The sequence below is a fragment of the Carcharodon carcharias genome, chromosome 9 (assembly GCF_017639515.1).
Source record: "Carcharodon carcharias isolate sCarCar2 chromosome 9, sCarCar2.pri, whole genome shotgun sequence".
NCBI lineage: Eukaryota > Metazoa > Chordata > Chondrichthyes > Lamniformes > Lamnidae > Carcharodon > Carcharodon carcharias.
The window spans coordinates 37,515,350-38,051,103 of NC_054475.1; the positions used below are offsets into that span (position 1 = coordinate 37,515,350).

At 42.4% G+C, this 535,754-nt stretch overlaps 1 protein-coding gene across 2 annotated transcripts; it reads right to left on the bottom strand.

Annotated features, from left to right (window-relative positions):
- Window positions 1-73,027: 73,027 nt before the first annotated feature.
- LOC121281732 (leucine-rich repeat-containing G-protein coupled receptor 6) lies at window positions 73,028-338,456 on the bottom strand. Of its 2 annotated transcripts, XM_041194643.1 has the most exons (18): window positions 338,173-338,456; window positions 244,974-245,045; window positions 198,710-198,781; window positions 185,381-185,452; window positions 134,368-134,583; window positions 125,432-125,503; window positions 102,705-102,773; window positions 101,440-101,511; window positions 99,711-99,782; window positions 98,006-98,074; window positions 97,719-97,790; window positions 90,246-90,311; window positions 89,188-89,259; window positions 85,771-85,842; window positions 81,327-81,452; window positions 79,043-79,203; window positions 76,192-76,272; window positions 73,028-75,255 (listed from the first exon to the last, which is right to left on the bottom strand). In XM_041194643.1, the coding sequence occupies exons 1-18, from the start codon at window positions 338,358-338,360 to the stop codon at window positions 73,997-73,999; spliced, it is 2,883 nt and encodes a 960-aa protein (XP_041050577.1). In that variant the 5' UTR covers window positions 338,361-338,456; the 3' UTR covers window positions 73,028-73,996. The 2 variants fall into 2 exon arrangements, with proteins under 2 accessions (XP_041050577.1, XP_041050578.1); XM_041194644.1 differs by lacking the exons at window positions 244,974-245,045; window positions 338,173-338,456 and adding an exon at window positions 205,122-205,226.
- Window positions 338,457-535,754: the final 197,298 nt, after the last annotated feature.

The following is a 535,754-nucleotide window of genomic DNA, read 5'->3' on the forward strand; positions in this document are numbered from 1 at the left end:
CCAGCAAGTGGCTTGGTTATTGGTGGTATCTACTTTGCATTTTCACGGCCATCTGGGGTTTTTATGCAAAATTGTGATACCTAGGCAGCAAAACAAATATAATTAGTGTAGTGGAATGTTGCATCATGCCAAATCACTTGCCTTACACTTGATGCGTTTCCAACCTTGGACAAGCTATCAAGGAGAGGTATTGAGCAGAATTCAAATAATTCCTTCCAGAACGGCTAGCTAAATATGGTTTACAATTACCATTACTACGGTGATAGGATGGCGATAATTTGTCATTGTCCATGCCTTTGGTGCAGAGATCGAAGTATTAGGGATATTGAAAATGAAGATTTTGATTAATAGCTGCTGAACAGAATACTACAATAATAATATCATAAACCATGAGAGCACCCAAAACTTGTAATACAATTTGATATCTCTGACCTTCTAGAAAGGTTTAAAAAGTTAATGTGAAATATACCTTGTGTAGGAGTTCAGTGCTATACATTTTTCTATTGGGAAATGTGTTGATAATTTTCTATTTTATTAGCTATATAAAGATGAATTGTGATGAAAATAAATATGATGTGATGGCCAAACAGAAAATGAGGTGAAATTTCAACACTTGAATAGCCTGACTATTGTGTTTTTCATATGCTTTACGATGTTTTAGATGCATATTTAGTTTATGTTCTCGCAGTCATTTAACACAATATTGATGTGACTTCCAATTTCCACAGACAGTCCAACTCATTGTCCAATTAAACAGATTGGCCAAATGCTTTGCAGTTTTAGATGCAATAACAGTTGGTGAATAAAAGTAAGGGTGGCAGTTAATCAGCTGAACCTATTCTATCAGTCAAATTGAGTTTGTAGTCTGGTAACATTAATATTAGTCAAAATAGGGGTGCAGTCTGATTAAATGTGAACAGGATCTACCTTAGCAACAGATGTTTCCTGTTTTTAAAATGTTTATTATTCAATTAAATTGTTCATGTCTTGCATGGCCCCTCTGATCTGTGGACTCTTGGCATGGTTCTTGGTTATTGGTATGCACGACCTATCTTTCCTTGGACAGACTGTAGTTGAACTCTGGGACTTTCTTAAAACAGGCTCATTAGTTATACATCTAAACAGGTTATAGAGTAGGTATGTGCCATGGAGAGATGTTAATGTATGTAATGTTATTGCAAATTATTTTTAAATTGGACTTGTAGTGGAGTCTGTGACTATGTGTGTGACTATGTGTGTGTCTATGTGTGTCTATGTCTGTGATTATGCATGTGGCTTAATTGGATTAAAACCAGCTATTCTGGGTGCTTTGATGTATGGTAGTTTGAGATGTTAATTAGATAAACATGAGTTAGATAGAAGGTAAAGAATACATTTGCAATTGTTAAATAAACCATTCAAAAAATGGGTAAAATCTTGCACCTAGCTGGAAGACACCAAGCAATGTGTTTATATTACTAATAAAATTAGTAATGAAAGGATTATTGTTAGGAGAGGTAACATTTAAAAAACCTAGTAATACAATGGAAAATTTACATTCTAAGGGAAAGCTAGGTATAAACTGAGAAGAGTTTGTGTGTGTGAGTCAGAGGCATTCAAGATCTAACCAGTTTGTAAACCTAGGACTGTATCTGCAAAGGAACCAAATTGAAAGGAACCTCATTTTGAATTCATAAGGTCAGAGGTGCTTTGCCTGGTGTCTGTTTAAAGTCTATGGTCGCGCTGGGTGGGCTCGACGGGAGCGGATGGGGGCTGTCGCTGAGCACTGCCTGTGCAGGCAGGGGGAGGAGGGAGAGTCAGGTCCAGCACTCTTTCGTGCGCAAGTGCACAAAAGAGCACTTCAATCTCCCTGAGGCATGGGGCTGCCTCAGGGAGATTGAAGTACTTTTGAAAAAAGTAAATTAATGCAATAAAAAATTAATGAAACATATTCCCTCATGTGACTGTGTCACATGAGATGGGACATGTTTTTATTTTCCAGAAAAAAACTTTTTATTTAATTCATAAAAGCTTTAGGAAACCTCATCCTGCTCGTGGTTGAGGTTTCCTAAAAATCGTAAAGGCCGCTTGGCCTTTTCGCCTGCCCGCCAACTGTAATGCTGGATGGACAGCATAAACTTGAAATTAATTATTTTGTTAATAGCCTTAATAGGCCTATTAATTATTGGCAGGCACGCAGCCAACTCCAGCGCGTGTCCGCCGAGCCAAACATTGGGAGGCAGAATGATGACATTGGGATGCACTCCTGACACCATCATGTGTCATTTCATGTGCCAGCATGTCGGGCCTGCCCCTGCATGCCAACTGAAAAATCCTGTCCAAGGGTTATTGTTGCCTTGGTGAAGATTACCTTGAAGTGATTAATTTGGGGATTTATTTAAAAGTTATTATGGCAGTAATTTGTAGACATGTGTATGTGTTTAATTAGTTGTTAAATTAATAAATGTTTAATTTAGTTTTATATAAAATATCTCTGAGGCTTGGTGGTTTTATTTCTGAATTTAGAGCTGCATCTCAAACATACCAATTGAAAATATAGGTTATGACAGTTGTTCAAGTTTCACTCTGGGATTTAAACAACTCAGCCTTTACCTACTGCTGAATCATAACGGTGTGTTGGTCCTGAGCACGGTCTGTGATACATCATCATCCACGTCATATATTCGCATATCCATTCTGTCAACCTTTACACTACACCTCCCCCAAGTATGCTACCTACTTTTTAACAGTAATATGAAACTATGTCTTTAACTATTACATTTCTGTAACTTGCTATTTACAACTACAGGCTCTACCTAACTCCAACTCCTACTCTTCACCCTCCCCAAGTCAGAGTCCTGATGGATTCAGTCTCCCACAGCATCCTTGGCCTTCCAGAAGATGTCTTGGAAACATGAGGGCTTTCTTCCTCTCTGTGAATTACATCATAATTGGCAAATTTGGACAGCAACTTTATGGCATTGCTGATTAGCGGAGTCTAGGTTTCAGGACTACTGAACTGCAAGGACAATGAGCCTTCTGCAATGAAAACTGACCCAAGAGAGAAGACTGAAGAGCATCAACCTTTGGACTTTCTTCAAGTAGAAGAGAAGAAATTAGGACTCTCCGAGGAATGTGTTTTTCCCTCAAAGCACGCAGGGAAAAACTTTTAGAAGATGAATGATCTTCAGCCATAATAAAGACTCTCACAGCTGTGCACTCACTGTTGCATCAAAGATAGAAAAGGCATTGAAGACCTGAGATTCTGATGAATCTGGGTGGTGAAGTTAAAAACAACAAAATTCCAGTAAGCTTTTTAGGAAAAGAAGAAATGATTTCCCGACAGCATTTCGGAAAGAATGTCTACTTTCCGTGGGTAGTGGTAAGAGAAGCCGCACTTTGGTCTGTGTGAGGCTGCTCCATCTTGGGCAATGGGAAGAATTGTTTGGGATATGGAGAGAAGACAGCACAACTTTCTGCAATGGGATGAATTATTACAACAAAATAAAGGCGAATTTCCTGTAGATGAATAACTCAGAGGCAGGTTTTCTGTGCAGGGTTGTAAAGCTTTGGAAGTTCTGAATATTCTGCCTCAGCTTCTGAGCTCTGATATACAGCTCTAGAAGGAAGATTTTCAGCAGGGACCGAAGTATGGCTTCAATTGACTTTCACCCCTGGAAATAGGTGCTACTATCTCTTTGACAGTGTGATTCCCTATGGATTCAAACATGGATTCAGATAAGGCCTTCTCTCTGGAAGACTCTTCATGGTTCACCAGTGATAGACTAGGTATTACATTGGTAGGTTCAGTGGAATAAATATCTGAGCGCTGCTCAACCTTTAGAAACACAGCTAACTCCTCAAAAAAGGCATCAGAGACTTCATATAGCGCGTCTGCCGATTGGAATGACTGACCAATCTCTTGGACCTCATCCTCCAACAAATCACTCAGTGCTGCAATGGCTTTTTCTTCATTAAGGAATGAGCTAGCTCAGGTCCAGCAGGTCTTCATGCAGATAGCTACCATCTGCTGCAGTGCCTTCTGTATCTGCCACCTCTGCCTTTGCTTCATGAAGAACTGAGAGATTCATAACCTCAATGTCCACATGTGGTCTAGTGGATGGTGTCTCTGTGATAGAAAGGAAGTTGCTGCGATTGAATAAAAACCCTCAGCTTCTGCAGGATGAAGTTATACTGGTTCTAAATAAAAGTTGAAGGCTGTTCCATGAAAGACATTGAGTTATTGAAGTGCTGGTCGTCATCTGTTTTTTCCAGAATTCCTAGAAGTACGCCAACATCTCCACTCAATAAGGATGATTGTAGACAACATAAAGAGAATCAACAATCTATTTCCCTTTATAATGAAGAGGAGCAATTATCCTGCCTTTGAGTGGAAGGTTTGTGCGACCTAGGCCTAACAATTTGATGTCTGATGGATGAAGGGGTATTGGCTGAAGCCAATCTAGATAATCTGCTAGTATGTTAATGTCAGCTCCAGTGTCAATTTTAAAAGTAGTATCGAAACCTTTAACTTGCACAGTAGCTGACCAATAGCCTTGATTAAGACCATTAAGTTCGCCCAGAAACTATAATTTCATCTTTGTCTTGGTTTCCAATTTATTGGATGGACTATGTCTCAGAAATATTTTCTTGTCTTCTATCTCGATTGAAGTTGTTGGATTTGGAAAAATGCGTGAAATGTCCAGCCTTCCCACACTGGAAGCATTCCATGCCCCTGTGGGTAGTCCTGGCATCTATGTTGGTTCTTTGATCTGCAACATTGACATCTCAAGATGGCTACTGCTTTCAGCCAGTTGGCAGACTTTCGTGTGGGTTGGGCTTCCGCCTGTGGGCCTACCCAGTCAATGGAGTCATGTGAAGCCTTGGAGTCATGTGGAATTATAGCCCAGTTTATTTCACTAAGCTCGGTCTGCCTCCCATCCTAGATCTCTTTGTCTAAAGTAAGGTCATCACTGGTCTCGGAAAGCCGGAGAGTTTTTACTCCTGGATGCTCATGACAATGCGACGATGGATTAGCTCATCCTTTAGCCTCCTATATTCACAAGAGCTAACTCGGCAATATAGGTCAGTGAGAAATAATTCAGCTGGTTCCCCAGATAATTGGGACCTTTGGTTAAAAAGTGCTCACTCTAATACTAAGGGCGGGTTTTCTAGCCCGATATTGGTGGGCATCGTCGCAGGCAAATTTGGTGAGCCGTTAAAAACCAACAGCTCTCTGTGTTTTCCTATCCCACCTGCTTTGATGCCCATCAGTGTCAGGGCCGGAAAATCCCGGCCTAAGTATCACTTCAGGTGAAGGCCTTGAGAACGGTGTCAAAGCCGGCAGTGGACTCCTCCACTCTACCTCAGGAGAATGTTGTCTGCTACTGGAGCTACAGCATGAAGAAAGGAACTGACTTGATGCCTTTGCTCCTTTGCATGAAGGCCTGATGCTGTTTGATATTGAAAGAAATGATGTTCATAATTCTCTTGTGGGCCCTCAAGACAGTCAAATGATCGGGGTAGGGCAGGGACTGCTCACTGTGTATGGTCATTGTTAACTCTTTCCTGTATGCCTCCTCCTTCCATTGTGTTGTAAGTATGAGCTGCTATCATGTTTTTCTTCACTCGCTTTTTGCTGTTCTGACTGATGTCAGTGGTACGTCATCATTTATGTCATGTTGCCCATTCTGTTAACCCTTACACTATACGTTTGAAGGAATTAAAAATAAAGCGGAACACCTTTTAACACAACCGATGCCTAAGATATTCCTACCTTCATGATGTCAGATTGGTCAAGTTTCATCTTTCTCCATCTGCCCCATAACCTGACACTCACACCTTGTTCTGAATTAATGAGAGTGAATGCAGGCAGGAGGATGGGGCTGACAGAGATGGACAAAGTAGGGGAAGGCAAGATGCAGTCAATGTTACAGCCAATCATTATTTCACTGATTCCTCTCAGATTGCTTGCAGCAGTGTTCCTGAGATGCTGCTTTAATTCTGGGAGATTCCAAGACAATCTGAGAGGCTGGCAAATCTATAAAGGTTGGTAACAATTTAGATGCCTTTGATTCACCACAGGAACTTAACTCATTTTTTGCCTTCTGGCTGATGACACTGATTTTTAATTGTCCCACCCATTTAAATTTGAATTGAGCAAGACTTTTCTGTTCTAACATTTGGTTCATCCCTAGACTCATCTGAAGTTGTACCTGAATTTTTGAATAAGTATGCAAATGCAGCTAGGCTGGAAAACTGAGTCAAATGTAAATTGCAGATGCAGTTAGGTCTTAAGCAGTGCAAACCAAATTATAACTGACTTTCACCTGGAAATGAAGTATGACCAGCACATTATTGTAATTTTTGTGTTTGAATGAGAGCTGAAGGGGGACTGGTTAGCTCAGTTGCTTAGATGGTCAGTGTCTGGTTCAAAATAACACCAGCAGTTCAGGTTCAATTCCTGCTCTAGCTGAGGTAGACTTGGGACCTGCCTCTGAGAGTGACAGGCAATAGCAAACCATCATAGACAAAAATTGCCAAGGAAACAACTCAGGATGAACCATCAGCAGATAATAGGCTACCTTCAGGCAGAGCACACATGATGATGATGTAAGCTGACAATATATATTTTTTAAAATAGAAAGCTCATGAAGCCCAGAATTCTTTGCATTTGTTAGCACCTGAGAGTTAAGCTCATTTGTTACTTGTACAAGATTAATGGAACTTTAATGAACCTGATCTCAGCCAGTTATAATGCCGCTGGCATCTTTGGGCCAGACAAAGGGCAGGTCAGCCGGGGCTCTGCTGACTGCTGAGAAAAGTGTGAGTGTTTGCGCATGTGTGCGTGCATGTACAATAGATAAAGACAGTGTGAGCTCTATTGGGATGTACCTTGCAACTGAATTTTACACACAAACTGTTTTCTTCTTCATATCCAGCCAGTCACTAGTGTGAGGTATGCAAATGTTGCTGGCACTCCCAGGAAAGAGAGTAAATATGCTCAGGAGAAGAAAACAAGAAAAGGGGGAAATTTGAAAATAAAGAGAAAAATGGAGATTGAAATAAACAGTAGAAAAATATCTGGAACTTTCTTCGGTGGACATTATAGTTAGTTTCAAACTTTGTTCATGATTGCATTCTGCAAAATGGTTTCCAACAACTGTTCCTCAGTGTTGTTTGTGTAGGAAGCATGGGTCATGTGTTAATCAGGCACAAATACCCCAATGTTTTCTTCAAGCTAACAGAACTTTTCAAGCTCAATTTCATGCCAACACAGCATGTTATACATCATTATAATCAGCTCAGTCACATCCACAATTATACACATGTGAGCTGCAATGTCTAAATCTGAAATGAAAATATTGGCAGTAAACTGAGGTGAACATACTTTTTTGGCACAAATCTAAATAAAGTCCAATTGGTATGACACAATTCTGGACCTGGAGAACATTGTATTAATGAAATGACCTATAATTTTCCATACATTGAAATTAGCCTTCAAAAGATAGGTTCATGTTTTTGAAATGGATGCCAATTACTTTACATAAGATGATGACAGTCCAAATGAATGTAACATAATCCATTATATATATCCAATGAAATCATGTCATATCACCTTGTATTAAAATATCTATTTTGTGTCCCATCCAACTTTGCAATGCTCAACCCTTAAGGCGCAATTAAAGTTATTTTAGCTGTGGAGTTAGCATATCTGATTGAGTTACAGTATTTTCATTTGAAACAAGAATCAGCAGAAGTAAAATTCATGATACATTTAATTTCAAAGATTAAACTAGAATTTTCTTTGAATAAACAATAGTACAATTGATACCTCTGCTTTCATCCAAATAGGAATCCTATAGTTTATACCATGTTTGATCTGAAAGAACTTTCCTCTAAATATTTGAAACTGTGGAGGTTTAGGAAACAGAACACATTCAAATAACAAGATAGCTTTGAATGGGGAAGACCTTTTGGCCTATCAACTCATTCACTGAAAAAATAAATTATTGTCATTCCTTCACAGTATTCAATATTTCTTAAATGATTCCCAATTTCTTTGCCTTCATGTCTGTCTTAGAATCCATTCCATGTGTTACTCATTCTTTGTGTAAAGAACCTCCTGAAATCAGTCCAAATTTGCCTTTCACTAGTTTGAATTCATAATTGTTTGTCAAATGCTCATGGTTTAATCTGAAACAGTACCTGATTTCTATACTGTTTCCTATGTTACGTGTTACATATCCTTCATCAAGTCTTCATTTAGTCAACTCCTCTCAAGTTTTTAGACACTGGAGGTCAGTTTCTGGGACACTAGCTTTTTCCTACATGCCTCTGAGGCTATAATAAGTCCTTGGTCTATCACTGACCAAAATTGGGCCTACATTCCACTGTATCATTTTAAACATATATAATATATCCCATGCAAATATTCTTATACAGTTCAACATTTTATTTGTTTTGATTATTTATAGTGTTTGAATAAATTGGGCAATAAGTTTACTGATATCCATAGATCTCATTTATCTTCATCTTTAGTTATTTTGAAATAATTCAAAAATGTTTACAACTCCAATTTTTATGATTTCATTCAATGCCTTTGTGATTTCAACATATTTTATTTGACTCATTCTGTAGGTTTCTCACTGCCTCCTCCTCATTTTGGTACTATCTGCAAACTAGATCATTTTGTATTTGGCTTTTGAATCCAAGTTGTTGGGAACAATAGGGACCCAATGCCATCGTATGACTTTTGAAAGTCTAGGTACACCACATCATAGGGTTGCCCACAATACATGTGAGATGTCACTTGACCAAAAAGTGTAAACAATGTTGATCAGGCAATTCCCTTCTGAAACCATGTTGGTTGTTGTTTTCTGGGCTATTATTATATAGCAAATTCTCAAGTATACTCAGATAATCAATTTTCACTATTTTACCCTGTATTGATGTGGAACTGATTAGCCATTGTTGACTGGGCTTGTTTTACCGGCTTTTTAGAAAATGTGTACTATATTCACTTATTTATCACTCTAAGGGAGTTCCTTTGTGTTTACTCTTTGATATTAACTGTTGGCACCTCACAAATCTCATAATTTGTTTCTGTTAGTAAAGAAAAAATTTGCATTTATATTGTGCCTTTAACGTCCTCAGGGAATCTCCAAGTTCGTACCTTTCGGATCTTGGATGTGTTTATTCTCCAATATTTTCACTAGTTTGAAACTCCACTTCATTCAAGCTTGTCAATCTATTTAGACTGTCATTAATTATGGAAGGCACGCTGTCTAGTGTTATGACCATAGCTGGTGTTAATTGTTGTGCAAAACAAATCCCAGAGGGAAACTTGGCTTATGGGCCATACACTTTTTTTTTGTATTTTGAAAATGAGAAGATGACGTATCGATCTCAGCAGTAGGAGGTCCAGTAACACTTCTGGGATTTAAAAATTTAAAAGTAAAATTTTATTCACAGGAATGAAAGAAAACTTAAGCACACAAGATTACAGTTACACAATTAAGGTTAGTCTTACAAAATAAGACTTGACCTATGGAACGCAAAAGACTTGGCCTATGGAACTCCTTCCAGATGCAAACAAGTTTCTTTATGCCCCTGACTTCCCTTTGATATTCAAACAAACTCTCAGTTTAACTAAAAATGCAAATGTTAGATCTAATCTATTTACTTGTACCTAAAACTTAACACCTTCCTTTAACCCTACCAGACAATTTGATTCCTATTAATCTCTGCCCAGCTTAATTAAATCATACATGTACACACACACACACACACACTCAGCCTTCTTTATAGAATAACACAATATTCCCCAAAATATTTTTTTAAAAATTCATTCTCACACTATTGAATACAATAGAAAACAATTGCTCAGTATATTAGCTATATTATTAGCATCCTCAGTTTTGGCCCACAGCATTCTTCTTCGTTCTTCGTTCTTCATTCTTCGTTCTTCGTTCGTCTCTTCATTCATTTCTGCCCTCTGTTAGCAGGGCCAATTTGCTGGCAATTAGTAAAATGGCAGTCACAATGAGCACTCCAATTAATACATCTGGGAACCATAACGTACTTTACAGTTGAATGCCAAAACCTGCTAAATTCCTCTTTTTAATGCCACATACCACATCTTGTAGGAAATCATGCTTTAAATGTTGTCATTGGTGACACCCTGCCTCTGCCTGATGCTATGTTTCACTTCTTTAAAATTGTGACAAATAAATACAAATGCTCACTGTCCTTCAGGAGTTTATCGATGTGAGCAGCGCTTTCTGATAGGTAACGCCATTATGATCAAATTTCTGAGAGGTTGACCAAACAATGGCCTGTCCTACAGAGATACTTTGAGAACACTACTGAATAAGAGACCATAATCAGGAATATCCAAATTGCTTTGCGGTTGCTGATTTTCTGTGGATTTTTTTAATACCAGAATCTGACCCTCTTTTATATTCAATTTGCTGTTCCAACAAGCATGACTCTTGTTTAGAAATTCCTTGTAGAGATTAATGTAGTCTTCAATCCATTCAATCTCTGAGAAATGGAATAAATTGACATGAGGAGACCAACACACATCTTATAATATCTATTTGATGGGGAGCAGCTTGAAAGGTTATTGTTTGCACTTCACCAAACATTGAAAGAACTGCTCTGACAAAGGTTATCAACCTGAAATCCTAATCCTAATCCTGTTTCCTCTTTCCAAAGATGCTGCATGGTGTGCTAAAGGTATCCAGCATTTTCTCTTAATTTCAGGTATCCAGCATTGAAAGCTTTTTGTTTAATTAAAAAGAAAACATCATTTCTAGCTCTGTGCCTTTGATGAAGAAGTTCTGTGCTGGAACTTATCAATAACCTTGTAAAAAAATGCCTCTTGAAGAATTTTGGATGAAAATGTAGAAACTTCACACCAGAGAAACAGATTGTTTCTATTTTTCTTTGCTTCTGTAGTTACCTAATACCAGAGAACTCTTGGTTGGTTGGAAGATAACTTCTAACTACCTAAAAAGAAAGTTTCTTGGGTTTCTTGTCTAGTAATTCAGATGCATTCATTTTTGGGTACATAAGGGATACAGTTTATGAAACCTATGTCTGAATGTTGTGACCCAAGCTGGGTCTGAAAAGTTTGACATAATTTGCGTTCAACCATGTTCATTTTTACTCCTTTGATATTAATTGTACTCTTAAGCGATCAATTACCTATTATTTAACATCAATTGCACTCAAAAGCAAACATTTTGATATCATTTAACATTACAAGTACCATAACAGATATCAATGTCATCAATTGCCCCAAACTACAAACATTTGTAATTAGCAACATCACTTAAGCGTTCAGACACCAAAAATGACCATAGAGTCCATTTTCCATATTTCTGAATTTTGATAGCTTCAAACTCCATAAAACTGAACTAACTTTAGAAAAAGCAAACCCTGTTTTGATGGGGTACTTTTATGTTTCTCTTTATAACTCTGCCCCCTGCCATGCCCAGCACACTCCCCCACCCCGCTCCTGTGGATTGCAATCGAGGGCAGGATTTTCTGGTCCAGCCAGCCGCGGGGCTGTAAAGTACTGGCAGGAAGGCCTTTCAGTCCTTTGCATTTACCGTGCTAAGTGTAAAAATCCAAACCAGAATAAACACCCATTCCCTACCCCCAACATTGAAGCAGTTCTCTTCCCCCTCCTCCACCCCAACTCTCTCTCTCACCCCCTTTGCCCCCTCACTCCCTCCCCACTTTGGCAACCCCTCAACCCTTCTCCCCCTTCATCTGCCTCTCACCCCTTCCTCCCCACTTGGTCCACCCCTCACCCCCTCCCCTGTCACCCATCCCAGCTCAGGCTTCATTTCTGTGAAGTGGTAAAAGCGGACAGTAACAGGTAACCTGGTGAGGCACTGTTGAACATTGACGTTGTGGTTTTGCTGGCCAGGAAGAGGAGTATTGTCAGCTGGGTGGGATATGGGTGCGGTAACTAACCATGAGGAGAGACCCATGGCAGTGAAGTATATGATCGGTAACCAGGGGAGAAGAGTTAAAAAGAAAAAACTGCGGATGCTGGAAATCCAAAACAAAAATAGAATTACCTGGAAAAGCTCAGCAGGTCTGGCAGCCTCGGTGGAGAAGAAAAGAGTTGACGTTTCGAGTCCTCATGACCCTTCAACAGAACTGAGTAATATTAGGAGAGGGGTGAAATATAAGCTGGTTTAAGGTGGGGGGGGGGGTGTGGTTGTAGGGACAAGCAAGCAGTGATAGGAGCAGGTAATCAAAAGATGTCACGGACAAAAGAACAAAGAGGTGTTGAAGGTGGTGATATTATCTAAACGAATGTGCTTATTAAGAATGGATAGCAGGACACACAAGGTACAGCTCTAATGGGGGTGGGGTGGAAAGACTAACAGGGCATAAAAGATATAGATTTAAAAATAATGGAAATAGGTGGGAAAAGAAAAAAAATCTATATAAATTATTGGAAAAAACAAAAGGAAGGGCGAAGAAACGGAAAGGGGGTGGGGATGGAGGAGGGAGTTCAACATCTAAAGTTGTTGAATTCAATATTCAGTCCAGAAGGTTGTAAAGTGCCTAGTTGGAAGATGAGGTACAGTTCCTCCAGTTTGCGTTGAGCTTCACTGGAACAATGCAGCAAGCCAAGGACAGACATGTAGGCAAGAGAGCAGGATGGAGTGTTAAAATGGCTGAAGAGCTAAGTGGCCATGGGGAGTTATTGATGGCTGTGTTGAGGAGCTCAGTAATTAGGTGGGGGAGATTGGTGGTGGTGTGGTGAAGGACTGGCATATTCTTCTAATTTGTAATTGGTAGGAGCACTCCTGTTCTGCCCAGTATAGGGACATTCCTGCTGTTTAATGTCATGTTGTGCTATGAGAATTCAGTACTTGATGATTGAAGCACCAGAGCAATCGAAGATTGGGTAAAGTTCATGCAAATATTTCCAGACTCTAAAGAAACCTATGAATGTTCCCTATGTGTGCTCCTGATACTTTGGGACCACTTTATCAAATAGGACAGCCAGGATTGTCTGTGTGCTTCCTATCCACTTAGGATCTTTAGGCCACTGTTTTTGGCTAATATTAATGTTAGAGAATAGAAAAGCAAATCTGATCTCAAATCATATTGGTATTGGCTCTCCTGCCTACCTGAATTGAGCATGGACACAAATAAAAGTCAATTTATTTGAAAACGGCATGCTGAATTGTGTAAAACTGAGTTATTTAAATGTTGGTGTATAATGCTTAATACATCAAAATGGAATTACTTTGTCAACAATTTTAACTATTTTCAAATAAATGAGCTAACATCCCATTAAAATATTTGACAAGGCAGTTAAGCTAATAGTCAAAGGATTTTATTGTGAGGTTTTCAACAAGGGTACTATGAAATGCTACCAGTCTGGTGACAAAAAATAAAATGTTATTGGAAGTGCATGAGTTACGCATGCACCAGAATTGGTTATAAATTGCTTCTTGTTTTTGTTCTATTTGCTAAAATTATAATATTAACATTACTGAGTTGCTAACTTTGCTTTTTTGAAGGCCTAAGATTCACACTGGGTTTTTACAATAGGGCTGGTAGCTAAAAGTATTGTCTTAGGTCATTGTACAGATTGAATATTGGCCATTAAATGTCAATATTTTCACTGAGTTAACTACAGGAGGTATGAGAGAAAGCCAAATACCTTCTGTATTCACTGTCTCTGCCATATTCTAAATATCAAATATGAAGGCAGAGACTGGAAAAGTTGGCTCCTTAGAACCCATAGTTTTGAAGCTGTGGGCACTATTTTGGTGCTAAATTCCATGCGTACACCTCTAGCATGGCCCATGTCAGGTGCCATTTTGGTGAGGTTGTTAGCTCAGATTTTAGGAGTATATGCCAGAAGTATGCAGAGTAGGCAGATCTGGGAGGTGGGGGGACGTGGGTATAGTGACAATGTCACTGGGCCAGTAACCCAGAAGCCTAGGCTAATGTGCTGGGGACAACTGTTCAAATCCCATCATGGGAGCTGGTGGCATTTAAATTCAATTAATAAATCTGGAATTGAAAGCGAGGGAGGAATTTCTTGTGCCTGTTGGCGTCGGGCATGATCAGTGGCATGAGCGGACAATATGGCATGATCGGTTTCACAACAGTGTGAAACCAGTTCACGGTTGTCTGCTTAGCCTGCTGATGGTTGGGAACGTCATTGTAATACATAAGCATATAATTATCAGGCCAGCCGCTGGAATTGTCCCCCTACCCCTGCTAGATCGCCTGTCCACATTTGTGAGAAAGCACGCCGACGTGTTTCACAATAGCACATAGAAGGCGTGCACTTGGCAGCCTACATTTTGAGGGGAATTCGGAGGTGAGCACACAGTAATATTGTGCAGCACTCGCCAGGGTTGCCTGTTGGACTTCAAAGCTTGAGGGGCATTGGAGGGTCAGAGTTAAGGGCAGATCAGCCGATGAGGCAACCTGTCGGGGGGGCAAGGGCAGCCCAGCCATTGAATATAGCACGCAAGCATTCAGGGTGGAGGATAGGGTGGGTGAGGGAAATGGCCATGCCTTCGGGAAACCTATCTAAAGTGACCATTCCTCTGAAACTGAGACAGTCAAGAGCAGCCACATTGATATGATTGGAGTCGGGTCTCTAGCTTACCTGCCACTCAAGCAATGCAGAGTCTTAAAAGTGCCACCAAGTGCTCCAAAGCTTTTTACCCACCAACACCCACCACCCCCCCAGCAAAGACTTCAAAGTTATGAAGATTTTAGTGGACTGCAGAACAGTTGATGACTGCACACGTTGTACAATCTCCTTGCTAAAATTTGCCATGGAGCAGTCGCTGCTGGAGGTGCTCACAGACCCTTGCAATGTCATCATCCCAGTTTGGATCAGTGTCCCCCATGGTTCAAGCAAACAGTGCAGCCTTGCAGCACGGGTTAGGAGAATGCCTGTGCCTGAGCTGAGAGCACAGCATGCAGTCCAATGGACAAAACTGCAACCAATCGATCGGGTGAACTGGGGTGGAGGTGGTGGGGTTTCAGGCAACCATGCAGCGTACTAATCTCTATCCATCCAAGGGATGGCCAGCACTCTCTGGGATGCGTTAAGAGGCTGTCACACTTAACCAGGACAGGTTCTTAGTGCATCCATGCTCACCACGTGTCTCTCTCTTTCATCCTGCAGGAGGAGTACATCTGGATCATGGATCCTGGTGAGTGCCTGATGGCCTGCAGAACGTGAAGACGATGGAGGAGAGAGCGACTGAGGCTCCTGGCTGCAAGAGGCAGGAGCAGGAATCTCATGAAGAAGGGGCGGCTGGGGTTCCTGCACAAGCCGACCAAGGGCCAGAGTGAGCCATCATAGGCTGTCACCTAGTGACACCCAGGGTTTATAGACGCCATTATTCCTGCAGATGACCGAGAACCAGTGTCGCCGAAAACTGCACATGTCTAGAAAACTGGTCAGTCACATCTGCCAGCTACTGCAGCATTTGGCGCCACGGGGACATGGAGGGCATCCACTGCCAGTGGTCATGAAAATGACCTCAGGCTCAATTTCTATGCCAGCAGCTCCTTTCAGAGGTCCACATGTGACCTCTGTGGGATCACTCAAGCCTCCACCCACAAATGCATCCATGAGGTCACGGATGCCATCATTGCAAGGGCACACAACTTTGTACATTTCGCCTGGGACCAGGGCAGCCAGGATGCAAAAGTGATTGGGTTCACCCAGATCTCAGGTTTCCCACAGGTGCAGGGTACGACTGACTGCACTCACTTGGCACTCAGATCTGCATCGCAACACACAGTGGATGACATCAACCACAAGGGCTTCCATTTCTGAATGTTCAGCTGGTGTACGACCACCAGAAATACATGCTGCAGCTGTGCGCAGTTTTCAGGGAGTGTGCACAACATCTACATCCTCAGTCGGTCACAGATCCCTGGAGTCTTCCAGGGTCCACAGAACCTGCAGGGATGGCTCCTTGGGGACAAGGGCTACCCACAGAGGATGTGGCTGATGACAGCTGTGTGGCAGCCTCAGTCTGCAGCAGAGCGACAGTAGAATGAGGCTCATTCTGCAACTCGCAACTTGGTGGAGCAGACCATCAGGATGCTGAAAATGAGGTTCTGGTACCTGGACTGGTCTGGTAGAGCCCTGCAATACCGTCTGTAGAGGGTGTCATGTATCATCGTCATCTGCTGCACCTTTTACAACCTGGAGCTGCAACGGGGAGAGGAGCTGGCTGAGGAGGAGATGAAGGAGCTGCACATCTCCTCCAATGAGGGGGATGCCGATGGGGATGAGAGTGAGGAGGTCCTCAGAGGCGATGATAAAGGGGATGAGGCCCTTGCACAAGCTAGACGAGGCAGGCACGCTGGGGAGGCCCTCATAGCTGCCAGATTTTTGGAGGTTGATGACAACACGAAGTGAGGTGACCCCATAGTTCCTCACATCACATCTGCACCAATACCCTCTGTGAGAATGCTGCTGTCATGGAGACGCAGTGGAGGCCCTAATAGCTGCTCAATTGCAGGAGGATGATGATGACATGCTGTGAGGACACTCCATAAATCTTCACATAGCCTCTGAGAATGCCTGACTCCTTTCTGGCCGAGGGCAGATCACTTACGGTCTGTGATCACGGTCATATCACAGAGATGCAGCCATGAACCTTTATGAAACTCTGATCCTTTGTCCACCTTCAGCACTTGAGCCCTTCAAGAGCTGGAGCACAGCATCAGTGGTCACAGATGCTGAGGAGATGGAGATGGGGGCCAGCCCCACCTTAAAGGCACTGAAAGCACACAGAGAGAATGAGATAACTCTGTGGCACCTGCACACTACATTCTGGCATCAATGACATGCACCGTTGAGGTGCAGTCATCAGTAATGTCTCCAGGGAGTGGGGAACCAGACCAACACTTTGGTCTGAAGGCTGCACAAAGCACAGGGAAGAGGCCCTGGACTGAGATACCTGCCTTTATCTTGTGCAGAAAGGTTCCACATCTGAGTGACATGAACACTGCTCATCAGAACAAGGAGCCATAGACAGGGAGACATTCTTAGGAGTTTATTGACTATAGTGAACAGTATGGACAAGTGATTAACACCCGTGCCCAGGCTGTGTGACTAACTCTCCTTAACTTTCCTAACCCTGCCGCTACATCTTGGTGATCTCACAGCGGAGGTGGAGACAGCCTGCTGACTGCGACGCCCTGTCTGTGATGACTTTGGCGAGTGTCCTCTGGAGGCCCGAGACTTGGAGGGCCCCAGCCTGCTTTTGGGGTCCTGCTGTGTGGCAGTGGCACCCTCCTCGGCCTGTGGAGCTAGAGCTGCTGAGGGAAGTTGGATGGGCTGGACACTCTCGTATTAAGCTAGTTGAATAGGCCTGGAGTGTCCACCTGCTGATCCTCCTCCCTATGGGTGCCTGGGTACCCCAGGCTGAATCCTTGTGGAGGAGGGATAGCTGGAGTGAGATTGTGCTGCCCAGCATCCCTCTCATGAACACACAGTTGGAGGCCAGCTATGACATCAGCGATGGAGCGGAGCCCGCGGAACCTGTGCAGCAGTGCCGGAGCAAAGTCCTCAGCCAGGGCCTCCAGGGAGGCCGCCATCCTACCAGTGTTAAACTCAGTGTGTTGCAATGCCAGCGCTATCACCTCAGACTGAAGACGACAGACTCCTCCATCGTGCTTTGCAATCTGAGGAATGCAGCGGACATCCTTTCCTGATGTTCCTGAGCTTGCTTTTCCAGCTCCAGCAACTGTGACATGACCCAGTCCAGAGGCTCGTCATCTGGCTTGGACACAGCAAAGTTCTGGCCTCCAGCAGCCCTCTGAATGCCAGACACTTGGGGAGTCCCTGCTGCCGTCTGCTGTGGATCAGACGTTGTGAAGTGCTCACCAGATTGTGATCCCAGGGCTATTCTGAAGCTGGGTCCCACCAAGGTGTGTGTCTCTGTGCTGGTGGAGGGTGTGGGTGAGTGCTGTGATGGGACTTCAGGGTGGGTGCCTCCAGGTTCCTCTTTAGAGGTTTCTTTGGGGCTTGATTGGAGGCCCTGGGTCATGGACTCCATCGGCTGTTTGGCACATGTGCCTATGAAAGCAAGGGGAGATAATTAGCATATGGCAGTGGCCTGTGAAACAGGACACATCACTCACAGCATGGTTGGCTGATGGATGTTACACTGCTGTATCCTCACTTGGTAGAGCAGCGCCAACCTCACCGTCAGTACAGGACCAATCCAGTTCCTTGCCGGCCAGCTGGATGGCTCTGTTTTCAAAGTCCACGAGGACCTTGACTTCGGGCATTCTGGTACTGGTCTGTGACCTTTCACTTTTGTTGTGTGCCAGCTTGCCCAGCATGAATATAGATCGAGAGAGTGTAAGCAGGACGCCTGCCAGGCCAGATGATAAGTATGCCTGACCTGTGTGGGTGGTGTGTGGTCCTGCGGATGTGATGAGGGCAATGAAGGTGTGTGTGAGAAAGTGAATGATGATTCCCCTTGAACCGACAGAGAGAGAGGGCCCTGTGGATGTATGGTAGATTTGTGATTGTGTGAGTTGAGAGTGATGAGAAGAGTGGCTTACCCCAATGGAACGGAGGAGATCATTCATCCTCTTGCGGCACTGGGTGGCTGTCCTCTTCTGAAGGGCGTTGGCGCTGACCACTGCTAGCACCACCTCCCAAGCCAGGTTAGTGCTGTTGCTGCCGATCCTGCAACCACGGTGGGGGTAGTGTATATCCCGGCAATTCTCCATGGCACTCAAAAGGCACTCAAGGGAAGCATCATTGATCCTGGGTGCCGTAGTCTTCTTCAGTTTCAGGGCCATGTCTTCCATGCAGCAGTGGTGGTCTGGAAGCACTGAGCTGAGTGCTTGTGGCTAGACTTCAAATATGGTGCCTGGCGTGGTGCAGTGGCAGGATGATGGTGGGTGGGCGAATGAGAGCCTTCTTGCCATGGAAACGGTTTGTTTCCTGGGAGTGTATTAATAATGTGGCGGGTTTGGGACAATACGGCATGAAAAGCTGCCATTGCGGTCAACGGGTGAAATGTCATTTTATCCACTCGCTACCACACTTAGTGCAAATCTGGGAAAATTCTGCCCCTATTCTCAGTAACGGTGGCCACGTAACCATTGTTGATTGTTGTAAAAATGCCCTTTAGGGGAGGAAATCTGCCATCCTTACCTGGCCTGGCCTACATGTGATTCCAGATCCATAGAGGTGTGGTTGATTCTTAACAGCCCTCTGAAATGGTGTGGCAAGCCACTTGGTTCAAGGGCAATTAGGGGTGGGCAATGAATGCTGGCCTTGCAAGTGATGCCCACATCCCATGAAAGAATAAACAAAAATGTCAGTCAGCATGTAAGCGGCTTAATGGCTTTGCTGCCACTTTCAACTTTGCTGTCCCAGCTAACACCTTCCCTGACACACGCAGAGCTGAACTTACAATGTGCAGCAGGAGGAACCTCCCACCCACCCACGCATTGCAATTTAAAGAGATCATCAATTACTTTCACCTTAGTTGCTGATTGATTTCTAATAGTTCTCCCTGATTGGCAAAGTGCTGCGAATATTCTGCTTTCCACTGAAAGTCGACAAGGAGTGGTGTTGCATCTGGAGAGGCACTTAGTTTTTGGCTTCAAATGTTCTAATGAGACAATTTGCTCCCAAGCTGGGTGCTATTTGCCTGCGACATGAAAGGGACATTGAACAAAGGCAACACAGAAGAAGACAAGCTGCTCACAGAGGGAAGAAGAGGAGGGAGGAGAGCTCTAAGTAGGGATCTTATCCCCCAGGACTTCGGGGGGCCTTACTCTCACACAAACCTAAGCAGAAAGAGTGTGCGCATCATAGAATAGAGGTGCTCATTGGAATCTGCCACCTTCTACAGGCAGACTTGCAGCCTCATGGCTGGGCATGGATGACATTGACAGAAGATAAATGCAGCCATGAAGTGGGATCTTTCCAGGATGGAACAGATATCATCACTAACAGTTTGTCACCTGCTGCTGCGTAAAGGAGGTCACTTGTACTCTTTTTACCAGAAGAAGGGAATACATTGTGTTTTCTCTAACCAGAGAACCATGTGGGCTTTGCCAGGATAACAGGCTTCCCCCTGGTGCAGAATGCCATCGACGACATTCATGGTACACATATGGAGATGTGCCCCAAAGGGTTTCACTCCCTGGATGTGCAGCTGGTGTGCAGCTAAGCTCAGCAGAGCACACAAGTGAATGCCCAATATCCTAACAACAATCTCAATAACTGTACGCTGAGGCAGCCTTCTGTTCCCTCAGTATTTGAGCCACCATTTCAAATCAGAGGGTGGCTGCTGGGCAACAAACTATTAGCTGACCACCTGACTCATTACTCCAGTGGGCAACATGGCCGCATGCGATCAACATACATAGAATGAGAGCCAAGGTGCCATCAGACACATCATCAAGCAGCCAATTAGGTGCTCACAGCCTGGAGTACACTGGAAGAGCATTGCAGTGCTCACTGCAGCGTGTACTGTACCCTACATAAGCTTGCTATCATGAGGCCACAACTCTTGTCCCAGAGATACTACAAGCAGCTGAGGAAGGGCAGGAAGAAAGGAGGAAACTAACAACACATCCCCTTTTGGACACGGCTCTCTGTGATTGTCTCATCCAACTAAGGAACCAATGAACACAACCCCCAATCCCCATTCTACTCAGTCACACGCAATGGGCAGAATTTTCTGACTCTGCCCGAGTGATGGGACTATTTTCAGGTCAGGAACCTGATTTTCTAGTGGGTGGGCTTTGGTGAGACTCTTTCCTAGAGCAGCGACATTATCATTCCACCTTCTGGCTTCCTAACCAATTAAGGAGGGCAGGTAGGACTATGAATCCATTCTGTCAAAGGAAGGAGTTTTATTTTAAAGGTGCCAAGGCTTAACAAGGGCACCCCATCCTGTCCTCAAGGGTAGGCTGGCATTGACAGCAATGGCTACCTTCTTTCACTATCTTCTCAGTGTCTGTCTGCAAGGCCTCCTGGCTAAAGGAGGGACAAAACTGGCAGCTTAACTGGCAGGTTATAGAGTCTTCAGACATGATAGAGTAGGAGATAAAAAATGAGGGGGTGTAGCACAAATGGTTAAAGAATCAATTCCAGTTGAGAGAAGGGATGATATACTAAATGGGTCAACAAACAAGGCTTTATGGATTGAGCTCAGAAATAAAAAAGGGGCAATCACACTACTGGGATATACTACAGACCCCCAAATAGTGCAAGGGAGATAGAAGAACAAATATGCAAGCAAATTTCTGCTTGTAAGAACAAGAGGGCAATAATAGTAGGAGAATTCAACTATCCTAATATCAACTGGGATTCAAACAATATAAGGGGCACGGAAGGAAAAAAATTCATGCAGTGTGTCCAGGAAAATTTTTTCAACCAATTAGTGACAAACCCAATGAGAGGAGATGCAATCCTAGACCTAGTCTTGGGGAACAAAAAGGGCAACTGGGTGAAGTGACAGTTGGCGACCATATCGGGGACAGTGATCACAATTCAGTTAGATTTAGCATTACCCTGGAAAAGGACAGAGATAAAGCAGGAGTAAAATTCTTGAACTGGGGGAAGGCAAATTTTGCTGAAATGAGAAGGGACTTGGCTGAGGTGGACTGGACAGCACTGCTGGAGGATAAAACAATGGAAAACCAGTGGGAAGCACTAAAAAGTGAGATCCTAATTGTACAAAGTAGACATGTCCCCTACAAAAATAAGAGTGGTACTGCCAAATCTAGACCCTCCCTAGTTGTCTAGAGGAATACAGGAGTAGATCAAACAGAAAAAGAAAGCCTACGATAGGCACAAAGAACTGCAAATAGCCTAGACAAACACAGGAAGTGCAGGGATGGAGTAAAAAAGGAAATAGGGAAATCAAAGAGAGGGCATGAAAAAAGATCAGCAAGTAAAGTTAAAGATAACCCAAAGATGTTTTACCAATACATTAATGCTAAAACGTTAGTTAAGGAAAAAATGGGACCTATCAGAGATGAAGATGGAAACTTGTGTGTAGATGCAGAGGCTGTGGGAAGGGTTTTGAGTGAATATTTTGTCTCCATGTTTACAAAAGAAAGGGAAGATGTAGATATAGTAGTCCAGGAGGAACACTGAGAGTTATTGGACGGGATAGTCATAAAGAGAGAGGAAGTACTCGAAGAGTTGAAATCCTTGAAAGTTGATAAGTCACCAGGGCCAGATAGATTATTTCCGAGGCTGCTGAAGGAAGTCAGGGAGGAGATAGCAGATGCTCTGATGATGCTTTTCCAATCTTCACTAGATACGGGGAGGTACCGGAGGACTGGAGAAATGCAAACATAGTTCCATTGTTTAAATAGGGGGATCAAAGGAAATGCTAAACAATAATAGGCCAGTTAGTCTTACATCGGTGGTGAGCAAATTAGTAGAATCAATCCTGAGAGATAGGATTAACTGTTATGTAGAAAGGCATGGACTAGTCAGAGATGGTCAGCATGGATTTGTTAAAGGAAGGTCTTGCCTCACAAATTTGATTGAATTCTTTGAGGAAGTGACAAGAAGGGTTGATGAAGATAATGCAGTGGATGTTGTATGCATGTATTTTAGCAAGGCATTTGACAAGGTCCCACGTGGCAGATTGGTCAGGAAAGTAAAAGCCAATGGAATTCAGGGTAATGTGGCAAAGTGGACACAAGATTGGCTTTGTAACAGGAAACAAAGAGTAATGGTCGATGGATGCCCTTGAGGATGGAAAGTTGTCTCAAGTGGTGTTCCACAGGGCTCGGTGTTGGGACCCGTGCTGTTTGTATTATATATTAATGATTTGGACGTGAGGCATGATTGGGAAATTTGCAGATGACACAAAGATTGGCTGAGTAGTGGATAGTGTAGAGGATAGCCATAATCTCCAAAACGATATAGATGGGTTGGTGGAGTGGGCAGTAAAGTGGCAGATGGATTTTAACATAGAGAAGTGTGAGGTCATACAATTAGGGAGATAAAACAGTTACAGGGATTACAAAATAAATGGGAATATACTAAGAGGGGTAGATGAAGTGAGAGATCTTGGCGTACAAGTACACAGATCCCTGAATGCAGCAGTTCAAATCAACAAGGTGGTAAAGAAGGCAAATGGAATGCTCTCCTTCATTTGCAGAGGTATAGAATATAAAAGTAACGATATAATGTTGGAATTGTATAAAACACTGGTGAGGCCACAACTGGAGTATTGTGTGCAGTTCTGGTCACCACATTACAGGAAGGACGTAATAGCTCTGGAGAGAGTGCAGAGGAGGTTTACAAGAACGTTGCCAGGGTTAGAAAAGTGTAGCTATGAGGAGAGATTGGATAGGTTGGGATAATTTTCCTTGGAACAAAGAAGGCTGAGAGGTGACTTAATTGAGGTGTACAAAATTATGAGGGGAATAGATAGAGTGAACAGAATAAAATTGTTTCCCTTGGTGGAGAATTCTAGAACCAGGGGACATAGATTCAAGATAAGTGGTAGAAGGGGAAGGGGGGTCATGAGGAAGAACTTTTTTATGCAGGGGGTAGTGGGTGTTTGGAATTTGCTGCCCAAGTTGGTGGTAGAGGCAGAAACTCTAAAATTTTTTTTAAAAATACCTGGATCTGCACCTTAAGTGCTGTAAGCTGCAGGTCTATGGGCTGGGTGCAGGAAGGTGGGATTAGAAAGGGCACCTGGGTGTCCTTGGGCTGGCATGGACAAGATGGGCTGAATGGCCTCCTTCTGTGCTGTAACTTTTCTATGGTACTATGGTTCCATGGGTAAAGGACCTTGCTCCTCCTGTCCGCCTCCTGCACCAGGACCCCCAATTGCTGCATCAGAGAACCTTGGCACAGGCTTTCTGCCCTTTTGCACCATTTTCATTCTTTTTCCTGCTCAGCCTTTCTTCCACAGTCATCTCAAATACCTGCTCCTGCCAAAATGCATCTTTCCTTTAAGAGTTGCAGACATGGTTTTAAATGGTGTTAATCTTGCACAAACTGGGCCCCTGCTGAGGTATGCAGCTACTCAAGAGCACATTTAGTGCTGGGTTGCACACAGCTACCATTTAAATTACCACGCAGCACTAAGTTTGTGTGCTGTCTACATAATGAAGGGGTGGTGGTCAATCATGCATTGTGATCCCTGTGCCTGCATTTGGGCCTTATCCAAATTTTCCTCACCAAATTCCTGACACCAAAGTACTTGCGGCTAAGTTGCCAAGTCTATTAACTTTTCACAAAAACAAATGCTTTTAGTGGCTTGGTCATCTATATCAGATGTAAGATCTGCATTCCAAATGATCTTTCTTATGGAGAACTTGCAATGGGCTTATCCAATTGCAGTTCAAAGGGCATTTTGAAGAAGGACTAAAATTTTTAACCACGCTGCTGCAAGCTGGGTAGCTGTGACTAACAGGCCAACTGGAGATCTTTGCATTGTCAGTGAGCCACAGGAGCTGAAGAAATATGGCTGAGAGAGTGGAAAGAGAAGGGATCAAAGGCGCGCCAGCCTTCAAGAGTTAACGATGTTGAGACCCACTCAGTATTATCTGTCCCTTTTAATTAGGCCCATGCCATTTGTGGGAAGGGCTGCAACTCGGGAATTAAGCTCTTCAGCCATTCAAATGTTGCAGCATAGTGAAGATGAGAACACAATAATGCTGATAAAGAGGATGTTGTCGAATCAAGAGATTCTAGTGCATCCTTGAACAGTTATGTTTTTGATGCCTAAATCATTGAAGTTTTATTTTTTCATTATTTTGTGCACAAGCCATACCTTATAATTAGAGCATGAGTTCTGTGTTGACACTGATGATGCAGCATGGAAAACATCTACTTTAATTGCCTCCAATTAACTGTGACTTCCTGACACAACATTTTCCAGATTCTATTTGTGAATATTGAGAATTCCTTGAAATAAAAAGGCATAACAACAAATAAAACTAGTACCACACACAGCCTGGACAGTCAATGAACCATGTGCGACCAGGGTCATTTACTTAGTTTTCGTTTGGGGAATAGACCACACAAAAATAAAATTCCTTTGGAAAATACTTTCCCGTTGTGATATGTCTGAGATGTAGGTCATCACATGAAGGATGACCGTAGGAAGCCCATTGGCATTGGCTTTAACCTAATCAATTTGTAATACTTTGTATAATTTTCACTCATATTTATGCAGCTGGTTTGCAAAAGAGTAACATGTCAATTTAAGGAAGAAAAAATATTTGAATACCGTATTCTTCCCCTTAGCATCAATGCAGTAGCTGACATTTTAGAATCCATACTCCTTAAACAAGTGTCCAATATTTGAATGTTATGTTATAGACAGGGGAAGAGAGATAAACTGAAAGCCCCATTTACTTTTCCATTCTGTCCGTAATCAATGTGGTTTAATTTTTATAAGGCTGATGTGTTTTCCAAAAAATCCCCACTCCCCCGCCATTTGTTTGCAGTCAATCTGAAAGTCACCAACAGCAGACTTTCATGAATTTAAACAAGGAGTGTTATTTATTCACAGACTCACTCCAGAAAGGTCTATTGCTATCACACAACGCATGCCCAAGAAAGATACAATTAAAGACAGTAGTGCACTTATGAAAATATTAAAACCAAACAGAATAGTTAGCAGTTTATGTATCTATGAGAGTTCAGTGAAGGAGGGAACTTTTCCCACTCTACAATTGAAGATCCAGTATGTTCAGGTGGCTGGGTACAAACCCAGATTAGCTGTGGGGTTCCTTCGAAGTAAAGACTGTTCAGCAGGGTGTGTAGGCCTTGATGGCTGTTGTAACCAGAGGTTCAATTTCTTACAGGTGAACTTGGAGCTGTTCGAAACAGGCCTGAGGAAACTTTTAAAAGACTTTAAGCCTCACACATCTGGCAAAGGAAAGATGACACAGCTTTTCTTTTCAGCTGTGATGTTGTTGCTGGTGTTCAGCGGACTGCCCAGTCTCTCTCCCAGTTTTTGGACAAAAGGATTTCAAAATCAGAGGGTAGTTTCAATCATATGATGAATGGCCATTGATACACGATGGAGTGGAGAACGAGTTTCAGTCATGTGGTCAAAAGCAATTGATATACAATAGAAGGTAGGTGGTGGTCTTCAGCCCTTCATTGTGAATATTCAGTATGGATAGCTCTCCTTTGTTACATGGCAGGTCCAGGTTCAGAGAGTCTGGGAGTTTACTGTCCATGTGTTTTTGAGTAAGCCTTGACAATAGCAGGTGTGAAATTCCATAGAAGAGTGTGGTTTAGGTATGTCCATTCATGGGAGACCCCTGGCCAGTATAACCCAATTTGGAACTTTCCAGAAAGCTTGCTAGGTTGTTGAAGTTGCGGATGCCAGGTGACCTTTCGGCAGGTCATCAGGGTCCATTTTAAAAGGAATACAGTTTTTAAACATATGAGTTCAGAAACAAGGAGCAGGAGTAGGCCATTCAGCCCCTCAAGCCTGCTCTGCTATTTAATAAGATCATGGCTGATCTGATAGTAACCTCAAATCTGCATCCTGCCTACCACCGATAACTAATCACCCCCTTGCTTACCAAGAGACCATCTGCCTCTGCCTTAAAAACATTTAAAGGCTCTGCTTCCACCGTCTTTTCAGAAAGCAAGTTCCAAAGACTCACAACCCTCTGAGGGAAAAAAATTGCCTCACCTCCGTTTTAAATGGGCGACCCCTTATTTTTAAACAGTAACCCCTAGTCTTGGATTCTCCCAAAAGAGGACACATTGTCTCCGCATCCACCCTATCTAGACCCCTCAGGGTCTTCCCTGTTTCAATCACCTCTTACTCTTCTAAACTCCAGTGGATACAAGCCTAGCCTGTCCATTCCAGGTATTAGTCTGGTAAACCTTCTCTGAACTGCTTCTAACACAATTACATTACTCCTTAAATAAGGTGACCAATACTGTACACAGTACTCCAGATGTGGTCTCACTAGTGCTCTGTATTATTGAAGCATACCCTTCCTACTTTTGTATCCAATTTTCCTCAGGATAAATGATAACATTCTATTGGCTTTCCTAATTACTTGCTGTACCTGCATACTAGCCTTTTGCGATTCATGCACTAAGATACCAGTTCTGCTACATCTCAGAGCTCTGCAATCTCTCATCATTTAGATAATATGCTTCTCTTTATTCTTCCTGCCAAAATGGGCTATTTCACAATTTCCCACATTAAACTCCATCTGCCAGATCTTTGCCCACTCGTTTTAACCATCTATATCTTTTTGTAGCCTCCTTATGTCCTCTTCGCAACTTACTTCCCTACCTATCTTTGTGTATTCAGCAAATTTGGCAAACATCTCATCCATCCCTTCATCCAAGTCACTTATATAAATTGTAAACAGTTGATGTCCCAGCACTGATCCCTGTGGCACACCACTCATTACATCTTGTCAACTTGAGAAAGACCCATTTATGCCTACTCTCTGCTTCCTGTTAGCCAGCCAATCTTCTAACCATGCCAATATGTTACAACCTATACCATGAGCTTTTATTTTCCACAATAACCTTTGATATGGCACTTTATCAAATTCCTTCTGGAAATATAAGTACAGTGCATTCACAGGTTCCCCTTTATCCACAGCAAATGTTACTTCCTTAAAAAACTCCAATAAGTTGGTTAAATATGATTTCCTTTTCACAAGACCATGTTGACTCTGCCTGATTACCTTGAACTTATCCAAATGCCCTGCTATCACTTCTTTAATAATAGCTTCTAATATTTCCCTGTGACAGATGTTAAGCTAACTGGCCTGTAGTTTCCCGCTTTCTGTCTCCTTCCTTTTTTGGATAGTAGAGTTACATTTGCTATTTCCCAATCTAATGGGACCTTCCTAGAATCTATGGAGTTGTGGAAAATTAAAACTGATGCATCCACTATCTCACTAGCCACTTATTTTAAGATCCTAGGATGAAGTGCAACAGGATCCGAGCACTTATCAGCCTGCATCTCCAACAATTTACTAAGTACCACTTCTCTGGTGATTGTAATTTTCCTGAGTTCTCCCCTTTCTTCTATTTCCTGATTTATAGCTGCTTCTGGGATGTTACTTGTATCCTCTATAGTGAAGACTGATGTAAAATACCTGTTCAATTCATCTGCCATTTCCTTGTTTTCCATTATCATGTTGCCTAGCAACAGGGAGCCCACAGAAACAGAGAAACAGAGAGTAGTTTGAGTTCAGTTGATGATTATGCGCTAAGGTGAAGTGAGCAGTATAAGTCTCTTGAGCTGGACATACTAGCAGATGGCTGAGGAAAATATGTCCAAGAATCTTAGATGAGTTACTCTAAAGTTAAAGTAACAGTGAATGTTTAGTGAGCTCTGGATCTCAAGGGAGATACCAAGTTGTCAGCAGTCTACTGGGAGTGTAACTGCAGGAAGCAGGTCCTAAAGGAAATGCCCAAAGATCTCAAGAGGACCTTTGAGTTAACTCAAAGGACAAGGACAGGAATCTGGAACAAGATCCTGCTGAGTGAAATTAAAGTAAGGAACAGAGGTAAAGTCTCTGAATTAAAGAGAGAAAACTGCAGGGAGCAGAATCAAGGCAAAGTGGGCTTTTGAGAAGCCAGAAGATCCGATGAGATGGCCAAAGCTTGATGACTCCTTAGTACATATCTATGAAGAGCGGTGTTCTGTTGGCATGGCTGAGTATCTGAGGGTGTGTGTGTGGAAGGTGAAGCTTGAATGCATATGGCGATCCAGGGAAAAGAACATCAGAAGGAGAGGTTGAAACATTGGAGGTGGATCCTTGAGGAAGATGACCAAGTGAAAGTGTTGTTTGGGGGAAGAGTCCAAAGCGAGTTCTTTAAGCATTGAGATCTGAAACCCTCGGGAGAAAGACAGAGTTCCGTGAGTCCGGTTGATCCATAGAGTGACGAGCATCTGGGAGAGTTGATGAGAGATCCATAGCATCTGCTCTGGGTGGCATCTGTCACTTGATCTTGGAGTGTGGTGTATCTGACCATGGGCCGCCTATTGGTTTATGTGGACTGTATACGTACTGTGAACATTACAGTATAAGATAGGTTTTATTGTAACTTGTGTTGTTCTTATTAATCTGTATATATCTGTAAATGTATGGTGGTGGGTGAACCATAGGAAAGTTACAGTACAGAAAGAGGTCATTCAGCCCATCATGTCTGTGCTGGCCAAAGAGAGAAAAAAGACACTAGCCGCTCATTTTAATCCCAGCACCAGTCTTGCAGGTTACAGCACTTCATTGCAGGTCCAGGGACCTTTAAAATGAGTTGAGTGTTTCAGCCTCAAACAGCAACTTAGGCAGTGAATTCAAGACACCCACCATGCTCTGGGTGAAAAAGGTTTTCCTCATGTCCTCTCTAAACCTTTACCTTAAATCTATGCCCCCCTGGTAATTGATCCCTCAGCTAGGAGAAAATAGGTCTTTCCTGTCTACCCTATCTAGGCCCTTCATAATTTTGTACACCTTTATTAGGTTACCCCTTAGCCTCCTCTGTTCTAAGGAAAATAACTCTATCCTATCCAATCTCTCCTCATAGCTGCAATTTTCAAGCTCCAGCAACACTCTTATAAATCTCCTCTGCACTGTCTCCTAGCAATTATGTCATTCCTGCAATGTGGTGACCAGAGCTGCACAGAAAGCTCCAGCTGTGGCCTAACCAGCATTTTATATAGTTCAATCATTAAATCCCTGCTTTTGTATTCACCCAGTAAAGGAAAGCAGTCCATATGGTTACTTGACCATCTTGTCCACCTGTCCTGCTACCGTAAAGACCTGGGGACATGAGTTCCAATACCTCTTACTTCCTCAACCTCTCTCAATAACTTCCTGTATATTGAGTATTCCCTAGCTTTGTTTTCCCTCCCTAAATGCATTACCTCACACTTTTCTGGATTGAATTCCATTTGCCATGTCTTCACCCACTCAACCAAACCATTTATATAATTCTGGAGTTGACAGCTTATCCTCTTCCCCATTAACTATGTGGCAAATTTTTGTATCATCCGCAAATTTCCCAATCATGCCTCCCATATTTAAGTCTAAATCATTAATATATATGACAAACAGCAAGAGCCCCAACACTAAGTCCTGTGGAACACCACTGGAAACCATTTTCCATTCGCAAAATCATCCATTGAACATTATCCTTTGCTTCCTGTCACTGAGCCAAGTTTGGATCCAGCCTGCCGCATTCCCCTTATATCTCATGGGATCTCACTTTCCTGACCAGTCTGCTATGTGGGACCTTGTCAAGTGCCTTACTGAAGTCCATGTAGACAACATCCATTGCACTACCCTCATCAATCCTCCTTGTCACTTTCTCAAAAAATTCTACAAAATTAGTAAAATACAATCTTCCCCAACAAAATCATGCTGACTATCCCTGATCAATCTATGCTTTTCTAAGTGACAGTTTATCCTGTCTCTCAGAATTGTTACCAATAGTTTTTCCACCACTGAAGTCAGACTGACCAGTCTAAAATTTTCTGACCTTTTAAAAATAATGGTACAATGCTTGCAGACCTCCATCTGGGACCTCACCTGAATAATAATTTAGGGTGGGATTATCTTGCCACGCCTAATGTTGAGATTGTCCGGACGCACTGGAAATCAATAGGCTTTTGGCTGGCCTATCGCATCCCCTGCAGTGATCCTGTCACAGCGGGGCTGAAAAACCCAGCCTTGGAAAAGGAATAGTCCATTCAATCCCTCGAGCCTGTTGCTGCATCAAGCCTTAATCCATTAAAAAAGCAAAGTATAGCTATTACAGACCAAAGACCAGAATTTGTTAATAAAATTTAAGTCATTGTCAATAAATGTAATGAATGCTCTTCTAACAAGAGTATCAGGATGCATTACAGGAAAAGGTAGCACATTGGTCGGCATCTCTTATGAGATGATTGGAGGGCCTGTATAGCAGTGTATCTACTACATCAATAATATTGGTGCTTGGCCCTTAACAATACTAAGGATTTTGTAAAATTAATGTTGCAGTTTTCATACATAAATTTTTTTTTTGCAGATTTGACACCTTTCAATTAGTCAGTATCAAGCACTCTCTGGTCAGATACAGCATGTGTTCCTATATTATCATAGTGATTACATTTAATTGGCTGTAACACTTTAGGATGTCCTAAAGTTGTGAAAGGCACAATGTACATGCATTTTTTTTTCAAATGCAGTGTAAAGTTTCCTTGCTTTCATCCCATGCTTTAATGCCAACCTCAGAAAAGCTGTGGTTGTTATTTTACTTGTGTGAATTTTCTTTTTCCCACATTAGTCACCCCTATGAACACATGGGCCAGGATTTTTAGCTCAGTGTGCAGGAGCATGCCCAACATGCCTGAGCGTGAAATGGTGTGTGCTAATTTAGGTGAGCATCCTGATGTCATCGTGCACTCGCGTGATATTTTGGTCGGCGGGCGTGTGCGAGAATTGGCAGCACGCTTGCCAACAATTAAGGCTCTTCGCCAGCTAATTAAGTAGAATTTTTCACTGTCCATCCAACCTTACAGTTGGTGGGAGGGTGGGCAAATAGACCAGGCAGCCTTTTCAATTTTTGCAAAACCTCATTCACAGGTGGGATGAGGTTTCCAACAGTGAATAAAAAAAATTTTTAAAAAATTTTAAACTAATTTTTAACATACCCCTCTTCGTGTCACTGAGTTATAAGTGGGGCTATGTTTATATTATTTGTGAAATCTTCATGTTTCATTTTAAAAATCTTCAGCTCGCTGAGGCAGCTCTGTGCCTGTGGGGAGCTTTCCTTGAGTGCACCCCCCGCGCATGCGCAAACTTCAGCGCTTGCGCTCCGCCCGCCCCCACCCCGGCAGCGCTGAGGCTCTCAGTGCGCGTTTCACGCTGGCCGGCCGTTAATTGGGCAGCCAGCATGAAATCGTGGTCAGGGCGCGATCTCACGGGGTGGCAGGCTGTTTCGTGGCCGTTCCTGGGCTCGTCCACCCATTGAAGGGGAAATCCTACCCATGAAATGAAATTCCCAGTTTTCGGTCAATTTATGCCAAATTGTGGGTAATTTTATGTTTTGAAGTAGAAACTGCATTGGAGTGTGCATTTTATTTACATTGAGGCCTTGTAAAGGGATTAATTTTCTCTGTAAGCGCACACACGCTACTGAAAACCTTTTGTCAGTTATTTAAAATAAATAGGTTAAAGCAAAATTTGTTGAAAAAGCAAAATAATCTTATGAAAACAATTTAAGCAGAGCACTGCCAAAAATAATCCACCACCTAAATCTGCCTATTTGCTCAAAGTATGTATAATTTGCTTTCATTATTCCATTATTTTTGCTGTACTTACATCTTAACACTGGCTAATGAACAGACCTGTTAGAATACGCACAAAATCCTAACATGTTGCTACATAAATATGTGCCAGGTAGGAGTAGGTGCCGCCACAGAAAGAAAATCATTGAACTTAGCTCTTTGTTGCTTAGCCAAGGGCAAACTCCTGATCTCATTAAGCCTTGATCCAAACATGAACAAAAGAGCTCAACTCAAGGGGTGAGGTGAGACCGCCTGCCCTTGACATCAAGACAGGGTGGCATGAAGGAGCCCAGTTTTGCTGGAGTCAATGGGAATCGAGGGAAACTTTCCTCTGGTTGGAGTCATACCTAGTACAAGGGAAGATGGTTGTGGTTGTTGGAGGTTAGTTTAGGCTCAGTTCCAGGACATCACTGCAGGAGTAATGTGCTCGGCCCAAACATCTTTCGTTGCTTTATCAATGACCTTCCTTCCATCATAAGATCAGAAGTGGGGATGCTCACTGAAGAATGCAGAATGTTCAGCATCATTTACGATTCCTCAGGTACTGAAACAGTCCATGTTAATATGCAGCAAGACCTGGACAATGTTGTTATGATCCAGCTGTTGTTGTTGCTGGACAAGTCAGGTCCCTGGGTGAAAACTGGCTTGACAGATTCTAATTTTCATTTTTTGTTTAGAAACGTAGAGGCTACTGAAGAGATTCACAGAATCTGCTGATGTACTTTTAACAAAAGAGAAAAACATTTATTAAACCCAAAAAAGATGAACTTTATTACACTACTCCTGGTTGGTACCAATGACTTAGGTAGGAAAGGGGTTGAAGTCCTGAAAACAGACTTTGGGGAGCCAGGAAGGAGATTGAAAAGCAGGACCTCTAAAGCAGTAATCTCAGGAGTAGTCCCAGTCCCACGTGCAAACAAGTATCGAAATAGGAGAATTGAGCAAATTGAGAGTTGAGGGCATCAGACTTCTGAGGTTTCAGGGGAAGCCGGACGGTTTATATCTGAATAGGACTCGGACAAATACCCTTGAAGGGACATTTGCTAGTGCTGTGGGAGGGTTGTTTAAACTAGGTTGGCAGGGGAATGGGAACCTGAGGGAAAATTCAGAACATGGAATGGGAGATGGAGAATTATGAGTGACTCTGAAAGACAGAAGCAGCAGAGGTTAAAAAGTGTATAGCACAGGAATTTGGCAGTGTTAAAAAGTATGTATGTAAAAGCAAGGAGCATAGTAAAAAAAGCTGATGAGCTGAGGGGCACGGTTAGACACATGGCATATGATGTCATCTCTATAACAGAAACTTGGCTTCAGCAGGGGCAAAAATGGCAACTCAACATCCCAGGATATAGAGTTTTCAGGCAGGATAGGAAGGGGGATAAAAAAGGTGAGGGTGTAGCATTATTGGTTAAAGAATCAATTACAGCTATGAGGAGGGATGATATACTAAATGAAGCATCAAATGAGGCCATATGGGCTGAGCTCAGAAATAAAAAAGGGGCAGCCACACTGCTAGGAGTGCACTATAGACCCCCAAATAGTGGAAGTGAGTTAGAAGATCAAATATGTAGACAACTTTCTGAGTGCAAAAACAATTTGGCAATAATTGTTGGGGACTTCAACTGGGATATGAACAGTGTGAAGGGTACAGAGGGTGCAAAATTCTTGAACTGCATTCAAGTGAACTTTTTTAGCAAGCACGTAGCAAGCTCAATGAGAAGGGGCACAATTCTAGATTTAGTCTTAGGAAATGAAGCTGGGCAAGTGGATGAAGTAGCAGTGGGGGAACATTTTAGAGATAGTGACCATAATATAGTTAGCTTTAGCATCAAATGGAACAGGACAAAGGTAGAACAGGAGTAAACTTTTAAATTTGGGAAGACAAATTTTACAAAGCTGAGAGATGAGCTGACGAGAGTGGACAGGATACAACTATTAGAAGAAAAAATCTGTGTAAAATCAGTAGGAGGTATTCAAAGGTGAGATTCTATGGGCACAGTGTAGACATGTCCCCACAAAGAAAAAGGGTGGTACTGCCTATTCTAGAGTCCCCTGTTTATCCAGGAGCATACAGGCCAAGATAAAGCAGAAAAAGAAAGCTTATGAGGGTCACAAAATACTTAATACAGTAGAAAGTACAGGGGTGAATTAAAATTGGAAATGAGGAAAACAAAAGAGAATATGAAAAAATATTGCAAGGTAAAATTAAAGAAAATCCTAAGGTGTTTTACCAGCACATTAAGAGCAAGAGAATAACTAAGGAAAAGGTCAGGCCTATCAGGGATGTATATGGTAACTTGTGAGTCGATACAGAAGATGTGGGCAGGGTTCTCAATCAGTACTTTATCTCTGTCTTCACTAAAGAGAAGGATGATGCAGACATTCTAGTTAAAGAGGAGAAGTGTGAAATATCAGATACAATAAGCATAATGAGAAAGGAAGTACTGAAGGGACAGGCATCCTTGAAGGTGGATAACTCAACAGAGCCGGATGGATTATATTCCAGGCTGTTGAAGGAAGCCAGGGATGAAATAACAGATGCCCTGAGGATCATTTTCCAATCTTCACTAGATACAGGTGAGGTCCTAGAGAATTGGAGGTCTGCGAACAATGTACCATTATTTAAAAGGGTGCATAGGCAGCATGGTTTTGTTAAGGGAAGATCGTGTCTTACTAGCTTAATAGAATTTTTTGAGTAAGTAACAAGGAGGATTGATGAAGTTAGTGCAGTGGATGTTGTTTACATGGACTTCAGTAAGGTATTTGATAAGGTCCCACATGGCAGACAGGTCAGAAAAGTGAGATCCCATGGGATATAGTGAGAAGGCAGCAGGTTGGATCCAAAATTGGCTCAGTGACAGGAAACAAAGGGTAATGGTTGATGGAGGTTTTTGTGAATGGAAAGCAGTTTCCAGTGGTGTTTCACAGGTCTCAGTGTTGGGGCTCTTGCTGTTTGTTGTATATATTAATGATTTAGACTTAAATGTGGGAGCTATGATTGGGAAATGTGCAGATGGCACAAAAATTGGCCGTGTAGTTGACAGCGAAGAGGATAAGCTGTCGAATCCAGAATAATATAAATGGTTTGATTGAGTGGGTGAAGTGGCAAATGGAATTCAATCCAGGAAAGTGTGAGATAATGCATTTGGAGAGGGAAAATAAAGCAAGGGAATACTCAATAACTGGGAAGTTATTGAGAGGGGTTGAGGTAGTGAGAGACCTTGGGGTGCATGTCCACAGGTCCTTGAAGGTGGCAGGACAGGTGGACAAGAAAGCATATGGAATGCTTTCCTTTATTGGGCAAGGTTTTGAATACAAAAGCAGGGATGTAATGATGGAACTGTATAAAACACTGTTAGACCACAGCTGGAATTTTGTGTACAGTTCTGGTCACCACAATACAGGGAGAACATAATTGCCCTGGAGAGAGTGCAGAGGAGATTTACAAGAGTGTTGCCAGGACTTTAAAATTGCAGTTATGTGGAGAGATTGGATAGGCTAGGGTTGTTTTCCTTAGAACAGAGGAGGCTAAAGGGTAACCTAATTGAGGTGTACAAAATTATGAGGGCCTAGATAAGGTAGGCAGGAAAGACTTGTTCCCCTTTGCTGAGGGGTCAATTACCAGGGTGCATAGATTTAAGATGATTGGTAGAAGGATTAGAGGGGACATGAGGAAAACCTTTTTCATCCGGAGTGGGGTGGGCATCTGGAATTCACTGCCAAAGTTGTTGGTTGAAGCTAAAACTTTCAACTTGTTTAAAAGGTATCTGGATCTGCAACTGAAGTGCAGTAACCGGCAAGGCTATAGACCAGATGCTGGAAAATGGGATTAAAATGGACGGCTAGTTGTTTTTTTTACTTTTTGGCCGGTACAGACATAGTGGGCTGAATGGCCTCTTTCTGCACCGTAACTTTTTATGGCTCTATGGTTCTAAGTTCCTGTGAAACGAATGCATCAAAATCAAGTTTGCAGGTGGAACTGATTTTGCTTATTCTCTTTCTGTGTGATCAGAATTGTTCAGCATTAACAAATACAAACTGGCAAATTGGGAATCATTTGCAATGAAGCCTTCATACTTTTCACTCCCATTTCAGCAGAAAAAGAAATGAACAGTTCTTTGATCTGGCTTTGGAGTGAGCAAAGTTTAGTCAAAATGGTGGTGGAAGTGAAGTTGGTCAAGGATAGCCGAGGAAGACTGGTTCAGCTATCAGTTATATCGTGGTTAACAGTGGGATGCCCTCTCCAAAGAATCTTCCTTCCCAAATGTGCCACTGCTCCTTTCAGTGCTGAGTTTAAACTTTGACCCCTTTCCTTTCCTTCACAAAAATCCTAGATCCTACCATCTACAATTGAACTCTTGAGTGAAATATTAGCTGGCAATACTTTTAGCAAATATGTAGCTTGAGTGCAAAACAGAAAACAAGGTTTTTTTTCAATAAAATTATCAACAGTAGGAATTTTATCCACTTACTTCCCCTTAAACAAAACCGCAACAGTTCCACAAATCTGCCTAGTAGAGCAAGCATTTTGTTTTCTTGCAAAGTTAATTTGCTGTGATCCCTACAGTCAGCAGAGTTGGAAGCTTCCATCTGGTTCAAACCCATGTCCCAGAAGTAACAAAAAATTCAGGCATCAATCCATTCATAGCACACAGCACCTTTCGTATACATGTTATTTATATTTTCTATAGATTTTGCAGAAGCAATGGTCCATGTTATATTCAAAAGCTACTGATGAGCTGAGAAACCTGGAACATTGCCATCAAACTGAATGTTCTGAGATTGTTTTTTTTTAACCTAGAATAATCTCTGATTGCAGAGACTGGATTGATAAAGATCTCTAATTGCTTGAATCAAAATCTTCCTGCCACTAAACCTATGGTCAAGCTAAATTATATACGTACATTTGGACACAGCAGTTGAATAATTACATCAAGCAAAAGTGATGTTTTTGTACTTTAAGAAGGCTTAAGAAGGAAATCCTAACACTCAGTTCCAGACATAAATTTGAAGTCAACGACTACAAGTTGGATCAAGTCACAGGCTTTAACATTGTTTTGTAGAGATCTAATGTTGAGAGTTTTGCGGTATTCTATCCTTAGGAGCTTGGTTTCCTTTGTGGTTTCTTTTCATACAGTTAACATGCCTTCAAGGCAAAACCAATCAAGAAAGAGACAAATAAAACCTCCAGACTTTTATCTGAAAATTACCCACAACTTCACTTGCCAACATTTACAAAAATGAAGAAACATTTTTTTTAATTAACTTCAGTATGCATTGCAAATTAAGCTTTCACACTTTCTTTCTCATGCAAATACCTTTATGTCTGATTCATGTTTTGGTTATTTATAATGAGTGAAATAAAAATGCCTTACAATTTCTTGTGAAGTAAATCTTAGATTCAGTTCATAACATCTTTTCACAATGATCCTTGTAGAATGGCACCTTCCCTTGCAGTGATAAAAACAAAAAACTGCGGATGCTGGAAATCCAAAACAAAAACAGAATTACCTGGAAAAACTCAGCAGGTCTGGCAGCATCGGTGGAGAAGAAAAGAGTTGACGTTTTGAGTCCTCATGACCCTTCAACAGAACTGGGTGAATATAGGCAGTGAATCCCTTGCAGTCGTCAGTTCAGATCATAATCCTTTCTTTGGAGTAAGGCTGAGCTTTTTGTGAATTTGGTAAGCTCTTGTCCTTTCAGGGACTGCAGCAAAGTGAGACTGAACCCAGGTATAGCCACCATCCTCACCTGTTATAAGGTATACTGTTATAACTGTCCTAAATTTCTCTTTCATTGAAAGACAGGAGACTGCCTCTATTGTCACCATAACCAACAACTTATTGTTAGCACGGGTATGTGCAAGTTTGAAACATATTCGTTCTGTGAATACACTTTCATTACCAGGTCATTGATTATGGAGCAAAATGTGTTGACAGTTGAAGGCAGCAACCTTTATCAGAAATGAATGCAAATGATGGCATATAATCATATTGTAGAGCACTATATGAGCATGGATAAAGGATTGGTTAGCTAACAGGAAGCAGAGAGTGGGAAGAAATTGGTCTTTTTTGGGTTGGCAAGCTGCAACAAGTGGAGTGACACAAGGATCAGTTCTAGGGCCTCAACTAGTTACAATCTAGGTCACTGATTTGGATGAATGGACCAAATGTAATGTAGCTAAATTTGTTTATGACACCAAGATAGGTAGGAAAGTAAATTGTCAAGAGGAGGTAGAGAGTCTGCAAAGGGATATAGACAGGTTAGATGAGTAGGAAAAAAAAATGGCAGATGGATTATAATGTGGGAAAATGTGAACTTGTCCACTTTGGCAGGAAGAATAGAAAAGCAGCATATTATTTAAATGGAGAGAGATTGCAGAACTCAGTGATACAGAGGGATCTGGGTGTCCTGGTACCTGAGTCACCAAAAGTTAGTATGCAGATACAACAAGTGATAAGGAAGGCAAATGGAACGTGGCATTTATAGCAAGGTAAAAGGGAAATAAAAGTAGGGAGGCTTTACTGCAGCTGTAAAGAGCATTGGTGAGACCACATCTGGAATACCGTGTACAGTTTTGGTCTCCTTATTTGAAAAAAGAATTGTGTTAGAAGCAGTTCAGGGAAGGTTCACTCAACTCATTCCTGGAATGAGGGACTTATCTCATGAAGAATGATTGAACAGATTGGGCTTATACCCATTGGAGTTTAGAAGAACGAGAGTTGATTTTATTGAAACATATAATAATCTGAGGGGATTTAAAATGGTAGATACTGGGAGGATGTTTCCATTTGTGGGACAAACTAGAGCCAGGGGACTCACTTTAAGAATAAGAGGTCTACCATTTAACACGGAGATGAGGAGAACTTCGTTTTCTCAAAGGGTCGTTAGTATGTAGAATCCACTTCCCCAGAAAGCAGTGGAGGGAGGGTCATTGAATTTATTCAAGGCAGAGTTAGACAGCTTTTTGATAGATAAGGGAGTCAAGGGTTATGGGGGACAGATGGTAAAGTGGAGTTGAGACCACAACCAGATCAGCCACGATCTTATTGAATGGTGGAACAGACTAGAAGGCCTGAATAGCCTACTCTTGCTCCTATGTTCCTATGTTCCATGTAGGTAATCAACATTCATTCAAAATTTATCATGTTTGCAATCCCAAAGGTCGCCAAGAAGAGTTCGCAGTATTAACATGCTAACAGCTGCCCCGCACCAATTTAACTTTCCTTAGCTGTGTGTCGCATAATGTCACTTCCGTTGTCAAAATGAGAAGTTAACAACTTCTGAAACATAACTTCAGACTATAGGTTCTGTCGGCTGTTAATGCATCATGTTCATATGGATACTGGCACACATCCCCAGGGTACTGTCTAACCCAGACTTGGAATATAACTTCCAGACACCTCCCTTCCCAAATTTGCAACAAACAAAATTGTGACTGGATTTGGGGGTCATCGGGATTACTGGAATAAAATGCCTCTAGTACATTAACAGAACAGAAGTCTTTCCTGTTAAGCAAGCTGTGCCTTTTCAAAGCAGGTGTGTAGTGTCCTTTGGCCATTGCTGGCAGACGTTTACCCACAGTCACTGTGGTGAGGATTTGAAAGGTGTTTGAGGGTTAGTGTAGTGTTTTCCTTCATTACCACTGGAATTGTTCTTTATTGAACATCCACTTTGGCAAACAGTGGCAGTGAAAACAAGTACCATTTTCCTTTTAATTAACATATAGAATTACAGATTGAGTGTATAATATGGCAAAGTGATTTATTCACACATGCATCCAGGGTATAGCGTATGAAAGTCTAAAATTAACGTATGCAATCTTAGATGCTGAATGCTTAATAAAGTCAAAAGATATTACCATCTGCTTTTTTAATGAATGGGTTGATCTATTCATAATAAACCAACTAATAACTCAGTTAAAATTATAGACAGAGGGAATATTCAAATATATTTAGTGGTTTGGCACTAATGCTATAAACAGTAATTGCTGTCTTAATTGTTGAAATAATGTGAGCTTCAGAAACTGAATCCATGAAGCAAACAATACTTTGAATATGCTCTTATCCATCAAGTGTTCAGAATCATATGTCAACTCTTGGTTGGAACACAAGGGGGTGCAATGTACCACACCAAAAATCAATGGCACTATTTGTTTCTACAAAGTACATCTATTTCCCCCTAAGACAGTGGTGCAAATTGCACTTATTTTTGAATCTGTAGACATTAATAAGTATGGCAATAGAATGGATAAAATAAGGACAAAAGACAGATGGCTAAGAAAAATTGTCAGGTTATTATATCGATAGTGGGAACTGTTAATTGTTGAAAATTAGGTTGTAATTTTGGCTTTTTTGGGAAACATTCATAAGCATTTTGGGGACAATTTCTTGTTAGGAAGAAGCAAAAGATTTGCTACATTTGATTACACTGGAGAGTACAGAGGAAATTTGAGGATGTTCCCTGACTGGAAATTGTAGCTATGAGGAAAGATTGGATACAATGTGATTATTGTCTTTGGAACAGATGAGGCTGAGGGGAAATTTGAATTGAGGTGCACAAATTATGAAGGACCTAGTGGAAGAAGAGCACGTTTCCCTTTGCAAAGAGGCCTATCACCAGACGACATAGATTTAACGTAAAGGTTGAAAGGTTAGAAGGGAGTTGAGGAGAAATCTTTTCACTCAGATGGGGGTCTGGAACTCACAGCCTGAATGGATGGTAGAGGTCCTCATCACATTTAAAAAATACTTGAATATGCACTTGAAGTAAATTATAAGACTGGACCAAGAACTGGAAAGTGGGGCTAAACTGAAGGACCCTGAGCTGTAAGAATACACAATAGCTAAACCTCAAAATCACACACACAGGTCAACTGTACAGTCACTAAAGGGTTAACTGTAACACGGAGAGGTGAGCTAAACACTGGTTATTGAGACACTAACAGAGCCATTATCGTGGACAATGGCATGGGGCAACTGCCATTACATAGCAAAATTAGTTCCTGCCAGGGATGAAAGGAACATTTACGCCTCAGTCAACCTTGGAGCCAGCTAGTTCCCACCATGGGGAGGGGATAACGTTGTTTTCTGTTGTGTAAACAGTTGGAGAACTGACTATGTCCGTAGAGCCCTGCCAAGGCCAGGGCATGGAATAAACCAAGATAAAGAGGTGCTAAGCCCCAGGTGACTCAACGGAATGGTAACAGGATCTTAGTCTGTGACAGCATGATATGAATCATCATAAAGGAGGGTGACATCGAAAGCGGACACTGCGGTCAGGACAGTCAGGAGAAGGATGGAGACCGGTCATCTCCAGATCCAAGCCTACAATTAACACCAGTCATGACCAGCTGAGTGGGTGATTGTAAGTTTCAACCAAATCGTAGAGCTGTTGGTGCTGTGAGGTATTTTATCAATTTCAGTCAGCCTGTATCAAGGTTTATACCGTTATTGTTAATTCTAGTTAAATCACAGAGATGTTTGTATTGGGGGAATTTTGTGAGTTCAATAAACAAATGAACCCTGTGTAGTGTGCATTTTGTTCTCGTAATTCCTGGAGTCCAAGAACTATTGTAAGAGAGAATGGGAATGGGGGTTGGGGAGGAGGGGTGGGGGGGTTGGGGGTGTCTAAATTGCGTAACTATGGTTTACGGAGGCAGCTGCCAAACAGCAAATGCATCCAGTCTTGTCCAATTATCATTAGCCAGGAGTAGGAAATATGGCGGTGCAGATTTGACCTGGAGCAGGCCTAAGCTTTGCAGAGTTGCTTGGATAGTTAGGGTACCTTTTTGAAGAGGTGAAGTTCACTTTGGATATGGCCCTGGGTCACCTTTTAGGGGAGGTCAAGTGCCCTTTGGGAGAGGTCCTGGGTCCCGGAGCCAGGAGAATTCCTGGGTCTGCAAGCCCTGCCTTTAAAAATGGCCACCTGCAGTTCTGATTGTCGGGCCCTCAGAACAAGTGTGAAGGTTGCTGGTGGTGGAGACAGGCTAGGTGGAAGGGCTGCCTCTGTACTCTAGCACTTTGTTGAATGAAATAAAGAGTGAAATGAAAAACATTGCCCAGCCCTCACCCCCCCACCCACACTCCATGGCCCCTCATAAACCCAATGCCTACCCATGCCCCTCCACCCACACCCTCATGGTTCTTCATACGCCCTATGCCCCTCACATCCCATGGCCCTTTATAGCCTCATGCCAATTTAGTGCCAAAACATGCCAACCCATGCTCTCCACCCTTTACCCCCTGCATGCCAACTCACCTAATATCCTTTGATAGTGCTTTAACAGTTCTTTGACAGCTTTGACAATGCTTTTGACAGTTCCAATAGGTTTATGCACTTTTTACACACAACCATATATACTTATAACAATTCCAAAGGGTGCCTTACCTCTCTAAAAGTGTACCTTACCTCTCCCAAAGGTATCCTGGAACTTTATCCAAAGGGTTACCTTACCATTTGTTAATTCAACCTCCTCGGCTGGTCACAACAAGGTTAATTTAAATAGGATCCCTTCCCTCGTTAATACCTTTTCCTAGTCCAAATGTATTTATGTTTTAAAAGGAGCCAATTTAACCAGGCTGTCTTGAGTCAAAGAAAGAGTGAGTTTACTAAATATGAAGAAAAATAATAATCATGCAACACAACTACACACAGATTAGAAATGAGAAATTGAATCCAAAAATAAAAGTTAAAAAGATATACAAATCAGTCCTTTGGCTTGTCCGTGAAGAGTAGATGGTGAAATGTTGCAGCTGTTAAGTTGGTGTCATTCCAGTAGTGCTGACTTTGGCACTACTGGTTTTGAGATTCTTGGTTCTGCAGGATTGCTGAAAGGAGTTGTTCTGTTTCCTTTTTGACTGTGGCTTTGCTGACTTGTGACTTGTTTCCAGTAAGCAAGAGTTGTTTTTAGCTGCGAACGCAGGGATGCGCGGTTGGTAATCTTTAGCTGTGACCTTCGCAGCACACACACACCAGAACAGAACACCAGACTAGCATACAGAACTAGGGTTGCAGATGGCTTTTTTTAAAACCTCCCTCCTTGTGTATTCCTGGAAGGGAAAAAATAAACATGTCTTTCGCCCAGGTCTGTTTTCTGTTCAACTCAGTTCATGTTTACAGTCTGGGATATAGCTCAACAGCAGGTGGTTTTGGCTGAGATTGTAATCATTTTCCATTATCTCCGCAGCCACAGGAGATTTCAATTCAGTTTCTATTGCACCTTTTCCTTTGAAATACTTCAGTCACCTTTTAGGTGCGACATTCCGTTCTCTCTGAACTAGCAGGTCAAGTAATCTATTTAGGAATTTTCCAGCAATACCTTACAGTCTCAGCCAGTTTTTGCTTGTATGCCCTTTTAAAAAAAAAAAATCGGATGTCTTACTTAAAAGTTCAATATGTCCATAAGTAATTTGGGAATAGGATCCATGGTCTTGGTGCTCTCCAAAGGAGTATCCAAACGAATCCAACAAGTTCAGAATTCCTCTTACCGGTTGTAATCTGCACACTCCAGGTTTCACGCTCCTGACCTTCCAAAACTCCAATTCAGTGGAAAACAAAAACAGAATTACCTGGAAAAACTCAGCAGGTCTGGCAGCATTGGTGGAGAAGAAAAGAGTTGATGTTTCAAGTCCTCATGACCCTTCATGAGGACTCAAAACGTCAACTCTTTTCTTCTCCGCTGATGCTGCCAGACCTGCTGAGTTTTTCCAGGTAAGTCTGTTTTTGTTTTGGATTTCCAGCATCAGCAGTTTTTTGTTTTTATCCCAATTCAGTGGAGGCACTGATTTAAATGGCCAGCTGCCTCTGTAAACCGTGCATCTGTGAACCTTGGCCAACTCCAGTCTCGCTCCTGCAAATATAGGAAGTGCCATGTTCAGGGGCGGGACTTAGGATTTCTGGGATCATCTGCTGTTTTCATCACGACAGACACTCTCCGTCGTGCTGAAAATCTGGGCCTTATTTTACCTCATCTCAGCATGGGCCCTGAGGTCTGCCCATGGTGGACACTGGTGAGTTGGCATAGTAGATGTAGGGACAATGGGTGGTGGGTGGGGGGATAGGTTGGCCTGAGTTGGCACAAAGTTGGTATAGGGGCTATAAAGGGCCATGGGGGGTGGTTGATGGAGGGCTATAAAGGGACATGGGGATGGTTGGAGGGGCATAAGTTAGCATGGAATGTATGAGGGTGGTGTGGATGGAGGGCATGAGGTGAAATGAGTTGGCATGGATAGGGCATGGGGATTGTATGTGAAGGGTGAGGGCTGGCGAGCCAATTTTTGTTTTCTTGCTTTACAAAAAATCTTGAACAAAATGCGGGAGCACTGAGGCTGGCCCTCTGCCCAGCCCACTGTCTCACCCGGCAGCCCCATGCTGTTTCTGGGGTCACCTGCCACAACTTCCAGAAAACCCCGGAACAAAAACTTGAAATGCCTAGACGCTTTCTCCTGGGTCATGTTTATGGAGCTGGGATATGTCTCGACTCTGCACTCCCAACCCAGGAGCGAAAATTCAGGCTTTTGTATCTGACATTTCCGGCATAGAAACTCAATGGTGCACGCCTGTTTTTCAGACACTGAGCATGACACCCAAGCTTTGCTTAGATGGACAGGGAGCATGGGCTCATTACGAGCTGGAAGACTGCCTCCTGCTATATTGGTGCAAACACAAAAATTGGCTTCTGGAGTCTGCCCTTTGCATATGCAGATATGGGACCAACGTTTGTTTCAAATCCTCTGTCCAACATTGGGTTGCCCTGTATGCAAGTGAATGCTGTCAGGAAAGCCTCTCAATGCAGCCTAACCAGCAGCCCTTAAAGTGACTGCTATAGGTTGCAAATAATTGGCAATTTTGCTAAAAACACTTAACCAGAGTGTGCTCTTCTCAATTCCGCATTAGAACTTTTGCCACTGTTTGGCACTGCTCACCTCCCTCTCTTCTCCTCGCTGCTCCTTCCCCAGATCCCTCCCCACCAGATCACCCCCCTGTCCTCTTTTAAAGACCCACCTGTTTCAGCAGCCTTAAATTCCAGATGTTTTCACTGTCAATCTGTTCAGGGATTCCCAGCAAATGTCTGCAGCTTATCAGTCTGATTTCAATGAGGCCTCAGGTCCAAGATTGGGCCTTGGGCCTGGGATCTACCTGGTCCAGTGCAGGCCAGTATTAATGGATTTCTAGGACCTATTTTCAGCACAACTAGCAAGAGTTAAAACGTTAGGCTGGATAGTTACAAAATAAAACTTTTTTGTGGTCAATGGTTTATGGTTTGTTCCACCACATGTAATTGCCCTGATTAATAAAATTTACTTTGGTTGACCTTAAAAACACATCAGAACTTAGGGAAGGAAGCCATAAATGCATGGTTGTTATCAGTGCCCTGCCTAAATTTGTAAGAATCTCCCACAGGAATATTAATTTCTTTGAGCATCTGTGCCAACTAATATGTAGCTCAACCACTATCACCTAATGCTGATAAGCTGATATGCTTTGTGTACATAGGTGCACACACTTCAAACCCTGCCAGAAATTAGTGTAAAATGGGAAACCAGAGGACATAGGTGACTAACGTAGGAAACGGAACTGACGCATTTTAGGATATGGTTCCACAGCGTTTGTATTCTTTTGATGCTTCACCTAAGTGACTTACCATTCACACCTCAGTCAACCAAGTTGTGCCAGCACAATATTTGGTTGCAGATAGCTTTAAGGGCCCCAACTGATCCTCCTCCCCCGAAGGTGGCAATTTTCTTGGGATTTCTTCCAAATTGGCCTCTGTAACTTCAGCGGAAAATTATTGGACATTAGTTTACACATTGATCTGGAGGTTTCCACCAATCATCGACAGACCTCTGATGAAATGACTACGCATTTTTTTTTGGCCTAGAGCAGTGAGGACAATTGTAGCTCTTCTACAGTCGACCCCAATTCAGATTAGTTTACTCATCAGAGTGAAAAGAATAAAGGCAGATTCCACAGCGATAAAAACAAAAAACTGCGCATGCTGGAAATCCAAAACTAAAACAAAATTACCTGGAAAAACTCAGCAGGTCTGGCAGCATCGGTGGAGAAGAAAAGAGTTGACATTTCGAGTCCTCATGACCCTTCCACAAAACCGAGTGAATATAAAGAGAGGGGTGAAATATAAGCTGGTTTAAGGTGTGGGGGTGGGGGGGTGGCGGTGTGTGGTGGTGGGGATGGGGTGGGGCGGGGGGAGAGAAGTGGAGGTGGGGGTGGTGTGGTTGTAGGGACAAGCAAGCAGTGATAGGAGCAGATCATCAAAAGATGTCACAGACAAAAGAACAAAAGAACACAGAGGTGTTGAAGGTGGTGATATTATCTAAACAAATGGGCTAATTAAGAATGGATGGTAGGGCACTCAAGGTACAGGTCTAGTGGGGGTGGGGTGGAAAGACTAGCAGGGCATAAAAGATTTAAAAATAATGAAATAGGTGGGAAAAGAAAAAAATATCTATATAAATTATTGGAAAAAACAAAAGGAAGGGGAAGAAACAGAAAGGGGGTGGGGGTGGAGGAGGGAGTTCAAGATCTAAAGTTGTTGAATTCAATATTCAGTCCGGAAGGCTGTAAAGTGCCTAGTTGGAAGATGAGGTGCTTTTCCTCCAGTTTGCGTTGGACTTCACTGGAACAATGCAGCAAGCCAAGGACAGACATGTGGGCAAGAGAGCAGGGTGGAGTGTTAAAATGGCAAGCGACAAGGGGGGTTTGGGTCATTCTTGTGGACAGACCGCAGGTGTTCTGCAAAGCGGTCGCCCACTTTACATTTGGTCTCTCCAATGTTGAGGAGACCACATTGGGAGCAACGAATGCAGTAGACTAAGTTGGGGGAAATGCAAGTGAAATGCACTTGAAAGGAATGTTTGGGCCCTTGGACGGTGAGGAGAGAGGAAGTGAAGGGGCAGGTGTTGCATCTTTTGCATGGGCATGGGGAGGTGCCATAGGTTGGGGTTGAGGAGTAGGGGGTGATGGAGGAGTGGACCAGGGTGTCCCAGAGGGAACAATCCCTATGGAATGCCGTCGGGGGGGGTGAAGGGAAGATGCGTTTGGTGGTGGCATCATGCTGGAGTTGGCGGAAATGGCGGAGGATGATCCTTTGAATGCAGAGGCTGGTGGGGTGATAAGTGAGGACAAGGGGGACCCTATCATGTTTCTGGGAGGGAGGAGAAGGCGTGAGGGCGGATGCACGGGAGATGGGCCGGACACGGTTGAGGGCCCTGTCAACGACCGTGGGTGGAAAACCTCGGTTAAGGAAGAAGGAGGACATGTCAGAGGAACTGTCTTTGAAGGTAGCATCATCAGAACAGATGCGACGAAGGCAAAGGAACTGAGAGAATGGGATGGAGTTCTTACAGGAAGCGGGGTGTGAGGAGCTGTAGTCGAGGTAGCTGTGGGAGTCGGTAGGCTTGTAATGGATATTGGTGGACAGTCTATCACAGTGATTGAGACAGAGAGGTCAAGGAAGGGAAGGGAAGTGACAAAGATGGACCATGTGAAAATGATGGAGGGGGTGGAAATTGGAAGCAAAATTAATAAATTTTTTTCCAAGTCCCGACAAGAGCATGAAGCAGCATCGAAGTAATCATCGATGTACCGGAGAAAGAGTTGTGGAAGGGGGCTGGAGTAGGACTGGAACAAAGAGTGTTCCACATACCCCATAAAGAGACAGGCATAGCTGGGGCCCATGCGGGTACCCATAGCCACACCTTTTATTTGGAGGAAGTGAGAGGAGTTAAAGGAGAAATTGTTCAGTGTGAGAACAAGTTCAGTCAGACGGAGGAGAGTAGTGGTGGATGGGGATTGTTCGGGCCTCTGTTCGAGGAAGAAGCTAAGGGTCCTCAGACCATCCTGGTGGGGGATGGAGGTGTAGAGGGATTGGACGTCCATGGTGAAGAGGAAGCGGTTGGGGCCAGGGAATTGGAAATTGTTGATGTGACGTAAGGTGTCAGAGGAATCACGGACGTAGGTGGGAAGGGACTGGACAAGGGGAGAGAGAAGGGAGTCAAGATAACGAGAAATGAGTTCTGTGGGGCAGGAACAGGCTGACACGATCAGTCTACCGGGACAGTCCTGTTTGTGGATTTTGGGTAGGAGGTAGAAGCGGGCCGTCCAAGGTTAGGCGACTATCAGGTTGGAAGCTGTGGGAGGAAGATCTCCAGAGGAGATGAGGTCAGTAACAGTCCTGGAAACAATGGCTTGATGTTCAGTGGTGGGGTCATGGTCCAGAGAGAGGTAGGAGGAAGTGTCTGCGAGTTGACGTTCAGCCTCCGCGAGGTAGAGGTCAGTGCGCCAGACAACAACAGCACCACCCTTGTCAGCGGGTTTGATGACAATGTTGGGGTTGGACCTGAGAGAACGGAGTGCAGTAAGTTCAGAGAGAGACAGATTAGAATGGGTGAGAGGAGCAAAGAAATTGAGATGACTAATGTCACGCTGACAGTTCTCAATGAAAAGGTCAAGAGAAGGTAAGAATCCAGAGAGTGGGATCCAGGTGGAGGGAGAATAGTGGAGGTGGGTAAAAGGATCCATTGAACGGGGAGAGGACTCCTGCCCAAAGCAGTGAGCATGGAGAAGAAGACAGCGGAAGAAGAGTTCAGCATCGTGCAGAGCCCAAAATCCATTGAGACGAGGGCGTAAGGGTATGAAACTAGGTCCTTTGCTGAGCACTGAACGTTCAGCTTTGGAGAGGGGAAGGTCAGGGGGTATAGTGAATACATGGCCGGGGCAGGGATTTGAAGATGGGGTGGGCCGGAGGGACAGACAGGGGTGGAGGGTCCTAGATGGGTGTTGGTGTCGATGAGTTGTTGTTGCAAAGGTCGATATAATTTAATCTTATTCCAGGAGGTGCATTCACTGCCAGTACTATCACGGAGCAGCCAGAGCATAGCTTCTGTCCATATCAGATAACGTACAGGCTGGAGCACGCTGAAGGCCATAACATACTGAGGGCTCAAAATAAGGGAATAAATGAGAATAATTTTCATGCCTATTACACCCCATGTGTGGTAGTTCCTAGATATTATGGATTTAACACTATGCGGAGAACAATTGCCCCGGGTCTTCACTCAGCTTTTGCATCAAACATACATTTTCAAAGAAACTGGAACATAAGACTATAAGAAAGAGGATCAGCAGTAGAAGTAGGCCATTTATTTTAAGGAAGAGTGCAGGATGCACCTTCCTGAAACAGGCAGGGCTTCTTGAAATAAAAGACAGACTTGCATTTATATAATGCCGTTCACAACATCAGGATGTCCCACTGTACTTTCAGAGCCAGCGAAATACTTTTGAAGTGTAATCACTGTTGTAATGTAGGGAACATTGCAGAAAGCTGGCTCTCACAAACGGCAACCTGATAATGACCCCATATTGTATCTCTCAGTGATGTTAATTGAGGGATAAACATTGGCCAGGGAGCAACTCCGCTTCACTTCGAAATGTTTCAGTGGGATCTTTTGCATCCACCAGGCAGGGTCTTAGTTTAATGTCTTAGCCAGGAGTCTCTCAGTATTGCAGTGGAATGTCAACCTAGATTTTTATACTTAAGTCTCTGGAGTGGGATTTGAATTCATAAACGTCTGAATCTAAGGTGAGAGTGCTACCAGATGACCCACAGCTGACACTTTACTAAGCGACTAAATTGTGGGTAATGATATCCCGGCTGCATTTTCCCAACATCTGTGTGTGTTGGATGCTCAGTGTAAGTATACTCAGCACAAATAGGTGCCAGAATTGCACAGGACTGGAGGCTCATACAGAAATGTATTTAAAGATTGCAGAAGGTTTCAGCAATGGCTCAACTCTCACCTCTGGATCACAAAGTTCTAGGTTCAAATTCCACTCCAAGTATGAGCACAAAAATCAAGGTTGACACTCCAATGCAGTAGTGAGAGGGTATTGCACTGTTGTGGGGTGGGGTGGGGTGGGGTGGGGGGGTGCTTTTTTTGGATGTGATGTTAAAGCTGCCTGTTTGGTGGATGTAAAAGATCTCACAGCTCTATTTTGAAGGAAAGCAGGGAAGATATTCCTGGTGTCTTGTCCAATATTTATCCCTCATTCCACATTACAAGCACGGATGATTTGGTCATTATCACATTGTTGTTTGTGGAAATTGGCTGTGCATAAATTAGCTGCTGAGTTTCTGAAATTACAATAGTGGATTTTTTTTGTTATTTTTTTTCCACTGACTCTAGGCTTTTGAAGAGTCTGTATCCTGATTGTTCAGTGGGTTATTATTTCCTCCATTTGTATCAAAACTGCCATCAGTATCTTGTGTTAAGAAGGGACATACTTGCATTGGAAACAGTCAGAAAAGCTTGACTAGGCTGATAACTGGGATGAGGGATTGTCTTATGAGGAAAGGTTAATCAGACTGGGCCTATATTCATTGGAGTTTAGCAGGATGAGAGGTGATCTTATTGAAACATAAAATATTCTGAATAGGTTGGTGCTGAAAGGATCCTCCTTCATTGGGGAATCTAGAGCTAGGGGGCACAGTTTCAAAATAAGGGTCTTCCTATTTAGGAATGAGATGAGGAGAAATTTATGAACATATGAAAATACAAAATAGGAGCAGAAGTAGGCCATTCAGCCCCTCAAGCTTGCTCTGCCATTTATTAAGATCATGGCTGATCTATTTGTGTTTTGAGTTCCACATTCCCAACTACCCCCAATAATCTTTGATCCCTGTGCCTTACAAGGATCTAGCTACCTCTGCCTTAAAATATTCAGTGACCCTGCTTCCACTGTCTTCTGAGGCAGAGAGTTCTAAAGTTGCACAATGCTCTGAGAGAACAAATTTCTCCTCATCTCAGTCCTAAAAGGGCGACCCCTAATTTTAAACAGTGCTCTCTAGCCCTGGACTCACCTACACATCCACCTTGTCAATATCATTCAGGATCTTCTCTCGTCTGAATTGCCCCCAATACATTTACATCCTTCCTTAAATAAGGAGACCAAAACTGCACACAGTGTTCAAGATGTGGTCTCATCAATACCCTTTATATCTGAAGCATAACATCCTTAATTTTGTGTTCAATTCCTCTCATAATAAGGGATAGCATTCAATTAGCCTTCATCATTACTTACTGAACCTGCATACTAAATGTTTGTGACTCATGCACTAGAACACCTAGATCCCTCTGCACCTTGGAATTCTGCAGTTGTTCTTTGTTTAAATAATACTCTGATCTTTTATTCTTCCTGCCAAAGTGAACGACTTCACATTTTCCCAGGTTATAATCCATCTGCCACGTTTTTGCCCACTCACTCAACCTATCCATATTCATCTGCAACCTCCTTATATTCTCTTCACAACATACTTTCCTACCTATCTTTGTGCCTGCTGCAGATTTAGCTACCATGCCTTCATTGCCCCCATCTAAGTCATTGCTATAAATTGTAATAAGTTGAGGCCCCAGCACAGACCTCTGTGGTACTCCACACTGTCAAACAGAAAAAGACCATTAATGCATACTCTGTTTTCTGCCAGCTAGCCACTCTTCTATCCATGCTAATATGTCATCCCCTACACCATGAGCTTTTATTTTCTGCAATAACCTTTAGATGTGGCACCTTATGAAATGTCTTCTAGAAATCCAGGTGCAGCATATCTACCAGCTCCCCTTCATCCACAACTCATGTTACTTATTCCTTCAAAGAACTCCGATAAATTGATTAAACATGATTTCCCTTTCACAAAACCATGCTGGCTCTTCCCGATTACCTCGGGTTCCTCTAAGTGCCCAGCTATAGCCTTGTTAATGATTGATTCTAACACCTTCCCCACAACAGATGCTCACCTAACTTGCTTATAGTTTCCTGTTTTCTGCCTCCCCTCCTTCTTGAATAGAGAGGTTACATTTGCTACTTTCCAGTCTCATCGATCCTTTCCAGGTTTTGGAAAATTCACCCCAACGCATCTACTACCTCATTAGCCACATCTTTTAAGACTCTCGAAAAAAGTCCATCAGGACCTGAAAACTTGTCTGCCCGCAGCTCCATCAGCTTGTTCAGTACCGCTTCCCTGGTGACTGTAATTTCACCAAGTTCCCCTCTCTTCCACTTCCTGATTTATAGCTATTGCCGGAATGTTTTTTTGTATCCTCCATAGTGAAGACAGAAGCAAAATATTTGTTCATTTCATCCGTCATTTCCTTATTTCCTTCTCTCAGAGTGTCATGAGTGTTTGGAATTCTCTTCCACAGTGGGCAGTGGAGGCTGGTCATTGAACATATTTGAGGCTGAGTTAGACAGATGTTTACTTGACAAGGGAGTCAAGGGATATGAGGGGCAGACAGGAAAACAAAATTTATCAGATCAGCCATGATCTTATTGAATGGTGGAGGAGGCTCGAGGGGCTGAATGGCCTACTTCTGTTTCTATTTCTTGCATTCATAGATCCACCCACTGGTATGGATGCCCTCACATTTGAAAACACTTTTTTTGGTCAGGCAATCAGTGCAATCCAAGGTTATGACAGCAGATCCCATGGCACAAGTGTGAAATGTGAATTTGTGCTGAATTATGTTGCATGGTTCTTTAGAGCAATCCAATTACAGTATACCATGTTTAATGTCAAACTGCAGGAAACAAGCAACGTCAATATGATTAACAGATAATGTACTCTGATTGATAAAAACCCACCAATCATATGTGTACCCATTGTTGCAACAACATTAGGGAGATGTCTTCATGGGCTCTGGTTCATCAATAGTCCAGTGCTGTGCCATTCTCCTCCTAATATACAGGATAACATGAAAGAGATCTGGTCAGATGTGGCCTGAAGCCTGCTCTCAAATCTTGCCAGGCATCTAACAATGCTCACCTATGAGGATGGTGTTAGGGCAAACAAAACCATCTTCCTCATTATCACTTCAGTTCATGTAACATTATTTTTATTAATTGAACATGAAGGGATCAAGACCTGCTCCAATACATGACAGTAGACTCATTCCTGGACATATGGTGAATTGACTTTTAACCTCTAGAAAGAAAGCCAGCAAACTGCTTGCCTGGGAGGTTCTGTGAGAGGAGCAGTCTACATTAACAACTAGTTGTTGCTGGCTTGTGGTCTGCGTAAATCAGGAGGCCTGGAGGCAGCCCAGCTGTCACTCAGGTAAACTGCTGAGTGACGATTCAGGAGAGCTTCGCAAAGCAGACGGGGGTCAGCAGCCAAAATTTTTCCTACCCCCACAAAGATAAATTTTACATTTATTGGGCAGGGCTTCTACTAGGTGTCCACCAGGTCTTCCTGAGTCAAGTGTCTGTGATTGATAGATCTATAAATTTGCTTTGAGGTCCGAAGGACATCATTGAACCTTGCATGTGCTCATATGGCTCCCACCTGTTACAAGTGGCTGACTCAACTTCCCAAAAAGACAATGGAGTTAAAATTGCTGCGCCGATGTAAAAGAATTATAACTGTACCACATGGCTACCTCATTACTACCACTCCTCAACCCTCTGCTTTTCCTGTATTGCCTTGCTGCTTGTCTGACTTCCAGACTTCGGAATGAGCAGCAACTTTCTCCAATTAGACAATTGGGATGACTGAAGCCATTGTTTGGTCCCCAGCACAAACTCCATTGCCTAATTACCAACTCTGTCCCACTCCCCGACCACTCTCTAACTCTAAACCAGGATGATTAGAGCTTTGGTATCCTATTTGACTGTGAGATGAGCTTCTAACCGCATTTCGCTCCATCGCCCTGATTCACCCCTGCCTCAACTTATGTCGCCAGTCGGGAAATCCACCTGCCTATAACTGACTTCTACCGGAATAACAGGTCAGAACTGGTTTTAACCTAATTAACTGGAGATTATGGGCGGAATGCACTAAGTGTGGTAGCGGGCAGGTAAAACAACATTTGACCTGTCGGCTGCAATGATAGGTTTTCACGCCATATCATCCCAAACCCGTCACATTTTTTATGCGTTCCTGGGAAACACACTCACTCACTCACCCGCCACACTGTCACCTCACCGCTTCATCAAGTCAGACGCCATATTTAAAGTCCAACCATGTGTACATATCTCAGTGCTTCCAGCCCACAACTACTGCAGGGAAGATATCCATGAAAGACAAAAGACTGCAGCCCCCAGGTTTATTGAAGTATCGCTGGAATGCCTCTTGGACACTATGGAGGCCTGCCATGATGTCCTCTACCACGCTCTGGCAGCAGGATGGGCAGAAGCATGACCAACCAGGCTTGGGTGGCAGTGGCAGTGGTGATCAGTGCCAATGTTGCACAGAAGAGGTCGCAGAATGATCTCATCCATGCAGCCAAGGTATGGCAACCAACTCATCACTCTAAACTCACACACTCAAGCCCATCACACATTCACTGGTATCTCACTCTCTGCCAGCTCGAGGAACATCACCACCCATTCTCACATGCATACCCTCACATTTCCATCTGACCACATCTCCTCTGGAGACTGTCTCCTCAGCCCTCACCATCTTGAGGCCACTTGCACAGAATAACATGTGCCCTCGCACACATCCTGGGATATCCTCCTTCCCCAGTACAGCCCTCGTCCTGAAGCATCTTCCCTTGCCTGAGGCCACTTCTCCCACTTCCCCAAGCAATTCTGGCGGGCAGCCCTAATAATGATATGCTGATGTATTACATTGAGGCTGCCGACATCCGATGGCGGAGAACATGGCTCGTCATTGGTGGATAAAGTGGACGATTGTGAACTGTTTTCACGCTGTCGTAAGACTGATTGCGCCGTATTGTCTGCTGCGCCACCGAACACACCTGACATTGGCAGGCATGGAAAATCCTGGCCTATAACTGGGCACCAGCTTATATCCCTGGTTGTGCAGTTGGAACATTGGAATCTTACTGGAACCAGTTGACTTGCTCACTGGTTTAACTTTATGCAACTGAAATAACTGCAATGGAAATCTTATGTGATTCCACTTGTCCAGTTGACTTCAGCTGCAAACATTTGAATGTTATTGGGACAAGTTGGCTTCTGCTGGAACAAGTTGACAGAGAAACTGGAACCAGTTGCCATGTAGCTGCTTCAATGATTCTTTGAACTGGAAACTACCAGTTAAAGCTAAATGGATTGACTTAAAAGACAGCCTGAGTAGGGCAAAAAGGCATTGAAAAGGCATTGGTGTGTCGGTACACATTTTCACATCAAGCTTGCAACGTAAATGAGACCAGTCCTGAAGCTCCCTGGAGCAAATGCAGCAGCAATGTGACCCACAGAAAGAGACATAGAACAATGCTGGAGGAGCCCCTTCCCACTACACCCTGATTGGGCAGCTTTAGCACAAAAATCGCTTTCTGATTGGCCAGTGTGTCGATCTGCAGTGTGTGTCCCAGTCCCTGCAGTGTTGCACTCTGGGTGAAGGAGGGAAAATTTGTTTATTTGAACTTCCTCAGTGAGGATCGGGTGAGGATTTGACAGTTTCATTGGAGATATGTCTGAGGCTATGGAGCTGGTTTAGTATCACTTCTTTAAACATTCAGATAACACCTTTGCTCTTTTTTCATAGATAGATCTCTTTTTTCAATTAATTCTTCAACGCCTGCCAGAGTTTGCCTTAATTAAATTCTAGATCAACAGTGCATCTTTCAAATTATACAGCATCACATTAGCAACATAAATCCCTGTATGGTGTGATAGATCCCCATCAAACAGCGGCGGAATACAAGAGGTAGAGTTCACAGCTCATCCTCATGCAGCTAACTGTTTATCCTCCTTAGATTTTCACTCAATACTTTAGCAGAGAGGTCTAGGGGGACTAGGGGGAGTAATTGGTAGAAGGGAGATAGGAAGAACATTTTTCACCCACAGGGTTGTGGGGATCTGGAGCTCTCTGCCTGCAAGGGTAGTACTGGCAGAAACCCTCAACTAATTTACAAGTTGTCTGGTTGTGCATCTCAAGCACTGTAACCTGCAGGGCTACAGCCAAATGCTGGAAAGTGGGATTAGGCTAGGCATGTTGGGCCACAAGTGGCCTTTTCCTGTGCCGTAAACTTCCAGTGATTCTCACAGGTAGATTTTAAAGATATAAGGAAACTTTCTTTTCATTAAAATGGGTGGGCAGATTTGTGAATCTTGGAAACCATTTGCCTGATATAATGCCCCAAATGACTAGACAGGTAAATCTAAAATGTGCCGTGTAATGCTATGAAATTGTTCTTAATCCATAGATACCTGTGAAGAGTTCAGACAGAAGATAGAGTGGCATTTGGTTCAGGGTGCCCAAGATTGTGAACAGCAGTCTCTAGGGCAACAGTAGTGGTGACAATATACCCACATTGGACGAAGGGAGATGCAGCCAGGGTAAATATCTTCTCATTGATTTCCATTGTGAATGGTTTATGAGATCTCAGATTAAAGCTAAATGATTTCAAAAATATCTTCTCTCTGGGAGAATTAAGAAGTCTGCCTTCAAGAGAGGCTTGAGAACAACAATGGTATAGAGACTGGCTGCAAGGAAGATTTGATAGCCTCACAGTCCAAGAAAAAGCAGCTACAGGGGGAAACTGTGGAACTGCTAAAAATAGGTGAGATACTACTGTTAATTTAATGTTCCACAGTACATCTCTTTCTGTGACTAACACAGCTCTGTCAAGTCAGAAACAGATGATAGAATGAATTGGATTTGTACAAAGGCCTCAGAAAGAGTCAGAAATCCCCATATGTAGAGCACGAAGAGGCTAGTGAGGAGTTGCACATTGCAATTGATGGCAAGGTAATGATCCTGAGAATAATTTTCAAAACATTTGATAATCAATGTTGGTTTCAGCAAGCAGTGACAGATCATTATGATGGTAGGTGCAGTGTTAAACTTGCTTCACTAATAATCACTAATAATTTGTCATTCGTTGAGAATGAACTGTTGAATAACCTCACGTAAAGTCTGGAGTTAATCTATTTTACATGGAGATACTGAGTATGTCCCTGATTTTACTTACAGGTAAAACTGCCAGGTAGTATTGAGATACCAGAGGGAATGTGGAATAAGGCACACAGCCAAAGGACAGATTTACCATTTGTCAAGACTTTGGCTGTTGGCATCTGTGGGTCTGATGAACTAGCAGGCTGTTTTATTGCAGGCAACATAGAGAATGCAATTTTTTGCAGCAGGAGGTTGGCTTGGAGATCTTTTGTCACTTGTTTAGGAAGTCCCCAACTAATTTCAAGCTTAAACCTTTTCTCTTACTTAACGGCATATTTCACCCACCACCTCCAGACCCAGGAGAGGAGGATTTCAAGAAAGATATATCTCTGAGAATAGGAGACAAAATATCCAGTGCAGCATTCAACATTTAAATGTAAATGCTTAAGTTCAGTATTTTGGTTAACTAGTGCAAGTTAACGTTTCTGCACTTTAAGTGTATTTATTTTTTTGTTCTTGCACTGCTTATTTAGTTTTTGTATCATGTGTTTTGTGTTTTTATACTTTACAATAAAATTTCAAACTTAGTGTAGTCCAGTCAAGTTTTATTTCACTACTGCACACACATACACATTATTGGTAGTTATTTTCATTTATATGAATGGGGTGAATTAATTTTATAGATTTTTCCTTTTGCATGTTTTGAATACTTAGCTGCAGGGTCACTAGCTGTTCCATATTTTAAGGGATTGTTCATTGACTGTTTGTCCCATAAAGGGCTCTTTGTGTCTTGTTTTTCTAGAACAACCTGTGGAGAATAATCCTGGGATTCCGCAGAGTGAGTATGAGTGATTCAAGTGGCACTGGAATTGAGTGAGTCGGCCAGCAGAAGGCAAGTTGTAGCCCTGCCCCTAGTCTCAATTAAAAGAACCCCCAACACTCTCAATGCCCCCGCCATCCATACTTACCCAACAACACGCCAGATCCTACTCAATCCCATGGTCAGAGTGTTCCTTTAAAAGAGTTGATCAACCAGGGCCAGTAAATTTCACTAGGCTAACTGGACACAACTAGAACCAGCTGGATGACTGGAGTGGAAAAAATTAAACTGGGAGCAGCTCAGCTGGCCAACATGGAGCAACTCAATTGACCAACAGGGAGCTGGTCAACTGGCTAACTGGGGGCTGGTCGACTGGGAATAGCTCAGCTGGCTGACAGGGAGTAGCTCTACTGGGACCAGTTTCAATTCCCATTTAAATCTGGACCCACTGACAACTGGTTTTTCCATGGGCCAGTCTCCCATCTTCCACCCCTCCATAAATTTGAACTCACCCAAAATGCCGCTGCCCGTATTCTGACACCAAATCCCGTCCGCCATCACCCCTGTGCTAACTGACCAAATTGGCTCCAGGCCTTGAATTCGGAATTCAAAAATTCTTGTTTTAAAATCCTTCCATGGACTTGCTCCCTTCATTTCTCTAACCTCCTCCAGCTCTACAACCCTCCAGGATGTTTGTGTCCTCCAATTCTACCTTTTGAGCATCCACAATTTTCATTGCTTCATTGTCGGTGGATGTGCTTTCAGCTGCCTAGGCCCTAAGTTCTGGAATTTGGCTCTTAAGCTTTAATGCCTCTTTAACATCTCTTTCCTCCTTTAAGCCACTCCTTAAAACTTACCTCTCTGGCTAGGTTTTTGATCATCTATCTTTTGAGTTCAGTGACAGGTTTTTTTTTGATAACACTCCTGTGAAGCACCAAGGGCCATGTTACTATGTGCAAGTTGTTGTTGTTAACTCCCCTTTCACCGATTTGTACTGAGTGGAGAGTGATAGGATTCACATTGAGGTTTCTCTTCCCTTTATTTTTGTCTCCACCTCTGCAGCCTTGGTAAAGCCCAACAGGTTGAGATGTTTTTTGAAACCCTTCAAATGCTATAAAATGTGTTGGTTGCAAACTTGGACAGGGTCCAAAAATGGATATGGGGACCTTGATGCCCATACCCATTGCTTCCAATGTAAGCTACACACAAATTTTCTGCTGCCTGCTAATGTTAACGATTGTAGCATGCCGTCAACATTAAGTGTACTGTTGAGTGCTAAATGCATGGTTAAACCTAGTGCTTTAATTCAAACTGAAGCTCTTAAAGGGGAAGTAGACTGTGGCTGGTGCAGATGCTGGAAATCATTCTAAAAGTGATTTTTGAAGCAGAGAACACTGAAAAATGACACAGAATGGTTGAAAATGGACCCCAACATTTTCCAAAGCTGCACTAGAGGCTTTGGTGTCTAAACTGGAGAAGACAAAAGATGTCATCTATTCACATGGGCTGGAAGGCCTTCCAGACAAACTTTGCAAAGACAGTGCGACCAGATAGAAGTTATGGCTGTTGTAATATGCCTTTAAGGGATAGCAGCATGAAATCACTAGAAGGGAAGTGTGCCAAGCAATCCAGTCTTAGTTTCACTTTTGCCTTTGAGCAGAGCACATACAAACAACTCTGCTGCTGATGTCTTTAAACTTTCTACATATGTATAAATGCTGCCATTTGTCTAGTCTAAATGAATGAATCCACAATGTGTTTACACAATCCCTTATATCATTATGACAACACGACATGGTACTCAGCAGTGGTCACACAGCCTGGCAGCAAGATCAAGCACAGGTACAATATGGAGATCAGCCTTAGATCGTGCTACATGGCATGAGATGACCTTTGACATTCTGGTCAGACTGCAATGGAGTTGCAGTGTCGGAGAGTGTTGGAAACCGCAGTGTGGTGACTGCACAGAAAAACTTTAAACACACAGTGCAAAGATTGTGCTCAAGTAAAGAAGCTGGTAAGCAGACAGATCCCTCGTGGTGAGACTGCAGCGTATAGCCCGTCAGTTCAGTAAGTGTAACAGAATGTCAAGGGGTCTAGTACCGTATTAGCTCAGTTGGGAAAGGTGAGTGACCAGGGTGTGGGCCACATCGATAATGAGCGAGTGAGAGTCAAATAAAAAAAACAAACAAAACTGCCATAATAATCAGGCCAGAGAAGGTTGCAATTATAATGGGCATAGCTTCAGAAAAGCGCATGAAAGTGGCGAGAGTAACACTCATCCTAGGTACTATAGGAGAAGGAAGGTCAAAAGGGTATTGTTGGAGTGATCACATTTCCTAGTTTGAATTGAGATGCAGTTGACCTACTACCCGAATTCAAAAATGTTCAAATAACATTCAGAGCTATGGTTTCTTGATTCAGGTGTGACTGAACCAGACAAGCCATAAAAATTCACCCAGCAATTGGGAATGAAGGTTTTTACAGGCTAAACATCTCAGCATTGACAGCAGAATAGCCAAAGGATCCCCAAAAGATATGGACTACATTGGAATATCAGTTCATTATCAGACTAATTTTCCATTGTCATCGACTAGAGTTCACAACATTTTGACAACAGTCCAATGAATCCATAGACCACTTTGTCAGCAGATGCAGAGAAAAGGGTACGTAATGTGATTTTTCAAATCCAGAGCTAACAGACAGAATTGTTGAGTTGGTGATTGCATTCACTCCTATGGAAGGATTCCAGAAAGACCTGCTGGACAAGCCCAAAACATATAGCATCGATGAGCAAGTTAAAGATGGACATAAGTATGAAGTGATCCTCGCAGGTCAACAAAGCTTACAGGTCCCAATTGTTGACGCACTCACTAGAGCACCAAAACCTAGCAAGACATTTGGAAGGTGTGGCCTTCTGCATGCATCAAGGAACTGTCTAGCTTTTCATCAATTCTGCAAGGCATGTGACAGAAAGGGCCATTGGCAGCAGCAGTGCGCCAGAGCGAAGGCTGATGCAGCAACAAAGAGCCATGCACTGATCCAAACAGACCATACACTATGGGTACCTTCAAACAATAAGAATTACCATCTGATATTTCATCAGAAACATATAAATGAGATGATTGACAAACCAGCAAATAACGATGATATGCATGATGAGATGAAGATAAGTGAACATGTTTGTTGATGAGATGAGATAAGTGAACCGTCAGTTTAGTTGAAAACATAAATGCCATCTCACCATCCGAAGAGTTTGCCAAGATTCAAATTATTTGTCCTAAGGAAATTGGCAACTATTTATTAATGGCCAAGATTGACATAGGGGCAAGTGCCATATACTAGCTCTGTGAATTCTAAAAGACAAGTATTCACAGTCATGGAAGTGCCTTGGTGAAACCTGCTATTGTGAACTTTCAGCATACAATGGTTCAATAATTCCATGTGCAGGTTCCATAGTCCTGGAATGCAAGTACAATGAATCCTCATGAGTGTCACAGCTTTTCCACATTGTGGAGACTAAAGGCCCAGCGTTCAAAGGTCTATCAGCATGCTATGATCTTACACTAGTCACAATCCATGGAATCAGTCAGACCTCACATGGCAGATCAACCTCAGAAACTATTCCCATTACCTCAGTTCATGACCTAACATTGAAATTTCCAGAATGTTTTGACAATATTGGCTGTTTCAAGAGAGCTGCAACATTACGCTTACAGGATATTGCAAGTCCATCAACTGATCTGGTACATTTTGTGCAACCTAAATGCCAGCAGCTACTAAAAGAAACAGTGAAAGATTTTATGGGATAAAAAGATGTGGAAAATCTTTATTGAAGGATGGCCTGATTCAATTCAGCATGTCCACGAACAGGTGAGACTGTTTTGGCCTTATCAGGATGAGCTGGGTATCTCCCAGGGATCATTTTTAAAGGCAGGTAGGTCATCATACTGGAATCTTTGTGATCTGATATTCTTTAACAACTTCATCACTCACACGTGCATCGATTTGAAGAGAAGACTTGCAGGAGAGACAGTCTATTGGCGGATATTAACAATGACATTAAAGTCATCGATAAGAAGTGCGAGACATGTCAAGTCAATACAAAGCACCATTGATTCCACAAGAAGTTTCTACCCATCCTTGGTCCAAAATAGTGTCTGACCTCTTTCATGTCCATGGTACTGAATGCATCATCATCATCATCTACTTTACCAAGTACCCCATTAATCGACAGTATGTTGAGCACAACTGTTGAGCAGACTCCAAGTGCTATTTTCAGTTTATTTGAAAGAGATCATTAGGGATAACAGTCTGCAATTTACTGGTAAGTTCAGGATATATGTGAGAAGCGAACTATTGATTGCACTACTTCTCCTCATTACCCTAGATATAATGGCCTAGCTGAACAAATGATTCACATAGTGAAATCCCTAATTCTCAAAAGTAGACAGACCAGGCAAGGTCTACACATTGCAATGTTACATCTGAGAGTGACACATTTTAAGTGCAACTATTTTATCATCGTCAGAGCTCATGTTTACCAGACTAGTGCACACCAAGTTACCTAATCGTATCCATTCAACTCTTTCATAAACTAGAGAGCAACTTGTAAAACTGCAGAATAAGATGACCAACTTGCACGATAAAAATACGGGTACAGAATAGCCAAGTTTATAAATGGAGCAACAAGTTCTCATCCAGGATCCCATAGAAGGTGCATGGCAACCAGCCAAAGTAACAAGGATTTGTTCAGAGCCAAGGTTCTATGAAGTCATTCTACACGAAGGCACAATGGTGAGGCATGACTGAGGACAAATTGGCTCCATTCCAGTTCCTCAGCTCCTGCACAGTCTTATTGCATCTAGGACACAATCCCAAATGCAACCAGGAACAACATCCAAGAATGACAACTCCACAGATCACTGTGAGCAATTAAAGAAATCTCCAGACAAGCTTACCATTACAAGATGGGAATACCAGCAGATTATCTCTATGCTTTAGAGATTCAAAGATTCACCAATCCTATACACTTAAGTAATGGCAAGTAAACGTGAACATGTGTTGTAAGTAGTTATACTTCTTTGGAAGGGGGAAAGTACCTTTAAAAAGAAATGGGAATGCTGTAATATGTCTTTAAGAGATAGCAGTTTGGCATCACTGAAAGGGAAGTGTGTCATGTAATTCAGTTTTAGTTTCACTTTTGCATTTGAGCAGAACACACACATGCATCTTTGAGGCTGATTTCTACCTATGTATAAATGTTCCCCCGTGCTTACTCTAAATAAATGAACCAACAAAGTGTTTATACAATCCCTTATAACTGATTAGTGCTTATATTATTATAATAACGACAGTAGTCAATGCTAGGAGCCTAGCCCTGAGGATCTGGATGCAGTGTTGCAAAAATTTAAATCTCACATGAATGATTGAGGTTGGTGAACGTACCTTCAAATGTCATATCAAAGCAATTGTAGCACTCACCTGACACCCAAAGTTCAATGTACAACACCCTCTTCACTGGCCCTATAAACAATCTCTATCAATCACAACTCATAACTGACATTCATAGCTTCACCTCATTCTCACGCGCTTGGCACTGCTTCAAGCTTCATGTCCGCAATAGACGGCTTGCACACACTGTCAGCTATTCAACCATGGCAGACACATCATCCAAACATGTTATACCCCACTTAATGAAACACTTCTGTCTCACAGGGTAGCACATAATTGATGGCAGCAGAAGCTAGCTGGCTGGGGAAAGGCACGGCTGCATGTCCTCAACCTGATGGGAGGAGACGGTGGCCATCATTGTTTGAGTGGCCATGGTTGAGGTCATGGGTAGTAGTGGGGCTGAAACCATCAAAGGTAAGAGAATGCTCACATCTAATCTTCCTTCTCACATCCCACTTCCATTTCATCCCACGATCTCCTCTGATTTACAACATGCAAACAGTGCAAGCAATGCACTTCTTGCTTTCCACTTCCACCCACTGCAAACCTACCCTTGTGTCTTTCTCCCTTCAGATACCAAAGAACTTCCACCTGATCAGACAGTGATAGGAATGTGAGACGATGAAGAAAAACCATCACTCGCTTGCACACTCACAGCTACCATTCAGATACGGACACTGTGCTTAATTTCAAGGATAGCTTAGTGGCAGGATCTGCATGTGGTGAGAAATCAAGTCGAATTAGCCTGCAGCCAGAACAGCAGACAAGGGTACCAACTCGCCAGTGTATGAGGTCACATACAGATTCAGCTGCAGATAACTCAGGTAATAACTTTGATGGGGCAGACTACAGAACATGGTTTATGGCTATGCACAAAAAAATTGCTTCATGCTGTAAGAAAACCTGCCCTCACTATCAAGAAACATGGAGGAGCCTGGCTTTAACTTGGCACAGGGCTTTGTACAGAGCTTGGAATCCATCCTTTTTTAGCATGCATGTGATGGTTAACTCTACTTATATACTTGTGAGTCAAACCATGTTGCAGTCTCTGATGGCTGATGTTTTAGCTTCCATTACAGCACAAGCAGAAGCCACCCAACGTCACAGCATTACAATGGAAGCTCAGACTGAAGCAATACATGTTTAGCTATATAGGGTAGAGTTGATATACAGCATCTGCATTGCCACACGTGTGTAGTTAATTGTACCCTGCACCACAAAGTGGCCTGCAATACATGCAAAACCAAGTGCTTACACTGTCTGGCTTCTCTCTGGTACAAGGGAATGAAACACATTCAGCTGTCTTGTCAGTAAATAGTGCAAACAGGGTGATCTTGCAGTCTGGAAAGCACTGCCTGGAAGTGTGGGGGAGCCAGGTTCAATTGCGGCATTCAAGAGGGCATTAGATGATTATTTGGACAGAAAAAAATGTGCAAAGGTACAGGGAAAAGGCAGGAGAATGGCATTAAGTCATAATGCTCTTTTGGAGAACTGGTGCAGACATGATGGGCCAAATGACCTCCTTCTGCACCGTAACAATTCTGTGATACTGCCTGCTTATGCCTGGAAGAAACCAGCTGCATTAAAGCTCATCATCGCAGTCACCTTCACTCCCATGCCAATGCCGTCCTAGCCCTGCTCTGTGGCTGCAGTATGGCTGCAGCAGTGAGGATTTCAGTGAGGATGTCCTTAGTGAAGCAGAGACACCTGACACATTGTTCCTCACTGAGGTTCAGGTTAGAGAATTGTTGTCTGAGCGTCCTGGAAGGATATGCTGAGTCCTTCTCCATCTCCTCCTGGTCCAACTTTCTGCAGCTTATCCTGTTATTTGTCACCTCTGCTCATTCTCCCTGCCATATGTAATCCAAGGGGCGTACATACTAATGCGTGTCTGAGAGAAAAGGGTATGTACAGAACCCTGGACAAAGTACTTCAGTACGTGCCCCAGCACTCCCTGTAGACTTTAGCAACTTTAAACAAACTCTAGAAACCATCAAGAACTTCTACAATCCCAACTGCCTGCAGAAAGCAATCAGCAACTAACCTGGAACTAGTTGATGATCCCATTAAATAGTGCTAGTGTTGGTGGGTCGGGGATGGGGATTCTTCCTGCTGCTGAATGCATGCTCAACGGTGCAAGGTTAAGAGAGCACTCTAGCTGAGATGTTGAGCTCCAAAATGGTAGCCATGGCATCTAATCAATATTACATACTTATTGAAGTCATGATCTGCCTATTCTGCACATTTCCAATGGATGGTCCCTGCATGCATGCTAAGGCCCTTACCAAAATAGTGTCTGACACATCCAGCACCAGAAGCCTGCACGTGTGCATTGCCACCATTTTGGAGGTAAAACAGTACTCAAAGCACTGAAAAGCCAGGCAGTAAGCAGCTGAATTTCATGGCTGCATCTGCTGTTATGTTGCTTCTCTTCAGTTGCCCACATCCCTTCAAATTTCACTGATACGTAGGTTCCTGCTCCTGCCACTAGTATTCTCCCTCCAAGAATCTGGAACTTGGAATAATTGGGAACACCACCACCTGAAAGTTCCACTCCAAGCCACTCATCATCCTGACTTGCAAATATATTGCCGTTCCTTCACTATCGCTGAATCAAAATCCTGGAACTCCCTCCCTAACAGCACTGTGGGTGTACCTGCACCACATGGACTGCAACAGTTCAAGAAGGCAGCTCACCACCACCTTCTTAAGGGCAATTAGGGATGGGCAATAAATGCTGGCCCAGCCAGTGATGCCCACACCCCATGAATGAATTAAAGAAAATAGAAAAGCTCACATAAGTTGGAGTGCCAGCAGCATACCTGACATTTACCTATACACTTAAAATGAGCTCCAGTAGGCTTTAGAAGTCATTAATTGGGTATGATGTTTGCTCCCTAATGTTGGAAAATTGCTTTTCTTTCATTGACTGATGCCAGATGGTGACCACTCAGAGGGGAAGTAATGTCCCAATGTATCAATAGCAGGAAGCCACAAAATAATAGCAAGGGTGATGTGTAGATCATTAAGCTGGAGACTGGGTAAAACTATGACTGCCGTAAATAAATTACTTCCATCCGAATGCCACACACATGAAAAATGAGACACATCACTGAACATCATCTAGTTCATATACAAGGCTTAGATGGTAGTGCCACAAATTGAATCTGTCTACTGGTGGGACAAAAGTATGGAGACCACACACTACTTGAATACCAGTGGTATCCTTCTGGGAAAAAAAACATTCAGCCAGTAAACAAAATTGGGTAAAACTCAATTAAAACAATCTGTCGTTTTCTTTTTGTTGTTTTAAATCTTATAGTGTAGAACTTACAGTGGTGTAATAATCACATGGTTCGGTTACAATACCAATAATGATTAGATTAACCTACAGACTTTGTCTAAAAAAAAATTTCCCCTGTTGCTTCCCTTTTTTTGGTGTCTGGTTTTAATTGCCATAAATTTACAGGGCAGAACTTTGCCCATTGAATATGAGTGGGGGGTAAAATTTCAAACACAAACTATGAATTAATCCAGAGTGCATGCTGCTTTGCAATTAGGTGGGTTGTGTTACACATTTGCGATTTGTGTTAATGTAACCCAACCCCAGGTTCAGATGGAGTGCAGGACACAGTTGTAGAAACTGAAGTAGTTTATTATCACACAAGCACATGGTCGAGTAGACAAATTTACTTTTCTTTGCTGATACAACATCATATTTACTCTGTTAGCATTCAGCCCAGTTCAGGAGGCAACAGATGGCTTAATATTGACACACATTCTTGGAACAGGCAAAGGGTCTTTGTATAACTAACCAGAGACAGAAAGGAAAAGGAGAAACATCCACCTGTTACTTCCTTCGGTGGATTCAGTGTGAAGATCTTCTCCACATTTTACAAATCAGTTTTGGCAGAATGGTGGGCTTACTTTTAGGATAGTTAATGGAACAACAACTCCTCAGATCTCCACCAACACTGAAGGTTGTTTAACAGTCTCTATTACCTGATGTATGTAATATGCAACAACACACTTATTAGAAATAGAAGTAAGGCTGTAGGAAGCACAGTGTGTTTGGAACATTACTTTTATTTTTAAGAGCGTCGTTTGAGCCTATTTCAGACTGGTAAGTTAGAGGATCCAGAAGGAACCCACATCTCGCCATCATTTATCTTTCACAAACTCATCTATGCCTCTGCACATTCAACAGTTCAGTTTTTGATAAATTTCAAGATGGTCCAAGTTCCCACCATATCACATTCAAGGTCTTTGTTCTTGTTTTAAAATTCCTTGATGACCCCACTGTACTTTCTCCAATTTTATTTCAGCTCACACCTTCCATTTGGCTGAGTTTGGATTATTAAACATTCCCTCTGCTCCATTGCTAGAGGCCAATCTTTCAGACATTAACTTCCTTGCTGTTTGAAACTTGTGCAAATATACTTTTCCTTAATAACTGCCTTCTTGCTGCAAAAAACATATAAAAATCCATTCATTTGTCACTCCTTTTGTCTTCTCAATGTTTTCCTCTTTCCTCTTGCAAAATTATGTAATGTATTCTTCTGCCTAATGTATCTATATAATATAAATTAATAGTATTGTCCAATAGGCAACAAGAATGGTTGATGCCTAAAGTGGAAATGTCATGGTGGGACAATTGGAGGTAGCCTTCTGAAACTGCGTGTGTGGAGATTTTTGTGAATAGGTAAAGAGAGGTAAAAAATTACTTTACATTTAACCCTGTTTTAACTAACCTAACCTTTAACTAACCTCAATATAAATACAGGTGGCAAATAAAAAATGAACAGCGAAATGTTTGTCAGCTGTGATGTCCTTTTATTTTTCCAAATTTTTCAACTTGCTTCAGTTCAACCAGAACTCCACTTTCCTGGATTGGTTGGGGGGGGGGGGGGGGGGGGGGGGGGGGGGGGGGGTGGTGGCGGGTGTGGGGTGCGCTGTGGCTCCTGCATGGATTCCCTTTGCTATTGAATCCGTAGTTTCCTGTGCTGACTGACTTCTGCAGGATCCTCCACCGGAAGATTACCAGGGAAAAAAAATCAGAAGAAGGTAAGTGGGGTATTTTTTGTCTGATCAGGATCAGAAATAGGGGTTCCAATCCTGATCAAATGATTTGGGCCTGTGGTCTCTGATCAAAATCGAATCCACCCGCAAACTGTAAGAGAAAGCTTTTCTCTCTTTGTTGACTGCAAAGGTTCTGGATGAAATATTTGGAGATCATAACCCAGTTATCATTGAGCATGGGTCCATAGCACAAAAGTTAGTTTGACACTTGTAGCTTTTACATAGAGACCACAAGGATGGCAAGTAAGGGGAGCAATATTGTAATATTGGTGCAAAAAACAATGCACTTCTAACATTGCTATTTTGGTGAATTATTGGGAGCTTTGCTCCATGGGGAGTAATTTTTCAAGTACATGCTATAGACTGGGAACTTTAACTTCTGGCATCATATTTTGCAGGCATGATTTTGCACCCATACTGCGCCTAATCTGAAAAGCTTGTTGCTGATTCTGAATGCCTGAAGTGGGAGAGTGTTCTGTTTCTCAGTGCTGATGTCACTCATATTGATGAGCACATCCCTTGCTTTAAAGAAAAATAAGTCAGTTGAAGCAGGCAGAACGATTGATGGAACAGACTGACCGAGGCTATTCAGTTCCCAATTTTAGATGCATCTGGTAGGTAGGCATCGAGTGCAGATTATTTTCTGTTTTTTTATGAAAGGACACACACCCTCAGAAAATCCCAAATGTCAGCTAGTGAATGATTCAGAGGCCAGAGAATCTGATGCCCATCTGATTTTTGTAGCCAGTCATTGGGTTTCCTCAGGAGACAAGAAGAGACAAGAAATGGGGAGGAAATAGTGAAAGGTTATCTTGAAGTTATTGTATTGAAATAATGTACAACATACTGATTGATTAGTAGAGGGCATAGGTTTCCATTAAGGCCATCTTGAGATCTTCAATGTTTATTAGATTGAGTTTGTAAAAGTATTGGTGAAATAAGGGAGTGTTGTGAGATCTACAATCTTAGCCACATTGCCATGGAAGAAACCAAATTGAGTCCAAGCATCTTCCCACCATGAAGGGAGAAGGCCAAGGGAATCTGAAGTTGATCACTGTTGAGTTGTTTTCCAAAGATGATTTGCACCCAGTTCAAAATGAAATGAATGGAAACTTGTAAATACTACCCACCCACTTAGTTGCTGTCACGCGGTCAAGAAAATTAAAATATCACACCCTCATTACTCATTTCCTGTGGAAAAAATAGAGCTGGACTCGCAGTACTTATAAAGTTTACACACTGTTCACTTGGCCTTTGTGGAAATATCTGGTCCAGCAGCTGACAGAAGAAATAAAGCTCAATGCAATAGAAATTGCACATGTCTAAAGAGGTTTTTGTAAAACAAAACCACATTGGTGCTGTAGTGGGCCGACTCTCCATTAACCGTCATCATTAAGAATACATGTTCTGGTATGGTCTACGCTAATTTGTAGCATGTTTCAGAAGGATATATTGGCTCAGTCCCCACACAAAATCTGGAACTCTGATCTGTCATTTGGAATAAGTACAAGAGACATTCCAAACCACATGTGTCTTTTTCTGGCTATTTCAGAGATGCTTAGTTAGGGTCAGATTTAGGGAGTTTTCTACCCACAACTGGAACTATGGGTTGAATTTTAATTTCCAAAAATGGGTATTGGGGTTATTCCATGCAAGAAATATGAAACAGGAACCAAACCACACCCCCTCCCCCAAAAGTCATCTAGTTCAAGTCTTAGCAGAGATGGGAACGAGGGGCAGCCATCCAAACTGCTCACAGGAAGCAGATTGGTTAATTAAGTATTATGATGAAGTTCTGTGCCTTCATTTTAACATTTTACTTTTAACCCTAGGTGGGTTTCCTGGACCTTTGGCAATTTAGCAGCTTAAAGTACGTAAAATCCATTAGGTAAATGCCTTTATAGCACTGCTTGTGGGCCAGGAAAAGGTGTGGTTCCTCCAACAAGCTACTCACCAGCAATCTGTCTGCTTCCCCACCAGCAACCCCCACTGGATCCTATTGTCAAAGGACCGCCACCTCCCACCCATGACCTGTACCCTCCCCTCTCGATCTGAACACACTCCATCATTAACCAGCCTTGTGTCCCCTCAGAGATCTCTCTTATTTCTCTACCTACCTGCTTTCATAGGCTTGAGCCCTGTGAAGTCCCACCACCCGAAATACCTCCAACCTGACAATCAGGCTGCCTGTTAAGAGCAGGGTGGGGGTTGGGGGTGGATGGCGGGGTGGGTGGTGGGCAGCAGGGAGGGGGGGAAGGAGCACGCGTAAAGACAACCTGCATCATGCAGAGCATTTAGAAAACTCCTTCCTTTAGGTTTCCTGACCTTACAACAGGCCCCCTGACCCAGCACACAGCTCACTTCCAGGTTAAAACCCAGGCCTAAATGTCAAATTAAAAGTTCAACCAATGCTTCTACGCATTATTCTTTTCTTTGACGATTTTCTGCTGACTGCAGGCTAATTATGCGCCTTTGGTTCCATGGACACTGGATTCCTTCTGGTACCTCCTCCAAGTGGGTGGTATTCAAGTCTGGACCTGGACTGTGAATGATAACAGGCTATTTTACTGTGACAGGCAATTGCAATTGAGCTTGATTCTCTCCTCACCTGATATCTACATACATAGGCACGAGCGATCAGGAGTCAGAACCCTGAATAATTTATCCCATCACCCATCCAGGGGTAATTAAAGTGAATTCTAGAGTACCAACTATTGTCTTGTTAAAATGAAATAAGCAAACATAAACCAGGAATCAAACTTCTATCCTTCCTACTCATTTGAGAAACTCGTCGAGCTACTAGGCGATCCCAGAATATTCTAATTTATGTTTAACTGTCCTATTTGGTTCTGCCTACAATCTCATTTTTTCAAACATTTTCGATTGTGTCAATAGCCATTATTAGCATATTAGCTCCATACAAGGAATGTTATTGCTGTAGGATAAGGCAGACACAGACTAAGTAATTTGTTCCCACGCCAAGGTGAGATGCTTTACCGTAACAAGGCAACTCACTTAGCAACATAGCTGAATATTGACAATCTCATCACAACTGGACCTGCTGGATTTTGTGCCTGACAGAAAAGGGAGTCAAATGCATCGCCAGAGATTCAGGAAGTAAGTCATTATGTGGTGCGACCCAGACATTTAACAGTTCAAGGTTATTGTTGCTACTTATTATACCAATGCAGAGAAGAGAGAAACAGTTTGAGTATCAGAGAAATTTCAGCACAGAATTTAACATGTCAGCTTTGCACTGCAGCTATCTACTTTAATTCAATTTCTCATACCAAGTGAAATGTTGACTTTCAATTATTTATTTTATCCCCACTTACTGCTATGAGTATGAAATATTAGGAGCTTCTGAAACCAGTGCCAAGCTCCCAGCAGACAGCCACCTTCAAAGGGAGTGTAGGTCACAGATAATTCTATAAAACCAATTGTCTGATCAAAATTCTCTTACAGTGTAGCTCTCTGCTAGCAGCATGCGACCAGTTAATTTATCCACATATGTGCTATTTAATTGCGCAGTGAGTTCGTGCAAACTATTTAAAATCTTCAGGCACTAATTAGTTTATATTTGATATGATACCTCTCCAATGTCTAGTTGTTACTAATAATGCATTTTGATATGTTTTTTATGAGTTGGCTGTCCTTATAAAAGGGCTTAATAAGATAAAGATGTAGCTTGGCAGAAAATACTGTGGCACATAGCTCCTATGATGTCTTTATAACACATGTACTTTTAAGTGAATCTCATTGCACACAGAAATTAAATAGCTCTATTCTTTTCTCTTTCAGTAGAAGAGCAATTGACATGTCCTTTTTAAAGAAGAAACCAGTCATTTTATCAATATATTATTTCTGATATTGTTAATTCACTAAACAGTGCTGTTTTTACTATGTTGATTATGCATTGTTTTGAAACTAGATTACTGAGTGGATTGTAATGTGAGTGCCCCCAGCATTTTATTTATATCGTAGACATGACTGAGGGCAAGGAATATTGAAATTAGAGAAACACTGGTGCATTATTACGTAAACTCAAAGTGAACAAAACTGGTTAATTGTTTTAATATGCCTTTTTGTGGCCTTTTATCAAGATTCAATTTAATTATAATAAAAAAGATTTGATCAGTTGATCATTTGTTAAGATTTTTTGTATCTTAGCCAGCAACAACAAGCATTGTCTGGTGACAAGAGAATGTTAACAGCTTCTCCTGATGTATTGAATTGACCAGATAACAGGAAAGATCCTGGGTAACATAATAGTAAATTAAATCAATCAATCAGGGTATTAAGAGACCAGCATTGCTGTTGATCAAAACTTTATTTTATCTACAAGTACTTTATTGATAGATAGCATGCTGCTCCATTTAAGCCTTGTTGTTGCTTGCCTTAATTTTTAAGAGTTAAACAAAAAATTAATAAAATGGAAATGAAGAATAAAAATGCAACGGAGAGCTCTGAATACATTAATCCATGACAAAGCAAGTATATGAAAAGAATGATTTACTTTGACATAAATTTGCTAAGTTTAGCCTCTTAAAAACAGAGTACAGTACATATAATATGTACATCCAAATAACTTTCTATATTTTTACAACTAAGCAGTTTAAACAGTTCTTATAAAAAGTAACATTTTTTATCAGTAAAGGGATATATAGTGTACTAGTAAGAGGTAGTTTTACTATACATCATCTGTTTTGCTGTCCAATTGTACAGAAATGTAGGATTTATAGTGTTTCTATGCAGAAAGTATCTATTGTAATAAATATATTTCTATTGTTCATTTAACATTCACTTCTACCAAGATATCAAAATATAAAAAAAATCAGCATTTTAAAGCCATCATGTACTCATGTTTTCCTATCTGAATATGATAATATGTGAGATGAACAATTCAACTATTCCCCCTTTGCTGGAGCAATTTGTCAAAGCTACCATAAGACTTAATATTGTAAAAATATAATGAAGAGTATATATGGCATTATGTTGTCATATAACTCAGCAAGCTGCCAACAAATTTCATCCATGTATGCTGTGTTGAAAACATTTACATTGGATCATTAGGAGTCCCATGATTCAAGTGCTAATGGATTTTCCCTTTAATGAAATCAACACTGTGAAAGACACTATTTCTTAACATTGTACAGTGACTTTTATAAGCCTATAAAATAAGTGGTTCATTGGTTCTGGGCTCATATGTGCACTGTAGCTTAGCTATTCACACACTAGCCAAAAACCAGCTGAAGACCAGTTCATATCTGTAACTTACCCCTGGCCATCCATTACTTTACTTAAATTTATGGCAGTCCTCTTTGCTGACTGAGTGAACAGCTACTCATAGTTGTTCCCAATATTGTACTCCCGTTTAGCTGTCCGGTGTTACCTCATCCGGTTCTTCTCATCATTACGTAATTCCCAGGGGATTGTGCCTCTCTTGGGATTACTTAGTTCAGATATTTATACATGAGATGTGAAGGAAGGTCCTTTGGTTGGATAAAAGCTGATCTGAAGGTTGTTATGAGCTTGCTCTGTGTTCTCTGAAGTAATCAAGAGCTCCTCATCAGTGAGGCAGGATTGTCGTGTTGAGTAGCTCTCTCCCTTGCCATTACCTTTCCTCTGTTGGCATGGAATTAGAGTTACAGGAGGAAATGGATAGGCCTCTATCATCTGACGATGACTTGACAGAACTCCAAGGCCATCAGCCGAATCATGAATGATTTCATTATCTGCAAAGGTCATCAAAGCTAGGGTGGAATCACATGACTGTTTGTCTATGTCTTCTGAAGTGAGGGAATCTATGCTGCCTTGTTTTGATTGGCACCTTTTCTGCCATTTATACTCACGGAGCATGCGAAGATCCTCTTTGAAATGTGGGTTGAATAACAGATAAAGCAAGGGGTTTAGACAAGCAGGCAGTGGGAGGACCAACAGTAGGATTGATTTAATTACTTCTGGACTGATTAAGAAAAGATTGAGCAGGGAAGAAAATGTAAGAAAGGCCACGGGACAATATAGGATACAGTTGGTGAAGATCAGCCAAGCTACATGCTTAATCATGGCGCAATCCCAGATGCTGTCAAATTCTCCTTTCATTAGGTCACAGTAAAGTTTGGTGTATGTCCCAGTTATAACAAGGAAGCAAAGGATATTCATCATGATTAGAGCCACCATGAAACCTAGAGTGGAAGGTTTTCCATCAGGGATAGGCGAGGGGAGGCACAGAGGTGAAGTCCCAAATTCTCCAACTGAGCACAGAGGCAGTGCGGCTGCACTGAATGATAGTACCATGCAGCAAAAAGCAGCAATTTTCACACTACTGAAAGATGGTGATTTCCCATATGCTCGGACACAAGACACAGAAATACTGCACTGGACGGCAGCAAGAGTCAGGAACAGGATGGATGCTTCTGAGGCAAATACGGATACAAATCCAGTGATTCTGCAGCCTAAGCCGGTTTCCCATTTTGCACCATGCTTTGCAAATTGCCCAAAAGTCATTGCATCAACAATTGCTAAGGTGCCACTGTACAACCCTGTCAGCATATTGGCTCCTGCTATCAGACCAATCACAAACTTCACTGGAGATAAATAGCTGGGTGATGCAAATATAGTTGCGATGACTAGTCCATTGCATATCAAAGAGATAAGAACTATTCCCCAAACTCCAAGGCGTATTATCCAGCTTTCAAAGAGATATTCACATGGATTAAATGGACCTGCAATGATTTTAACAATGTCATGTTAGAAATATTGCAATCACAATACAAACATATTTTTAGTTCATGTTACTGAGTTTATTGCATCATTTTGGTTGGCTTGTTGTAACCACCTTTTAAAATTACATTTGTAAAGTTACAAATATTTGACATTTTCTGCTCAAAACTAAAATAAGGGCCCAATTTTGGCTACTGGGGTGGGTAGCTTGAGTCAGGAAATTGCCTGACTTGCCAGACCTGCCTTGGTAAAAGTTGCCCCCATATATTAAATTTTCACACCAGGGTATGGGATGAAGTTGGGACTGCTGACCCCAGAAGAGATGCTAGGAGGACATGGGGGTGGGTGGTTAGAAGGCCCTACTCAGCTCCCTGGCATTTGCTCTCAGTTAAGTTAGAAGATCTCAGGTACCCTAGCCCTCACCCCTCACAACTTCATCCATCCTCCATGGCCCCTCATACCCTCCAAGCCATCTCAATGCTATATCATGCCCCCTACCCGCACCTATGGCTCTTCATAACCCCCTTCCAACTCCATAGCCACTCATCCAGCACCCACCATGGGTAGACCTCAGGAACCACGAGGAGGTGAACTAAAGTATACTTCTAAAAACCTAACACAGCTCTCACTATACAGAGTTGATAGTGATAAAAAAACTTTCATTCATGAAAGCATTAAAAATTTTAAATTCCCTCAAGTACTTAAAGTCTTATAAAAAACAAACTAACTTGTGTTCATACCCCTTTCCCCTACCGGCAAAAATGGGATGTCAGAAATGGGAGTGGGACTTCCCCATTGGGGTCCGATCTGCCATTTTAAACATCCACAGAGTCTTCCTGACTTGACCAAAATCTGCCTCTAATTGTTTAGTTTTGTAAGTTTTCTGGATATGATATATTTATTACCTTTGCTGTCTCGCTAGCATTTTGGTGACTCACCTGGGGCAGGTGTGCACTGAATACTGGGATGCAGTTTGGGATCTTCCACATCTAACTGGAAGTCATCCATATCTAAGTAGACTGTATAGTTTTGCAAAAAAGATAGTGTTAGAATGTGGGTTTTGTGAGAATTTCAGCAATGCCATCAAAAACAAGAACACATCATTCATTTTGTGAACATCATACTGCATTGTCTGAGTATTATATCTTCATAACTGAAATAATATTCAGCCCTGTTAAACTGCATTTTCCCAAAAATGAAGCTCTTTTAACATATAAACCCTTCATTATTAATCATAATCATTTTGATCATAAAGCCTATCTCTATGATTACAGAGCTCCCAGCAGGGAGCGGAGCTCATAGAAACTCATCCAAGGGGAAGCTGGAGGTGGGGGAGGGTGAAGTGTGCGTAGGGGTGGTGGTGGTGGTGGGCATTGTGGAGGAGTGAAGGCTGGGAAATATCTGGCAAGGAGTCAGAGACCTGCTGCAGGGACAGAATCTAAATGCTGCTGCTTCTTAAAGGGGCAATGGGAGCAAGTTGGGTAAGAATGATGACTGGCAGACATGGGGAAAACTTCAAGTAGCTCAATCTGCGTGAAGGGAGGTACAAAGCAGGAGTGGTGCGATTCAGGCTGGTATCCTGTCAAGAGTGCAGTATTTGTGCTATGGAGGGAGGTGGGTGCGACAGTTAAGTGTCACTGGCTTAAACCCAGGACTCCTTTTCCGTTCAGGTCGGAGTTTAGCACCCTCATCAGAGCAGCCAAGGTAAACTGCTTGTTCCCTTTGACCTTTCTGCACAGTTTATTTTTATGCACATAGGACAGATCCAGGGGTCCCAGCAGAGTTCAATACAATCTTAACCAGGGAAGGATGCAGCACATTTCAAAATACTTGCTCCAAGTGATGGCACCATCTGGCTTTATCACCCCTGCACTGAGGACTCCAGTCTTGACAATGCATCCCACAATACAGCACTGACCATTGGCCTTCAGACCTTAGGGAAGGTTTGGATAGAACGATGGTAACATGCTACTAAGCATTTTGGAGATGCTATCTTTTAGTCTGCAGGCTCTAACTGCTACCATTAGATCTGCTCTCCTGCTGATCAGAGGGTACTCATCTATTATCCAACATGCTTGCTTGGCTATATCACTGGATGCAAGTTCAAGTTACGTTTCTAGTCAGCCTGTTCAGATATCTGCTCATGTTGATGGCAGGATACAGCCCTGGCTGCCCATCCACCTGAAGTGGTGACACAGCCAGGAGAAGAATCCTTCAGGGGCTCAGGCGGCTTAAGAAAAACACTGCCTTGATCCCAAGAGGTTAATGATACCACACTACAATCAATCACCACTGGGTTCTCAGGCACTCAGCTGGTACAAGAACAGTTTGAAGCAGAAGAAAAGACCAGGGCAGGTATATTAGTAAGAAGATGTGCTTGTTGTAAATATATAAATGGGTACATTAAAAATGAATTTCAGCATTTTGAAGAAAGCGTTCTTTTTTGGTTTATGGTGTAAGATGATATTTGGAAGTCAGTTTGTGACAGAAGACGTTCTCCTGTGCATTATTACTGAATGGTTACCTTCTTAAGTAGACCTCTTATGAGACACAAAGAGTGTGGCATGATCCATGGGCTCTGGAGGCAGAGTAATTCATTTATACTTGGTCTTCTATGGTGTAGCCTTGTTGAGCTTACCCTTCTCATTTCCTCTGCTTCCTAATCCTGCTCTGCCTCAGTCATAATAAAATACAAGATGACTCCCATAATAAGTCCCAGTTAAATGCTCTTGACTAGAAAAGTTGCGGCAGGACTGCGGTGGGGGTGGGGGGGGGTGATTTCTGAAACTGTTAAAAGACAGTTAGAATCCTTTCTTAGTTGCACAGTTGTGAACCAATTTATCTAATCACTCATCTAGACTGATGTGTCTCAAATAAAGTCTGTTGTTATTCAAAGGATGTGAATGCAATCACTTCCTGATTTTCTTTTGTTCAGTCCTGGGCTGTGGGTATTGTTAGGAAGTCTAACATTTATTGTGCATCACTGGTTGTCCTGAGAAGATGTTGGTAGATCTTGTAATTGGACAAGTCAAGCAGGTAATTTGTCCCTCTTTTTTTAAGGCAGGTACAATTCTGGTTTAAAATGACAAAATTTCTGGGCCTGAAAATTTTGCCTCCATTGTCCTTTCATTTCCATATATGCATCACTTTGGGACAATCAATTCTTTCACCAACCACTAGTACAGGAATGTAAGGTGTATTTTAGTGAGGTTGTATCTCTGGCCTACACTCAAATTGGGGTCTCTTACAGTAGATCTACATCAGCTTTTTACATAGAATTACAAATATAGCACAGTAACAAACCAATTGACCCAACCAGTGTTTATGCCTCATTTGGGCCTTTTCCCATCTTTTCTCATCTAAATCTACCTTTGTAACCATTTGTTCCCTTCTCCTTCTAATGCTTGTCTAGCTTTCCCTTAAATGCATCAATACTATTCACTTCAATCATTCCCTGTGGTAGTGAGTTCCACATTCTTGCCACTCTTTGGGTGAAGAAATTTTTATTAGATATCATGGTGAATATTTTATATTGATGGCCTCTAGATATGCTGTTCCTCTGTATTCACTCTATTAAACCTTTCATAATTTTACAAACCTCTATTAGTTCACACCTCAGCCTTTTTTCAAGAGAAAAGAAACCCAGTCTGTCAACCCTTCCCTTTCTGGTATCTTCTCTGCACCCTCTCCAGTGCCTCTATATTCTTTTTTATAACATGGTGTCAAACCAAAACAGAACTTTAGGCCCTGAATTCATTCCAAATGTGAGAATGTTAATATTATACTTACAGTTGCTGTCTGGTGGGACAGGAAATACACCCATGGCTCTTTTCTGGACATCCTCATCATCACTGAGAGTAGCCTCTGCATCCCACAGGTTAGACTGTTTGTAATTATTTTTGCAGGATCCATATGCACAGCACTGATAAGCATATGGCATTTCTAACACTCTGTATAGAAGACAAGTTTTACAATTAATTTACAAGTAGTGAGCACTATTAAGTCTAAATCTATGAAGTACTATTGTACGTTAACAGCAAAAGATGTCAGTGAAACTGCTCAGAATTCTTCCAGGGACAGCAGCGGACAACTGAATTCTTTTTTTCTTATGATATAAAACTGGGAACAGTATTTATCTTATTCTGTTTTCCTACTTGCAAAGATGTTGTTGAATTTTAAATTGCTTTATTTCTTCAGGTTCTTCCTGTCAGATTTTGGGTGGAAGCGTCACAGAGAAATGGCTAAATAATGAGAGTTAATAGGACAACTTAACTTCCTTCCCCCTCTGATTGCCATAAATATCTTGGCAATTTTATATCCCTCTTCAGTTCAGATGAATGTATTTATATTGTTCAGAGATTTTTTTTTATTTGCAAATTTTAAACAGCTTTATGGTTCCCCTACTGGGCTACCATAAGGCAACATTGGTCAGGTGCACATGAAAGGAAAATTTGTTTTGAAATACCATAGTTTTACTCTGTCTAATAGGTGCCAGAGCAGCAACATGAGGAAGGCAACTGTAATGAGGACAGATATCAGTTTGCTTAGTTGTACCCTAAAGTCTAACTTAAGGACCACAGTTTGTTGTGTGTTTCTAAATAGCATTAATGATTTGGCATAGGAATAATATACTGGGGACAGTCTTTCTCACAATGTCACAATGTCATTTAATTCAACTGTTTGAGCAAGTATGTATGTATTACAGCACTTGAGCAAGTTTATAAGGATTAATCAGGAACATATTTTCCCAAAATGATTTCCCATGGACTGACCTGCTAGTTTAACAGGACCATCATATATGACATAAGCCTAAGAGATTGATTAGACTATTAGTTTTTATGTATTTTAATAAATTGCTAACCAAACCTGAATTTTTATGGTTTTAATTTTTTTAAAGGCTATGCATTTACATTTTAAAATGTTTAATTTCCCTTTCAGTTCTTTTTAAAATCCATACAGTAATGCTTTGTACACATGCCAACTTTTTCTTTAAATTTATCAGCAGGAGGAATTTCGCTCATTTTATCACTGCAGCGAGGCTTCATATCCATGCACATGGTGTACAAATGTACTTTATGTCTAGTGCTGTTCTGATTAGAGGTGACAGACCTGAAACATTAACGCGGTTTCTCTCTTCGAAGATATTGACTGCTCTGCTGAGAATTTCTAACATTTTTTATGTCCAATGAGTCTTTTCCTCCCCTCAAATCATTTTCAGTAAACGACTATAGGACAAGTGCAAGTGAAGTCAAATTGCTTCCCGAAAAAAAGCATTGGGTGGGATTTTCCAGCCCTGCCCACCACCGGGATCATCCAGTCCTACCAAAGGTCAATGGACTTTCGGCTGGCCTGCTGCATACCCTGCGGTGGGTCCCTCCATGGAGGGGCTGGAAAATCCCAGCCATTGAATTGTGTAGTTCTCAATCAGGGAGCAAGTTACATCTGTGCAATTCTTTCCCCACAACATTCTGCTTTTTCTTGTTTAATGCTTCAACTTAGAATGAAGGGACATGATCAAGCACAACAAATTATTTGCTTAAATTCCTCTTGTTTGGCTTGAAATGGATCTCATTATATATATTTTTTTAAGTTTAAATTTGTTATTCCTTAATATTTTCTATGTAGAATTCTCTGAGGTCACATTTCTATATTAATGCCTACAATATTGGATAAACAAAAATTTCGGGTGATTAATATGATTGGCCATCACTTTTATTGCCAGTTCCATATTCACGCTTCAATCAAGAGGGCAGGAATTTCTGGTCACCACATGTAATGACATCATTGATGCTTGCATGAAAGTTTCCTCTAATTGGCATTTTTAATCAAATTATAAATGCATTCAAAATGTATGCTAAATGCTACTGAATATTGCAGTTTTCCCTGTTCTGAATTGATCTGTTATTGTAAAATGGTGCCCCTTTGCTTCTGTAGATAACTTACACATGCAGTGTAAACTACCACACTGACAAAAGATCGATGACTATTATTTTATTCTGCACTGTAGTATTGACATTTCAAAATCTAGACATGAGCATTCTGAATTAAATGATTGTGTATCAATAAATCCTACCTTAGCTTGGGAAAGTTCTCTTCAGAATAGGACTCCGATAGTGCCAGATTTCCTTTCAGCTTTAGATGTGTCAATCCACTTAGACCATTCAAAGGGAGGGAAGAAAGTTGGTTGAAGGTCAGGTCTCTGTTAAACATTAGACATGTTAAAGGTTTGCAGTTAAGGGTAAATTTGCAATGAATTGAGTATTCAAATAGCACAGGTGGTCATTATTTATTCACAGAACCTCAGACTTTTGCATGTGTAGTTACATATTCATCACAGAGGTAGTACCCATGACTGTTGGCTCTGGTATTGAGACTCACCTGGACAAGAAATTTATCTTGGTACTTCTGGACTCCCAGAAGGAAAAACAGTAAAACTGGGAAATAAGAACACTGGTCCGAATTGGTTTTGTATACCTTAACACGGAACACCAGTAAAACTGAGAAATAAAGAGTACTGGTCTGAACTGCTGTTTCCTTCTACTCCTGGTGTCACCAGCCATGACTATTATGGGCCTGATTGTTGGGTTTATCCCCACGTATAAATGCCAGTAATTGACTGTTTTTCAGTTAGGTAATTGGTGAGGGGACATGATGCGGGAGTGATTATGATCAGGGGGAGAAAGGAAGAATTCTCTCAGGCATGGGAGCCCAAGATTTCACTGTGAGGCTCAAAGGAGCATTCTGGTTTCACAAGGGCACCTAAAAACTCTTTTTAAAAAGAACTTATCTGCCGCAACCTACAGATTCTGGCAAGTTTGGCATGAAAAACGGTCATTGCCTTACAGCACAGGTTTCCAGTTAAAACAGCAGACCAAGCTCGGATAATGCCATCGGAGTCTGTTCTGCATATTTAAAGAGCACCCTGCTGGCTGTGGTGGGGGCGAGTATCCTTGCTGCCTGCAAATTAAAATTGTTATGGTCAGATGGGAGCAGGGAAGGATTGAACAAGTCCACTTCCTTTTACCTGTTAAAATCAGGACCATGAAAGTTACTCAAGTCACCGCAAAATCTTTCAGCCAGTTACTGGCTTATCTGTGTCCATTCTCCATTTTCTTTTAATCCTTTTAACATTGGTGTTCCAGCATAGCTTCCTGGAAGAGCTACCATACTCCCTGTCCGCCCCCCACCCCCGCCCACCCACCCCCCCCACACACACACACACACACACACACACACACACACACAATGGGACAATGGGTGAGCTGACTGTGGGCAATTGTTCAGCTTGCTGTCATTGAAAAAAGGGGCCTGGCTCTCAAAATGCCTTGGGCTTCTCGCCAAGGATTTCAGGTGGATTGGTGCATCCACTGCCTGTCTAAAGTCTGCCTGATCCCAATATCGCCTCTATTGGCTCTTATGCGTCTTTTATGCCTCCTTACGCGGATGACATCAAGAGTATAGGAAGCAGGCAGCTACCGTAGTGTTCAGTATTAGCAACAATAAAATCCTAGTTACCCTGGGCGTGCCACATGAGATCATGAGAACAATCCCTACACCCCCTCAACAATATCAATCTGATTGGAAATAAATGACATTTAAAATTAAATCTTTCAAAAAGCTATATGTGTGTATCTGGATATTTTAAAATGTGGGAAAGTGCCGCATGTGGCCTAGATGTAGGGCTGCCAACCCTCCAGGATTGGCCTAGAGTCTCCAGGAATTGAAGATCAATCTCCAGGACACTGCTGTGTGCAACCCTAGGGAAAAATCATTGGGTCATAAAAAAAAGATAATTTTAAAAAATTCTTTGAATAGTTCCATTTACCAGGTATAAAAACATTGAAAATAGGGGGAAAAGGGCTGTTTGGTTGACAGTAAGCATCATCCAATTGGGTAATGAGTCTTTTTTGCTTTCCAATCAGTGTAGGAAGGAACCACGTCACAAGGTTGGATGTGTTGGCTGACTAATGGCTGCAGCTTGGTGGCAAGTCATGTAATGAAACCTCCAGGAATACGTTTAATCACAGTTGGCAGCCCTACCTAGATGTCAATGTTTTATGAGAAAGAGACCTGTAACACCAACAACAACTTATATAGCACATTTAATGCAATGAAACATCGCAAAGTCTTCACAGGAGCATAACAAAACAAATTATGACAGTGAGTCACAAAGGAGATATTAGGGCAGATGACAAAAAGCTTGGTCAAAGAGGAAGGTTTTAAGAAGTGTCTTAAAGGAGGCAAGTGAGGTAGAAAGGCAGAGAGATGTTGGGAGGAAATTCCAGATCTTGTGGCCCAGGCAACTGAAGGTATGGCCACCAATGATGGAGCAATTATGATTGGGAATGCACAACAGGCTAGAGTTAGAAGAGCACAGTTTCTCAGGAGATTGTGGGTTTGGAGGAGATTACATAGATAGGGAGGGGCAAGGCTATGGAGGGATTTGAAAACAAAGATGAGAATTTTAAAACCAAGACCTTGTTTCACCTGGAACCAATGGAGGTCAGCGAGCAGAGGAGTGATAGGCGAAGGGGACTTGTTGTGAGCTAAGACACAAGCAGCAGAGCTTTGGATGACCTCAGGTTTATGGAACGTGGAAAGCCAGCAGGAGTGTGTTGGAATAGTTAAGTCTAGAGGTAATGAGAAATGTATGAGTGTTTCAGCAGCAGATGAGCGGGGATGGGGTGAAGTCAAACTATGTTACGGAGGTTGAAATAGGTAATCTTAGAGATGATACAACTGTGAGATTGGAAGCGCATCTCAGGATCAAATGTGATATCAAGGTTGTGAACAGACTGGCTTAATCTCAGGCAATTGCCAGGGAGAGAGATGGAATCAGGAGTTGGGAACAGAGTTTGGTGCGGGAACCGAAAAGTATTCTGAATATTTAATTGCAAATGATTAAATACCAGTTATTACTTCTAATTGAATGCAGGTTGCATAATTCTAGAATTGAGTATATACTCTGTGGTCAAAACATAGAAAACTGCACGGAGAAATAGGTCTAGTGCCTGCACCAGTGATTATACAAGCAAACTGTAAAATTACCATTGATTACATTTTGACACAATGGTGCCGATGTTTCTGAATGCCTATAGATCTTTGCCTTTTGGTTGAAATAATTCTTGCTTTCACCTTTTTGCAAGAAATTCTGAAGTGTGGCTGCTTTTTCTAAATTTTGGGAGCTTTTTTCTGACTATTTACAAAACAAAACATTTAAGATGAGCTTGAAATGATTCCAAATAAAAATAGAAAATGCTGGAAATACTCAGCAGGTCTGGTAGCATCTGTGGAGAGAGAAACAGAGTTAACGGCCAACATCTTCCGGTTGGCGAGTGGGGACAATGCCCGTTCGCTGACACGTAAAATGATGCGGGGTGACGTCGGGCATGCATCCCTGCATCACCCCGCGTCATTTAGATTGTCAGTTCGGCGGGTGCACATCTGACGGCCTATTAAGGCCATTAAAAAACCAATTGAACTCACTAATGGACCTGCCCATCCAACCTTAAGGTTGGCGGGCAGACTGGGAGCCCAGGCAGGCTTGTGAAGAAACATGAGACCTCATCCACGGGCATGACGAGGTTTCATGAGTGATTTAAAAAATGCAGAAAATTTTACAATAAAAGTTATGGACATGACCCAGCTCATGTGACAGTGTCGCATGAGGGGACATGGCAGGGAACTTTCTTTCTATTCTTTATTGAAAGTTTCAAATCGGTGCCGATCTCCCTGAGGCGGCACTTAGCCTCAGGGAGATCTGTGCGCTCTTTTGCGCGCATGCGCAAAACAGCGCACTCCCAGCTGAGGGAATCCCCCTCCCCACCGTCCGCACAGGGAGCGCATAGCGCTTCCTGGCACACGTCACACTGGGCGGGCCTTAATTGGCCCACCCACGTAAAATGGCAGTGCACCCCGATCAGGGGCGCCGATCGGAAGCACGCTCACTCGCGCCCAGTCCTGCATTTACCCCTGACTGAGGGAAAATGTTGCCCAATGTTTTGAGTCTGTAGTATTTTCTGGTTTTAATTCCAGATTTCCAGTATCTGGCGTAATTTATTTCAATCCTACTGAAATGATTCCATCTGTTTTTTCTCAATTAATTGCTTGTCCTATCTCCGAGGCCACTGGTGAAAGTGTTATTTATGTAATGAACACTTGTACGAGGGAAACTCCAAGTCATGGAGGATAGTGCAAGCAATGTGCTGATTCTATCAAAGAAAATGGATAGAAGCCATTTGATTGTCCAAATTGTACAAGAGACAGAAGATGGTTGACGGCTGTTGTGAGGTGAGAGATGCAACAGACTTAGATCAAAACCTGACAAGAAATTATTATAATGAGACATCACATAACAGATATTTCACCATATCTATAGATAAGTGGCTATTCATATTCATTTAAAATGAAATAATGTCGAATTTTAAGCAGTTATCCTAAGATTGGACACGAAATCTGCCTTTCCCCTAGTATTATAAATTCTTACATAATAAGTAACAGTAAATGAAAATACTTACAACTTTGTTAAAGAACGTAATGAGGCAAAGGCATCAAGATGAATAAATGCTATTTTATTCCAACTAAGGTCGCTGGAGCAAAGAAAAAAGTCATTAGATAAATATCCAATTTATAATTTGAAATGCTCTATTGTCAACACCAATCAAATTACATAAAGCATGAACTAAATAACATTTCGTGCACCAAAATAAAATGCACACTGTGCTAAATCAGAATTTTACATTCTAGTATCAAGAATTTTACCCTTAACTGTACTTTGATCAACACCCATCCTGAAGTGGCTTTAAGCAAAATTCTACAAAGTGGAGGCCAGAGAACATGAGGATTGGTGGGTGAGTTAAAAAGCTTGTGCTCCCTCTTGGGTGAAATGAACAGAATTTCAGCTATAAGCCATTAAATATTACAGTGGAATTGCCCATCGTTGCATGTACTGAAAACAATGTAAGTAAGAGTCTAATCTGTTTTAAATGATTGCAACCAGGTAATAATGTGTCCCTCACAGTCTGTGATGAACAGAAATAGTTTTCACACAACCCTTGACAGCACAAATGATTTTACACTTGGATCATAGAATGTATGGTAAACTATCATGACATGTTATGCCTCTGTTGGATCCACAGGATATTCCTAATCCCAAAAACTATCTGTAAAAATCCTCTGCAAGGGGGTTTGAGTACAGGAGTAAAGAAGTCTTGCTGCAATTGTAGACAGTCTTGGTAAGACTGCACCTGGAGTATTGTTTACAGTTTTGGTCTCCTTACTTAAGGGAGGATATACTTGCCATAGAGGGACTCCAATGAAGGTTCACCAGATTCATCCATGACATGGCAAGATTGTCATAAGGAGAGATTGAGCAGACTGGGCCTTTATTCTCAATTTTAGAAGAATGAGAGGTGATCTCATTGAAGCATACAAAATTCTTACAGGACTTCAAAGAGTAAATGCAGGAAGGATATATCCCCTGGCTGGGGTGTCTAGAACCAGGGGACACAGTCTCATAATAAGAGGTATGCCAATTATGTCTGAGGGAGGAATTTCTTCACTCACAGGGTGGAGAATCTGAAATTCTTGGCCCCTTAAGGCTTTGGAGCCTCAGTAATTGAGTATATTCAAGACAGGGATTGATAGCTTTCTAGATATTGAAGATATCAAGTGATATAGGGATTGTGCAGAAAAATGGTGTTGAGGTATAAGATCAGTCATGATCTTGTTGAATGGCGGAGCAGGCTCAAGGGTCGGAGCTGCTGCTCCAATTTCAAATGTTCCAAAAACATTTTTTCTAACCTTTTCCTCCATCCTTTTAGTGTTGATCTCAAATTTATGCACTTTTAACTCACTGACCAGTGAAATAGTTTTTCTCCCCAAGTTAATCAAATGCCTAATAGATTTGATGACCTCCACTGGATTTCTTTATAACCTTCTCTGTTCTAATGACAGGAACCCCAGTTTTTCTGATCTTGCTTTACAACTAAAACTTATCATCCAAAGCAAAATACTGCAGGTTCATGAAATCTGAAACAAAAGCAGGAACTGCTGGTTACCAGTTACTATAAATGTTGGCGTATAAGTCAGTTTTTGAAGCCTCTAATTATCGCTCCAAAAATATGGGCCAACTTATATTCCAAGTATAAAAGTGAATCGCCAGCATGGTCTGGGCGTTCACTATCTTTGTTGTTCACCATGTGGTGTCTGCTCCATGGGGGTATGTCTTAAACTCCTAAGCATCTTCGCAACACAACCTGTATCGTCTGCCTGATCCCTTGCCCCCAGTTTTAAAGCACCATCAAATAAAACATTCATTTGTGGGTGAAAAATTAAGGCTGACTACTAATCTGAGTATAGCATGTCATGGCTGAAAAAGCAAGGGGGTCGACTTACACACCAAGTAGACGAGAGAGCACGATTTTTGGGGCTGGAAAAATAGGGTCGGCATTCATACCATGCTTTATGGTATAATCTCTGCCTAATTTTCCTCTCCATTGAATTTGTGAAAAGAAAAATCAGGCACAGATTATAGTGGGCAGCAGGTTCAGTAGGTGAGCTTTTAATTCAGCTCAAACTCAATCACTTATACAGGGATGAAATCAGGCCCAATATGTCCCGTTTTTAGATAATTGACCAAGTTAAAATGATTCCAATGGGGATCAGGCCCAAATTAAAGGAAATTCCATTTTTACAACCCCAACCCCCCCACCATCCCCCTCCCAGCCCTACCCACTCCCGTTATCATACACGGACAGTGTGAATCAACTCCTAAAAATTTAAGACGTTCAACCGATTATAGGAGTGATTTATTATCACTGCATTCAGAAAGGTATCTTCAGCAGACCCAAACTTGTAACATAAGCCAAAGTGCACTTTCAATATTTCTGCCATTCCTTCATCATTCACATGAATTCCTTTTTTTATCTTTGTTCAGCCCTACCCTCACTTTAACTAATCTTTTACTTTTTATCTGTTTATAAAATCCTTTACTATTTCCTTTTATGTTGCCTCCAGTTTTTTTCTAACAATGAGCCTTTGTCTTAGCAGTAGCACTCCTATGTCTGAGTCAGAAGGTGGAGGGTTCAAGCCCCACTCCAGACAGCTCTGGCAAGTGGAGACGAGAATATGGTCTCTAGATATTGCACTGATATCCAGTGGGTTACTCGTGTCCTCAGTGTGATCACCAACCTCATTAACAATATGTGACGTCCAAGGGTAACAATTCTATATTTGAAATACCTATTACGGAGAAAAACAGCATTCTTCTTTCATTTGAAGAGAAAAATATCCCATCTAATATCACATCAAATAAGATAGATTTTTTTCAAATAGTCTATAGATAAAATAAACTTCTTGAAATGGATAAGGAACAGTTATGGAAGCTCAGTTAAACAGTTTAATAGGGGTCGTCAGTTTGTAACATAAGATGCAGATGAGCTATTGTTTGCCAAGGGTTAATGTTTTGTAACTGAGGGTTACATCTGTGAGAAAAAGTCACTTTCCCACACAGCTTGTTGAATCAGGACAATGAATACAAAAGGAGCAAATGACTACGAACAAAGTTTATTTACTGCTGCAAGTTATGGTATTTCATGCTGGAGGCTGATTCCTTCTTTTCCAATTGTTTATGGCCATTTATGACATAATACAGGTAGAGTATAGCTAGAGCCTAGACAAAACTCTGAACTAAAGGCAAGAAGAGGAAGCAATGTCTTGTCTTTGCAACCATTTCCCAATTATTTAAAACATCCGCTGTAAGAGCAACTGATGCTACACCTACAAAGAGTACTCAGAGACATCTAATTTTATATGACTGCCTGTGTGATTGAGTTCCAGTTTGGTGCCTGGAATCGGGTTTCTGTCTTATCAGCAGAGCAGTAAAACTTCATTTGGGGAGACTGCTTCAGGAAAGAATGTGAAAACCTACTCACAGAGATCGCAGAGCCATTAGCTGTTGAAACGTGTCAGCTCTGATTTCAGTGATTCTATTGTGCTGTAGGCCACTGAAAAGACAAAACAGTACAATGAGATCAAGGTTTCAAGACATCACTCTTTTTTTCAGGGGATAGAGAAAAAAAAATCAATCATTTTGGCATGAGGAAAGACAAAATATAGCGGAAGTGGTTTGTATCAAACGTTAAAGAAGTGGCTTAATGTTAAACAGTAGATACGCTTCCATTATCTGATTTTCAAAGTCAGTTTTCCCCTTCAATTTCTTCCAGATGGCACTGATGCATGTTTGGGGGTATGGCTGCATGGGTACCAACCACCATCCACTATCTTGCCCAAGAAACAGCTCTTTACATGTACAGCATGCGATGGCCTCCAAGCTATTTTGCTCTGGGAGACATTGAGGTCCAACCTAATCTGTCCTCATTTGATATCTCACACATGCCCTTTCTAGCCGGGGGCATTGTGGCAAAACAGCCTGACTCCCTCTTCTCTAGACCAGGAGCACTGAGGCCATTTCTGTTACTCTCATTGCTGCCTAGCCTGAGACCAATGGGGGTTAAACCTTCTAAGTCTGCCTGGTGCCATTACAATGTTTATTTCAATTTACATGAAAAGAAATACAACGTAATGTATTTTCTTGTATTGTGAGTCACTTAAATTTGTTCAAAACTCGAAAGAGCTACAAAAGAAACAAGAGTTCAAATAATTGGTTGGACTAGCTTCTTCCTCAGTCCTGCTTAGGCTTTAGGCTAATTAGAAGGTCAACATTGAGTTGGCTACTTCTGGCCAAGCATTGTCCATCATTCTCAGCTGCACTCAGCCACAGGATCTGAATGGTCAAGTGTTCCTGAGTGCAGAGGAAGGGGATAAACATCTTTGAAAATGATAAACTGCAAGAGAGACAGAAGTAGGAAGACAGCTAATTGTGAATAACAGGTAAACAATGATGCATTATGAAGTACAGCATTTAACGAACTACAAATGTTTCAGGCTAGAGTATTACAGAAAATTGTATTGACCGAAACTAAGAACTTACATTTCTTCAAGCTTCTGGCAGTTGTGGAAACTTGGTAATATATGAATTTGATTGTATGATAATTCCCTGTAAACATGAAAACATTATGGTTTATTTAGTCATGATTTGCAAAGGCTGCTAAATGTTTAGGTTACTACCTATGAGTTGCAAGATTATGTTGATCTTGGCATGCATGAAAACTAGCAATAAAACAACTGGTGTTGTAACCAGATGGCCATGTGGTATGCATAGAAGAGGGGGAGGGGTAATTTCCTGGACCAGGAACCAAGACTAGGTGGAATAGCTGGTCAAAATTTATAGGTAGCAACCTATTTAAGATTGTGTGTGAACAAGTTTGAAATTTAAAAGAAATCCCTGAATGGCTAGGGCTCTCGTGGGGATCGGGCCAATGTGGCCAGTCAGTTGGAAGCCTCGATTGAAGACTATTAGACTGAATTCAAAGTTGTTTAACTGGAACAATCTGACAATTCAATATTTAGCATTAAATTCCAATCAACATAAGTCAGTGGAGATGAAAATCGTGCAGTTTCTTTAATAGATGCTGATCTGCAATGACGTTTTTACACCCGGGCGGCAAGTTGAAAATTTACCCTGATGAACATTGTTTTTTTATACTTTTATGGGATGTGGGCATCGTTGGCAGAGACAGCAGTTGTTGCCCATCCCTAAGTGCTCTTGAATTGAGTGACTTGCTGGGCCATTTCAGAGGGCAGAGGCAGTTAAGAGTCAACCACTTTGCTGTGAGTCTAGAGTCATATGTAGGCCAACTAGGCGCAAGGATCAGAATCACAGAATCGTAAAACACTGGCTGTCTGAATGAACATTTCACCTAGTGCTACTGTCCCCGTAACTCTGCACCATTAGATGTTTCTTTTCAAATAATCAATGCCTCGATTGAACCTGCCCCCACCACACTCACAGGTATGTGTGAAAAAAGTTTTTTTTCTCATTTCACTTTTTCTTCTTCTACCATTTACCTTAAATCTGTGCCCTCTAGTTCTTGATCCTTCTACCAGTGTGAACATTTTCTCCCTTTCTACCCTGTCCAGGCCCCTCATGGTTTTGAATACCTCTAACAAATCTCCTCTCAGCCTTCTTTTCTCCAAGGAAAAGAGTCCCAACTTCTCCGAACCATCTTCATTACTAAAGTTGCGCATTCTTGTAAACCTCTTCTACACTCTCTCCAATGTCTTTACATCCTTCCTAAAGGGTGGTGTTCAGAACTGTAGGCAGCGCTGCAGCTGAGGTCTAACTAGTGTCTTATGCAAGCTCAATAATATATATGTAGATTTCCTTCCCTAAAGGACATTCACGAACCAGATGAGTTTTTGCAACAATCAATGATAGTTGTCATAGTCACCACAACTCAGACTAGCTTGATATTCTAGATTTATTAATTGAATTTTAATTCTGCCAGCTAACATGGTGGAACTTGAACCCATGCCCCCAGAGCATTAGCTGGCCCCTGGTTTATTACTCTAGTGACATTACCACTACGCCACCATCTCCCCATTGGTTCAAGGAGTTACGTCAGCATGAGGGAGAGGGGCAGAACTGCAGAGCGGGTAACCTTAAAATTCAGTGATTGAGACCACAACTGTTTTTAATTTACATGAACAACCTCAATCAGGAAACTCAATGCAAAATGATTTACAAATGTTGCCAAACTAGGAGGGGCAGTGAAATCAGAAGAGCAGTTCAGAATTTCCAGAATGCTTTGAACAAGACATGTAAGCAGGCAGAGTATTGACAGCTGAAAGTTTTTGCAAATAAGTGTAAAGTTCTACACATGGGATAGAAAAATATATCACACACATACTCCAAGAATGGTTGAAATAGTGAAGGACAAATTTGAAAGAAATCTAGGAAACTGAGTAAAGTTATAGAAGTTAAAGCTCTGAAACTGGTCAAGAAACAATTAGATGCTACAATGGTGTTGGGGACAAGGGAAGGATGGGGAGTTGGTGGCATTAGGATCTCCCTGGATGGATGAGTTCAGCTGATTCCATGCCTGAAATTATCTTGTGATCTTGCAACACAAGGTGGACATGGAAAGGATGTTTCCTTTGGTGGCTGAGTCCAGAACCAGTGGGCACTGTTTTAAAATTAGGGGTTGCCCTTTTAGGGCAGAGATGAGGAGAATTCTTTTCTCTCCAAGGGTTGCTTGACTTTGGAACTCTCTGCCTTAGAAGGCAGGTTGAGGTGGGGGTCATTGAATATTTTTAAAGCAGAGGTAGATAGAACCTTGTTAAGCAAGGGAACCAAAGGTTATCAGGGGTAGATGGGAATATAGAATTCAAAACAAAAATGAATCAACCATGATCTTATTGAATGGCGGAGCAGGCTCAAGGGGCTGAATGGCCTACTTCTGCTCCCATTTTGTATGTCCCTATGACACACCAATAGTAGCCATCAACATTATAGGCTTGGGGTTATTTTAACAGAGGAATTGGTAATATTGCCACTGTCAGTTTTCTGGCCCATAAAGAGGAAGTAAGGACTACAATATGAAATCAATCTGTACAGTAACATGCAAAATAAACCTCATGGATCTGAAATGCTTATTAAATAAGTACAGGATATTTCATAGACAGTAGTGAAATACATGCAATTTCTGTACAAACTAATTAGATCATCTAAGCATCAATGGCCCAGATCTTCCAGCCTCCTGATCAGCAGAGACTGGATGTATCTTCTTAAGATATGTGTTGGGACTCCTCAGAGGTCCCAATGCACTGACTCCGTGAAAATTGCAGGCGAAGTTTGAATTTCCAGTTGGTAATTCCCTGTCCTCCAGAGCACTCTGAAAATGTCTCTGACTTTGAGTTAGAATTGAAGAATTCTGATAGTTCGGAATTATTTACCTGAATACTTACCCAGGAAGTGTTAGATCGAAAAATCCTAGTCTATCTGGGTAACTATACAACTGACACCCCAATCAATCACAATTACCCATCGCCCCCCGACTCCCTCCTCCACCCTCTCAATTACCCCTGTCCAAGCCCCCCACCCCAGGCCCCTCAACTCCCCCTGACCTCACCACCCGACTCCCTCCCTGACCCCTGACTCCCCCGATCCGACCTGACCCAATCTCTTCACCCTACCCATTTGCCACCCTCCCCCCTTACCCACTAACCTCACTTACCTTGCACCCTTTACCCACTTATCACACCCACCCTGCCCCCTTACCCATTTACCTCATCCACCCAAAGACCTTACCTACTTACCTTGCCCACCTTGCCCCCTAACCGACAGACACATTCATCCATTCACTCGCCCAATCACTCAGACACTAACACACTGAAAAGCTGTTTCAATGTCACAGTTTTTCAGAGGGTTCATGAACACTTACCAGAAAACGACAGTTAGTGCCATAAAAAAAGGGCAATGGCTTGTCTTCGCCTGACAATCCAGTGCCACAAGGAAGCAGTTGGATTAAAGGTAAACTTTGCATTTCTGAAGAAGCCAGGATTGGAAATCCTGGCCAGAAATCAGGAGCTCTGGTGTTGCGCGGAAAACTAGAAATGAAGCGGCAATCCGACAGTGATTATTGCTCCTTGGAAGATTTGGTGCAGTATCCCAAGCAAGTTGCAGTCAAAGACAGAATGAGGATAACTTTTAATCTTGATGAGGGAGTCAAATGAGGTGTTTAACTGGAAGCCAATCATCTGTTGACAGTTTACACTATGGTCAAAGTTATATGTTATATCTCTTACCATCACATTCCAGTTATCATACCTAACTCTGAAATATTATATGGTGTCAAAGCATGGATATATTCTTTCACAGTATTGCATGTAATACAGAACACTTTTGGGAGTGATATGAATCACTTCCATTTCACATGATATAAATTGATCATTTTCAGTAGCAAAAGCCGTAATAAATGACAGCTGACACCTAGTAAAATGAATGGGTATTCAGTGAAACTATTTGATATTTTAGAGAAAAATATATGTTAAGGAGGTTATTGTTGTCACTTATTATAATACAGATCAGTATAATGGACATTAGCAAATGCTATGAAACTGGGCATCATTTGGTTCAATTACCAACCTAGGGACTGCATTGTGTATACTTTTATTCATTCATGATCAGGGGATTGGATTAAAATCATTGTACATTTATACAGCCCATTTTTTAGCATCACCAGTATAATATGCGCTCTTGAATCTCAACTTGTTTGATGAAACCCACCTTCTGCCCTCTTGGCTCTATTCGTACTAGACTGCAGACCACTGAACTTCTCCTTTTGGCTCGCAAGCTAGCTAATATGTTGTCAATGGTTCCCTCTCCTCACGTACTTTCCTCCTGCCTTTCAAAACTGCCAAAATTTTCCCTTTTCTCAAAAATCTAACCTTAATCTTTCTGACCTTGTCTACCATGCCACTCTCCAGTGTCCCTACTCTCTCAAAAACCTCTGAATGAGTTGCTACATCTCAAATCTGTGTCCATATTTCCCACAATTCAATTTTTGAATTTCTCCAATCAGATTTTTGTCCAGTCTCAGCACTAAAGACCCCTACTCAAAGTCACAAATGACATCTTCTGTGACTGCGGTGCACAACTCCATCTCTTTCTTATCGACATCTCTGCAGCTTTTGAGATGGTCAATCTTACTATCCTCCTCCACTGTCCAGTTCATTGGCCTCACTTGATTTCAACAAATAATGCCCCATGGTGAAGACTGAAGCCATCATCTCTGGCCATCACCAAATACTCTATATTCTTGCCACTGATTCCAACCCTTTATAATGTCTCCTTTGGTTTGGTGTTAATTGTTGCCTGATTGCATTTCTGGGAACTGCCGTAGGATGCATGGCTTCATTAAATAGATCATAAAATCAATTTTTGTTATAATATTTCTTCACAGTGATAATAAACTTTTATGTATAATTTCTAAAACTCCTGAAATTTTTATCACATTCTAATGACAGGGTGATTACTACACATGGTTATTGATGTAAAGCTGTCACACAATTGATAGCCAATTGATGTATGTGGAAAATATCCATTTTGACACTGACAAAACTAAAATATTGTTGCCATTAGGACACTTTAATGTATATCAGTATCGTGTGAACTTATCTTTGTCAAAGTAGATATCAATATGTGAAGAAAATATTCCAAGTATGGGGGAATTGTTTACTTCCTGCCTCATGATTTGAAAGAAAATCATTGATATACTAATACAATCTAATCATGCAGTCCCAGCCTGTTAACTGAATGCCAGGTATTTCAGTCATTTGGTTATCTGTGCTTGCTGGCCATTGGTACTGTATTTTCAAACAGTTGAGTAGCATGAAAATATTTTCTTTCAGCTTCTGTAATAGCTCAGTTAACAAGTGCACTGCACAGTCTGGAACTGAAGGACGCAGAACCACAAGAATTCCAGTTCCCATCTTGACTATGCTGAGCTAGCTGATCTCAGGTGGGGTAGCAGTTGGCCTGTTACAATTGGTCTAAGTGTTTTAGGGCTGTAAGGGGGACAAAAACTAAGCAATGAAGATTGTTCTCCACCCACCGCCACTCAAAACGTGTGCATGTGTGGATAACTTTGGGCTCAACAATGATACTCCTTTACAGCTGAACAGACTGTTTCTATTCAGTACGTAGGCTAAGAAATGGAGACTAGCTCATAGCTCATACTGATGGAACCATAACCCAGAATGAGTCACCAGCAAGAAAGCAAGCAAAAAAATTAAAGAGGGGATTAAAACAAACAGAAACATTTTACCTTTTGTTTATCACTATTGTAATAAGTATTTCTCCCTTAAAATGCACCCTCACCACCTTAGATTTACTAAGGTATGAATGGTAGACATGTTCCTGGCTTTGAATATGCGATGTTTTGACGCAGGACATCTAACATATTCACTGTACCTGTCAGTTCAAACAATCAATCGGGCTGTCAACCATAATATACATATTGACATCCTTTAGGCCAATATCTTGTGTTGCCATCTCATTTTTAATTTTTTTAAGCAGTTGGAAGTGATCAGATATTAAGGAAATATTTCAGATGCGCAAATAATCATACTGAAAAAATAAAACCTAGATAATGCCTTCTCATGAAATTACTACTTCACATTGTGAAGAAACTCAGGAAGCTTTAAGAGAGATACCTAAAAAGGAACTACTGCACCCACTATTAAGTAGCCCATGTCTTTTCATGAAACATTCAAGAGTTCCTTCAGCAACAATTTGGGAAGATTGAAACCGTCATTTGTTCACTGAAATAATGACAATGATCCATCCTGATATCATCACCCAAGGATTTTCCCTTTGAACACATTCATTCCCACTACTTATGTCAGTGTGTCTGATGTGCTTTTAGGTTGATCACAAATCATCTAGTTCATCCTAGCCTCTGCTAAGTTTTTGCTTGTGATCAAATCTAGGTATGTTGAGATTAACACTCTCTGCTAAAATGAAAAATCATAAAGTCAAATATCCCTTTTAACTTTGAGTGAAAAATATCACAATTTCTCTTAAAATTATGTTCTCGCACTAATATAACATTAAGTAATTGCAGGGCAGTCTTATAATTAAAGTCTTTACATGACATCATTAACCATCATACTAAAGCATGAATTTTTATACCTGTTACTTTCCATGGAAGATTAAATTACATACTTGAAGTTGCTCTAAGGTACCTTCTTTTGTTGGATATATTGTTCGTTTTATGGGATAGTGTTATTCAATTTTGTATCAGCCATTATGCTGGTATCAACTGTCAGTGTCAGTGACTTGTGATGATAATTTAAGGTAAATTGGATAATGCCTCTGTTAACATAATGGATTAAGGGATTAAATATGAAAACATTAAACCCTGGCATTTAATCATCCCACAGTGTAACTTTAAGTCAGTCACTACATGTTTATCAAGCTGAAATTGCATGAATAACATTCAAGGGATAACTAATGGAGAGTTCTTTTATATAAGGAATTTATTCCAGGAGTGATGTAGGACCTGTTGATTCTTGAACTATACAGAATGATTTCAAGAAATATTCAACAGCTCTGTTCTTGATTTTAAAAAATCATAAAGTCGAATTATATCATAGTTTACCAATGAATGCTTTATTTAGGCCATAAATGTATTTACATTAAGACTTTAAAAAACTCAAAAAACAAGCTTGGAGCATTCTTTCAGTGGATTATGTGAGCTGTATTTATCCCTCCTCATAAACCTGTAATAATCATCCTGAAAATCCTCTCTGTGAGGATGAAGAATGGAATTTATGAGGTCAGCCTGGCTCATTTAGGATGTAATGTATGAGATATAGCACTAGGATGTCATTTAAGATTTACAATTTCTCATCAAGAATGTTTCTTGAAATCAAATTTTCACCGTTCTGTCAAACGAAGCAGAGTTACTGCTTTATTTCTACACAGTGAAGTAGCACTGGAGAGTTTCACTGAGGATTAATGATGAAATGCATATATAACCAGGAACTAAACCATACTCACAGTACTCGTAGGTTTGGAAGCTGTTGGCAGAGACCCCTGGGAAGTGAGGTTATTCCAGCTCGAGTTAGGGTCCTGTCCAGAAGCAGAAAATTTATGCCATTATTTGGAGTTAGGCATGCGAGAAGTTCCTCAGTACATGACCTTTATTTTTACTGACAGAACTGACAATGTAATGGATAATTTGTGATGAATGAATGCCATCAAAAGAAAAGAGCAATAATTGCAGCAAAATGGTGCCTGCTGTTCATTCAGAATCTAAGTTTGATAAACATAAATTTGCTACCCACAGTATTTCCAGGCTAGTTGTTCCTTTAAGGTCCGGGAATTCCTTTATTTCAGTTGCTCCATTTAGTGACCTGGAATTGACAGCAAAAATCCATTACTTTCTTCATGCATTACTTAAAAGGAAAAAAAAACTGACATAACATTATAGTTTGTAATTATTGCACCATAACATTTAAAGTAGTTAATTATACTATCCTTTCTGGGTGTTTGAATAAGCTTCATTTATTTTCCCAATTATAATTGCTTTATATAGAACATACTATCAATTTAATACTCACAAAATTATTTCTTGTAGTTCACAATTTAAACATTTTCCCTTTCATATTTCCTAATTTGGTTTTCTTTGGCTACATTTTTTTCACGGACCATTTGCTCTCACAGGTTTAATGAATGTCTTGTACCCTATTTATACTGCACTAGCAGTGTTTCAAATTCACGTCATTTATACTCCATGCTGAATTGAGAAACTAGAAGTAGCTTTGCATACAACCCCGTGCAGTCAGAAATGCCTGGCTAGCAACTTTATAGCAACTGGTCTTCTCAAGTTCTGGGAGAAGGTTTATACATGAAAAAATGTTCCACCTGCTCTTTCAGTTGGAAGGCACTATTTGAAGAGGAACAAACACGTTCTCCCAGTCTTCTGATCAACATTTATTCCTCAACCAACATACCTAAAACAGATTTTTGGGTCATTTATTTCATTGCTGTTTAAGGGACTTTGGTATGCAATTTGATTGCCATACTTCTTGGCATAACAACAGTAACACCACTTCAAAAGTACTTGTTGGCTGCAAACTGCTTCGGGATGTCCTAAGGTCATGCAAAATGCTATTTGAATGTCAGCTCTTCCTTCTCTCTTTCTATACAAGCCAATGGAGTAAAAAATTCCATTTGTTGTCACACTTATATCCTAGCATTGCATCTGAAGGCAGAGTGTTGTATGAAAGTGGCACTGTTATAAACTGAGAAGAAAGTTATTTAACAAGTTTATAACGCATATACCATTCACTTATTTCATATCACTGCTTTATAAACTTTGCATCAAAATATTTCAAAAGTCCAAGCAGCCTGACCAGTTGAAATAATTCAGGGACTTTGCTGCATGTCAGTATGTTTGTGTATAATAATAGGTAATAAGCAATTCAATAGCATTGGTAGTCTCTGCACCTTCTATCAAAATCATGAAAACTACAGACTTGAGTCCATTACAAATTAAACTTAGTAAGTACCTCAAACATTCAGAACTTTAAGATTCTTTTTCAAGATCATTCTTTTATGCTTTACTGACTTCTGGCACAATTCTCTACCATATATAAATCTATAGTTAGAACTACAAATGTACTAGACGGTGGACTTCTCTACACTCAAAGTCAATATTACTATGTGACAGGCCAGAAAGAGGTACAGTATAAATGTACTGTGACAAAGGGTGAGATTTTAATACATTCAAAACCTATCCACTTACACAGAGTTAAAATTGGGCCCAGAGAGTCAGTTTTTCCTTCCTCTGAGTTTGCCTTCATAATGCATCATTCCTTAGTAAAGGACTGTCAAAACTAAACTCAATAGCTAAGGCAAACAGATTCCAACGGCAAACACCCCAAGGACTCAGACCTTCAGATTGGGAGTCAAGCATTCAATTACTTCAGCTACTGGATCAGCTTTTTGAACTTTTGAAATTGAACACGTGGCTCAGCTCATACTTACAAGGTGTGAAGCTTTGGCAGATACTGAAAGGCTGATTTCCCCACAAACTGGATTGGATTATCATAAAAATGACTAGAAAGGAAGTAAATTGTTTAGATAAGTTTTCATACCACATCCATCAATGTCAAAGCTCACATCTGCTTTGCTAATGTAAGCATAGTGTAGAATCAGTTTGAATAACAAAATGTACTAGAGTCACTTGCAGAATTAACTGAAACCAGCCAGACAATTGGACATGAACCCATATGTTTTATTGTGGCTGCTTCAACAGATGACGAGGAGAGTTTTCTTTAACTAATAATAACATTTGTGAATAGGTCCAGGAAACAGGTTAGATGACAACAATATGTCAATGATTAGCAAATGATCTGATAGGTCCCTGGTATCAGAATGAGAACATATTCAAGTGAAGTCTCGAGATTTAGGGGTAAAATAATTAAAGAGTTAACTAAGAAAGGCACTTGACCCACCCAGAGTGGCTGAATAGTTTATATGTATTATAGCTGATTGAATATATTTATATTAAACAACTAACCAAATAGCATTGTCTCACTCACATAAGAGTATAATTGTTACGTGTGAAGCTGTTTCTGCCAAGAAAAATAAATAAAAGGCATTTCTTTGAAGCGTGTAGTTAAGTCCACACCTGCATTCTTACTATGGCAAATATTAATCTGTTAATTGTTGATCCAGGTTCTCACCTCTCATATAAGTAGCAATTTCTAAGGTCCAAAAACAGTTTTAAACATTCATAAAATAAACATATTCCCCAACTAAATTACCTTGTGAAAATAAAGTATACTTTCATATATTTATATATGTGTATGAAAAGAAAAAGGAGTAAGAATATTTTTTGCTAAAAGGTATAGTTCATCCTCTGATGAACCTCTCAGCTCTGGACCAACTCTCATGCCACTTTAAATTTGAAATCCCAATCAAAATAAATGCACAGGTTACTCTTTAGTGTCAATGATTACAGCAGAGTAACTCTGGAGGCAAATAAAGTCAAATAGTGGTCTACATTGGAGCATAAAATTTAACTTTTGTTTGTATCATTTTCTTATCAATCTTCTCTCCTTTAATTCCAGGGCATCATTTTTTTTCTCTGGGATAAAGTTCCATGGCACCGATTACCATCTGATACCTCACTCAAATGATAATTGTTCAGATATGAATTTCAACAGTGAGTGTTGATAGGCCATTTGACCATGGTGACCATACAGTCAAATAAAATCTTGTCCTCACCCAAACACTACCCATAACCACTTCTACTCGTCACCAGTTCGGTGGTCAGGAGTGGGAACCTGTCCAGTATTCACTTTCCGAATTTGGGTATATGTGTAGCATCCTTGAGCTAATGCCCCAGATGAGATCAGCTACCTTACCACAGTGGGAACTGGGATGTATAGTTTACTTCTTCATTGGATAAATGCTCTGAGTCAAAGTGTTGAAGTATTTTCATAATTTCACTTCTCCCTAGGGAGTATTTGGAATAGCAAATACTTTATTTCCCCTTAAGCTTTTGTACAGCCATTAAAATATATTGTTTGTCTTATTGAAATGTATTGAATTCTGTCAGCAATATTAGGGGCAATTTAATTTTGTCCATAAACAGTAATAATCAAGGCTAAATTTCATCATTTAGCATCGTCAGAAATATGCCAAACATAGACGAACTGAAACAGAATGGGTAACAATGAATGTATGAGATAGTAACAATTAAACTTACATTGTTTGAAGCAAGGGATTTCCAACAAAAGCCTTTTCTGGGATTGCTTTGATATTATTATTATGGAAGCCCCTATAATACACATCAGAAATGCATCTAATTAGTTAAAACAGTCAAGGTCAAAGTGAAAACTATTTTAGCACATTCCAATTATCGTTCTCTTTAAAAGAGACTATGTCATCATTTTTCATATATCTTACTGAAGTTACAATCTTACTCCAAGAGGATCTAGTTTGTTCTCCATACAGAGAAACTTGGATTTATACAGTGCCTTCCCAGATCTATCAAACATGTTTTAAAGCACAGCACATACATTTAATCACTTTGAAGTGAAGTGACCATTATCGCTTACAACAAGGCCTCACAAAAGCCCAAAACATGGATTTCTTTTTGATGAAATTGGTTGTAGGAGGAACATTGGGCAGGGTATCAAGAGAACTCCCTACTCTTTGGATCATGCTTTGTGAAATGTATCCATCCTGAACCACTGGAATGGGAGGCTTGTTTTATATAGGACCTTGTTTTATATCTGAGCTCAAAGGATGGCACCCTCAGTGCTTGCCTAAAATAGTCTGGTGCCAGGATTGAACTCTCAGTCTTTTGACTTCCAAGAAAATTGCTACCAAGCTGTGACTTGCATGTTTGTGTGATGCATTTTGCATCCAAATTGTTGATTTATATTAGCATATATTCTCTGTAAAACACGACACTAAGATTACATGTCTTCAATATGTAAATCTGTTCTTTATAAATGGATTTACAGTTTAATTACATGTAGCCTATTGAGGGAATCTTCCTTCTTAGACTATTGTACTTTTAAAACATTGATCACTGTAAATCAGGATAAAACCCCTCTCTGGATATTACACACAGTGATGTTAAAAAATATGTTTATTGTTTTGACAACAAGTATTTGAATTTTGAAATATTGTCATGTTATTTGGCAGTCAGTTCCATTGCTCCAACCTAATTCTGTGTGTGATTTAAAAATGAATGGCTTATAAATGCCATCTTCAACCTTTAGGTAACAGCCTTAAACTGGGTCATTGTCCCTTGCTACTTTATATAATTATAGTTATTGTGTATAGAATTTGAACTTGCATGCTTTTGAATCACTTTTTTGGAAATGTACAAGCCCTCTTGCTGTTTTCAGGAATATTACACACGTTAGGTGCACACTTTGCCCTGTGATACAATTACAGATGATTTTTGCAGTTAAATTCTATATGCAACTTTTTCATTATAATTGATATAATGATACTCACAGTTCTTGAAGCTTGCTAAGAGTTCTGATAGCTACAGGAAATTCAACCAGGTCATTATAATTCAAATCTCTGGTAAAGAATGAAAAGGAAAACAGTATTTATGACATTTCATTAGGTTTTGTCATGACATGAATGCTTTTGAACTGACACATCAGAACAGCTGTGTTGTGTACTTTTGAATATAGCATGTCCTATTAGAATGCAAATGGACCTTGCACAGCATAATTAGATGATAAAGCAGAAAACATACATTTTCTTTAAAGCATCACAAGTCACCTACAAAGTATTGAGTAATGTCATTGTCTATATTTAATCAATTATGTTGAGTATAAATTCCACTAACTAAAAAAATACAATATTTTCAAGATGCAAGTTTGGATTGGTGTCTCATTTTTTAAGTCATCTAGTTGAAAAATATAGAAAAAAAATCATTGATGCATGTTCCACAGCTTTTTAAATTCAGAGCTTGTATAGCTCATGGATTCCCTTTGATGTAATATCTTTTGACAACAGATTTAGGATTGAAATTACATGGTGCAATATTATTAAGCCTTTTGTGCAAAATTCCTCCTTCTAATATTTTAGCAAAAGTATCAACACATTTAAAATAAATTGATCTTATTTAAATACCTTATTTAAAATAGTGAAAAGACAAGATATGTAAATACATTATTAGTATTAGCACAATTTTAACCAATTTGTTGGGGATTTTGCAAAGTCTTATTAAATGTAAATTGGCAATAATAATAATAATAATAATAGTTTTGAACCCAAGTTCTTCATGCATTAAACATTGTTAAATTCTACTGAAAATACTGGAATTTTTATTTAATCTATGGTTTGAATTGCTGGACATACTATTCCATATCCATCAGCTTACTTCCCTGTTAACCCCATATTTGTCCAATCTTTTCATATTGCAGTGAGCAACAAACCACAAGCAAGGAATGACCTGTCAAGTGAACAGTTGCTTATTGTCAAGTTATTAATCAATGCCAGGTTATTGGCAGTTATTAATTTATTAATAAATAATTTTGCAAGTTGTTCACAGCCTTTTCCCATTGGTTCAATGCTATCCAACAGGGAAAAAAACTATTTCAGATTTAAGTCTTGAATAGAAAGCTTGATTAATCAAGATAATTACAAATTTCACTCATATCACTACTAAAACTAATTGCACAAAGTATTATCTGTGAATACATTTGACACTTGAATACTCCTTAGAAAATATGGATGGAGCAATTCATTCACTTAGTGCTGCTGTATAGATTTTTGTTGATTCAATAGGCAGCTAGGGCTCTACGGCATTGCCTATGCAGCCTGTGTGGCATGTTTAATGATATCAATGAAGGGCTCCATGCAGATAATGGTCCATGACCATGCCTGCCCCCAAGGAATTGACACAAGCTGAACAAATCTTTTCCCCATGGAGTTAAGTAAACCTTAGAAGATAGCTTTCTTTTACCATCCTGCAATGAAACAATACAAGTAAGACACTAAGTAACTTTTAGTGATATAGCTAACCTTAGGGACTTAATGGGCTATCTTCAAATTTTATTGGAATTAAATCCTGATAAACAAACGACGAGTTTGCTAGAGTTTGTTAGATCAAGATTTTTTATATACTCTTGAAACAAAATAGCAATCAATGAACTTCTGTGCAACCGTTTAAATTCATTTCTTTATAATTGCCCATTCTCATACCGTGCCCCACTCCCCCACCCACTCTATTCTTCCCCCTTTAATGAAGGGGCTAACTCATGCTAACATATCATTGCATGAATACCCTGCCCTCCCCAGGTCATCATCTCAATACCTATTCGTCATGTGCATGCCTTGGCATTACACCCCAGTATTACCAGGAGCTGGGGACCATGGGGAGAGGCCGAGTCAGCCAAAGACCCCAGCAAGGCCTGACTAGAATATTGCTGGGTTGACTGTTGCTGGCAGCTAGGGACACTTCAGGACATTCTTTGGCACTTGGAAGAGCATCAGCTCCATGTCCTGATGAGTGGAGAAGGGTAACCATTGGAAGGAGGCCTCCGGAGTCTGGGGATTGTGCCAGGATAGGCTGGAAAGCTAACTGTTGGGGGCAAGTTATAGATTGAAGGCCAAAGACTTCCTTATGAGAGTCGGGGGTAGAAAGCCCTTGCTTATAATCAAAGGCTGAGTGTCAGTAAACTCTTTGACCAGAGCCCAATCCTGCTCTTGCCCATTATTCACAGGTGAATTTTCTCGCAGTGTTCACTGAGTTAGGAAATGGAAATAAGAAGCTAGGATCTCAAATAATACTTTGAATCAAACAGATTTTCTATTTCATGGAGGGGAAAAATAAGTTGGGAAATCTCTAAACATGTCCTGATGTGTATCCCATACAACAACAGTGCTAGTTCCACAATTTTGCCTGTAGCATTGCCAACACTTGTGGGTTACTTATGGGTCCTCCCTGCAGTCTGTGTAAATTTTCAAATGCATTCCAGACTCATTGCAGTATTTCCTTCGCTAATTTACTCTTTCCTAGGACCTCAAAGCTGTGGAATTTTCCACCTTTGCCCAATCATTCCTGGTTCCTTTTAAAACTAGCAGTTGAAGGGGTCGGGAGGTGGCCTCTATGCATCATGTTTACAAATTTTATTTTTACACATGGCACAAGCGGAAATTTGCTCCCTTGGTGTAATTGAATCATTGCTTCTTGATTTACCACCATCTACTCCTTAAGGAGTGGGTTTGCAGTCTGGTATTTTCAACTGGTAATGCTGCTCAACTCTGGAAAATAGGCAATTGCAGCCCATGATATTCTGCCCATAAATCAATGGACAAAGACAAAAAAAAGCTGCAGGGGAGCCAGTGGCATAGTGGTATTGTCACTGGACTAGCAATCTGGAGACCCAGGGTAATGCTCAGGGGTCTCAAGTTTGAATCCCACCATGGCAGATAGTGGAATTTGGATTCAATCAATAAAAACCTAGAATTAAAAGCCTAATGACAACCTTGAAGCCATTGCTGACTGTCATAAAAAGCCAACTGGTTTACTAAGGCACTTCAGGAAATCTGTTGTCCTTACCTGGTCTGGCCTACATGTAACTCCAGATCCACAGCAATGTGCTTGACTCTTAACTGCCCTCTGAAATGGCCTAGCAAGCCACTCAGTTGTATCAAAACTGCTGCAAAGTCATTAAGGAATAAAAATGGTCGGACCACCTGCAAGGACCCAGGCATCAGAACCCTAGCAAAGCCTGTCGATCCTGCAAAATCCTCTTCGCAAACCTCTGGGACAGAATTTTTCTCTCGTCGGACAGGCATGTGACAGAGTCACATGAGGTGACATTTTTTCCTTATTTTTCCATTCTATATTTGTAATGTTAAAAATCTCAGCTCCCTGAGGTGGCTCTGTGCCTTCAGGGAGCTTTCACTGAGTGCACCCCCGCGCATGCACTGAATTCCACAGTCACGCTCCTCTCCCCAACGCACCCAGCGCGTGATTCATGTTGGCTGGTCCTTAATTGGCCAGCCAGTGTGAAATCGTGGTCAGGGCCCAATCGCAGGCAGAGGTCGGTTTTGTGGCCGCTCCTGGTCCCGCCCACTGTGCCTGCCCTACGAGGTAAAAATCCTGCCCCTGGTGCTCTGTGTCAAAATTGGGAGAGCTGTCTCACAGACTAGTCAAGCAATAGCCTGACATAGTCATACTCATGACTTACTCATACTCATACCTTACAGACTCTACCATTACCATCAAGCCAGGGGATCAAACCTGGTTCAATGAAGAGTGCAGGAGGGCATGTCAGGAGCAGCACCAGGCATAATTAAACCTGAGGTGTTAGCCTGGTGAAGCTACAACACAGGACTGCATGCAAGCCAAACAGCATAAGCAGCGAGTGATAGACAGAGCTAAGTGATTTCATAACCAATGGATCAGATCGAGGCTCTGCAGTCCTGTTACATCTGGTCGTGAATGGTGGTGGACAATGAAACAACTCACTGGAGGAGGAGGCTCCACAAATATCCCCTTCCTCAATGATGGGAAAGCCCAGCAAGTCAGTGCAAAAGATAAGGCTGAAGCATTTACAACAATCTGCAGCCAGAAGTGCGAGTGAATGATCCATTTCAGTTGCCTCTGGAGGTCCCCAGCATCACAGATGCCTGTCATCAGCCAATTCGATTCACTCCACGTGATATTTAGCCATCTCCCCTTGACATTCAATGGCATTACCATTGCGGAATCCCCCACTGGGAGTTACCACTGACCAGAAACTGAACTGGACCAGCCATATAAATACTGTGGCTACAAGAGCAGGTCAGAGGCTAGGAATTCTGCAGCCAGTAGCTCACCTCCTGACTCTGCAAAGTCTATCCACCATCTACAAGGCACAAGTCAGGATGAAGGCAATGGATACTGCAAAGGTTATGGGCTCTGCCAATATTCCGGCAATAGCACTGAAGACATATGCACCAGAACTTGCCGCGCCCCTAGCCAAGCTGTTCCAGTACAACTACAACACTGACGTCTACCTGACAATGTGGAAAATTGCCCATTTATGACCTGTATATGAAAAGCAGGGCAAATCCAATCCAGCCGATTACCACCCCATCGGTGCAATCTCAACCATCAGTAAAGTGATGGAAGGGACCACCGACAGTGCTATCAAGTGGCACTTACTTAGCAAAAATTTGATCACTGATGCTCTGTTTGGGTTCCGCCAGGGCTACTCAGCTCCTGACCTCATTACAGCCTTGGTCCAAACATGGACAAATGAGCTGAACTCAAGCGATGAGGTGAGAGTGACAGCCTTGATATCAAGGCAGCCTTTGACCGAGTGTAGCATCAAGAAGCCCTTGTAAAACTAACGTCAATGAGAATCATGGGGAAAAATTTTCAGTGTTTGGAATCATGCCTAGCACAAGAGAAGATGGTTGTGGTTGTTCGTGGTCAATCATCTTAGTTCCAGGATATCACTGCCAGAGTTCCTCAGTGTCCTAGGCCCAAACATCTTCAGCTGCTTCATCAATGACCTTCCTTCCATCATAAGGTCAGAAGTAGGGATGTTCAATTATGATTGCAGAATGTTGAACACCATCACAATTTCTCAGATACTGAAGCAGTCCATGTCCAAATGCAGCAAGACCTAGACAACAACCAAGCTTGGGCTGACAAGTGGCAAGTAACATTTGTGCCACACAAGTGCCAGGCAATGACCATCTCCCACAAGAGAGAATCTAACCATCTCCTCTTGATAGTCAATGGCATTACCATCACTGAATTCCCGACTATCAACATCCTGGGAGTTATCATTGACCAGAAACTGAACTTGACTAGCCATATAAATACTGTAGCTACAGCTGCAGTTCAGAGGCTAGGAATCCTGTAGTGAGTAAATTACCTCCTGCCTCCCAAAAGACTGTCCACCATCTACAGGACATAAGTCAAGTCTATGTTGGAATACTCTCTGCTTGCTTGGATGAGTGCAGTTCTAACAACACTCAAGAAGCTTGACACCATCCAGGATAAAGCAGCCTGCTTGATTGGCACAACATCCACAAACATTGACTCCCTCCACCACTGACGCACAGTAGCAGCAGTGCGTACCATCTACAAGATGCACTGCAGGAATTCACCAAGTCTCCTTAGACAGCACCTTCCAAACCCATGATCACTACCACCAAGAAGGACAAACACAGCAGATACATGGGAGCACCACCACCTGGAAGTTCCCCTCCAAGCCATTCACCACCCTGACTTGGAAATACATCGCCGTTCGTTCACTGTCACTGGGTCAAAACCGAGGACCTCCTCCCTAACAACACTGTGGGTGTATTTGCCCACATGGATTGCAGCAGTTCAAGAAGGCAGCTCAGCACTACCTTCTCAAGGGTAATTAGGGATGGGTAATAAATGCTGGCCGAGACAACAATGCCTACATCCCGTGAAAGAATAAAAAAAACTCTGACTCCCACGTGCGCCTGCTGACCTCAATATTGCACATGTGCACGATGACATGCAGGATGCATGCCCGATGTCTTTTCGTGCTATTTTACGTGCATTCGGGTCGGGATACACCCGACCTTGGAACACAAAATTCAGGCCTTCATCTTTGTTGGGGTTGAAGATGACAGAATGACCCCATTTACTCCTACACCTTTGATGCTTTTTGCACAATAGACCTGGGCGTTTCCCCTTGATGTTCAGAACAATCTTCAAACATAAGCTTTTAATGGTTATCATTATTGAACTAAAGGCTTATAATCGCTTGTACCAAATCTTACGGGTGCGTTCCAAAAATTTAGAGTAAATGATATGCATATTGAACAGGATATGTGATAAGATATTTAATCAGTTACTTAAAATCATTTAATAGTAGGGTATCCAGCAACTGAGTGGTGCTATCTTCTCTATTTTCTTTACATCTTGCTGCCAATTTTTGAAAGACTTAATGATATATTTGGTATTAGGAACGAAACTAGTGGGAAAATGATGATTTACGAACCAGCAAGCAAATGTGGAATTTCATTGTACCTCACTAAAGATTATAAAATGTCAAGTCTTGTGTTGTTTGGCGGAAATAAATTTTCAATGTTTATGAAAGAGTTTACATTTCAGCTACCCAAACAGCCATCTGAATTCTAGCCAATCCAATGTAAATTTCTATTGGTTACTTTTTTTTTTAGATATTTACATTAACCAGCTAATCAAAGACTCCCAAGCAATTAGATTTTTTTAATATTAAGGAAACCTGTGAACACAGTGATGAACTGGGATCCAATGTAGGTCAGCAAAAAACTGGGGTGATGGGCGAGCAGGACTTTTAGTTGGATGTGAAGTGGACAGCAGAGTTCTGGATGCTCATGTAACATAGTCAGGGGGCTTGCTATGGATCCTGCTAAATATTTGAACATCAGGGTCTTCCAGAAAACTCCATAAGCTAGTTCCATTTCTCAGATGTCTGGTATTCCAGATGTTGGCTGGTGTTGGGGGTGGTGGGGGGTGGAGTGTGGAGGGATAAAGGAGGTCTTGACTTCCTGTGGGTGTGCAGAATAGGCAACAATATATGAATCTTAAGTCACATCACAGGTTTTTAAAACTGTGCACATACCTTTATAGGGCCTTCACCTAGACCTTAAAGATATTGGGCAGAATTTTCTGCTCCGTGTGCGGGTGCGCACCGGACATGCTCGAGCATAAAATAAAGCATGATAACGTCAGGTGAGCAGCCCAACATCATTGCGCACTCTTGTGATCTTTCAGTCAGCAGGCGCACACGAGAGTCAGCAGCATGCCCCCGACAATTAAGAGGCCTATTAAGGCCCTTAAGCAGATAATTAATTTGTATTTTCTTGCTGCCTGTTTGGTTGGCGGGTGGGTGAATTGGCCAGGATTTTGCTTTGGATTTTTTATGAAACCTCAGCCATGGGTTTCCAGAAGTAATTTTAAAAAGTAAAAATTTTTAAACATCATTTTAAATGTGTCCCTCATCATGTGACATGTGGAGACATGTTTCTCGCATTTTTAAAATGTTTATATTTGTGTCCACGATTCTTCAGCTCCCTGAGGCAGCTCTGTGCCTTCGGGGAGATTTCAGCAAACGCTCCCCGCGCATGCGCAGACTTCAGCGCTCACACTCCTACCGGCCCCCCACCCCGCACATCCCGGCAATACTGAGCTCCTCTGCAAGCGTTTCACGCTGACTGGCCGCTAATTGGGCACTCCCGGGCATGCCAAGCCCGATGGCTAGAAAATCCTGCCCATTAACGTATAGTGGGGTTACTACATTTCAAATATTGAAGACCTTGCTGCACCCTTCCATCACATGGGGCAGAATTTTTCCATCGGCGAGCTGGGGGTGGGGCTTGCTCGCCGACTCGAAAATGACATGGGATGACATCGGGAGGAACCCCCGATGTCATCCCGCCCCATTTAAATATTCAGGAAGGCAGGCGGACAACGACATCGGCTGTCTGCCCGCCGACCCGTCAATGGCCAATTGAGGCCATTGACACGATAATTAAGCCAATTAAAGGCCCTGCCTATCCAACCTTAAGGCTGTCGGGCAGGCCTGGAGCCCCAGTGGGCTTCTGAAAAAACATTAAACCTCATCCACTGGCAAGATGAGGTTTCATGTCTGTTTGAAAAAACTTTAATAAAGTTTATATGATATTTATTAACATGTCCCATCTCATGTGACATTGTCACATGAGGGGGACATGTTAATAATATTTTAATTTTTCTATTTTGAAGTTTATAAAACTTTCAGTTCTCTCCCTGAGACCATAGTCTCAGGGAGATGTGCGCTCTTTCGCACACATGCGCCGCAAGAGCGCACTCTGACAGTTGGAGAATCCCTCCCCCCTGCACCGGAAGTGCATAGTGCTTCCCGTCGGGCGGCCTTAATTGGCCCGCCCACTCAAAATGGCTGCGGGGGCCGTTTCGGCAGTGGCGATCGGCTACCCGCCCGCCGCTGAGCCGGTGGGGCCTGCCCATCCATCCAAAATTCTGCCCAGGGAATTCCACAATAAATGTAGATTTCCACTCCAAAATGCATTTGTTCAAAATCTGTTGCAATTTATCGTGCTTAGGCTGTTGATGGTTTTAGATCTAATATATAGTGCCAATAAATATATTTCACTTCCCTGTGTGAAGCTCTGTTTTTCTCACAAGACTTTGAATCCTGAGCGAGTGTCTTGTTGGATTTTATTTGATGGCAATTATGTGGTACTGCTGGAAAGATTTCATTGTCAGATAGAAATTCCTGGACTCTCAAGGACCATTTTATAGTGAAGGCGGAGTATATGTTTATAATGGGGTGCCTCAAGTTACACAAGTTTTCCCTGGACTATTAAGTAGCCTTTTGGGCTATCAAGAAAAAGGCAAAAGTTGATGTTACCCTCGGGATATGCATGGTGATATTTAGCTACAATAGCTTTAAATAGCTAGCTTCCTCTTTGGGTAAAAATGTGAGTGGAACAATTTACTTCTGTGGGTGATTAGGAGACGTTTAAAATAGTGAGAACGACGGTGCAAGCACTACACTGGTGCATTGTATTTATTGAATCCTATATTTCATTGTTTTAAATCCTGTTTATTCACAAGATTTAATTATTGGCTATAATCATTGAAACATCAAAGCTTTTATTTTAAAATCAGTGCTCTACACTTTTTTATCTCTTATAGTGGTTGCAGTATTTGTCATAGATAGACTCCTGTACACAATAGACAACAGATGCTTTTCATAACATTTTGCACTGCTTGCCAAATCCACTATTATTATGACAAACCTATTGCAACAGAGGTGAGTCATATTTGAAAACTAGTGCCAGTTACTTTGAATTCTTTGTTGTACAGATTTAGTCACTCTGGTCATACAAAGATGTGATTTATCTCTCAATTTATAGAGCCATGTACAAAAATTGCAGTGTGTAGCTTGATGTCCATCAGAAGCATGGTCAACTCTGATATAATTTAACTCCAAAGCGATGAAACTGTGTAAAACATAATAGACAAAACAAATAGTGAATTGATGTTAAGAGAAGTTTCTTTTATGAGAAGTGATCTGATAGCTACTTCACACTATTTATATGCCTATTTGTAGGTTTAAGCTAATAAAGTTATTTATTAGTAGATGGTTTTCACTGGCTCAGCCAGATGGGAGTATAGTAGAAGCGCTCTGAAAATTACAAGGCTAAACTTCCCAACCATTTTCGGCTGCCACCATTTGGTTTAGGGCCTACACAGGGGTGGTCCCGACCTCATTCAAATTGTGGTCCAATGACAAAGATAGGGTCCCAGCGTAATTTTCAGGTAGCTAAGGGCAAGAGCATATGCCGCGCATACTCACCCCATTGATACCACGAGCAGATTGGTCTACCCAGAGAAAAGGACGTTTTGTTTTAAGAGCAATGCTCCTCCAACTGCACAAAAATCTTGACACTTGCTGTCAGCACTCCCTGTTCTCCCCTGCGTGAAAGCCTGATCTCACCCTCCCTTAAATCCTTTCTTCTGATTCAGCCCTGTTTGACACATGACAGATTTTGCCTCACTCTCCCCAAAAATTCATACAAGGATTCTTTTTTCCAAGTCCACTGTGCATTTAAAACAAGGCACAACCATTAAAATGACTGAGGCTATCAACACACCTACACAATCACACCACCCACCAATACCCAGTTAAAATTGACATGGAACCTTAGCATCTGTATGCCTTAAAACAATTCAACAGCTGCTAAGAATTAGGATTATTATTAATATTGTCTTTTAATATTATTTTTTCATTTTCACAATTTTCTCCTCCTGGTACATGAACCCACAGCCCTCTAATACTTCAACTAAGGTAGTCAGGTAAGAGCCTGGATAATAAACTGTTGCAGGAAGTTTGGCTGAAGGGGAAATATCATAGTTCAGTATGATTTTCTTGTTACACAATGTCTATACAGATGCACTTTCCAGAATGAGTTATTGGATAGCAATGAGAAGGCAGAAATCTTGCCTGACTTTTTTTTTCTTTTCCTTCTCATGGACATGATAAAAGATTCAGCAATATGTGCTCTGTGAGTATATCCACACAATTTTGATAAGATGCCTCGCTGAAGTGAGTGAGCAACCGCAGGGTTGTCTTTCACAGATGCTAAATTCAACTCTTTCTCCCCATGCCATTTCCCACAGTGGCCTTGTTCTTTCACTGGCACTACACAATTTGCTGAATACAAGAATTCTTTTGACTATTCAGCAGTCATAAGTTGGAAATGAGTTATTCTGAAGGAAAGGGAGACCAGTGCAACTGCATGTGAAAGATTTTGTACTCATTTTCTCTCATCCTGGGATTTGTACATCTAGATCCACACACATTGCCCTGAAAGAGTCAGTTGACACCTGCTGTACCATTTCATTACCACTTAAAGTCTGAGTCAACTTGGCTCCTCAAAAAATTTCTACCCCATGTCTGTGAAGATGGTCATAGCATTACACCTCTAAACCATTGAGCCCTTCCAAATTATTGGAGCACCTTGATAATCCCTTGACCCCATTAAAGGAAGCCATTGTGGAAATAATTAGAATGAAGTGCACCAAAGAGTGGGTGTAATGGCAAAATTGGAGGCCGTCACAGAACTGTTGGTTAGTACCCTCATGGACTATGCTCTTTTCAAGCAATGGAACACAAATGAATCATGGTGACTTCAGTCATGTCACTATATATACTTGGTAATATAACTGAGACAATAGTCTGCTTCTAAGACTCAACATTCTGACATTTACAAGGCAGGATGAAATACTTAATACTGTGCCCCATAAACACCAAATCTCATAGTACTCTGTAAAACAATCACTAATTCAGCCTAGTGTGACCACAGTGACACACTGCGCGTGTTGAGTCAGATGAAGAAGCACAAAGTATGGAAATGCAGGGATTAGAAAGAGTAAGTAGCATTGGCTGTCAATGATTAGAAACCTGCAAAGCAAATGTTTACCCTAGATCCTAGTCTTGCTGCATTTGGAGATCTAGACCAAAAAAGGCCTGCTTATAAACAGGAAATGTTTTCTGATCAAGATTAAAACTTTGGGTTGAATTTAATGCCACAATGGTGACACCATCCACTGGCCTCAGAACCACCGGTAACCCCACTGCAGCCATTTCTGGGAGCCCTGATGGGATTAGAATCCAGTCAATCACTTACCTGCCTGCCCCTGGGGTTCCCAGGGCTTTCAGGACAAGGATCCTGCCAATCAGATGGTCAGCAGTTCTTCAGACCCAGCAGCACCACTAGGAATGGTGACCACTTCTGGGACTTTAGGAGGGCTGGGGCGAGGAGCAACCATGGATGCTCTGGAACCCAGGTAAGTGGCTTTGTTGGAGCCAGTCAGATAGGCAGCCACGAGGTAGCCGGGGGTAGGGGGGGTGTGGGGTGGGGGGCAGATCAGTGTGGAGGGCATGGAAGTCCTCCCATGGGGAAGGCCCTTGCCGCTAACAGGGCCTTCTGTTCAGGCACCCTGTGTCCAACAGAAGGGACTCTCCTCCAGCCCACTGGCAGGCTGCAACTGGGATGAAGCCTTTAAGTGGCACTTAATTGACCACTTCAGAGCCTAGGGGCAGGAAGGCTGAAATTGAATTTCCCTGTCTCTGAGTTAATTGGGGGAGTTAGGATGGCATTAGGCTCTCTACCCCATGCCTTTGCATCCAAATAAATGGCCTTCCACCACCTTTCAGCCTGTTTCCAGGGGTCATGGAGGCATTAAACTCCAACCATTGTCTCAGGGCAAAACACAGTGCAAGGACTCGGGAGCAGTGTGGAAAGATTATCTAATATAATCTAAACAGTCATAGAAGAAAATGCTTGTATGGCACAAGTGGCACCAGAACTTTGATGCAGTGGGAACAACTCTGATTAGTGCTTAACCTACAACTGTAAAACCATCATGCAAAATGCTTTCTCATCATGCTCAGAGAAAAAATCTCTAGGCAACACTGAGGCAAGATTCACTCACTTCAGGGATATCTACTCTCCTACCCTTAAATGAGGGCACTCACAAAGTATTCTCAAGCAAGGATACATATTTCAAGAATTATACAGTTGGTTTTCCTCAAATCATCATCGATCCCTTCCCAAGGATTTTTGAACTACTAGAAAGCCGTTAGGAAGTGGCAGCGGCACAGCAGCTACCAATATGGCTGCCTTCTAGGCTGGCTGCTTTATGCCCACAACATACAGTAGTGCCATGGCACCAGAATACCAGCAGGTTTGGACAAATACCATGAAATCAACCTATTAATTTTATTAGCAAATGAAAGTAGCAGTAGTGAGATGGAATTAGATGTGACATGCAAAGTGACATAAAGGGAAAGTGCCGTTATACAACAGGCTGGGCATGGAAAGATGAACTATACTGCACACTGTTCTTAGATTGGACCAGGCGTCTAAAGTGTTGTTTAGGAGCTCAACTGCACATTTCAACATCTTTGTTGTAGCAAGGACCACATGTATCTCAGCCACTGTCAGAACATATCAATAAATCAAACTGCACATGAAGTCAAACAAGATAACTCGCTGCCAACATGTATTTGGAAACTTTAAACTAAAAGGTAAAGAGTTAGCTCATTATTAATGGGGGTCTGGCTGCAGTTATGCTGCCATTACTATGTAACATAATTGCTTTTGGCTGCACATTGATACAAAAATGGGAGCATAACTTGGGAGTCAAATCACACTCTGAAGCTGATAGAATCCTCACAAAAATCATCTGATACTATTTCATACTAAGTGCTACCACAAGATCAGTATAGTCACGTTTAAAAAGTAGATCAATAGTGGACTTCTTGGAAACATATCAAAATTGGAAACACTTTAAAAAAAGTAACATGTAACTTAACAAGATTTAACTCCAAAGTTGCCATAAAGTACAGCTCTGCAAATGCAGCCAAGTACATATACATTATCCTTATTTGTTGCTGAGTGTGTTGTGTTCCATATCAGGGTATCCTAATGGTTTAACTCAGTTTTGTTAGGAGCATATTGTACTCAAAATAGCAGTTTTGTCTCCTAGCTTTACTACAACAGATTAATATCTGTATAATAAAAGCAGCTTTTCATAGGTTTGAGTTTTTGATGACAGAATCATTATTTAGTAGCTGGAGGACCACGCATAGAGGAACTCTTGTAATCCTCCTCACTAAATTTCATGATGACCAAAACCCTTAATAACTAAAGGGCTTTCAATCTTTTTAAGACACTAATGCCTCCCTTGCAGTCATGACAGTCTATTCTTTATTTTTCATTCTAGATCAATCATTATTTAATGCTCCTAGAGGATCTCTCCTTACTCCTATTAACAAATTGTAATCAAGTGTTCTGTGAAATGTTGTCAGTTGCTTTTAATTGCAAATGATGATTCTGAATTTTTGTGCCAGAACCCTAATTTCTCCTCAACAAAAAAGAATAGGCTTGCTTCATACAGAGCTGCTTATATCTTTGTTTTAGGTTAGTAATAAAACAGGCTGTAGCCCCTTTATTTCTGTCAGGACAAACATTCAATACATACATAAATAATTCACCTACCCAGCCAATCACTAAGTGTTTAGAGTAACAAATATATCTGAAATTTTAATATTCATCTTTTATTCTCCTACAAGTAATTTTCCACATTTTTGGACTATATATCTTATCGTAATTGTTGGCACGTCGACAGCTGAACCACATCCATATATTTACATACCCTTGATCAACATGAAAAAATCGCAAGGCATTAAAAATAAAGTAATTTATTGTCTGCTTTTTTGTTGTTGACATTATGGTGCTAAAAGCTGTGCCAGATTTAGGACATAAAATCAATTGACTCTTTTTCGTAGATTTAACTTTGGATTTAGAAAGGCAACTGCAAAAGATCTAAACTCACATGGGGATTCTGGTAAAAGCATCGTTAGGAACCTGACATGTTTTAAGGTCTGTAAACCATCAAGTAAATACTTGATTTATTTACTATAGGAAAAACAGGCTTAGATCACTGAATGAGAAAGCAGCTTGCTTTGACAAAAAGATACTGGGTTGAATTTTGCCATCAGCGAGCAGGGGGCAGGGCCCGCTTGCCAATGCGTAAAATGATGCGGGATGACGTCAGGCAGAACCCCCGACGTCATCCCGCCCCATTTAAATTTGCAGGAAGGCGGGGGCACAGCAAAATCAGCTGTGGGCCCGCCGACCTGTCAATGGCCAAATAATTAAAGGACCTGCCTGTCCAACCAAGAGCCCCGGCGGCAAATAGAGAAAACATGAAACCTCCTCCACTGGCGGGATGAGGTTTCATGAAGGGTTCTAAAATGTTTAATAAAGTTTTACTGTAATTTATGAACATGTCCCATCTCATGTGACATTGTCACATGAGGGGGTCATGTTAGGGAATTTTTTTATTTCTATTTTTATTCTTTTTAAAAGTGTAAGTGATCTCCTTGAGGCTGCACTTAGCCTCAGGGAGACGTGCGCTCTTTTGTGCGCATGTGCGAAAGAGCGCACTCTTACTTTTGGGGAATCCCCCCCACCTACACAGGAAGCACATAGCGCTTCCCACTGGATATCACACTAGACATGCCTTAATTGGCCCGCCCACGTAAAATGGCGGCAGGGCGCGCTTCTCCAGTGGGGATTGGCTCCCCGCCCACCGGAGATTGGGTCGAGGCCGCCCACCCAGCAGGCAGAAAATTCTGCCCACTGACTTACTAAGAATGCAAAATTGGTTTCTTGAATAAAAGGGTAATTGCCTGACTGCACTCCCAACAAGAAAGCTTGTCTTCCAGAAGTTGATACTGGAAATCTGAGTTTAGACTTGATTTTTCCATCATTAAATTTAAATTGGGGTTGGGGGGATGGTGGAGTGCAGTGTCACATCAGCGCCCATCACCGTTGGAGGTCTGCCTAACTGGTAGAGTCTCAGAATGTAAGTTATAAAAGGAGGAGGTAATTAGTGAAGGTGTTCTTAGAGTGGGGTTCGCCCATGCCACCGGGCCTGATCAGGAGGGCCCTCCCACCCAAGCCCACAGGGAGGCTCCCAGCTTTTACTGGTCAGGCTCTCCATGTGGTGTATGGCCCCCACACTACTGGTAGGATATCGGAGCAGCAGGATGAGACCCTCAAGGAGATATTAATTGGCCACTTAAGGGTCTCGATTGCCTCTGGTTTCCCTGCCTCTGACTTAAATTGATGGTAAATTTAAGGAACTCCATCTCCAGCCATCCCTCCTGATTCTACATGTGCCCCTGCATCCCACATCTTGCGGGTGGTGGGGGAGGTAAGAGCGGGGGAAATTAAATGACTCTCATTGTATGCGACCTTTGTCACCCAATCTCAAGAAGGTAAATGGACACATCAGGAACATTTCAGAGAAAATGATCAGGATGATTCCAGGCATCAATTGATTTATTTATGAAGAAAGGCTCAAGCAACCCAACTTCTCTATGGTGGAAAAAAAAAGGTTGAGGGGAGATCTGTGTGATACAGATCTTCAAAATAACAAAAGGCACCAATTTAATTGGGTCAATGAGCAAAATGTTGAAAGAGTACCAGAGCAAAGTTTACAAGATCTCTGCAAGGATGGAGGTGAGACTTTCTTGCCCCGCACACCAGAGTGGACACGTGGAACAGACTCCTGGGAAGGATAGTTGTTTCCACATCAAGGAGAAAAGAGAATTATGTGGCAAAATGAGCAGTTCCTGAGGGTAGAACTTAGATAATTGGATATATTGCTTCAAAATGAAGAGCACTAGGACAAAGAGGCCTGAAACAAAATACCACAGGATGAAGGCTGGGTCAGAGGTGATTGTAGAGACAGACCAGGGTAAGGCCATAGAAGGATTTGTGATTGAATACAATGATTTTCAATTCAGTGCCTTAGGAGATGGGACACCAGTAGAGGTCAGCAAGGACAAGTAATTTGGACTTAAATAGAAATACATAGAAGTTACAAAATAGAAACAGGCCATTTGGCCCAATCAGTTTTTGTCGGTGTTTACCCTCCATGTGAGCAAACAGTTCTAATCACATTTACCCACCCTGTTCCCATATCTCTTTAACCCGTTTTCCTTTGTCCACCTATCTAATCTAATCTTGAATGTTTGACATAGTTTCTGCCTTAACAACTAACCCTAGGAATGAATTCCACAGCTATAGAAGGACATGCAATGGAGAAGGATTTTATTGCAGGACAAGTTGCAAATTTTTGGATGGTCTGAGGTTTTTGGAGAGGAACTCAGAAGGTTGGGGAGTAAGCAGCGTTGTGGAGGTAGAAGCATACAGCTTTACTGATATATAATGTTATGGAGGTTTGCTGATGTCAAATATTAAATTTCAATTTCATCTGCTGGACTCACATATGGAACTTTTCTGAAAAAGGCAGTTTCGACTGTTAAAACAAAGACCCTGACTTAATATGGCTGCCACAGGTCAACTGACATTTGGGACTGCAAGTTGCCAAGCTTCTGGAAGCTTCTAAAAGATGGTTTATAATGAACATGCCTAGACCACATCCATGTGGAAGCTTGCACCTGCTTTTGTCAAGAATTAGCCCCAAACAGCAAGGACAATAAAGGACTCAGGCTTTCTGCTCCCGGACTGTTAGGTAACAAAGGATAGCTAATGAAACTGATTATGCACAAGGGAAGTGCCAAGGACCCTTACGGTATATCGATGGCTTTGAGCATGGAAGGTGGAAACTCCTTTGTTAACATGAATAGACTATCGATTGTCTTCCATAGCATATCATCAGATATGTCATCACATAACCAGAACTCTGACTTTTGGAAGTTTTTTTTTAATGACAAAACCCTGCTGCTTTGGGGAGTCTGGAGTAGGAGCATCTGAAGGCAGCAAAAAAGCTGCTTGCCTCTCTCTGTCAACTAAAGTGAACCTTGCCTGCTTATATCGTACTGTGGACAGCAGACAGAGAAATTCTAAAGAAGATTTCAAATTCTAAAGCAGTGTTCCCAGCACAAGAAAAAACAAGGACTACAGCTTCAAGAACTTCCTCAGCCATGAATAATAGCAAAGGACTCAATCAGTGAACTCTTTACCTCTTTGCCTTTTATCATTCAATCTAAGTTTGACCAAAAGTTAACCTCCTCTACTTTTTAACATGTATTTTTATTTGCTTGTGTGTCTGTGTGTTGTGATGGTTGGGACATGTGTGTTTACCTTTTTTGGTGTTTTAATGTATTTACCTGGGTGTATTTTTAGCACAAGAAAATCTAATCCCTTGCTTGTTTAAACTTAAGAAAGCCTGTCAGAGTGAGTTTTTTTTTTGCAATCAGCACATAAATAATTAAGTGCATACACTGAATTGGCACATTCATCTTAATGGCCAGGAGTTTCCTGTTGGCGAGGGGGAGACGGGGCCCGCTCGCCGATGGTAAAATGACGTGCGGAGGCATCGGGCAGAACCCCTGACATCACGGCGCCCCATTTAAATTTTCAGGTAGGCGGGGGCTCAGCAAAATCAGTTGTGCATCCACTGACCTGTCAATGGCCAACTGAGTCCATTGACAGGGTCATTTAAGTAATTAATGGACCTGCCTGTCGAACCTTAAGGTTGGCGGGCAGGCCAGGAGCCCTGGCGGCCATTAGAAAAAGCACGAAACCTCATCCACAGGTAGGATAACATTTCATGTAGGATTTTAAAAATTTAATTAAAGTGTTTTAAAAATTTATGGACATGCCCCAACTCATGTGACAGTGTCACATGAGGGGACATGTCGGGGATTTTTTTTTTTTCTATTTTTCAAGTTTTTTATTGTACAGCTGATCCCCCTAAGGCAGCAGTTTGTCTCCAGGGAGATGAGTGCGCTATTTTGTACACGTGCGTGAAAGATTTTAGGGATTCCCCCCGCCCGCACAGGGAGAGCATAGCGCTTCCGTGCGGACGTCACGCTGGGCGGGCCTTAATTGGCCAGCCCACATAAAATGGCGGCGCACCCCCTGATTGGAGGCATGCCTCCGCATGCCCGCTCTTCAACTTCGCCCCCAACCGTGGGAAAATCCTGGCCTATAAGTTAGAAAGGAAAATTGCTACGATCAACTGAGGAGTGGGAACAAAGGGGCAGTGCTTGCACCCATCCTCACTTGGTCGTAACAATAGGAGTCCCAAAGAAGAAGCGGAAATGTCTTCCGGGGCTCAGGTTAGCCTGGGGATTTTGGGTAGTCTTAGCTTAATGAGAGGGGGAGGAATGTGGAGGGATTGGCATAGAGAGGGAGGGGAAAGGGACAAAGGGGAGGTACCATCTTGGAGAGGTGCCCCTGATGAGCACAGAAGACTTGGTCCCACAGGAGGTAGCCTTCTTCCTGCCTAACAGATCTCGGGTTGTCAAAGCAGCCAGGCTGCTTGCCTTGCTTCCACATTCTCCTGCAGACTGAAAATTGCAGCGCCAACAGAAAGGGACCCTCAAGAGACAGTTAACTGTCCAATTAAGGTCCTCAGTAGGCCTAATGGCAGGTGGGCTGTCTGACGCCTTACCAACCGCACCTCCCGACTCCAATAATAAGGGCAAACAAGTCAGGAATGGGCGGGCTGGCCACCCGCTTTATTTTATGTGTCCCCTCCACCCCCCACCTTCTCATTTGCTAGTGGGGGCCTTAAAATTCACCTGCTAGTCATTGTACCCAAGAGCTCCAAGTTGTCATGTAGTGTGATCAATGGCCTTCGTATTTTGGGTAGTCTGCAGTCCAGTGCAATTGGACAGTCCTGTCACATTGTTGCTGATGTTCAATAGAAAATGAAATGAAAAAGTGTTGGCTGAGCAGAGCAATGCATCAGTTATGCAGAGAAAATGCCCGAGGTCGCTTGGAATGAGGTTGAGGCATTAAGATTGAGGACAGCAGTGATCTTGACCCACATCTGCCATCCAGACTCTCTGACATGCCCTCTTGTATGATGCAATAAGCAAGTCCACAGCTGACAATTTTGTGATACTTGATTTTCAGGCTCTTGCTTGGCAGGCCAGGCATTTCTGGCCTAAGGAATGGCCATTGTAACTTAAGTGTTTGTTGTTCAAATTCATGCTGAACTTTGAAAGCCTTTGAATCTAAACATGCAAGATGACATATGAATAATAATTTTCTCCCAGCAATGCCCTTTGACCCAAATAAACAAACACTTAGAAGGTCAATTTGAAAAGAAAAAGCAATTTGCTTTGTGGTTTAATGGTAGCACAATATCCTATTTTCTAAAATAAAACAAACCTCCCTCTTCATTTTTAGCTCATTGGAAGAGAACAGAAAGATTGGTGCTTGTCAGTCTCCATTTGAACAGATAATTAAACCAAAGAAACTAAATAATTTAAAAGACAGTAGCTGAGATCAAAGAAAAGTTGACTGTTCTTTACAAGTGTTAACATTTTGCAATGGCATTCAGTTCTGGCTGGAAGTGTATGTATCTGTGCATTAGAGCTGTCTCATTCAAGAAGAGATTCACTTTACTGGGCTTTTTATGACCACATTTCCATTTATAATAAAACATTTTAAAGTGTATTCCTCAATGCTGCCAAAACTGTAAAACCACAAATTTCTCCCAATTTGCTGTTAATATACCCTTCACTATATTCTGTCACAACTTCCTCTCTCTAATTCTAATTGCAATCTCTGCCGTTACTGGCATTAGGAAAAAAAAACTGAGAAGACATTAATCAGCAATGTTTATTTGAAGGAACTGACAGAGAAATTGCTCAAGCTTTCTCTCTTACTGTCAGCCTTTGATCAAACTAACTGCAGACCTGCTTATGAAGTTTTCCATTGTCATTGAATGGCAAACTTATGCATAGTGTTATCTTTGCAGTCATGACTTTCCTTTATGAAATTTAGCTTGTCAAAAAGAAATAGTTCTGATTTTTTTCAGCAATCCCTGCACTGGAATGGGTAGGCCTGGGGTCTAGCTGAAATTGAACATTATATCCATCAAATTTCTGAGCTACTGAATCCCTTGGCAGCTTGCGGCAGAAGAGCATCTGACCTTTGAGGTGCTACAACACTAATGGTGAACCACAGATAGATTTTTGGAGATGTGGGTAGCTACCCAGAGAAGGGGATAGCCAGGAGCACAAGCTGAAGCAGTGATCTGGAATTGGGTCAAAACAGCGATTGGACAGAGTGGAGAGAGAGGCAATGAGGAGGGATGTCCAGGTGGTGATTAGGAGGACGATAGGCAGTAAATGATGGCCTTGTCAGCAAAACGCACATCTTATGAACGAATGAATGAATCAAAAACTTAATGACATCAGACAGAGGAGACTCTTAAGCAATTAGTCTGGGTTGGATTTTTACCTGGACTCCAAGGATGAAAGATAAATATCTAACCAACTGTGCTGAGTTTCCTTCTTTGAAGGAATTAATCAACACAACATTAATTGATTTTTGATGCAAATCAATTCCACTTTTCTATTTTATTGTGCGAAAGGGAAATTTCTTGTTTTTAACTTCAGCCATATTTGAGGTTACTTCCTCATTCAAAGTTCAAACTAAATAAACATTATTTGTGTCTTTCGGTATATTAAAGATATGGATCATGTCCTTTCATAGTCTTCACCAATGAAAACACATACAATTTTGTGAGTACCTATTCATAACTTAGCATCTGTTCAGAACCTAATTCAATGCATCAATGTCTCTTTGAAGTGAAGGTGCCCAAAATACACAATGTTCCAATCAAAAGTGCTCGACATGCATCCCAGATCTCAATTAGCCCTATTGATAATAGCTTCATAATGACTACGTACTTATATATTTCATCTACTGATGTACACTACAGTAAATCTTCTACAAAAGAATCCATTTTCTATTTCTCAGTCCTTCATGTAGTTCAGATCCTTTTGAATGTATCAATAAATCTGTTAACACCTGGCTACATAACTTGGTGCCATCAAAAAATGTAATAATGGCACTGAAAGTACAAACATTCATATCATTTATGGATAATGTAAACTGTAGGGAACAAATCCTACATGGTCCGGTTAGACATTACAGTCAATTCATTTGTCATCACCTTCTGCTTACTATTATAAAGACAATTTTCAAGCTAGACAGCTAATTTTCATTACTTTCATGAATGTCAAATGTCTTTCACATGTGGAACTTTATCAAGAGTCTTCCTAAAATCCAAGTACAAATTATTATCTCTTGGATAGCCCAATGAAGCTACCTTCTCAAACAATTTTAGTAAGGTCATGAGGAATTATCATTAAAAATGCTGACTATCCCCTATAACCTCTGTGCTCTTTAAACAATGGTAGAAATTTCTAAAGCATCTTTTTGTCTATTTTATTTTTTTATAAAGATCTATTTATTTAGTTAAAATTTAAAGTTATATTTATGCTGATTGAACAATTGAGAAGCTAGCACTATTCCCTCTACATAGACGCTACTAGAATTGAAAGAGCATAACCATTATCAAAATAAGTTAAAATATTTTTTTCTTTCATTTCTGTTGAATAACTAAGAAGAATATCTGCCCTTCTGCTATTCCTGACCTAAATTACCATTGCATTGTGAAGCAGTTTACAATGATGCATATTAGCATTTCAAATGTTCCTTCTGGAAACTTCCACTTATTCTTTAGATCTACAAAGCAATAGCCAATTGGCCAAATCACATAGAATAAAATTAAAATATAATAGAGGGGAAAAACTAAAATTATAGCATATTTTGTAAAATCATCCTCTAAGGATGAGCATACAAATCTAATTTGAAACCTGAGCATCACCATGGAAACAGAAAGCTTCCAGTTAGGAAATGTGCATTCCTAGTAGCCCTCAAAAACTTCATAAAATGGCCCTCCTGATTGGTCAAAAATGTCAGAGGGAGATTTATAACCCAGAATATAGAGTGAATGCTACGCCTTTTTAGGTGAAATACATGCAGTAATATCATTGCACTGGGGCTAACCTTGTCTTTTTAAAGCTCCTGTGAGTGCATTTACAATAGGATGATGGCCTGACAAAGACCAATCAGATTAAAGGGCAAGCTTAAAGAAGGTTGTTGTGCTTAGCAAAATTCATAAAACAATCACACATTCAGTTTCAATCACTGGAAATGGACCAGTCCTTCCTAGTGTGATGGTAAAACTCCGCAGCTGTCTTTCATTGTCAGATGCTGTTTTAAAGGTTGCCACTACTTCAGTTTTCTTTCACCCAGCAGCCCTCAGACTAAGTTATGGCTGGTATAAGCTTTAACCTTATTAATCAGGCCTAATTATCAGCAGCAGCTACAAGGTTACTTACAGTGTTTCCAAGCTGTGGAGTCCATCAAAGCAATTCCTTCCAAGAGACTGAATATTGTTGTTGTGGAGATGCCTGTAGATGACATTTGTATCTCATTTAGGAAAAGGCTATTCAGGGGATAAACTGAAGAGTTCAACTATAGCATGTTAAACATCCAGCACAATCAAAAACAAACTATAATACTTCAATTAAAAAAGCAAAAGTTAAGAAAACATAAGAACATAGGAAAAGATTTCTTAACAAGTACTGCCTCGTGCAATGACAAAGGGATTAGACAAAGACTTTATTAAGATTTAATGTAGGAGCTTGAGAAAGGAATAAAACAGATATCATGAAAACTATACACTGGAATGCACACATGGTACCTTTCCCCTGAAATTTTGGATTAAAAATGAATGTAACTTTTCAAGTGAGTATTGGCCTACATGGAGTGTAGTCAAGGAAGTCCTGTTGCTGGCTTTTGATTAAAATCTGGTATTTTGCCAGCATCTTTCTGAAACTTCCATTTAATTGTAGTCAGACATAAAATTCTCTTAAGATCACGCTCCAAAATTAAGCCAATTAATGACGAGTTCCATTTTGGTAACTCAAAGCAGCAGATCGTGAAAGAAATGCCATTTAAATTATTAATGATTAAGCCTGTACCTCACTAAGTCCTATAGTGACATTGTTCAAAGCAGATGAGTTTTACGTGGAGAGCAGGAAGGCATCGTGAAAGCAATTTGCTTTAGGCTAGAGCAACACCTATACTCATTTCATCTTGCCCACCTTGTCCCAACTCCTCTCCCTCAAACCTCTGCCATCACTCCAGCGGAAGGAAACTAGTTGGAGTGTAAGTGAGTCTAGCTGAAGGAGAAATCAAGGAAGAATTGGATTTACAAACAATTACAACCTAATATTAATTTATGGTAAATGTTGCAAGATTGAAGCTAACCTATGGTGGTTCCAAATAGAGTGCTTTATGTTGTATAGGCTGAACAATTATCTATATCAGTGCACATCTGTGTGCATAGTGACAGCTATGTGAGAGCTGGGAAACAGTGACTGAATTATCAAACTGTATTGTTGCCAATGACATATTGTACTTATATATTTAAAATGCTTTAAAAATATATGGCTTTTGTGATGAGTTAAAGAGCCAAATAGTTAAATGAGTAAGGCATTAGCATAACAGGTTAGAATGCTAAGCCAATGAAGCTGTTATTCACTGTTACACCTACATGAAGCTACCTATAACAAAATTAAATTCATTACTTTATTGCATATTTAGCATTGCAGGATGGAACATTTCCTTTACCAACTTTTGCATTTACCATTTCCCACCCCAATTTGTGACTTAGGCTGCCAGTTCAGTGACACTACAGTAATGCCATATTTTGGAGAAAAAAAATCGTGTTACGGGACTTAGAACTTGGTTGAAATTACCTAAACCCATGTCGGCAAAATCATGGAAGGGGAAACTTTCTGACCATTAATTTGCAATCTTACTTTTTATTGCTAAGTTAACTAAAGGTCATTGATGTGCTGGGGAACCGTTACATTCATGCACAAGCAGATTGACAGGAGCACTATGAGCTCTTGTAAACTTAGGCCAGAATTTTACGTCCCGCGGGTGGGCACACCGCTGACCTGAACAGGTGTAAAATCGCGGGAGATGATATCAGGCAAGCGTCCCGACATCATTGCGCACTCGCATGATATTTCATTCGGCGGGCATATGTAAAGGTCGGAAGAGCACTTGCTGACAATTGAGCAGCAATTAAGCTCATTAATGGCCCAATTGTAAACGATTTTTCGTGGCCTGTCCAACTCTAGGTTGACAGCCAGCCCATTGGCCAGGCGGGCTTTACATTTTTGATTAAATCTCACCCAAGGACAGGATGATATCTCTGTTAAGATTTAAAATAAAAAGAAATACCTGGGGGCTGTTTTTTTTTAAAGAGGTCTGCTTTAAGATGCTCAATTGTGCTGCAGGGACATTTTTTGCAGCATTTTTGGGCTTTTTTTTATTATTTGGAGGTCTGCAGCTCCCTGAGGCAACTGTCTGCCTTCAGGGAGCTCAGTGGAAGTGCTTGCCAGCACCTGTGGTAACGTTAGCGCCCGCCCTCTTCCCCCCCCCACTGGCAGTGTTGAACTTTTCTCCGGGCGCGTTTCACGCTGGCTGCCCGTTAATTGGTCAGCCAGTGTGAAATTGCAGTCGGAGGCCAATCATGGTCGGGGGATGGTTTCCCGTGCGTGCCCGACGAACGCAAAATTCAGGCCTTAAAATATATATATAAAAAAATGCGTGGACAGAGTTGTCTAAGATCACATCAGACCTGCACAAATCTCAATTTAATTCTGTCACACCATGTGACTCACATCAGCAAAACATTAATGATAAAGTTTTATTTCTTTTGAAACTTTTGCAGATGGACGTGGTTTTGGTTCACACTAAACCGTCAATGGCCTTTGATAGATGGGCTTGTGCACAGGAGGCTGCATGCCAACAGCACATTAAAAGGCCTGGCAACAATTTCACAGTAATTAAGAAACCTTAAAGAAAACCTACTTTTCTTCTTAATACAATACTTTTGCAACACTTCAGCAAACCAGCGCAGTCAAATACCTATTAGCTCCAGTGAATGTTACTCCTGAGTTAGAGAATTGGAATTACGCCAGGCTGCTTCTTGTATATTTTGCATATAAACTATCTTTTGAACAATTGAGTTGTTAAAAATAACACCTTTGATTTACCCTTTTTCATCTGCTTGCATTAAAGATCCCAAGAGACCTTCTCTTCACTTCATCATTTGAAATCATTTATTATTCTGGAAAATTTGCTGCTTCTTTATAGTGGGACTGAGACAGAAAGAAAGGAATGTGCTTGCCTTAGATCAGTTGCAACATTTTCACCACTGAGTCAGAAGGTCATACTTTCAAGTCCCTTGCAGAGGCTTGAGCATATAATTTAGGCTGACAGGCCAGTGCAGTATTGAAGGGATACCACACTGTTGAAGGTGCCATCTTCTGGGTGAGACATTCAAACAAGGCCTTGTCTCCAGTAGACATAAAATAACCTGCGGCACTATTCAAAGAAGGGGAAGGGGCTTCTCCCTGATGTTCTAGCCAATGGCCAGGATGTTCCATGCCCGCTGACATCAGGCATGCTCGACGGCATGAGCGGACAATTTGGTGAGAAGGTCAAAAATCGGATTCATGACAGTGTGAAATCAGTTTGCGATCGTCCGCTGTGCCTGCCATAGGCAGGCTCCATTCCCTGCCATTGGACACCGGGAGCCTCATTGTAATACATCTGCATATCATTATAAAGCCAGCCTGCAGGACTGATCCTCCCACGCTGGATCATCCGCCTACATCGGCGGGAAAACATGCCAACGTGTTTCACAAGAGCATGTGTAAGACTTGCCTGGTGTTTTGCTGGGTTGCCAATTTTTCCACCCCACAGGTCTCATTGGCCACAACATGTACTAGAAAATCAGGCAGGCTGGAGCACATGCCTGTAAAGGATCCTGATCGATTTTGCTACATTAATTTTATTGCATGGAAATCAGGCTAGTTCCTTTACAACTGTGTGCTCTGACCTAACTGATTTTTTGGGACATTCACTGTGCCTGAGCAACCCCATGCATTCTGGTATAGACCTGGAAAATCTCTTCCTCTACCAGTCAAGGCAGCGTGGTGGTGGAATGCACCAAATCTTTTGGTAGTGCCGGTGGTCTGATTTGTCTGCTTGGGTCTGTGTCTAAACTCTGCCAGTGTAACAAAAATAGTCTCTAATTCCTGCCACTGAGCAATAGGCCAGGATTTTCTGTGCCCGCCGGTGTTGGGCATGTTTGGTGCCATGGGTAGACAATATGGCGTGACCAGTTTCAGAACAGCATGCAACCAGTTTGCTCAGCCCACCAATTGCAGGCCGCATTTCCTCATTGTAATACATCTGCATATCATTATTAGGCCAGCCTGCCTGAATCGCCCCGCCCCGCTGGATTGTTCACCCACGTCAATGGGAAAACACGCTGACGTGTTTCACAACTGCCCAAAAGCGACATGCGCCTGGCGGGCTGCACTTCACTCGGGACGTCAAGGTTTGTTTGCCTACCTTGCTTTGTCAGCACTTGCAGTCAGCGCCAGGCTGCACAGACACCACATCACTTTTAGGGGTCTCACGGGTAGGTCTCTACATACCAGATCAGCCATATGCGGGTGGCTTTTCAATGGCTGCAAGGCCAAGGTCTTGCTTGGGGAAGGGGGAGAAGTGGCCTCAGGCAAGGGTAGAGGCTGCAGGACGAGGGTTGTACTGGGGAAGGAGGGTATCTCAGGGTATGTGTGGGGGCACATGTTGATCTGTGCAAGTGGCCTCAAATGGGGAGGGTTGAGGAGGCAGCCTCCAGAGAAGATGAGGCCAGATAAACATGTAAGGGTATGTGTGTGTGAGAATGGGTGGTGATGTCCCTTGAGCTGGCGGTAAGTGAGATGCCAGCGTATGTGGGATGGGCTTGAGTTTGGGAGCTTAGAGTGATAAGATGGTTGCCATACCAATGGCTGCATGGGTGAGATCGTTCATTCCCTATCTTCATTGGATGGCTAACCTCTTCTATGCAACATCGGCACTGACCACCACTGCCATCGCCTACCAAGCCGGACTGGTAATGTAACTGCCCTTCCTGCGGCCAGAACAGGAGTTGAGGATATCACAACGGGCTTCCGCGGCATCTGAAAGGCACTTGAGGGCTGCAGTCTTCTTGCTTTTTGGGGCCATGTCTTCTTTGTTGCAGTCCTGGGTTGGAAGCGCTGAGCATGGCTGTACTTTAAATGTGGTGCCTGGCTTGATGAAGTGGCGAGGTGATGGCGTGACAGGCGAATGAGATCCGATTGCCATGGAAACAGTCTGTTTCCTGGGAATGCATAAGTAATACGGTGGGTTTGGGACGATACGGCGTGAAAACCCGCCATTGCAGCTGATGGGTAAAACATCATCTTACCTGCCCGCTACCGCACTTAGTGCAATTCTAGGATGATTCCACCCAATGTTTATCTCTCAATCAACATCATTAAAAAAGAAGCAATTAGATAATGACCATAGACATTGCCATTTGCAAATTGGTTGACACATTTCCCTGCCTGAAAATAATGATGCATTTCTGAAGTATTTCATTGGCTGTGAAACTCTTTGGAATGTCCTGATGTCAAAAAAGATACAATATAATGAAACACAGGCTGAGATGTAAGGAAAACCTGGGGTGGGGGAGGAGGAAGACTTCGGGAGAGGACCTAAGTATGCAGTAAAGGAGGAACACCCCACTTTCCCACCTATAGCCCGAGTAGTGAGATTTGGTGGGCTTCAAAATTGATTCTGTAAAATTGTGGTGGGGTCAAGGGCAGGTGGGCAGGTGCCATGAAGGGTGCCCATATCATTACACACCCCTCACACACCTGCCAACCCTCACCTAGGGAGCATAAAATTCTGCCCATAGGGAAACATGGTAGTCAATTTGCACTAAGTAATGTCCCACAAACAACAATGGAATTAATGACCAGGTAATCTGTTTCAGTAGTGTAGTTTGAGGGATAAATGTTAGCCAGAACACCAACTGAATCCTTGCTCTTCTTCAAATATTGTCATGGGATCTTTCATATCCTCCTCAACATTTCATCTATCAGTGCAGTGCTCCCTCAGTGTCACGTTGAAATGTTACCCTAGATTATGAACTCGATTCGTGGGGCCAGGTTTTCCGGTGCGCACTTTTGCACCTCCCAAAATGCACACTTGACCCATGTGTGATTTTTCCTGGGATTTTTGTCTTTTCACACAGGGAATGGGCTCAGAGCATTTTGTGAGCCATGATGGAGTTCGTGAGGAGTGTGAGTGTGGAGGCAGGCCGATAAGAAGGCCCAATTTGGTTCTCCAACATAGCAGCCCAGCTCCTAACATCATTTAAAGGCCCCCAAACTCCCTCATCCACTCACCCATAACCCATGGCCCCTCAGGTTGCCAATGCCACTCATGCCACCCCAGATTTCCCATGCCATCTCCATGTCCCCTCATCCCACTATCCACTCCCATGCCATCCCATGGCTCCTCACCCACAATGCCCATGCCATCCAATGTCCCCTCAGATCTCCCATGCCATCTCCATGTCCCCTTCCTGCCTTCATGTGTCCTCCATAGTCACTCACCTAGTATGCACCATGTACTGTCCTCAGGAGCCATGCAATAAAAATTGGAATTACCTTAAAACTATTGGAAATAAAACTAAACTTCTAATAAAATCCTGAATTTAAACACACTATCATCAATACTTTAAAAGAAAACTACTCCAATGCAGATAAAATTGTAATCCTTTATATGTCTATTAGGTTTGTAAACAAAGAAGAAACCATGTCAAAGACATCTTCTGTTATTATAGCCTCTTAAAAGTTTCAATTGTTCTTGGATCAATAGATCACCTGCTCAGCTGAAGCTTTTGAAACCCATCCAAGCATTCATAATGGTTAGCTGTCATAACAAAATAAATTATTAATTTTATTTTAAAAATGGACAAGATGTTATCCTGACTAACCAATATGCATACTAGAGGAATTCCTAACCTTCAGAAACCAGCAGCAGCCTTGTTATCTTTAAAGAGGTGCTAATGCCCTCTGTGACTGTAAACAATCAAGTTCCAAAGAAATACACCAACCACCTTTGCATTTCTAAGGCAGAGCTCTGAATGATGCAGAATGTATGTCTGCAAAGGACCAAAGGGACCTTGACTCCTCTATTAAACACCTCAATACTCCAGAGCTGGGAAAATACATCCTTTGCCCAACACCCAGGAGAAGAAGTGGGAGGTATGTCACATGATCTCTGCCAAGCTTCTAGAATCTGTAGTATTGCCATGTGGAACTGAAACCAGGCAATCTACCATTTTATCATCCAAAAGGTAGCAGCAGAAAGAGCTCTATCCAAGTAAAGTGCCTGGCCCTCATCTACACTGTGAATTACTGCAACATTGTAGCTTCTGTATCTGTGCCTTCAAGATTAACTCATCTCTGCGTGCTTTCTCCCATCGGGGAAGTCCTCACTTCTGGAAAGTTGGATCACAGTGCAACAGTTTCAGCTTGCTGACACCTGAAGGAATATGCCACTGGACTTTTGATTCTGGACTCATGTGAAACCATAAGTCTTATTTTTACCGTGGTCTTGCTCTGTACCCCTTTCTTTCCTTAATCCCTCTTTTATTGCAAGAGTCCAAAAAGAACCAGATGCTGCAAAACCCCTTTCCCACATCTTGTGTGTGTAAAATAAACCAACCCTCTTATTTTAACTTATCTCACGTTTGCTGTGGGGTTATTAATAGACGATGGGATCACTCCAAACGGAAGGGTTCGGGATAACATGCCACCACTTACAAAGCAGGGAAATAAGAAATCAAAAATATCTTTCTGTATACGGATGGGTAGTGAGAGGAGAAATCAGGGCCATTTAAATTAATCCACGATTGGTCCAAAGCACCACATTGCCTGAAACTGGCAGAGCAGAACGGTGTCCCATTTCCATTTCAAAGCAGGATGCCTCTCGATCAATGGAGGGGACCAAGTTCACAGATTTTTTTTAACTTTCAAAAACAGTTTTAAAACAAATCAACTGGAGCTCTCAGTTGATTTAAATCACAGCATGAAACACAACAATAGAAGCTGACAAGGCTTTTTGTTTTACATTTTTATTGCATGATGGTACTTTCTCAAGTGGAGAAAGTATTGCATGACAACTTTTACACAATGGTGGTCAATGTAAGGGTTAACTGTCTTTGCAGGATAATTCCCTATGATGCATCAGTGCATTAAAATATCTACATTACAATATAGCATCTAATAATGACATTTGCAGGTGTCTAAACATTTTACACTTAGCTTTCAGAATGTTCCTGACTCCTCAGCAGGCTTACCCCAGTGGTCATGAACTCTCCAAGGAGATACATATTTTTAGGGCTTCCCAAATCCAAACCAGCACATGAATATTGTGTGCAGGAGGAAATACAATTTTCCTGTGGTCCTCACAATGTGGACCCCAATCTTGGAATTGGTGCATGTGCGTATTGCACTCATGGCCTTCCCAAACCACAAAATGGCCACACAAGACTGGTGTAGGTTTGGGAAGGCAGAGGAAAATTGTTTCTCAAGCAATAAAAACCAAAGTTCAGCATTTCATGACCTGATTTGCATCTCCTTTGGGAGGCAAAAATCCAGTTCCTGGAGTAGAATTTGAACGCACAATCTCTGACTGAAGAGGCAAGAGTACTACCATTGAGCTAAACTGACAACTGGTTAAGATGCAATGAAAGAAAATTGTATAATAAGCAGTTTCCCTTAAAATACCAGCCATCATCAATTTATAAATGTATCATTAGGCAGCATGATAGTGCTAATAAAAAAGTAATTCATTCCTGATGCAGGATAGTTTGCCTTAGGGCTGACAATTTTAACTGTTTTCATCTTGACCAGGAGATGAAGCACTAATTGGTGGTCAGTTCCTCTGACCAAAATGAAAACTTGTCAGACCTGATTCCACCTCATGCATTTGGATTGTGGCTTTCAACAGGGTTGTCCCCACCATCCGAGGTGAAGAAATGACAAGAGAAAGGAAATTGGGAGGAACATATTAAAAATAAATAGATGGCTTTCATTAAAGCTAATTACCATTCTTTGCTAAAATCAAAATAATGTAAATTTTGTAAATCTAAAACAAAAAAAAAATGCTGGAAATAGTCAGCGGGTCAGGCAGCATCTGGAAAAGGAGAAACAGAGTTAACATTTCAAGTCGATAACCTGGTGAAAATCCTTCTCTCTCTGCAGTTGCTGCCAGACCTACTGAGTATTTTGAGCATTTTCTGTTCTTATTTCACCATTCTTAATTATTTAAAACCAACTCTTAAAAAAAATACAATACTTACAGCACCACCAGGCTGGATAGGTTGACAAATGCGTAGTCAGGGATATGTGCTATTTTGTTGAGAGCTAGTGTCATTGCCTGGAGTGATGGCAGGTTGTTGAGAGCTCGAGCAGGAATTTGAGTCAGCACATTATCATCAAGCCAAAGGTGGCGTAGGGACTGCAACCCTTCAAAACTGTTCTGAGGAATGTCTGAAATCAGATTTGCATCCAGACGTCTGTAAGGACAATAAAGTTTAAATTACTTAAGCTTTTGAAGTTTTGTTGCATAACTAGTTAAGAGTAAAATAATTAATACAATTCAAATGTATAACTTGATTATGTGCATTTGTAAAATTGAGAGCGAACTGTTCAGGGGCGATGACAGAAAACATTTTTTCGGAGAAAATGTAATGGAAATCTAGTTGAGATTAATTAGGTCAATTAAAAATGTTAAAAACTGAGATTACTGGATGTTTGTGAGGCAAGAGTATTAAGAGTTATGAAATCAAGGCAGATGAATGGAGTTAAGATGCAGATCAGACATGATCTAACTGAATGACAAATCAAGCTGAAGGGGCAGAATGGCCTACGCTTGTTCCTAACAAATTGTGATAAAGTTAAATCCGATTGATAACAAAACCTGGCATGAGGTAGAGTAGTAAGATACACAGGTAAGCAAGGATACAGTTATACAGGTACTTTATCATCAGCATGAAATGGTCCTGTGTGCACATCAAGGCAAAAACGAAATTATAACACAAGAGGATGCCAAACACAATAAACCCCAGCTGTAAGTGCCTTCTAGGAGACTGTCTCAAACCGAATTTAAGTTTACACTAGGCAGAATTTTGCCCTTGCTGGGCGTGTGGGCTCCACTGGCTCAGCGGTGGGCGGACAGCTGGCCCCCGCCGCTGAAACTGGGCCCGCCGCCATTTTGAGTGGGCAGGCCAATTAAGGCTATGCGCTTTCTGTGTGGGAGGGGGGTAGGAAATCCCCAGCTGTCAAAGTGCACTCTTTCGCCTATGAGACTGTGCTGTCTTAGGGAAATTAGTGACAGTGCACAAAATTTAAAAAATAGGAAAATAAAAATATTATTAACATGTCCCTCTCATGTGACAATGTCACACGAGATGGGACATGTTAATAAAAATGACATAAACTTTATTAAACTTTTTGAAAACGGACATGAAACCTCATCCTGCCAGTGGATGAGGTTCCATGTATTATCAGGAGCCCTCTGGGGCTCCTGGCCTGTCTTAAGGTTGGACAGGCAGGTCTTTAATTAGTTCTTTTGAAGGGTCATTCGGACTCGAAACGTTAACTGTGCTCCTCTCCGCAGATGCTGCCAGACCTGCTGAGTTTTTCCAGGTATTTTTGTTTTTGTTTTTAATTAGTCTGTCAATGGCCTTAATTGGCCATTGACATATCAGCGGGCAGACAACTAATTTTGCCTTCCTAAAAATTTAAAGGGACCGGGCATTCCTCTCGACGTCATTCCGCATCATTTTCCCGTTGGTGAGCAGGCCCCGCCCCCAAATCGCCGATAGGAAAATTCTGGCCATTGAGTGTAATGTAATAACAGCTTCAAGCAACAATAAAGTTTGACTACATCAATTCATTTTTGAAGTTGACTCTCAGTGTATTAACTTATCACACATAAAACACTGGCAAGTTCATTTTTCTCCTGTATTGAAACAGGTTGATATTCATGTATTTTCAAGGAAAAACATCACGCTAAAGTTTTCTCCCCTGAAATTACTTTAATACTCTTTCCAAATACACACAGTATCACTATTAAAGTGCAGCCTAAATGATGAAACTGCATTCATTAGTTTTGTTTTAACTCATGACTAAATGGACATGGAAATCGGTGGGAAGTGACCAGTGATATTGCGTGACAATATGCCGCTGCCAGGGATCTACGGGAATAGGCCCCTGCATAAGAAAAGAGTTTCAAGAAAGGAATTCCAGGTGCAAGGGGATGCGCTGGGATGCTGGGGAGCTACCCAGGTCATGAGAGGTCCAAGGCTTTGTTGGGGGGTCCAGAAAAGTAGGAGTGGTTTCAAACAAGTGTTAAAAATAAACTTTCCTTGTTGTGTGTTACAGTGTACACAGGAAACCCAAGTTGCTTTGGCAACATGCACATTATAGTCTGGAGCTATGGTGGAGGCTCCAACATTCTTTCCATCACATAACTGGCTAAGAATTTCCTCCAATCTTACCACCTGTCATTGACAAATGTTGGAAAGATTTGGAGGTTGATACTTAACCTCTTTTGGCCATGTCTTGAACATACCTTCCTTGATCATCAAGTACTGGTTTAGGACTTGAATTTGTAATCTCTAGCTCAGATACAGGGATGCTATCCACTGCACCACAAGGGAAATGTACTCAGGAAATTAGTCAGGAAGTCAACATGCGGCTTGTTAATGAAGCCCTGCCATTAAAAAATGAGTCAAGCTCACCTGTTGCTGCTCAGAGAAGACTCACTTTGCCATTTTCCTGTCCAGGAGTTTAACCTAAATTGCTAAATATAGGTACATCATTTATGGCCCTAGCACCTGTCCTTGGCAGGGTTAGTCTGGGAGTGAAACCAGAATTGTTCTCTTGCCTAGGCCTCAAGTTAAAATAGCAGATCAAACTGCAAAGAGATCATCAGAGCCTGTGTGCATATTTAACATGGAACCTGCCAAAACCTTTGCTGCCTGATATTTAATATGGAGGTTAGCCAGATTGGGACAGGGAAGGAGCAAGTCCCTGTTCCATTGCAACAGTCACCCTCCACCCTCATCTGCCTGGTTTCTGTCAGGTGGGACAAGATCAACCCATATGAATATGGTAAAGATATGATTTACAACTCGCCAGCATGATTCATTTAAAAATATATATAATGTATTGCTTGTACAAACACATTTTTAATGGTTACACCTCTATAATAAACAAACAAATCCATTATCTGAGCACACCTATAAAGGTAAACCACTGCCGCAAATTTGTACCGATTCCAATTGCTAGTGAGATTTCCTATGTAGCCACAAATTGAATTTCTTAATCATGTCCAGTAACATCTTAGGTGATAAGAGGTTTTAACTCTTCTGGACTGGGCTGTTGATGGCAATGGCAAGGGCAAGAACAAGTAATTGTGCAAAACCAAATCAAACTAGTATTTGCTCCAATTAGTGTTAAAGCAATTTATTTGTGTGAATGAATAATGCATTGGGGTACACTAATGCAAAGTCATACATGTCAATTAAGAAGACCAACAACTTACAAAAACACTTTTTCAGTGTGATCTTTTAGGTTCATCCCAGCTTCAAACAAATAAGGTTTTTTAAGCTCACCTTTACCCTCAGCTTGCACTGCCTCTCACAGGTTGGCAAATAAATTTGTGACTGTTTTAATTAAACTTATTTCATTTATTTTAAAAAGAAAAACTGTGTAACTAACATTTTGGAAAAAGGGTAGGTAGTGCATGCTTTTGGAATTTTCCAGCAGCAGCTTAAATAAGTCTTATGTAAATAAAGACTGCATGTAAATAATAGACTCATCTATTTCTCTATCTGCCTCAGCTTGACACACTTCTAAATTAAAAAAGTTAAAAGGCTTTTATTTAAAAGTTTTGTTGAAATCTACTCAAATACAATCATGCAGGCAAAAGAGCACAATAGAAACTTTACCTCAATAAGCTTTTTGAAAAGCTTTTTTCCCCAAGTAATTACATCAAACATTCACTCAGTCCACCACAAGCACACCGTGGCTGCAGTGAGTACCATCTCTAAGATGCACTGCGACAACTTGCTGAGGCCTCCTCGAGAGCATCGCCTGTGACCTCTGCCACTTAAAAGGGCAAGGGCAACAGATGCATTGTACACCACCAAGTTCTCCTCCAAGTCATACACCATCCTAACTTGCAAATATCTCACAATTCCTTCATCATCACTGGGTCAAAATCCTAAAAATCCCTACCTAAGTGGACTAAGGAAATGCCTTCACCACATGGACTGCAGACTTTCCCAGGACATTTAAGGATGGGCAATAAATGCTGACAATATACCCACATGCCGTGAAAGAATAAAAACTCACCTCTGGCACCCCAGAGCCTGTCCACCATCTACAAGGCACAAGCCAAGAGTGTGATGGAATACCCTCCACTTATCTAGATGAATGCAGCTCCAAAGACACTCAAGAAGCTTGATATAATCCAGGGCAAAGCAGCCTTCCTGATTGGCATGCCATCCACCACTGTAAACATTCACTTCCTTCATCACTGGCACACTGTGACAGCAGTGCGTACCATCTGCAAGATGCTCTGTAACAACTGGCCAAGGCTTCTTTTATAGCACCTTCCAACCCACGTCCTCTACCGCCTAGAAGGACAAAGGTAGCAGACACATGGGAATCCCATCACCTGCAAGTTCCCTTCCAAGACACACACCATCCTGATTTGGAACTATAATGTTGTTCCTTCACTGTCACTGGAAATCCTGGAACTCCCTCCCTAACAGCACTGTGGGTGTAGCTACATCACATGCAGCCATTAAACAGGGTGGCTCATCATCACCTTCTCAAGGACCATTTGGGAAGGGCAACAAATGATGGCCTTGCCAGCAATGTTCAAATCCCAAGAAAGAATTAAAAAAATTTAAAAATAGTTTGCAACCTATGCCCTCTGTGTCCCTCTGGCAGAGGACATGGGTTTGGAAGGTGCTATAGAAGAAATCTTGGCAAGTTGCCGCAGGGCATCTTGTAGATGGAATACACTGCTGCCACAGTGTGCAGATTGTGTCAATCATAAAACATTCAAAAATTTCCTTAGAAAATATTATTTATGTAAGCTAAGGCTCATGACTTCCTTTGGATTAAAAACTAATTACATCATCAGTTCAATATATGCAAATAATTGCCTTAACGTGCTTCTGGGATATTTCAGCGACTGTATAAATAAATCTTATGAAAACAGTGATTTCTGTAAACAATAGATCAGATAAATTCTCTATCTGTCACAGCTTGCCACACTTTCTAAATTAAAGAAATAAAGTTAAAGGCTTTTATATAAAATTTAGGTTAAAACTTATTCAAATTCAGTCATGCACACAAAAAAATGCAATAGAATCTTTACCTAAATAAATCTTTTGAAATATGGACTCCAATTTTTCTTCCAAGTAATTTTGAAGAACCGTCACACTGACATTGTTAGATGCTGAAAGTCATGTTCCACTACATGGGCTACCCTACATGCAACTGGAACAATACTCACAATTGCACCATCCACCTTTATCTGACAGATAAAGGTCACAGAGTCACAACTCTGAGCAAAGATATTGTTGTGACTAAAGCCAAGTTTTTGCTAAAGTTGAGAACAAGTAAATAAATGACCACTTTACAGTTTGCTGTAATCATGTTTTTGTCTAATATACCACTTTACAAATGCCTTATCTTTTATTTTAATTATTTTAAGCATTCGGAGTTTCAGTTATGGAGGAGAAAAATGTCTTTTCTTCAGGAAGCATTTTGACTGAATCAATTGGTCTCCTTTTCTTTCTGGTATTGGCAAGCTCTGTTGAGTGGTCACACAGGGTTGGCTGAGGTTAAGTCCTCAGTAGCTTGTCATTGCTACTTTTCTTACTTTTAGTTGACCTAGAAGGGCAGGGGCAGCAGACATATGGGAACATCACCACCTGGAAGTGCCCCTCCCAGTCAGTCACCATCCTGACTTGGAAATATATTGCCATTCCTTCACTGTTGCTGGGTCAAAATCCTGGAACTCTTTCCCTAACAGCACTGTGGTGTAACTACACCAAAGGGACTGCCGTGGCTCAAGAAGTCAGCTCACCACCACCTTCTCAAGGGCAACTAGGGATGGGCAATAAATGCTGGCCTATGAATGAATAACAAATAAATAAATTCCTTACCACTGCAGCTCTGATTAGCTGCTGCTTTACTTGGCTGCTGTTTTGCTCTTGAGCCAATCAGTGAAGTGTAAAGTAATGGTAACAATATGAGTTTAGAGGATAAAGATGTTATACAATAGAAACGATATTTCAAAAAGACAGGGAGAATGGAAAAGGAGGATGAGTAGCCTTGATAATAAAGGGTGACATAACAACATCAGTGAGAAATGTTCTTGGCACCGAAAATCAGGAAGTAGAATTCGTATGGGTGGAGATTAGGAATATCAAGGGTCAGAAAATGCTGATAGGAGTACGTCATAGCCCCCCTGATAGTAGTTGTACTGTTGGACAGGACATTAAACAAGAAATCATGGGGCCTTGTAACAAAGGCAATGTAATAGTGGTCATGGGGAATAAGGAAATAGCAGAGGCATTGAACAAACGTTTTATGTCTGTCTTCACTGTAGAAGACACAAGTTACATAAAAAAAAGGGGAACGTAGGGATTGATAACAGCAAGGAAATTAAGCTAATTAACATCACTGGAATTACTGGAATAACTCAAGGGACTAAAATCCAACAAATCCCAAGGACTAGATCTTAGGTTCTAAAAGTGATAGCTGCAGAGAAATTGGTTATACTGGCTATGATTTTCCAAAATTCACTGGATTCTGAAACAATTCTAGCAGATTGGAAGTTAGCAAATGTAACACCACTACTCTAGGAAGGAGAGAGAGAAAACAGGGAACTACAGACCAGTTAGCCTGACATCTCATCATTGGGAAAGTGCTGGAATCGATTATTAAGGAAGTCTTAACAATGCACTTAGAAAAGCATTAGAACAAATTAACATGGTTTTATGAAAGGGAAATCATGTTTGACAAAATTTATTAGAGTTTTTTGAGAATTTAACTAGTAGGACAGATAAAGGGCAACCAGTAGATGGAGTACACTTGGGTTTCCTAAAGGCATTTGATAAGATGCCATGGGAAAGGTTAATACACAAGGTACGGGCTTATGGAGTTGGGGCTATTACACTAGCATGCATAGAGGATTGGTTAATGGACAAGAGGTAGAGAGTAGGGATAAATGGGTCAATTTCAAATTGGCAGGCTGTGATGAGTGGAGTGCCTCAATGACCAGTGTTGAGGCTCAGCCATTTACAATCTATGTAAATAACTTAGACAAAGAGACAGAGGGTAATGTATCTAAGTTTGCTGACAACACAAAAGTAGTTGTGAATTCAGGTACGAGGAGGACACAAAGAGACTGCAAAGAGATATAGACAGGTTAAATGAGTGGGCAACAAAGTAGCAGATAGAGTATAAGGTGGGGAAGTGTGAGGTAGTTCACTTTGGTTGCAAGAATTGAAAAGTAAATATTTTTTAAAAGGTGTGAAATTTGTAAATTTTGATGTTCAGAGATGCTTGGGTGTACTTACACAAGGAATACAGAAAGTTAATATGTGGTACAGCAAGCAATTATGAAAGCAAATGGCATGTTAGCCTTTATTGCAAGAGGATTGGAGTATAAGAGTGAAGAGGTCTTGCTACAATTGCACAGGGCTTGTGATACGACACCTGGAATACTGTGTGTAATTTTTGTTTTCGTATTTAGAGAAGGATATACTTGCATTGGAGGCAGTACAGTGAAGGCTCACAGGGACCTGTCCTATGATAAGGGGCTGAGTAAATTGGGTCCATATTCTCTGGACTTTAGAAGAATGAGAGGTGATCTCATTGAAATATTCAAGATTATGAAAGGGCTTGACAGGATAGGTACTGAGCCGCTGTTTCTCCTGGCTGGTGAACCTAGAACAAGGTGGCACAGTTTTAGGATAAGGGAATGATCATTTATGACTGAGGCTAGGAAACATTTCTTCACTTAAAAGGTTGTGAATCTTTGTAATTCTCTACCCAGAGGATTGTGCATGCACAGTCATTGAATATATTTAGAGTTGAGATAGACAGATTTTTGGGGAATTAAGGTGTGGGCGGCACAGTGGAGTTCAAGCCCAGGATCAGCCATGACCATATTGAATGGTGGAGCAGGCATAAAGGGCTGCATGGCTGTCTTCTGTTCCTATTTCTTATGTTCTTAAGTTATACATAACAAAATCCTAGTCTAATGTGTTGGAAGCTTTAATTAGTGATTACTAAAGCTAATGGTTAATAAATGTAATGGTAGGAGCAAGAGACTAACCAGACGCAGTAGATGTTTCAGTCTACATTCCTTATCTTTACATTAATATTCAATAAGCAATTCACATCAATGTTTTCACTCAGGTAACATGCTCTGCAAAGTCTACTTTAAAACACTGCAAAGGTGATGTAACAGTTGGCACATAGGGGGGCATAATTACATTAATTAGGAACATTTTCCATTTATGACAAAATAGCAATCAACTTTTTTGAATTTTATTGCTTCATTGCAATCTTCAAAGAAAGATTAGTATAGACTTGTTAGAAATAATAGAAGGCAAGCACCATTTCACAACCTATATTTTAAAAGTAATTATGACTGCTTGTGAATCTCAATGGTCCAATGATCAACATAAAAAGAATGTTGAAAAAACACTTCACTTCTTCTAAAGCTTCAAATTTTATATGTACTTGACAATTCTCTTAAGCTCCATATTATATTACAGGACTTCTGTGCAATTTGTGCCAAACGTTAAATCACTTAGAAATGCTAAAATAACATTAGGCTTTGGAGTGTTATATTTTAAGGTGAAAATAATCCTTTAATGTTGGTTCCATGGTTCATTAAAATCCAAACTACTCCATAGCTAAGTTATTCCTAATGGCTAGATCAACCAAATGAAAGAAGCTGGAAAGAGCCTAATTTATTCTAAGCTGCAGAAAAGGTACTATGACAGCATTTCACTGATACCTTCAATACATACACCTTTCTACACACTTTTATCCTCTTTCTAAATCTTGCTGTGCAAAATAATAATAATTTCTTTCCCAGGACCTCAAAACTATGGATCTCCTTACCCTTACAATCTACATGCATTTAGAAAAATAAAGGGATGCATGTTTCCCCAGATACTTTAGGCACTAAGAGCCTCCCAAGTGACCAAATTGGATTTTATTTAAAACCTGGGTTTAGCCCGCATTTCACTCAAGATGCCATCTTAGTAAGGGGGTTGAAACTTATGCTAGGAATGACTACCTAGCGGATCATTAGGAGGCTGATTTTCACTTAAATGTCCTCTAGCGCTTATTAAGGAGGAGGTTAATGTTTGATCTCATGCCCTCTCCTAACATCACTGATTGGGAGTAAACAAGCCATTGCAGTGAGTTTTGAGTGCCATTAAAAGCATACTGACCTTTTATTGTTCACTTGGTGCTGGAGGTTTAAAGCTGTCTCTTGAAATACATCAAGAGACTCCCTGGGACAATTTGTCAAGACTTCACCAACATTCAGTCAAAATTTGTTCTGAAAATTCTCTGAGAACTTTACCTAACAAGAATAAGTGCAATGCTACTCCATCTTATTGGGCATGTTATAGCAGCCACCAGGAGAAAGGGGGAGTCCATGGTCTTTGGTCTAAGATCATAAGTTCATAAGAAACAGGAGCAGGAGTAGGTCATTTGGCCCATCAAGCCTGTTCTGCCATTCGACACAATCATGGCTGATCTGATTGTGACCTTAACTCCAGTTTCCTGCTTGTCCCCTACAACCCTCGACTCCCTTGTTGATCAAAAATCTGTCCAACTCAGCCTTGAATATATTCCATGACCCAGAGAATTCCAGAGATTAAGGACTCTCTGAGAGAAGAAATTCCTCCTCATCTTTGTCTTGAGCCCTTATTTTTAAAACGTGTCCCCTACTTCTAGATTCACCCGCAAGGGAAAACATTCTTTCAGCATCTATCCAGTTAACCGCCTTCAGAATCTTATATGTTTCAATGCAATCATCTCTCATTCTTCTAAACTCCTATGTGTATAGGCCTAACCTGCTCAACCTTTCCTCATAAGACAACACCTTCATTCCAGGAATCAGCCTAGTGAACCTTCTCTGAATTGCTTCCAATGCAAGTGTGTCCTTCCTTAAATAAGGAGACCAAAACAGTATGTAGTACCTAGGTGTGGCCTCACAAATGCCCTTTAAAATTGTAGCAATACTTTCCTACTTTTATAATCCAGCCCCTTTGCAATAATGGCTAACCTTCTATTTGCTGTCCTAACTACTTGCTGTACCTGCATGCTAACCTTTTGTGATTCATGTATGTCCTTGAATAGAATCCTGGGTGTCCTTACCCAGATCCCACCGCACTGCAGCATTCTGCGGTTGCTCTCCATTTAAATAATATTTTGATTTTCTATTCTTCCTGCAAATTGGACAACCTCACCTTTTCCTACATTATTTTCCATCTGCCAATTTTTTGCCCACTCACTCAACCTATCTATGTCCCTTGCATCCTCCTCACAATTTGGTATCCTACCTATCTCTGTACCATCAGCAAATGTGGCTATCATGTAGCCAGACCCTTCAGCGAAATCATTAATGTAGATCGTAATTAGTTGAGCCCCTGCACTGATCCCTGTGGCACTCCACTAGTTAAAGTTTGTCAAACTGAAAATGACCTATTTATCCCAACTCAATGTTTCCTCCTCCGTTGAAGAGCTGGAAAGAAACAGCCTGGAAGACCCATCACAGCGTTTACCCACACCCTGCACCAGCACAGAGGCACACACCCCAGTGGGGCCTAAGTCTAGGGCAGGCTTGGGTTCACAATCTGGTGGTCACCGCAGGGACACGTATCCGCAACAAGAGGAGGCAGGTTCAGCCGAGCTCCCTGGCACTCGGAGGACTGCTGGGGAAGAGGCATCTGTGAGGTCCAAGTCAGATGATGAACCTCTGGGTTTGGCCTTCCAACTCATCCTGGAAAGATAGTAGGAGGCGGGGGAACATCATGCAGAGCTGTTGGAAGCCCTCAACAGAGTGGCTCACGAGTTGGAGGAGTGCACCTGCCTTCTCTCTGATGAAGTGGCACCCACATGTGAGCATATGGAGGTCTTATGGGAGGATGGCGGGTGCCATGGAGACCCTGGTCCAGCAGGATGTGGAGATGCGCACAGGCCTGCACTCCACCGTGGGAGCCCTGGGTGAGTTCCTGCAGTGGCAATGAGAGAGGGAAATGGGGCACCTTGATGTCCCTTCAGGTGCTCTTTCCCCTCAACGTGTCAGGCCAGGGCCCCCAGGCACCCGAAGGGAGGAGGAGCGGCAGCTGGATGTCCCTGGGTCATCCCCACTCAGGAATCTCAGAGGCTGTTAATCCCTCTGAGGCCCCTTTGCCTGTAAGCCCCTCAACCTCATCTGTCACCGCAGAGGGACCAGCCGGCCAATGAATGATTCTGGAAGGAGGGGTGTGTGTGTGTGACAAGCCCTTTCAGAGCCTCGTGCAAGCATTCTCCAACGCATGTGGATCCTTACTGTATCACACTTATCTCAATGTCCTGAACATTTTCAATGCTGTCTACTGGGGTTCACTTTCAGTTGTCCATCTGAGCTGATCTGCATCTCTGCCCACCCAATGATCACACTCCCATGCAGCACCTAATCTTGCCCGCCACAACGCTGGTTTCACTTTCAGTTTGGACAGTATGGTGCTAATTCAGTTTTACTTTCACTCCCCGGTCCTTTCCCCTCCTACCGTCACCCATTTTCTTCTTCAGCCAGGATTTTCCCCTCGGCGATTTGGGGGCGGAGCCCGCTCACCGAGGGGAAAATGATGCAGGATGTCAGGAAGAATCCCCGACGTCATCCCAGTCCCTTTAAATTTTTAGGAAGGCGGGTGGACAGCAAAATCAGCTGTCCGCCCGCTGACCTGTCAATGACCAATTAAGGCCATTGACAGGCTAATTAACATTATTAAACACCCTGCCTGGCCAACCTTAAGGCTGGCGGGCAGGCCAGGAGCCCCAGTGGGCTGCAGATTATTCATGAAGCTTCATCCACTGGCATGATGAAGTTTCTTGTCTGTTTTGTATAAAAGTAATAAAGTTTATGTATTTTTTAGTAACATGTCCCATCTCGTGTGACATTGTCACATGAGGGGACATGTTAATCTTTTTTTAATGTTTCTATTTTTACACTTAACTTACTTGTCACAAATCTCCCCGAGGCAGCACTTTGCCTCAGGGAGCAGTGTGCTCTTTCGCGCGCACTTTGACAGATGGGGAATCCCTCCCCCGCAGGGAACAGAAGGAGCATAGCGCTTCCTGTTGGGGACACCGCTGGGCGGGCCTTAATTGGCCCACCCACTTAAAATGGCAGTGGGCCCCGTTTCAGTGGCGGGGGTTGGCTGGCTGCCCGCTGCCGAGCTGGTGGGGGCCCGCATGCCATCCGAGGGAAAGATTCTGCCCTTCCTATCACTGCTGACCCACCTGGCAACACCTTCCACCTCCCCACCATGACCTACCAGCCACAACTCTTTTCCTTCGGGGATGTCCTGGTGAACGTGTCCATTCCCTTCCTTCCCCAAAATCCCACCACCATCCACATTCAACTCCCTGATCTCCTCCTTCCCACCCCCAGGGTCCAAGTCTGCCTCAGAGTCCCCACCAACCACCCTCGCCATCCCTTCTGCCGATACCGGTGAACCCTCACCCTCCTACCCTCTTGGCCCACTCTGCCCTTGGTCATTCTCATCATTCCCTCATGCCACACCCTCCCTCAGTTCGCTCCCCAGGAAGCAGTTATGGACCCATCAGACTCCTCCCTTGCATGTTCACCTGGATATATCCCCCCTGGACCCCTCCCCTCTTGGAACTCCTTCCCTACTCCGGACCTCTGCCCCCAGCCTGGAACCTCTTCCCCCCTTAGTCTACCCACCACTCCCAAACTTCCCCGCCACTTAATCCCTCCCCCTTCCTGACTCCTTCTGACACCCTTACTTCTTCTGCCACCCTTAATCCTTCCCTGCTCCCTAGCCCTTCCTCCAGCCTTATCTCTTCCTGCAGTCTTACCTCATCGTCCAGCCTCGCTCCTTCCTCCAGCTTTACTCCTTTTCCATTCCCGACTCCTTCCTTCACCCTCACTTCTTCCTCCACCCTTATGCCCTCCCCTCTCCGCACTCCTTCCTCCCCCAGACTCTCTCCCCTCTCCACACCCCTTCCCCCCTCCACCCCCATACTCCCTCCACCCCCTTAACCTGACACCTTCATTACCCCACTCCTAACTTCACACCCCTGACACCTTCATTCCCCTCTCCCAATCTCACCCCTGACACCTCTTCCTCTCCCAGTCAATCCTATCACTTCCTCTCCCACCCCCTTGACACTCATCTGTTGTGAGCATTAACAGTGACTTTCCAAATTCCGTGAACTGCTTTGCAGCAGAGCCATGGCCATGAGAATCCACCTAGTACGTCATGGACGTGGACATGTGGGGATGGTGGGGATGGGGGATGAGTCCGGCAGTTGGCCTAAGAATGATATGCTGATGTATTATAATTAGGTTCTCAACATCTGATGGCAGGGAACGCAGCCCACCATCAATAGGCTGAGCAGATGATCGCAAACTGGTTTCACGATTTCATGAAACAGATTTTTGGCCTTCTTGCCATATTGTACACTCATGCCACCGAGAATGCGTGATGCCAATGGCACAGATGATTCTGCCAATAGACTGGCTTAACCAAATCAGCACAAATGCTATGGAGGATGAATTCCTGGAGTGTGTACGAGATAGGTTGAGGACCCAACTAGGGATTGGGTTATTTTGGATTCAGTGATGTATAATGAGAAAGGGCTAATTAATAACCTTGCTTAAAGAAGCCTTTGGGAAATAGTAACCACAACATGATAGAACTTCACCTTAAGTTTGAATGCGATATAGTTCATTCTGAAACCAAGGTCGTAAATCTGGAAATTATGAAGATATAAGGGGTAAGATGGCTATGGTGGATTTGGAAAATACACTGAAAGATTTGACAGAAGATAGGCAGTGGCTGGTATTTAAAGAAATATTGCATAGTCTACAGCTGATATACATTTCTTTAAGGCACAAACACCCAAAGGGAAAGGTAAATCAACCATGGTTAACTAAATAAGTTAAAGATTGCATTAGATCAAAGGAAGTGGCTTATAAGGATGCCAGAAAAAGTGGTAAGCCTGAGGATTGGGAGAAATTTAGAACCCAGCAAAGGATGACCAAGAAACCAATTAAGAAAGGGAAAAGCGAATATGAATGCAAACTAGCGAAGAACGTAAAGGCAGACTGTAAAACCCTCTTTAGGTATGTGAAAAGGAAAAGACTAGCTAGGACAAATGTGGGTCCATTACAGGTGGGCACAAGAGAATTTATAGTGGAGAACCAGAGAAATGGTGGAGACACTAAACAATTACTTTGCGCCTGTCTTCCCAGAAAAAGATATAGCAAATCTCCCAGAAACGCTAAGCAACCAAGGGACTTGTGAAATTGAGGAACTAAAAGGAATTAGTATTAGTAAAGAGGTGGCACTTGAAAAGTTAACTGGATTGAAGGTTGATAAATCCCTTGGACCAGATGAGCTTCACCCCAGAGTGTTGAAGGAGGTGGCTAGAGAGATAGTGGATGCATTGGTGGTTAGCTTTAAAAATTCTATAGATTCTGGGAAGGTTCCTGTGGACAGCAAAGCAGCAAATGTGATTCCACCATTTAAGAAGGGAGGAAGAGGGAGAATGGAGAATTACAGACTTGTTAGTCTGACGTCAGTGGTAGGGAAAATGTTAGAAGCTATTACAAAGGATGTGATAACTGGATGAATTGGTTAACAGAAAAGCATGGTAAAATTTTGACAGAGTCAACATGGATTTATGAAAGCAAAATTATGTTTGACAAACTTGTTGGAGCTTTTTGAGGTTATTACTTGTAGCATAGATAAAGGACAATCAGTGGATGTGGAGCACTTGGATTTTCAGAAGGCTTTTGATAAGGTCCCATACATGAGGTTAGTAAATAAAATTAAAGTGCATGGGATTGGGGGAAATATGCTAGCATGGATTGAGAATTGGTTAACAGACAGAAAGCAGGCAGTAGGAATAAATGGATCATTCTCAGGATGGCAGGCTTTTACTAGTGGGGTACCACAGGGATCAGTTTTGGGTCCATAGCTGTTCACAATTTATATAAATGATTTGGATGTGGAGATCAATTGTAATACTTCCAAATTTGCTGATGGCACCAAACTGGATGGGAATGTGAGATGTGAGGAGGATGCAAGGAGGCTTCAAGAGAACTTGGACAGGCTAAGTGAATGGGCTAGAACATGGCAGATGGAATATAATTTGAATAATTGTGAAGTTATTCACTTTGGTAGTAAAAAACAGAAAGACAGGATATTGCTTGGATGTGAGAAGTTGAGAAGTGTGGGTATTGAAAGGGACCTGGGTGTCCTTGTTCATGAGCCACTGAAAGTTTGCATGCAGGTACAATAAGCAATTAGGAAAGAAAATGGTATGCTGGCCTTCATCGCAAGGGTGTTAGAGTACAGGGGTAAAGATGTCTTGCTGTAGTTGTATAGGGCCTTGGTGAGACCTCACTTGGAACATTATGTACAGTTTTGGTCCCTTTATCTGAAGAGGGATATACTTGTCATAGAGGGACTGCAATGGCGATTCACCAGATTAATCCCTGGGATGGCAGGATTGCCTTATGAGGAGAGATTGGTGAGGCTGGGTCTCTATTACCTAGAGTTTCGAAGACTGAGGGGTGGCCTTATTGAAATTTACAGAACTCTTATAGCCCATGACAGGGTGGATGTGGATAAGGTGTTTCCCCTGGCCGGTGAGTCTAAAAGCAGGGGACATATTCTCAGGATAAGAGGTAGGCCACTTGAAACTGAGACGAGGAGGAAGTTCTTCACTCAGAGGGTGATGAATCTTTGAAATTCTCTACCCCAGGGAACAGTGGATGCTCAATCATTGAACGTGTTCAAAACAGAAATCAATAGTTTTCTACAGACTAATGACATCAAGGGATATGGAGATAATGCCACTTTCCTGCACTAAGTAGATGATCTGCTATGATCGACTTGAATGATGGATGCCATGATCTACTTGAATGGTGGAACAGGCTCAATGGGCTGAATGGCATTCTCCTATTCTAATGTTCCTAAGTTCTTCCTAGTTCTTCCTGATTTATCTTGACATCTTTCATATACTTCTGTGTCTTGAAGTCATCCCAAGACAATCATGCTTCTCGCTGCAGCTAAAATCTGCTTTGAAGTGATAAAAAACTCTTGGAACACACAAATTTAAATGGAACTATTGGTCCTAGCTTTGCACCAAAGGCAGAAGGAGAAATCAATTGTTTGCTTTGCCTATCTGACTTTCTTGAAGTCAAAGAGGGAAGAATATATTTAGCTATTCTTCCAATCTGAAGCAGGCAAAAAAAGTATTGAATTACCACTGAAAAGTTGAAAATGTCTAAAATTCCCAGTTGAGAATGATAATCCTCTACATTTTAATTAGGTTGCTTGCTTCTGCGTATAAGGGACAATAATAAACTGCTGTCCTGGAGATTCTCCAGTGGTTTGATGCACAATGTAGAACATGGTATAGAATGGATGTTATAAATCATGTCACCCAATTCAACCCCTAGTCCAAGGTAAACTGGTTAATTTCTGCTGAAGGAGCATTACAATTGGCATCAAATTTCCCATTTTAGAGAAGGGAAAGAAAACTGCAAGGGCTTCGGTTCCCTTTAACTATCCAGAAACATTGGTTTGTATGCATGCTGAGTGAAGGAAGCAGGCACCTGAGGTATGGGGCTGGATTTTCAATTGCCAGTAAGGGTGGGAATGGGTGCAGGCGCAATTTGAAAACTGTGTTCCCGGAGGGTAGCACTGGGTCCCGATGTCTCTGGAGCAGTTTGCAATTTTAAAAGGACCAGCAGACGGGAGGGAATGGGAAACCTGCTCGCTGCCAATTAAAAGTCCCTTAAGAAACTCATTAAGGAGACTGAAGCAGAATGGGATTTTCAATCATTTTTCCAGATGAAACTGAATGGTCTGGTGCATGTTAGTACACAGATGTTGGGGTCCCAGCAGGGCAAAAGAAAGTTTGTTCCCATCTGTGATTTTTTTTTGTTAAATTTGAATGGTCAACTGCTATGGGGTCAAGTGTTGTACCTCGGCTTGGCATCCATGGCCACTCTGTGCCATCCTTGTGCTGTCTTTATCTCCTGGCTCTTTCATGAGCTGCTTGTTCTCCTTGACAAGTAGCGGCAGCACCCAACATGGCTGCCGGCTGCTTTTGCCACTGGCATCAGGCAGGAAGCACCTGCCTCCTGGAGGCGTACTGTGTTTCTAGTTGAGCGTCAACTCACCTCCTGATGAATCAGCCCACCTACATTTAAAAATAGTGTTCCCAGGCCCCTTTCAAAATCAAGCCCATGATGCCCTCCACAGTCAAATGATCTGCTTCCCTTCACTCTCTGAACTCACACGTGAAAAATAACTAAGTAGATGAGGTACCAGATATCATCAGTATCAGTAGAAACACTGGGGGAGAAAACAACCTCCATTGGAAATGCAAGGTTCTTAAGTAAAGATAAGTTATGAAGTGAAAGCTCCCTTAAGTCTACAGACTGCTGTCAGTCTCTGATGCTGATAATAGCATTTAGGCCCTGATGCCTCCAACTTCAACATTTAATAAGGCAACATCAAACAACAAATTTATGGGATGGGCTCGAATGACCCTGGAAACAGGATACAGAAGCCATTGATAAGGAAATATGAAACATCTGGACGTGGCTATTTATCGTTCATAATGTATTTTGAGTTAAGAATGATGATGTGGGCTGCTTTGAAAAAATTGTATAGTATCAACAAAATATTTTATGGTACATAAATCAGTTTGCCAGAAGCATGTGCTTTGTGCAGGCGCAGGCCAGTAGCATGAATCTTAATCTTAAACCTTTTCCCTTTGCCCAAAGGCAGGCACTTGCTGCCTTTCAGTCAGCATCAGTTTCCATTGAAAACGACAGGGAGCAGTGGGCCAGAATTGGCAAACGTGTCCATGTTTTCATGCATAGCCACTTTGTGAGATCAAAGTCGCTGTCCAACGACATGACAAGGGGAGCATTTGTCTTTCCCCACAAAAAATGTCAAGTTGCTGTCAACAAATTGGCTGCAGTCTCCAAACTGGATCTGGCTGGATTGATAGATTGCAGTTGTCTAGAACATTGATGAACAGCCCATCTGTTCAGTTCACCTGAAAAAACAGGAAAGCATTCTCCTAACAGCTATCTATCACTATTCTGGTGGCAGGAGTTACACAGATCAATTGTAATAGTTTTTTGATATGATTTAAAGGAAAATGTCATCCTAGTACATTGTAAAATAATGAGTAAAGGTAAATAAATTACAAAATTTAAACTCCACTTTAGGTGATATAGTACATAAGTTTTAATGTGCTTGCTTTACTGTATCATCAGTTTCTGTACACTGCAAGTAAGAAATCTGCTTTGTAGTGAGTGAATTATGATTTGAGTTGTTGAGTAAATATTATGGAGATAAATATTCCAAATATATATATATTTTTGATCTGCCTTTTGATCTGCCTGTTGACCTATCTTATATGAAACTCCAATTCATTTATCCATTGGTCAACATTACAATTTTAAGTGTACTGACTCTTATGTAAAAGAGCTATTATACAAAAGCAATTTGTGTTGTCGCCCTTATCCAATGGTCCCTTAATAGCAAAGTGGGTAATGTTGTGATGTAGTGTTAAAACTTACAGACTAGAAAATTCCAGGTTCAATTTCCAACGTTGTCAAGTTATTTGAAAGTAGCCAGGGCAGTTATAGAGATGCTACAACTAGACTGAGTTCAGGAAAGGAACCCTTACCCAGAGTTTCTGATTATGAATAGCCAGCTGACATAATCTTTTGGACTTGCATTTGTAGAATCACCTCTTGGACGAGGTAAAAAGGGCTAACACTGTTTGCTTGTGGTACCAAGGCATGAGGTATAGTTCCATTGGCAGTATTCATGAGGGGACAAAAATTATTGTGATTTCTTTCCAGTTCAAAATGTCAAGTAGGCCATGGCTCTGTCCTCATACGAACGTTGTAGTCTCTTTAACTTTCCAAACTTTGTTTTCTAATTTCATCCCTTTTCAGTCAATTGTCTTTAGTCAGCACAGGTAACTGAAACCCCCATTATGATGATAGGCACCGATGTTTTGGATAGAACAGATTCCGAAGTAATGTACAATGATGGAGGAAAATGAAAAGTGGAAACTTTTCTATTTACCTGGTTGTCTGATCATTAAGAAACAAAGCATAGGGTGGAATTTTCTATTCTGGGATGAAGTCTCATGGTGGGGGTGGGAGCGGGGAGTGTTTCCTGCTGTGGAGGCCAGTGGGAATTCAAGCCATATCATGCGATGCTGGCCTCATTACTTAAGCAGTCAGAGGTTTCCCGACAGTTTGTACGACAGGGCAGGCTAGATTTCTCCCACCCCGTCAGCATACCTGGGCACCATATTTAAAAGGTGCCCAGATATCAACTGACCTACCACTGAAGGTAGAAAATGGACCTCCTGGAAGACTTTGAACATAGAAGATGGACCTGGTGAATGATCCACCCACACACTGCTGCATGTTCCAGGGTCCACGATCGCTGGAGGCCTCCATCCCAATCTCCATAGGCTACCTCAGGCCATATTCACTAAGTCCTGACATCTCCATGCCACATTGGTCCAGACATGTTCTGGACTGGCGTGATATGCCGCTCGTGGCATGGACAACAGGGGGACAATTCCGGTCGGGCCTTATCCTCATCCCATTAACAAGATGCAAAACTGTTTCACGCCGGCCTCTGGTGGGAATGGCAACCTGCCATGATGGGCGGGAGTACAAGGTCTCACCATCATTTTACGCTGGCAGGAAACTGATTTGTTTTAGCTCCTGCTCCCCTCCCCTGCCTGCCATTAAACCCGCCGTGGGGGGAACTGGAAAATTTCACCTGTAAACTACCATCACCATACAGTATTTCTCACATAATGATCACATAGAAGTTTGAAAGTAAGAAAATTCAGTCATATTTATTGTGGCCATTTCTAGTCAACATGGTAGAATGGAAAACATTTAAATCTTAAGGAGGCTCAAGGATGAGCCAAAAGACAATGGGATGCTCTGGATCATTTGTAGAATAATTTATAAGATACTGAAAGGAGGTGATGGAGAAGTTTTCTTGTGGAGGTGTACAGGATAGTAAATAGCACAGGAAAGATAACACCAAATAACAATTCAAATTACATTGATCATAGGACAAGGAATCACAAGTTCAGACTGGCAAAAGGAAACTTTAGAACTGAATAGATCCCTGCACCACGTAACAAATACAGAATAGATTTTCAGGAATTTCAGTGGAGGGAAAAATCTTTACAGTCAAATTCTGTGATACTGAGGACTCCATTTTATCTTGGATAGGTGAGCAAGGATAGACTAAAATAGTTTTCCTCATTTAAATTTAGTTTGTGAACCATATTATCATAGAACGAAACAGCACAGAAGGAAGCCATTTGGCCCATCATGCCTGTGTCAATTCTTAGAAAGAGCTATCCAATTGGACCCACTCCCCTGCCCTTTCCCCATAGCCATGAACATGTTCTCCCTTCAGCTATTTATCTATTTCCCATTTGAAAACTACTATTGAATCTGCTTCCACCACCTCTTCAGGGACTGCTTCTCAGCTCATAGCTCACTGCGTTTAAAAAATCCTCAATGTTCAATAATAATCAAACCAAACACTTCTTAGGAAACTTTTGAATGGTGGTAGAGAGTTAGAAGGATAAAGTGATCTAGACAGAGTTCCAGAGGACAGTGAAGTCCTGGATAAAAGGACAGCCTCTGAGACAGCAATAATACAGAGTCAGAAGAATAGATAGTCTCCAGGCTGATTAGTAAAGATAATACAAATTTGATTCAACAAGGCTATGGAGGAACTTGAAAGCAAGGATAAGCATCTTTAAGTCGATGTGCTGGGGCATAGGGAGCAAGTGCAGTTAGCTGCTAACATCTGATAGGTGTTCAATACTTTGGTGGAATTTAATGCCCTTCCCCGTGGTGGTGGGGTGACAGTTGGTCAGGTGGGAGATCTGGTGGTGGGTCAACACCACATTCCTGTCTCAGCCCCAATTAACTCCTTGGCAGGAAGGCCTTCCCATCCCACTGCCAATTGAGGACCTTAAGTGGACAATGCTCACTTAAGGGTCTCAGCCTTCTGTCACTGTTATTAACCCAGCAGCGAGCAGGGGTGGCGGGGGAGGAAGGGCTCGCCATGCATGGATTAGAACAACGCATGGTATTTTACTGGTTCCCGGGGTTGGGAGTGTGGGACCCAGGAGGGTGGGACCTGGGAGGTGGGACCCAGGAGGGTGGGACCTTCTTTCAAAGGTGCTCCGTGCTTGGAGGGTGGGTCCCTCTTTCAAAGGTGCTCAGTGCTGATCGGAAAGGGTGCCACCCTGAGAGCAACATCCCTGCACTTGCTGCCAACCCCCTCCTCTCCCCTCCCCAGTGACCCCCCAATCCACAACCCTCCTCCCGCCATCACTCACCTGTGGCCTGGGATCCAGCCACAGCTCAGCCTCAAATGGATTGGCCTCTCCAGTGGCACTGCCATTCAATAGAGCTGCCGGACACTGACTGGTCAGCAGCTCTCAGTGGGCTGGACTTCCACTCCTGTCTCCTCCACTAAATACTAGACCTTGTGTCAGGGAGAAATTGGCTCTTGGAATTCTAGATGTAGGACGATCATCAAGGAAAGCAACTAACTAGCCAATCCTTAAGGTGACGGACATCTGCATGAAGGTTTTGGCAGTGGACGGGTGACTCAGGTGCATAAACAGGCAGTGCTTTGAGGTGGAAAATTGTCTTATCTGGGGAATAAATGCATTGTAGGAATTGCATTCAGGCTCACTTAAAATAATATAATTGTGCACTCCTGAGCCCAGTCTCATTAAATAGCTAGGAAGTTGATGGGGTCAGCACCAGAGTCTCTTAGGTGCTATGGAGAACTGAGCATAAAGTCATGAGTTTTGCCAACATTGATCTGTAATACAGCTGAGCAGAGGCAATCAGAATATAGTAATTGGCCAGTTCAGTATAGAAGCATAATATGTAGATAAAATGTAGGATGAGAACTAGTGTGGATCCCTGAAGTACACAAGAAGTGATCATGAGCACACATGAGGAGTAACCATTGAGGGAGCTGCACCACTATGTTAGGACAAGTAAGAACAGATCCTTCAAAAGAGGGGCACCATGGAAATGGACTATGGAGGAGGTGGAGGAGAATGCAATAGTCAATTATACCAAAGGAATGCTCAAAGATGACATGATGAATTAGTAATCACTGTTGTAAGCACTTGGGAGACCAGGACAACTCTCAGTCTGTGTATTAGTCAACACTAGACCAGAAGTGCGAGAACAGTTAGTGGCAGAAGAGGTGAGCACATAGCTGGTTGACAATGACTCATTGAAGGAATCTGGATTTGGAGAGAAAGGGTAGGTTCGAGATACAGCAGTAGTTATTTCTAGGCAAATCTGAAAAATTATCTCAATTACATGAGCATGAAACAATTTCTAAATTGTAGCACTAATAAAGTGCAGGCTTGCATTTATATAGCACCTTTCATGGCCTCAGGATATCCCAAAGCACTTTACAACCAACAGAGTATTTTTGAAGTTAGTACAGGAACTTTCAACACTGTAGTACTGAAGTTAAAAACCACATGAAGAATTCCAAAGTAATTTACTAAATAGGAGGATTTAATACAAGAACAGATGCTTAGTCTCCACAGGTTGATAATTATGAATTGTGAAACCCCAACACATGATCAAAGGCAATAAGCTAGAGTAACCAGTTCCAAATGAAGCCCTTGGGAGCTTAGTTAAATTTTTACCATCTCTTTAGGCAATAAGTAGTCTAAAAAGTTTCCTTTCATCCACCTTTGATATTAATTTATGTATTTCAGTGAACAGGCTTAAACATTATTTTAAAACAGATCAAAGGTTTCCAGGTGAACTTGCAGAACTGAGCACCAACTTTTTTTTGCTACTTTATATCCAAAATCTTTCAAAGCCTTTAGAGTTATACAGTGTCAGTGTATTTAATGTAATAGAAGTATTTAATCATCCCTATGTCCTAAAGCAATGATATTTTCCGAGAAAGCATTTATGTAGTTACAGATATAACCCTCTTCGAGTAAAGTGTCTGACTCCATATGATAGTCACTCCAAGGGCTCGATTTTACATACCAACCCCACGGGGTGTGTTTTTGGTGGGGGGCATGGAAAATTTGATGGGTGGCTAGCCCACCACCTTCTTGCCCACCCCAACCAGTCCACTATAAAACAGTAGGTAGGCACTGAAATCAACTGCTCACCCACCATTTAAAAAAAAAATGGGCAATTGAGCTTGTTAAGAAACTAATTGACCTGAATATTGCACCACCCACGTAATAATGTGGCTGGTATGGGCAAGTGGCCGGGGGTGAGAAGGCCATTTTTTAACCCAACTGGTGAAAAGGCGGGAAGGTTAGAAAGTGAGAAGGAAGGGGGAAACGCCCTTTGGGGGTGCAGTACACACTATATTATGTGGTATTATGCTACCACCCACCCTCCTCCCCCTCTTTGTCACTTCCCACCTGGCCACCATAACCCACCCCCCACCCCCCTCATCCCCCTCGCTGGGCTCCCAGATTCTTCCCATCCAATATTTCAGATCTCCGGCATCCATAGTGTCTTCATCATGGGACTACTTGCAGCCCCAGCACTGGCTGGCAGCTCTCTAGGGTGTGACTTCCTTCCAGTGAGGGGGCGAAGTACCAGCCTCACCTCATTAAAGCCACCTGGAGTGCACTATGCCTGTGGCGCTAATGTTGGTTGGCTCAAGATCGATTTTTCTTCCGGGACGGGAGTCGGGGAGAGCAGTACCCCCAACCCTCCCCATAAAATTCACCCCAAGTCTTTATTCTATATTAGAAAATCATTTTATATTTGTATGATTCAAACTGCATTAACTTTTTGATATTAAACTTCCCTCTTAAAATAAGCATTTGCAGCATAATTCTATATTTAGTTGAAATCAGATTTCCTTGTGCATCTAATAATAGTGTAAAATCATAAATGATTTGTGCCTAATAATTGACTTCTTGCAGGTTTCAATGCATAAGTGATATGTTTGCATCAAGAAATAGGGGTGCTTTTATAATAAAATGAAGTAATTTCACAAAGATGACTAAAGTGCACAGAGAAAAGACCGTTTACATTAAAGAAGCTCAACCTTTGATTTTTATGGTGCAATAGCCTAACCTTGAGTTTAGTCATGGATTGTGATTACACTGGCTTTGATTCCATCAGCTTCAGTTAATTTTGGCAAGTCACCAAAGTAACATTTTAAAACACACATATCAGGTAGGGGAGGGTTACATGAAATCAGTGGAGTATTATCTCTTTAAACCAATGTCTGTTTTAGCCTACAAAGAGCTGAGTTTAGATGCAGAAATCAGTAAATTACACCAAAGTGTAAACAGTGTATATAATATGTTTGTTACATGCCCCAAGCAGTGAATTATGCTGTACAGCTGTGGGTTGATTCAAACGAGCCCTCGGGCTTTAGGTCAGCAGGAACAATCAAATTACTATGAACATATATTGCTAACTACTGAATATTTGTAAGGTTAGAAAAAATGCATCAGACCAACATTATTTACTCCACTCACTACATATGAAATTTGGGAGCTTGACTAAGTATGGTGGAACATTTTCCATTTTAGGCATTCAATGTCAACATCCAGTACTCCCAGGTCAGGTATGGCTGTAGAGCAAACTGACCCTGCCTCTACCAGAACAATGGCCCAGGTATTCAGATCAGCGGCAGAGTGGGATCGTATGCCACTGACCGTGTTTAAAACTGCGGCCTTATCTTTTCTTGCTGGAGCCTTAGGGCCTTCCTGTCCCAGCTACCATGTTGTTCCATCGGCCAAGTGAGTCGGGAGGCCTGCTGAGGCTCAATTCCAGCAATGCCACACCTGCTTTTATGTCATGAACTGAAGGCATGCCTCCTGAGGTCTGCCTCTAGTTTAGTGAATTACATTGTTTTTAAATGGGCCAGTTAACTGTCTTTAACTCTAGGCCTCCATCAGTCAAGCCCATCAGTCCCAACATTATTCAACCCTTTCCTGCACCCCTGACGTTGCTTACCCCCTCCTATATTGTGAAACTGTTCACCCCATTCCTGACACAGCTCACCGCTCCTGCGCCCCTGACACTACTCGTGCCTCCTCTCAATACTGCCCTCCCCACTCCTGACACTGTTCACCTGCCTCCTGCATCCCCGTCACTGCTCAGCCCTCTCTCCTGATACTGTTCACCCTCTTCTTCATCTCCAACACGGCTTACCCCCTCTCGATACTGATGACCCCTTCCCGGACCCTTGACATGGCTCACCCCCATTTGCAAACCATATACTACTCACCCTATGGGATGCCAGGAGAGGGTTGAGCTATGACGGGGATATCAATTTTTCCTGTGGTGAGTGGAGGCCGGAACCAAGTTTGAAACCCACTGGGTCTCATTCTTTGGGCAGTTGGCAGGAAAGGGGGTTCTCCCTTTATGGCCCCCCCGGCCCATCAGAGGCGACCCCCCCCTTAGCATTATCTCCGGCTCCACGGTTTCTCGCCATTAGGAACTGGATGCAGTCACAGCTGTGGCCACTGCTGCCTGTTGGCACTGTCGGGGCCAGAGAGCTGTCGGTCATTTGATTGCATTAAGTGGCTGCTGGGCAACCTGCTGGAGTGGGGTCAGCCTTGCCACTGACCTTTCCACTAGGGCGGGAGTGTCGGGTGAAAATCCATGCGTAATGTAAAATCCTGTTCTTAGTGATTTCAAAAATAGTCGAACAAACCTGTATGAGAAAATCTGTTTTGCATTTATTAAGATGGTCATTGATTAACATGCAAACCATTCGGCCAATGCACAGTCAAATCAAAAGGTGAATATTTTCCTTCATGTCAGACTGCATATTACTAGGTGAAGTAAATAGGAAGACTCAAAAATATCACCACAGGTATGACAGTGGCTTTGGAGAAAATCAGTTTATTGACTAAAGATGGAACATACTCTGAAGGAGGAAGACAAAAATCAAAAAAAAAATCATTGTGCTGGCCAGTTTTGGTAGCAACTGCTAGCTTTGCTAAACATTTCTGAGGCAGCACATGCAATATTTAACACTTCAGTAGAAGTCAAGCTTCTTTTCCAAATGGACACCCATGAATTATTGGTGTCTTTGCTCTGCTGGGCCACTGTTTGTCTTTCTGCAGCCCAGTCATGGTCACCATCAAATATACATAGCCAAGCGTGTGGTTCTGACACAAACATGAGCAATTCTAACTACAATGTAGAATTTCCTCATTAGGCTGAATCACAAAAATTTGCCTCCAGTTTAGAGGGATTATCTATATAAGGCACTTTATAATGTATCAGGCCCATTGATGCTCTAGACACCCTAGCCCAAGGTCTTGTAGCAGGCTTGCTCATCACTGCTTAATCCTCATGTGAGGGTTTTTGACAAAAAGACACGCTCACTGAAAGGCTGACTGCCTCTTTAGGGTGCTCAGTGACAGAACTCAAATATGTCCTGTAAGGAAATTTCAGACAGTAATATTTTTGCTTTTCCTGCAGAGTCAAGCTTCTTCCCGATTGTCTTCCAGCTTATAACAACAGTCAAGTTCACCTTCTATGAGGTATTGCCAAGCTTTTCACATCTAGAGCATGCCTGTGGCTGCTCTGTCTCGCCAAAAAAAATCTTTAAGATTCTCTATGACATGATCCATATCAAGTTTGTGGACAAGCATTTTTTTTAATTTGAAGCTAAGCCACTATTCTGCACACCAAACAGGAATAACAAAATGCTTATCATTTACAGCAGTTATGTTGCTCAATAGCTGCCTGAGAAGTCTGAAAGAACATTTATTAATGCAGGTGCATTATGATTGACTGTTTCTTTTATCATTTCCACCAACAAAGTTGTGTTGCACAATGTCACCCACACACTCACTCATTATTTGTGATTGATAACCATCAACATCTCCTTAAAAATGGATAATTTGAGGGCCCTCTAGATTAAATCCACAACATCACAATATTACTTGGTGATCTCTATCTGACACTTCAGCATATTTACAGTTTACTATCTAAGGTGTGTGTACAAACGGTTAGCAGAGTAATCAGCCGATCTTGAGCTCTTCTCCAACAGTTCCAAACCAAAAAGGTACATTTGAAACAACTTAAATCAAATAGATCTTAATTTGAATTATGGACATTTTACAAACATCCTGTACATTATTTTGTTAGCTTGTGATATTCTAATCAATCATTTAACTAGAAAAAATATCATTCAATACCATAATGGGAGTCTAATCTTACATTAGTTTAAAAAAAAACTCTTTTGTGCACTGATTAATAGACTTTGGCACTTGCTCAGAGAGATTTCGCCGATCTGCTAAGACGCAATTTTCTGTAGTTGTTAATCAGATTACATTTGCAGAATGTGTACAGAAAGTATTAACTGTTTTCAGAACTATTTCAGAAAAATGCATCTTTAATTGATCTTTTTTAAAGATAGGGGCTTTTACAGGGAAGTTCGATTCCTGAGAAACTTATATACAAACTATAGGCTTATTAAAAACTTATGCTAGCTTGAATGAAAAGGTGTTAAGCTAGTGATGAAGCATCATGATCATATTCATTATTACTTTAAAAGTATAAAATGTCGATTTGTTGTTTTGTCTACAAAATGGCAACTTACAGCACAACTTAGTTTGCCAATATTAATAACTGCTCCATCTCAGCTGTATCCACTGATTATTTGCTGTAGCAAAAATGCTTTTGTAATGGTTTACTTTTTATCTTTCTATAGTACTGAGAATAGCCAAAGGGAGTTTGAGTTGTATTTAACCAGTAATAATCTTCCCGGGTCATAATTTCAAAATTTGCAGATGATATGAAAATCGGAAGCATTATGACCTGTGAGGAGGAGAACGTAGAACTTCAAAAGGACATAGACAAGTTGGTGAAATGGGAGGACAGGTGGCAGATGAACTTCAATGTGGAGAAATGTGAAGTGATTCATTTTAGTTGGTAGAACATGGAGAGACAAGGGTACAAATCTAAAGGGGGTGCAGTGGCAGAGGGACATGGGTGTAAATGTACATAAATCATTGAAGCTGGCAGGACAGGTTGAGAGAATGGTTAACAAAGCATAAAGTATCCTAGGCTCTATTAATAGGGGCATAGAGTACAAGGGCAAGCAGGCTATGTTGACCTTATAAGACCTTGGTTCAGCGTCTGCTGGAGTATAATGTCCAGTTCTGGGCACCACATTTTAGGAAAGATATGAAGGTGTTGGAGAGAATGCAGAAAAGATTCATGAGAATGATTCCTGAAATGAGGAACTTCAATTATGAAGATAGACTGGAGAAGCTGGAACTGTTTCCTTGGAGGCATTCAAGACCTAATGAACAATTACTTGTTCCTACATTCTTTTATTTATAGTTGAAAAATAAAACATGGGCCCAGATTTAAATGCTCATTCTACTTACTACCAATGAGCATTCAGATGTTTCCGAGTATTGGTTTGATTGTGAAAACTTGAAGAGTCATTTATTTAGAAACTGAAGAATTCCCAGAACCAGGCCAGTGTACAAAGATTCCTTAAGGCTCAGGAACATGACAATATTCAGACTCTGAAAAAAGAGGTGCAATTCACTTGACCAGCAAGAAATAGAAATGTACACATCCTCATTGCCTTATCAGGGGTTAAATAGTGCAAAGTATTTTTAGTTATATATATTTCAACTTCTTTGGCTTCCAAGATGCCATGCATCCAGCTGGCAGATTGTTAGCAAGTGGAAACTGGCTTTGCACCTAAATTGTATGTTGTTGCACTCTTTGAAAAACAAGCCATACTGCTAATAACAAGATAGCACCAAACTCCAGAGCACCAAAAATAAGGGTCATGGATTAATCGATGTACTTAGGTCCCATTATGGCTTTTTTCAGTTTACAATCTGAGCCATATTGAGCTAAGGGGGGTCTTCAACAGAATCTTGCAATAGGGAGAATGATCCCTTTGTGATTCCTAGTGCATCCTGATGGTCAGCTGCAGAAGGCATTAGTTGTGTTCTGGTGTGGGGATACCATCTCACTCTTGGCCATGTGACTACAAAATAATGTACCAAAATAAACATTGCATTCTAGTCTGCACCACATAGATACAGTATAAACAGATAATATTAAAATTACTTATTCCAATATGTGATTTTTGAACAATTAATGTTGTTTTTAAAGTCTCAGACATAGAACTCTAGAGTTCACAGTACTCATAAACATGAGAGATTAGCCAACAAACATCTCCCACCAAGTCTTTGATATTCTTAGCACATTACTAAATTTGTCGTACTGTGCCAATATCACTAGTCTGAACCGCATATTCACATTCTCAAGTTTCCATTCATTATTAGACTGTCAGTCATTAGAATTCCAAAACTTACTTCCATTGGTAAGTGCTTCTAAAATTCTATTAATCAAAAGCTTTATGTAAAACATACTGACAGGAAATGCAAAGATGGAACACCGACTTGAACTTTGTGATCTTAGAATTCATCAAGAAAGAATCTTTTGCAAAAATTAATGCTGAACTATTCCTGGAATTTGCAGTTATAATTACGGCGAAACTGTCAGTGTCAGAGTCATTATGTTAAACTGACAGCAACATCTGGCATCCGCACATATGCAACTGAATGCAGAAATCTGGAATTCGCTATCATTGATACCCTATTCCTCCACAGGGTGCAATGATACAATCTTTCTTGATTCAATCAATACAGAATCAGTGATTTAATGTGAACTTCAACTTTTTCCACACAACTCTTGTAGTAAAATCTATTGAAAATGTTAAACCTTGTTGACTGACATATAACTGAGATTTCAATAGTGTACTGTATAATAATTATTACTGAACAAACTCTCCGGTCATGAAAAAACTATTTTTACAAGTATGGAGTGGCATTCCCTCAAATTAACATTTAAAATTTGGATGCTTTTTAAAGTAATAAAAAATCATGTTTAATTCATTTTTAAAGTTTGTTGTTTATATTTAATCTTTTACCTTAAGCTCTCCAGGCCTCTCCAGCTCTCTTTATATCTAATCTAGTTTTTTCAACTAGAGGCATGACAGGGCAGCTCAGTCCCATGTTATGTACCACCTGCAGCATGTGGGAAGTCCTAGATGCTCCTTGCACTCTGACCAACCACGTGTGCAGAAAATGCCACCAGCTGCAGCTACTTGAGTTCAGAGTTTAAGAGCTTGAGCAGCAGCTGGAGGCACTGAGGTGCATCCACAAGGCTGAGAGTTTTGTGGATAGCACATTTTTAGATGTGGTCACCCCACAGCTTACGGGATTGCAGACAGAGAGGGAATAGGTGACCATCAGTCAGAATAAAGGTGTCAGGCAGGTAGTCAGGAAATCCCCAGGGTGCATCTTGCTCGAGATGCCTTTTTCTGTGTTGGAAAACGTTGAGAGTGATGGTTCCTCTGGGGAGTGCAGCCACTCTCATGGCACTGTGAGTGGCTCAGCTACACGGGAGGAGGAAAAAGAGCGGAAGAGCAATAATGGTAGGAGACTCAATAGTAAGTGGAACAGACAAGAATTTCTGCGGCCATAGACATGACTCCAGGTTGGTATGTTGGCCCCCTGGTGCCAGGGTCAAGGATGTCAGTGAACGGCTGCAGGGCATTCTAGAGGGGGAGGGCAAACAGACAGAGATCGCGGTACATATTAGTACCAACAACATAGGTAAAAAGAGGGATGAAGTCCTGCAAGCAGAATTTAGGGAGCTAGGAAACATATTAAAAACAGGACCTCAAAGGTAGTAATCTCTGGGTTACTTCCAGTGCCACATGCTAGTGAGTATAGAAGTAGGAGGTTAGTCCAGATGAATGAGTGGCGAGAGAGATGGCACAGAAGAGAGGGCGTTAGATTTCTGGAACATCGGGACTGCTTCTGGGGGCAGTGGGGCCTGTACAAGGTGGACGGGTTACATTCTGAACCAGAATCAGAACAACATCCTTCTGGAGAGTTTTGCTGGTGCTGTTGGGGAGGGTTTAAACTAACTTGGCAGGGGAATGGGATCCTGAAAGGAGGCTCAGCAAGGGGAGATGCACAGCCAAAATTAGAAGAGAGAACAAGTGAGTCTGTAAGGCATAGAAATTAAAGGCCAGTTAAGGCACAAGGGAGTTTGGCAAGGTTGGATGGTATTTATTTTAATGCAAGGAGTCTGACGAATAAGGCAGATGAGTTGAGGGCACAAATTAACACATGGAAGTATGATGTCATTGCTGCCTCAGAGACAATGGTTGAGAGAGAGGCAGGATTGGCAGCTCAACATTCCAGGATATAGGGTCTTCAGGCGAAATAAGGAAGGAAGTAATAGAGGAGGGTGTATTGCAATATTGATCAAGGAATCAATTACAGCAGTAAGGAGGGATGACATCTTAGAAGGCTCCTCAAATTAAGCCTTATGGGTAGAACTTAAAAACAAAAAGGAGCAATCACATTGCTGGGAGGGTACTATAGGCCCCCAAACAGTCAGAGAGAAATAGAAGAGCAGATATGTAGGCAAATTTCAGAGAAGTGTAAAAATAATAGGATAGTAATAGTGGGGAATTTCAACTTCCCCAACATTAACTGGGTTAGTCATAGTGTGATAGGTTTAGAGGGAGCAGAATTCTTAAAATGCATCCAGGAGAGTTTTTTAATCCAGTACGTGGAAAGTCCTACAAGAGAGGGGGCGGTCCTGGTCTTAATTTTAGGTAATGAAGCCAGGCAAGTGGTAAAGGTATCAGTGAGGGAGCATTTTGCAGATAGTGATCATAACTTCGTTAGATTCAAGATTGTAATGGAAAAGGTCAAGGATGGGCCAGAAAACAGAGTTCTAAATTGGGGGAAGGCCGATCTTAATAACATCAGATATGATTCTGCCAGAGTGGACTGGGGGCCGCTACCTTTAGGTAAATCTGCGTCAGAGCAGTGGGACTCGTTCAAGAAGGAAATAGGGACAGTACAGGGCCAACACATTGCGGTAAAGGGTGGGACCAACAAATCCAGGGAACCCTGGATGTCGAGGGATATACAGGATTGGATAAAGAGAAAAAGGGAGGCTTATGGCAGACACCGAGGGCTCAAAACAGCCATAGAGGGTAATGGAATGTGTAGGGGGAACTTAAAAAAGAAATTAGGAGGGCAAAAAGGGGGCATGAAAAAATATTGGAAAATCCAAAGTTATTTTGCAAGTGCAATAAGAGTAAGAGGATAACTAGGGAAAGAGTAGGGCCCATTAAGGACCATAGTGATAATTTATGTGTGGAGCCGGAAGACAAGGTAGGGTTCTAAATGAATACTTTGTGTTGGTGTTCACAAGTGAGAGGAACAACGTGGGTCTGGAGATCAGGCAGAAGGACAATGATATAATTAAAGATATTAGCATAGAAAGGGGGAGGTTCTAAGTGGTCTGGCAGGCTTAAAAATAGATAAATCTCCAGGCCTGGATGAAATGTATCCCAGGCTGTTGAGTGAGACAAGGGAGGAGATAGCAGGGGCGCTGGCAATAATTTTCAATACCTTTCTGGCCATAGGAGAGGTGCCAGAGGACTGGAGGACAGCCAATGTGGTACTGTTATTCAAGAGAGGAGGAAGGAATAAACCAGGGAACTACAGGCGAGTCAGTCTAACCTCAGTGGTGGGGAAACTATTGGAAGCAATTCTAAGGGACAGAATTAATCTACACTTGGAGAGGCAGGGATTAATCAAGGACAGTCAGCATGGTTTTGTTAAGGGAGGTCGTGTCTGGCCAATTTGATTGTTTTTTTCGAAGAGATGATTAGGCGTGTAGATGAGGGCAATGCATTTGACATAATCTAATTGTACTTCAGCAAGGCTTTTGATAGGGTCCAGCATGGTAGACCGATAACGAAGGTAAGATCCCATGGGGTCCAAGGCAATTTGGCAAATTGGATCCAGAATTGGCTGAGTGGCAGGAAGCAGAGGGTAAGGGTCGAGGTGTGTTTTTGTGACTGGATGCCTGTGTCCAGTGGGGTTCCACAGGGATCGGTGTTGGATCCCTTGCTGTTTGTGACATATTTACAATTTAGACTTGAACGTAGGAGGGTTGATCAGTAAGTTTGCAGATGGCATGAAAATTGATGGGGTGGTAAATAGTGAGGAAGATAGCATTAGAATATAGGAGGATATAGATGGTGTCAGGCGTGTTCGGTGGCGTGAGCGGACAATATGACGCGATTGGGTTCACGGCAGCATGAAACCAGATTGAGATCATCCGCTCAGCCCACTGATGGCAGGCCGTGTTTCCCACCACCGGACGTCGGGAACCTCATTGTAAGACATATGCATATCATTATTAGGCCAGCCTGCCTGAATCGTCCCACCCTGCTGGATCGTTCGCCCACGTCAGCGGGAAAACACGCTGTGCTTCACAACAGCTCAAAAGCGACATGCACTTGGCGGGCTGCACTTCACTCGGCTCTCATTCATCCTCTATCTGCATTTGATGGCCAACCTCTTCTGTGCAGCATTGGCACTGATCACCACTGCCACCGCCACCCAAGCCTGGTTGGTCACGCTGCTGCCCATCCTGTGGCCAGAGCAGGAGGTAGAGGACATGGAGGCAAGCTCCACAGCATCCAAAAGGCATTCCAGTGATGCATCACTAAAGCTGGGGGCTGCAGTCTTTTTTTTCCCGTGGCCATCTTCCCTGCAATTGCCCTGGGTTGGAAGCACTGAGATGTGTGCGTATATCTGGATTTTAAATATAGCGCCTGGCATGATGAAGCAGCGAGGTAATGGCATGGCAAGTGAATGAGAGCCGCCTGCTATCAAAATGGCGTGTTTCCTGGGAATACATAAGTAATGCGGTGGGTCTGGGACAATATGGCGTGAAAACCCGCCATCGCAGCTGGCCAGTAAAACATCTCTTTACCTGCCCGCAACTGCACTTAGTGCAAATCTGGGACGATTCTGCCCATAGAGTGGGAAAGATTCATTTATGTTTCTGTATAGAAAACAGACTTCAACACAAAGTACCTGAATTTATAGATACCAAAGATGATACACATCCTCCCCAGAATTTTGAAGGTTCACATTTTTCTGTCCACTTTTCCTGAAAGCTTGGATTCATATTGAGGTTTGCTTCACTGCCATCAATAGCCCTCTGGTTTTTCACCAGAGTCTTTATTCTTTATTCGTGACCCATGCTAGTGGATGTTTATCTGACCTAGAGAGATTGTCACACCTTAGCCTGATCCTGATCTCACTCCAGTTCCAAGTACAAACATTTTCCAGCAGAACACCAGATAGCAATTAGGAGGGAAGCTACGGCTGGCTCATTTCCCCTCATAGACACTGAGGTAATTTTAGCATCATCTCTACTGAGATCAACTAACTCCAGACAGAAGAGAAACCAAAACAGTTGTTTTCCAGGCCTGCACTGTTTATTATCAAACTGGAGGGCATACTTATCCATGAAGCCATCACAGGAATTAGTTTCTGATCTTCTGTTCTGAGAAGATACCCCTTAATTACCCAGAACTCCCTTAAGAGTTGAATTCATTCATTTAATGTCTGTTACATATACAATCGGGGTTAGTTTGCTCATTTGGGAGGGTAGTTGGGGTGAGGGGTGTGGTGTTAATCGAAGTGGTGGGGGTAGTCGGGAGTCAGGGAGTGGGGGTGCGGGGGTCACAAGTATAGTTACCGAGGTGTTAGAAATGGTTTTGATCCTTCTAACTGTTCCTGAGTAACTATTTTGCTCAGAGTCGGAACCATCAGAAGTCTCTGATTTAAATCAGAGTTTCGGAGGGTTCCAGGTACAGAGTAATTGCCCATCTGAAGTTTAAACTTCTTGAGCAGTTCCAATGCATTTCTTACATGGGGACTTCCAGGGGCTGCCTCTGTGGTCCCTCCGGGGTATAAACCTGCCCCGGAGATCGGAAGTTCTGGGCCAATGTTTCATTGTAATCATTATGTCATTATGTCCCTTGTTAATTTTCAAATATCATCTTAATTTGATCATTCATAAATTGGAGAAGCTATTTATATTTGTTTGGATGCATATTTGTCTTTTCTCAATCTGTACATTTATATGCTGAGAACATTCCAGTCTTTGTTGAGGAGAATGAATAATTGGTTGTGATGTATTTTCTCCCTTTCATTAATGCAAAAGAAGAATGTAGGTGCAATTTTAATGGAGGTTTCTATACTTTTTGTCAATTTTTTTTAACCAAAATTAGTATTGGAGGAAAATGAATTTTCTCTTGTCTTTGGTTACATGGGTAACATCTGCATATCCCAATTTTACACACCTATATAAGAACATAAGAAATAAGAACAGGAGTAGTCCATTCAGCCCATTGAATCTGTGCTGCCACTCAATAAGATCATGGCTGATCTGATTGTGGCCTTAATGGCATTTTCTTGCCTGACCCCCATAACCATTGATTCCCTGTCAATCAACTAGAACCAGCACCTGTCCAAAGGATTTTCAATGAGAACTATCTTCAAGCCAGAATATGTGAATTTTTTATGCCTATGCCAATGTACTTTGTACAGAGATTTCTTAACAAAGGACCAACTTTAAACCTTCTAGATTCTGAAAATGGCTGCCCATTACAAACCTCATCTGACTTTTCTTTCCACGGAATTTGATTGGACATGGTGCATCCCGTTGGCCGATTAACTAACCACTGCTCCCCACCCCCACTTAATCCCCTGACCAAATTTGGAAGATCCAATGAGAGGTGGAAAATTTTGCTCTCTGCTGGTTCTTCTTCTGTCTGGGTTATTTACTTAAGCAAACCCCATATAAGATCACCTTTGTACATTTAGATAGAACACAACATTCCCAAAACACTTTTTAAAGAAAAATTACCGATATATTTGACATGGCAGCTTTGATAGGACACACACTAAAAAAAAGGTAAAGGCAAAATAATGCAGATGCTGGAAAATCTGAAACAAAAACAGAAAACGCTGGAAAAACTCAGCAGGTCTAACAGCATCTGTGGAGAGAGAAAAAGAGTTAACATTTCGAGTCCCTATGAAGTTTCTTCAGCTCTGAAGAAGGGTCATACAGACTTCAAATGTTAACTCTGTTTCTCTCTCCACAGATCTCGCTAGACCTGTTGAGTTTTTCCAACATTTTCTGCTTTTGTACTGAAAAAAAAAGATTTGGTTTTAATTTGTCTGTGAATGTTAGAAGCTGACATTGGATAATGTATTTGATAATTGACTGCAATGACATTTTGTCAGGAAAATATAATAATTTTCATAATGTTATTGGAATTTATTGTAAAGTAGGAGTAATGCATGTCTGTGTGTGTTAATTGAATTAAAGAAAGCTGGTATGAAGGTTTTGATACGTCTGAAGAGAAGCTAGGGTTGAAATGCTATATAAGTAAACATGGTTGAAGCTTTAAAATGTGAGGTGTAAAAGGAAAAGTGTAATTATTAGATAAATCTGAGTCATGAATTTCAAAGAAGTGGTAAGGTGTTACACCTAGCCAACAGAGACTAAACCAAACAGTGTGTTTGCTTACTGATAAAATTGGTACTTTGAAAGATTTTTATTATTAACAATGTAGAATTGAAAAGATATCAAAACAATGGGAATTACATTAAGGGAGAAACATTTATAAAGGAGATGACGTTATGTGTAAGGGAAGAAGGAATTCTAAGATCTAACAAGTGTGAAACCCTCCAGCCTCTAAGCCTCAAGTTGCTGTCTACACAAACTGAAGTGAAGAAAACACATTCTAAATTTGACAGTTCAGGTTATTGTGGTACTTTGCCTGAGTTTTTTTAAATCTTTGTGTTTTACTGTTGCCTTAGCAGACGTATAACTGGGAATTAGATTAACTAGGGGAGCTAGGGGTTATCGTAGTAGTAATTTGTAAACCTATGTATGTGCTTAAAATCATGTTTTTATTAATAAAGGTTGAATTTACTTTTGTAAGAAACCTATAAGACTCGGTCATCTTATTACTACTGAATTCAAGGCAAGCATCTCAAAATAAATACAAATTGTAAAATAGTTATGGCCGTTGTTTCAAGTTTCCTTCTGGGATTTGAACAGCTCAGCATTTACCATCCGCTGTTCCATAACATATTTTCATCCTGTCATTGAAAAGCTTTCCAATTGTTATCTTTCAATGCTCCCATTCCCAACAAGATTAATCTTTTTAATTTAAAATATTTCATGTTACTTAACAACAACTTGCATTTATATAGCATGTTCAACATAGTAAACTGAATCAGAAGTGTTGCTAAACAAAATTAGGTACTGAGAAATTAGGAGAGGCGTAGGTTGGCTTTAAAGAACATTTAAAGGTGGATAGATAAGTAGAAAAGCTTAGAAGGGGGATTCCAGAGCTTGGGGTTCAGGTAAGCTGAAAGTATAGCTAGCAGTGATGGAATGATTAAGATTGGGAATGCGCAAGTGAGCAGAATTGGAGGAGCACAGAAATCTCCGAGGACTGCAAGGCAGAGAGGTTACAGAGATAGGAAGAGGGTAAAGCCATGGACTGATTTGAAAAAAAGGGCAAAAGCTTTAAAGCCAAGGCATTGCTGAACTTGGAGCCAACATAGGTCAGCAAGCACAAGGTTGATGGGTGAATGGGACTTGATGCGGGCTAGGATATAGGCAGCTGAGTTTTCAATGAGTTTAAGTTTATGGAGAAAGGAAGATGGGAGGTTGGCCAGTACAGCATTGGCATAATCAAGCCTGGAGGTAACATATGGTTGAAAGTTTCAGCTGCAAATGAGCTGAAAGAGGAATGGAGATAGATGATGTTGTGGAAGTAGGTACTCTTGGTGATAGAGCAGATGTGTGATTGAAAGCTTATCTCAGGATAACATTGTTCTCAATCTTGATAACCTGTCATTTTCAGCCTCAGGCAGTGACCAGAGAGAGGAATGGCTTCATGGGCTGCGGGGTGGGGGGGAGGGGGGTGGGGGGGGGCGGGGGGTGGAGTTTATGTTGGTGACTGAAAACAATGGTTTCAGACTGCTCAATATTTAGTTGGAGGAAATTGCTGCTCATCCAGGATTGGGTGTCTAACAAGTAGTATGACAAAGCAGAGATAGTGGAGGGATTTAGAGCGAGAGAAATGCTGGTGATGGTGAGGTAGAGCTGGGTGCCTTCGGTGTATATGTGGAACCCGATATCAAGTTTTCGGATGATAGTACTAAGTGCACAGCATGACAATGAGAAATACGAGAGATTAGAGAATAGATCTTTGGGGGATGCAAAGGTAATGGTGTGGGAAGAGAAAGAGAAATGACTGGATGGAGAAGAATGGAACCAGGCATGTTCAGCCCCATTCAGCTGAATGACTGAGGAGAGCATTGGAGGAGGATGGTGTAGCCAGCCATGTCAAACATTGCAAACGACTTAAGAAGTTGAGGAGGGATAGTTTACCAAGGCCACAGTCACACAGGATGCCTTTTGTGACATTGATAAGGACTGTTTTAGTACTATGGTGGTGCAGAAACCCGATTGGGGGGATTCAAAAATATAGTTATTAGAGAGATGGGCGTGGATTTGGGAGGCAATGGGAGGAATTTCACTCTTTCACTTCAGATAGACTTCTCATCCATCCACTTGGTGTACAATTATATTTTCCCCCTCTAAGCATTTTAAGTAAACAGTTTAAGTACAAGTGGCATGGCTTGTTGAAGTCAAATTGTTCCAGAAAAGAAAACTGAACTCTACATTTCTCATTTAGTGAGCCGGATACATCAGAACAATTCTTTCCCAGCAATGGTACCTATTTTATTGTTTAATGCTTCAGATTAAAATGAAGAAATATGATTTAGTACAAATCTATTGCTCAAATTCCTTCCAATTAATTTGAAATCGAGCTCATTAACATTTTTAAACTTAAATTTGTTATTCTCTTTCTTCTTACCAGGAAAAGCAACATGGTTTATTATATGTCTTAATTACCCGAGTTAAAAACATCGGGAAATTATCGTTATTATTTAACTAGAGTTTGATATCAGCATTTCCTTTATCCATATTTCAGTTGAGCCTGTAATCAGTTGTTGACATTTTAGCAAAACACCTGCCCTGGTACAGATATTCTGTGGTGTTGTAGTTAGCTGCCAAGACTCAGTGGATGAATGATAAACGATCCAATGCTTATTATCCCATGCACTTGCCCTCTTCCCACCAACTATCAGGATGCACCCACATTTGACTCTTGACCAGGTTCTTCACATTTGCACACTGTCTTGGCATAACAGTGTGACTAAGAAGGTGGAAACCAGTAAGGATGTCATTGGTCTCGGAGCACAGCATGCCACCTTGGAGTCAAAGCCACAATGTACATGGCACCAAGCACTTGTCCAGAGCCACTTTCTGCACCACACCGTTAACAGTATTCATTGATGATGTGCAGAAAATGGTTAGTGCATTTAAGCACACACAAGTGAGCATTGTAATCTGAAGTGCTCATGACCCTTTTCACTTTACATTTTGATTGACAGAATGATACACAGAGAAGCTGTAGGGGAAGGGATGTGTGCAGCTGCCCCACTCTTCTCTGATCAGGACGTTCAAGTAATCAGTAGAAGAGGTACGGACAAAGAGATCTGCCCTATACCCTGTTGGCCATCAAAATCTTCCTGTATAACCAAGAAATGCTGGATACAAATTGTGGCTGTGGTGAGCAGGAAAGCATGAGCGTTCCTGGATTCAGTGACCTACTTCCGTCAAGGTTTATCAACACAGAGGTCTAATGGAAAGGTAATATCTGCATGCTGTAGCTAAGGTGTGAGGCCTGGCACATACCTCTGCCTACCCACTGAGGCTTGTATGTGTAGACTGCTCATGCAGGTGTGCACAGAATGGATGTGAATGAGCACGGTGATGCACAAGCACAGTGAAGAGAAATATCACTGCATGCACAATATATCAGGTTAACATAAATTCATATTGTTATTGCAGTCAGAAAGGGCAAAGAACAAGAAGGAGGTGACCTGGATTGGTGGTAAGTCAGCCTGGCTGAGAGCAATTCGCTTGACTGAATAGATGGTCGTGGAGATTGCCAGGATGCCTGAACAGCTGTCTGTCAGTGATAGTGAATCACCAATGGCAGGTAATAAATGTGGAGTTGAAATCACCTTGGCATATAACGATAATGGAGGAGGTCATGCTGTCACTTCACTTAGCATAAGGGGATGTTGGCGTGAATGGGAGTGTGACAATGGGGTTGCGTCAAAAGGGGATGTTGGCGTGAATGGAGTGTGACAATGGGGTTGCATCAAAAGGGCAGTGCACACTTGGTTAAAGACAATGGAATGCATCAGAGTGTGTTTTCATAATGTGAAGGACTATACCTAAATATCTTACATTGTGTCCCACACAAGTCCCTGTACTGCTCCCCCCACCCCTGCTCCCCAGGATATCTCATCCCTTGGACATCAAGAGGAGGAACAGATGTCCGAGAATGTAGCATCACATCTTACTAGTCCACACTCCACCAACTCAGATACCAGCACATCAGAGAGATGCCACATGAGTGTAGAGTCAATGGTACATGGGACACAGTGCCAGAGTGCAGGAGGAGGTGTCAGAGTCAGAGTTATCTGTGCACAGTCCCCCTTGGAGGAGGTAGGAAAGTCATGATGATGTTCCAGTAGGCAAGGATGTGGAACCTCCTGAGGGGAAAGTATTTAGAAGTCAGCAGCAGATTTGTGGACATCCGGTGGAGTTCCCTGAAGCAGTGGGACCTCTTGGACTGTGAATGGAAGAGTCCATCACAGTCATGAGCTCCACATTGTCCCGGCTGCTCAAAGCTCAGCTCTGACTGTATTAATTTCATGGCTAGGCTTTGGGTGTCATCGATAGAAGAGAATTGGAAACCATGCTGTTGCAAGCTAATGAACATTTATTGACTATTTACACTATTTACAGAGACGGACTTCAGCAGGATTCCATTAGAACCTTCTTCCCTCAGGTTCCAGTTATATGTGATATGATATCACCTGACATCATTGATGATGCGCTCTGGCTATTAACATAATAGCTATCAATGCTTCACATTACACCTCCACCTCCCGAGACTTTCATTCTACCCATAACTTACATTTTTATTATACTCCTGCTATCCAACCCCGCCATCACATTTTTGTGGCATCAATCTCCAAATATGTTCTCTACTCACTTTGACTCTCCATAATTTTCTCCTTGGAAGACACCAACCTCTGCAGATGGTTTGCTACTTCTGGTCTGCAGTATAAAAGCAATGGATAGAGATTTTCTTTTTTTCTCTTTTTTCTTTTCCTTCTTCTTCACTGTCTGGGGGAAGTTTGGGCTGCCAGCTGCTCTTGCTTGCAAGAATAAAGCTCGTTCAGCTCCTGTGAAGATTTGTACAGCTGCAGAGGGTCTACAAACTTCTACTGCTGCAATGAACAAAGTATTATGTAATGCCTCATCCAAGAACAAAGTAGATTGATGAAGAGAAGGTTGAAGAATATTCTGAAGTGATGATTATCCTGCTAACAATGTAGGAATTACATTTTCTGTAGGTAGTGGCTCAACTTGCACATTCTCATCAGTGTGAGTTTGCTCCTCAGCAGGCCTGAATATCTCTGGAACTTCATCAGAATGTATACTGTGACCAGCATTAGCAGTGAAAAAAACATGCAGAGGCAGAGAAATGATACTTTCTTGTACACCTATGGTGTTAGTGAGATCTGTTGCGGGCACCTCTGTGGTTTTTTGATCTCCAGATTTAACTTCAGGTTCAATGATAGCAGGGAATTGTTCTACAGTGATTACAGTGGCAATAATAAGAACCTCTGGTCTCGATCCTTCATTGAACATAAGAGTTGTTGCATCAGGTTGGTGTCTTCAGCAGAATGAATGGATGGATTTGAATCTTTATCACCTTCTTTGATAATATGCTGACCCCCTCAGCAGAGGTATCGGGACTATCATTGTCACCATCTACACTGCACTGAAAAAGTTAAGCAAGGCTCAGAATCTCCTCCTGCGAGAAATCATTGATCTCAATGGCATCTTGGTTATTGTCTTCTTCCACGCTTTCCTGAAACAGCAAATTCAGTCGAGAATGTCATCTTGCAGCTGGTCACCTTCACCCTTGGTGCACCTGTCTCCCGCCTTTTCTAGCTGCTCCTTGAAGAGAAATGAAAGATCTACAATGTCCTCCTGTAGTCATAGAGATGGAGTGTTGTTCATGAAGACTGATTCACAGTGTTCTGAGTCAACTTGAATTTCTTCTGCAACTGGTGAATAAAGAAGATACAAAGATATACAAGCTTCGAGGTTTAAAGTTGTTTCTTTGTTAAGATATCTCTCTAAAAAGCACACTGGCACAGGTGTTAAAAATTCAATAATATTCATTTGCACGGCAGTGTTACACATTGGCTAAGGTGCAGACATCGCAGCTCGAGAGGCCATGTATCCTCCAGGTAATAGTGCTCATCTGTTAACCCCACTACTTTAGCTGCATTTGTCTTCCAGGTGTCGCAGAATGTGCTTTGTGTGGGAAGCAGAGATACATGGAAGCCTGGAATGTTGCACGTGGCACCCACTTCAGAAGCTGGACTATTAGCTGGAATGGAAGGTGCACAAGTAATTTTGAGAAGCCAATGTTGCATAGTTGTGATCTCATCATTCACGATATGCTTTATCTGCATATATCCTGGAACAGACGACCCTATCAGCATGTATAGGGTTTACGGTTTTAAGTCATGTCGCTCGCAGCATTGTGGGCTTAGATTGATTATGGACAAGGCGGTGGCTTTGTTGCCTCATTTACAGGCGTTGGTGTCCATGTGAGGGGACCAGGTTGTGAAGGACTTATTACCACGTGTGTTTGCAATATAAGGAGGTCCATGGTTATGATGGTGAGAGTTGCAGCAATTTTGAATGTGACTGAGTCAAACTCATTGATGTTGATTCTCTTCATTGTGGGGAATGAACAGTCTCTTGAATAATTGTGGAGTCAATGTACAAGTTTCTTTAGGCTGAAGTTGCTCACCAGGGACTGGCTGATGGAAATTGTGAGATCTGAAGTCCTTATGAGAATATATTTTGCACAAGGACACACCTGACGATGATCCCATTCTGCACAGAGTCAGTCCTGGCTACATATCCATGCCTCCCAGCTGCTCTGCCATTGGCAGCCTCCTAATCCGGTTCTGAATCGTCAGAATAGACAGAAGCTTCCTCCTCCTCCTCATCTTCCTCCTCCTCAGGGGGGCGGAGCTCTGCCCATGGCCTCATCATCATCGATTTGTAAGCAATCAACAACAATGTTGTGCAGCATGTGACATATCACTACTATTCTTGATACCCTTACTGGAGCTCATTGCAGAGTTCCACCTGAGCGAGCAAGGCACCCGAGTGCATTTTTAAAATGCCATTGGCCTGCTCAGTTGTACTCCTTGTGACGACGTGGCTTCTGATGTAGTTGTGTTATGCCTCAGTTTGAGATCATTAGCTAGCTTCAGGGACAGCCCTTGTTCCCTAGAAGCAAACCACAGATCTGCGTAGGTGAGTGAAATAGCAGAGGGAGTTGGGAACTCCTTAGTATGATGGAGTTGTGGCAGCTATGAAGGACCATTGTGCACACTTGAAGGAAGACCTTGTTGTGGTCACAAACTAACTGGATGTTGAGTGAGTGAAAGGACTTTCGGTTGCCAAAGATGTCCACACGCTGAATTGGGGCCTTTGTGGCAACATGGGTGCAATCAGTAACACCTTGCAACTGAGGGAAGCCTGCTAATTTGGCAATAAGGTTGTGGGTCTCTGTGCCTGAGACACCAAATCAATAAGGAAATTGATGTGCTCCCCAACATGAGCAAATAGGATATTAGTTACAGCCTTAATGCAGCTATGTGCTGCTGACTGGGATATACTGGACAGGTCTCCTGATGAGCCCTGCAAAGAGCCTGAGGCAAAAACATTTGAGAGCAATGGTTACCTTTGCAACTACTGGCAGGGAATGGGGGGTGCAGTGGTGGGTGGGAGTCAATGGATTGTGGCTCGAGTTGTTCCTGGATCATGTGAGATTTGTCTATCACCACCTCATGGCTTAACTTCAGTCGCCTTTGGCACTGGTTCTCAACATGTTGAAATATGACGACTTAGGTCTATATACCCTTCCCACACCCTTGCTTGCCCCGAGTCTCCTCGTCCTCCTTCCTGATGTGTGTCCTGTTCTTCCTGACCAACTGCCCTCCCTCCAGCTGCTCACGGTGACTGGCTTCTATGGCGTCTACGTGCGAGGGTGCCATGCCCATCTTCTATCTTCCTTCTTACAAAGCGCAATGTGCCCTTCTCAAATACAAAGTTTTTCCTGGGACCAGGGTTCATGAGTTAGTAGGGGCAAAAACAATTGCCCTGTGAATCCATTAGCTCCACCCTCCTACTCCCTTGGGTTAAGGCAAGACAATTGGTATTGAGTTTGTACCAATTCTGGGGTAATGAAGACAAGTTTAAAGTTCATTCCAAAGGAGTACCTTCAACTCTCCAAAGGGGTACCCTGGCTACCCAAATAAATGCACAAAGTTCAGACCTGCTCTTACTAGGTCTACTTTGCACACTTCAGGTTCCATACTCCTAAGGTACCAACATCTGACTTGACTGGAGGCAGCTGATGGTTTAAATGGCCTGCTTCTTCCATGAAGCACACATTTGTGAAATGTCTCTGAACCCTGTGAAAACGAGAAGTATTGATTTCAGGGGCAGGACTTGCAATTTCTGGGCTCGTCCGCCATTTTAGCCATGATGGAGAGCCACTCTGTCATGGCGAATATCCAGACCTATATTTCAGTAAATGAAAATGTAAGGTTATTTTTCTGCTAGCACTACATTTTGCCTCCATCCTGTGATGAGCTGGATTAATGGCATTTTCAACTCCTCTAACCAGTTAAACAGTTAATTTTATGAGTTGGGAAATGTGAAGCCAGCATCATGAGTGGTTTATTGGCCATTTTGTGTCAGATGTACGTAAAAAACTTATGATTTATGGAGCACAACAGAAAGAAAACATGGCATTTTCTTTTCTAAGGTAGGAGCCATATTTTGGATTTTAAATTTCCTTAAAGGAAATCTTTTCGTAAATGCGTCTTTAAATTCTCTTGGAAGAAATTTTGCATGGCTCCAGTAATTGTTAGCATGCATTTTGTGGTAGTAATGACGGTGAGTACAACTGTCAGCAATTATTGTCATTATTTCTCTTAAACTAGCATCATCTTCTGGAGTCTGCACATTTGTGATCAAACACGGAAACTCAGAAGTTACTGACAGTGATTCCATGCTTCCCCACAGGGTTAAAGTCCCTCCAGATTGCAAACAAGTAGAAATCACTGAACTGGTGAAAACTTGTACTTTTACCCAATTAGTCTTGTTGTAAAAACCCTTGAAAAAAGTTACACCTTATTATTTAATAAGTCCATAATTAATAATGTACAGCCTCATTGGCTCTGAAAAACTATGCTTATATTTATGGAAAGTCACATTTCTCCATAATGACAAAAAGTACATTCTTCAAATAATATGTTTTAAAATTTTGTCTATGATATTTTAATTTTTGCCTTAATCCCATGTATATGACCTAATCATTTGTTTTGTTGTCTGTAGAATTGTAATTAAAAGTGAAAAAATGTACATTTTGCTTCAGGGAATTTTGTGCAATTAGTCATTTTAAAGTCTTGAAAAGAAATGAACAACATCAACTTATTTGTAGTCTAAACCAGGCTATTTTCAAGACGAAGTTGGGTTTTGTTTTGGTGGGGTAGGCTTGACAAATATTTGAAGAGCCCAAATCCAGAATCAGGTGTTTCCTGCCAAAACAACCATGCTCAAATGCCACAGTAGCATTTACCTCAATTGGCTCTGAGGGTTTTATGACCAAATATGTTCTTAAAGGCTGAACACAGAAACTTCAAAATAGATTCACTAACCTCTCAAGATATGAGTAAAAAAATTGGCATTCAGCTTTACTTTGAACACAAAGGTATTACTGTTTTTTTTATAAGAATGAAAAGATAACCAGGATCCATCACAATTGCATTAAAAACAAGGAATTAGGAGACACAACAAAGTTTATTGTAGTTCATTGCTTGATGTGGGTATTGTTATCTACAGCCTAGTTTTTACATTCATTCTTATCTGATTTTGGAAGCAATGTCCTTGAATGGTATCAAATGTATTGAAGGCAATATTTGTTTATTGAGCATGTGAATGTTATCCTGCTTTCCTGTCAGGCTACAGTCTACTGTTACCTGCAAAGTTTTCTCTAATTGTAGGTTGATTGAAATAGCACCTCTTTATCTTTATTCTCTGTTTCTGCAAATTAAATTAGCAAACTACAGGTACAAAAAAAGAATAATTGGTCATACTAATATCCCCTAATGTTACAGCCCCACTTGTTTGCAGAGAAGGTTATTGTTGTAAAATGGAACACATGTGTATGTAAACCCGATAATAGCAGCAGGGGTTCAAGAAGCTAGAATTGCCATGCCAGAAGTAAATAGAATATATTAAAAAGAAAATGGCTGTGAAATGGTGGCAGTTTTTTGCAAATGGGTCCTTAAGGGTCCTTGTAACTGGCTGGGCTAAATTGCCTAGGAATTAAAGATAGTTTATGTTTCTGTATACACAGCATCCCCTGATGCATTGCTCTAATTGCATTTTGAAGATTATAGGAGTTATGTTGAACATTTAAAGCCATGAAAATGTAATGTCTGGAGTGTTAAATATTTGTGCACTGTTAGTTAGTTTTGTTATCCACCTGCAATTAATTCATTCTGCTTTCTATATGAAAGGCAATACTCAGTGCATTTTCATTTCTCATTATAGTCTTAAAATGTGACTTACATAAATGTGTGGATTCAGTTTTATGCAGTACAAAAGTACAAATCTATCAATAGTATGGAATGCTTGTCACATCCCAGGCGTGTTTTTTTTATCCATTCATGGGATGTGGGCTTTGCTGGCTGGGCCAGCATTTATTGCCCATCCCTAGTTGCCTTTGAGAAGTGGTGGTGAGCTGCCTTCTTGAACTGCTGCAGTTCATGTGGTGTAGATACACCCATAGTGCTGTTAGGAAGGGAGTTCCAGGATTTTGATCCAACGACAGTGAAGGAACGGCAATATACTTCCAAGTCAGGATGGTGAGTGGCTTGGAGGGGAACTTACAGGTGGTGGTGTTCCCATCTATCTGCTGCCCTTGTCTCCTAGGTGGTAGTGGTCATGGATTTGGAAGGTGCTGTCTAAAGAGCCTTGGTGAATTCCTGCAGTACAATTTGTAGATGGTACACACTGCTGCTACTCTGCCTCAGTGGTGGAGGGAGTGAATGCTTGTGGATGTAATGCCAATCAAGCAGGCTGCTTTATCCTGGATGATTTCAAGCTTCTTGAATGTTAAGGGAGCTGCACTTATCCAGGCAAGTGGGGAGTATTCCATCACACTCCTGACTAGTGCCTTTTAGATGATGGACAGGATTTGGGGAGTCAGGGGGTGAGTTACTCATTGCACGATTCCTAGCCTCTGACCTGATCTTATAGTTACAGTATTTATAATGCTAGTCTAGTTCAGCTAGTCCAGTTCAGTTTCAGAGACTTATGGTCTCAAAGCAGAAAACAAATTGAAAGTTTATTTGGGGAGACAGTGGTGTATTGGTAATGTCGCCAGATGAGCAATCCAGAGGACCAGGGGCTCTCTGAGGACATGGGTACAAATCCCACCACAGCAGCTGGTGGAATGTCAATTCAATTAATCAATCTGGAATTAAAAGCTAGTCTAATGGTGACCATGTAATAATGGTCCGCTTGGTTCACTTATGCCCTTTAAGGAAGGAAAACTGCCATGCCTATCTGGTCTGGCCTACGTGTGATTCCAGAGCCAGAGCAATGCAGTTGATTCTTAACTGCCCCCTAAAATGGCCTCTCAAAGGCTACACAAAGGAATGAAACCACTTGGACCACCTGTCATCAACTTAGGCACTGGAAACAAGAACGGCTAACTCAGTTCTGTTGACCCTGCAAAGTCCTCCTTACTAACATCTGGGGGCTTGTGCCAAAATTAGGAGGCCCACAGACAAGTCAAACAACAGCTGGACATAGTCATACTCGCAGAATCATACAATAAAGACAATATCCCAAACACCACTATAACCATTCCCTCTGGTAGGACAGACCCATCTGAGATTGTGGCAGAGTGGGCACAGACGGGAGGGAATTGTCCTGGGAGTCCGCAACATTGACTCTCAACCCCATGAAGTCTGATGGCATCAGGTCAAACATGGGCAAGGAAACCTCCTGCTGATTACCACCTACTGCATACCTATCCCCTCTCCCTCCTCTCAGTTGATGAATCAATACTCTTGAACACCACTTGGAGGAAGCAAGGGCACAGGATGTACTCTGGATGGGGGACATTAAGGCCCATCAAGAGTGGCTTGGTAGCACCATTACTAACTGAGCTGGCCAAGTCCTATAGGACATAGCTGCTAGACTGGGTCTGAGGCAGGTAGTGAGGGAACCAACAAGAGGGAAAAGCCTACTTGACCTCATCCTCACCAATCTACCTATCCCAGATGCATCTGTTCATGACCAGGAGTGAGCACCACACTCCTTGTGGAGAAAAAGTCCCATCTTCACATTGAGGATACCCTCCATTGTGCGGTGTGGCACTACTACTGTGCTAAATCAGCTAGACTTCAAACAGATCTAGCAACTCAAAACCAGCAACCGTGTAGGCCATCAGCAGCAGCAGAACTGTATTCAATCGCAATCTGCAACCTAATGGCCCAGCAAATCCCCCTTGTTACTATTACCATCAAGCCAAAGGATCACTCCTGGTTCAATGGAGATTGCTGGGGGGGCATGCCAGGAGCAGCACCAGGCATACCTAAAAATGAGGTGTCAACCTATTGAGGTTATAATACAGGACTACTTATATGCCAAACAGCACAAGCAGCAGATAGAGATAAATGATTCCATAACCAATGGATCAGGTCTTAGCTCTGTATTCCTGCCAGATAAAGTTGTGAACGGTGGTAGACAATTAAATAACTCACTGGAGGAGGAGGCTCCACAAATATTGATATCCGCAATGATGGTAGAGCTCAGCACATCAGTGTAAAAGATAAGGCTGAAGCATTTGGAACAATCTTCAGCTAGAAATGCCTAGTAGATGATCCATTCGGCCTCCTCCTGAGAACCCGAGCATCACAGATGCCAACCTTTAGCCAATTCGATTCACTCCATGTGATGTCAAGAAATGGCTGAAGGTGCTGGATACTGCAAAGGCTATGGGCCCTGACAATATTCCAGCAATAGTACTGAAGACCTGTCCTCCTAAATGTGTCACGCCCTAAGCTAAGCTGTTCCAATACAGCTACAACACTGGCATCTACCCAGCAAGTTGAAAAATTGCCCAGGTATGCCCTGCCCACAAATAGCAGGACAAATCCAACCCAACCAATTACTGACCCATTAGTCTACTCTCAATCATCAGTAGAGTGATGGAAGGGGACATCAAAGGTGCTATCAAGTAGCACTTGCTCAGCAATAACCTGCTGACTGATGCTCAGTTTGGGTTCTGCCAGGACCACTCAGCTCCTGCCCTTATTACAGCCTTAGTCCAAACATGGACAAAAGAACTGAATTCAAGACATGAGGTGAGAGTGACCATACTTGACATTAAGGCAGTGTTTGAAAGCGGAACACCAGAGCCCTATTAAAACTGGAGTCAATGGGAATCGGGGGAAAACTCTCCACTGGTTGGAATCATACCTAGCACAAATGAAGATAGTTGTGGTTGTTGGAGGTCAATCATCTCAGTCTCAGAACATTGCTACAGAAGTTCCTCTGGGAAATGTCCAACCCAACCACCTTCAGCTGCATCATCAATGACCTTCCCTCCATCCTAAGGTCAAAAGTGGAGATGTTCGCTGATTGCTGCACAATGTTTGCAATTCCTTTGATTCTGAAGCAGTCTGTGTCCATATGCAGCAAGACCTGGACAACAGTCAGACTTGGGCTGGTAAGTGGAAAATAACATTCGTGCCACACAAGCGTCAGGAAATGACCATGTTCAACAAAGGAAAATCTAACCATCTCCCCTTGACATTCAGTAACATTACCATCGTTAATTTCCCCATTATCAACACCCAAAGGGTTACCATTGACTAGAAACTGAACTGGACCAGCTATATAAATACTTTGACTACAATAACACATCAGAGGCTAGGAATTCTGCAGTGAGTAACTCACCTCCTGACTCCCCAATGCCTGTCCAAGGCACACGTCAGGGGTGTTGCTCTCCACTTGCCTGGATGAGTGCAGCTCCAACAATGCTCAAGAAGCATGACACCATCCAGAAAAAGTAGCCCACTTGATTGGCACCCCAACCACCAACTTAAACATTCACTCCCTCCACCACCGATGCACAGTAGCAGCAGTGTGCACCACCAACAAGATGCACTGCAGCAACTCACCAAGGCTCCTTCGATAGCACCTTCCAAACCATGACCTCTACCAACTAGAAGGACAATGACAGCAGATGCATGGGAATATCACCACCTGCAAGCTCACCTCCAAATCACACACCACCCTGACTTGGAACTATATTACCATTCCCTCACTGTCACTGGATCAAAATCCTGGAACTCCCTTCCTAACAGCACCTTGGGTTTATCTGTACCAAAGGGACTGCAGTGGTTCAAGAAGGCAGCCCACCACCACCTTCTCAAGGGCAGTTATAATAATATAATATAATAAATGCTGACCTAGCCAGTGGCACCCATATCTTTTGAACAAATAAATTTAAAAAATACATGGAAGTGTATTTAAGTTCAACAGTGACACCCGTCAAAATAGGTCACAGTTTTGAGCCAAAATGAATGTGTCATTTTCAAAGGGCTGAGATTTGACAGGGTACAGTGACGCCTCTAAAACAGAGGCTTCAAAACACAGCATTTCTAACCTGTAATTATTAGTTGCAATTCTTGATAACTTACAGTGATTGGAGGTTCGGAAGATCCCATAATGCTTCACCTGGGAGATCCTTCAATTGATTATTTTGTAGCATTCTATTGAAAGGAGAGACAATTTCATTACTTTGATATACAAAACAAGACAAAATGTTCCTTATGCCAGGTTTCACTCAAACTACTTTTTCAACTGAAATATCAAGCCAAAATACCAAAATTGGCTAACTGGGAGGTTGAGAGACTAGCCCAAAATTGAGTCTTTCATCTCCATACATTATTAGCATATTAGTACCTGGCAGCTCACTCATACTGAAAAGATGAATTTCGGGCTTCTTGTTTTGCCAGCATTGGCTGGAAGGTAAGTCCCAGAAGAAAAGCACTCCTGGTCCTCCTCAGGAGTGTTGTTTTAAAAATGATTGTTTTTTATATTAACCTTTTGGTGGTGGCCACAGCTTAGGCTATAACAGCCACTGAGGAATCCTCAACAGAACAGGTCCAGTCTGCCTGCAAACAATTGTTAGATCTCTCATTTAGATATGTAATAGATGGAATGGCTGCTCTAGATGGTTGCTAACATCGCTTGCAAAATCTTTTGATCTATTTACTTTGGCATTGAAATTAATATTGTGCAATGCCCAATTTCTTCAGTAAATACAGTTACACTCAATTTGAAGCTTATAGGACATTAGAATAAAACATTGGGCAAGGTTTGGTGACCAATGGCATTTGTTGCTGATCTCGAACAAAGATGCTCACAAAGCCCTGTCCATCTCTGTGGCACAGATTTCACCTTTCCGGAGGTTAATTTGAATCTGACACCAGAATAATGGGATTTCCAGCATCCAGCAACAGTGATGCCATGATGCAGTGTCAACAGCCAATTGCATTTAAGGATTCTCACACACAGCAAACTAGGAAGTAAAATGCATTGGTTGTCCATCCTTTTTTAAAGGTCATGCACATTAGAAACGGAACTATCATAAACAAACTTAATTCATTATAATAAAAAAACGATGGAATTTTGATCATAATAGATAAATCCGACATCCCACAAACGTAGAGTTCCTTTTCTAAATCCAGAACAATTGTTCAGCATTGTTATGATCTAGTACACTGTGAAAAACTTAAAAAAACAACCAGTAACACCTCATGAACAAAGTGCTACTTTTTTCCTGGTGTTGAACAGCGATATTTCAGTGTAAAAATGGAAAGTTCTTGTCATACAGTTAGGACTAAAGATTGCTGTCTGCAAGGTCTTCAGCAGCACATACTGTGGAACAGAAATGATAGCAACTTCTGGGTCTGAGTCTAACTGCAGACATCAGGGGCTGGATTTTTAATCTGGTTTTGGGAATCTGAACTTGGAGCCAGTTCTGGGATCTGCAAAAAGAAAAGGGTTATTTGGGGGCAAAGAGGAAAGTGGAGTTGAGGTCACAAGCAGGTCAGTCACAATCTGATCGAATAGTGGAGCCAGCTTGAGGGCCCAAATGGCCTACTCCTGCTCCTAATCTTGTGACCCTGTGCAGCGTGGTCCAGATACACAGATCCAGATTTTTAAAGGGTCAGGTCAATTAATAGCAGAGAGCAGGCTTGCTGTCCAGTTAAGGCTCCTAACTCCCAAGGCCGGTGGCGGGGGGGGTGGGGGGGGGGTGGCGCAAAGGGAGGCCCTCTGACAATAACACATCTGTATTCCCACCAGCTGAGGTGGGAACTACCAACTAATGATGGAGAGAGAGAGGGTGCTGCAACATGGAGGAGCCCTCAGAAGCAAAGCTCAGCATTTTTAATATTTAGAAATGCCACAGCTGCTTAGCTGTTAGAGAGGCAACCACAGCAGCTATTACTGAGCTGGGGGGGGAGGGGTGTAATGTAGTGCACCACAAACCCTACCCCCTTTCCTGATGTAAACCCACTATCTGCCTGAATATCCCAGTCAACTGGAAACAAGGCCATATAATTGACTAATTGTCTGTTTACAGGTGCATGGCCATCCCAACCCCAGCCTAGCCTCTCCAAAAATGCTTTGAAGTCAGGATTGTGACACTGAGCCGATAGTCAATTGTACCTCGGCTCCCAACCTCAACCTGCTTTTAAAATTCAGCCCCAGAAGTTGCTGGCTGTTTCACAAGGCAATGATGATAAATGCTGACCGTTTTGTTGTCATTACAACTGCAAAATCTGAGCTATTATAAGATCTAGAAAAGTGGTTTTCCCTCTTTCTCTGTTTTGAGGTGAGGACGACCATGTCCATCATCTGGGATGTTTGGTAGGCTTCCAACGTAAGCAAGTGACTGCTAAGGCTGACTTGCACCCGGATGGTTCCGCTGCATATAGGACTGGATACCGCAGACAACTGCTTTTTGGATGAGTTGCTTGTTTGGGATTTCCTCTCTTTACATTTTCTCTCTACCTCTGATATGTGCTTGCTTTCAAAGGAGGCCATCCCAGTTTCTATTTGGTTGCGCCAGGTGCAGCGATCTTGGACGAGCTTCTCCAAGGACTTGAAGTCGATATAAAGCTCCTGAGGAAAGCCTTCAGAGTGGTTTATCCTTTGGCTTAGTTGGTTTACCATGTGGAGTGATATGGAGCCATACAGATCAGAAAGGCTTAAAATTTAAGTCTGCACCAAGTTAGCTGGCCTTAGCCAAGGAAGTGGTAGAGAAATACTAAACTTGGCCTCCAGGTTAAGTGGAAAGAAGAACAAAGTTGGGTCAGGTTCCTGCTCCTGGTTAATAAAAATAATACAAAACAAGACTTGACTCAACAGTGATTGTCCGCAAAGTCAAAAGGTCTGTCAATAAACACTGTATAAGCTCATACACAAAATAAAGCTACTTAAAATGAGGACAACCACCACTGATTGAGCAATATCCTGCACTGTATTCTGGAGGGAAGATATACAGAAAGAAAACTAGACAATAACAAGCTATTTTAAAACAAATGGGTAAATCTTGCAGCTTCACAGCATGAGTCGTAATCTGGCCGAGAGGATTGCCCACCCATTATACAAATGGTCTGATTTTCATTCCATCGCTTCCTCTGGGGATTCTGACTAGCTTCTGCCGAAGTTGCGTTAGGAGATTGAGAGAACACCCATAGAAATTACTGGGATATGTTTATTTCCCTTAGGGCTAATCTTCGTTCAGCCATCTCAGATTTTGCAGAGATTACATAATTACAACGAATTAGCTGCTTTCAAAGGTTAGAACGTATTAAGACATCATTTCCTTTGAACTCGACAAATAATTATAGAGTTACTGCATATCAAAGAAGCAGAAAGAAGCTCAATGCCCAACGTAGGATATACATTACTTTTATTATTTAAACACGAGTTTTGTCAACATGGACTAAACAGGAAATACGTTGAAACTATACATAAACCTGGTGCCTGTGTGGCGTGGAAAGAGTGCTTTGAACATTACCTTCAAGCGACCATTTGATGTAGTTTTCTAGAATTAATCTATCATGAACTGAATTGGATCTTAACATTATGAATGTCAACAAGTCAATCTCATTTCACCACAGGACCTCAGGCTTTAACTTTGTAATCTTTCAGATCATCCTTCCTGTTCTCTGTTTGTGACTAGGACATTTCTCTCATGATGCCATGCCCTTGTAAACTGAATTCCTTCTAAGTCTATTCGTCTTTTGGTTGTCATTCTGGATGTGACCCATTCCTTATACAGCCTTTGTTTACTCTCTCTTAGCCCCTCTTTGACACTTTCCTCCTATGCCATGACCCTCTGGTCACATCGTTAAGCAATTTTTCTTCCTCTTCTCTGGGGTACTTTGCTCCACGCCCCCACCAATTCCAACCCATCACTACTCCTCTGCCTTCCTACTCTCCTGTCACCATCCCAAGCTTGAATACATCTACAACCTCTTCCTCTCTATATTCCTCTCTCTATTCTACAGAGAGCCCATTCAGCCCTGTGTCACTGCTCCTTTATGAGCAGCAACACAACTGTTCTATTTTCCAGTTGTTCTTCCTCTCACACCAGCTGGGGCTAACATTCCCAATTTGCTTCCAATCCAGCTCACCCCACCAAAGCCTCTTTGGACTCTGCCAGCAGATCAAGAATCTCTGCTCATCTCCGTATTTCCCTCAGAATGTTTGTTCATTCACAAACAAGACACTTGCTATCCACATTTTATTGTCGATGATTGCATTTAAATCATTGCATTAACTAGTTTATGGGTTGGTAACGCTTTTCCCCTCGTATATATTTCCCCATCTTTCTATCACCTGCACCAGTCAAGCTATTGTAGCAATCTGAAGTACATATCGACAAATCACCCCTTCGTCTCTCGCCTTATTTTTCAGGCACACTCTTCCTCAAACACCACATCTATCCCATCCCCTTGCCTTATCTTTAAAATCACCATTGTTCATTGCACCTAGCCCTATCCAATGGTTGGGATTTTCTGCTCGGCGTGTGCCCAAGTGTGAAATAGCGCGTGATGACATCGGGCAAGCGTCCCAACATCATCGCACACTCACATGATATTTCAGTCGGCGGGCGCATGCAAGAGTCAGCAGCATACCTGCCGACAATTAAGAGGCCTGTTAAGGCCATTAAACAATTAATTTACTTGTATTTTTTACTGCCCGTCCAACGTTACAGTTGGTGGGTAGGCGAATCAGCCAGGCTTTTTGAGGAAACCTCATCCATCGGCAAATCTACATATTAAGGTGAGTGAATCCGCTGTGTGGACATTTTTTTCCAGAACTTTAAAAACTTTATCCATTGGTTTAAAGTACTTCAGCTCCTTGAGGCAGCTCCCTGCCTTCAGGGAGCTTTCATTGTGCACTCCCCTGCAACTGCACTGACTTCAGCGTTCGGCCTCCTCCCACCCCCAACCCGGCAGCGCTGAACTTCTTAGCGCGCCTTTCACACTGGTTGACCATTAATTGGCCTTGTTTCTCGTTCAATAATTCTCTCTCCTTTCCTTCCTCAGCTTTTGTGCCGAGAAGCTCTTGATTCTCAGTGACTTCAATCTTCGTCTTAGTTGCATGGTTGTATGGCTGGAAAGGTTACAGAGATACAGAGGGGTGAGGCCACAGAGGGTTTTGACAACAAGGATGAACATTTTTTAAGTTTTGAAGCTGAACTTATAGGGCAGAATTTTACATCCTGTGGGCGGGCAGGTGTATAAAATCGGGTGTAATATAACGCGTGATGACGTCAGTATCGTCGTGCACTCACATGATATTTCAGTCTGCGGGTGCACTCAAAAATTTGCAGCATGCCCATCAGCAATTAAGAGGCTTATTAAGCCCATTAATCAATTAATTAACTGCTTTTTTCTCTGCCCGTGCAATATTAAAATTTGGGGCTCGCCCTCCTCCCAATTAACAGCTTTCTGAATTATTTCCTCTGAATTCACTGAATTTGTTGCAATTCTGTGTTTAGATAGGGAGAAACTATTCCCATTGGCAGAAGGATTAAGAACCAGAGGGGACAGATTTAAGGTAATTGATAAAAGAAGCAAAAGCGATATGAGAAAAAACTTTTTTACACAGTGAGTGGTTAGGTTCTGGAATGCACTGCCTGGCAGTGTAGTGGAAGCAGATTCAATGCAGTCATTCAAGAGGGGATTGGATGATTATTTGAAAAGAAACAATATGCAGAGTTACAGGGAGAAGGCAGGAGAATGGCACTAGGTGAAATGCTCAGTCCGAGAACCGGTGCAGACACGGTGGGCTGAATGGCCTCCTTCTGCTGCAACAGTTCTGTGACTCTGTGAGGCACTAAGGGAATCATTGGAAACTAAGGGAATCAAGGGATGTGGAGAAGGCACAGGAAATTGCAGTTGATGTAAATGTTCAGCAATGAACTTATTTTATAGTGGAGCAGGCTTGATGGGCTATGTGGCTTACTAATATTTCTTATGTTCTAAATTCCTTCACTTTTCAAGCTCCCTGTCCTCCTTTCAGGTCCTCCTTTATATCACCTCAATACCTCCTTCTTTGGCCCAGCATTCTTTTTTTTCTGAATTCCTGAAGCGCCTTCGGGTGATTTGACTAAATAAAGGTGTTACACGAGTGCAGGGTGTTGTTAAATCTAGTAAATACTCACCACCATTACTGCTATGGATTACTGGTATTCCGCAACATTGATTTTAACCCAGATCTTGCTTTCAACAGAAAATAGCTCTAATAAGTTGATTTCCTGCCTGGCAAAGGAGGCCACAGTAATTTAACTCAGGTTTCCTGACACTATCGTGTTTGGTTTTGAAGTCCCGTTGGTAGGGTTTAAGTTACTTACACACAGAGCGCCTGAATATACCAGAGCTATTGGGTTTACTTCAACTCTATTAAACACAAAAGCAACAGTCCAACAGGAGGTTACTTTCCAAACATTTGAGAAAAGCAAAATTCCTGGAGTTTTAAAAGGCGAGGTGGGTGATAACTTGCAAGAATCAGATTTAGATGTTCAGCGTACTTTTGCTATCTATTTCTAAACATTTAGACTATTCTTTCTTTGCTGAACGATTATTTAGCAAACTGCATGTGGTTAAATAACATCCACATATGACTAACAACTTGTTGGATATTTAAAATACATTAACAATTGCAGTCTTCCTTACCCTCTCACTCTATGGGTAGGTTTGTCGGGTCGTTGATGGGCGGGCCCCGGGAAACAGCTCGCTGCACGCGATCGACCGCCGACTGCGGTTTCATGCTGGCTGGTCAATTAAAGGCACGTGAAACGTACGCTGAAAGGCTCAGCACTGCCGAGGTGGGGGCAGGAGGAAGTGAGTGCTGAAGTCAGCACGAGCGCACTAGAGCACGCAATGAAAGCTCCCTGAAGACAGAGAGCCGTCTCAGGGAGCTGAAGAATTTTAAACCCTTAACTAAAGATTTTAAAATCCTGGAAGAAATTTCCACCCATAAGGGTCACTCACCTAAAAATGTGGATGATAAAAATTCTGCCCCAACATTATTATTTTAAAAAAATATTATTGGAAACCTCAACCCGCCCTTGGATGAAGTTTCCTCAAAAATCCAAAGGCCGCCTGGCCAATTTGCCCGCCACCACCACCCCCCACCCCACCCCCAAACTGTAACGTTGGATGGGCAGTGGAAAATAGTGGTTAATTAATTGATTAATGGCCTTAATAGGCTTCTTAATTGGCGACGGGCATGCTGCCAATTTTTGTGCGACGATACTGATGTCATCACGCGTTATTTTATACCCGATGGCTCGGGGGCACACCTGCCCGCCCCGCAGGATGTAAAATTCTGCCCTATAAGTTCTGCTTCAAAACTTAAAAAATGTTCATCCTTGTTGTCAAAACCCTCTGTGGCCTCACCCTCTCTGTATCTCTGTAGTTTTTCCAGCCATACAACCCTCTGAGGCTATCTGTGTTGCCTCTTGCATATCGCCAATTTTAATTGCTCCGCCATTGGTGGCCATGGCATCAATTGTTGAGCCCTGATCTCTGAAATTCTCTTCCTAAATCTCTCTGATTCTCAAACTTTCTTTCCTCCTTTAAGAGGCTCCTTAAAATCTCTACCTAATCAAGTTGTTGATCATCTGTCCATAAATCTCCATTTGTGGTTCAATGTCATATGTCCTTTGATACCTTACTGTGAAGTATGTTCAAATGTTATACTATGTTAAAGGTGCTTTTTAAATGCATGTTGTTGCTGTTGTCATACAAAGTAACAAGTTGGACAATGGAGCCACAAATACTTATAAAAGAAAACATTTCAAAAGTTCTCAGTAAAGGATCTAACAGTTTGTCTCTCACAAAACAGAAAGCAGGATATGATGGAAGTTTAGAAATTCATCAAAAGGTATTATAAGTAATGCGCTGAAGATTCCAATATAGACTGAAAATATCCTTTTCCTTAAATCTGTAAAAAGCAATCTTATGCCAAATTGCCTGAACTACTCGAAGTAGTGATTAAAATGATAAATATTCGCTGCGTCAATACAGAATTTCCGAAAAAAAGTTCTGGAGAGCTAACTTATTGTACCGAGTCAATAGTAATGAATCAAACTGAAACACTCTTTAGTTTTTATATTAACAACAAATGTTTAAAGAAGTGGAGAATGTATCTTGATTGTTGCCAGATACAATGAAACCATCAGAGATGTGCCACATTACTTTGGAAAAAGGATTAAAAAATATAGGTAACTTGCCAGTCTAGATTTTAGAGCTTGGATTTATTCTATCATAAATTAAGTTTTATTTCTGAAATTACAATCATGACAGATGGAATATTCTGCAAGACCACATGTACAGTTCTTTGGTACCTAATGATTTAAAGTGTATTAAACACCCTTTCTCTCAAGAGCTGGGAGAATTTTTTTAAAATTTAAAATATACTCATTATACAGCTGTTTTTCTGTCTCCTCTGGGAACATCTGCTGATCAAAAGAACCAAAAGGATTGCCTTATGACTAAGTACTATGGAAATGAGTGAAGGTTTACTTAGCTAACAACAGAAGTGAGTTATGGGAAAGCTGCATTTATCCTGGGCACACTCCCTCTGGGATAGAAAAAGAGAGATTTAAGTTTGCTGGACCTATCTTTGGCTCTCCTACTTAAATGTTTCTGTAATTGTTTTTCTGAAGTGAATACGTCTTTATCAGTTGTGGCTTAAGTTTGAAAAGTCGCTCTGTGCTATTAGCTAATGTACAGTAACCGAATCTGTTCTTGCACAGAAAGCAGGTTAAAAAAGTCTTTTATTCTCTATCCGTTTTAAAGGTCTCTTGATCAAAGATCTGAAAGCTTCTAGATTTCAGGATCTGAAAGCTATTTTCTTCGAATCATTCTTTCATCTTTTCCTTTTCCTTTTGTTTCTTTGCATTTTTATTGCCTTCTTAACAGTACAGTAGTTTGTTTTCTTTGCCTATCTTAACTCTGTTTACCATTAAAACATGTACTGGAGTGAAAAAAAGACAAACTCCTTATGCAAATTGCTGCAGACAAGGGTCCAGCGGAAAAAGTAGCTGCTTAGAAGTTGCTATTTTTTGCCAGTCAAATTGTTTCTCCTTCCTGTGATGGGCTACAATTTCAGAGGTGCCAGTCACCCTCCTATATCTTATCCAAGAGGGTATTCTTCACTCCTGAGCTTAATGGGTGCACTTTCTACCAAGCTTAATCTTTGAAGAATTTTGGATTCACATGAATGAATGTTAGCAATTGAGGGAACAGGTTGTTGTGAAGCAGTTAATTATCCTTAAAGGAAGTCCTCTGAAATGGAGCAATTGGTATTTTTCATAATGACTGCAATTGCTAAGACCATGCTCACTTAAAGTGCCTTGAATTATCCTTTTGAAAAATATGCAGCCAAGTCGAGATCCTAAAACAGCCAGCGGGCAGGTAATTCTGGGGTAAAGATAGCTATATTGAGCTGGGCCACAGATCTCATCGAATGGCAGAACAGGCTCGGAGGGTTACATGGCCTATTCCTTTTCCTAAATTCCTAATCTTCACAGACCCAGTGCAGAAACAGATTGGAGTGCTAAGAGCTGCATTTTGAATTTCTCCAGCTTCGTCCACTCTAATTCAAAATAAGCTATCACATGGTGGGGGAGTGGGGTTGTGGTGGGAGCGGGCGCTCAGCCGATTGCCACCTGCAGCCATTTTATGTGGGCGGGCCTTAGTGATGCGCACCCGGAAGCGCTGAGCGCTCCCAGTGAAGGCAGAGGGAGTAGGCTGAGTTGGGGCCTGCGCATGCACCCGAAAGAGCACAGAAAACCCCCTGAGGCACAGAGCTGCGGCGACTCTGGTGTGCACCCGCCAAACTCAAGACCTAAATGACGCGTAGTGATGTCGGGATGTATGCCTGACGTCATCGCGCGTCACTCTACTTGTCGGTGAGCAGGCTCCACCCCAGCTTGCTGACCTGAAGATTCTGGCCATGAAGTTGATAATGTCAAGGTGTTGCAATGTTCTTAGAAGCAGGAGATACTGTTTTATAATGATTTCTAGTAGGACCATACAGCTGGAAATTATAATATGGAGACATTCCCTGTCCTTTCTCTAAACTACTCACCCTTGTATGTGCTCTATTTTATGTAAAGCTGTTGGAAAATACTTTTTTCAAATTAATACTGAAGATATAAAATGAAAAATGTAAAAGCTAATGTTAAAAACAATAGTGCAGATTACTAATTGCCCAGAGACAAGGTCTCTCTCTCTCCATGCAGTGTCCTCAGTGTCTGAGGATTACTAATCATGGATCTCCACACAGCTCTTTGCCATGATATCACAAAGGGGCAAGGAGAAGAGGCAGATCCCAAGAATTAGCTCAACCAGCTTGGGGACTGAACTCACAATGTTGGCACTATCAAGTAAAACTACCCTCCCCAGAAATCAGGAGGGTAGGCAGTTAAAATCATCCCAGTCACTTACTTGCCCAGGAGGAGCTTGAAGCTGACCTGTCACAAAGTTTCTACTTTAATTACTGAAGACGCTTGCTCCAAACAGGCCTGGACCTTTTTAACATGTGCATGCTGAGTCCTGATGATGCTATTGTGACTTGAATTTTCATCAAGTGGTTTGAGCCAGAAACAGCAGTGAGCTTCCCAGCAAGCCAACCCAATGAGGAAGGGGTGTGATGGACAAAGAGGGCCAAAAAGATAACTTTGCATTTCTTTTTTACTTTTCCTCAGAACAGCTTCAGCCTGCTCTGCCGCCATCGTGCCTCCACAATTGGGCCCGATAGCTGATCCCCCCGCTCCGTGGTCACAGCGGGTAACATCCAGGTCACGCAAGTTTCTGCCACTTCTCTCAACCTCCTGCCTGAGAGAGGTGGAACGTTGGCCAGCAGCATTTCAATAAGACCCAGAAAGTTAAAATTATTTGGGCCTCTTTTTTGCCGCATGAGTTTTGTACTGAGTTAAACTGAAATGATTCAAATGGAGAGTAAATTCAGGCAGGGTGTAAAATGGATAGCTGGCCTAGTACTGTCAGGTCCAATCAGGTAGAAAAGGTTAAAATTAGCCCACCCTCGAAAATCACCTTCCAAAAACTGACTCACAATTAAATTCAGGTCAGCCATATCATCAAAACACTTCTTCAAAAGGAGCTTACATTGTCTCTAAATATCCAAGGTTGTTTCAGTGGAACTAGATTTGTGCAATGATTTGATAATGGACTGATGTTTCAAAATGTGCTTGAAATCAGGCCCAACTTGTAAGTTAACAGAAGAATATAAAAGCCATTGCTTCAAGACTGCCAACATCCCATCAATTTTGCATAACATCAAAGGTACTTTTCAAACAGTTGTAGATGTAGTCAATATAAGAAATGCAGAATTAATTTCTAGTTGATGGCCTGACCTCCAGCGACATTACTGGCATTTCCTATTAACATACTGCAGAAGCATGAGGCTGGCCTTTCTGACATTGATTCAGGCAGTGGAAACTCATAGAATAGAAATTAAAGTTGCAAAACAAAATGAGGAGCCTCTCAGATTACCTGGAATTTTGCTCATTGCAATGAACATAAAGTGAATAGATGCAAATTTTCAATAGTTTTTAATGAACATGAGCTTTTAATGACTCTCACATCCCTAATATTGGAAGAACATTAGAGGGCCTTAGAAAATGGAAACTGAATTTGGGTTCTTTTGAGGGGTTAGCTGTTCAACAAAGTTTGGTGTTTTGTCGCATTTAAATTCTGCCCCAAATTCCAACCAACGTTGCAGAGAGGGAAAAGAGGATACGCCCTGTACTCAATCTTCCATGGGCCATGTCTGAATAGATTCCTGGGTTACTCCAGAAATTCCACATGTTACTTTCTTTTAAGGCCTCAATAGAATTCTTGAAGAGGTGACAGGAATTTGTTGAGGCCCCTACGTGGGCACCAGAAGTGTCAATGACAAAGGACAAAAATGTAAACTGATTACAGCAGGACCGATAGTGAGTGATGGGGGGTGGGGGCGGCGGCGGGGGGGGGGGGGGGGGGGGGGGGGGGGGGGGGGGGGGGGGGGGGGGGTGGGGGGGGGGGTGGTTGCGGTGGTGGTATTCAGCCCATTGGAACACCACCACCTGGAACTTCCCATCCAAGCCACTCACCATCCTGACTTGGAAATATATCGCCATTTCTTCACTGTTGCTGGGTCAAAATCCTGGAACTCCCTCCCAAACAGTGGGTGCCCCTACACGACAGGGATTGCAGTGGTTCAAGAAGGCAGCTCACCACCACCTTCTCAAAGGCAATTAGGGATAGGCCATCGATGCTGGCCTAGCCAGCGGCACCCACATCCCATAAATGAATTTTTAAAAAATCTATGAGCTGCACAGGTTGGCCTGGCGTTGAGAAGAGTGCAATTTTTGCTAGATATTTCAAAATCTTGCTTTAGTGAACGTAATTTTTATGTCACTGCTACAGCGTCATTAAGTTAAACTAGCCTATAGTATACACCTTTATAGTATTGAGACTTTAACTGCTCTGTAGCATTCATTGTTCAACCTGCTGAATTGCGCAAATGATCTGTAAATAGTGAAGTCAAGGTATGCCTCACATACTTCTATAATCTGCAGTTTAACTGACTAAAAGAACACAACCTTGCTTTTTTTTGAAATACAAAGGACATCCTTATACATCCTGATCCAAGTGTTAATCGGAATATGTCATTTTCAATGAGTCTTACTACAAGGCATGAACTCCAATGTAAAAATATTTTGTCCTTGTCCCTTAGAAGTGTAGTGTCAACTGTTAGGTGCACAGGCCCCAGCGTCCGTAGCTATTTCATTGTTTTAAAAACTTTTCATGATCAACATTATTAGCTCCTAACAGGATTAATTTTACTAGATAGAAGTCCAATAAAGAGTTTCAGCTGTGACCAAGGTGAAAGTTGGTTAAAATATAATATCTGTAATAAAAGGTTTGATGCAACAAGGTTTATTCATAGCTCACATCGCAAGTACACTTTTCTTGATTCTTTTGCTTAATAACATTTATAATGGCCTGAGTTTTCTGGCCCCTTCCTCTGGTGGGATCTTTTGGTCTTGCTGGAGGCAACGGACATTTGAATGGCTCAGCATATTTTCTGGCCCCAAATCCGCCATGACAGGGCCGGAAAGTTCCGCCCAAAAACTATTAACTCTGTTCACATTAAACAGTTTGCTTACATAACAACAGCAGATGTAATTCAGAACTAACATTTTCAGATGCATAAAACATTTTCAGATGCTTTAACGTGATTTTTGAATATACAAAGGCAAATATTAGCATGGTCCTCTGATCTACTGCAATGGATACTGAATTCTGTCCTCCGTTCAACACCCTCAAGGTTGAATCTGGCTGAAGATTTCAAAAAATATTGTGAATATTTGTGCTCTTTATAGTAATACATGTTTTGGTGTGACCTGAACTATTAATACTTACAGGACTTTCAGATTGTAGAGGCCAGCAAAAGCATGCATAGGGATCTGTGCAAGGTGATTTCCAGACAGCCGACTGTAAGAGAAACAAAAACATATTGCCATGTGGAATTACTCTAGGTAAAACAATCCACCATGAAAATAGCCAATTGATAGCAATGGAAACACAAAGTGCATTGCCAGATATGCAATACTAGGAACAGGCTGCAACAGATTACAACAAAATTTCATAATATTTTGATAAATGTAAAGTACATATATACTATTACATAACTAATAAATACTGATGAATATTCACGATTGGAGACATTTTAGAATACCCAGGTGAAGTAAAGAACCCCAAATCTTCTTCCCTCATTTGAGGTCCACCATAAAAAAATTACATTTGATTTTTGGTGAGGTGAGGGAATTTTAAATCAATGTCTTAAAGTGTAATGCCTACTCCAGAAAAGCACAGCATCTTGAATCAATATTTTCCTGAAGATGCCCTTTTTATGTAGCTCTCAGTAAATTCTTCTTCAATGTTATATCACCATAAAAATAAGAAAGGGCTTTTACTCTTTTGCAATCTCTTGAGTTTCTGTAACCAAAAATCAATTGTACGAGTCTGAACTAATTTAAATTACTACAGATCACCTTAACAGTTCAGATAAAGTTCAGAACATGGACAGTTTCATCAGTTACAATGGAGCATCATTGAAGGCTTTCAAGATCAGCAGTGGGGTAAAGCAGGGCAGTGTCCGGACACCAACTCTATTTGGGAAATTCATATCTCTTTTTAAAAGTTATTTGTCTCTACGGAGATCCTAATATGTTCAAAGTAACATTTTCAATGTGCTAAAATGAACAACTTAAAATTCACATACTGCACTCCATTCAAAGCACTAAAAGGACTTGTACCTCTTGTATTCTCATGTTCAAATAGGACAACTGTGAAATGACATGTTGCTGTGGTAGAGATCAGCTTACTTTCAGCATGGAAACAAAACTGTAGAATGGACATGATTTCAGTAATTAACATTATGGGGAATGTAGATAAAGTGTCAACTCTTTCTACTAAACCAAGGCAGCAGATGTTCAGATTTTAAAACTTCATGTATACTACTGTGGTATTCGTGCCAATGCTAAGAAGTAGTAATGTCAATCAGGAGTCAGGGCTCAGTCTCACTCTGGAATGAAATGGATGGAGATTCCATCTTCCAATGTTACAATGTTCGTGTAAGTGCAACATATTAAAAAATTATGAATTCAAACCAAAGGCTAAATTAATATCTGCAGTAGTAAAACACATACAAATGTTTTGACTGTTTCCCAAATGTATCAATCAGACTACTTAACCAGAAAGATGCACTGAATTAGGATTAGAGTAATATAAAGGATCACCCATTCAATTTGCTGGAAAATGATTCAAATCGGATGTTACTAAGCTACCTAGATGCAGTGCTTTGAGTAAGGCTAATTGTACAGCCCCAACCCCTGCACCAGCTGAGGCCAGCTAACTCAGTACAGAGAGTGGGAATGAAAGCTGGGACCTCCGACTCTGTATGGCTTAGCACATCAGGCAATACTTTAGCCACTAGCTCATTAGGGGAGCTTATCTGCAAATTCTACTTGAAACAACAGGAACGCAGAGCAGGACTGGTATCATGGGCATTTATCTTAATAACATAAGGATTCTCTTCAGATGACATGTTATTATAAAAAGATTCATATAGCAACATCTTGCTTTAAATATGTTTCTTCTCCAAAGAGTTTCCAGAAAATGGTAATTAAAAACAGCTCTGATAATAGCTCAAATTGCACTGACGCCAGAATATTATCTTCTGTGCTTCTACAAAATAAAAGTCCTGTTAAAAAGGATTTCACACTTCACCCAATGATATGGAAAAACCTACTACACTCTAAATTTGACTGTCTGACTTCCCATCACAAAAAACACGAGAGATTTTGTTAAAGTCACTGCTTTATGATGATTTTCTCATCTGCTTCTCACCCCGCCTGTAAAAACTGTTTATTTCAAGGCTATCAGGAATAATTTGTCTTCGCTGTTCTATGTCACACAGTGAAATATTTGTTCAACAATGTATGCCAACATGTCACTTTCATTAACAGCACTGCTGTAGGCCACAATACCATAGAACTTTAATTCCCACTTCACGTCACTAACAACGAACAATAATTAGGCAAGTCTCCAGTGAGGATAAACTCGCAGTGGCTTAACTCTTTGCAACACTTGGAATTATTTCTCTGTCTTTTATTTGATGTAAAAGCAGAAAAAATGCAAAATAAAATGTCCAAAGATATTGCATCTCAGCACTTACACTGAATTGCATGGGGTGAGTTGTATTTTCCACTCTTGGGATATGAGGTGGGGAGGTGGGTGGGTGGTGGGTGGGTGGAGGGAGAGTGCAGAATTGGGAAGGAAGGTCGGGGGTTGGGGGGGGGTGGTGGGGGTGAAGTACCTGTCATCTTACATGATTAAGTCAGGGGCAGGGAATATCAAGGATGGCCCTTCTGCCTGGAGGCCAATTGAGGCCCTTAAGTGGCCATTTAGTGGGCCTCAGTTTGCTGTTGCTGGTATTCTGGGGGGTTGGTGGGGAGTGGGGGTGGTGGTGGGGGTGGGGGGGGTGGCGAAGGTAATGCCATATGGGAAAGCCACCTAGTTAAAGCTGGTGGGCTCCCTGTGAGCAATGTTGGAGGGTTGCCCTCCTGATTGGGCACCCTGTGGATACATGAAGGACTGCCTTGATTGAAAGGCCTCCCATCCGCCCTCATGACCAATCCTGCCCACTTCCTCTCGCAGGGGCCTGCCTGACTCGCCTGGACCAACCCAACAAGCTCTCCCTGATGCCAGGGACTCTACCATCCTGGTTGGTCCAGACCTACTGCATTACAAGCAAAGGCCACCAACTGGCCCGCAGCTCTTGCAGGTGGGACCTCCATCCTTAAAGATGCCAGTTAACTGCCTGATTGCCACTGAATTCTATCGGGGTGTTTCTGAAAATGGTTGTGGCTTGTTTACCTCTAGCTTTCCGTCTGGTGATGAGGCCACCACCATGGCCATTAGATTTAGCCATCAGTGTTTCCAAGTATTCTCAGATCCTTACTAATGTGTGTTCATTGATCTAAAATTCACATGGTCCTTCTGGACTTTTCCAAGTCAGGCACACATGAGCACTAAAGGAGCACAAATTTCATATCCTACTTTCTAGTTTTTTTTCCCTATAATGATCTACAGTTCTATCAAAGTTCTGTGTTTTTCATGGGCTATAAACATGATTTGTCCATTGTGTATAATGACAGTTCTCCTGCTGCATTCCAGAATCATGTGACACTGTCGAAGTCTGATGAAGTTCCTAAAGATTAACTATTGACCAAATTTGTGACAAATTGGTGACTGGGATCAACTTTAATTGACATATTGTGTAACATTGGTTATACTTTTCCACTTGAAAGCTTACAAAAAAACAACAAATGATCTTCTTCTAGAGGTCTCCTGCACAATGGAACTCATATTTTCTTTCATGTAAGTACTGGAAACACAGAATGGGTCTTTTCATTATCTGAACAAAATGTTTCAATTTCAATTGCAAACCATTTTGGAAAATAATACTTCGTGTCATTTTTTTAAGTGTATTTAGAAGTTAAGAAATATTCTTTAAGTATAACACTGGGCTGGCAATGATTGAGTTCTCTATTTTGTTCTATTTCAGGGAGTTGTTGTTGATTTCAACTGGGGCATGCTTTGGTTCATTTGCTAACGTGGCTGTCCTAAAAGTTTAAGAAATTTAGCAAAGGAACTGGGGTGGGGATGGGGTGGGGTGGAAATGAAGAGAAATGCTTATATGCAGTGACTTCTTATGATCTGGACTACACTGGCTAAAAGAATGGTGGAAGTAGATTCAATATTAACTTTCAAAGTAAAATTAAATATATACTCTGAAAGGAAACAATTGCAGCGCTATATAGAAAGAGTAGTGGAGTGGGACTAATTGGATAGCTCTTTAAGAATCAGCCCAGGCATGATGGGCCAGATGGCTTCCTTCTGAGTGGTATGGTACAATAAAAAACACTGAAGCAAAATACAGCTTTTATAGCCCCCTTTAGCTACTTAAAAACAATGTAGGATACAGGCCTTCAAAGGCAATGATTCCTTTCACATTACCCAGCATCTTTCACCTTGGTAGGCTACCAACTAACAATTCAAAATATAAGTATAGAACAACATATTTACAACACAACACTCGTATTTTAAGCTGTTAGTATGGGGTTGGTGAGATTCAAAATAAAAATCTATATTTTTATTTATAATTTGTCTAGCATAGTCTTTAAGTATATCAAAATAGGTGCAAAAGCCACACTTCTATGAGTGCAATCCAATGATTGAGAGATCGCTTTCATAACTGAATGAATTATGATTGATACTGCGGTGAGTGCCCAGCTGTTTTATCTTACTAGGCACTAGCTTAGGCAGCAATGCAAAATAGTGGCTCCAACTGAGGTGGGGTTAGCACTTAGAGCATAAAACTTTTAGAGATAATTTACTTTCAAATTGAGAAATAAGGCCATTTGAGGATAAGAATACTGTATTCTGAGGTATATCTTAAATGTGTGTGGAACTGGTGGCAGAGATAAAAAAGGATACATTTCTCAATTCCTCCTTTGCTAAATATAATTCTGCGCAATGCACACATTTATCTCTTTTCCTTTAGTGAAGCCGTGCTCTCCAATATTTCACAGTAAGTACACTAACATACTGTGATGTCACTTCTTTATTTAGGAATCTTGGTCTCACTTCACTTTGATGATACTTAATAGAAAGACAAAAAGAACCTGCATTTATATCGTGCCTTTCATGATTGACTGAAGTCCAAAAGCACCTTACAACCAATGTTACTGTTGTAATATAGGAAGTATGGCAGTCAATCTGTGCACAGCAAGGTCCCACAAACAGCAATATGAGATAATAGCCAGGTAATCTGTTTTAATGACTTTGGTTGAGAGCTAAATATTGGCCAGGACACCTGGAAGAGCACCCCTGTTCTTCTTTGAAATAGACCCAATGGGTCATCTGCAATGGCTGACAGAAACTCCATTTAACATCTCATCCAAAAGACGGTACCTTCGACAGTGCAGTGCTTCCTCAATGCTGTACTGAAGAGTTAGCTGGATTATGTGCTCAAGTTTCTGGAGTAAGATTTGAATCCACAACCTTTTGACTCAGATACTGAACCAAGACTAACACCAGTTCCTGAGAAAAATAGTATAGGCTATTGCAAAGAACTTTTGTACAGTAGCAGAAATCAATAATGTGACTTGACTATCCAGTAACTAATCCAACAACCATCTTGTATGCTACAAGCTCTGTCTTCGGTACTACAGTGTATCATAAATATAAGGTAAAATTGTGATTTTTTTTTTCAAAATACAATTTCAAAATTGTTTCCTTCATTGTAGTTTTAGTATCTTATGGCCAGTAGTTGTGTTCAGCAGAGCATATGTATTTTAGACTGTTTGGCAGAATTAGTCTATATGGAAAATGAATACTCAATGAAGCGAATAAACAGCCTTGAAACTGTAGTTGATTACCACATGTGTTTGTTTTCAACAAGAGCAACTGGGATCAATTTTATGAATAAAATATGGCAGGAAAGAACAGACATAACTACCAAGGAAATTTTCAATTGGACAAGACAATTTGTTAACCAGTAAAACTCTACAATGTTTATTTAATTTCGCACTTTTCCTAATTTATTAGTTCTATGGGCATTGGCATTGTTTGAATAAATGTAACTATCAGATTGTCACCCACATGACTTCAGAGTTCTTTAACTCTGAGATAATACACTAATAAAAGATACAGCACAGTGTGCTGTTTTAGAACTGAGGGCAGATTGCTGGCTAAAGTCCAAGTACAGCAAGTCTCTTCAACAATGTGCTCTCAATCCCAAAGCACCAGAGATATTTTTAAATAATATAATGAATTCAAAAAATCCTATTAATTTAGTGTTAATTAAAATGCTTTTCCTTGTTACACAGTTCCTATGGTCAAAAATGGTTTGGAGTTTGTTCTGTAAGTTCTCCCCTTTGCTCATTACAATTTAAGTAAAGGATCAACAAAGAAATTGTGACTTCAATAAGCCCAATGATTTTCAGGAGTCTCTTAAGCAAGTTACAGAATAAATATTTGCAGTAAAAGACCTATGCATCTAAAATGAAATGGGAGCTAGGATCACATAATACCACTTCACAGCTATGTGTTGAGAGATGTTGCAAAAAAAAAATGAAATTAGTATATTAATGAACAAAAATATTTGATTTATTTTGCTAATATATCATGCCAAATAAGATAATTGACATCCTAGGGAATTAGCAAAGTGAGCAGAGTGACAAAATTCTGTATCGCTCTCACTTACTTATAGAGCAAAGAGTTCAGTGTTGTTCCCTTACTTCTGTCCCTGGAGTTATTTACCTGCCGATGTTCACGCACTGTTTGCTGGAGATTGATTGGGCACCTCAGTTTTCTTTTCCTTCTGTGTAAGCTGAGAGACAATTTCCCAGTTGGTAACAACTGTCATTCACTACAAAAGCAGCCTCCAAATTCTTTTTGTAGATTGGGTTCAGTTGAGGTTTGGGATTTTTAACATTTTGGTTTTATACACAATTTTACAACACAAGGATCCTGTTTGTGGATGATTCTTCTCAGAAAACAGCTAAAATTCAGCAGCTGTTTTCAATAGATTTTACATTAAGCACAAGCACTTGGAAAGAGCAGACCCTTCATACACATGGTTAAGATTCCACATTGAAAGGATTAAGTATAGCTAATTAACTTGTCATAAAGGACAATGCATCTTATCTAAAAGATTCTTCAATGTTTGTCCAAAGCTTACATTTAACGAGCCCTTAATGGCCAATAAATATCTACGTGGCAGTTTGCTCTTAATTGCGGTTAAAAAAAGTTGTGGAATTGTATAAACTTTGGAACCATTTTTCCTTGAATATCACATCTCTGGGGAACTGCAGCAGGACCCAGACTGCCTAGGTTATAAAACTTTGTCTGTTAAAGGGAGCTTTTTAATGGTTGGTTGAAGAATGAAGGCACTGAAGTAGAAGGGGGGGAAAAAAGTGGGTGCGTCGCACAATCTAATTAATTTCATAGGAAGCATGAAACAAGCTCATCTTTTGGCATGAAGGAATCAGTTATCAAACTAGTAATAGTAAAGAATTAGAGGATAAGGGTCTTTATCATTAAATCACTTGTAAAATTTTTTTCGATTACCTATATGGAATTTCTGTTTATTCACCAGCTCAAATTTTTAGAAGAGAAAGTCAAATTATAATAACCTAGAGGGAGGAACTTTGAGGTTTGATTCCAGCTTCACCAAATCTTGCCAAACATTTATTCATTCACATCAGTATAGAGATGACTCAAGTGATAGCTTTGATATCACTTGGCTTTCCTTCTGCTCCAATTCACTGACGTAAAAAGAAATCCAAATCCAAACTTTGGATATATGTTCCAAGATATTGAGATCCTAATATTATTTCAATTCAAGTTTAGATTTCCCATGAGGCTTCTTTTGTGCTTAGATTGAAAGATGCATGTTCCTGTAATGTAATATTTTTACTTGGAAAAAATGTCTTGATAAATGAATGTAATTTTATAGTTTTTAATGGTTTGTCATAGATACATTCTCAGGTTCACTGGCATCAGTCAGTCTCATAAGCAGCTTCCACACTCCTCAGGTTTGCACTGCCCAGTATCTACTTACTATGATAGTGATCCCCTTGGTACTGCTCTCTCAACACCAATGGGGATGTGGTGACACAGTTGACTAGTAATCCAGATGCCCAGGCTAATGAGCTGGGGACAGTGGTTCAAATCCCATCATGACAGCTAGTGGAGCTGGAAGGCAATCAATAAATCTGGAACTGAAATCTAGTGTCAGTAATGGTAACCATGACAATGATCATTGATTGTTGTAAAAATCCATCTGACTCACTCATGTCCTCTAGAATAGGAAAGCTGCCATTCTGGCCTGGTCTGGCCTTCATGTAATTCCAGACCCACAGCAATGTGGTTGACTCTTAACTGCCCTCTGAAATGGCCTAGCAAGCCAAGCCACCCAGTTTAAGAGCAATTTGGATTGGCAACAACTGCTGGTCTTATCAGCTGTTGCATTTTCATGATGATATAAAGTCACCAATCGCTCAGAAGGGATTGGGTAAACATGTTGTGGATTAAGTTATTTAGACTAGTCACATAAGAACATTTATACAAAGGTAGATAGCTTGAAGACATCAGCAGCAGAGCTGTGTGTGCTGTGTTCTGCTCAGAGGTCAAAGTGAAACTGAGACTGGATCACATGACAAACATCCCTTCTAGTGATGGCATACTGCTATTCCTTATTTTTGTTTCAGATTTCCAACATCCGCAGTATTTTGCTTTTAGCTTTGACCTTTCTTTTTTTGTGCTCATTTTGTTTTTATTATTTTTTCAGCCAATCTGAGACTCAATATCCAGAAGGGCATCCAACCTAGAGAAGAGAGCTGCATGCAGTTCCATGCTATCAGCAACTGCTTGTTTCCACATTGACTGATGATCCTGACAAATGCTTCCATTACCTGGTGACAATTAAATATTTTTGATGGTTTAACGCCTGGCCTGAAAGCACCTTCTGCTGAAAAAAAAATCTTGACTGTCCTTCTGTCCATTTTTTTTAAAATCGCCCTGTACTCATGACCTATGCCAGATAACCCCTGAAGGGCATCGAAACTAGGGAATTGCCAGTACAATGGATGTGAGGTGTTCACTGATTGCTGAGACAGGCTGACAAATTGTTTTCTGCCTAAAATTTCAGATTAAGCTTTCCAGATTGTAAAACTTAATTTACAGAAACCCCCCCCACCCAAACGATCATCATATAATTTGAGTTGTGTTGTACTGTGAGATTTTTTAAATGTTCATTTTGCATCCCACTCGGCATTAAAATTATTGACGTTCTACTTTACCAAATACTCCACTTCATGGTGTGGCCATATTTTGTATCCATCTTATCCAGTTAAATGATCTAAATTTGGACTTGCTTTCTTCAGCTTAGTTGGTTCAGCACTGTATTTGGCACCAGAAAAAAATAAATCTCAGTAGGGTTCCCACAGTCTTTCATCCTTCTAAGGAGGATGAAGCGAACACTACTGCATAGGATGTAGAAATAAAATGGAGACTCCAAGGGCTGAGCAGTGTCTGTCGCACTGTTGAAGTACCACCTTGCAGCTTGGCAATGTACCAGTGCCACATCCAAAAGGCTTTTCATTCCTAAAGGAGACTGAACTCTGCAGATTTTTTTTTAATATTGCTTCACAGGATGTGGGCTTCACTGGCTGGGACAGCATTTATTGCCCATCTCTAGATGCCCTTGAGAAGGTAGTAGTGATCTGCCTTCTTGAACCACTGCAGTCCTTGTAGTGTAGGCACACCCACAGTGTTGTTAGGGAGGGAGTTCCAGGGTTTTGACCCAGCGACAGTGAAGTGATAATCTCTGCCTTGACATATTGAATCATATATATTTTGAAAACATGAGAGAAAAGCTCTTTCAAGCTCTCATTAATAATTGTTTTATTTTGTTTAACTTTCACTGTGTTTGATCACAATTATCTACAACCTGCTATTTGCCAATCCAGACGATTTGAGAGCAAGTATTATTGTCTGCAAGCTTTTGTCATCACCTTTGACAAGGGATTAATCTAATTTGGTGAGTTCCAATTCATATAGCCTACTTCCTTTTAAATGAATACCTATTAAAGTTTGCCTAATTTAACCAGATATTTCGTAAAATCCAACCTAGCCTCTGTTGATGAGAACCTGTTCTATAGTGCACAATAGGAAGCATAATCAAACCTAACATATTGTAGTATATGACCTCAAGGTATACTTGAACAGCACAACAATGGAATATTCACACTTCACTGAAGATTACTAGGCACAGTAAACTTTATGTTATCCAGCACTGCAACAACCGGAATGCTCTGTTAACCAGAATTTCTGAAACCCCCAATCCACGCCAGTTCCAGCTTTTTAAAAAAAAAGTCAACCATAAACTCACGAAGCTGCCCAAAGGTTGGAAGCAGCTCCCTCGGAGTGAAACTGACAGCTCATTTTTTTATATAGCCAGCCTGAAGTTTGGAAACGAAGGACAGAATCTTCCAGTCCCTCCAGCAGCTGGAATTGTAGTCAGCTGGGGCACTTAATTTGGCAGGAGGCAAAAAAATCTGTTTCCCAACGGTGCGATGAACTGTGTGACATTTGTTCCCCCTGACTTTCAAGGCAGGTAAAAGGCAGGTCGAGTTTCCTGATGAACAATGTCAAGAACTCAATTTGCATGTATTAGCATCACGTGCATGCTCATTAAAAGGCTTTCTCACCAGAATTAAGTTCGCCCTCCAAATTAACTTCCTTGCAGTGAGAATTTAGAACAATGGTATATAAGTGATGTGCACCTGGCGAGTTTCACTCTTCCACGACTTTGAGGTCAGTAGATGCTGCTCTTGCCTTCTTGGGTCCTCGCATAACTTCAGTCATATCAAGTGCCATTGGCAGAATCTGTGCCAAGGCTGGGCACGGGAGGCAGACTATGTGGAGGAAGGAGCGGATAGAGTGTCTTAGAGGGTGGAGGTCAGTGGTGTTGATGGTGAGGCCCTGGGGTGGGTAAACTCAGGTTATTGGTGATAGGACGGAACAGTCAGTCACGGTTAGATGGGGGAGTGGGATACAGTGGTTGGCAGGTCCAAGGGTGAGAGTTTGTTAAGTGAAGGTCTCATGATGGCGGGGTGGTCATGGAGGGGGATAACAGCAGGGCAGGGTCAGGGTGGGGATGGTAACAGATTTTGGCTCTGTGGCGAGGGAAAGCTTGTGGAGGTGGATTGTGATAGGGTCCAGGGTAACGGGAGGGAGGTTCAAAGGTGACAGAGGGGAGAAGAGTAGTGATATTGGGTGGGTCAAGGGTGACGGAGAGAAGTTGGTGGGTGACAGGGGAAGGGTAGAAGGTGGTGGACCGAGTCTGGAATATGACGCGCACCATGTTTCAAATCTGACCTTGACCAGCGAAATCCTGCGAAGTGGGAGGAGGGTCTTTTTGGTGGGTGGAGTTCAAGGTCAGTATATGTGGCCAACTAAAGGGTCACCCTAATAATTATGAAGCAGCTGAATGTCACCCATGCTCAGTTGTGTTCTCTTCTCTATGGTGAAGCTTACTTGGTAGCAGGTTTGTTCCCAACTCATGGTTCTAATGACATTGAGATCCCAGCAAGGTGTGGAGCTGCCATTGATTCTGTGCCATTTGCCATCTGCCGCAGTGAGGGAAATGGAGACCTCCAAGGTGGACGCCAGCCGAACTGCGACTCCAAACCTCCATTCCCCCAGGTGAATGATCATGGCTGACAAGGACTCATTTGGTTAGTCTTTCTGTGTTGCTGGGGCAATGTCTCCATGCTCAGTAATGAATAAACGGGAGGAACACCCACCTCTGGTCCTCTACAATGTCTTTCTTCTGGAAGGGGTGGGGTGGAGTTGCCATGTCTAGACAGAGGCCAGGTGAAGGGCTTAGCACTTGCCTGCTGCCTTTGAGATGGAGGGAAACATGTAAAGGACATACCCACTCAATATATCACTTCAATTTGTTCACACGTCCACTGAGGTATCAATGATGCAAGCTGCAGGCAACCCTGGCTTGGTAATGGCTCTCACGCAGATGAGGAGAAGGAGGGCCCATTGCAGGTTTGCACAGGGCCAGGAGGAGCAAGAACCTGAACAGTAAGAGGCAGTAGGGCTTCTACTAGGTCAAGATGCTGGTGAACATGGTCCACTACAATGGTGAGCATTGGCCAACCATTGGCGTATTGCCGGTGGTGCTGTTATCTAAAAATGAGTGAAAGGCAATGCTGGAGACACGCTCGTATGTCCCGGGATCTGCCAGATTCTCCAGGTGATCTGTGACTGCAAGGCCTCTGGAGGAGTATTCTGGAGCTCCTGGCCTGCAAATTTGTGAATGTCTGTCCAGGTGCCCTTTAAATATGGTTCCAGGACATTCAACCCCAGGATGGAGTGATAGGGTGGGCTGGAAGTCACCGAGCATCTCACAGATGCAAACCTAATGAGCTGAACAGTGGAAGATCGCATGGGTTCAGCCATCCTGCCACTCAGCAGGAATCACGTCGGCTTTCCCACTGCCACCACACTTAGACTCCAGATCGGAAGATTCCACCCAAAGAGTCAAATGGTGAGTTTCTGAAACCCCAATGTCAGAAATCTGCCATTTGATGGAACTTTCTCATCCCTGGACAGACTGGGCACAATAAAAGAACATGCCTCTTTTAATTTATTGAGTGCATTTGTTCACATTTCATTGTACTGTCAAATCTACTTGGAGTGATAGGGTTGTCAACCCTCCAAGATTAGACTGGAGTCTCTGGGAATTGAAGATCAATCTCCAGGACACTATTGTGTGCAATCCTGGAGAAAAATCTTAGGGAGATTAAAAAAGTAGTTTAAAAAAAAATCTTCGAACATTTCTCTTTACCAGATATAAAAATATTGAAAACAGGAATAAAAAGGCTGTTTGGCTGACAGTCGAGCATCATCCAATTGGGTAATGAGTCTTTTTGCTTTCCAATTAGTGTAGGAAGGCTGTATACCACAAGGATGGATGTGTTGTCCGACTAATGGCTGAAGTATGGGGGCAAGACATGTGATGAAATTTCCAGAAGTACATTTAATCACAGTTGGCAACCTTATGGAGCGATTATCTGGGAATCGCGCTCAGAGCTGTAAACCAGTGAGAGTTTGTTTAGTTTGGCCTTCAGTTGGTGGTGTTCTGTTTGGTTCTGGCTTCACTGAGAATGCTGCGCTGGGACCTTTGACTGCCCAGCTGCTAACTGCTCTCCACTTAACCGTTCAAAGATAGAACAGCATCTTGTCTTGTACCTGGAGTAATGTAACTCTTCATTAACCGACATTTTTGATTAACCGGCACAACTCATTCTTGGACCATGCTGGATAACAAAAGTTTTACTGTATATTGTTCATGGATACAGACCAGTTAAATAGTAGAGATACTTTATAGAGAAAGAGAGAGGGATTGAGAAAAAGAGAGGGAAGATATTGAAAGAGGAAGTAAAGAAACTTTAATTTAGAAAAATGTTTATTCCAGATTCGATATGTTTTAAATAAACTTTTATAAGTGGCAATAAACTGTTCAAAATAATTATTTTCTTGCATAGACTTTTAATGCTTGATTAGTCTTTTAACAGTTACCAGGTGTGTGTTTAACTGCTCATTAATAGTTTTATGCACTTTGGCAGGGCTCAGATGTGCCAGGTGTTTTTGTTAACAAATTTTATATGTCTGTGTTTTCAGTAAAAGGTTCTGTGTGTATCCATTTTATGTTATTGATAGCTTATTGACACTGTCGACCAATTTGGCATTAAAAGTACTTTTAAGTATTGTTGCTACCATTTCATTTGGTGCCAAAGATCCTTCCACCGGCATTTTCGGTCAATGCCACACTTGCAGGAAAAGTAGTATGACCTGTAAATGAACTATTGTTCTCAAGCATCCTTTTAGTATCTGTTGGATTATGAAGGAAGGACATTGTGAAGGTTGAATCCACTGGCAAGGTTATACCAAAATTATTTCTTTCTCCTTTCCCCACCTGAAGTTCCCCTCATTATCCCTCAAAAAACATTAGTTAAACAGATTATTTGGTTACCACCTTATTACTGTTTGTAGAAGATCTTGCTATGCATAAATTGGCTACTATGTTCTCCACATTACAACAGTGGCTACATTTTTCATTGGTTATAAAGAGCTTTGGGACTACCAGAGGTCATGAAAGGTGCTATATAAATGCAAGTTATTTTCTGAATGAGTCAACTCCTTGCTGTTACATGGTTGCATGCCCTCCAGTATTGCAGCCAACTGACCCCATGAGTGATCCTTTCCAGCAATATTATGATCAAAAGTCAATCCATTGGATGATTTTCTTTTCTTTAACCAAGGAGCCCAAAGACCAATTCTATCATAATCCAAGTTCAGATCAATTAAGCAACAATTTAGGATTGAATGTGGGATTCATATAACTCAGCTATTGACTAGAAAAGCTTGCTTAGGGGAGTTGACTAAACTGCATTTTGCCATCAACATCTTAAATGGGTTACTAATGAGGTTGAAATATATGAATTCACTACCATTATAATATCAATATAACCACTGCAGTGTTAACACAATAAAAAATGTAGAACTCTAACAGACCTTGTAAGTGTTTTTTTTACATATATTAAAATGTGTGATCTTGGTTTGAGGGATAAGGAATTATAGCTATGTGGATAGGCTGGAGCAAAGAAGGCTAGGAGGACATTTGATAAATGCATTGGAAAATCATGAAGGCTTTAATTAGAGTAAATAAAGACCAACTGTTTCTAATAATTGAAAGATCACTAACCAGAGGACACAGATTAAAAGGTGATTACAAAAGAACCAAAGGAGACAAGAAGAAAATCTTTTTTACATGACAAGCGGTTAGGATTTGAAATGCATCGCCTAATAGGGTGGATACTGATTCAAAGGTAGCCTTCAAAAAGGAATTTGATGAATATTTTAAGAAAAAAGAATTGCATGGTAAAACCAGGGAAGTGGGACTAACTAAATTGCTCTCTGAAAGTGCGAACAGACTTGATTGTCTGAATGATCTTATTTTGAGCTGTATTATTCTATAGGGCTATGAAAAATTTTTGAGCTGTTTTACGCTCGTTAAGGTGGAAACCTTGTGCTCGATTCCACAGTTGGCTTTTGTATGGTTTCAGGTGAGGTGGGTAATTTTGCTCCTTCCTGGTCCTACCTGTGACACCCAGCAAGCCTAGTGCTTCAGGTAGGCCTGAATTCACAGACATTATTTAAAAAAAAACAAACATTAACAGAAGGGTCAGGAACCAGAGAACACTAATTTCAAAGTTGAATGGCAAAAGAGCAAAGGCAAAATGAGGAATAACTTTTTTTTTTACACAGTGCGTGGTACGATCTGGAATGTACTGTATGCAAGTGTGATAGAGTCAGATTCAGTCATGGCTTTTAAAAGAGAATTGGATAATTCCGATTGGATAATTGGAGAAAAAAATTTGCAGGGCTACAGTGAAAAGCTGGAAGAGTGGGACTAGCTGAGATGGTCTTGTAGAAAGCCTTCTTCTATGTGGTCAATATTCTTCAATGATTCTATGAAATGTAAAGGATTTTTATAATTGTTCAAACATGTCACTTGCTAGGGTTGTAGCCTTCAACCAAAATTGGGTGTGTACTCCTGGTCTACAGGACATGATGCATGGGCAGAGATGATCGCAAATGGTTTTTGGTACTGTCTATGTAAAGCACATTCAGCAGTAATGAGCAGATGCCACAAACTGCCATTATAATTATTTTGGTGTTAACCAAAAATGCACACCATTGTAGTATTTTATTTTTTCATTCAACCTCAACTTAAACCCGGTTATAGATTTTTCAGCCTGAATTGTATTTTTAACTTAGAAGGAGAAGTTGAGTTTTCAAGTGGTCTGTCGCCATCCAACCACACTCTGCTTGCTGCAATGTGCATCCAATTAGGGAAACCTTTTTGAAATCTGCCACTAATGTAAACAATACAAAGTGAAATGCTTGCTAATTTGATCTTTCTGACCAGCAAGCCCCATATAAACAGTCTGCCCTTGAAAAGGGGGACAAAGTGCTTGACTGTGGGCAAGTCATAAAAAGCATCACTCTGTAGCATCAAATTGAATGGGACATGTTACTAATTATTTAAACAGACCCGTTCTGACTAATGGGAATTAATATAGTTTCTTGATTTCTTCCATATGTCTCTGTATTGCAGTAATGTGGAGGCTATTATTTTGTTTCAGCATCCCTCTTCTGCATAAATTCATTCATTTGCATCTGTTGCTGACAATGGAACAGGCACCGAGAGAATTCTGCTCTGATTAGTCTTTGTGTGGTGAGCAAGGAGGTAATATAGGCTGGGCTTTGGTGTTTCAGCCATATAGCTTCAAGACTTAACTGCTAACAAGAGAACAAAATCTTAATGAAACATTTTTATTGACAACAATACCACTATCCAATGAGCAGGAATGCACTTAAATTCACCTGTACCCAACTGAATGGACAGTTTCCACCTTTACCTTTACGTTACTTAATTTTGTTTCAGGAAATTAAGCACATTACTTTTAGTGGATCACATAACTTGAAATTATTTTTTTTCTCTTTACAATGAGATCTTAACATTTGCATACACACATGCATATACAAAATGAACTATTTAATTTTAGTCCCAAGCAAGGCAAACACGTTGAAGTGTAATCAAATGTACTTCAGGAAAGATGAACTGTTTTTAATTTTAAAAATCCTTTATTTGTATAGAATTGGACAAAGATGCAACCAAATAGAAGCTAAACTTGAAAAGCAATTGCAGTTTAATCTGGAAGATTTTGCATTCTGTTGTAGCTCCTCGACATTCTTCCCAGGGAGAGGTGCTCTCGACAGCATGTTAGCAATGTGCATTTCTGTCCCTTGCTTGTATGTCACATCCAGATAATATTTCTGTAAATTAAGTAGCATTATTTGCAGAAGCTTTGGAGCAGATAGTAGCAGTTTGAGAAAAATGCTTTGAAGTGACTTGTGGTTGGACTACACTGTTACTTCGTCTCTCCCAAGCAGAAAATACCCACAAGCAAGAACAGTAGCCAGGCACTCTTTCCCGATCTGAGCATATTGTCATTCCATTTGCATTAGTGCATTGGATGCAAATGCGAGTGATTGTCCTTGCTGCATTAGGGTTGCTCCAAGACCCGTCTTGCTGGTTTCACACTGCAAGGTGACTTCATCATTGAAGTCATAGTACTTCAGCACTGGTGTTGTTGTCACTTGTTGCTGCTTCTTGTCCTGTGCCACAATACCACTACACATCTTTGACGGTGAGCTTATATAATGGTTCACACTCCGATGGCAAATTGGGCAAAAATTTTGCTAGATAGCTAATCCAACAAATCATTGTACTGCTTTCACATCTGTTGGTTGCTGCATTGCTGCTATAGGTCTCACCTTATCAGGATCCAGGCGAAGGCCTTTTGCTGTCAGTAAATGACCTATGTACTTGACTTCAGGCATCTTCAATTGCAATTTTTTCTTGTTTAGCCTCAGGTTAATCTGACGAGCACTCTTGAGCAGTGTCACTGGATTCTGACCGCTGGCAGCTATGGCTTCTTCCATTGTGTCTCCACATCCACAGACAAGCAGATCATCCACTATGAATTCCACTCCAGGAAGATCACTGACTATCTCATGCTGGCTGAGTTGATAGTCCTCTGGAGCCATGGAAATGCCAAATGGCATGCCATCTATAGCTCCCAAACGATGTCCAGAAAGTAGTTAGAAAGCTGCTGCTTTCATCCAGCTTCAGTTGCCAAGGCAAAGACCTTTACTACCCTAGATGCCAAAGACGGTTACTGGCAAGTTGTGGCAAAACTCCTTCGATGGTTGGCATGGGCTAGTGAGATCTCCTCAGGACTTTATTTAGATCCTTTGGGTCTTAAGCATATTCGCAGCTTTTCCAGGTTGTTTCACTGCTACCATGCTGCTAATTCAGCATGTAGGAGTTTTCACTTTCCTGATTACTTTCTTTTCTTGCTCTTCTGTTTTGTTTTTTAGGCTTGGCTTGAAGGCAGTTGGAGCTCTTCTCAGCAGATGCAGAATTAGTCTTATATTCTCATCTTCTTTGAGATGATATTCACCAGGTAAACATCCAAACCCTGGAAAAACATCTTTGTACTCCTCCAGGATCTGTTCAGTGGTCAATGGTTTGGTGTGCTGTGACATGTTATAAATCTCTTTTGGCATGGCTTAGGATTACCAGTCCAACTTTGGACTTGCTCCAGCTGAGATGAGTGACATTTGCTTACCATCTATGATCTGGAGCTCCAGATTTTCATTCTTGCCATTGCATTGGGCTCTCAGTTTAATTTGTCCTCTTGGTATGAGTATCGTGCCACCATATAGCCTCAGCCTTACTTTCAAGGGCTTCATTTTTTTTGCATCGCCATGTTGAGCCACTTTGCACAGGACAGTGAAGGTCATGCTGTTGCATGACGAACCGGTATCTATCTGACACTTCATGTTCACTTGATCATTCTAACAGTAACAAACTATTTAACGCCTATAGATGTGATGGACCCAGCCTGTTGTATAGTGATTTGTCAGAATCTCCAGCTGATATCTCACTAGTGGCCATCTGTATAGGCTTGTTTTGCTTCTTTCTAGCTACACACTTGTGTGCAAAACGATTCAGCTTCTTGAAGTTAAAACATTGCTCTCCTCACATTGGGCAAGTCTTTTCCTTTGTGTGATGAACTCTGCAGTATTTGCATCCTGCCCTTTGTCTGTGATTGTTCTTCACTTTCAACCTGGAATGTCCATCAGAATAATGCAACTCCTGGTCTGTTCTGCCATATATATGCTGTGGCTGATATTTTATAACCTCTGAACTTCTGCACATGTCTATCACCTTCTTGAGAGTAAGTTCCCTTCTCTCAGTAGACTTGCTCTCACTGTCGGACAACCCTATCTTTAATGAGATCATCTCTCAGTTGCCCAAATTCACAGGATTCTGCGAACTTTGTTACTGCAGTCACATACTGACCTATGGATTCTTTTTCACCTTGAGCCCTAGTGTTGAATACATGATGTTCATAACTTATGGTTCTCTTGGGAAAGTGTACCTTCAAGGTTTTAAAGACTTCTGCTGTATGCTTTTTCTGTTCGTTGGAGAGATTTTGGTTGGAATACAATTTGTAGCAATCCAGCCCCAGCCCTGTTAAAAGTATTGCTCATATTGGCTCTGGCTTGTTAATTAAATCTGTTGCAATCTCATAGTTTTGCTATTACAAGTGGAAAAACTGTTATTCTGCTGCATATCACCTTTCACTTCCACAGGAGTGAGGAAAGGAAAATTTACAGCCATTTTGACTCATCCAGTGTTTCACTTGCAGCCTTTGGTTTATGTTCGTTTTTCCTGATCAGTGGTTTTTTTCAGGAGCTTTTAGCGGGTCTGAATATTTGTGTTCCTTTTTCATTAGCTTTTGCTTCTCTCCAACTTTTTTGGATTATCAAAACTAAATCTCAGCTCCACTTCTGATGCCATGTTATAAGTTCATAGATTACAGTGTTTCTTAGTGTCATCTCTTTATTGAACTGCTTGTATTATGGTTGTCTGCAGGGAGTCCCTGATGGCAGGGGTCACATGACTATGGCAAGCCAAATAGGACAAGTAGCAATGATTACATTTCAAAACCCAAACAATGTAAAACAGCCTTTAAATTGTTTGTAAAGTACTAGACAAACTCAGTCGTTATCTCAGTCTGCTTATACTTGAGATTGATGAATTGAAGTCATTCATAAGTGATGCTATCATTGCCTTCCCTCAGATTAAAGAATGTCCTTAAAAATGCTTAAACTTTCCAAACTCAAATGCATTGAAGCAAGAATCGTTTTGCCAATAAGTCTTTGTGCTAACTGATCTATCAGAAAGATAGGAGACACAAATAAAATGTAACAAAAGATGATGAGAGGAAATTAGTTACATGAATTCATAATAAAGCAATGGTGGATTTAATTTTCTAAAGTTACAATGGCAGGAAAAGGGATCAAGCTCTTTAAAAATTTTGCATAATCATGCAGCAGTAATGCACTTAGTGAGCTTGCTTCACATTTCAGTTATGATGGGTTTCAGTTGTGCTGGCGCCCATCTGCTGATGGCCAACAGCATGTGGCATCACATTAAAAGATAATTTGGCAATTGCATTAGGAGTGCTGTTCCCCTTGGACAATCGATGGAGCAATGCTGGTATCAGAAACCAAGAACCTCCAGCCTAGCCATCTACTGTCCTGGCTAGACACATTAAAAGACAGAAGAACAAGCAGAATATGCAAAGAGAAACTTTCAAGAAACCGGTGATCATTAAGTAAAGAAGTGGTTTAGTTAGTTGCTGAGCAAAATGTCGAGGAACTTCAAACAAATCAAGTGCATAGGTCTTGCAAACAGATGGATGGTCAACAGAAGCAGCAGTCATGGACTGAAGGTGACCAGGTCAAAGCCATTGATCTTACACAGTTGGTTTTATTATAAAAAAAGATCTGTGCCTAACTGATAAATGCTGACAAAAGGTCACAAATATATATCTTTTAATTTAGAGAGCTCTTTATGAATCAAAGAATTCCACACTTTGTATATTTACTATGTTGGTAACGTTTCACATAAACACATTAGTCCTGGTAACCGGTGGATTCTTAATCTATTTTGAACGTTGATGCAATGTGTGTTTCCTACGCAGATTTAAATGTAAGCTGATGACCACTTCTAGTGAAGCAACATCCCAGTGTATTCTTGTGTAACTGAGTGGAATAAGCCTCCTACTATAATTAAATTACATATACTAATGATGAAATTCTAAACCCTAATTACTTATTCATTGGTTCATAAAGAGCAGTGGAAAGGCCTATGCAGATTAATGAAAACTGGTGCCTCCAGTCACAAAGCACTTACTCACCATCAGCAAAGTAACTTAATCATAACAACACATTATAAAAGTATTAATTAATTCCAGTACAGTGATAGGAAACTGTCCCTGGGTTACAATCTTTTTTTTAGTGAAGCCTTACAGTCAGCTTCAGGTCAAGCTCACAACCTGAAGAAGCATAAAATGTATTCATTTCAAGTTCACAGATAGTTCAAGAATTGGTTGAAGAAGCAGAAGTATACTGTGAGTATGTGAAGTGCATCTCCATATTTTCAGGACAACAATTTGCTCTCTTTGACCTTTATCAAATGCTCATCCAATGTTCAACTGGCCAGCCTTAATAGAATAAACCAGCAGTGAAATTTGGCACACGTAAATAGCATCAGAAAAGAAGGTTAGTCATTCTTTGCTGGGCCCTTCTGAGTCCATCAATCCATAACTGGCCATAGTCCACGAGGGGTCGTGGACTCTCTTTCTGTTCACTGCAGTTCTGTGCGCTGCTGTCATCCCTCCTTCCATCCTTCTGGATATTTTATTAAATGATTGAACTCAAGAACCAAGGAGGCAAAAAAAAGCTACTCAAGGCATAAAGGGTTGAGTGGCCCTGCGACTGGAGGGTGGATAACTCACCTGAATCCTGCGCTGACACTTTGACACAGCCCCGTCTCACAGCTCTAGCAACAGGCTCTCCAGCAATGAACATTCCAGAAAAGCTAGGGTTAGGAGGGAGGGCTATGGTTACACCAATTCTCCAGGAGTAAAGCAAGAGTGACAATAATTAATCTAGAAGGCCAGAGGCCTGCGCGACATTTGAGTGGGCATTCAGGTCACTGCTAAGTTGACCAGAGTATTTTTTTAAGGTAACTCTGACAAACCATCTGCCATAAGTCTCATTTCAAAACTGTCTGCTGAAACTGTGGAGTGGTGCCTTACCAGCAAAGGGATTCAGATCTAAACATTGGGTCACTTTTCATATGAAATACAGATACTACAGGAAAAGTAATCAGGTACACTTCCCTATCACAAGTCACTCAAGGTAGGACTATTCTTTAATCCAGTCACTGATTCAGTATGGCTGCTTGGTAGGGTCAAGGGGATGGTGTGGTGGTGGTGGGGAATAGCAACAAGGTGAACCCTAATATACATGTTGGATAATGAGATCATATCATTCTAGTTAGTTCTGGATAACAGTCAGGCAAATGCCAGCTAAGAGTTGACTGTTAATGAGAAACAATTGGTGACACAGTTTGTATATCTATTGGTGGTTTAGCCAGCCATTATAATTTATAAAAAGAAGCTCTGATTTTATTTTTAAGTTTAGAAGTTGCTAAGCAATTTATTGCACAATATGAAAATATTTTAAGTGTCACTTCAGGTTTACTGTAGATCAGACCTACTCCAGCAGGTGTGCAAACAAAACAATTTCAGAATATCTCCTAGAGGTGAGCCAAAATTCTTACAACAACAACCACTGGCATTTATATAATTGCCTTCAATGTGGTAAAATGACCCAAGATGCTTGCCTTAGTGCAGTTTACCTGACTTCACAGAATTACTCTGCACAGTTTACAAAGCTAAAACTGCTCCAGATCACCTTAATCGGTGTAATATAACTATGTGGGTGAACAGAAATTAAGGGGTAATTTTAATCTAACTTGCCTGCCTGAAAACTAATGGAAATGGATTGATTGTTTATTTTTACACTCTGTTCAACTTTACTTTCCATTGAAGTCAATGAGGGAGTAATTTTAACTTTCAACAATGGTGCAAAATCGGTGACATTGGGATCAGCCTCCCATAATACACCTTTCTCTATTTTATTTTCCATTCAGAAAGGAAAATCAAATGGGGCGTAAAACAGGTGGCTGATCTGTTACCCCCATATTTGACAAATGGTAAACTATCCCAGTGGAAGGTGTCATCGGGTGAGATGTAAATTGCATATTCAATCTGACCCTACCAATTTCCTGCTGGGTGGGGGAGTTTAAAATGACCACACTGATATAAATAAATTGCTACTGATGAGCAGCAATGTTCAAGAGAGGGAATAAAATACAACAACTTCTTTCTCATAATGTGCTAGGATTTTGTTATTTTGGTTAAATGATATGTTTAACATTGTGTGTCCGCACATATCTGAGAGCACATCAAGTCTTTAATTTGAAAGCTCTTTTTATGTTTTAAAGATAGCTCCTAAAGGTTTCTTGCATGGATTATTCAGTACTAGAATAGTGGTTCTGCAGCTAGTTCTGTAAGGTCTAAAGTGGAATTGTCCCAGATTTGTGCTAAAAGTGGTAGTGGGTGGGAAAAGGGACATGTTACCCACCTGCCGAGATAGCGAGTTTTCACACCATTTCGTCTGCTCCCTGCCTCATTAATTTTGCAGCCACAGGAAAAATGGCGTCTTTCTAGTGGGCTTCCTCTGAATCGCCCATCACATCATTACCTCACTGTTTCCTCACTCTGGGTGCCATATCTAAACTGCAGCCACACACACAGTTCTCAATGTTTGCAGCCCAGTGAAGCCGTGGCCATGAAAACCAAGAAGAGTTTGGTGACCTGTCACTGGAATGCCTTTTGGAGGCCCACCGTGATGTCCTCCACCCCCACTCTGGCAGCAGGAGGTCCAGTACTCTCACCACTCCAGTTTGGGAGACAGTGGCAGTGGTGATCAGTGCCAAAGCTGCACAGAAGAGGTTGGCCATTCAGATAGAGGATGGATGATCTCATCCGTGCTGTCAGGGTAAGGCAACCATCTCATCACTCTAAAGTCACAAGGCCATCACACATTTACTGACATCTCACTCACTGTCAGCTCAAGAGACATCACCATTCACCTTTCTCACACATACCCTCACACCTCCATCTGGCCTCATTTTCTCTGGAGACTGCTTCCTCAGTCCTCACCACTTTGAGGCCGCTTGCACAGGTCAACTTGTACTCCAATACATGTGCACCCTGGGATACCCCCCTTCCCCAGGACAGCCCTCACTCTGCAGCCTCCTCCCTTGCCTGAGGCCACTTCTCCACCTCACCCAAGCCCTGCGGCTATTGAAAAGCCACCCACACCTTATGGCTGCCCTGGTAGGTTGGGACATGCCCATAGGCACCCCCCTAAAATTGATGTGATGCTGCCTGTGAAGCCTGGCACTGATGACTGAGAGTGCTGCCAAGGCAAGGTAGGCAAACCAACCTCAATGTCCCAAGCGAATTGCAGCCCGCCAAGCGCACGTCGCTTGTGTGCAGTTGTGAAACAAGTCAGTATCTGCCCGATTGATCCAGTGTGGGGGGATGCTTTTGGCGAGCAGAGATTATAAGTACATGCAGGTGTACTGAAATGATGTTCCCTATGTGCAGCGGCAGGAAACACGGCCCGCCATTGACGGGTGGAGCAGACGATTGCAAGCTGGTTTCACTACGGCGTGAAACCGATTTTTGTCTTCCTGCCATATTGTCTGTTCACACCCGCTATGACACCTGATGCCAATGGGGACAGAAAATTCCACCCTTATACTTTAAGATCTCTCTGAATTTTACACACATCAGCTGGAAATCTAACTCTGTCATGATTTTCAAAGCTGCAAAACTAGTGCAGATTGCAAAAACAAAAGGCATGATTGGATTAACTGTGAAAGAATATTTGTATTTACATAGGTCATTGGACAGGCCTTGTTTGATTCTGAGGTACTTTTTTTCAGAACAGCTGTTGAAGATTTAAGATGATGCAGTGTAATAAAACGGATTGTTCTGAACAATGTCAAGCATAAAGCAGGCCCGATGACTGTTAGCAATTAACTGCAGTCTGGATACTGGACAATTACCTTTTTGACCAAAGTTTAATAAATCATTCAGAATTTAATAGAAGTTATTGTGCATTTATTTTCATTCTGGATTTGAAGGTTGGTTTGAATTACAGTTATAAAATGTAAAGAACCCTGCTCCATGAGTAAAGATTTAAAAAAAAAGACTTCAGCCACAGGCCATAAAGCACAGGACTGTTACTCTGGGGCTTGTAACAAGAGTAATTTATTGCGTCAGTATTCTTCACCTGCCAGAGAGGGCCATTTGTTTCATTACATGAGAAATCAGCCTAATTACAAACATGGGTGAACTCAAAGACCATTTCAACCAATTGATCAGTACAGTATGTGGAGTCTGAATATTTAACTTGGGATTATCTGATGATATAAATCCTTGGTCAACACCAGAACTAATGCTACAGTGACATATAAGTGAACACGCTGGTGTATTTTCTGCATTAATACAGTTTCACTACAGCCATGTAACTGAAGACATTCAGGGCATAACGGTGGTTACTAAAAGTGTTTTGAGAGTATCAAGCCCTGCTGGTTTACACACAGTTTTGATGCTTTCAGTATGTGGGCTACAGTTCCTTCTCAGTGAGTCAACTAAAGGAAACGGAACAAACATTAATCCTCTTCATCAGTTATGCACTGCAATTAAGAGATGGTTATAAGCACCTGAAATAGCACTGGAAAGGCAAAGGCAAATGTTTATTGAGCAAAATTGGTGCAAATTAGGCATTACAGAATGAAGAGAGCTAGTTTTACAGGCCAAGCTTTGCAATAAGTTCAGGAGAGGAAGGGCACAATTTATAGGTTTGATCCTCACCCCCTGCCAGAAGCAACTGGTACACCAAGCCTTTGTGGAGGTGGCTGAAAAGAGGGAGAATTTATTAACTACCACACAGTCCCAGATGTGGTTGGCTCATGTGGAGGACCTTGTGGCTCATGTGGAGGACCTTGTGGCTCATGTGGAGGACCTTGTGGCTCATGTGGAAGACCTTGTGCAGCCCAGCAAAGACCCAAAACCGTCTGAACCCTCAGGCCTGTCAGGGAAGCCCACCACCCAACAAATGTGTTTGGTAGGTTAGTACAATATTTCTGAAAAAAGTAGAAGCATGGTGTCCATTCAAGCTATTGAAATTTGCACACTTCACAACAAATAAAATAAACAGATATACCTATTTGCCATAGGTTTAAAATATAGCACAAACCTCACATGAGATGGCAATAGATTGTGTTTGATGTAACTATATTAAAATGTAGGGTAAGGTCATTTGGGTATGGCTAGTTTGTAGGGGTAGCTTGCCCTTTTGAGAAATAATGTAGATGTGAAAATGCTAGAAAGGCATCGAGAATTAGTCCTTGGTATCTAGCTGTCCCCCTTGCTGCATTGATGGCAATGTTGCTAATTCCTCATTAGAGTTTCCACTCTCTCACCCTGCCAGGGTTTTGCTATGTTTGGCATTGACCTGCTTGCTGAGCCCTCATTCATGATGAATATGTGGGAATTATAATATACAATTATTCTGGAAACCCTGGAGGGGTGTCGCATTATAAAGTTCCTTCTGGTCAGCCCTTGCATATCCATTGCTACGTAAAGATCTATTTAATGAAAATACTGGTTATAGCACAAGGTTGGTTGTACCTTCTGTCCATGAGTGCATAGGATAACTTTGCTTCCCTGGAGCCATTCTTTCATTCACTTTCAAATAATTGTAATACAACTGGTTGAAATGAAAGCTCTGGAAGCTCCTGGGGTATATAACTTGCCCTTATGTTGCTGTGCTGGCGATCACATTATGTTCAGCCTAAGATGGAAAAAAATAGTTTCATTTCATATAGCACAAAGCATTGTGCAGTTCAGGACCCAAATGGCATTATAGATTGATCTCTTGAATCCTGGCATGCTAGTAGAGCTGCAGGGTGATGTTGTTCTCCATCCTGCTGTTGATAAGTGACATTGGACAGTCCTGATGAATAATACATCTGTAATCTTCATATAGTGGGGTGGGAGGATGGTTAGCTCACTTGGCTAGATGGCTAGAGTGTGATGTAGAATGACAGCAATGACACAGGTTCAATCCCTGTACCAGTGTCACATAGAGGCCCTGTCTCCTTGTCTTGCCCTGAGCTTGCGGAATGGCATCACTCAAGCTGCAAGTTGTCAAAATTGTTTCTCTCTAATGGAGAGAGATGCCTCTCTCCTTTGGGATTATGGCTAGGATGATGAATCTTCATATCTGTATGGACAAGAAACAGCAGATTGCTGGGGCTGAATTGTAATGTTCCAGCCCACTCACAGCCAGGGAGGCCAGCAGTGTGGCGGAAACAAGGAGTTTTCAGGAACATGTTTGTCAGTGGCTTAACTCAGCCACAGCATTTGCATTTGACCACCAGGTTTGTGAACCAGGGTGAGCGAGATGATGACCCACAGCAGTCTGCTTCAGTTCCGCGATTTAAAGGAATCCTGTTGAGTGTCTGAATGGAAGGATTCCAGAACTGTCAAAATAGAGCCAGCAACTTGACAGATGGAGTGTCGATGTGGAAAGGCTGTATCACGGTTCTAGGATGCATTCCTGGACATCATACTTCAGGCTGTAAGGGCCCAGAGGGAGATCCTTTTCCCTTAGGACAGGAGGGAAATGCCTGCTACAAAGGACAAACAGGTGCAGCTGGAGGTTGCTGAGGGGGTCAACCGCAGGAGTGAGATGCCTCACTCCTGGATACAGTGTCACAAGAGCTGATCAGGCCAGGGAAGGTGAATAGCATGGCACATTCAATTACAAACACCCTCACTTACCTTCCCCCAGCTTTGTCCTGAACATGACTCCTCAGGACAACAAACCTTGCAGGTAAACCCATCTCTCTTTCTCTCTTGACACCTCCTCACATTTCCCATTGGATCACATTGGACACTCACCCTCATCTTATTGAAACATCACACTCATCCCTCCCAGGGATGCTCCACAAATGTTGCCCATCCCTTCTCTTAAAACATTCCACTGGTCACACTCAGTCTCTTCTTTCTCTCCTTGCAGGAAAAGAGTGCACAGAATAGCACGGAGAGGCAGAAAAACAGAATTGGTCATCCAGTCAGTCATCACCACATTTATATCTGTGGACGAGGAGGAGGTGATGGAGATAAGTCGAGCCTTGGAATGCCTGGCCTTTGGCAATGGAGAGATGGGCATCTCCCAGCTACATGGTTGACAGAATTAAATATCACATGGCCACATGACATAGAATACTCACTCATGTTGACTTGATCTCAACAGCCACCGAAATATGAGCCCAAAACTTCCAGTCAAGGTCAGAATCACTGTACCTGACGCTGATCAGACAGAAAACTAACCCCATTCCTGCATATGTTGAAAAGGCTCTGACTTCTGATCCATCATGGAGAAGAACTCCCTCAGTGCAAGAATCCTTGCAGAGAGCAGCGAAGAAAATCTTCACATAAGCCAGGCCCCCTAATTACTAGTCGCCATATTCTGGTAAATGTTTAAAGGTCCCCAGGCTTTTCAGTGCGTTACTGAGCGAATGGGTGAGTGAGGATCAAATGGTCCAGTATGTGAGGCAGGCTGAGCTCAGAGCATTTATTCGGACTATAATAAATGGTGACTCTGAGGCTCCATATGACTCCATAGACTGGGTAGGCCCACCGGCAGCTGTCCCAAACATAAGAAAGCCCACCAAACCAGGTGAAATGGCCAGAAATGCCATACCAGCAGCCATTTTGAGATGCTTGCGTTGTGGTGTAAAAACCCAGCATAGGTGCCAGGACTGTCCAGTGGGGGATGCAGAATGCCTCCAGTGTGGCAAAACTGGAAACGGTTCTGCAAGTCCAACAATTTTAATCAAAGTGAAGACGAGAAAGTATTTGAAACACATTCCATCCAAGAAATGGAATGTCAAGAAAATGACAAAATTAGAGTTAATATCCTTAGTTTAGATTATTGGTATGTTACAGTCCAAATTCAAGGCTTCGATACTCCTTTTAAAATTGATACTGCCGCTGCTGTTAACACATTAGCAGATGACCTCAGTTGGCTTTCTAATCAAAGGCAGGAATTTTACTCCTCTTAGCTACGAGGAGTGGTAGATGTTGATTCTATGTTCCTCACAATCAACATACATCCTTATTGAGTGGCCATGGTGGCATACTTCTAGGAATCCTAGAAAAACCAGATGATGCTCATCATTCGAATGACTCATCATCTTCCATGCAACAATCTTCAACCTTTTATTTAGAAGCAGTGGAAATTCAGTCTTCAGAAGCTGAGAAAATTTATACACTCAGCAGTAAGTTCTTTTCTTTCACAGAGGCACCATCCACTAGGGCAGAAATCAAAGTTAGGAAACTCAGTTCTTCATGAAGTAAGACTAGAGGTGATGGATACAAAAAGCACTGTGGCAGACGGTGACCATCCCCATGAAGACCTGTTGGACCTGAATTGGCTCTTCCTAGAAAGTGATGAGGTAGAATCTCTTGGAAAACTGAGTGATCACTCAGAGGGCAAGGTCTTAGAGGATGATTGTCTTTCCAGTTGATAGATGCATCTTATGAAGTCTTCGTTGTCTTTTTAGAGGAGTCAGCTATGCTTTTAGTGGCTGAGCAGCATTCAGAAGAACTTAGTTCCACTGAACCTACTAGTGTATTGTCTAGCCTATCTCTTCTTTTTCATGAAGAATCCTACAGAGAGGATACCTTGCTTGAGTCCAGGTCAGAATCCATAGAGGATCATATTGAAAGTCAATTGCTGCCCGTACTTCAGTACCAGCCGAATGTCTTCCTCCCTCCAGAGCTGGAGTTCAGCAGAGAAGCTGCAGCAGAACCATTAATGTTTCTGAAGCTGCAGAATCCTGTAAAGTGATCTTGTCCCTGAGTTAATTGTCAATAGGAAATCCACCTCATTATAGAAAATGAGCTGTCTTGTCACTGTATCCTCAGCAATGCTTCCCATTGCTCATAGTGGACCAACCTCAGGCAGGGTAACACTGATGATTTGCTGGTTTGAATGTAAGCAAAGCATAGCAGTTAACTGTTAGTCATCAGTTAACTGGTGCATTCTCCATGGCAATGCCTCTACCAATCAAAGTCTGCTTGCCAATCAATCAGCACTCTCTTTTATTATGAAGTATATATTGTTGTTCACTTTACAGTTGGTATTCTTGCAAATTGTCCTGGTGACTGTAAGATGAAAGGCTTCGACAATGTGTTATTTTTCAGCAATACTCAAATTCTGTACTACCAAATGACAAAGTGTTAAGTAGATAGCAGAGTATGTCTACAGTCTGTCTACTAATCAAGTCCAATACTTAGAGTCCAAGGTAGAAGGACACATCTCATAACAGTGTCAAGCTTCTTGAGTGTTGCTGGAGCTGCACTCATTCAGGCAAGTGAAGAGTATTCCACCACACTCCTGACTTGTACCTTGTCAATGGTGGACAGGCTTTGGGGGGTCAGGAGGTGAATTACTTGCCACAGACTTCCCATCCTCTGAGCTGTTCTTGTAGCAACAGTATTTTTATGGCTGGTCCAGTTCAGTTTTTAGTTAATGGTAACCCCCTGCAGGATGTTGATAAAGGAGGATTCAGCGATGGTAATGCCATTGAATATTAAGGATGGATGGCTAGATTCTCTGTTGTTATAGGTCGTCATTGCCTGGTACTTGTGTGGCACAAATGTTACTTGCCACTTATCAGCCCAAGTCTGAATGTTGTCCAGGTATGGCTACATATGGACAGGGACTGCTTCAGCATCTGAAGAGTTGCAAATGGTGCTGAGTATTGTGAAGTCATCAGTGAACATCCCCACTTCTCACCTCATGATGGAGGAAAGGTGCTAGTCTGACAGGAGAATGATTCATAAAAATTGACACATGTTGGGGCCCGATTTTAACTAATTGAAAAATCATTTGCATGCATGGATTTAAAATCGGGCCATGACCATGGGTGTTACTTGTTATCTTGAGGTCTTCCTGTAGAAGAAGGCACAGTTCTGTCATTGAGTTTTGCTAAATCTCAGTCTCTAGGCAGTTCTTTGTTGCCATGACTGGTAGCTGTGCATATGCTAGACCTACTAATTAATGAACTGGTGCATACTACGAAACATCGGAGGAAGACTTTTTCTGTTTTTACTCCCATAGTAGACAACAAACTGGAATGTGAAAAGCAAGCTTAATGTAACTCACCTTCAAATGTAAACTCCAGCTCTTTCACTGCAGCTTCCTCAGCAACACTTGTTCCACCAAACAAGCATTGTGCTGGTATTGCAGTGTGGATCATTTCATAGAATAGAATCGTTCATCCTTAACTGCTCAAATTACTGATTTTAATTAGATTAATTTGCTGACTCCACAAATTGACTGCACCAGCATTTCAACAAAAAATGATACAAACAGCAATGACTAAGTAACGGATGGTAACTGGGTGCCACACTGCACTCTCGACTTTGCTGGCCATTGTAGCACATTCATTACCATTAAGCTGAATATTAGCAGCAATTTTGAGGTGTATAATTCATGTCAACTCTCCACATTTACCAATTTTAGTCCAATCCTTCCATCATCATGTTGATGCACTGCCAAGTTTTGCATTGCAACAGTCCCTGCAGCATTTGGTACATGTGCATGAAACCCACTATGAATATGCACATGCCACTTGGAATTAAACTTTCTGGATTAATTTATAGGTGATGGAAAAGTGGACAAAACTGGGTCTGTCCTTATTGCTACTTCTGTCTTATAGCAGAATTCATCGGATGACTGGACAAGACAAAGTACCTCAACAAGTAATTGATAAAATTAGGCATTGTGAGGCACACTTCTCAGTTATGACCTAATACATTTTAATTATAAATGATGTTGAGCTATGGTGCCCAAAGAAAGGTTGCAAATAGATTGATTTAATTTATTTTAAAAGGGAACATAAATCAATATTAACCAGATCTGAAAATATCAGATCACTTATCAGAGCTCCAGTTTGAATATTCCAGGCTCAACTCTATTTGAAAGTGATTAAATTTATCATTACATAATTGGCATATGCAATCTGTTGTTATGTTAATTAATCCAATACAATCCTGAAAAAATACCATAGAAATGAGGTGCTTCTGGCAATGGGCACCATCAGTCCTATAAATTGTGTTCCTCCTTTCCCTCACTTGACAAGGCCAATTTTCACAAGTAAGCTGACAACACCCAACTTTACTGCCACTTCTCTTGAACCCTCCATGGTCTCTGTGTTGTCACACTGCTTGCCTCGCATCCCCTCTTAGATGAACAACAATTTTTTCCAGTTTAAAGAATTGGAAGCATAAATCCACCATCTTTGGTTTCTGCCACTAACTCTATACTCCTGCCGTTGATTCCATCTCATTGTCTGAGGCTGACAACCCCAAGCTGAGCTTCTGACCCTATCTCCTTTCCATTACAAAGATCTTCTGTGTCCACATCCACTGTTATGTCAGCCTACTTGCCACCGAAAACTTCATGAATGTTTTTGTCACCTTCAAACTTGACCATTCTTGTTTGGTCTCCCATCATCTGCACTCTGTAAACTTTAGCTGATGTGCAATGTTCTTGCATCACAGTCCTAATCACCCATCATACCTGTTCTTGTTAACTAACGTTAACGTCGGCCCCTCTACAAATCCAATTCAAAATTTTCATCCCTCTATTTCAATCCCTCCCTGTCCTCACATCTCTCTATCTCTGTGATCTCTTCAACATACAACATTCATTCTGCACCACCACCCCCCACAGTCTGCATTCTTCAAAATCTGACTTCTTGTACATATCCCCCTCTTTTGCTCTACCATTTGTGACTTCTGACATTAGGCCTCATGCTCTTGAAGTTCATCCCTAAATCTTTCTGCCTCTTCCCCAAGGGTGAATTGGCTTTCTTGAATGGGCCATGTACGTGCTTCATTCAGCAAAATTGGAGGTCATTGATAATAACGTGCTATGGAACCATCTCCCAATTTCCCACATGGCCAGTTTGCCTCAGCTCCTCCATTTCCTCTCCTCCCTTCAAAGCATCCTTTAAAACCTACCTCTTTGACCAAGCTTTTGTTTACCCCCACCACCCCACACCCTGAATAACTCCTTTGGTCCCCTTTTTTGCCTGATTACATTTCCATACTTTCTATGTTAAATCCCCTATATGAATGCAATTTGCTGTTGTAGAAAATTTCTGAACTACTACAATACAGTTTTGAACTCTTTCTTCACACTGGTGAAATCTAATTATGTGAAGATTGTTATTTTTCCATAGACAGAAAATGAAATAATTTGAAACAATTTTTTGAAAGTTTTGTGAACTGTGAGGTGTATGGTGATAGACTTCAAGAGGACGTAGACTGGTGAAATGGGTGGACAAGTGGCAGGTGAAATTTAATGCAGAGAAGTGTGAAATGATGCATTTTTGTAGGAAGAATGAAGAAAGGCAATATAAATAAAAGAATACAATTCTAAATGAGGTACAGGAGCAGAGCGACTTGAGGATATATGTGAACAAATCATTGAAGATTGCAGGGCAGATTGTAAAAGCAGTTAATAAGGGTCACATGATCATGGACTCATGAAGTAGAAGCATAGAAAACAAACACAAGTAAGTTATGGTGAACCTTTGTAAAACACTGGTTCAAACTCAATGGAGTCCAATTCTGGACATCACATTTTAGAAAGGGTATGAAGGGATTATAAAGAATGTAGACAAGATTTATGAGAATGATTTCAACGATGAGAAATTTCAGTTACATTAACAGATTGGAGAAGCTGGGGTTGTTCTCCTTTTAAGAAGAGAAGGTTGAGAGCAGATCTGATAGAGGCATTCAAAATCATGAGGGGTCTGGACAGAGTAGATAGGGAGAAATTATTTTTATTGGTGGAGGGGCTGAAAACCAGAGGACACCAGTTTAAAGTGATTGGGAAAAGAACCAGAACCAGACATAAGGAAAAACATTTTTTCACAGCAAGTGGTTTGGATCTGGAATGCACTGATTGAGAGTATGATATGGTGGCAGATTTAATCACGGCTTTCAGAAGGAAATTGAATAATTATCTGAGGTGAACAAATTTAGGGCTATGGGAAAAGGCAGGGGAGTGGGACTAGCTGAGTTTTTTTTATTCTTTCATAAGAGATATCCATTGCCCATTCCTAATTGCCCTTGAGAAGATGCTGGTGAACTGCCTTCTTGAACCACTTCAGTCCATCTGATGAAGTTACACCCATGGTGCTTTTAGGAAGTGAGATCCAGGATTTTGATCCAGCGACAGCGAAAGAACAGCAGTTCCAGTCAGGATAGTGTATAGCTTGGAGGGCAACTTGCACGTGGTGATGTTCCCATGTGTCTGCTGCCCTTGTCCTTCTAGGTGGTAGGGTTTGGGAGTTTGAAAGGGGATGTCAAAGGAGTTTTGGCAATTTGCTGCAGTGGATATAGTACATACTGCTGCCACTGTGTGCCAGTAGTAGAGGAAGTGAATGTTTTAAGGTGGTGAATGGAGTATTGATCAAGCGGGCTGTTTTGTCTTGGATGGTGTTGAGCTTGTTCAGTGTTGCATTCATCCAGGCAAGTGGAGAGTATTCCATCACTCTCCTGACTTGTACCTGTAGATGGTGGACAGGTCTGGGGAGTCAAGTTGATCTTACCAAGAGCCAGTGCAGAGGGCTCAATGGCCTTCTTCTTTGCTGTAACCATTTTATGAGTTAATTGACCTATTTGGCCTCAGGTATTTTCCTCAGCTATATTTGTTTTAATGGTACTTAGAGCCATTTTAATGAATATTGCCATGGATTTTCTTTTATTCATTTACTGGTTATGAGCATAGCTGGCAAGTGTTGAATTTATTACCCATCTCTAATTACCATTGAGAAAGTGGTGATGAGCTGCCTTCTTGAAATGCTGCCGTCTATGTGTTAAAGGTAGTCCAAAAGGGCTGTTGGGTAGGGAGCCCCATGATTTTGACCCAGAGTTATTGTAAGACCAGAGATATATTTCCAAGCCTGAATGTTGTGTGAATTGGAGAAGTTCTTGGAGGTGGTGTTGTTCCCATGCACCTGCTGCCTTTGTCCTTTTAGGCAGACACTAGCATCGAGCTATTTAAAAAGTGATGTATTATGAAACTGGTTTCAGATGGCTGTTGTTATTCTTTGCAACCAGTCTCATAGAGTCTATGGGTGTTCATTTTCCCCTTCCCCACTTGGTTGGTAAACTAGTGGGCTAGATTGACCTGCCATTATAGAACACATCCAACTTTAATCATGATCTTTATCCCCAAGGTCAGTGGGCCAGGCTTCCATCCCATCCCTGCCTCCTTGGAGTGAAAGTTGGGTCTCACAGGGCCCTTGAAACTGAAGTGTGTCTGCCAAGTCAGAAAGCTTCCTGATTTGAGCTACCCACCCTGATAGCGAAAATCCAGCCCTTGGAGTCAGAGTTCCCTAATCTCTTGCTGTATTATTAGCGAAAGATTAGTGGAAAGCCCGAGGAAATGGCTGTTTCCGCTGGTCAAGGATATGAGGGGAAATCAGGTGATCTTCTGCAGGAATTACAAATGTTCAAGCCCAATTTCAATAGATTGTGCACCTACCATTGCTCCCGCCCTTGTAATTCATTCAGCAGCTTATTCCTCCATAGAACTTTAAATATCATTACTTATGATAAATGTAATCTGATTGAAGCTTTCACTAGTTATTAAACCATGAAATAACATTATTTTCTTGAACTGCTCGCTTAAGTGGATCCTTAATTTCTCTGACGAGTTCTAACAGTGATGTTCCACAGTTACAATGTGCCTAAACATTTTTATATAATAATTTATGTCTTATTTTTGCTTTGCAGCTGTCAGTTAGAATATGCCTTCTAAAGGGGTGCTACCTTACTACCCACCTCATTCAGACATTCTGCTCCCATGTTATAGTGAAGGTGGGGAGTAATTTTTTAAAATTGCTGCACTTTTATTTGAATTGCTAGGATACCTCCGAAACATCCACATAGGCACATAGACACACCTTGATGAAACCTGTTGAAATTAGCTTGAGGGCTTTGGGGAATTTCAGATGGCATTATTTCAATATTTCAGTGTAGTTTTACTATGACAGGAAGGCCATTTCCAGGTCACAGATAAACAAGAAGGGGAAAAGAAAACAGATCGGCACATGTTAAGCAGTTCAGTACATGTTAAGCAGTTCACATCTGGGACTGTTGACATTTTCTTCAACTGACAGAGAGGCTCATAGATTAACCTGATTAAGCTCATATTAATATTTCCTTTCCTTTGTTAAATGGAGAGCACTGTTTCATAATGGGATTAGTTTAATATGGAAATCCTTTCTGCAACGGACAAAAATCTAAGGTCTTGCATTTTAATCTTGGCACTGCTGTTGATTTATTGGAAAGAGAGGTAGGATGAAAACTGTTTGACTTGGCATAAAGCATTGAAGAAGATTTCACCCGGAGTAGCTGTCTAACATGTATAATTTTCTGTTTTCATTGCATTTGAAGAAAGAAAAACATTGTTTCTGCTCTTATCAAAGCAACCAGACCTGCACAACAAATCCACCTAACAGGAGTCACAGGGTAATGATCAGGAACAGGAGCCCTGGATGATTATTTCATCACCCACTCCCAAACCAAAGAGTATTGTACTAATTGTGGCACCACCTGTATCTCTAACCTGAGTTCAGCTAATTCAGCACATGCCAGGCCTCAATTTTTTTTTTCAGAATTAGGCTGCAGTTGCCAAAGTAAGCATCTACTGTAAAAAGCATTATGGGCAGAAATTTTTGCTCATTGGGTGGGTGCGTACCAGAGCTGAATGAGCGTAAAATGGTGCACAATGACATCGGGTGAGCATCCCGATGTCATCACGCACTCGCGCGATATTTCGGTCGGAACCACACCCACCATTAATTAAGATGCCAGTTAAGGCCCTTGACAACCCAACTGACGGCGATTTAACATCGCCCATGCAAGTTTTATTTTTTTTTGCAGGCAGCCCACAATTTGCAAAACCTCATCCACAGATGGGATTGTAAAGCGTCAACAGCATTGTCATTGTGCATAGTGAGAAGTTTTGGAGATAACTTGCTGCTGGTTGCTTTTTGGTACTTGTCAGCTTAATCTTTGACCAGGTCTTCATTCTTCGCATTTCCACACGTCACTTGAGGACTCATTGGTGTCTTCAAGGTCCCCTGAAGATTTGGACCATGTGGACTCTTCCAGGCAGCAGACAGACTTCCCTTACCCTGGTAATGGGGATTGTGGTCTCTGCTGGAGGCACCTCCTCCTCTGAGGAAGAGAGGGGCAGAAGGGAGAGGAGGCCAGGTGTCCCCATGCAGCTTCAGGGAGGGACCTGCAGGAGGAGAGGCACAGGCACAAGGGGTACAGGGCCAGCAGGAAGTCCAAGGTGGAAGGCAGACAATGCCACTATCCTGCAACCTGGATTTACAGGCAGCGATGCAGCTACCTCAATATGTCCAAGGTGCAACACTGAAGGAGACTCCATCTCTCCAGGGAGACAGTGACCTCCAATTGTCAGATGATCAGGCCTGAGATCAGTTCCGACTATATGGGTGGACACCCCATGCCAGTGGCTCTGAAGGTTACAGTGGCCTTCAACTTCTATGTCTCCGGCTCTTTCCAGAGGTCAGTGGGGAGTCTGTGTGGCGTCTCCCAATCAGCTGTTCACAGTTGCGTCAAGCTGATGACAGAAGCTCTGTTCGGGCGTGCATTGACTTTCATTCATTTCCATATGGATGAGGCCAGCCAGGCAGAAAAAGCCAGAGGCTTTGCAGTGATCGCTGAGTTCCCCGCATCCAGGGTGCAATAGACTGCACACATGTGGCTATCAAGGCACCAGAGGGTCAGCTGAGTGCCTTCGTCAACAGGAAGAGATTCCACTCCATGAACATGCAGATAGTGTGTGACCACAGGATACAGATTCTGTAAGTCTGTGCAAGGTACCCTGGCAGCTCCCATGACACTTACATCCTGAGACACTCCCAGGTGCTGAAGCTCTTCAGTGCTCCAGCCCAACTGAATGGATGGCTGCTTGGTGACAGGAATTATCCCTTGAAAAGATGGCTCATGAAGACTCTCCACCACCTGAGAACAGAATAGGAGCAGTGGTACAACAGAAGCCATGCCTCCACAAAGGCAGTGATAGAGAAAATCATAGGTCTTCTGAAGATGCACTTGTGATGCCTGGACCATTTAGGGGGAGCACAGCGATACCCCCCCCCAGAGCAGGTCGCACTGATAGTGTTTGCATGCTGCACTTTCCACAATCTGGCACTGGGAAGGAGAGACCCACTGGAGGAAGAGGTGGTTGGTGCAGCTGCACAGGCCACAGAGGATGAGTCCAGTAGTAAGTCAGTAGGAGAGCACAGTGAGGAGAATGCTGAGCGCCAGACCTCAGTAGCCTCCAGGGATGCAAGGACGCCTTTATCCAACACTACTTCAGCTAGGCTGCCAAATAAGAGCTACCACCTCATACCACGGCTGCCGCCACCATCCAGGATCACAGAAATGATCCTTTCCTTTGCCCCCAAGATACACTCAGTGCCTGTGAATAAAGTTTCGAGCCATCCACGTCCAGCATTACATACAGGTGTACCCTGCACATACAAAACAAATGAAGCATACTCAGACCAATAACAGAAAAGCAAATGTAATTTTAATGTTGGAACTCACAGATTATTGAGCAGAACAATATCCTGTGTTGTTGGTCACACCATTAAAAGAAATAAAACAAAATGGGGGAACAAAAGATCACCTGTGACCAGTCGCCCTTGTGCTTAAGGTGCTTTAAACTTATGTTTATGGGTGCTATGTCTAGGTGCTCCCCCCTCACTGGCACTGGCATTGGACACAGCCAGCTTACTCTGCTGTCCTGATGGCCTTGTTGGCCTTGGCAGGTGACCACTGGCCAGTGCAGCCTGTGCTGGCTTCGCCTGGGAGGGAGCGGCCAGTGGAATTTCCCCAGTCACCACAGCCTCATCATATGCCACGGTCACTGGCAGAGGGGTGGAGGAGCTGGGTCGTCATCTGGAGGACCCTGAGAGGAGCCCACAGAGACAAGCAGCCTGTGCACCAACGTAAGATCTCTGTGGACCTCTTTGCTCACCATTGATGGATGTGCACCTAGCTGGGATACTGGCTGCCCCATCGATCTCACTTACAGATACTGACCATCTGAGGTCAGTGCCTGTGTAAGGGCTTGCAGATCTGAACGCAACCCCAGGAACCCCTGATTCTGCTCCTGGAACAGCCTCTGCATGAGAGTTGCCATTCTCACCATACAGGAGACATTGCTCTCGGCCATGACGGTCAACATAGTGCTCACGCTCTGCAGCGGCTCCTCCACAACAGAGATCATAGCACACATACTCTCTTGGAACTCCACCAGATCTTCCTGCACACCCCGCTGGACACCCAGCATCTGCTGCCTTATGGACAACCCCAGAGGCCCATAATCAGCCTTCGACTGAGTATTGTCCTGGTCTCCAGCAGCCCTCTGACTGCTGGCACACTGGGCACTCTCTACCTCTGCCTACACCTCAAGTATGTGTGAAATACCCTCACCAATGTGCACCGAGATACCAGCTGCCGAAATAATGCCCACTGAGGTGCTGGTATTTGTGCTGTTGCCTGGTTCAGAGAGCAGGTGTGGTCCTCTGGTGTCAGGGGTAGCTCCTGGAGGTCCTGCATTTAACTGCTTGGTGGCAGATCTAAGGGAGAAGAAGGACATGTCATTAGTTTAAGTCATGACACTGTCACTGTGCATGCCAGGCACCCTGTGAGACAATGGAGATGTGCATCATGGTGCCTTTGTCTTTCAATGGTCAATGAGGAGTTCAGTCTGGAGGCTCCCTTCAATGATGAGGCTGCACAAGATTGTTTACATCACCCGAAACTCTCACCTCTGTGCACTGCACTCTTACCTTCGCCTGACACCCCAGCCTCACCGCAGCCGGTTGATCAAGGTGCATAACACCTCTTGAGCTCTAAGGCCTCCTGTTGGAGAGAGGATGGGAAGGTGTGGGGCTCCTCCACCAGTCCGCGATCCCTCAATATTGTTATGGGATGTCATCTCCAGAAAGGACAGAGGACCACTGATTAGTCCACTCTGTACTTTCAGCGCCATTGCAGCCTGGCCAACCCCACCTGAGGAACACCTTGCAGGGCAGTTCCAAGTCGTGGCCTTTGAGACGCGAGACACTCAGTCAAAGCAGCTAGGTTCTCAGCCCCTTGGCTAGCTCTGGCATGATTGACAGTTGGCACTCAGACTCTAACATCCCTGAGCTCCATGGGGGGAATGGCCAGCCCAAATCAATTCACCACGCTGACCCATGCAACAAGGTACTCACCCTTCCTGAGCGCATCAGGTCATTGAATCACCTCCGGCATTGCACCCAGGTGCACCACACCATGTTGTGGCTGCTCACCTGGGTTGCAACCTCCTCCCATGCCATCTTTGGGAGGTGTGGTGGCCTCCTCCACCCATCTCTGGGGACAAGGGTGTCCCTCCTGGCAGCCACCACCTCCAGGAGGGCACCGAGGTTCTTGTCTGAAAAACAGGGCACCGAGTGCACAGCTGACCTCACCTCCCACCTGGTCTCTACACTTTCGTTTGCAGCCATGTCATTGCAGCAACTCCGACGTGGGCAGCTTCCCTGAGGCTGCCTACGCCGCATTTGAACCGGCCGCCAGGTCACCATTGGACCCAGTGGTCAACAGGCCTCCTCCCCCGCCTGCCCTTTCTCAGACGTTTCTAGCCGGCGTTCAGGCTGGGTGGGCCTTTATTGGCCCATCATCATGAAATGGTGCTCGGCTTCCAGACCACTCCTGCTTGTCCCCACCAAGCCCGCCCGATGAGGGCAAAATTCAGCCCTATATGTGAAGGCAATTTTCCTTTCCCCCCAACTCCCCACCCCAATGCCCTTGTCCCTGTGTAAATTAGATGGCATGCAGTTAGCACATGCTCTCCTTGATCTTCACTGACCCTGGCTGTTTTCCAAGTTTGTCTCATTTGAATAGCCTGCATGAATATCTGGTGGAACGAAAGCCTTGGAATTGGCATCAGGTGAAAACAGGAGAAATGATGAGCCAGCTTTTGGTGGAGGGTAGGGAAAGGGGATGCAGGGGGTGGTGGTTGTTGGGGTGGTGGTGGTCGACTGCGAATTGACAGTGTTCTTTGTCACTACATCTCACCACAACTTCAGGGTATTGGGCATGTGCAGAATAGGATGGAAGTTCTGAAGTTGTGGCCTGCAGGGCTCTGACACAGGCTCTGCTCGCCCCACCTCAACCATTGATATCAGTGAGTACTTCCCCTAGGCTTGGAGGGGAACTTGCAGGTATTCCCATTTGTCTGCTGCCCTTGTCCTTCTCGTTGGTAGTGGTTGTGGGTTTGGAAAGTGCTATCTAAGGAGCCTTGGTGAATTCCGGCAGTGCATCTCATAGATGGTACACACTGCTGCTACTGTGCATCGGTGGTGGAGGGAGTGAATGTTTGTGGATGCAGTGCCAATCAAGCGGGCTGCTCTGTCCTGGATCATGTCGAGCTTCTTAAGTGTTGCTGGAGCTGCACTCCTCCAAGCAAGTGGAGAGTATTCCATCTCATTCCTGACTTGTGTCTTGTAGATGGTGGACAGGCTTTGCGGAGTCACGAGGTGAGTTACTCATTACAGGATTTCTAGCCTTTGACCTGCTCTTGTAGCTACAGTATTTATAGGGCTAGTCCAGTTCAGTTTCTGGTCAACGGTAACCCCTAGGATGTTGATAGTGGGGGATTCAGCAATACTAATGCCATTGAATGTCAAGGGGCAATGGTTAAATTCTTTCTTGTTGGAGATAACCATTGCCTAGCATTTGTGTGACGTGAGCGTTACTTGCCACTTGTCATCCTAAGCTTGGGTATTGTCCAGGTCTTGCTGCATTTGGACATGGGCTGCTTCAGTATCCGAGGAGTTGCAAACGGTGCTGAACATTGTGCAATTATCAGTGAACATCCCCACTTCTGACCATATGATGGAAGGAAGGTCATTGATGAAGCAGCTGAAGATGGTTGGGCCTAGGACACTACCCTGAGGAACTCTTACAGTGATGTCCTGGAACTGAGATGATTGACCTTCAACAAGTACAACCATCTTCCTTTGTGCTAGGTATATCTCCAACCAGCAAAGAGTTTTTCCACCTTATTCCCAGTTTTGACTCCAGTTTTGCTGGGGCTCCTTGATGCCAGACAGTCAAATGTTGCCTTGACTTCAAGGGCAGTCACTCTCGCCTCACCCCTGAAGTCCATGACCTCCACACTTGCATGTTATCCAAATGTTAGCCTTTTAAAAAAAATATGTAATTTGTTCTCCTAAAATAGCAGACAGGAAATTACTTAAATGCGTTATGTAACCTCAAGTGTTCTGTCACTAACCTCACCAACTGCAGATTCTAGAATTTTGCATTTAACTCTGTATCTACCCTATTTTTTCGTAATCTAACTTATATCTATGAATGCATGTGTGTTAATGGCAGGTAATGTACACATTACAGTCAGTAATGTTTCAAATTTCTTTTGTGCCTAGAAAAAAAATCAACTCAACCTTTCTTACTTATTTGTTCTCCAGTTGTGAGCAACAGTGAGAAGGTAGAATTCATTGAATATCCTTGTTACCCTCAGAACTTTTTGGTTGGTCATATTCTCAAAGCAATTTGTATTTACAATTAAGTGACTTGCTTGGCCACTCAAGAGGGCATCAAGAGTCATCCACATAATATGGAACAGAAGTCATGTGTCAGTCAGAATTTTTATGAATAGTAGTTTCCTTTCCCTGATGGACATTATTGGGTTTTTTTTACCCCACAGCAATTCAGCAACTTTCATGGCCTTTGTTTTTTAAGTGCTAGCATAGATATTATCAAACTTCTTGAATTCAAATTTCACAACTTACCATAGCCTGAATTTTGATTTGAACTCAGGGCCTCTGAGCTATTAGTCTAGTACTATTGCTGCTGTTCAATGGTCCTTTTTACCCAGCACAGCTGCTAAAGACTTTTTGCTGCTGGTCTTTCAATCACACACTGAAGCATTTGTAACTCATCCATGACCCAATTATAAACATCTGTCTCTCTTTGCTTTCCTTGTGGTCCTTCAAATTAAATGAAATAAAATGGGAGAGATTTAACTCCCTCTTCCTGATGGAAATGGAGTGGTAGTGGAGTTTAAATGAAGGTGGTAAACTTACCACTTCATCACTATTACCATTATTTCTGGGACCTTCCTTTGGGCAGGTGAGCTATCCACCTGAATTTGGAAAAACAGGTGTCTGGCTATCTGTTTCTTTTGATACAGTCCCCAAATGGCCTCATCATGAATGCCTGGCTGAGCTCCAAGATTTGTTAATGAAATTCACTCAGCAGGATCTCTTTATTCAGCCAGAAGAGAAGTATTAGCTTTGATTGATTGCCATATTTGTAAGGTTATAACAAGTTATTGTTTTGTTCATGTGGTTTTTAAATGTCTATATGTTTGTTTGGACAATATTAAGGGGTGTGAAGTAGGGCAAAGCTTTTGTTATTGATACTATTAATGATTGTGTGTGATTGACAATTTTGGAAAGCTGTTAAGAGCAGCAAATTTTTTCAAGGGCTACTTTGGAATGGGTGTTCTTTTCATAATCATTTCAAAGAACTGCTACTCTTAATATGTGGCCCATTGATCCTGTACTACTGGATGAGTTGGTGTGGAGGATGCACGGGTCATGCAAGGGACATGAGTTTAATGTAAGACATAATGATAGGGCATGAGGGAGCATGTTGAATATTAGGGGCCATGGGGGATATGAAAGGGGCATGGGGGATGGGTGGGGTGTATATGAGCTGGCATGGAGGGTAGGTGGGGGGTGAAGTGGGGTGAGGGCTAGAGGCCCTAATGACCTTTCATACAATTGGGCCAAAGTCCCAGAAAACTGTGGAGGGCCTTCTAGCCCTGGGACTTGCAAGCCTCCATAACTGCCTCCAAATGCCTCAGGAGGCACCAGCCTTATTCCATCCTGCCCCCTACCCCACCCCCCCAACCATTTTCCCCATTCCAACACAAAACTACGTTGGTTGGAGCCTTTTTAAAGAAGGCAAGTCTGCTGGGTCGTGAAGTTTGCCAAATCAACCTACCCACCTTGCTGGCAAAAAAAAGTGCCTTTGTTTTAAAAAGCAGTCAGGTGAAAGACCAATGTATTCTTAGACTCTAGTGAGGTCGGACATATAAATACATAAGAAAATAAAAGTTGAGATTCAGAATGAAACATGACCACAATTACAATATACTGTATATCAATCTTTATTCGTCCACTTATGATTCAGTGAGATGTTCAATAATTGCCTCAATGGAAATTAAAGTGATTTGTACTTGAACATATATGGTTTAATTTGTTAACCTACTTAATGTATTTCATTGTTTGTAAAGCGCTTTGGTACGTCTTGAGGTTTGAAAAGGCACAAAAGCTTTTTCTCTTTGTTAAGAAGCCTAACAAGCATTTAACTTTAATTTTCCAATTAAAGTTGAGTCTTTAATTGTACATATTTTGCTGAAAGAAGGCCATATTTAAAAATATCGACTGCGATTTTTAAATTAGTGTGGGGTCCAGGTTGGAAGTGAATTGGCACGCAATTTTGCACCATTGGCTTTTGTGCTGTTTTGCTGCCACAACCCTGACCCCAAACCATTTTCAATGAGGTTGGCTCAAGGTCATATCAGCTACCCGCCGCTTCCTGCTCCCATTTCCACGCCAACTAGAATTTTGAGTTGGCAATGCGGGTGTTCTCGGTGGGTTCAGGTGGGAAGTGAGGCAGGGTGGAACATTCGAGTAAGCCTCTGCCAACCCATAGCAGGTGCTGGGTCACAGTTGTGGCCACTGGCTGTGCCCTGAAGGGGTTGCCCCTCCAGGATCATGGCATTTAAAAAAATATATAAAATTAACTTACCTGGTCCAGCTCCCACATCAGCCAATGGGGCTGCCAATCTCTGAGAGCTGGAGCACCTCCCTTTGGTCCTCCAGTGTCAGGAACCTCCATTTCCAGTTTCTGACTCCTGATTGAAAATCCAGCCCATTGTCTGTGCAGTTCTTGTTTGAAAAATGTAATTGGAGTAAAATATTTTGAATAGCTACCTGCCATTTTTCAATCTGAGTGACAACAGGCGTTTGCAAAAGGCACCCATAAGGTTCCCCACAGTCACACTCAGAAAATGTCCATTCCTGTTTCAGTTAGTGATCCCTATTTTAGACATTTTGTTTTAATGGGCCAACTAATGGGCCATTAAGTTTCAGTTTGCCATCTTTGTAAATAAGAACATTAGTGTAACTCATGGCATTCCAAAATAAACATTTCTTTATTTATGACAAATCATTACTTAATCTTCAAGGTGTGAACTGGTTAGCAACAGCAACAGTGAACTAACCAACAAAACTCCAAATTCAATGTCAACCAGTCTGACACTTCTTTTTACACCAAGCAATGAGCTTAGAGCCTGAAAATTACTAAGGAGATATTAGTAGACAACTGCTTAATGTAGTTGCTGAGATCCATTTGACCATCATAATCAGTGCAGAAATTAACCAATTTATATTAAATGCAATGATGTCTCTTAAAATAAGTGTGCAGGGATATGCTGCACAAAGCTTGTCTACTAATACTAGCAATAGTCATTTGTAGGTTTTAACATTTTGCAGGAAGGGATTTTTATCTCCAGAACACAATGACTGAAGTTTATGCTATTTTTACTATTTCTCAGGAGGTGCAAAGAAAAATGTGTATGGCGTCTAGGAGTAGGTAAAGTAGTGATTTGTTGCACTTTTGAGCCATTGATACGTAAGACTTTCCAACTTTGGGATATATTTCTGTAAAGGAAAATAACTATTGAGTTCTTAATCAGAGTAAAATAAATATAAACCTCCACAATTGGGAAAATATAATAATTTATAAACAAATTAATTTCAAGAATTTGGTTAGCAAAATTCATGCTTGTCATGATTTTTTCCTGTGATTACCATTGATCTATTTTACTCCATTATAAGATAGACTTTAAGTGCATTCCAACAAGATACTAAGTAATGCCAACCTTACGCTGTGTAAAATGCAAGCTTTCATTATCATGGGCATCAGTAGTTTATTGCTTTTTTTTATTGGGCAACTAAATTTGGTAATAAGGCTGTTTCAAATGAACATTTCATGAAGTAATATAACTTTGAAATTAAGGGATTACCACTAACATGCCAAAATTGACTCAGTGACACCACCCTTAACTTACCTGAATGTTGTGGGTTTGAGTCCCACCCGAATGAATTGAGCATTTATTGATTGACACTTTAGCCCAGTACTGGGGCAGTGCTGCAGTGCTAGTGGTGCCATTTTTCAAATATGGTGTTAAATCTCAGTTGTCTATAGAAGATATTGCATTTGAAAAATAACTTGGTGTTCTGTTCAATATTTATCCCCTAACCTACACTGCCAAACAAAGATTGTCTGGTCATTAGTTTCCTTGCTGCTTGTGGGATCTTTGTGTGCAAATTGCCTGCTGTGTTTCTCCACATCACTGTGATGACATTTCAAAACTACTTCAAGACGACTGTGAAGCACTTTGTGATGTACTGAGGCTGTGAGAAGTGTTACATAAATTCAAGTTCCTTTGTTCTAATCTGATAAAGTCAAGTTGTTACATGGACGACTAATAAATGCATTTAGGAAGATTTAGGGTTATATGAAAGCATGAAAGAAATATTAAATGCATCTCATCCTTTTACTAAATGTTCAATCCCATTAGCAGAGCTGATTGATTTAGATGTTGTTTGATTACTTACAGTTCTTCCAAGAAGTGGAGATCTCCAAAAGCGTTCGGCTGTAGCTCATTAATATTGTTCATGCTCAAGTCACTGAAGAAAGAGAGAAAAAATACAGAAAATTGATTAAAATGTCATTGACCCTGTAAAATAAATTCAATGCTCATAGATAATTGCAATTTCATTGTCATTCCTAGATTTAGAAATCAACAGCATAATACTGAGAAATTTTGGAATAATATAAACATGAAACACCTTGATGAGAAAGTAACAATATATAACTCGTAGCTGTAAACTGGCAAAAACTATCATTAGATTGGTCAATAGTCCTGATTTTACTATTAAATGCCAAATGTGTACAGTAATTCTAACAAATATAATAATTGCTTTGGTGGTTTGTTTGAAACGAAACATTTTTCCTTGACTCTGTTCTGATGTTGCAATGTACTTTCATTCAGTTTCCTCCATCTCAGCATCTCTTTATAGCCCCATGCTTGCAGCCAGTAATGGGCCAGAGGAAGTGCTTTCTTCTCAACGCTGCACTTTACCAACCCTTGGGTGCCTGACAATGGGCCTGTGAGAACATCTGTGCCAGTTGTTTGTCCTGCAGTAAGGTCCTCCCTGAAGACAATAAGGCTGAAAGCCAGAACTCAGAGGAATAGGGATTATTCTTAAATCTTAAAAAAAAAATGAAGACAATCTTTAAGTTGCCCCAAACACATTTGCTTGAAATGCTTTGTTTCAAATGTAATATTTCTGTTTTTTTTTTGAATTACCCAATTCACTGAAGCGATTAATGTTGAAGCAATGAATCCCTAATTATTCAGGAAGCTGTCATGCTTGAAATAATAAGTTGGCACTTATGAGTGCTTAGGCGATGAGGCAATGGTCCTGCAGCTCATTGGGCAGGATTTTTAGTTCAGAGTGCGGGCTCGATTGGCGGGCCCAGGAGTGGCCAAAAGACAGACTGCCACCCACGATCGGCCCCCGACTGCAATTTCACACTGGCTGGCCAATTAAATGCTCAGCACTGCTGGGGTGGGGAGTGGGAGGAGGGCAGGTGCTGATATAAGCGCTGGCGAGTGCTGAATGAAAGCTCCTTGAAGGCAGAGAGCTGCCTCAGGGAGCTAAAGACTTCAAAACAATTAAATAATTTTAAATTTTAAAATCCGGGAAAAAAAAATGTCCACACATCAGAATTAGTCACCTGAATATATACATGATGAAAATTCTGCCCATACATTTTTATTTTTTTTCAATTTAATAATGGAAACCTCATCCCACTCTTGTTGAGGTTTCATCAAAAATGCAAAGCCCGCCTGCCAGATCTGCCCATCTGCCAACTGGAAGGTCCGACGGACCATGAAAATTTGGGGACAAGAGGGACATAAACAACTTTAATTGTCTTCTTAATTGTCGGCGGGTGCGCTTCTGACACTCAGGCGAGCCCGCTGACCGAAATATTGCGCAAGCGTGCGATGACGTTGGGATACCTGCCTGACGTCATTATGCACGATCAGGCATGTGCCTGCATGCCGACCTAACAATTCTGTGCATTAAAACATGGCATACATATATAATGTATGCCCAATGAAGACCACAACATAGAAATAAACTTTTTCTTATCTACTCAGTCACAGTAACTTTTTAACCACTCAATCTTAGCTGGAGGAAAGATTTTTTTTCCAATTTAAGCAATTTTTTATTGCAATATCATTAAAATGAGCAAAGAAAAACAATTCGAAGGCAATTCAAAACAAATGTTAAAACAAGAACAAACCGAAAGGAAAAAAAAATCTTAATGGCTTATTTTGGACCATGCCAATAACCAAGCAGCAATAAGATGGCACATTGGTCAAAGAAGCCTTTTAAAAAAACCCAGGTGCAGGCTTCTTGTTGCCTTTTAGCACCCAGGATTTGTTGAGTGAGTTTCTCATTTGTCACTGTGATAGATAAATTTCCTATGACAGTCCTACAATAAACTTAGGACTTTATTTAATATCAATTTTTAATACCTCTGGCACATGACCAGCACGTCTATAAAGACAGCTGATAGAATGTGATGGGGAGCACACTTCTAGTTCTGAACGCTCATGCTCATTCCCACAGTACTTTGGATGTTTAGGTGCCTATTTTACACCCGAAAAATGGGCATGATCTAGTTTCCAGATCACCATATTTACTCTGCCAAGCACGGTGATTTCCTACCCATTCAAAAAGATGTGTGTTCTAAAAAGAGGTCTGTAACCTGCTTTCAGTTTTAAGAAGTAACCCTGCACAATTCAAACAGAATCACAGCACAGATGTCAAGGTGACAGATTGTAGGAAGTTGTCTTTCTCCTCAATATGTCCAAGGATTTCACAGTAATCTACTGCGCATTTAATCTAATCCCTACTCTCTCCCCAAAAACATGTCATCTTTTGTTATTGACATCTATAAAACAGGTGTTAGTTTAAAATGTTCCAAAGATTAATTCCTGAAGGAGTTGCGTCATTATTTTTAATGTGTTTTAAAATTTCCAAACAACTTGTGATAATTATAGTTGTTCTATGGGAGCCAGAATGCCGTATTATCAGGGGATGGGCTAATCTTAAACTAAGGATATAATAGGTTTATCACCTTTTTGCAGAAAGTTCAGTTTAAGCCAATTCATTCATTACTAACGGCAATGTATGAATGACATTGACTTTTGGCAGGGCTGGATGACCCCAGCAGTGGGCGGCCTGAAAGATCCCAGCCTATGTCTTATCTTCTGCCTTAACATTGTTTAATTACTTTAGACCTTAACCACCATTCCCATTTCACGCTGATAGCACCAGAGCCACAGGAGTGGAGGGTGCAGGCTGCGACTTGGGGTGTTTCGCACCCTTGGTATCCGGCTGCTTTTCCTTTGTCACATTCCCGGGCCATGATAGCCCTCTCTTCACCAGATTGTCCATGGGCGGAATCATCCCAGATTTGCACTAAGTGTAGTAGCAGGCGGGAAAAAGGACGGGTCACCTGATGGCCACAATGGTGGATTTTCACGAAGTATCGTCTCATTCCCAGTGTCTCCCGCCTCATTAATAATTCATTCCCAGGGAACACGTCAGATCAGCCTTTGATTCATCCACCCCACTGTCACCTCAGGCCTTCAGTAAACTGGCCACCATATTAAAGGGCTGCCCCTGCACAGGTCTGGCACTCTTCAAGGGAAAAGAAGCTGCTGGGAACTGATGGCTGCCAAAGGGAGGAAACATGCTGCCCCCAGGTTTAGTGACACCTACCTCGAGTGCCTATTGGTCACTGTGGAGGCCCACTGTGATGTCCTCTATCACCGCTCTGGGCAAAGACTGGCAAGCAAGATCACTAATCCAGCCTTGGGAGGCGGTGGCAGTGGTGGTCAGTGCCAACACCCCGCAAAACAGGACAGACACCCAGTGCAAGAAGAGGATGAATGGTCTCATCCATTCCACCAGGGTAAGGCACTCTTCACATCACTCTCAACTCACAGTCACAAGCCCATCACACATCCACAGGGACCTCGCACCTCAAGGAATAACACCGCTAACTCTCACACAGACGTGCACATCTCCATCAGGCTCATATCCTCTGGAGCTCGCATCCTCATCCTGTCCATAGCTCTGCTCACCACACAAACATTCCACGCAGTGCCATCTGTCCTGCTCACACTCTTTCCATCTGCTTTCATGCAGGGGAAACTGGCTGACAAGAGCAGGGAGAGGTCCCAGACTGGTGGTGGAGTGGTCCACATTATGCCCCTCGCTCACTTTGAGGAGCCTGCCATCGCACTGACTGCTGAGGACGTGGACCATACCTCAATGAGGTCAGCGGTGAACACCCTTGTGAGGATCCAGCACCACATCATCCCTCTCTCAATGCAACAGTGAGTGCTCTCTCTCCTGCTTTTGACTCTGCTGCCATGCACTAATCATCTCAACTTTGGTTCATAAGGAGCTCTGACAAGCGACCAATACCCTCAGCCAGCCAGTCCCTCAGCTCCATTCACATCCTCACCTCCAGCGAAAAGGATACCTCCTCCATTGAAGAGCTGGAAATAAGTAGCCCGGAAGACCCGTCACAGTACTCACCCACACCATACACCAGCACAGAGACCTCAGTGGGACCTAGATCTGGAGCAGGCTCGAGTTCACAACCTGGTGGTTACTGCACAGACACATGTCCGCAGCAGGAGGAGGCAGGTTCAGCTGAACTCCCCGGCACCTGGAAGATGCTGGGGAAGAGGAATCTGTGAGATCTGAGTCAGATGATGAGCCTCTGGATTTGGCCTTCCAACTCATCGTGGAGATTCAGTAAAAGTCAGGGAAACCTCACGCAGAGCTGGTGGAAGCCCTCAACAGAGTGGCACGTGAGTTGGAGGAGTGTGTCTGCCTGTTGTCTGATGAAATGGTGCCCCCATGTGCCCTTATGGAGGTCTCCACAGGGAGGATGGCTGGTCCCATGAAGACCCTGGTTCAGCAGAATGCAGAGATGCGTGCAGACTTGCTCTCCATAGTGGTAGCCATGGATGAGTTCCTGCAGTAGCAACGCGAGAGGGAAATGGGGCACCTCAACATCCCTCCAGGTTCCTTCCCCTCAAAAGTCATGCTGGAGATGTCAGGAACCCGAAGGTAGGTGGAGCGGCAGCTGGACACTCCTGGGTCATCCATTCAGGAATCTCAGAGGCTGTCCTCTAATCCAAGTTTCCTTTGCCTATGACGCCCTTAACCTCATCCTCTGTCACTGCAGAGGGAGCAGCTGGCCCACAGGAGGACAGCTAAAGAAAGCCGGGGCCCTCAATTCCTTGGCTTTCCAGATGACAAATGCCAAAGTCATTAGAGGCAACAGGGCCAACCATTGCACAGGCTGTATCCACCCCTGCTGCAGATGTCAGGGCAGCACCTAGAAGAAGTGGCAGGCCTAGAAAAGTTAAGAATTTCTGATCATAGGTTGTTGCATGGGTGAACACATTTTGCCATTTTATAATCTGAAGATATATTCACTTTCACTGAATAAAGTGTAATTGTGTCTTTTAGATTCATTTACAGGCTTTGAGTCCTCCCCCTGCAACCCCCGCCACCCCCCACTAGGAGTTCAGCTGCACACAGCTGGACCACTAGAGGGAGAAGTGTATGTGGGGCAGGGCCTTTCGGAGCCTCATGCAAGCACTTGCCATGCGCGCAGACCTACCCCCCATCACACTCATCTTACTGTCCTGAGCATTTTCAATGCTGCCTGCTGGGGTTCTCCTTTAGTTGTCCATCTGAGCTGACTGGCATCTCCGCCCACCCACTGATCACACTCCCATGCAGCACCTGTTCCCATCCAACACGAGGCTCTGCTCACTTTCAACTTCAGAAGCATGGTCATTGTCACATTTGTTTTCAGCTCCCCTTTCCCCTCCCTCCATCACCCATGTCCTTTTCCCCATCACAGTTAGCCCCCCCGGCATCACCTTCCACCTTCGACTGTCACCTACCAACCCGAACCCTTTTCTTTTGGGGATGTCCAGGTGAGTGTGCACATTACCTTCTTCCTGACAATCCCACCCCATCCACATTGACCTCCCCAACCTCCTCCTTCCCAAACCTAGGGTCCATGTCTGTCAGAATCCCCACCAAACACCCTCGCCGTTCCTCGCACTGCAACTGTTGCACCCTCACCCTTGCACCCTACCGGTTCACTCCACCCTCGCTCATACTTACCATTCCTTCCTACCATGCCCACCCTCAGTTCACTCCCCAGGAAGCAGTCATCGAATCCACACACCCCTCCCTTGCATGTTCATTTGGACATCCCTCTCCCCACCTTTACTCCCTTCCACCTATGGGCACCTTCCCTTACACCCTCCTCCCTCATACTCCATCTCCCCTCCCAACCTCAACCCTCTGACACCTTCATTCTCCCCACCCCTCCCAACTTCAATACCACCTCCCATCCCAGTGCACCTTCTTCTCCCAATCAAACCTAGACCTTCCCCTTTCTCTTTCCCACCACCCCAACCCCCTCACCCACCCGGTACACCTTCCTCTCCTACTCACAGCTGGACCTTCCTCTCTCCCTTGCCCCCAACAATCATCCATAGCAGCCCATGGCCAAGACACTGATGTCCCAAAGCAGACCCCAGATGTCAATGGAGACCTCCCACCTTCTAGGAGCTGCTTTGTGGCAGAGCCATTTCCATAAAAATGCACCCAACGTGCAATGCATTTGTTCCTCCAGTGTCCGGTAGCTGTATCTTCTGTTCCTCAGATGTCTGTGATGTGAGCAGGGCCCCAATGGTAAGCCCCGAGTTCTGCACATCACACCTGTCAAGACATATTCTGGGCTGGCATGTTTTACCGATGATATGGGTGGTAAATTTGACGTGGGAGGGATGATTCTGGCGAGCAGGGCTTATAATGAGACGCAGATGTATTAAAATGACATTCCCAATGTGTGGCGGTGGGAAACACGGCCCGCCATTGACGGGTGGAGTGGACAATCACAAACTGGTTTCACAACGGTGTGAAGCTGATTTTTGGCCTTCTCACCATATTGTCCTTCCATGCCCGCCATGTGCCTGATGCCAACAGGGATGGAAAATTCTGGCCCATGTTTCCCTTCTCCTCTGCTGTTCTTCTAGAACAACTTGCACCTTTTGTGCCATCTTTTGTTTCTATCTTTATTTCATCATCATTTCATTTTGCCTTGCACCATTATTTTTTATCATTTCATTGCTCCTGCCTTCCACCTGATCATGGCTATTTTCTTCTTTTCCTGCTTCCTTTACTTGGCTCTGCACTTATTTAAAAACGTGCAAGTCTGATGAAATGTCATTGAACCTGAAACATTAACTATGTTACCTCCTCTACAGATGCAGCTTGACCCGTTCAGTGTTTCCAACATTTGCTGTTTATATTTCAGATTTCTAGCAGCACTGTATTTTTAAAATCATAATTTGATTAATACATAGTTTAAATTATTCATAAAGAATGTGGTTTGAATGCAAATTGATGAAAATCAATTTTGCCTCATAAATTCTTTTGCATACCTCCATATTTTGCTGTTATTTCCCAGTTGTTCCTTTAATATTTTTTCACTGACCTCACTTATGAAACAATTCCTTGTATTTGTGTATAAAAAAGCCATTAGAATATTGAAAAATGTGTTTAATATTCTCTCAAAGTAAGAATATTTAAGAAAATATTTGTTCGAGAATAAAATTTCTTTAATGTGAACTTTAAAGTCAGTATCTCGGTGTATGCATTTACGGCAAATGGGCTTTGTAAATAATCAAAAACTAAGGCCCTCCAATGGGACACAGAATAATTATTTTTAATTACCGCATTTCCCTCAATTTAGGTGAAACAGCCACAGAAGTATCTTTTGACTGTTTCCCATAACCATCTCAAAGTAAAAATGCTCCTGATAGGCATGATAATTAGAATTACAACACACAGAAACGTGACCTTTTCGGATTTCACAGACCTTCAAACACAAAAGAATGTTAATATCATTGGAAAAAAAGACCACCCGGCCCCAACTTTGTGCCCTGCCATCATTATTTGAGAAATCATTTCAGTAAATATTCTTATTTGATTGACTATATTTATCCACAGATCACTAGATGTAGAGTTTGACATGGTAAACCTGAGTATTGCAATTGTTTTAGGAATTACTTTAAGAGCGCATGATGAATTCCAAAATGTAGGAAACCTAACCATACTTTAATCTTTTATCTTTTCAAGTAGACAATTGCCTGATGGAAAATTAATTTAGATGCAGATATGTATTTAAACCTAGTCAGTCATTTAAAATGTGCAGATTCATGACTGTTGTCACTGTAACAAGACAGAAGATTTTAAAATACCTTTGTTGCAAGTAGAATCTAATATAGGGACTAAGCCTCGGATGTAAACTGTACAGATTTCTATGTACACCTGCTTTGACTAAACTTTTTTATTCTGCTAAATTTAGTGAACAGGTAGACATCAATAGCTTACATTAACATAGCAACATTTTACATGGAAGAGCATCCCGAGGGTCCTCATATAGGAAGGAAGGAACACAGGATGAGCATTGGTGGCATTGAAAGTTTGCTGGTCAAGATAGTTCTCGAGAAAGCTTTAAATGATGGAGATAGATGAAGAAGTAAAAGAAGAAAGGACTTGCATCATTACAGCGCCTTTCATGATCTTAGGATATTCCAAAGCATCCCAAAATGTTTCAGGTTGATAAGCTTTCATCAAGTAAGGTCCAACGAGAAGTCATTGACCAGAAACATTAGCTCGACATTTCTCATTCCACATATGCTGCCTGACCAACTGAGCATTTCTAGAATTTTTTATTTTTATTTGCTGAAAAATCTACTTGATTATTTTCAGACGCTGTGAGAGATTCCTTATTATGGTTCAGCGAACATCCCAAACAATCATAACTTACCTTCATAATGATTGCCAGGACATTGCTGAGCCTGTGAACAGCATTGGCTTCTGTTCCATCAAGCAGGATTCCCATTACTATTGTACACCTTCCTTACCCCTCACTTCCTTGCTCTCCCCAATTTTCCATAGGCCTCAGCCTTTGCCAGCTGCTCCCTCCTCACCCAGGCTGATGGTTCACTTCTGCTATGCTCACAACTCACCCCAAGTCCTGGCACAGCTTCCCACCCCCAATTATATTAGACCTCCATGACCATCTGTGACCAACCCTATGGGAAAGCTATTGTTTGTAACAACATTCAATCTTTTATTGTATCAAAGTTAAATGGTATTTTCATGCAGAAACAGTGCAGGTCTTTTTTATGACTTAATCATAAACTCATCATAAAGAAAGCTCAGTGAGTATCCAGAAATGATAGGAGTCATTGCAGCTTAAATACAATTTAACAGTTAAATTTTAGAGCCATATCAGTTTGGCAAGATAGCAAAATATCTAATGTCACTGCAATGGCTGAATGATTCACAGCAAGTTTACTTCATAATACTAAAGTGTGCTTTAAGAATCTATTACATTTCTTAAAGGGAAATTTAATGGATCTTTCTGGTAATCTGTATTGTAAACTTAGAAAATACATTTCCAATTATGAAGTCTCAAGCCCCATCATATTGCACTTGCTGCATTTCAGAACTTAATTGACATGGAGAGAAGCTTTCCTGCCTGCAGAAGGCTGGGAGAGGTGAAGGTGGTGTTTGGAAAGTGTTAGGGAGGATGGGAGGGGTGGGGTGCAGAGAGCCATGTTGGGAATGCTCTCCGTTATGTTCCCGCTGCCAGGAAAGTTTCTTTGGGGCAGGAAGGAATGCAGATCGTCTGCCTATTGCAAGGCAGCAGGAAACCAATTAAGGGCTATTTATGGGACCTGCCTGTATTTTTGTCAGTGGCAGAACAGCTGGCAGCAGATTGGACTGGCAGCACCAGAACCTCCCCAGCAATTCTTATTTGGATGACAAACTTGGAAAATAATTCCCCTGTCTGGCTCCCACCAAGTGTGGCTTGGTACCCCCATTTCGACTGAACATTGGAATCACATGCAGCATAGAACAGTTAACGGCCCAGCGATGTTCAATTTCAAATTGGGCAGGCCTATGGCAATGCCTACACCAATCTGAGTCCACTTGCCAACCAATCAGCACTCTCTTCTCGTGCCGTATAAATTGTTGTTGCCCTGTTACAGTTGATAATTTCCTGCGGCCTATCATGGTGAGCGCAAGGTGAAAAGCTTTGACAGCATGTCTCTTTTTCAGCAATACCCAAGTTCTGTGCTACTAAACAACTACTGGTAAAACTGTGCAGGCTACATCTCATCCGGAGGGGGGATTTGTCCCTCGATCTGCACTAACCTGTGGATGATCGATGTCATGGATTTGTTTCGGGGGGGGTGCCAACTCCCTGCCCTTACTGCCAAACCACATGGTCCCCCTCTCAACCCAAACCCTGCCGTGCGAGACTCCCTTTTTCATCTTTGAAATAGTCTCATACATTCGCCTGTTAGCAGGCAGGGCCTCAGTTCCAGCAATACTCCTGCACACTTGGACGCCCCTCAGGCTTTGCCCCACAAACCTATACCTAAATTTTGATAATTGGATAAGTATTGATGAGGAGTAGCTGATCAAGTTACCTAATCTTAACCATTATTTTTGGATAATCTGAATTGGCACTGTCCAACAACTCACAACACACACACAGAAAGTGAAGGTATTTCTGAATTGAGAAAATAAGAAATCAGCAGTCATCAGGGGAGATTTTTTACCTGCAGGAATGAGTAGGATTGGAAGCAGCTGTGGGTTAAAAATGCTGAAATTTCCAGTGCACATGAAGCCAGTTCCACTCTGTCAACTTCCACTCTTAACTATAGCACCTTAGGCTGCTGGCAAGTAATCCCCTTGGAGAGGCCTGCTCTTAATATTGATATGATAAAAGCTCATGAAGAGTAATATTAGCATGAGTTTTGGGAATTAACTGTGGGTGCATGAGTTTCCCACGCTTTCTTAGACTTGCCAGTGAAGGTAAGTCAAGAACACAAGGGGCTGTAGGAATGGCACAGAAACTTAGCATAAGTACTGAAAACTTGCAGCTGCTTTCTTGCCCAATTATGTGAATGACTTTTGCTCACAGTTTTTATTCTGTGGTTAATTTCACTAGTTTGAAGGTTTGTACGTCTAATCTATCAGATCAGCATCATGGATGTTCCCTATACTGTACTAGCTGCACCTCAGATGAGGATATGCCAATTCGATTAACTCCACATCATTTCAAGAAACAGCTGAAGGCACTGGATACTGCAAAGGCTATGGGCCCTGACAATATTCTAGCAATAGTACTGAAGACTGGTGCTCCAGAGCTAGTTGCACCCTTAGCCAAGCTGTTCCAGTACACCTACAACACTGGCATCTGTCCGGCAATGTGGAAAATTGCCCAGGTATGTCCTGTCCATAAAAAGCAGATCAAATCCAAGCCATCGAATTACCGCCCCATCAGTCTACTCTCAATCATCAAGGTGATGGAAGGGACCGTCGACAGTACTATCAGGCGGCACTTAATCAGCATAACCTGCTCAGTTTGGGTTCCAGGGACACTCAGCTCCTGACCTCATTACTGCCTTAGTCCAAACATGGACAAAAGAGCTGAACTTCAGAGGTGAGGTGAGAGCAACCGCCCTTGACATCAAGGTAACATTTGACTGAGTGCAGCATCAAGCAGCCCTAGCAAAAATGGGATCAATGGAACCAGGAGGACAATTCTCCACTGGTTGGAGTCATACCTAACACAAAGGAAGATGGTTGTGGTTGTCGGAGGTCAATCATCTCAGCTCCAGGACATCACTGCAGGAGTTCCACAGGGTAGTGTCCTAGGCCCAGCCATCTTCAGCTGCTTCATCAATGACCTTCCTTCCATCATAAGGTCAGAAGTGGGGATGTTCACTGATGATTGCACAATGTTCAGCACCATTCATGACTCAGATACCAAAGCAGTCCATGTCCAAATGCAGCAAGACCTTGACAACATTCAGATTTTTACTGATAAGTTACAAGTAACATTTGTGCCACACAAGTGCCAGTCAATGACATTCTCCAACAAGAGAGAATTCAACCATCTCCTTTTGACATTCAATGACATTACCATCACTGAATTCCCCACTATCAATATCCTGGGGGTTACCATTGATCAGAAACTGAAATGGACTAGCCACATAAATGCTGTGGCTACAAGAGCAGGTCAGGGGCTGGGAACTCTGCAAAGAGTGACTCACCTCTTTGACTGCTCGTTGCCTGTTCACCATTTAGAAGGCACAAGTCAGGAGTGCAATGGAATACTCCCCACTTGCCTGGATGGGTTCAGCTCCAGCAATACTCAAGAAGCTCAACACCATCCCGCTGGATTGGCACCTCATCCACCACCTTCAACATTCACTCTCTCCACCACCGATGCTCAATGGCAGCAGTGTGTATCAGCTACAAGATGCACTGCAGCAACTCACCAAGGCTCCTTTGACAGTGCTTTCCAAACCTGTGACCTCTATCATGTAGAAGGACAAGGGCAGCAGGCACATAAGAATACCACCACCTACAAGTTCCCCTCCAGGCCGCACACCATCCCAACTTGGAGCAAGATCAACGTTCCTTCACTGTCACTGGGTCAAAATCCTGGAACTCCCTCCCTAACAGCACTATGGGTGTACCTACACCACATGGACTGCAGTGGTTCAAGAAGGCAGCTTATCACCACCTTCTCAAGGATAATTAGGAATGGGCAATAAAAATGCTGGCCTAGCCAACAATGCCCACATCCCATGAAAGAATAAAAAATGAATGTCAGCTGGTCTGGGGAGGAGCAAACTCTGGCTGAGTGGTGTCAACGCAGTAGGATGGATTAGGCAAACTAATCAAAGGCGAAGAATAAGTAATACTTAGTGGTTACAGTCTTGGTACTGTGGAGAAGACAGAAGACCAGACTGAAGTGATTCAAACATAGAAAGCTGTTGACAGGTGGGCAAAACCATCATTTTAATCCTGTTAACAGCACCAATATTTGGTTTGCTATGGTGAGCAAAACTTTTTAAGCCCCTGATTAAAAAATCACTTTTGTTAAAATAATGAAAAGTTCCAAATTTGGCCAAAAATTAATACCAAAAGAGGAAACAACTGGAAGGGAGAAACCCCCTGTTCTAAACCCAAAAACAAAGTTATTTGCAGGTCTTATTGATGAATGTACATATAGTTGTGTTATACTTGCTAATAACTTTTAGTTTGCACGGCACAGCAAGTCTATGCTGCTAGTTCAAGCCTCTGCAACGTAGGGATGGAAATTCAAAGAAACAGACCTTTGAAGTTGGTTTGAACAACGTTTTAAAGAATGACAGTAACTGAAGGTATGCTTTAATCTACAGATCGGATTTCATCATCAAAGTCATAAGACACCTGAGGCACCATTACCTGCATATACCTCAGAGCTCAGTTACAAGGAGAAGTTGACTCTTCTGCCAAGCATTTCTCCGAGGGGTATCATTCATTACTCAGATCAATATAAATGGATACAAACAGAAACAAAGCAAGCTCAGAGCCATCTGCGGAAAACAAATAGAAAATAAGAACTGGTTGCCGAACATTCAAAGGAGAATTTGGTAAAATCGATATTCTGATTCATTTTAACTTAGATTAGGTTATCTTCTCCACAGTGGCTACAGAGGTTTATATTAAAGAAGCATCAAGCCTTGTTCCCTCAGTGATATTCAATAATAATTTCTTGTTTTTCTTTTAAATGGGGCTAATTGGATAGCTCTTTCAACGAACCATCATCGGCAAGATGGACTGAATGGTCTCCTTCTGTACCATATCATTCTATAATTCTTTAAAATATCTTTAACTTCTTATGCCTGTCAAATATCCAAATCTGTCCCTGTAATGTTTTCAACATAGATAACAGTCAGTTCTTTTCAATATGAGGAAAAGAAGAAAAATATAAATTGATAAGGGGATAAAATAGTGAAACTATGGGGTAAATTTTACAATCCACTGTTTCGGAGCTTTGACACAGGAACATGTATCAGGAATTTCGGCGCAAAGGTCAGGGATGGATGTCTTCAGAATTACTATTATAAACTCCTGTTTCAGAAAACGAAGGTAAAATAGAAAGCGGCTTTCTATTTTTAACCCAATAAACTGCCCCCAGGAACATGGACGGTTTTGAGATTGGACATAAAGAATTCTTTCAGCTGTTTTTTTAATCTGGCCAATGCAGCAAGGTCCTGTCTGTTAACATCCCCACAGTGCTGATGAAATATCAATGCCTTGTTGCACTCACAATCCAGGAGTTCCAAGCAGTGAGTCAGTCAACCATATAATCTGAGATTGGTCCATCTTTACAAAAAGAAATTGAACAGATATCAGCAAGGAAAGGCTGATCTAACTATACCTTACAGGTAGAGTGGCAAACCATGTCTATTTTTCTTTAAAGAAATTAAAATCATGAATAAAATCATAATCTCACTGAAAACCGAAGTGTTTTTGCACAGTAACAAAAATTGCTGGAAAAAATCAGCAGGTCGGCCGGTATCTGTGGAGAGAAGGACAGAATTAACGTTTCAAGCCCGTAAAACCATTTTTGTTTTTGTTTCAGATTTCCAGCATTCACAGTATTTTGCTTTCTTCTCAATGTTTTTGAATGGTATTCTCTTTCACTGTACTTATTAAAATACCAGTCTTAACTCACAAGTTGGATGAAGGGAGTTTCTAGAATTATTTATGACGTGTGACAACTGCACTAGTTCTTGTTTCAGTTGGCAAGAATGGACGCAAGATTAAAAAAAGGAACTTGCATTTGCACAATGCCTTCCATGTCCTAATAAGTTCCAAAATGTTTCAGCCAATGAGTTATCTTTGGGTGCAGTCACTGTTAGAGTGGGCAATGCAGCAGCCAATTTGTGCACGGCAAGTTGCCAAAACAGCCATAAAATAAACGACCAGTTAATTTGTTTTGGTGATTATGTAGGACGTATAAATGTTGGCCAATTCACTAGGAGAACTCGCTGTTTTTCCTGCAAATAGTATCATGAGACCTCTTATGTCCACTTGAGCAGGTGGACAGAGACTTGGATTCATTTCTCTTCAAAAATATAGCACCTCCAATATTTCAGCAGTCACTTTTGAATGTGTTAATCCAGGTGATGTGCTGTAACCTTAGAGGAGAGTTTGAACCCTGAACCTAATAACTCAGAAATAAGACGTCCATAATTGAGCCAAACCATCACTTACAAAATTTCAAAAATGTTCAATAGTGAGATACTACAACTGTGAGCTGTTTAAGCTGCTTAATATATCTAATGAGCTTTGACTTGGGATGATATAGATGGATCGCAGGCCGTAACAGTGTAGTTCCAGGGTGTTTATGAAAATTGACACTATTTTAAAGCCAGATTTATCATAATTCTGGAATGAATCCAAAATTAATTGAACTTTGCAACAAAATAGTGATATAAACGTAGCCACCTAAAAAGCAACATAAAAATGTAGAAAGTAACTGATCTATGTCAGGGGCTGCTGGCATAGTAAATGCAATCCAATTGAGTGATAATCAAATTCTGCATTGATTTGCGAGAAGAATATATGGGTGCAAGTGACACCATTATGGTGATATAACAATTCACAGTCCTCCACTATAGTCAAATTAAAGTATTCAAAGCATTCAGTAAGGAAAATACCATAGATCTCAGATTTTAGCATAGTGCTAACCATCTTATGGAGAAACTATTTTTGTATATGAGCAAACAGTCTTCAATATCTTTTGCACTACGTTCAATCTAAGATGAGAAATGTTCTCTCTCTCTTACTTTCTGCAGATATTCACCACTTATAGAGAAAAGTGCTGACCTTGTAACCTGCCTGATAGTGATTATTCAGCTCTGGCTTCTGATGGACATAACATGGATGGGGGCCACAAACAAGACAGTGTCAATCATCTATTCAAGTTACTTAATATGACAGCACTTGAATAAACACTGATGCTAGGTCACAGAAATGCTGTCACAACAATACCAAGATAAATGCACTTTCTTGACCACATTCATATTTTCAAACATTTTTGTCAAAGTACCAAGAGCTCATTTTTCATTGTGTGCCAAACAAGAACCATGAGACTTATGGAGAAGCTTTGATTGTTTTTTTTTCCAGTTGCTGAGGACACATAACTAAACCAGAAAAATGCCTAAGGCTCCATACACACCTAAACAATTGGTCATATTTATTTTGTAGGATCTACTAAACACATTTATTTTTTGCATATTTGTTTTACTCTCTGCTATTCTGCTGCACCTCAAGGTATGTTGTGCTTACTTTAACAATTCTGAATTACGCTTGATACATTTTGTTTATAAGCAGTCATTGCTTCCCTTAGACACAAGAAAATGACTGTGCAGACTTTTCCATTTTTAAGACTAAGTGTGGTGACGGGTGGGTTCGGCGGCAACTACCCTGCTGCTCGGAATGGCTGGCACTTGCTCCCGATTCTGCGCTTGGCAGTCCATTAATTTAGCACAAGCAAGTATCGGACTGAATGCCCTGACGGTCAGGAGCTGATTCATCCGCCCTGCTATTAGATGGTAGGGTTGAGGTCCAAGTGCCATATTTAAACTCCAGCCGAACACATGCATCTCACTCTCTCCAGCCCACCATGCACAGAGATATCTTCCAGCCAAACGAGGGAGCTGTAAACCTCAAGAAGGTGGCAGCACCCTGCTTCACCCGCCAGGCCCTCGAGACTTTGATCAGAGGAGCACGGGCTCACAGGGACGTGCTGTACCCCAAAGCTGGGTCCAGGAAGCAAACCAGCCTCATCTCTCCAGCCTGCCATGCCATCGCAGAGGATGTCAACGCAGCTGGCAACTGTGCCCAAAATGCCATCCAGTGCAGGAAGTGGATGAATGATATAATCCACTCCGCCAGGGTAAGTCAACCTTCAACTCCCTCCAACTGCCAACTCTCATCATGTAAGCAAAGAGCTCCTCTCTTCAGGGATCTCACACAACCATTAGCTGGGGATACGGATCAACACTGATTGTTTCACATAAAATCACACCGCCATCATCCCACCTATCATGCTGCCCAGTCTTCATCCTTAGGCTCTTCTAGGGGGGGCTCATCACACGCCACACACAGGGGGCATGCATCTTTCCCAACCTATGCTTCGTCCTTGCTCATCATATCCCTTTTTGTCTTCATCCATGGCAAGCTTGCCCACGACATGCAGGAAAGATTGCAGACTGGGGAGGGACATGCAGTCTTATATTCCTCATGCACATTAGCTGAAACTCTACTCTATCTTATAGGCACCAACAGATCGAGGCCCACAAGGGTGTCTACCATAAGTCTCAGCAAGTCTCAGCCCTGGACCACATCTGAAGAGGAAGCTCATGAAGAAGAGTCACTGCGCTGACACACACCTCAGCAGGGTACAGTTCTAGATTAGGCTCAGGCTTACTTACTGGATAACACCTCACTGACACGCCTCCACAGCAGTCGGAGGCAGGGACAGCCCAGGTCTCCGGCACTCAAAGAGCTGCTGGAGACCAGCCACTCACGCAGTCCAAATTAAATGATGAGCCTCTAAGTGACCACCAACTCGATGCTGGAGATGCAATAACAGGTGGCAGAACATCAGGCAGAGATCTGGCAGTCAATCAGCTGAATAGAGCTGAAAAGGATGGTGGAGACTGTTAGCGTTCTGACTGATTTGTGGCTCCGACATGTGAGCGCCTCAAGACCACCATGGGAAAATTGGTGACCACCATGGACATCTTGGTCCAACAGGTGTTGCCGGATTTGCGCTCAGCCCTGCACTTCATGGCCACACACACTGGTGGACACCATCAAGATGTAGATGACATGGGGATGAAGAACCTTGACCTCCCTCCAGGTGAACCATCTTCACAAGGAGTCAGGGCGGGGCCCTCGGCCATGCACACTCAGGATACTCCAAGGTTGCCCAGCCACTCAGAATCCCCTCTGCCTGTGACCCCATCCACTCCAGCTTCTCAGGCCATGAAGGCTTCATCTGCCACTAAGCAGGAGACCCTCAGACTGGGGCCCTCCAGGCTACAGGCCACCAGAGCATGTCCGCCAAGGTCATCACAGACATCAGGACGTTGCAGACAGCAGGCTGCCTCCACCTCTGCTGCAGGTGTTAGGGCTGCACCCAGGCTTAATGGTGGGGTTAGGAAAGTTAAGAAATTTTGATTTCACTTTTGGGTCACAGGAGTGCTACCACTGTAAAAATTGAACTTTTGTTAATGCATTTTAAGGTTCTGTGAATGGTTTGGTCAACTGAAGGCCTTGATATTGTGTACATTTCAATCCTCTTATTTCAAGGTATGTCCATCCTCTACTCAGTGAGAGTCCCACTGTGAGATTAACATTCGTGTGATGTCAGCCTCACTGAAGATAGTCTCTGCAGCCTTGTGTGATGTCGGGGAGATGTGTTTAAATTTTTTTTGGAAGTGTCTGACCTATGTGTTTTTAACTCTTCTTCTTCATGAAAGACCATTGTGTGAGTGTAGCTCATCAGCCTTGAGTTACTAGCAGCACCTGTGTCGCTTCAGTGGTAATGGCAAAGGACAAGACATGGACGGGAGGAGGAGGTTCCTAGCAATGTCCTCAACTCAATGGCTGCGGCGTTTTCATCATTATCTGGTGGCGAATGCTTCAAGTCATCTTTCGAATTGTTCTTGTTAGTCAGTGGACTGGGCCCTGCACACCAAGCTGCGCATTATTCCTCCTGAGCACACAACCCTTGCCCCTCCCTGGAGCTCCAAATGATTACTACTGCACTTCTGCACCCCATGACTGTCTCAACTGCCTGACTGTTGATTGTGAAGTTCACAAAGCCCTGGCGTTGTCCCTGCTCTCTGACTGCTTTCCACAAAGCGCCAGAGTGTCTGTACTCTCTAACAAGCTGACTGCAAGCCCCAGGCCAGGGACTTTGACATTCACATCATTATTCATTGCCTTGATGACTGAAGAATGTACTGGCTCTCTCCCCGAACCACCAACCCTGCCCCTTATGAGTCTACGTGTGACCCTTCCATCATGTGGCACATGAACAACATCACCAACCCCCATCCTATTTGAGAGTCTTCATTCATCCCCTCCCATTCATACGTGTGATTGCCCTTTCACCTCCTTGTTTGTTAGAGTTTTTACTTACCCTTGTCTGACTCCCATTTCTTGGACTGCCCTCTACCTCACATCGCTCCTCCTCCTCCTCCACTTCCTTGCAAAGCCTCCCTCCCCCCCTGCCTTCCATTGTGCCTTCCTTCCCTCCAACTCCTTGCATTGGCTTCTTCCCCTATTTCCCCTCATCATGTATTTCCCCATCCCCACCACAGCCCTCCCCAGCCCTTTGCATTTCCTTCGTTCCCCACTGCCTACTATATGTTCATTGGTCCTCACCATAGCCCTCACCACCAACACCCCTACCCTAACATGCAAACCCCTTCCCTCGTTGATATGCTGGTTTCTGAATGCTCAGCCCTGTACGAGTGCCACTGCACAGTACTGTCCTTCTGGACAATGGTGGCACCCACCTGGAACAGGCCACCCCAAACCTTCACCCCAGTCGCAATACTGGTCCATGTCAGAAAGTTAAGCTCTGTCTGAGTACCGCTGCCCAGTGATGTCATTGTGTCCCTGGAGGCAAGCGCTGGGAGAAGAGCAACCCTCCAGCCCCAGCAGCATTCCACTGGCATTGCAATGAGATTGGTGCAGTGCTATGGGAGGTAGGCTACTTGGGTTGTACTTATCTCTAAGTCACGAGCGAACTGAGGCCTGATGTGTGCACACCACCCTTTTTCAAATGAGATTCAGACTGACATGATTTCCCCTGGTATGAGTCAAGATTGGAAGGCAGGATGTGATTCCAGTGAGAAGTTAATTTAATAAGCATTTCATGAGACGTTAATGAATGCAAATGGCATTCACGCCACTAGTCAGTGGGATATCCGACCCGCCATGAACCCACCATTGGGCGAATTACAAACTATTTTTACTCTGGCCGGATTCTGACTTTTTGCCTACCGCTGGATTCTTCGCTCCTGCCCACCACAAAACCCACCATGGGCAGGATGGGAAAATTCCGCCAAATGACTGAAAGAAATAAACACAAATATTTTTCAAAAGTGAGATTTTTTTCTTGGGGGAGGGTATATTTTAGGAACTGAAAAAAATGCAATAATGAAGTAAGATTGAGTTTTACTCAGCTGAATATATATGTCACATAATTCCCCAAGTCAAGTTTGATTTCATAAAGTCTTAATCCACTGGATGAAACATAGAAACTAGAAACAGGAATAGGCCATTCGACCCTTTGAGCCTGCTCCACCATTCATTATGATTATGGCTGATCATCCAACTCAATAGTCTGCACCCGCTTTCTCCCCATATCCTTTGATCCCTATAGAAACATAGAAACTAGGAGCAGGATGTGAGGAAATGTTGGTTTTGGGTCTGAAGGTTTTCTAAACAATAAGTGAGCAATGACATATTTCAGAGCAAGATTGACCATAGTGGTAATGATCCAGCTAAATATTCTAACCTATTGCCTAAAATGTTAGTCCAATCAGAAATGAGACCAAAGTAGAAATACAACAGTTCTCTGATGACAGATTGAACTTGGAAAAGAGGAAATATATTTTCCCCTCAGGAAACTAACTTGATAGGTGAACAAAAGAAATGAAGACCCAGAACAGATCTTCAGTCTATTGGAACATTACAGCTTGAAATGTGCGTGAGTAAATGAACAATGTTTTTGTAGCCTGATTGGGTTGGAAGGAAGAATATAAATAAAGATAAGTTTTTAAACTGACAGTAAATGTTTTCAAGTTTGTAAACATTTAACAATAATCATTACACAACTAATTAACTAATTTTGAAGTGCAATCATTGTTGATATGTAGGCACATAGCAATCTCCTATAAACAGTAAATGAGATAAAAGACATGTTAATCTTTGGTGGTGCTAATTAAGGGAGCAATGATGACCAGAGTGCCTGGAATTCTATCTTCTTTGATTTAATATCTCAGCTGAAAGAGCTCACCTGTAACAGCAGGAGCCTCTCAAAATTTAAAGGAAATTCTATGAAGTACAGCACTTGTTTGAAAATGCACAACACAGTCCAAGATATGTCACTGACAACCTTAGAGTTTATGAACTGTCAGCATTAATAATGAAGGAAGAGATGTGGTCCATGCAAATTTTAGACATATTTGATAATAAATTACACAAACATTTGCAGCCGGACATCCAATGTATAAAATACACAATAACACTCTGAAATGTAAGTCTCCCAGAACTACAGATTATACATTTGGATAATGTAGTTTGTGAAGTAATATCCATTTTAACATGTTAACCTTTATTACCCAACTCCTGGTCTTTTCAGAAATGTAAAACTCTATTTCTCTGTAATGTAATATTTCTCATTTCAAAATGTTTTCCCTGCAGAACTGGAATTAAATGCTTTAAACTAGAAAGTATCAAACATTATGGTTAAAATGATAAAGATTGAATGTGGTATCTCTCCCAATATTCCTGCAGAAGTTTGTTTTTCAACGTACAGAATGCTTCATACACTCCCAGATACTACAAATAAGCTTTCTAAATGTATTTCTACTATTGTAGGAATTGCCATTGAAATCTTGTTATGACTTCCATTTAAAATGTCTATAGGCCTACCACAATACACACAGATAAACCAAATCCAAAACAAAATAATGATAGGTGGGTTATGATAGGAGTTGATACAGCTGTTTTCAGTATAGTACAATACCATTTTCTTTTACAATATTGATATTTTATGAAAAAACTAAATGTTCAGACTAATTCTTGCTTTACCTTTTGACTTTTTTTTTTAATTGACAGTAAAAAGAGAATATCTTTTTGACAGCAAACCTTTTCATTATCTGTTTCAAAGTTCTTTTTCTAAAGACCAGAACTAGTTTCTTACCTTAAGTCAACGTTTGTTTTTTATCAGATGCACTTGCATTCTGTCTTTTCAGTACTGCAAGTTTTATACAAATTGGTTTGTTATTCCTCCTAATGCTGGTAAAACTGTTCCATGTATTTATAAGAACTGCTCAACCCTTCCCCAGCGCACCTCTATGTAGCTCCACACCATGGATTATCCATAATGACTTGTATCATTTTCAGTCTTCAATGGTTTCAGAAAACACTTGGTTGTTATTTACAGAGCTGTGAGGTAAATGAGACCCAAAGAATGAAAAGGAAACTGGATACTTCAAAGATCTTAAGAACAACAACAGGGTGAAATGAGTAATCAAAACAGGGGCATCAAATTATAGAGCCCAAAGACTTCCTGCATCATAGAATCATACAACACAAAAGGAGGCCTTTCGGCTCATCATGTTTGTGCTGGCTCTTTGAAGAACTATTCAATTATTCCTGCTACCCTGGATCTGACCCCATAGCCCTGCATTTATTTTTCCCTTTTCAAGGGTCTTATTCCCTTTTGAATCTGCTTCCAATACCCTTTCACTTATGCATTCAAAATCATGACAAATTGCTGCTTAAAAACAAAAATTCTCCTCTTCCCCACTGCATTTCCAGCTAATTATCTTGAATCTGTACCCTTTGGTTATCAACCCTTCTGCCAGTGGAAATGGTTTCTCCCTATTGGCTCCATCAAAACCCTTCATAAATGTTGAACATTTTTAACATCTCCCTTTAACCTTCTCCACTCCGAGGAGAATAGTCCCATTATGTGTAGTTTCTTCACATAACTGAATCGTATGTAAATTGTTTTTGTAGGATCCAGCGAAAAAACATTTAGGATTATAATATGGAGTTGAAGTTTTGTAAATTGTTGTGCCCTCTGTTGCACTGTGTGTGGGAAGAATCTCATGCAAGGTTTACACTGGCTGTATTCAATAAATTTTTTAAATCTTCACTTTGGACCTTGTGCCTTCTTTGAACTGAAACACACTAAAACCAAACACAGTTAAGGTTCAATTTTATAGGTTAGTTAGTGTAGATGAGAAGGTTAACCAGACAACTGTCTCTAAAACATATAGGCTGGAATATTACGTCCCATGGCCGGGTGTACACCCAACCTGAATGGACGTGAAATAGCGCGAGATGATGTCGGGCGAGCATCCCGACATCATTGCGCACTCGCGCAATATTTCACTCAGTGGGTGGGTGCAGCAGTCAGATGCGCACCCACCAACAGTTAAGCGGGCAATTAAGCCTATTAACAATGTAATTAACAGCGATTTTATGTCACTGTCCACATTCATGATTGGCAGTCAGGCCATTCTCCCAGGTGGCATTCAGAGTTTTGTTCAAACCTCGATCCAGGGCTGGATGAAATCTCCATGGTGAATGAAAATAAAAGGGGATACCTGGGGGACTTTTTTTTGGTGAGGTATGCTTTCAGGTGCTTGATTGCGCTGTATGGAAATATTTTGCAGTATTTTTGTCATTTCCTTTATTCACTGCAGGTCTGCAGCTCCCTGGGGCAGCTGTCTGCCTTCAGTGAGCTCACTAGAAGCGCTCACCTGCACTTTCAGATAGGTTGGTGCCCGCACTCATCCCACCCCCCACACCAGCAATACTGAGCATTTCTCAGTGCATATTTCACGTTGGCTGACTGCTAATTAGCCAGACAGTGTGAAATCATGGCCAGGGGCCAATCGCAGCCAAAAACCCATTTCCCATCCACTTACGGGCCCGACGAACGAAAAACTCAGGCCATAATTTCTTCATACATAAAATTACAAACAAATAACTGATTCCTACATTATCAATGTACCAACAATGAAAACATTTGTAATGAAAGAATTAAGAGAACGTAGAACAGCAACTCGTATCAGAAATTATCAAATAAGCTTCCTCTATGACAATTTACAAACATTCAAATTGTGCCACATGGTTAATGGATATGCAGTGTTCATAGGCATTTCATGGGGGAAAATGAACTTAAATGTCATTCAGTTTTACAATGTGTAACAAGTTTAAACTGATCTGATAAAAACATTGAAAATAACCAACCAGAACTTTAAGAAACAATAGATTCTATGTAGTTCTGTACTATTTCAGCAGCTTTGTAAAAAAAAACAAAATTACAAATGCTAGAAATCTAAGACAAAATCAGAAATTAATTGAAATGCACAACAGGCCAATCAGCAGCTGAAAATGAAACATAGTTTTGTAGGATGTGCCTCACTATTGAAGTAAATCTCTATTCTCTTGTTTTCAGATGCTCACTAACATACTGCACATTTGCAGTGCGTTCCATTTATGTTTCAGGTTCTGTTTGAAATGCTTGCATTCAATTTACCTGCAAAGACGGAGCTTTAGTCAATTTGGCAGCATCACACTAACAGTATCCATTACCAAAATGATGCATCCAAAACTAATAAACACAGCTTATTAAGAGAAATGATGAAAAAGCCCAGGGCTATTGGAGCTGAGAGAATGCTTGTAATCAGGGCTGTTATCTTTGGTATTGGATTTAATAATGATGAGTATAATATAGCTCATAGGTAAAAGGTATTCTTTTTCAGTTTGTGCCTGGAAAGGAATACTAAAGGACCAGACTGGTCTGTGTTTTAATTCTTACTGTTTATTGTAGATGGTATCAAGGAGCACGGGATCATTTATTCCTTGTAGAATGTGAAGATAATCAACTCAATCATAACTTCATTTGGAAAATGGGGAAACATATGGATGCAAAAAGGTTTCTTTACAATTGCTCAATTGTAATATTTCAATTTCTCAATATTTCATCCAAATGAGGATATTAGGTAACTTATCTGAATCTCTGTAAATGTATTTATCATTGCAGTTTATTGACTATGTATGAGGAAATGACATCACAAGCCATTCATTCAAAGGTAAACCACCTTGTCTGCAAATTCTAACCATGTCTGTCTCCGCACCTGGCACTGGCCTGAGGTGTGATCAGTTACATTCGCACACTATTGATGAATCTAATCCATACTATGAGGTACTCAAAACAGTTGGTATCTTATTCCTCTTTAATTATTGCTTATCTTTACAGCTGACAGATTCACTTCATCCACTTTTCTGGAAGTGCAGATTTGGGTAGGGATTAAGGACCACAGTTCACTACCTTTAGTAACCTTATTACCTTCCAGCAGTTAACCTTACAAATTGCTAGGAGGTTTGGAATCTCACTTAATACGCAACTCTCGCCTCAGTATAAATAGCTAAGTGGATTACCAAAGGGAAGGATAGGTTTTGCACTCCTTAACACAAGGGCCTTTTTTTAAAAAGAAGCTCAAGTATTCTACCTATTGCCAGATGGACAGGCAGGCTGTAGGGGTAATTCTGGGCATCAGCAACCTTGGTGATTGTTTTCATTGGTTGTTGTAAGCAAAGTATAGGCTTTTAACAGAATTTTGGTACAAAATGTTCTAATTACTGATATGGGTTTAAAACAGAAGCAATGGCTTCTGAAAATGTAAAAATAGCAATTAAGGCCAACGAGTGGACCTAATTAATTGCTGGTATTTTAGCGTTTCTGAATAGTGAAGTGATTTACATCACATCAGCAACACAAACTCAATGCTGATTTAAATAGGCTTTATAAAGTAACACACCTGACAAAGGATAGCCAGGTTATTGAGCACACTATTACATATGAGTGTTTGCTTTATGCCACTTTCTGCCTATTTATTGCACATTGTAAGGAATATATCTTATTATTTCTGTTGGACGATTGCAAAGGACATATCTTTTTATTTTCTGTTGGCCTGTGGATTAGAATTACAATGGCTGCAGGCTGAAAGACATGTCCACTTGGACAGGATGAGAGATATACACAATGTTGCAGTCCTGGAATAGAGTGTGTCATGAAAGACGGTGGTGTCAGAAAGGAGTCCTAGACCAAGAGAGCTGCCTGACAACAGCATTTTACTTGGCTCCTGACCAGGTGACCAGGGTTCATGTGAAGAGCAGGCTGCAGAATAGCTCCTAGCCTGAAAGGAACAAGACCTAAAACCTCTATCTCCTATGTGTGGAAGATTCCAGCAATTCCTCAATAGCTAGCTGGCTTTTTTTCCTCATCTCTATAACATGCTCTCTCCCTTGCAAGAGGCAAAAGGGAAAATCACTATTAGAGACATTGAAAGGCAAGTGTACAACCAGTGAACTAAATACTGAAAGTGCTGGAAGACCCTCGTGTCATCAACAAGAACTGAAAGGAATTTGGAAAACATCGATCAAAATCAACCCATTGAAACCTGTTCTCCAGAATTGATGCTATTGAACTGTTTTATCCCAACCTAAAAATCCATATTTTTGTGTGTCTTATGTGTCTTGTAAGTGTGTGTATAGGGATTTAAGAAGGGGTAGAGCTTAAGTTACAGTGTTAGAATTTAGCAGTTCATATTTCTTTATTTTGCCACTGGTTAAAGACAATTTGTTCAATAAACAGTTATTTACTTATTAAGTTTACAAACCTGGTGCTCGTATTCTGTTAACCTAAATTAAACAGTTAGGTAGAATTGGGGCAAACTGGCGGTTTGGTCAAACTTTTTCACATTTGTTGTGACTCTGGGAACAGTGGGGCTTGATATTACAGCACACTCTCCAGTGAGTCGTGACAACATAATTAATACTTCTGACTAACTCTGTGGCCATAGAAGAGTTAAATATAGCCAAGAAAAAAGCTAGAGAAAAAAAACAAAGGGCTTAATCTTCTGTGAAGTGTCAATCACTGTTGGATTGCCACTTCTCTCCTACTTACTTATACAACACTGGAGCTCCATATTTCTCACCCGGACTTCCGACCTGGCCCCCTGAGAAATGTGCAGTGTGTCAGTTTCAGAGTCCTTCCTTTGCAGTGTAGGTGCATCAGGGCAAGCCAAGCCACACACCCTTTTTATGGCACTAGATGTGGTATACCAATAATTTAAAAAGTCCTAAAGCCACTTTGACAAGCTAGGAGAGAAGGTAAGTGTGTAATGTAAGTGGGTGAGGGCTTAGGCAGGGTTGGTAGTCAGGGGCTGGAAGAGTGGCGCCGGTGGCAGGGAGTGGAGGGAGGTGGGGGGTGGTGGTTAGTCAAGTCAGGAGAATGGTTGGGAGGGGGGGTGGTGGTGGCGGTTGTCAGATGGTCAGCGGGTAACTGGGTCCAGAGAGGGGCAGTGTCAGGGGTACAGTTACCTAGGAGCTAAAACTGGTTTTCATCCTAACTTTTCCTAGGTAACTATTCTGCTAAGTAAGTCAGAACCATCCGAATTCTGCAACTTCAACTCAGTTTTGGAGGATTCCAGATGCAGGATAATTGTTGATCTCCCCCACAGTGATTAAAATCCAGTGGCAATGGGGAGATGTCTTTTTCTGCTTTAGTTAGGTCAGCATCATAGACTAATATCCGTATTCCATCAACATTTATATGGGTGGTACTAGCTAGACTTGGCATAACCTGCTGAAATGGTAACCTTGATAATGAAAACTTATAAACGGAAATAATCTGAAAACGGGTCTTGACAGTTTCAAGTGATAGGGCTGTGATTATTTCCTTTGTCAGCTGATTCCATTGTGGGATTGTCCTTGGGAAGAAAGATTGTTGATACACTGTTTGGAAGCAAATGGTCTTTGTAGTTTTTGTGAGTGGTTACATTGTGTTTTGTCATTGCTGAAGGGCACCAGGTATATATTCCTGTCAATTCCCACCAGTCCATTCCATATATTATAGAAGATGGTCAGTCTATTCTTCTCCGTCCATTGCTGTAGTGATTCCCAATCCACATCTCTGATCCAGGATGTGACACTGTTGTATTTCCCATATTGCTTTGTGCAGAATCGTGCAGCAAGTCTTTGAATCACTTCAATCTTATTTAGCTCTCTCACCAAATAAGGACCCCATACACAACTTGTATACTCCAGGATTGGACGAGCAAATGTTTGGTAAGCTACAATTCTGATATTTTTGCTGCAATACCAAAGATTCCTCCTCAGGAATCAAAGAACTCTGTTTGCTTAAAGGCCTCAATTGGCCCACAGGCAGGCATGCTGCCCATGCTTCCCTTGCCAAAGGTAAAAAACCCACGGGATGGGCAGGGGTGAGTGGGTGACAGGCACAGCACCATTGCAAATTTTACGGCACTCAATGTGCCATCCCAAACCCAGGGTTGGGTGGGGGAGGGAGGGGGGGGGTGGGGGTGCGGGGGTGGGGGGTGGGGGGGGGGGGTTGGGGGTTGGGGGGTGTGGTGTTAAATTCAACCCCACAGCACAAAGTCACCTTTTTCCTCACAAGCTTTGCTACACTTACCGCATGTCATGTCTCAGATTCATTACTGCATCTCAGAATGATAGGGTAGAAATTTTTGCTTGGTGGGTGGGCGTGCGCCCAACCTGCTCGAGTGTGAAATGACGTGTGTTGACATCGGCTGAGCATGCTGCCAACAACGCACAGCCTCACGATAATTTGGTTGGCGGGCATGTGCCGGAGCCGGCAGCGTACCCGCCGACAATTAAAAGGCCTGTTAAGGCCATTAAGTAATCAATTAAATTTAATTTTTTGCTTCCCATCCAACCTAACGGTTGACGGGCAGGCGAAAAGGCCAAGCGGCCTGTGCATTTTTTGGAAACCTCATCCACGGGCAGGATAAGGTTTCCAAAAGCAAATAAAAATAAAACAAAAATTTTAAATGTTTCATTAATAACATGTCCCTGCTCATGTGACAGAGTCACAGGAGGGGACATGTTTCATAACATTCTTATTTAAATTTTTTTTTAACTATCTCTTCATCTCCCTGAGGTAGCTTTGTGCCTCAGGGAGATTATGAAGCACTCACTCGCGCACATGCGCAAAGTTCACGCTCGGCCTGCTTGCCCTCTTCCCCCCTTCCCCCCCACCCTCCCCCCCGCCCCCCCACCGCATAGGCAGCGCTTCCGGCCTTTATTGGCCTGCCAGCATGAAATCACGGTCCGGTACCGGTCACGGGCGGTGATTGGCTTCCTGACCATCCCCACCTGTTCCCACTGAGCACCCCCGCCAAGGACAAAATTCAGCCCTTAGTTTCTAAAATAAATCCATCTAACTTGCCTTCGAATGAATCAATATTAGCTGCTTACATTATTCTCCTAGGATGCCTGTTCATTGATTGATCGCTCTAAAACATCAGGGAAAATGTTAACCAAAAAAAGGGAAGGTTTGTGTCGGGTGGGGAGGGGTGGTTGGGATAGTAGTTGAGTTCAAATTTTGAAAATCAGATTTCACAATTTTCAGACCTCAGCTCTCCTGGCAGGTCAAATAAGAAAGAACAAAGCTTATTGTTTCAGCAGTTTATCTATCAGGGAAAATCTTAACCAAAAAAAGGGCGGGTTTGAATTGGGTGGGTTGGTGGTTGAGTTAGATTTTTGAAAAACAGAATCCGCAATTTTCAGACCCCTACTCTTCTGGCAGGACAAATAACTAAAAATACAGCCTATTGTTCCTGCAGTTTATCTCTCTTCAAGCACAGGCTGTGTTTTATGGTTATACTATCCTGGAGAAGATGAAATAGGTTTCCATAATCAGCATTATGCGGTCCCTTTAGAATTTTAAAAACAACAATCATATCACCTCACAACCTTCTCTATTCCTGTAAGAACATGCTCCATTTACATAATCAGTTCTGTCCTCACCAATAATTACCCTTTGTTATTTAGTTTTCTTTATTACCATGACTGCTCCAGGAATAAGAAACTGTGGATGGGAATCAGTTTGATTTCTACTTATCATTATCTTTTGTCATGAATTAGTGGAACAAACTCTAAAAATAACCCTCAAGGTACTCCATCTTGACCATCTATCCCTTTTTTAATGAAAAAAACAATTTGATTTGTCTGTCATTAGGAAATCTTGCCAAATTCCTACTCCGTACTTTCAGAGTGCACTGTTCCAAGCCAAACTTTGACAGGCTTCATGAAGAATAATTGCTGCATTTACGTTTATATTTTGTTTTCCAAAGTAATAGCCAAATTCTTATCCTTGTTTCAAAGTCCTCACTTCTAATCTTTCATTATATTGCTTAATGCCTATTTGGCCTGTTAGCCACATCAATGGAATATGTCCCTGACTGCAAATAAATTAGCAAGGGGAACATTTACATTCTTAGCAAACAAAATCTAGTTATTTTGTTCTGGGCATTGAGAAATTTAAATTTCTATTATTCATTCATAGGATGTGGTATTTGCTGGCTGGGCAAGCATTTATTGTCCATCCCTAGTTGCCCTTGGTGGCGAGCTGCCTTCTTGAACCACTGCAACCCATGCACTGTAGGTACATGCACAGTGCCATTAGGGAGGGAGTTCCAGGATCTTGACCCAGTGACAATGAAGGAATGACGATATATTTCCAAGTCAGGATGGTGACTGACCTGGAGGGGAAATTCCAGGTGGTGGTCTTTCCATCTATCTGCTGCCCTTGTCCTTCTAGTTGGTAATGGTCATGGTTTTGGAAGGTGCTGTCAAAGGAGCCTTGGTGAAATCCTTCAGTGCATATTGTAGATGGTACACACTGCTGCTACTGTGCATCGGCAGTGCAGGGAGTCAATGTATGTGGATGTGGTGCAAATCAAGTGGACTGCTTTGTCCTGGGCTGTGTCAAACTTCTTGAGTGTTCTGGGAGCAGCACTCATCCAGGAAAGTGGGGAGTATTCCATCACACTCCTGATTTGTGCCTTGTGGATTGTAGACAGGCTTTGGGGAGTCAGGAGGTGAGTTACTCATCACACGATTCCTAGCCTCTGACCTGCTCTTGTAGCCACAGTATTTATATGGCTAGCCTAGTTCAGCTTCTGGTCAATGGTAACCCCCAGGATGTTGATAGTGGGAGATTCAGTGATGGTAATGGCATTGAACACCAAAGGGCGATGGCTGGATTCTCACTTGTTGGAGACGGTCATTGCCTGACACTTGTGTGGTGCAAATGTTACTTGCCATTTGTCAGCCCAAGCTTGGATATTGTCCAGATCTTGTTGCATTTGGACATGGACTGCTTCAGTATCTGAGGAGTCGTGAATGGTGCTGAGCATTGTGCAATCTTCAGCGAAAATCCCCACTTTTGAACTTATGATGGAAGGATGGTCATTGATGAAGCAGCTGATGATGGTTGAGCCTAGGAAAATACCCTGAGAAACACCTGCAGTGATGTCCTGGAGCTGAGATGACTAACAACCATAACTTTTCGCTAGGTGCGACTCCAGCCAGCAGAGAGTTTTTCCCCCTGGTTCCCATTGACTCCAGTTTTGCTAGGGCACCTTGATGCCACACACTGTCAAATGCGGCATAGATGTCAAGGGCAATCACTCTCACCTCACCTCAGGAGTTCAGCTCTTTTGTCCACGTTTGAACCAAGGCTGTAATGAGGTCAGGAGTTGAGTGGCCCTGGCGGAAACCAAACTGAGCACCAGTGAGCAGGTTATTGCTAAGTAAGTGCTGCTTGATAACACATTTGATGATCCCTTCCATTACTTTACTGATGTTAGAGAGTAGACTGATGATGCGGTAATTGGCCGAGTTGGATTTGCCCTGCTTTTGTGCACAGGACATACTTGGGAAATTTTTCACATAGCTGGGTAGATGCCAGTGTTGAAGTTGTACTGGATCAGCTTGGCTAGTGGCGCGGCAAGTTCTGGAGCAAAAGTCTTCAGCACTGTTGCTGGAATATTCTCAAGGCCCATAGCCTTTGCAGTATCCAGTCCCTTCAGCCATTTCTTGATATCACGTGGAGTGAAGTGAATTGATGCTGGGGATCTCCAGAGGAGGCTGAGTTGGATCATCCACTCAGCACTTCTGGCTGAATATTGTAACAAAGACTTCAGCCTTATCTTTTGCACTGGTGTGCTGGGTTCCTCCATCATTGAGGCGGGGATATTTGTGGAGCCTCCTCCTCCAGTGAGTTGTTTAATTGTCCACCACCATTTGCCAGGATGTGGCAGGACTGCAGAGCTTAGATCTGACCCATTGGTTGTGGGATCACTTAGCTCTGTCTATCACTTGCTGCTTATGCTGTTTGGCACACAAGTAGTCCTGCGCTCTAGCTTCATTAGGTTGACACCTCATTTTTAGGTATGCGTGGTGCTGCTCCTGACATGCCCTCCTGCACTCTTCATTGAGCCAGGGTTGAGACCCTGGCTTGATGGCAATGGTAGAGTGGGGGATAGGCTTGGCCATGAGGTTGCAGATTGTGTTCGAGTCCAATTCTGCTGCAGCTGATGGCCCACAGCTGCGCAGTCTTGAGTTGCTACGTCTGTTCGAAATCTATCCCATTTAGCACAGTGGTAGTGCCACACAACACACTGGAGGGTATCCTCAATGTGAAGGCAGGACTTCGTCTTGACAAGCACTGTGCGGTGGTCACTTCTACCGATAGTGTCATAAACAGATATATCTGCGGCTGGCAGGTTGATGAGGATGAGGTCAAGTACGTGTTTCCCTCTCGCTGGTTCCCTCACCACCTGCCGCAGACCCAGTCTAGCAGCTATGTCATTTAGGACAAAGCCAGCTCTGTCAGTAGTGGTACTACCGAGCATCTCTTGGTGATGTTCATGGAAGTCCCCCACCCAGTCTGTTTCTTAATAAATTAAGTATTTAATATTTATAAACTTTTAAAAACTGCCTGTTGGTGCTTTTGTGCCTAAGAAAGCATTCTTAATTCCAAGTGCTTCCTCGAAGGCTCTTAAACAGGTTTACTTTGCGGAAAGTCACCATGGTGATTAATTCAGTTTGGGGGTGTGGCCTGTTTTGTAAGCAGGACTGGCTTCCAGTGCGATATTTTTTAAACCATTGGAAAAGATCATAGTGACTATTTCTGCTGAATGCAAATGGTGCCTGAAATTCTGTGATCTTTAATGCTGGTTTGGCCAATTTGGACAAATTATGTCAGCACAACCTTGCACAAACTTTACCACTTTGATTTTTTTAAAAACATGATTCTTCATAAGTAGAGAATTAATCACCATGGTGACTTTCCGCAGAGTACATCTGTTTAAGAGCCTTCAAGGAAGCATTTAAAATCAAGAATGTTTTCTGAAGCACAAAAGCATCAATAAGCATTTTTTAAAAAGTTTTTAAACATTAAATACTTCATTTATTAAGAAACTGACTGGTATACATCAACAGAACTAGTAAATGGTGCATTTGGATTTCTAAAATAATTTTCAGTTATTTAAAAGTAGGGGCAGAATCTTATGGAGGTGACAGGCATCTCAGTTGCCAGCAGGAGTGCCAGCAAAACCCCCACATCACCACTTTGAGAAAGTAAGCTGCTTCTTGTGCCAGTCAGACACTTAACAGGCCAGCGGCAGGCCTTCAAGGACTCCTGGGGCAGAATTCCCGCCTGCCAAGAACAGCCAGCCAATCAGAGGTTGGCAGCTATTGTACTCAGCAGTGCCATTGGAAAGGTGATGGCTGCTTCCAGTACTACACCCACCTGAGGCCTCAGATTGAGGAGGGAGCAAGGTACAGGTGAGTGATGTTGGGTCGTGGCATGGGAGTCGTGGGTGGGTGGGGTTTTAGCAGCAAGTGCGAAAGGTGTGGCTTTCAATAAAAAACCCCTCCCCACCCCCAATATGAGATCTGTCAGTCAGTCACTGAGCGCCTTTGAGTGTGTAGCCACCCCCACCAACCAGGAACCCACATGGCGAACTCTCCGCCCATCAGTGAGTTAATACCAGCTGCAGTAGGATAAGGCCCTTAATTGAGCATTAATTACCCACCATTCATGGGCCTTCTTGCCAAGGACTTAATTAGGATAGAGGTGGCATCCCAAACTGCCACTCTCCTGCCAAATTAAATACCACCCCCACCACTAAACATGCCCAAGTTACTCACAGTAGTGGCATAGATGGTCCCTTTAAAAATGTTCATTTTTTAAATTAACCCATTTTCATCTGTATCATTAAAACTACACCAGGCCGCTGCTCTTAAGCATATCAAGGAATACTGTCTTATGCAAAAAAAAATGTTCTAAAGTGTGCTGGACCAAAATGATTTTAACTTTTGTGGTTATGCAAATGAGTTTGAGTGCAGACTTAAACCATGAAATCAATTCAGTAAACTAGCACAATTTGCACCTGGATTGATGCTCACACCCAAAGCAGAAACTCGAGCCATGCTGTGTCTGTATTTGTTTTGGTGCTGTCAAAGCACAAAACCTTTCTCATCTGTACATGCATGTTAAGGTCAATTATTCTATAGATCATTGTTAAGTTGCTCTCAAAAACCTATAGAGGAACTCTATCTATTCTAAGCACTGAGCTCAGATTTAAAAGAACTAAGATTGCTATATTTGGCTAAACATGTCCTATTGTTAATATCCAATGGATCAAAATTAAGAATGTCAGAATTTTCTGATTTATGACAATTAGCAATGTTTACTGAAAGATAACCATCCCCTGACATCTTTATGTTGGAGTTTGGTTGACTTTGATCTTTTTTCACATGAGTAAATCATTGGAATTATTTCAAAGGAAACATTACAAAATGTAATTAATTTCCCTTGAAGGAGTACCTTTGTACATAGTGACTGGATATCGCAATAGTGAATGAATTCACTAGTGAATGAATGATACAAATTCATTGACCTGGATTTTGTGGTCAGCAGCAAATGAACCCACTTTCCTTATGCTCACAGATGCCTACAGACTTTTTTAGATTTCTGAAAAAAGGAGACATGTCGAAGCTTTTTCATCTTGTACTCAGGACACTTGACAACAATACCAATATAAGGGGAAAACACAATTTATACTGTATGAGAAGAGAGTGCTGAATGGTTGGCAAGTAGACTCTTATTGGTAGAGGCATTGCCAGAGAGAATGCACCAGTGATGGTGACTGAAAGTTAACTGCCAAGAATTGTTTGAAATTTAAACCAGGCAGCTCAAGCCTGATTGTTCAATGCATTGCAAAGTGTCCTGATGAGTGCAAGTTGAAAAGATGCGACATGTCTCTTTTTTCAGCAATACTCAGTTGTATTTCACCAGATGACTATTTTTTGGGGTTTTTTGAGCACCAATTTATGATCTTTGGGAGTTTGGTTTTCCACAGGGGATCTAGGGCCTGTATGAACAGAGCAAGCAGCAGCATGTCTCTTCAATTGGATTGAAGAATCCTGACTGAAAAATTCTTCTAAACCAGGAAATATTGGTTAGAACAATGAATTCAATATAAAATCATGGAAAGAAAGCAAAGGAAGAAAGAGATTAAGAGAACAATATGAGAGAGATAAAGAAAATTAAAACAATTTAAAAAAATCTCCAACAATGATTAAAATCTGCAGGAATAAGACTCCACACTTGTAAAGATTGATTTTGAGTGCCTGAAATTTGTTTTTCTGATATTAAGACGTATTACTCTGTTAAAAATTCACGTACAATTAAATGCGCCAGCCTTTAATTTTCTCATTGTGTTTACTGTGCATCTAATAATTAGGTAACACAACTTCACATCCTTCACATGGGTGAATGCCGAGTGTCTCAGTGAGGTACTAATATAGTGAAGCTTGAGAAGGAGCTGAGAAACTCAGACAGCAGCTTCCTGATTTCCACATTAAATTTTTTGTTTGGACATTGAGGGGAGAATTTTTAGGTTGGCAAGCGGGGCAGGGCTCTGCGTCATTTAGATTTTCAGGTCAGTGGGCACGCAGTTGAGTTGGCTCTGCGACCGCCGACCTGTCAACGACCACTTAAGGCCATTAAGTAATGTAATTAAAACACTTAATGGATCTGCCCACCTGACCTTAAGGCTGTGAGGCAGGCGAAGAGTCCAGGCAGCCTTCAGAAAAAACATGAAGCCTCATCCACGGGCAGGATGACGTTTCATGAGTGTTTTAAAATGTTCCAGAAATCTTTAAATAAAAGTAATAGACAGTGTCACATGAGGGGACATGTCAATAATTTTTTTTTCATCTTCATTCAACGTTTGAAACCTGAACTGATCTCCCTGAGGCAGCACTTTGCCTCAGTGAGATCTGTGTGCTCTTACGTGCGCATGCGCGAACGAGTGCACTCCTGGCTCAGGGAATCCGCACCCCCCCCCCGCCCACCCACAACAGGAGCACATAGCGCTTCCTGGCGCACGTCACGCTGGACGGGCCTTAATTGGCCTGCCCACATAAAATGGCACCACGCCCCTGACTGAGGGCGCTGATCGGGAACTCGCCCGCTTGCACCCGCTCCCGCACAACCCCCCTGACGGGGGGAAGATCCTGCCCTGAATGTTGTTATCCAATATACTCCTTAATAATGGTAAGTGCTGATAACCTCACAGTGATTCTTACCATAAAATATACACCATTATGTGTGTCTAATATTAATATGTAGTGTGTTTTTATTACATTGATGAGTCACTTGTACTTCTGATTGATTAGCATTTCAAAATGAAGATGGCAAAGGCCTCACTGTGATTGGAATAAACTGTAAATACACTGCAGCTGTCTTCTTGTGGTATCTCTGCATATCAACATAAAATACATCATTGCCACAGCTTTTAGCTCCATATTACCACAATTTCTACCAAAATATAAGTGAAGCTAATTATTATAACAGTATAAAACACTGAATCTAATTCATCGGTGATAAATGAGAATGATTTGTGCCATTTAACAAGCGTTTTACATAAATTGTTTTGTCAATCCAGAGGATAATGGAATATCCAGCTCTCCAGATAGTTTTTTTTAGTGCATTGTAGGATTGTGTGTAAAATCTGAAGAGTTCTTATTCATTCACCACCATCTTCTCAAGGGCAATTAGGGATGGGCAATAAATGTTAGCCAATGAAACCCACATCCCATGAACGAATATATAAAAAAAAAGTTCCAAGGGTTTTCTTGAAATTGTTCCTGTCATGAAAATGTAGTGCACAGTAATGCACTGGGGAGTTAATCTCCTGACCCTTCAACCTGTGTAGAAGCCTTTTCAAAGACTGCATATTGTTTCTATGTAAACTATCATTCTTAATGTTAAGACATTGTTATATATATATAAAAAAAACAAATATTCAAATAACCAAATTACAAGCAATTGACTTACTTCCAAACCTGTAGCTATTGCATCCCTTATACATCAAAATTCAGTATGGAGTAAATGTATCGAACATTCTTGCGAAAACATTGGTACCAAGCAGTTGGAAAAAATTACTGCTTTGTCAGCAATTCCAAAACCAATAACATTATAGTAGAAATGCTGGCTTCAGAGTCTGCCTTCAATCTCAACCAGTCATTTCTGGCTGACAGGGGGTGCTAATGTGACAATGTGGTGTCATTGCACTCTCCATCCACTTTGCCCCAGCTAGATTTGAAAGTTTGAACTCTTCACCAATGCAAACATTGCAGACCTTGGACTTTACCTTAGCAGTTCCTGGAGGAAGCTGCATAATGTGCTTTAGGTTATAATGTTAAATTCCAGTGAAACTCTGTGCAAGTTCCAATATAGATTTTTGTTCAATTTATACATTTTGAGGTAATCATTTATTGTTAATCATTACTTTTATTATAAAATGGAATCCTAATGCAAAGGTTGACTAATATGTCAAGACCTTAGTTAGAAATACTTCTGCTATTCAGAAAGCATGCATGATATAGTGAAATGGCATATGGACCTTGTATGATCTATTCTGTAGTTAAAGAAACATATTCAAAAATATTAACAGCTAACTAGTGAACATTTAGCGAATAAGAGTTAAAATTTCTCTCTGTCAAGCATATTCAAGCCACGAATTACTGCACAATACTGAGTGGTTCACTCCAGCAAGCAGGAGAGGATTAGCTCATCCTTCGGCTTCAAGACAATGGACCTTGTACCTATAGCAGACAGTACAGCAATTGTTCTTCAGTGCAACCCTTTTGTTCTGAGAAACAAGACCAGTGTCAGATATATTGATATTTCCCACGCCCAGTCTGGAATCAGTTCCCTGCAAATGGTTGTCTCCTGACAGGACAAATCAAACAGATACTGCTGCCAAGGACAACCACATTCACACACTGGCCAGTTTTCACAACTCTGACACTTTCCAGCAAGATTTGAGAATATTTTGTTATTCTCATGAGACCAACCAATGTTCTCAGACCAAACTTTATCATTTGGGTTCTGTTTTTTGGCGCAGATTATAAAATGTACTGCAGTAATTTAACTATCTCAGTCCCAAAGCATTAAACCTTGCGCAAGTTATTACATGTGGTATGCCTCTTCTTATGAACTTCAATTTTCTTCATATGCTTCAGGTCCAGAGCAGTTTAAAACACAGGACAATGTGAAGAATACCAGTGTACATAATTCTAAACAGTGTTTTCTTATCAATCCAAGCAGTTAGTTCTGGCTCAGCATTCTTGCAAACTATCTCTGCACAAAGGGTTTATGTTAATCATGGTAATTGTAAAGTATACATATTGTTTATGTAGGAGAGTACCAAAGAGTCAGTTCTTTGGCATGTACTAGAGTATAATATTCATCACATGTCTGTGAAAATTATCACAGACATGTGATGAGTATTATACTCTAGCTTGATTATATTTATATCTTAAGATCCAACAACGTAATTGTAATAGTTTTAGTATTCAAAAGTGCATTTACACAGAATCAGGGTATCTTGTTTAGGATTTGCAATACACTGAACCCAGTAAGGTTATCAAGATCCAAAATATGTTGGATTGTAAAAACAATTGAAGATATGTACCATTAACAAAACTGAATATCACCAGGTAAAAATAAATATAAAGACTTGTATAAAATTATTTTTGGGAGTGACCAAAAGGACTAATAGCCATAGCATGGAATGCCAGTAGCATTAAAAAGAGCTAAATCAGGTGGTAGTGGTAGTACCCTTATATCAGAAGTAGAAGGTTGGATGTTCATTCCTCACTCCAGAACACTTGAGCACATAATCTAGGCTGACATTTCAGTGTGATACTGAGGGAGTGTAGTACTGTTAAAAATGCTCCCTTTAAGATTAGATGTTGCCTTTTCAGCTGGACATATAGGATTCCACAGGATTCATTTGAAGAGCATAGAGCTCTATCCAGAATTTACCTCTTCCAATATCATTAACACAGAATATCTGATGATTAATCACATTGCAGGACTTGCCTTCTGCAAATAGGCTGCTATATTCCCTACATTAAAATGTGATCTTGTGCCCAACAACTTTACTCGGAAGGTGTAAGGTGCTTTGGGGCTGTCTTAATGAAGTTTTTTTTCTAAAGCAAGAAATAGAAATTAAATTGATACTAAGGTTGGATTTTAGGAGACTGAAGATCTGAGACAGAAGGAAAGGTTGATGAATGTAAAATGCTCCACAATTTTAAAGTCCCGGGAAAGAAAAAGTTAGATGGGAGACTGTGCTGATTTTTGAATTCAAAACAGAAGATATAGGAAGAAGAGCTTGCAGCATTGCATATTTGGAAGGAAGGAATGCTCAGAAGAGGAATGACCATAATAGCATTGGTAAGTTGGACAAAGGCAAGAAAAAATTGTGCATTTAATACAGTGCTGCAGTTGTGCTCCCTCATGTCAAATGGCATGACACATTCTTTGATACATATTTCAGTTTATTTGATGCAAGACCAGATATTTTGGTGACCATTATAGAATGGAATGATCAAGCCACTATATATAAATGATAAATATTATGAGGTGGAGTGACCCTTTGTTAGTATTCAGTGAAAATTCATTGACCCAGCTCTTTCAAATGTCCTGGAATTCACATATCATCTAGATTTACCTATTTTTGCTCTGCAGTCTACCTGGCTTTTTGCTCAAGAAAAAAAAAATCAGTAGTTATAAATAAACAATTTAAACACAGTTTAGGAGGAGATTTTTGCTTGAAAAAAATCATTAACAAAATAAGTAATTTTGAATTAAAGTACCTTATTGCAACTTTTGATAACATACAAAATATCATGGAAAAGTTGCCACATAAATGGGTCACTCATTGCTAATGCTGAGAGCTTCAATTTAAGTAGTAGATTCAAAAACATGTTTAAATTATTGGTAAGGCTTGTTGCATTGAACTGCACCAGATCCACAGTAACATCTGTAACAAAATACCTCAAGGATGATCATTAACTACACTTCTATTTAAAAACCCTGCTATTCAGTGATGCTTCAGTTATTTTCACTTAATAGCTAAAAACTTGTATCCAGTTGCACTGGTAAACTACTTTGGATTATTAATCTATGAGGTCTTGCAACCTTTGGAGTAACTCAAAAGGTTTTTTTTAATTGAATGTGCTTTTTTATATATGTAAGTGAGGAACCAAATTTATTTTTCTACCAAGTGTCTTCAAATATTTAACAAAAGACTTAGCCAGAAGTAAGCTTCTCTGAAAACCTACAGAATCTATTATAGCCTATGATTAATAAGTAGAAACTTTAATACAAAAGTGAGGTGTTAGCTTTGGCTCTGCCGTAGCACTTTTGACCAATCAGAAGGCTGTGGATTCAAGTCTCACTCCAAAGTCTTGAGCATATAGTCTAGGCTGATACTCCAATGCAGTACTGAGGGAGTAGTGCACTGTCAGAGGTGCTGCCTTTTGAATGAGACATTAAACTGAGGCCCTGTCTGCTCTCATAGGTGGATCTTTATGGCACTGTTTTGAAAAAAAACACCAAGCGAGAACACTCAAAGGAAATTATCTGGTCATTACCACATTGCTAATTGTAGGACTTTGGTGTTCACAAACTGGCTGCTGTGTTTCCCTACATTGCAATGATACTTCAAAAGTACCTAATTGGCTATGGGACATACTGAAATCCTGAAATGCACTATTTAAGTTTTTAATATTGTAGTGAAAATATAATATTTCTTTTTGTATTTTCCAATTTTGGGCAATAGTCGTTCTGGTGTTTATTGGTCATTCTTTACTGGTTACCAATTGCTGAACTAAGAGTATGATATTTGCTTCTGTAAACCAAGTTAGACACAATGCAGAACACATTACTTCTCCCTCCATTTACAGTATTGCAAATGTCTGAATGATTTGAGGCACTGTGCTAATGACATTGAATATCAATGGACTGGCAAATAAAAAAATGTCATTGTTCTTTGTACATTGCTAAGTAAGAGGGTATACTTCATCAACATTCTTCTATGAGCTGTTCCTATTTTATCAGCCTGCTGGTGCTGAGTCTTGTTTTTTTCTTTAAACAGGCAAGTACTCAAAGTAATAAAACATGATTTTTAAGTTTCACTGTATTTACTTTTCATGCACCAGCTCACCTTCTCTAATCAGTGACTTTTGTAAGCCTGTCAAATCCTGCTGCATAGAAAGCAATAGCTTTTAGTTTTGCCTGGGTTGTTGGTCTGAATCTATTACATGGCACTTTTAGATTAGAGCACATATTTTACTTAGTCAATGAATGAATAAGTTGAAGATCCTTAATTAGTTTGGAACATTGCAAAGAAACTGTAATTTAATCCTCAACCGCTATTCTTTTGTTGTCCTTTAAATATTTGGCAATTAGTACCAAAGCCTCAATCCATGAGGAAACTAAGAAGCAGATGCAATGTACTTCAATTATTTTAATTTACACTAATGCCAACAATAAATTGAATCCTTTCCACCTGCTGATACTTTGGATGACTATCAGCTAAAAACACTAATTATCTTAGATGGCATATTTGAAGCTCAATTGCTGAAGTGAATTAATTATACACCACAGAATTCTAGTTAATTATTAAAAGTGTGCTCTCTTCATGAAAAAAAAACACGCTCATCATTGTTTTCCCTATGCTGTTTGCAAAAATATAGAAAAATGTTGGAAGATGCACCAATCCATCACTGGCACATGACATCATTGCATTCAGTAATGCAAGTCTCTGCTGCAGGCTCTCTCTCTCTCTCTCTCTGATTTTCTCTGCATTTCCTGAACAGAAGCATTTATCAAATATTATTTCCTGGAGATTTTTTTTTAAATGTGCTTATTAAATGTAAATGCATATTGAAATGTAAATTTGTGTTTCATTGGAAAACTCAATCTGGTGAGAGATTTGTAAACTAATCTCCATTCTAAATGTGTGAAGCAAAAATTTTCCTCAAAAATAAGGTAAAAGAGAAATATTATAATAAATGAACAATTGATTAAAATCTATTTTAACTTTATAACCTAAACATTGGGGCATTTTTTTTATTCCTATTCACTGGTAGGATAAATATTCAGCAGGAATTTGAGTATTTTTTAATCTTTCAATCGTTTCTATATAGCACATGAATTACAATGGTAACTGCTATGAATGCAAATTGTCATGCCCTTCAAAACTTTTGACATAAATTCACAACTGTGTGCTTTTTACTGCAATCCAGTTACCTCTCACTAAGCAGAGTTAATATTATATTTTAACCAACACCAATCCCTTTATCTTAGACCAAGAGATTTGAAGTATGGCTTATATGCAGAATCGAAAGACGTATGCTTATTTCTAAATAAAGTTAGTCAAAATGTCATCTATCATGATCTTTCTGGCCTTCCTAAAGTTGGATCAGGCTACACACTTTGATGCTGTTGATTCCTGTCCTTGACATTACAAGTGCTTTCTCACCATAAGCTGATCCTGCTTTCTAGTGAATATGCTTTCTGCCTTAAGTACTCTGCCTATTGCTTATGCTTTGCCAACTTACAACTGCATGTACATTGGATGGCTCCAGCAATGGAGAAATGTAGATTAATATCACTGCTGGTTCCAGAGGTAACTGACACTAAACTGTACTAAGCAGCCACATGACCATTTTGACTTTTCATTTTATGTTTCAATTACTATTGGCTAAAGATTACAATAAAAAAACATCAATCAATCAATAACTATGTCCTTAGAGGCTTATCTGTGTAACTTGCTTTCATAAATTGCCCTCTCTGTTCCACATTGCAGAGTCATGTGGTAATGATGTTATGGTGAAGAGACACATAAATTATGCTTTATTGGTTGGTTGCCCTTATACCTAAACTGCAACTATATCTATATATATATATTGCACATTCTCTTTAATTGATCTGTGTAAGAGTATATGATCTCAAAACTATTTATAATGCTATTTATAGACTAACTTGTGCAAATACAGTGCAAACTTCTGGCGCTGAGTTTGATGAAAGCTGTAATATGACTGGGTTTGGTAATTATTGGTTAATATGCCTCACTTATGCAAGTTATTGTACATTTGCACTACACACAGCAAACTGAAAACTGATCACTTCAATGTTCACTACAGGTTTTGGAAGCTGATTCATACATTAGTTCCTCCTCACCCTCTTCCTCATTTGAATACCAGATTTTAAGCCCCTTGTTGCATAAAGTTAGAATGCTGCCCATAGTGGAAAAGTAGAGTTTGGAACCCGAACTGCTGAAGACTATTAATACTTTAAAGAGCTAGAGTTTACAAAATGGAGGTTCCATTTGTCATCTCTAATTTAGATTTGACTCCATGTTTATACTGAATCATTAGAATTGGTGGAATGCTGAAGTTGATGTTCAAGCGTGCCCTTAATATAATTAGGGCATCATGTAAATACCATGACTGTCATGGGAAGTAGAAATTCACACTGGTGCAGCAAAAGTGCTGCAGCCAACTGGCACCATTGTGTTGTTTTGTTACCATCTGTGAAGAGGTAAATTGGCCTTGGGTAATTTGCACCAAATTACTTGCTGTAAATGTGGGAGCCACCAGGTATTTGCTTCTAGCCTCAAAGATTTAAGACTTTACTATATAGGAAGCCATGTGTGAACCCTCAACCTGATCCACATGGTTAAAGTGGTTCAGTGCCATGATAGACCAATCCAATATGTCACCTATTCATAATATATTTGCTAATGACTAATTGGCATTAACAATCACTGAGAAAGATGCAGTCATAACATGGCCAAGCAGGTTGACTATCAATCTGTAAATCAATCTTAAACATGCAATGGCAGGCAGTAAGAGTGGGAGAGATTCCTGATCAGCCATGAGTTGGAAAGAGCATTGGAGCCTCTACCATCACTATCCTTAAGTCCAAACTACAACATGCATTTAAAGTACATGTTGCCACAGCAACTTGGACTCCCTGTGTGAGCTGTAACACGCCACCAATAACTGAGACACCCTCATCTTGACTCATTTCCTTCTGATAACTAAAAGAAGCTTGTAATGAGAAAGTAGTGCAAAGTGTGATAAAATACAAAGTTCTTCCTCCTTTGTAAAGTTGGGGATAGCCAGATGGAGACAAAAAGTTCAATGTCGTTCCCTCCCAATCCTAGTCATCTGCATTACTGAACTTCATCTGCCTGTATGAATTTTGTCTTTCATGCTCTTGGCTACATCTGACCCTACTTTTACAAAAACCCTCTATCCCTGGTTGCTACTGGAAAAACAGACACTTACTATGATTTACTATGATTAGAAAATTAAAAGCTTGTGGTTAATGCTGCCCCCAACTGTACTTTATTGGAGTCTATAATCCAGATCTTGGAGTTATATTTAAACAAGACAAAACAAAGGTTTCATAACATTTCGTCTATCAGATATCTTGCTGCTTTTAGTAAACCTTTATAGCTGGGGATATTACATTTTAGTTGTTATTTATTCATTCTTTTATGGTTAATTGATATAAAAATTGTGGAATAGAATTAGGCTATCAGAGATTCGCAGAAATAAATAGCATGAAATCTGTCACTTAAGACATACTAAGAGATAATGCTTTGAGGCGGTTTAAATGGGAAGCATGTACACTACTTCTTGACAGCAAAGCGCCTGTCTGTTATTGAGGCAAATTTAAATAAGCACCCTGAAAGGGACCAGTAGATCTTCATCTGTGCACTCCATTCTCTGAAGTTATATCAGAGAATATTGGTTCAGCACACCTACCATTTGGCTTATAGCTTCCATACTTAAATTAAAAATGCAACATAACTGTCAAAGGAAGATTATTTTCTAACAATTGTTTTTCCATCGTTCACAGTGAGAAGCTTTGCTGCCTCTCCAAGGAAAGTAAAGATCCTTATATGTGTTCTATTATTTTGGTTCCCTTATACATGATAAAAAGTTAATTTTGAATCTTCAAAAGCAAACTTGGGGTGGAATTTTCCAGACCCCCAGGCAGTGGGTTTAATGGTGAGCGGTGGGGGGGACACAATGTGGCAGAAGGCAAAAAGCTAGTTGCCCCCTGGCATAAAATGCCAGCGGGTGCACATGTCCCGCCCATCATGGTGGGTTGCCATTCCTGCCAGAGGCTGACGTGAAACCATTTTGCATCCAGTTAAAGGGGTGCAGATGAAGACTCAACTGGAATCATCGGCCCCTGCCCAATCATCCGTATCACCAGTGGGTTTTCACGCCTGTCCAGAACATGTCTGGACTAACATGGCATGCAAATGTTGGACTTAACTGCAAAGGCAGCATGGGGCAGCTCTCAGAGTTTGGAAGGAAAGATGGAGGCCTCCAGCAACCAGACCCTGGAACACCACGTGCAGCAGTGGGTGAGTGGAACATCTGGGCTTTCTAATTTCAGGACCTTCCAGGAGGTGGATCCTCAGACTTCAGAATTTTCCAGGAGATTCATCTTCTATCCTCAGGTCTTTTCAGGAGGTGGATCTTCTATTTTCAATAATGAGTCAGTTGCTGTAGGCACCTGGATATGATGGTGGAGCGCAAGCTATTGAGCCCACCCGCCCCACCGCACAAAACATCAGGAAAACCTTCGACTGCATAATTGATTGGGGTACTATCATGCGGTACTGCGCAAATTCCCAGCAGCCTCCATGACTAGAAATCCCGTTCCCATCGCTGCCATGGGATTTAGTTCCAGAATGAAAAATTCCACCCTGGTTTGAGTTTAAGTAGCTTAAGAACTGAAAATAAAGATTGCACTGCATTGCACCAGCTATTTTTCAGTCACAGTTATGAGAGTCACAGATGGATATGTAAGACGTTTGTGAGTCTACAGTATTGGTTATGACTGATACATTATCTTCTTGTTTTTTTCTTTTAATTTACACACCTTATAAAATAAAAATTAATACTATTCTGACAATATAGCAAAATATACAAATACTGCATCTACTTTAAAGTCCAGTTCTACAAACAAGATATTAAACTGAACAATGGTAGTTCTTGCAAAAAACACTCCAAGAAATTATGTGCATTAAATAACTTGAATAAATATATATAGGCCAGTATTTTCCAGTTGGCGAGTTGGTGGGGGGGGAGGGGGGGCCCGCTCGCCGGTGTGTAAAATGACGTGCAGTGACGTCAGGCAGAACTCCCGATGTCACCGCGCCCTATTTACATTTTCAGGTAGGCAGGGGCACAGCAAAATCAGCTGTGCACCTGCCGACCTGTCAATGGCCAATTGAGGCCATTGACAAAGTCATTGAAAAATGAATGGACCTGCCCATCCAACCTTAAGGTTGGCAGGCAAGCCAGGAGCCCCGGAGGGAATTAGAAGAAGCATGAAACCCCATCCACAGGCTACATGAGGTTTCATGTAGATTTTTAAAAATGTAATTAAAGTTTTTGAAAAAGTTAATGGACATGTCCCAACTCATGTGACAGTGTCACATGAGGTGACATGGCAGGGAATTTTTTTTTTCTATTTTTAATATTTTTTACTGTAGGGACAATCTCCCTGAGGCAGCACTTAGCCTCAGGGAGATAAGTGTGCTCTTTCATGGACATGTGCGAAAGGCTTAGGGAATCCCCCCCACCTGCACAGGGAGCACATAGCGCTTCTGTGCAGACATCACGCTGGGTCGGCCAATAAAATGGCGGCGCGCCCAAATCAGAGGCCCGCCTCCACATGCTCGCACTTCAATTTCACCCCGACGGGGGTAAAATCCGGCCCATAGAGATCTTTAAAACCTTTTTCTTGGTCAGTCTATGGTAATGGTGCCCCTGTCACATTAAACCACCTCAAATATTCACTCCCTCCACTACCGATGCACACTGGCAGCAGTGTGCACCATCTGCAAGATGCACTATAGTAACTATCCAAGTGTCAAACTCACAATGTCTAGGAAAACAAGGACAGCAGATGCATAGGAACATGAAAATCTGCAATTTCCCCTCCAAATCACACATCATCCTGACTTGGAACTATATCACTGTTCGTTCATGTCACAGGCTCAAAAACCTAGAACTCCCTCCCTAACAGCACTGTGGGTGTATCTACACTACATGGACTACAGTGCTTCAAGAAGGCAGCTCACTACCTACTTCCTAAAGGACAATTAGGAATAGGCAACAAATGCTGGCCCTTGCCAACGATGCTCAAATCCCATGAATGAATGAAAAAACAAAATATTAATCAAGGTCCAGTTCATTGTATAACCATTGAACAGGTTTTGCCATACACATTTGAATGACCTTATCTAGTCCGCCCAGGGTAAGGGTTGGAGCTTTTGATTATACAAGTCCAAAGCATGGGTATTGAATTATTCCAGGTAGTATTACCCTCATTGGTCATTGCTTGGCACTATTTAATTTCTCAAAGGTTTGAATACCAGCTTCAATAGAATCATCTACATAAAGACAACACAAACAAGCCCCATTGTAAGTTTACTGATTATGAACAACAACTTACATTGATATAATGCCTTTAATGTAATATAACATCCCAAAGCACTTCACAGGAGCAATTAACAATTAAAGTTTTAAACTGTGCCACTTAAGGAGATATTAGTTCAAATGACCAAAGGTTTGGCCAAAGAGGTGGGTAACGAAGAGAGTATTAAAGGAGAAGAGAGAGAGAGAGGTGGAAAGTTTCAGGAAGGGAATTCCTGAGTTTAGGGCCTAGATAGCTGAAGACATGACCACCAGTGGTGAAGTGATTAAACCAGGTATGTTGAGGAGGCCAGGAGGAGCCAAAGATCTTTAGGGTTGTAGAGCTGGAGTAGGTTATAGAGATAGCAGGGGTGGGGCAAAGCAGGGGGAGGGGAGAATAGAGATTTGAAAATAAGGATGATATTTTTAAAATTGAGCCATTGCCAGAATGAGAACCCATGTAGGACAGTGAGCACTGGTAGAGTGGATATGGGTGTGAGTTATGGGTAACAGGGTTTTGGATAAGTTTAGGTTTATGGATGGTGGAAGATGGGAAGCCAGTCAAGAGAACATTGGAACAGTCTGGCCTAGAGGTAACAAAGGCATGGATGAGGGTTCCAGCAGCAGATGAGCTGAGGCAGGGCAGAGCAGAGCGTCATCAAATAGCTTGGGGCTTCATATTTTAAAGATATAGGGGTTGAATTTCCATGGGGATTTTCCCCTGAACAATGGCCTAGATGACATCTGCACATTTTCCTCTGGGGTATTTGAGGTTCTTCTGCCAAAGTTATGGCAATCACCACAGAAATTCAACCCCTATAACGGGCAACAGTGCCTGGTAAAATTCTCCTGGGTGCTGGTTGTAAAAGTGCTAAGTGAAATGAGTTTGAGCAATCTCATTTCTGTTTCTCATGGGCAAACTGACTTATAGTCGGCATTAAAGATTGGCAATAGTTTGGCAAGCTCACTGAGAAGCCAGAGAATAACTGATACACAAACAGAAAATAATCACACAGGTGCAATGGGGATTCTCTTCTGAGATTAAGGCTGAGATGTATAGTAGGGACAAAGTAGAGAGACTATTATTCTGTACCTAACAATGCTATCCCTGACCTGGGAGTGCTTGGTGTGAATACTGGGTGCCTGAAATGGAAAGTGTTCCATTTTTTCACACTGACATTGCTAACATTGATCATCAGTAAATTCACAAAGTTAAAAAAATTGATATAGGGAATTGGATATATACACAAAAAGAAATTAGCAGGACTGTAGGGATAGAGCAGGGGAGTGAGACTAATTAGGTAACTCTTAAAGACACTGCACAGACATGATGGGCCAAATGGCCACATTCTGAATGATTTTGTGAATTGCTTTTCTGTCTTTGGAGTGTAGAACTATTTGTTAAAGGCTAATTTGGTTCTGTGCTAAAGTGTGTAAGCCACTTCGAGCTTTAGAAATGTGACATCTTTATAAAATATATGACCTAATAAATGTCTTTCAATATGGAATTGACGGTAATATTTGTCTATGTGGTCCTAGCACTACTATGATGAGATATGCACACTGCTCTTGTTTTGCGCACACATCAGATAGCTGTGAAATACTTTAGTCAAAGCAAACTCTTCTTTTAAATTGTGAGGACTTGCCAAATCACATCCCATAACTTGGTGTCTGCATTTATTTGCTTCTTGTGTACTGGCAGGAAAAGATCATCAATGCTGCCCAGGGAGGTCTGTTTTTAGCCCAGAGTGCTGTGCTGAATGTTATTAGCTTTCAACTTGTGTACGGAATTTTGCAAAACCATAGTGGGAGGTAGAAAAGGATGTGAAGTTGCCAGCAGTGGTTAATGAGTCTTCTCTCCCTTCCCAACAATAACGAACAATTCATGTAGAAGTAGTTAGAAGGGTTTTTATTTTGCAACATTGAGATTCGAGGTACAATCTCACATCTGCCTGACATTCACACATATATCAAAATATTAAGCAGCACAAAGCCAACACTTGGCTTTCTGATTTGAGTGTTGTCCATGATCCCTTGGATACCAATGGCTTTGCAAGTACAAGTGAGTAGATTGTTAACAGCAGCTGCTGTCAAATGTGTGACTGACTGACACAGGTTCTTTATTATCTAAATAATTCTACAAAACTCCTGAACTTGGTGACAGGCATGTGAAATCCTGTTACCCTATTCATTAATGGCAAATCAAACACAACATCCACAGTAAAAGTGAGATGTAAGCATCCAATATTTCAAATCCAAATCATATGTCTGCAACCATCAGTGTGAGCTGGGACAAGGAGTAGAATCAACTTAATTTTTAAATGTTAATTACTTACCTCACGCCAGTCATGATTCCCTGAATGAAACTGGGGCATACATTCATATATGTATGAAAGCTAGGAAAGCTATAGTAAGTGGAGCATTGGTTAACTTGTTCTCTGGTATTTCTTTCTTTCTTTGGAAAGTATGATGCATTTGCCTGGCATCTCCCTGAAAGGCCTGCTGAGCCTGAGAATTTACAAAGCATGGACTGGGGTCTGATACCATCAGTCCATGTAGAAACAAACACTACAGTGAATTTAACTAGAGTATCTAAAGTGTATAATATAGACTGCTTTCTGGATTATGTTTAAGATTGAAGGGTGTGAAAAGAAATCTTAATTTTATGAATTAATGTAAATATAATGAATGGACTGCAGATCAGTAACCTCAATGATTCCACTAGTTTTTTTTAGATAACATTTGCTATACATTATATTTCCCTTAGATTAAAAATGATCAGAAACAAAATATCACCAAACATGTAAAAGCAGTACTGTCACCTATGATAACTAGATTGGAAGTAAAGAATTCATCAAAGCTAAGAAAGTACTTGCTCATTCCATGCAGGACAATTTTGGATAAAAAGTATGTACTGATTTAAAAAAATACATACATTTTAATTTTTACGTGCAGTCTTTAAACTGAGACTTTGATATGATTGCCACTGTGCTCTACAATTGTGATTGATTTGTTTTGGCTTCTCAAACTAAAGTCCTAATATGACAGCATCCTTCCGCAATTCTGGAGGCAATTAAAAAGCAATATGGAATAGTTGGGATTCTTAAATCTGTAACTTCAATTGCGTTGTTCTTGTATGAATCAGTGATATCGTATCACAAGTTAATGAGAAAATCAATGTTTCAGTCTCAGCCAGTGAGGACAGCCACAGGAGAATGAAGCTCACAATAAAACTGGAGGAATTACAGAATGGATTTTAAATCTCTGAAGATTATAATTTTAATAAACAATCCGTTCTTTTTCAGAATTTTCACACCGTTACATAATTTTAACTTTCAAAGTAACACTTCACAAAAAATAGCAGGACTGAGAAAACACCATCTTTATAGAAAGATGTTTACCAAATCCCTTTTGCTTATTTGTCAAATACTACATAGTAATGGCACAATTTACATTAAAGTGCTTCTATGCACTGTAAAAACAATCCCCGAGTCACTTGACTGGGACATCATTGCTATAATGGTGATAGATGGCTGCTCTAGAGACTGTCTCTAAGTTATTAGGAGCAAAATCAGGAAGCACATTTTCTCACAAAGGGCAGTGGAAACCCAAAATTTTCTTGAGAGGATGCAACTACTGCAACGAAACTGGGATTGCTGGATTTTTGTTAGGTAAAGGGTAAATCAAGAGATTTGGAGCTAAAGATGGGCACGTGAAGTTGAGATACAGATCAGCTATTAATTTGATTGAATGGCAGAGCAGCCTCAAGAGGATGAAGGGGCCTACTCATCTTCATGGGTTCCTAAAATATGCAGCAGCCTGACAGTTACGGCCTGTTTGAGGACAGGGATGGAAAAGGTAGTGGGGGGGTGGGGGGGGGTGAAGAGAGCGGAGTGGGGTGGCGCCACGGTACAGGCCAGCAGTGGACTGGGTGATTTATGGAGCCTGGATGTCTACAACTGCTGCTCCCAGCTTCACAAAACATCCAAAGATTTTTAAAGAGGAATCCAGTGATCCTGATAAGGTTTGGAGAAAGTGGGGTCGACTAACATGGGCAGAAGACAGGCAGTGCCTGATTGGCTGCCCATTCTACATGCTCTCCAACCTTTCTTTTCATTGACATCATGGAAAAAACGTATCAGGCGGGGTGTATAAGAGGTTGCTGATCCACAATAACCAGTCTTTCACCCAGCAGTAAAAAGTTAAAAACTACACCAGGTAACAGCTTTCTCAACCACTGTCCAACTTGTGCGTGTTGAACCTACACATAGTCTAACGTTAAGTCCCAGCAAAGGGTTACCACTGAATGCTTTGTAAATGGCTTAGAATTAACTCTGTTCAGACATAAAAACAGTGCTGTTGGGAGATGTGTCCATGGGCCCATTGAATAATGACATATTTTATGCCAATTTCTCCATAAAAATTGTAGTTGGGAATACACAGCAGGCATAGGATCCCAATTTGTACATTTAACCGGTTTCCCTATGGTTCTGGGTGGGAGTGCTGAGGGCTGATTTAACACCTTACCTGAAAATTGATTCAGGCCTATGGTGCACAATGTCAGCAATAGATTTTCCTCTGGCGGTTGACCATTTATTTAGGCCATGACCAGACTATCATCTTCTCCCCTCATTTTCCTCACTTTATTAATACTTGCTGTTGCTGAAAAGTCAGAATGGGTGCCCTGTCCCTAACCACTTGAAACAGAAGGCATGCAAGAGCTGTTGGTGAATGCTCTTGCTGTTGTTGGCTGCTTCCTGTTCAATTTTTCTTAGCACCTAAATTGGAAAATGTTATGTCTTGTATGTCTTATTGAGCTTGCCATACTTGGCAGCCAGGCATTGTGGGATCACAGGGTCCATGTTGGTTTTGGTTTGTTCAGTTACTGCAGCCAATGAAAGAAGAACCTTGTTCAACCAGCTCAATGCCTATGTGAGTATTTATCAATCTCTATAATATTGGCAGTACCAATAGTTTAACATAACAAATTGGCAATGAGGATGATGGACCTTTGCACTAATGCCACTTGGACAATGAAACAGCTAATAAAAGGAAATTACTAGTTAAATAAAAGCATGCCCACTGATACTGTTGAAGCGCGAGGTTCAAAAACCACAAAGCCCCTGTACAGTTAAATAAAAAAAAGGAATTGCTGCTGCTCTAAAGGTTAAAGAAAAACAATGGCAATTAGGGCAGAGAATAGTGCGGCAGCCCTAGGTGTAAAGAATAAACTGGCTCTGATCCAACCAGCTGAGAAGTTTCCTGAAGTGCTCCCAAAGTTCAAAACAAAGGGGGCTCTGCAAGAGCACAAGTTAAAAGAAAGAACTAGCCAGTGGAGTAAGTGCTACAGTCATTTATTTTTCACCAGTCACTGTTTAGATGGAAATTCATGCTGCTGACTGCCCATCGACCACTCAGCTCAATATTTGGTCCACACACAGGCATCCTTCTTTTTGCTGCAAGCAAGACACAGTGTTGGGCATTGATATTCAGTGCTCAGACATATGACATCAAATATTGAAAACCTACCTTGCATAGCAATGCGTATGGTCTTTCGAGGCTGTTGCTGCCAGTCAGCCATGTGGACACTGCTCGGAAAGACATTTTCTGCTTTGCACATGTGGAGAACACACCCTTCACTTCAGCCCAAATCAAGAAGGCCATTCAGGTGGACTCAACATTGTCCAAAGTCATGGACCTTGTGATGCATGGCAACTCTTCCCTGAACTCCCAAGTCTCATCTGACCTTCATCCTTACATTTCCAGAGGATGGAGCTGTCAGTCACTTCAGAATGTTTGCTTTGGGGCATGCAAGTTGTTAACGCACCAACATCGAGGAAACCAATATTGGACCAAGTGCGTGTTGGACCAATTGCATGTTGGACACTGTGGGATAGTTTGCGTGAAAGAGAGTGCAAGAAGTTACTTTTGGTGGCCTGGTCTGAACCAAAATATTGAGGTCAAGGCAAGATCTTGTCCTTCATGTCAGAGTGTGAGAAACATGCCTCAGTTGGCAACCCTCCACCCATGGGATTGGCCGGAAAAACCATGGCAGCGCATCCACATCAATTTCGCTGGTCCATTTGAAGAAACAATGTTCATGGTGCTTGTGGATGCTCATTCCAAATGGCCAGAAGTTTGTGATGTTCTCTGCTACAGCTGAGAGTACAATTCAGAGGCTAAGAAAAATGTTCAGTCGTTACGGGTTTCAGGAACAAACTTGTGACCAACAATGGACCTCAGTTTGTCTCGCAGGAGTTTCAGAAATTTTTGAGAAGTAACGGAATTTATCACATCACCTCAGCACCGTACCACCCAGCCACCAATGTATTAGCAGAAAGATTTGTTCAAACCATGAAACATGTTTTAAGTTTGGCACAAGGACATTCCTCCATCCAAAAGCGTCTGAATGCATTTCTGCTGACATACTAAAACACGCCACATGCTACAACTAAAGCATTTCCAGCATCCCTACTAATGTGACAGCAACTGTGCACATGCTTTGATCTGCTGAGACCAACAAAAACATGACAAGTTGTACAAGATCAACAGCACAACCAAGTGGAGAGAAGACCACAAAGATCAAAGCCAAGAATTTTCTGTTTTGGACAAGAAATTCTAGCTTGTAATTATGCTCCCGGAGTTTAATGGGTTCCTGCTACTGCAATTGCTCAGGCAGGACCTGTTTCGTGCACAGTCCAAGCTGCAAATGATCTCATCTGGCAGAGACATGTTGACTAACTGTTGCCAAGTCAAACACAAACTAAGGATACACTTCTTATGGAAGAGCCATCTCCAGGTCAAGGAATGTCGACTCCAGACTCACCTCCTCAGTCTAACTCGACTGAAGTTGAGGTTGTCTTCCTTTCACCTGCTTTAGACACAGCTTTGGATTCCACTGCAGGTCCTGGGTTGCCACTGGTCTCCAATGAGCACTACTGTATCAAAACACCAAAAATCCACTGTAACCCACACCAGGAGAGAAGTCCTCCTAAGTGTCTCAATTTATAAAGTCAGAGACTTGAGATGGGTTCAGCAGGCACAGTGGCAGCCTACCCTCTTTACTTAGTCTAGAAAATATTTTGTTAGACTGCCATTTTCAATAAGGGGGGAAAGAGTATGTTACATATTGTATGTCTTATTGAACTTGCCATAATTAGCAGCCGGGCACTATGGGACCATAGAGTCCATATTTGTTTTGGTTATTTCAGTTACTGCAGTCAATATACAAACACCTTGTTCAACCACCTCTGCAACTAAGTGAGCATTTATCAATCAATCTCTGAAAGGTTATCGGCAGTACCACTAGTTAAACATAACAAAAAAGGTATTTCTGCATAATAGCATAACTCAGAGAGGTGCATAGTGAGGTATCATGTGATGTTGTTATAAGTCACTGTGACACTTTAGCATCTCAAAATTCAAAACTATGACATTGGATGAATCTCCTGCTCTGAAGTCTGAGTTCAGTGGTGGGCGGAGAAGTCGGAGTGATTGCCACTGGGTGGCGGGATGCCTGACTAAGAGGTTTCCAATTGTGTGTAAAGTTTTGATTCTATACTGATTGAAGGTATAACCTTTCCTACAGCCTTTAGGGGTCATGTGATTGTTCTGACGAATAAGCCCTGAGCACGGTTAATCTTAGGACTGGAGCTTTCTAGTCGTGGACCTGCTTCAAGCATGTAGCTTCTAAAAGAGATCTGTAATAAAGCTATCTGATTCAAGTAAGGAACCTGTCTGGTACCTCAAGTTACATTTGGCAATGAGAATGGCACGTAGGGGATATGATCAGGAAGTCTGTGAATGACATGAAAATTGGTAGGGTGGTAAATAGTGAGGAGGATAGCTGTAAACTGCAGGAGGATATCAAGGGAGTGATCAGGTGGGCAGAGCAGTGGCAAATGGAATTCAACCAAGAAAAGTGTGTAACAAAATGCACTTGGGAAGGGCTAACAAAGCAAGGGATTACATTATGAATGGTAGTACCCTGGAAAGTACTGAAGATCAGAGGGACCTTGATGTGCATATCCACAGACCCCTGAGGGTAGCAGGGCAGGTAGCTAAGGTGGTTAAGGAGGCATATGGGATACTTGCCTTAATTAACTGAGGCATAGAATACACGAGCAGGGAGGTTATGCTGGAACTGTATAAAACACTGGTTAGGCCACAATTGGAGCACTGCATGCAGTTCTAGTCACCACATTATAGGAAGAATGTGATTGTACTGCAGAGGGTGCAGAGAAGATTTACCAGGATGCTGCCTGGGTTGGAGGGTCTGAGCTATGAGGAAAGATTAGATAAGCTGGGGTTGTTTTCCTTGGAGCAGCGAATGTTGAAAGGGGATCTGATAGAGGAGTATAAGATTATGAGGAGCATAGATAGGGTGGATAGGAAGGCACTTTTTCCATTAGTAGAGGAGTCAATAACAGGGGCACAGATTTAAGGTAAGAGGTAGAAGGCTAAGATGGGAGTTGAGGAGAATTTTTTTCACCCAGAGAGTGGTAGGAGTTTGGAATTCACTGCCTAAAAGCATGGTTGAGTCTTAAGAAGTATCTTGATATCTTAAGAAGTATTTAGATATTCACTTGCATTGCCATAGCCTCCAGAGCAATGGGCCAATTGCTAGAAAATGGGATTAGTGTAGTCAGATCTTTGTTGACTGGCATGGACACGATGGACTGAATGGCCTCCTTCTGTGCTGTAAGCATCTATGAGTCTATGAGCTCCGATGCTGCACCTCGCCTCAGGAATGTGAGTACATGAATTCTTAAGGAAAGAAAAGAAAGCGTACTGACCAGTCATGCCACTGTTCGGCAGAATCAATCTTTATGATGCGTCCATGGAAGACTGGAGCCAGTACATAGAGCGCCTAGGTTTTTATTTCATGATGAATGAAATAAGTGTGGAAGAGAAGCAGAAAGCAATCCTTTTAAGTGTCTGTGATAGCAAGACATATAACCTCATCCGCAGTCTGACGGCCCTGATTGCGCCCAGTTCTAAATCTTTTAATGAATTGGTAGGCCTTGTGAAGAGACATTTTCAGCTGAAGCCATCAGTAATAATGCAGGGGTTGAAGTTCAACTCCAGAGTAAGGGCCCCGGGAGAATCCATTGCAACTTATATAGTGAAGTTGAAGCAGTTGACTGAGCATTGTGACTTCAGAGATACACTCAATGACATCTTGCGGGATCGATTAGTTTGTGGCATTCATGACGACGTCATTTAGCCCTGTTTACTTCCAGAAGTTAACATCGATTTTAAACGCACCATGGAAATTGTGCTAGACACAGAAAGTGCTGCGAGGAATTTGTGGGCTTTACAGAGTGTGCAACATGGTGCTGTTCTTCAGTTGGGGTGGGAACCTACTGCCAGGCATGGCGTGAAAACCAGAGAGACAGCAGCAAAGTGGGAGACAGTCTCTGCTGCTTGCACAACAAAAAGGCCTAGTGGAAGCATCTCGGCAGTAATTCAGAAATTAATCTGTTACAGACGTGGGGTTAACCATGTACCGAAAACCTGCAGATCTAAGGAGGCAGAATGCCATTACTGCCACAAAAAGGGCATGTAAAAAAGCAGTGTAGCGTGAACTTGAGACAGCCCATCAGACAGAAGACCAAAATGATTGAAGTGCGTAATATAACAGAAGCAGAAGCTTTCGATGCTGGCATCCCTATACAATTTCAAAGCAGTAAAAACTGAACCAATAACTGTCACCGCTGAAGTGAATGGGACGACTCTAGTGATGGAGGTAGACATAGGAACCTCAAACACAGTGGTGGGAGAACACACATTTAAAAACCTAAATGAAGGTACTGAGCTACTGAATCTGGAGCAAACCACAGCTCAACTGAAGACACAAACTGGAGAGTCAATGCAGGTTAAGGGCATCGCCACAGTATCTGTCTCCTATAGGCAACAGACAGTCCAGCTTCCAGTGATCATAGTGACAGATAAGGACGTAGTCTTCTGAGCTATAATTGGTTACAAAAAATTAAGCTCAACTGGTCAGAAACCTTTCAAGTGAGAGCAGGAAGAGCTCCTGAGTTGATAAGGAAATATGACAGTGTATTTTGGAATAAGTTAGGAGAATCCTCTGTCTCCAGAACCCTCTCTGCAGCCTAGAAGGGTTATTGGTAACTTGAAAAGTTTATCAATAATATTTGGTGTGAAGAAATTCCATCAGTACCTGCGTGGATGACATTTCACCTTTGTGTCGGACTGTAAACCGTTAATGGGTTTACTTAGTGACGATAAAGCCATTATTCCGCCAGTAGCCTCAGCAAGAATTCAACGTTAGGCTTTGATATTATCGACATATGCGTACACCTTTATGCACTGTCCTGGTATGCATATTGCAAATGCGGACACACTAAGTCATCTCCCATTGCCAGGTAGCATCACAGGATGCAAGGATCGCTCAGGTCAGAGTTGGTTCCACGGGAAAATCATGAAGAGAAACGAAATGAATATAGTGCCACTCTGAACAAACTGAAGAAACAGTTGGCAGAAAAGACTTAACAATGTTCAATGTTCCAGGAGGAAGCCAAAAGATACAAAAAGGAGACAGAAGCACTGAAGAGTCATCTGATTGAAACAAAAGAGGCATTAGAAGGAAAAGTCTTGGAACTTTCTGAGATGCGAGTGGCTAATGAAGCCATGATTAGCTCAGCCACCGAGCTGAACTGAGTTAAGATTTCACCAGAGAGAAATTTGGACGATTGAAATCAAAATGAAGGACAAGACAAAACTCTTCAGCAAACAGAGGAAGAAGAAATCAGTTCCAAAAGGTCAGTAGCCTATATCTCCAGAACCCTCTCTGCAGCTGAGACGGGTTATTCACAGCTTGAAGAGGAAGGTTTATCAGTAACATTTGGAGTGAAGAAATTCCATCAGTATCTGCATGGACAACATTTCACTATTATGTTGGACTATAAACCATTAACGATTATTTAGTGACGATAAAGGCATTCCACCAATAGCCTCAGCAAGAATTCAACATTAGGCTTTGATATTATTGGTGTATGAGTACAGATTTATGCACTGTCCTAGTGTACATATTGCAAATGCAGACACACTCAGTCATCTCAAGTTACCAGATAGCATTGTACATGCTCCAGTGCCACAACTAGGCATTAACTAATTTATTTTAAATAGATTAAATGTTCCATTAAAATAACAGACATGGTAAATGTTCATCTAACATAAACAATAAGTCCCAAATGCATATTCTGGCAATAAATGTTTTATCAGAGACTTGTTGCATTTTGGATTTTGCTAGCAATGCAATCTTCAATGAGTTAAATGGAAGATAACCGCTTACCTCGACCAGGTGACCCTTTCTCCTGTTGATTCCCCCCTATATTCTTCTCCCCCTTTTCTCTTGAAGTTAATGATTCATGCTCACGTACTGCTCTATGCGCACTAGTCATTGTCTATAACTCACCCAGGTGGCATATTTCATGCATGAGTCTATACAGTAAGTGTTGACAGGTTATTTTAACATGAGGGCATCAAACCTCAGGGCAATCCTGTCCTCACCTAGATGTTATACTTTTGTACTTTGCAGAAGATTGTGGTTAGGGCTAGGAAAGGTGGCCAGTTTGTTTTCCCTCCCTTCATCCCAGGACAATGGGCGCCAACTATCGGTCTCGATGGAATCAGCTCGCTCAGCACAGAGATCACACTTTAAATTGATTTTCAGTTTGTCATAAGTAACAGGAAGCATCAAAGCCATACCAGTGATAAACTTTTTTGTTCCAAGCTACATTCATCAACTTTTCATGAGGTATAATGAGACTTTGACAGTGATTCAGGAACATACCTCATTCAAAAAAAAAATCACATCTGAAACATATTAGTGTTTTATAGTCTGTAGAAATAGAATGCTTTCAATGAAGTATTCAATGTAACTTATTACTGTGTGCCATCTGTTCAGAGCGTGGATTTAATTTAATAATCTGCACTTGGGCAGTTTGCCTTACAGAGTTTTGGGAAACAGTCTGAAGAGGTGAAGAAGGAAAGTGTTGCTTTTCTAAGAATATACATGAACTATTCCACTTGTCCACTAAGAGCCAATCGCTCTGAAGCTCTTTCATGCAAAGCTATATTTTTATTGAAGTAGTAGCTGTTCTTGAAATAATGAGTAAATAAAAGCAAAAGTTCTGAGATGCATCATTAAAATTGTTTTTTTAGTGAAATTAATACTTTGGTTTCAGAAACTATTTTCTGCCCAAAACATGATCTAAAATACAATACATCTTAATCATGATTATTAAATTTATTGAAAAAATATCATTTGGTCTCATTTGAATCAGAGTGTTTAGTTGCCAAATGGGCATCCTAGAGAAAATTTTTGGTTAGGACTAGATATATTTTGTCTGGCTCCAGACAGGTCCACAGATTGGATATGGTGTGTGAGCCAGGGAGCACTGCAGCCAATGGTAATTTTGTGGAATAAAATGCTTCTTCTGGCTGCTCAAAAATATAAATTTGAAGAATTTCCTTGAGCAGCCTGCAGAGTTCCCATTAAGCAGAAACTTCATCCACTATCACACAAATTTTGCATCGTGAACCAGTACAGAACCTTGATTTGCACAGAAAATAGCCTTACACATGTCGCAAATGGGCAAGTCTCATCCATTTACCTGAAAATGGCATTTGGCCATCAACGGCCAGTAGCCTCCTAATGCTCAATACCTGTTGGCCTATTTTTTAGCTGCTAATCAGAAGGCTCTACGTTAAATATTTCAGTAACCTCTCATACTGTAAGCGAATGTCTGAACTTCCCTAGAAATAAAAACAAAAAACTGCGGATGCTGGAAATCCAAAACAAAAACAGAATTACCTGGAAAAACTCAGCAAGTCTGGCAGCATCGGCGGAGAAGAAAAGAGTTGACGTTTCGAGTCCTCATGAAGGTCATGAGGACTCGAAACGTCAACTCTTCTCCTCCGCCGATGCTGCCAGACCTGCCGAGTTTTTCCAGGTAATTCTGTTTTTGTCTGAACTTCCCGTCTGACTTGTTATTTGACCCCTTCAAGGGAAAAAACCTTGTACGTGTGAAATCCAGAAAACATTAAGACAGCACCACATTGGTGAGAAATCCAATAGGGAATTCAGGAGAATTTTCTTTACCCAGAGAGTGGCCAGAATGCGCAACTCATTTCCACAAGGAGCAGCTGAGATGAATAGCATCTAGGAAAAACACTTGATGGAGAAAGCAAAATAAAGCTATGCTACTATGGTTAGATAAAGAGAGATGGGAAAAGGCTCGTGTGAAGCACAAATATTGGCATGTTTCTGCACTGTACATTCTATGCAATCACATATCTCTTAGCATTAGCAATTGAGTTTCTATTTAGATTTATGGGCAGGTCCATACCATGGAAAGGGTTAAGGCGACAACACCAAACTATAATCATCACATACACAATAAAATGCTCAATTAGGGAAGTAGGGTGATGGGAGATACACCCAATAACACTCAAAGGCTGCAAGGAAAGAACTAGAAGAATGATACATTTTACATTGTGCAAAAGAAATGTTCAGAATACTTGAACATTTTAAATTAAGCAGGCCTTGTGCAATTACATATTTTCTTTTGTGCACGTCTGAGCTCATCAAGCTGAGCAAACAGGCGCACAGTTGTTTGATCCTGACTGTTGTAACAGCTGTGAAGTTTAGACAAGCTGACTTAATAAGACAAGAGTCAAAGACACAAAAGCAATCTGAAACAATGACATCTTTCCACAACATATGGAAATGTTTGTGAAACAGTCTCTTTATGCAACTTGCTTCCTGTATGCTTCAGTGAGGATATTAAAAGTAATTTATTGAAAGCCCTACAGTAGAAACCTCTAATTTTTCAAAGAGCTCATGAAGCCCCTCAGGGTCAGGATGGTTCATAACACACCTATGGGTGATTCCAAATCAGTTAGGGCTCAGACAAAGCTGCATTTCTTTAAAGCTTCCTCTTGTGACAATGGCTTTGAAGGCAATTTTCCACCATTCATGCTTTTATCGTAGCACTGCTATAGAATATTCATTTCCTTCTGATGACATTTCTATTTTTCTCTTAACACAAATTAAAGCCTAAGAGGATTAAATGAAGTTTGAAGTTTAAAGCTATGCACTGCAAAAAAAATTGCTTTGAGCTATTCTGGGTGTTCAACCCTTTGAGCTTTCAGCTTTCAAAATAAACAGGGCATTTTGGGGATGGCTTGATACAGTGGTGGTGCTGAAGTAAAAATGACCACAGCTTAGGATTTTGCTGTCCGCTGTAAACTTATCCTGCACAACTATCCTTTGTCACAGGAGTGGCTAAAAGCTGACATTAAATAGCGCGGGTGTAAAAGCCAAAAGCTATGGAGGGCAATAATAAGGGATAAAATGGGAGGGAAAGAGAATGGCACAAAAAATACCATATAGCATTTGTTTTAAAAGAGAAAAATGTTTTCTATAAATTTGAATGCAACAGTTTCTAAAGTGAAATTAGATAACTTGTGGAGCTATTAAACCATTTCTTCAGTTATAATATTTACTGGGCAGTCTTCAACATCCATAAAGATTATGAAATACTCTGGAAGTTCTTCAGCTCAATGGGGAAGGAGAGATGGGTGTTAAGCAAAAGGATATGTTACTAAGGTGCTTCCTGACAGACAAACAGGTGGGGACAGAGAACTTTAAAAAATCTATGTAATCTATATACACGCATATGAGCCCTTTTATTCCCTTTTCGTTCTTCTTGTGCCTGTTTTGTTATCGTTAGTCTCTTCTTTCATCCTTTTTGTTTCCCTGGTCTCTTCTTTCATTATTCTGTCTCTTCTTTCATTCATTCATTTTATCAGTCTCACTTTTCTTTATTTGCTCTACCTCAGGATATCTGGAGATTTGGTTACTCGATCTGGAGAGGAGGAGAATAGGTTCAATCTCTGAAGACTCTGGCTAAGAACTGGAGACTTAACACATAGAGAGGTTTACAATGAATCAAGCCTGTACAAAGAACATGTATGCATATAAAAGGAAATTGGCTGTACTGAGTAATCTTTAGAAATTTGGATAAGTAGCTAAATGAGTTGTTTTCAACAAATGATAAAGGCAAAATACTCATGAAGCACCCAGCTTAGAAATTACAGCGAAAGCCCAAACTGATGACGTTTGCTGATCAGTTGAATTTCAAGGAAGAGAAAACTTTGTGCCCATACAGCTGTATTTTTAGCATCTAGGTGAGATAATTATTGTCAAAATAAAAACAAAAAATTCTGGAAATACTCAGCAGGTCAGGCAACATCTATGGAGAGAAAAATAGAATGAATATTTCAAGTCAATGACTATCGGTCGGAAACATCAACTCTGTTTCTCTCTGCACAGATGCTGCCTGACCTGCTAAGTATTTCCATTATTTTTTATTTTAATTTCTGATCTCCAGCATCCATAGTATTTTGTCCAAGTATTATTGAATTCTGAAATGATTTTTTTAGGAGCTGTTACATGGTGATTGACATAATATTTGGACCAGTTTGGCTAAATAATAGTGGTACACGGGCAAGTTACCATTGAAGTTTATAGCTGGATCAAGCATAGATTTATCCAAGCTTCAGAATATCAGTAACCACATAAGTATTATGCTTAATTAAAATAAAAATAAAGGGTAGCATTCAGTATGTTGGAAGTTTTTCTCTTTAAAAGATAAAAGATTCACGCCAATATTTCTGCTTACACAATACTTGAGTTGTTTAGGCATAGTATAGACTAACCAATATAGAAAAAAGTGGTGTTTAGATAGGTCTTGCACAACTTCAGGACATTTGAAAGCACTTTATATGCTCATGAAGTACTTTTTGTCCTATAGTCACTACTGTAATTTACAGAAACATGGCAGCCAATTTACACAAAGTAGGGTCCCACAAACAACAATGAGAAAGTGACCAGTTTCAATGATGTTTGTTGAGGGATTAGTGCTATCCAGTATAACTGGAGGATGCCAGCTGCTCCCCCTCAAATCCTTCCATGGAATCTTTTGCAACCACCTGAAATGGCAGATGGGATGCAAATGTAATACCACATCCAAAAGTGGCACCTCCAACAATGCAGTACTCCCTCAGTGTTGCACTTACGTGTTAGCCTGGATTATGTGCTCAAGTCAATGGAGAGCAATTTGAACCCACAATCTTCTGAATCAGAGGTGAAACTGCTACCGCTGGACCACAGTTGACACTTTGCACCACTTGCATTTGTCATTTTATCATACTTGGTGTAAAATTGTTAATCATAGCTAACAAAACAAAAATAATTTGACTTGAATATAATATGGAGGACCGAAATACAATAGGGTTTATCTCTCTCAAAGTTTAGATTTAAATATCACAGAGTTGTTACAACTCAGAATGAGGCTATATGGCTCATCATGTCTGTTCCCCGATTTGTACAACTGAGAATGAATAAAAGTTTGCAGAGGCCACAATAAGCTAATGTCACTGTGAATAGCTGGCAGTTTATGGTTATCTCTTGTAGTGACTTTCACCACTCCTTTATGGGAATAAGTAGAGTTCTAGCAATGACAATCAAGGATCATAGCATGTTCCATTCTGTGCATGATAAAAAAAGGCACAATTTCAAAATGATGCTGAGATCTCAGGAAACAAGAAAGAGTCCATTTGTTCAGTGGTTTGATCAATCATGGATTATGAATCAAAATTAATTTGAAGTCAGTTGATCCAGATGGATTTCACAACCTTTGGGATCTTTGACCATTTTGGATCTGTATTATTAAGAAAACTAATTGTGACATAAATTACACAATTCTTTTGTGATATTTCATTTGTTCAGTAAATGCACACACTATGAATGTTGGCAGAAACTCAAAGACATTTGGACGTATTTACATTTTTAAAAATTAATTCTTGGGATGTGAGCTTTGCCGGCTGGGCCAGCATTTATTGCCCATCCCTAGTTGCCCTTGAGAAGGTGTTGGTGAGCTGCCTTCTTGAACCACTGCAGTCTATGTGGTGTAAGTACACCCACAGTGCTGTTAGAAAGGGAGTTCCAGGATTTTGACCCAGTGACAGTGAAGGAATGATGATATATTTCCAAGTCAGGATGATGTGTGACTTGGAAGGGAACTTCTAGGTGGTGGTGTTCCCAACTATCTGCTGCTCTTGTCCTTCTAGTGGTAGTGGTCATGGGTTTGGAAGGTGCTGTCTCAGGAGCCTTGGTGAATTCCTGCAGTACATCTTGTAGATGGTACACACTGCTGCTACTGTGGTGGAGGAAATGAATGTTTGAGGATGTGGTGCCAATCAAGCGGGCTGCTTTGTTTTGGATGGTGGCAAGGTTTTTGAGTGTTGTGGGAGCTGCAGTCATCCAGGCAAATGGGGAGTATTCCAGCACACTCCTGACGTGTGTCTTGTAGATGGTGGACAGGCTTTGGGGAGTCAGGAGGTGAATTACTTGTTGCAGGATTCCTAGCCTCTGACCTGCTCTTGTAGACAGTGTTTATATGGCTAGTCCAGTTCAGGTTCTGATCAATGGTAACACCCAAGATGTTGATAGTGGGAGATTCAGTGATGGTAATGCCATTGAATGTCAAGAGGCGGTGGTTAGATTCTCTCTTGTTGGAGATGATCATTGCCTGACACTTGTGTGGCATAAATGTTACTTGCCACTTGTCAGCCCAAGCCTGGATATTGTCCAGATCTTGCTGCATTTGGACATGGTTTGCTTCAGTATCTGAGGCGTCATGAATGGTGCTAAACATTGTACAATCATCAGCAAACATCCTCACTTCTGGCCTTATGTTGAAAGGAAGGTCATTGCTGAAGCAACTGAAGAAGGTTGGGCCTAGGACAATACCCTGAGGAACTCCTGCAGTGATATCCTGGAGCTGAGTTGACTGACCTCCAACAACCACAACCATCCTCCTTTGTGCTAGGTATGACTCCAACCAGTGGAGAGTTTTCCCCCTGATTCCCATTGACTCCAGTTTTGCTAGGGCTCCTTGATGTCACACTCTGTCAAAGGCCTTGTGTCAAGGGCAGTCACTTTCACCTCACCTCGGAAGTTCAGCTCTTTTGTCCATGTTTGTACCAAGGCTGTAATGAGTTCAGGAGCTGAGTGGTCCTGGCGGAACCCAATCTGGGTGACTATAAGCAGGTTATTGCTAAGCAAGTGCCGCTTGATAACACTGTTGATGACGCCTCCCATTACTTTACTGATGATGGAGAGTTGTCTGATGGGGCTGTAATTGGCTAGGTTGGATTTGTCCTGCGTTTTGTGTACAGGAAATTTAGGTAATTTTCCACATAGCCGGGTGGATGCCAGTGTTGTAGCTGTACTGAAACAGCTTGGCTAGGGGTACGGCAAGTTCTGGAGCACAAGTCTTCAGCACTGTTGCTGGAATATTGTCAGGGCCCATAGCCTTTGCAGTGTCCAGTGCCTTCAGCCTTTTCTTGATATCACGTGAAGTGAATCGAATTGGCTGAAGTCTGGCATCTGTGCTGCTGGGGACCTCCGGAGAAGGCCTAGGTGAATCATCCGCTTGGCACTTCCGACTGAAGACTGTAGCAATTGCTTCAGCCTTATCTGTTGCACTGATGTGCTGGACTCCTCCATCATTGCAGATGGAGCCTCAGTGGAACCTCCTCCTCCAGTGAGTTGTTTAATTGTCCACCGCCATTCACAACTGGATATGGCAGAGCTTAGATCTGATCTGTTGGTTGTGGGATCGCTTAGCTCTGTCTATTCCTTGCTGCTTATGCTGTTAGGCACACAAGTAGTCCTGTGTTGCAGCTTCACCAGGTTGACACCTCATTTTTAGGTATGCCTAGTGCTGCTCCTGGCATGCCCTACTGCACTCTACATTGAACCAGGGTTGATTCCATGGCTTGATGGTAATGGCAGAGTGGTGGGTGTACTGGGCCATGATGTTACACATTGTGTTCAAGTCCAATTCTGCTGCAGCTGATGGCCCACTGCACCTCATGGATGCCCAGTCTTGAGTTGCTAGATCTGTTCAAAACCTATCCCATTTAGCACAGTGGTGGCGCCACACAACATGCTGGAGGGTATCCTCAATGTGAAGACGAGACTTCGTCTCCACAATGGCTGTGCCATGGTCACTCCTACCAATACTGTCATGGACAGATGCATCTGCAGCAGGCAGGTTGGTGAGGATGAGGTCAAGTATGTTTTTCCCTCTTGTTGGTTCCCTCAGCACCTACCGCAGTCCCAGTCTAGCAGCTATGTAATTTAGGACTTGGCCAGTTTGGTCAGTAGTGGTGCTATCAAGCTTAGTGATGGGCATTGAAGTCCCCTACCAAGAGTATATTCTGCATCCTTGCCACCCTCAGTGCTTCCACCAAGTGGTGTTCAATGTGGAGGAGCACAGATTCATCAGCTGAGGGAGGGTGATACCTAGTAATCAGCAGGAGGTTTCCTTGCCCATGTTTGACCTGATGCCATGTGATTCTAGTGTTGATAATTGAAAAGCAAAAAATGGCAGGCATTATAAAAGTAAAAGGCTTGATTTTGGGAAATGGTTTAGGATTCTGATCGTCAAATTAATTGCAACAATAGTCTAATGGGTTATGTATTTGCACAATTGACTCCTATAGCAGTTAAGCAGAAGGGCTGTGCATGTAAATACTTCTATTCTCCTGGTGGTCTTTTTATTAACCTCTCAAACTGTAAAATGTATTCTCCTTGCTTTGGCTACAAAATTATTTTGATTGCCTAAATTTCATAGCTGTATTAATCTTTAATTTGACTCAGATATAGAACTATAACTACCAGCATACCTTTTGAATGAAATCAAAAGGAAGATCAAAATTGAGACAGGTTTAAAATGGAGGTTAACATGCTTTAATTATAAATCGTAAATAAAAATATCAGAAGATTATAAAGAAACTAATGAACTATTGCTGGGTGTCTTTGTTTCTGTATTAGATTGGATCAAGATTGGAGTATAAATGTAGAATTAGGAAAAGATGATTCAGTGGTTGAGCCACTGTCTCTAAGCCATGCAGACTATAAGCTAGTGCTGATATAGGCTATCTCAACAAGGCAGAGATAGGGGCAAGATCTGCTAGTAAATGTATGTATGCTGCTGCTGGATGACAACATAAAATCAGATTTGGCGGAGATGTCCCATAGGGTTCGATATTCCACTGACACTCACCGTCAAGGGTGACAAGTGATAATGGCCATGTAAGTGACATACCAAAGGACAAGTGTCACATGTGGAAGTATAACTCAGTAAAAGAAGTCATAAACTTCAGGAGAAAAGAAAGAGAAAAATGCATGTATTTCTATACTATATCTAATGCTCACACATAAATAATATCCCCTCTCCATTCCCACGTGAAAATATTTAACATCTTGAAAATATTAATAGATGTCAAATGCTTATCAAACCTAAAGGGTCACCAAACTACATAGTACTACACAGTATTTGACAGTTAAAACTTTATAGAAGAGCAGAGACAAGCTTGCCTTCCTATCTTTGAACGACGGCAGAAAGATGAGGATAGATGATCTCATCTGGCTGCAGGCTGTCTGCCAGTGCGTGCTCACAGATTCCTCTCTGGAGTCAGTCTGCCTCGCCACTCCAATTGTCCCCTGGTGCTTCATCTAAAACAACACGTTGTTCACATTTTGCTTTTGTGTTCCCCTTTGTCTGCACTGCCTGTGTAGTCACAGTGTCGGTAACTACCTGTTCAGCCACTGAATGCAAACAATACTTTGTGACAACCACCACCATGTGAATCTGATCAATGCTGCAGTGCAGCTTTCTGTCTCCTACATTAGGAAGGCAAAGACAGCTTTTCATCTGAAAAACCCTGTTTAATTTCCATCTTCATCTTTTTGTGTGATTAGGGATTTACCCGATCAAATTCCTTATCTTTTAACCAGTCAGTACAAAGTCCCGAAAAGATGTAGAGCACAGCATAGTTTAGAGTTAACTTTTTACATCAGATGCAACATTGGTGCATCAACAGATAAGTCAGTCTTTTCTGAAAAGCAGCTTATTCTGAAAGTCTTTAGGGAGAAATTTATTTGCATAGTGCCACTTCTATCAAAGAAGAACACCAAAGGTGGTGGCCTCGTGGTGCAGTCTGCCCCTAGGGAACCCAGTGCTATGTGAACAAATTTATCTCCCTTTATACCTGAAAGCCTTGAACATGACAACTTTTACAGGATGTTTTTACAAATGAATGTATCAGTTTTGTTTAACTTTCCATTGGTGGCATTCATTTGTTACATTAAATTAGTGAGCAGTTATTCTTCAGGTACCAGTTAAAGACCCATACCCTCTTATAGCAAAATGGGCTTTCTAGATTCTAGTCAAAGCCAGCTTGCTCCACACGGCACTTTGCCCAGGTATAACAGGTCGGTTAAATATGATACTACCAAAGAGCAGTCAGGACAATCTGTTCTATTAATACATATGTTACAAAGATCCCAGGTATTTAGTTTGTGCAAAGCTGAAGCAGTTTGAACTACTTCATCAAGCATTCGCTTGCTTAAATTTGATCTTGGTAATTTCTTGCCTAAATTATACAACACAGTGTGATGTAGTGGAATTGGTCCTCTGAAAAACAAATTAAAAGATGGGAGTGGAGTGGGAAGTAATAATATGCATGTTATCAGACCGTGTGCATTCATTTTTAATATACTTATCACTATAGGATTACACCAGTTCCATTAAGTATTTTGTTAACTACTGTAAGAAATACTGTAAGAAAACAAACCTTTCTCATTATTGTTAAACATATTACAAATTGGTGAAAACACCAGACTGATATTTGATATTTTGTAATATTTCCCCTTGCTATGATTATTATAATCACATAAGAGACTTTCACCATATAATTCTATCCTTGAGAGATAAATCTTGCAGTTGTTGCCAGGAACTCCATCGTCACCGGTGAATTTTATGAAGTTCTCCATTTTCTAGAGGCAGATGGAGGACTTTCCCAGCCAAGGGGACACAGGTTGGTGTGCACCTAGGATGTTATATTCCCCCCTGAAATTGACACCTGGTTGGGATCCCAACACCATTCCACCCTCTTCCAGGTTGCCCCAGGTAGAGTTCCAAAGCCAGAGGGGCCTGGATTTTGTGGTTAACCAATTAAGGCAATTGAAAAGGCATTCATGAGCTTCTTTAACCCTGGATTCTGACTTTTTCAGCCAGGACGCTTGTTTCCCAACCAGTTAGCAACTCGATCTGAGTTAGAGTTGGATATTTCAGACAGTTCTGTGGGACTTAGCTAAATAGTTACCCAGGAAATGTTAGCCAGAAAAATCCTAGTGTAACTCCTGGGTAACTACAGAACTGACCCCCCAATCACTCACACTAACCCTCTGACTTCCATCACCCCCCCCCCCCCCCATACCCTAACTACACCCTGACCCCTGACTACCATCCTACCTCACCACTACCCTCCCCAACACCCTGACTAACCACACCGCCCCCCCCTCCCCTCACCCTGCCCCCATGACCAGGTCCGACTGCCTACTGCCATCAGACTACCCCCACCACCGACCAGGCCTGACTACCTATCCATTCACTTATTCATCCACTCATCCATTCACCCATTCACACTAGACCCTTAAACTTACTTTTTGGCAGCTCGTACCATAAAAGGGGTGTGATTTGTCTTCCTTCTGATACAATGCTGCAACGAAGCTCTCCAATGGATGCTGTGCTCTGCATCTCTCGAATTCTGAAGATCTGGTAAGAAAAGCGAAGTAACATCGAGGCATGGAAAAGTTCCAGCGGAGTAGCAATCCAGTGATGATTGCTGCTTTGCAGAAGATCCAGGCCTTGTGTTTGAAAATAGCTGTGCAAGTTATCACACATACAAACTGAGATCAGAAATGTGAATCATAGGTCTTTAAAAAAACCCTGAATTGTCAAACTGGAACAGATATTGAAAAGCTTAAATCAATAGAATCAGACAATTAATGAGCTAATGCTTAAAATAGCCAAGCATGTTATTGGAAATAATATTAGTCAATCAATCTCTTGTGACATATGAAATTCAGATCAACAAAGATCTGAAACTACAGCAATTCTTATTCAGACAAATGCTTCTGGTGTTCTGAGAATCTATTCTCCTTTACAAGGCATAACTTAAACTCAAATTCCCCTCCTGCATCCCATGTCTTCCAGGAGGGTGGGGCAGTAATGGCTGTACCTTCACAGCTGCTGTCAATGCCTCTGGGGAATGTAAAATAAGAGCAATAGAGATGGAAAGTGCCACTTCCCCTTCCCCTGCAATGGAATACTACACCTCTGAGAAGCACCTCCCCAAGTGGTTCAGCTGAGAACAAATCAGAATCAGCCCTGGGGGCACATAAGGTTCAAGTATCAGGCTGAATCGAGACTTGAACCCACAACATCCTGGGCAGGGAGTCAAGTACTCAACTGCCCGAGGTGCCAGGCCATATCACAGGACATTTCTTAACTTCCTTTGTTCTTGAAACTAACTTAAAAACCTAAGCTCCAAAATATGTTTTCAATACAACTTACATATGGTTGTCTTTTGAACTGTACATTGTGTACAGAGAATATATTTTAATAAAGTAAGCACCAGAGTTGCTATATTTGTCAACATTAGTCCAAAATACAAATTGAAAATAAAGCATTTATGATTTGGAAATATGACCTTGTAATTCTTGATTGTAGTAAGTATTTCTTAACTTCCGCAACTTGTGCATGTAGTTTCAACACTAACAAGAAAAGTACTTAATGTTCAATTAAGTAGAGACCTGCTTGAGGTGGCATGCAAATGGAAAACCTGAATTATACCTCAGGCTCTGAATTCAGATTCTTGTCCAGGAAAATTGAACTTGTCTTAGCCCAATGATGTCTGTATTTTAATGCTCAAGGTAATTAAGTCTGCTAACATAAAAAGATTTAAATATAATACTTAAGAGGTTCCCAGATTACCCACTGGACCAATATAACTGGCGTATAAAATGTAGGTGTTGATGACTGATTAATATTTAAGTAATAATGGGAAGGTCAAACATCAGTTCTGTGGAGTGTTTTATTTTCCTCACAGCATAATTGTCCATTCTTTATGCAACATCAGAAGTACAATATAAAAGCTACCTGGATATCTAATGCACACTGCCTGCTGGCTCTCTGTTGCAGTTGTCTAATGATGAGCATTTTAAGTGCTATCATTTGCCTAAGGTGCTGAAGTCAAGACTAACACTATTGCACAAACTGTCTTTGACTGCATAAACTATCAAAACCAAATGATATTGCCAGAAGTTTGCTGCTCATAATGCAATGCCCATGAACATAATATAGAAGATATGGTGAGAATTTTTTAATGTGTTATTAAACCATTAAGATAACAATTAGTTTTATGAAGAATAATATGCCCACTAAAGAACAACTGGCACTTGATTCTGTCACAACGGCTCCTAACTGTAGTATCATAAAATGCAAAGAAGCCTGTTAAGACTTTTAAAAATCATCATAACTAAAGTGAATACTAACAGAAAATGCTGGAAAAACTTAGCAGGTCTGGCAGCATCTGCGGACAGAGAAGCAGAGTTAACATTTCAAGTCCGTCTGACTCTTCTTCAGAGCTAAATTTAATATTTCCTGCAGTATGGGGAGGCTTGTTATTAAATGGAATTATTTCTGTAAAGCTGCTCACTTAAATGTCAGGCTGTCAGCATGAAATTGACTAACTGGGAACTCTGATTTAGTTGCACATCACATGAATCAAATTTCTTCATTGGCATGTACAAATTTTAAAAAAGACAGCAAATTCTTCTGTCTCCAATGAAGCTACTATTAGTGGGAACTAAGCAATGACAGGAGCTGTACTCATCCACTTGCAAAATGTCACTTTTCACAGACTAGGGGCAGGAATTCTCCCCCTGTCTGGGTGGGGGGGTTGTATGAGGGCACGAAACCGACTGGCGCCCTCTCTGGTTGGGGCCGCACTGCCATTTTACGTGGACAGGCCAATTAAGGTCCGCCCAGTGTGACGCTCGCCCAGAAGCACTGAGCGCTCCCTGTGCAGGTGGGGGGGGGGATTCCCTGAGTCAGGGCCTGCACTTTTTCGCACATGCACATGAAAGAGTGCAGAAATCTCCCTGAGGCACAGAGGTGCCTCAGGGAAATTTGTTTAAGTTTTAAACATCCAAATAAAGAAATTAAAAACTTTTAAAACATGTACCCTCATGCAACAGTGTCAGCTGGGACATGTCAATGAATTAAAAAAACAAATTAATTGAGTTTTTAAACATTTCATGAAACCTCATCCCACCCGTGGATGAGGTTCCATAGAAAATGCAAAGGTCGCCTGGGCTCTTCACCTGCCCACCAACCTTAAGGCTGGACAGCAGGTTATTTAATTATTTCAATTAATTTTTAACAGGCCTTTGGCAGTTCGGCGGGTGCACAGCCGAGTTGGCTGCGCGCCAGCCGAACTGAAAATCTAAATGACACGCGGTGATGTCGGCTCACCCAACCCACGTCACCGTGCATCATTTTATGCGGGCCCCAGCCCCGCCCCCCAACCCAAAAATTCTACCCTAGAGTTTGTAACAAATCTTCAGAAAGAAATGATAGAGTAGGATAAGCTGTAACAAGCTTTCCTCTTCTGTTACCTTCTTTAACTAAAATAAGGCAAGTTATTTTACCTCAGGGACAGCTTTGAGGGTTTTCCTTTAGACATACAGCCCAAATATTATTATTAAAGACTTGTGGGGGTTCAGTACCTCTTCATAGGAGCAGCAGTCCATCTTACTTTGTTCAAACATCCAGCCTAATGGAACTTCAGTTGTGGGTAAACCCCATCTTCCTTATCTCCATGGGTTTGTATTGTAAAATAAATGCAATTTTACATCAAATAGACCTTTGTGCTGCACTGATAGATGCACTAAATACTTCACTAGCTAAAACATGGATTGTACATTATCCTCGTGGTATAGAAAATGATTGAAAAAATGCCATCAAGACAAGTTGGCAAAGAAACTAAATAGGGAAAGGAGGATACAATCAGTGCTTCCTTCTTCCCTGAATATTAAATATAATTACTGACATAATGGCTGGAATTTTGTGGCACTGTCGAGGCCGTAAAATGCGACGAGCTATTCTAAACTCCATTAACTGCGGCAAGAAAGTAAAATCCAGCTGCCGTAAAATTCAGCCAGATGTTTTTGTTAAAAAGGACTGGCACAGAATAAACAAAGGCAAAATTGTGGCCCAGAAATTATGCCATGGGCCGTTATAAGCACCTATGAACTCAATGCCTTTAGATGGTATTTCTCTTTCCACTATTTTTCCAGATATGTTAACCTACTTTGGGAAAACACCTTCCCAATAAATGAAGAAAGGAAGTTTAGACAAAAACATTTGGAACATTTTCCTGGGTTTGCACTTTATTATCTGGGTTGAGGTAAAAATTGGAAAATTGGGCAAGTTTCTTTACTATCACACACTCTGATCTGCCTGATGTTATGATGTTCACTGTGCTCAGGTGATCCAATACATATGGGCGTATATCCTGAAACAATCCGCCCCTTAAGTGTTATAATTGTGAGGTTTAAGAGATTATTATGTTTTATGACTGTATCTATAAATTTAGGGTAATTGAGGGGGTCATGTGATCTGTTCTGCAGTCTCCCTGGCAGTAAGCCTGGGTGGTTTGACATTGTTTAACTGAGAAAAAGGTGCAAGGTATTTATGCTTGGAGACAATGAAAGTAGTCTCTAAGTTTACATCAAGTAGACTCTGAGTCTCTCAAAGTCCCAGAAAAGTGGCGTTGGTATTGGATTGTAAACAGTTGTGCTATAAACTGTCCATTTATTTCTTAGATGAAAGGGAGTTAGAATCAAGGATAGCCAATTAGCATTTCTACCTGGGTTCATGGTTAATGTGTTCACATTGCTATGTGAAAAGGGGCAGAGGAAGTAATTTTTGAGTTCAGGCTACTGGCTTCCCTACAAATCAATGAATATCACAGACAAACAGCAGAGGTTCCATGTGGTCAGCACCAGAGAGAATGTTTGGTTTTGTGAGCTACGACAACCGGATGCAGTTGGGAGTGGTCTCAAGTCAAAGAGATGAATCCCGCAGCCATCCAAGTATCCCAGGACATTTGTTCTGGCATGACTAGGTGAAGAATCATTGGAATAGGCTTTACTGCTGGTGGTGGATTTAATAGACTTGCCTAAAACTGAGGAAAGCGGCTGAAAATGGTCACTGAAAATTCTACTTGGCGAAGCAGGATGCAGGAACCCATTGGAAGCTGAGAACAACTGTGGACTGTTGGCTAAAAGGTTTGTAATTCCATGAAGAGTGTAATATGTGATAAAGTATAAATATAAGCCCCTCTTTGCTGTTTAAACTACATGTTGCCTTCAAAATGAAAATAGCGTTTAGTCAATCGTGCTTTTAGTCATTTGTTACAGTGAAGGTTTCAAAATATGAATTTTTGTCATGTCATTCTTTCAGCTATTAACTGGAAGTTCGAATCTCTTTTTAAAAGTTATAGGTCTCTGTGGGATCATAACATTAGGCGTTTATACATTAGTACCACATTGTGTCATTTCAATGCCTTTGAGTTCCAAGCAACTCTTAGATTCAAACTCTTTAAAATTCTGGTGGATAGTCAAGAACAACATTGAGAAAATATAAATGATACACTGCAGGAATATAAAATACTGGAGGAAAGATATCTGCAGCTTCTTAAGTAACATCAGTAAAGTGGTTACTCAACAGTGGTAACCATTTTATTGACTTCTGTATCAATCTGTCTCATTCTTACTTAGTGTCAATTAGATGTCTAGTCTTAAGGTAATCTTCCCTATACTTTAGCAGAAAAATTAATAAACATTTTAAATAGTATAGCATTACTGTTCTTCATTAAATTAGTCTTGCCTTTTCACAAGTAGTGGTACAGTAGTGGTTAACACTCCAGAAGTAAGACTTTGTTTGACATGAAAAACAATCCTAACATATTGTATGCTTCTAACTGCAACTGAAACTGACTAGCACCATCCTGTCTCACAGGTGGGCACGAGTCTGGTGTGATCAGGCATAAAATTGTGCGAGACGATGTTGGGCGAGTGTCCCGATCTCATTGCACACTTGTGCGATATTTTGCTTGGTGGGCACATGCAAAAGTCGGGAGCGCTTCCGCTGACAATTAAAAGGCCAATTAAGCACATTAATGGCGCAATTGTCTCTGAATTTTCGTGGCCCGTCCAGCCTTACAGTTGGCGGACAGTTGAATCAGCCAGACGGCCTTTACATTTTTCATCAAACCTCCTCCAAGGGTGGGATGAAATCTCTGTTAGGAAATAAAATAAAAATCACTATCTGTGAACAGCATTTTCATGAGGTATATTTTCAGATGCTTGATTGTGGTGCACAGACATTTTTTGGCAGCTTTTTAAACCTTTATTTCATCATTTGAATATCTGCAGCTCCCTGAGGCAGCTGTCTGTCTTCAGGGAGCTCTCTCACAGCGCCTACCTGTGCCTGTGGTGACATCATCACCCACCCTCTTCCTGCCCCCCACCTCAGCAGCGCTGAGCTTTTCAATGCGTGTTTCATGCTGGTTGGCTGTTAATTAGCCAGCCAGCGTGAAATTGCAGTCAGGGGCCGACCACGGTCAGAGCTCCATTTCCCGGCTGCTCCCAGGTCCACCGATTGTGCATGCCTGCTAAAGATAAAATTCAGGCCTATGGTTCCATAATCACACATCAGTAGCAGAAGAATCAATTGTAAGTTATTGTCAGCATTTACTGTCATTAATCTATGAAATGGATAGCAACTTCTGGCGACCACACATGCACAGTTAAACATGAAAATCCAGAGGTTTCTGGCACTGATTCCCCACTCCTCCACAGTGTGCATGGCTGAAGTCCTTGCAGATGGAAATCAATTACAAATCTCTGAATTGATGTGAATATTCACATTTTATTCTCACGAGAAAGGCCTTGAAAAAGCTATGCCTGGTTCAATGAGGTGGAATTAGGCTTTAACAATGTAGTGACTTATAATTACCACTGAACCACCTCTCTGGTCACAAAAAAACTGACCTTATATTCATGGAGTTCTAAATGTTTCCATTTCATGATATAAGTTACATAGATTTTTAAAAATAATATTTTCAGATATGTTCATGATTTTTCAGCTTCTATCTTAAACCCATCTGTATGTCCCAATCTTTAATTTGCATTTCATAAAATTAGATACAAAAAAAGTGCATCCCTATCTGTGAAAATTCTTAAACATGATTGGCTGCTAAGCCTGCCTGATGGTGTCACTGTCACTGGATATCAGAGATTCCCCATAGCTTGCGCAAAAACTAAGTTAACATTTGGAAGGGTGAAATCCATGCCACAGGGCTCACTAGCTCTTTGTGGGCTGCTTTCTTCAAGGTTTGCTCCTGTCCTGGTTAAACAGGTCATCCTCTAAGTTCCTATGTAAAATGCCATGCACCTAGCACAGATACATCTTGGGGAAAATTTTCCCCCCGTTGGGGGGGAAGTGCAGGAGCATGCGGGCGTGGGCAGGCACACCTCCGATCAGCAGCCCTGATTGAGGGTGCAATTAAGGCCCAGCATGACGTCCGCCAGGTAATGCTATGCACTCCCTGTGCGGGCGGTGGGGGGATTCCCTCAGCTGAGTGCGTGCTCTTTCGCGCACTGATCTCCCTGAGGCTAAGTGCTGCCTGCCTCAGGGAGATTGGCTGCAAATTTAAAAATGTTAAGCAAATGATATCAACATTTCCCTGACATGTCCCCTCATGTGACACTGTTCATCACTTTTACTGAAACCTTTATTAAATATTTTAAGACCCTCATGAAACCTCATCCCACCTGTGGATAAGGTTTCATGCTTTTTCCGAAGCCTACCAGGGCTCCTGGCCTGCCTGCCAACCCTAGGTTGGATGGGCAGATCCATTAATGAGGTTAAGTACTTTCTAAACGGCCTCAATAGGCCATTGACAGGTCTGCATTGACAGCTGACTCGGCTGTGCCTCCTGCCGACCTGAAAATGGAAATGACGGGCGTGACATCGGGAGTTCCACCCAACGTCATCCCGGGTCATTTTACACATCAGCGAGTGGGCCCCGCCCCTGGTCACCGACTGGAAGATCCTCCCCTTGTCAATTATGGAGAGGTGTCATGCCTCCAGTGTTTTAAATGTCCACATGGCAAAAAAAAGTTAGCTAAATAACCATTTAGCTGTTAAATTTCTGATCAAATATTCAATAGCTAAATTTGAATAAATCAAGAAATAGTAAAAGGTTCCAGAGGGACAAGAAACAAGTTAAAAACTGAAGAGATTTAATAACTTTTATTTTTATAGTTACTATTCATTCACCAGCAAGCAGAGTCCTATTAAAATTATGAATCAACTAATTTCTTTGCAAACTTTTGTTTGGTGTTTTTCTTTTCACTCAAATACTGGGTGCATCCATAAATGACATTTTATCATAAATAGTTGCTGATGATTATGTGAGAGAGAAAGAGGGAGAGATGAGTGAGTAAATTATGTATAAAGAGATCTACAGATTTCACATGGTCAGGTGGACTGGAATATGTGTGATTTATCAGGATAACCAATGTCCAGCAACAGGCAGGAGAGGCTTAGTTATTTAAGAAATTATGTATAAGAGAGGAGAGATGCAACATGAAAGTTGAATTTTTCTGAAAAGAGAGACATGTTGCCAAAGCTTTTCATTTTGCACTTATCAGGACAAATGCAAGAATGCCAACTTTCAAACAAACAAACAACCTCAAAAATTTATGGAAGTCAACTCTGAATGGCCAAGGCATTGCCATTGTGAAAGCAATGGGGAACAACAGGTTCCCAAAGTCCTTGGGTAATACAAAAAAATGCTCAAGGCTTGAACATATTATTTTTGTTTGCAGAGAACAGGTCCCTGTGTATGAATGTACATATGTGCATGTCACTTCTAGCAAGCATAAATGAGTGATGTTATGAGCTTGATTAATTATCTTAAATTAGTTGTTAAGTGCAGCTATTAGCGCACTCAGGATTGTTCAGCATGTGTTTCCCAATCACAGAATCACATCTAACAGTATATTGTCATGCTCAGTAAAAGGCATGTCATATACAAAACTTTAAATGTTGACAGTGCCAACATGGAAGCCTCTGGAACTGCTTTTATTTATTTAAAAATGGACAGTGATGAACTGTTAAGGGGCTGCCAAGGAGGTCATGTGATACTTACGACTTCAATACAGACTATCAAGCTTTTGGAAAGTTTGGAATTGAATCATAATGAGTGTGGGGATCTCTCCCTTGAATGGCCATGCCTTGTAGAATTCATGCATGCCATTGTTTGAAACTTACTCCAAACACAGTCAATGGACTCATAAACTCTACTTCCCCAGGCTTGCAATGTAACAAATGAGAGACAATGAGATCAGTTATTCATAAGTTAAGTGTGAAAGACCACCATCTGCCTCCATTGTATATCAATGGCCATTGACCATGTGACTGAAACTAGTTCTTTGATACTGAAATCCTTTTAGCCCAAAACTCATAAGAGACATGGGAGCAATCTGCAGAATAATACTGGCATGACAACATTAGTAGAGAAAGGCTGCGCCACCTTTGCCTTTTAAGAACAGAGAGGCTTGAAGGTCTTTTAAAATATCTCCCAGCCTGACTCCAAAGCTCCGAGTTCACCAGCAGAGAAATTGGACCTCCTGACACAACGGCTGCTAGTGTCTGATGTCATGACCTACTGAACATTCTTCTCTTCAAAGTAATCCTGATATCTAACCCGAGCTATCTGAATTTATTAGAACTACAATTCAAGAGTTGAAAAGTTTCCTTCTTTTCTGGGCTCACAAATACACGTGAACTGTTAACTATTATTTTGCTTTATACTTCTAGAAGTGCAGCAGCTTCTTTAAATGTATCTGTTTTTGAGTGTGTGGTGCATGACTGACGTGGCATAGATCTTTCAGGGTGAGTATGTGAATAAATAATCCTCTTCGTTTAAACCCACAAAAGTCTGCTGCTGGTATTCCTTAAAATTGACCACACACTAATAGAGGTTTAGGAATGCACACATCTATTTTTTCATAAACAAACCACACTGATTGATCACACATGGACAGAATGGGAGGGAATGGAAGTTTTAGTTAATCTTTCCTCCCTTGTCCGCAACAATGCATTTTATTTTTGGTTTTTCAAACATGGCTGGCTGAGAATGGTCTGTACTCTGCCTATTATGGGAAACCAAAGGAACATGTTGTTTGACTCAATCAGCCAACTGTTGGCATGAACAGCCTACATATCTGGCATCGCACCGGCACTGAAATTCAAACACAACATTGCTTAATTGTTGGGGAGAATGTCTTTTTGGATTGATGGCAGCGTCCATTGGTGGAAAATATCACTTGCGTAGCAACTGCAGAGTAGCAATGTAAAATGCTTGCTTAATCTGTTGTTCAGATTTTTGAAATACTTTGCTGGGTAAATTGAGGTAGACCAGGCGCTTTTCAGGTCTGAAAGTGGTGGCCTTTGGTCAGTTTGTGAGTTTGCACGATACACCGTGAACAACGTTCTTATCATGATAACTTTGCTGCAGTCTATTTCTGCATCAAGCTTGCAAGATGAGTAAATGGCTAGGGTCCTATTTACAAGATTGCTAATGAGGTTAATCTTATAGTGCATGAAAATTGTAGTTTTCAGCCTATTCCTGGGGAATGACAAACTGGGCAGAAAAAGTACAAATAACAATTGAGAGATGCGAGTGACAATGGAAAAAAATTATATGCATTATTTTAGCTTTCAATACAGTTTAAGCTGTTAATTAAAAACTCTGAACAAATGATGTTGTTTGGGATGAGTTTATTTCTCTGTGTTACTGTTAAGGACTGATATTTAGACCAGAGTCAAAGGAGGATGTTTATGATGTGCTTTAGTGGCGACTTCGGATATTGCGGCTGGCGTCAATCAGCCAAGCCCAGACCATGGGGAATAAATAAATAAAGTGCTTTCATCTTAAACAAGTCGTGCAAACCTACTGTGAGATGTAGAGGAGTAAACAATCTTTTATGGTATAAGCTGAGAACTCAAAGTTTCAGAGAATAACAAAGTTACTTTCCCCTTAAACAACTTTTCAAAAAGTGTTAGGTAAATAGCATTGTTATCGTTATGTCTGAAATGCCTTTATCTTCCAGTATTAGTAAGTTGTGCATTATTCTTGTCTTGAATCAATCTTGCAGTGTATAGTTTTGGTAAAATTGTCATAGGATGTCTGTTGATACTTGGCTGCAGCAGATATAGACAAAAACTATACTCCCAGGCCTGGCCTATCCAAGGGAAAGACCTACTGGAATACATTAACAGACATTTATATTTGTTTAATAATAATAACTAGAATTGATTGAACTCTTATGGAGTGAAAATGTACTATGTGATTATAATCAACTTGTTAATGCATTTTGCCTGATATTTTCATTCAAGCCTCAAATGTTTAAATAGCCATTGCTAAATTAGCAGAGCAATTTCATACAAAGACATTAAAATGTTTGTATGATAATATCACAATGGAATTTCAACCTTCTTCTAGTTTACACAATTCATTTTTTTCTATTTCCTAGCCATTCCCACTGTTTTCCATCCATGGGTGAAATCTTTGTGGATTGTTAAAGGAATGTTATAGATCAGCACCTTGCAGAAATTCTTCAAGAAAAACATTCAGCTTTGAAATAAAATGTCTTCTCAGTAAATTATACCTTTCAAACTGCTGATCATGAACAGCTTAGCAAGATTTTATTGCAGAAGATTGAATTAAGTGATTCATCAGCAAGTATTGCCAAAAAAAATCTCAAGCATGTCCAGGCCTGCTCCTAATGCACCTTAAAAATGATCCAGAATTCTAAAAAGTCAATATCCAACTGACTAGTAGCACATTTTTCTGCTTCTTACTGTTGAGTTTCAACAAAGCAATTCCTTTTGCAGAAGCAGAAAAAAATATAAGTTTATATGGAGCTGGCCAGAGTTTTCTAAAAATATGTTTATTGATAATCTCATTTGTGCTTTCATAATAATGAAGCTTGGCTAATGGATCCAACAACAAGTGTTTGGAACATCACTGCAGTGTACTTATGTGACATGCCATCGGCATTCTGCAGTCAACAAGACTCCATTCCTCAATGATTTCAAGGAGATAAGGAATGCCTGCAAAATTAGACGAGAGCTATTTTTGAGTGGGGACTGCCTTTTCATACTGCAGTAGGTCTAGACACCAAATGCAATGTGACTTTATCCCCAACTTCCAACAACTGTACCTTATATCTAATTATGCTCTTTTTCACTGTAATGATATCACAGACACTCGGAATCCATGCTAGAGGAGGTAGATGATTGGGGAACAATCACAACTTAACGTTGACTTAACCCCTTGGTATGCACATGACTGAGTCTTCTTTTAAGTCATTCTTTATATGTTTTAGTATTTAACATTTGAAGGTGTTTTAAAACCAACTTGTGTTTTCATGTTGTAAGCAAAATTAAAATTTGAATATTTGATAACCTTCTCATTTCTGTTCAATAATAAAATGTGAAATAGGAGCAGGAACAGATCATATGACCCCTCAAGCCTGGTCAGCAATTCAATATGGAGGCTGATCTTCTGCCTCGACTGCAATTTCCCGTTCTCTCCCCATCTTCCTTGAATCCCTGAGAGACAAAAAATCTATTTACCTCAACCTTGAATATATTCAAAAATGGAGCATCTGCAACCCTCTGGGGTAGAGGATTCCAAAGATTCACAATCCCTTCTAAGTGCAGAAATGTCTTCTCACCTCTGACCCTTTTTAAAAATGTATTCTTTCATGGGATGTGGGCATCAGAGACAAGACCAGCACTTGTTGCCTATCCCAGGCCAGTTCAGGGGGCAGTTAAGAGTCAACCCAATTCCTAATTAATTAACACTTAGCCTGAGACTGCGTCCTTGTGTTTTGGATTCCCCATCTAGGAGAAACAACCTCTCATTGCCTATCCTGCTAAGCCCCATCAGAATCTTGTACATTTCATGAGAATTATCCTGCTTTCTTCTCAGCTCCAGAGTGTATCTAGTGAATGTTTGCTATACTGCCTCAAAGGCAAGTATATCGTCCCTTAGATGTGTAGTCTTAAACTGCACACATTGCTCCTGGTTGGTCTCACCAAAGCCCTCTACAATTGTAGCAAGCTTTCATTGTTCTTGTACGCCAATCCCCTTGCAATAAAGACCAACATGTAATTTGTCTTCCAAATTTCTTGGTGTACCTGAATGTTAACTTCCTGTGTTCCTTGTTCAAGTATACACAAATCTCTGAACATCAACATTTAAAGGTATCACACCTTTAGAAGTACTCTGCTTTTCTATCAAGGTGAATGAAGTCTATTCCCCACATTTAGTCCATCTGTCACCTTGTTCCCCAGCCACTTAACCTGTCTATATCTCTTTGCAGCCTCTTTGAGTCCCCCTCACAGTTTGCATTCCCATTTAGCTTTGTATCATTTACAAACTTGATTACATTACTCTCTGTCTCTTCATCTAAGTCACCAATATAGATGGCAAATAGGAGGATGGTGTAGTCAACCATGTCAAAGGCTGCAGACAGGTCGACGAGGAGGAGGGAAATGTTACCTTTGTCACAGTCACACAGTGGAAAAAGAAACAACTGCATTCTGATACATTGCCTGATTGTGATAGTTCATGCAAAATTTTATGTTTGTTATCTTGCCAATGCATTTTAGTAGAAATTTGAATTGTAACCAAACCAGTGCAATTTCAAGCACATTTTGCCTGACCTGGAAACTCTACTCCAGAGAGTACTCAACCTTTACTCTATTTTCCCATTGGTAACATCCATTTCACATCCTTAAAAAATAAAGGCAGTTGGAAAGTCTATTTGAAATGCTAAAAAAATGCTTCCTTCACTTTACTTCTCCTTTTCATACTTAGACTTTTTGCTTAAAAAAAGCCTTGAAATCAACAGCCAGATCTGTGAAATAAGACACAGCAGTAATCATGAGAAGAACCAAAATGCGACAATGTATCAGCAAAAGAACGCAGATATCAGATTGTCATGATGCCTTCATAAAGGACTGAATGACAATAATTACAATTTCATGGTGTTGCCATACATAACAACTGAATTAATCAATGTTTGAGGACAAAGTTACTATCCATTTAGTGTTCCCTAATTTATTTAAAACTTAACCTGTACTTATGTTTAATAGGGGATTTACATTCTCTGCGATTATGGAAGTGTTTCAAGGAGCTAAATAAATAAAATGGCAAACAAAATTAAAGAAAGGAAACTATTGTCCTTGGAGTCTTTTGATTCCCATGATTTGTTATTTCAATGTGATAAATCTGGTCCCAATTCTGTAAATTGTCATGACATATTACAAAATTGTTATTTTTGGAAGGTACTCATCAGTGCTTTACCTGATGTTTTTACATGATTTTAGTTACAATTGGAAGCCATTAAGCATGCAAACCCTATTTAAATTATTGAAAGCTCTTAACAAAATACTACTGTGAAACTTTCAATGACTTACTGTTTGGAATAATGAGTCCCCAGAGATGTTGGAATAATCCACCAGGAAGCAACTGAGCCAACTGTTCCAATTTTCAAAACTGTATGCATGTAGGACATTGATCATCCAAGTGAGCTTTGGTACAATTGGAATTTAACTAATGCACTGTTTTAGAGATCTTGCACAGACACTGAAAGTGGTTAATGAACAGGATGAAAATAATTTGTTTACATGGGGGAGGGAGCATGGTGGCGGGGGTCAGCCTTATCTTGAGCCTAGAGGAAATACTACCAGCTTTAAGCACTGCAGGGCACCATAATGGACACAGAGTTACTTCTTTCAGGATTACATCAGTGTATAAATTCCCAAACTAAAATGGACTTTCTTGTGAAATATTATTGAAAAGAAACAAGAATCAGTAATAATTGTTACCAGACCATCACAACATCAATTGATCACAGTGATCACCATTTCTCACTCTAGAACAGTTCACCTTGGAGAAAGTAGAAATCAAAATCAACAAAATACAGCAAAATCAACACGTTTAATCTAGTAGGATTTTGTTGACTTTAGCTACAGAATAAAACCATCCATCACTGCTGCACTATGTTCAACTCTCAAAAATGTCAAACTTGTGTACTTTACCCATTTCTCTTTTCTTGTATTTTTGTCCTATGTTCATTTAAAACATTAGCGTAAAGATCCGTGAAACAACATCCAAGCTACTATGGCTTGGATAGCTAAATAATCCTGTTGGTATAAATATGTATGGTACAATCTTTTTAAACTCAAAGATGAGGCAACACTTAGTATATTTAGTGCTGCTTTAGCTATCCATTATTTGAAAGGACATTGAGGTATTGGAGAAATTTCCTAGAAGAGGAATAAAGGTTTATTCCTCAATTTAAGATTCTAGTTTATGAAAGACTCAAACTGAATTTTCTTTCAGTGCAAAAAAAAGGAGAGAGGACCTGATCTATGTTAAAGGTACTATATAAATTAAATTTGTTGTTGTTTTTGAATTCCGAGCTGACCAGAGGCAACAGATAACACATGTGTAAGCAGGTTATTTAACTTGGATTGTGAGCACAGAATTAAAGACCATATGAATGTGAAGATACTGGGTAAACCTCTTCCTTTCTTCTAGCTAATAAAGCAATAGATATGAAGAATCTACCACACACTAAACAATTGATGCTTTAGCCCAAACTTAGTTGCAACTGCAATATTGGTGTTGAATGCCATAAATTAGATTGTTGAGTTCCCCAATCTTCCAATGACAAAATTTATGTCCATATTTGCTGGTGAACTGATTAAAATATATTGTACTATGCATAATGATGAATCAGAAGGTGGATTGCCATTGACCAATGCATTGATCCCACTCATTCAATAGTTTGTAATTAATTCTGATTGCATTTGGGTTTCTATAGGTCCTGCCCTGTCTATATATCGATAAGCTATTATAAAAGTGCTTATTAGTTGCAGATTGTAATATTTACCACCTCTCAGGTTTAATTGCTTAAGCTATTGAAAACCTTTGAGGTTTGTTTAATTGGTTATGATAAAATACATTTTGAAGACCATATTTAACAGAACATGATTCTTAATAAATCTGTTTGTCGCTTAATGTGTTTTTAAGTGTCATCATTAGAGACAGGTTCCACTACCTCACTTAATAAATGGAATGGGGAAAGTTAAGAGCATATGGAAGAACTCACCATTATTTTGCTACTGTTATTATTCTGCTATACTTTATTGAAGCCATAATTAACTTCCTGAACCAGATTATTATCTACTTACTTGCCTATAGATATGCAATTACAAAGGTCAGAAATATAACCACATACTGCGGTCTGATTCAAATCCATGCTTGCATGAATTATATCCTGATATCAATGTGGGAATAATTAGAATTTATGGCATGAGTAGGGAAGTAATCTAACAGTATGATTTCTTTATTATGGTGGCAATAGTTATATGCTGGATGTTTGATCAATTATCTTTGTGGACTAGGTAGAAATTTCACAAAGCTTTGTCTTTTTGGAGACTTAACTTCCTATGTTTAGTTATGACATTGGCACTCACAACATTGGTTGATACATTACTTCATTCTTCTTCAGACTAGTTCCGGGCCTGTGGCTGTCAGAATACAGAAGTTCTTATTTAATTTGTTTGGAAACTTTAGTTAAATCTTGTAGACTTGATGGATTGAACAGTTTCCCTGATTCATATCCCAGTTCTTATCTGAAGATCCATAGCTGCATCATCCAACATAGCTGTATAAAAGTGTGTGGATAGAGAAATGCCCAATTGACATTCTTGCTTCTCTCCATTCAAAACAAGTTAATGAACTATCAATACAGACTCTACCATCCATCACATCATTGAACTGCTTCAGAACAGATTGAAGTATTGGCTCAAAAAGTGTTGTAGCAGACCAACGAAAGCATCTATCATTAGTTAGAATTACCCGTGCTTGTTTATTCTCATATTTTATGCTAAAAGTTGCTGGAAGTGAGAGATGGAAATGGCATAGCACTCTCTACAGTGCCTCTATGATCTGAGTGAACAGGGTAAGCAACTGATATATCCTTAACCAATCAGATTGAAGAATTGTGAAATTAACAGCACAAGGAAGTGCAATTTAAAACGATGAATTCAAGTCAAATCAGCTACAGGAAGCGAATTAATGAGAGGGAAAGGAAAACTGAATTAAGAGGGGAGATAGAAGAGATGGCGAAAAAGTTAAATGAAAAGTAAATTAAAGGAAATCTCAATCAACAATTAGAACCTGAAGGAATGAGCCTCCATGTATATAAAAGTTTTCAGTGTTAGAGAGGTTGACTGGTAATAATTGACACTCACCATGCCATTGAAAGAGTACTTTGACTGAAAATGATGACTTAACTTTGTGTGCAATTATAGATACGTCTCCCTGTTCAATGAATTTGAATGGAGAGCTAGATAGTGAGAAACTGTTTTGATGAAGCTAATGGTGCTGCAACACATCTCCGACAGCAGTATTTTTATTCTTGTGTTTAACTGAGCATATACCCTCACCTAGCTTCACCATTGTCTAAATAGCACTTTTTGAGCCAATGTTTCAACCAGCTACCAGATGTGCTAGATTATTATTCACTGTTGATGTAACAGAGTTGAATGTGGCCAAGGAGTTCACCTAACTTGCACATGTACTGTTGCATCTGTTGATGCAAAAATCAACAAGAAAGTGATGATTCATGTATAGAGAGCAAGTGTGGCCTTTGGTAGGCTGTCCTAGTGAGCTTGGAGCATACAGAATTGATTTGGCCTTAACCTTAAATTTAATATGCCATATGAATATCTTGCATAGATGTGAAACATTGACACTCTATAGAAGGCCTACTTAATATCTGGAAAGGTTTCAGCAAAGACACCTTCATACCTTACTTCATATTAAGTGGAAGGACAAGATCATTAACAGCCAATACTTTATTGTGCTAATAGCAACAACATTGTAGTAATGATTATCAATGTTCAGTTCCATTGAGTTGAACATGTTGTTAGGATGGACAATGTACAGTTGTTTATATAAGTATATTATGGAGAAAACTGGTAGATGGCTGAACAAAACAGGTTGGACAATAAAAAACACTGCAAGGGCAGACTGAAGGTTCACTTGATACAGTGCACTATGGCTGCTGACTCTTGGAAAACTCTGGCCATTGATAATTGAGAGGACAAGTGAAGGTCTTTGAGACACAAAGACTTGCCAAAGGCAAGATGAAGAGGGATGATTGGTGATGCCAGAAGAATAAAAAGCAGAACCCCCACCCCAAGAACATAAGCCTTACAGTAGCCAACGTCCGTATCAACCTGCATAGTCATCAGTGCACTCATCTATCATGAACCTTTGCTACCTTCATTTTTGGCACCATCACCCTCAAGTCTAAGGTGCATGTTAATAGTACTACGACTTAAGACAATGATTGAATTGAATTAATCCCAGGTTATATATAGTTTGGGGAGAAATTGACATATTGAGCTACAAAATTGCTTCTCGTTCCATACTTTATATTTTCATATTTCTGTTAACGACCTTAATAATATACATATTTCTAAAAACTCCCTTACGAATGGAGAATGCATTCAAGAAACACTCTTAAATAATAGTTTCTCTTTGCAATTCTTCTTTTGCATGGTTCCTAAAGGCTATGCAACTTCCTCTAAGGAAATTTTATTTCAACTTTTAATCTAGAATGAAAATTTTGAGATTAACCTAATAATGGATTAATGGTTTTACACTGAATGACTTCAAAAGCTGCATTTGGGTACAGTCCTAAAGTTAATGCAATTCCTAACATTTATAGAGAGCCATGATAACATTATAAAAAGTAAATATGTTGGAAAACTGGGGGATCCAGATTTGCACAATGATTTAGCATATGAAAAATGAAATGCAAATGGAATGTATCAATGGAAAATGTGAAGTTGCACATATTGATACTTAAAAAGAGTAAATATATATTTTTAATGAAGAATATGAAATTGAATATGGTGGGTGGTGATAAAGTTATGGGTGTAGTATTTTTGTAAACATGGCATGTGTTGTCACAATATAGTGCATCCAATGCAAAACCAGAAAAATATTGAGGTGTATAACAGAACAGTAATTTCAAGGAGGTGGTGTTGACACTTTATAATTATCTGTGACAGACCACACATGAAACACACTACCTGTTGTACTTTTTTAAATTATGAAGTATATAAGGACAGCGTGGATTTTAGTCACTGAGCTAACAAGGGTTAAGCAAGTTAAAATTACTATCATTGTTAAAAAAAAAATCACAGGGCGTATCCTTAAGTATTCTTAAATAATGGAATCATTAAGTATGGAAAGCAGTCAATAAATTAGACATGAAGAAATATGTTGTGCAAAAATAAACAGGAAAATAAGATATGATTATGATTACAAATTATTATTATAAACTAAACTCTGCACATGTTGAATAACTGAGGTAAGGAATAGACTGCCACCTAGTGCATTAAATACTGATACAGTTAAACAGTTGACAATTGGATCAATTTATGATTCAGCAAAGAACAGAGGCATTTAGGTTTGGGTTGAATGAAGTGAAAAATTGGTTAGGTTGGATTTTGAAACAGGATTTGGCTTATGGAACAGGTAAATGTAATGATTTATCTATATTTATTCCCATATTTTTCACTCTGGGGATTAACAGTGAACCTTGTGTCAACTATACCCAAAAGAGCAGGTGGGCAACCTATTAATAAATAAGAATTTAGCAGGCTGCTCGGAGGGGCACACAGCAACCTAGAAATTATCAGCCCCCCCCACCCCCCAACCACCACCACCTTAGCAGGGCATCAGAGAACAGCAATTCAGCAGTGTGGAGTATCAAAGCTGAACACAATGCCACTTTAACATAATGCACCATGCTTGTTCCTCCTACATTATTCAAGAAATTACACTAGTATGGACCTTGAACCTTCTAAATCAAGTTAAACAGCTGCAATACATGGATGCCTGTGTAGGGACATCAAACAAGCACGCCAATCTCTCTTATTGCCTTAGGACATATGAAATAGATTGAATTTGCAGCTGAAGAGATGAGCGTTCATATACAATACCAAACTGCAGAGTTTACAGTGCCAAGATTTTTTCTGACAGCAGTCTCTGTACCTGCTTTATTCTAGTGCAAACTTGGCAGTGCAAGTGAAGGCTTAGATTGTGAATGATATGGTGTACATTTATTATAGGTTATTAACACATCAGCACATGCTTAGCACATGGTGAAGTGCTAAACTTGATAACAGGTTGCTAGCGCCTAAATAAAGGCACACCTTTGAGCTCATTATAGAAATGATGTTACTTTTTGTTTAGTGTGCATTTTTCAAGCTTGCTTTCAGCTGCAATCACAAGAATGAAAGAAGACTCTGATGCTCAGCCAAACCATATTCTTATCCTAGATTTGCAGCCAATCCAAACAATTATCTATCATGCTCTATAATCTAAGATATATTTTAGCATTTGGAGTCATCTTCTAAATTGCAAATAAAATGCAAGGAATGTAAGTGAGACTAACATTTTAAACAATGCATGAAGTTTTGAAACATCAAAGGCGACATCATCAAAGAGGTCTGACTTGCAAAAAAAAATGCAGCACAAATTCTTGGGCATGTTCCGCACACATGTTTGGTGTATGCCAAACATCTTCAGTATGATCAAATTCAGTCTAATGGGCATTGTTACCTGGCAAGAGTGACATGGGGCTGACAGTGCAATTTATGCTGGAAGTTGCAGCTTATTTTCTGGCCAAGTAAAACGGAGCTCTATGCATCCATGCAGATTACCATCCCAACGTTTATGCTAGCAGAAGAAAATTGTCTTAAAATAAATTTTGTAAGGATTCAAAAACATTTATGATTGCTTTACACCTGGCTCTAGTCCCACTGTAGCAACTGTGAAACTGAAGCAGTGGAAGTCTACCTCCTCCTTTACTAAATCAGATCCACACAACCTGGTCTTCCAGGTAATCTAGGGTTTCCAGTGCAAACCCTAGATTCACATCAATATAAACAGTACATAATCCATTTAACATAATGTAATCTCTGGGAATATTCATACTCTCTAGTTGCTAAACAAATATGTATGACTTAAGCACCACATGGGATGATATGACTTATTTGATCATTTCAGTTTATTATTATATAATCAGCGTTAGGTAAAGTATGTTAACGATGGACAGCTCAATTCAAGGTAACAGTTGTCAATGAGTTGCCAGGTACCGGTAATACACGTTAGCTACATCGGCATTTACTGTCTACTTTAACCGAGTGTGTGTGGCGGGAGGCTGTTACCGCATATCTGAGAAACCATAATACCAAATGATAAGACAAGTGAAAACCTCTATAACAAAACTGCTCAATTGTTTTCCACGTATTTGTGTTTTCATATAGCCGTTCAATAAAGCCGTTCATTAAGTGGGCTCTCTTTCATTTCATAGTGAGCTTGTAGCGCTTAGAAAAAATGTATTTTGAAACAAATCAGTCTTATAAACGGTTTATACTTGAAGAATTATATTGGAAATCGAGGCTACTCAATTTGCTTGTGATGTAAAGGTTCTAACCTTTAAAAAAAAAATGTAAACGCAAAAATGTAGATGTTAATCATTGTGAAAGTATGTTTACAGATACAGGTGAGCTCAACTGCATCAGTGCCTGAAGCCGATAAGTAGTGCTTGATCTGATGTGCGTATGGTACCAAAGAAGATTTCACTGATGCCTGTACATTTCCAGCGATATCAAAGGAAGTTTCCAAATGTAAATTACAGTCAAACATCTTCACTGATCTTCCCAGGAATACATGCAGCCTTTTGTTGGCTCGGGCTGATGTATTCGCCTAGTGCGAAAAAAAAAAGTGCAAGTGTTTATTTCGTTTCTGAATCGGTGTGAACACGCTTCTAAGATCATCGTCAGAAAAGTATGAATGAGAAAGTTATAGATCCGTAAGTCAATCTCAATATATTTACTGAGAATCTAAACCATATATCATGTGTAAAGTCTCTCATAACTTAAAATTAACATCTGTATGACTACTCGAGAACTTAATGATCAGTTTTAACTGTAGGGTTTCCGGTTAGATATTCTCCAGTGTACAATAATATACTACTGGAGAAATGGATTTACACTTAGAATCTTGCAAGAAAATACGAAATCCATCCAAATTTCTAAGCGGAAAGTTTCGATTCGTGTGTAAATTAACGTAATGCTGTTCTACTTCCGAACCCATGAGACATTTCAATCTCTCCCCTGACATTTGTTAATCTTTACTCACTTTAATTTATTCTGCTTGTTCCAAATCATTGATCAACCTGCTGTAAAATAGCAAACACAGTCAGGGTGAACTGCGCCTTGAACGCTACCTGTCAGGAGGCACGATTCGCTCGCCCTGACCAACTAACGCCAGCCCCCGAAATGTCAGCATTCACAGCCGAAGCTGTGTCTCCGAACGAGCACCTGAGTCGGAGACCGGACTGTCAAATGGCATAGTTTCGAACTCAAGATGCATTGCGGACATGGCACGTTTGAAATTAATAATCGCTTTGTTGTAAATTTACGAAAATACTCATATTTGACCACTGTGATTTAAACATTGAAGGAAGTATTGACATTGGTCCACACAATGCAATTGGAAACATCACACTGATGTAACGTGGCGGAATATGTTTTTGGGATTTAGAGCAGTGCTTGCAAGCAATGCAAATAGCCGGATTAATATTCCTGGCAGGTGCAGCACTAAAGGCATTTATAAAAGCTTTTTGATGTGCCTGTCTATTCCTGAGCTTGTCAGTATGTTGTTGTAGCCTGTTAGTCTTTCATATAAAGTTTCAGCTATTTAAAATTCTAAGCACAGGGCGGAAATTCTTCTTTCCCTTTTAACCAACCGACGGAAGCGAGTAATTGCTTTTTTTTTAGAAACTATTTTTGGCACCGGACACTCGTTGCCTTCGTGTCAGTGAAAGTTGTAAGGTACATTTTTACTGCAACACTATTGTGCTTTGTGACAGCAAACGGAGGCAACTGTAATGTTAATGTAACGTTATTGTAATCTTGTCCTCTTTCACCGTTCCAGTGGCTCCCTCAGTACATCACATCTAAGCAAGGGTTAAACAAACCCTTCAGTAAATCGAAAGCGCATTCTGAACGCTGTGAACCACAATACACAGGAGATATGTTAAAGCACTAACTTCTTACTCACTCGGTTCCAGCTAAGCATCATTGACTCTGATATCTTATTCATCTATCTTACTCCATCGCTGTTATTGACCAAAATATCAATAGCTTCAGTCATGTAAGCGATCTCCATTATGAAGCATGCATGTTTAACACTCATCTCAATGAACACAAGCAGTCCAAAGGCAGATAAATACACACCGAAAAAATTCCTTCGGACTATACGGGGTGACCATTAAAGCTTTTCCTTAGCTAATGGCCCCTAATGCAATGGTTCTGACTATAGTGCAATGAGAACTAAGTGAATTGGTTTTAACATGTATCATTTTCGAGGCATTCGTACACTATGCAGGGTTACTGAAAATATCATACAGCGCGAAAGAGGCCACTCGGTCCATTGTGTATGTGCCGGCGATTTGAAAGGGCTATCCAATTAGTCCCGCTCCCCCGCCTTGTCCCCAAAATCCCTGCCTTTTCCCCGTTACACGTGTCTACCCAATTCCCTTCTAAAAGTAAAACTGGACCTGCTTCAATCACCGTTTCAGACAGTGCATAAACATCCAGCACCAACATTCAGTATTTCATTACGTTCTTGTCGTATTAACGAAACGGTGCAGTTACCCTTCCTCTGGACTGCAGTTTGTTAGAAATGATGATTTACCGCTGAAATGATAGTGACTAATTAAAAATCTTCTTAATTAAAAAATCTTCTCCCAATTGACGTTAGTCAACTTTTCAGGTTTAAACACTGACTTTCTCTGAAAGTCTGGTTCTGTGACATTCTCCGTAATGTGCGGGTTCAGGGAGGGGGTGGCGGGGGGGGGGGGGGGGGGGTGCGGTGGGGAGGAAGCGATGCTTCTTTAAATTAATTGTTGCTGTACTGCAACACGTTTCTCAGTAATATTGCATGCACTTACAGGTAGGACGTCAACGGGCTTAAGTCTTCCGGCAATGCTGCAAACCCCAGTTCTGAGCAATCGACCCACAGCAGAATGCCATCCTCCTCACAGTGGCACAGAGCTGGGCAGGAAGGACTCGTTGGCGCTTGGCTCGAGAAGGCATACCCAAAGGCAGCGAATATCAGCAGCAACCAGGGCACGAGCATTTTCCTGTGATGTTTGGCGGCCCTGGGCAGATGTCACTTTCAGTAACACACGTGTGTGGATGCAGATTTCTGCAAACCTCACTCCGCTCTTGCTGCCACCGTATCTACCTATTGTAGTGCAGGGCAAACACACGTTTCACTTATTGGCTGGCGTCGTGGGCTGAAATTGGATGATTGATCGTCGTGGGAGGAGCTTCCAGCTCGCTCTTCAACACAGGCAAATACTTGATAGGTTGGTTCACCAATATTTAATTCGAAGTTACCTCCCAATGCTCGTTTATTCTGCAGAAAAAAAAAGTTTTCACCTTATCATTCGGATCAGTTACAATCTATTACGTTACTGATCTCATTTTGCTTTTTACTGAGCGTGCATTAACTGGGACATTTTCACTGCAAATTTTATTGTAATCCCGAATTCGGAAAACTAGCTGTTTCAATTGTTACTGCAAACCTTTTCCTCAGGTGCACGCGTGAGTTCGAGAAGTTTTGAGACTCAAGCGAAGAGATGACTTTTGTGAGGTTCCCAGATTCAAAACTGTACTGGCAAAAAAAACCCACAAAAGAGTTAAACATTAACTCTCCGAGTGAATGTACTTCGAAACTGTCCGATTCAATTGGTGTATTACAGCACGAATGGCGCCAAAACATAAATACAGTAATATTACAGTACAATTACAAAAAAGATAAGGATTGTCCAGTTTTGTAACTGGTCCATATGTAACGCTTTAGAAATAGTGGCATTTGTATATGTTAATACATTTATTCTCAGGATTTAAAAAAATCATTCAGGACATTAGAACCGATCAGAAAGGGATTTTAAAATGTGTTTATCGAAGTTCCTTTATGTGCTTTGATTAAGCTTTATCACAAGAAAACTGGAATCGTATAAACCAAAAACATCACTTTTCTCCCAAGTGTAATAACGATTCTATTAATTGACGCATCCAAAGTTAGAAACAATGAATCTCAAAGCAGCGACGCACAATCTAAGTGGCGTTGGCGCCTGTTTAATTATACAGTGCAAGGATTTCCAAAAGTGACCAAAACCACACACACGAAAATTCTGCGACAGCCCTTTTATCGCAAGGAGGCACACGGCGCTCTGTTGATTTATCTGCCAGCCCTAACATCCATGTTCCTTTTCACATCCCTCTTTTATTTTGGATCTGCTGTAAATTTTCCTTTCTCTCTTTATTCCGACCTAACGCGTTCTCACTCACTCCCTCTCTTTCACGGGCTCACAGTTAAGTGTTTTCCCAGTGTATAGGAAGCAGCTGGAAAAGCCCACCTGTTGAATAGATTCTTTTGAGCGTCAGTCATTATTCAACGTTTTGATACTGTATATTCAATCCTCTTTTTCACTGAGATCAACAGTTTGAGAGGCGAGCAGAATGGTTAGTGTCCATTGGCTGCTGGCAAGTTCAAAAATCGTACGTTTCTGAAACGTATTTTGCTGCAAAAAAATTAAGTACCTTTGCTAAAAAGAATGTAAGGAGTTTGTTAGGCAGCTGGATGATTTGGAGTTATACACTTTTTTTTGGATTTCTCTGGAATGAAGGGGAAATACTGGGCCATATACAATATTTCAATGCCCACAGCGAAAAATGATTGCAGTCAACGCGACTAGCCAACTGGGGGATGATTGAATCGTCGGAACCTATTTTTTCTTCAATAACAAGGTCGCTCCTACAGGAGCACGTTAATTTTTGGTTAAGCAACATTACGGGTCAGAGTTTTGGCTTTGATGGCAATGAAGAAATTCCACTCAAATTATGTTGGAAATTGTGCTGCTGAGGAACATTAGAACACAGGAGCTGGAGTGAGCCATTTAGCCCCTCAAGCCTGTTCTGTCACTCAATGAAAACATGAGTCATCTGTGACCCAACTCCTTTGCTCCATCTCCCTGAATACCTTTGGTTAACCGAAAAACGATCAATCTCAGGGTTAAAATGAAGAGTTGATCTAGCATCAGCTGTCATTTGCGGAAGAAAGTTCCAATTTACTCAGTGGATGCAATTTTAAGGGCCCTCCCACCAGCGGAATTTTCCAATCTCGCCAAAGTCAATGGAGTTTTGAATAGTTTGCCGCATTTTACGATCCCGCCCCCACTGCAATGGGGTCGCAAAATCCCGCCCTGTATGTGGAAGTAGTTCCTAATGTAACTCCTGAAAGGTCTGGTTCTAGTTTTTAGACTATGCCACCTAGCCAACCAACTCCCTAACCAGCAGAAATAGTTTGTCTCACTCTCTAACACAAGAACAGAATTACCTGGAAAAACTCAGCAGGTCTGGCAGCATCGGCGGAGATTGGGCGTCCTGAGGTTGACCCTCGGACGGCCCGCTTCTACCTCCTACCCAAAATCCACAAACAACTGTCCCGGTAGACCCATCGTGTCAGCTTGCTCCTGCCCCATGGAACTCATTTCTCGTTATGTCGCCCAACCTCTTTTGATGATCTGCTCCTATCACTGCTTGCTTGTCCCTACAACCACACCACCCCCCTCCACTTCTCTCCCCCCAACCAACCCCCGCCCCCCACACCACCACCACCTTAAACCAGCTTATATTTCACCCCTCTCCTTGGATTCACCTCGTTCTGTTGAAGGGTCATGAGGACTCGAAACGTCAACTCTTTTCTTCTCCGCCGATGCTGCCAGACCTGCTGAGTTTTTCCAGGTAATTCTGTTCTTGTTTTGGATTTCCAGCATCCGCAGTTTTTTGTTTTTGTCTCACTCTCTACCTGGTATGTTGCCCGTAATATGTTCAAAACATCAACCAAATTGCCTATTAACCTTTTCAATTCTGGGGAATACAATTTCTGCTCATAATGTAACTCAGAGAGCAGAATTTTCTGGCGGGAGGGCCCAACCCAATGTCTGGCAGGCGGGGAGCCGATCCCCGCCCAAGAAGCGGGTCCCACCGTCATTTTACATGGGCCAGCCAATTCAGGCCCGCCAGTGTGATGTCTGCCGGGAAGCGCTATGCACTTCTTGTGCAAGCGGTGGGGGGGGGAGGGGGGGGTGGCGGGGGGGGGAGGATTCCCCAAATGCAAGGGTGCGGTCTTTCGCACATGCGCACAAAAGAGCGCACATCTCCCTGAGGCTAAGTGCTGTCTCAGGGAGATCACTGACAGTTTAAAAAATGTTGAAAATAGAAAACGAAAAGTCCTCAACATGTCTCTTCCCCCCCCCCCCATGTGACAATGCCACATGAGATGGGACATGTTCATAAATTACACTAAAAGTTTATTAAACTTTTTAAATCCCTACATGAAACCTCATCCCGCCGTTGGATGAGGTTTCATGTTTTCTCTATTTGCTGCCAGGGCTCCTGGCCTGTCCACCAACCTTAAAGTTGGACGGGCAGATCTTTTAATTGTTTCAATGATCCTGTCAATGACCTCAATTGGCCATTGACAGGTTGGCGGGCGCACAGCTGATTTTGCTGCGCCCCGGCCTTCCTAAAAATGTAAATGGGGCGGGATGACGTCGGGGGTTTCCCCTGACATCATCCCACATCATTTAAGTGTCGGCAAGCAGGCCCCTTTCCTTGCTTGCTGATGGCAAAATTCAGCCCATGGAGTGTAGGTATCATGTAGTAAACCTATGCTATATTCCCTCCAAGGCTGAGGTGTCACTTCAATTTCTGCTAAAGCATATTTTCATAATCGTCGTTTGGTAGTACAGAATATTGCTGAAAAAAGAGACATGCCAAAGCTTTTTGTCTTGCACACATCAGTCTTGATGACTGCAGGACAAAAACGTTTTGGCATGTTTCTTGAGTGTAAGATGAAAAGCTTTGACATGTCTCTTTTTTTCAGCAATTTTCATAATCACAAATGTAAAATCTCCTATAAGCCAGTGCAATCTAAGGGTGTAATAGAATACAATCATTTTATTTTTCACCTCCATTATAATGTTCTCCTTGATGTATTTAAGAGCACTAACCTGGTGCAATTTTCTTAATACAGTTGAAATTGCTTTATGACCAAAAATAAACATTTATAGTAAGAGTTACCAGTCCAGCACCTGTCAGTAATCTGATATAAATTACTGAAAAATACTTTACAAAACTATACTGAGCCATTTAATACTTTAAACTGTGTTACTTAGTAAATTAAATATTCTTTGAATAAATATCTCTATGAGTGTCTATGTAAAAAAAAGCATAATTTGAACAGCTTTCTGAACCAACATAATTGGCAAAATCTCACAACTTCAATTTGATGGGGTGTGACCAATTTTACGGGTGGGTCTTATAAAGGCAAATTAAATCTTTAACTGGCATAAAAGGTTGCAGGACATATGAGCTTAAGCATGCTTTGGGTATAATTCACTTAAAATTCCCCAACCTTTTGTGTTGTTTTGGCTGATTCTGCCCAGAATGCACTGATATAACTAACGGAAACAAGTGGAAATTTGACCCCTCGCTGTTTAAGGCTAGTAGCTGCAAATGCAAGTGCAGTTGGGACCAAAGTTACACCAAAGATGGGACCAAGCTATCCTTAGCTGCAACTGAGGCTCTGGTTGTGAAAGAACGCACATATTTGCATGTATGAATCTTTGCTACCCATGACTTTAGTTTTTAATGTTAGTTCTTGAGATGTGGACATAGCTGGTAATGCTGGCATTGATTATCCATTTCTAGTTACGCTTGAGAAGGTGGTGGTGAGCCACCTTCTTCAACCGCTGAAATCCATCTGGTATAGGTACGCCCACAGTGCTGTAAGGGAGGCAGTTTCAGATTTTTGACCCACCAGCAGTGAAGGAACAGGGGTATAGTTCCAAGTCAGGATGGTAATTAACTTGGAGGGGTACTTGCAGGTGATGGTGTTCCCATGCATTTGCTGCCCTTGTTGTTCTAGGTGGTAGAGGTCACGGGTTTGAAAAGTGCTGCCAAAGGACCCTTGGTGAGTTGCTGTGGTGCATATTAAAGATGGTACACACTATTGTCACTGAGCACCAGTGATGAAGGGACTGAATGTTTAAGATGGTGGATGGGGTTGAGTGGGCTACTTTGTCTTAGATGGTGTTGAGTTTCTTAAGTGTTGTTTGAGCTGCACTCACCAGGCAAGTGGAAGGTATCCACTCCTGACTTGTGCCTTGGAGATAGTGGACAGGCTCTGGGGAGTCAAAAGGGGAGTTACTTGCTGCAGAACTCTCAGCCTGCTCTTGTAACCACACTATTCACATGCCTAGCCCAATTAAGTGATATTAGGAGACAATGGAAAACAGTGTCTGTATTCTTGTAAATTTAAGATGCTTTCAATGCTAAGTTTGTAAAATGCCCCAAATAAGAAATGGACAATCTGAGGAAATTTTAAATCTTTTGCACTGGAATTATGCTCTGCCCAAATAGATTAAGATGGCCATATGGAGCATGGCTTTAATGTGCTCAGATATCAGGACATGAGTGTTATTGGCATTTTGGAGTAGATGCAAATGCTAACCAAATATCATAACGCAAAAACAGAGACACAACTGCAGCCCTGGACTATGAGATGGAAAGTAGCATTTACTATTTGAAACTTTCAAATAATTGCAATTTTAGTTTGATACCATTAATGGTCAATATTTAATACGTTTGCTTTTGGATTAGGGATTTAATCAAATTAATGCACTGAGTTCACACACATATGTGCACACATCATTTCACATTACGCATGTTAGGTTATATTGATGCAACTTTTGCCATTGTCAACAAGATTTACTATTTTCGACTTAAACAAGTGTTGATGCTTGAAGATGAAAATGCAAGTGTTTTGCAAGAGGTATTACATGTACTATGACATATTAATGTTTGTGAGATTTGTGTGGCTTCTTCATATTTAAGTTTCCAAAATAATAATTTATCAAAACTCACATAGTTCAGCAAAGTCAATGTTTAGCAAGTGGCTTAATTACCAAGATTCGTAAAATGTATCCTGTAATAACTTAGATGCTGTGCATAATTATGATTATCAGAAAATACAATGTGCATAATGAGGGAAATGGGATAATATTTGAGGTAATTATACAAAAATATCCTTTCATTCACCACTGAAATAGAGCTCAGAGTATTTGGATGAGCCTTGGCCCAAGTGGTAGCATTCTTGCTTCTAAATAGTGAATGTCATGGGTTGAAGTTACAGTCCAGGGACTTCAGCACAGAAACTTGGCTGATGATTTAGTACAGAAGGGAAGAGGAAAACTGCACTGTTGGAGGTGCTGGCTTTTGGATTAAGTTTTAAACTGAGACCCTGTCTGGCTTTTCATGAAGATACAAAAATCCCACTACTTAAATAAGAGCAAGTTGGTTTTCTGGCCAAGGTATATTTCTCAAGTAACATGGCTAAAACAGATTATCTCTGCATTTATTTCAATGTTGCTTGCAGGACCTCACTGCATACAAATTAATGGGAGCATTTTCCTATATTACAATAATGATAACACTTCAGGAATACTTCATTCCCAGAAGGAAAAACAGTTTGGACCAGTATTCTTATTCTCCATTTTTTACCGGTGTTCCATTTTAAGGTATACAGGACCTGTTTGGGCTAGTATTCTTATTTCCCAGTTTTTACTGTTTTTTTCATTTTGGGTTTCTTATGAACTGGTTCAAGAAAACCCGAAGTCATTAAAGGTGCTATATTTATGGAAGATCTTTCTGTTAGGTTATGTATCCAAATGACTTTTTGAATTAAGCCTTTTCTATATTGAAGTCTTCCTAGGCCTGTGAAGAGGGCCAAGGGTCTAGGAGCTTGGTCCATTGCACTACTTGCATTGCTGATACATATGTAATATTATGTAAAATCACAGAAAATAAAAACAGCAGAACACAAAATGGCAGAAAACAATTAGGTAATTAAAGATATATGGAGGCAGTGAAGGGTAGAAACAAGCGGAAAGACATCAAACAATAGATAAAAAAAATAAAGACACCACGTCAAAGAAAAATAACAGAAGTAATAGCAGCAGAATTGAGCAGATAGATATAAATAAAAGTTTGAAGGGAAAATAAAGGGTCAGAGGGGTTATAAGAACGAAATATAACCGAACAGAAGAAAAAATAGAGAATAGATGAAAAACTAAATCAGGAATGAAAATTTGATAGCAAAAAAGAGAAAAGGAACATTATAGAGAAATGAAGAGAGTGGAAAAACGAAACTAAATTGAAAGAAAAGAAAGCAAACATGGATGCAATAGATGGGACAGTAAGTAAAAGGACTGTGCATACTTAATGATAACAGTGAAATAATGGACTATTTCCTTCATTTCCTGGAATTGATGTAGAATTACAAATGATTATATTATCAATTAGAATACATTAGAAGTGAGAAAACAAGAAATAATGAATAAAATAAGAATGATACATAGGCAATTAAAATGTGAAAACAGAATATTCTGGTAATGCCCAGCAGACTGGTTTGCTTGTCACAGGTCAACATTTCAGGTGTAATCCTTCATCAGCACTTAATTTTTAAAAGAACAGAGGGATCTCATGGGGGGAAAAAACTTTTTATCTTGCCTATATTAATTTCTGCCAAAAGTCACTCGCTCATTTGATATATGTTTTCTCAATTTTCCTTTCTGATTCCAATTTTGACTAGTAATTTAATGTTAAGTCCATGACCTGAATCCATTACAATTGAATGGCCCACACCAAAAGGCTGGATTCATTTCAGTTCAGTATACTGTGGATAAACAGCAAAGTTTTATTTTCCTCTCTTTAATGGAAAATATAGACAAATAAAAACAATAAGTTTATTTCAATTCTGTATCATATAATGGTAGAAGCATCATTCAGATAGTACTGCCCAGGCTCAGGGGATAATTGGAAAGGTAGGTGTTACAGATTTTGTTCGGGGTTGCATTTTTCTTCCCTATACAACAAACAAAGGGTGTTTTGTATTACTTTACCAATTCAACTGTTAATACCCAACAGAAATACAAGCAGGCCATCTGCTTCAAAGTGCAAAAGCGTTAAGTTTCACTCATTGGATTTCATTGTGGGGGACAAGCTAAAGTTTTTTTTAAAGTCTCTGCACACAGATCAAAGCAAAGTTAGATAGTAACTGGAAGGAAACAAAGTGGAAGTTCTAGAATGACCAACCTCAAGTCCGGTTTTAAAATACACCTGAGGCAATTGGAATCCCCAAATGGATTGAAACACACACTCTCCGCCCTCAGCATCAAAGGAGTATAAGGTGATCACCAGAAATGTTTTTATTTCTTTGGTCATAACACAGCTTCCTGTACTTCCCATCATATTTGTTATAATTATCATAATTTTTGTTTTCTATGTCTTCCTTTTCCATCAACAGCCCTCTCATACACAACTTTGTTTAATGAATTAGGAAGGAACAGGAAGCTCACCAGACAGGTACCCAAGGCACATGTGCTTTTGATGTATATACATTTTTTTGATACATAGGTACTTCTTTTTCTCCCACATGCCATGTCCAAACAAGTTATGTGTATATGCAAGAAAAGGATGAACTAAACACACTGCATAAGCTAATATCATGGAAAGGTACACCCTCTGTTCTGATAACCAAACAATAAAACAAAGAGCTTTAAGCACTTTTGTCGGAAATATCTAATCCCACTTTATGTGCTTAAGCACACCTGTCTTTACACTTACACGGTGTGTACCTCTTGAACTGATGGTTTGGTTGCTAAGACGTAAACATAAGAGTCTCTTTTAGCGTCACACTCATCTTCAACTGAAGCACAACAAAAAGAGCTATTTTAATGTATGAAATTAAAGCAGAAAATGCTGGAAATACTCAACAAGTCTGGCAGCATCTGTGCAGAGAGAAACAGAGTTAACATTTCAGGTCGATAATCTTTCATCAGAATTGGAAGAATTTGGAGATTTGGCAGTTTTTAAGCTGATACAGAGCTAGCTAGGGAAAGGGTGTGGGATGGCAGGTGGATGGGAAGGAAAGAGCAAAGGGATTGCCTCTGATAGGGTGGAAGGTAGGAGTGATTAAATGACAAAAGAAATGATGGTGCAAGAAAAAAGGGCAGTAATGGACAGAATAAAAAGCAAAACATGGGTTCAGATGAGATGTAAATGATAACAGCAGAACCATTACCAGCATCTGCTGTCCATGAAAATGGGAGGCGTATTTATGATCTGAAGGTGTTAAGATTTCGCATTCTCCGTGGCGGGTTCCTACCCAGCATTCGCTGCGGTGGAGAATGCCCGATCTTCACCACATATCGCTTCATATCCTACTTCTGCTCCTATTGTATATGATCTTGCATTCAACTGGAATTTTGGGACCCTTAACGATGGAAAGAGAGGAGGTGAAAGGGCAGGTGCTGCATCTTCTGTCTTTGCACGGGTAGGTGTCTTGGGAAGGGGTGGGGCTACTGGGAGTGATTAAAGAGTGGACTATGGTTTCACAGGTGGTCTTTTTGGAACTCTGAAAGGTTACGGGAGGAGAAAATGTGTTTGATTGCGACATTGTGCTGGAGTGGCATAAACGGGAGAGGATGTGGAGATGGGTGGGGCAGAAGATGAGGCTCTTGGCGGGCTGGAAGGCTTTTTTAAATCATTCATGGGACATGGGCGCCCCTGGCTAGCCCAGCATTTATTGCCCATCCAAATTGCCCTTGATAAACTGAGTGGCTTCCTAAGCCATTTAAGAGTCAACCACATTGCTGTGGATCTGGAATCACATGTAGGCCAGACCAGGTAAGTACAGTACATTTCCTTCCCAGAAGGACATTAGTGAACTAGGTGAGTTTTTAAGACAATTGACAACAGTTTCATGGTCATCATTAGACTTTTAATTCCAGATTTTATTGAATTCAAATTCCACCATCTGCCATGATGGGATTCAAACCTGGGTCCTCACGGCATCACCCTGGATCTCTGGATTACTAGTCCAGTGACAATACAACTGCCTCCCCTTAAAGGTGAGGGCAGAAGTACGGAAATGGGATGAACAGGTTCGACTTGCGCCATCAACGGCAGGTAAAGGAAATTTTCGGTTGAAGTAAAAAGAAAGAAAGGAAGCAGTAGATTGGGAAGTGACATCGTCGAACAGATGTGATGAAAATGGTGATACTGGGAGAATGGAATAGAATCCTTTTAGGAAGTGGAATGGGAGGAACTGTAATCAATGTGGCTCTGGAAGTTGGTGGCTTATAGTAAATATTGGTGGACAGATGATTCCCAGAAATAGAGATAGAGAAGCTGAGAAATGGGGAAGGGAAAAGTTGGAAATCAACCACGTGAAACTGACAAAGTGGTGGAAATTTGAAGCAAAGTCGGTGAAATTTTCCAGGATGTGTCTAGAGCAGGAACTGGAAATGATACAGTTGTCAATGGGACCTGAGTAGGACTGAAGCAAAGAAAGATCCACATACCAAAGAATGATGGGCATAATTAGGACCCATGTGGGTTCCCATGACATCACTTTTTATTTGAAGAAAATGCATGAACATAAAGGAGCAGATGTTCTTCTAAGCGATTAGAATCAGAATCCTTCAACCAATCCTCTGTGTGCTGGGTCTTAGTTCTCAATCCCTGCATTTTGACCCTGCAAGTTCCTCATCCTCTAGCACCTGTCCAATTTTCTTTTCAAATTATTTATTGAATAATCATCCATCACTGACTTTCAGAATTATTCTGAACGGCTGATGGAAATTCAGTCATAAAAGAAAGCAAAATATAAGAAATCCCCATTCTTTCATTGTTCAGAATTTTTGAGGGGATGATTTTTCCCCTAGTTTTGACTAAGCCCTATTGACAGGAAGTGATTGATCAGTGCCTTCAGTTATGCCCATGCAAGCACATGACATTTTCTGATGATCAGCAGTCAAGCCTACCAGAATTGTAAATTTGTAAACTTAATCAGTACACAGCAGCACTTTAAAAAGAGGAATGAGCCTTGCAACCAAGCCACCAAGTTAGCAATAGTCCAGATGTACTGATTTTGAAAACTCATAATAGTGCTGCAGGAACCCAAGAGGTAAAATTTATTGAGGTGGAGCTGACCCACATCACGAGGGGGCACTATTGTGCTAAAGAGTGTTGCTCCTCAAATTCACATTTCTTCCAGAAGATGGAAGTCATAAAATGGGTTTATGATATAAAGGATCCAGCTAATTGCAAAAAATCAACCTCCAGGACAGAAAGGTCGCCATAGAAGGACAACAGTACATAAACTCTCTCAAGAATTCAGAAAAAAGCTATGGCCCATCCATTTGGCCTCAATTGTATCATGAAGTGACTGAGTTTGATGTGGAGGAATAGATGGTACAAGAAGGTGTGTGATCAAGGCAGCACTGCTTTGGAGCGAATTTTCAGTTAACTTTGTTTGAGAACAGACTACCACAAGTTTCTGCGGTGTTATGAGTGTGCAGTGGTCTGTCCGCAAACAGATTTGAGTAAATGCCCACCACTAAAGCCAGGCAGGTCTTAGGAATGCTGGTGCATCCATTTTGAAACATGGGGGTCACATGGAACAGATTTTGCTGAATGGTGGAACTTGAGACAACTTGAGTTTCATTTCCATTGAGCTGGCAGGCTGTGGAGAGCAATAGGTAGATCACTGGCAAAGCAAGACAGAGGATCAGGCTGCTCCTGGTATTGTGGCAGCCCACAGCTAAGTGAGGAAGGGAGGGTGACAGGGAAACTGGGAGGGGCAAGGATATTTATATCAGAGGTATTGTAGGTAGGCAAGATGATTGGAGGAATCAGGGAATCATTGTCTGGCAGCAGCCATTTACTTTGAATTGTGGATCAGGAGGAGCACTTATGTCCATTGTTGGTTGCTCACCTATAGAATCATAGAATGGTTATAGCACAGAAGGAGGCCATTCAGGTTCCTTGAGCCAATGCCTGCTCTCCGCAAGAGCAGTTTTTCTAGTTCCCCACCCCCAGCCTTTGCCGTAGTTGATAGCTACTAAACAGTCAGTTCCTTGAAGGACCACTGTTAGGCGCATATAGACCTAACTTTCCTTAGTGCAGTTAGTTGCCTCAAGAAAATAAATTTTGCAATTTGGGTCTCGAACAGGTGTTAGGCTTCTTATTTGGATTTGCAAAGGGCCTAATGCTTGTTTAAGGCATAAGTATAGTGTGCTAATTATTTGGCATTTCCCAACATGGTGACTGAAGCACTCCTAATTTGTAATGAGTGTGCGCATTTTTCAAGCAAAATCAGAGACTTGGGGCCCCATTTATCACCTGAAAAATGGGTGCTCTATGGTCTGTGTCAAAACAAAGGCCAGCATTCTATTGCTGATATCATAGATTCTAGACCGCATATTCTCAGCTGACTGGCTGATAGCTTCATTGTGCCACATTGCATCATGCTACTCTGCTAGCAGAGATTGGTGCTGATATCTCCATCATCCTTTCACATCAAATTGAAGTTCCCAGTTCAATTGATCATTTTCCATCAGTTAAAGGTAATAAACAGTTATACCTTGAAAGTGGGAGAATAAATCTCGGCAGCCTGCTCCAGCTTCAAGTTCACCTGAGAACCAACATCCTGGAAATTCAACTACAAGAAGTCTTGCAGCCTTCTAAGAAACCTCTGCTTACAAGACCTTTACTTCAACTAAAACCGTCAACTCATCTAAGAAATGACAGGCCTGCCACAAAAAAGAGACTGAGACAATTATGCATTGCAATCATATTGTTTTGTCTCTTATCATTATCAAGTCTTTGTGTGAGACATAGTATGTGTGAGAGATCTCATATTTTTAAACCTCTGGGGCAAGTGTGGGAAAATAAATGACCTTTACTTTAAAACTTACAAAACAGTTTGCCGGTGGGATTATTTAAATTGGGGAAACACTCCGGAGGTAAAAATACACACACCTTACATACAAAATCATATTGTTTGCAGACAATAAGAAAACAAATAAATTCTGTCCATGACGGTACTTAAGCAATCGTAGATTTCAGTAACTGGAATGGATTGATGGGACAATAAGATAAAGACAACCTGTGTTGTGGTCGATAATTGACATTCTGCAATTGTTAACTCAATGTGTAAACTTTCATTTGGCTGTATGTTTGATACAGCTGTATGTGTAACCTGGGGTAGAATTATCCCCCCTTGGGGGTGGGGGCGTGGTTGTGTGGGGGCGGGGGCAGGCACGGGCGGGCATGGACCCGATTGGCACCCCCAATCAGGTCTTTGCTGCCATTTTACATGGGTGGGCCAATTAAGGCCCACCCAGCATGATGTGCACCCAGAAGCACTCCCTGTGTGGGTGGGGTGATTCCCTGAGTTGGGAGTGTGCTCTTTTGCGCATGCACACGAAAGAGCGCAGAAATCTCCCTGAAGCACAGAGAGGCCTCAAGGAGATGAGGTTTAAGTTTTAAAAATTCTAATAAAGAAGAAAAAAAATTAAGACATGTCCCCTCATTTGACAGTGTCACATGAGCTGGGACGTGTCAATGAACTTTAATGAAAAAAAATTACTTAATTTATAAATACTTCATGAAACCTCATCCCGACCATGGATGAGGTTCCATGAAAAATGCAAAGGCCGCCTGGGCTCTTCGTCTGCCCGCCAACCTTAAGGTTGGACAGGCAGCTTTCTCAATAGACTTAATTAGTTAATTAATGGCCTTAATAGGCCCTTGACAGTTCAGCGGGCACGCGGCCGAGCCAGCTGCGCGCCCGCCCAACTGAAAATCTAAATGATGTGTGGTAACGTCGGGATGCACAGTGAGCGGGCTCTGCCCCCACTTGCCGAGCCGAAGTTTCAGCCCCTGGTGTCAGCCAAATGAGTGCCTGAAGAATTTTAACTGGACACAAGAGATTCCTTATCTGAATTGGGTGAAAATCCTCTCTAACCTCCCATTTGCCCATTCTATCCTCTGAGACTGCCTCAACTGAAGCAAATATGTTGTGATTCTCATCAACTGTCCTCTTTGGCTTTTGTTTGGCATGACATAGGTGCACAATATGTAAATATTATATAACTACTTGCAAAATACAATGTGGCTAAAATAAACAATGTCTACCCAATAATTGTTTTAATTGCTATTGTTAACCCATAAGTGGAAGTGTTTAACTGCCCATTTTAAACTTACACAATATTTTTTGAAAACGCATCACCACCACTAAAATTAGACTTTATGCTTAGAGTTGCATTCTGTATAAGACAGATCATTGACAGATTGAAAATCATGCCCAAATTCCTTATTAAGTCCACCATGGACTAATTTGGCCTAAATAGCCAAGTGGTTATGGTACTGGGTTTGTAATCCCAAGATCAAGAATTCAAATCTCACAATGGCAAACTATGAAACAATGGACTAATTTCTAATGAGATAAATAACATTCTAGAATTGTTTGTAAACACTAAGACTATAAAACTCAGGAACATTTCCTGACCTCATATGAGACATAACATTTTTGCAGCATGTATCACCGCAAACTAATTCTGGATAAAGATTAGATGAAAAACCTTGAGAATTTCCACTAGCAAAAGGAGAACACAGTATCTCCGTACCAAAGAGCGAATGACAGATTTTGATTAGGCTTAAGTTTTTAAGTTTTGGAACCTGACTTCCCCTGCTTTTTTTGCTGAGATTAGCTTTTGGGTTAGAAAAGCAAATAAAACTATGGCCAGAATTCTGCCCTCATCAGGCGGGCTTGGTGGGGGCGAGAAGGAGTGGTTGGGAAGCCGACCGCGATCGGGGCTCAACCGCGATTTCACGTTGGCAGGCCAATTAAGGCCCACCCAGCCTGAAACATGTGCTGCAGCACGGGACGGGGACGAGGGTGAGCGGGGAACTTAGTGCATGTGCGCAGGAAAAGCTGTCTGCACAGAACTGCTTCAGGGAGATGAAGATTTAAAAAATTAAAATGAAAGAATATTAAAATGTTAAAAAGCATGTCCCCTCATGTGGCTCTGTCACATGAGCAGGGACATGTTATTAGTGAAATGTTAACATTTTAATTTAATTTTTAATAGTTGTTGGAAACCTCATCCCGCCCATGGGTGAGGTTTCCTAAAAAATCCAAAGGCTGCTTGGCCTTTTCGCCTGCCCGCCAACTGTGAGGTTGGACGGGTAGCGCAAAATTTAATTCAATTGGGTACTTTAATGGCCTTAATAGGCCTGTTAGGTGTCAGCGGCATGCTGCCGACTCCCCTGTGCATCCACCAACCAAAATATCGTGCGAGTGTGCGATTATGTCAGGGCACTTGTCCAACATCATCGCGCGTCATTTTATGCTTGTTCGGGTCAAGAGTGCACTTGCCCGACGAGCAAAAAATTCTGGCCTTTTTTAAAAAAAGCAACCATTTTTGGGAAAAAAAAGTGATATGCTGATCTCCTGGAACATTGCTCATGGTGATTTGAGATCTACAGCTCTCTACTGGGGTACTCAGCAAGCAATGTCCCAGCACAGTGGATCAGAAGGCTAGGAATGCCTTCTTTCTGCCTCATTTGTGGACCTGTAACCAATCTGAAGAGAAATAGAGAAGACTTGCATTTATATAATGCTTTTCATGACCACTAGTCATCTCAAGCACTTTTGCAGCCAATGATGCAGTTTTTGAAGTGTATCCACTCTTGTAATTTGGGAAACGCCAATATACACACAGCAAACTTCCAGAAACAGCAGTGTAATAATGACCAGATTATCTGTTTTTTTAGGAGGTTGTGAGAGGGGTAAATATTAGCCAGAACACAGGGGAAACTCCATGGCTCCTCTTGAAAATAGGACCATGAGATCTTTCACATTCACCCGAGCAGGCAGGTGGGACCTCAGTTAAACAGCTTACCTGAAAAAGGGTACCTCCAATCCAAATATTGCAATGCTCCTTCAGTACCACAGAGTGTCATACTTGATTTTTGTTCTTAAGCTCTGGAGTGGATCTTGAACCAGGAACCTTGTAACTCAGGGGTAGGAGTACTACCCACTGGCCTGCAGCTGACACAGCAAACAAATCAAATCACTCAAACCATTCCATGAAAAACCTCTGCCTGTGCTAATCTTTTTCTGGTAGCCAGCTGAGCACAGACAAAGATACAATCTGTAATGCACCCAATGTGAAAGGTTTTATATGTATATATTTAGCTTAAAGTTAAACTTTCCTTAATGCAACTTACATAGAATTTTACAATACAGATACAGGCCATTTGGATATCTACATTAATGTTCTTCTCCACATGACCATGAGCCACCTAGTCTCATCCCTTTCTTCTGTTCACTCCCTGTGCCAACCAATTCAAGCAATAACCAGTTTGTATCCACAAAGCACTTTCAATGAAGGTCTAGTGGTGCAGTGGGTAGCATCCTGCCTCTGAGCCAGAAGCTCCAGGTTCAAGCCCCTCTCCAGAACTTGATGGACAAGGAAGATGTGTTCATAATGCAGCCAAACAGAAATGTGAGTGTACAGAGTCAGATGAATATCCTCCATACAAGTTAGTTGCTCCTTTGTCCTTTAGGTTGCTGGTTAACTTCTGGGTGTTTTTGTATCTTCTACAAATGAATAGTGACTTATGCTAATCCATTTTTGCTGATGCTGGACTGCTTCTTGCTGCCTTCAAAATTACAGTCACGGGTGATCTGGAACACGTGCGTTTCAGATGGAAAATGAGAGAAACAGAAAAGGAAAAAGAAGAGCACAATGTAGCTAGGAGAAGTAGGAAAAGGAGAGCACTGCACAAGAGGGCAAAACCACTTGGGTCTTCTCACAATGATGTTAGGCATCTTTGCTTCACTAAAGAGTTTATGGTTGAGTTATGACATCTATTGCAACCATAATTTGAGTCTCACACCAGAGAATTAACAGCTCTGACTTTGGATGTCAAAATTACTCAGATTCTTGTATGCAACAAGCTCCTTCTAGAATGCAGAAGGTACCATTAGTGCCATAACAGAGACTCAGGAAAAACACCTACGTCACCTTCCCAATGATCAGAGAAAGCAGGATGGGAGAGCTCCCGGCTTTGTCCACACTGTAGGCATCCTTGTAATCTAAGGTCCAATAGACAGCACTAGTGTTGCCTTCTGTGTTCCCCATCACCAGCCTGGTATCTTTGTGAATAGAAAGGGATTCACCTACCATCATGACTAACTTGTCTCTAAGCAATGCATCATGCCAGTTTGTACCTGGTTTCTGGGCAGCTGTCATGATTCTTTCGATGTATGCAAGTCCTCAATGCTGCCTTTATCCCAAACAGATTGAAGTCACAGGTTGGCTGATGGATGATAAGGGGCACCCCTACATACATGGTTCATAACTCCTGTCAGGATCCTGGGCACAGCTGCAGAGGTGGCTGCCAATGAATGCTATACTCCAACTCAAAGTATCATCAAAGAGACAATTTGCCTGCTCAGGCAGTACATCTAATGCCTGAGGAACCCTGACTGTATTCTAAGATTTGTGGTTGCTTGTTGCGTAACTTCATGATAATAATGGACCAGATTTTACAATCACTTGGACACCAAGAAGTATGGGAAAGAAGAAAAAATATCATTCTTGCCTCTAAGTCAGAAAATAGTGAGTTTAAGCCCCATTCCAGAGACTTGAGTTTATAATCAAGGCTGACACTTCAATACCATCTTTTGGAAGAGGCACACAAGTGAATTCCAGGCTGCCAAATCAGATAGGTCTAAAGGTCTATTACAGATGGGGAGGGGTAATGCTGTAACTTTGCTCTTTTTCTCACCTCTCGGCTGACTGTAACAAAATGTATTTTTGAGAAGGATTGTTTTAACACTTTTGACTTAAAAGAGCAGACACGAACAACATTTATTTTAAGTTTAGATCAAAATAAGGATAAACATTTATTTTTACAACATCCAAAATGTACATGCAACAAATACCCACTCCCAAAACAGGCAGACATACAAACATACACAGACACATGCGAAAAGATTTCTAGAGATGTGACATTCACTTAGTTTATTATAATCTATATAATAGAGTAACAAGAAACAAATCACTTATTGTTAACCAATCCTTTAAGTTGGAGGTTAAAAATAATTGCAGGCCTGAAGGGCTCCCTCTCTTAGTTCTTTGAAGGCAAATGGCAGTTTGAAGTTTTGGCTTCCTCAGAAGAAAAATGTAGCCAAGCTCCTGTAAAGAAGAAATGTAATTTTGCAGGTAAAACAAATTAGCTGATTTCCACTGCCTGAGTTAACTGCTTGTTTGAGGCAGGGTGTGATCCCTTTGAGCTGCTGTTCCAAGATTGCCTCGCTGGATTCCTTTGTGGATTAATAAAGTGTCAACCCCCTCTCCAGCTGGTTTCGGTCATTTGATGGCTGTATTGAGGTATCCCATTGTCCACACAATGGGTTGGAACCAATGTAATTGGAAGAGAATGTGGGGAACGATTAATATCTCATCAACATTCCAGGCATGACCATCCTCACTGAATGACTTTATTTGAAGTCCCAACTTCATAGGGCCAACAGGTCTAGTAGCCATTGTCCTTTAAATCTCTTCTAGTAAAATGGCGAGGGATAGCCAGTTTGCACCTGGGAAACCCATTTGCATTTTTAAGTTACTTCCCAAATATATTATTGTCTCTGTCTGTCCAGAAACCACAAACGGAAGTCATCTGACTTTCCAGGATCCATTTTGTGGGAGCGCAATGTTTATTATTCCATATTGCTTTCTTTTTAAAAATGCAGCATTCACGGTCCAATTATCTCTACAGACATGACATGACCATCACAGGTCCATAGCACTATTCAAAGTGCAGGAAAGTTCCTTCAGGTGTCACAGACAACATTCCTTACTCAACCAATGTCATTAAAACAAATTACATGGATAATTATCTCAATGCTTTTTGTGGGACTTGCATGTTTTAGCATTTCCCTGTGTTACAACAGTGAATACATTTCAAAGTTCTTTGTTGAGTGTAGTGTACTTTGGGACATCCTGAAGCAATGAAATGTCCTGCATAAATCCTATCTTCTATGACCAAAATAAAGGGTTTATTTGAGTATTTAGGTACTGAAACAGCATCTATGTGCTGCTAAGCACCAGAACGAAGGGTCCAGAAGCTGTGTATTCCTTCACAGAAAACATTGGCCTGAAAGGAGAAACTGTGAGTGAATAAGTGTGCCAGATAATGTAGGGCAATATCCTTCTGTCATCAGGCATGCTTTGAACATTTGGGATCAAAGTGTTCAGTTTTTCAAATATTGACTGAAAAATAATTAATAAAGAGGCCAGATATTTGCCTGTGGATCACATTTATGTGTGTATTTTAAAAATATACAACTTTTAAATACATTCACTTATGGGATCAGCAATTGTTTATTGTTCGCTGCCTAGTTTCTTCGACAATCAGTAGAGTAAATGTATTGCAGTCTGATGCCAAAGTGACTCTTGTTTGCTGAAGGGAATCTCATTCAGCACTTCCATGATAATAACATTGGTGTTATTGGAATCAAGTTCTTGCATCACTTCTCTTCAAGGTATTAAGAGGAGAAAATATGGTAGATAGAGCAACATTATTTTTGCTGGATGGGGAGTCTAGGACTAGGGGGGCATAGACTAAAAATTAGAGCCAGACATTTTAGATGTGAAAATAGGAAACATTTCTATGCACAAAGGGTGGTTGAAGTTTAGAACTCTTTTCTGCTTGTATCCCTAAAATTCCAATTGCATTTAAACTTGGACTCAGTTTGTTAATCGAGTCTCGGCTTCAAGGGTGCACAATAAGGTGCAAAGAAATGCTTCTTATTTAAGCCTTTCTTGTGGAATGAGATACTAAGGAGGCATAATTCACCCTGCAAAGCATGCAAAGCATTTATGTCCTTCTTGTCTGGTGGTTATGAACTGTATTGGGCTGGTTCTAAACTGACAATTATTACATACTATAAATACATTTCAGGTGACCTTCACTGATTAGTTTATGTACCTTTTTATATGACTTTGCTAACTAAATAGTGCTTTGATTGTATGTGTATTATTAACTTTGGAAAGCATATTGTATTTATTGTCATTATTCTTTGAATAACATTGAGCTTTATTGAGTGAACAAATTTGATGTTATCACTTGGGGTGAACAATGCAATCCATGGTACAGCAGTTATTTACATCAACCCTAGCCCTCTTGATTGCAGCTTAGAAAATCACTTCAAGTAAGCTAGTTTAAAACCATAGTTTCACTGGATTCTTCTATGCCTCAGATTACATGCTACAAACCTCACTTTCTCTATTTTTACTCTTCAAACAACAGTCCCCATGATACCAAGCTTTCTAATGTGAAGTGTTATCATCCACAGTCATCCGAACCCAACTACTATAAGTAGATTGGAATTGAAGGGTTTTAGTTCATTACTGTCACTTCATTCAAGATATAACTTTTACTGTAAATCATTTAAGAGATAATTGAGACTGGTTTTGATTCTGGAAGGATATCAAATGGATCAAAGGCTTTTTATCATGCTATGCTATGATTTTGTGAAATTAAATTTTCAATTGTAGGATAATTCTACTCATAAGTTACTCTCAGTAGTGGCAACCAGTAGTTCTACTGTACTAGTAATTGAACATATTCAACTTCAATTGCACAGCTTTTGCATTTTATACAAACATGGAAACAAGAGTAGTCATTTACCCCCCTCAAGCATGTTCTGCCACTTAATGAGGTCATGGCCAATCTGTGATCTAATTTGGTGCCTCTGGCTCCTATCTCTTAATAAAGTCAGTTCACAAAATTCTATCAATCTCAGATTTAAAATAATCAATTGATCTGTTTGCAGAAGAGAGTTCCAAACTTCTACTATACTTTTTGTGTAAAAGTGTTTCCTATTTTCACTTCCAAAAGCCTGGCTCTAATTTTTAGACTATGCCCCCGAGTCCTAGACTCATAAACTAGTGGAAATAGTTTCTCTCTATTATATTTGTTCCCCTTAATATCTTGAAAACTGTTTTTTCGTAAAATGATTATATTTAAATATCTCCACCATGGAGTTCTATGCACTGCGCCATATTGGATCAGCTACCCATTAAACATTTCTCTCGATTTTCATTTCCATGGGAAAGCTCCCAATATGGTGGCCATAGCACAGAAAACAGAACTGTACACAATGCTCCAAGTATGGCATGAAACAGAGTCATTCTTGCCTATTCCATGATGTACCTGCTGGAACTATACAAGTTCTTGAATCAAGTAGGTAAACCTCAGCCCATCTAGCGCTGAAATTCGCTTTAAATTCTGTGGCAGGAAAAGGTTTGGCAGTTTCTACAGAATGTTTCTAGTGTGCACTGGCCTCATTAGTGGCTACAAAATTATGTTAATTCATTATAATTGGCTCCACAACAAATTCGCTTTGGCATTTTATGATGCTGCTCCTAATTTGTGTGACACCAGTATAAAACAGAGCTGAGAGGACATACAAGCCATTCATTTAATTATTAGAAGCCTACTTGACTAATTTTAACCCTTGGATTTTTCTAGCTGTTTTCAAGTTACCAAAGTGAAATTTGTGCTTTATTCACTCTCAATTTAGTTTTTCAGTGGTGTGTTTTTTTTAAAATGTATTTCAGCACTGCTACGTGCAAACCTCTAAAATTAACATTCTTGTTGTAATGTGACACGAGTTGTCCTTACAGTTGCAAAGACAAGGTTAACCCTGGCATTCCACTTAGCCTGCCAATTTGGGCACTCTTATTTGAAGGAGGAGGAAGTTTTCTGAAGGAAGGGGGTGGAAAGTGTATTTGGACCTCTGACCTGCTATTCATTAGCAGGTGGGTTTACGTGATATGGCCCAGGTTCAATGTATGCTTGCGCAAGGAGGTGATCACCAAGCACTGGAAACTAAGCTATATACTATGCCCAGCAGAGTGATGGCTTTATGTATCACATTCAAGGTCAATCCCTCTTTGAACTTTTATGCCATCAACTCACTATATGGGTAACATTTGACAGATTAGTCAGATGTCAGTACACTAGTGCTTCAAGGGCATGCTTGTAACTTTTAAAAATTTATCTGCGCATGGGATGTGGGCATCGTTGGCTAGGCCTGCATTTATTGCCCATCCCTAATTGTCCTTGAGAAGGTGGTGGTGAGCCACTTTCTTGAATTGCTGACATTCTTGTGGTATAGGTACACCCAAAGTGCTGTTAGGAAGGGAGGTCCAGAGTTTATGACCCATTGACAGTGAAGGAACTTGCAGGTAGAGGTGTTCCTGTACAGCAGCTGCCCTTATCCTTCTAGGTTGTAGGGGTTGTGGGTTTGGAAGGAATCTTGGTGAGTCACTGTAGTGCAACTTGTAGATGGTACACACTGCTGCCACTGTGTGCCAGTGGTGGATGGAGTGAATGTTTAAGGTGGTGGATGGAGTACCAATCTAACAGGTTGTATTGTCCTGGATGGTGTCGAGCTTCTTGAATGTTGTTGGAGCTGCACTCAGCCAGACTAGTGGAGAGTAATCCATCACACTTCTGACTTGTGCTTTGTAGATGATGGACAAGCTTTGTCAAGTCAGGAGAGCTCCTTGCCACAAAATTCCCTAGCTTCTATCCTGCTCTTGTAGCTGCAGTATTTATATGGTTGGTCCAGTTCAGTGTCTTGTGAGTGGTAACCCCCAGAATGTTGATAGTGATGGATTCAGCGATGGTAATGCCATTGAATATCATGGGGAGATGGATATGTTCTCTTTTGCTGTAGATGGTCATTGCCTGGCACTTGTGTGGCACGAATGTTACTTGCCACTTATCAGTCCAGGCCTTGTGCATTTGGACATGGACTGCTTCAGTATCTCAGGAGTGGCGAATGGCGCTGAACATTGTTTAAACATTAGTAAACAAACTCCAATTCTTACCTTATGATAACAGAAAGGTTATTGCTAAAGCAGCTGAAGATGGGTGGACCTAGGACATTACCCTGAAGAACACCTGTAGTGATGTCCTGGGATTCCTTTGTGCTAAGCATGACTCCAACCAATGGAGGGTATTCCTCCAGATCCCCATTGGCTTCAGTTTTGCTAGAACTGCTTGATGCCAAACTCTGTCAAATGCTACCTTGATGACAGTCACTGTCACCTTACCTCTGGAGTTCAACCCTTTGGCCCATGTTCGGACCAAGGCTGTAATGAGTTTAGGAGCTGAGTGGCCCTGACAGAACCCAGACTGAGCGTCCATAAGCAGGTTATTATTGAGCCAGTGTCACATGATAACACTGTCAATTACCCTTTCCATCATTTTGCTGATCGTGAGTAGACTGTTGAAGCATTAATTGGTCTGGTTGGATTTGTCCTGCTTTTTGTGGATAGAACATACCTGGGCAATTTTCCACATTGCTAGGTATATGCCAATGTTGTAGCTGTACTGGAACAACTTAGCTAGGAACACAGCTATTTCTGGAGCATAAGTCTTCAGTACTATTGCTGGAATGTTGTCAAGGCTTTTGCAGTATCCAATGCCTTCCGCTGTTTTTTAATATCACGTGGAGTGAATTTAATTGGCTGAAGATTGGCATCCGTGATGTTGGGGACCTCAGGAGAAGGCTGGGATGGATCATTCACTTAGCACTTCTGGCTGAAGATGGTTGCAAATGCTTCAGCCTTATCTTTTGCACTGATGCGCTGGGCCCCCCCATCATGGAGGGGTGGGGATACTTCCCGAGCCTCCTCCTCTGGTGATTTGTTTAATTGTCCACCATCATTCACCATTATATGTGGCAGGATTGCAGAGTTTACATCTGATCCATTGGTTGTGGGATTGTTTAGCTCTGTCAATTGCATGCTGCATATGCTGTTTGGCATGCAGGTAGTCCTGTGTTATAGCTTCACCAGGTTGACACCTCATGTTTAGGGATGTCGGGTGCAGCTCATGTCGTGCCCTCCTGCATTCCGTATTGATCCCCTGGCTTGATGGTAGTGGTAGAGTGGGTGATATGCTAATTATCTGAACATCCCCAATTGAAAGAAGACAATGATGTGAGGGGTTGTTTTTGTTTATGCTCCTTCACACTCTTCCCCTTTGGAAAACAGTGTGAAATACTTCAGGAGTGGTGGGGTGGGGGTAGGAAGGGTGGGGAGGGAAATGACAAAGAAAACATGAATGAGAGAAAAAAAAACAGGTTAGAAGCATTCTATAAACTATTGCTATGAATGAATCCATTGGGCTTGTTAAATGCTCTCACCTTCTTCAGAGCTCTTACTTATCCCTAGAGTCAGTTGCATATAGATGGGAAGAAGAAGGCAACATAAATGAAGTGGAGAATGGGGCATATGATGTCAATACATCATTTTCAGCTCATCTGCATTGCATCATCCAAAATTGTGCGAAAAATCTAGGCTGTTTTATCTGACTTACAGGTGCTTTAACTCTGTAGTGTAGATATGATTGGGCCATATACCATTAACTATTAACTGAATGGTAGAGGTGTTCAAGTCTTCTTTATGATACTGTGAGTTAATACAATTAATATCTTTGCTTTATTAACAGCTCTGCCTTCAGAAAAATAAGGAGAGGAACTTTAATCTGGAAAACTAAGTAGGTTTGGGAGTGGGCAGCTGATTAAAAGGGCTGAAAATGTCAGAGAGTCTGGAAGCTGACTGCAACCACTGGCTTCAGGCTTTAACTTCAATGTGTTTGACCTGCATGCATCAAACTTCTTTGGGAGAGGTGGGCTGTCAATTATAAAATGTAAAAAGGCAATTAGCAGCTGTTTTAATTGGGATTTCAGAAATTAACTCTGGATATATGGGTTTCAAGGGCTTCCTGGAACTCAGTGGTGAAAGTGAGGTGAAAAGAAAGAGGAATTGGAGGTGCTGAGCAAATGACAGGGAAAAAATCTGATATGTACTCAGATTTCATATCTTCTTCCTTGTCTAAATGAAAGGTTTTTGCTCAAAGAGCTAAGAGTGTGATTTCACTTCTTGGAGGAGCTTTCCAATGCTTTGGAGGCCATTCCTACTACCTTGGAGATTTGTGTGTCAGCTCTGATATCGAGAATGATATTGGTGTACTGCACCTTGCACAACATTAAGCAACAGCGAGGACTGTAGCACCAGGAGGAAGGAGGTACTGAGCACATTGTCTCTTCAGAGGATGAGAAGGAGGAAGACAAGCAACATGAGAAACAGGAGGAGGATAGACATGATGTGGTGAGAAAACTAGCAGCAGCAGCAGCCCAGGCTGCCAGGAAGCTCTAATTCTGGCACAGTTCAATTAGACTGAGGCAGTGAAGTATTTGACAAAATACAGCCAAATTCTGAGCACACTTGGCTCCCAACCTCCCACAACATAAAACAATCCTACAATCAATAAAGCAGCTTTATCACAGACACCCACTGCTTATCATTAATACTTGTCCCATCATTCATCACAAGTGAGATGGTCACCTAATAGGCAGCAGGTAAAGTGAATTGCTATGTCAAATCAACGTAAGTGTGTAACAAAAACAAAAATAGCAGGAAAAACTCAGCAGGACCGACAGCATCTGTGGAGAGGAATACAGTTAACGTTTCGAGTCCGTATTACTCTTCATCAGAACTAAGGAAAAATAGACATGAGGTGAAATATAAGCTGGTTGAGGGGAGTGGGACAGGTAGAGCTGGATAGAGGGCCAGTGATAGGTGGAGGCAAAAAAGAGATTGCCAAAGATGTCATAGACAGAAGGACAAAGGGGTGTTGACGGTGGTGATATTAGCTAAGGAATGTGCTAATGGTGACATTAAGGGTAGAAAACAGGACGAGCAAGTGCCAGATGGCCCGAGAGGGGGTTGGGGTGGGGGGAAGGGATCGAAATAGGCAAAAAGGTGGAGATGAAACAATAGATGGAAATAAATTTAAAAATAATAGAAATAGGTAGGAGAAGAAAAAAATATGTTAAAAAATACATATATTGAAAAAATTACAAATTATTGGGAAAAGGGGAATTAGAAATGGGGTGGGGATGCAGGATAGAGTTCATGATCTGAAGTTGTTGAACTCAGTGTTGAGTCCGGAAGGCTGTAAAGTGCCTAATCGGAAGATGAGGTGCTGTTCCTCCACTTTGCATTGAGCTTCACTGGAACATTGCAGCAGGCCAAGGATGGATATGTGGGCATGAGAGCAGGGTGGTGTGTTGAAATGGCAAGCGACAGGGAGGTCTGGGTCATACTTGCGGACAGACCGAAGGTGTTCTGCCAAGCGGTCACCCAGTCTGTGTTTGGTCTCTCCAATGTAGAGGAGTTCGCATTGGGAGCAGTGAATGCAGTAGACTAAATTGAGGGAAGTGCAAGTGAAGTGTTGCTTCACTTGAAAGGAGTGTTTGTGCCGTTGGATTGTGAGGAGGGGCTAAGTAAAAGGGACAGGTGTTGCACCTTCTGCAGTTGCATGGGAAGGTGCTGTGGCAGGGGGTTGAGGTGTAGGGGTGATGGAGGAGTGGACCAGGGTGTCCCAGAGGGAACTGTCCCTCTGGAATGCCACAAGGGGGGGTGAAGGGCAGATGTGTTTGGTGGTGGCATCATGCTAGAGTTGGCGGAAATGGCGGAGGATGATCCTTTGAATGGGGTGGGGTGATAAGTGAGGACAAGGGGGACCCTATCATGGTTCTGGGAGGGAGTGGAAGGTGTGAGGGCGGGTGCACGGGAGATGGGCCGGACACAGTTCGGGGCCCTGTCAACCACCACAGGTGGAAAACCTCAGTTAACGAAGAAGGAAGACATGTCAGAGGAACTGTTCTGGAAAGTGGCATCATCAGAACAGATGTGTCGCAGGCAAATAAACTGAAAGAGTAGGATGGAGTCCTTTCAGGAAGCAGGATGTGAGGAGCTGTAGTCAAGGTAGCTGTGGGAGTCGATGGGCTTGTAATGAATATTGGTGTACCGTCTGTCACCAGAAATTGAGACAGAGAGGTCAAGGAAGGGAATGGAAATATCAGTGATGAACCATGTGAAAATGATGGAGGGGTGGAAATTGGGAGCAAAATTAATATATTTTTCCAGGTCCAGATGAGAGCGTGAAGCGGCAGCAAAGCAATTATCAATGTACTGAAGAAAGAGTTGTGGGAGGGGACTGGAGTAGGAATGGAACAATGAATGTTCCACATACCCCTTAAAGAGACAGGCATAACCAAGGCTCATGCGGGTACCCATAGACACACCTTTTATTTGGAGGAAGTGAGATGAGTTTAAGGAGAAATTGTTCAGTGAGAGAACAAGTTCAGCCAGGCGGAGGAGATTGATGGTGGATAGCGATTGTTCGAGCCTCTATTCGAGGAAGAAGTGGAGAACCCTCAGACCATCCTGGTGGGGGATGGAGGTGAAGAGGGATTGGACGTCCATGGTGAAGAGGAGGCGGTTGGGGCCAGGGAACTGGAATTTGTTGATATGATGTAGGGCGTCAGAGGAATCGCGGATGTAGATCGGAAGAGACCGGACATCTGGAGAGAGAAGGGAGTCAAGATAGCAAGAAACAAGGTCCATTGGGCAGGAACAGACAAGGTCCATTGGGCAGGAACAGGCTGACATGATCGGTCTGCCGACTCAGTCCTGTTTGTGGATTTTGGGTAGGAGGTAGAAGCGGGCCTTCTGAGGTTGGGAGATTATGAGGTTGGAAGCTGTGGAGGGAAGATCTCCAGAGGAGATGAGGTCAATGACAGTCCTGGAAACAATGGCTTGATGTTCAGTGGTGGGGTCATGGTCCAGGGAGAGGTAGGAGGAAGTGACTGCGAGTTGACACTCAGCCTCTCTGTGAATTAGAGGTCAGTACGCCAGACAAAAACAGCACCACCCTTATCAGCAGGTTTGATGACAAAGTCAGGGTTGGACCTGAGAGAATGGAATGCGGCAACTGAAAGAGACAGGTTAGAGTGGGTGAGAGTAGCAGAGAAATTGAGACAACTAATGTCACGCCGACAGTTCTCAATGAAAAGATCAAGAGTAGGTAAGAATTCAGAGGGAGGTGTCCAGGTGGAGGGAGAATATTGGAGGCGGGTAAAATGATCTATTGAATGGAGAGAGGAGTCCTGCCCAAAGAAGTGAGCACAGAGACGAAGGCACTGGAAAAGAGTTCAGCATCGTGCCAAGCCCGAAATTTATTGAGGTGAGGGCGTAAGGGTATGAAACTGATTCCTTTGCTGAGCAGCATCAGAGAGGGGAAGGTCAGTGGGTATGGTGAATACACGGCTGGGGCTAGGATTGGAAGATGGGATGGGGTCAGAGGGACAGGCAGAGGTGGAGGGTCCTGGATGGGCGTCGGTGTCGAAGAGTTGTTGGACCTTGTGTTCCTTTGCACCTGAAAGAAAGAGACAAAGTTTCTTGTTGAGGCATCAGATGAGATGAGGAATAAAATGAAACTGGGGGCAAGGACAGCTTAGAAATAGGGTGAGTCGGTGTTGCTGGAGGGAGAGGTCAAGTGTGTTCATATGGCGGCACATGGCACTGAATGTGGATCTTAGGATGCAACGCGAACAGCAGTCCGAGGAGCATTGTATGTCCCGGAGATACCTGTAATCTTGGGTGAGTTCGAAACCTGAGGGATAGAACATCAATAGGAATCCACGTGGGGTAAGTCGGAGACGGAACAGTCAGTAAGGAAGGAAATATGGCTGTAAAAGTGAGTTTTAATAAACACCTTGTCAAACACTAGGAGAGAAATGGAAAGCAATGAAGGTGAACAGGGCAAAAGAGACAAGCGGAAATCCTGTCGGAGAGAAGAACAGTTCTTCTTCAAGGTAAGCCTTCCTGGAAGAGAAGTGGCAGTCAACTAACCACTAAGATAAAAGCAAAATACTGCGGATGCTGGAAATCTGAAACAAACACAAAAATAGCAGGAAAAACTCAGCAGGTCTGACAACATCTGCAGAGAGGAATACAGTTAATGTTTTGAGTCCGTATGACTCTTCATCAGAACTAAGGAAAAATAGAAATGAGGTGAAATATAAGCTGGTTGAGGGGGGTGGGACAGATGGAACTGGATAGAGGGCCAGTGATAGGTGGAGGCAAAGAAGAGATTGTCAAAGATGTCTTAGACAAATGGACAAAGGGGTGTTGACAGTGGTGATATTGGCTAAGGAATGTGCTAATGGTGACATTAAGGGTAGAAAGCAGGACAAGCAAGTGACAGATGTCCCGAGTGGGGGTGGGGTGGGGGTAAGAGATTGAAATAGGCTAAAATATGGAGATGAAACAATAGATGGAAATAAATTTTAAAAAATAGAAATAGGTGGGCAAAGAAAAAAATATATTAAAAAAAATATATATATTGAAAAAATTATAAATTATTAGAAAAAGGGGGATCGGAAGGTGGTGGGGATGGAGGAAAGAGTTCATGAACTAAAGTTGTTGAACTCAATGTTGAGTCCAGAAGGCTGTAAAGTGCCTAATCGGAAGATGAGGTGCTGTTCGTCCAGTTTGCGTTGAGCTTCACTGGAACATTGCAGCAGGCTAAGAATGGACATGTGGGCATGAGAGCAGGGTGGTGTGTTGAAATGGCAAGCGACAGGAAGGTCTGGGTCATACTTGCAGACAGACCGAAGATGTTCCGCAAAGTGGTCACCCAGTTTGCATTAGGTCTCTCCAATATAGAGGAGACCACATTGGGAGCAACGAATGCAGTAGACTAAATTGAGGGAAGTGCAAGTGAAATGCTGCTTCACCTGAAAGGAGTGTTTGTGCCCTTGGCCGGTGAGGAAGGGGTAAGTAAAGGGGCAGGTGTTGCACCTTTTGCAGTTGCATGGGAAGGTGCCGTGGGAGGGGTTTGAGGTAAAGGGGGTGATGGAGGAGTGGACCAGGGTGTCCCAGAGGGAATGGTCCTTATGGAATGTCAACGGGGGGAGGGGGGGTGGGGGTGTGTGGGGGGGAGGTGAAGGGAAGATGTGTTTGGTGGTGGCATCATGCTGGAGTTGACGGAAATGGCAGAGGATGATCCTTTGAATGAGGAGGCTGGTGGGGTGATAAGTGAGGACAAGGGGGACCCTATCATGGTTCTGGGAGGGAGAGGAAGGTGTCAGGGCGGATGCATGGGAGATGGGCCGGACATGGTTCGGGGCCCTGTCAACCACCACGGGTGGAAAACCTCAGTTAACGAAGAAGGAAGACATGTCAGAGGAACTGTTCTGGAAAGTGACATCATCAGAACAGATGCAACGGAGGCGAAGGAACTGAGAGAATAGGATGGAGTCCTTACAGGAAGTGGGGTGTGAGGAGTTGTAGTCGAGATAGCTGTGGGAGTCGGTGGGCTCGTAATGAATAATGATGGACTGTCTATCACCAGAAATTGAGATAGAGAGGTCAAGGAAGGGAGCAGAAGTGTCATTGTTGGACCAGGTGAAAATGAGGGAGGGGTGGAAATTGGAAGCCAAATTAATACATTTTTCCAGGTCCAGACAAGAACATGAAGTAGCACCGAAGCAGTCATCGATGTCCCGAGGAAAGGCTTGTGCGAGGGGGCCTGAGTAGGACTGGAACAAGGAATGATCCACATACCCCATAAAGAGACAGGCATAACTGAGGCTCATGCGGGTACCCATAGCCACACCTTTTATTTGGAGGAAGTGAGATGAGTTTAAGGAGAAACTGTTCGGTGAGAGAACAAGTTCAGCCAAGTGGAGGAGAGTGATGATGGATGGTGATCGTTCGGGCTTCTGTTCGAGGAAGAAGCAGAGAGCCCTCAGACCATCCCAGTGGTGGATAGAGGTGTAGCGTGATTGGACGTCCAAGGTGAAGAGGAGGCGGTTGGGGCCAGGGAACTGGAAATTGTTGATATGATGTAGCGCGTCAGAGGAATCGCGGATGTAGATTGGAAGAGACTGGACACCTGGAGAGAGAATAGAGGCAAGATAGCAAGAAATGAGTTTCGTGGGGCAGGAACAGGCTGACACGATCAGTCTGCCGGACAGTCCTGTTTGTGGATTTTGGGTAGGAGGTAGAAGCGGGCCTTCTGAGGTTGGGAGACTATGAGGTTGGAAGCTGTGGAGGGAAGATCTCCAGAGGAGATGAGGTCAGTGGCAGTCCTGGAAGCAATGGCTTGATGTTCAGTGGTGGGGTCATGATGCGGGGGGACATAGGAGGAAGTGTGTGCGAGTTGACACTCAGGCTCTGTGAAGTAGTGGTCAGTGCACCAGACGACCTTTGTCAGCAGGTTTGATGACAAAGTCAGGGTTGGACCTGAGAGAACGGAATGTGGCAAGTTCAGAAAGAGACAGCTTAGAGTGGGTGAGAGGAGCAGAGAAATTGAGACGACCGATGTCACACTGACAGTTCTCAATGAAAAGATCAAGAGTAGGTAAGAATCCAGAGGGAGGGGTCCAGGTGGAGGGAGAATATTGGAGGCAGGTAAAAGGAACCATTGAATGGAGAGAGGACTCCTGCCCAAAGAAGTGAGCACGGAGACAAAGTCGGCAGGATAAGAGTTCAGCATCGTGCCGAGACCAAAATTCATTGAGGTGAGGGCGTAAGGGTATGAAACTGAGTCCTTTGCTGAGCACTGAACGTTCAGCATCAGAGTGGGGAAAGTCAGGGGGTATGGTGAATATACGGCTGGGGCTAGGATTGGATGACAGGATGGGGTTATCTATCTGTCACTTGCTTGTTCCGCTTTCTACCCTTGATGTCACCATTAGCACATTCCTTAGCTAATATTACCACCGTCAACACCCCTTTGTCCTTTTGTCTAAGACATCTTTGGCAATCTCTTCTTCGCCTCCACTTATGACTGGCCCTCTATACAGATCTACCTGCCCCATGCCCCTTCAACCAGCTTATATTTCACCTCATTTCTATTTTTGCTTAGTTCTGATGGACTCGAAATGTTAACTGTATTGCTCGCCACAGATTTTGTCAGACCTGCTGAGTTTCTCCAGTTATTTTTGTTTTTGTTTCAGATTTCCAGCATCCGCAGCATTTTGCTTTTATCAACATGAGTATGTGTTGTGTACCATCTGGTCGTGTGATATTGAATTCTGTCACAAAATAACTGAGAGAGGCTGAGCACTCCATTTTTAATGGCCTGGCATTCTGAGACTTGGCTTATCTCCAGTACCTCCTCCTCTGCAGTTGACAGCATGGAGATGGCCAGCTCTTTACCTCTCCCTCACGTGCTCTGCTTATTTCTCCTGCAGGAGAGAGAGAGAAGAGACTTGAGTGAAAGTAATGGAATGTGTTGAGTAGAGAGATGGCCAACATTTCTGGAGGGTCATTGTGAGGGATAGGTGTGACATGGCACTAGGTTGAGGCTGCATGTCAGTGATAGCCATTTAGATGACGATGGGAGGAGGTGCCAAGACAAAGAGGAATGGGTACACCTGCAAGGTAGATTGGTATGAGGATTGATGTTTTGGAGTAAGCTTGGGGAGTTATACTGAGGGGGGTGGGGTTGCGGTTAGATGCACGTCAAAATATACCTAAATACGCCATGCCATTCACCTTCCTGACCTGATTAGGTAATTAAACCTCTTTCAGCACCATATCCAGAAACAAGGCAACACACTCCTGCAGCTAACCTCCTGAGACATTTTCAGCAATACACTCCTGTTTTCCATGGCTGACTATTGTTGGCAAGAAAGAGAATTTCACTATGGGCCCTTAGAGCTCACAGCATCAGCACTAGAGAACATCAGTGAAACATGGTGCAGCCTTGGAATATTGTGAGCCCATTGCTGCAGCTCTTTGCTCTGCTGAAACATCTGGATAATCCTTCAACTTTTATCCTAGCATATGGCCCCTTTATAACTTTAGCTGAAATACACTCAAGCAGGTTGTCATCATACCACTCAAACTAATTGGTCAGGAAACTCAGAAGTCAGATGCTAATGCAGAGGCTGCATTAAAAAGCCACTGGCCGACATGCTGCTAAAATTTCTAGGTTTCCCGCATGCTATCAGGCCAGGGAGTCAAGCAATTAAAATCCAACCCAAAAGTTATAAAACACAAGAATCTTTTAGCAAAAGGCACTTTTTGAGATTGAGCAAGCAAAAAAGGAAGTCTCCCTTTTATCTTAAGAATTTTTTCTGCTTCAAAATGCTGCAAGAAAAGCTGAAGAGATTTTGTTGGAAGGTTTGTTTTACCTGGAGAAAGATAAATGATTCCTTGCAAACTGTTTCATCGCTACTCTAAAACATCCATTGAGTTTATTTAATTTAGCTTCTGTGAAAAAAGATTAGTATTTGATATCATTTGTCTTTAGTTTGGCAGGAAGTAAAATGACAATTCTTTACAGATTCCATTGTGAATGTTATTGCTCGGTAGGGTAATTGTTAGTTTTGCACAAGGCAATTGAACATGTACAACATCATGAAGAAGTTGGACTTATATCGTGCCTTCAAGGTAATGAAACATCTCAAAGTTTTAAGGGGCATCATAAAAGGAGGGAAAGAGAAGTAGAGGGTGCAGTCCTCCCATCCTGCCTGTGGCAAGTTTCAAAGGTTTCGGGAGTAGAGAATCCAGCAGGATGGAAAAAATCGGAAACATGCCGTTGTAAAAACAGGTCACAATTGTGCTGACGGTGTTTTCATTGCTGAGTTGTTATCCCGCCAACTAGTGGTGCAAACGCTATTTGCATTCATTAGTATGTCATGAATGCTCATTAAAGCAGCTGCTCGCCAGAATCTTACTAGGCCTTCCAACCTTCCAACATGCCAGCGGGAAATTATATTGGCCTCAAACCTGTTTGAAGAGGGGTGGTGTGCACAAATCGGACCTCAGTTCGCTTCCAACTACGAGGTGAGTGGAACGTACCTGCCATGGTGCAACGCCAATCTTGTTGTGATGAACGCCACTCTGTTGGGGCTGTAGGGCTGGACTGCACCTTCTGTTTGGTTTCCTTGTCCCATTGGAACAATGGTACTCTGTGCTGTGGTACTCATGCAGGCCTCCACTTTCCAAGACTAGCACTCTGAAAAACACAAAGGGGTCAATGGGGAAGTAAGGCTGTGGGATGGTGGTCCAGGGAAGGGTGATAACAAGTGAGGCAACAGAGAAAGAAGGCTGTGGAATGCCAGTCAGGGGAAATAGAATAGGTGCAATAGACTGCACCTATGTGGTTATACGGGCTCCATGGCAGAAGGCCCTAATGTTTATAAACCACAAGTTTCTATCATTCCATCAATGTGCAGCTGATCTGTGATCACTGGAAGCACATACTGCACATTTGTGCATGGTATCCTGGGAGTTGCCATGACTCCTACATCCTGAGCCACTTGCAGTGAAAACAAGTCCCGCATTCACACTTGCCTCATGAATCTCCAGGCCATGATCTTTGCTTTAGTCCATGGAACCCTGTGAGTGAGCTCACTCTGGGAACTGAGAGCCCACTTAGGAACAAGAGCGATGCAAGAGAAAACTTGAAGCCTTCACTGCCATCTAATGATTTTCAAGCGGCCATTACGTCTACAGGGTTGGCTGCTTGGGAATAAGGGGTACCCAATGAAATGCTGGCTGATGAATCCGGTGTGTCACCCCAGGAATTGTTCTGAGGAAGGGTACAACGCTGCTCACAGCTCCACACACTCCCTTATACAGCAGGCTGTAGGGCTCCTAAAAGTGCATTTCAGGTGCTTGGACCACTCAAGTGGCTCAGTGCAATACACTCCCAACAGTCTTTCCTGCATCTTCGCAGTGTGATGCGCCCTTCACAACCTGGCAATGCAAAGAGGTGACCCCCAGCCAAGGGATGACCTGGAGGAGGATGAGCGCTCATCAGAGGATGAAAATCCAGAGGCCCAGGAACCTCATGCGTCTGCTGAGGGTCAGTAAGAGTATGATCACGCCATGGAGGAAGGAAGATGAGGAAGACTGTGATACGTTAATCGCTGACAGATTCCAGGAAGAGTAATGTCAAGTGGGAATATGGCCACATCTCTCCTAGCAGTCAATGCCATTTTCTTGTAATTCAGGGAATGTTCACACACATGCAGTGAAAACAAGTCCCGCATTCACACTTGCCTCATGAATCTCCAGGCCATGATCTTTGCTTTAGTCCATGGAACCCTGTGAGTGAGCTCACTCTGGGAACTGAGAGTCCACTTAGGAACAAGAGTGATGCAAGAAAAAACTTGAAGTCTTCGCTGCCATTTAATGATGCTAACACGGCTGTGACTGAGATGTGGACAAGCCCAGGGGTCTCCTCATTCTATGCATGTCTTTTCTTCTGCCAATACCACTGAGGAGACACACGTGCCGCTAGATTATCAATGCTGATTAGCTGTCCTTGCTCAATGGTGTTCTTTGAGGAAGAAGGGTGAGAAATGCTTATGTCACACTCTTCCAATAAAGATTTAAACTCATCTCCCTGACATCACACAAGGGGTTTGGATACAATTTCAACTGAGGTTGACATCACAGGAATGTGAATTTCACAGTTGCACACGATCTCTGAGTGGGAGGAAGGCTAAACCTCAAAATAAGAGGATTCTAAAATACAAAATCTACACCTTCCGTTGACAGTAACATTCACATAGCCATCAAATGTATCAACAAATTTTCAAATTAGTTACGTGTCTAGCATACCTGTGACCCAAAAGTGACATCAATTTTTCTTAACTTTCCTAACTCTATCGCTACACCTGGGTGCAGACCCAACATCTGCAGAAGAGGTGGAGGCAGGCTGTGACTGCTACATTCTGACATCTGTGATGACCTTGGCGGCCGTCCTCTGGTGGCCCGTGGCCTGGAGGGCTTCAGCCTGATAAGGGTCATCTGCTTAAGGACAGAAGCGCCCTCAGTGGCCTGAGAAGCTGGAATGGATGGGGCCTCAAGCAGAGGGGGCTGGGTGAGCGGCTGCACACTCTTGGAGTGTCCTGAGAGGAGGCCCCATGTGTGTGCCCGAGGGCCCTGCCTTGGCTCCTGCAGGAGAAGGTGTCTCGTCGCCATGTCGCCTACATCCTGGTGGTGCCAGGGTGTAGGGGCCGAGCACAAAACCAGCAAGACCTGGTGGACCAAGGTCTCCATGGTAGTTGCCAGCCTTCCATTGGTGACCTTGAGACACTCGCATGTTGGAGCCATGATATCAGACAGAAGAAGAAGAAAGAAAAGTATGTAATGAGAATGGATGGAGCAGAGACTGGGTGAGATGCATGTTCCCTGTGTGTGGTGAGCCCTCCCCAGAAGGGCCATAGGATGGAATGTGAGCAACATGATAGATGGGGTGGTGCTGATGTGAAAGTCTTGATGAGAGAATGAGTGTTGAAATGTGTCCCTGGCTAATAGTTACATGAAACCCCTGAAGAGAGTAACAGGTTGAGTGCATGATGCCTGATGAGAGTTTGATATTGGAGGATGTTGAAGGATGACTTACCTTGGAAGAGTGGATGAGATCACTCATCCTCTTCCTGCACTGGGTGGCACTTCGGGTGCAGGTGTCAGTTGCGCTGACTTGTTCTGCTACTGTGTCCCAAGCCTGAGAGGTAAGGTTGCTGTGCTTCCTGCAGCCATTCATGGGGCTGAGCACATGCTGTTGTTCCTGCACCCCTCTGGCCAAGGCCTGGAGGACTGGTGGGTGAAGCAGGGTGCAGACTTTATCGTGAGGCTCTCGGCCTTTCTCTTATAGATTGCAGACATCTCTGGTGGACCTCTGAACCCACCAGTTGATGGTGGGCAGTCGAATCAGCTGCCAACCTGCCAGGTGATTCAGAGCGAAACCCGCCTCTGCATAATTAATGAGGCTCCAAGTGCAGAATTGGGCGCAAGTTGCTGCCATTATGGATGGTGGGCTGGTCACTTCCGAAACTGCCTGCCACCGAACTTAGTCTTATTTTGGGTGAATTCTGCCCAGAAAGTCAGAGAGGCTTTGGGAGGGTAGAGCCCACTCATGGTTGCCCTGGGTCATTAGAACAAAATCAGTGTTTAAGCACCCCAACTGTGATGATTGAAGTTGCGGTATGCTCTCAAATTATCCATTATCTTGAAAATTCTAGCTCAGTCTAAGGTCACTATTATAATTTTTTGACATGGCCATTCCACTAGTGATTTTGTTATCCATATTATCCATCACTTGACCTCTCCCTTGAATTTGAAATATTGTCGATAATTACCTTGGACACTGGCAATTTCTTTGATGGATGCAAGCACCAAGCATTTCACCAAGACGGCATCATATAATCTCCCACTGAAACTGTGCTCATCGCTATCTACTTTCCCATATTGGCAGTCTTTAAGATTTTGTCAAAACAATTTTTTGAAACAAAAATATTATTCTTTCAGTTTGAAAAAGTGGACACAAAGTTGTAAAAAAAAACTAATTATTTGTATTTCATTGTGAGGGACTAACACTTCACATTGTATATTTTTATAAAATATATATAGATATGCTACTGCTATTTCTAAAAATTTTAAAACTGAACAAAGAAGCTTAAAATGGCTGAAACTGTTTCTGGACTCTGGAAACCACCTGAACCAATATTTATTTTCTCTGCGGTCTCTGTACTGTAAATCCTTCTTTTCTCTATCCCTCCCTTTATTGTCTGTGGAGGTGACGTTGCGAACCCTCCTCCTGCGTTTTGAGTGTGTGCAAATAAACTAATCCTTTAAGTTCATCCTATTTTGGTGTAGGGTTAGTAAAAGAGAATTGGATCACGCAAAATAAGAACGCGGGGTTGAGAAATACACCACTGCTTTTAAGGAGGGAAACAAACCAAAACATCTTTCTGATAATTGAACTGGTAGTGAGAAGAGAAATTAGTGCTATTTAAGTTAATTCCCCTCCTGTTTGTAACACTATATTTAATTTTTTGTTTGTTTCTGCATTTAATACCACATGTCACACTCCAGGCTCTCTGGAGGCTTGTTTATTTTCAAGTTGGAAATTACCCTTGAGAGATCACATAACTTAATCACATGATTAGAGTCATGAGCATCGTGGAACTTGTCCGTTTATTAATTGTCATTGAGAAAACATACAACACACACACAAAAACACATGCACGCACGCACACACGCACACACACACACGTTTACCAGAAACTGAGAACCCTCCTGATGTGGGAGCACATAAACATGAATATCACTCGAAGCTGGGGGGGCAGGGGTGGGGAGGAAGGTTTTCAGTAAGCCCCTGATAGATGCAATTTACTTGAATAAATAACTTTGCACAGGAATAATAACATCATATAAAAATCTGGAAAAGTTTTACTTGCCCAAATATTTGGATCTTTAGCATAACAAATTTTAGTTTCTGAGTACACAAGTTGGCACCATCTTAAAACATTTGGAATTATTTTATGCCTGACGTGTGTAGTTGGTATTTTTTTCTCAATAGAGCAATAAAGCCTCAATCAGAGGCTTAGCCTCCCTTGTAATAATCCCATTCCCCCTTCACAACATCGATTTTAAAATGTTGCTTAGCCTTATTGGTGAGTCTAGTGAGCAAATAATTTGGAGATGACCCTGAACCCTAAATTTCACCATGGCTACAAGCAAATGAAACTTAAAACATCAATCTCAAATTCCCCTCAATATTATTTTAGTGGAGGGTGTTAATTAATTTATTTTAAATGGTTAAAAAATTTAAAATGGTTAAAAAAAATATTGGTTCCTTTGGTTTATAAATAGAGGAATAGAATATTAAAGCAAAGAGATCATGCTAGAACTTTACAAGTAACTGCTTAGGCCTCAGCTGGAGTATTATGGAAATAGTGTGGACAAATCTAGGCACCACTCTTCGGGAGAGATATAAAGACCTTAGAAAAGGTACAGAAGAGCAATCACAAGGACAACTGGGAATGGGCAAAAAATGCTTGCCTAGCCAGTGACACTTACATCCTGTGAAGGAATGAGAAAACAAAAGGTTTACTATGATATTATCAGGGAAGAGGGACTTCAGTTAAGAGGTTAGGAAAATTAGGACTTTTCCCCTTGGAGTTCATCTAATAGAAGTTTTCAAGATGATCATGGGTCTTGATAAAGTAGATAGGAAAAACATATTCCACCTGGTGAGTGCGTCAATAGCTGGAAGTGATAGATTTCAACTCATTGGCAATAGATCTATAGGGGAGGTGAGAAGAAAATTTTTGACACAGAGAGTTGCAAAGATCTAGAGTGCTTTCTCTGAAAAGGTGGTGGAAACTGATTCCATAAATAATTTTAAAAGGGAACTGGACAGGCAATAGAGGATGAGGAACTTACAGGGTTATAGACAAAATTTGGGGATATGGAACCAAGCATGGCTCTTCTTCCAAAGAGGATAGGCACATGGGGCTGATTGCCCTTTTGTACTGACATTTTCCATGATTCTGTGATAATTTCGGAACCCTTGATAATCACAGTGTTTAACCTGAGTAGGAATGCTGTACAGTTACCAAATGTTAAGTTATTTGTAAGCTATAAGCACCTCAGGGTTCCAAAGTAAATTCAGAATGTACAGTATTGATTAATTGTTTGGGTTAGAGAACGCATTCTTATAAGGCTGTAATAATAATAGATAAAATAAACGTACTAAATGATGAGGCTGACCGACATGGAGATTTTAAACTTCTTTAGATGACAAAAGGCAGCAAATCCAAGCCTGCTCATTAGTCTGGCAGCAAATACTTACAAGACTCAATTCTAAACCTAACTTTAGCCTGATTTTTTCCCAATCACATTTGGAGCCTCGGATTATTAGACTGGAAATATTAACCTCAGTTCCATCCCAATTATAAATCCAAAACTGAGGTTAAACTTTTAGTTAACTACAATAAAGTGTGTACAGGGAACATCTATTTGAGTGCAGAAACTATTGCCCTGATGGTTAACTTCGGCAGTGAGTAGCTGTATCACACTGACCACTGATATCCAGCCTGAGCCAAGTTAGCTGATTATAGTCAGGCAGTAAAATTGTCTTTTGTGCCCCTCAGCTGGGGAGGGCAAATCATCCTTGTTACTCACTGCAAATCATTGTAGAGCAATGACTATTGAAAGTGCACGTTGGTGAATGTTGGGTGAGAAAAAGAATCAAGCCGGCTGTGATACTCCCTCCAGTGAAATAGTTTGTTGATGTACAATGCTGATGATCACTGTGAACACTAATCAGAGGACTGTGATACTGGATGCTATTTGGCACCATATGGAACCATAACCTGGCAAGGAGTCAATACTTTTAATAGAGATGAAAAAAAGGCAGAAAAAAGGACAGAAATAAAAAATAACATGAGAAAACCTATTAATGAAGCTTGATATCACTTTGAACAAAGTAATGCCAAATACACCTTCTTAGTGTTCTCTGATTTCCTAACTGCAATTTTAATTCACATGAAAAGCAAAACTGAAATCACAATCATTTTTTTCAGGATTGCGCTACAATTCTCAAATCATTAAATAAAGGGATTTCATTTCAAGAAAATAGACTGAATAAGTACCACTATCATATTCTGAAATCTGCTGAAGAGACTTGATGTATTATGGCATTGGGCTGAGATTCTAAAAATGCACCTATGTTCATTTTTGCACAAAGTTACTTATTCTAGTTGAGCACAGTGATTCTTTACGTTATGACTTTTTTTTATAATTTAGCAAGATAGCTCCTTAATTAAATGTCACCATCTTTCTCTTGTAGATAATTGGGTTAATTGTTTTCAGCTGAATTCTGTATTTTTATTGTAACTTTTCATGTGAGGCAATCTTAATGCAACATGACAGTTGTAACCAGGAATGACCCCACTTTAACATAAATTACGCATTTATGTGAGTATCTTCTCAATTATTTTAGACATCAATGTCAGGACGGTTGAAAGGAAATAACGAGCGGCAATCATCATTGTCCTATTCACTTACCTTACACTGGAACTTCACATTTGTCATCCGGACTTCCAAACCAGGCCTCCTCAGGACTTTGGAGCATAGAGTACTCCTTCATTGTGCAGAAGCACTGGCAGAAGCCAAGCCATGCCCCCTTTCTACAGCACTAGCTACCGAATTCCAGTAGGTTTAAGTGTCCCAGCCACTTTGGCAAGCTATGGAGAGAAGGTAAGTGTGTTAAGGCAAGTGCTTGAGGAAGTAGGGTGGCTGGTAAGTGGGTGAGTGTCTATTATGTGTTGGGGGTAGTCGGGTCAGCGGGAGTAGTTGGGAGATGGGTGAAGTCGGGTCTGGGGTAGTCGGGGATTCGGGGCAGGTAGCCTGGTCGGGGGTGGGGAGGTAGTCAGGCGGTCAGAGGGGTATTCGGGGGATCAAGGGGGTAATCGATTCAGGGAGGGTAGTTGGGGGTCCACTGGGGAATCAGGGGTTAGTAGTAAAGTTATCCAGGTTACCCATAACTGGTTTTACTCCTTCTAGCTTTTCCTGGGTAACTATTCTGTCAAGTGAGTCAGAACCATCCAAAGTGTCTGACATTAAATCAGAATTTCGGAACATTCCATCTGCAGGGTAATTGCCCATCAGAAGTCCATAATTCTCAGGCAATTCCCTTGTAGTCAGTGCATGGGGTCTTCTGAGGGGAACACCAGAACATCTTGTGGGGTACCTCTGGGGTACAACCATCCAAAGATCAGAAGTTTGGGCCAATGTGTATTTGAAATCTAAATCTAAATGATGGCATTCTCCTTTTCAGTGAAATTTCCACTATTGTCTCCCATGGTTAGGAACATAGACATAGGAATAGACTATTTAGTAAATCAGGCCTGTGCTGCTAATTCATTAGATTTGAGCTGATCTGCACCTTAGCTTCATCTTGCCACCTTTTCTCCATATCCCTTGATAAATCTATTACCTGATAGAAATCTATCTGTCTCAGGCTTGTAACCTCCAATTGTTGTAGCATCCAGAGCCTTTTGGTGGAGAAAATTCTAAATTTCTGCCCTTCCCTGAATGAACAGATAAGGGCTCTTTGTGGTTTTTAGGACAGCTCTACATTACACCTTGCATTCATGCTCTGCACTAATAGGAAAACATTAATTTTTAACATTCTGTTCAATTAATTACCGGGATATGTTCTCATCTGTTTCTTTGCTCACTCATTTAAGTACCTTCTACATTGAAAATAATTTTTTTCATGGTGAAAATTATGGATTGATGATACCACTACAACTCAATATAGTGTCTGTTTTCTTACATTAGCATTATTATTTAAATGGGAATGATGCACTAACTTTGGCCTATGAATCTGCGAATATCAGTATTAGAACTGAATTTTGCTCCTTTTCATAATTTAGTGCTGTAAATATGGTTTTATTCTTCGTCCTTTCTACCACCAAAGAAAAGGTTGACTTGATTTTTAAAATATACAGACAGTGACATTTTTGACGATGTTCCGCATTGATTTTGCTGACAAATAGGGAGTCTGCAATTCTTTCCCGAACTTCCTTCACACTCTGTGGAACTACTCAGTGACTCTCTAGAATCGTCAACAGCTAAACGCATGAATATGTTAAATAGCCATCAGTCCAAATTCATAAGACAAATATTGCAGAAAATAAAAGTTACTGCTGTCATGACCACGGATCATAGCCCCAAATTTCTTATGGACATATTGAACTTACAAGTGAGACTTGTGTTTTTTTAAAGAAAGGACATACACACAAAAACTATCTGAGACTGTAAAGTAACCACTTGCTGGAAAATTCTGATGTAGTTTACACTTGACCAACTTGTACAGAGAACAGAATGTCGCACCTAAATACTGTCAAAATCCACTTCAGACAGAGAGACTTCAAAGGAAAAGATGCAATGCAAAAACTGAACTCTAATCTCTTGTGATTGTAGAGACAATGAAGGCTGATAACCGTCTTAACAGAAACCATCTCCTGTGAGTTATATCCCAGGCTGTGGTCATGATGTGAGTGGAAAAGAAAGCAGGCCTGTTTTTTCCTTTCCAGGGATACTCAAGAAAAGTCCAACTGCAACCCTGGTCTCTGTGTGCTAGTTTTGGTGTTCCAGGCCTGGTGTACAAGGGTTTCCTGTGAAGGTCACAACTGAAGAGCATCATCAAGGCATCCCTGCACTTGCAGGTAAAAAGGCCCTCTCTCTCTGATTGGAGGAAGCAAGACACAAGTCAGCAAAGCTACAGTTGAAAAGGAAATAAGACAACACCTGTTAGTTAACCTGCAGAACAAAGAATCTCCAAACCAACTGCTCAACTACCCAAAGTCAGGTCTACCAGAATTATCTAATTTAACGACCATGACATTTTACCATTTACTCTTCACGGATCAGCTTGTTCACAGATCAAAGGCTGTTTTGTATATCTTTTTAATTTTTATATTTGGACTCACTTCTCATTTCTAACCTGTGCGTATGTGTGTTGCATTTTTATTATTTTTCCTTGTGTTTAGTAACTAATAAATTCACTCTTTCTTTAACTCAAGAAAGCCTGGTTAAATTGGCTCCTTTTAAAACATGAATACATTTGGACTTGGAAAAGGTATCCACAAGGGAAGGGATCATTTCCTAAATTAATCCTGTTGTGACCAACCGAGGGGGTTGAATAAAGAAGGGGAGCCAGTTCATCCTTCCCCTCCTAGGGTCATAAAAAATTGGGAACCGTGTCTGCAGACCAATTGTAGCGCTGCTATAAACTGCAGTCTCCCTCCCCTACATATATTCCATTCAAAGCATTGGTAGCTGGTGAATTTATAGTACATAGAACCGCATCTTGTGTGGTCTGAGACGTGTTTTTTTTCCCCTCACAGGTAAGATTTCACCTGTTTTCCAAATCAGTCAGTACAATGACAGCTGCCAGCTAAAATTTGACTTTGTTACATACCAACGTGTATTACGCATACAGACAGAAAAAAAAATAAACAAATAAGAAACAGGATGCCAAACAGTCGTCTTTTTTAGTTAACAACATTTAAATTTGACAAATTTTACTGAGTCAGATACATATTCAAGAATTGGGCCTCGTCATATTTACCACTGAAATCAATTAGCAGATTTAAAATTAGGCTTGCCAATATTCCCTTAGAATGTAAACTCACAGGTTCACATTATTCTTGCAGAGTAAGAAAAGAATTGTAACTATTGACGTGCGGAGCTGGGCCACTTCCTATTGATACAAACAAACCAAGCTGAAATTCTCCTTCTGGTTCCACTTTTGCTGTCAACATGAAGAATTGTTGAGAAACATTGGTTGCTTGGAACCATTGGTGCGTTTAAACATCTTGCTAGTTATGCAAAGTGTACATTTAACTTTAGCTTTGCAAAAGGTTATTAGAGAAAGGTTATTACTTACTTGTAAAACCACATGATTTAACATATTTGTCTAAAGCTATCAGTTTTTACATATCTCAAATAGTTTTCTTTACAAGCCTGAAGAGATATTGAATATAATAATCTTTTTCCACCAGCCTAATTTTCCACCAGCCTAATTTCTCTTGATGCTGATAAAAAACATATAAATGTGAGCAAAATGGTGAGCAAGACTGGTGGAAAGTGCCAATCAATTTCTTTTGTGTTTTTATTGTTCCTTCTAGACTTTCTTCCAAGATAAAATGTGTTGAGGGTAATTGATCCACCAAAGAGAAAGCACGTTTTAAGGGTTGTTAAGTCCTTTCTTAAGGCCAGTCAGTATGAATATGGCACATTTTGTAGCTTTGTGTAGAGGAAAGTTGGTTAAATTTGAAAATTTAGTTCATTACTCTCAGTTGGAGCTGTAATTTAGTTGTATAAATGGGAAGAAAGCAAAAGGTTTGAGACTTCCAGCAAAATAAAGACAGAAGCAGTAATAAGATTTAGCACAGAGATAAAAACAAAAAAACTGCGGATGCTGGAAATCCAAAACAAAAACAGAATTACCTGGAAAAACTCAGCAGGTCTGGCAGCATCGGCGGAGAAGAAAAGAGTTGACGTTTCGAGTCCTCATGACCCTTCGACAGAACTTGAGTTCGAGTCCAGGAAAGAGCTGAAATATAAGCTGGTTTAAGGTGTGTGTGTGGGGGGCGGAGAGATAGAGAGACAGAGAGGTGGAGGGGGTTGGTGTGGTTGTAGCGACAAACAAGCAGTGATAGAAGCAGATCATCAAAAGATGTCAACAACAATAGTACAATAGAACACATAGGTGTTAAAGTTAAAGTTGGTGATATTATCTAAACGAATGTGCTAATTAAGAATGGATGGTAGGGCACTCAAGGTATAGCTCTAGTGGGTTTTTTTTTTTATTTTATATAATGGAAATAGGTGGGAAAAGGAAAATCTTTATAATTTATTGGGAAAAAAAAAGAAGGGGGAAACACCCCCCCCCCCACCCCCCCCCCCCCCCCCACCCCCTTTCTGTTTCCCCCTTCTTTTTTTTTCCCAATAAATTATAAAGATTTTCCTTTTCCCACCTATTTCCATTATATAAAATAAAAAAAAACCCACTAGAGCTATACCTTGAGTGCCCTACCATCCATTCTTAATTAGCACATTCGTTTAGATAATATCACCAACTTTAACTTTAACACCTATGTGTTCTATTGTACTATTGTTGTTGACATCTTTTGATGATCTGCTTCTATCACTGCTTGTTTGTCGCTACAACCACACCAACCCCCTCCACCTCTCTGTCTCTCTATCTCTCCGCCCCCCACACACACACCTTAAACCAGCTTATATTTCAGCTCTTTCCTGGACTCGAACTCAAGTTCTGTCGAAGGGTCATGAGGACTCGAAACGTCAACTCTTTTCTTCTCCGCCGATGCTGCCAGACCTGCTGAGTTTTTCCAGGTAATTCTGTTTTTGAATAAGATTTAGCAACTGGGAATGCAATGGATCTAGCTCCTTGCTCCTTATTAAATTGGCTCCTGTTGGCAGTCAGTTTTGACTTGATACCTGGCGGCAACTTGAAATGTATTAAATGAATGTGTGTGTGTTTCATTTAAGTTTTCAATACTTAACCTTTAATTTATTACTTCAACTCACATAAATATCCTTCTGCTCACATGAAGACTGACTGCTTTCCTGTCCTTACCTTAGTTGCCTTTTCAGATAATGGTACTTCCAATGGTACATCAGCTGACCCCAGCAGGGATAAACTTGGTTATTTTTTTCTTTCATAACCTAACAGTTTCCGAAAAAAGGGATGTTTCTTTGTTGAAGCTTTTTGTCTTATACTTAATAGGACAATTGCCAGGAAAATGCCAATGTCAGGGGAAGCAACAAATTTATACTGTATGAGAAGAGATTGCTGATTGGTTGGCAAGTGGATTCTGATTGGTAGAGCCATTGCCATGGAGAATGCATCAGTTGATGGTGACTGACAGCTATGCCAAGCATTGTTTTACACTTAAACCAGGCACCTTGACTCTGATTGGTAGAAATGTTGCCCTGGGGAATAAACCAGCAAATGGCTGTCATTTATTTTGTTTAAGTGAAAAAGACGCAATGTGTATACTTGCTCTTTCTGTCTTCAAAGAACAGGGCCCTGTGTATTAATGTATGTAGTTTCCAGTACATGCAAATGCACTACACAGTGAGCCCGACTGACAATATTAAATTGGTTGTCAGTGTAATTCTTGGCACACTCAGGGTTTTTTAGCAAATGTTGTCCAGTCGCGGGATCATATTAATATGACACTGCTTTGAGTTTTGCAAGCACAGGCTGGTTGGGTACAGCCTGTACCTTGCCGATTGTGAACAGTGGAAGGGACATGCTGTTTGATACGATCGCCAGTCTTTGGGATGTATGACTGGCATACTTAGCATCACTCTAGCACTGAAATTCATTTGCTCACCATGTAAGCTTGATGCTGAAATTGTGTGCATCACAGACATCCTGCGGCATAATGGCTATCCTGATCAGGTAATTGGGAGATTAGAACCCACCCCTTAAACTGTGAAAAAATGGCATTGCTACTTTGTTCTGCGTAATGAATCAAAGGTCCTACAACAGCTACAATAGAATGAGGCTACTACATCCAGGAAGCTGGGCCGCAGGAATAATTGGGGGAATAATGTTGCTGAGGAATCTGTACATCATTCAGAATCTACACTCTCCCTGTCTCACTGTGCACCTTCCAAATGGCCCTTATGCCCACCCTCTCTCAACTGTCACTTTCAGCCCTGAAAAGCACCCAATCCCCCTCAAATTACCCTGGAAGGGCAAGATATCTCAAAAATTTGAGCAACAGGTGAAGCTAGCTGTTTCACGCTGCTACTATGCAGTGGCAACTTGAGTGGCATTTGAAACTAACAGGATGCTGACGTCAAGCCAAAATGGCATTCTGCCTATCATCCAAACGAATAATGTGGTATATGAATTTCAGTGTTGAGTTGTGGATGTCTGGAGTTTCCCTGCATGCTGAGGAGTTTTTACTCCACAGCATGTGTGTTTCCTCTTCCACAGGTTTCCTGGCCAGAGGTCAGACTGATCTATAGGCTTGGTTTCCATCGGCCAGGGAGGATTCCGAAGCAGGACGTAGAAGTAGGTAGGTCTCATTCCAATGGGGGTTTGGTGGAGCGGCTGTGAGGATCTGATTCCTAATCCCAAGGGAAGGTCTATTGGATTCTGATTCCTGAACCTGGATGAGAAGGGGCTTCTATCCTGGGGGATTTGAATCCCTGACTCTGGGCTCTTTGTATGGAGTACGTCTGATGGGGAAGGAGGGTTAAAATCAGAGTTAAAATCAGAGTTTGTGAGCCTCATTAACATATTTAAATTGCCAACCAGCCTCCTAAAATGGGTTGACTGCTTGCCCCTGTCAAACCAGAACATGGGCAGGTTGGAGGCAGGGGGAGATCAAGTTTGAGATTTTAAAAATGTTGACTTTTTACTCCACTCCAACCCACCCATTTCTGGGGGTGGGCAGGGGGTTCGGGGGGGTTAGAATCCACCGCTTAAACTGTGAAAAAAATGACATTGTTACTTTGTTCTGAGTAATGAATCAAGGGCTCTACAACAGCTGCAACATAATGAGATTACTATATCCAGGAATCTGGAATTCAGGAATAATTGGAGGAATAATGGTGTTGAGGGATCTGCACATCAGGAAGAGCTATGAAGAACCAACAAGGGAGTGCCAAATATGCTTGGAAACTTGACTAGGCAGGGAAGGTACTGCTGCATGATTTCTGAACCACACAGGGAAGCTGTATGCATTGTTCTTTCGAAGAAAGCTGTTGTTGCAATGAAAGTAAATTTCCGTATAACCGGCTTCTTCATGGTAACTTTAGCTAAATATACTTTTCTTTTGAAGGTTTAGCATGGTTCCAATTTGTATATTTAGGAATTACAACTTAGCTGGGGCTAACTGGAGCTGTATACTCCAATCCCATTCCTTCCCCTTTCTCTATATGGCCTGTTCTTTTCAAGTATACACATAATGGCTCTTTATGCATATGAAATGGTAGTTTTCTATTTAACCAAACTGCAATATTTTCATCTGAGGGAAGTGAGTGTAAGACCTGTTTGGTAGGTGCAAGCTGAGATGTCATTGAGCTGGGGGATTGAAGGCTCTGAATCTAAAATGAACAGAGCTGGTGACTGGTGGTATTATTTCTGGAATAGTAGCTGAAAATTGTGGATGGTTACTTATTGCACTATGGGCTCTATGGGTGTGTATTAGTTTGCAGAAACTTAAAAAAATTCCTGGATAAGATATATCTGATTGATACAATCTCAAAACAAAACAGAGCCAGGGTATAGATCGTAATAAAGGTTCGCAAAATTCTATTAAAACACATGCTGGGCCAGCCAACACTGTACTTAAAATATACTTCAACTTCATATTGTCAGACAGCAATGCCATATAGGGAACTTTTCAATAAACAGAGGGTCAACAGAGGGCCGAAGATATAACTGATAGTGATTTATTACTTCAGTGGACTTTGCACTTTGAAACAAACCTTGCTTCATAACAATTTCAGTTGCATCTGTTTAAAGGCAATGCAATGTAAATTTTTCAGCTAAAAATTAGCCAGCCCTGCTTTTTGGCCAAGGGGGTCATGATTTGTCATCTGCTTGTGCCAGTTCTGGTGGAGGTGGGCAGCAAATAAGTTTTGTTCTGCCACCTCTTAAATGATTGTAGTGTTGGGCTGAATGGCCCCCATGCTGCTGGCTACCTCTGCTCTCTGCAGAGAGCTGAGCAGCATTGTGCCAATAACAGGTGATGCAGCCAGCCTTTTGTTCTTAAAGGTAGTCTCTTTGTCTTAAAGGGAAATTGGAATTATAAGAGGTGACTGCTGAATACACTTGCTACAATACAATTAAGGAAAATGGAACCTCAGGGCAGAAACAAGGTTCCAGAGTCATGGATACAGCACTGGAGTCCTTAGTGTTGGAGGTGAACAAGAGAAAAGATGCCATGGTTCCAAGGGCAGCCCTCAAGAAGACCCACAGAAGTAACTGAGAGCCGTTGGCCAGGGAGGTCAGTTCCCAACATCTGAACCCAAGGGCCTAGCAGTAGGTCTACAAGGGGCTGGATTTTATTTCCCCCTTCTGGGCATGTTTTTGGTGGAGGTGGCACTTAAAATGCGAGCGACGGAACACCCATTACCTTACCACCCAACCCCAAGCTGTCTCCATAATACGCAGATGGTCGGGCATTGAAATTGGAAGCTCACCTACCATTTATAAAACAAATAATTAAGGGTCAGTTGAACTTGTCACCAAGCTAACTGTCCTGAATAATATGCTATCCTTGCCATAATACGGCTGGAGCAGGCAGGTGGGCGAGAGTGGGCAAGCTGTTTTTTTAAGCAAACTGTTCTTCTGGGGGCTGTCCTGTGCCCACTGGGACACCCCTCCCAAGATGATACTCACCCTATTTGTTCCTCCCCACCTGGCCTCCAAAACACACACCCCCCACCTCACTCCCTCCCTAGGGTCTCCAATCCTTCTTTGTCAGGAATTACCTGGGTCTGGAGTCCAGGCCCTCTACACCTGTTGGCCTGCTTGCAGTCCCTGCAGTGACCACTGCTGAATTCTGGCACTGTTATACTGCTAGCATTGCCAGCCAATCAGATTGTCCTGCAACTCCCCAGGGTGAGACCTCCACTGAGGGGTAGAAGTCCCACTCTCACCTCATTGATGCCACCCGCATCATTTTATTCTGCAGGGTGGCCTTGTTTAACGTAGGTTGGCTGGCATCTGACACTTTTCCCGGGGGAGCGAGCAATATGCCAACCCGTAAAATTCAGCCAAGAAGCCTAACTACCCTCACGTGGGTAGTCAAGGTCAGTTAATGCATCTTCAAGTGACATCTCTTACCCATCACCTCACCAGCCTCTCATGCTACTCACTGCATCACACTCCCATTACTCACCAAGCAACATTTGCTGACATATGCATAGCATGCTTAACATCAAGATACTCCAGCTCACCCTCTCACACCTACCAACACTGCCAGTCCCACACTCACCTCTCACTGCCTCCATGTACCTCTAGCTATTCAGCTAAGCATGCACATCACACAAACACAGTGTTACACAACCACTGACATTCTGTCCTCTCTCTTGCAAGGCATGCTGGTACAAAACAGAAGGGAGCAGAAGACAACCAGTGGGCGAAAAGGATGGCTACATCTGCTGAACCCACAGAGGAGTTGGTTCTCTGCACCTTGGACCCAGCGGCAACAGAGCCTGTGGTATCCAACATTGCCAAGGACTTTGAGGATGATGGTATGTTCCTGCCATATGCCTCTTCTCAATTCCCAGCTCACCCCCATCCTACTCTGTGACATGTTGAGCAAGCTACAAAAACCATCACCATGGAACACTTGCTTCAGTGGGCATAAATGGGCTGTAGCCAGGCTGGGAATAAAGGATAGCTTGTTTGCTAGTTTACTGGAGAGTGAGGTTGCAGATGAGTTTTGCTACAGGGACTCAGTTGAGCACCTCCATGGGGCAGCATAGAGCAGAACGCTGACAGCCTTTTCTCGGTGTTAAGGAGCAGGGGTTCAGGTTGATTCCAATGTGGCAGGGGGCATTGCACAGAGCATGCCCAATCCATGCCTTGCCCTTTAAATAGCACTGCTGCAGAGCCCATCTTGCAGTTCAATGCTTGATCTTTGTGGAACGATGTGCAAATTCTTTAAATGTACATGTGTGATCCAAACCAAGAAGTCCGGCCTCACATCAGCTGATAGTGCATGGAGGCATCATTATAGCACACACCCAGTTACTTCCATTGCACGCAGGGGACACCTGCATGGGTACCCTTCCTAAGAAGGCATGATGCTAGCCTTGCTGGTAATAGATAGTGGCACAGTGCACTCCACAAGGAGGACAAGTGGTGCTATGCCTATGAATTTCACACACCTCATGTGTGAAAAAATGGAAATGTTTGGCGGTAGTAAAACATCTAATGCCAGCTTCATCCAGCTTCATCCAGCTCCTGTGGCCTATTAATTGCTCTAATTACGAAAACTCTGTCATCCCCACTGGATTGTACCCTATCAAATTCTATTAAAAACTCTTTTTAAGTGTCTGCTTGTGTCATGCTCTCCTCTCACAAAGGAGGCTGTCTATTTCATCAATGAAAATGTTGCATGGTTGAAGCTCTCTAGCTGCTGAAAAGAGAGCTCTCACTATCTTTTCTCGCTCTCTAGTGTATTTGGAGGTTAGGCTTGCAGCACTGATATTGAAGATTGTTGCACTGAATACGGAGGCCACAGCTGTAACCAGCATCATCTTCCCATTCCCTGGTGGACCAAATAGCGGCAATCCCCGAGCAGGAGCTCCCAGTCCAGTGAACATCCCAGGCCTGGGAGACAGAGTAATGACAATCTCCTGCAAAGTCTGCTTTGCCAGCTCTTACTCAGCAACATCTTCAAAACAGACAGATGGTGCACTGTCCACCATTTCATTCAGGATTTTGTCCAACATACCTGTATTTCAAATATACAATTCTTCTAAAATTTATATTATGCTGAAGTACAGTACAATGTATATGAAATAAATTTTCAAGTCTTATGTATTTTCTAATTATCATAAAACATACATATGACATTGGATTTATTTAATGGTTTTGAAATTCACTAATTCCTTTTAATTTCTGATACACTGGGTTTCTTACAGCAAGCCAACCTCCCAAACAGTTCTAAAACTCATCCTGTTGTCCTACTGTTTTGTGTATCTTAAATAGTGGCTGCATCAGTTTGGTTTTATGATGGGAGGTAAAATTACTACAGACTGATTCTGGCACAGATGGATAATGTGGATGAATGTTTATTGCTTTTTTTATTGGGTTCATGTGTTGTTTTTTTAACGAACAGTCAAATAAAGCTTAGAGAATAGTACAATCTTAGTTCAGCTTGAAATCATTAGTTGTCACTCTCACTGTGAAAAACAGAATGAAGGGCAATGATTCTAGTCCAGGTACTTCTGCAGAAACACCTCTGCCTATGCTCAGCAACACATAATGATTACAATGTATAAAGAAACTTCCAGAGATTTAATAAGAAGTTGCACCTGCATTCACAAATGCTGTTATATGTTGATTGTTCAAAGCTTGTAAAGACAAAGAATTAACTCTTTAAGTACAGATTCTGTTTTGCAAATGTAATATCTCTAAAACATTAAAAGTTAGGTTCTAATCTTAGCAGTTATAAATCAGAAGCAGGGAAATGTTCAGAATAGATTACATTTCCCATCTGTTCAATAAACAGTGGTCTACTTAAATGGTGGAACAGGCTCGAGGGACTGAATGGCCGACTCCTATTATTATGCTCCTAAGGCAATGACCCGAAGTTTATGGTCAATGGTGAAGCAAGGGCACTCAACACTGACCTCGAAGTAAGCCTCACTGAGAGATCAAGCAATCTCTGTGGCGAGTCCTTTAACTCTATCGCCATGCAGTGGTACTGCAACTGATTGCAGCATTTTCTTTACTGGGGATTGGTAGAAAGGAACGAGGAAAGACAATACAAACTAAAGTTTACAATTCTAAAGAGGCTGCAGGAGCAGAGGGACCTGGGGATATGTATGCACAAATGAAGAGCAGATTGGTTAATGAGGCATTCAAGATCCTGGGCTTTATAAATAGGGGCATAGGATACAAAATTGAAGTTATAATTAACTTTTATAAAACACTGGTTTGGCCTTTCTTGTTGTCTAATTCTGACCTTCACAGCTTAGGAAGTAGAGAAGGTTTACATTTCATTTTCAGCACATTTAAACACTCTTCTGACTCCCAACCCACATGCTCTTGACTATTAAAATTTCTTCCATAAGTATTTTCTCAGCAAATAAGTTATAGACATTAAATTAATTTTCTAAAAACTCTTTCGGTGCTTCCTACATGTTTAGAGTGCAAAATATACTGTTCTGAAACAACTTTTCACATTCCAGAGAGAATGAATAAACTTTGGCCTTACAATCATAGAACCATAGACTGTTTACAGCTCAGAAGGAGGTTCAGTCTGTTGTGTCCGTACCGGCTCTCTGCAATTTACATACAAAAATTAAACAGGTAGGTTAACCTACTGGGCTACAGGGTGGATTTTTAGATTGAAAACAGTAATACAAAACCCAAGAAAATATTAAACAAACTTGCAGCATTTTTGCATAACCAATACTACTACTCATCAGGACTGATAGGTAATAAATTTATGCTTAGTGTATAAATGCTGATCTTTATGATACACACCTTTCCTCCTTAACTGCTACAGTATTCCCTCCATTAAGTTAACCATTTCTGTGCTGTTCTTCTTTATGTGCTCTCTCCAAAACATGCATTGATATATATGAGTCAATATCCAAAATCATGTAGATCACATTAGCAAGTAAACAAGCAGTGCATTTTTAAAAAAATGCAAGATTTCACTCATGCTACTTGACAATCATTACCATATGATAGGATAATAGACAAAGAGGCTGCAGTTTACGTCTGAATCTGCTGTCACATCAAAATCTTAAGATATTCTTTTTCTTTAAGAATCCTTTCGACACACCTAAGCTGCATGATACATGGCGAAATACTGATACATGAGATGGGCTACAGGCTGACACATTTGTCAGTGCATATACTTCTCAGACTTGTATCTGAAGTCTATTTATCTACTTATAGCAGAAAATGACAGATAATAAAATGGAACACACTCAAGCTGAAACAGAGAATGACTTTCCCTTAACTCCCTTGAAGGAGGTGTAGGTGATATTAGACATTTGTTGCCAGTATACCAACAGGGCCAGGAAATTAAAGCTGGAGATCTTCCACTTACTCAGTTCAGGATGATTTCCAATTTATTGCTGTCAAGTCTTCTGTCTTGCATCAGTCTCTGACACATAATCATAGAAACATCACGCACCGTATTTTGTGATGTCAGCTCTGTTTGAAAGGATCTCTTCGGGGCAGCATTAAAACATATGCTCTTCTGATTTTGTAGTTGAGGTGCAGCTGGCTGTCAGTGGGCTCCAAGCAAGCAAGTGCTTCATGTAAACTTTTATCATCCATACCAATGTTTACAAGCATCAACACTATTTGAACTTGCAAAAAGCAAGCTTTATGTGAGTCACGGTGAATGGATAAGGAGGAACAAGTGCTGCTGCTAGAAGCTTGGAGTAGGAATGCATTTGGACAGATACCCACAGGCATGATAATATCAATAAAATTAATCACTTGCTGCTGAAACCCCCAGGCATAACCTTTGTTACTTCTAGACTTGACTATCCCAATGTACTCCTAATTGGCTTCATACATTCTACCTCCATAGACTTGAGGTCATCTAAAACACTTCTGCCCATAACATGCACCATGCACCGTTCACTTATGTCCCCTGTGCTCGCTGACCTAAATTGTTTGAGCAATGCTTCGTTTTAAAATTCTCAACATTATTTTCAAATAGGCTCACAGTCTCGCCTCACCCTTTCTCTCTAATTTCCTCCAGTCCTACACCCTCTGAGATAGCTGTGCTCCTCTAATTTTGGTTTTCTGAGCATCTCCGATTTTAATCGCTCCACCCCATTTGCGGCCATGCCTTCACCTGCCAATGGCCTGAGCTCTGGAATCTCATTGCTAAACCTGTCCAACCCTCTACCCCTCTTTTCTGCTTTATGATGCTCTTTAAAAATACTTCTTTGACCAAGCTTTCGGTCATCTGTCCTAACATCTGCTACTTGGCTTAGTTTCATATTTAGCTTTATAACGCTGAAGTACCTTAGGATGTTTTACTATGTTAAAAGAGTTATGTAACTACAAGTTGTTGTTGTTATACTTCAGAAAATTCATAATTCCATTGAGAGTGAGAAGCTATTCAATGGGAAAGATAAATATTGGGTTTGTCCTACAAAAAAATGTATTTGTGAAATATTTGGGGAATTTTAACAAGTCCTTGGAGGAGTTTTGGGTGTTGGTGGTGGTGAGAGTGGGGGGTGCTGTGGGGGTTGTTGGGGGGTGGGGGTAAAACAGTGAGGAAAATGAGAAAAATTGATGTCAGGCAAGAATGCCAATGTGTTTCCCACTCTTCCCACTTTTCCTAGAGGTAGTTTCTGTGTGCCAATGGCAATCTGCCCAGCAGTGGCGGTAAGCCAATTGAAGTTATTATTGAAGCAATTACCAGCCATTTTCCAAGGAAAATGGAATTTTACTGGCGGTACACGGGACCTCCCTCAGTGTCTACAGCTTGTCAACTCACAGGAGGCAAGTGCACAGCAGATGGCCAGGATGCCATGAAAATAACATGCAATCTGAACCCTGGAGATGAAATTCGACAATCTTGAGGTCATCTGCAGGCAGAGGCTTCCAACTGCATCATTATCTCCTGGAGACGGATGTTCTGGAGAATACTGCTGGTGAAGAAACGGCTCCCATTTCCTCCAGCCATTTTGCATCTCCATTTCTCCCCACCCTCTCACCCACTGCAGGCACTACTGGCGGCCGTTGCAATCACACCTCGCGAACCGCCCTTCAACCCAGCCACCCGTTTGGACACCGGTCACAAAGGAAGATTTTCCAGCCAGTGCCGTTGCTGTGGCGATTGGGTTCATCACCCAAAAATGGTCTCACCATTCAGGTAAAACCTAAGGTGGGAAAATTCAGCCAAGAAAGGTCAGTCATTTGATGCAGCTGTAGAAAGTAAATAGGTTGACATATGTTGAAAGCAGGTCTCCTTGCAGCAGGTCTCCCAGCTTAGCTCTACAACTGCCTCTCTGCTTTACTGGAAGCTGCACAGGAGGATCCCATTGCGTATTGTCAGATAGCTGTATCTGGGCCTGCAGATTCAGCTTCTAACAACATGGTGGGCATAGTCAATTAACCTCTCCTGCCATCTGGTCTCCATGGCAAACCTTTCTTAAATGTTCCTTATTCTGTCTGATTAAAAATCCAGTTATTTTGAAAGCAACACTCACTTCCCTCTCCACCCCAACACCCACCCATACTGTAAGAAGGAAGTTAAAAAAATACTGTGTACTTTAAATAGCTCCATCCCCAAGAACGTTTAGACCTGTTGGCATTTAATGCTGATTAATTTTGATTGGGAAATCTTAATGTTTGGTGGGAAGTAAGCAATAAACCTAAGAAGCTCAAGGGTAGATTCATGCCTTCTGTATTAGTGTCTCATTCATGGCAAATTGTCTTCCAGGAAGGTCCACTTCAAGACCTGCTCTTTTCTCTGAAGGGATTTCCATTTATTTCTTTTGCTTCATTCACCTTCTTTGCTTTTTATTTCCATTTTTATGTTTGTCCTTCTGTTTCTCCCTCCCCTTCACCTTTTCCCTGCACTGTGCCTGCTCAAAACCAATTCTGACAAAAAATGCAACAGACCTGAAATGTTAACTCTGTTTCTCTCCTCACAGATGCTGCTTGGCCTGCTGACTATTTCCAGTATGTGTGAAAATTAGAATACAAGAAATAGGAGCAGAAGGAGACCCATATAGTCAGTCAAAGGTTCTCCACCACCCAATACAGTCAAGGCTGATCTTCTGCCTTAACTTCAATTTCCAGGATGTTCTTCATATCTCGTGATTCCATGAGAGACCTAAAAAATGCTTATCTCAACCTTGAATATACTCATTGACATAGCTTTGAAAACTCGCTGAAGATATTTTTTATTTATTCATTTACAGGGTGTGGGCATCGCTGGCTAGGCGAGCATTTATTGCCCATCCCTAACTGCCCTTGAGAAGGTGGTGCTGAGCTGCCTTCTTGAACCGCTGCAGTCCCTGGGGTGTAGGTACACTCACAACATTGTTAGGGAGGGAGCTCCAGGATTTTAACCTAGCAACAGTGAAGGAACAGCGAAATATTTCCAAGTCATGGTGGTAAGTTACTTGGATGGTGACTTCCAGGTGGTGGTGTTCCCATTTGTCTGCTGCCCTTGCCCTTCTAGATGGTAGAAGTTGTAGGTTTGGAAGTAGAGATTTTCAAAGATTCACAATCCCCCAACTGAAGAAATTTCTCCTCATCTCCTCATCAGTTTAAATGATCAACCCTTTATCCTGAAGCTGTGCAGCAGTGTTCTAAATTCCCCAGCCAGGGGAAACAATGGGCTGGATGTTCACGGAGCTGGGGAGACTCCATGGAAGTGTAACAATGGTGAGACGATTCTGGGATTCCCGACTCCATTCCTGGCACCCCCTATTTTTGCCAGTGCAGGTTAAGGGTGCGGGCTAAGGTTTGCAGGCTAGTGCAGGCCATGACCTGCATCTTGCACTCCCTGCCTGGCCGGATCCATAGTGGGGATAGGCATCTCCCAGCACTCTGTAATTTTCATGGAGTCGGACAAGGTTTTAAAGGGCTCGTGCTTCACAGGACCTCAGAGGTGCTGTGAGCCATAGGTTGGATGAGGGAATCTTTTAAAAGCTAAGTTCAAAATATTTTACCCATGTCCCCCATGCCAGGTTATGCTCCCCTACCCACCTGCCATGGTCCCAACTCCTGCTACTTGCCTTGAAGATGAAGATTCAGCCCAATCTCTCAGTGTCTACCCTGTCAGGCCCTTTCAGAATCTTGTATGCTTTCATGAGATCACCTTTCATTCTTCTGAACTCCAGAGAGTGTAGGCCCAATTTACTCAGCCTCTCATCATTGTACAACCCTGTCATCCCAGGAACCAATTTGATGAATCATCACTGTACTGCCTCCCAGGGCCAGGGAGAGAAACTGTGGGTCCTGGTGCTTCTCCTCTTTCTGGGCCCTTTGTTCCCCACAGCACCCCACACCCCACCCCACTTAACCCCCCTCCGCAACCCTCAATCATGCATAATATTTTTCCCCCTTTCAATTCACTAATCACGGAAAGGTCCTAGTAACACGATAACACCCATTGTTGGCATCTACTTACAAATATCATCCAGTATATGTGCATCATGGGTTATTAATATTAAGAGCAGCAACAATAAAATGCAGTGTTAATTTGTGTGCATCCTATAGATGATCCAACTGCGACTATTAAACAAACCAGAATGTACAGATTTTACTTTATTAGCATTGTATAGCGTTGTTAATTTGACAGGAAATATCCCATTAGTTATTTATAACATTGCAGACGATAACACGGATTTCAGTGACTGCCTCCACCCTCACTAACATGTCCTGCACATTGCACAATATGAACATGGTGACACATGTTGGGGAAAGATTCAATACTTGCAACACAAATAAACTACACAAGATCTTTTCCACTCTGTACAAGAATTAGAAGACTCTCTCCTGCCTGGATGCAGGTTATTATTCAATATAATTATTTCATAGAAGAGGTGTGATTGGATCCTATTTTATCTCATAGGGTAGAAAGATCAAATGACTCCTGAGCAATAAAGTGGAATGATTGGACAACATAGGTCTTTACTGTCACTGAGAAGCATTGGATTACTCAGGTGTCTCTGTGTGGCACAACTTTTAAGATGCCAGAGGACAAAGGCTGAATGGTTCACAATTGTACCTGTGTTTTCTTGATCAGCAAGTATGAAGACTCTGCTGATTGCTGCTTCTCTTTGCAATATATTTTCAATACCTACAATGCTACACAACTTTATCACAATATTTAATTCCTCAAAAAGCTCATAAAAGCACTAAGGTAGAGTGGGATAATAGGTGAATAGAAAAAAGGACAATACTGAAGTCAATGGAAAAGACTCTTGAGAATCATTATCAGGATACAACAGGTTCACAAGAGCCCATTAAGCACTCCTGTCCACAAAGCCGACTCACAGTAAACATTCATTAGCAACAAAATAAACATAACGCCAGCCATGATTTCACCCGTTGTTTGCAAGATAATTATGGATGACAAAAGTCATTTTGCCCAGCTCATCTCATCCATCCAGGATGACATATGAACATATGTATTAAGAGCCAGGGTAAAGCATTTGTGGCTCTCTGAGGCTGCACTGACATTTGATAATATTGCCTACAATATACCAGTGACTACAACTCAAAAGTATTTAATTGGCTGTAAAGCAATTTGAGATATCATGAAAAGTGCTGTATAAATGTAGGTGTGTCTTTCTTTCATTACATCTACATCTACAGTAGGCAGAATGACTGTAGCAATGGTGAAATTGGAGGCCCAATACTGATTCTCTAAGGATAATTAATTCTAGAGCAAACCACTGATGTTAGATAAGTGGTTACAAAGGAATCACTACATTAACAAATCTATTCAACTCTGCAGCTAATACAACCTTACAATTCTGACTTCTCCGGTGCCAACCCATAATAAACCATAAATGGCGTCTGCTCCTTTTATGCTAATAACACTATCCTGAGGATTTGTCAATCAGACATTAACTGGCAGCTTAGGAAAAATGTAGACTGAATTGTTGATCTGACTTTTTCAGAGAAGAATGATACAAGATACATAAATTCAGTCTAGCCTTAACTAAAGAACTACATTGTTTCCCTTTCCCCCAGAAACTGCCACACAAAGGGTATTGTACACTCTGAATTTACAGACTAAAATGAAAAAAAAAGTAATTAATAAATAAGAAACTTCAACAGCGAAGAAGAGCAATACCCCCACCTCAGATCACTCCTGCCATCCCTCCAACACCCTGCAACCACCCACCATCCCTCCAACAACCCCCAACATCCCACCCCTCCAACAGCCCCCAACCTACCCCTGACCCATCCAACACTCCCACCTCCCTCCATCCCTCTAACAGCTTCTCAACCTCCTACCATCTCCCCAACAGCCTCTCAATCTCCCTCCATCTCCAACATCCTCCAACCTCCCTCCACTCCTCCAACAGACACCAACCTCCCCAAATTCCCCCACCTCCAAAACCTCCCCCCACACCTTCAACCAACCCCACCTCTCCAACAGCCCCCCAACCTCTCCCTGCTCCTCCAAAACCCCCTAATCTTATTATCCCCAAAATCTCCCCGACCCCTCCAGACTCCCCCACCCCTCCAACCCCTCCAATGCCCCCAACCCTTCCAACCTCATCCCCACCACCTCAAATCCCCATTCCCCAACAACCCCTCAACATCCCCCCCCCCATCACCTCCCCAGCCTCTCCGCCACCCCTCCAACACTTGCCAACCTCCCCCACACCCCTCCAAAACACCCCCATCCTCCTCCAGCCCCACAAAGTATCCACTTGGCTCTAAAGTAAAGGTTATACTTGCCATTTTTCAAGTAAGAATATTCTCAGTTGCTACGCTGCTGGTGACCTTCGGACAGCTTGGTAGTTTTCTGGGGGGCTTTTCAAAGATAATCGAAATCACAAAGCTGCCCGAAGATCAGAAACAGCAGCTCAGCAACTCAGTGAAACTATCCCAATGTTTGGCACCACCTGCACCCTCATCTCCTGGTCCCTGACCCCTCCAAAGTAAGTACACAATTCCTTCGATATTGAGACCAAAACTGTTCACTGTACTCCAGGAGCAGAATTTTGCCCTTGGCGGGTGGGTTCGGTGGGGGAAAGCCAACTGCCGCCCATGGTTGGCACCGCACCGCAATTTCACGCTGGTAGGCCAATTAAGGCCCACCCAACGTGAACCGCAAGCAGCAACACTGAGCGTTGCCTATGTGGGAGGGGGTGAGTGCGAGCAGGCCGAGCACGAACTTTGCGCATGCGCGCGAGTGAGCGCTGAATAATCTCCCTGAGGCTCAGAGCTAAAACATGTCCCCTCATGGGACTCTGTCACATGAGCAGGGGCATGTTATTAATGAAAAGTTAAAAGTTTTACTTTGATTTTTATTTGCTTTTGGAAACCTCATCCTGCCTGCGGTTGAGATTTCCAAAAAATGCAAAGGCCGCTTGGCCTTTTCGCCTGCCCACCAATCTTTAGGTTGGACAAGCAGCGAAAACTTTACTTTAATTGATTATTTAATTGCCTTAGGCCTTTTAATTGTCGGCGGGTGTGCTGCTGACTCTGGCTATCGCTCGACTGCGCTCAAGCGTGAATTGACGTGCGTTGACTTTGGCCGAGCCTCCTGATGTCAACCTGCAGCCGAGCGATAGCGAAAATTTCTGCCCCAGGTGTGGTCTCACTAAAACCTTGTATAATTGTAACAATACCCCTTTATTGTTGTACTCCAATCCCCTTGCAATAAAAGCCAACATACTATTTGCTTTTCTAATTGCTTGAGGTACTTGCATGCTAACATTCAGCATTCCTTGTACGAGTATCCTCAAGGCACACTCATCAACATTTGGAGGTTTTATGTCTTTCAAAGAATATTTTGTTTTTCTATTCTTAATACCAAAAGGAATAACCTTGCACTTCCACACATTATATCCTGTGGACGGTATTTTATGCTCTCCCCTAAGGTGAGCTTGGTAGCAAGAGGCATTTAATCAGGCGAGATGGTGGCGGGTGGGGACCCCGCTACTTTCCCTTCTCCACCCCGATTAAGTCCTTGGCAAGAAAGCCTTCCCACCTCACCACCAATTGATGACTTCAAGGGGCAACTAATGCCCAATTAAGGGCTTCTTCATGCCACTGCTGGTATTAAACCCTGTGGTGGGCAGGCCTGTTGCCACGCAGGGTGCATGACATGCAAACTTGCACGGGTTTGCTTGTATTTCCTCGTGGGTGGGGATGTGGGAGTCCCATGTTCAAAGGCTTCCAGTGCATGATTGAGGGATCCAACATCGAGAAGGGGAGGGGGGGTGCCCACTGAGAGCCAACCCCCTGTCCTTGCTACCATCCCCCTCTACTGCCCCCTCCGCTGCAACTCCCATCCCATGAAACCCCGCCTGTCATCACTTCCTTCTGGCCTGGGTTGATCTGCAATCCTGGGCCTCCAGTGGATGTCATTCTGGCAGCAGTCACCATCTCCCCGGTGACGCTGCTGTTCAATAGAGCACTGGCTTCTTACAGTCCTGATCCTGTGCAAAGCCCTGCTGGTGTCCTCTCAACTGCCTGATTGGCATGTAACATAGGTGGACCTTTCCTGAGGAGGCAACATGGGTCTCTCAGTGGCATTAGTAAACCAGATGATTTTTTACAACAATCAATGTTTGTTTCACAGTCACCATTACTGAGGCTAGTGTTCAATTCCAGATGTTTTAAAATTAATTTGGTCTAAACCACACCAGCTGCCATGAGGGGATTTGAATCCATGTCCCAGGAGCATTAGCCTGGGCCCCTGAAATACCAATCCAGTGATATTATCTCTACACCACCACATCTCCCTGCCCGCCAAATGTGCCAAGCATTTGATTCTCTGAAAGACTGAGATTTATTTTTGACTCCCAAAAATGAGTTGTGTCAGGGTGAAAATACAAGAAATCTGAATTAGGAATGTAAACCATCTAGCGCCCTCCCACTTCCAGTTTTATCTTGGTGGGATGAGGAGATGGGTGCCCAGCCCACTCATGGGAAGATGTTTGGAAATTTAAATATTATAATAAGACTTTGCGTCCCCATTTCCATAGTCATTTGATTTTTAACCACAAGGCAGCTGTGTTTCTCTGGGCCCTTGGAAAATCTGCAGCTTAAAAGAGGCGAAGAGGGCCAGAATCATCAGCTGAACATCTTTACGGCACTGCTTGAGGGCTAGGAGGAGTTGCTTCTTTCCGGTGCAACAGCTACGTACTAAAGCCCAACTCCACCACGATCTGTCTGCCCTCTCCCCCCACCATTGGAGGCCCCAGCCACCAACTGTTCCCCCCATCTGACTACCATCAGAACTGACACCCTTCCCTTCCAAGTGTGATTAGGAACCCCACACCTACCTGCAGTCATCAGCTTCAGCTCTGTGAAGCAGGCTTCCCACCCCCAGCCTCTCAATAAGGCCAGCTGTGGGAGGCAACCACACTTAAAGGATCCCTGCTGTTAAATTCCACAGGACATTCAGGAAACCTGTTATTGGGGCTTCCAGACCTCACAATGACCACCCGCATAGAACCCACTTCCAAATCCAAGCCCGTATCTCAGACTATAATCTAAAAAACAGGTTTATTAAGAATGAAAATCAGTAGAAGCAAAAATTGAAGAGGAGCAAAAAGATGAATTGAAGCACTTCACTCCTTTGCAAGTGGCAAACATACAAAATAAATGTACGCATGCGACAAAGCACAAATAAACCTAAATCGGATGCAAACATCAAATTTCCCATATGTTTCAGGATTTAGAAAGTTGCTTTGCAGCTTCAATAAACTACTTAAAATAAAAAATGTGACTTGAAATGTGAGGAGAGAATAACCAAAAGATAACTGAAAGGCATTGCCTTGCAACCACAAGATGAAGTAATATAAACTGTAGTTGAAATAACAATGATGGAGATGACAGACTCATAGAAACATCTGAAATTGTTGTTTTAATAAAGAATGAGAAAAATGTATTGTGTCTGTGTTAGATTATAGATTACTGATTTAAATTCTTTACCACATGTTAGAACATGAGGGGTTAATAACTCGGGTTCATACAGAAAGAAGCTTGTTGATTTGATGCACATTTTCATTCTAGTAGAAGCAGGGTGAGTATTTATAAAATGTGATTTCTGTCATACTGAAAATTGCATTTTTGTAAGTAAGTCCATGGCTGATTCCCACTTAGGACAAAGATGAGGAGAATTTTTTTCTCTCAGAGGGTTGTGCAACTTTACAACTCTCTGCTCAGAAGGTGGTGGAGATGGGGGTCATTGAATATTTTTAAGACAGTGGTAGATAGGTTCATGTTAGGCAAGAGAATCAAGGGCTAATGGAGGTAGATGGAAATATGGAATTCAAAACACAAATGGATCAGCCCTGTCCTTATTGAATTGTGGAGCAGGCTTGAGGGGCCAAATGGTCTACTACTGCTCCTATTTTGTATGTTCGTATGAAACAAAGAGTGATTTAAGGTGTACTTGTTGGCAGAGTCACTGACAGATAGCTGCATGGCATCTTAATTATCTGAAATGCAGATAATACAAAGTACTTGGTGAAGGAAATTAGTTATCCGGTTCAACTCCAAAGCATTCTGGGTGATTAACATTCTGGGTGGTGTAGAGGCTTTAACTGACAGGTAGGTCAGGTGGAAAAGTAGGCGAAGACAATAATTTTTTTGTAACCCCTTTGATGGGCCCCTGGCGTCACAAGCGTCTGTTTGTGGGTTTATCTGGCGGGGTTGCCTGCCCTGAGGTACTCAGTCTACAGTCTGCACAGCGTCTGAAGCAGTTTCAATCTGTGGTTGCGTTAGGCCAAATATCAGCCGAGCAATTGTTTGTAAGGCTCATTGTATGATGGGAGGTGACTCAAGGAGAGGTGCTTTTATTTGTTTGACATTCTGTTGAGGATAGTAAAGTTGTTAATTACGGTACCATATGGAGTTTTGCACTGCTTTCTATTCAGTAACTTTGCTTTATTTAAATAAATTATTTATTGGTTTATAGCTAATATCTTAGTCCAGAGTTTTTATTCTATCCACTTATTGAAAAGGGAGAAGCACGCGGCAGCACATAATACATTCCAGCTTGAGTTACCTCCCATCATACAATGAGCCTATTTGGCCTAACATTCCAGCAAGTTGGTAGAAGTGATAACGACTCTCTGCTTGATTCCTAGCTCTTAACTATCATTCATCCAGATATTGGGCAGGTGAAGGCACACTCTGATTAATGATTAATCAGAATGATTAATGGGATAATACCCAAATTGAGTTTCTAACGTCAAACCCAAAAATACAACAGTGATACATTTAAATAGGTTCTATTTTGAAATTAAGTGAATGATTGCTACCACAGTAAGACTGATAATTGGCACCTTTGTAATATGAAGTGGTCCAGAACCAGATGAGCTAAGTGTAACTAAACTTAGTAGCATGACTAACTGCTAATACTTCCAGGTCTTAACTCCAGAGACACAATGATCTTAAAAATAGCAAAAATACAAAAATTTGGGATACAAGCCAGAATAGCAGCTAGTCTAATATGCATGAAACCAAAGACAGGCACAGACACCAAAAGGGATTAAATCCAAAATGAAACCTCAATGATACAGAAAGTTATATGTGTGAATGAACAACGCTGCAAGAATCTTGAAAATCTTAGACAAAGAGCTAAATAAACAGAGGCAAAACAATCTTCATACCTCTCATTCTGATACTTATTGACATCAGTATTGCACCTACAATGAAAAGACAAAGGGCAGAGGTCAACAGCATGAGTGAGAATACCACATATTCTTAAAATTGATCTGTGGCACAAAGACTCGAATATTTTTAGAATGAATAACAGAAGAAAGAAATGCGTGATCAGATAGGTTTCTTTATCTTCCTATACTTAGAAAAAAGGAGTTATGCAGCCACACGTGAGCCTCTGCACCTTTAAATAGGAATACAAATTCATAATTCCTGTGCTGTCCTGAATGCAATGAAAAAACACAATCAACCTTCTGTTGAATTGAGTGGATGTCAGATCCCTGAGGTGCTGCTTTTTATTTCATACTGCAGGAGCTTTCTTGCACTGTTTGTTAAAAATGAAAGGGCTCTTTGTTTTAATGTATGAATACATTAGTACAAGTCTTTTGTGGGATCTGATATGTTTTTGCATGTCCCTCTTTGAACAGTATTGCCCTCGGTTTGCTTGTTGTTAAAATGATTGAGATGGGCAATTATTAGGTGCTATGGACTTTTTACTTGATATTGCATTACTGAGTTGATGTGTTCATTTGCAAGGGTGGCGGGGTGGTGAGATTTTTACTTCAGTATGTTAATAGGCCCTTTAAGGTTTCATTATTATATTGATGGAAAATAGAATATTTGTAAAAGACAACTCCTACATTACAACAGTGACTACATTTCAAAAGTACTTCATTGGCTGTAATGGACTTTGGGGCCTTTTGAGATTGTGAAAGGTACTATATAAATGCAAGTTCTTCCTTTTACTTGCTTGTAGCTTTTTTAAACTATCCATTGTTAGTTGGCGTTGATTGGAACTCTAACCAATTTGATATACACATTGAAGTAATTGGTACTCCAAGTCAGCATGCATCCAATTCTGAAGCCAAAGTTTCATTCCAAACCAGACTCATGGGGAGGGATTTTCTGGTCCCACCAGCAGTGGGCATTATCACGGGCCCACCCGCAGCAAATGCGGCAGGCTGGTGGGACCAGAAAATCTCACCTACAGGCTGAAGTGAGCACAGGCAATCTCTACCCAATCCCTCAGCAACACAATGCGCAAATTTGTTGCACAGACACTGATTCATTCCTCACCACCATCAATCAATAACGCATAATAAGTAACACATTTATCAATTAGATGTACTTTTTATTAGTTCTCAGGATGCGGGGGGACACTGAGAAGGCTGCATTTATTGCTTATCCTTGTTGAAGAAGGAAAGCGAAAAATTGCCTTTTGATAGCACCTTTCATAACCTCAGGATGTTCTAAAACACATTACAGTCAGCTGAATATTTTTGAAATGTAGGCTGAAATCTTCCAGTCTGGAGGCTAAGTTTGGTGGTGGGTGCAGAAGTGGGAGTAATTCCTGCTGGCGGGGGAGTGAGGTGTTGGTGTGGGAGGGTGGAGGGGGGTAGGGACTGCTGACATGCAAAATCTTGTGCTGTTCAGCTTATTACTTAAGCATCTGTCAGGAAATTGCTGAATCTCATGGCGGGAGTGGGCAGAAAGTCGCCTCCCTGCTCTGAACTCTTGGGGTCAAAGGTCTGGTGCCACATTTAAAGTGCACCAGGTTAGGCATTCACTCACTGCAGGCCAGGAGCTTCAGTGTGACTATCATTCAAGATGCTGCAGCAACCAAGATATCCCAGAGCAGAGAATGAGTGGCCCCATGGTTCAGCAAAGCATCACTGGAGATTCTCCTCCAGGCCATACAAGAAGGGTAGGAGGTACTGTTTCCCCAGGATAGCAGCAGGAGGCCCTCCCAACTGACCATAGCATCCTGGATGGGGGTCACAGTGGAGATTAGCGCCTGTGGGGCTGACCAAAGAAGTGCCCAGAATCAGGAAGAGAATGAATGAATTGCTGTGGTCTGCCAGGGTAAGTGGCACCGTCTACTCACTGCAAACTGACACTAATAAAGGGATCAGACAGTGTAAAGTGTGCGAGTGCACAGGGATGTCAGACAGGAGTTTAGGTTGCAGGACTCACCGACAGATATGGCATGTGTACTGAATGCATGCCAGCCACTTCATGCACTCAATCTTCTTTCAGTTGCAGGACACCCTGCTTGTTCATTGCTTACTGGTGAGGGCTCAGTAGCTGCCAAAGGCATGCATGCTCCTGAACTGTTCCTGCAACCATTGCGATGACAATCAATCTTTCTGTCTTTCTGCAGGACAAAAACACGCCCACAATGAGTGTGAATGAGCCATGATGGGAGGCGGAACTCTGGACATTAGAGTCCTCACCCCTTACTATGACCCAGCTGGAGGGATAGCTGGGGAGGAGCAGGATTGTACCTGTGCTGAAGGCGAGATAGGACTCCAGGAAGCCAGTGAGGATCCTCCAGTCTGCAGTTGTCAGTTGCACCCATAGAGTATCATGTTAGTTTAATAAAGCAGCCCGCTTAGGCATTCACTAAATCTTTCTTTTCCCCATTTGAGGTGCCAGCAAGAAAAAGGGGGTTGCCCACAACTCCATCTTCAACCCCACCTCTGAGGAGGATATCTCAGAATCCTCAGAGGTTGCACCGTTACAGCATTCACCTGCACCATCCACCAGCACAGATATAATCACCTCGGTGGGTTCATGTTCTAAAGTAGGTTTGTGGTCATAATCTGGTGAGAACATCACTGACACAGGTCCACAGGTGGCAGAGAAAGTGACAGACAAGGTCTCTAACATTCGGAGGATTGCTGGAGACCAGGCCCCTGCTCAGCCCCATGCAGGTGATGAGCCTCTGGTCTCGGTCTGAAGAGACATGTTGGAGATTCAGAGACAGGCAGGGGAACATCAGGCAGAGTTGCCAGAGGCCAAGCGCAGGCTGGACCAAAGGCTGGAGGAGTCTGTCCATGTTCTATCTGTTGTCATGGCTCAGGTATGGGAGCACTTGGCTGCCTCCATGGAAAGGGTGGCGGCCACATTGAAGACCCAGTAGAACGCACAGTGACTGCCTGGTCTGTGCTCAGACCTGTACTCTTTCGTTCTAACCACAGGTGCAGTACAGCAGCGGCTAGGCAAGAAGGGAATGGGGCACCTCAACCTCCCTCCAGGTGCCCTTTCTCCTCAAGGAGTCAGGGAAGTATCATCAGGCGTCCACAGGGAGAAGGACGGCCTGCCAAATATCCTAGGGGCTTCATTCCATGCCCTGCTGCTCAACCTCCCCTTGCAAGTGACCCCATTGCCTCCAGCAGGTCAGACTGAGGCGGGTACACCTGCAACTAAGCAGAAGACCCTTAGCAGGCCCCGCTCTTCTAAGTCTAGGGCTGCCAGAGGACACCCGCCAAAGTCATCACAGTCAATGGATATAGTCAGCAGGCTGCCTCCACTTCAGCTGTGGATATCAGGGTTGCACCTGGACCTAGTGGTAGGCAAAGAAAGATAAAGAAGTTTTGAAGGCACACAGGTGGCATGGATATATATGGTTTTGGCACTTGGAAATATATGTTCACTTGCATTGTTTGGAAGTTTCCTGGATTTCACCTTTCTGCTAGGGGTTTCAATGTTCACAGGCCTTTGAGCATGTGGAGTTTGGGCTCCCATAGATTCACTTCTCTTTCATTATCAACATAGTGGTTACTCAATAATCTCACCTGTACATGATTAAGCACGGGCCATTATTTGTGAGTGTGCAGCCTGGGCACGCATCATACAAGCCATTACTCGCAGCTGACCATTATGACCTTTAAAAATGTGTTCAGCGAGTTCTTCACAATTCCTGCTAGATGTGGGTGGATGCTGTGAGTACTCAGGAGGAGTTAAATCTGCTATGTGAGTGGCAAGGTACACTGTAGACACAGTTTCAGGGCTGAGCGAGTGAAGCTCTACATTGTCTTAATACAAAAAAACCAGAGGCTTCCCCATATGTCTGGGGAAAGTAATGGTGGGCATGTTCAATCGTTAATTGGTGATTTGTCATTTTGAGCTAACATGCAGGTGAAGGTTGTAAGTAAGGAGGCAACGGGCAAGTTAGTCTTGACTGAACGAGGGATTGAGTATAAGATTAAAGAGGTACGTGTGCAGTTAGAGATTCATTTGGCCTGCTCGTCTCCTTATCAAGGGCGGCAGTAGAACTTGCGTAATGGGTTTGCAACATCATTAAAGGACCGGAGTCTTAGCCCATAAGGTGAGAGAGAATAGAATTAGCCTGTGTGCTGGAATGTGCTGAGGACTATAAGGCTATCTATTTGATGCATCACCCACTCTGACAGGACTCTGCAGAGTCCATGCAGGAAAGATGTTTACCTTTTCCGAGGTGTCCACATTAATGGATCACAGTCCAGCATTAATACTAAGGTGCTCTAGGATTCAGACTTGTAGGAGTCTCTGCGACTGGAGGGTCTGGAGTGGTTGCTACTCAGCAACCATAGTGCAGGTGAGGCAGTTGCATTATAAGGGTCTGGCACATAAAGGGTTAACATGGGAGTGTATAGTACCACCTACACAGTGATGTAAGAGACCACATAACCCCCCACCTAAGGATCAGTGTAGTGTTGGACAGATGTTAGGAAATAGAGATAGTTTAAGTAAGTTGTATTTGTATCTGAGGGTGTTAGGAATGAGTTTTAGCTTTGAAGTTTAAGTTTGATTTGTATTTCTGTGTCTGTGTGTTAATAAAGGTCAAATGGAGTTTTAGTTTTACTTTAAAAGGCTGCTTGCATTTCTAATGAGAAGTTTACAACTGCTATAAAGAAAAATTAAACACACAAGAGTAGAAAGAATAGTGCTGTTGCCTAGCAATGGGGGAGGGGGTGGGGGGAAAGATAGGCAGGTTCCTCGCACAGACATACACACAGAACTAAAGCAGTTTTAAGTTCAGTTGAAGCCAGGAACCCAGAGAGCTGAACACTGGGAGAGGGAACTGCAGATTTCCCAAAAGAACAAAAAGGTCCCAAGTGAAGAAAAACCCCAAAAATCCAGGAAAGTGGAAGAGGGGAAAGTCCAAAGGAGACCTTGTAGTCAAAGGAAGGACAGAAACCTGAGAAAAGGTCCTGTTAAGTGAATTTAAGAGTGAGGGGCAGAGAGAAAGGCTCCAAACTTCAGATTTAAAGAGACAAAAGCTGCAGAAAGCAGATTGAAAGTGAGAACGGCGTGAAAGAAGCAAGAAAGTTCAAAGAGACAACTGTAAGTCTGTAATTCTTTGCTATGGGCATGTGAAGCAGTGGTGTACTGTTAAGGCTGAGTTGGTGAGAGAGTGCATGGAAGACAGCCTGAATGCATGTGGTGGCTCAGGGAAGAGGAACCTCATAAGGAGACCTCAAAACCCTGGAGCTGAACCCTTGTGGAAGGCATCTGAGAGAAAACATCAGTTTGGGAGAAGATTCCAAGGCGAGGTCTTGGAGCGTGGAGATTGTGTGAAGAACTGAATTCAGTGAGACTGGTGAGCTCTCAGTACGACAAGCCATCTGAGGGGGTGTTGAGGAGAGATCCTTGGCATCTGGTTGACGAGACATCAGTCACTTGGTTCCAGAGTGTGGTGTGTCTGACCACAGGGTATCATAGGTGTGCTTGGACTGTGTGTTTGCTGTGAACATTAAAGTATAAGACAAAAACAGAATTGCTTGGAAAAACTCAGCGGGTCTGGCAGCAATGGCGGAGAAGAGAAGAGTTGATGCTTCGAGTCCTCATGACCCTTCATCAGTCATGAGGACTCAAAACGTCAACTCTTTTCTTCTCCGCCGATGCTGCCAGACCTGCTGAATTTTTCCAGGTAATTCTGTTTTTGTTTTGGATTTCCAGCATCCGCAGTTTTTTGTTTTTATCTCTTTGATTAAAGTATAAGATAGCTTTTGTAACTTCTGTTATCCTTACAAATCTGTATACATCTTTATAAAGTTTATAAAAGTATAAAGTTATAGTTGTGGATGAAGGAGTATTGTAATATAGTTCATCTTTTCTTGTTGAATAAATGTTTTATTCTTTTGTTAAAAGTTCATGATCTGACTCCCGTGCCGCTATTCAGTCGCTATTCTCCACGTATTTACACAAACAAATAAAAGTTAGGACCTATCATGCTGGATTCCACTCTGGGATTAGGTTTGTCCAGGGGTAACCTCAGCTGGGATCATAACAGAGCCGTATGTAGAAGCAAGCATAGGGACAGCTCCTGGTTTGGACCTTTATTGTACTTATGTATATAGTTTCCAGTACTTAATAATACTATTGAACTACCTAAAGACTACAATTACCTTAAAAAGACTTACCAAACTATGCCAAACACTTTCCAACAGCACACTCAGTAATTGGACTCCAAAGTAACCTCGAAACTATTCGGCATTATAAACATGTGAAGGGATATTGGTTTACTATAGTTGAGTGGCAATCAGGGTGGGGGAGCATGAATACAATCTTCCCTGAGAAATCTGTATGGAGGAGTGATCTTGAGAGGCCAGATGGTGTTCTCATGCTCCTCCTTCCTGTGGACTATCAATCTGATTCTGGCTGAAAGAGGTCTGCCCCCATTTGGGAGCAGGTGTGAGGATGCCATAAATGCATCCCTGCCAAGGTTAGATTTGATATTGCTTCTAAGTTGTCATATACATTGACTTTGTGAGGGCATGGGTAAAATCTGAATTCTACTTACAAGTGCCTGAAGTCACAGGAGAACAGGGTGCTGTGCAGCTTCTAATGCATGTATTTAGCACCAGTTTATAAGAACAGTTTGGCGCATGCAAAGGATCAAAACACCAGCAAGGCAGATGCAAAGTAGTGCAATTTAATTCAACTGTTATAAATCAAGGTACATTAGATGAAAGTATAGTGTCTCTAACCAAAAAGGAGCTGGGGCCTTCCAGCCAGCAGAAGATAGAAAACCAAATAGTAAAGGAAATGCCTCGGCAGCTTACTCTGCTTGGAATCTGTTAGCTATTAGGTTGTCACGGCCTGTCTGCTGTGTTGTACCCCTGCTATGGCCTCCGCGTGTGGCTCAGCCTCATCCTGGCCCTCATCAGCTCTCTATACTTTACTATCCTCATTGTCAGAGGACACATCTCAATCCTCCATGCCTCCCTTGGCCAAAACATCCCCCCTTTCTAGCATGAGGTTGTGCAGGGCACAGCAAGACAACGATGATCTGGGACACCCTCAGTGGTCAGTATTGGAGCACCTTGCCTGTGTAGCCCAAACACCTGAATCTCGTCTTTAGGAAGCTTATTGTCCACTCAATCATAGACTTGGTGGAAGCATACGCATCAATGTAGCTCTCCTCAGCAGCCCTCTCTGGGCAGCGAACTGGCATCATCAGCCCAGTGTTCGGGGGTATCAATTGTCCCCAAGGAGCCAGTCCTGCAATCACCGAGGCCCTTCAAAAACTTATGGCACCTGGAGTGGTTCAGAATGAAGGTGTCATGAGAGCTTCCTGGGAACCGAACACAAACAGGTTGGGTTTGCTTTCTTTGATCACATATCAACTGCACATTCCTTTAGCTGAATGTGATTGGCTATTGCCAGGGACCTCTCAAGTCCACATGTGTGCAGCCAACAGCCCTTGCACTTGTGGGAAACCTGAGATTGCTGCTAAACCCAACACCTTGCAGCCTGGCTTTCAGGATCCAGGGGAATTGGACAAACTGGTTTGCTCTCCTAAAGAGGGAATCTGTCACCTCGCAGATGCACTGCGTGACGCATCTTCGGGGGTGCATCTGGACTCTGACGATCCGGAGACCAGAAGATCTGGGCCATTGAGATAATAAGCAGATAACCCATTTTAGTGATATCACTTGAAGCATAAATATTGGTCAGGACAATGGGAAAACTCCTCCATTCCTCTTCCAATAGGGCCATGGGATCTTTAACATCCACCTGAGACAGCAGATGGGACCTCGATTTAACAACTCATCAGAAGGTGCTGGTGGGTCTTCTGCCATGATTCCTATTACAATGTAGTGACTTTGTGGAACATTTTAAAGGGCATTTAAAATGAGCTAGATAGCCTTGGGAATGAAGTTATGTGTAGGCCAGAATTGAAAGGGATGGCAGCTACCCCATTAGTAGATTAGTTTAGTTTTTAGACTGCTCAACACCTTCAGGTGCAAGCATCACTAATCACTAGATTTATTGAATTCAATCTCCCAATTTTCTATTTTCAGATTTCTTGCTGGTTTGTTTGTTAAAGTCATTGTTGTCATCGTCATCAGGTTTCTCTTGAAGATGACCATTTCTTTTGTGCATAGAGTTATCTGTTGTCCATTCTAATGTGGCTGTGCAGCATGATTGCAGACCTGTATGGCTTTGCACAATGCTGGCAAGGGTGAATTGTCTGATTTTGTTGGGGCTGTCTGACCTTTCTAGCTTGCCTTTTGTCCTTAGTTGCAATGCCTCTGCTTGAGATTGTGCCCCTAGCTCTTCCCTGTGTATTTTTCTCCCAGTCTGTGGTGGGCATTCACACTTCCTGAGGTTTAACTTGAAGAAGTCCTTGAAACTTAATCTCGGCCTACCTCACAGGCAGTGTTTAAGCTTAAGTGGTAAATACATGACTATCTTTGAGACCTCATCGTCTGCCATATGTACTACATGTCCATTCCATCTGAGCTGGACTGTGATGACGAGTGCTTCAATTCCAGACATATTCTGCCCTTTGAAGTTGTTCAGTGTTGGGCAGTTCATCCTCCCGTTTGTTGTCTGTGTTGTTCCAAATAGATCTCTTGTGGAACCTGTCCAACTGCTTAATATGCCTGGAGCAGGTAGTCCATATCTCACAGGCATATAGGAGGTTAGGTATTACTACAGCTTCGTACATAGCAAGTTTTGCTGTATATACGATACCTCCTCCACAGTCTCTTGCATAAAGGACCAAGTGCTGAATTTGCTCATCACAGTATGGCACCCATATCCTGATTGGAGAATAAACTTCTATATATGGAGGAAAGTGTTTATAAAAACATTTTTTATGATTTCATTACTTCTCATGAACAAAAAATATCCTTCCCCCTCCCCCCACTCCAGAGTTTAAATTCTAGTCAACTTTGTTTTACAATTTTTTCCTTCCAAGAATGTTATTATTTTAGAAACTTTAAAGGGCAGAGTGGAATTCATTTAAGATTCCTTTTTATCTGTTGTTTAAATTTCCTCAGTGACTTCATGTTATATCCAGGACATTAAACGATAGCTTTTCACGAGGCTACCTTACATTGTCATTTAGTTATTGTGCTTAGTGACTATCTGGTTGCAATCATGAGGCAACCTGGAGTTCTATCGCTTCCTAACTATTTATAATCATTCATTTTTGGCTTGTAAACATGAGTGAGAAGTTTGGAGATCTTTAGGACTTCCAGGTTTATGTATTTAATCAAGGGCTTGTTGCAGGCAATTTAAGAGAACATTTGATGAGTTGAGTCCAGCATTAAGGAAAAGAAAGAAAGGCTTGCATTTATATAATCTCTTTCACAACCTCAGGATGTCCTAAAGAATTTTACGCCAATGAAGCATTTTTGAAGTGTAGTCACTGTTGTAATGTTGGAAACATGGCACCCAATTTGTGCACAGCAATCTCCTATATACAGAATTGTGATAATGACCAGATAATGTGTTTCAGTTATGTTGATTGAAGGTTAAATGTTGGCCAGGACACAGAGATAACTCTGCCAATCACCTTTGAAATTGTGCCAGAGAACAGACAAGATCTTGACTTAATGTCTCATCCGAAAGACTTCACCTTTGATGGTTCAGCACTCAAGTGTCACCTAGACTTTAGTACTCAAATCTTTACTTGAGTGCAAACATCTGGGCTGACACTCCAGCGAATTATTGAAGTAGTCCTGTACCTCCTGGAGGAGGCACAGTGCTGGAGAGCTGGATAATAGTTCCTCCATCTGCCACTAAAACTTATGATCTCCAGTCCCTTTACATATGTATAATGTATTTTTGTATTCTTAAGATTACAGCTATATCACAGATATTGGTATATTTTGGGTATGAAAGTGGACAATGAAGAAATTGAGAAATCGGAAAACTTAATGCTTGTAAACATAATGCACAGAGCTCCACTCAAAAACAGCTGAGATTTTATTATTAACTGGTGCCAATAGACATTTGGTTGTATGCTAAAATTGAAAAGGATAACTGACAGGCCAGATTATTTCACTGTTCAAAAGTATTAATAATATGTATAAATTTAATGAATAGAGATGATATACTACTGGTTCCCATCGAGTGGACTATTACAAAAGGAACTTAGATAATGAAAAGGTATTTGCTAAATCTTTCTTTTTGTCTGATTACACTTCTGGGAAGCTCCTTGACATATTTTTCTATGTTAATGTGCTATATTAATGCAGGTTGTTCTGTTGCTGTTTACATAACACAATAATTTGTGGGATCCTCGCAGGACTGTGCATCTGCAAATAAAAATAATCACTATCTAGGTGACTCATGTTAAGATTCTATAGTTAATATACATGTTTACAGTTAATATAAATCTTAATGGACATATCTATATCTGGATAGAGGTATAACAGTCCCTAATCTGCTGCATAACTTCAGTAGTGGCTTAGTCTGTGTCCTGAGCATCTCCAATGAAGGATGCAATACCAATCTTTTCCTAAAGACAGTTCAAAAGCTAATATTGTCCTTAACAAGGATAGGCCCATGGAAAGAATGACTGTACAGGGGCTGATGGCCAATACCATTGTTAAAGCTGCAGTGTTGTAATGTTTAGGCAGTGGTAATGCCCGCTATATGATCAGCATGCCTGCAGCAATGGAGTAAATGACAGATTTTACAGTTATAATATATAAAGCACTGTAATTTTGGCCATTATTTGGAAATAAAAAGCAAATTTACTTAATTACGTAAGGCTGGCAATAAGCACATACAAGGTGCTTTTGGCTAATAATTATTTCTAATACATGGAACTCTAACAAAGCACATACGTTATAGTCCATTCCATACATCATCACTGCTTAAATTGTGGTGCTAAACTGGAAACCTAGGTCTCTCCACTGGCTATAAGAGTCTCAAGTGAGTGAAATTAATTTAAGTGGCCCTTGTCCCATACTGCATAAATCTATGCACCATCCATAATTCAACCCTAATTGCTCTTCATTGGAAATCACACAGTGAGGATAAATTGAAAATGGAGATACAAAATAGAAAGATCACATTCATATATTGCAATTGTTTTCTTTTCAGATTGGAGTTAAATGTCCAGTGTTACTGGATATTATATGCAGAACATTTTGTACCTCAACAGTTGTATGCCTAACTGTGAAGCTTGAATGCTGGCACTCAAAACAACTTTGTGAGTTAATTTCGCCTTCTAATTAAAAAATGAAAATCCATAGTTTGAATTTTCCAGTTGGTGGGGGTGGGGTGGGTCGAACCAACAGCCCAGGCTTGTCCTGGTGGACCACCTGTAGTGTACTAGCTGAAGGTTCATTGGGTTAAAGCCTCCCGGGTGTCCCTACCTCCCTGCAGTATGCCCGGGTCAGCGTCTAACCCCTCAGCATTTCCCTGTGCGTGCTCATACTCGGACTCATCATGTGCAGCTGCAGCCACTGCGTCGGCACCTTCATCGTCCACTGCGTTCCCCCCTTTCCAGCGCAAGATTGTGCAGAGTGCACATTTTCCGGTTGGCGGGGGTGGGGTTGGGGGCGGAGCGGGCGCTGACCCGATTGCTGCCTGCGGTTGGGTCCACGCCGCCATTTTATGCAGGCAGGCCAATTAAAGCCCGCCCAGCATATTTCTCGACTCCTGAGGATAGAGGGAGTGGGCGGGCGGTGGCCGGTATGCGCAGCCCACCGGGTCCAATGGCGACCCAGCAGCCTGTTTAAATGAAGGCCTGGCAGCCTTTTCTAGGCTGCTCACAATGGCAAATGCAAGACCACAGCAAAGAGCCTCTGGTTAACAGGCCAATCCGGAGGGCGGGCCAGCGGGACAGGCCAGGCTGGAGGGTAGGGCAGCAGGGCAGGCCAGGCTGGAGGGGAGGACAGGGGCCTAGCGTGCCCCTTGTTTTTCTAATGACTGCCTTGCTGCCCTCCTTGAGGAGGTGGTTGCAGGGCGGAAGGTGCTGGTTCCCTAGGATGGGAGGAGGAGGCCCCCCCTCCCCACATGACAAAACATGCCAGTGATATTTTGTGGTGCGCCTGGACCCAGTGTCACAAGCGCTTCAATGACTTGTTGTGCTCTGGCAGGGTAAGTACCATGTTGGCATTGGACATTTATCTCAGCAGGCCAGCTTACCTCCCTGCTGCCCCCCACCGCTGTCCTCCCCAAGTCCGAATGTCGTGATTGCATTGAATCATTGATGGCATTTGTCCTTTGCTGAGTGGGACAGCAGACAGTGCCCTTGCTGAGGTCAGCCTGAGAGGGTGATGAGGAGATATGTTTTGCCCCTGCAAAACCCTGAGTCCCACATGACTGGTGTGGGGGCAACCTGGAGGAGCTGCACCTAGGCGCTGTGCTAGAACTCCAGGACATGTCTTAGTCAAGGTGATGAGATGGTGGGAGATGAGCTTCAAGGTGGCGTAGCAATGAACCATCTGCTGCCCTCTGCGCTCCAAGTGCTTGCGCCTCCTTGCTTTGGAAGGATATACCGTGTGGTGCCTAATGTGATGTAGGCAGCATGTGGCCAAGGTGGGGTGGGGTGGGGAGTGGTGGGGGGGATCAGGCCTGGCATCTCTGTGTGAGTGTTCGGCAGCAGGAGGGTGAGGAGGCATTGGAGCCCTGATATGTCCCACTCTGGTTAAGGTGGGCCTTGTGCGAAGAGAGTCCATGTGCAATTTTCACTAATCAATGCTCGTCTCTCATTTTCAGGAGAAGAATGCTCATAACGAGGCAGAGTGGGTGAGGACTGGTGGCGGCCAGGCGCAGATCACCATTCTAAGCTGTTTTGAGCAGGAGGCCCTGGATCTGGAGAGGTACCATGCACCTCAGTCCACTGGTGTTGGTGAGGCTGGGATGCCACAGCCAGGTATTTATGCCCAACAATGAGGTCAGCATTGTCCTCCCAACAGACATAGCAGTGCTGAATGTTAAATGATTTAATTTTGCAACATGGTTCTGAACATTGGTTATGGAAGGATTAGCGCATAATGATCCAGGGGACAGGGGTGGTCTTTGTCATTGTCTCCACGCTAAGTGATGCACTGTCCTTGTTCTTCCTTTCGGCATCATCAGAGCAGGGCTGGGAGGAGAGCAGCAGATGCCCCCTCTCACTACTGAGGGGCCTGAAGTCTCACCAGCACCACACCATTTCTGCAAGGCAGGCACCAGCGCAGATACTAGCACCTCGGTGGGAACTCAAACATTGGCTAGTGTCCTGGGGCACAGTGGTGAGGGCACTTCACACTCACTGGATGAGCTGGCAGAGACAGAGAGTGCCCATGGTGCCAGCAGTTGGAGGACTGCAGGGGACCAGGCACATGCTCGGTCGGCGCCTGATGATGTGCCTCTGGAATCGTCCACGATGCAGCTGCTGCAGGAAATGCAGCTGGGTATGCGGGGGCATCTGGGGAGAAACATGAGGCTATGCTTGGCTTGGTCTCCGTGGAGGAGGAGTCTACGCAGGCGCTCACTGAAGCAATGAGCCACATGTCCGAGCGCCATGCGTCCTCCATGGAGAAAGTGGCGACTCTCGTGGAGAGGCTCCTCCAGGAGACCCATCAGGGCTTCCTGAGGATGTGCTCTGACCAGCACACCCTCACATTGGCATTGACCTCAGATGGTTAGTGCCAGTGGGCATCAGGTTTCCCAGCTCGGTACCCATCCATCCATGGTGAGCAGGGAGATCCAAAGCGACCTCACATCGGTGCAGCAACTGCCTTTTGTCTCTCTGGGCTCAGGGCACTTTGGATGAGGGCAGGAGCTCCTCCGTCTCTCTCCCAGTGACGGTATCATCCGGTGAGACTGCAACGACTGGGGAGATGCCAGTCGTGGAACTGGCAGCTCCCTCCCAGGCATGGCCAGCAGTGGCTCCACAGGCCAGAGGACGACTGCCAAGGTCATCAAGGCCAACAGGACAGCAGAGACAGCAGGCTGTCTCAGATGCCACTCCCAGCGAGGGGGCAGCACCAAGACATAGCACCCGGAAACAAAAGCTTAAGGCGCCTTAGGCACACCACGGGTTTTCCATTGGTGCTTTTGTGTTGTCCCGAGATGAGGCCCTTATGATTTTATTTGATTTGTAACACTATTGTCTTTTTTTTGTAATAAATTGCTTTGCTTGACACATTAAATTCAGATATGTCACCATGGCTGAGGGTGCCTCTTTTCTTCTGCATGTGTATGGTTTCCAAAACTGCAATGAGTGTTTTGTGGGACATTCAGCTTTGTTAACAAGGCCCTTAGTTACTGTTGCTAATCTGGCAGATTTTGCATTTAGGTGTCAAGTATTGAACCAACAGCCCAGGCTTGTCCTGGTGGATCACCTGTGGTGTACTAGCTGAAGGCTCATTGGGTTAAAGCCTCCTGGGTCTCCCTGCCTCCCTGGTATATGCCCGGGTCAGTGTCTACCCCCTCAGCATATCCCTGTGCATGCTTATCCTCGGAATCACTGCTGGACTCATCGTGTGCAGCCACAGCCACAGCGTCAACGTCTTCCTCGTCCACTGCTTCCCCCCTTTCCAGCACAAGATTGTGCAGAGTGCAGCATGCAACCTCTATCACGGAGACATGATCTAGGGGTTACTGGAGTGCACTCTCTGAGCGGTCCAGGCATCAGAAGTGCATTTTGAGAAGACCGATGGTTCCCTCCACCACAGCCCTTGTGGAGGCGTGGCTCCTATTGTACCGCTGCTCAGTTTCTGTTCTTGGATGGCAGAGAGGTGTCATGAGCCACCTCCTGAGGGGATAGCCCTTGTCACCCAGAAGCCATCCATCCAGCCGGGCTGGAACACTGAAGAGCCCCGGCACTTGGAAGTGTCTGAGGATGTAGGTGTCGTGGGAGCTGCCTGGGTACCTTGCACAGACTTGCAGAATCTGCATCCTGTGATCACACACTATCTGCACGTTCATGGAGTGGAAGCCCTTCCTGTTGACGAAGGCACCGGGCTCACCTGCTGGCGCCTTGATGGCCACATGTGTACAGTCTATTGCACCCTGGACACGGGGGAAGCCACCAATGGCCGCGAAGCCTCTGGCTCGTTGTGCCTGTCTTGCCTGTTCCCAACAGTAGTGGATGAAGGTCAATGCATGCCTGAACAGAGCATCTGCAACCTGCTTGACACAAGTGTGGACAGCTGATTGGGAGACACTGCAAAGATCACCCACCAAGTCCTGGAAGGAGCCAGAGGCATAGAAGTTGAGGGCAGCTGTGACCTTTAGAGCCACTGGAATGGGGTGTCCGCTCACACAGTTAGCGAAGATCTCAGGCCCAATCATCTGACAGATATAGTTGACTGTCTCCCTTAAGAGACAGAGCCTCCTTCGGCATTACACCTCAGACATATTGAGGTAGATGCTTCACTGCCTGTAAACTCTGGCAGCAAGATAGTGGCATCTTCTGCAGCTCCTTCTGCCTTGGACTTTCTGTTGGCCCTGTGCCCCTTGTGCCTGCACTTGTCCTCCCAAAGTGGCTCCCCTGGAGGCTGAATGTGCACTCCTGGCCTCCTCCCCCCTCTAGCCCTCCCTTCCTCCTCAGAGGAGGTGCCTCCAGCGGACAGTTCAGCCCCCATTCCCAGGCTAAGGGAAGGCTTCCTGAAACCTACAGGCCCAGAAAAGATTCCTCACTGCAGAGTGCTGACCTGAAGGTTAAGAGACCAGTAAAAGCAACTAGAATGCTTTTTGAAGTACTGAAGATCACACAGGCAAGTTTGAAAAACTTTCAAAAATAAATATTTGACGCCTTGAGCACATTCACGACCCCACTGAGCCCTCTTATCCTGCCCATGGATGAAGTTTATACACATGTGTCCTACCCACCTGCCCATTGCGCCCGTGCGCCGACCTGAGGATTGCACAGGCAACTAAAACTCAGCATCGATTGAACACCCAAGAGCTTTAAGTGGCCCATTAATTAATGGTGGGTGCGCGCCGGACATCATCGCACACCCGCCCAGTGAAATATCGCAACGGCGCGTGGTGATGTCGAGATGCTTGCCCGGCGTCACCGCGCGTCGTTTTACTTGCGTGGCCCACCCCCACACGACAATGGGAAAATTCTGCTCCATGTTTATCTTCCCTAATTAGTAAACACCAAATGGAATTAAAGCTTTAAGATGTGTGATTCAGGAAAATACAATTATTATTTGCAGTTGTTGGAGGAAAATAGGAATCTTTCTCATTACTTTCATAAAATAGAAATTCTACTGCTACGTGTGGTAACATTTCCCATTTCCCTGGACAATGGCACTCCGCACCTTGAACACAAAATCCTTGCCTCCAAAAATAATTATGAATATGGTAGAAACATAACTCTGATGTAAAATAATATTTATGACAAGCCTCTGCACTAGTAAATCAAGATCTGAATTCTAGTTCTGACTGATATTTGAGCTTTGACTCTGCAGCAAGGGGGATTTGTCAGTCTCTATTTGGCCTACAGCTACGCCAAACTGAGACTGGCAGATTCAGTCAGGTTTCTTCATGCATATCTGATCATTTGATCATTTTTGACATGGGCTGTTCTGCCTGTAATCCCAGCCGAGTTAGATAATGTAGATGTACATTAGGAATGAATTTTAATGTAGTCTCTGAATCTATTTGTCATATTAGATGTGAACAAAAATGTTCAGTTTAGCTCAATTTTAGCTTCTGATGACATATTCTGACCATAATGCTCCTACCTGATTCATCAGTAGCTTCTGATAGTTGTCAGAATACCTTAAAGTTTGCATAATGAACAGGAAATATCAATATTGTCTTAATGGGGTGCTTCCATTTGTACAATAGGATGTTAATAATATTCTGCAATATTTGAAGCTTTAGATGTCTGAGAGCTGATTTTCTAAATTGAAAATTGCTAAATTGTATGATAGAAATATATATATCATATACTTGTTATACTCCTATTTGTACATTAACAGAGAATTCAACAACACAGGAGTAGATCATTCAGTTCATCTCTGAAAGTGCTACCTGTGTAACCTCATTTGCCCGCCTTTTTCCCATACCTTTTCAATTATTTTCTTCTTCCAGTAGTTTTCCACTTCACTTTTGTAGTAATTACGGTTTTATTTAGTGTGTAATGTACCGTTAAGAATTATGCTTGCTAAGGAAGATCACATGATCTGTAGTAACCAATAGGAGAGTAGCGTGGGTCAGTGGTGTAGAGGTAGAGTTGCAGTTGGAAGCACAAGTGCAGTTGCTGCTGAGTACCTTGTAAATAAATTTAATGGTTCCACCCAAGAAGTGTGTGTGGATCAACTCTATCAGTAGTAGCAACTCAGCCACCACTCACAACAAACTGGCAATAAGGATAAAACAGGATTGAACAGAATAAACCAAGTTGAAAAGAAATTGGCACTGTATCTTGCCCAATAATTTTAAGTAGAAAGTTCCATCAGAATTGAAGAAGTTACCCCCTCTCAAACTGCCACAATTTGGATGAATTGATCCCTTTTGAACCAGCCACAGATGATTGGTCTCATTATATAAAATGCCTCACATTCTTTTTTCAAGTGAACGAGATTATGGGGGAAGGGGAGAGGCGAGCAATCCTCTTAAGCACATGTGGGAGTAATACCTACGGTTTGATTTGAATTTTGACGGCACCCAGTTGCTCAGATTTGAAAAATTTCGATGAATAGACGGACCTCATGAAGGGTCATTTTCAACCACAGCTCTCAGTAACGATGCAGAGGCTCAAGTTTAATTTGCAGCCCCAGGTGAGACAATTGCATGCTACATGGCAAATTTGAAGCAGCTAATGGAATATTGTGAGTTTGGTATGTCTCTAAACGACATGCTCAGAGATTGTTTAGTGTGTTCGTATGAATGAAGACACTATTTAGAAAACATTATTGTCTAAAGTGAATTTGGATTTCAAGAAGGCACAAGAGATATCACTGGCCATGGAAAATGCAGTAAGAGATTCGAAAGCAATACAGGGTGTGCAAAATGGTGCCGTCTTCCACATCAGGTGGAAAACGCCAGCCAAAAAGGGCGCGAAAATGCAAGCCTCTGCCAAGAAGCAGGAAACAAAGTTTTGCCAGTCACAGATTACCAGAAGTAGTCGGTTGCAATACTGACACAGCATTTATGAGTGCTGAGTTTCAACGGTTTATCAGCCTCAACGGATATCACTTGTAAAACTGCACCATACAACACTTCCTCAAATGGATGAGCTGAAAGGGTGGTACGAACATTCAAGGCAGGTATGAAAATGCTAACTGACGATTTCTTAGCAACCAAACTAGCATGCCTTCTTTTTCATTACAGGACTACCTCTCATACAACAACAGATGTCACGCCTGCAGAGTTATGTTGGAACACCATCTCAAGGCGAAATTGACCTTTGCTGAATTTAGAGTGAAAGGTGGAGAGGAGTCAGTAAAGCCAGAAAAGACATAGACATTACTGGCATAGTTGTGAGAGGAAATTTACCCTGGGACAGATGGTATATGTGAAGAACTTCGGAGAAGGACCCAGTGGTTACCAGGTAAAATAAGTGCAGTGACTGGACCTTTATCTTACCACATGGAGGTGGGAGACTGAATCATTCGGAAACATGTGGACCTCTTAAGGAAGAGAGAAACAAATCTCCAAGAATTGGTTCCACCAATGATCATGGCAGGGTCAGCGTTTCCTGTTGAAAATACGCATCCCAGGACAGACATGTCTGATCTTCCTGTAAGAGTTGAAATGACAGAATTACAAGTGCCCACTGAAGCACCTGATGTTCAGGCAACCCTGGAATAGGAGGTTCCTGACAAAGCATCTGAAGTTGTGGAGCTGCGAGGTTTCATACGTACCAGGAAACCACCTGAAAGACTGAACTTGTAAATTCCTTAGCCAGTGTAAATATTATGTTGTTTTGAAAAACTTGTATTTGTAAATATAATATGTATAACTGAGTTAAAGGGGGAGGAATGTAGTAATTATGGTTTTATTTGGTGTGTAATATACCTTAAAGAATAATGCTTGTAAAGGGAGATCACATGATCTGTAGTAACCAATAGTAAAGTAGCATGGGCTACCTCAGGAATCAGTAGTGTAGAGGTAGAGTTGGAGTTGAAAGCATACGTGTTGTTGCTGTTGAGTACCTTGTAAATAAGCTTAATGTTTCCATCCAAAAAGCCTGCGGATCAACTCTATAAATAGGAGCAACTTGGCCACCACTCACAACAGCTTTTGAAAGCTACCATACATTCAACTATTTCTGCTAAAACATTCCATGTTGTTTGAAACCTCAATGTAAATAATTTCCCTTAATCCCTTCCTTTGTCCCTTTGGCAATAATCAATAGTTTTTCCTCGTAATGTAGTGACTCACTGGCCAGTGAAAGTTGTATTCCCACAGTTACCTGATCAAAACCCTTCATAATTTTAAATATTACCAACAATTCTACTCTTAATCCTCTTTGTCTAATGAGAAGAAATCTAGGTTAGCTGGTCCTTCCTTGTAACTTCTTATTTAATTATACATTTATGGGATGTGGGCATTGCTGGCAGGCCAGCATTATTGTCCATCCCTTATTGCCCTTGAGAAGGTGTTAGTGAGCTGACTTCCTGAACCATTTCACTTTGCAGAGTGAACAGACACATTCACCATGTATTCCAGGATTTTGACCCAGTTATGATGAAGGAATGGCAATACATTTCCAAGCCAAGATGGTGTGTGACTTGGAAGGGAATTTGGAGTTAGTAAGGTTCCCAAGAGTTTGCTGCCTTTGTCTTTCTATGTGATAGAAGTCATGGGGTTTGATAGGTGCTGTGAGTTGCTGCAGTGTATCTTGTAAATGGTGTATGCAGCAGCCATGTTTCAGTGGTAGTAGATGGAATGAAAGTTTAAAATGGTGGATAAGTTGCTAATTAAGTTCTGCTTTTCCTGGATGGTTTTGGGCTTTTTGGATGTTGTTGGAGCTGCACTCATCCAGGCAAGTGGAGCACATTCCATCACATTTCTGACTTGTGCCTTGCAGGTGGTGAAAGTGCTTCGGGGAGTCAGGAAGAGAGTTATTCACCACAGAATTCCCAGTTTCTTGTTGTCAAGGAATTTTTCTAGCTGGCCAAGTTAAGTTTTGGTTAGTTGCTGAAATCCCTAAACCTTGGCATCATCTCATGAAGCTCTGTGGCCTTCTCTCTTATGGCTTGACATCCTTCAGGTCAGAAGCTGGGGATTCTGCAAAGAATAACTCATCTCCTGACTCCCCAAAGCCTGCCCACCATCTGAAGGCATAAGTAAAGAGTGTGATGGAATACTCTCCAGTTGCCTTGGTAAATGCAGCTCCAACAACACTCAAGAAGCTTGACACCATCCAAGAGAAAGCAACCCACTTAACTGGCACCACAGCTACTACCTTGAACGTTCAATCCCTCCACCACAGTGGACCATCTGCAAGATGCACTGCAGCAATTCATCAAGGCTCCTTTGCCAGCACCTTCCAAACCCATGACTTCTACCACCTAGAAGGACAAGGGCAATAGATGCATGGGAACACCACCACCTGCAAGTTCCCCTGAAAGTCACAAACAAACCTAACTTCGAACTATATCATCACCCCTTCACTGTCACTGGGTCAGAATCCTGGAAATCCCTTTCTAAAAGCATTGTGCGTACATCTACAACACGTGTACTGCAGCAGTTTAAGAAGGAAGCAGACCACCACCTTCTCAAGGACAATTAGGAATGGGCAACAAATGCTGGCTGAGCCAGTGACACCTACATCCCATGAGTAAGTTTTAAAAAATACCCAAATTGGACATGATTTGCTGAACCAATAATTTGGATAGGTTTAATAGTAGCACTTAACTTTAGAATTATATGCCTCTGTTACAAATACAAGACTTTATAAGATGATTGTGTTTTAAACTGTCTCTTTTAATTTAAGATAAAACAGAATGTTCTGGGGTGGGGGAAGGTGAAATCATGCTCAACTCTGCCCAGATAGAGGCCCATGTGATTTGTTTGCCATTGTGAAAGAAGCCCAGGCTAAGACCAGTAGAAAATCAAGTGCCAGTTTTCATACCTTGACACAAAAAAAGGGGCAGCTGGTCTTGCCGGATGAAGACTTTCAGGCTCAGAGATACTGAAACAGCTGTGCCAAGCAGAAAAAAAGAGCCAGTTTGTGTTAGCCACCAAGCAGAACGCTGGTGAGAATGGATTCCACGTTTGAAGAGATGGGACTTGTAGAGATTTAAGAAACAAGAGGCCACAAGAGAATGCCTTGCTGCTGGAACCCAGTTCAATGATACACAGAAGATTGAGTTAATGGACCTTCAAAAGACACTGGAAGACTTGCCCTGGTGTGACAGGGAGAAGAAATCCTGCTGCAAAGCTAGGAGGAGTGTGGGGTTTAATCTACAAGGCTACATATCTGCTAAGAGCATGGTGTAACATACAAGCAGGTTGTAAATTATTTTTGGTTTGTCAGGACAGCTGACCTGATGTCATAGTGAGAGTGACCCACACCTACAACTTCACCGTGAACATATTGAACTATTTAAGAAGACCTGTGTTTTTTTAAAGAAATACAAGTGAAGACACTGATCAAAAGATGGCTGATGCTGTAAAGTGACCACTTTCTGGAGTATTCCTATGTGAATTACACTGGCAGACCTATCCTGAGAGGACATGGAATTTTGCACCTGAAGAGGTGTCAAAGCCCACTTCAAACAGAGACACTTGAAAGGAAAGCATAGAAAATGCTAAAGGATGGACTTCAATCTCCTGTGTGTTTATGAAGACAATGAAAACTGTCTCCCAAGCTATATATAAACCCATCTCATGTTGATTTATATCTCAGAATGCATCAAAAAGTTCCTGAGTTGAAAGCAAAATGGATGCAAGACACATCTATTTCCCTTCCCGAGAATACACAGAGACATGAGTTTAAAGCTGGTTCTCAAGACCAGTGTTTGGCAGAGACAGAGGCAGGAGGAAACATGACAGCATCTAAGAACACTGCTGGAAAAAAGGAAGCTGACTCTCTCCCTTTCTTGCTGGAAACAAGTGTTTTAACAGGGAGAAGCAAACAATAAGAAGAAAAGGACTGTCACCCCTGTAGAGACAAGCAGGTCATCTCTCTCTCTAGAAACAAAAGATGTGTCTTCTTCAACAGAGTGCAAAATTGAATTTAGCCAACTCCAGAGTTCTACCAAAATCACCCAACTTGACGGCTGCAATGTACCACCATCCATGCCTCACGGGCAAGCCAAGGACCTATTTGTATGTTATTTTTTAACTTTTATTTGGACTCTTAATTTTCTTTTGTCACCTGTGTGAATGTGTGTTGCATCTGTTATTATTTTTCCTCAGGTTTTCGTGACTAATCAACTTACTCTTTCTTTGACTCAAGAAAACCTGGTTCGATTGGCCCCATATTAAAAAGTAAATACAGTTTTGGACTTGGAAAGGTATCCAAAGGGGGAAGGATTTTAAACAAATGTTTATTGTGACCAACCATAGGGTTGGAAAGAAGGGGTCCCAGCTCATTCCTCCTCACCCAGGCGTAACAGGTTGTATTAATTGACTAATGGGGAAGAATCTTTTCTGTAGTTTGGTACATTAGTTGCCCATAAAATAATGTTTACTCTATGTTGAATTTAGTGTGTTTGTTATCGTAATGATTTGATACTTTCCATTGATCGCTGGGAAAGTCATATCTCCTTTTAAAAGTTATTGGTCCCTACAGGGATTGTAATTTAGAAAGCCTAGGAGCTAAATATTTTTAAAATGTATTCCATGGCTTTACACCAATTCATTTATGAATATATTAATACCCTTGTGGTTTGATTCATATTTTTTAATCTGTTCATCTAATCAGGCAAGTGCTCTAAGTTTTGAAAGTTTGGTTCTTATAAGCTTTGTAGGTGTTGTCTAAAGAATAAATATTTTGATTTTATGCCATGCCAGAGCTTAAACACAAATGAAGTCATCTCAGAAAACCCGTTGGCAACAAACCTAATTTATGCAACTAGGAAAGCTTAATAAATACTTTCTCGATATAACCTCTTTAAAGGAGTTGACTGTTCCAATCCAGTAAGAGATCATTGTCTTGACATGTACCCTTTGTCTTATGATTACGATCAATAACATTGCTACTTAGTCAACAGCTCCTCAAGGTCTCCTGGCCTTGGGAACCTGCTAATGGTCCTTAATTGGATGGAGCACTATAGGTAGTAAATTAATTAGCCACCCCCTTAAAAAGTGTCCCTCTGAGTCCCTGTGCCGACATGTGTGTTTCCAACCCCCATTTTCCCACCACTGCAGGGTCAGAACCCACAATGAAAGCCCAGTCCACAGAGTGTAAACCAGGAGGCAAAAAACAGGACATACAAATTACATTTAAAACATGCATAGAAAGTGAAAAAAGATTGGTAAATTTGTATGGGAGTGTGGGAGAGAAATAAAAGGCACACCCAAAACAACTTGAAGTAACATACATTTATTTTCGTAAATCTCCAGCATTAATGTTCTTCTATGGAAATGAGACTCTACACTTAAAAAAATAATTTTTCAAGGCCAGAGAAGTTGTTCAACAGTATTTAGCTACTTGGTTGAAGGATAGACCGGATTGGCAGATAAATGTTCCAAGATTTAGATGTTTCAGGCAGGATAGAGAGGGATGTAGAAGAGGTAGGGGAGTTGCACAGCTGGTTAAGGAGAATATCACAGCTGTACAACAGGAGGACACCTTGGAGGGCTCATGCAGCGAAGCAATATGAGTAGAGCTCCAGAATGGGAAGGGTGCAGGCACAATGTTGGGAATTTACTATAGGCCTCCCAATTGCCAGCGGGAGATTGGGGAACAGTTATGTAGGCAGATTTTGGAAAGATGTAAAAGCAATAGGGTTGTTGTGGTGGGTGATTTTAACTTTCCTTATATTGACTGGGAATCACTTAGTGCTAGGGGTTTAGATGATGCAGAATTTGTAAGGTGCATCCAGGAGGGCTTCCTGGGACAATATGTAGATAGTCCAACTGGGGAAGGGGAAATACTGGACCTGGGATTAGGGAATGTGCCTGGCCAGGCACATTTCAGTAGGGGAGCATTTAGGGAAAAGTGACCATAATTCAGTAGGTTTCAAGGTATTGGTGGATAAGGATAACAGGAGTCCTTGGGTTAAGGTGCTTAATTTGGGAAGGCTAATTATAACAATATTAGGCAGGAACTGAGGAATCTAGACTGGAGGCAGATGTTTGAGGGCAAATCAACAACTGACATATGGGGGGCTTTCAAACGTCAGTTGATAAAAATTCAGAACAGGCATGTTCCTGCTAGGATAAAGGATAAGTAAGGCAAGTTTCACGAACCTTGGATAATAAAGGGTATTGGAGATTAGTCAAAAAGAAAAGGGAAGCATTCATAAGGGCTAGAAGGCTGGGAACAGATGAAGCCCCTGGAGAATATAAAGAAAGTAGGAAGAAACTTAAGCAAGGAGTCAGGAGGGCTAAAAGGGGTCATAAAAAATCACTGGTAACCAGGATTAAGGAAAATCCCAAGGCCTTTTATACATATGTAAAAAAAAAGGGTAGCCAGGGAATGGGTAGGTCCACTCAAGGACAGAGGTGGGAATCTGTGTGTGGAACCAGAAGAAATGGGAGAGATACTTAATGAGTACTTCTCATCAGTATTCACCAAAGAGAAGGACTTAGTGGTTGATTTGTCTAGGGAAGAGTCTGTAGATAGCCTGGATCATGTTGAGATCAAAAAAGAGGAGGTGTTAGGCATCTTGAAGAATATTAAGGCTGATAAGTCCCCAGGGCCAGATAGGATTTATCCCAGAATACTGAGGGAGGCAAGAGAGGATATTGCTGGGGCCTTGACAGAAATCTTTGTATCCTCACTGACTACAGGTGAGGTCCCAGAAGACTGGAGAATGGCCAATGTTGTTCCATTGTTTAAGACAAGGTCCCTCATGGCAGACTGATACAGAAGGTAAAGTTGCATGGGATCAGAGGTGAGCTGACAAGATGGATACAGAATTGACTTGGTCATAGAAGACAGAGGGTAGCAGTGGAAGGGTGCTTTTCTGAATGGAGAGCTGTGACTAGTGGTATTCTGCAGGGATCAGTGCTGGGACCTTTGCTGTTTGTAATATACGTAAATGATTTGGAGGAAAATGTAACAGGGCTAATTAGGAAGTTTGCAGATGACACTAAGGTTGGAGGAGATGCAGATAGTGAAGAGAATTGTCAAAGGATACAATGGGATATAGATCGGTTAGAGACTTGGGCGGAGAAATGGCAGATGGAGTTCAATCCGGACAAATGCGAGGTAATGCATTTTGGAAGGTCTAATACAGGTAGGAATTATACAGTAAATGGCAGAACCCTTAAGTGCATCGATGGGCAGAAGGATCTGGGTGTACAGGTCCACAGGTCACTGAAAGTGGCAAGGCAGGTGGATAAGGTAGTCAGGAAGGCATATGGCATGCTTGCCTTCATCGGCAGGGGTATTGAGTATAAAAGCTGGGAAGTCATGCTGCAGCTGTATAGAAGCTTGGTTAGGCCACACTTGGAATATTGCGTGCAATTCTGGTCGCCACATTACCAGAAGAATATGGAGGCATTGGAGAGGGTGCAGAGGAGGTTTACCAGGAAGCTGCCTGGTCTGGAGGTTATTAGCTATGAGGAGAGGTTGGAGAAACTCAGATTGTTCTGACTAGAGCGATGGAGATTGAGGGGCGACTTGATAGAAGTTTACAAAATTATGAGTGACATGGACAGAGTAGATAGTCAGAAGCTTTTTCCCAGGCTGAAAGAGTCAATTACTAGGGGATATAGATTTAAGGTGAGAGGAGATGTGTGGGGCAAGTTTTTTACGCCGAGGGTAGCGAGTGTCTGGAATTCGCTGCCAGAGGAGATGGTGGAAGCAGGTACGATAGTGGTACTTAAGATGTAGCTTGACAAATACATGAATAGGATGGGAATAGAGGGATACGGACCCTGGAAGTGCAAAATGTTTTAGTTTGACAGACAATAGGATTGGCGCAGGCTTGGAGAGCTGAAGGGCCTGTTCCTGTGCTGTACTTTGTTTTTATTACTTATTATACATTATTACTTATTGTAAAAAAAAATCCTCATTGTATGAGATATTGGGATCATTTGCACCCTCTTTTAGGTGCTATAACTGCCCCTAAAGCTCCAAAATGGCATCTATAATATGCACACACAAAATTCTGGATGGAATCATGCCAGACACCATGTTGGTGAGGGTATTAGTGTGAGTACAGTGAACATTTGCTCGAAGTATGCAAAGCAAGTAGATCATGGTGTCAAAAAGCATGCAACATGGCAGTGCCAATTGAAAGTTCAACACTCCAGCTCATGTCCTCTTACTTTTACTCAGCTAAACTGATATTCAGCAGTAGCTAGGACTTTGACCAGCACTATTAAACAAAAAAAGAAATACTTGCATTTGTATAAAAGCAAAACACTGCAGATGCTGGAAATCTGCAGAACTTATTGCTTTTATATAATTATTTTCATGACCACCAGATATCATAAAGCGCTTTACAGCCAATGAAGTATTTTTGCAATGTAGTCACCATTGTAATGTAGGAAAAGACAAAGGGATCATCACCCACTTCTAGGTGAATTGCTGCTTGATTTCAATTCTACAAGTGTTTGATGCTCTCTATAGTGACTCAAGTTGCATAAGTCTAAAGGGAGTGGTTTGGCAGCTACTGAATGTGTTTCCCTGACTTCTAAGCTTCTGCACAAACCTGTTTCTCCCAGACAACTGGACTAGTAGGCATTTTCCTTGGAATACAGTATGATTTGGAGAATGAGCAGGGGTCACATAGTGCAGGGCAAGCTGTGAGAAGACAATGGAGGAAGAGGGAGAGGAGAGCTCCCAGCAGGTGGCCATATACATGCAGGGTGTTAAGGGCACAATTCTACTATGTGAGTCTCAGCAAGAAACAACGTGTGAGATGCTTGCATTTTAGTAAGGACTTCCTCACTCAAATCTGCTGCCGCCACTACTGCAACCTCAGAGCATGGCAAGGACTGCACTGATTGTGAAGGTGACCACAGTCATGAACATCTTTGCCTCTGCCTCCTTCCAGACTGGAGTTGGAGATATTTGCAATATTAGCGAGTGAGGTCACTGAGGTTGTCTACTCAATGAGCACTAATGACATTCCATTCTTGCTTGCCAGAGACCAACAAGAGCAGAGTGAGCATGCAGCTTCACTAATACTGCAGGCTTCTGTATTGTATTGTGTGCCACTGGCTGCCTACGCATTGCTTTCTGGGCGGTATATGTCAACACTGCCCTAGACCAGAACCAAAATGGATCCCACTCCCTCAACATCTAGCTGTTGCATGACCATAGGAAGTGAATCATGCAAATGAACGCCTGGTATCCTGGCAACAGCCATTTAGCCTTTGTTCAGTGGTAGTCCACTGTGGCAGTTGCTTTTCAGCCACCGTGGCAAAACATGGGAGGCTACTGGGTGACATAAGGTATGCACTGATGACATGGCTAATAACTCCAGTCCACAAATCTGCAGGATATGTAGAGTGAAAGCCATGTTACCACATGAAATGGGACAATGCAAACAATTGGGGAGGAATCGTCCCCTCCTGTCCTCAGTTCTGTGGCGGGACCAGAAAGTCAGAGCAACTCCTGTTGCAGAATGGGGCGCAATTATGCGCTCCCCGCCTCGTCATTTATGCATGTGGGAGATTCACATCAAGTCTCATAGTGGCGCGGGCAGGAATTTGGCCACCCTGCCATCATGCCTGGCTGCCATATTTAAAAGGCACCCAGACAGTAAATCATTAACGGCGCCATTAAAGATGAGCAGCAGAAGGCAGCAAGCTCTGGCCGCACGGGTTAGCGATGCTTCCCTGGAGAATCACCTCCAGGCCGTCAAGGAAAGGCGGGATGTCCTGTTCCTAAGGGATGGCAGTGGGAGGCTCACCTGACAGATCACAGTGGCCTGGGAGGAGGTCGTCAGGGTGGTTAGTGTCACTGGGGTCCAGAGGGGAACCGTCCTGCAGTGCAGGAAATGAATGGATGTTCTCATCCACTTCACTAGGGTAATTAACCCCCTACTCTCCCAACTCACACACGACCACTCATTTTGTGTTTTTGTCATGGGATGTGGGCATCACCGTCAAGGCCACATTTCTGCTTCCCATCCCTAAATGCCCTTGCAGAGGTGGCAGGCTGCTGCCTTATTGAACTGCTGCTGTCCAAGTGCTGTGCTGTTAGCGAGGCAACTGCAGGGTTTTGACCCAACTACAGTGAGGGGGCAGCCATTGGGTGGAGTCGAGGACAACTTTCAGGTAGTGCTGTTCCCATGTGTCTGCTGCCCTTGTCCTTCTCGCTGGTAAAGCTCACAGAGTTGGAGGGTGCTACTGAAGGAGCCTTGGTGACTTGCTGCAGTGTATCTTGTACAGGGTATACACTGTTGCCACTGTGCGTCGGCAAAGGAGGGAGTCATCATTGAGAGTGGTGGATGGTGTGTCATTCAAGTGGGCTGCTTTGTCCTGGACAGTGTCCAACTCCCTGAGTGTTGTTGGAGCCGCAGGTAAGTGGATAGTATTCCATCAATCTCCTCACTTGTGTCATGCACATGGTGGTCGAGTTTTAGAGATTCATAAGATCAGTTATTAGCCACAGAATTAGCAACCTTCGACCTGGTCTTCCATCAAACATGCTCATGATCCATCTTGCTGTCCCACAACAGAGGGGAGAGGAAGAAGATGGGAGGGGCTATGCCTGAACTCAGGCCCCTTGCTCAATTTGAGTAATAGGCTGCCGAGCTGGCAGGTGATGATCATGGCCACGCCTGAGCCAATGGCAAGGTCGATCTCCACCAAGCATCTAGTGAGGAAGTGTGCATAATCCAGACAACCTCAGAAAATCAAGGTGTCTGATGAGTGCAATGTTTGAGCCAGCCTAGGCAGTCACTCATTCTCTCTTCTCTCTATTCTAGGTGTCAACAGGAAGAGGAGGGTGGTGGTCAGCCCCCACACCAAAAGTAAGCCCCAGCCCCCAGGACACCCGAGAGGAAGATGAGGACAAGTTCACACCTATAGAACCGTCACAGCGTTCACCTGCACCGTCCACCAGCCCAGAGACACACACCTCGGTGGCTCATAGATCTAGTTTAGGTTTGAGCTCACACTCTGGCGGTCATCTCACAGACACGTGTCCATAAAAGGAGGAGGCAGTGACAGCCAAGTTCTCTGGCAGTCAGAGGACTGCTGGAGAAGAGGCCTCTGCTAAGTCTGAGTCAGATGACGAGCCTCTGGAAGTGGTCATGGAAAAGATGGTGGAGTATCAGCGAGGCGCAGGGGAACATCAGACAGATCTGTCAGAGGCCCCCAACAGAGTGGCATGAGAGATGGAGGAGTGTGACCACATGCTCTCTGAAGTCATGGCTCTGGCATGTGAGCGTGTGGAAGTAAGTCTCCATGGGAGGAATGTGGATGCCATGAAGACCCTGGTCCAGCAGAAAGTATAGTTTCTGCAGGATATGCGCTAGGATCTGCACTCCGTCACTTTAGCCATGGCTGAGCTTCTGCATTGGCTGGAGGAGAAGCGGATGGGGCACCTCAATCTCCCTCCAGGTGCCCCTTCTCCTCAAGGAGTCAGGCAGTGACACTTGGGCATCCAAAGGGAGGAGAATGTCAGGCAGCCACCCTGGTGGCATCAACCCAGGACACTTCAAGGCTGTCCAGGCATTCCCAATCCCTTCTGCCAGTGACCGCATCAGCTCCAGTTTCTGAGGCCATGGAAGGTGGATCTGCCCTTGAGACCCCCAGGCCTCGGACCTCCAGAGGATGCCCTCAAAGTCATCACAGACAAGATCACGGCCAATGATTTCTCTCCCTGGCCCTGGAAACAGTGCTTCCACTGCCTGGACCACTCTGCAGGAGCCCTGCCGTACTCAGAATAGTAGATGCCAAGAATTGTGGTGGTGTCTTGCATGCTGCACAACCTCATCATCATAAGGGGACATCAAGCAATTGAGAAGGAGGAGGAGCAGGAGAAAGAGGAATAGGAAAGGAGGATGCAACCTAGGCAAGCCTATTCTGGCTGGGCTGTCCATGAAGATCTCATCTGAGTACGATAACAATAACCACAGCCCAAATTCCCTCAGCAACAGCCCCACTCCTTACCCTTCGCCACCGTCACCCATTGCATTACTTGGCCACAATCCAAAAATAAAAGCCATTACAAAATAAAAATTCTAAATCAAATTTATAAATTAAATCATGCCATTTTGCAAAAGTCAACTGATACCCTTTGTTCATGTCTGCTGTGTGCCTTTGGCTATCCTAGTGCTCCTATGCAGTGTTACCTCAGAGGCAGCAGCTTGGCTGGTGTGAGGCTGCTGATTTCCAATAGAGGAGACCTAAAAGGTTTGGCTGTCATGACTATCATGGCACAGACAGCAGCAGTCTGTGCTGGCTAGTTGATAGGGAGCAGAAAGGGTAATAGCAGAGAGGTGGGGAAAGGAGGAAGAATGCTGCTTTCCTGAGAGAGGAGAGGACAGCAGGGTCATGCACCATGGAGTCATTGACATAATCACCACTCCCCACCCGAACCCAAGAGTGGCACTACAGCAATCTGAGTAATCTATTGGAGGATACATTGCTGGACTGCTGTGATACCCTGCAAGCTCACCTACACACTGCAATCCATGATGGCAGCAGTCAAAGCTGGCATATTAGCTGGCCTTGCATGATAGCAGTCTGAACTTTCAGTGTAGCACTCAGACATTGGTTACTACTATGCTGCAATGGAAGCTGCAACATGGCTGTACCCAGAAGTGTGTGAGCCGAGTTGGCCTTTGCTTCTAAATTCTGGTTACGATGAATTCCAAATATTGTGAAAAAACCTGTACCAAATTGATACCAATTTCTTCCTTGACAGTTATGATAGGCTTTCATGCAGGCTTTCCAATAGATAAAGCTTTTTGTTGTGCATACTAATTAGCAGTCCTCTGTAGGCTGCCCATTTGAAGTCCTCATCTGAGTCCTCTGCAACAGAACTGGTGGGTGACTTCACCCTTCGGCAAGTTGGCACCTGCACTACCCTTGACTCCTGCTCTGGCTGCGTCCACTCATGCCCAGTGTCTCACCTTGTGCAGATCCCTCCCTATACTATCCTCTAAATTAAGTGCCTTGTCAATCTCTTCAGCTGGTGGCATGTAATTGAGTGACAGTGCACCTTTATCATCACTGCCTTCTAGTTGTTCCTCCACTGCCTGGCCAGATTTCACTCATAGGTATCTGAAAGGAGAAAGGCATAATTGGGTAAGGCTGTGATGTGGGAAGCGGAGGAAAGTAAAAAGTAAACCTTGCATCTTGTAAATCAAAAGATGGGGGTTAGGACATGCAGGTACACCTATCCCTCTTGGTTAGCTCCTGCTGCCTCCTTGTCCTGCAAGAGACAGCAATGTGTGTCAGTGAGAGTGGAGCAGTGTAAGCAATGTGGCTGTTATGTTGAATAGATAGCAGTGCATGTCATCTGTGAAATGTGTGTGTGAGGTTTACAGCAGTGCTAAGTGTGTGAGGGAGGTGAAGCTATGAATGTTAGTTATAAGTTGTGATTACTAGAGATTGTTGATAGGTCAGTGATGGGGCTGTGGTGAATTGAACCGTGGCTAGTGGTACAGTTGGTAAGAAAGGATATTTGAGGATGCATTCATTGAACCTTGACCAATTGAGGTCATTGAACTTCTTGCGGCACTGCATCCAGGCCTTGGGGCCCCTGGCACTGACCTCCATGACTATCTGCTCCCTTCTGAGCATCTGTCTGGAGGGTCTCCTAGATCCCTCTTGATCCAGTTACATTCTTCCTCTTTCCAATTCCTCCTTCAAAGCCTCCAGTTCAAGGTCTGAAAACCTTTCTATTTTGTGCCAGTTTCTAATGTTTCTCAGGTCAGATTCACTTCCTGCATGACTGCCAGCACCTGCTCCAGCTACAATGCGACTCCCCTTTAAGAGATGCAGCCTAGCTTTAAGTGGTCCTAACCTCACAAGATATTGGATTCTGCTTAGGTGTCCTGTCAATCAACTAGCACTAAATTGAATTGAAATAATTGAAATGAGTAGGCAGCATAAAGGTGGTGTGCTGCCTCCATTTCAATCAATGGTTATGGGTTGATTGTGCATCGCTATTTACCTGTGTCTATTTGTGGTAGAGGGAGGGGGAGCTATCCAATTTAGCCCCATTGACTTCTGAATGCACTTGCTCCAACATTTTCAGCCATTTTCAGTGCAAGCTTAGTGGATAAGCACAATAAATTCAAGCTGATACAGTGATTTCAGTGGCAAATCTAGTGGTAAGAACAGAAACAATGCAGTGTGGATGAGTGGGTATCCCTCACAGCAAACTCTGCATTTCTGTATTTAGCTCAGCAAGTGCAGATGCTGGAAGTTGCTGTCAGATTTACCCTACATTAATAACGGCGAGTGCTGATTAACTCAACCTTATTATTCCAGCAAAATCTGAGCCATTGGTGCAGATTCATGCAGTACTGATGTTCTACCACTAGATACCACTATCATGTTTACATTCTATATGATTCATACCACATCTGCAAAATATCAAAAGAGAATTCTAGGGGTAAAGACATCTGAACCAGCTTTTATGTTGTCCTGATTCCATTAATAGGGCTCCTGACAATTGAACATGGGAATATAAATGAATTCTCAGTAAAGACTCAGGTCCACTAGTAACAGCCAGACCCAATGTTATCTCTGAAACATTTTTCTTATTAAACACCAGTAATTATTAAGGGCATATTCTGGTCATTTGACATATGTGCTGCTCAGTATGACCAAGATTGATCCTAGTGTATGCTTTGAGTTAACTAAACTCAACCTTTGGAGTAATGACATAGACACTACAATTCACTTTGGTGAATTAATATTAGGGAGGGAATAAAATATCAGGAGGGATTCTGACTCCGAGGATCCACCTAACAACTCCACTTGGAAAGCACTTTGTTGACATTGTGAGGACAAGATTAGTTTCAGTTGCGATGTTCCTGTATATGAACAACCTACTGACTGTCACACTCTAAGGTCACAAATGAAGGACTTAGAACCAAAACTTAGCAGGGTCAACTTTAACTGCCAAAAGGAACAGTAACAGTCTCAAAATAAAGTATGTCATTTGGCCACGTGAAAAACATGCCTCACTGCCTGCCACCCCACAACCCCCCACCCCCCCCCCCCCCCACCAACCCCCGACACCACTGGAAACAACGTTGGCGTGGAGCTGACATTACCCACGCCAACCCGCCCAGCAGCCATAAAGTGCTGCAGGGCAGATAATGAGGGCCAAGTGGGACCTTCCCCCCCTCGTCGGATTGACTGGCAGCTCCATCAATCCTGGCAGTGCCAGAAAGATGTCAGTGGTCACTGCTGGGACTGCAGGAGAAGAAGACCAAGGTCCATGGATCCCTGGAGCAGGTAAGTGGGTGGGTTTTGGTGGGTTAGGGAGAGGGGCGGTGGTTGGGGGGGGCGTGTGTTTAAGGGAGTGGGGCAGGAAGGAAGCGGGGGCAGGGGTTTGACCGAAGGTGGGGGCTACCCCATGATTGGCAAAGAGCAACACCCGAAGAGTGACCCCCTCCCTTCCTTCCTATCCTTTAAGCATTTGAGTGAAAAAAAATTGGCCTTCCCGCTCCCACCCAGCTGCCCATGCCAAATGCTTTATGGCGTGGACAGCATGTTATCAGGGTTAATTGGCTTAATAATAAGCCTAATTGACCCTTGATTATTCATTCAAATATGGTGGGATGGCTGCCGATTTTGGCGCTCGCTTGCCCCCCATATTATGGGCGTGAGCTCAAGGGTGGGTGAGAAGGTGGTGGGATGAGCACGCACCCTATTTACGTGCCCCATTGCAGGAAACCTGCTCTCAGGGGGCACATAAAATTCAGCACATAGTCTTCCACACCAGTGAAAGTAACTCATCAGCATTCAGCAAATTAGTGGAACATTTAATTTTACAGGATTATAATTTTTTTTAAAAACCTCAATTCTGTCAGATGCAAATATCTGACTTCAAAACACTGCGATATCTGACTATATCAAGCGAGAATAGTATGCTGTGTGTCATATACAGGGATCCAGATCTTTTTCTTTTTGCTGGAAGAGAAACACTTTATGAAGGAACTATTGTAAACCTTATTCTTAGTTGTTGTGCTTGTGTATTATTTTTTAAATCATTCTTGGGGACAAACTCATGAAAATAAAATTAAATCAAGGGTTTGCTCTACAAATGTCAGGCAAACTCTGTTTTTAGAACAAGTTTTTACCTACTGTGAGCTCAGCTTATAAAACAAAGCACATGAAGTAACATCTCCCACATGTTATTTTTGGAAAACTGAATAATCCCATATGTGAGCATTGTTGACTTTCCATCATTTCACAAGACATGTACTGGATAAAGATGAAACATATAAATAATTTACTTGGTTTAATTTTAACATTTTGGCTGGAAATGTGTCTATTAAAATGTATGGAATAGTCCTACTTCATAGAAACCACAAAGTAATATTACTTTAGCCTGAAGCCCCTTTCACTTTTAATTTATTAAAATATTTGAAAATCTTCAGTGTTCTGCTTTGAACCATCTTCTAATGCGATGAATATGAACTCAACCCAAGGAAATTGGAAACAATACTTCATTTTTCTACATTCAGTTGAGGTTATGTGTGTGGCATAACATATCAAACAATTTTCTACACGATTAATTCTTTTTGATGTTTTATTGTAACTGGACAAACTTTGTAGAATTAAAGAACATTCAGAAGCCTCACTTGAACCTTATTTTTACACTATTATCTTATATAATGTCATATATTGAAAAATATTATCTTGATACTCAATAATAATTGGTTCCAGTAAATTACTATTGATCAAATATTCAACATGATAGTTCAGAGAGATTCTTCCTTTCAGTTAGAAGCAGGAACTAACTACAAATGCCTAGTCAGTATTGTGAGAGAGAAATTTTGTTTAAATAAAACCTAAAATTTTAATATTTTGAGTTTTAGAGGGGAGTTTTTAACCCTTAAAGATCCTGACTGTTCCTCAACCTCCGCAATCCAAACTCTGCAGATATTCATCTCTCTGTGGCTGCTTTCCCACCAGTCAGGCAACTGGACTGCCAATTTGGCTGGTGGTATGATAAGAAACATGCTAAAAAAATTGAAGACAAGTCCTGCCATTAAATTCGACAGGACCTGCTCCTATCTGCTAATCCCTTCCCTCCTGCCCCCAAGTTGTCCTCTTCCCACATGTTCTCACATGTTAATATTTTTGGACAAGAGGTCACAAAAGGGATGGTGACACTCTGTCCAACACATAAATTTTGTAAAAACCTTTCAAAAAAGCAACTCTTTTCATCGAAGGGCGTTATATGTCTGCATCACAGCAACTTTTTTTCTTAGAAAGGCTTCTCTGTGTGTGAAGTAGTGCAAACTAGACACAGTTTAAAGACTCATGAAGAAATGTAGCATGCCAGAGCTTAGGAAACATGGTTTTTCAGTTTGTTTTGTGCTTTGTTCCTACTAACTCTGGAATAATCTACTTCTTAGGCAGTCCTTTGGGAAAGAGGATAATTTGCTTCCGTTCTGATTCGATGGGTTCTGAGATGGCTAACACATCCAATGCATTATCTGCAGACTCTGCCACATGAGGGGCAGAAGGATAGATGAGTTGTTTGGAGGTTTGTGCACTTTCTCCAATTCTTCAACTTCGCCACTGCGCATTCCCGATGAAATCCCTTGCTGTTCTTCATGCCTTCCAGCATGAACCTTCTACTTTTCCCTTGGTCATAAGCTAGGGTCTCCCATGGGTCGGTGGGTATGTTTGGAATAATATGTATGTCATTGCTACAACTCTCAACTAACACCATCTTTCAGTTGTGTGTTTTCTGTATGTTAGACTTGAATTCAATGAAGAATTATACCCTTGATAAACCAAACTGCCAAGTAATTCACCAGGCCCTGAATAGTTTTATAGAAATGACCGGTGAATTGTTAAATGCTAGTTCTTTATTGTTTTGTTACTAGAAGAAGGATTTATCGGTCTAAACTTTCTTATAATCATACTGATCTTTTAAAAACCAGTTAGATTCTTATCCTACTCCTGCTGAAACTCTGAGAAAGCATATATCATGCAATGCAGAAAAAAATCATAGAATAAAGCCTGCTACTAGCTAATTTTAACTTATTGATGATTATTTCTCAAAAGCACATCTCAAAGCAAAGCCTTTATTACCACCAATCACCCCCTTTCATGCAATACTATCGTATCACTGAGCCTGTGTATGAGGTGGGGTAGAAACCTTAACAGGCAATAACTATTAGCACTTTTACCACTTCATGAAACTACTTGGTACCATTGGGGAGAGATATATCACTGGTGGGAACATTGTGCCCAATAGAAGATGGAAGCAATACCTTGAAATTGTGACTTTATGTGATTTAAAATGCATCTAAATTGTCAACAATTTCGAATTATTTTTCCCAATTGACTTCATTCTCACATCTTTGCTCAGCCACTCACCAATATTTTTAAATAAATCATACAAACATACGAACAAGGAGCAGGAGTAGGTCATTCGGCCCCTGGCAATAATCTTTCAATGTTCCCTGCATTCGGGGGAGATGCCGGAGGACTGGAGAATTGCAAACATTACGCCCTTGTTCAACAAAGGATATGAAGATCTGCCCTGCAATTACAGAGCAGTTAGTTTAACTTCGGTCGTGGGGAAACTTCTAGAGATAATTATTCGGGATAGAATTAATGGTCACATGGAAAAATGTGGATTGATTCAAAAGAGATGGCATGGATTTGTTAAAAGAAAATTGTGCCTAACTAACTTGCTGCAGCTTTTTGAAGCAGTAACAAGATGGTTGATGAGGGCAAGGCCCTTGATGTGGTTATATGGACTTCTGAAAGGCGTTCGATACAGTGCCACACAACAGACCTGTGAGGATCGTTATAGGTCATGGAATAAAAGGGACAGTAGCAACATGGATACAAAATTGGCTGAGGGATAGGAAACAGAGAGTAATGGTTAATGGGTATTTTTCGGGCTGGAAGAATATTTGTAGTGGAATATCCCAGGGGTCGGCATTGAGACCCTTGCTTTTCTCTGATTTGTATAAATGATCCAGATCTTGGTGTGCAGGCGCAATTTCAAAGTTTGCGGAAGACACAAAACTTGGGAAAACTGTAAACTGTGAGGAGGACAGTGTAGAACTTCAAAAGAATATTGACACATTGGTGGAGTGGGCAAATAGATGACATATGAAGTTTAACGCGGAGAAGTGTGAGGTGATACAATTTGGTACAAAGAACATGGAGACAGAATAAAATGAGGGATACTATTCTGAAGGGTGTGCAGGAGCAGAGAGACCTGGGTGTATCTGTACATAAGTCATTAAAGGTGGTAGGACAAGGAGAGAGAGCTATTACTAAAGCGTACAGTAATCTAGGCTTCATCAATAGAGGCATAGAGTACAAGAGCAGGGAGGTTACGATAAACTTATATAAGACACTGGTTAGACCTCAGCTGAAGTATTGTGCATAGTTCTGGGTGCCACACTATAGGAAGGATGTGATCTCATTGGAGAGAATGCAGAAGAGGAACAATTCTATGATTCTGCTATTCTGTGATCCTTCAAGACTGCTCTGCCATTTGATAAGATCATGGCTGATCTGATACTAACCTCAAATCTGCATCCCGCCTACCCCCGAGAACCTATCACCTCCTTGCTTACCACGAATCTATCCACCTCTGCCTTAAAAATATTCAAAGACTCTGCTCCCACTGCTTTTTCAGGAAGAGAGTTCCAAAGATTCACGACCCTCAGAAAAAAATTTCTCCTCATCTTCGTTTTAAATGGGTGACCCTTTATTTTTAAACAGTGGCCCCTAGTTCAAGATTATCCCACAAGAGGAAACATCCTCTCCTCATTGACGCTGTCAAGACCCCTCAGGATCTTATATGTTTCAACCCAGTCACCTCTTACTCTTCTAAACTCTAGTAGTAACGAGCCTCGCCTGTTCAACAGCCTGCCCATTCAAGGTATTAGCCTGGCAAACCTTCTTTGAACTGCTTCCAATGCATTTACATCCTTCCTTAAATAAGGTGACCAATACTGTACACAGTACTCCAGATGTGAGTCAAAATTTTACAACACCTTCCCTAACAGCACTATGGGTGTACCTACACCACAGGGACTTCAGCAGTTCAAGAGAGCAGCTCACCACCACCTTCTCCAGGACCATTAGGAATGGGCAATAAATGCTGGCCTAGCTAGTGATGCTCACATTCTGTAAATGAATAAAAAAAATTAGTGCTCTAATTAACTGAAGCAAAACCTCCCCATTTTTGTATTCAGTTCCCCTTGCAAGAAATGAAAACATTCTATTAGCATTCCCGAATACTTGCTGTACCTGCATACTAGCTTTTTGCTATTCATGCACTAACACACCCAGATCCCTCTGCATCTCAGAGCTCTGCAATCTCTCAGCATTTAGATAATATGGCTCTCTTTTATTCTTCCTGCCAAAATGGACAATTTCACATTTTCCCACTTTATACTCCATTTGCCAGATCTTTAGCCATTCACTTAACCTATATATATATATCTGTTTGTATCCTCCCTATGTCCTCTTCACAACTTACTTTCCTATCTATCTTTGTGTCATCAGAAAATTTGCCAACCAACCCATCCACCCCTTCATCCAAGTCATTTATATAAATTGTAAACAGCTGAGGTCCCAGCACTGATCCCTGTGGCACACCACTAGTTACAACTTTCCAACTTGAAAAAGACCCATTTATGCCTACTGTCTGCTTCCTGTTAGCCATCCAATCTTCTATCCATGCCAATATGTTACCCCCCATACCATGAGCTTTTATTTTCCACAATAATCTTTGATGTGGCAATTTATCAAATGCCTTCTGGAAATCTAAATATAGTATACCGGTTTCCCTTTATCCACAGCACATGTTACTTCCTCAAAGAGCTCCAATAAGTTGGTTAAACAGTGTTAGATGTATACTGCTACAGCTTCTTTAATATAAGCTTCTAACATTTCCCTATGACAGAAATCAAACTAACTGGACTATAGTTTCCCACTTTCCGTCTCCCTCCCTTTTTGAATAATAGAGTTACATTTGCTACCTTCCAATCTAATGGGACCTTCCCTGAGTCTAGGGAGCTTTGGAAAATTAAAACCAATGCATCAACTATCTCACTAGGCACTTCTTTTAAAAACCTAGGATGAAGACCATCAAGACCCGAGCAATTGTCAGCTCACAGCTGCAACAATTTACTCAGTATCACTTCTATGGAGATTGCAATCTCCCTGAGTTCATTCCTCCGATCCATTTTGCTGATTTATAGCTGCTTGTGGGATATTACTTATATCCTCTATAGCGAAGACTGATGTAAAATACCTGTGATTTCCTTGTTTTCCATTACCAGTTATCCAGACTCACTTTCTATAGGACCAGTGCTCACTTTGTTAACTAGATTCTTTTAAAAATAGTTACAGAAACTTTTACTATCTGTTTTTATATTTCTGGATAGCTTTCTCTCATACTCTAACTTTTCCTTCCTTATTAATCTTTTAGCGATCCTTTGATGAACCTTATATTCTGCCAATCTTCTGACCTTCCACCTATCTTTGCACAATTATACGCTTTCTGTTCAAACTATCGTTAACCTTTCTAGTTAACCACGGATGGTGCATCTGTCTCTTGGGCTGTTCCTTACTCATTGGAATGTATCTATTCTATGTATTCTGAAATATACCCTTAAATCTTTGCCATGGCATCACTATTAACCTATCCCTTAACCTAATTTTCCAATTCACTTTAGCCACTTCTGTTTTAATGTTCTCATAATTGCCCTTAAGTTTAAAAATATAGCCTCAGACCCACACTTCTCTTCCTCAAACTGAATGTAAAATTTAATCATATTATGGTTACTGATACCTAGGGGCACCTTCACTATGAGATCATTAATTAGTCCCATCTCATTGCACAATACAAGGTCTAGAATAACCTGCTATCTGGTTGGCTCCAGAACATGTTGTTCTAAGAAACCGTCCCGGAAACTTTCTACGACCTCCTCATCTAGGCTACCTTTGCCCATCTGACTTTTCTAGTCTATATGTAGATTAAAATCTCCCATGATTATCGCCCTGCCTTTTTGACAAGCTCCCATTATTGCTTCCTTTATGCTCCATCCTACCATGTGGTTACTATAAGGCGGCCTGTACAAGACTCCCACAAGTGACTTCGTGCCTTGACCATTTCTCATCTCTACCCAAACTACTTCCACAGCTTGGTTTCCTGAACCTAGGTCATGCCTCTCTATTGTACTAATACCATAATTAACTAACTGAGCCACCCCTCCACCTTTTCCTTACTTCCTGTCCTTCCTAAATGCCCTGTACCCTTTAATATTCAGGTCCCAATCCATGTCCTCCTGCAGCCATGTCTCCACAATGGCTATCAAATTGTACTTATTTATTTTTATGTGCGCCCTCAGATCATCTGTTTTGTTTTGAATGCTTTGTACATTCAGATAAGGGCTTTTAGCTTTATCATTTTATTATTTTTATAACCTCTAGTTTCATTTGTTGATTTACTGTTAGATTTGCACTCTCTAGCCCTTCCTGACATGGTCTGCTTTTCATTTGCGTAATAATATCTTTCTCTTCTGCCATGTCTCTACTCTTTGATTTACCACATCATTGTGGGAATCTTGTACAGGCCACCTTATAGTAACCACATGGTAGGATGGAGCATAAAGGAAGCAATAATGGGAGTTTGTCAGAAAGGCAGGGCGATAATCATCCCAAATTTGATCCCCTTGTTCCCACTACTTAATTTTAAATCCTCTCTACTTCCCTAGTTATACGGCTTACAAGAACACCGGTCCCAGCACAGTTCAGGTGTAGGTTGCCCCAACAGTATAGATCCCACTTTCCCTAGTGTTGGTGCCAGTGCCCCATGAACCAGAGCCCACTTCTCCCTCGCCAGTCTTTGAGCCGCGCATTCATCCCCCTAATCTGATTTGTCCTATACCAATTTGCAGGTGGATCAGGTAATAACCCAGAGATTATGACCTTTGAGGTTCTGCTTCTTAATGTGGTGCCAAGCTCCTCATCCTGACTATGCGGAACCTCCTTCCTTGTCCTGCCTATGTCAATGGTACCAACATGGACCACGATGAATGAGTCCTCCCCCTCCCACTGCAAGTTCATCTCCAGTCCTGAGCAGGTGTCCCGAACCCTGGCACTGGACAGGCAATACAGCATCTGGACTCACGCCCTTTGCTGCAGAGGATGGTGTCTATCCCTCTGAATACACTATATTCCTTGTAACTCACCCCACTTGAATGGCTTCCTGTGCCACGATGCCATGGCCAGTTAACTCATCCACTCTGCAGCCCCACTCTCATCCAAACAGGCTGAAAAATCCTCAAACCTGTTGGACAATTGTAAGGGCCGAGATTCCTGCCCTCTGTGTTCCCTTACCTGCCTCATTTGCACTCACAACCTCCTGTCCCTGATCATTGGCCAAATCAGAAGACCCTTCCCTAAGGACTGTGGCTGCCTCCTGGAATAAAGCATCTAGATAACTTTGCCCCTCCCTGATATGCTGCAGTGTCTGCAGCTAGGCTTCTAATTCAATAACTCGGAGCTGAAGTTCCTGCATCCGCAAACACTTACTGCAGATGTGTTTGCCCTGGATCACACCAGTATCCAAAAGCTCCTACGTCCTGCAATTGTAGCACATCACCTGCCCTGCCAACTCCAATCTGTGTTAATTAATTATTGATTACTAATTAATTAATTATAATTTATAAAACCTACACCTCCCGGTGGGTTTTGGCACTGCTAGTAAAATTTATAATGCTGATAAAACAATACAATACTTCTTATTTTATTCATTCACAGGATGTGAGCTTCACTGGCTGGGCCAGCATTTATTGCCCATCCCTTAGCTTCCCTTGAGAAGATGGTGGTGAACTGCCTTCTTAAACCGTTGCAGTCCATGTGGTGTAAGTACACCCATAGTGCTGTTAGGAAGGGAGCTGCAGAATTTTGACCCAAGGACAGTGAAGGAATGGCTTTATATTTCTAAGTCATGATGGTGAGTGACTTGGAGGGGAACTTCCAGGTGGTGGTGTTCCCATCTATTTGCTGCCCTTGGCCTTCTAGGTGTTCGTGGTCATGGGTTTGGAAGGTGCTGTCTAAGGACCCTCGGTGAATTCCTGCTGTGCATCTTGCTGCTACTGTGCGTCGGTGGTGGAGAGAGTAAATATTTGTGGATGTTGTGCCAATCAAGCAGGCTGCTTTATCCTGGATGGTTTCAAGCTTCTGCAGTGTAGTTGGAGCTGCACTCATCCAGGCAAGTGGGGAGTATTCTATCACACTCCTGACTTGTGTCTTGTAGGTGTTGGACAGACTTTGGGGAGTCAGGAGGGGAGTTACTCATCACAGGGTTCATATCTCCTATCTGCTCTTGTAGCCACAGTATTTGTATGGCTAGTCCAGTTGAGTTTCTGGTCAGTGGTAACCCCTAGGATGTTGATAGTGGGGGATTCAGTGATGGTAATGCCATTGAACGTCAAGGGATGATGGTTAGATTCTCTCTCGTTGGAGATGGTCATTGGCTGCACTTGTGTGGCAGGAATGATAGCACTGTTGATGACCTCTTCCATTACTTTACTGATGATGGAGAGTAGACTGATGGGGCAATAATTGGCTGAGTTGGATTTGTCTTGCTTTTTATGTACAGGGCATACTTGGGCAATTTTCCACATAGCTGGGTAGATGCCAGTGTCATAGCTGGACTGGAACAGCTTAAAACTAATAATACCAGATACTGGTTTACCTGGTCCCTCTGCTGTTCCAAAGTGGAAACCAAATAGTGGAGGCTAAGAAAGAGTAGAATTAAAAAGCACCTTCCCCCCACCATTCACCGAACTCCCCACTCAGCACACTTTAGTTCTTGCACTAAACCTTAAGCACCTCTTCCCCCTTTACACTGATTTCCCACTTTGACCCAAATTCCCAAATATTCTGAAGAAGAGTCATACATATGGACTTGAAAAGTTTAACAGTTTTTTTTCTCTCCACAGATGCTGTTAGACCTGCTGGGTATTACCAGCTTTTCTTGTTTTTGTTCCCAAATATACTCACTTGATCTCTGTCTCACTGAGGCCGAGGCCTCGCCCCACTGACGATGCATTTCTTACTGACTGAATCATTTACATCAAATAGTGAAAACCTAATAAGTGTAATATTGTATCAACTACTATTATTTGATGTTGTTACATTTCCTTTAAATTTTACGTTTACCATGTTCGATGTGCACAATGGGACAGCTTTCCAATAGGCTCAGGTTTCAGGAACATGCCCAAAACTAAGCAGAAAGTTCGACGAACCTAATTACTTCAAATGCCCCAATTAATTTTGTACAAAGAAGTCCATGTAAGAAACAAATTTAATTAATATCCTTTTCACTTCACCTCATCTCCTCCCAAACAGGAGCACCTCATTTCATCCACCAATCCCCTTTGGCTGGATGTATGCAAGTTCAGCACAGGCTGATAACTCTTTAACAGTTTCCTTTGCTTCTCTTCCAGCCCCACTTCTACTCTGCACTTTACTGTATTGACTCATTTGAGGTTGTGAACTTAGTGAAGCCAATTTTGACTTCTATTTGTGCCCTGGTTGGAGGTGCAAATTGAATAGTAGCAGTTTGAAAATCAAACAAAACTCAGCTCTGTTGGATTCCCACTCATTTCAGATCTTCCCCTATCTTTTAATTGAAGAGCTGAGAGGTTTTTTTTACTTACTACACTGTTTCCCTCATTATAACAATGTTTATACTTTAAAAACAAGCTTAATTGGCTGTGAAAGCTTTAGTATATCCTATGGTTTTAGTAGGTGCTACATAAATGCAGGTCTTTCTTTATGTAAAAGAGCAATGCTCTATTTTCTAGCCCATCGGTGTGTTCGTGGAGGTTTCACCATACTACTTGCCCCAACATTCTTGCCTTTAGTTGGCCAACACATTCATCTTAGTATTCATATGCCAACTGGAAAGCGAAAAGACTCGTTACCTAATTGGATAATGGTTAACTGTCAGCCAAAGAGCTTTTTTCCTCCATTTTCAATATTTTTATACCTGATAAAGAGAAATGTTGAAAGAAAATTACAAAAAGAAAAATCCTTTTTAATGTCCCTTTGATTTTTCTTCAGGGTTGTTCAGAATATGCCCTTCCAAGTGATTGATTTTCAATTCTTGGAGATTCCAGGCCAACCCTGGAGTGTTGGGCAACCCTACCAGTGTTTTTTTTTGCCGAATGCTTGGCATTCCCATGGAAACATGATGGGAAGGAGACCTCAGACCCAGAGGGCAGAATTTTGCTCTTAGTGGACGTGTGGTCCCCACCGGCTTGGGCAGCCGACCCCTGCCACTGAAATGGGGCCCGCCGCCATTTTGAATGGGCAGGCCAATTAAGGCCCACCCAGTGGCATCCCTGACAGGAAGTACTATGTGATTCCTGTGTCGGTGGGGGGGAGGGATTCCCCATCTGTCAAAGTGTGCTCTTTTGCGCATGCGCATGAAAGAGCGCACTTCTCCCTGAGACAAAGTCCTGTCGCAGGGAGACCAGTGACAGTCCAAAAAACTTTAAAAATACAAAAATTAAAAAATTATTAACACGTCCCCCTCATGTGACAATGTCACACGAGATGGGACATGTTAAGAAAGACCACATAAACTTTATTATTTTTTTAAAATACAGACATGAAACTTCATCTTTCCAGCGGATCAAGTTTCATCAATAATCTGGAGCCCACTGGGGCTCCTGACCTGCCCGCCAGCCTTAAGGTTGGCCGGGCACGGTCTTTAATTATCTTAATTAGCCTGTCAATGGCCTCAATTGGCCATTGACAGGTCGGCGGGCGGACAGCTGATTTCGCTGTCCGGCCGCCCTCCTAAAAACTTAAATGGATCGGGATGACATTGTGGATTCCTCCCAACGTCATTCCGTCATTTTCCCTTTGGTGACCAGGCCCTGCCCCTAAATCGCCAAGGGGGAAATCTTGGCCATAGAGTTTGAATGTAGGATTTTTAGACTTTTAAAAGTTTTTTTTGTATACATTTCTTTTGCCATTGACACTTAAATTTCAGATGCTAGAAGTACATTTGCTAATGTAAAATGAGTGCAAATAGTTATCTGCTAGCACTCAGGTATACTGGCTGCCAATGCCCCTGTACAACCAGGAAACCAGCAGAACAGTTGTCTGCAGTGATAATTCATCTAAAAGACCCACAGATTTTGAAGGAAGACCTCTTCATCCTTTTAAAGGTATTGCATATATTTTTTACTGCCTGCACTTAGACTTTCTTGAACCTTTGTGCTGGCTGTCATTACTTTTTTTTTTGAACTTGAACAAAACTGAAATTGTGAGAAATAGTGCTGTTGGATCCAGTGCTTTCTGGCCAGTTTGTACATCTAGCAGCCAATTCACAGCACTTTACTTCTGGACAATACTGGTTCCTGGTGGCACCATCTATTGTGCATCATATAGAGCAGTAGGGCACAGATCCAGCCCATGATTCACTTCCTGAAGGGGCTTTCAGTTTCACTGAGCCATCTGTGAAATGTGCTGTGCAGGCACAAAGCCCATGCCAGAGGGGGAGAGGAGAGCTGGGGAAGTGGAGGGCAAGTCAACAATCCAGTCTTGTGAGCTTTCTATTAACCACCTCAAAAGTAATATTGGCAGAGGCCTGACAGCTGTTGTTTGCCCTCAGTCAAGAAAGACTAAAGAGAGAAAGTAATTAATAAAAGATAAGAAAGATTGTTGACAATTCTCAGTGCATATATTTTAATCAGTATGATCAATATAAAATAAAGATTCTTGACAATATAGTAACATTGGAAAGCAGTGAAAGGTTATAACCTGCCACTTTACAGGAAGAATGGGGTGTTGACACTCATGTGGAGCTGACCAGCATCTCCCCACATTTTGGCAGGGTTTGGAGAGGAACAGGTGTGCTCCCCCATAATTAAAGAGCTGTTCCTGCAGGCCCTTCCATAGGAACCTGTGAACTGGAGGGAGTTTAGCCATGGGTGAAATTCCAGTGTAACTGCCAAGATTCCACGCCTTCAGATTTCCTAAGCTGTGGTGTTTATATGGATGTAAAAGATTGGCTGTTATTTAATAATAATTCAAGGATATCACGTATAGGGAATTGCAATCAAGGTATTTGAAAAAAAAATGATATAAATTATGATTTCCTCCTACACTGAACAGGACCACACTCTGCTCTTGACAATTCAAAGCTTTTTATGTGCTTTAAATTCAAATTGGCAATGTTACGAGCAGCAAAGTGGAATTTAGCACTAAAACATTTGGATTATAGGTACTTAATCGTAAGAGCAGTAAACTGTCTGGAAATGATTTAAAAGTAGCACATTTTATCAAAGTTGCAATTACTGCAAAACAAAATATAACAGTTAAATATCAGTAGTTGCTGATTTATTTTTCCGTTTCTCTACCATGATATATTAACTATACACTGTAGGGGAAGTGATGGCATAGTAGTATTGTAGCTGGACTAGTAATCCAGAGACGAAGGATAATGCTCTGGGGGCCCTTTGAATTAAAAAAAAAAATCTGGAATTAAAAGTCTAATGGTATCGATGGTTGTAAAAACCGAACTGGTTCAACAATGTCCTTTAGGGAAGGAAATCTGTTGTCCTTACCTGGTCAGTCCTACATGTGACTTCAGACCTACAGCAATGGGGTTGACTAAAATGTCTCTGAAATGGCCTAGCCGCTCAGTTATAACAAACCGCGACAAATCCACAAAAGGAATGAAACCGGACGGACATAGGCATCAACCTAGGCCCCGGAAATGACAATGGCAATCGCAGCCCTGTTGACCCTGCGAAGTCCTCCTTACTAACATCTGGGAGCTAGTGCAAAATTGGGAGAGCTGCCTCACAGGCTAGTCAAGCAACAGCAACTGCCTGATATAATCATCCTCACAGGATCATACCTTACAGGTAATGTCCCAGACTCCACCATCACTACCCTTGGATATGTTTTGTCCCACCAGCAGGACAGGCCCAGCAGAGGTGGCAGCACAGTGGTATACAGTTGGGAGGGAATTTCTTTGGGAATTTTCATCATCGACTCCGGACCCCATGAAGTTTCATGGCATCAGATCAAACACGGGCATGGAATTCTCCTGCTGATTACTACGTACTGCCCTCCCTCAGCTGATGAATCAGTGCTCCTCCACATTGAACATTGCTTGGAGGAAGCACTGAGGGTGGCAAGGGTGCAGAATGTACTCTGGGTGGGGGACTTCAATGTCCATCACTAAGAGTGGCTCAGTAACGCCACTACTGACCGAGCTGGCCAAGTTCTAAATGACATAGCTGCTAGACTGGGTCTGTGGCAGTTAGTGAGAGGACCAACAAGAGGGAAAAACATACTTGACCTCATCCTCACCAACCTGCTTGCCGCAGATGCATCTGTCCATGACAGTATCAGTAGGAGTGACCACCACACAGTAATTGTGGAGACAAAGTCCCGCCTTCACATTGAGGATACCCTCAAACTTGTTGTGTGGCACTACCACTGTGCTAAATGGGACAGGTTTCGAACAGGTCTAGCAACTCAAGACTGCACATCCATGAGGCACTGTGGGCCATCAGCAGCATTAGAATTGTACTTGAACACAATCTGTAACCCCATGGCCAGGCATATCCCCCACTCTACCATTACCATCAAACCAGGGGATCAACTCTGGTTCAATGAAGAGTGCAGGAGGGCATGCCAGGCATACCTAAAAATGAGGTGTCAACCTGGTGAAGCTACAACACGGGACAACCTTTGAGCCAAACGGCATCAGCAACAAATGATAGACAGAGCTAAGCATTCCCATAGCCAAAGGATCAGATCTAAGCTCTGCAGTCCTGCCACATCCAGTTGTAAATGGTGGTGGACAATTAAAGAACTCATTGGAGGAGAGGATCCACAAATATCCCCATCCTCAGTGATGGAGGAGCCCAGCACAGCACAGTGCAAAAGATAAGGCTGAAGCATTCGCAACAATCTTCAGCCAGAAATGTCGAGTGGATGATCCATCTCGGCCTCCCCTGGAGGTCCTCAGCATCACAAATGTCAGTCTTCAACCAATTCGATTCACTCCATATGATATCAAGAAATGGCTGAAGGCACTGGATACTGCAAAGTCTATGGGGCCCAACAATATTCCAGCAATAGTACTGAAGACCTGTGCTTCAGAACTTGCTGTAGCCCCTAGCCAAGCTGTTCCAATACAGCTACAACATTGGCATCTACCCGGCTATATGGAAAATTGCCCAGGTAAGTCCTGTATATAAAAAGCAGGACAAATCCAACCCAGCCAATTACTACCCCAACAGTCTACTCTCCATTATGAGTAAAGTAATGGAAGGGGTCATCAACAGTGCTATCAAGCGGCACTTGATTAGCAATAACCTGCTCACTGGCGACCAGTTTGATTTCTGCCAGGGTCACTCAGCTCCCGACCTCATTACAGCCTTGGTTCAAACATGGACAAAAGAGTTGAATTCCCGAGGTGAGGTGAGAGTAAATGCCCTTGACGTCAAGGCAGCATCTGACTGAGTGTGGCATCAAGGAGCCCGAGCAAAACTGGAGTAAATGGCAATTAAGGGGAAAAGTCTCTGCTCGTTGGAGTCAAGCCCAGCACAAAAGAAAATGGTTGTGGTTGTTGGAGGTCAGTCATCTCAACTCCAGGACATCACTGCAGGAGTTCCTCAGGGTAGTGTCCTAGGCCCAAACATCTTCAGCTGCTTCATCAATGACTTTCCTTCCATCATAAGGTCAGAAGTGGAGATGTTCGCTGATGATTGCACAATGTTTAGCACCGTCCATGACTCCTCAGATACTGAAGCAGTCCATGTCCAAATGCAGCAAGAACTGGACAATATCCAGGCTTGGGCTGACAAGTGGCAAGTAACATTTGTGCCACACAAGTGTCAGGCAATGACTATCTCCACCAAGAGAGAATTCAGCCATTGCCCCTTGATGTTCAATGGCATGACCATTACTGAATCCCCCACTATCAACCTCCTTGGGGGGTTACCATTGACCAGAAACTCAACTGGACTAGCCATATAAATACAATGGCTACAAGAGCATGTCAGAGGCTAGGACTCATGGAACAACTAACTCACCTTCTGACTCTCCAAAGCCTGTGTACCATCTACAAAGCACATGTCAGACGTGTGATGGAATACTCCCCACTTGCTTGGATGAGTGCAGCTCCCACAACACTGAGGAAGCTTGACACCATCCAGGACAAAGCAACCCGCTTGTTTGACATCATGTCCACAAACGTTCACTCCCTCCACCACTGACGCACAGGAGCAGCATTGCGTACCATCTACAAGATGCACTGCAGGAATTTACCAAGGGTCCTTAGACAGCGCCTTCCAAACCCACGACCACAACCACCTAGAAGGACAAGGGTAGCAGATAGATGTGAACACCACCACCTGGAGGTTCACCCCCAAACGCCTCAGCATCCTGACTTGGAAATAAATCACCGTTCCTTCACTGTCGCTGGGTAAAAAGCCTGAACTCCCTTCCTAACAGCACTGTGGGTGTACCTACAGCATATGGACTGCAGCGGTTCAAGAAGGCAGCTCACCACCACCTTCTCAAGTAGGGATGGGCAGTAAATGCTAGCCAAGCCAGCGAAGCCACATCCTGTGAATGAATAAAAAACAAATACTTTTCATACTAAAGCCAATTGATTAGGTCCTGTGGTTATGAGTCTGCAAATGTTTGTTGATAAGAAGCATTGTGGTGTGAGAATGAGGATATTGATGCACTAGAGAGGATTTGGACAAGAGCAACAATGATAATTCTGGGACTAACTGCTCCATGTTATAAGAACAAATCTGCCAAGCTGAACAGGTTTTCACTGGAGACTGGGTGAGATGCTTTCCATTCCCACTACCTCCTACTCATGTCCCATATTAGAGAAATTATTGAAAACCTTCCTTTTCTATTATATTATGTCCTCCCTTTTCTGCTAACTTTTTCCATTTCCTCTTCCTCTCCTAAAGGCATAGACAACTTCATGTGACTCAGTTCTGCAGGTGCAAATGACTTACTGATAATGCACCCACAGCGTCCATGCTTAATGACTGAGCCTAAACTGTATGTGTGCAATATTCTCACTTTAGACCCTGCCATAATGGCAGGACCTTTTTGGGGTCTGGAACCCAACTTCCTCAAGTGTGCACCCTGCTGTTGCTCTTTACCAGAGCAAACCAATAGTCAGCCCACCTCCAATCAATTAGTGAGGGTGGGTAGGCTGACGCATCAAATGAGTTATTTCTAGGTTGCAAGAGTTCATCAGCAATTAGATTTTTGAGGCTGTAGCAACAAAGGTAATGGAGAGGAGACCTGGGAAGGCTACCCTCCAGGTCTCTCACTCTTGCCTAGATATCCTGCTGTGTGATCTAAGGAGTTGTAGTGCTCTATGTGTGAGCAGGCAATTCAGCGACAGGGCCCTCACATCTGAATGTAATCCTGTCTCCAGCTGACTTTTGGACATGTACACTGAAAGCAGGTTCCTGATAGAGCTCAGGAATGGGAATGATTGCTTATTCTCTCTCCCTAAAGAGGCTAGGATCTGAATTTAGGATTTTTCTATTCTGTATATTTGAGCTACTCACTGATAGAACCAACTGAACATTGAATATTTTCCAACTCAATAACTGAATGGCTACACAAAGAGAAAACTTTGACAGAAAGCACAATTCATATATTTAGTTGTTGCAAAAGGTAATATTCAGATTGGTATTATATATTCTGGGTACTATATTCATAATTGCAGTCTTTAATGAAAATCTTAAACATTCCACAGTTTGAACCATGAAACATCTACAGAATTGCATTTTTGGATCTTTCTATACACATCAACAGCCCTTTCATTCTTAATATGTTGCAACATATAATAAAGACCAATAAAGACCATTCAATACCATTACTGAAGAAAAATGGAGCATCAGTTATTTAAGACATACATTGCATCAAGACTTATAATATAGAATTTATGGAAAATCAGCCAACACAACAAGTAATAGAAAACTGTAAAATATCAGGTGTTAAATTTACTGGATTGGGCACAATGAAGCTTTGGCTTGACAGAGAATTGTCCTTTGTGAAAATGAAATTTAGCTTTTTTTTTATAAGGCTGATCACAATCAGAGTTTCACACCTGGATGCAAGTTGTAAATCAACCTCGATATATGTGTAGTGCTTGTGTCAAAGTGTTTACTTGCTGATTGTAGTAGCATTGAGATGATATAGTTTTGCGACAATCCTATAATAAAATGGAACTTCTTGACAACACCTTGCATTTCTTTACAGCCTTCAGTGAGGTACAATTTTCCAAACTGTATCATGGGAGTGCAATCAAACAAAATCTGCACTGAGTTACACAGTGAGATATTAGGAGAGATGACCAACAGCTTTTCAATAAGGTAGGTTTTAAAGAGCATCTTAAAGGAGGGGAGGTGGAGAAAATCATGGGTAGAATCTTCTGATGGCAACAGCAGAGAATGTTGAGATGTTTGCTGCTTTTGCACTTTGGGACCCTACCGAAGACCTGATCCATGCACTTGCATGGTATTTACCTGAGAACTTTAATCTTCCAATGGGTAGAATTATGCTGCCAGGTCCCTCCATGAATGTAAAACAAAAACAGAATTACCTGGAAAAACTCAGCAAGTCTGGCAGCATCGGCGGAGAAGAAAAGAGTTGACTTTTTGAGTCCTCATGACCCTTCAGCAGAACTGGGTGAATCCAAGGAGAGGGGTGAAATATAAGCTGGTTTAAGGTGGCGGGGGTTGGGTGGGGGGGCGGGGGGGTGGGGGGTGGTGGTGGTGGGTGGGTTGGGTTGGGGGAGAGAAGTGGAGGGGGGTGGTGTGGTTGTAGGGACAAGCAAGCAGTGATAGGAGCAGATAATCAAAAGATGTCACAGACAAAAGAACAAAAGAACACAGAGGTGTTGAATGTCTCAGACACTGACTTTAATAGTGGAAACTTGGGCTTGATGCCCTATACTTACATGGAAATTTACCCCAGGATTCTCCCACTGTTAAACTCTGATGTAGGATAGTGATTAACAGCTGAGGTTTAAAGCACACCATCCCTCACACCACCTCCTCGTACACACACACCCTAAAAATGTTCACCAGCCCCCCATTGCCAACAATGCTCACCCACGCCCCGTGCCACCCCTCCAGGCTCACCTTCTGGAATACTTGGTTCCTATCCAGCCAATGCCAGAAGAGTCAGCATTGTTGTGGGTGCAGGGGCTGGGGGAGTTGAATATTGTCGGGGAGGGGGGGTGTTGGGATGAGGGTGAGCACTATCTGGGGGTACTGGAGGAGAGGGTAAGCATTGTCAAGGGGTGTTGGGGGGAGCTTGAGGAAAAGGAAAATGAGCATTGTCAGAAGGTGTGGTGGAGAGGGTGAGCATTGTCAGGAGATGTTTGGGGGCAGGTTGAGGAGCAGGGAGGGTAAACATCGTTAGAGGGTGTGAGGGAGAGGTTGGGCATTGTTGGGAGAGTGCAGGGAGAGGAGGATCAATATCAGGAGGTCTGGGGGAGTGGGGGAGCAGTGCTGAGGGATATGGGGGATAGGGTGAGCATTATCAGGGGGAGCTGCTGGGGGTGGTTGAGCACGAGGACCTGTCGAAAAGGTATGGAGGGAGACGAAACAATATCAAGGGTATGGGGGTGAGATGGTGAGCATTGTTCGGGATGCAAGTGATCATTGCCTGGGGTGTAGGGTGGGGAAGGGTGAGCAATGTCGAGGATTAAGGAGAGGGTTGTGATGTAACAGAGTGAGGGGAGCTGCTGAGCTGTGTTGAGGGTGAGGGAGTGGATTAAGTTGTGTCGAGGTGAGGGACAAGGTGAGCTGTGTTGGGAGGGAGGGTGTTGAGTTGTGTCGGGGGTGAGGAAGGAGGGGAGATGTGTTGGGGGTGAGGGAGGGGCTTGAGCTGTGTTGGTGGTGTTGAAGGAAGTGAGCTGTGTTGGGAGTCACACCAGGCAGTGTCCAGAGTAACAAGTCCACTTAAAAATTTTGCAAGTTAATGGACTGAAGACAGATGTTAAGGGGCGAGTCTACAGTTCATGATGAGAAAGGAGGCATGGCTTTGTTTCAATTACACTTCACCACTAGCTCTCTCCAGAATGCTCATTGCTGGAGTCAAGCTGGAACCAGGACCAGAAGGCCCAAAGACTCCAGGATAAAAAGGTAAGCGGGTAGTTTTAAATGGGATCAGCAGCCTGCACTCCAGCTCCGCCACTAATTGGAAGATCTGGTGCAATCTTTACATTGCTCTTTCATTGGCTGAACTAAACTACCAACAATAATTATTGGTGACACGTTGGGCGGAGCTTAATGCTCACAATGGCGGGCCCAGCGACCCAGGAGTAGAGTTGATAGAAACTCTGCAGCAGCCATTCCATCCCCCTGTCCTGATTTAGTGCCACTCAGGCACTTATCTGGTCAGAGCCAGGGCCATCATCATCCTCAGGGATGATTTCCTGTCTCTGAGAGCTGCAGGCCAATCAGAGGGTGGCAGGTCTCCAATAGTAGCAGTGTGGCTGGGAGAAGTGGCCACTGGTGGTGTTGCAGGAGGCCCACACTGCAGGATTGTCACTGAGCCCTGGCGTGAGGGTAAATGAGGCGGGCTCACTGGGGCCAGTCCCGGAGGCCCAGGCAAGGGGTGGGAAGGGGTTAGTATTTAGGGCAGGCGTGGGTCTTCACTCGTAGGCAACTCATGCCTCTGGCAGGTAACTCTGGGCTTGGACTGCCCAACTAGGAGGGTCCCCCACCAGGAAGCAGGCATATTCACTTGGGCTAACCTGGCCACTTAAGGGCCTCAATTGGCTTTCAGGTGAGAAGGCCATTCAGGATCCTTCCCACCCTGGACTTAAGCTGGGGAATCAGGAAGGCAATAGAGTCTCTATCCTGCACCTTCCCACCCAATTAAACAGCACCCCAGCCCCATCTCCCAACCTGCCTCTGGGGGGAGAATAAAATTCCATCTTTATCTTCTAGTTTCCCTTTTAAAGAATCTACCCTAAAATTTGTTCCAAATGTCTCTAAAATGAAAGGGCATCCAACTTTTCTTAGAAGTTTGGCATACAAAAAACACAACAATAAAATATTCTGGGACTGCCCCAAGATAGCTTGATTTTGATGAGATATCATTGATACACAAAATAAGATAAACACTTGTCTACAGTGGGCTGTTTTCAAGCTCAGGAACAGAATCTCAAGGGAAGGAAATAAATGGGGATGATTTTATGTATGAAGGTACAACACTTGCAAGATGTGACTTCACAGTTAACAAAAATATTATATCATTTTAGTTTAATTTATGCATTTTCCCTTTTTTTCCAATGTTTTAGTATTTAGCTTTGATTTTGTTGTCATTTTCTTCTCTCTCCTGCTCTCTTGAACTCCTTGATTCCTGTTGTGTATTTGTCAGTTTGTTGTATATTTTATATACCTTGTTTATCTTTGCAGAGATGACACTGGTTCCAGGTCTACAACAGGTTTATTTAAGTGCTTTAAAATATCTCAGCAATCACAAGATTTCTGCACCCATGTTCACAGCTCTGGCTTCTCAGGTCTTTCTGGAAGCTTCTGTTTACTTTAGCTCTCAAGCACAACGAACATAGACTAATATAATCAAACACAGATAAATTAAACCATTGAACCCTACAATTCCTATTTGCTCCATGGTTCTTTACAACCATTTGACCTCCAATATCTCACTCAATTGGTTACTTTGCATGGTCAGTTCAGAGAGTGAGTGTCAGCAAACAACTTGAGTATGAGGGCAGAATTATAGCTGAGCTTACCCAATGCTTCCACTCATCACTTCCAGCGGTAGTCACAGGATAGGGATCAGAAATGCAAACATTATAGGATATTTTCCATTCTAACTAAGAGATTCTGGGGCTATGGTAGTCCTGCACTTACACTGGGGAAATGAATCTGGAATATTGGTTGTTTGTTTAGGTCCACTTCTTGCTGAACAAACTCAATGAGACATTGGAACATGTTTTCAGCTTAGGAGAAAATTTATTTTCCTTGAATATGTCCAATACTTTAACAGTTTTATATTAAATTTTCAGAACTTATTTAAGCTGTGGGCAAGCATTTTAAAGATAACTACTGCTCCCTATTACATTTATTAAAATTTATACACAAAATCATCTCATTGTTCGTCTGAGCTACACTTCACTATCTTGAAAGACAGGTTATAACATAACATTTTAATCACTATTGGGAACAAAAATTCCTGCCTCTGAGGCAGAAGATGCAGGGTTTGAACATTATTCCAGATAGAGGATTCTGGGCTCTGAATTCTGGGGGTAACATTGACTGAGCTACATGGGTCCAGGAGCGTGGGTGCAACCTGCCTCACAGTATGTCATCTGGAAGCTCATAAATCCCTCTCAGTGCGAGTTAAGGGAGTTATTAAGGGAGTTATTTTGGCCAAAGGGTGAAAATAAGTGCTAAATGGACGCTGTGTTAATAAGACTAGCCTGTGTGAAACTTGGAATTTGGGATGCAATTTTGCTCTTAATTGGTGATTATCATGATTTGAATTTGTCTGGAGGTATTAAACCAGAAGCCTGCAGTCTTAACACTCAAATGCTGCTTAGACTCAATTTTTGTAGAGCAGCTATGTTGACTTCTCACATTCACTTCTACTAAAGCTATGGGCAGAATTTTGTCCTTGGCAGGCGGGCTCAGCGGGTGCAGGAGGGGGTGGTCAGGAAGCCAACCACCACCATGATTTCACACTGGCGGGACAATTAAGGCCTGCCCAGCGTGAAACACGAGTGGCAGCGCTCAGTGCTGCCTGTGCGGGTTGGGGGAGGAGGGCAAGGGGGCCAAGCGCAAACTTCGCACACGTGCATGAGTGAATGCTTCATAATGTCTCCTCAGGGACAGAGCTCGGCCGACATCAACGTGTGTCATTTCACGCCGAGCAGGTCGGATGTGTGCCCACCTGCTGAGCGAAAATTTCTGCCCTATGAGTTGCTTTGGAGGCTTTCATGGATGGACGTCTGTGGTCCACCTGTCTCTCTCGCCTGAACACCAGATACTGTTCTGCTTGGCCTCATGTCCTCCTCCCATTCCTCATATAGACAAGAGGGACCCTCAGCAAGATGTCTTTGACCAAGAACTTTCTTTCTCCTAGTGACTCCTATAAGGTAGAGCAGCGTAGCATTACTTTTTTTAGGTGAAATCATCAGAGCTTTTCCAGAATAAATACTGCTGAAGAATTGGTCTTTACAAGGTGTATCAAACAGTCTCCTGATATGATTCAGAGGTTTCCTTCACATCTCCAGCAGCAAGGTAATATGAAATAGTGAGTATCTCTTTAGGTACCACTTGAAATCGACTCCAAGTTGGTTGGCGACTGTTAAGTGAGGGCATTAGTTCAAGTGCTAACAATTGACATCTCACATAGCCCTTGTACTGAGTCCTAGGAGGCATTTTAAGTGGCAGTCAGCCGCTTAACTAGCCTTTGGTGGCAGTTGCTAGCACTGGCTTAATTCCATTCCTTTACCAAGATGGCTTCTTGCACTAAACATGGGCCAACTTGGAGGATCGTTAGTGCCTGAACATGCTGCTAAAAATCAACCCCCCCACCCCTCCTACCCTAGTGACTGGTATAAATATGATTACAACAGGAGCATTCATCTTGTGGCCTGTTAATGAATCTGCAAATCCTTCCACTACTTTACACTGTTCTCCAAGAGAAGAGTGTAAAAGGTACAAAAATCAACAAGCACCACTTTGCGACTGTCATTGCTACTTACCAGTGAAGAGTGAATTCTGGAAAACAAGACATTATTGCAGTCAGCATGAGCTCTGTAAATGTGCAATAAAACTTTCCAGAGAGCCTTGGCTCAGAGTCAAGACTGATATTTATGAGCTTTTTTTATGAGTCAAAACTATATTGAAAGCTGTTTTTTTTTTAAAAAAAGTATAACCACAGAGCACAATCTGGTTGTAATAAACTTGTTCTTAACATGTGTTGCAAGAAGAATTGACATTGTGGCAATCTTGTTGCAAGGGTTCGAGCTTAATGAATATCCCAGTGGTCTGGTGTCATACAGAGCTGTTCTTCTAAGGCTGAATTTGAAAAGTATTATGAAGGCAATCTTGGGGGTTGGTGGGGTTAGGGGATCTGTGCATATTAAATTTGACTTGTGATTAGAAACATAGGGGAGAATTTTCTCCCTGTTGAGGGGGTTGGGTGGGAGCTGGCGCGCAGCCGTTCGCCGCCCGTGATCAGCCAGGTGCTGCCATTTGATGTGGGCAGGCCTGAGGAACTGTGCGCTCCCTGTGTGGAAGGGGGTGGTTACCTTTTGCGCGCACAGCTCTGCCTCAGGGAGATTAGTTTAAGTTCTGAAAATGTTAATAAAGGAAAAAAAAATTAAGACATGTCCCCTCATGTGAAAGTGTCACCTGAGCTGGGACAAGTCTATGAATGTTATTAAAAATTTCCATAAAACTTTAAACACCTTCATGAAACCTCATCCCGCCCGTGGATGAGGTTCCATGATAAATGCGAAGGCCGCGTGGGCTCTTCGCCTGCCCACCAACCTTAATGTTGGATGGGCAGCTCAGTTTACTGTTTTTAATTGATATTTAAATGGCTTTAACAGGCCTTTGACAGTTCGGCGGGCGCGCAGCTGACTCGGGTGTACACCTGCTGGACTGAAAATCTGAATGATGCGCAGTGATGTTGGGACGCACGCCGGACATCACCCCACATCATTTTACGCATCGGCAAGCGGTCCCCATTCCCGCTTGCCAACCCGGAAATAGTGAACTGAGAAGACTGAAATAAACTGCCAGACAGCTTAACATCTTGCCAAAGACTGGTTACAGTAGCTTTCAGTATGAATTTAACACAATCCTCAATTAATGCTAGTTTCTAAATATTTTATATTTAAATACTTAAATATTTTATATTTTAAAAACAGGAGTTTTATTTGCAGATAACTCTCAAAGTTGTTTGTGGACGGTGTTACTGGAGTGATAGTAACAAGCTAGCTGTTCATTCCATTAGGACAATTGGTAATTTTCCATTAAAGTAATCAAATGAAAGAGAAGGGCACATTTGAATATAAGGCATTCTTAATTGTCTTTGTTTTCAACTGTATCGAACATAATCTCTTTCATTGTAACCATTTTACACACAAAGGGTAGCTGAAATCTACAACTGTCCTTCTCAGATGGCTGGGTCAATTAAAACTTTCAATATCTAGATAGAATTTTGTAAGGTAAGGGTTTCAAGGCATTATAGAGCAAGGTAGAGAAATGGGCATCAATCATGATGTAAACGAATGAAGGAGCTGCCTTGAGAGCTGAATGGCCTGCTACGAGTGCCCTACCATCCATTCTTAATTAGCACATTCGTTTAGATAATATCACCCACTTTAACACCTATGTGTTCTTTTGTTCTGTTGTTTGTGACATCTTTTGATGATCTGCTTCTATCACTGCTTGTTTGTCCCTACAACCACACCAACCCCCTCCACTTCTCTCTCTCTCCCCCAACCCAAAACCACCCCCCCCCCACCCCACACACACACCTTAAACCAGCTTATATTTCACCCCTTTCTTGGACTCACTCAAGTTCTGTCGAAGGGTCATGAGGACTCGAAACGTCAACTCTTTTCTTCTCCGCCGATGATGCCAGACCTGCTGAATTTTTCCAGGTAATTCTGTTTTTGTTTTACTATTTTGTGTTTATTGTATTACAGGTGTGGAATTTAATAATCCTACCAACGACGAGTTTGGAAGTTGGGTCATTTAATTGAGAGGGATGGTGTGGGGCGGGGACCCTGCTGCCTTCCTGCCTCCACTTGATTCAGCCCAGGGCAGAAAGGCTCTTGGACTGCTGGCGAGCATCAGTAAGGAGGGAACCCTGCTGAGAGCTACACCTATCCTTCTTCCCACCTCCCTCCCTGCAGCCAGCAATCCCCTCTTCACAAACCTCATCCCACCCTCACTCACCTGTGGCCTGACTCCCTCATTGATGTTAGGTCTCTGGTGGGTGCATAACCAGTAGCAGTCGCCGCTCCTGGTGGCACTGATGGGCAATGGAGAACAGCTGTCCTCTGATTGGCCACAGTTCTCGGCAGGAGGGATTTCTACCCCGAGGTTCTAAATCCCGGGCAAGACCTGTTGCTGGCCAGTTAAGTGCCGGATGGGCAGTTAATACTGTTGGGCCTTCACAGCAGATGCAATGTGAGTTCCCATTGGCTCCCCAGCTGGCAGATGAAAGCCTTGTTGTGGACATTAATTCCACCCCACATCCTGTGACCAATGATGTATCCCAGAGACTGATATTTGTGAAGTTCATGGAAAGAAACAGTAAGAGTTAGTAAGCAGCATTCAGAATCAGAGCTGCATGTGTTATTAAAATATGGATACCTTTACTGTCTTTCTAGATTCCCTCTGCTGTTCTTTGGGTATGTTGACCTAAAGTTGATAAAATGCTCAACGTAATTTTCAATTCAATACATCCCTTTAATAAAGAGAGGCATAGTGTAAAAAATAAACCTAAACATAATTTGAGCATTCAACTTTTTCAGTAACACTTCCACAGGTACAAACCTTTATATTAATTTAACAATGCATTCAGCCATATACAATGAAATGAAAGATTTGATCACCAACTGAAAGTAATTCTCTTTGTAACATAATCACTTGAATATGGCAGTTGTTTTCTCTCACGGGTAAGATATCGTCTGACATCAGGTATGGTCTCATTTAACTCATGTTCTTCGTCTGAGATGTCGATGTCTTAAATAGGATTCAATGCTTATGAATGGTGTTTTCGTTGCTTTGAAGAAGGATGTATTTTGTGTGATGATTTGCGAACCACGCTTAACAGCGATCATTGATACTTTTGTGTTGGTCACAACAAATGGTTGGATGTTTGCTTTCCAACATGGTCATCATGTTTCACAATCACTTTATCTCCTGGCTTTAGCAGTGTAGCTCTAAATTTCATGCTTTGTTGCATTTACTTTCATTTTATCCTTCTGTTCTTGATCGCTTTTGCTATGTGTTGATCATTAACTCCATGGGACAGCTCAGACACGTTGAGCAGATCATGAAGACTTGACATTGTGGTTGCTTAGCATGGCAAACACTGATTGAATTTGGGCTCTACCGTGTGGTCAGTTGCTAGATACCATACCTTTCCCCAAAGAGTTGTTTTGTTTTGACAATTTCCTGGTGACCTTCATGTGATGTATCAACAACACATTCCCTTAATGGTTGCAGAAAAACAACACAGTTAAATGTAACACAAGATTAGATGTGGTTATGACTGTGACCTTATTTTGAATATTACAAACTCTTATAGTGTGTGAGCGAATTCACTTGTAGACACTCTTTCAATCACGTCTTTCCAGTTTTAGGATTCCGTAGCCATCATATAGAGTTGCAACAACTCATCTTGTTTTATTGCTGCTTTGATGTCAGCTAGTTTTAGTGACTTTGGCACTGTATTTAGGATTGCGTAGTTAAGATGTTGTTCAGAAAACTTTTCCTCATGACTAGTAGGACTGATTGTCAACAACAGATGTTGTGAAAGATTACTTGCTGGGCTGAGCTTGCCCGGCTGATGCTCAAAATGGAACTTGTAGCTTGAATATCCAACATTTTGTTTGGGTTAGTGGTTTGCTATGTGGGTTGTTGAACAACCTTACTAGCGGTCTATGATTGGCTATTAATTCTAACTCACTTCCTTACAAGCAGAGATGAAAGTGTAAAATACCCCATACAATTGAGGGTGCTCCTCTCTCTGTTAGCAAAAATTCACTCTACATACGTTAACTATCTGCTTGCCATTGCACCAATTGATGGGTTATCTGTCTTGTCTTTTTGCATGAGAACTGCAACTAAGACAACTGGGCTTGCATCCATGACTAGCTGGACAGTTTTCTCAGGGTTGAAATAGACATTTGTGCAACTTGCTGACAACAATTATTTGATCTGGTGTATGGCATGTTGTGTGGCTGGAATGTGACTTTGAACAGGGGTGCTGAGAGCTGGGTGAGTGAGGGAGTCTCCATCTCCTTTCTAAAAATCTAATTTTGACTGTACTTAGCATCTAACTGAAATTTACTACTAAAATTCTACATTTCATTCAGGCTTAAGCAGGGCTGAAGTTAGTTAATTAAGGAAACTAGCTTAAACTGGTTTGTCTGCACCTGGGTCTGAGCTAAGTCTTTAGTTTCATAGCATATAAATACAGGCCTCTCAGTATGACTTAGCACAGGAGTGCAACTTTGAAAATGAGTCCTGAGAGTTGGGTGAGTGAGGGACTTAGATGAAGAGGGGAAGGAGATACTCCTTTGCCTTTTCTAAACTTTTCACCCTGTAGGAATTAGTTCCTACTCTACTACAGGGAAAGAAGCTAGCTGTTTGGCATGTATCTAGTAATTGGTTAAGATCTATTCTATTCATAATGTTTAAAATGGTATAAAAATTGGTGGTAAGGTTAATAAAATGTAGACAAAAAGTAGAATAATTAATTGCATAAAATAAAACACATTAAGGGTGGCAGGACAGATGATGTGTCAAGGCTGCAACATGCAGAACTCCTGGATAACCACTTCTGGAGTAAGCATTTGTGGCTCAAGGAGTTTTGGCCCAGAGTTATTGAGCTGGAGGCTGAGCTGCAGACACTGTGATGCATCAAGGAGGGGGAAATTTACCTGGACCAGGAAGTGGTCATACCTCTTAGGGTAGGGTCGTCTGATTTGATCAGTGGTCGAGGACAGGAGGGTGTGATTGTGAGTGAGGCAGGTAAGGGGACCCAGAGGGCAGAAGTGCAGGAGCCTCAACCTTCGCCAATAGGTTTGTGGTTCTTTCAGCTTGTTGTGATGAGAGTGGGGGACTGATGGGCGGATGAGCTGCCTGGCCATGACATCATGGTACAGGAAGAAATACAAGTGGGGGGAGAAAAAAGGAATGTAGTGGTAGTAGGGGACAGTATAGTGAGGGGGATTGACACTATTTTCTGCTGCAAAGAACGAGAGTCCAGAAAGCTTTGTTGCCTGCCTACTTCCAGGGTTCAGGACATCTGGTCAGGTTTGGAGATGATCTTTCAGTGGGACAGGGAGAATTCAGTCATCATGGTCCATGTAGATACCAAAAACATAGGCAGGACAAGGAAAGAGGTTCTCCATAGTCAGTATGAGGAACTAGGCACCAAATTAAGAAGCAGAATCTCAAAGGTAATAATCTCTGGATTATTACCTGAGCCACATACAAATTGTCATTGGGCAAATAAGATTAGAGAAATGAATGCATGGTGTGGTAGAAGAGAGTTCCAGTTCATGGGGCACTGACACCTGTGCTGGGGAAAGTGCGGGCTACACCGTTGGGACAGTCCACACTTAAACTGTGCTGGGGCTGGTGTCCTCACGAGCCACATAACTAAGAAAGTGGAGGGGATTTTAAACTAAATAGTGGCGGCAAGGGATCAACTTTTGGAAGATGTGTTAAATCAAAAAGTAGAAACAAGGCAGGAGAGAAAGGTACAATATGGGAAATGATAAACAGATCATTGACAGAAATGGATAGAGAGTACAGATCTAAGAGTGAATCAGCAGAGATTACAAAAATAATAAAAGGAACTGAAGGCTCTGTATCTGAATGCCCATGGCAATCAAAACTAAACAGATGAACTGATAGCTCAAAAAGAAATAAATAAGTATGATCTGATAGCCATTACAGAGACATGGCTGCAGGATGACAGATTAAGATCTGAATTTTGAAAGATACATGACACTTAGAAAGGAGGAAGCTAGGAAAAGGTTGGAGGGGTTTTTAAACTAAAAATGTTAAAGACAGTATCAAACTTAAAGAAAAAGTATATAACTGCACATGGATGGGTGGCAGGTAAGAGCCTTGGGCAGAATCTTAAAAAAACAGCAAATAATGACAGCAAAGAATGATAAAAGATTAATAAGGGGGTAAAAATTAGAGCATGACTGAAAGCTAGCTAGAAATAAAAAAAAGTAAGAGTTTCTATAGATATTTCAAAAAGAAAAGAGTTAACAAAGTGAGCATTGGTCCTTTGGAAAGTGGGTCTGGGGAATTAATAATGGCAAATAAGGAGATGGCAGATGAATTGAACTGATATTTTGCATTGGTCTTCACTATAGAGGATATGAGTACCCCAGAAATAACTGTAAATCAGGAAATGGAAGGGAAGAGGGAGTAAAAAAATTACAATCACCTGGGAAGTGGTATTCAGCAAATTGTTGGAGTTGCAGGCCGACAAGTCTCCAGTATACAAACAAGGAGCAGGAGTAGGCCATTCAGCCCCTCGAGCCTGCTCCACCATTTAATAAGTTCATGACCGAACTGACAGTGACCTGAAATCTACATCCCACCTACCACCGATAACCTATCACTCCCTTGCTTACGAAGAATCTATCCACCTCTGCCTTAAAAATATTCAAAGACTCTGCTTCCACCACCTTTTCAGGCTCCTGACCCTTTGAGTGAAAGCATTTCACCTCATCTCTGTTTTAAATGGGCGAGCTCTTATTTTTAAACAGTGACCCTTGCTCTAGATTGTTCCACAAGAGGAAACATCCTCTCCACATCCACCCTGTCAAAACCCCTCAGGATCTTATCTGTTTCAATCATGTTGCCTATTACTCTTCCAAACTCCAGCAGATTCAAGCCTAGTCTGCCCAGCCTTTCCTCATAAAACAACCCACTCATTCCGGGTATTAGTCTGGTAAATATTCTCTGAACTGCTTCCAACGCATTTACATCCTTCCTTAAATAAAGTGACCAATATTGTACAAAGTACTCCAAATGTGGTCTCACTAGTGCCCTGTACAACTGAAGCATAACCTCCCGACTTTTGTATTCAATTCTCCTCACAATAAATGATAACATTCTATTAGCTTTCCTAAGTATTTGTTGTACTTGCATACTAGCCTTTTGTGATTCATGCACTAGGACTCAGATTCCTCTGCACCTCAGAGCTTTGCAATCTCTCACCATTTAGATAATATGCTTCTTTTTTATTCTTCCTGCCAAAATGGACAATTTCACATTTTCCCACATTACACTCCATCTGCCAGATCTTTGTCAACTCACTTAACCTATTTATATCTGCTTATGTTCTCTTCACAACTTACTTTCTTACCTGTCTTTGTGTTATCAGCAAATCTGGCAGCCATCCATTCAATCCATTCATCCAAGCCGTTTATATGAATTGTAAACAGTTGAGGTCCCAGCACTGATCCCTGTGGCATGTCACTCGTTACATCTTGCCAACCTGACAAAGACCCATTTATGCCTATTCTCTGCTTTCTGTTAGCCAGCTAGTCCTTTATCCATGGTAATATGTTACCCCCGTACTATGAGCTTTTATTTTCTGCAATAATCTTCGATGTGGCATTTTATCAAATGCCTTCTAGAAATCTAGGTACAGTACATCCACAAGTTCCCCTTTATCCACAGCATATGTTACTTCCTCAAAGAACGCCAATAAGTTGGTTAAGCACAATTTCCTTTCACAAAACCATGTTGAATCTGCCTGATGACGTTGAGCTTATCCAAGTGCTCTGCTATAGCTTCCTTAATAATAGTTTCGAACATTTTCCCTAATACAAATGTTAAGCTAACTGATCTGTAGTTTCCTGTTTTCTGTCTCCCTCTGTTTTTGAATAATGGAGTTACATTTGCTATCTTCCAATCTAATGGGACCTTAATCGAATCTAGGGAGTTTTGGAAAATTAAAATCAATGCATCAAATATCTCACTAGCCACTTCCTTTAAGACCTTAGGATGAAGTCCATCAGGAACCAGGCTATTGTCAGCCTGCAGCTCCAACAATTTACTCAGTACCACTACTCTGGTGACTGCCATTTTCCTGACTTCCTTCCCCCATTCCCATTTCCTGGTTTAAAGCTGCTTCTGGGATGTTACTTGTATCCTCTATAGTGAAAACTGATTCAAAATATCTGTTCAATTCATCTGCCATCTCCTTGTTTTTCATTATCAGTTCTCTGGACACACTTTCTACAGGACCAATGCTCACTTTGTTAACTTTTCTTTTTTAAATATTTATAAAAACCCTTACTGTTTTTATTATTATGACCAGTTTTCTCTCATACTCTAATTTTTCCCTCATTAGTCTTTTAGTCATTTTTTGCTGTTCCTTATATTCTGTCCAATCTTCTGTCCTTCCACATATCTTTGCACAATTATATGCTTTTTCTTTAAGTTTGATACTATCTTTAACTATAGTTAACCACAGACGATGTGTCCCTCCTTTGGAATTTTTCTTACTTATTGGGATATATCTATTCTGTGCATCCTGAAATATCCCCCTAAATATTAGCCACTGCATCTCAATTGACCTATCCCTTTACCTAATTTGCCAATTCACTTCAGCCAGCTCAGCTTTCATGCCCTCATAATTGCCCTTATTTAAGTTTAAAAACTTAGTCTTAGACCCACTCTTCTCTCCCTCAAACTGAATGTAAAATTCAATCATATTATGGTTGCTGCTACCTAGGGGCACCTTCACTATGAGATCATTAATTACTCTGATCTCATTGCACAATACCAGGTCTAGTATAGCCTGCTGTCTGGCTGGCTCCAGAACATGCAGTTCTAAGAAACTATCCCTAAAACATTCAATGTACTCCTCATCTAGGCTATCTTTGCCAATCTGACTTTTCCAGTTTTGTGTAAATTAAAATCTCCCATGATTATCGCCATGCCTTTCTGACAAGCTCCAATTATTTCTTCCTTTACGCTCAACCCCAACATGTGGTTAATGTTAGGGGGCATGTACATTATTCCCACACATGACTTCTTGCCTTTACTATTTCTCTTCCCTACCCAAACTAGGTAAATATCCTGTATCCATCAAATTCAGGTCCTAATTCATGTCCTACTGCAGCCATGTCTCCATAATGGCTATCAAATCATAATTATTTATTTCTATGTTCTCAATTCATCTGTTTTGTTTCAAATGCTACGTGCATTCAGATACAGAGCTTTTAGTTTTATCCTTTTTTTTGAACCTCTAGTTTCATCTGTTGATTTACTGTTAGATTTGTACTCGCTATCTCTTCCTGTCACGGTCTGTTTTTCATTTCCCATAATAGTACCATTTTCCTTTGTTTTGTCTCTGCTCTTTGATTTACCACATCTTCCCAAATTTGATCCCTTGCCTCCACTATTTAGTTTAAAACCCTCTCTACTTCCCAGTTGTGTGGCTCGCAAGAACACTGGTCCCAGCATGGTTCAGGTGTAGACTGTCCCAATGGTACAGCCCCCACTTTCCCCAGTACTGATGCCAGTGCCCCACAAACTGCAACCCACTTCTCCTACGCCAGTCTTTGAGCCAGACATTCATCTCGCTAATCTGATTTTTCCTATGATAATTTGCACATGGCTAGGGTAATAATCCAGAGATGACCTTTGAGGTTTGTCTTCTTAATTTGGTATCTAGGCCATCATACTGACTATGCAGAACCTCCTTCTTTGTCCTGACTATGTCATTGGTACCTAAATGGACCAGGATGACTGGATCCCCTCTCTCCCACTGAAGGTTCCTCTCCACCCCCAAGCACACGTCCTGAACCCTAGCACCAGGCATGCAACATAGCATCTTGACTCACGCTCTTTGCTGCAGAGAGTGGTGTCAATCCCTCTGACTATACTGTCCCCTACAATCATTACATTTCTTTTTGCTCCCCCACTTGAATGGCTTCCTGTACCATGGTGCCATAGCCAGTTAGCTCATCCACCCTGCAGCCCCCACTTTCATCAAAACAAGCTGAAAAAACATCAAACCTGTTGGACAATTGCAAAAGCTCACAATCCTGCGTTCCTGCCCAATGTGTCCCCTTACCTTCCTCACTCACAGTCCCACCCTCTCACTGGTCACTGACCAAATCAGAAGACCCTGTCCCAAGAAGTGAGACTGCCCCCTTGTACAAAAAATACAGGTAACATTCCTCCTCCCTGATGTGTCGCAGTGTCTGTAGTTCAGCCTCCAGCTTATAAACTCTGAACTGAAGCTGCTCAAACTTCAAACACTTACTACAGATATGTTTGCCCTGGATCAAACTGGCATCCAGGAGCTCCCACATGCTGCAGCTGTGCCACAGGACCTGTCCTGACATCCTTAATGTGTTCTAATTAACTTTTTAAGTATTTTATTCAATTATATATTTTAATATTCTTTTTATATGTTTTATTAACCTTACCACCAATTGTTAGACAATTTTGAATCTTAGGGGAGGATTTTTCCCTCGTCTGGTACGCACAGTGGTCGGGAAGCTGACTGTGATCGGGCCAGACCGCAATTTCACACTGGTGAGCCAATTAAGGCCCAGCCAGTGTGAAACGTGTGTGGCAGTGCTCAGTGCTGCCTGTGTGGGGCTGGGAAAAGAGGCTGAGCGCAAGCTTCGTGCATGTGTGCAGTTGTCGCTTTAAAATCTCCCTGAGGCAGCTCTGTGCATTTTTCAAAATAAAAAAATAAAGGTTTCTAAAATGTTATAAAACATGTCCTCTCATGTGACTCTGTCATATGAGCAGAGATATGTCATTAATTAAATGTATAACTTTTTATTTTATTTTTATTTGCTGTTGGAAACCTCATCCGGCCCGTGGATGAGGTTTTCTAAAAAATGTAAAGGCTGCTTGGCCTTTTTGCCTGCCCGCCAATCGTAAGGTTGGATGGGCAGTGAAAAATAATACTTAATTACATTGTTAATGGCCTTAATAGGCCTTTTAATTGTCGGCGGACGAGCTGCTGACTATGGCGTGCGCCAGCCGACTGAAATATCGTGCGAGCGCGTGATGACGTCTGGACACTAGCCCAAAGTCATCACATGTTGTTTTATGCTCGAGCCAGATGGGCACGCAGCTGCTTGTTCAGAAAGAAATTCAGCCATTAGGAATAGAATAAACCCTAGTCACTTACCAGATACTCACCAAATAATTAGCTTCCTCTCCTGTAGCAGAGGACGACCACTTCCTGAAGTCTGAGAAAGTTAAAAAACAGAAAGCAAAAGGGCACCTCTTTCCCTCCCTTCTCTAACTCACTTAATTACCTAACTCCCAGCACTCTATTCTACGAAGTCACACTTCTTGCAGTAAACCTTACCTACAGCACCTCTTTCCACCTATGCACCAAATTCCCACTTGAACCAAATTCTCAAATATACTCATTCAGTCTCTGTCTCAGGCTTAAATCTCCACTCACTGACCGCATGCTTCTTACTGATGGACTTCATCTTAAGGTCTTAAAAGAAATGTCAAGTAAAATAGTTGCTGCGTTGGTTTTAATTTTCCAAAATTCCTCAGATTTGAGGAATGTTCCATTAGATTGGAAAATAGCAAACATAACTCCTATATCCAAAAAGGGAGGGAGACAGAAATCAGAAAACCAGAGGCCAGTTAGTTTAACATCTATTGTTTGGAAAATGTTAGAAGCTATTATTAAAGATAGGGCAGAATTTTCCAGCTGACGTGCGGGTGGCGATATTTCGGTCGGCGGAACGCTCGCCCGCCATTCATTAAAGGCCTCACTAAGGCCCTTAACTTGCCAATTGTCCAGGATTTTGAGGGGCCTGTGCAAACTTCAGGTCGGTGCACGGGCCCAACGGGCAGGTGGGTAGGTGAGTTTTTAAGAAAACTCATGCAATGTCGGGATATGTGGATTCAGAGGGGTTGTTCGTGTCTTACACACAAAGTTTTAATTGCTGAAAGTGTTTAAAAGTTGCCTGTGTGATTGTTACCAGTTCACATTGATTTCTAAGAGCTTCTTGTGTACTTTGAAACTAGTGTGCAGACAGTAATCTTTCTCGGGCCTGCAGCTTTCCGGAGGCCTCCATTTAGCCTGGGGGTATGGGTTCTGACATCTCCACTGGAGGCAGCTCCTCTGAGGTGGAAGGGAGGGATAGAATAAGGAGGAGGCCAGGACTGGACAATCAGCCTCCAGGGGAGCCACCTTTGGGAGGCCAGGCGCAGGCACAATGGGTGCAGGGACAAGAGGTTGTCCAAGGTATAAGGCGCCGCAGTAGATGCCACTATCCTGCTGCCAGGGTATACAGGTAGCGAAGCAGCTACCTCAATATGTCTGAGGTGCAGTGGCGAAGGAGGCTCCAACTCTCAAGGGAGACAGTCAACTATATCTGTCAGATGATTGGCCCTGAGATCTTGCCTAACTGTGTGGGTGGACACCCCATGCCAGCAACTCTGAAGCTCACAGTTGCCCTCCACTTCTATGCCTCTGGCTCCTTCCAGGGCTCGGTGGGTGATTTTTGCGGTGTCTCCCAATCAGCTGTCCACACTTGTGTCAAGCATGTTACAGACGCTCTGATCAGATGCGTATCCACCTTCATCCACTTCCGCTGTGATCAGGCAAGACAGGCACAGTGATCCAGAGGCTTTGCGGCCATTGCTGGCTTCCCCTGCGTCCAGGGTGCAATAGACTGCACACATGTGGCCATCAAAGCACCAGCAGGTGAGCCCAGTGCCTTCGTCAACAGGAAGGGCATCCACTCCATCAACGTGCAGATAGTGTGTGATCACAGGATGCAGATTCTACAAGTCTGTGCAAGGCATGCAGGCAGCTCCCACGACGCCTACATCTTCAGACACTACCAGGTGCCAGGGCTCTTCAGTGCTCCGGCTCAGCTAGATGGTTGGCTGCTGGGTGATAAGGGTTATCACCTCCAAAGGTGGCTCGTGACGCCTCTCCACCACCCAAGAAAAGAAGCTGAGCAGCGGTACAATAGGAGCCATGCCTCCACAAGGGCTGTGGTGGAGAGAGTCATCGGTCTTCTCAAGATGCACTTCCGTTGCCTTGACCACTCAGGGGGCGCACTCCAGTACTCCTCAGATTGTGTCTCTCTGATAGTGGTAGCTTGCTGCGCCCTGCACAATCTTGCATTGGAAAGGGAGGATGCAGTTGATGATGAAGACTTTGATGCACTGGATGAGGCTGCACATGATGAATCCAGCAGTGCCTCAGAGGATGAGGAAGCACAGGGCAATGATGAGGCACAGAACAATGACATGCATTTACACCAAGGAGGCAGGGTACCCACGAAAATTTAATCCAAACAATCTGCAGCTAGCTCCACACATTTGGATCAGCAGGAACAGCCTTGCCTGTAACTTCCACACACGGCACTTAGGTGCTACATCTTCCATCTTATCAGCTGCAAATAAGGGTTTAGTACAGAAACATCAATGTCCACTCAAACACACATGATAAATATGTGAAAAAGAAAAATGCACCACAAAGAAAAGACCCTCAGCCATGGTTACAAAGGTGGACTTTATTTTGTCCAAAAGAAAAGCTCACAGCACTTTTTTGCGATCACAAAAATATGGGTCCTTAATCTAAGGCCAACACAAAATCACTAGTGACATACCCCTGTAGTGCCTAAGGTGCCTTGTGCTTACGTTTCCGGGTGCTACATCTTGGTGCCGCCCCATCACTCGGAGTGGCTTGTGAGACAGCCTGCTGACTCTGCTGTCCTACTGGCCTAGATGACCTTGGCGGGTGTCCTCTGGCCCGTGGGGCCAATGATGGCCCCGCCTGGGAGGGAGTGGCCAGTTCCAGAACTGGCACCTCCCCGGTTGTCACACCCTCAATGGAAGAAACATTGACTGGCAGAGGGGCGGAGGAGCTGCTGTCCTCATCCAAAGCGCCCTGAGAGGAGCTTGCAGTGATGACAGGCAGCTGCTGCGCCAACATGAGGTCCCTTTCGACCTCCCTGCTCACCGCAGCTGCATGGGCACCAAGTGCCGACGCTTGGTGTCCACAACATCTCCCACATTGGGAATGACCACCCATGGCCAGTACCGCTGTGAGGGCTTGCAGGTCAGAGCGTATCCCAATCATGAAGTATTACATTCAATTGAAGCCCCTCTCTATGAGAGTCACCAATCTCATAGAGGAGGAAGCCTGAAGCTCTGCCTCAGGTTCATGCCTTCATGTGCACTCTGCCTAAACTCCTCCATTGCAGAGAGCAACTGAAGCATTCCATCATTCAACCCTGCCAGATGCAAACGCACTTCCTGCCGCCTTTCCGGTAGCTGCTGCATTGGGGACAACTCCAGAGGCACGTCATCAGTGCTCAACTCAGCATGTGCCTTGTCCCCTGAAGCCCTCTGGCTGCTGGCACTATCGGCACACTCTGCCCCTACCATCTCCTCCAACAATCGTGATTTGACCCCTCCACTGTGACCCGGGACACTAGCCGACGGTAAAGTCCCTACCGAGGTGTGTGTGTCTGCACTGGTGCTTGGCTGGCTGAAATGATGTGCCACAAGTTGCACTTGTTGGCCCTCAGGTGTGGAGAGGGGGCTGCGGGGTCGAGGTGCGGCTCGGTCTGGTGGTGATGCTGAAATTAACAACAAGGACAGTGCATCAGTTAGCGTACATTCAGTTCAACCTTTCATCCCTTTCCCCCCCAGCCTCATAAGTTGCTCACCCTTCAAGACCCTAAGGAGAAGAGCATTGGTGAGGTGCAAAAGAGTCAAGACAAGCCCCAAACATTAAACACACATGCAGACAGACTGGTCAGATGGCCTCAGGAATGCCACATGGCATGTTATGAGCCAGAGGAGTGGGGAGAGTGCAGAGGTACCTGACCTGGCTGCACTGTGGCCTGGATAGTTGCGGGGCTGAGGAAACATCGCAAACAGTAGCGACATTTGCCGTCGATCACAGGAGATTGACAGGTCACATTATTGGCCTTCATTCCGTAAGGAGGGGCATAGACAGGGTGGGCAGAAGGCAACGTTTCCCCTTGGCGCAGGGATGAGTAATGTGGTAGCATCCATCTAAGTTGAGTGCCATGAGATTCACAGCTGAGGTGCAGAGGACCTTTTGGACAAAGTAATGTGGGACACACTGGCTGAAAGGGTCCTGGAGGTCCCAAACCCGCTAAGATGAAATTAGTCTTTGGCTGTGCAGCAGCGATCCAATGGCATATTAGACTATGGTGATAGTGGTCACAAATGGGACAAGGTGACTTTGGAAGGTAGTGGAGATGTGATTCTTCAAGAGGATGTATGACCCACATGTCAGAATGTATCAGTCAGTGAATGAGCATTGTTTCAGCATTAATTGCAGAAACCATTAGTGGTTTGGATGGTGGGCAGACAGAGTGAATGGGACGGTGGACCTCAAATACCCTGGCCGCTGGACCCCAGCCTCGCCGCCCCGGCCGCCCTGGCCTCCTGACTTCTGCCCAGCTCCATGGCCTGCTCTTCAAAAGGCCTGAGACGCTGCAGGAGGGCGCGCCCACCTCCATTCCTCTGGCGTTCCGGGGCAATGTGGTGACTTTTTGCCTGCAATACAGAGAAGAGGATTTATTGGGGCTGCTCTCTCATGTAGTCTGCACGCGCACGCTGCACCCCAACCACAGTGGCCCATCTGAGGCCTTCAGCAGCTTCTGTCCACTCTACTGGTGATGAGTCCCCAGAAGATAGTATGGCTGGTCCCAAACTCCTCCTCCAATGGCCACCTTGGACACTTTCACTGTCCATCACTTTGAATATCACATGGCTCTTAGCGCCCATGGCAAGGAGTCGCAATTAGGTGCAGCGCCTATGCCAGCAGATGGTACTTACCCAAAACACCTTGAAGCACCCCTTGCACCATCTCATTACCATCAATATGACATGTTTTGTGTTCTGAGTATGTGTCTAGCGGCCTCCCCTTCAGGTTTCCCCCAGACTACTCAAATGCCACGAAGACAAATATTTGCTGCAGGGAGAACCCTTCTTCTCCTCAACTGCTAAGGCCAATGTAAGCATGGTCAGTACCCATTTGCCCACCCAGGTGTGCACCAGATGCCCTATGCAGTAACGAAAGCAAGACATGGTGGGGGGCTCAAAGGCTAAGGCTGCCTTCTGGGTCAAATGGCCAAGGAAGATATGGTACTCACCCATCCAGATTGCAGCAAATCATTGAATCTTTTCCTGCACTGTGTGTCAGTGCGCCGCATATCATCATGGGCACTTACAGCATCACCCAGCTCCTCCCACGCCTGGCTGGTGACATGGGGGGCCCTCCTCCTCCCATCCTCCGGATACAGGAGCTGCTGATGGATGCCCACCTCTTGCAGGAGGGCAGCAAGGCGTGCATCGGAAAATCAGAGGGCATAGTAGCCCTCGCTGGCCTCGCCTGCAGCCTGCCCCACTCCTCCTGCTCATGCTGCTGTTCACTTGGAGCTCCCTCCCTCTCTCCATGAGTGGCCATGGTTCACTGTGCCAGGCAGGCCGCCGGCCACTCTTTAAACAGGCTGCTGGCTCCCCATTGGAACCAGCAGTCTGAGGCCACCCGCCTCCGAGACTGTTTTCCCGTTCTCCACGGGAGTCGCTTACCCGCTGGGTGAGCCTTAATTGGCCCGTCCGTGGAAAATGGCGGCGCGGCCCACTTCTCCAGCGGCAATCAGCCGCCCACCCACTGCCGAGTCAGTTGGGCGGGCCCGACCTACAAACTTAAAATTCTGGCCATAATAGCAGAGCATTTAGAAAAAAACTCAAGTTAAGTAGACAGAGTCAGCAAGGTTTTGTGAAAGGGAAATCATGTTTAACCAATTTACTGAAGTTCTTTGACAGAAGTAACTTGTGCCATGAGTAAAGGGAAATCGGTGAATGTACTGTATTTTCAGAACGCACTTGAGGTTCTTGTGGAAAACAAAAGCTCATGGTAACATATAGGGGGTAACATATTGGCATGGATAGAAGATTGACTAGCCAACAGGAAACAGAAAGTAGTCATAAATGAATAATTTTCTGTTTGGCAAGATGTAATGAGTGGTATGCCAGAGGGATCAGTGCTAGAGCCTCAACTTTTTACAATTTATATGAATGATTTGGATGAAAGGACAAGAAGGATGGTTGCTACGTTTGCTGATAACACAAAGATGGGTAGGAAGGTAATTTGCGAAGAGGGCATAGGGAGGCTACAAAGGGATATAAATAGGTTAATTGAGGGGGGAAAGATCTGGCAAATTGAGTATAATGTGGGAAAATGTGAAATTATCCATTTTGTCAGGAAGAATAAAAAAGAAGCTTATTATCTAAATGGTGAGAGATTGCAGAGCTCTGAGATGCAGAGGGATTTAGTGCATGAATCACAAAAGGTTAGTATGCAGATACAGCAAGTAATTAGGAAAGCGAATAGGATGTTATTATTTATTGTGAGGGGAATTGAAAACAGAAGTAGGGAGGTTATGCTTCAGTTATATAGGGCATTGGTGAGTCCACATCTGGAATACTATGTACAGTATTGGTCTCCTTATTTAAGGAAGGATGTAAATGCATTAGAAGCAGTTCAGAGGAGGTTTACTAGACTAAAACTTGGAATGGGTGGATTGTTTTATGAGGAAAGGGTGGACAGGTTAGACTTGTATCGACTGGAGTGGTGACTTGGTTGAAACATATAAGATTCTGTTGTCAGGGTAGACGTGGAGAGGATGTTTCCTCTTGTGAGAGAATCTGGAACTAAAGGGTCACTGTTTAAAAATAAAGGGTCACCTATTTAACACAGAAATGAGGAGACAATTTTTTCTCTCAGAGAGAAGTGGGTGTTTAGAACTCACTTCCTCAAAAGGCAGTGGAATCAGAGTCTTTGAATAATTTTAAGGTAGAGGTGGATAGATTCTTGATAAATAAGGGGGTGAAAGGTTATCGGGTAGGTGGGAATGTGGTGTTGAGGTTACAATCAGATCAGCCGTTATCTTATTGAATGGCGGAGCAGTCTCGAGTGGCCAAGTGGCCTGCTTCTAATTCATGTGTTCATATGTTTGTATGATCTGGTTCACTCCATCTTGGTGATCTCTTTTGTCAGATCTTGTAGGGGGCAGATAATGTAGTGATGTCAGGGATGAAGCACCTATTGTATGTGATAGGTCCTAGCAGACTCCAGAATCCCTGCACGTTTCTACGATCTGCAGTGTTTGCAATGGCTTCAGCTTTCATTGGATCAGATGATATTCCTTCACCGCTGAAAACATGGCCGAAGAACTCAATTCTACTTTAATTGAACAAGGTTGAAAGTGAGGTTACATTCTGTAAGATGTTGTAGGGATGCGTGTAGGCATGGCTTGAGCTCTTTACCAGTGTGGCACTGATGTTCAATGTACCTTCCAATCCTTGAAGTGCAGACTGAGTCATAAGTTGAAATACCTTAGTTGCTGAATTGACACCATTGTTGAGCCTCTTGTATCAAAAAATTCTGATGTGAGTGGAGAATACTGAAAGATACATGTGACAATTTTTGTTTGGTGATAGCAGTGAAGTTGTCAGCATACATTTTAAGAATGTTGTTGGTATGTGTAGAAACTGCATATGTGACTGTGATCATGTGCAGAGCTGTTGCTGTGTGGAAACTGTTAAGCATGTCACATTCTTCAGATATGACATAGAATACAGCATTCATTTTCGTGCCTCTGGATGCGAGCTTGTCAATTCAAAAGTCCCGAGAATTTCTGTGGTTTGTCACTGTTGTAAGGGAATTATTTTGTATTTCCTGGTTTGCAGATATTGGGGCAGTCCTGAAGCTTGTTGAACGTTTTGTCTCACATGACACTGAAAGAGGCTCCTGTATCTATGAGAGCATCTACTTCCGAGCAGCCAGCAGTCACTGTCACATGTGGCTAGTTGTTGTGTCCAAAAGAGAGCACAAAAGTACATTCAGGGTCATCCCCTCTACATTGGCTACATTCTCTTGCCCTCTTACTCGGTTATGCATTCATCGCACCCTTCTGGTGGTATTGGTCTTAGTAGTTGAGTTCACAAATGAGCGACAAACGCAAGCAAAGTGGTTGAGTTTTCCACAGGTTTTACACTGTTTGCCAGTAGCAAGACACACTGTCCAGTGTGACTAAGCACCACCGCAGTGGAAACATACTTTGAACAAATCCCAACTCTGTTTGTGAGACTATTATTGTTGCTTTGCAGGTGGTTTCCTGGCACTTGAGCAACGAACAGTGTTCACAAGAGTTGAACTTGGAATGTGATAGTTATTGTTGGCAGCCTCAACTTCAGTAGCTCTCCACTCTGAAAGCAATAGCGATCTTGCTAACTCCAGCAGCTCTAACAGCTTTCATTCTTTCTCAAGTGCTTTTCGGCATTGTTGACTTGGGAGACAACTGTTAACAATTGGATGAGGGGAAGTCAAATGGCTCCGCTTTTTGCCCTCTCCTCGTTTGAATGTAACAGAGATTTTTGTTTGAAAAGGATATACTTGCCAATTCAATGAGTTAACTGTTTACATGCCCTGATCATAAAATAACCAATAAGATTGGTTTTCTTGAGTTAAACGAAGAAAGAAGTTAGCTTTCTTATACTTAAACAGATCTAAGTAATAAAATACTTTTGCATAGGCACGCACAGGCAAAGCTCACACACACACACACACACAAATACAGATTGCAGAGTAGAGAAGGATAGGTTGGCAAATTAGAGTCTGTAAAAGTTAAAAGGAATTCCCAGTCTGTAGTTTGGTGACTCAACTGACTTCAAGCTGCTTTCACTCAGTAGTCTTCTGCTTTCAGCTTCGAGTGGTTTAAAAGTGCAGATCGATGATTTATCTGCTCTTCTGGAGACACAGCTGTGGAGTTGAGTGCTTTCTTTAAAGTCTCTGTCTGTTGCACATGGAAAGAAAGTCAAAAAATAGCAGACAAGGCCCAAAATTTTGCATGTTGGATGGAAAGAGAGAGGGAGGAAGGATGTATCTCAGTTTCTCAGCTGCTTGCCCTCAGTTCTGCTGAGAAAAACATGTGCTTAAAACATACAAAGATTTGGCTTGTTATTTGACCGCCCTCCCCAACTGACCAGTAATTCAAACATGATCGTGTATCCCAATTGGAACTTGATTAAACTAAGCTTGGGAATTACCCCTCTTAGCCAGGGCCCCATTGTTCAGGTGATTAAGGTTGATGGTTTTTCTCCACCCAGTTGAGTATCTGGAGATCTTGCTAATGGAATAGGAAATATGATCCATCCACATTCCTCTGAGATCATTGTCTTTAATCTGTGTTTCAAAAAGTCTGTTTTTAAAAGATCATAAGAATTTATGAGCAGAGTTTTGCCATCGGCGAGCAGGGGGCGGGGCCCACTCATCGTCGCGTAAAATGACACAGGATGAAGTCGGGCAGAATCTCCGATGTCAGCCTGCACCATGTAAATTTTCAGGAAGGCAGGAGCACAGCAAAATCAGCTGCGGGCCCACCGACCTGTCAATGGCCAATTGAGGCCATTGACAGGATAATTTAAACAATTAAAGGACCTGCCCGTCCATCCTTAAGGTTGGCGGACAGGCCAGGAGCCCCGGTAGCAAATAGAAAAAACATGAAACCTCATCCATTGGCGGGATGAGGTTTCATGCAGGGCTATGTCACATGACGGGGACATGTTAGGGAATTTTTTTTTCTCTATTTTTAATCTTTTCCAAACTGTCAGCTGCACTTAGCCTCAGGGAGATGTGCGCTCTTTTGTGCGCATGCGCGAAAGAGCGCACTCTCGCTTTTGGGGAATCCCCCCCATCCCCCCTCTGTCTGTACAGGAAGTGCATAGCACTTCCCACCGAATATCACGGTGGGCGGGCCTTAATTGGCCCGCCCACACAAAATGGCGGTGCGGCCGGCTTTGCTGGCGGGGATCGGCTCCCTGCCCGCCGGAGATTGGGTCCGGCCCACCCGCCCAACAGGCAGAAAATTCTTTCCTATGTTTCCAGCCAGTGGATTAAAAATCATTGCTTGGCATTAAGCACATCTTCATGACACAACCTTTGATTTTCTGTTTGACAAGTTCAACATCACCTAAGTCATATTTGATTGCAAGTTGCTTCTATTGCACGCAATATTGGTCAATTGTTCTATTTCTTTCTTTTTTAGTATGCCGGAAGACAGTTGTTTCATATATTATATTTTGCTTGGGTGGGAAATAATTTGTTAGTGCAATTTTTACTGAGTCATGGCCACTTCCATCTTGTACAGGCGAAGTGTCTAAAAGATATCATCCAATTCTCCACTTCCATTGTGGAAAAGTGAAGTCCTATTTTGTTTTGTTATCTGTGATTGCAAAACCTGCCAGCACAAAACATCTTTCGTTGATGTGGGAATACAGATGATGGCTCCGAATGCTCATCAAAAATGTGGGAGGTTGGGCATAGACAATGCCATCTTCATCAGCAGTGCAGTGATAACACGCGATTAAGGATGTGGAATCCTGTTCCTTTCAAAGAAAAACTTCTCTGTAATGATCTGAGATTTTCTTTACTTGGGATGGTTATTTTGGTAAGATCAGTGTGTGTGTGTGTATGTGCACACTGTGCTGGCCTTCCTCTTCTAACCCCAAGCTGGGGTCCTTCCTGTGTGTGTCCACCACATTCTCAACATGTTTCCTAAATCCTCAGCTTAAAATGCAGTGCTGCCTGCAGAAAGTAGACAAAAACCTTCCAAAATTTGCATACCTGAAAGCAATCTTTCATATTTTCACCCTTTGTCACCATTGAGAATTTCTTGGGAAGAAACAATGGGCAGAATATTACACTCGGCGTGCAGGCGCGCGCCCAACACGCCCGAGCGTAAAACGAGGTGCGATGACGGAGGGTGAGCATCCCGACGTCATTGCGCAGTGTCACAATATTTCTTTTGGTGGGTGCGCGCCAGAGTCGGCTGCGCTCCTGCTAACAATTAACCGGCCTTTTAAGGCCATTAAGAAGCTAATTAAATTCAAATTTGCGCTGCCCATCCAACCTAAAGGTTGGGAGGCAGGCGAAAAGGCCAAGTGGCCTTTACGTTTTTGAAAGAAACCTCACCCACGGGCGGGACGAGGTTACCTAAAGCAAATAAACATCAAATAAAAATTTTATTTTTGAACTAAAAACATGTCCCAGCTCAGGTAACAGAATCACATGAGGAGACATGTTTTACGACAATTTTATTTTCTTTTTTTTAAACAGCGCTTCATCTCCCTGAGACAGCTCCATGCCTCAGGGAGATTGAGGCACTCTTTCACATGCATGCATGAAGATTGTGCTAGGCCCACTCTCCCTCCTCTCCCCACCCACACAGGTAGCGCTGAGCATTGCCACTCTCGTTCCACACTGGGCAGGCCTTAATTGGCCCACCAGAGTGAAATCGCAGTGCGGAGCCGATCGCAGGCAGTGGTCAGCTTCCTGACTGCCTCCACCTGTCCCCGCCAAGCACCCCTGCCAAGGGCAAAATCTAGCCCAATAATATTCAGTGAGATGCATTCGGAATCAGAACTGCATGTGCTGGCTTTCTTAATTCTCTTTCTAGCCTCTCTCTGCTGGTGTATGGGTATAGAAGACTTAAGTGGACAAAATGCAAAATACACCACAGTATTTACAAGATTTCAGTTTATAATTGGATGGTCGTGTCTATTAATAACTTTAATGAGTACATCTGAAGTAAATCCAGCTGTGTGGGACAGGTCTGGTTCCATTCTATTTTATCAAATCATAGCCAGAGAATGGCCATTAATGGCTTCTCTTTCAATTCCCGCAGTTATCCCTGTTGCGCCCAAGGATCTTTCTTTGAACCTCTTGTATTTCCCATCTACATGTCGCCCTTCAGCAACTTCTTACAAAAACACGTCAATTTCCACAGTTATGCTGACGACACACAGCTCTATCTCACTGCTATCTGTCTTGTAACCTCCACTGTTACTGAATTGTTAGGTGGCTTCTCTGACATCCAGTACTGGGTGAGAAGAAATTTCCTCCAGGCAAATATTCGGAAGACCGAGGCCCTTGTCTATGGTCTCTGCCAGGACCATTTGTCCTTCAGCACGAATTCTACCCTTCATCCTGGCAACTCTCTGAGGCAGACATAGGCTGTTTTCAACCCTATTATAATAGTTGACCATGAGAAGATCTTCCAATTGCATTTCCATGCTGTCTCTAAGACTGTCTATTTCCACATCCATTACATTGCCTTTCTCTGTGCCCACTTCAGCTCTTCTGCTGCTGAAACCCTCATCCATGTTGTTACCTCCAGGTATGACTACTCTAACATACTCTGGGTGGCCCCTAACATCTTACCTTCTGTAAACTCTGCTGCCTGTATCCAAACACGCATCAAATCCTGTTCAACCATCAGCCCTTTGCTCATTGACATATACAGGCTCCAATTTAAACAATGTCTCAATTTTAAAATCTCTCATACTTAATTTCAAATTGCACCATGGTCTGGCTCATCCCTATTTCCAGCCTAGATTCCTAGATGCCAATGACACCAAGGAATATAGGGATAGTGCAGGAAGATGGCATTGAGGTAGAAGATCAGCCATGATCTAGTTAAATGGCAGAGCAGGCTCGAGGGGCCGAATGGCCTACTCCTGCTGCAATCTTCCTAACCCCACAGCCCTTCGCGATAACTCCACTCCTCTAATTGCAGTCTCTTGAGCACCCTGATTTTAATTGCTCCACCATTGGTCACACCGTCAGCTGCCAATAGGATTTAAGCTCTGAAATTTCCCCTTAACCCTCACCGCCTCTCTACCTTGCTTCCCTCTTTTCAAACACTCCTCAAAAGCTAGATCTTTGACCAAGCTTTTGGCCATCTGCCCCAATATCTTCTTATGCAGCTCGGTGTCATTTGAAAAAATGTATAATGGCTTTGTGAAGGGGCTTGGGACATTTTATTACATAAGAGGCACTGTATAAACACAAATTGGTGAAGTTGAAACACCTGTTTATCTGAGCTCTTCTCATTTTGGCCTCTTGCACACTTTTTTTTTGCACTCCAGCATTGGTGGCCATGCCAACAGTAGCAAGGGCTTTAAGCTCTGGAATTCCTTCCCTAAAGCTCCCCACCTCCCCTACTTCTATCTCATCCTCTAAGGCACTCCATAAAACCTACCTCTTTATCCCAGCTTTTGATCATCTGATCATTTTAGTCGGCGGGTGCACGCAAAACTTGGAAGCGCACCTGCCGACAATTAAGAGGGCAATTAAGCCCATTAATGGAGCAATTGTCTGCAATTTTTCGTTGCCCGTCCAACCTTATGGTTGGTGGAAAGGCGAATCAGCCAGGTGGCCTTTACATTTTTAATCAAATCTCATCCACGTGATGAAATAAATATAAATAAATTTCTGTGGACAGCATTTTCAGTAGCGAAATTTTCAGGTGATTTATTATGATGCATGGACACTTTCTTTCAGCTTCTGAAGCCTTCATTTTTGATTTTTCAGGTCTTCAGCTCCCTGAGGCAGCTCTCTGTCTTCAGGGAGCTTCCTCCCAGCGCTGGCCAGCGCCCGCTCCCACCCTGGCAGCACTGAGTTTCTCATGCCTTGTTTCTGCCTTCCCCTGCTACATGTATTATAGCACTGGAGGTGGAATGAGGCCCTTTGGGGGCCATTAATTGCCGTTGCCCACCCACCCACCATAATATGGGAGACAGGTCAAGGGTGGGGAGCAAGGTGATATGCAGGTCACCAGTTTTATTTTGTGAGCTCCCTATCTTCAAATGTGCTAGATCAGAAAATTCACCCCAGAGAGTGATTTGTGGCACAGAAGCAGGTCAGTCGGCCCATCAAGTCCATTCTGGCCCTCCGTGGAGAGACCCAGTTAATGGCCTCCAACCCCACCACATTGCTGGAGTCTCCCAGGCAGGCCCAACCAAATCCTGACTTCGCTGAAGTCCGGGATTGATCACACTTTTGTGGACTGCCTGTGTTAATATCTCCTTCACTATCGAATTTTGTTTGATAACATCCCTGCGAAGCAATTTGTGGTTTTTAATGTTAAAGGTGCTATATAAATGCAAGCTGTCATTGTCATATGTATTTAAAATCTTTATCTATGATTTATATTGAAGCTGTGTGCCATATTTTAAAATTATGCAACCTTAACAGGCTTCAGCCGTTGCTCAGTGTAGCACTCTCTGCTCTAAATCAGAAGATTATGGATTCAAGCCCCATTACACTCCAGAGATTTGAGCACATAACTTACACTTAATATTCCAGTACAGCACTGAGGAAGGGCTGCACTGCTGAAGATACCAACTTTCATTTGAGATGTTAGACTGAGGTTCTGTCTGGACATAAAATAACCCTGAGACTTCCAGAATGGATTTTAGTTACGAGGTTTAGATTGCAAAAGCTGGAGTTGCTCTCCTTGGAGCAAAAGAGATTGGGAGGTTTGATAGGGGTGTACAAGATTATGACAGTTTTGGACAGGGTAGACAAGGAAACACTTCCCATTAGCTAATGACTAGGGTCACTGATTTAAGATTTTGGGCAAGAGATGCAGGGGGAATGTGAGGATAAACTCCTTTATGCAGCAAATTACCTGGAACTCGCAGCCCACAGCTGTGGTGAAAATGAAGATGATCAACGATTTCAAAAGGAAATTGGATGGGCACGTGAAAGAAATAAACCTGCAGGACTATGGGGATTGAGCAGGGGAATGAGACTAACTGGGTCTCTTCACAGAGGGCCAGAATGGACTTGATGGGCCGACTGACCTGCTTCTGTGCCACAAATTACTCTCTGGGGTGAATTTTCTGATCTGGCACATTTGAAGATAGGGAGCTCACAAAATAAAACTGGTGACCTGCATGTCACCTTGCTCCCCACCCTTGACCTGTCTCCCATATTATGGTGGGTGGGTGGGCAACGGCAATTAATGGCCCCCAAAGGGCCTCATTCCACCTCCAGTGCTATAATACATGTAGCAGGGGAAGGCGGAAACAAGGCATGAGAAACTCAGTGCTGCCAGGGTGGGAGCGGGCGCTGGCCAGCGCTGGGAGGAAGCTCCCTGAAGACAGAGAGCTGCCTCAGGGAGCTGAAGACCTGAAAAATCAAAAATGAAGGCTTCAGAAGCTGAAAGAAAGTGTCCAGGCATCATAATAAATCACCTGAAAATTTCGCTACTGAAAATGTTGTCCACAGAAATTTATTTATATTTTATTTCATCACGGAAACCTCATCCCGCCCGTGGATGAGATTTGATTAAAAATGTAAAGGCCACCTGGCTGATTCGCCTTTCCACCAACCATAAGGTTGGACGGGCAACGAAAAATTGCAGACAATTGCTCCATTAATGGGCTTAATTGCCCTCTTAATTGTCGGCAGGTGCGCTTCCGAGTTTTGCGCGCACCCGCCGACTGAAATATTGCACGTGCAAGAGGTGACATCAGGATGCTTGCCCAACGTCATTTCGCACAATTTCATGCTGGATCGGGTCGGGCACCGCCCGCCTGCCAAGCTAACAATTCTGCTCTTAGTAATACGGAACTTGAGTAGTGCTGAAAAAAGAGACATGCTGTCGAACCTTTTCATCTTGCGCTCATCAACATAGGTGCAAGGATGTCAAATTTCAGAGGGAGCAACAATTTATACTGCATGGTGAAAGGGGACTGATTGTTTGGCAAGTCGGCTCTAATTGGTTAAGGTGTTGCCATGGAGAATGCACCAGGGAACTCATTGTCCCCAATGCTTTTGCTTAATTCTGCTTGCAGAGGGCAGGTTCCTGTGTATGAATATATGCAGCTTCCAGTAAGTGTAAGTGAGCCACAGTGCAAGCCTGACTGAATCTTAAATTAGTGTAATTCTTTAGGTTCAACCAGGGATACGCATTTAAAGTTGGACATTGGGCTATAACTTCTGAGCTCCAGGGCATCATATTTGGGGGTTCCCCAAAGGTGTGCTAGGAAACTCCCCCCCAAAAGTTCCCAGGTAAAGATTGCAAGGCAATTGCCCGGGAAATGCAAACTTCCGGCAGGCAGTTGCTTTGAATTGGGAACCATCCAAACATACGAGTTAAATCACAAACGTCAGACGGTTCCAACTGTGTTACATCAAAAGTTATCTAGAAAAGGCTGCTAGGTAACTATTATACAGTCCCACACCAAGCCCCCCACAGAACTCCTCTCACACCTCCGAACCTGCAGCAGAGTCCCCCCACCCCTCTGACTACCCCCACCCCATGGGACACCCGCACACCCCCCGCCCCACAGGATTCCCACCACCCTCCACAGGACTCTCCACTGCCACAGGGACTCTTCCCCACCTCCAGATGGGGGCCGTCTCCCAACTGCTGAGCTTCAACCCTCCAACCCCATCACTGTCAGGCCGGACTCTCAGCCCCGCCAACTCACCCCCACCAACCCCCCCCCACCCCACCTCAAGGCCTGACACAACCTGTCATCCCTCCCCTGACCTGACCTGACCAGACCCAACAGCACCCACCATGAGTCCGACCTGACAACACGCACCCCCCACCCCCAACACCAAGGCCCGACCCAACTGTCCTCCCCGCAAGGCCCAACCTGTCACCACTCCCCCACTGCCGGGTCCTACCCGACTCAACCCGACACAGCCTCCCCCAAGAGGGCCCAACGTGAACACTCCCTGTCAATGGGCCCTACCTAACCCAACAACACCCCGCCCCCCACATGCGCCCCTCCCCCAACAGGATCCGCCCCAACCCAACACTGCACTGCCCCCCCACCCCCCCTCAATCCTACCTACTTACCGTATACACTTACCTTCTACCTGGCTTGTGAAGGACTTTTAAACCTGTCTGGACCTTTAAACTTACCTTGCTCATGGCAGCAAGTGCTGTAAAAAAGGGGGAGGGGTTTACTTACCAGCAATTCTACAGCCCTCAACACTAGGCCCTGGGGACATGCTGCACTGCCCAGATCTCGCCTGGCCTGAGTCAGAATGTCAGGCGAGGTGGGATCGCCTGGAATTCAGGATAAGAACTTTCGGGTGGAGCCGCAATCCAACTCAACTGCCACCCCATCGGAAGTTACGGCCCGATTATGATCAGAGTTTTCACAGCCCCAGGTACGTACGCTGTACATCCCAAGGACTGAGAATCGCATCAAACAGCACATCCCTTCAGCTGTTTGCAATAGGCCGACTACTAACTGTGCTCAACCAGCCCTTGCTTGCAAAGAGAAAATAAACTATCTTTAATGGCACCAAATTTCGGTCTGTTCTTGTGTGCATTGTTTATTCACAGACCTACATTTCCTAATAGGACCTTTCCTACCTCTTTTTTTTAATTCACATGGGATGTGGGCATTGTGGTGGTGAGCCAATTTCTTGAATTGCTGCAGAACATGTGGTAAAGGTACACCCACGGTGCTGTTAAGTGGTGAGTTCCTGGATTTTGACCCAGTGACAATGAATGGACTGAGATATATTTCCAAGTCAAGGCAACGTGTGACTTGCAGGGGAGTTTGGAGATGGTGGCATTCCCATGCACTTGCTGCCCTTGTTCTTCTGGAAGAGTGGAAGAGAGTGCAGGGAAACCACAATAATATTAACCTAGGATGAAAGTAACACAATCTTAAATCATCCATAATTTTATAATATAAAAATAAGAGGCTGATGAAGTTAAACAATAGTAGTTGATGTGTTTATTTTTAAAACTAAATTTGTGGCTATCCATTACCACACATTAAATTCCATTGTTTTCATGCATTTATTTTGAAATATTTGTAATTTTTAAAAAATATTTGAAAATTTATTTTATAATCCTTTGGACAAAAAATGTGTTTTACAATCAAGTTATTGTACTTGAATTTGTTTTGAAAATTTGCGTTAGTATAAACAGATGAGGAAACCTATATATATCACTTGTTTTCAAATTTCAGTTTGAGCAATTCTTGTATAACGAATGCAAATTTTCACTCATTCCTTTTATTGTTTAGTCATTTTCTTTCAATTGAGCACATGCCCCCAGCTGAGAAAGCAGGTCTACCAGCGGCTCCCAACTCTCTGAAGATGCCAAGTTCTGACCAGCCACTGGGTGGTGGTCAAGAGCCCATAGAATATTTCTTTCTTTATTGTGATGGGAAAATTCCAGCCTGCGCTTCCACTGTAGTGTAGCTGATGTCACCAACTTAATATATGAAAGAATTATAGCCACAAACTTGTTCTTCACCACATAGTGATGCATGCCACAAACTGACTTCATATCCCTCAGTGACACAGCACAAGGCTTGTGTCTACATTCACTTTTGAACATCCAGCACAGAATAAGAATATTAACCTGTGTTAACATTGAACAAATCCTAAGCTTTATAAATAATAGGTTTTCCTAAAGCAGTGTTTGTGTATCTGTTCTAGCTTCAGTTTAAACATACTTATAAAGTGCAACATATTTTTATCTAAGTTTTGACATATTTAAATGTACATTTTATCTCTCTGCAAGATATAATGATATTTCCTCAAATACAAACACTTTCAGATTTAAAACCCGCACTGCAGAAAGTTTGTCCAAATATTAAACAGCTCCACCTGGTGGAATCACTGAGACTCACAGCTGCCAAACATAAAAGCAGGTTTGAAACCAGTTTATCAGCAACTTGCACTAATAAAGGAGATTTAACATACATTTAATGAATGAATCCATTCTAAAAGGAAATGTGCTAGAGTTATTTCTACATGAAACATTGCCCAACAATTTAGTTACAAAAGATATAACAAATCTATTTTCTTTAAATAACTAATAATTTATCCTAGCTGATCAAAATCAATGCCATATGCACAAATTTTAAAATACTCATTGCAAAGTTGGCATTTATTGCTAATTTTTAATTGCCTTGAAAGTAGTTTCATATAGCCAGGTGGGTCACCACGCTATTTAAAAGGGCAATTAAGTGTCAATGATGTTTGCAGAACGTATAGATAATGTTAAAGGACATTATTATGTCAGTTGGGCCTGTTTGACAACAAGCAGCATTGTGTTTGCTCTTGCTGTTTCCACTTTATTATTTCCAGATTATTTTTAAAGTTTTCTACTTCAAAAATGGCTATGTAGGGATTTCAGCTCAGTTCCCTGAATTGTTAACAAAAACAGAAAATGCCGGAAAAGCTCAGCAGGTCTGACAGCATCTGTGGAGAGAGAGAAAAAAACAAATTTAGCGTTTCGAGCCCGTATGACCCTTCTTCAGAGCTGAAGAGAAGTGGAAATGTGATGAAATATATACTGTTTAAGGGGGGTGGGGCAGGTGAAGCTGGATAGAAGGACAGCGATAGGCGGGGACAAAGGAGGGATTGAAAAAGATGTCAAAACAAAAGGACAAAGGGACTGTTAATGGTGGTGGTTAGTGCTTAAAAAAAAAAAGGTGCTAATAGCAGCGTAAAGGGGAGAAAGCTGAATGTGATTATAAGGTGTGAATGAACAACATGGACCAAGTGACAGATGGCCCTGTAGGGGATGGGTTGGGGGAGGGGGGTGGCGGTGGATGGAAAAAAAAGGATGGAAAATGGGATACAAAGGGGATAAAACTATGAAAAAAATGAATAAAAATAAAAATAAAGCAAGTGAGTAAAAAATAGAAATGAAAGTAGAAGAAAGGGGATGACAAAAAGGGGATGAGGGTGGAGGAGAGAGTTCATGGTCTGAAGTTGTTGAACTCAATGTTAAGTCCAGAAGGCTGTAGGGTGCCTAATCAGAAGATGAGGTGCTGTTCCTCCAGTTTGCGCTGGACTTCTCTGGCAGGCCAAGGACGGACATGTGGGCATGAGAGCAGGGTGGTGTGTTGAAATGACAAGCGACCTGAAGGTCTGGGTCATGCTTGCAGACAGACCAAAAGTGTTCCACAAAGCAGTCACCCAGTCTGCGTTTGGTCTCCCCGATGTAGAGGAGATCGCACTGGGAACAGCAGATGCAGTTGACTAAATTGAAGGAGGTAGATATGAAGTGCTGCTTCACCTGAAAAGAACGTTTGTGCCTTTGGATGGTGAGGAGGGAGGAGGTAAAAGGGCAGATGTTGCACCTTCTGCCATTGCATGGGAAGGTGCCGTGGGAAGGGGATGAGGTGTTGGGGGTGATGGAGGAGTGGACCAGGGTGTCCTGAAGGGAACGGTCCCTTCGGAATGCTGATGGGGGTTGAGGGGAAGATCTGTTTGGTGATGGCATCATGCTGAAGTTGGCGGAAATGGAGGAGGATGATCCTTCGAATGCGGAGGCTGGTGGGGTGAAAAGTGAGGACAAGGGGGCCCTATCATGGTTCTGGGAGGGAGAGGAAGGTGTGAGGTCAGAGGCGGGGGAGATGGGCCGGACACGGTTGAGGGCCCTGTCAACTACCGTGGGTGGAAAACCTCGGTTAAGGAAGAAGGAAGACATGCCAGAAGTGCTTGGAAAGTGGCATCATTAGAACAGATGCGACTAAGGCGAAGGAACTGAAAGAATGGAACGGAGTCCTGACAGGAGTCAGGGTGTGAGGAGCAGGAGTCGAGGTAGCTGTGGAGTCGGTGGGCTTGTAATGGATATTGGTGGACAGTCTATCACCAGAAATGGAGACAGAGAGGTCAAGGAAGGGAAGGGAAGTGTCAGAGATGGACCATGTGAGGTGACAGAGGGGAGGGAATTGGAAGCAAAATTGATAAATTTTTCCAAGTCCAGACGAGAGCATGAAGCAGCACTGAAACGCTCATCGATCAACCAAGAAAAAAATTGTGGGATGGGGCCTGAGTAGGACTGGATTGCTAGCCCAGTAATATAACCACAACATTACTAATCTTCAGTAAGGTATCAGTTCCTAAAACAATAAGTATTAGCCTCTTAGAGGCTTGTATCATAGAAACTCCATTTAAGTTTCAGCTTTAAATCTTTCAGTCATAAGCGTGGAGGTGTTCATTTATCCACAATCAGAAGTTTGAATTATGACTAAAAGGCATAACTTAAACCAACAAATCCCGTGATGACTTCGAAAATAAGTTTATGCTATGATTAACATTGTTAAAGGTAAATATTACCTAAAATTAACTCCTATGCAATGTTTTTCAAGTGGTACCATTAAAAAAAATACATTCAGAGGATTCTTCTGTCGAGTTCTACATCCTTGTTTCTTTTATTTGCTAAATACTGTGGCAGTTTCACTGAGGTGACAATAATGAAAGAGACCCCTACCCAGTACATCTAATACAACATTGATATCAGTAGGTTTGGTCTCTTTAGGAAAAGATATTGACCCATTTCTGTTTGATGTTCCAGTATCTGCACTGCAGAACACCTCTCTTAGGAAAATACCACAGCCAACTGGCCAACGAAGAGGCAAGCACTAAAATTTGTTTCAGCATGTTTGAGGGCCCATCGACAGCAAACTTGCAACATCTAACCATGCCCAGTGGAAGCAACAACAACAACAACATGCACAGTCAGTTCTGTGAATGTCCACACCAATCTCACATCGGGCTCTTCAGTCATGGGAGGACCCACAGAAGAAAATGAATTCATGTACAGCTTAGGCACACTCAAATATTGAGGAGTCTACTGCCATCTGTAAAGTGTAACTAAGTATTAATTACATAAACAGAATGCAACGCAGTCACTGTTCAGGTAAGTGTTTGATCACATTAAGAAAGCATTCATTCAATTCCTGAAGTAACAGCAAAATATCAATCTAATTCCTTTGGGAGTGATGGAATATTCAATTATAGGCAGCTTTGCAAGCAAAGAGTACATTAATGTTCTGTTGGAATTAAAAGGGTTTAACTTTTTGGGAACTGGGGTCATGGTATGTAATGTGCGTTTGTTGCATTAATGCATGTTTGGCATTCAAGTCGAAACAGCAGTGGTAATTACTCCAAACTTTAGAATAGGGTAAGCTGTTAGACAACATCATATTAAATTCTATAACACAACTCTGCTGCTTCACTCCTGCTCATAAGAGTAGATTAACTTGCACTTTTTGAACTGTGCACTCAGGTTTTGAAATTTCTATTTCACTTTAGGATTACCATACAACAACAAAAATTTCACATCCCCCAAAGCCACATCTAAAGCTGAAGTCTAAGGGCTGAATCTTTGCTTTGTGGGTGGCAAATAGGAGCTGGGACTATTCCTGGGCCCTGAACCCACAACCAGAGGGAAACAATCACTCTGAGATTTTGATGGATACACCCTCTAATTACCATGGAGGTAGGTTCGCTGATCAATTAAGGGCAGCAGGCAGATTTTCAAAGCTGGAGGGCCAATCAGAGTCCTTCCAGCTTCAAAGGGGCAGCAAGCTGCAGTAAAGGGCAAGTCATTGAGAGAGCCCTTCAGCATGTGGGTGCCCTCTCACCAATTATTTAAAAAAATTGAATAAAAAAATAGAAACAGCAGCCAGACCAACACTGTGGTGTGGAGGGGGGAGGGCGCGGTGGTGGGGATATCCTTCCATAGGGGGGCCTTTGCCTGCATCCACACCTAAGAAGGTACGGAGAACCTATAGGCCTGCCTGGAGAAACGGGCCCTCAGCCTGCTGCTGGGTGCATGCATTCAGGCAGCTAAACTGGCCCTGGTCATGTCGGGAACCTCCTTTAACTGCCTTTAACAATGCTCTTAATGAGCCCAATTGGCTGCTCACCTCATGGGGCGAGGCAGCCCTTGCTGGACCCCAAACCCACACTTGCTAAAATGGCAAGTGCCAGGAGCAGGGGTTAGGAAACTGGCATGTTGGCCGGCAGCCATATTTTTGGGCCCCATCCACCAACTTTCCCGACCTTGGCGAGGTCTGAAAATTCTTCTCTAAAATTAGGCAGCATTTACATTGATGTATACATATTGCAAACATGCTGAGCAACATGCTGATGTATCACATACACATATGTTTAAAGTAGGCGGTCTACAGAATTTAGTTGTTAACTTTCAACACCAGCAGAAGTTAGAAAACTGAGAGTCTCAGGCCAGATGCCTGCTCTATTTTGATTTCCTTTGTGGCCAATTTTAAAGTTGCCAAATTGTCATTCATGGGCAGAAGATGACTCGAGAGCAATGCCAACCCAGTGCCATTTTTGAAGGGGCCTAATGTTAGCTATTGCACTAGCCTGAGTCCTCCGATCTGCATCAGGGTGCCTGTTTGGTAAAGGGCAATTTGTCCTATCTATCAAAATGAGGCCCAGTCCTCTTTGAGCCTTGTGTGAGTAGGCAGCCAGCATGCTTCGCTGCATGGTAGCTCAAAAGTTAAAATTGACCCGTTGACTTCAATGGGAAGGCACGGTGTATATAACTGGTGGCTGATCCAAGGCTGTCTCCACCACCCTGCCCAAGCTGAAAGTTCCCCTATAGTCTATTATTTCCCCATTAAGACAATGATAGTGCGGAAGCAAACAACCAAGAGGAATTGGAACACCTGTAACCCTAAATCTGCTTCAGAATTTTACATAACCATAAAAGCAATGTCATTAAAAATTATATATTGATATTTAAACAACTAAAATCTAACAACACCAAAATTGTAATTTTGTTAGTGAGGCCTGAAAAGATTCACAACTAAGTTTTATAATTTGTATGAGTTTTGTGAAATAATACAATAGAAGGTGTGAGTTTTGGTATTAAGGTTGGAAAATCAAGAAACACATTGCCGTGTTATCATAATGATGTAATACCTTGGGCTTATTTACTGTGTAAGACAAAAGGCACCAATCAATCAAAAGGGATTCGGTAAGTAAGCTGTGGGTTCAGTTATTAAGACGAGGCACATGAGGACAGTTATACACAGGTATAAGGGTTGGAGGCATCAGAGCTGTGTGTGTGGCCTGCTCAAAGCAAAAGTGAAACTCAAACTGAATAATGTGACACATTTCCTTTTCAGTGATGTCATGATGAAAACACTTAAAGGCACATTACAACACATAGAGCTAGGCAATCCCAAAGGTGACAATGAGGAACATCAAAATCAAGAGGACATTGCGATAAAGGATGACAATCCAGGGAGATTATTAGGAGATTGAAGGGACAGAGTTGAGAAATATCAGGAGGCATTGAAGATGTAGAGTACATAGCTAGTAATCAAAATTTTAAGAGGTTGATCAGCAGAGATCCTGTGCTTGACTTTCTGATAGGACAGTAGTTACTCTGTACTTGACAGGGTCAGCAACTAAAAGATGGCTTTTGGATCAGCTCCCAATACTAATCACTGCAGATATACAACTCCATCATCATAGAGGTGTAAATTATTAAATATAATGCTGCTGAGATAACTACAATGTATTAATAATATTTACAACATTTTACCATTCTTATTTTCTATCCATTCAGGAAGTGATTGGTGTGACTTTATATTTTAGTTAATGCATGAAAGTTAATAAAAAAAATAAAGGACTAAGGTGCCTTGTTTAACTTCTGCAGTATGTTTGTGAATGAACTATCACAGTGCTATTAGATAGGGAGTTCCAGAATTCTGACCCAGTGCCGATGAATTAACAGTGATAAATCTCCAAGTCAGGAAGGTATGCAACATGGAGAGGAACTTGGAGGCAGAGGTGTTCCCATGTGCATGCTGCCTTTGTCCTGTCAGGTTTTAAAGAAATCTATATAAGTTAACTTGGGAAGTGTAGTGGATGGGGTGAATGAACATGGGTAATGGCTAACACCTGTTTTGACTGGACTTTGGAATCAAAAGTGGATACATCCCTGCTATAAAGCTGTGTACCAGCTTCTCCACTGCACTACCAGAGATTGAAAGTGTGCTGCACCCCACCCAATGCACCATTAGGGGTTCCAACATAATGTTCTAGTAACAGACGCTTAATGACAGACACGTGATATATTAAACAAATGCAAATACAGAGATAAATATTTCTCCTTCCAAATGGGGTTGTAATGGTTCTTCAAGAGACAGGGCCAGAAATCCAGACTGTCATTTAATTCAAGATTAAACTGTGACAGGGAATAATGAGATTAATGCAACATTTTTGAAGGTGGCCTTACAGGTTTACAACAAATGAAAAGTAAAAACATCTTAGATTCTTCGATTATTCATAAGTAATTTCACTACTGTAATTATCAATTAGCATTGCAGGGTCAATTGAGCGTAATACAGAGTTTCACTTAGCAAATGTGAAACAAATTGGAAACTTACCAGCATTTGAACTATGGAACATCGATACATTCTCATTTTGTAAACTTGTTCAAACATAATAACAGTAATTTTACATGCCAAATGTTGGGTTAAATTGGCAAGTGCAATACAACAGTCAGAATGACCACTCCAGCACTGGCAAAATAAAAAATTAATCGTACTCATGTGGATTGCTGTATTGAGAAGTAAAATTAAATCCTAGCTGACAACTCTTATAGCTTTCATTCACATGACAGGATAATTTCCATCAAATTTTAATTTACTTTCATGAAATTAGCTTGAGTAGCAGGAAATGCATCTTCTCTATCCAGCCAAAAGCTATCAAAACTGAAATATGTAGCTGTCAAGTAGTTGGGGTGGGGATGTGATATTGGACCAGCATATGCTTCCCCCTGTAAATGTCAATTGACTTACCTACACTTGATATCTGAGTTTATATTCAGAATGGACACTTGGCACATGGTAAGGGATCCTGGCTAGTGGGGGGCGGTGGGGAGGGTGCAGGGAAATGACTCGCAAAGTCTGTGAATGAAGCTGAAAGACACCATTACACATTATTCAGTGAAAGTGAATATAATTTCAGGTTATAAAGTGACACAATGCGCAGAATCCCCTGGCTGGCGTGAGGGTGGTGGAGCCCACACATCAGCGCTTAAAATGTCGCGCACTGACATCACGTGAGTGTCCCAACATCAGCGCGCAGCATTGCAATATTTTGGTCGGCGGGTGCGCTATGCAGTGGGACGCTCGCCCGCCATGAATTAAAGGCCTCATTAAGGCCCTTAACTTGCCAATCGTCGAGGATTTTGAGGGGCCCGTGCGAACTTCGGCTCGGCGCACGGGCCCAATGGGCAGGTGGGTAGGTGATTTTTTTACAAATCTCATCCAGTGGCGTTTAATAAAGACATTTTGTTTATTTCATTAACATGTCCCATCTCGTGTGACATTTTCACATGAGGGGGACATGTTAATGAACTTCTAATTGTTCTATTTTTTAAATTTGCCAGCCTTTCAGCGATCTCCCTGAGGCAGCGCTTTGCCTCAGGGAGATGTGTGGTCTTTTCTGCGCATGCGCAAAAGAGCGCACTCTGACAGTTGGGGAATCCCCCCCACCCCCGCACAGGAAATGCATAGCGCTTCCTGTTGGGCGGTCCGGTGGGCGGGCCTTAATTGGTCCACCCAGTTAAAATGGCGGCGGGGCCCATTTCGGCGGTGGCGATCGGCTGCCCATCCACTGCTGAGTCAGTGGGGCCTGCCTGCCCATCAAGGGCAAAATTCTGCCCAATGTGTTTACCCCTGCAACCACTTGTGATCAGGATTCCTTAACTTTTCTAGGCCTACCACTTCTAGGTGCTGCCCTGACATCCGCAGGAGGGGTGGAGACAGCCTGTGCAATGGTTGGCCCTGTTGCCCCTGATTACTTTGATGTGGGTCCTCTGGAGACCTGAGGCCTTGGGCTTGCTTTGGCTGTTCTCCTTTGGGCCAGCTGCGGTGACAGAGGATGAGGTTGAGGGGCTCACAGGCAAAGGGGACTTGGGAGAAGTGACAGCCTCAGAGATTCCTAAGTGGATGATCCAGGGGTGCCCACATCCTCCCTTTGGGTGCCCGAGTGCTCCAGCCTGACGCCTTGAGGGGAAGGAGCACCTGGTGGGATGTTGAGTTCGAGGTGCCCCATTTCCCTCTCGCATTGCCACTGAAGGAACTCACCCATGGCTACCGTGATGGAGTGCAGGTCTGTGTGCATCTTTGCATTCTGCTGGACCAGGATCTCCATGGTCTCTGCCATCCTTCCCATGGAGATCTCCATATGCGCACATGTGGACACCACTTCATCAGAGAACAGGTGGATGCACTGCTCGGACTCACATGCCACTCTGTTGAGGGCTTCCAACAGCTCCACATGATGTTCTCCCGCTTTCTGCTGAATCTCCATGATGAGTTGAATGGCTGAATCCAGGGGCTCATCATCTGACTTGGGCCTCACAGATGCTTCTTTCCCAGCATCCTCCAAGTGTCAGGGAACTCAGCTGAACCTGCCTCCTCCTGCTGCAGACACGGGCTTGTTCAGTGATCACCAGATTGTGAACCTGATCCTGCTCTAGATCTAGTCCCACCGAGTTGTATGTCTCTGCACTGGTGGAGGGTGTGGGTAAGCGCTGTGATGGGTCTTCTAGGCTACTTATTTCCATCTCTTCAATGGAGGAGGTGTCCTCATGTCTGGAGGTGAGGACCTGGATGGAGCCAAGTGTCTGGCTGGCTGAGGTTCCAGTTGCTTGGCAGAGCACCCTGTGAACCAAAGTAAAGATAATTGGTGCATGTCATCAGAGTCAAAATCAGGAGAGAGAGCACTCACAGTTGCGTTGAGAGAGGGAGGATGTGGTGCGGAATCCTCATGTGGGTGTTTGTCACCGACCTCACTATCGCCGCAGGCATGGTCCATATCCTCAGCAGTCAACTCAATGGCACGCTCCTCAAACTGGGAATCAAAGCTTATCGGGGTTATATGGGAATGTGGAAATTGAAACACAAGAAGATCAGCCATGATCTTATTGATTGTCTGAGCAGACTCGAGGGGCCGAATGGTCTACTCCTGTTCCTATTTCTTATGAGTGAGGGGCCCAATGTGGGCCACTCCACCCCCCCCCCCCCCCCCCCCCCCCTCCACCCCCGGTCTGGGACCTCTCCCTGCTTTTGTCAGCCAGCTTCTCCTGCATGAAAACAGATGGAGAGAGTGTGAGCAGGACACATGGCACTGCATGGAATGTTTGTGTGGTGAGCAGAGCCATGGAGCTCTAGAGCATGTGAGCTCTAGAGTATGTGAGCCTGATGGAGATGTGAGGGTGTGTGTGAGAGTTAGGGGCGATGTCCCTTGAAGTGTGAGATCTCTGTGGATGTGTAATGGTTTTGTGGGTGTGTGAGTTGAGAGTGATGATAAGAGGGACTTACCTTGGCGAAATGGATGAGACCATTTATCGTCTTGCGGCACTGGGTGGTTGTCCTCTTTTGCAGTGCATTGGTACCGACCGATCACCACTCCCATGCTGGATTGATGATCTTGCTTGATGGTCTTAACCCAGAGCAGGGTGTAGGGGACATCACGGTGGCCCTCCATGATGCCCAAAAGGCATTCCAGGACACGTCATTAACTCGGGGGGCTGTAGTCTTCTTGACTTTCAGGGCCATGTCTTCTGTGCAGCAGTCCTGGGCTGGAAGCACTGAGAGGTGTGTGCACAGTTGCACTATAAATATGGCACCTGGTGTGAGGAAATGGCGAGGTGATGGCATGGTGAATTGGAGACCACCCACCATTGAAATGGCATGTTTCCCAGGAATGCATGATTAATGATATAGTATAATAGCATCCTCTTCTGGCCATTTGCTTATTTATGTGTACACGTAATCAAACCAGAATAAACTGGTCCCAGTTGGTACTTGATTTTTTTTTTATTATTATGTGGCAACTGTCTATTTCCTGTCCCACAAAGATGACATACCAGACAGGCAGTTACCATCTCCTGGGGACATTCGATGCTTGGATGCCGAACTCACGTTCTGTCCAATCAGCCCATTTACATTTAAAAATAATGTCACCATGGTGATGCAGTTCAGACTTGGGCTCAGGACCCAGAATTCTTCTGGGCTTTGGATTCCCAGCTCCCCTTTGAAAATCCAACTCAATGTGTTAACATAACAACCTGAATCATTGCTTGTAAAGTTTATATGGAGAAATCTGAAAGAGCAGGAAATATAGACAGAAACTCTAATATTTTGCTTGGGGCAATATGGAAAGTAATGGTGGCAATCCTATATTGATGATCGTTCAAGCCTTTCATTTCAAATTGACATTAAACGAGGATTTATGCAATTAAGCTTATTTCACTCAGATGATGTACATTTCCATAAGGTACAATAATCTGAAATATTTAATGACTAATTATTGGAGGTAAAATTAAAGTTCAACAGTGAAAGGAAAGTTAAGAAGGGTGTTTAGCAAGGAATGACCCATTACCACCCATTTTGTGGTCCCACAGAAGTTGACGGGAGTCAAGGGTTAACGGGAGTAAGCAGGAAAGTGGAAGTAAGGCCACATTTAGATCAGACATGATCTTATCGAACAGCAGAGCAGGCTCGATAGTTAAAATGGCCTATTCCTGTTCCTGTTTTTATGTTATTTGTGTTATGTTGTGAGCTTTACCTGGGTCAAGTATATAAAATCACTCAAGGTCTTTTTGTAGGCTGTTATTATCCAATCCTTTTATCCTACAATGTCCTTTGATCAAGAATATGATGCTCTCTTTCCATTTTCAATCACTACCAGTTATGAAATATTCTGCCACCTAATGGTAATTTTCAATTGTAGAAACGGCATCAAAGATGTTGTATGGCTCTTGTGTAAATCATTGGGAGGAATTTTCCACTTCTCTCAGCGGCAGCAATTGTAGAGGGTGGGGGCACTAAATTTGGCGCGATGGGAAAAGTCAGTTTCCCACCAGCAGGAATTGAGTTTGGAATTTTGTTCTCCCAAATTTGATGGCGGTTAAAGGCAGGTTGAGTTCCTACTGATCTGTGTCAGGAACCACATTTACATTCATTTCCATCTCATGGATGCTCATTAAAAGGCTTACTCGCCAGAATTATGTAGTCCCTCCAAATTAAGTGCCCCACCAGCGGATAATTAGAAAAGTATATTTAACGTAGCACGCACCTGGTGAGCTTCACTTCATCAATGAGTTTGAGGCAAGTAGATGCTGCTTTCAGCTAGCTTTAAGAGTGGTGCTGTGAGATTTTGGTGTTTGTCAGAAGCTGCACCAAGGCTGGGCACTGGAGGCGATAATAATGGGGAGAGGGTAGACGGAGGCAGGAGTGGGGGTGGAGCAAGGAACAGAGTGGAGTAGTGAAAGACTGCCTTGGGGCAATAGCTACAAGACTGTCCAAGGAGGAGTCAGAGACTGTCCTGGGGTTAAGGCCATACTGTTGGGGACATATTGAAAAGACTGTCCTGGGGCTGAGGCCTTGCTGATCCATGGAGCAGATGGTTTACTTCATTTGGTTCCCAAGATTTGACTCATCAGCACATACCTGGCCTGCAGTCAGTGAATGTGTGTGCAGGTGTCGTTTAAGAATGGCACCAGGACCTCTGACCCCATGAGGTAACGGCAGGACAGACGAATCACTGCCCACATTGCCAAGAGATTTGACGAGCTCCTCACTGATGCATAATTAATGAGCTGAAAAGCAGTAGATCGGTCATGAAAACCTGCCCCGCCCATCCAGTGGGAATCACATCAATGTTCCTGCCTGTCACTGTACTTAGTCACCAAAACGGAAAATTGCACCCATTGTTACAAACTGTAAAAAAAAGTACTGTTTTTGACATTTAGACTCATTCGGAAGAATTTTTCGCTGAGCAGGTGGGTGCACACCCGACCCATTGGAGTGTAAAATGATATGCGATGATGTCAGGTGAGCATCCCAATGTCATTGTGCACTCACGCAACGTTTCACTCGGCAGGCGCGTGCAGGTGTTGGAGCCGCGCCCGCCATTATTTAACAGGCCAGTTAAGGCCCTTGAAAACCCAATTGATGGAGATTTAATGTTGCCTCTACAATTTTTCACTTGTCACAAGGGCAAAACGGGCAAGTGGGCAGGCTGCAATTTGCAAGACCTCATCCACGGGCAGGATAAGAAGGGTCAGCAGTATTGTCAATGTGAGTAGTGAGGAGTTTTGGAGATAATTTGCTGCTGGTGACTTATTGAGACTTGGCAGCTTAATCTCTGATTATTCTTAGCTTCATTCTTAGCATTTGCAGGCTTCATTTCTGGACTCATTGTTGTCTTCCAGGATTCCTGAGGATTTGGACCCTGTGGACCCTTCCAGGTATCAGACAGCCTTCCCTTACCCTGGTAATGGGGATTGCGGTCTCTGCTGGAGGCACCTCCTCTGAGGAGGAACAAAGCGGCAGAAGGGAGAAGAGACCACGTGTCCCATTGCTGCTTCCAGGAGAGGGACCTGTGGGAGGAGAGGCACAGGCACAAGGGACGCAGGGCCAGCAGGAAGTCCAAGGCGGAAGGGTCCGCAGAAGATGCCATTATCCTGCTGCCAGTGTTTACAGGTGGTGATGCAGCTACCTCAATATGTCCGAGGTGCAATGCCGAAGGAGGCTCCGCCTCTCCAGGGAGACAGTGACCACCATTTGTCAGATGATCAGGCCTGAGATCAGCTCCAGCTGTGTGAATGGACACCCCATGCCAGTGACTCTAAAGGTCATAGTGGCCCTCAACTTCTATGCCCCTGGCTCTTTCCAGGGGTCAGTGGGAGATCTATGTGGAGTCTCCCAATCAGCTGTCCACAGTTGCATCAAGCTGGTGACAGAAGCTCTGTTCAGGCGGGTACTGACTTTTTTTCATTTCTGTATGGATGAGGCCAGCCAGACTGAGCAAGCCAGAGGCTTTGCAGAGATTTCTGGGCTCCCCCGTGTCCAGGATGCCACCAACTGCACACATGTGGCCATCAAGGCGCCAGTGGGTCAGCCGGGTGCCAATGTCAACAGGAAGGGATTTCACTCGATGAACGTGCAGATAGTGTGTGATCACAAGATGCAGATTCTGCAAGTCTGTGCAAGGCACCCTGGCAGCTCCCATGATGCCTACATCCTCAGACACTCCCAGGCATTGAGGCTCTTCAGTGTTCCAGCCCGGCTGAATGGATGCCTGCTGGGTACTATCCCTTGAAAAAGTGGCTCATGACCTCGTCGCCATCCAAGACAGAGGCTGAGCAGCGGTACAACTGGAGCCATGCCTCCACAAGGGTGGCAGTAGAGAGAACCATAGGTGTTCTCAAAATGCGCTTCCGATGCCTGGACAGTTCAGGGGGCTCACTGCAATATCCCCCAGAGCGGGTGTCACTGATAGTGGTTGCAAGGTGCATGCTGTGCTCTCCACAATCTGGCGCTGGAAAGGGATGGGCCACATGAGGAAGAGGATCTTGAAGCAGCTGCACAATTCCCAGATGATGAATCCAGCAGTGAGTCAGAAGAGGAGCACGGTGAGCAGAATGCTGATGGCGTGGAGACAGACCACGCTAACTTTCAGTGATGCCTTGATCCAACACTCTTTCAGCTAGGCTACTAAGTAAGAACTACTACCTCATGCTAGGGCTGCTACCTCCATCGTGGGTCACAGAAATTACCCTTTCCTTGGTCCCCAAGATACACTCAGTGCCCGTGCAATAAAGTTTCGAGCCACCCACGTCCAGCGTTACATACAGGTATACCCTGCACCTACAAAACAAATGAAGCATACTCAGGCCAATAACACAAAGCAATGTAATTTAACAGAACGGAACAAAATCCGGTGTTGGTAGTCAGACTATTAAAAATAGAAAAACAAAATGGGGGAGCAAAAGATCACCAGTGACCAGTCCCTTTTGTGCTTAAGGTGCTTTAAACTTATGTTTACAGGTGCTACGTCTAGGTGCTCCCCCCTTGCTGGTGCCAGCATTGGACACAGCCTGCTCACTGTGCTGTCCTGTTGGCCTTGATAATCTTGGCTGTTGTTCCCTGGCCAGTGGAGCCCATGCTGGCTCCGCCTGGGAGGGAGCGGCCAGTGCCACGGCTGGCATCTCCCCAGTCGCTGCAGCCTCATCAGATGCGATGGTCACTGGCAGAGGGGCAGAGGAGCTGCTGCCATCATCCAGAGCACCCTGAGAGGACCCTGCAGAGACGAAAAGCAGCTTGTGTGCCAATGTGAGGTCGTTGTAGACCTCCCTAGTCACCATTGATGGACGGGCATCTAGTTGGGATACTGGGTGTCTCATCCATCTCCCACATGGACACTGAGCAGCTGAGGTCAATGCCTATGTGAGGGCTTGCAAGTCCGAGCACAACCCCAGGAACTCCTGATTCTGCTCCTGGAGCAGCGTCTCCATGAGAGTCGCCATTCTCTCCATGGAGGAAGCATTGCACTCGACCATGAAGGCCAACACAGTGCTCATGCTCCACATGGACTCCTCCATAATGGAGACCATGGCATGCATACCCTCTTGGATCTCTGCCAGATCCTCCTGCACACCCCACTGGACGTTCAGCATCTGCTGCCTAATGGACAACACCAGAGGCTCATCATCAGCTTTTGGCTGAACATCATCCCGGTCTTCAGCAGTCCTCTGACTGCCGACGCCCTGGGCACTCTCTGCCTCCACCTCACCTCAAATGAGTGTGAAGCGCCCTCACCAATGTGCACCAAGATACCAGCCACCGATCTAATGTCCACCAAGGTGCTGGTTCCTGGGCTGCTGCCTGGTTCAGAGAATGGGTGTAACGCAGGTGCTTGGGGAACATGGTGGTCCTCTGGGGTCAGAGTCTGGAGAGTGAATGCCTGCTGGTGAACCCAAAAGGAAGGAGAAGGATATGCCATTAGTTCAAGTTATCACACTGTCACTGTGCATGCTAGGCACCCTGATGAGACAACAGAGACCTGCATCATGGTGCCCTCATCTTTCGATTATCAATGGGGTCTCCAGGTTCAAGGCTCACATCAATGAAAAGATGACACTAGAATGGTTGCACAATCCAAAATTCTCACCTGAGTGCACTGCACTCTTACTTTCATCTGACACCCCAACCTCACCAGAGCCGCTTGACCGAAGTACATGGCACCTCTGGAGCTCCAAGGCCTCCTGCTCGTACCAGGTGAGGATAAGGGGGTGTGGGGGTCCTCCGCCAGTCTGCGACCTCTCAATATTGTTATGGGATGTCTTCTCCTGAAAAAGCAGAGGAACATTGATTAGTCCACTCTCTACCTGTAGTGCCATTGCAGCCTGGCCAACCACAGCTGAGGAACACCTTGCAGAGCATATCCGAGTCATGGCCCTCGAGCTGCAAGGCACTTAGGCAAAGCAGCCAGGGCTCACCCCATTGGCCAGCTCTGACGTGATTGACAGTGGGCACTCAGATTCTAACACCCCTGGGTTCCAGGTGGGGATGGCCAGCCCAAAACAATTGAACATACTGACCCATGCCAACATGGTACTCACCTTCCTGAACACAGCAGATCATTGAAGCACGTCTGGCACTGCACCTAGGTGTGCCGCACCACCTCATGGCTGCTCACCCAGGCTGCCACGTCCTTCCATGTCCTCTTTGTGAGGTGCAGTGGCCTCCTCCTCCCATCTCTGGGGACAAGGGTGTCCTTTCTGGCAACCACCTCCTCCAGGAGGGCAGCGAGGCACTCATTCAAAAAGCGGAGGGCCAAGTGCCTGCCTGACCTGTCTTCCCACCTGGTGTTTGCTGCCACACTCAAGTCCATTGTTACAACAGCAGACAGACGTCCTTACCTGGCAGTCTTTCTGGGGCTGCCTAGGTCGTTTTTAACCAGGCTGCCTGACAGGCCCCCACCCCCGCTCGGCCCTTCCTGGCCAATGACGAGCCACGTTTCACGCTGGGTGGGCCTTTATTGCGGACGGTGTTCGGATTGCTGCCCGCTCCTACCCACCCTCGCCAAGTCCGCCTAATGAGGGCAAAATTCTGTCCATTAAATAATAATACCCAGTTCATATCTTTTCCCCAAAAGCATTTCTCACATTGCTTGATGATCAGCACAATTGTTTTCAAAAAAAAGTATTTTAAAGATTTCTTGATGCAATACTTGTACATGGAAGAGGCGATATTCCTGCTCACTGCAGAGACAACAGCCATCACTTTACACCCAACAAACCAAGCTTTTAGTTGCAGGAAAGTTTGCTATATCTATTCACAACTTATTCCTCTGAGCAAAGGAGGAGATAGTTCAATTCTGTATTTTAAACAATTTAACACATATTGTCTGCCTTACCTGGGTAGGCTAATGCATCAAGCAGTGTACAACTGGACTTTCCCTCTATGCCTCAACCATTAGGGCAGAATTTTATGACAGCGGGATTTTACGTTCCCGCTGTCGTCGATGGCATTTATAATGGCCCATTGCATTTTATGGCTCCGTTCCCGCTGAAACGGGGCCATAATATACTGCTCTTAGAGATACTAAATTTGCCCAAAAGCTTGCGTTCTATGATACCTGTTAGAAATCAAAACCATTTCTCTGCCTTATTGAGATCTACAAATAATCCATTGTCATTCAAGGATCAATAATTTGTTAATTGAGTTCAAAGGCTATTGGAGTTTCAGTCTGAATAACCTGTCTGCAGTATAAAGAGCAATTCATTATTTTATCCCTTCATGCCACTAGCAGTGAAAAGGCATGATTTAGATTTGAATTTGCATTAATGCTTTAAAGACAACTTGAAACCTATTCTACTGTTTTCCAATTAAAGGATTAGCAGCCCTGGAAACAGAGTTCATGTAGTAAAGTTTAGCATTGCTTCCAGCACTGAAATATTTCAGTTGTGATCTATTATTTGGTTGAATCGACTCTTCTCAAAATCAGTCATAGGAGTTGAATGTCAGGCATTCTTTTATAATTTAGGAGACATGTTAATACCCTGAAAAGCACCAACAGCTATCTACTACATCCCCAAGCTTTGTAGATTATTGAAAACACCATCGATCATCATTTAACTTCTATCAAACTTATTTATAAACTGAAAAAGTCACTGTTCTTTCAATATCCAAAGTGTTGTGCTGTCAGCTTGAATGCGATTGCTCGTAGCTTTCCGGTGTTTGGGGAAGAAAAGAAGCTGGTGAAATATCAAATGGAAACATTGACAAATAAAAAGCGAAACAAATTCCATATTTTTGCACATGATGTGAAAGATTTGAAACAGAGACACCACTCTTTTCACAATGAGGAGTCTCCTGAATGAAGCCACATTGTGTGAAACTCAATCCCTTGTTTTCTCCCCTAACAGAGACTGAGATTTAATTCAAGTCCAGTGATCTTGTAAAGCTTGAGGGTAAAGTTGTACTGCAACTCTTGCATCCCCACTTAACAGTGGCAACCTGACTCCAGTGTGGGATGTTGCAAAAGCACCTCTAGGAGGCATTTAACATCACTTAGATTTGAAAGTGCACATTCTTTGGACCTCCTGGGAACTTCAAAAGTTTCCAGAGTTGTTTCAAAATCTTTATCAAAATCGCATTTTCAAAATACTTAAAATTTAAAGGGTGGGAGTGGAGATCTGGGCAATGCTTTTTTATTGTCTTGATCCTGTTAGTTTGATTCGCAACCAGACAGTGTAATGGGAATCTGTCAGGAATATATTCTATAGCTACTGCTCTGAGACAGAAAGGCAGTTAGCAACAAAATGCTTCCTAACTCACTGAAAGGAAAGCCTTGATGTTGAACAGCATCGCTAAGTTAATTGTATAAAAGAGACAGAATTTGTGGCATTGCTTTCTTGCTTCACTTGGTTGGTCAATAAATGGTTTAAGGCACAGGAGGAGTGAAAGATCAGAGACAAAAAAAGAACAAATGACCATCATTCAGCCAGAACAATTCAAAGCAATGAATATAATGGATTGTTCTCTCAGCATCGCGGCTTTCAAGGGACAATAAAATATAATTTACTATAATTTATTTGTGTAATAATTAAGAGATGCAAACAATTGGTATAATGGGCCTAGTTTCCAGTGTGTTTATCCAAGAAGACTGAAGTAGATTGAGAACTTTTCATTTACTCATACAGATGAAGGGTGCATTTCACTGATGAACTCAAGTGGAGTTTCGCATTACTGCCTATGGATTGTGTGCTTATTATTTTCTGTGAAGTATTCTCATTGAGTTTGACAGAACAATTTATAAAATATGCTTTTAAATCTCTGCCGAATCCTGCCCAGGCAAACATACATAACTAAAGTTGACACTTGCTTTTTATAAAAATGGAAACAACTGTAACGTTAATAAACTGTTGTAAGGCACTTCACAGGAGTATAATTAAAGACCAATTAATAATCTTCAGAAACACGATACACATATGAATTGTAGCCTTATTTTAAGGGTAAGTGATTTAGCTCTTAACTGTTAATTTTGATCAGTGATTTATGGATTTGTAAGTGAAAAGATTTCTCAAAGCTACTTACAATAGAGCTGATGTGATGGGACATCTAACTGAATAGCCAGTTCACGCAATTGGATTTCAGTCTAATCGAGCACAAAGATTTGAATTGAAGAGAATCCTAAATTTTAACAATTATTGAAAATAATATTATTTGCTAAACTGCTCAGAATTAGCACAGCAAACTGTTTCATGATACATTTAAATTTAATATAAAAGAGAAAAATTCCTCCAACACAAACTAACCATTTATTATTGTAAAAAAGCAAATATATTTTAATTTCAATCGTTGGACTTACCAGATAATATTTAAAACATGTTTCAAGTATAGATCTCCCACTTAGCCCTCAAAAATTAGAGTTTTGTTCATAATTATTCTTCATTTATATTAAAAATTGCAATGTATGTTTGGTCCTATATAAGCCTCATTGAAGGATTGTGAAACCAGAAAACAGATATCAATTCTAAGAGACTGGATGATGAAGAGGCAGTTAGGTTCAAAGTTCATTTGTTTTCCCTTCAATCATAAAGAAGTAGATTCCAACATTTACCTCTTGTGACTAAGGTATCACTTGCCAAAATACAGAGGGGAAACTGGGAGAGGGTGGGGTGTGGGAGTGTGAAATGGTACACCCATAATGGACCACCTTAATTTTCCTTCCAGGAATGGAAGGAAGATTTAAAAAACTATGAGAAGGCTATGTGACCTTTCTCACTTGATTTTTCTCTCCATTTCACACTGGCAATGATTTATGCCCAGATGGTGAAGTCAAAATTCAAGCTCATGTATTTTTATTATTTGTCTGTAGGTGTGTGAAATGCAAATTCTTTATGCAATGTATTACATTTGTCAGTCAGTTACTCATTTCATTATGCTGTCTTTGATGTGTACTCATGGAGCAGATCTGGGTTCTGGCAAAGATTTGTGCCAGGAATTGGAGCTGAAATGATGGGTGCCATTGTGGGCCTCAGCTGCTAGGCTCAGGGCCTACTGATACAAGGCCCAACACTAATCATGTTAATCAGGAATTTATGACAAGCACTCAACATGTTCCTCAAATTTTGTTCTGCTTGATATCATAAGATTTTTTTTTTAATGGATAACCCAGTCACTAAAGGAAGGAAAGATTTGCAATTATATAAAGCTGCTCACAGAATGTCCCAAAGTGCTTCACAGCCAAGGAGTATTTTCAAAGTGTAAGCACTGTTGTAATGTAGCAAACATGGCAGACAATTTGTGCACAGCAAGTTCCCACAAACAGCAATGTGATAATGATCAGATAATTTGGAAAGTAGGAGTTAAAGGAATGCCTCACAAATACCTTGGCTCCAATATTTAAGGGAGGTAGGGAAGGTGTGGGTGAGCACAATATTGGGAAAAAGCCTAAGGATGTGGAGGTCCAGCCAAAATTAATGGAGGTAAAGGGGTAAGGCTCCCAACCTTCCTGGAATGATGAGATGTTACCTGGAATTGGGAGTTCCTCCTTACCGCGCACTGCTACTAGCAGTCCAGGTGGTCAGTGATTTAAAATCCCATGCACATTCCCCCACACAACTTTCCCTCTCCGTAGATCAGTGACATCACCTGCTGCTGCTCAAAGAAGCAATGCAATCTGTTTTCCCACCTGTCAGCAACTTGCCAAGGTTACTGAGGTGAGTGCAGAGTGAGCAGAACTGTGAAGGCTTTGGTCAGTTATGGTGAAGAATGACAAACCTTGGCAAGATACAAGGCTAATATTCAAAGTACTTCTTCCTAGGGGTTGCTTTTGCTGCTTGGCAGGTGATCACCAACTTCTTGGGAGGCACTTCACTTGTTGAGCATGTCCCCCACCTTCAGCTGCACCATCCTGCTGCCAACCTTCACCATGGCATGGGAACCACCTATGTAGCTCTACCGTCCACCTCTCCAGAGGTTTCAGGTCAGAAAGCACACTGCAGACACCTGCTTCAGCAACTGCAGCAACAGCCCCAAGATGCCTTTCCTCATCCACATGCTCCTCCACAGGGAAGAAGGTTTGGACACCGAGATCCAACTGGAAGGAGTTGATATCCCCAAAACAGGATCCACGGGCAAACAATCCACTCTCTCAGCATGTCTGAGCAAGATACCATTAGTGGAGAGTGTATATGAGACATGAGAGGGCAATAGGCTGAGGTTGAGTGGCTGTTCAGCTGGGGATGTGAGGTGCGCGCAGGAATGAGTGGTGCTGCAAAGTGTGTTGTTCTGAGGAATATTGTGCAGGGGAACACTGGAGAAGTCAGCTTGTGAGCCTTGGCACTTGATAGTTTTAATTCCCTCCTGAAGTCCTGGATCCCCATGATGCAGAGTCTCCAGGTTGGAGGAAAGTGCACCGGCTGCTGACTTCCTCAGCCCACTTCCATCTACTTCAGCATGATTGGAGAGGTTGTTCTCTTTTTCTCCTCAGGAAAACTTACCTCACTGCAGACCCTCAAATCCCTCAGCAGGACCTCCGGGTAAGAGCGAGTGACCAGGGGGTGATGAGTGCGGGAATGGGGTGAGGGAGGTGCAGCCGTACCTGGACTGTTCTCCATTCCTCTGGTTGTTGCAGCCTGAAAAATCCGAGTACTGCTGAGCCCTTGCAACCATGGTCCCTTTAATTATAAATCCTTCCTTTGACAGAATGGACATATCATTCTACTCACTCGCTCCAATAATGGACTCTGGCATTTCCCTATGATAGATATAAGACTAACTGGTCCATAGTTACCTGCTTTCTTTCTCCCTCCTTTCTTAGGTAGTGGTGCATTTGTGGCTTTCTAGTCCACTGAGATCTTTCCAGAATCTAGAAAATTTTGTAAGATTTCAACCAATGGGGGTCTCTCCCTCCCACTCTCTCTGCAACCACTTCCTTTAAGATCTTAGAATGCAGGCCATCAGGTCCAGGGGACCTGTTAGCCTTATTCCCATTTGTTTTCCTATTGCTTTTTCTTAAATGATACTGATTATTTTAAGTTCTTCTCTCCTGTACTAATTGTAAGTTAAATCTTTCATACTATTATGGGGATCACGTGATGTATAGAGGAATCAGCCCTAAGGGTGATCTTAGGGGCAGGAGCTTGCTAGCTTTAGTCTTGGTGCAAGCATGTAGCTTCATCAGAAGCTCTGTAAATAAAGTTTACTGTTTCTGGCAAAAAACCTGCCCAGTACTCCAAGTTTATTACAATTAGTGTCGAGGATAAATAGCTTAAACACTGCAGCTCGCCTTGTGAATGTGAGTACTTTGATTTTCAAGGGAAGAAAGAAAAGTAGGCTCACCAGCAATGCCACTGTTCGGCAGAATTGTCCCATATGACTCATCCATTGAAGACATAGAGCAATTAGATTTCTACTTTGTGGTAAACAAAATAATGGCAGAGGAGAAACAGAAGGCAATTCTCCTAAGTGTCTGTGGGAGCAAAACGTATAATGTAATCTGTAATCTGACAGCTCCAATCATGCCAAATTCCAGGTCCTTCTATGAGCTGGTAGACCTCATGAAGGCATATTTTAGCCTAAACCATCAGTGATCATGCAAAGATTCAAGTTCAACTCTAGAGTGGGGGCTCCCAGTGAGTCAATCGCAACATACATCACAAAGTTAAAACAGTTAATGGAGCACTGTGACATCGATGATAATCTAATCATGTTGCGAGATCATTTGGTTTGTGGTGTATATGACGACAGCATTCAGCGCCGTTTACTTGCAGAAGTTAATGTAGACCTGAAGCACACCATGGAGATAGCGCTAGTAATGGAGGGTGCTGAGAGAGACTCACAAGCTTTGCAGAGTGTGCAACATGGCGTCGTTCTGCAGTTAGGGTGGGAACCTGCTGCCAGGCATAGCACAAAGACCAGGGAGGCAACTGCGAAGTGGGACACAGTGCCCACTGCTCGAAAAATGAAAATAAATACTGGAAGCAGCTCACTAATAATTCAGAAATTAAAGTGTTACCGATGTGAGGGTAATCATGTACCAGAAACCTGCAGATTTAAAGAGGCAGAATGCCACTACTGTCATAAAAAAAGGCATATTATAAAACAATGCAGGGGGAGATCAAGAGAGCCATTTAAACAGCTGGCCAAGTTGAATGAAGTGCACAATATAGATGAACCAGAAGCTGCTGATACTGATATCTATTCCCTATACAATCTGAAGGCCAGGAAAACTAAACCAATCACTGTTACCCTTCACTTAAATGAGAAGCCTCTAGTCAGGGAAGTTGACACAGGAGCATCAACCACAGTGGTGGGGGAACACATCTTTAAATAGCTTAGAGAAGGTACCGAGCCATCGAGTTTGGAACAAACTATGGCTCAGCTAAAAATGCGTACTGGAGAGGCAATACAGGTGAAAGGCATCGTCTCTGTACCTGTATCCTACAGGCAACAGACAGCCCCAGCTGCCAGTAATTATTGTAACAGGTGAAGGGCCTAGCCTTCTGGTCCATGATTGGTTGAAAGAAATTAAACTAAACTGGTCAGAAATTTTTCAAGTCAGAACAGGAGAAATTCCTGAGTTGTTAAAAAAGTATGATGGAGTATTCCGAGATGAGTTGGAGAAAATAAAAAGCCTACGAGCTAAAATATTTGTGTCTTCTGAGGCAACACCCTAGTTTTTTAAGACAAGATCTGTGCCTTGTGCCCTAAAGGAGAAGGTGGATATGGAATTGTACCATTTGGAGAAGTTAGGGATAATACAGTCAATCTAATTTTCAGAATGAGCAGCACCCATAAACCCTGCGATGAAACCAGATCAAACCATTCGCATTTGCGGAAATTACAAATTAACTGTTAACAAGGCTGCTAAATTAGACAAATATCCAATCCTGAGGATTGAAGATCTGTACACTAAACTTGCAGGAGGAAGGTCCTACACTAAAATGGACTTGAGCCATGCATACCAACAGCTAGAGCTGGACAACAGACCAAGAGATATGTCACCATGAACACACACAAGGTCCTGTACCAGTATACATGTCTACACTTTGGTGTGTCATCTACCTATGTGATTTTCCAAAGAACCATGGAAAGCCTATTACAAGGACTTCCCCGAGTTATAGTGTACCTGGATGGCGTCCTGATCAACAGAAATCGAACAGTTGGCCAACCTAGAAGAAGTTCTGAAGAGATTTTTGAGGCTGGTGTACATTTAAAAAAAAGAGAAGTGCACTTTCCAAGCAATTGAAATCACATATTTGGGTCATTGAGTGGATGCCCAACGGTTGCAGCCAACACAGGAGAAAATCACGGCAATCAAGGGAGCACCCTCTCCTACCAATGTCACTGAGCTCAAGTCTTTTTTGGGCATGGTAAATTATTATGGTCACTTCTTGCCTAATCTATCTGCATTGTTAGCCCCTTTACACTTATTATTGAAGGAGAACTACAGATGGTCCTGGAAGGCCTTCAAAAAAGTCAAGAAGCTTTTACACATGTTATGGCTGCTAGCGCATTATGACTGCTCTAAGGGCTTAACACTCACTCGTGATGCATCTCCCTACCGAGTGGGACCGGTATTGTCACGCGAGATGGAGGATGGATTTAAAAGACCAATAGGATATGTCTCAAGAACCCTCTCTGCAACCAAGAAGGATTATTCACAAATCAATTGCCTCTGCTAGAATTCAGAGGTGGGCTTTGATTTTGTCGGTGTATGAACATACTTTTATGCACAGCCCAGGAGTGCATATAGTAAATGCAGATGGCCTCAGTCGCCTTCCTTTGCCAGATAGCATTACACATGCTCTCTTACTTCAAGAAGTTGTACCTGTGTTGAATTTTCTGGACTCCTCACCAGTCTTACCGAAGCAGATAAAGAATTGGACAAACTGGGATCCAATTTGATCAAGAATCCGAGAACAGGTGTTGCAAGGATGGTCAAATGCACAACTCTCTGAAAAGTTAAAATCATTCTATGCCCGTAAATCTGAACTGAGTTGTCAAGATGGTATCTCATTAAGGGATGCAAGAGTCGTCATCTCTTTGCAAGGAAGAGAACCACTAGTGACAGAGCTTCATAGTGTGCAGCTTGGTATTTTGAAAATGAAGATGCTCGCATGAAGTGACATAGACAGTGATACAGAAGAAAATGATTAAGCACTGTCTCCAGTGTCAGCAATAGCAGAAGTTGCCCGTTTCAGCACCACTGCATCCGTGAGAGTGGCCTGGTCGACCCTATGTTAGACTACATATAGACTATGTAGGTCCATTTTTAGGTTATGTGTTTTTAGTGATCATCTATGCACATTTAAAATGGAAGGAGGTGTATGAAGTGAGATCACCTACATCGTGTGCAACTATTGAAAAGCTGCAGCAATGTTTTAATGTTTTAGTGTACATGGCCTACCAGGAATCATTCTGTTGGATAATGGTACTGCTCTCACTAATTCAGAATATTAAAGATTCATGAAGCTAAATGAAGTTAAACATGTCAGAACAGCACCATATCATTCTTCATTCAATGGGTTTGTGCAAAGAGTAGCACAAACCTTTAAAACAGGCATGAAGAAACTATCCGAATGAACGTAAGAAACACGAATTTCACGATTTCCTTTCAACTATCGCATTTAAGGTATTTATGAAAAAAGACAAAGATGCACTGGAAATGAAGGTCCTGAATTGGGGTAAGGCCGAATACAATATGATAAGACTAGGATCTGGCCAAAGAGAACTGGGAGCAGCTACTTGTAGGAAAGTATACATCAGATCAGTGGGAGTCATTCAAAAAGAAAATAGTGAGAGTTCAGGGCCAACATGTTCCTGTAAAGGTGAAGGGTAGGACCAACAATTCCAGGCAACCCTGGATGTCAAGGGATATAGAGGATTGGATAAGGAAAAAAAGGAGACATATGGCAGATACAGAGGGCTGAAAACAGCAGAAACCCTAGAGAAGTATAGAAAGTGTAGGGGTGTATTGAAAAAAGTAATTAGGAGAGCGAAGAGGGGGCATGGAAAAATACTGGCGGGCAAGATAAAGGAAAATCCCAAAGCATTTTATAAATATATTATGGGGAAGAGGATAACCAGGGAAAGAGAAGAGCCCATTAGGGAGCTGGAGGACATAGGTGAGGTTTCGAATGACTACTTTTCATCTGTGTTCACTATGGAGAAGGACAATGTAGGAGTAGAAATCAGGAGGAGGACTGTGATGTGCTTGAACAAATTAGCATTGAAAGGGAGGAGGTTTAGCGGACTTAAAAGTGGATAAATCTCGAGGCCTAGATGAGATGTATTCCAGGTGGCTATGTGAGGCAAGGGAGGAGATTGCATGGGGTTTTGACGCTAATTTTCAAATCCTCTCTGGCCACAGGAGAGGTGTCAGAGGACTGGAGGAAGCGAACGTGGTACCATTATTCAAGAAGGGTAGTAGGGATAAAAAATGTAATTACAGGCCAATAAGCCTAATGTCAGTGGTAGGGAAACTATTGAAAAAATTCTAAGGGATAGGATTAATCTCCACTTGGAGAAGTCGAGATTAATCTGGGATAGTCAGCATGGCTTTGTCAGGTGTAGATCATGTCTAACAAATTTGATTGAATTTTTCGAGGAGGTGACTAGTTGTGTAGATGAGGGTAGTGCAGTTGATGCAGTCTGCATGGGCTTTAGTAAGGCTTTTGACAAGGTCCCACGTGGGAGAATGGTCAAGAAGCTAAGAGCCCATGGGATCCAGGGCAATTTGGCAAATTGGATCCAAAATTGGCTTAGTGGCAGGAGGCAGAGGGTGATGGTCAAAAATTGTTTTTGCGATTGGAAGCCTGTGACGAGTGGAGTACCGCAGGGAGTGGTACTGGGGCTCTTGTTGTTTGCAGTGTAGGTTAATGATTTAGACTTAAATACAGGAGGCATGATCAGTAAGTTTGCAGGTGACACAAAAATTGGTGGTGTCATAAATAGTGAGGAGTAAAGCCTTAGATTACAGGATTATAGGATGATATAGATGGGCTGGTAAGATGGGTAGAGCAGTGGCAAATGGAATTTAATCCTGAGAAGTGTGAGGTGAAGCATTTTGGGAGGACTAACATGGCAAGGGAATACACAGTGAATGGTAGGACTCTAGGAAGTACAGAGGATCAGAGGGACCTTGGTGTACATGTCCATAGATCCCTGAAGGCAGCAGCACAGGTAGACAAGGTGATTAAGAAGGCATACGGGTACTTTATTAGCAGAGGTATTGAACATAAGAGCAGGGAGGTTAGGTTGGAGCTGTATAAAATGCTAGTTAGGCCACTGCTGGAGTGCTGTGTGTAGTCCTGGTCGCTACACTATAGGAAGGATGTGATTGCACTGGAGAGGGTGCAGAGGAAATTCACCAAGATGTTGCCTGGGCTGGTGCGTTTCAGCTATGAAGAGAGACTGGATAGGCTAGGGTTGTTTTCCTTAGAGCAGAGAAGGCTGAGGGGGGACCTGATAGAGGTATATGAAATTAAGAGGGGCATAGATAGGGTAGATAGGAAGGAACTTTTCCCCTTAGCGGAGGTGTCAATAACAAGGGGGTATAGATTCAAGGTAAGGGGCAGAAGGTTTAGAGGGGATTTGTGGAAAAAAAAATTTTACCCAGAGGGTGGTTGGAATCTGAAACTCACTGCTTGATGGCATGGTAAAGGCAGGAGCATTCACAACATTTAACAAGTATTTAGATGAGCACTTGAAACACCATAGCATACAAGTCCTGGGAAATGGGATTGGAATAGATAGGTGCTTGATGGCCAGAACGGACATGATGGGCCGAAGGGCCCGTTTCTGTGCTGTATAACTCTATGACTCTAAAGAGGCACACGTGAACCATGGGTGGAACTTTCCATGTCCACTGGCGTCAGATGTGTTCGGGGGAGTGAATGGACAAGATGGCGAGAAGGCCAAAAATCGGTTTCATGTTGTCATGAAACCAGTTTGCAATCGTCCTCTCAGCCCATCGATGGCGGGCCACATCAGTGTGTAATTCACAACAGCACATATAAGACGTGCACTTGGCATGCTGCACCTTGAGGGGAACTCGGAATTGAGTGCACAGTAATGTTGTGTGGTGCTCGTGAGGGTCACCTGTTGGACTTCAAGGTTGAGGCGCCTTGGTGAGGGAGGGGCAGGGGCTGTCCTGTGCTTGAAGGTGGTGCACAAGTACATGCAGGGTTGGAGGGAGGTGGGGGTGGGGCGGGGGGGGGGGGGGGGGGGGGGGGGTGGGTGGGGGGAGGGGTTGCGGGGGGGGGGGGTAGTGGCCATGCATTAGGGAAACCATGTATAAAGCAACCATTCCTCTGCAGATGAGACAGTTCAGATGCAGCCACATTGACGTGTGTAGAGTCGGGTCTCTAGCTTATCTGCCCAGTCAAGCAACGCAGAGGCATCAAAATGCCACCAAGTACTCCAGAACTTTTCACTCCTCGGGCACAGAATGCAAACTAATGAGTGTTTTAGTGAACTGCAGAACAATTGGATGACTGGGCACATTATACAATCTCCTTGCTAAAGCTAGCCATAGAGCAGTCACTGATGAATGCGCTCACAGCCCCTTGCAATGTCATCATCCTGGTTTTGACCAGTCTCCCCAATGGTTCAAGCTAACAGTGCAGCCTTGCAATGCAGGTTAGGAGAATGCCTGTGCATGAGCTGAGAGCACAGCATGCAATCCAATGGGCAAAGCTGCCACCAATCAGTCAAGTAGAGTGGGGCGGAGGTGGGTGGGGTTTCAGGCAGTCATGCAGCGCACTAAACTTTGGCTATCCAACTGGTGGCCAACACTCTCCGGGTTGCATTAAGGGGCCTTCAGACTTAACCAAGAGAGGTTCTTAGAACACCCAAGCTAACCCACGTGTCTCTCCCTTTCATCCTGCAGGAAGAGTAAATCAGGAGCATGGAGACTGTTGAACTAGCGGAATGCCTCATAGCTTACAGAGATTGAAGATGATGGAGAAAAGAGCAACTGAGGCGCGTGGCTATGCAGAGGGAGAAGCAGCACCCTCAGGAAGAAGGGCGGCTGGGGCTCCTACACACGCACCCAAAGAGCCCACAGCGAGCCATTGCTGGTCGGTGCCTAGCTAGACCCAGGGTCTATAGACAGCACCTTTCATTCCTGTAGATGCCTGACAACCAGTGTCACCAAAGGCTGCACATGTCTGGGGAACTGGTTGATCACATCTGCCAGCTACTGCAGGATTTGGTGCCATGGAGCATGGAGAGCATCCACTGCTAGTGGCCGTGAAAGTGATCGCAGCACTCAATTTCTACACCAGTCACTCCTTTCAGAACTCCACAGATGACCCCTGTAGGATATATCAAGCCTCTAACCTCAAATGTATCCATAAGGTCATGGATACCATCTTCTCGAGGGCACTCAACTTTGTGCATTTTTCCCAGTCCCAGGACAGCTGAGATTCAAATGCAGTTAGATTTGCCCAGATCTCAGGCTTCCCACTCAATTTAAGGGCTTCCATTTGCTGAACATGCAGCTGGGGTGAGACCACCATAAACACATTCTGCAGGTCTGCACACGGTTTCCAGGGTGTGTCCATGACTCCTACATTCTCAGTCGGTCACAGATCCCTAGCGTATTTCAGGGTCCACAGAGGCTGCAGGGATGGCTCCTTGGGGACAAGGGCTACCCACAGAGTAAGTGGCTGATGACACCTGTGCGGGAGCCTCAGACTGCAGCAGAGCGACGGTATAACAAGGCTCACACTGCAACTTACAACTTGGTGGAGCAGACCATCGGGATGCTGAAGATGAGGTTCCGGTGCCTGGATCGGTCTGGTGGAGCCCTGCAATATGGTCCACAGAGGGTGCCAAGCATCGTCTTCGCCTGCTGTGTCCTTGCCAACCTGGTGCTGCAACAGGGAGAGGAGCTGGCTGAGGAGGAGATGGAGGAGTTGGAGGAGGACGTTGATGGGGATGAAGGTGAAGAGGTCCTCGGAGGTGATGATAATGGGGATGAGGCCCTCGCACTGGCAAGATGAGGCAGGCATGCTCGGGAAGCTCTCATAGCTGCTAGATTTGTGGAGGACGATGACAACATGCAGTGAGGAGATACCATAAATCCTCACATTGCATCTATTGACTCAAGTCTGGCTTATGGCAGAGTCCATATCCGCTGTGATAATGCACCTGTCACGGAGACTCAGTGGAGGCTCTAATAGTTGCTTGATTGCAGGAGGATAGTGACGACATGTAGTGAAGACTTTCCATTGATTTTCACATAGCCTCTGAGAACGTCTGACTTCTGTCTGGCTGAGGGCAGCTCACTTACACTCTGCAATCAGGGTCATATCATGGAGATACAGCCATGAAACTGATCCTTTGTCTGCTTTCAACACCTGACCCTTTCAGGAGCACAGCGTCACTGGTCACAGATGCTGAAGTGATGGGGGCCAGCCCCACATTGGAGGTGTTGAGATCACACAGAGAGAATGAGAGAACTCTGTGACACATGCCCACTACATTCTGGCAGCAATAACCAGCACCATCGAGGTGCAGGCATCAGTAATGTGTCCAGGGAGTGTGAAGTCGGACCATCACTTTGGTCTGAAGGCTGCAGAAAGCACAGGAAGGAGGACTGAGACACCTGCCTTTATCTTGTGCAGAAAGGTTTCACTTCTGAATGACAAGGGCACTGGTCATCAGAACAAGGAGCCATAAGCATATTTGAGAGTTTATTTACAATAGTGCTCATTATGTACATGTGATTAACACCCATGCCCAGGCTGTGCACCTATATCTTCTGAACGTTTCTAACCCTGCCGCTATGTCTTGGTGTTCCTCGGACATCCACAGCAGAGGTGGAGGCAGCCTGCTGACTGCTACACCCTGTCTGTGATGACCTTGACGGGTGTCCTCCAGAGGGCCGAGACCTGGTGGGGCCCTGGCCTGTTTTCAGGGACCTGCCGTGTGGCAATGGCACCCTCCTCGGTCTTTGGAGCTTGAGCTGCTGAGGTCAGAGGAAGAGGGGATTCAGATGGGCTGGACACTCCCATCCCCAGAGTCACCTGGGTAGATGACCCAGGGTGTGCACCTGCTGATCCTCCTCCCTATGGTTGCCAAGGGCCCCTGGCTGATTCCTTGAGGAGAAGGTGTAGCTGGACTGAAATTGAGCTGCTGTGAACCCCTCTTGCATACACACTGTTGGAGGTGAATTATGGCGTCAGCAATGGATTTCAGTCCATGCAGCAACGCGGGAGGAATGTCCTGGACCAAGGTCCCCATGGCGGCTGCCATCCTACCAGGATTGGCCTTGGTGTGTTGGCATGCTGGTGCTATCACCTAAGCCTGAAGGTGATGGACTCCTCCATCATGCCTTGCAATATGAGGAGTGTAGCGGACATCCCTTCCTGATACTTCCAAGCTTGCCTTTGCAGCTCCAGCAACTGTGGCATGAATGAGTCCAGAGGCTCATCATCTGACTCAGACTCAGCATATTTCTGGCCTCCAGCAGTCCCCTGAATGCCGGGGACCTGGAAGTCCCTGCCTCCACCTGCTGTTGATCAAAAAGTGTGATGTTCTCACCAGATTGTGATCCTGAGGCTACTCTAAAGCTAGATCCCACTGAGGTGTGTGTCTCTGCACTAGCGGAGGGTGTGGGTGAGCACTGTGGCGGAACTTCAAGGTGGGTGTCTTCAGATTTCTCTTCAGAGCTTTCTTCAGAGCTTGATTGGAGGCCCTGGGTTGTGGACTCCATTGGCTGTTTCCCAGATGTGCCTGTGAAAGCAAGGAGAGATAACTAGTGCATGGCACTGGTCTGTGACACAGGACACATCACTCACAGCATGGTTGTCTGATGTATGTTGCACTGCTGGATCCTCACTTGGTAGAGCACCAGTGACCTCACCTTCAGCACAGGAACAGTCCAGATCTTCGCCGGCCAGCTGGATGGCTCTGATTTCAAAGTTCATGTGGACCTTGATTTCAGATATTCTTCCACCAGTCTGCGACCTCTCCCTCTTGTTGTGTGCCAGCTTGAATAGAGATGGAGAGAGTGTAAGCAGGATGCCTGCCATGCCAGATGCTAAGTGTGCCTGGCATATGTGGTTGGTGAGTGGTCCCATGGACAGAATGAGGACAATGAAGGTGCATGTGTGCGAGAGTGAATGGTGATGTCCCTTGCACCCGGCAGTGAGTGAGATCCCTGTGAATGTGTGATGGGTTTGTGAGTGTGTGAACTGAGAGTGATGAGAAGAGTAACTTACCCTGGCGGAAAAAAGCAGATCATTCATCCTCTTGCTGCACTGGGTGGCTGTCATCTTTTGCAAGGCATTGATGCTGAGCACCGCTGTCACTGCCTCCCAAGCCAGATTGGTGATGTTGCTGCCCATCCTGCAGGCAGAGCGGGGGTAAAGGACATCCCGGTGGGCCTTCACTGTACTCAAAGAGTGCTCGAGGAATGCATCATTGAACCTGGGGTCTCCAGTCTTTTTGCCTTTCGGGGCCATGTCTTCCATGCAACACTCCTGGGCTGGAAGCGCTGAGAGGTGTGCACACGGCTGCACTTTAAATATGGCGCCCGGCATGATGAAGCGGTGAGATGAATGAGAGCTGGCTAGCCATGGAATCAGTGTGTTTCCCGGGAATGCATAATTAATGCAGCGGGATTGAGACAATATGGCGTGGGAAGCTTCCATTGAGGCTGCGGGTAAAATGTCATTTTTCCTGCCAACTACTTAGTGTAAATCTGGGACAATTCTGCCCCATCAAACCCACTGCTATAAAAATGGCAATGGGCTTCTACACAACAACCTGAGGACACATTCACCAATTTTGGATGCTTAACTTCTCTTAGGGGTAGGGGAGGGGGTTAAGTTTAAGGCAATTTAATTGTTTTAAGATATTGCCAGCAATAATTTTTAGTTGTGCTAGATGAGTACCAGATAATCTGCCTAAAACACATGCTAACTGTTTCATCCTCACACCCGATTGTTTCCAATGCAGCACAATGAAGAACCATGAGTGATAACAGGCATAAAAAATCTTGGCACTTCATTTCCTCAATGTTCAGGTTCGGTAATTCAGCTACTGAAAGATGATCTGAAAACTTAATTTTTTTTATTAATCTATTAATCGTACCTGCCCCTTGCAGTTTAGAGATCCATGCAGGACAATGTATTACACTCTGGCAATGCGATAAATTAACAAAATCCTGTTTCTTTTAGCTCCTTGCAGTACCTGGAATTCTACACAAAGGGAACAGAGAAATAATCGGAAGAAATTAGGCAAATTCCAAACTTTGCTCACGTTGATTCCCTTCCCTGTGACCATTTAACCATATGATATGTAATATTTAATACAAAGCTGAGTTATTTTGCAATTGCCAGTATTCAAAGTTATTTTAAAATAGCTACTTTTCTTTTAATAATAATGTTTCTATTCATATTCCCACCCCAATACTAATGATTGCTTTGAACATAAAATTGATTGCTGAATGGAATATTGGACAGCTTTTCTTTCCTTCTGGCAGTTCAAGAACGCCTTTCAGCTACAGCACTGTCTGAACTTGTACAATTAAACACCACTGTCAGGAAACACTTCTGTGGAGGAGTCTGCATGCTTAGCATGACATTATAATCTGAGCGCATTCACTCCTCAGGCAAGATTTAGTCAACCAAGGAAGCTCTGTAATCCTTTGAAAGGCAAGCATTTTCTAATTATTTTTATTATTCATATGCCCATGCAAGTGTTATGGTGAAGTAAATTCCAATCTATACTGATTGCAATAGATTGAATTGTCTAAAAATCTTTTATGTTCCTACAAATGACTGTTGACAGATTTCTTCTTGATACGTCAACATCTCCCCACCATATAATCTAAGCATTTTCATTTTTGATTTCTGCGCCTAACATTTGAAACATTACACTGGAAGTTAGGCCTCATTGTTCCACATCATGGCCAACACAAGTGAAGTGTTAAACTTTTCATTTCTCACCTTTACCATTTCTGATCTTGCTTTTCAAAACCAACCACGTTCTGTTAAATTGTGCACATGAATTACAATTATTAACAGGGCAGTAGGTGATGAGTTTAGTTGACTGGTCATTACATGAACAAATATTTTAAGATCATGTGCTTCTGTCTTTGAAGCATCTCTAATGATTGTATTCTTTTCTGTGGAATAATTGGCAATGTGGAGAAATGTTACCGGGTGGCTTTCCGATCTAAATGCAGAAGCGATACTTACCAAATTGCAGTTTTTAAATGTTCATTTATATTCCCACTTTTCCAATCACACCCCTCAATTTGAGATAGCCTTCTCAAGGCACTTGCTGCGTAGTTTTCTTAGTGATTATGCCATTTTTGCACTTATGTGTATGAATGCAAAAGTGTTAGTATCAGTAAAAGTTATACCGCCACTTTTGTGTTGATGTATATAGATACAATAATGGCAGCAGCATTGTGGAAACTACCCAGTTTGCTAAGGCTGTGAGGTATGACTGCTTTCAGGAGGTGGTCTTGCATTGATCTGAATTTCCAAAGTATGCTGTAGAAATCCAGCCTGTGTCAGAGGTCTGCAGAAACTTCCACCTTTCTTCCTTTGTACACCTTTGTCTTTCATTCCTCCCCGTGCTGTTCAGCATAATCTGACCAAAGGGGCAGGCATTGTGTACTGACTGAAGGTATAGTCTCTTCTACTGCCTATCAGGGGTCACGTGATTGTTCTTGGCAGCTCCAATCAATGAGGCCTAAGCACGGGTAATCGGTGGGTGGCGGCATGGGGGGTGGGGGCTTCTTGTCAAGGACCTGGTTCAAGCATTTAGTATCTGAAAAGCTCTCTGCAATAAAGTTGTCTGTTTCTGGTTGAAACCTGTCCATTCTGTTGAAGAGGCGAAGAGGGTAAAATAGCTCAGATGTTGCACCTCACTTTGTTAACATGAGTACATCAAGTCTTAAGAAAAAGGAATAGACTACTCACCAGTCATGCCACTCTTCAGCAGAATCAATCCTTACGATGCGACTATGGAGACTGGAGCCAGTTGTAGAGCACCTTGGTTTTTATTTTGTGGCGAACAAAATTACCGCGGAGGAAAAGCAAAAGCAATCCTTTTGAGTGTATGTGGTAGCCTCATCTGTAGCCTGACGGCCCAGAACGCGCCCAATTCTAAGTCCATTAATGAATTAGTAGACCTTGTGAAAACGCATTTCCAGCCAAAGCCATCCATCATAATGCAGAAGTTTAAGTTTAATTCTAGAGTTAGGGCGGCAGGAGAGTCCATTGCAGCCTATGTGGAGAAGTTGAAGCAGTTGACTGAACATTGCGACTTCAGCGAGACACTCAATGATATGCTGTGGGACCAATAAGTTTATGGAGTTCACAACAATGCCATTCAGCGCTGCTTACTTGCAGAAGTTGACATTGATTTGAAGCGCACCCTGGAAATATCCCTCGCCATGGAAAGTGCTGTGAGAGGCTCGCAGGCTTTACAACACATAGAACATGGCGCTGTTCTTCATGTTGGGCAGGAACCTACCACCAGACATGGTGCGAAAATGAGTGACACAACAGCGAAGCAAGAGGCAATGTCTGCTTTTAGAAACACGAACAGGCCTAGTAGAAACACTTCAGCAGCGACTCCAAGGTTAATCAGTAATAAATGTGGGGGTAACCACATACTGGACACCTCCAGATTCCAGGAGGAAGAATACCATTACTGCCATAAGAAAGGTCACGCAATAAGGCAATGCAGAGCGATATCGAAACAACAGATTAGGCAGCAAACCAATGCGATTGAATTGAATTATACAACAGAATCTGAACCGCAGTAAAACCGAACTTATCACTGTCACAATCCAAGTTAATGGGAAGCCATTAATAATGGAGGGAGATAGGGGATCCTCAACCACAGAGGTGGGAGAGCACATATTTAAGTACCTAAATGAAGGCACCCAGGCACTGAATCTGAAGTGGACAACCGCTCAATTGAAGAAACACACTGGAGAATCCATACAGGTAAAGGGCATCGCAGCAGTACCAGTGTCTTATGGCAACAGACAGCCCAGCTTTCGGTGATCATCATGACGGGTGAAGGACCTGGTCTTCTGGGCTGAGACACATTGCAAAAAATCAAGCCCAACTAGTCTGAAATATCTCACTTGAGAACAGGAGGAATTCCTGAGCTGTTAAGGAAATACGACAGTGTATTTCATGACAAATTAGGGAAGTTAATACGCTTGCAAGCAAAAATACATGTGGATTCTCAGGCAACACCATGTTTCTTTAAGGCCAGACCTGTGCCTTATGCATTGAAGGAGAAGATGAATGCAGAAGTGTGCCAGTTAGAAAAGCTGGGCATCACCCAACCAGTCCAATTTTCAGAATGGGCAGCGCCTTTAGTCCCAGTGGTGAACCCTGACCAAACTATATGCATTTGTGGGGACTATAAATTGACCGTGAACAAGGCAGCGAAACTAGATAAATATCCTGTCCTGAGGATAGATGACTTATATGCAAAGCCAGCTGAAGGCAAATCCTATATGAAACTGAACATGAGTTCAGTTCATAACAACAGTTAGAGTTGGGCAGCAAGTCTATTGGCTATGTAAACATCAACACACACAAGGGTCTGTATCAACATACTTGCCTACCCTTTGGTAGGCATGTGCAATCTTCCAAAGGACAATGGAGAGCCTCTTACAAGGACTTGCCTAAGTAGTCGTATACTTGGACGATGTTCTGATCACAGGGTCAACCGAAACTGAACACTTGGCCAACCTGGAAGAGGTGCTAAGAGGATTCTTGGAAGCCGATGTACAATTAAAGAAAGAGAAATGTACATTCCAAGTGCTATAAGTTACTTACCTGGGTCATGGGGTGGATGCCATGGGTTTGCACCTGGTAGAAGAGAAAGTTAGGGTAATCAAAGATCCACCCTCTCCATCCAGCGTAACCGAATTCAATTTTTTCCTGGGCATGATCAACTATTATGGCCGCTTTTTGCCAAACTTGTCAACAGGGTTAGCACCATTACACTTGTTAAAACAGAATCATTCTTGGTAATGAAATTCACAACAGGACTAAGTCTTTGGCCAGGATTTTCCATTTGGCGGGGTGGGGGAATGGGAGTGGGCGCGGACCAGATCGCCACCTGCAATCGGGTCCGCGCTGCCATTTTAAGCGGGTGGGCCAATTAAGGACCACCCAACGTATTCCCCGACTCCATGGATAGCGGGAGTGTGCGGTCGGCAGGGGGCGTGCATAGACCACCGGGTCCAATGGCGACCCAGCAGTCTGTTTAAAAGAAGGCCTGGTAGCCTCCTGTAGGCTGCTCACAATGGCCAGTGCTAGGCCACAGCAGAGGGGTTCAGGTGAGCAGGCCAGGCTGGGGGGTAGGCCAGCGGGGGGCCAGTGTGCCCCTCGTTTTTCTGATGATTGCCATGCTGCCCTCCTCGAGGTGGCCGTGTAATGGGGGTGTTGGTCTCCCAGAATGGTAGGAGGAGGCCCCCCCCACTTGACAAAACGTGCCTGGAAGAAGGTGGCGGAGGTGGTGAGCTCCCGCGATGTGGTGCGGTGCACCTGGATCCAGTGTCACAAGCGCTTCAATGACTTGTTGCGCTCTGGAAGGGTGAGTACCATGTTGACATTGGGTATTTAACCCAACAGGTAGCCTTACCCTCTGCACCAACCCCACCACCTGCCCCCCCTCCCCACCCCCACCAAGTCTCATTGTCATGACTGCATTGAATCATTAAGGGCATTTTTTCTTTGCTGGGTGGGCAAGCAGATAGTGCCCATGCTGACGTCAGTCTGAGTGGGTCATTAGGAGATGAGATTTCCCCTGCACTGACTCAGAACTCCAGGACATGTCCTTGTCAGGGTGATGAGATAGTGGAAGGGGAGCTTCAAGGTGGTGTGGCGACAAACCATCTGCTGCCCTCTACGCTGCATGTGCTTGTGCCTCCTTGCTATGGGAGGAAATACAGTGTAGTTCCTAATGTGATGTAGACAGCATGTGGGGGGGTGGGGAGCAGGCCTAACATCTTTGTCTGAGTGATCAGCAGCAGCGGGCTGATGAGGCAGTGGAGGCCTGATATGTCCCACTCTGGTTGGGGTGTGCTGTGTGCGAGCAGAGCCCATGTGCAATTTGCCCAAATCAATGCTCTTCTCTCTTTTTTAGGAGAAGAATGCTCATAACGTGGCCGAGCGTGTGAGGATTGGAAGCGGCCAAGCACAGCCCTCTATATTAAGCCGTTTCGAGCCGGAGGCCCTTGAACTGGAGAGACGCCATGCAGCCAGGTCCATTGATGTTGGTGAGGCTGGGGTGCCACGGCCAGGTATTTAAGGCCATTGGTGAGGTCCGCATTGTCCTCCCAACAGCCATAGCACTGATGATTGTTAAATTAGTTATTGTTGCAACATTGCTGGGCCATTGGTTATGGAAGATTGAGTGGATAATAAGCCGGGGGGGGGTGGTGGGTGGGGGGGACAGGAATGAACTTTGTCATTGTCTGCACACTAACTGATCCACCGTCCTTGTTCTTCCTTTCAGCATCATCAGAGTAGGGCTGGGAGGAGGAGCAGCAGAGGCCCCCTCTCACACCTGAGGAGCCTGAAGTCTCACCAGCGTCACACCATCTCTGCAAGGCAGGCATCAGCGCAGATACTAGCACCTCAGTGGGAATTTGAACAATGGCTAGTGTCCGGAGGCATAGTGGTGAGGGCACTTCACAGTCCCTGGAGGAGCTGGCAGAGACAGAGAGTGCCCATGGTGCCAGCAGTCAGAGGACTGCAGGGGATCAGGCACATGCTCAGTCGGTGCCTGATGATTTGCCTCTGGAGTCGTCTGCAATGCAGCAGGTGCAGGAAATGCGGCCGAGTGTGCAGGAGCATCTGGGGGAGATACATGAGGCTATGCTTGGCTTGGTCTCCATGGTGGAGGAGTCTACGCGGACGCTTGCCAAAGCAATGAGCCACATGTCTGAATGCCAGGCGTCCTCCATGAAGAGAGTGTCGACTCTTGTGGAGAGCCTAATCCAGGAAACACACCAAGGCTTCCTGGGGATGCGCTCTGACCAGCAAACCCTTACATCGGCAATGGCCTCAGCTGGTCATTGCCAAAGAGGGAAATAGTGTGGGCATTAAGTTTCCCAGCTCAATGCCCATCCATCCACGGTGAGCAGGGAAGTCTGAAACGGCCTCACGTCAGCACAGCAGCTACCTGTCATCTCTGCGGGCTCTATTGCACCCTGGATGCTGGGGAAGCCAGCAATGGCTGCGAAGCCTCTGGCTCACTGTGTCTGACTTGCCTGGCCCCAATAGAAGTGGCTGAAGGTCAATGCATGCCTGAACAGAGCGTCTGTGACCTGCTTGACACAAGTGTGGACAGCTGATTGGAAGAGACCGCAAAGATCACCCACCGATTCCTGGAAGGAGCCAGAGGCATAGAAGTTGAGGGCAACTGTGACCTTCAGAGCTGCTGGCATGGGATGTCTGCCCACACAGTTAGTGGAGATCTCAGGCCTAATCATCTGACAGATATAGTTGACTGTCTCCCCTGAGAAACGGAACCTCCTTCGGCACTGCACCTCAGACATATTGAGGTAACGGCTTCACCGCCTGTAAACACTGGCAACAGGATAGTGGCGTCTTCTGCAACCCCTTCCACCTTGGACTACCTCTTGGCCCTGTGCCCCTTTTGCCTGCGCCTGTCCTTCCAAAAGCGGCTCCCCTGGAGGTTGAATGTGCACTCCTGGCCTCCTCCTCATTCTAGCCCTCCCTTCCTCCTCAGAGGAGCTACAGATCAGATCCCTTACCAAGGCTAAGGGAAGGTTCCCTGAAACCTGCAGGCCTGGAAAAGATTCCTCACTGCAGCGTGCTGACATGAAGGTTAAGAGTCCAGAAAAAGCAGCTGGGCTACGTTCTGAAGTACTGCAGATCACACAAGTAAGTTTGAAAAGCTTTCACCAACAAATACTTCACAGAGCAGATTCACGGTCCCACTGAGCCCTCTTATCCCGCCCGTAGATGAGGTTAATATAAATGTGTCCTACCTGCCTGCCCATTGCACCCATGCGCTGACCCAAAGATTGCATCGATTGAAGACTAACGGACCTTAAGTGGCCCATTCATTAATGGCGGGCACGTGTCAAACTTCATTGCACATCCGCCCAGTGAAATATCGCGGTGGTGTGCAGTGATGTTCGGACGCCCGCCCGGCATTACCACGCATCATCTTACGCACGGACGCGCAGGGCCCGACCCCCGCATATCAAACAGAAAATTTTGCCCTTTGTGAAAGTTAAGAAGCTATTACGTTCATCATGTTTATTGGTAACTATGACCCATTAAAAGAATTGGTATTAACATGTGATACATCTCCTTATGGTGTGGGAGCTATGTTATCACAAAGGATGGAAGATGGATCAGAAAGGCCCAATGGCAATGCCTCAAGAGCCCTCTCTACAGCTGAGAAGGGTTATTCCCAGCTAAAAAAGGAAGGTTTATCGGTGATATTTGGAGTGAAGAAATTCCACCAGCACCTGCATGGACAACATTTCATCATTGTGTCGGACCATAAACCATTAATGGGTTTATTCAGTCAGGTAAGACCATTCTGCCAATTGCATCAGCACAAATTCAATGCCAGGCTTTGATATTATCTGCGCATGAGTATGCCTGTATGCACCGTACTGACTTGCATATTGCAATTGCGAATGCACTCAGTCACTTCCTGTTACCGGATAGCATTGTACATGCTCCAGTGCCACTGAAGTTGTGCTTGTGCTGAATTTCTTGGATTCTTCACCTGTGTGCGCAAAGCAACTTAGAACTTGGACAAACAGAGATCCAGTTTTGTCGAAAGTCTGGAACCTTGTATTGCAAGTGTGGTCAAATTCACCAGTGTATGAAGAGTTGAGACCATTCCATGCCTGAGTTGTCGTCCCTTTGCAAGAAGAGAACCACTCTTGACAGAGCTTCACAGTGCGCATCCAGACATACAAAGATGAAAGTGCTTGCGCAAAGCTATGGTTCGTGGCCAGGCATTGGCAGTGACATTGAAAGCATGGTCAAGCACTGCCTCGAGTGTCAGCAACAACAGAAGTTGCCTGTTTCAGCTCTACTGCATCCATTGGAGTGGCCTTGTCGACCCTGGGTTAGACTACACATTGATATGTAGGACTATTCTTAGGTACCATATTTTTATTGATGATAAAATCATTGTAAATTGATGGATGTACATCACCAACATCGAGTGCAACTATTGAGAAGCAATACCATACTTTCCTGGCCTACCGGAAGTCATCGTTTCTGATAACGGTACAGTTTTAACCAGTACAGAATTTCAGAGATTAATGAGTTTAAATGGAATCAGACATATTAAAACAGCACCATATTATCCCTCATCAAATGGTTTAGCTGAAAAAGCTGCACAAACTTTCAAATCTAGAATGAAGAGATTATCAGAAGGCACACTAGAAACTCGACTTTCCCACTTTCTTCTCAATTATTGTATGATTCCTCATTCAACACCACCTGAATTATTGATGAAGCACCGCCTACATACAAGGTTAAGTCTGGTGTTTCCAAACTTAGAGGGGAAGGTACAGAAGAATCAGAGCAATCAAAACTTGAATCATAATATTCGTAGCAAAGCTCACAGATTCACTGTAGGAGACACAGCTTTCGTGCGGAATTTTGGAAGTTGACCTTGTTGGGTTCCTGGAACATTGTCTCAGAAACTGGTCCCTTGCCCTTCCAGGTGGAATTGGAAGACCGAATTGTTTGAAAACATGTGGACCATCTTAGGGATAGAGAGACATTCCAACAACCAGCTATTCCGCCTGTGATTAACGTCGAACTGTTAATCCCTGAGGTGACAGATTGACCTAAAATAGACATGCCCGATGTCTCTGTAGAGTTGCCAAATCCTGATCTGTCATTTTCTAATGATGCATCTGGTGCTGCAGTTCCTGATTATGCTGATCCAATAGAAGAACCTCAAGTGGTAGAGATTCGCTACTCTAACTGAATAAGGAAACCACCTTTAATCTCCTGAGTTGTATATATGTATATGATGTTGGATATTCAAATGTTCTCTGTAAATAGAAACTATAAAATAAACTAAAGGGGGAGGAAATGTAATAACTGAAGGTACAGCCTTGCCTGCTGTCTATCAGAGGTCATGTGATTGTTCTTGGAGGCTCTGATCAATGAGCCCTAAGTGCAGGTACTCTGGGGTATGTGGCTTTTTGTCGAGGACCTAGTTCAAGCATGTAGCATCTCTGTAATGAAGCTCTCTGTAATAAATTTATCTGTTTCTGTTTGAAACCTGTCTGGTCAAGTAATTACACATTAAAACCCAGGTCTTTAGCAATCCTATTCAATACCTAGTTATTTAAGTAATCTCAATTGTCTTTACACTCTCTCTCTCTTTAGGAAAGCTCCACCTCATACAAAGAGTCAATGGCACACAAAAATCACCAATAACTGAACCACATATAGTCGATGAAGGAACAGGCCTTAAATTGATGGTCAATAGGGTAGGAACGATCTTGATACTAGGGGAGTTTTATCACGATAGCTCAATTTTATATTAGATGTTGCACACGGTCATTGAAGGAGATCTGAAGACGAAATGTAGTTGATTAAATGTTGCATTTGATGGTAACTTGGGATTGGCAATAAAACACTTGGGGCAGAATTTTCTGCTCGTCGGGCGGGCGCGCACCTAACCCGAACAAACATAAAATGACGCACAATACATTGGGTGAGAGTGCTGATGTCATCACTCACTCACATGATATTTCACTTGGTGGGCACGCACGGGAGTCGGTAATGCCCGCCGACAATTAACAGGCCTATTAAGGCCATTAAAAATCTAATTGAATTAAATGTTTTGCTGCCCGTCCAACCTTACGGTTGGCCAAAAGGCCTACCGGTCTTTGCACTTTTTGCGTAACCTCACCCACTGGCAGGATGAGGTTTCAAACCGTCATAAAAAAAAACATTTTCAAACTAATTTCTAACATGCCCCTGCTCAAGTGAAAGTGTCACATAAGGGGACATGTTTTTAACATTTTTAAATTCTTTTTTATTTTTCGAAATCATCATCTTCCTGAGGCAGCTCTGAGGGAGCTTTTCCTGCACACACCTGAACGCATGTGCGAAGTTCCCCGCTTGCCCTCCACCCCACCCCCCACAGGCAGCACTGAGCGCTGCCATTTGTTTTTCACGCCGGCAGGCCTTAATTGGCTCACCAGCGTCAAATTGTGTTCGGGCTTTGATCGCGGGTGGCAGTCGGCTTCCTGACCGCTCCCGCTCACCTCCACTGAGCCTGCCTGACGAGGGCAATATCCTGGCCTTGCAGTAATAACTGATAACGTTGAGTGGTTTGAAGTCTCATTGGGGTTGTTGTTAAGGATAAATAAATATGCAGTAGGCATGAAGTGGCTTAATGGGAGCAAGAGAATTTAGAGAAGATACCAGTCACAGCTTGAAAAGGCTTCATCTCACAGTCAAAAGTGTAATATCCCTGCAGCTGAGAAATCCTGCTCACTGTATGACTCAAATGATGCAGAGGGTGAAGAGTTCCTCTTACTCACAAATACCACAGCCTCCAGGAGCAGATGTTCCACGCTCTCTCACTAAACAATAACTTTCACACCCTGGATAGGGAAGAATTAGTTTTACTTCTGTCTTGTTCAGTCCTGTCCGTTCTAGAGCAATCATTTAGGGCTGAGATGAGGGGAAATTACTTCACTCAAAGGACTGAGAGTGTTTGGAATTCTGTGCCCGAGAATCATTGAATACATCATTGAATACATTAAAGGCTTGTGTAGACAGGTTTCTGGTCTCTCAGGGATTCAGGGGGTATGAGGAATGAACAAAGAAGTGAAGTTGAAGCCCAAGATCAGCCATGATCGTGTTGAATGGCAGCAAAGGCTTGAAGGGCCATATCATCTACTCCTGCTCCTATTTCTTGTGTTCTTGTATTCTTGAGTTCAATCAACTACTATCCGCTTCGCACAATCATTTTAGCAATAAGTAAAACAAAAGTTTTGCATCTGTATAGCAATTTATCATGTTAAAATGTCTGTAAATAGCTCACACAATTAATTTTGCTTAGACATTCAGGTAATTGTCTTAGGCAAAGATGTAACCAGAATTAAATATTGAAATGATGGTGTTTGGTGAAGAAGGAATATTAGTCAGGAGCTCATATTCCTCTCAGCTGCACATTCCAAGATAAATAACTTACTTTGTTTGTTGCAGGTCTTCTGTAGAAATGATTTCACTGAGTGCAGCCAGGCACTTTGCTGGTTGTCCTAAACCATTGTTGGAGTGGAGACCAAGCATAAAAACATGAGAACATGTGGAATGGGAGTTGGAGTAGGCCATTTGGCCCTTAGAGCCTGCTCTGTTTCACCTTAAATACAACTTCCCGAACAATCTCACATACCTTAATATCCTTAGTACCCAAAAATCTATTGATCTCTGTCCTGGATACTGGAAACTACTGGATACGATGGGTCCTGACAACATGTGCTCCAGAACTAACTGTGCCCCTTTGCCAAGTTGTTTCAGTACGGCGACAACACTGATATCTACCCAGCAATGTGGAAATTTGTCCAGGTATGCCCTGTCCACAATAAGCATGACAAATCCAATCTGCCAATTATCAGCCCATCAGTCTATCCTTGATTATCAGTAAAGTGATGGAAGGTGTCATCAACAGTGCCAATAAGTGGCTCTTAATCAGCAATAACCTGCTCATTGACACTCAGTTTGGGTTCCATGAGGGCCATTCAGCTCCTGACCTCATTACAGCCTTGATCCAATCATGGACAAAAGAGCTGAACTCCCGAGGTGAGGTAAGAGTGACTGTCCTTGACATCGGGGTGGTATTTGACAGAGTGTGGCAGCAGGAAGTCAATGGGAATCGGGGGAAAATTATCTACTGGTTAGAGTTATACCTATCACAAAGAAAGATAGTAGTGGTTGTTGGAGGTCAATCATCTCAGCCCCAGAACATTGCTACAGGAGTTCCTCAGGGTAGTGTCCTAGGACCAACCATCTTCACCTGTTTCATCAATGACTTTCCCTCCCTCATGTCAGAAGTGGCGATGTTTGTAGATAATTGAACAATGTTCAGACCATTCGCAAGTCCTCACACACTGAAGCAGCCTATCTCTACATGCAGTAAGCCCTGAACAATATTCAGGCTTGGGCTGATAATGCCAAGCAATATTTGCACCACACAAGTGCCAGGCAATAATCATCTCCCCTTGACATTCAATGGCATTATCTTTGCTAATTCCACCACTATCAACATCTTGGGGTTGCCATTGACCAGAAACTGAACTGGACCAGCCATATAAATACTGTGGCTGCAAGAGCAGGTCAGAAGCTGGGAATTCTGTGGCAATTAACCCATTTCCTGATTCCACAAATTATGTCCACGATCTACAAGGCACAAGTGTTATCAAATACTCTCCACTTGCATGGATGAGTGCAGATCCAACAACACTCAAGAAGCTCGACACAACCTAGGACAAAGCAGCTTGCTCAATTGGCACCACATCCACCACCTTATACGTTCACTCCTTCCACCACTGATGCACGGTGGCAGCAGTGTGTACCATCTATAAGATGCGCTGCAGAAACTCACAAATGCTCCTTGGAGAGCACCTTACAAACCTGTGACCTCCACCACATAGAAGGACAAAGGCAGCTGATGCAAGGGGACACCACCACCTGCAAGTTCCCCTCCAAGTCACACACCACCCTGACTTAGAAATATTCCTTCACTGTCGCTGGGTCAAAATCCTGGAACTCCCTCTCTAACAGCACCATGGGTGTACCTACACCACATGGACTGCAGCGGTTCAAGACGGCAGCTCACCACCATCTTCTCAAGGGCAATAAGGGATGGGCAATAAATACAGGCCTAACCAGCAATGCCTATATCCCTTGAAAGAATAAAGAAAGGATGTTGTCTGGCCTGCTGAGTATTTCCAGCATCCACAGTATTTTGTTTTTCTACAATACTCAAGTCAGGTTTCTGACAGGGCACTCATCTCTAGCTTACACAGGTGCAGCCACAAGAAGCCTTTCCTAACACCAATCGTGCAGCATTATCACTACACTTAGCACAGAATTTAAAGAAAAGGCCCATCATCACCTTCTCAAGGATGTTAGAAATACTGCTTGCCA

Excerpts from the sequence above, each read along its gene's own strand:
- LOC121281732 (XM_041194643.1), bottom strand. The coding sequence starts at position 338,360 with ATGCTCGTGCCCTGGTTGCTGCTGATATTCGCTGCCTTTGGGTATGCC. Across the intron at positions 89,260-90,245 it reads TGCCAGAAGCTTGAAGAAAT|TGGCCTACAGCACAATAGAA; the intron begins GTAAGTTCTTAG and ends TTGTCTTTTCAG. Across the intron at positions 75,256-76,191 it reads TCAGTGCACACCTGCCCCAG|GTCCATTTAATCCATGTGAA; the intron begins GTGAGTCACCAA and ends AAATCATTGCAG.